The sequence below is a fragment of the Cervus elaphus genome, chromosome 3 (genome assembly GCF_910594005.1).
Source record: "Cervus elaphus chromosome 3, mCerEla1.1, whole genome shotgun sequence".
Taxonomy (NCBI): Eukaryota; Metazoa; Chordata; class Mammalia; order Artiodactyla; family Cervidae; genus Cervus; species Cervus elaphus.
Genome location: NC_057817.1, coordinates 53,560,905 through 54,092,656, shown reverse-complemented (window position 1 = coordinate 54,092,656; position 531,752 = coordinate 53,560,905). Strand labels below are relative to the sequence as shown.

The window sequence follows — 531,752 nt, the reverse complement described above, 5'->3', positions numbered from 1 at the left end:
ACACAGTACTAATATAAGATAGTAACAGTGGAAACTCGATGGGGAGTACAGGACAACTCTCTGTACTATCTTCTCAACTTTTCTGTAAGTCTAAAACTTTTAAAAAATAATTTATACACCCACACCCCTGAACACACAAACACACTTCATTTGCTGCTGCTGCTGCTAAGTCGCTTCAGTTGTATCCGACTCTGTGCGACCCCTTAGTCGGCAGCCCACCAGGCTCTGTCATCCCTGGGATTCTACAGGCAAGAGTACTGGAGTGGGCTGCCATTTCCTTCTCCAATGCATGAAAGTGAAAAGTGAAAGTGAAGTCGCTGAGTCGTGTCTGACTCTTTACGACCCCATGAACTGCAGCCCACCAGGCTCCTCCGTCCATGGGATTTTCCAGGCAAGAGGACTGGAGTGGGTTGCCATTGCCTTCTCTGCTTCATTGTCTACCAGGTCCCAAATTCTCAGCATTCTGAGCTTTCTCTTCGGTTTTGAACAAGGCCAGAGAACAGGGGAACGAATTCCAGAGGATCATTTACTTTTTTTTTTCAATCCCCCACCAGGGATTGAACCCAGATCTGGCAGTGAAAGCAATAAGTGCTAACCACTGGACCTCCAGAGAATTCCCACCACTGACTGTTAAAATGTGTAAATGCAGTGTACAGTAGTAAGACTGGTTGTCCATAAACACATCACACCTTATCATCCAAATGAGTTCTGTCCCTTCCAGGTACTCAATTCGAGAAGATTTTAGCCTTGTTTTAATAATATGAACACTGCTCAAAACACTTTGAGAATCATCTTCAGAGTCTATAACACACACTTCAATGAATATTCATTACCTGCAGGTGGATCTGATTTATGCAAATAACAAAAAAAAACTCAGGCTAATGCTGATGAGTAAATGGGGCAGGAAATCTGGATCGTAAATGTGTTTCAGAATTTTTTTGGATTTTAGAAATGTAATATGGTGCATATGTAATAAATAAGACAGCAATCTCAGTGGGGTCTGGGACAGTACCTCATAAACAAATTAATGTTTCTGCAATGAGAGATGAATATTCACACTGGTATAAATGAAAGTGGCATAAATGAAACTATAAATAACCTTATGTATTAATAAACTATTTCACTCTCCTCTTTCACTTTCATTAAGAGGCTCTTTAGTTCCTCTTCGATTTCTGCCCTAAGAGTGGTGTCATCTGCTTATCTGAGGTTATTGATATTTCTCCCTGTAATCTTGACTCCAGTTTGTGCTTCATTCAGTCCGGCATTTCACATGATGTACTCCGCATGTAAATTAAATAAGCAAGATGACAATATACAGCCTTGATAAGCTAGGAGGTCTGCCACAAAGTAAGTTCAAGTCAGATTAGGTTTTGTAGTCAAAAGAGATATGAAAATTTTTGGTTTTCATAACTTTCTTAATTTAGGAAAAAGACTGCAGATGGTGACTATCTGATGACGATGCTCCATGCTATCCACTCAGTCACCCAAGCTAGAAGCCTGAGAGTTACTCTAAACTCCTCTCTTACCCCAACCCTTTAGCCAATCATCAGGTTCTATTCATATTACCTGATGATGATCTTTTAAGGTTTTTTTGAAAAATAATTATTTATTTTTGACGTTTCACCATGCTGGGTCTTCACTGCAGCGTGGACTTTCCTCTCGTTGCATCAAGCAGGGGATGTGCTCTAGCTGCTGTGTGTAGGCTTCCTGCAGTGGCCTCGCTGGTAGAGCAGGGGCTCTGGGGCCCTGGGGCCTCAGCAGTTGTGGCTCCCGGGCTCTTCAACACAGGCTCCACAGCTGCAGTGCAAGGCCAGTTGCCCTGCAGCACGTGGGTCAGTGACAGAACCCATGGCTCCTGCATTGGCAGGTGGATTCTTTACCTCTGAGCCCCCAGGGAAGCCCTGATGACTATCTTTTAAATCTGTCCTTTCCTCTCCATCTCCAGCGCCAGTGGTTTAGTCTAGCACCTTGCCATCTCTCTCAGCGCACTTGTGTTTCCTTCAGGTTGGCCTCTCTGCAGTTTTGACATCCGTAAAACCTTTTCTCCACACCACTCCTAAATACAGATCTGACCATGTCACTCCCATGTTAAGGCTTTATGGCTCCATGGTATCTCCTGTGATACTTTATGGCCCACAGTCCTAATATCACCTAAATACAGATGTAGAGAAACAAATTTGGGCACTTCCCTGGTGGTCTAGTGGTTAAGATTCCACCTTGCAATACAGGGCACGCAGGTTTGATGCCTGGTTGAGGAACTAAGATCCTACATGCTATAGAGCAGCTTAGCCCGTAAGCCACAACTAGAGAGTCCGTGCCCCAGAATGAAAGATCCCCCACAATGCAATGAAGATCCCGAGTGCTGCAACCAAGACCCAACACAGCCAAATAAATAAAAACAAACAAGGCCATCCTCTGTGCTCGCAGAGCGCTTCACATGCTTGTCACATAAATAAAAGAGATGAATTTTAGCTATGGCAGTGCCACTCAAACTTTGCTGTTGTCTTTGCTGTTCAGTTGCTCAGTCGTGTCCAACTCTTTGTGACCCCCATGAACTGCATGCAGCACGCCAGGCTGCCCTGTCCTTCACCACGTCCCGGAGCTTGCTCAAATTCATGTCCATTGAGTCGGTGATGCCATCCAACCATCTCGTCCCAAGCTTGTTACCAATCTGCAGTGAAACAATTTCAGAAATTAAGTGCAGGCATTCAGAAACTTCTACAGCAATTTGACAGCAAAGTTTTATATTTATTGACTCTAATAAAATGGGGATTTTTAAAAAATAATTCATTGTTAGTGTTTTTTAGAGAGTAGTGCACTCTACAGTGATTGTAAATTGCTTTAAAAGTTGGTCCTGGGCTCACCTGGTGGCTTAGTAGTCCTGAATCCCGCCAGTGCAGGAGCCACGGGTTTGACGCCTGGTCTGGGAAGATCCCACGTGCCGTGGAGCAGCAGGCTGGTGCACCACTACTGAGCCTGCGCTCCAGAGCCTGTGCTCGGAAACAAGAGGAGCCACTGCAGGGAGGAGCCCCAGCACCGCAACTAGAGAGCAGTCTCCGGCCTTCACAGCTGGAGAAAAGCGAGTGCGGCAATGAAGACCCAGCACAAAATACATAGATGAATAGATAAATGATTTTTTAGAAAAACTCGTCCTTTACTATAGGTTGAGAAGCACTGGTCTAGAATATCCTAAATGAAATGGCCTTGTACACCTCCCAGGGCTCCTTTTTAATCACCAGCAACCCCCATCCAGCAATAATGAACAATTTCTAATTTCTCCGATGTATCATTCTGCTTCATACTTCCATGTAAATTTAAACTCTGTTTTCTGTGACTTGATTCTCCCTTCTTCCTGGAAATCTATTTATACTTCAAAATTCTAGGCTGCATCATCACCTCCTTTGGATGCCTGTCTCAACCAGCCCCTCACAACTCCAAGCAGAAGATATCACTTGCCGCCATGCCTCTATCACTGTCTGTAGCCCTATTATTGCACTTGATTGTCATTATGTGTCTACCTCCCCTACTACCTATGCGGCTCCGTAAACACAGAAATGAGGTTTGTCTTTGCGGGTGAAGCATCTCTGGTGAGATGGCTAAACTGAAGGACAATACTGCAACCGCAATTCTAACATGTTAATGAAAGAGCTTTAAAAAAAAAAAAAGCAGCTCATTACTTTATAGTCATGTTTTTCTGTTACCAGCAAGGATTTCAGACTTTTACCTTTAGCACCTGGGTATGAATTAATTTACCAAAATAGCAAACATTAGAAGGCCAATAAGCCAGACTTGTGAGACTCACTGGCAACTTCAGAAAGGAAGGAGACATGGAAAACAATTGTCACCACTTGAACAGTTCTGCCCAGGTTCAGCCCCCTCTGTGTCAATTGCCCTTTTCAGAGCTGCTCAGGCCTGGAAATAGCATCAAGTCACTCACTTCAGAGGACCCACCAGATACTAGATCAGAAGTCCTAGGCTAGAGGTGGAAACAATCAACTATAATTGAAACATGAACGAAGAGCCTTGGGGGGGGGGGGTGGTCACTGAGGGATGGGAGGAATTAATTCTGCCTAGTGGCCTTGCAGGAAGGACAGGGACCAGGACCGGTGATATTTGCGCTGCATTTGTCCTGGTGAAAACTTGGGGGAGGGTCGTTGGTGAGCAGGGCAATCTGCTGGATGCAAATCTACTCGTGCCTAGTAATGACAATCCTTCTGGTTAACAATTTCCTCACCCCTCTTCCACCCACTTCCTTCACAATCTTTTCCTCTGTTCTTGGAAAATTGCGACTGAGGATAGTTTCCCTTCCTGGAAGAGATCGGTGTAGCATTAAACTAATCCTTGATTAAATGGGACCCGCTGCTCAGCTCTGCGTCCCTCTGAGAACACCGCCCTGGGAGGAGGAGGGAAGCAGGTTAGCCCGGTAGAGAAGCGGGCTTGAGCCACACTGGGGAAAACGGGGCTCAAGGAGAGAAAGAGAAGAAATTAATTTTGTTTTAATCTGATGCACCTCTTTGTCAATCCCCCCCCCCGCCACCTGTATCTTGTCTTTGTTGTTGTTCCCTAGTTTCTCTTAATCTCGGTCTCTTTGTTTCTGTCTCTCCGTTTGCTAAGGGCTGGAAATTCCTTGTTCAACGGAAGGGAGGAGGAGGGGAGCTGGAGGTGGTTGGTGTGGGAGGGAAGCGAAGAACAGACATCTCAGCAGCTCCGGCTGCGGGGGAGTCTGGGCCTCTGGCGGGGCTTGACAAGTCAATGGTTTTTAAAATATACATATTTTTAAATCCACGCAGAGGGGCTCACAAACCTAGAGACACAGACACACAAGTAGATGTAAAGAAACCAATAGATACACAACCTCGGGGTAAAGAAGTACAAACTGGGAATAACGTCTTAAATTTGCTTTTGAGCATTTCACAATTTACAGAGTTTTCAGATACACTCTCACTGGAACCTCACGACAACCCCGAGAAACAAAGATGCAAACACTCGGGAGTTTCACTCTCAAACACACGTTCGCACCCAAACAGATTTCTTCTGACCCCGCGGGGCGTAGGCTAGCCCAGTGCCCGGGGTTTTTCTCCCCTCTTCCCTCTCTGGCCCGGTACCGGCCCCCAGGACCAGGTCCCTTCCTCGTTCTCTTTCCTGGGCCGGGACCCAAGGCCGAGCGCCCAGTCGGTTACCGCCCCCTTGCTTCACGCCCTATTCCGCCCTCTTCCGCGGCCGGCCGGCGACTCCCCCCAGATCCCCGGGCTCGGCCCCGCCCCAAGGGGGGGCGCCTTGAGCAGAGGCTGCGTGGGCGGAGGATGTGCGTCACGGGGCGCGTGGGCAGAGGGAGGGAGGAGGCACGTGGAAACCCGGGGCCAGCCGCTGGCAACCCAGGCTCTAAAATAACCGGAGAGGGGGGTGGGGGAGGGGCGCCCACACACCTAAGAGGGGGTCGGGGATGACCCCGGAGGGACCCCGTGTCGCCGCGCCCTCCAGTTGTGGGACGGAGGACTCAGTTCGTTCCTATCACTCCCCACCCCCATGTTTGTGGCATCATGGAATGGAGAAGAGAATCTTGGCTACCGAAATTCCCCCCGGTGATGCGATGCACCACCCCCCTCCCCTCCGGCCCTCCACTAAAGGCCGAAAAGGTCCCCTCGCCAGGCCGGAATGTAGAACCAGCCCTGACCCAAGTCACCCACTCCAGGCCGCCCCGGGCCACTCCGAAGTGCAGAAGGGTGGGCGGGGCGGAGGTTTTGGACTAGGGCGAACCTTGCTTCTGGCCAGCCGGCTCGCTTCCCGCCGCCTCCCCCCACCCTCCTTCATTTCCTCGGGGCCTAGAGCCGCAGGGCCGGGCGCTCAGAGCCCCCGCCTGTCCGCCCTCCCAGCCGTGGGCGGGAGTGTAATGGGAACCAGATGGAGCTGGGAGAAACAAAGGGGGTAGGGAGTGGGTTTCGGAGAGGGGCAGGCTCCTCGAAGGAGCTCCTCCCTCCTACTCCTCTGTAGGGAGCCACGTTGGACACACTCGGCCTGCTGCCCATCTAACTCTGGACTCTTGCGGGCCAAGTGCCCTAACAGACGTCCCTAGAAAGGGTATCCTCCCTCTCCAGGGTTGCCACAACAGTCTCCCAGGAACAGGTCCCCATCCTCAGCAAATAGGGTGCGACAAGCAGAGGAAGGCGGGGTACCCCTCCCATGCCTGACTTAAGCGCTAACTAAACCCGTCGCGACTGTAATCGGCGCGCGCCTAAGTGGTAGCTTCTAACAAGCACCGCCCATTCCTGTTTCCCAAACTTGGACGTGGACTCCAGGCCGGGATGGAAGGGCGCCTGGGTTTCCGAGAACTGGCTCTTCAAACAGCTCCTTTAGGGGCTGGGAAAGAGCTTTTGGGGATGGAAGAGATTGCTGCGGAGCCCCACGCTCACAGACCTGCCTTAAGCGCACTCTCTATGGGAGTCAGACGCACGAAAGGAGACGCGCACCCCGAGTCTCCAACAACTTTTCCCGGCTCACTCCTAACGTTCACAAGCACAGCACCGCGAGGTTGGAGCGTGGGCAGCAGGCGTCCGCGGAGCTGTTCAGACGCGTGTGCCGTCCTTTGCGGTGCTCGCTGCCTTTGTGTACCTGTGCGTGGTTGTGAAACTCCGCTCTCCTCTCGGAGGGGAAGGGGGAGTGGGAGTAAGAATGTCGCCGGCTGGGCGCTCACGTGGGTACGTGGGCGCGGAGAAGGCCGGCTGCGCATCCGGCGTGGGCGGCACGGAGCGACCTCGCCCCGCCCGCTGGACCCCCAAGCCCGCCTTCCACAGCCCGGCCTCGGTCACCTCAGTCTCCGACTCGGCGCCCCGGGCTGAGTCCCCGCCCCCGCCTCCGTCTCCACGCTCCTCCCCTCCCCCCATCTCCGCCTCTCTCCGTCTCTCCGCCGCGGCGTCTCCCCGGCCCGGCGGAGAGGCCCGGGCGCCCGCCCCCCGCCCCCGGCCTCCGCCCCCGGCTCGGCCCACGCCCTCCGCCCGCCCGGCAGCCAGCGCTGCGCCGGGCCTCGCTCCCCGTGCGTCCTGCGGGGGCGGAGGCGCGGAGAGGCGGCGAGCGCAGCCGGGGAGGGGGGGCAGAGGCACAGACAGAGGCGCGGAGGCTCGGAGAGAGGAGACGTGGAGGGAGGGACGGAGCCCGGACAGCGGCGGACACGGCCTCGCGCGCGGGGAAGAGCGCAGCGCGCAGCAGGCGCTGAGCGCCGGGCTCTGAGAAGGGCACCCCCGGTGGTCTCCAGCCGTCCATGCACAGAGCTGCCTCCCCCACAGCCGAGCAGCCGCCGGGCGGAGGGGACAGCGCCCGCCGGACCCCGCAGCCCAGACTCAAGTTAGTGGGCAAAGGGAAGCGGTGGGGAGTGGAGATGGGTGGAGCTGGACTCGGGAGAGGGGTCCGGAGGGCGGAGGTCGAGGAGAGGACGGGGGGAAGCGGGACGGGGGTGGGGGGTGGAGACTGACGGAAAGGGGGTGCGTCTTCGAATTCGGGGGCCCAGGGGAGCAGACAGGGATCTGATGCAACTGGAAAGACTAGAGAAAGACTAGTACCTAATTCTCCATCGCCCGTTTATTTGGGGGGCATGCCCTGGCACGTGAGCCCCCTGCAAAGAATGTGGGGGCTCCCAGGCGGCAGGGGAAGCCCTGGGGCTCTAGCTGACAATAGTGCCGGCGGAGGGCCGCTCAGCTGGCTCAGCGCGTCATTGGTATCGAGCGCGCGGCTCCGGGATCCGGGATAAGCCGGCGCCTTTGAACCAGGAGAGCATCGGAGGAGCTTTGCAGAAGCGGGGCGAGCCTTAGGCGTCTGTTCATTTCTGTAGCTTTATTTACAGAGTGGGGAGGGGAGTTTCGATGTGCAACCCCTCCCTCGAGAGGCCTCCTTGAATCGCTCCCCCACAACACTTGAAGATGTGGGTGGAAAAATGAAGGAGAGAAGGGTAGGCGGGAGGCCCCCCCGGCGGTTTTCGCCCACAGACGCTACCACTGTGGGAGTGTGTGGGGGCGGACCGGGCCCCAGAGCAGAACAATTGAGGCACCCCTCCCCTCCCCCGTGCCTGAGCTGAAGGGATGGCCCTACCAATGGAGCAGGTGGGAAGGTCGCTGCTGGAAGAGGGACCAGCTGAGGGGCCCTGGCCAGTCTGGAAGGCAGAGGAGGTCCTGGGGAGGGAGAGCAAGAAGGTGCAGAGAATGCCTCAGCCGTGGGAAAAGCTGAGCATGGGTTGGAAGGGGAGCAGAGGGTGGTCTGCCTGGCTCACAGTGAGAACGGGCAGGGGAAGGGGCCACACCTCTCCGGCTCAGCCACGTGAGCAGGATGCCACCAGGGAACACAGCTGGCCAGCAGTGGCCCTAGTTCCCGCTGTAGGGAGGACAAGGGTCCTGTGTTCACCTGAGCGTGGACATTAACTTTGTATTGTTAAGACTGCTTAGGTGTGTAGGGTGGAAGGTGAGGATGGTGTTCTGGAAGAGAGGTTGGTCCAGCTAATCCAGGGGTGTACTGACTGGCCTCAGACTCATGGTCTCCTTGCCCCAGACCACAAAAGTAAACGCTGAGGATGGGGGAGCCTGGAGCCTTTGACTCCCACAAAGACCAGTCTGGCTTCTGGTCCTTCTAGCCAGTCTGGGATAGCACTGCCTCTGACCAGCGGCTGGTTCACCTAGTCTGTGCTCAAGTCTCTGCAGAGAGAGCATTCAACAGCGGGGAGGAGAAGCAGGCAGGAGAGAGAAGGCAGTTGTGAGGGTGGGTTGGTATCCAGCAGGGAACTTGCGCTGACTGCCCCCCCCCCACCCTGTGCGCCTCCTTCCCAGGCCCAGTTCCCGAGCCATGGCCCTGCCTCGGACCCTGGGGGAGCTGCAACTGTACCGGGTCTTGCAGCGCGCCAACCTCCTTTCCTACTACGAGACCTTCATCCAGCAGGGAGGGGACGACGTGCAGCAGCTGTGCGAGGCGGGGGAGGAGGAGTTCCTGGAGATCATGGCGCTCGTGGGCATGGCCACGAAGCCCCTCCACGTCCGACGCCTGCAGAAGGCTCTGAGAGAGTGGGCCACCAACCCAGGGCTTTTCAGCCAGCCCGTGCCTGCCGTGCCTGTCTCCAGCATCCCACTCTTCAAGATCTCTGAGACGGCCGGGACTCGGAAAGGGAGCATGAGCAATGGGCATGGTAGCCCAGGGGAAAAGGCGGGCAGTGCCCGCAGTTTTAGCCCCAAGAGCCCCCTTGAACTTGGAGAGAAGCTGTCACCATTGCCTGGGGGACCTGGGGCGGGGGACCCCCGGATCTGGCCAGGCCGGAGTACTCCAGAGTCTGATGTCGGAGCAGGAGGAGACGAGGAGGCTGGCTCACCCCCATTTTCCCCACCGGCAGGGGGAGGTGGCCCTGAGGGGACTGGGGCTGGGGGGCTGGCAGCAGCTGGGACTGGGGGTGGTCCGGATCGACTGGAGCCAGAGATGGTGCGCATGGTGGTGGAGAGCGTGGAGAGGATCTTCCGAAGCTTCCCAAGGGGGGATGCTGGGGAGGTGACTTCCCTGCTGAAGCTGAACAAGAAGCTGGCACGGAGCGTGGGCCACATCTTTGAGATGGACGATAATGACAGCCAGAAGGAGGAGGAGATCCGCAAATACAGCATCATCTATGGCCGCTTTGACTCCAAGCGGCGGGAGGGCAAGCAGCTCAGCCTGCACGAGGTGAGGACCCCAGCCTGCCAGGACTGCCCGGGACATCTAGAGCTTGACCCGCTTACCTCTGAGAGTCCTCACATTTGCCGAGTCTGTTTCATTGCCCCGTGACCAGGACCCAAAGTCCTGATCCCCTCCTCCACCAAGCCCAGCTGCTGCTGTGCCTCCCTGCTCCACTGAGGGGGGTGCAGAGACACAGGCAAAAGAGCCCAGCTGTCCAGTTCCATGCCAGCCAGGACCCCACAGCATTGGAGGAGGCCCCTGGCATTCATAGGAAGCTCTGGGTGCTGCCCTCTGTCTTCCTCCCCCAGGAAATTCCTGGTAGTGTCAGACACCCAACCAAGCACCTGATGGGTGGTCTCATTTGTCTGATGGAGAATGGAAGGGAGGAGGTCTGGGCAAGGTAGTGAGTGAATCAGGATTCTGACTGCTCTGGTGGTCCTCTTCACAGCTGACCATCAATGAGGCTGCTGCCCAGTTCTGCATGAGGGACAACACCCTCTTACTGAGGAGGGTGGAACTCTTCTCCCTGTCCCGCCAAGTGGCCCGAGAGAGCACCTACCTATCGTCCTTGAAGGGTTCCAGGTGAGACCCCCTTCTCTAGGTTCTTCCTCGATCAGATTCCTGTGCCTAGGAGCTGGGTCACATCCTGTCTTCCCATTCAGGGTGCCTCTCGTCCTGCCTCCCACCCGCCTTGCTTTGACCAAGCCCACTTGTCTGAGGTCTGGCCCCTCCTCCCATCCATCTCAGGCCCCCCTCCGCCCCAGCAGCAATGGCGCCTGAGCTGGGCACACCTGCTTCGCTAGCCTCTTTCCAGATTCTGGAAACGATGCATTTTAGGTTCTGCGTCTGCCACGTGTCCCTCCCCTGCCTCACTGTCCTTGTTCCTCTCCATCTTCGCAGGCTCCACCCTGAAGAACTGGGAGGTCCCCCCGTGAAGAAACTGAAACAAGAGGTGGGTTTTCCAGGGCAGACGTCGGGGGTTAGGGCAGCCGTCCCCCACCCACACCCTTGCCAAACCTCATTTCCTTATTTGGGGCATCCACAGGTTGGAGAACAAAGTCACTCTGAAATCCAGCAGCCTCCTCCCGGCCCTGAATCCTATGCTCCCCCATTCCGCCCCAGCCTGGAGGAGGACAGCGCCAGCCTGTCTGGGGAGAGCCTGGATGGGCACTTGCAGGGTGAGTGTGCATCACAACCCTTCTTACCGTGGGGACAGAGGGCCCGGGAGGAGGGCACCAGGAGGCAACTGCCTGGAGCGGGGTTGGGAGGCCTGGCCGGATGGGGGCCAGTGGACCTGGGCCTGTGGGTCTGGCTGTGTGGCTGAGGGTGGGGGCTCCGTCGCTGTGGCCCCTTACCTGACCCGTGCCCATGCCCGCAGCTGTGGGGTCATGTCCAAGGCTGACGCCGCCCCCTGCTGACCTGCCGCTGGCATTGCCAGCCCACGGGCTGTGGAGCCGCCACATCCTGCAGCAGACCCTGATGGATGAGGGGCTGCGGCTAGCCCGCCTCGTCTCCCACGACCGCGTGGGCCGCCTCAGCCCCTGTGTGCCTGCGAAGCCAGCTCTGGCAGGTGAGGCAGCCAGCAGTGCTGTCCCCAAGCACCCGACTCCCCAGGCCCCGCTCGGCGATCCTGGTGTCCTGGGGCCAGCCGGCAGGAGAAGGGCAGGACGGTGGGGCTCCAGCCAGCCAGGCCTCGGGTTGAGGAGGGGGGACTTTGCGGGGCTGTTCCCGGTAGGGAGAGTCCACCCCCTAATCTGTGGGGGGAGCTAGGGGAGCAGGGAGACAGAAGGGGGGACAAAGGGGCGCAGGAAGAGGAGAGCCACGAGGAACGGAAGCCTGGCTGGAAGTTGTGCCAGTGCAAGCGGGTGGAGCAGGCGAGGCGCTGGAGTGGGGTTGCCAGCTTGGAACTGGAGGAGCCCAAAGGGGAAGGGGGATGCTCCGTGTGTGGACGGAGAGGGGGGCAGGCAAGTAGGCCGGCGGAGAGGGCCGGGCATCGCTGGGCTGAGAGTGACGCAGCAGGCAAAGCCACCAACCCTAGCTTGGTATTTTTAAACTGTGCGTGGGTGGGAAGTGGGTGTGGGGACTGAAAGGGGGGCTCTTGGAGGAGGAGCTGGGAGGCTGACTTCCTGTGTTCCCCCTGTTTTGGCTTCTAAGAAACTTGGGGGGCCTGGCGAGGTGGGGGGGGGGTCCTGGGAGGAGGCCAGGGAAGAGTGGGGGTGGCAGAGCCTGGGAAGGGGGGGAGGGGGAGAGGTCAGAGCCAAGCCGCCCCCACAGCTCCCGACAGAACCAGAAATTCCAGCAGAACGGAGGCGGGAGAGACACAGAAAGAGACACACACACAGAGAGACAGCGAGCTACACACAGCCAGAAAGAGGAGGGGGCGCACACGCTGGGGGATGCAGCCCGGCCCCCCGGACAGGAAGTGGGCCGGAGTCAGTACTCCAAGCTCGTCCCCGCAGCCTTCTCTGCCCCCGCCTCTCTGCTCGGGCCCCTCTGTGTGCAGCGTCCACCCCACAGCCGCCTGACCTGGTCCTTCTCCCTGCAGAGTTCGAAGAGGGGCTTCTGGACCGATGCCCGGCCCCAGGCCCGCATCCTGCGCTGGTGGAAGGCCGGAGGAACAGCGTGAAAGTGGAGGCGGAGGCCAGCCGGCAGTGAGGGGCGGACTGGCGTCCTCAGACCGCAGGCTTCTGGCTCATGCAGACCCTCCACTCTCACCCTGCCTTCCCATCACGACCCTGGATCCTCCCCCTGCCCTTCTCCTGCCTCCCCCCGCCCCCCCGCCCCATGGGCATAGGACTATGGGGCTTCAAGCAATAACGAGCAGGGGCCTGGCCAGAGGACAGAGGGAGGGAGCACGGTGCCCCCTCCCCCTTGCCTAGAGCAAGGAGGCGAGAACTCTGCCCCCAGGGCACTTGGGGTCCCCCTTCCCCTACACAGCACACTCCCATTCTCTCTAGTTTGAACCAGTGACACGAGCAGTTGGACTCAGTTTGGACATGGGGGACAGGGGGACTTCTCTGGGAGGGTCCAGCAGCTAAAAATAGAAACATTTCCCCCCAGATCTGGGGGCCTTGGAACACCGGACGTGCTCCTCCCCCTCTGCCCCCCCATTTTTGTGCTTCTAGTCTGTTTCTTTAATTTAACAAGTGCTGCAGTTTGCCCCCCGGCCCCCATCTCCCCCCCCAAGCCCTCGGCGTTCTCTCCTTCTTGCCCTGTCTAGGGGGTGTGGGGTCCCCTTCCCCGGCCCCCTCGGGAGGCCTGGGTGGACTCAGGGTCCTCCCTCAGCTGGGGGCTGGGCGGCAGCACCTGTCTGAGCAGTTAGAGCGTCTTTCTTTTCAGATCGTGTACAGTAGATTATTTATTTTGTTATTTTGAAATAAAATTTATTTTATGGCTTAGGATCTCTGACCCCCAAGATGGAGAAAGGGTGCATGGGGTGGGAAAGTGGAGGGAAGCTGGTGGTGGGTGGGGGAAATAGGAAAGAAGCAGCAGGTGGGGCCCCCAGTACATCAAGGGGACCACACACCTGAGTCTGGGCCCCAATTTCACACTCTGCCTCCGGGCAGGACTGGGGGTGGTAACCCACCAAAGCCACAGCCTAATAGGCAGATGTCGCAGCCACATAGACCCGCGTGGGCACAGTCACGCCCAGAAGTGAGTACATTTGGGTTAGCATACGTCCGAGAGGCCAGCATGCTCGCCGGGGCCTCGTGTGCGGTATCTCATACTTGCTGACTTCTGTTGTCACACAGGCACAGTCAGAGAGGTCAGTGTTCTACGTAGCCGTACAACTAACGTGTGACATCCACATGTTAACATGTCCCAAGTGCACACGCTTTCACCTGGCCGTACACGGACTCGGCCCTTGCACTTCTGCACAATCTCACACACGTATCCTGAAGCCTCAGGCTGACTCACAAGAATCTGGAGCTGGTTGGGACTTTTTTTTTTTTTTTTTTTTAATCTGGGCAAAAGCCACATCTGTAACCAAATGTACAGACCCCACCCCACCTCCCTCCCAGGGTCTCCTGAACTGCTTCCCATCTCTCCAGGGCCGGGACCCAAGCCCATAGCGCCATCCTCGGTCTGTGGAGCAGATGTGTGCATGTGTGCATTTCCACCTGTGAGTGCTGAGCCCCGGCTTGGGGCAGGTGGAGAAATCCCCCCCTTGCCCGCACCTGTGCTCTTGTCCAGCCCTCTTCCTGCCGAGCGCCATCTTCCAAGGAGAGCGTGTGTGTGCATGTGTGTGTGTGCGTGTGCGCGCGCTCATGCGCTGCCTGTGCAGGCATGTTGGGGTGTGTCTCACTTGGAACCTGAATTTCCCTTCCACTCTCTGGAAGGGAGAGGGCAGGGGTGTGTGGGAAGGGAAGGAGTAGGTATGTTCCACCCAGTGTACCTTCTCCTGGCAAAGTCTTCTCCTGAGTAGGGAGTGGGTGGGGAGAGGAGGCCACAGCTCCCTCTCTGCTGCTGGGCAGCAGCGGGGGCAGGTGCCCAGAGCAGGCCCGTGGGGGCAGGGGAGTGGGCTCTCTGGGCTCCGCCTCCAGCTGGGGTCACCAGCTGGGGTTAGCCCTTAGGTCCAGGTGGGACATGGAGATCCCAGACTGCCCGTAGGGGGAGGGCTGCAGGAGGGGCTGGGCTCCCAAGGACCCTCCCCCGGACTCCCCTTGTCCCTCCAAGAGAAGCTTGGTTAGGTCCTGTTCCGTGGGAGGCAACAAGGGCGGGAACATGTCTTCACGGACCCTGCAGGGAGGAAGTGGAGCAGCAGTGGGATGGGCATGGTACCCACACCTCACCCCCCCAGCCTCCCCCCGCAGGCTGACACTCACCAGGTGCCTTGAGGGAACCCCCCCACCGGCTGGCTCAGGCAGCTGTCCTCTGCCATGGTCACGTCTGAGCAGAGCAAGGGCTCGGGGCTGGACACAGCGTGATCCTGCGGCGGGCACGGCAGCAAGCCCCTGCCAGCCCCGGAGAAGTAAATGAGGTGGTGCTGGGGGTCAGGCTGGGGTTGAGGCTGGGAATGAATGAGGAGCTTGAGCTCAGAATGGGGGCGGGGGTGGTCACTCACTGCGGATGAGGTTGGTCAAAGGGCAGGCTCATCTGGCTCAGGTTGGGAGGCATCGGCAGGTGAGGTCTGGAAGCAGGAAGGGGAGGGCACAATCAAAGGAGAGCTGGACCAGGGCACTGTTGCAAAGTCAAGCCCATCAAGTACGGAAACTATTTCCAGTTCCTCATCCTGATGGCATTGCCTTGGGCAAGTCATTTCTACCTGTGAGTTTGGTCCTCTTCTCTGTATAAATGTTATTCTATGCACTGGGGACTGGAGCGGGGGACAGAGGAAGGATAGATTAGCTAATTTCTGCTGTTTCTTTGGACTCTGAACTCTGCTGGTTCTAAGATCCCACCTCTACCTCAGCTCCTATGGGGGGAAGATGTCCTGCCTTGACTGAGAGTGAACACCTGAGTGCTACCTGGAGAACAGAAATGTCTGCCACTTCCAGGCCAGAAAGATAAACCTATACAAATCAAGGTAACAGAAAAATGACAGTAGATTTCAGAGGCAGGAGAGAGAATACTAACACTTGCATAGCTCTTACTAGGAGCTGGGTTCTATGTTTAGCTTTATACATACTACTAACTCAAATTAACCTTCACAATAATCCTGTGAAGTAGGTATTATCATCATTATTCCATTTTACAGACGAGGCATCAGAGTTAAGTTACTTGCCCGAAGTCAGCAAGTGGTGGAGCTGGAATTTGAACCTGGATCTTAACTATTAACACCTCCATGGAGTGGACGGAAGAGACACGGGGGCTGGATTTTTGCCACACCTTCCTCACTGAAGAGCCTCTCTTCACAAATACAAGTGCCCATCCCCACTGCAGGGGGTGACCCAACCCCATTCCCCAGAGGTGGCCCCACTTACTCCTGGAAGGCTGGCAACATATTGACTGATTCTTCCCGGGGGAGGGCTGGATATGAGGGGATGGAGTGAGAGCGTGGTGGGTACACTTGGGGCCTAGGGAAAGAAAGCAGACTCTTGAGGCCAGCCCTTCTCCTGGATACTCCCAACCCCCTACCCAGGAATCTCGGGGCTTCCCTGGGGGCTCAACGGTAAAGAATCCGCCTGCCAATGCAGGAGACATGGGTTTGATCCCTGTTGCAGGAAGGTCCCACATGCCGTGGAGCAGCTAAACCTGAGCCCCACAACTACTGAGCCTGAGCTCTAAAGCCCAGGAGCCGCAACTGCTGAAGCCTATCAGCCCCAGAGCCCACGCTCTGCAACAAGAGAAGTCACTGCAATGAGAAGCCTGTGCACCACAACTAGAGAGTAGCCCCCACTCGCCTCAACTAGAGAAAAAGCCTGCACAGCAAGGAAGACCCAGCAGAGCCAAAAATAAAATAGGTTTTTAAAATTCTATTTTTAAAAGAAAGTTGGGGGATCCCTTTCAAGCAAAGGAAATTCCCCACTTCAACCCCCAGTGCCAACTCTCCCCATGCCCATGCTGAATGCCTGCTGGCACAGACCACTCCCAGTTCTCTCTCTCAAGCTTCTTACACCATATCTGGGCAGAGCTGCAGGTTCATGGAGGAGTCAGGGGCCATTCCAAGATCGTAAGAAGGCACCATGGTAGGCATTTGGGGCTCTGGGGTGGGAAGTGGTTGGTCCCTGGAGGAGGGGAGGAGGCATGTGTGACTGACCAGGGGATGATGCCACACCTCCTGCTTACAAGTAAGTGTCAGCCCCGCCCTCCGTCCACACCAGCACACTCACCTTTCCACAGTCATCTTGATTGTAGCTGGGACATAACCCCTGCCATCCTTACCCATCTGCTCAGCTGTTGTGGGGAGGAAAGGACAGCCATGGAATGCTTCCGGGTTAGGGAGGGAGGGAGCTGGAGAAGGTGAGCATGGATGATGGGCAGGGTCCAGAAGCAGGGAAATGATAATGGGGGAAGAAGTCAGGGATGATGGGGTGATGATGACACCCCACAGCAGGTGGGGTGGGAGCAGCCAGGAGCAGGGAGGAGGTGGACCGCAGGAGTCAGAGCTGCCAGCCCCGGCTCACAGCTCACGTTTGTAGTGGCTCCGAAAAGCCTCATCCTTGGGTTTCTTGGGGTAGAGGTTTTTGAGCTGAGCGAGGTCCCGGATTCGGTCCCCAAGTGAGCGAATGGACAGGTCTTTGGCAGAGAACGGCTGGATGTTCTCTATCTGTGGGGAGCCTGCATAAGGAATGACGCCATGAGTCCCCTCCATCCAGACTTGCTTCCCCTTCCCCAACCTACCCCCATGGTTGGACTCATTCTTAATCTACCAAGGAAAGGAGAGGAGGAGCTGGTGTGAGGCTCCCACCAGTCCCCATTCCCACCAAACTCCAAGTGAGAGGGAAGAAGTTTAGGCCACAGAAGAAAGAAGAGAAGTTGAACCTAAGGAATAACTTCCTGAAGATCAGGGTTGGCATCAAAGAAGGCCAGGACCTTTCTCAGAAGAAGCCCCTGAGGGTACAGTCATAGAGGCAGAGGAGTGGCTGGGGTGACCTCACCATCCTGGCCGCGGATGACGTGGGCAATGGTGATGCCCCCAATCTCTGAGTCACTGAACCGAAGGAGGAAGGTTCCATCAGGCTCGTTGAGGAGAAGGCTCGTGACGTACTGTTTGCTGATGAAGCCAATGATCAGCCTGCCAGGATGAACGAGAGGATGTGGGTGGGGGTGTGGAGGGTGTGGAGCAGGATCTGGAGGCCCAGATCCTCAGGTCACCTGGGAGCAGGGACTCACCGGTCTGACCAGTAGCTCCGGAGACAGCGTTTGGTGAGATCCAGGACACCATCAAACCACTGCCAAAAGGTGAAGCCACGACCCAGCAGGATCTCCTGTGGGGAGAGGGGAGCCGGTGTGAGCACAGGCGGGCAGAGCGGGAGCCTGGCTGGGCCAGGCACTGGGCTGTGAGCACCGAGGCGGCAGAGTCACAGGCCTGGGGGACCACGCTGCGCCGGAGACCCCGTCAGCGACAATGGCCGGCACTTAAGCTGCCCGTGTGCCAGGCGTGAGTCCAGTCTCTTGCCATAAATTACTGCATCCGATCTTTACACGTCTATGGATGAAGATCCCATGAGTATCCCATCTTACAGATGAAGAAATGAAAGCCTAGAAAGATCAAATAACTTGCTTCTTACACAACCAGTGAGAAGCAGGGCTGGGATTTAGTCCAGGAAGTCTGGGCTGGGCCCCCTCATAACCACTGTGCTCCACCCCCTCCCGAATGAGGCCTGACGGAAGTGGTGTCCAGAGAAGGCAGCTTGCAGGATGTAAGTGTCCTGTTCCCTTTGCTAACACATCCTCTTGTCGTGTGGGCTTTTCTTTCTTCCTTTTTTAAAAAAGAGATCAGTACATAATAGCATTGACTCAGCTGGTCTTCAACCAAGACACCCAGACCTCCATTCTCCCCCGTTTTTGTAACAGATCCCGTCCTGAGCCACCTTATTTTGGGGGCAGTAAAATGTAGTAGCTAAGAGCAAGAGTCAGAAACATGGCCTCACTTGCTGGGAGGCCTTGGAGAAACTACTTAACGCCTCTGAGCCGGTTCATCCTCTATAAAATGGGTGTAATAGTGCCTACCTTAAAGAGCTTCTTGTGATGATTAAGTGAGATAGCATACATACAGTGCTCAAGTACAATCTGGCATATACTAAGCAGTCGACGCACGGTCGATGGTGTTACTGCGTTTGTCCCTGTGGGATTTTGTCCTGGTTTTTGCAATAAGAACTATTTTCCCAATGGGTCAAAGTCATTTCGAATCAAAGCTGTGTTTACACACAATCTGGGTGAGTCATGCAAATCACTAGCAAAAGGGAGGACAGAGGGCCCCCAGACAAAAACTAAGGGGATGCCAGAGAGCCAAGGGGTTTTCCTGCCTGGGCCAGAGCAGAGGTCCTCCTGATGAACGTGGCGGGGCACTGTGAAAATCCTAGAGGTCGGTCCCTGGGCAGAGGCTGGGGAGGCCCTGAGTGCCCCAGGGATGAAGAGCTTGGGGGCGGAAGATCCAAAGGGCAGGGGAATGACCTTGTTGAACTGTGACCAGGACACAGAGCGGTGCTGGAAGGCCTCCATACTGAGGCTGTTGTCATTGAAGATCTTCTGGGCCAGGAAGAGGAAGTGCTCTGGGAGCAACCCCCGGTTGGTCCCCACTTCAGCCATGAACTTGAGGTTCAGCGTTTCACACATCTTCTCCCAGGGCACCCGCTCAGCCACCACAAAGGGCACGCGGTCCTGGGAGGGGAGGGGAGAAGGGGCGGGAGCCTCAGGCTGACGTAGCCACTCCTCCTCAGGAGGGCCTGCATCCTCCCCCGGCCCCAGACTGTCCCTTCCCAGCTTGTCCCCCTGAGTCTGCTTTTCCAACAGCAGTCTAAGGTGCCACCACAGAATCGGTGTTAACACTGGCGCGAAAGGAGGTCATGACAGAAACAAGTCTATGAGGAGGACTTATGGCCACTCTCGTGTTCACACCAGCCACCCCACCAGCCTGCACCCAGCCCCCAGGTTACAGACCCTCCTCCCCCCAACTCCGGGCCTCGCCTCACCATCTCAGAGAAGGCATTGTCCCACAGGATGGTGGCTTTGGCGTTATTGTCTTGGTTGCCGTGGACGATGACCACCAGGGGCAGAGACAGGGCCTGAAGCAGGGGAGGAAAGGGAGCTCTTGGTACTGCGGGACAAGGGGGCCTCTGCAGAGGGCTGGCTCTGAGGGTGCCCGGAAGCTCCTGAACTCCCACCACACAGTTAAAAATTCGTGGTGTGTGATCGAGTGCTTTCTGAAGCTGAATTATGGCCTCCCTGCTGAGATGTGGTGAGGAGCCAGTGCTATGCAGCCAGACCTCCAGGTTTCAGATGCCAGCTCCAGCATTCAGGAGCTGTGTGACCCAGGCTGAGTGCTCAACCTCTGTGTCTGTGTTCTCATCTGCAAAACGAGGCTAGTAAGAGTACCTCCCTCGTAACGTTCACGGCGCAAACCCTGCGTGTGTGCGCATGCGTATGACTTAAAACAGTGCCGTTTTAAGCGCCCTGGTCTAAGAAAAGTGCTTCAATATCTTAGCCATTGGCATGGCTAAGGAAAATAGTTCTTCTTGCAAAAACTGGGACAGAATCCCACAGGGACATATGCGATAGCACGCACCATCGTTCCCCGGAGTGTGCACTTGAGTTCTCGTCCTCCCCACTCCCCTTGGAGCCCCAACATGCATGAACCCCAGACCCGCAGGGCGCAGGGCATCCATGAGGAGTGAGGATCCAGGCCTCGGGGTGTTGGCCGGGGCACCTGGGGCCCCTCCTTGGGCGGGGCTGGGGCCCAGGCTCACCTGGAGCTGGATGGGGAGTTTGTTGGGGCCGAGCGTGAGGCTGGTGGAGAAGAGCACAGCACACTTCTCCTCGGTGACAGATTCGGTGCCCTTCCGCTCACACCGCTTGATTTTCTTCAGAAGCTGGGGATGGGGCGAGGGCGAGGGGGGTGAGGGCAGAGACTGCTTCTCCTGGGCTCCGCACACCCTCTCGAGGACACTTGCCTGGCCTGAGGACCCCGCCCACTGCTCCCCAAAGGCCCCTCACCAGGTTCTTGAACAGCGCAGAGCAGCAGTTCCCAGGGATGCTGTTCTCCAGGGGCACGGTGTTGTTGATGATCTCCCCGGTGCTCTCTCTGCCAGGGCAAAAGTCAGAGAGGGGCTCGTCCCGACCGGCCCAGGAGCGGCAGGAGCTTGAGTCCACAGGTGAACGGCCTGGGCTATTGGTCCCTAATCTCCATCTCCCTACTTGGGTTCTTGAGGGAGAAGCCCCCATCTTAGCCAAATCAGGATGCTGCCACCCCTCTCCAGCGCTGGTGGGTCCCTGCCCTTCCTCTGGCTTGACTGTTACCCAGGGTCCCCATATCCCACAGCCCTCCCTCCCTGTCATCACCAGCCCCCTTCGCTGTGCCGGTCCCCCAGGCTCCTCTGGCCTCCATCACCCCCCCAGGCTCTCTCCAGCCCCGGCTTACGCTCCAGCTCCGGGCCCCTGGGGCATGCTCAGCTCCCTCGCCTGCTTCTCCGTGACCATGTCGGCCCTGACCAGCGGAGGCTTGGCTGGGGCCCCCAGGAACCGCAGGCCCAGCAGGAATCGAACCCCGGCCTGGAACTTGGTCTGAGTCTTCAGAACCTGGGGGGGCTGCTTTTCCACCAGGAAAGAGCTGGGAGGAGTGAGGAAGACACAAGGGAAGTGAACAGCCGGTCCCTCTGGGCGCCGCCCCCCCACAACTCTGACCCTCCTGCTTCCTTGGGGTCTGCTCTCCACCAGCAGGGAGGCTCATACCTGGTGACGAGTGTACGCAGGACTTCATCCAGTCGGCTAATCAGCGCTGCCCGGGTCTTGGGATCAAGCTCCCCACCAGCTGCCCCCACCTCCTGCTGCAGCTGGGAATAAATGTCCACCAGGCTCTCACACCTGGGGCCAGGACCATGGTCAGGGGCACAGTCTCCCAGCCTGCTCCCGGCCCAGAACGCCCCTCACCCCTCAGCCCAGGAAGAAAGCAGGGCAGTGTGTGTGGAGGGCTGGGGATGAGCAGTGGGCCCGACTGCAGGGCGCCGGGGCTGAAGGGGCTGTGGGACGCGGCTTGGCTCTGCGCAAGGGCCTGGAAGCTCCGTGGAAAGGAGCTGCCCCGTCCCCAGGGCGTCTGATACCCAGGTCCGAGGCCAGCACGCATGATGCTTTTGTGCATATTGAAAGATGCCCTGCCCAGTAAACCAGAAGGACTTCCCAGTCCTCTGGGTATGGAGCTCGAAGAGGAAAGTACAGGCTGGAGGAATGCCCCTGCCGGGTCAGCCTGGCGCACATGTGCAAGACATGGGGGGCTCTGCCGGAACTGGCTTCTCCGAGTCTTGGTCCACCCCGAGACCCTCTGGCCTGGTTACTCTCTCACACCTCCAGCAGGGAGAGCAGGTGTCCACCCCCAGCGCATCCCGCTTCCCTGTCAGCCCTGCCCCCACCTCTCTTGTAGTGGAGCCAGGCTCTCCTCAAAGGGCGCCCCATTCCCTGCCAGCTGCTGTTGCCGCTTCCATATCTGGATCCTCTTCAGCACCAGAGCCTGAGCGGCTTCCAGCTCACCAACAGTCTCCTGCAGCAGCGTGACCAGGGCCTGTGGGCAGGTGGGGCCTGAGCCGGAGCCACACGCTTCCTCTTTGCCCAGCTCTGGAGGGTAGGCCTCCCTTTCTCACCCCTCAGAGGTCTACTCACCATCCCTCCACAGATCTGAGACCCTCAAAGCCTGCACTTTGGGCTCAGTCTCCGCGTCTCAGCCCATTACTCACCTCACTTGGCCCAGCCCCGTTGGCAGGCGTTTCTATCAAGCTGTGCAGAGACACTGGGGGTAGGGCAAAAGTTGGGGTGAGGGCAGATTTGAGAGGTTCAATCAGGGCTGAGATCCAAGAGGGGGCGGCCCCCGCACACCCCCCGGAACCCCACCTTGGCCGCCCCCGCACACCCCCCGGAACCCCACCTTGGCCAGCCTCAGCACCAGGCTGCAGGGCCTCCCGGAGAAGGCGAGTCTCCCCGACCCGGTGCTGCACCCTCCGTAGGACTGTGTTAAACTTGAGTTCCTCCTGCTTCCAGTGGAAGGACATTGGCAGGTGGTGGAACTGCAAGGAGAGACAGGCGACAGGTGAGACACTCTGCCCATCCCTTTTCACTCAGCCTCCACTCCCTACAGGGGTGCCCACTCCCTTGCTCTGCAGACGATGGACCACTTCCCTTGTCTCGCTCCCTTCTCTTCCTTGACAGTTCTTCCTGACATTTTGGAATCTTCTGGAGATAACAGCTCTGTATCACTTGCCCTTTCCTCCCCAGGCCCCTCATTACCCTCAGACCCTTGCTGGAAGCTTCTCTGAGCTTAACTTGGGGCTCACTCTGACCCCAGGAACCTCCTCTGATCATCTTGGACCTAGAACACTGAGCTTTTCCTGAAGTTCAAATCCCTTCTAGTTTCTCATGGCTCAAGCTAAAGTTCCCGGGGGTTGAGTTGGGGTGGGAGGTGGGGTATCACAATACCTGCTCCATGACAGCTTTTTTTTCACCTTGAAGTATGTGTCGGCAAGTGGCCACCAGCTTCAGGGGGTCCCTCTGATATATGCTCTAGAAGTGAAGGGTGGTAGCTGGGGTTAGCCTCGCTCTCACCCATGTCATTCTCCGGCACCAACCCCCCCATTCACACAGGAACTCAGAGGCAGCACAATCATAGACTCCAGAAGTTTGCATGCATTTGCACGCTTTTAAAATCTAATTTGCCTGCTAGCTAACAGCTAACCAGAGGAATACCAACTTCCTTCCAGCACCCAGGGCTCACCTCGCCCTAGGCCCCACCCTGGCCCTGTGCCCCCCCGCTGCCCCCACCTCCCGAGTGCTGATATGTTGCAAGACGGGGCTCCCCTCCCCCTGCTCTCCGGCTGATGTCTGGAGGCTCTGGACAGTGGCAGAAAGTAGGGCGCTGGCCATGTTGCAGCAGAAGGTGTCTGAGCCGACAAGGAATTCCCTGCAGGAAGATCAGGATGAGGCCGCCTCAGGCCAGGGATTCCTGGACTCTAGTGCCTCCACCCCACAGCAAACAGCTCAGCAGATCCTTCCTCCTCTTTTCCTCCATCCAGGCCCGCCGCAGTCCTCGGCTGTGCACGCTGTTCCCCAATTTCCCAGCTGTGGTGGGTGGTGCCCTTGCCCCAGCTCTGACCTCCCTCCTCTTTGGCTGAGGTTCCTAAGGGGGTGGGGAACTCCAAGTGTCAACACGCCGTAGTCTGGTTGATACGGTACAGACTCCCGGCTAAATCTGGACCACTGCACGTGGAACAACGAGTCCCAAGTCTCAAAACGGGATGAAGAAAACCTAATGAGACGGAAGGTAGGTGGGTGGCGGGGGGGGGGGGGGGCCCGGGGGGGCTGATAAGGGGGCAGCCAGGACTCACCAGGGCTGGTTCTCCAGCCAGTCACCCAGGAGATGCCGCAGGTGTTGAGGAAAGTCGACATAGAGCCGCTGCAGTTTTTCTGGGGGCATTTTGGAGACCAGCCCCCACAGAGACATGATATGGGGTTTGGAGGGTGCCTGAAGAAAAAGAGGGCTTCCCTGGTAGTTCAGAAAGTAAAGAATCTGCCTGCAATGCAGGAGACCTGGGTTTGATCCCTGGGTCAGGAAGATCTCCTAGAGAAAGGAATGGCAAAGCCACCCTAGCATCCTTGCCTGAAGAATTCCATAGACAAAGGAGCTTGGCGGACTACAGTGCGCGGGGTTGTGAGATTCGGACATGACTGAGCGGCTGACACTAAGGCTGAAGAGAAAGGACAGGGTTACTTGAGGGCTGGCCTTTGGGGGCAGCCAAGGGTCTCCCATAGACAGCCCTTTTGGAGACCGTCAGCCCCATAGCTCTCAGCCGGACGATGTCCAGCCAAGACCCTCCCTGGCCAAGCCTGAGACAAGGTATTTTCTTCAGCAGCAAGCATGCGGGTGGGAAGAGCTGAGCTGCAGCCAGCTGGGGGAGGGGAGGGCAAGAGACAGGGCAGTGGGGAGGAAGGGAAAGCTCTCTGGGAGAAGGCAGAGAATGTGGGTTGAAGCTCTAGACCCGGCTCTGATTCTGCTGGCAGGAAACCTCCCCTCGGAACTTCCCTGGTGGCTAAGACTCCATGCTGCCAACGAAGGGAGCAAATCCCTGATCAGGGAACCAAGATCCCACATGACCTGTGGCATGGTCACAAGATTTTAAAAACAAACAAACAAAAAGAAACCTCCCCTCCGTAGACCTCAATCTTCTCATCTACAAAATATGAGGCTTGGGTAAAGTATGAACTTTCCAAATTTTTTAAAGAAGTAGACCGTTTTAGCCAGTTACGTAAAATTGGAATTTCTCTGTTGAAATCAAGTGTGGTAGACCTGGAATTCTACCACTTCTTGCTTCCCTCTCTCCACCTCTGGACCCCAAAGGTGTCCCTGGAGAAATCCCTCAAAATTCCAGGGTTCCATGAAACAATCTGAAAACTGCCTGGCTAGATGAGGAAGAAGAAGATGGTAGAGTAATAATAGCGATCATTCATTAAGCACTTACTATGTACGAGGGATTACACTGAGAACCTTACCTCACTAGAATCTTGCAACAATTTTTAAAATATAAAATTATCCCACCACAGGCAGAGAAACTGAGCTCAAGGAGGTTCTGCAACTTGCCAAGGCCGTTCTGCAAGCGATTTGAACCCAAGTGGGGATAAACCACCACTCTGTGCCCTTAGGATCCCTTCCGGATCCAGACCTCATAATCCCAAGAGAAGGGGGTCAGGGGAGGAGACCTGAACAAGGGGAGATGGAGCAAGAGGAAAAGTAGAGAGAACTCAGGAAGGAGAAAAAGTGAGGTTAATAAGCCTGCAGCCAAAAGCCTAGAAGAGGGGCGGGGAGCCTAGCGGATTACAAGGAAGAGAGGGAAAGAGGCAAGAGGCAAGGAGATGGGAGGATAGGGAGGAGGTGGTCGCCTCCCCATTTCTAGGTGGACTGCAGGGCAGAGTGGGTAAACCAGTGGTTCCCCAGGGGTCTCTCAGTTCATGTTTCTCAAAATGTCCCTCTTCCCAGAGATGACAGAAAGAATGGGGGTGGAAACTCCCTAGGTCTCCCTCAACCCAGTTAGCCCCAAGTTCTCCGGCAGCACCGTAGCTTCTCCCCTCTCCCAGGACTCCCAAAGGAACGGAGAACAGACAGGCCCCTTTTCTGGAGATCCGTGCTCCTCCCCCAGTTCCTATATCCCCCTGACCCCTTTTCTCCCAAAGGCAGAATCCTCCCCCTCCTGCTCAGGGCCCTCTCATAGACCTTTCTCTACACCCGCCTTGGGGTGGGGCATCTTTTGGTCTGTGTTTCAAACTCAAGGGAGGACTCCATTCCTCCTTCCCGCTTCCTCTCCTGTTTCTCAGGGTGCTCAGACCTTTGACCTCTGTCTCTACCCTACCGGGACGGAAGTGATCCCTAAGTCAGAGGCAGCCCCCCTTTCTCCATACCCCCTAGATTAGGAAGAGTGACCAGCTTCCTGGCATGGCCCTGCCTTCAGATCTCCCCCACTCCATCCTCAGACAGCGAGGGCCCAGACTTTCCCCCACTCCCACCCAATAACCAGGCTGGCTCAATCGGCCTGCCAGGCCAGGGGCATCTTCTGCTGTAAGCCCCCCTGAGCACCGCAGGGAGGGAGGAGCCACGGCCCGAGGGGGCGGGGCCCGCGTTCCCTTCCCCCTGGGGAAGGGAAGTCCAGGATCTTCACCAGCCCCGCTTCGGGGCCTGAACTGCACCTCAGCCCCCGACATTCCTGGGCCCTCTGACCGTGGGGCCGCAGGATCAGAAGTCAAAAGCGCCTCTCTGGGTAGCCCAGTGTGCGCGGCGGTGGGGGCGGGGAGGGGCGCGGGGAGGCGGAGCCAGTTAGGCACCGGGAGGGTTAACTCCGTGACGCCGCCGGGCCAAGCGTGGAGCAGTTTTGAGGGGGAAATTCCCCCTCCTCTGGGGCACCATGAGGTTCTACTTCTGGGACACGCTCACCCCCTGGCCACACCCTTGAAGAGGAACCTTTGTGGGGGGCCCGGAGAGGGGTCTGCGGAGGACCCACTGCCCGCTGCCATCAGCGCCCTAGACGGAGGGGCGGCCACTGCCCCCCAACCCGGAGCGCAGAGGGGCGCCTGCTCGCCCTCCTTCCCCTGCGTTAGCGCGTCCTGGCGGTGCGGGGGATGGGGCGTGTGGAAAAAGTGACCCACGCTGGGGAGGAGCAGGGCGACTGCTGGGCCCGTACCCACCCCAGATTCCTCTGATATTTCGAAACTGCCAAAACTCAGTAACACCAGCCACCAGCCCCAGCTGAAACAGTTTCCTGGGGACCATCCGTTCTGCCCAGGCAGGATCCTGAAGGGCACTCCCCTCCGCCCCCCGCGTTGAGAGTCAGAGGCCCCCCACCCTCCCTCCTTGGAGGCATCCCCTCACCTTGGCAACCCCTCTGTGGTCGGCTCCCTCTCTCAGCGGGCTCTGCCAGGCCCCATGAGTCTGTAGCTCTGTCCAGCGGGTTCAGGACTGGCCCTGCTAGCGCCCCTCCTCCACCACCACCACCAAAAAGAAGAGAAAAAAAAAAAAAAAAATACACACGCACACACACACACACACACACAATCCTCTCCCGTCCTCCCTCTTCAGAGTAAGCAGTGGCTGCCCCAGCCCGCTGTTTCCGGCTTCTCCGACTACCCAGGTCCCTCCCTGGAGCTCTGACGACAGAGAGAAGAGAAAGTGGGCTGGAGGAGGAAGAGGAAGAAAGTGGGGTGAGCATGTGTGCCTCTGGTATGGAGTAGGGGAGCCAGGACTGGTGCCAGGCTGGAGGAAGGGCTGATCCCCAGTTACCCTGTCCCCCATCGAAAACAATCCACTTTTCCCCAGAAAGTCACCGAATATCAAGCAGAGACGTGCCACCCCAAACTGCAGCCCCTATGCTCAAACTCTTGCAAGGGCCTGGGGTTTGGGCTCACTAGGGACTTGGGCTCCCCCCTCGCCCCCCGGGGGCGCCTCTGGAAAAAGAAATCCCTCTGGGCTCTGCGCTCCCTCCAGTGGAGGACCCTGAAAGCGGCTGGGGAGCTGGGACTCCTCGGCCCCCCTCCCTGCTGGGTGGGGAACGCCTTAGAGGTCTCGTGACCCGCTGATGGGAGGGAGTGGGGGAGGGGACCGCCAAGCTCACAATCCTGTAGGCCTCCAGGGGTGCCTGGGACTGAAAATCCTTTCTGCCACCTCCTCATGGGGTACTTCTCCGGACACCCAGGTAGGAGCTGGCGGCAAGCTGGAGTTGCTGCCTGTAGGTTCCCAAGGGACAAGTTTGAATACGAATCTGCTGTGCAACCTTGGCAAAGTTCCTATCTGTTTCTGGGGTAAACACTGAGACACACCCAGAAATAAACGTGCATGTACACAACTTCCCCAGCCAGAAGGACACTCCCTCTCACGCACACACAGGCTGACACACACGCGCGGGCAGGCTCACAGACGCGTCAGGACTCAGAGCCACATGCAGTCACACGGACACACACTCACACACACACGGCTTGCTCAGCTTCTGAGTCATCGCTGTCACCAGTGGACGGTTTTGAAGCTTTGGCTGGAGGAGGAGCTGGAGGAGGCCAAGGGGGCTTCAAGCCCCCAAGCCTGAGCGACGGGTGTGGGGAAAGGGTGGTCTCAGGAGTGGTGGAAGGTGGGAGGCGGTTTCTACTCCCCTTCTCTCTCCCCCAACAGGGCTGGGCTCAGGGGCCAAAGCCAGGCTTATGCTGCCCCCTGGCGTCGGAACTGATCCCCAGAACCTGGCTCCTCCCCCTCCCATCCACGTGGATGGGCAAGTGTGTGCAGGTCCCAGTGCCCAGCCAGGCAGAGGGTAGGAATTAAGAACTTGGGCCCTGGAGACAGGCTGCACGGGTTCAGATCCTGCCAGCAGTCTAGCTGCACAGCTCTGGGCTGTTTACTATTAGTGCTTCAGCTTTGTCGTCTGTAAAATGGAGCAAATAATAGCCTTAACTTACAAAGTTGTGAGTGAAATGCAATAATAGATGTGAATGATGCCTGCTACACAGTAAACGTCAGACACTCTTTTATTGTCCCAGAACTAGCCAGGCAGGAGCGAGACAGAAGAGCCTCTATCTGACATAGGGTCCCCAGATTTGAGGGTAATATTAATGCCACAAAGGCAGAGGCTGTTGGAGGTGTGTGTTTATATATTTATTGTGTCTGTAAGGCAGCCAGTTGGAGAGGAGGGAGAGCTGGGGCGGAGACGGCAGGCGGGGACCCTGTCCCTGGGTGTATACAGCCGGCAGTGCTGCGATCAATCGCAGTGCGTGCACAAAGGCGCTCATGACACATGCATTCTGTGTGCGCTCAGGGCACCCACTCTGCCTGCTGACATCCAGAGACAGTGACTAAACTCAGGCCTTGCCACCTAAGGGTCTCCGGAGGGCCATGTCCCCCAGAACTTTGGCAAGAGAAGCGGAGGCATGAACTTGGGTCTTTACCTTTGACTCCTTTGGGGGATAGGAAGGTGAGAGGCACATACAAGTAGTAAAACAGTATTTATTATCATCTTCTCTAACTGACTGCACGGACGGGGAGGCTGTGATGTCATCAGAGGAATTATAGGCGTATCTGACGTGGGTCAAGCTCCACTCAAAAGCCTTGTGACTGTGTCAGCCTCTCAAATGGAGACTAGGGTTGTACCCACTTGACACAAGCCAGGGTGAGGTGTTGAGGGTGCTGAGTCGGAGGAGCCGCTCACCTTCAGGTCGTATAAGTGTGGAGTAGGTTAGACTGCTGGTAATGACATCCCCCACTTGCATGTCCCTGAGAGTCGGTTCCTTGCTTGCCTCACCCTCCTCTGGGCCCTGCCATCCCATCAGCAGCTGTGAAGAACGCAGGAGGAAAGGCAGAGAAAAAAGAACGTTGCAGTCTGGGAACTGCAGGTTGCAACCCAATAGTGAGTCACGAAATCAATCAGGTGAGTCTGTTTTTTTGCTGAGGCAGGGAGTTAACCAACCAAAGGAATTCACTCTGTCAGAGTGCCGGAGGCTAGAAGCCCAAGATCAACGTGTTGGCAGGGTTGGTCCCCTCTGAGAACTGAGAGGACTCATTCCAGGCCTCTCTCCTCAGCCTGTGGATGGCCATTTTCTGTTCATGTGGTATTCTCCCTGCATGCAAGTCTGTCCCCAAATTTCCCCCCTCTATTGCCAAGCCACATAGGATCCTGTTCCAAGACCAGAGGTCGAACCCAACGCCCCGGCAATGAAAGCACCAAGCCCTAACTACTGGACTGCCAGTGAATTCACAAATTTCCCCTTTTTCTAAAGACACCAGTCATAATGGATTAGGGCCCACCCTAAGGATTACCTCTGTAAAGACCCTGTCTCTGAGTGAGGTCACATTCTGAGGGACTAAGGGTACCTCCTATGAATATGAATTTTTGAGAGATATATGATTTCAACATACTAATATATGAATTTTTGAGAGGCACAGTTCAACCCATCACAGTGAGCCTTCACCACCACTGTTTAAAAACAACGTAGAAAATAAAAAAATAAATAAAAAATAAAAACAAAGTAGAATACAAGAGAAAATACCAGAATGCATGACACAAAGTGAAGATAAGTAGTGTCTAATGAAATTTGTTTCACTTTTACGTATTTACTTGAGTTCTAGGTCTTGATGGAAAAGAGACTTTTCAGTGCTGGTTGTGATCAAAAACAAAGCGCCGTCTGGATGTTGGTAACCACCACACGGGGCTTCCCTTGTGGCTCAGTGGTAAAGAATCCACCTTCAATGCAGGAGACACAGGCTCGATCCCTGGGTCAGGAAGATGCCCTGGAGAAGGGAGTGGCAACCCACTCCAGTATTCTCGCCTGGGAAACCCCACGGACAGAGGAGACTTGTGGGCTACAGTCCATGGGGTCGCAAAAGAGTTGGACATGAAAAAGAAAAAGAGAGAGAGACATGATTTAGCAACCAGACAATAACTATCACATATCACTTTGTATTGCTTTTTAATTATTACACAGGTACATCCTTCTCTGACAAGGACATAAGTTAGGGCAGGGGCACATATCATCCTGTAGATGCTGCTATGCAGCTAGAAAAAAACAAATTTATCCTTCCTAGTCAATACAAAGACTACCATTTACCTCGTGTTTACTGTACCTGGGGTGAGCTGTTTTACACATATTCTTATGTGAGGACTAAACTTAGTGATGGATTAATGGCAGGAGCTTAGTACATTTCACAGCCAAGATGAATGCAGGCCGCATTTAGGAGCACTGGACAGCGGCCTGACATTTGTGGGTGGAGGACTGAAGGATGGGGGAAAAGTTCACAGAAGTATGGGAAGCTGCTTTGGGTCCCTAGGCAGCTGTGTCTCCCAGGCCTTTGCTCTTCCCACCAAATTTCCATTCCCCTTGATCCCAACTCACCATTTAGATTAGAGGAAGCAGACTTATCAGTTGGAAACTCCTCCAGTGTCCTGCTCCCTGCCAGCAGACATTTCATCCGCACCTGCACCCTCCCTGCAGGCTCGGAGGAGAGACTGTCTCTGCCCCTGCCGGAAGGATGTTCCTCCGTCCGTGCTCAGGACCTCATCTGCCTCCCCAGGCACTGTTCCAGTCATTATCCCCTCCATCCTCCAAATCTCCAGCCTCTCATTCATTAATTACTGCAGGTCATTTTCTTTTGGTCACACCTCACAGCTTGCAGGATCTTAGTTCCCTAACCAGGGATTGAACCTGGGCCCTCAGCTGTGAAAGTGCCAAGTCCTAAGCACTCGACCACCAGGCAGTTCCTTATTATAGCTCTTAACCCTCAACATACAAACACATTCAAATCCCTCCACCTTTAGAAAAGTGAATTGAACTGGTAGCCAGCAATCCTCCCAAAATCTATGTCCAGTGAAGTCAGTAGCAGAGTGTTGGGTGTCTGTTCTCAGACTCTCATAGCCAAGACAGGGAGTCGGGTTTGTCAACAGTGATGTCTCACATCACAGCCCAGCGTCTTTAGGACTGTGACTCCATGGGAGCATGTGGGAGGGGCACCTGAACTACGTGGGGGAGGGGAGAGATCCGGGAGGTGATGCCCAGACTGAATCTAAAAGGGAAAAAAGAAGTTATTCAGACCAAGGACAAGAGGAGAGGTAAACCGGGAAGGGAGTCTCGCATGTGCAAAAGCATGGATGCTGTGGGAGCGTGGCACCTTCTGGAAATGGGTAGTAGGTGGCAATGGGGAACAGCAGAGGATTTAGGGCAGGTGAGCAATGTGATGAGATTCAGTAGAGAAACTACCCTGGTTGCAGTGTGGAGAGTGGATTTATTTATTTATTTATTTTAGTGAAATGCTCCTTGCATTTTATTTTGCTTTTAAAAAGGAGTGAGCAAAAGAATACTAAATAAATAAGAATATTAAATGGAAACAGATCTGAAGGGCACACAGTAGCCTATCTAACACTACAGTTGGTTTTTTTTTTTTCAGTTATCTATTTTTTTTTTAATTTATTTTTATTAGTTGGAGGCTAATTACTTTACAGTATTGGAGTGGTTTTTGCCATACACTGACATGAATCAGCCATGGATTTACATGGATTCCCCACTGGAGAGTGGATTTAAACAGTAAGTCTGAAACTGGGAGGACTGTTCAGAAGGTTAATAATAATGAAGAAGGGGACCATACAGAGGAGGAGGAGAAGTGAAGCACTGTGGAATCAGCCTGGTGAGGAAGAGAAGTAAAGACAAGAGCCAGTGGGAAAGGAAAGAATAGAGTCAAGGAACTGGAAGTCTCAACCAGCCTAAAGATCAGACTTCCTGGGGGCAAGGGAAGGAAGGAATTGAAAGCTTGGCATGTTGTGGTCAGAGACAAAGGGGTGCGATTCCATTGAGCTCTCCTGGGAGGGTGTGGTAGAGGTTGTGGCTATGGGAGTGAGTGGCTACGGCAGAATGGAGGTGAGTCGTTGGAGTTGAAGAGACCAGGGACTACCTGCATGAACACTGAAGCCACCTGGGTTTGCTAAAGACCTGAGGTGGCAAGGAAGACGGTGAATCAGATGCCATAGTCCTTCTTCAAGGAGAGTGGGCAAGTGACCAAATGCCATGCCATCAGTGGATGGCAGCAGAAGTAATAACTAACATTTAATGAGAGCTTATGTGTTACTTCAATGCCTACTTTTTAAATCATCCAAGTACTGTACATTTTATTCTACAACAGTACTATGAATTAGAACTATGTGCCCAGTGTGGTGAAGTGAAAGTCGCTCAGTCATGTCCCACTCTTTGTGACCCCAAGGACAATACAGTCCATGGAATTCTCCAGGCCAGAATACTAGAGTGGGTAGCTGTTCCCTTCTCCAGGGGATCTTCCCAACCCAGGAATTGAACCAGGGTCTCCTGCACCTCAGGCAGAGTCTTTACCAACTGAGCTATCAAGGAAGCTAAGTCACTAGTCAAATGTGACTATTTAATTTTCATTAAAAAAAAACCAGTTCTTGGGACTTCCCTTGTAGTCCAGCAGCTAAGACTCCACGCTCCCAGTGCTCGTAGTTTCCTGGTCAGGAAACTAGATCCTACATGCCACAACTAAACTTTCCATGTTTCACAACTAAGACCCAGTGCAGCCACATACATACATAAATAAACAAACATTAAAAAATAAAAAACCATCCCTCACATGTACTGGCCACGTTTCAAACACTCAGCAGCCACCTATGACTAGTGGCTACTGTGTGAGCCCAGACATGGGACGTTTCCTCCCATCATCACAGGAAGTTCTGCTGGATAGTGCTAACAGCCCTTGTTTCACAGATCAGGGAGCTGCAGGGAGGAAAGTTTAAGTCATCTGCCCACAGCCAAAGAGCTGGCAAGGGAGCTGGGGTTTGTATCCTGCTAGTCTGGCACAAGCGCTGTTGTCCTTAAGCAGTATGCTACACGTCTTCTCAATGGAGGGTGAAATAGCTGACCCTTAAAAGGAAGAGGAATTTGTATGACTATCAAGGCAAGAACTGAGGATGCCTGCTCAGTGGCGAGTCTTTCTCCCTTGTTGGCAAAGTCTGGATTATATACAGGTGTTCCCCTCCCATGCATTTAGGGGATGAATCTCATTGGTCTTACCAATCATGGTGTTTCCATTGTCCTGGCTAATGGGAGTTTGTGGGGAGCTTGGGAAAGATTTTGTTTTTCTTCATTATCAAGAGTACACGTGATGTCTCAAGAAAGAGGCCGTCAGCCACTGAGGACAGCGTAGCAGCGTGAAGAGGCAGAAACATAGTGAACCAAGCAGTCCTGGGTCTGTTGTAGATCTCTTTGTTCAGTCTGCCTTACTTGGGTCTTCTGTTACTTGCGCTCAACGCATCCCTGAGACTTTGGTGGGGTGACACTGACTCTAAGAGATGGTGAGCACAGCGTGGGCTGACTGTCCACGCTCCCACAGTCGCCTGACTTGGTCACTTGGGAGAATAAATGATATCTCTTAAAAAAAACAAAAAAGCGTCCTCAGGGAAGAGCCACATTTCAGACAAGCAAAGAGGGGCAAGGATAATCTGAGCCAAGAGTGGCCCAGGGCCCTGTGCAAGGAAGGGACTGGGGAGCAGCACAAGGGTGGTCAGGAAGAGGAAGGACTAGGCTGAGTGGAGAAGGGTAGACGCCCACTGAGGCCTGCCAAGGATGACAGGATGTGAGCAACGGTGGTGTCAGCTGATCTCGGGTTCTCAAATGAAGCCCTGTGGCTGTCAGGGGCTAACTGTGGCCAAGAGGCCTTCACCCCACAGAAGGATAAGTAGCAGCCCTGGTGGGTGGGCAAAGGCAGGCGTCTCTGGATGGAGTCAGCTGTGGTCAGGACTGAGCCTCTGCAAGGACAGTCTGGCCCTCTCACTAGCACTGTAATTACTGTCTTGCCTTTCTCTCTTCCCTGGAGCCGCCGAACTTCCTGGGAAAGTTATTCCCATTCTCTGTCTTCCCTTCCTCACCTCCTCAGAACACTGCAAGCTGCCTACTGCCTCCGCCAGCCCGATGAGACTGTTCTGGCCATGTCGCACATGCCCTCCTCGCATAGCGCCCTGCCCCGTCCTCCTCTCACTGGCCCATTCAGCAGTGCTCAGCACTGTTGGCCACTCTTGAATAAGCGCTTCCCCCACTGGTTTTCACAGCCCCTCTCCCCTCTTCCTCCTGCCTGTCTCGGTGCTCCTTCTCAGCCTCCTGTCTTCACAGGCTATCCTTCCTCTGTAATCTCATCCACACCCGAGGCTGCAGCATGCATGGAGAAAAGCAATGTAGCATGGTAGTTAAAACCATGGCCTCTGGGGCCAGGCTCCCTGGGTTCAAATCCTCGCCCTACCCTTCATTTCTGTATGACATCTATCCTCCTACCAAGATGTCCATCATTATCCTCAACCCACCCCCTGGGAGAGCCACTGTTCTGATTTTTTCCACCATAGGTTTGTTTGGTCTATTTTAGAATTCATATCAATGGAATAAAGCAGGATGTGCTTTCATGTCTGGCTTCTTTTACTCATGTGTCTTGAGATTTATTGTGGTGTTGTATGTATCCATAGTGTGTCCATTTTATTACTAATATCTCATGGTAGAGATACACCACAGATGCTTTGTCCTTTAAAAAAAAAAATGATAGGCACCTGAGCCACAGCCAGTTTTTGGCTGTCATGAAGAAAACTACTATGAACATACTTCGAATCTTTGTGTAACCGTGTATTTTCACTTCTCTTGAATAAATAACTAAGAGTATAATTGTGGGGTCATGGGGTAGGTATATGCTTAATATAAGAAACTGCTATGTATTACTCCAAATTTATAGTACATTCCCAACACTGTAAGAGAATTCCTGTTGCTCTACGTTCTCAATAGCGTTTGGTATTGTCAATTTTTAAAAGTTAAACCGTTTTGGTGAATGTGGAGAATTATCTCACTGTGGTTTAATTTGCATTTTCTTGATGACTAGACATATTGAGCACTTTTTATGTGCTTATTGGGCATTCATACATGTTCTTTTATGATGTATCTGTTCAAATGTTTTGTCTATTTTAAAAAATGGGGTGTTTTCATTATTACTGTGTTATAGGAATTTTTATGTATCCTGAATACCATTTCTTTGTGAGATCAATATTTTGCTTATTTTCTGCTTACTTATTCATTTTCTTAATGGTGTCTTTTGATTAACAGACGTTTTCAATTTTGATGTTTCCTACATCAATTTGTTTTCTTTTATGGTTATTGCTTTCTATGACATAAATTTTTACCTACTTCCAAGTCAGGAAGATATTCTGTGTTTTCACTTAAAAACTTTATGGTTTTAGCTGTTATGGCTTAGGTCTATGATTAACCTGAATTAATTTCTGCATACGATGTGAGGTAGGGATTGTGATTCACTAATTGTTCCAACACAATTTGTTGAAAAGATATTCCTTTCCCCAGTGGATTGCTTTGACACCTTCATCAGGATTAAATGACCTTTGGGACTTCCCTGGTCCAGTGGTCCAGTGGCTAATCCTCCAAGCTCCCAACGCAGGGGAACTGGGTTTGATCTCTGATTGAGAAACTAGATCCCATTGGCCAACTAAGAGTTTGCACACTGCAACACATGCTGAAACAAAGATCGAAGACCTCACGTGCCACAACCAAGACCCAGCACAAGCCAAATGTGAGAAAGGCTTAATTGACCTGTAAGTGTGTTCGTCTATTTCTGGCTCTCTAGTCTATCCCATGGAGCTGTTTGTCAGACCTCATGCCAGAACTATAGTGTCTTGATTATCATAGCCTACAAGTCTCAAAGTCAAGTAGTAAAGTCCTCTGGCATTGGGGAATTGTTTTTATTTTTATTTTTCTGTTAGCATTGGGATTTTAAAAGGTCCCCAGTTGATTTAAATGTGCTGCCAAAATCTGAAAACTTGAGAACATTCTAATGTGAGCCACAGTTTCTAGACCCAGCTTTCCCTGTTACTATCCTCTGGGCCAACATGATAAACCAATTAACATACTTGATCCTGCCTCTTTAGCCTGGAATCCTCCTCCTCTTCAGCTCTGCGGCTGGTGCATTAAGGGCTTCATCAATTTCTCACCTGGTTCCCCTCTACTTTCATTTATTTTTATGTTTTATTTATTTGGCTGCATGGAGCCTTAGTTGTGGCACGTGGGATTTAGTTCCCTGACCAGGGATTGAACCCAGGCCCCCTGTATTGGGAGTGCAGAGTCTTAACCACTGGACCACCAGGGAATCCCCCCTCTACTTTCAGATTAAAAATTCTAAGTCCTTAGTGTGGCTAAAATCACCTTTTGTGATTAGGCTCTCTGATACTTCACCCATTATCTTCCCCAACAAGTACCTTAAGCTTCCGCCATACCACATTTGCCTTAAGTGTTTCAAATTTCTTCATGCCTACACGTCTTTGCCTGTCCTGCAGCCTAAAACACCCTCTCCTTCTGTCACTGCTTGCCATCTCCTTCCTCTCTTTCAACACATAGCCGAGCATCACCCACTCTGCCCTGCCTTGACCCTCTTGTCTGGGATAGGCATCCTGCCCTGGTTCCCATGGCCCTTTGTGCCATGTGCCTTTATCCTGAGCATTAAGGCCCTTTGTTGTAATTGTCAGTGATCTAGTTGCTCAACCCCATTAACCTGCACACACCTTGAAGGCTGAGACTGCGTGTTTCCATCTCATCTCGAGTGCCTACCAGTGTAATTGGCACATATGAGGTACCTAATAAATGTTTTTTAAAGGACAGGAAACCGGGCTCCAATCCACACTGTGATTTGAGGCCGATTCCTCAACTTTTCTGAGACTATTTCCATATCTACAAGCTGAAAATAACACCTCTGCCACAAGGGAGTTGTCAAACTTAGATGAAGTAATCCGTGTGAAATCTACCGCGTGGTCTTCCTATATGGAAAGGACTCAATAAATCTTGGTTCTCTTCCCATCTTCCAGCAGACCCTTCCCATCTTTCCTGTTTACACTTCTTTATCTGACCGCTAGGTGGTGCCAGTCTCTGGCCTGACATTCAATTCCAGGGTTCCCTCTTAATGCTCCCTTCTCAGTGCCTGTTACACTCAGGAAAAGGAAAGTGGAAAGGAAAGTGGAGTCGTTCAGTCATGTCCGACTCTTTGCAACCCCATGGACTGTAGCCTACCAGGCTCCTCCATCCATGGGATCCTCCAGGTAAGAATACTTGAGTAGGCTTCCATTTCCTTCTCCAGGGGATCGAACCCTGGTCTCCCGCATTGCAGGCAGATGCTTTAACCTCTGAGCCACCAGGGAACGAAAGAGAGATGTTTAATAATCTGCTGGGAGATCCCCAAAAAACGAGGTATTCTCTCTACCAATTTCTTTGCCTGCTGTCACCATTCTTGATAACCTGATCATAGATTGCACAGAATTAATTCCTCCTTGGTTTCCCCTATTTGGTTATAATTCCAACCCAAGGATTTGAAGATGGAAAAGGCTTCTTTAGAGTAGAAGTGGGGAGAAAGAGAAGAAGTCGAGGCAGAAAGGGACTGCATAATGGGTGCTATAGGAGAAATACTGAGACAATTCTTAGTCACATCCCATTTGATGGTAACTAATTATGATGGTCTCCTTTACCAGTGCAGACACCCCTAGCCCTAACACTCCTGTAAGCTCACCCACCTAACAATCAAGAGGTCCTAACACTGTGGATACAAATAAGTAAAGGGACACGATACCTGCCCATAGGGAGTTTATGGTCTGACGGTAGACACAGAATCACAAGATTAAGTGCCAAATTCTAGGTACTGAGGCTGTCTTGAGAGCAAGCTTGGTACAGGAGAGATGGGCAGAGTGAGAACAACAGGAGAGCCTTGCTGAGGAGGGTAGGAAGGAGCTGGGAGAAGAGCGTAAAGGCTCAGGTAGAAACATACATCCTCTCATCTTACAGTGACAGCCTCAGCACTTCACACGTCGGAAATAACCCGACTGCCCAACAATCCCAGTAGACCACGGGGTATCCAAGCAAGGACATCCCAAGTAGTCCACGTAAAGAGCGACTTCGGTGTGTGTGTACAACGGGAAAGGGGTCAAGATGAGGTAATTGAGAAAAAGCAAGTTCCAGAACAGTATATACTTAACGAGCTGATGTGCAGTTTTAAAAGATGTTTATTTATATTTGTTTATTATTTATTTATTTTGGCTGCGCCAAGTAGCTTGTAGCATCTTGGTTCCCCGACCAGGATCTGAACCCAGGCCTCCGGCAGTGAAAGCATAGAATCCTAACCGCGGGACCACCAGGGAATTCTGTTTATTGTCTTTAAAACATCTCTTGGCAGGAGACCCAGGGAGCTCTTGGTAGTGGTTATTCTGAGGGTGGGACTGAAGAATGGGGGCGTGAAGTGTGGCGAGTTTACTTTTCACCTTCTACCTTCCTATACTCTGAGTTTTGCGACCACTAAGTATTATTATTATTTTACAATATAAAGTTAATAAAAATAAACACACAATCATATCCAGGAGACAGCAGGATTGGGAGGTAGCAAGTGAGAAGTGTCCATGTGCTGGCTGAGGCCAGATACTGGAAGGCCAAGACTGGAAGAAGAGTTGACATGTGATCATTTTGTTGTCTGTGGACACCCAGTAGAGGTTCCCCAGCCAGGAAGAAACAGAGGAAGCAGTTTCAGGAAGATTCACCTGCATAAGAGAGGTATCAAGGAGAGCCAAGAAACAGGGCTGCCCCCCTCACAACCTGCTCAGGCTATGTATGGTCACTCCAGCTAGCTTTTCCCTGTCAAAGCTGCCTGAAGTCTGTTTTTTTCTGTGGGCGGTGCTGGGCCTTCGTTGCAATGCTTGGGCTTCTCTAGCTGCGGCGTGTGTGGGTTCTCTAGTTGTGGTGTGCAGGCTCAGTAGTTGGCAGTGTACGGGATCTTAGATCCCTGACCAGGGACTGGGAGCTCAGAGTCTTATCCGCTAGACCATCAGGAAAGGCCCCCGAACTCTGTTTCAATCTGACTTGACTTGGATGACAATATGGGGAAGGGGTTCTGGGAGAAGGAACCTAGTAGGTGTTCCTTAAAAGCCTTTAGTAAGTTCCTGCCATGTGACCCATGTTACATGTGTTAGCCCATGAGGTCTGGATGGAAGGATGAATAAGACCCCACCCCAGACCAGGGAAACTCCGGCAGTGGAAACAGAGGAAAAATCTGAGCTCTATTTCAAAGGAAAAAATGATAAGTCCTGAGCCCAGGTTTTCAAGATCAGTAGAGAAAGGCTCAGAAGAAGTCTAAGGTTTCCGGCCCAGGAGACTAAAGGCAGGCGGCCTTGGCCCTGAGCAAAGCTCGCCTGGAGGAAGCTCTGGTTTGGAGGAAAGGTCTAGCTGCTTCTGGATTCTTCTTTGGCTGTCGCTTCTCTCAACAGACAAGGCCTCCATGCTGCTCTGCTTTCTGCCAGGGCCCGACTGGAGTGAGGATGTGGGGCCTTTCCTTGACTGGAATTTTAAAAGGGAGAAGGGTGGCGCAAGCCTCCCTCAACTCACGTCAGCTTCTGGCAGCCAGCGTCGCTGGCTGTCTCCCTGAACTCCGACTTCCAGACACCAGAAAGTCAGACACCCGAAGGACAGCGGTAAAACACCGCCCAGAAGGGGGCAGTGGCCAGAAGCACAGTGCTGGGCTCCGGGAGCCGCCCGGCGCCCCGTGGACTCCGAGCTAGGAGTCCCCTGTGGACCCTGGCTAGGACAAAGGTCCGGGACCCAGCAGACACCTCCTGAGAAGAACTCGAGGCCTGGAAACAGAGGTCCAAGAGTCCCTCATCTTATTCCAAATCCCCGCTGCTCGGAATCTAAAACCCCGGCTTGGTGGGAAGCCAGTCAGAAGGTATAAAAAAACAAAACACCAAACAAAAAAAATAAATGAGCCCCGACCTCTTGGGACGAAGGGGGGAGGACCTTCCACAACCCCACCCGCTGGTGACTCACCTCCCTCCTAACCAGGGCCTGCCCCTCCCGCGCCCAGTGCCAGGCGAGCAGGACAGGGCGGGAGCCGAGGTGGGCTCCATCCCCAAGCCCTAGGCAGGCGGACAAGCTCCGGCGTGTCCCCGCGGGTGTCCCTGTTTACGCCGAGCCCCGGAGCGAGGTGGGGGCGGGCCTTCCCGGCCCCTCCCCACCCCGCCCCGCTCCGCCGCAGGCCCCAGTCCCGGTCCGGGTCTGACAGTCTGCAAACCAACGCTCGGCCTCTCCCCGCATCTTCCCCACGGTCTGGCGGCCCCCAGCCCGCCCCCAGCCCGGGCAGGGGAGTCACAGTCAGGGTTCCCCCAGGAGACCAGGCCTCGGCCCACACCTCCCGATCCTAGATCCCCAGACGGGGCCTGGAATCCTAGGGCGAGACGCCGAGTTTCAACGCCAAGCGGCTCAGCTCTCGTCGCCCCCTGCCCAATCCCTCTCGCCCCTTCAGTTCTCGAGCGCCAGGCAGACGGGCCCAGTCAGGGGAATGGGCACTCCAGGCCCAAAACCAGCCAGCGGGGCCCCGGGAAGCCCCGCGCTCGGACCGCTCGCCCGAGCTCCAAATCTCGTCGCTGCTCTGACTCCCCCTCCCCAGGGCAGCGCGCCAAATCGGCGCATGCGCACTCGCAGGATTGCCGCGTAGCTCTCCCCCCCCCCCCCCGCTTTTTCTTTCCCCGCCCCTTTTCTCCCTCCCTCCGCTCCCGGTCCCCTCCCTCTCTCCCCCCCACCCCGACTCAGCCCGCCCCACGGCACCTCAGTCCCGGGAACAGTGGTGCGAGCTCCAGGCCCGTGCGCTGAGGAGGCGGAAACGAGGGGAGCCCCCAGAGCTCCATCAGGCCCCTTCCAAAGGCTCCCCACCCGGTCCACGCCCCCCACCCCCCCACCCCGCCTCCTCCCAATTGTGCATTTTTGCAGCCGGAGGCGGCTCGGAGATGGGGCTGTGAGCTTCGCCCCGGGAGGGGGAAAAAGAGGAACGGAGAGAAAAGCAGGGGGTGAAGGGTTTGGATTTGGGGGCAGAGGGTGCAGCCCCGTCTGCAGGCCCTCCCCAAGGGGCTCCGGACTCTACATCCTCACCCACGCCCCTGGTGCGCTTTGCTGAAGGATAGGATAAGAATAGAGGAGAAGGGAGGAAGGAGGAAAAAGGGGGGCCCCCCAATCGGGGGGGGCGACGGCGAGGAGTAACAGGACCAGAGGAGAGGGGGCTGCTGCTTGCATCAGCCCGCACCATGCTGACCCCGCCGCCGCTGCTGTTGCTGCCCCTGCTCTCAGCTCTGGTCGCGGCCGCTGTCGACGGTGAGTGAGATTCCGCGGCCCCTTTGGACCCCTGGGGACACCCACTCCCCAGCCCCCACTCCTGCGTTCGGATGGGAAAGGGAGTCGCGGGAGGGGTGCCTTTTGTTATCCCAGTCCAGCTGACACTGCAGCGGCCCAGCTGGGGGCGGGGATGGGGGTCCATTTTGGAGGATGGGGGCCTTGGGCAAATGATGCTTCTGGGACCCCCCCTCAGCCCAAACAAAGACCAGAGGCCTGGGAAGGGAGAAGAGGGACCCCCCCCCCCCTTTTTCTGATCCTGGAATCCAGAGGCCTTCTCCTATCTCTGTTCAGGGAGGGCCTTCGCCTCCCCTACATCCTCTACCCCCCCACCCCCATCTAAATTGTAAAGGAATCTGGATTTGCAATGTACTGGCTGCAAAAGGGGGCGGGGGTCCTTTTGCTGTGGCCTCTGAATCTGGAAGGGGGAGCCGGGTCGGGGTGCCCTGCTGGGCAGAGGGCAGGCTAGACGGGGGACTGGCTTTGGGTCGGGAGAGGGAGGGCCAGGGAAAGGCCCCCTGCTTGGGTGTGGAATCTGGGCCCTTGGAGACCGGGCTTGGAGGCCTGCGTCCAGGATTTAGCGGGCTGCCAGCCTGGGTTCCGAAATGAGCACTTCCCCCTCTCGGGGCCTCTGTCAGTAGCCTGGAAAGAGCTGTATTGGGGGGTGTAGCGGGTGGGGGCAGGCGAAGCTATATGACTTTGAATTTTCCTTCTTAATTCCTGGGAGCTTTGAGATGAAAAAACGTCAGATGTCATCATTGGGGAAGGGGGCTGGAGAATGGCCTGGAATGCTGAGGTGGGAGGGTAGAGGAGGGCTGCTCTCTCCCTGACTTCTGGCTTGATCAGTTTGGACTGGAAGGACAGCTGGAGGTTGGATGGGGGTTATGTCATGCCCCCACCCCTAATTCCCTGCTCCTTAGGTAGATGTGTTTATTTCTCTCCACCGTTTCCCCTCCTCCCCTCACACACACACACTTTGTATATTGCAGTTAGCTTTGGGCTAGAACTGTGTCCTTTTGGAGAAACGGGGTGCCCTCTTGGTTTTTCTTAGTGTCAGCTATTTTCCCTCTTACTTGTGAGTCACTGGTTCAAGTCTTGCTCAAGCTTTGGGCTGGGGTCACGGGGTTGGGCTGGGCTGGGCCCCTGATTTGAGTAGGGATGGGATCTGATCCATTCCCGTCACTTTAATCTTCTCATCCAGGGGAAAAAAATCTGCACCCAATACCATCCTGCGCCCCTCCTCCATCTTCTCAATTCTGCCAGATTGGGATTGGGAAAGTTTTTCTCTGAAACTGGATTAACTCTTCCCCTCCCCCCAACTTGCTTCAGTTGGGAGGGGGGGTTAGGGGAACAGGAAATATATAGGACAGTATATTCAGTGGCTCTCAATTATGCCATCTTGGGGATTCTGTCCACCTACCACTCACCCCACATGGAGAAGAGGAAAGAAGCTGTGCCCGGAATACCCTTCAGACCAGCCCTTGCCTGTGATTTCCTCAGTTATGGGTGTTGTTTCCTCTTGTTATTAACCCTGTGAAGTGAGAGGGGAAACTGAGGCAGAGAGATCTGGAAGGGATAGAAAAGCATTTTAAGAGAGAAAGAGGGACACATCAAGAGCCCCACGATGGAAGGAGGATGGAGTTGGGCAGAAAGAGAGGGGGTCTCTGTGGAAAGCAGAAAAGGACCCCAGCCCAGTCAGGGGCGGCCCCAGGGAGCTTCACCTCTCGGGTAATTACCCCACCAAGTTGGTGGGTGGTGAGTGGAGTGGGGAGGCTGGGCGTGTTTTCCTTAACGGTCTCCCACCCTTTTGTAAGTTTCCACCCAGCCCGCAGCTGTAACCCCAGCTCAAACCAAACTCTATCCAAAGTCCTGGGCAACTCTGAGACCCCAGAGACTGTAGCCCGCCAGGCTCCTGTGTCCATGGGATTTTCCCACAAGGATACTGGAGTGGGTTGCCATCTCCTCCTCCAGGGGCTCTTCCCGACCTAGGGATGGAAGCTGTATCTCCTGCATTGCAGGCGAATTATTCACCGATGAACCAGCAGAGAAGCCCCTAGGGAGAGGACCCCTCCCCAAACTCATATTACTGTTCTTACCTTTGGAATGGGAATATGACTCACCCAGAGTGCCCACTCTGGGGAGTGGGAAAGGGAGACTGCACGGACCTGTAGGGTCAGCGTCGTCCAGGACCGCCCAGGGGTTCCTGAATCCTACCCTCGCCCTCATGCCTCGGGCCCACAGACAGAACTTTCTCCTTTGTTTCCCAGGGGAGGGCATGTCCTGGCTCCAGCTCACCTCCCTCAGTGTCTCACCTTCCTTCCTGCTGCTTTGCCTTCGGGGAGCAGCCCTAGGTCCTTCTGCAGCACTTCCGCCTTCTCTGCTGTGCCTGAACCCAATCCCCAGGGTCCCCTTCTCTTCAGGAACGATGTCACTCCTTGCTAGTAGACAGAACTGGGTCTACTTGCTTCCTGGGAGGCTGGAGAAACAGATGGACTGGGGAGTGAAAAGAGAGGTCATTGAGGTCTCTGCTGAGATTAGGAAGATTTTGTAGTGGGGAGGGCTGGCTGCCTACCTGTCTCCTGCCCATCTCCACATACCTCCTTGAGCCAGTATATTACCTGTTATCAGACAAGCTGGACAGTGAACTGAGTTATGAGGCTGAGCCTCCTGGCTCTGTGAGAGATGGTTCCAAACTCCTTTCTCCCCTGGTCAGACCCAGATGCCTATCTCCCCTCACCCTTGTCTTTCAAACCAGGGACTTGAGGACATTGATTTGGGGATGGAGGTATATTTTGATGTTTGAGACTGCTTCTCAAGACTTCCTTTTCTCCCAATCTTAGCCACCCCCTTCCTCCATTTTCTCTATTATCTTCCCCCCAGCCACTCCCCATCACTGGGCCTCTTAAGGATGTCAGCCGGCAGGGGGGCCGGGGCGGGGGGCACTGGCCAGAGCCAGATCCTGTCCAAATCCCCCTCGCACCCCCGACTTTTCAAAACTCCTTTGGGAAGCCCTTCCTTACCAAGTCTAACTTTCTTTCGTCCTGCTGTAGCCTCAGCCTTTGCATATCAAAACCCCAAGCTTAAGGCTTATTACCCGCGTCGGTAGCCTCTTCTCAGCCCCTGCCCCCAGCCCTCTGTGAGCCCTCCAGCGTTCAAGTCCTCCAGCTCTGGATGCGGGCTCCTCGCCCTTGGGCAATCTGAATGCAGTGGGACCACGCAAGGGTCCCTGACTTGGTGGAGCTGGGTGCTGGGTGTGTTTGGAGCATCTCAACCCACCCCACTGTGTTCAGTCCCAGATTTCAGCCCAGTTTTTAACAGGATCCCACATTGTTTGGAGAAGGAAGTAGTTGGCTCTGGGATTGCTTCCGGTGCAGTGGCCCCAGGCCCCAATGTAAAGCCTCCCTGGGGAAGAGGCAAGGGACAGTGGAGGGTGGCATTTACTCCTCTTGCACCCCAGGGAAGATGAGGGTCTCTCTGAGGCCTTGGCCTTCCTGTCGAAGAGCTTCCTTCTTCCTTCCTTCCACCCTCCCAATTCTGTGGGAGGCAGTGGCCCCTATCCTGCGTTTGCCTGGGGTCAGACAGCGCTAGGGCAGGGACCCCACTTGCCTGAGTAAAGGTACATGCTTCCCCACCCTGAATCTCAGGGATGTTCTTCTCCGGGTTCATCCCAAGACAACTGTGTCATTATCTTGGCAACCTCTGGGCTGAGCCCCTCTTCCGAGGTTTTTTTCCTCTGTCATTGGTATGTGCTATCTTGGCCTCCAGGAACCTCGGTCTCTCGTCGTCCTAGCTCATTGCTCCTCTCATCCTTCTCTCCCCCCATTGTGGCGTTCTCTGTCCAGTCTCCCTCAGACCCTGTGTCATGCGTTGTCTCTGCCTGTCTCCATCCGCCTCCATCCAGACCTCTTGGTACCCCGAAAGCTATCTGGGAGCAGAAGTCTCTCCTGGGCTCTCCCACGTGCTCCCCATTTTGGAGTTGTTATTCCCCTCTCAGGCCAAACTGGGAATCTCCATTTTGGCAGTGAAAGCTCTCCCCCCACTTTCTTCCAAGTTCCTCTCTCTTTTTCCCCCTCCACTAACTTGGGAGAGAATGTTTCTGGAAGAAGGGAACTTGATACCCTTTGTGGGTTGAGTAAGAGGGAGAATGCAGATAATTCAGAAAGGAGGAGGGAGGTTAGACTTCTGGCAGAACTTCCTCATGACTTGAGAACCGGAGAGAGGTGTGGGGAATGGGTCAGGAGCTTAGAGCTTTTATTTCTACGGCTGTATGTACAGGGGGTTGGGGGTAGGTGAAGAGGGCTTCTGAAGGCCTGGTGAGAGATATGCTGACCTCCGGAGGCATTTGAGGGGTCTGGATTTTACTTGCGGGGGTGGGTGGGGGGGGAGCATGGAGGAAAAGATGGTGGGGAGGTCAGGCTAATGTCCTGCTGAGTCAATATTGACTCAGGATGGAGGGGGAGACCCTCCCCCTCCCGCCGGCAGCCCAAGCCATCCTGTCTGTCTGTCCAGGCCGCAAAGCAGAGGCCCAGACTCAGGAATGACAAAAATGTGTCTGAGCCTCACTGACTGCAGGGAAGGAGCCACCGGGTAACACCCAAAATACATAAAATTCAGTGAAAAGCTCTTGCTTTGGGCCTGGGAGGCCCCTGCCGCCCCACGCCCCACCCCCGTGTGTTTGAAAGTTTAGATTCCTGCAGGCTCTGGCCCCCCACTCCCTGGCCACCCCCTGGCTCCTCCGTGCTCTTAGCTTTATCATGTGGTTCCTTTTAGAAAACATCCCCCGATACACAGCCTGTCTCTCCCTCTGCTGTGTCTGCTCTTGAAAAGCGCCTCAGGGTTCTCCTTCACCCTTACCCTGCCTCGGGTCTCCTGAGTCTTTAGGAAATCTCACCCCCCCTCTCTTCCTCGCCCTCTCTGCTCCCAAGGGATCAAACGAGGGGTCCCCTCCTCTGGAGAAGCCTCCCTCGGGGCTCTGCTTTCCTGTCGCCCTCTGTCCTCCGCTCAGCACCCTTGCCAGCCTTCCCCACCCGCCCCCGGGGTCTCAGGATGGGACAGGCCGCCGGCAAGGCTCAGGCAGGGCTGTGGGGTCCGTGTTGTGTCTGGACGCACACCCAACCCCACACCTCCTGCTCTGGCTCCAGCTTGGTGGCCCTGGGGGCCGTGGCTGGGCTGGGTGCCTGGGTTTGGTCGGCGGGGAGGCAGGGGTGTTGGCCAGAGTTAGCATGGCGGTCACATTCATCTCCGGGCAAAGCTGAGAACAGACGGCCCCAGTGTCCTGGCGTTCTCTGCAACCTCACTCCATCTCCCTCCGTAGTTCTCTCCTCCTCCTTCTCCCTCCTCTCTTTCCCTCTCCTGTTCTGTTCTTATCCCTTCTCCACCGGCTCCCCTCCTCTCTGAGGAGCCTTGAAGGCCAGGGCCGCCTCCTGTAATTCCCATCCCCACTCCCGGTGCCAGAGGACCCTGCCCCTTCCCTTTCTCATCCTTCTGCTCCGCCGTCATGGCCAGGAAGGAACCACCTGTTCAGTTACTAATCGCTCTATGCCTCAGTTTCCTCATTGCAACAGTAGCCACGTCACAGGGTTTGAGGGTCCGAATGAGTCAATTTGTACAAAGTGTCTCAGCCCAGATGCTGACCCAGAGTGACCATGTTGAAAAGTATTAGCTCATATCCTTAGGACCCCCCAGATCTCCCGAGGGGCGGGAACCAGGGGAGGCCACTAGTTGCTCCCTAAAGTAGGGCCGTGTTGTTCCTCACCTGGGGCCACCTAGCTGGGTTTTCTGGGTGCTGGCATCAGATGCAGAAGGTTCAGCTGAGGGGAGTGGGGCTGGCTGCGGGCTCTAAGCAGATTACAGGTTTCCGACCCCACCCGCACTGCAGCGCCCTCCACCTCCGAAGGAGGCTTCCCTTGGCCCGGGAAGACTGCCCCAAAGTAGGTTATTTGTTCCTTTTCTCCCCTTTCCCCATGAAGGAAATCAAAGACAGCCCTTAGCCTTCAAACTCAGGGCTTTTCTCCACCATCCCCGACAGAAAGGAAGTTCTTCCCGCATCTCTCAGGTCCTCGGGCTACCCTGGCCCCTAGAAGACGTGCGCCCAGTCCCCCGGCCCGGGCCAAGGGGTCTGCTGCGGGCCAGGGCCCCGGGGGCTTCTCTTCCTTTCACTCCCCATCCCCCACTCCCCTCCCTCGCAAGAGCACATCTGGTTTGTGAATCTCTCTCATTCCAGCTTTCGGAGTTTGCCAGCTGCTGTTTCCTCTGTCGAGTTCAGGCCAAAAATGGGGGTGGGGACAGCGAGGGGACACAGTGAGGGCCAAAGCAGCGGGGACCGTGGCTGGGCGGAATCGAGGGGAGACTGGAGTGACCAGCCGGTGACCTCAGGCCGGGCTGTGAGCTCTGCCCCGGGGCAAAGTGGGGGCATGGACTCCCAAATCCAGGTGGGGGCAGGGATGGGCATGGGGACCTTTCTGGGCTCCAAACAGCCCATCTGCCTCTGAATCCCATTCCAGCCCCCTCTCCCACTGCCCCCCCGCCCCAGCCCGTCTCGGCCAGCCAGGGGAAGAGGACCGTTCTCCCGCATGCTAACTAGGCTGCCTCGCAGTTCCCCGGGAAGACCTCACAGCTGGCCCAGTGGGGCAATGAACTCAGCATTATCCGCCTCCTCAAGGGGCCTTTATTCCCTGCTCAGGGTGGGGGGCAGGGGAGGGGGCTCCAGGGTGGGGGGCCTAGCCAGGCCATCCTTGATGTGTTTCCTGAACTTGGCTCTCACCCTGGCCAGGGGCCTGAGTGCAGTCCCCTCTGCCGGAGGCGGGGGTCACGGAGGGAGGGCCGCTTCCCAGCGTGGCTCCCCTCAGAGCCCACCCCGCCCTGCTCAGAGCCCCAACACACTCTCCTTCTGCTCCGTCCCAGCCCTGAGCCCACTCTGCCCGGCGGCCTTCCCGGGGTGCCGTGGCTCCCCTCAGAGCCCACCCCGCCCTGCTCAGAGCCCCAACACACTCTCCTTCTGCTCCGTCCCAGCCCTGAGCCCACTCTGCCCGGCGGCCTTCCCGGGGTGCCATGGCTCCTGAGGGGCCACCCCGCCCCTCTGGGGCACCCCAGTGCCCAGCACACTGCCTGGCACAGAGCTAGGCTCGGTGCGTGACCGCCGAAGAGAAATGGGCTTGACACAGATCGCGGAAGAGGCAGCGAAGGGTGGGAGGCTGGGGGGCGGCGCTGAAGGAGGAGGGCCTCGCCTTCCCGAGGAGGGCATGCTGGCAGGGTTGGGAGGAACAGCGCCTGAGAAGCTCTCAGTGGGAATGGGGAGACTGGTGGGAACTGGCTGCCTAACAGCTTAGAGTCGGCTGAACTGGTCCGAGTCCTGATTGTGACATTTGCCTGCTGGGTGACCCCGCATGCTCTGAGGCTCAGTTTCCTCATCTGGGAAATGGTATCAGTCGTACCTACTTTGTCATGTTGTGGAGAGAATTGAAGGCGATGATACGTGGAAGGAAGGGGCTGACCACGCTTCCCGGCACTTACTGAGGTAACAATGAGCCTTACTGAGGTAACAATGAGCCTTACTGAGGTAACAATGAGCCTTAGTGTGATCATGCTTAATTCATCCCTGGAGAGTGAGGTAAGAGAATGGGGTGGGCGTAGAGAGCAGATGGTGCGGTGAGGGATTAGGGCAGAGAAGCGGTCCTGGATATAGGAACGTCCTGGCTTGGCTGGGCTGAAACCAGCTCCTGCAGGTCACCCCAGGCATCCCCCTGCCTCGGCTCTCCAGCCCCGTCGGCCTGAGCAGTCTCAGGTGCCTCTTCACTCTGAGGTTATCCACAAGGGAGGCTGTGTGTTTAGAGGACGGATGTGGAGGTAGAACTCCTCTGTTGATACCATCTCTGAAACACCCATGTGCCAAGGGCGCCCCACACACACATCCCGTCTGGGGAGGGCCTGGCGGTTAGGAGTTGGAGATGTGTGGGGTGATGTGTTCCGAGGACCAGGAGCGTCCCAGAGGGTGCTGAAGCAGAGAGGTTAGCAAAGACCAGCTCTGGACCTCTCGTGGGATGGAGAAGATAAAGAGAAAACCTGTCAAATCCTAAATGCCCCATCACCCTCAGCCAGCAGAGCGGGGCCTGCTGCCGTCTGACCAGAGTATCAGAGAACACACGGGCTTCGGCCCCGGGAGCGGGGAGAGCGTACGGGCAGCCTGCAGGACCGAGTCAGGCGGCAGCAGCATGCTCCCCGCATCCTTCCCCTGCCCTGTCTCAGGTACACAGTGTTCCTGAGTGACCCCCAGCCCCTGCCCCCGGCCCTGCTCCACACCGGAGCCTTGGGTTGGAGCCTGGGCCGGATGGAGACTGCTGCTGCCTGAGGAAGGAGGAGGAACCCTTGAGGGCTTCCAGACTGGCCTCCACGCCTGTTCACACCCCTGCTTTCTTCCCTTGCCCCTAGTCCCTAAGACTTGCAGCCCCAAGCAGTTTGCCTGCAGAGACCAGATCACCTGTATCTCAAAAGGCTGGCGGTGTGATGGTGAGAGGGACTGCCCGGATGGATCCGATGAGGCTCCCGAGATTTGTAAGTACCTTTTCCGGATCCCTACCCCCCATCACCGATTTGCCCCTCTTCCTTTTGGCCCAGGCGGCAGTCTGGGATGAAGACAGGGGAGCTCGAGCCTGGTGTGGACCTTGCTCTGTGATTGTTTGTACGTGACACAGCTAAAACTGTCCAACCATCCTCCCCCTGCTCTTCAAAGAGCCCGGCACGGTGTTTGGTATGCTCAAAAATGAGCTTGATCCTCAGCCGCTGTGCCCACCCCAGCCTGCCAGAGACCGTGTTCTCTGGGCTGACAGCTTTGCTGGAAGGTTCCGCTCCCTTCTGGTTCCTCCCGCTTCTTCCCACCTCTGAGCCTCCCGATCCTTGATGGGTGCCCCTGGGTCTTGCTGGGTCCCCTTCCTGTCCTCAGGTTCCCAGGCCAAAGGCCACTGGCTCTGGCTCAATCTCTGTACCAGAAGCCCCACCCCTGAGCATTTCCCGCCCTCCTCCCCCTGTCCTCAGTAAGTGGTGTAATCAGAGGCAGCTGTTTAAACTGGGAGAAAGGTCCCCACCCAGCCCTCACCCTGCCAGTGGGGGGTGGAGAACTTGCTGGCGGGACCCTGGAGTCCTGGGCAGCTGGCAGAGTCTCCGCCTTCAGAGCCCGTCCCCTCCTGGGCTGGTCTGGGCAGGGGTCTGGGGACCCTGCATTCTTAGGTCTTTCTGTGTTCTCTCCTGGGGTTTACCCTGTCCCAGCCCCATCTCCACACCCTCACTCATAGTTATTAGCAGTAATTTTAGGGCCAGAAAAGGAAACCACTGGTTCTCTCTGCCTCACCTTGATACCCTGCTCTGGAGGTGTCGGATCCAGGGGTACTCTACAAGTGTTTCTGTGGGGGCTCAGCCTGGAGTGTCTGCTTGTCTCAGGCCACCTTTATGTCCCACTTTTCGGACCCCAGTGTTTGGTGTTGAAGATAAAGAAAGCCATGCAGAGGGGCCAGATCTGGCTCTTTTTATCCATCCTTGCTTTAGTCTGATGCAGATATACATATCCGCTCACTGTCCCCACTCATGCACACTCCTGGACCCATCACACTCACACGGAGCCGCTCCCAGGGCCTGACTCACTCCCCCTACCCTGGCGACATTCACACACAGAGGCAGACGCTGGCACAAACAGATTCTCGCAGCCACGCCGAGTCACCACTCTGAAATGGGGATGCAGAGACATAACCTGCACTCAGACAGATGCCCCAGACACACACACACAAGCCCGGACTCACTCCCAAGAGGACCTGGAAATGTCCATACTGAGGCCGGCAGCGCCGGCGCACGTGGAGATTCACAGATTCACGCTCTCTCCACTCCACTCTGCCCCTGGTACACACCTCCGCTGCCTGTGCCTGTGACTCCTCCCCGGCACAGGCGGACAGGTACGCTCAGGTGCAGGCACCTTCTCACGTCCTGTCTGGGCTTGGGAACCACTGGGCAGTGATCTGTTAGCCAGCCCACAGGCTCAACCAGTGTCCTAGATCCTGGCCTCCTTAGGATCCCCTGGGGAGCTCTGTCCCGCCCTCCCCGCAGCCCATCTTCTTGGGCAACAAGGGAAGCAGAGACATCACCAGCAGGCCACAACCTTTGACGGTTCCCAAAGTCCTCCTTCAGGCAGGCTGCCCTGGGGTGGGGGTCTAGCATAGTGTGTTGCATAGAAATATAATGCAAGGCATGCATTTCAATTTTGAAATTTTCTAGTAGCTACATTCAGAAAAGGTCAAAATAGGGACTTTGCCAGTGGTCAGGTGGTCAAGACTCCTCCTTCCCATGGAGGGGATATGGGTTCAATCCCTGGTTGGGGAAATAAGACCCCACATGCCACGGGATGTGGCTAAAAAAATAAGTATCTATTAAAAAAAAAAAAACCAAAGTGGTCAAAATAATCAGATGAAATTAATTTTACCTTTATTTTACTCAGTGTATACAAAATATTATCATTTCAGCATATTTTTTCACATAAAAGTATCGAGACCTTTTGCATTCCTTTTTGTGGCTATGGTATTAAGTCTTCAAAAACCAGTGTACATTTTATTTATTTATGGCCCCTCCACACACCTTGGGGGATGATATTTCCCCAACCAGGGCCTGAACCTGGAGCTGCTGCAGTGAAAGAGTCCTAACCGCTGGACCACCGGGGAACTCCCGTTGTTTTTTATTTATCTTTGCCAGGGCGCTTTTTATACATACAGTTGGAACTGGTCACATGTCAAGTGCTGAATAGCCATGTATGATGCTTCATATTGTAAAGTGTGTTTCTAGAAGACGTGGTCCAGCTCTCCGCCCGGGCTCTGTGACCCAGGATGTGATGGGAAGGAGGGGCGCTTTGTCTCCTGCTGTAGAATGTGGAAGCCTTGGGGTCCACAGCATGGGGCATCTGTGGACTCTTTGCTGAAAGCTAGTTATCCCCTCCACCTGGCGGATCCCAGGTGTGGCTACTATTGGGAGTAGCGTAGATGAGCCCGAGGTTGAAGAGTCTAACAGGCCCTAGGCCTCCTGAGATCTGAACATTGCAGGTGCCTGAAACCCCAGTCTCAGTTCCCCAGCCTCCCCCCGAGTGAGTCGCTGGCCAGCCAGCCTCTGTAGCCAGCATGCCCACACCGAGCTTTCCGTCTGCCCCCAGGTCCGCAGAGTAAGGCCCAGCGATGTCAGCCGAACGAGCACAACTGCCTTGGCACCGAGCTGTGTATCCTCATGTCCCGCCTCTGCAACGGGGTCCAGGACTGCGCGGACGGCTCGGACGAGGGGCCCCACTGCCGAGGTAAGGGCTGCTCGCCTCTGCTCTCCCAGGGGGATGCCGTGCGTTCTCCGCCAGGCACCCGATGGGTCTGGAGGCCTGCCGTCTGAGCGCCGTCTGCACACTGCCCTTGTGCTGCAGAGGGGACGAGGCCCTGTGCCCCGGGCACTTCTCCGGCTGTGTGTGCTCACACATGTCGCTACCCCTCTCCAGCTCCCAGCGTCCCACCTGTGAAACGGGAGCTTTCTACTAGATCCGCATTTTCCTACTTTTTTATTTTTGTAAACAGTGGGGTGGTTTCTTCACACGATTTCTTATGTGGAACCTGGGTATGAGCAGAGACAAGCAGATGCTGTCACTGAAACGCGGGGCGACGGGGGAGGTCTGGAGCTTTGCTGCCTGCCTCCCCTGCTAGGGCCCCCGAAGTCATCCCCCGGGAAGGACAGGTCTTTGAGGCTCTTAGAAGCTGCTTCCCCCTCCCGCCCCCCCAACTAAGGAGGGAAGTTTAGGACAGTAGGTCAGACTTCCTTCTCACCTGCATCTCAGGCCCACCAGCTCTGCAGTTTTTCTGCTAGAGACCCTCCTGTCCTAGGGGGAGTCTGGATCTCTCGTGAGGATGGGAGAGATTCCCGGGGATGGGGTTGGAGCGGGGGGAAGCTCAGGCCTGCACCTCAGGGAATAGGAACCTCTACTGCCCTCAAGATCTGGGCCTGGAACAGGAAGCTGGCTTTGTGAGGCCCTGGGCAAGCCCCCGGGGGTGGAGACCCTTTCCTGTGTCTGTAACGCGTGTCAGAAAACATCTGCCTGTGCGAAGAGACACATCTGGATCCTGTTCACTGAGGGCAGGGAGTTTGTGGAAGATTTTTATCCTTTTCCTTTGGTTGAGTCTGCATGTTTTTGTCAGGAGCTCCTGGAATGGGATGTAGAATGTGGGCCTAGGGGGCTGACTTCAATTACCACGCACGTCCCATCTTATCGGACAGTATGTGTTCAAGTTTGCCTGCTTTTGCATACCCGGTCAGCATCACAAACAACCAGGAATGTAAGAAACCTAGGGCTTGAGCTTCCTTCTCTGATACTTCAGAAGCTGGACCTGATCATCCTCCCACCCCCTATCCAGAAGAGAACCTCTTTTCAAGATTTTCCAGAAACAAACACTACTTCCCCTCTTTGGGGGCAAGGCTGGACTGCGGAAGCACCTTCGGGCTCTGGGACAGAGGTGGGGAGGAGACGGGCTCACCAGGGCCTGGCTCCCCATCTCTGCTCCTCCTGGCAGGCTTAGCGCCTCTTAACGTCTTAGCATCTCGGGCAGCGCTCTCTCCTAGGTGGGAGGGGGGGAGCAGGGGTGTGAGGCAGCTGGACAAAGGGGTCTTTGTGGCCAGGCCGCCTGGCCCCACGCAAGGCCATTAATTGGGTCGCTGATCTGGGGGGGGGTAGCTGCTCCCCCACCTCTTCCCCCTCCTGCTTCATTCCCTTCTGTCTCCCCTGTGGAAGTGGGTCAGAGGCAGGAGGAAGATTAGAGAAAGATCCCGGGGGAGCAGGCTTGCGTCTCTTCCTCCTCTCCTCTACCTGGACCTTGGGCCTTCTCTCTGGGCCCTCTCGGACACCAGGGCTGGGTTGCAGGCATGCTTCCAGACCAGGCCTGGGGTCCTGCGTGGCAAGACTCGATTCCCTGCCAGCGCTTCCCCGTCAGCCCCAAAGCCAAAATTGCAGTCCTCGGGCATGGCAGGCAGGAAGCATGTGAAGGGGCTGAGAATCAGTCCTCACGTGCTGTTGACCAGCAAACTAGGAACAGAGAGGGTCGGGGCCGCCAGAACAGGAAGATGCAGGTTCTGAGCCAGTTGGTGATGCGACCTTGGACCTGTCTTATACCCTCATCGGTCTCAATTTCCTCACTTACAAAATATACTTGATGCTTCCTAAGCCACTTCGTCTCTGACCCTGCAGGCCTGGGACGTGGTTACTGAAGGGTTGAGGGAAGGGTGCTGTCTGGGTGTGATCGCCAGATCTGGGGGCCTGAGCATGTGTCTCCTGCCCCCATCCCCCGCAGAGCAACGGGGACCGTGTTCCCATCTGGGCTGCCAGCACCACTGTGTCCCCACCCTCGACGGGCCCACCTGCTACTGCAACAGCAGCTTCCAGCTACAGGCGGACGGCAAGACCTGCAAGGGCAAGTGGGACGCACGCCCCCCTGGGGTTCAGTCGTGCTGGGGGCGGTGGGTGGGCGGTGCGCCAGGCTGGGGGGAGAGAGCTTGAAAAGTGCAAGACAGGGAGCGGGTCTGCAACACGCCCTACAGCCTCAGATCGGGACTGTGGGCCCTAACTGCTTGCTTCCGCCAGACTATTCAAAACTCATCTTAAAAATTATATAGGCCAAGGACTTCCCTGGTGGTCCAGTGGTCAAGATGCACTTCCAATGCAGGGGGCACGGGTTTGACCCCTGGTAGGGGACCTGAGATTCCCCCATGTCATACATATATATATATATATATATATATATATAGGTCATATGTGAGTTTTCTTGTTAAAAAAGTTTTAAAGCATTACAGACAAAACCAAACTCCCCTTTAACATATCCTCTTTAGTTACGGTCCCTTCCCCATCTCTCTGGAAATCAGCTCTTGCTGGCAGTTTGCCCCTTCTCTGTCCAGGCCTTTCTCTATCCAGGTATACATGTGTTCATGGAGAATCTAATTGAAAGTACTGTTTAGGCGCATGTGACCTTGTTTGCATATACATCATACTGTATATGGCTTCTCAGGTGGCCTGGTAGTAAAGAACCCGCCTGCCAGTGCTGGAGACATTAAGAGACGTGGGTTTGATCTCTGGGTCAGGAAGATCCCCTAGAGAAGGGCATGGCGACCCACTCGTTTTCTTGCCTGGAGAATCCCGTGGACAGAGGAGCCTGGCAGGCTACAGTCCACGGGGGGGCAAAGAGTCAGACGTGACTGAAGCGACTTAGCATGCATGCACATACTGTACATATTTTTTTTTTCAGTTTCTTCACCCAGTATGTTCTAGAGATTTTTCCATGTTAATGTGTAGAGATCTACCCCATTGTTTTAGAAACCGCAGTGATGTATGACTATTACCACAGTTCACTTGGCCATCTCCCTTTGGATGAGTAAGATGTTCCCAGTTTCTCTCTGTTACAAACAATGCAAACTTTTCTGTTTTAAATGTACCTCCTTTCCATCTTGGCACAAATGTAACCTTCTCAGTGAGGCCCTCCTTATAGCCCTAAATCCCATCCCCACTGCCTGCATTCTCTGTCCCCTATCTCTGCTTAGTATTTTTCATAGCACCAGCTACTTCCCATTGCACTAACTTCCCCTAACATGTCATTTACCTTTTTATTTTATTTATTATTATAATAGCAACATTTCATTTATCATCAGAATTTATGTTCTTTAAAGAATATTTATTTATTCATTTATTTGGCTGCATTAGGTCTCAGTTGTGGGGCACAAACTTAGTTGCCCCCATGGCTTGGGGGATCTTAGTTCCCCGACCAGGGATTGAACCCACGTCCCCTGCATTGCAAAGCAGATTCTTAACCACTGGACCAGCAGGGAAGTCCCAGAATTTAAGGTTTAAAAGGGCAGCAGTTTGAATCTTTTTTTTTTTTTTCCTGATGTGTCCCCCAAGCCTAGGCACATTGCAGGTACTCGGGAAATCTTTTCTGAGTGAATGGATGATAAGCACGTGTGTAGATATGTTTCTAGAGTGGATCCCAAGCCTGGGCTTGCTAGGTGGTGACATTCCACGTTTCCTGTTGCGGTAGATTCTGTCAGACTGTTCTCCGAAGTAGCCGTAGGGATGGGCACACCCCTGGTGTTGTCTGAGGTCTCTCCCTTCCCCGCCCCTCGGCATGCTGGGAATGACCACGCTCCCGCCTCTTCCCGGCAGACTTCGACGAGTGCTCGGTGTATGGCACCTGTAGCCAGCTGTGCACCAACACGGACGGCTCCTTCACGTGCGGCTGCGTGGAAGGGTACCTGCTGCAGCCGGACAACCGCTCCTGCAAGGCCAAGAACGGTGGGTGGGCTGAGCTGCGACCGTACGGCCAGGCGCCCTCGGTGTGGTTCCCTGGTGGGGAGAGGCCGGAGCGGCGCCCTGACCCTTCTCTCCTGTGTCTCCAGAGCCGGTTGACCGGCCCCCGGTGCTGCTGATTGCCAACTCGCAGAACATCCTGGCTACGTACCTGAGTGGGGCCCAGGTCTCCACCATCACGCCCACTAGCACACGGCAGACCACAGCCATGGACTTCAGCTACGCCAACGAGACGGTGTGCTGGGTGCATGTCGGCGACAGCGCTGCCCAGACGCAGCTCAAGTGCGCCCGCATGCCCGGCCTTAAGGGCTTCGTGGATGAGTACACCATCAACATCTCCCTCAGCCTGCACCGTGAGTCACCTGCTCCCGCGCGGGGAGCCGGCGAGGGTGGGGGAGATGGGCGAGGCCAAGCCTGTCTGGGACAAGCTGGGCCGGGGGAGTGGATGGACGGGATGACCCTTGACTGGTCCAGGAGCCTAGACGAAAGCCCCTGACTGAGGCCGAGGCAGCGAGTTGAACGTGGTGACCCTTGTTTGGGGCCAGGGCAGAGCTGTGTCCGTGCTTCCTGTCCTCTCTCTGAGCTGATGGCTCCTGCGTTTCTGGCCCAGGGCAGAGAAGGGCCTCCTAGGAGAAGTGCCCGAGAGGACAATGTCTGGTCAACTTCCAGAGACCAGGGACTGTCCCTTTTCAGAGAGAAGAGTGTCGGTTAGTCCACAGAGGGATTTTCCCACATGGCGGGAGCCACAGCAAGGGAAAGAAGGGGCCTGGAGGCAGAGGAGCCTTGCTAAGTTGTGGCTGAGGGCAGAGGAGCCGGGGCCAGGCCGGGTCCATCTCCGCGTCTGTCGTTTCCCTTGAGGGCGTCGCCAGAACTGACTCCCTGCCGCAGCGTGGCTGTGGGGGTCCTGAGACTGTTTCTGGGGGGCAGGCTCTGGGGCAGGAATGACCCCACCGGGAATGCTCTCAGATATCCTGGATGTTCCCCTTCGAGCTCCCACCCCAGGCTGTACGCTGATGCCTCAGAGGTGGAAGATGGGGTGTGGCCAGGGCCAGGGCCAGGGCAGAGGTCCGCCGCCTGGAGCACTTCTGCTCATCTCAGATGCTGCTGCTACACGAATGAACAAAACCTCTGTGTCATCACATCTTCAGGAAATGCGCCACGGGGCTGAGGGGAGGTCTGGCCTGTGGTTGATCTGACGCCCGGGAGAGAGGGTAACTTGATCTGTGACCTTGAGTAAACCAGAACTCCCTGTCTCAAGCTTTGGTTTCCTCACCTGCATAATGGGCTTGAGCTTGTCTGGCAAAATCAGATAAATTGAAATGAAAGCCAGAAGTCACTAGAGGCCATGCAGGAGATTTAGGATGGTGAACTGGGGCCTGTCCAGAAGATTTTGAAGTTTCTTCCCTGGGTCCCCACGTGGAGATCTGCACAGAAATCCAGGAGGACCCAAGGGCTGAGTTCTGGTGGGAACAGGAGTTCCTCCGAGAGCCTCCCTCCCCCGCGACCTCATCATATGGTCCACAGCTCAGCCGCTGCCCCTCCACAGCATCCCAGGGCGGGGTCCTTGGGCTGTTGGCGACCAAAGCCCGCCTGTGATAGACCTGTCATCCTTGGAGTGCTGGACTGGAGGCTCAGCCAACACCTGGCTGGCAGAGCTCCTGAGGGGCAGGCAGCTCAGGAACCCCATGGTAGGTGGGGTAGGCTTAGGGCAAGACCCCACGAGACGGCTGCCCTCTCCCTGGCCCCTGGCAGCGGCCCCACCCATCAGGCCTGTCCGGGCAAACAGCTCCAGCCCTTCCCTCCCTGGCCCTGCCTCAGGGCAGGAGATGGGCTGATGGGTAGGTGACCTGGTGGGGGTGCCCTGATGGGAAGCTTCTCTGTTTTGGCTCCGACCTGGCCCCTCTCCTGCCTTCCTGCCCAGGAGAAGCAGGAAATAACCTCAGGCGGGTACCCCTCCCTTGGCAAACAGAGCGCTGCCTTCAGAGTCTGCTAGATTCGTTGGGCCCCTCTGGGGCAGAGTCCGGGAGGCCAGGAGAGACCAGAAGGCTCTGGGAAGAAATGCTGCCGGCGTGAATGAATGGGCTCCTCTTGCCCCGGCCTCTGTCCCTTCCTTCAGCCCTGCCCCCGCCCATGCCGCCTGACTGTCTGGCTGTCACCCTGAGGATGGTTGTTTTGCTCTCATCCCACAAACTAATTATGGGCCCAGAGCTGAGGATGTCGGAAGTGTCTCTCCCCAGCACCCTCCCCCACCCCCGGCGCATCCCCCTTCCCAGGAGAGGCTGAGGGCCTGCCCAAGTGCCAGCGAGAGCAAGCGTCCGGCCCCAGGCTCTCACCTGTGCAGGGGGCTCCTGGCCTGTAATTAGCCCCCCAGGGGCCGGAGGGAGAAGGCTGCTGCTTTCTCCTGCTTTCTTTCGGCCCTCGGGGGGGCCCTCTTTGCACTCATGCCATTCTTGGGGCCCCTGGGCTGAGCCCCATGTGGGAGGGAGGAGCCTGACTGGGGAGAGGTGCTGCAGCCCAGAGTCCAGGGCCTGAGAGGAGCCTCCCGCTGGGGTGGGAAGAAGGGGGAGCCTGCCCTGGAGAAAGCTCTGGAAACAGAAATAGAATAGAAAGAAGGAAGGAGGCCCGGAAGTGAGCTTGTTTCACATGGGTCCTGGGGCGTGTGTGAGAGCCGGACCTGCCCGGCGTCCTGAGCCCTTGCAAGGCCCCACCCGGGCCCGCGGTGGTCAGCATGGCTTCATGCGAGGCTCTGGAACAGGCTGAGGATCGAGGTCCCGCTGTTTCCTGTCTGAGCCCAGTCCCTTCCATCCGCTTCCACTCGAGTGGGAAGAGACCACTGCCCATGTCCTCACTCGTCCTGACAGGTGTGTGTGCGCGTGTGAGTGCTTTCCTGCCCCGACAGTCTGGGCTGCCAGCTCGTCCTCCCCCAGCCTGTCTTTCGTTAGCCTCGGTGGGAGGTGCATCTTAGGGACTCAATGTTCCTCTCTTTAAGGTAACCCCAGGGCCCATCCTCCCCTTGGCCTTGCGTGGCAGGATGGTCAAGTTTCTGAGGGCTCTGATCCCAAGACTGGACAATGTGATGGGCAGAGCCAGGAGACCCTCAGGGAAGACACTGGGCCCCCCGTCCCGACTCAGGGTTTACGACTGCCTTTCCCTCAGTGGGCCTGGAGAAGGAAATGGCAACCCACTCCAGTATCCTTGCCTGGAGAATTCCATGGACAGAGGAGCCTGGCGGGCTACAGTCCAGAGGGTCTCAAGGAGTTGGACACGACTGAGTGGCTAACACTTCCCCTAAGTGGGAATGCCTTCGTGGTTAGGGTGTATGTGGACACGTGTTTTTTTATTGTTATGTTAATAGTTATGTTTTTATTTAATACCTGTTAGGAAACTCCTACAACTGGCAAGTCAGACCTCTGGTTGCATAGATTGTTTAGGATGCAGCAAGATGAGAAAAGTGAGTGGCTGTAAAGAAACGGTAGATTCATGGTAGAGCAAGCTGTGCGTAAACACGCCGAGCATTTTGGGAATGACAGGAACCGAGGCCCCGAGAGGCCAGCAGTCCTGGCCTGCCCGCCCTCCCACCTCCCCTCTGACCACCCTCTGAAGGAACCTCGGGTCCCGTCCAGCCCCCTGCAGGGCCGCCCCTGGGCAGGGCTAAAGGTCAAGGGTACCCACTGCCCCACCCACCGCAGCCCGGCCCGAGCTCGGCTTTGCTCCTCTGACCTGAGCTATCAGGATATTTCCACCGTAGGAAGAACGGGCACAAGGCCTCAGGATGGGGGCCCTGGGAGGATGTGTGTGCATGTTGGGGGAGGTTCTGGGGTTGCCAACAGAGGCCTTGAGGGAAATAAGACTTGCTGCAGTCACTTCGTCTGGAGCCGGGTATGGGGGGATGCCCCAGAGGTGCCCTCGGGGGTCCTCAGGCTTCTCCCTGGTCCCCTGCTGCACAGGGAAAGAGGAGGTTGGCCGGGAGGCCTGGAAAAGGCCTGCTAGGCTGCAGGCTGTGAGGTTGCGAAATGGGTCCCTAAGTCCAGCTGGCCAACTTCACTTTTCCCTCCCTCGCATGTGCGTGTGTGTGTGCGTGTGTGTGTGTGTGTTTAAAATCACAACAGGAAATAGGGCAGTGATTTGTCTAGAGGAGGGGCAGAGAGAGAGAATTGATCCTCTGAGTCTGATGAGCTGACCTCCTGGCTGGCAGGGGACCCTTCCTCCCATGGGGCAGGTTACCCCGACCCTCTCAGCCCCCACCCCAGCCTGCAGAACACTTCAGTGACAGAGGAAAACCAGCCACCCGCTTCTTTGGTCTTTCTCACCTGCTGGGTGTCAGAATGTCGAGGGGCTCTCGCCAGCCCACTCACTGGCCTCAAGCTCCCCACCTCCTGGTGCCTCTGCTTCCCGTCCCCCTTCCCAGTTTCCTCACATTTAATGGCCCTTTGCTCCTCTTCCTGGCCAGGACGGGCCGGCCCTGCGTCTCCCGGCACGGCTCCAGCCCAGTGCTCTCCTCCCCCGCTGTCTCCTTGAAGCTGCCTCTCCACCCAGCCTGCTCCCAACAACCCCCTCCCTGTTTTCAAGCCAAAGGAAGTAACTTAAGCAAGAGAGATGCGTTTTAGAGCCCAGCAAGCATTTCTCAATAGTGGGAAGACCCTGGTTCTGACTTTGAATCGGAGCCGCAGGGGCCAAGCGTCTCATCCCGGGACCCAGGACTGAGCCTGTGTGGGCCTGGGCCAGGCAGAGGAGGGCAGTGGGGCAGGAAGTACATGCGTGGCAGGGAGGGGACCCGGGGGGTAGAGCTGACCCCACACGGCTGATCCCCGGACCTGCTGGTGGAATGAGAAGAGCTGAAGTCAGGACCCAGCAGGAAACAGGAGCATGCAAGCATGCCATTTAGCAAAGCTTCTGCCAGGCCCGCCCAGTGGTCTCCTCCCTACCTGCGAGGGCCCTGGACCCCCGAGCATCTCCCCCAGCCCCTGGGTGAGACACCAGAGTAGGTCTGACAAGCAGGAAGGTTGTCTCTCTTGGGCATCCTCAGGCCAGAGAAGGAGGATTCTGGAAGAAGCAGGGAAGGGAAAAACTGATGTCCCAGCACTGGGACAAGAGCATGAGCACTCAGACTCACCAAATATTTGTTGAGTGAATCAGTACATGTGTGTCGGGCGCTGGGCACAGAAGGAAAGACAGCACCCTGCCCGCGTGATATTTGTCATCAGGTAAACAGGCTGTGATAAGAGGAGCTCCTGGGCTTGTGGAGGCCTGCAGCACGATCTTCCTCCTGGTGGCCTGAACTGCCTTAATAAATAGTGGGTGTCAGCCCCAAACTGCCCACCTGTAGTCAGGAGGCCACATGGCTCTGGCTGAAGGTGCAGATGGAAAAGGCAGGAAGGATGGGGTTGAGGGGAGGGAGGATCAGGGGATGGTGTGAACAACAGCTCCCATTAGTAGAGCGCTTATCATGTGCCAAGCCCCGTGCTGAGGGCTATTCATGGCATCATCCCGTTTTCCAGATCAGCAGACTGAGACTCAGAGACATCAAATAACTTGCCCATAGTTCCACAGCTGGAAGGTGACAGAACCAGGATTCAAACCTGGGCTGGGCTGTCAGTGTCTGGAGCAGAGTGATGGGAGAGTTTCCCGGAACAAGGCCAAGAAGTCCGTGTGTTCCTCGGGATGTGGTTAAGGTGGAAATGTGGTTTTCCTTCCTTGTCCAGGGACCTTGTACTCTAGTTGGAATCTCCGGGTGTGTGGATGTGTTGGGGGATATTTCCCCCAAGGCATAGAGGCTCTCTTTCTTCCCCAGGATTACTTTAGGAAGAGTATCTTAAATCCTGTGGCTGAAGCTAGGGTCTTTGTGGGAATGAGGTGGGTGCTGTTGTTTCTGGAAAAGCAGTCACTGTTTAGGGAGATGCTTCTTGAGTGATGTGAGGGGTGGAGACGCTGAGAAAAGCTGGAGTTGTGGGGAGAGCCGAGTGCTGAGCATTCGCACAGACACCCCAGGTCTATTCTGGGGCCTGGAACTGAAAGTCCTTTGTGACATCACCAGCAGGCTGTGGTCTATCCTCTGTCTCATTGCCCTCCCAGCTTACTGGCCTCCTTCTCTACTCTGGCATCCCTGGCCCCTCAGCTCTCAGACCAGCCCCAGACTCCTCCCACCATCACACAGCATCCCTCCCCTAGGGTTTACCTGAGGTTCTCCTGTTTTCGGGATTTGGGGTCTTTGGCCAGAGGCCTTCTGGAAGGTCTCTGAGGTAGATCAGTCCTGAGAAGGATGGCCCTCGAGGGGACAGCTGCTCTCTGGGTGTGTGGTACCAGAATGTGAGGTCCTCTAGGCCAAAGCGCAGGACTGCATTTGTCCCCTCCATGCCCCAGGATCGGGGGCAACGATCCAGCACCGCCTTTGGAGGGAAGGTGCCCATTTGAGCCCATCTTCTTAGGCTTGGAGTGGGAAGAGTGGCCAAGCGTGTGTGTACGTGTGTGCCTGTTTGTGAGTGTATGTAGTGTGCTGGGCAGAGGAGTCTGGACTTGAGAAGAAAGGAAAATAATGTGATGGAGGGGGGTTGGATAACAAAGGATTTTTGCTTGCAACTAATAGTCTCCAGCTGCAAAAATACCAAAGGGGAGCCCAGGCCGGACCGGGGACCCCTGTTCTTGCCAAGTCCTCACCGGCCTGCTGAGCGGGGCCTTGCCTGGCCTTCGGGAGGTGGAAGGGGGGACCAGCCAAGGGTGAATATCAGAGGGCGAGGACAATCCCTTCTGCCTTCCTTCCCGGAACTGGCAAGGAACCCAGGCCAGGAGGGAGGCTCGAAAGTCAGCACATCCTGGGTCTGGAGGAGAGGATGTGGAGCTCCGTCCGAAACGGGGGCATCAGATCCCTTCAGGTCTCTTCCTCCTCCCCTCTTAACGAGGGAAGGGCGTTTGGGGAAGCAGCAGCAGTGTGTTGCCAGCTTTGAAGCTGGGCAGTGACTCAGGGAAGCCTCAGCAAGTTGGAGAGAAGAACACAGCTGCGCCAGCTGCTGCTGGGGAAACAGCTTCGAATGAGGAGGTCCGTCTACGTGCCAGCAGCCCCGAGGCCCCCACTGTGCCCACCAAGTAAAGGGCACACAGCCCTGTTTGCCTTTTAGTCTGTTTGCCTTTCAGCCACACGGCTGGCTGCCTGGGACTGTGGCCGTTCCCCCCGCACCCCGACTTGGGACCTTGGTTTCCTCTGGACGCAGTCCAGCAGCCTTCATTTTCCTCTGCTTTCTCCAGGAAAACAGTGCGGGGTCATTTGCTCGCCTGACCCCTGCCCTGGCCTGGTACCCCCGAGCCCCTTCTCTCCGCCCTTGTCAGGATGGGACAGTACTGGGGCGCAGAGGAGACAGTGGCTGGGTTTAGGGGCACCTGAGCACTCACGGGGTGACAGCTCATGCCTCTGACTTCTTCTTCCAGTTGTCTTGGGGTGGGGTGCAACAGGGGGGACCTGAAGAGGAAACGAGTTTGATGAGAGTCTCAAATTGGCTCTTTCCCTTCCTCCCTCAGCTCAAGTCCTGTGACCGTGAGTCAGTGTGAGGGCCTGGCCAAGTGCCTTGGGAGCCACGTTCCTGCTCCCTCGGCCCCCCAGCCCCCACCCTCTGTTAAGAAACAGCCCCTGCATCCCTGTGGGGGAGGAGGAGGATTAGCAGAAAGCCTCGTCGTTATACCTGTAGCTGTGCAAGGATTGGAGGCCCTACTGGGTTGATTGTGGCTAGCGGGGTTCCAGTAAAAAAAAAGTTTCAGCCAGAGGCAGATGATCTAAAGATTCCTTTGCCTGTTGGGGAAACTGGTGGAAGTAGAATGCAAGGCAGGGGTCCAGGGAGTCACTGTCTTGGAGATGTCCTAGCTTGCTAGAGGCATCCCCTCTGATCGCAGTAGTTGGAGGGGCCGTGGATGGATGGGAGCCAGTGGGTCCTGAAGAGAAGGAATCCCGCCACCCAGGAGGACAGCAGGGGTCCCATCCCCAGACTTCCTGCCTCCTAGACTCCCTGCTGTCCTGGCCCACCCCTGAGTCTGAGGTCCTTTTGACATAGCCTGAGTGTGGGCATCTAGCCTGCACCCTCCTCCCACACTCCCACCCTTCTGAAGCTCCCCCTCCTTATGAGTCATGCCTCAGTTTACCTTCGGAGTCCTTTGGTGGTTTCCTCCTCTGTGCTCTGTTCTCCAGCCCTGTATCTTATTTCCCACTCCTTCCACCCTCCCTAGGACAGAGGACATTGAGCAATAGGGAAGTAGAAGCGTTGGCCATGGGAGTGAGAACAGGAAGTCTGACCCATGTCACTGGTCCCAACCTTTTGCCACCGTGGACCTTCCCTTTTCCATCTTGTGGGCCCTATATTTGAACATTCTGTTCTCTCAGATTGGATTTACTGATGGCTTTCCCATTTAGAAGTCAGGAAACACGTATAGCTTCCAGTTGGTGCTCCTGGCCAGCGTGAGATAAGTCGACTTACCATACAGAGTTTATAAAAAGCAGAGATGTGGGATGTTTTCCTAGCCTGAGTGCTCTTATTCCAAGAAAAAGCAAATTTTAAAAATTTTGGAGTGAGCTCGTGGACCTGTCCTCATTGCCTTTCGGAAGTACGGGAAGATGGGCCTGTTCAACCAGGGGCTAGAGTTGGGAAACCCGTCAGTCAGCCAGCCAGCCAGTGACTTCCTGCTGCCCATGTGTACCACCCTGAGCTCTGCCTGGGGAGCAGGGCTCTAAAGGAGTATGCTCAGAGACTCGTCTTTGGAGAGACGCGGTTGGTGAAGGGTGGCCCACAACACCAGGCAAAACACGTCGCTGCCGGTAGCTCCTGTAGGACCGCGGCGGGGAGAGACAGCCGTGGCCTGGGTGGTGACGGAGGGCGCCCCAGAGGGGGCGGGCATGTCGGGGGAGGACATCCCCCATAGCCCTTTCACTCCCGCTCTCCAGATGTGGAGCAGATGGCCATCGACTGGCTGACCGGCAACTTCTACTTTGTGGATGACATTGACGACAGGATCTTTGTCTGCAACCGGAACGGGGACACGTGTGTCACGCTCCTGGACCTGGAGCTGTACAACCCCAAGGGCATTGCGCTGGACCCTGCCATGGGGTGAGCGGGCCGGGCAGGGGCCCCGGGAGGAGGGAGGGCGACCGGGGTCAGGCCCGCTGTAACCGGCCGTCTGCCCGCAGGAAGGTATTCTTCACTGACTACGGGCAGATCCCCAAAGTGGAGCGCTGCGACATGGACGGGCAGAACCGCACCAAGCTGGTCGACAGCAAGATCGTGTTTCCTCACGGCATCACGCTGGACCTCGTCAGCCGCCTGGTCTACTGGGCTGATGCCTACCTGGATTACATTGAGGTCGTGGACTATGAGGGCAAGGGCCGGCAGACCATCATCCAGGGCATCCTGGTGAGGAGGAGGTCTCAGCCTTGGGAACCCTTCTCTAGGCCTCCCGGGACGGGGGACAGGATGGGAGGGCTTGGCACAAGCGCTGGGGGGAGAGGACAGGTCGTGACTTCCGCTGGGATGGCCACAGTCGTTTCAGAGAGCACCTTTTACTTCCCTTTTCCCATTTGACCCCTACAGCAATTCCTGGAGAATGATCTGGCAAGGTGTCTCAGTTCCCCTTTAGCAGCTGAAGAATGTCAGGATTCACAGGGGTTAAGCGATTTGCTTGAGGTTACACCACTGGGAAATACCATTTGAGCCTGGTCTAGAAGCCCTTCCAGCCCAAAGATGGCATCTCTCTTCTGGGGTAATTAGGGTGACCATCCATTCCAATTTGCCCAAAACTGTCCCAGTGTTGACTCTTGAAGTCCCCCAGAGTCAGTCTTGGACAAACAGGACAGAAGGTCACCTTAGACATATAAGGCAAGTAGTGGGGGCCGTTATCAGGCTTGCTTGGGGCCAGTCTGTCCTCTCAACCCTCCCAAAAACTGGGAGCTAGAGGCGGGCTGAGAATGTTCTCTGTGGACAGAGGGTAGGACCCAACTCCAGGTCAGTGCAAAGTCACTCCATCAGCGGATATGTGCCTGCTTCTGAGAGGGAGGGGTCTGGTTCTTCTCTCAAGGGGTTTGAGTCGAGGGGATAGAGTAAATCTACAGATCACCAGACAGTAGATTACAGCCAGAAATGGAGTGTGGAAGCAGAGACCGTCATCTCTGGTTAGAAGATTCCAGAAGCCCTTCAAAGAGATGCCCTGTGAAGGATGAGTGAGATTTGACAAGCAAATCTCAAGAAAGGATAGTCCAGAGAAGATAGTCCAGGAGTAAAGCACAGAGTTGGATAATGGGGGGATGAGTTAGGAATGCGAGTCACGGAGTCTGGCTGCAAAGCTGACGGGCTCTCCAGCGGCGGAGGTAGGAGTCTCTTTTCCGCTCGCGTTGACGGTTCCTGCCTGCCTGCCTGTTGCAGATCGAACACCTCTACGGCCTGACCGTGTTTGAGAATTATCTCTACGCCACCAACTCAGACAACGCCAACGCCCAGCAGAAGACGAGCGTGATCCGCGTGAACCGCTTCAACAGCACCGACTATCAGGTGGTCACACGTGTGGACAAGGGCGGTGCCCTCCACATCTACCACCAGCGCCGTCAGCCCCGAGGTGAGCGGGGCTCCGCAGCCGCTTCAGGCACCCTCCGGCGGGACCCCTGATTCTCTCGTGTCATCCGCCCCTCAGCCTCTGAATCCCACCTCGGGGGCCCCTTGCGCTCATTCTGCTTGGGATGGCCATCGCCCCTCCCAGTTCACGGGCCAGTCGCAAGTAGAGGCACCTGTCTGTGGGCGGCAGCGTGGCTCTGTCCGCTGACCACCCAAGTCCCCACCCGAGTCTGAAGGCGGGGTGGTGTCGGGGTAGAGGAATCCCAGTCCTGCGGCCGCCGAGTCCCTGCAGGGGACAGCAGGCCCAAAGACGGCAGCAGGAGGGAGTGTGGTCAGACTTGGGGAGAAGCCTTCCCAGGGCCTGGCTCGGGGCCTTTGAGGGGTCCTGACCGGCTCTCCCCCTGCCCCAGTGAGGAGCCACGCCTGCGAGAACGATCAGTACGGGAAGCCGGGCGGCTGCTCCGACATCTGCCTGCTGGCCAACAGCCACAAGGCGCGGACCTGCCGCTGCCGCTCCGGCTTCAGCCTGGGCAGCGACGGGAAGTCGTGCAAGAGTAAGTGCTGCGGAAGGGCCTGGGTGCCTGCGGGGATGAGACACGAGGGGTCTGCCTCCCATAGCCCAGCTCCTCCCCTCTAAGATGCAGAGAGATGGAGGGACTTAACCAAAGGTTAGTGCTAGTGAGGGGCAGGCCGGGACTTGGACTCCCGTCTGAGAGCAGGGCTTCTCGCACTGTCCCACTCAGGCTCCAACTCAGAACACTGTCAGCTGGCGCATTTCAGCCCTTCATTTGTTCATCAGGTATCTAGTGAGCACGCCCTGGCGTTGTCCTGGCAGCAAGGGTTCAGCAGTGAACAAGACCGATGCTGCCTCTGGCCTCGCGGAGCTTATAGTCTGGCAGGGGAGGCGGGCAAACACAAAAGTGACTTCGGGTGGTAGTCGGTGTCAGGAAGAAAATAGAGCAGAGCGTAGCGTTCATGATCACAGCCAAGGCTCCCGTTGAGTCGGCCGTCAGGGAAGGCGTCTCTGTGGAATTGAAATTAGAGTCAAGCTCTCTGTGAAGTGAGCAAGTGGCTCAAGTGAGTCACGTACCTGGAGGAAGAGCATTTGTGGCCGAGGGAATCTGCAGTGCCAGGGTTCAGAGGCCAGCGTAAAAGCTCGGAGTGCCGGGGAGCAACGTGGAGGCGATGGGCGATGGGCTGGGGGAGCCACGTGAATGAGGGAGATGAGGACCGAGGCGGGATTGTTCTAACTGGGATGGGGAGCTCTGGGTGGCTTTATAAATTTGACTCACTTTTGTGAAAACGATTGTGCTGGCCGCCGGGTGCAGGATGGTCAGCAGGGAAGTGGCGGGAGGCTATTTCTGCGGCGTAGGCAAGAAGTGATGCGGCTTAGGCTGGGATGGCAGCAAGGGAAGTGGTCAAAAGGGATCAGATTCCAACCTCTTTGGGCCACTGATTTCACTACTGAACAGTGGACACTTACTGAAAACAGGCTGCTTGCTACTTTTGCTCCGTTTCCCACCCTGGAGTCCACAGGAAACCACCCCCCAGGGCGCTGTTCGCTGGGCCTTTCAGGCCCTGTGTCCGTCCGTGGGATTCAGATCCCCGTGCTGCCCCCACCCGCTCACTGCAGGCGGAGCGTCGGCTGGGTGGTGGTTGTGGGCATGTGTGCACGTGTGCGTGTCTGACTGTGCACCTCTCCTTGTGCCCGCCCCAGAGCCAGAACACGAGCTGTTCCTTGTGTATGGCAAGGGCCGGCCTGGCATCATCCGGGGCATGGACATGGGGGCCAAGGTCCCCGACGAGCACATGATCCCCATCGAGAACCTCATGAACCCCCGGGCCCTGGACTTCCACGCTGAGACTGGCTTCATCTACTTTGCCGATACCACCAGCTACCTCATTGGCCGCCAGAAGATCGATGGCACGGAGCGGGAGACCATCCTGAAGGACGGTAAGGGCCCCAGGGCGGGAGGTGGACAGTCGGGACTCCCGGGAGGTGGCACCCACCTGGGGAAGCAGGAAGCCACGTGGGGCCTGGGCATCTGTCTCCCCATGCCCTCCCTCCCAGCGTGGAGAGTCCCCTGATGAATGGCTGGCTGGGCTGGTTGGCATGGAGATGAGGGGATAGACAGATTGACCCCTGGGTGACCCCCTTCTTGGCTGAGCCGAAAAGAGGCAGGAGGATGGATGGGTAAGGCAGCGTCCTTGCCAGCCTTTGGGAAAACTCAGGGTCTTTCTGCCGTTGGCTCCGAGCCCTGGAGCTCCTCGCAGCGCACAGCCAGGGAGGCTGCCTGAGGCACCGAATCGGAGCAAGCACACGCGTACACACACACACGGTCCGTGCAGCCGGACTTCACGGCCGCCGAGAGCTGCAGGCTTACGTGCCCTGAGAAAATCGTGTTTGTGAATGGAATCCAGTTTTCCCTCTGAGCTGCCCCAGCGAGTCAACAGTGCATTGTCTTCTAATACCCGTCTGCGTGGAGGCTCTGAGCCCCCGAGCACTGACCATCCCTCCCGGTGTTCTGAACTCCCAAACCTGCCCTCCTGACCAATCCGTCTGACTGACGCTGGTTACCACCGCTCAGGGTTACAGCCCTGAGGCTCCCCAGAACCTCAGCGGTCAGCAATCATAAGACTCTGGGGAAACCACAAGTAATTCCTCATCAGGGAGCACCCCATCAGGGAAAGATTGGGGTTCCCTCTCCCAGGGAACTGCTCTTCAAGCTGGAGATGAAGCACGGGGCTAAGTGAGACATCACTCCCTAACTTGCTTATTTTCTGAGCTCAGGTTTTTCGGCCTGGCATGTAGTGTTGCTCTCGGACCCAGAGTCACGTGTCTGTCGTCCCAGTTCTGCACCCACCTCAGGCCCTGACGCGCTTTCCCGAGTGAGCCCGTGTGCGCCGAGGAGGTTTCCTTGCTGCCTGTGCAGTCTTGAGAGACTGCCTCAACACAGATGTCGCAGCACAAGTGACCTCCCACCCTCTCCCTCCACCCTCCCGTCTCCTTCCTCCGCCTTCCTAGCCCAGCCCAGCCTCACCACCGTCTAGGGCCAGGAGGCTCCCTGCGCTCCGCAGTAGCCAAGGGCTCCACAGTGCAGGTATCAGAAGGACCAGAGGCAGTTTTGAGCCTCCTCTGAGACTCCCCCTCTGCCCCGCCCCCCGCCCCATCGCAGGCATCCACAATGTGGAAGGCGTGGCTGTGGACTGGATGGGGGATAATTTGTATTGGACGGATGATGGACCCAAGAAGACCATCAGCGTGGCCAGGCTGGAGAAGGCTGCTCAGACCCGCAAGACCTTAATCGAGGGCAAAATGACACACCCCAGGGCCATTGTGGTGGATCCGCTCAATGGGTGAGTCCTCTCCGGGCCTTGGGGAGAGGACGGGGAGAGCCAGGGACTCAGAGCCGGAGTCCCGTGGGTCTCAGGACCGGGGGGCTGAGACAGAGAGTGGACGGGGAGGGCAGCGCAAGTTTGACTGAAAGAGGAAGAGGTGTCCTTATCTCCAGGGCGGTGGGAGTGATGCGTGGAAATGATCTGGTCCTGTCGCTCCCGGCAGAGCCCTCCCCTGGCTCCCTGACCTCGTCAGCCCTGAGGTCCCACAAGCTCTGCCTGCAGCTCGTTTGACCTCCGCACCGCACTTCCTGCGTCTGGAAGTTCTGTTCCCACTGCCTGCTGTCTGTTCCTCAAACCAGCATCCAGCCCTTCCTCCCTCGGGGCATATTGCCCTTGGAGTTCCTCAGCCTGGGGCTCCCAAGTATTTACACATGGGGCTGCTCCTCAGCATTCCCATCAGCTCACAGGCTACTTCCTGGGAGAGGCCTTCCTCACTGGCTGCACTCCGTCCCCAGGCCGTCCCCCTTCCTGGGGTCCCTCTTGACCTCTGTCACCCTCCAGTGTGTGTGACCCTCCCGGCTGACTTCTTTCTTGTCCGTGTCCTGGGTGGGACGTGGGCTCCAGGAGAGAGGGGCCTTGGCAGCCTTGGTCTCACCTCCAGAGCCAGAGCTGTGCCCAACTCAGTAGGCACTCAGCGCCTACCTGCTGAATGGGGGAATGAGTGAGTGATGGATGAAATGTGTGGGCCGGGGATGAGCAGGGCAGGAGGGCCCTGTGAGGGGCTCTGGGAGGGCCTGCCTGGCTTAGGGTCACAGAGGCGGATGCTGATGGCAGGGGTGGCCCATGTGATGCTGACCAGTAACTGCCCACAGGTGGATGTACTGGACTGACTGGGAGGAGGACCCCAAGGACAGTCGGCGAGGGCGGCTAGAGAGGGCCTGGATGGACGGCTCACACCGAGACATCTTCGTCACCTCCAAGACAGTACTTTGGCCCAACGGGCTGAGCCTGGACATCCCAGCTGGGCGCCTGTACTGGGTGGATGCCTTCTACGACCGCATCGAGACCATCCTGCTCAATGGCACAGACCGGAAGGTGGGCGGGCCTGCAGCTGCGGGTAGCCGTTCGTGTGTGCGTTTCTGGACCACGTGTGTGCGTGTGTGACCGAGGCTGGGCGTCTGAATGTGCGGGCATCCGTGTGTGTCCAGGCCCGAGCCCTGCACGTGTGTCCGCCTGTAAGCTTGTGTGTCCCGCGGTATGCCTGTGATCCTGCGTCTTGGGTTGTTTAAGGATTGCTTCTTCTGAGTCTCTCTGTGACTTGCACGTGGCCTGCGGGCCTGACCGCCTGAGCGTACACATCGTGTGCGCCTCAGCCTGCTTGTGCATGTACACGCAGCACACGCTGGTGTGTGCCTACACTGCCTGCCTGGGAACGGGTGCCAGACACCTAGAGATGGTGTGTTCGTGTGTGCGTTCATTGGGGTGGTACGTGCCTCATTCGTGAGTTCCGTGCATGCCTAGGCGTATGGGGTGGTGCGTGCCTCATTCGTGAGTTCCGTGCACGCCTAGGCATGTGGCCCAAGCTCTCATGGTATTTAAGGCCGTCTGCAGTGTGGTCCTGACCATCGCCATGGTCGTCTTTCTCCCTGCTTCCCACGTCCCAGCAGTGGGACAGCGTCATTAGACAGCTCGTGAGCCCGGCACACGTCAAGGCGCTGCCCTCTGCGCTGTCCCTCATGCAGACCTTCCAGCCTCTGCCCAGCCCCCCCTCACCTGGCGCGCCTCTCGGGGGCCCCGTCCACTGGGATGCTGTCTGCAGGCCCTCTGCCACCCTGGTGACCCTGAGTGCCTTCCCTGAGACTCCAGCGCAGGGACCGCGTCTTCTCCGTTTCTGAATGCTGCCTTAGATTCTGGCAAACGTGCGGCGGGTGAAGAAGCGAATGGATGGATTCTGGCTGTCAGCTCACTGCTGTGTGTTTGCGTGTGTGTGCGCGCATGCGTGTATGTTGGAGGGGTATCAATGAATGCGAATCAGCAAAGGAGAGGCGTGTGCGCCAGCCCTCACTGCGGCCGCTGGGTTCAGGGCTGGGCACTTCGCTGTGTGCCCAGCTCCCATCCTCGGGGGCTTCTGGGCTGATGCGGGAGATACACTGACGTCCAGGCTGTGGACATGAGTGTACAAAGCCGTGAACCCCCAAGCCTCCCTGAGGCACCCCCCACTTGTCTCTCAGCTGCTGGGTAACCCCCTCTCCACTCCTAGATTGTGTACGAGGGTCCTGAGCTGAACCACGCCTTTGGCCTCTGTCACCACGGCAACTACCTCTTCTGGACTGAGTACCGGAGCGGCAGCGTCTACCGCCTGGAGCGGGGCACGGGAGGCGCGGCCCCCATCGTGACCCTTCTGCGCAGCGAGCGGCCCCCTATCTTTGAGATCCGCATGTATGATGCCCAGCAGCAGCAAGGTACGCCTGGACCAGGACTGGGACCGGGGTGGGACCTGGGTGGTGGGCGAGGCTCCTGTGGGTGAGGTGAAGGCACTCCCAGGGAGCCTAGGCTCTGACTTTTGAGGCTCTTGAGAAGAGAGGCCCCCACCCCAATTTGACCTTCCATGTTCCCCTTCGCCCCCCCGCCCCATGCCTGCATCTCCGCATCTTCCACCCCTCCGCATTCCCTCTTTCTGTCTCCTGTTAACGCGCCTCCTCCCCGGCCTTTCCTCTGCCCGCTCTGGCCTTCCTGGCTCTGCCACCACCCACCCTGCCCTCCGGCTCCTCCTCCGCTTCACAGTGGGCACCAACAAATGCCGGGTGAACAACGGCGGCTGCAGCAGCCTGTGCCTGGCCACCCCCGGGAGCCGTCAATGTGCCTGCGCTGAGGACCAGGTGTTGGACGCAGACGGTGTCACGTGTCTGGGTACGCGGGGCCCAGCTGGGGTGGGAGGTGGGGGAGCAGACCCCAGCAGGAGGCCACAGTGTCGGGATGGGGATCGGAGATGAAGGAGGCAAAGAGGGCCCTGGGGGACGCAACAGAAGTTGAGGGATGGACTTTGCTGGTGGTCCAGTGGTTAAGACTCTGTGATTCCCGTACAAGGGGCCTGGGTTCCATCCCTGCTTGGGGAACTAAGAGCCCGTACGCTGCGTGGTGCAGCCAAAAAAAAAAGGTTGAAGGATGGAATGAGTGAAGGCTCTGGATGCTAGAGGGTTTTACGGTGACCAGGGTCTGGGGGTTTAGGGAGGGCATGAAGATTAAGGGAAACTGAGTGGCGAGCAGGACAGCTCTGGAAAGGGAAAGGCATTCTTAACTTCTTTTACATTTATTTCTCCATTATTAAAGTAATACAATAGTTCAAAATATTGGAAATTAGAGGAGAGGGAGAAAAAAGCCCAGTCTCACCAACAGATCACCACTGTGCTGTTAGTTAGCATTGTGGTAAGTGAACACCATCCTTTTCCCCTTAGGTGGGTTTTCACATGGCTGGAAATTGTGGTGTATATAAATGTTTTCTGCCCCTGTTAGCTCATATATGCCACAGATTTTCTGTGTTACTATTGCATGCTTTTAAATAGCCCCATTTTTAGATAAAAGTGGGTCATGTTCATTGTAAAAACAAGCAAACGCTATAGAAAAATACAAAGAAGTGCAGATCACCCCGAATTCCAGCACCCACAGTTTACACTGTATCGTTCAGGGAGCACGCTCCGGACTTCTCTCTGTGTTTGCTTTTTTACTTGAACGGAATCGTGCTGCATCCGCTGTTCTGGTTCCTCCTCTTGTCACTTGACAGGGTGTCATGAGCACATCAGCAGAACTTCTAATGGCCAAAATGCATTTCACCCCGTAAACGTCCCATAATTTACTCAGCCATTTCTCTACTGTGGGATGTTTAGGTTGTTTCCAGCTTTTTGTTATAATCACGGCTAGCATTTACTGAACACGAACTATGTCCTAGGTATGGTTCTAAGCACTCCCCATGCAATAACTGACTTACTCTTTAAAATATTTTTGTTAAAAAATTTAAAAAAATATATTCTTGTAAGGAAGATTTTTTTCTTTAGTGTTTATTTATTTGGCTGCGTTGGGCTTTAGTTGCGGACGTGGAATCTTAGTTGCATCTTGCGAGAGGTTTTGTTGCAGTGCGGAGACTCTAGTAGCAGCACGCGGGCTCAGCAGTGGCAGTGAGCGGACTCCAGAGCATGCGGGCTTCGGTAGTTGTGGCATCAGGCTTTCTCTAGCTGTGGCGATGGGCTTCATGGTGCGGGGGCTGGGTTACTCAATAGCATGTGAAATCCTAATTCCCTGACCAGGGGTCGAACCCGCATCCCCTGCGTTGCAATGCAGATTCTTAGCCAGTGGACCACCAGGGAAGCTCCAGGAAGGTATTTTTATTATCCCAATTTATGGATGAAGAAATTGAGGCCCCAAGTGAGAGCAGGGGTTGGTTTGAACCCAGGAAGTCTGGCCCAGAGTCTGGTTATTAATCACTTGCTCTGCTATTTCTTATACCTTCATGCCTTCCCAGATTCAGGACGGTTTTCTTAGGACACAATCCTAAGAAAGGAAAATGGGTCAGTGGGCCATAATGTACAGCTAAGAGTGAGTGACTGAGGCCAGGTGCAGGGCAAGAGCATTGGTGGAAAGGAGCTTCAGAGCTGAGAGGCCTCTGCAATCATAGAGTGTCCATATGGACATTGAAAGCACCAAGAATTAAAGGGAGCGATTTCAGAGAAAGTGACTATGAACCAGGAGACTATGAACTCTAAGGATGCTGGGGCCCGTGGTGGTAGGAGCTTATATAGTTTTATAACATGAAAGTCAACACTGATTTTTGAGAGAGGAGAGAGGGAGAATGGTCTGGAAGCAGAGGTGAGGAACAAGGGGGTCACATACAGTCTCCAGACCCAGTGGTCCATGGAACCCACAGGATTAGAGAGGGTAAGAGATGGGTCAGAAAGGCGTGAGCAGAGCTGTGGGATCCAGGGCCAGAGACTGACATGGGCGTTCCTGGGCTTCCAGAGCCCAGCCTGTGAAAACACAGACAGCGGACACAGTGACTTCACTGCTGACAGCTGAAGGCAGGGGGCGGTGCGAGGCGTGAGTGCTGGGGACGGGAGCTGGCGGTTCTGTTTTCACTCCTGCCTGTAGAATTGACACATTTATGAAGGAAAAAGTCCAGGGACCAGGTCAGGGCCTGGTGGGGGTCCCTGAGATGACTTCCGAGTTCATGGAGATGGCAGGGAAGGGGCAAAGGTGGTCTGCTCAGTGGGAACAGAGGGCCAGGGGTTCTAGATTCTCTTGGAAGCTGACTTACTCTGCGACCACGTGGCAGAGCTGGAAGCAGCCAAGCAGGCGTCACCCTGTGGCCTGACAAAGAGTTGCAGCTTCCATCCGGATCACATGTTCATGAAAAACCATGCCCTGGGGGAAATTACCGTGTATATTATTTTAAAATCACGAAACAAGCGGAGGACGGGGGCTCAGCGCCTGTCCGGACCTGCGTCTGACGTTCCCCCTCACGTCCGGTGCTGCCCGCAGCGAACCCGTCCTACGTGCCCCCACCGCAGTGCCAGCCTGGCGAGTTCGCCTGCTCCAACAGCCGCTGCATCCAGGAGCGCTGGAAGTGCGACGGGGACAACGACTGCCTGGACGGCAGCGACGAGGCCCCCGCCCTCTGCCGTGAGTGCCCGCCGCGCCCGGGACCGCGAGCCTCGGGCTGCAGCCGGAGAGCCGGGTCCCCTCCCGCTGACCCCTCACCCGTCCCTCCCCAGACCAGCACACCTGCCCCTCGGACCGGTTCAAGTGTGAGAACAACCGCTGCATCCCCAACCGCTGGCTCTGTGACGGGGACAACGACTGCGGGAACAGTGAAGACGAGTCCAATGCTACTTGCTCAGGTGTGGGAGGGGGTGACCAGAGTGGCCGCCCTCTGTCACCAGGGCAGGGCAGACGGGGGAGCCAGGCTGGGGGAGACAGAGCGGCCTCAGGAAGGGAAGGGAGCAGGGGGCACCCAGGGCAGAGGGGCGGGAGGACAGGGTTGGCTGGGAGGCCCCCCTTGCAAGGAGACAGCACAGCTCCCCGTTGGGGATGACAGGCAAGGCGGGTGGATCTTCTCCTTGGAGGACACCAGCGACCCCTCAAGAGATGGGATCAAGTGTCCACTGTGAGACCACACGGGTGATTTTGAATGACGTCTCTAAGAGAAATGGCTTTGAGACCTTCAGGAAGACTTCCAGAGAGGCAGAGAGTAATAGGAAAGAGAATGAAATAGAAAGTGAGGCCTGGACTCTGAGCACTCACACGCACGCCTGTCCCCAGCTCGCACCTGCCCACCCAACCAGTTCTCCTGTGCCAGCGGCCGCTGCATCCCCATCTCCTGGACATGCGACCTGGACGATGACTGTGGGGACCGCTCCGATGAGTCCGCCTCGTGTGGTGAGCGGGACGGCAGGACAGCCGGGCTGGCACGGGGAGGGAGGGTCCGCCAGAACAGGCCCTGGGGCGGAGGTGCTGGAGAGACCCCGCAGCGTAGTGCCAGGGTGGCGTTGAGCAGGTCACTTAATCTCCATAGACCCCTGTGAGTTTCATCTGCAAGTGAAAGTCATTCAGTCGTGTCCGACTCTTGCGACCACATGGACCGTAGCCCACCGGGCTCCTCTGTCCATGGGATTTTCCAGGCAAGAATACTGGAGTGGGTTGCCATTCCCTTCTCCAAGGGATCTTCTTGACCCAGGGATCCAGCCGGGGTCTCCTGTATTGCAGGTGGATTATTTGCCATCTGAGCTACCAGGGAAGCCTTTGCAAAATGGGGCTCATAATGGTTACCCGCACCCCAGCATTGATGTGGGGGATCAGTGAGATCATGCATGGGAAGCAGTCAGCGCACAGCTTGTGTCCGGAAACTAGTTGCTTGAAGGAGGGATGCTTAGAAGTGGATACGTGTGCACATCTGGCTCAGTCCCTTTGCCGTCCACCTGAAACTATCACATTTTTAACTGGCTATGTTCCAATATAAAATAAAAAGTTAAAAAAACAAACAAGAAAAAAAGGATGCTTAGTGGGGGTAGGCATGAATGGGCAGTTTCAGGCCGAGGCCCCTCTGCTTGGCCTTCCCTCCCGCACCTGGCTGGACAGGGGACTGTGGGTTATGGTGGGGGACCCTGCACCCACCTGCTCGTGCTGTGATGCTGAAAATCTTAAGGACCCTACTCAGCTAGTCTTTCCCTCTGACAGCCTATCCCACCTGCTTCCCCCTGACTCAGTTTACCTGCAACAATGGCAGATGCATCAACATCAACTGGAGATGCGACAATGGTAAGAGCTTGTTCCCTTCACCTGCCCTGGTTCCTGGGAAAGCCAGAAGCCGTAGCCAGGTCCCGGGTGGGAGGTGGAGGGGTTTTAGAATCAAGCCAGGGCCTCCCTCCGGGTCACTGATGCCCCCCCGGGTTGTCTGGAAGAAATAAGGATGAGCTAGAAGCACTGTGGGGGCGGCCAGGATGGCCAGGGGGAGACCCCGCCCACTGCCCGTCCGCGCTGTTCCTCGCCGGGCAGAGCGGCCCATCCCCGGGCAGAGGCGCAGGGGCCAGGGAGAGATGAGCGAGGAGGGCCCACGCCCGGCTCCCGTCTCCCTGCAAACCCCACCTCCCGGGGTCCTCGGCGCCCCCTCCAGGCTCCGGCTCCAGACTCGGGAGCTCCCCTGGCGGTCAGCCCGGGACCAGGTGATGTCAGCCCTGGGGGCCGCCGGCCTGCTGTGTGTGTGCTGTCTCCGGGGTCTGGTCCCGTCTGTGTGGTGTCGTGACGTGTCGCGGCGGGGGCTCGAGCCCTAGCTCACGTGTGTGAGGACGGACTGGGTCGGCGCCACGCTGCCCCTCATCTTTGCCGTGTCTCGTGTGCCAATAGCTGCCCTGGCGGTTTCTGTGTTTCAGAGAAGGATTGTGGGGACGGCTCTGATGAAAAGACCTGTCCTGAGCCTGCCGGTCAGTGCATAGAAGCACATGCACCATCACCCTAGCGCCCCAGCTGGCCTTGGGCCGCCTCCCAGGACCCCCACGCAGCTCCCTTCCCCAGAGCAGTGAGAGAGGAGACCACAGAGGGAGAAAGAAAACAGTGCAGGGGAAAGCGGAGAGGGCAGAAGGAGCCTGTCCCAGGAGAGGAGATGACAGAGAGGCGGGGACAGGAAGACCAGGACATGGCGGGGGGAGAGCGTCCGAGACGCAGAGGCAGCTGGGAGGGAGGCAGGAGCGCAGTCCAAGGGGACAGCCAGACCCACCTCCTCCAGCGTCCTGAAGATGTGGAGAGAAGGCTGGTGGCCCTGCCCACCAGGCCCAGAGGGCAGGACACTGGCTCAGTCCCCCTCACACGCCTTCCCAGCTGCAGGCAGCGCCCCTCACCCAGACGTCCGGCCAGTGATGCTCACACTCAGGGGCTCGGGGCGAGGCCCGCGGACCCTGTCCCCCCAGCAGAGCCCTCACCTGTACTCCGCCCACCTCTGTCCGTCCCTAACCTGAGAAATCCCTTTCCTTTCCCCCAGGCAAGCAGACCCCTGTTCCCACCCACTGCCTAAAGGGGAAAGGAGTGCGTCCTGCCCCCACCCCCAGTCTCGCAGACTGCGGGAAGGGCCCTCCGGGCGCTCGCCCCACCTCCCCCTGCCCCCCGCCGCGTGGGCCATGGTGCATGCTGCAGTCTATGCAGTTTCTGTGTCTTTTCTGTTTTTTATTTTCTTGGTGGGGAGGCTGGGGTGGGTTGAGGTTGGGAATGGGGAGGAGGGAGTGGGGACCCCACGCTGGGGTCGCAGAGACAGTCACGTGCTGACCCCCTGCTCGCCTCTTCCCTTCTTGCCGCCCCCCCCCCCCAGACAATGACTGTGGGGACAACAGCGACGAGGCGGGCTGCAGCCACTCCTGCTCCAGCACCCAGTTCAAGTGCAACAGCGGGCGCTGCATCCCTGAGCACTGGACCTGCGACGGCGACAACGACTGTGGGGACTACAGCGACGAGACGCACGCCAACTGCACCAACCAGGGTGGGCGCCCGGGGCCAGCGGGGCGGGCCACCCCCCTCCACCCCCCACCGCGTGCCCCCGCCCTCGGGCACCAGAGATAACCCTGAAGCAGCTCTTATCCTTCCGGAGTTTGCAGTCGTGTGGGAGAGGAGAGCGGTGGACAAATCAGCGTCACACACTGTTAAGATCTCAGGCTTTGCAGCCAGGTGGCCTTGGGTTTGAGCTCCAGCTCTGCCACTTACTATCTGGGTGGCCTTGAGCAAGTTACTTCATGTCTGGGGGCCCCTGTGAGTCTCATCTGCAAAGTGGGGATAATAATGGCACAGGGCACGATCGCGTTGACGTGGGGGTGCCGTGAGATCGTGCACGGAACGCACACAGCCTGTGTTAGGTCGCTGGTAGCGTGAGAAAGGGATGCCCACGGGGGTAGGGGAGGATGAGCACAGCGGGCACCGAAGGACGGAGGAGTCAGCTCTGTGGGGTCCCCGGTGCCCAGGCCTCCAGGACCTGAGGGGACTGGGGTTAATGGAAGGCACAGACCTTCTCAAGGGATGTTGGTTTTCAGCCCTGGCCCATTGTTGCCATGGAACAGCGCAGCCCCCAGATTGCCCTGGCTTCAGGAGGGCAGGTTTTGTGTGAAATCTACCCATTTAAAAATGCATATATATATGTTTATGGCTGCACTGGGTCTTCGTCGCTGTGCTCAGGCTTTCTCTAGTTGCGGAGAGCAGGGCTCCTCTCCAGCTGCCGTGCGTGGGCTTCTCGTCGCAGTGGCTGCTTCGTGGAGGCAGGCTCCGTAGTTGTGGCACACAGGTTTAGTTGCCCTGCGGCATGTGAGATCTTCCTAGACCAGGGTTCAACCGATGTCCTCTGAATTGGCAGGAGGATTTTTATCCATTGTGCCAGCAGGGAAACCTGAAATTACCCATTTTAGCACACTGGTATATTAGTTTCCTAAGGCTGCTATAACCACGCGCCACAAACTAAGTGACTTAAACAACAGAAATCGAATGTCTCACAGTCTGGAGGCTGGAAGTCCAAGACCAGAATGTCAGCAGAGCTGGTTCCTTCCGAGGGTCAGGAGGGAATCTATCCCAGGCCTCTCTCCTAGCTTCAGTCTCTGCCTTCATCTTGACCTGGCAAACCCGATGAGTGCATGTCGGTCTCTGTGTCAGATTTCCTCTTTATATAAGTACACAGTCACAGTGGATCAGGGCCTGTCCTAATGGCCTCATCTTAAGTTGATCATCTGCAAAGAAAGACCTATTTCCAAATAAGGTCCTATTCACAGGGGCTATGAGTTAAGATTCCAGCATCTTCTTAGGGAACACAAGTCAACCCATAACAACTGGCAGTTTGTTTGAAAAGTTTTAAAAATATGGCAGACCAAAGTCTCTCCAGGCTTCACCTGGCCCCTGCCCTAGCACCCTGTGACCTCCCCAGGTCGAGTTAAGGCGCACACAGTGGGGACAGCACTGGGCCCTGAGTGAGCGCTCTGGGTCCTGCACTCAGAGGGAGGATGGGGAGGGTCGCCCGAGGCCCGGGACATACTGACTGTGTCTCAGGATGTCTGAGAAGGGCCGCTGAGTGGGACTCTGAGCCCCTGGAGGCCTGCGGTGTGGCAAGGTGGGGAAGCCCTTTGCCCCTCACAAGCTGGGCAGACTTGGGCGGGTCGCTTCCCCCGAGACTCGGCGTCTTCCTTTGTGTCCTCCTCTGTGAAGTGAGAGGAGATGTGTAGGGGCCTGGCCCCTGGGAGCCGGGCTGTCCTGTCACAATTGTTACCTGTGGCCATGAGCCGGAATGGTCGGGGACCGTTTCAGAGGAGGTGGGGTTTGAACTGGGCCACAGTGAGGGTTTAGGCTATGGACAAGAGGGGGGGGTCTTCAAATGGGGATGGTGGGAATAGCCTGGAGAACCAAGCAGTACAACTTAGAAGGTGAAACAGCGCTCCTGAAGGGGTCCTCGGGGCTGTGGGGCGGGGGGCTCAGACTGGAGGGGCCAGCAGGCGATGAGGCAGCACTCGGAGCGGGCAGATCACAACCGCAGGCCAGGCACTGGGGGCCTTGGAAGGGTCTCAGAGCTGGAAGGTGTTGAGATGTAGAAAATACTTTCAGAAGGCAATGCTGGAAGGACATTAGGTTGGGAAGAGGCTCGGGGGCCCTGAGGGAGGAAGATCAGCTGGGAGGCTGGTGCCGAAGTCCAGGGAGGAGACGAGCACGTGGACCGTGTTCGTGGCGGAGCGTGAGTGCGAGGCGAGGCTTTGCACGGTCACCCGTGCCTCCCATTGCTCCTTCTGCTCCTTCCCCAGCCTCCCGAGTCACAGCACAGCTGGCAGGTCACATCCTCCACATCAGATCACTCCCCAGCCCTGCCCTCGAGCCTGCCCTGGCTTCCCGTACGCTTCAGATCCATGCTGAGCCCTGCTTCATGGCCTGCAGGGGTCCCGCAGCCCCTCTGACCTGCATTCCTGCCACTCATCTCCTCCATCACCTGCTCCGGCTGCGCAGCTTTAAATACACCCCGGGCCTTTCCCAAGTATGCCCCGCGTGGTCCTGTCTCAGGGGCTTCTGCTGGCTGTTCCCCCTCCTGGGACGCACAGTTCATCTCACGGCTCCCGTCATTCAGGCCTCTGCTCAAACATCTCCTGCTCAGGGCCCTTCCTGACTCTATCTCAAGTAGCATCCCATGCTCCCTAGCCTTGACCCGGCTTAGTCTGCACAGCCTTCCTTGATCACCACCTGTAGCTCCATTCCGGATTTCCATGTCGTGTCTTCACCGTTTCTCTTCCCTGCTAGAACTTCAGCTCCACAGGGGTGAGGACGCTGTCTTATTCATGCTGGCACCTGGGACAGTGGCTGGCACACACTAGGTGCTCAGTAAGTGTTTGTGAAGTGAGCGAGTGCTAGGCTAACGTGGGGAGCATTTGAGCTTTGACCTAGCAGATTGCTTATCCAGCCGAGCTCACATGTGTGAAACAGGGAAGTGAGGCAAGAGGATTCCTAAGCCCTGGAAGGTGTCACGGCCCTGACTCGGAGTCAGCACTTGCAGGGAGAGTCAGTGGGACTCAGAGATCTCTCCAGCCTGCCTGAGCTCACAGCCCCGGGCCGGGTATGGCAGGAGGGGTTTGGAAAAGCAGCGATGGGAATGGCTGATCCGGAGCCCTCCACCTGTGCCCCCGCAGCCACGAGGCCTCCTGGCGGCTGCCACAATGACGAGTTCCAGTGCCGGCTGGACGGCCTGTGCATCCCCCTGCGGTGGCGCTGCGACGGGGACACTGACTGCATGGACTCCAGCGACGAGAAGAGCTGTGAGGGGGTGACCCACGTCTGTGATCCCAACGTCAAGTTTGGCTGCAAAGACTCTGGTAAGAAGAAGGGCTGAAGAGAAACCGCACAGACAGGAGACGATGCTGAGAGCAGGGCAGGGGGGGCTCCGTGAGGCAAAACGCACAGAAAAAAGCTTCTGCCAGACGCATGGGGGAGGTGTGACGGGGCCAGAGCCTGCAGTAAGGGCCCTGGGGAGCCAGAACCCTCACCAGTGTTGAGTGTCAGCACTTCCTGCAGATCCCTGCCTTCTCTGTTGCCCATGTGAACTTGATAGAAAAAGCCTCAAGGTTCCTAGTGGACCCCAAAGCATTGCAGTTAGGATCAAGGTTCCTAGGGGACCCCAAAGCATTACAGTTATGATCAAGGTTCCTAGGGGACCCCAAAGCATTACAGTTAGGATCAAGGTTCCTAGGGGACCCCAAAGCATTGCAGTTAGGATCAAGGTTCCTAGGGGACCCCAAAGCATTACAGTTATGATCAAGGTTCCTAGGGGACCCCAAAGCATTACAGTTGTGACCTGATTAAAGAAGTCCCCTGGGCCGGGGACCAAGGGCACGCGGAGCCCTGCTGTCCAGGCCTGCCCCCTGATGCTACACCCCTTCCCCAGCCCGATGCATCAGCAAAGCCTGGGTGTGTGACGGGGACAGCGACTGTGAGGATAACTCAGACGAAGAGAACTGCGAGTCCCTGGCCTGCAGGCCGCCCTCGCACCCCTGCGCCAACAACACCGCGGTCTGCCTGCCGCCCGACAAGCTGTGTGACGGCAGCGACGACTGTGGGGATGGCTCGGACGAGGGGGAGCTCTGTGGTGCGTCCGGGGCCCGGGAAACACGCATGGGCAGGCGAGCTAGATAAGGAGGCTGGGCTGGGCCAGGAGCTCTGCCGGCGGCGGGTGGGTCTCAGACTAGAAAGGGCAGATCTGGCTGCTGGGCGAGCAGTCCTCAGAGCTGCTACTAAAACACCCACGTGCAAGAGGCTGTGCTCAGCGTCCCCACTGTTACAGCATTTAGCCCACAAGCAGCCCTGTGAGACACATGCGGTTCTCACCCCCATCTCACCCATGAGAAAACTGAGGCTCAGAGAGGTTGAGTAGCTGGCCCAAAGTCACACAGCCCGAGAAGTGCGGTGGAGACAGGGCAATGCAGCTCCCCCTGCAGGCCCAGCCCCCCTCTCCGTCACCCGGCTTTCAGGATGAAGGCACCAGGGTTGACGCTTGATGTGGTCAGGAGGGCAGGCGCCCCGTCCTGCCGAGTGAGTGAGAAGGTTGGGGGAGGAGGCTGTGCATTCAAGATCAAAAGGACGAGGGGTTAGGCAGAGCCGCCTGGTGTGACTCCGGGATGAGGAGCAGAGCTCCTTATCTCCTCTGAGCCCGGCTGGCCCAGCGTCGGGTTCCTTGGAGGAGAGGAGTGGGAGATAAGGACCGGCCCTGAGAACCGCTGACGGGTCATCAGTCAGGGCAGACAGGTCCTGGGGTGTGTCTGAGGACCCGGAGCAGGACATTCCTTACTGCACCCCACCCCCAAATCACACCCACATCAGGAGAGAGAGAGGAAAGCCCCCCCACACTCCCCACCCCAGAGAGAGGCAAAAGGCTGGGGCCCCCACCGTGGCTCAAGAAGAAGCTGGGAAGTAGAGATCAGAGAGAAAGACGCGACCATGATGGAGGGAGGAGATGACTACCCACAGAGTGGGTGCGGGGATCCGAGCCCTGGTCCCAAGGGTGCCTGGGAAGCAGGGGGACAGAGGAATGGAAAGGACCTGCCTCCTTCTGGATCCTGACCCTGATCTGTCCCCTGCCCCCCACCCCCCAGACCAGTGCTCTCTGAACAACGGGGGCTGCAGCCACAACTGCTCCGTGGCACCTGGCGAAGGCATCGTGTGCTCATGCCCTCTGGGCATGGAGCTGGGGCCTGACAACCACACCTGCCAGATCCAGAGCTACTGCGCCAAGCATCTCAAGTGCAGCCAGAAATGCGACCAGAACAAGTTCAGCGTGAAGTGCTCCTGCTACGAAGGCTGGGTGCTGGAGCCGGACGGCGAGAGCTGCCGCAGCCTGGGTGAGAGGCGGTCGGGGCCGAGGCGGGGATCCGGGCCCAGGCGGGGATCCGGGCCGGGGGCGGGGGATCCGGGCCGAGGCGGGGGATCCGGGCCGAGGCGGGGATACGGGCCGGGGGCGGGAGATCCGGGCCGGGGGCGGGGCGGCGACTGAACTGCAGGGGGAGGCTGAGGTTTCCCTCCCGGCCCAGTGCAGGGGCCCACGGAGACCCTGTCTGCGCCTGGACAGGGTGGCTCGGGGGCAAGAAGTGACCCCATCACACCCGTCCCCAGACCCCTTCAAGCCGTTCATCATCTTCTCCAACCGCCACGAGATCCGGCGCATCGACCTCCACAAAGGGGACTACAGCGTGCTGGTGCCCGGCCTGCGCAACACCATCGCCCTGGACTTCCACCTCAGCCAGAGCGCCCTCTACTGGACCGACGTGGTGGAGGACAAGATCTACCGCGGGAAGCTGCTGGACAACGGAGGTGACCCCCGCCTGCCCGAGACCCACGCCGCAGTGCACCCCAGACCTGGCCCTTGGGCTCTCAGATCCGCGGGCCCGATGCAGGCTGCCTGGAGCAGAGGCCCTGAGTTTCCCCTATCCCCCACACTCTTGTTAATTGGGTTAGATTTTGCTGTGGGTCTCAGTGCCTGACGCCCGGTAATTATCGTCAGCAGAGCTGCCAGCCTGATAATTAACAAAATGATCAGCCTTTCTTTGGAACGGCCAGAATTGCAGCCTTGCAAGAAAAAAAGCCATTGAGGGGTGGGGTACCTGAACCCTGCCTTCTGTCCCAAGGCAGCCTGACCCATCACAGGCTTGCTTCTTTAGTAACACTCGTTCCCGAGCCCCTGCCACATACTCCAGCCCAGGGGAAACAGCAGGGAGCCAAACAAGATAGACTGTCTGCCCTCATGGAGCCTACACGCCAGTGGGAACGTCAAAGATAAACACGGGCGATGAGCATCACAGAGGGTGACCCAGGGGCAGGCAGTACTGTGGATAAGGTGAAAGGGGGCAGGGTGGGGAGAGAACGGGGGTGGCCCCTGAGAAGCTGCCATCTGAGCAGAGACTTGAAAGAAGTGCATTTACTAGAGGAGCTGGTGTTGTCGTAGAGAAAAATGTGACGTGTTAGTTCTCAGTCATGTCCGACTCTGTGTGACCCTATAGACTGTAGCCCGCCAGGCTCCTCTCTCCATGGGATTCTCCAGGCAAGAATACTGGAGTGGGTTTCCATGCCCTTCTCCAGGGGATCTTCCCAGATCTCTTGCATTGCAGGCAAATTCTTTACTGTCTGAGCCACCAGACAGGTCCATAGAGAAAACCTGGAACCATCTCAAATGTCCATCAACTAGGAGATGGTTAAATAGACTGTCAAATGTTCACATTATGTAACAGTTTCTAAATTATTGTGTGTATATATATTGGGCTTCCCTGGTGCAGAATCTGGCTGCAGTGCAGGAGACCAAGGTTCAATCCCTGGGTTGGGGAGATCCCTGGAGGAGGGCATGGAAACCCACTCCAGAGTTCTTGCCTGGAGAATCCCATGGACAGACGAGCCTGGTGGGCTACAGTCCATAGGATCGAAAAGAGTTGGACACGACTGAAGTGACTTAGCATTCAGCACAGTATATGTGTGTGTGTATATATATATACATATATATATAACCATAGAAAGACCTCCAGGACCATCTGTGGAGTGACTTCTACAAAGTTCTGTCTGCTTCATATTGAGTCTAGGTCTGTTCCCCCAAAGCCCCCACCCTCTGCTCTGACCTCCTCCCAGGAGTTGGCCCTTCAGAGAGTCACAGGCAGAAGATAGTTGCCACTTCCCCTTCTCCAGGGTTCTAGAAGCCAGGCTTCTGCTTGACCTCCCGGGGCAGAGGGCCTGGGTGAGGAGAGGGGGGTTCTGGGAAGCTCTGTTGAATCCAGGGCTCACCAGAGGTGTTCACAGGTGTTCACAGAGGTGTCAAGGTTGGGGTGGGCCATCCAGAATTCCTAGCATGTATCATCAGCTCACCCCCCCACCCCAGGTGAGTCTGACCTCCTGTGGCCTCTCTTCTCAGCCCTCACCAGTTTCGAGGTGGTGATTCAGTACGGCCTGGCCACACCCGAGGGCCTGGCTGTAGACTGGATTGCGGGCAACATCTACTGGGTGGAGAGTAACCTGGACCAGATTGAGGTGGCCAAGCTGGACGGGACCCTCCGAACCACACTGCTGGCCGGCGACATCGAGCACCCCAGGGCGATTGCCCTGGATCCCCGAGATGGGTGAGGGCCCTGCCCAGACCTGTTCTGGCCCCTTGACTCCCCTGCAGGGGCCAGGCACACCCATCTCCCCAGGGCTCCTCGCCTCCTCCGCCCTTCACCAAGGATCCTCCCGCAGCCCCTCGCCCTGGCCTCGACCTTGGCCCTCCTGACCCCCTCCCCACGCCCCCAGGATCTTGTTTTGGACGGACTGGGATGCCAGCCTGCCCCGCATCGAGGCAGCCTCCATGAGTGGGGCCGGGCGCCGCACCATCCACCGGGAGACAGGCTCGGGGGGCTGGCCCAACGGGCTTACCGTGGACTACCTGGAGAAGCGCATCCTGTGGATTGACGCCAGGTCAGCCCCGGGCCCTCCCGGGAGCCCCGCCCCCGGGGACTGGGCGGGGCCGAGGAGGCCGCCCCGGGCCCTCCCAGGAGCCCCGCCCCCTGCCCCCCGCCCCCCCGGGGACAGGGCGGGGCGAGAAGGCCGGGACGCAGCCCAGGGCCCAGGGAGAGGACTGAGCGGGGGAGAGGCTGGGCTGGGAAGGAGGCGCGGATGGAGGAGGGCAGAGCCAGGGCCGCCGCCCGCGCGGGGCTGGGACCAACACCGGGCTTGCTCACGCGTCTGTGAGCGCTGCTCGAGGGGGCGGGACTTTTTTTAGCTGATGTCCCTGAAGGGGGGTATCTTTTTCTGGACTTCACCCCGGCCCTGTGTGCTGGGGAGAGTGAAGGGGCAAGGGGACTGGGGTCGGAGCCGGGGTCCCAGCCCTTGAGCCGTGTGTTCTTGCTCCACGGGGCACCCCGAGGGCCAGGGATGGGGATGGGGGGCCCCGGGGCCGCGTGCCCCGACGTCTCGGGTCCCCACCGGCTCCTCACTCTGCCCCGCACCACGCTCTCAGGTCAGACGCCATTTACTCTGCCCGTTACGACGGCTCCGGTCACATGGAGGTGCTTCGGGGCCACGAGTTCCTGTCGCACCCGTTTGCAGTGACGCTGTACGGAGGCGAGGTGTACTGGACGGACTGGCGGACCAACACGCTGGCCAAGGCCAACAAGTGGACGGGCCACAACGTCACCGTGGTCCAGAGGACCAACACGCAGCCCTTTGACCTGCAAGTGTACCACCCCTCTCGGCAGCCCATGGGTAAGGGCCGGGCAGGCCGCGCAGAGCCGGGGGCGGTCTGCCCCAGGGCGGCGGCAGCGACCCTGGGCCCGGAAGCGGGCGTGGGCCAGGGGAGCAAGGCCGGAAGGGTCACTCGATTGTCTTGATTTCCCCTCCCCGCCAGCTCCCAACCCCTGTGAGGCCAACGGGGGCCGGGGCCCCTGCTCCCACCTGTGTCTCATCGATTACAACCGGACCGTTTCCTGCGCCTGCCCGCACCTCATGAAGCTCCACAAGGACAATACCACCTGCTATGGTAAGGCACCCCCCCAGAGCCAGGGGGACACCATGGCTGACGGGAGGAGGGCCGGGCTACCCCAGCTCCAGGTTCTGAGCAAACGTAGGCGGTCTCAGCTGGAAGGGGCCTGATGGGAGAGGCTCCAGAGACAGCCGCTGTCAGAAAAGATTGGCGCCCCGACCGGAGGGTGATGCCCAGCAGGGCCTCCCTGATCGCCAAGGGCCAGCAGCAGATAGAAGGACCCGGGAGAGTCTGGGTGGGTGGAAGGCGTGGAGGCAGGGGGCTGCCCTCAGTGACCTGCCCTGTGCCCGCAGAGTTTAAGAAGTTCCTGCTGTACGCACGTCAGATGGAGATCCGGGGTGTGGATCTGGACGCCCCCTACTACAACTACATCATCTCCTTCACGGTGCCCGACATCGACAACGTCACGGTGCTGGACTATGACGCCCGCGAGCAGCGCGTTTACTGGTCAGATGTGCGGACCCAGGCCATCAAGCGGGCCTTCATCAACGGCACCGGCGTGGAGACAGTCGTCTCTGCAGGTTCTGTCCAGGCCTCACCCCCTGGCTCCCTGGGTCCTGTTGTCCTTTCCCCGAATCCTTTCCCCCAGAGTGTTCCCATCCCCATGTCGTGATCCCTGTTCCCCCAGAAACCGGGCTGGCCCCCTCCCCCTCGAGCCCCCGACCTGTGTCCCGCAAACACCCGACCACAGCTCCCCACTGTGTCCCCAGACTTGCCAAACGCCCACGGGCTGGCTGTCGACTGGGTGTCCCGAAACCTGTTCTGGACGAGCTACGACACCAACAAGAAGCAGATCAACGTGGCCCGGCTGGACGGCTCCTTCAAGAACGCGGTGGTGCAGGGCCTGGAGCAGCCCCACGGCCTGGTCGTCCACCCTCTGCGTGGGTATGTCCTGCAGGGCCCCAGGTCGAGGGGCACGGGGTGTGGGGCGGGGGAAGAGGAGGACTCTGACTGGCCCCCTGTCCTGGCGCCCCTAGGAAGCTCTACTGGACGGACGGCGACAACATCAGCATGGCCAACATGGACGGCAGCAACCGCACCCTGCTCTTCAGTGGCCAGAGGGGCCCTGTGGGTACGAGCCCGTCCTGCGGCCCTGCAGCCCTCCCCGCTAACTCCTCCAGCCGGAGATGCTCTCAGGCTTCCTCCCTATCGCTCCTCCATCTGCCCGAGCTCCCAGCTGAGTGCTTGTTCTCACCACCCTCCCCCTCAACCACACACATACTCTGAGCCCATCCCCAGAGGTGAGATGGACCCCAGCCACTCTCTCAGGCTCCTGGCCCCCAGCCCTGGCGGGTGCTGGGCTCTCTGGCCGTGACACCCCTCTTCTTCCAGGCCTGGCGATCGACTTCCCTGAGAGCAAACTCTACTGGATCAGCTCCAAGAACCACACCATCAACCGCTGCAACCTGGACGGGAGCGGGCTGGAGGTCATCGATGCCATGCGGAACCAGTTGGGCAAGGCCACCGCCCTGGCCATCATGGGTGAGGGCCGCTGGCCTGGGAGCCAGGGGCTGGAGCAGAGCAGGCGGGGCCAGGGGGACAGGGCGGGCCTGGGGTGGGGCCTCCCCCGGGGGTCTCATCCCCTCCTGCCTCCCCAGGGGACAAGCTGTGGTGGGCAGATCAGGTGTCAGAGAAGATGGGCACGTGCAACAAGGCTGACGGCTCGGGGTCCGTGGTCCTGCGGAACAGCACCACCCTGGTGATGCACATGAAGGTCTACGATGAGAGCATCCAGCTGGGTGAGGCAGGGCCAGGGCCGGGCCAGTGGGCTGGGGTCAGAGGCCAGGGCTGTGCCAGGAGGAGCCCTGGGCAAGCGAGGGGAATGAAAACGGGTTCGGCTCTGCTCACCACCCACGGGGCCCCTTTTTCACAAGGGCCAGGGGCCCTGCAGGACTGGAGCCCTGAGCTCTGGGTACGGGTGGTGACCCCCACAAGGTCTGGGGTCAAGGGGTGACCATCCTGTCCCAAGGCATGCTCCAGCCTGACGCCGAGGTCCCGAGGAGAACCAGTAACCCTTTCTTTGTGCCTCCCACTCGCCCCCAGACCACGAGGGCACCAATCCCTGCAGCGTCAACAACGGCGACTGCTCGCAGCTCTGCCTGCCCACGTCCGAGACGACCCGGGCCTGCATGTGCACGGCCGGCTACAGCCTCCGGAGCGGCCAGCAGGCCTGCGAGGGTCAGTGCCCCCTCTGCTCCCCGCCCCTCGACCCCGGTCCTCAGCCCCTCTCAGCCACCTTCCTCTTCTCAGCGCGGGGACAGGATGAGTTCATCGCGTAGTCATCTGGGTTAGGTGCCGAGTCAGCGTCCACTGTGCTGGTCGCCGTGGGGGAGGCGGGGACAGAAGTCCCTGTCTCTGTGCTCAGCAGGCTTGACCAGAGGCGGGGGAGGGGGGGCATGAAGCGGCTCTGACTTCAGTAGGATTTTGGAGAAACAGACGTCGGAGGGGACGCCAGGGTCACTTCGTGCAGGACGTGTGCTGGGCACAGAGGATTTGAGTGTGTGGTTTGAAGGAGAAGGGACAGCATGCCAGGCGAGGGGTCCAGAGCAGTAGGACGGTGGGTGCAAGGCCCTGAGGGGCCAGCCCGAGTGGCGGGCAGGGCGTGGGGTGCATGGGTGAGGCTGTGGGGCAGGCGGGGTTCTGCAGGTTCTCAGCCAGGAGCACCTGGAAGGTGGTGTTTGGGGCAGATTAACCTGGCGGCAGAGAGCCGGCTGAGCGGTGGAGGGAGAGACCAAGGCAGTTAGACCAGTCAGGAAGCTGTTAGCCTGGGCTGGGGCTCAGCAGCGGGGTTGAAGAGAAGGGATGAAACTTGGAGCTGTTTCACAAGAACTTGCTGACTGATTTACGAGCCCGCCCCAGGACAGCATTTCCCGAAGTGCACTCCCAGGAACCTCCCTCTTTGATGTGGTCGATGTTACAGAAAGAAACACTGGGTTGAACTAAGTTTAAGTGGATTTTTTTTTTTTTTTTTTTTGCTGCAGAACTTCTCAGAGCCTTGCATATGCTCATCTGCTCTGAGAATTTTCCGTGGGGAGACTCTTTAAGTGTTTGGGGTCTCCACACACTCGACCATGAATCCTTTTTTCCAGGGAGCCTTGAGCAACCAGGGCCCATTAGGGGGATTCAACTGAGGATGTGCTTTGCAAGGGGATAAAGGCAGGGGGAAACTCTAGGGGCGTGGATAGTGGCGCCTTGTAAGAAATGGGGAACTGAGGAGGCTGGCTCAGGAGCCGGGTGCCAGAGACCCAAGGGTGTGACACAGGCCAGACGGACGAGGACAAGAGGCAACTAGGGTGGAAATCTAGATTTGGGAGTCACTTGGTCCTATTGCCTCATCTAAACCTCTCCAGGTTCTCCCTAACACCTTTAGGATTGGTAAAGGGTTTGTGTGAAGCGAAAGCCTGGTCTCTGCTGCCCTCTAGCGGGCACCAGGGGGAATCACAGGTGGTTCCCTGGAGCCGGCCAGGTGACTTGACTGTCCCGTCCCCACCCAGGCCCCGAGCGAGGGTGTGTGGTCCAGGGGAGGTGTGATGGCTGGGAGGAGGTATCAGAAGGGTTTGCGGGTGATGGAGCCAAGCTTACGGGAGGCCAGCGAGGCCCGTGCGTGGTGTCCGTGTGTTTCAGGTGTGGGCTCCTTTCTCCTGTATTCTGTGCACGAGGGGATCCGGGGAATCCCACTGGACCCCAACGACAAGTCGGACGCCCTGGTCCCAGTGTCGGGGACCTCGCTGGCCGTCGGCATTGACTTCCATGCTGGTGAGCCTTGGTGGCAGGAGGAGCTGGGACATGCCTTCCCTTCGTGGTGAAGTGTTCTGGGGGTCCCGGGAGAGGTTGCCTGACCGCAGCTGCCCTGCCCTGCTACACCGTCCCAAGCCACTGGTCTCCCCAGCTCTCGGTCACCCCCGTCTTCATCCCCTTGTGATTTTGACCCCTCCGCCTTGTCCCCTGCCTCGGTGAGCATCCCCGTGTTGGCTCCTCTGCCCCCAGAGAATGACACCATTTACTGGGTGGACATGGGCCTGAGCACCATCAGCCGGGCTAAGCGGGACCAGACGTGGCGCGAGGATGTGGTGACCAACGGCATTGGCCGCGTGGAGGGCATCGCGGTGGACTGGATCGCAGGTGAGCTCTGGGAGGGCTGAGGGGCTGCAGGAGAGGCAGAGGACGGGGGGAGTGGGGCCTCGGAAGGCTGGAGGGGACGAAGTACACAAGTCCCCACACGCCCCCTGAGCACCGCGCCTTCCTCCCTCCACAGGCAACATCTACTGGACGGACCAGGGTTTCGACGTCATCGAAGTTGCCCGGCTCAATGGCTCTTTCCGCTACGTGGTCATCTCCCAGGGTCTGGACAAGCCCCGGGCGATCACTGTCCACCCGGAGAAGGGGTGAGGAGCGGGCTGGGCTGACCAGTCCCCACTCCTGGCTCTGGTCTGGTCCAGGCCTCTGGCCACAGGCCCGTTCTCGTCTGTGCTCTGGGGACTGACCCCTGCTTCCGCCTTCACCCCAGGTACCTGTTCTGGACCGAGTGGGGCCAGTACCCACGGATCGAGCGGTCTCGGCTGGACGGCAGTGAGCGGGTGGTGCTGGTGAATGTCAGCATCAGCTGGCCCAACGGCATCTCCGTGGACTATCAGGTCTGGGTGCAGGCTCGGCCCTGAGGCCAAGGAGCTGGACTCCGCTCTGGGGGGAGGGGCAGCTCCCCATACCCTGAGCCCTGCTCCCCACGGAATCTCATGTGACAGGCCCGTGGGTGGGAAGATATGGACCAAGGGGTCAGGGGGTCCTCTGGCCCAGGCCCCATGCAGAGTAGGGTTCCACCGCCCTGAAGATGGTCAGGGAGGTCACTCAGAAGTGGGCACTTGGAGGGAGGCCTAGAGGGAGGCCAGCAGGGCCGCGGGTCAGAGAGCGGGAGGATGTAGAGCAAGGAGGGAAGAGATGGTGAGGCAGGAGTGAGTGGATGCCCCGCGCTGCCGGGGACAAGGGGCTGGCAGTGAGGTGGGCGCCTCTGGCCTGCAGGACGGGAAGCTATACTGGTGCGACGCCCGGACGGACAAAATCGAGCGGATCGACCTGGAGACGGGCGAGGACCGCGAGGTGGTCCTGTCCAGCAACAACATGGACATGTTCTCAGTGTCCGTGTTTGAGGAGTTCATCTACTGGAGTGACAGGTGGGCCTCTGTCCCCGCCTTCCCCGGGCCCCAGCTGACGGCCGGCTCATGGCCCCTTGCCTCCCCACAGGACTCATGCCAACGGCTCCATCAAGCGCGGGAGCAAGGACAACGCCACCGACTCCGTGCCCCTGCGGACGGGCATCGGCGTCCAGCTCAAGGACATCAAAGTCTTCAACCGGGACCGGCAGAAAGGCGAGGCTGGGGCTCTGGGCTGGGCAAGAGAGGAGCTGGGGGAGAAGTCAGACCGCAGGGCAACTTCCAGGAGAGCGTGATGAGGGAGACCCAGGGGTGGTGAGGGGAGGCTGAGGGGGTTGAGTGCCAGGGCCTGGAGAGTTGTCTGAAGCGGGGGCATGGAGGCAGAGCAGGGCGCCAACTAGAGCTTCCGCCTCAGCCGAGAGGACAGGGGCAGCCGGCCGGCCCTGCCTGCCGTGACCCCTGGCTTCCACGTGGCCGCCCCCCCCCCCCCCAGGAACCAACGTGTGTGCGGTGGACAACGGCGGCTGCCAGCAGCTGTGCCTGTACCGGGGCAACGGGCAGCGGGCGTGCGCCTGCGCCCACGGGATGCTGGCCGAGGACGGGGCGTCGTGCCGCGAGTATGCAGGCTACCTGCTCTACTCCGAGCGCACCATCCTCAAGAGCGTCCACCTGTCCGACGAGCGCAACCTCAACGCGCCGGTGCAGCCCTTCGAGGACCCCGAGCACATGAAGAACGTCATCGCCCTGGCCTTCGACTACCGAGCGGGCACCTCCCCGGGCACCCCCAACCGCATCTTCTTCAGCGACATCCACTTTGGGAACATCCAGCAGATCAACGACGATGGCTCGGGCCGGACCACCATTGTGGAGAGTGAGCCCAGACCTCCTTTACTTCCCAGGAATTGGGGGCGGGGGTGAGGGGGAGCGCGGGGAAGGCCGGCCCAGGCTCAGGGCAGGGACGCCGCGGACACCAGCCAACCCTGCCCCTGGCCCGGATCTGAGTCCCTCCTGCCTTGGCGTCCCTGACAAACAGCCAGTGAATCACACTGCGTGTTACTGAAAGTCGCTCCTGCTGGAGTCAGAGTTGGTCCCCTCTGGTCCTCGTTCTGCCCTCGAGGTGGACAGCATGAGCCGAAGCTCGCCTCTGTAGATCTGGCTGCTCACAGAACAGGCTGCAGACACTGGGTGGGTTCAACCCCAGACCCAGGATTTTAGTCACTTGAGCCAGTTTTCTGCGCTCTCGCGGCCTCAGATTTCTCGTCTGTGCAAAGAGACAGGATGACCTGAGACGTCAGGTGGGAGAGCTCGGCTGGGCGTAGGCCACGTCGTGTGCTCCCAGAAGTGGGAGGGCCCAGAGCTTCATTCCCGGACAGCCTTTATACTCCTTGGAAAGTTCTGTTCTGTTCCACTAGTTTTCTCTGCTCTGGGCTGGGTGCCCCCGGTCCTTTGCCTCATTCACTTGTTCATACGTTCGTCACTCCTGTCCGTAAAGACCTGCCAAGTGCGTTACTGGGTGCTAGGTATGCAGGGGTGATAAAAACAGACCTGTCCTTTCAACCTCCTTGGCCGTTCTCTGCCTCACAGAGTCATGTCCCCACGTCTGTCTGAAAATGTAGTGTCCAAAGCTGAACTCGATACTCTATAATCATAGCTTGATCTGGAGAGCCTGGCAGAGCTGTCATCTTCCTCTGGGCCATTGTTCCGGCTACAATAGTTCTATTAATGCAGCCTTCTGGCAACCACATCACCAGACAGCTTGAAGCCGCTGAAAGCCCTGAGTCTGTCTCTCTTAAACTAAGTTCTGCCACGTCTCTCTCGTCACGCTCTCGGTTCTTTAACCTGAGCTTCAGGTGTCTACCAGTCCTTCCAGTTCAGGGTCTAGAAGTTGGAGGCTCCCCAGGACAGCCCACGTGGGAGCTGATTTACTGAAATCCAGTTTGCACCCAACTTGGCAGAACTCTGGCTCCAGGGAGGCGTAACCGCAGCATAAAGCCAAATCTCGCCAGCGGTGGGGAGGCACCGGAAGAAGGCTTAGGGGGGTGGACCATGGACCGTTTGTGTGGGAAATAGAGGAGGGCCTGGGGGCACTGAGGGCCACCCCCACACACTCCCCAGCTCCCGCACTCCCCCCGAGTACAGGCGGGTGGGTGCCCCTCTGCTCTGCCCTCTGGCCCTGTCCTGACCCATCGCTGCTCCTGTCCCCCGCAGACGTGGGCTCTGTGGAAGGCCTGGCCTATCACCGGGGCTGGGACACTCTCTACTGGACGAGCTACACCACGTCCACCATCACCCGCCACACCGTGGACCAGACCCGCCCAGGGGCCTTCGAGCGTGAGACTGTCATCACCATGTCTGGGGACGACCACCCCAGGGCCTTTGTGCTGGATGAGTGCCAGAAGTGAGTGGGGGCCCAGGGTGTGGGGAGGGGTGGACGCAGGAGGGCGGAAACTGCCCCCAGACAGACGGGGGCCGGGGATGCAGGAACGGGAAGGTCTGGCTCTAACCTGAGCTCAGCCACTTTCTCGCTGTGAGGCCTGGGACTGGCTGCGGGACCGCTCTGAGCTTCGGTTTCCTCATCTGTAACATAAGGACAGTACCGTCTCAGACGCCTTATCAAGGAGAGGGTGAGAAGGCTGTGGCGGCCTCTCTGGCTTGGTGATTAACTGAATCTCTTGATTCAATCATCAGAGGGCCGTGCTCAAGGCACACAGCAGGTCTCTGTATTTCTTGGTCTCCAAGTTTCAAGCAAAGTTTGTTCACCCAACATCTGTTGTGTGGAACCTTGAGCTGGGCCCGTTCCAGCCACCTAACTGGGGCGGGAGCTCACTGGTGGGAAACGGATGATGGCACAGGGCCGGGTGTGATGACCAAGGCATCACAGGGGCGGTGGGTTGGCCCAGGGCCTGCAAGTGGAAAAGCCTCGCAAGGGCGGCCTGGGGAGGGCAGAGCTTTGAGCAAGAGTGGGGGGAGGGAGGGCTCCGGGCAGGGGGGAGCCTCACGCCCAGCCCAGCTGAGGCTCCGTGGCCCGGGAGTTGGGGGGCATGCAGGCAGGCAGCGGGGACAGGCCTGAGGAAGCACAGGAGGCTGGGCTACGGTTGCAGATGGAGAATTTGGGGGGAAGCCGCCGGGGGGTGCACACCCCCAGCCTCCACCGGCTCCACCCTCCTGCAGGGGCAGCCCCGCCCCCGCCGTCACCTGGCACTCTTGGCCCACATGTGAGCAAACCTTTTTGCCCCTGAATTCTGCAGCTCTTGGAATGTTTTCCCAAAACTTTACTAGGAAACTAAGGGATGAACAAAACCCAAAAGCAGCTACTTAGAAACAGTGAGTGCACTGAACCTAGATCCCTCACCCTGATGTAACTCACGCCCGGCCCTTGCCTGGCCCCTGCCGGGCCTGCCGGCCAGCTCGAGAGCCCTTCACGCCTCAGTCCTGTCCCGCATGTACACGGCTTATGACAGAGACCCCGTCTTCCCTGCCGTGACCCTTGGCAACTTCACCTGCCTGAGGCTGGTCCCAGGGCTCATCTGTCCTGGGCCTGGAGCCTCCACGGAAGGGCCATGCTCGGACCCCCGCCTCCTCCCATCTTCAATGCACAGTGCCCTTGCTGTGAGCCCAGGGGGTGAAGCCCTCCACTCAGCAAATGGCTTTTTTGTCTATTTTAATTTTTATTTGGCTCCGCCAGGTCTAAGTTGCTGCACTCAGGATCTTTTTTCTTTTTTTAGTTGCAGCATATGGGATCTAGTTCCCTGACCAGGGATTGAACCCAGGCCCCCTGCCTGGGAAACGCAGTCTTAGCCACTGGACCGTCAGGGAAGTCCCAGGAAATGGCTTTTGAGAACCAGTGATGTGCTGAGGATCCGGCGGGGAGCAGGGTGGGTCAGCCGTGCGCCGCTGGCGTATTTGAAGTCTGTCCTAATGAGGCTGCAGGGAGCTCCATAAGTGGGTGATGAGGACCTGAGCCAGGCTGGAAATCAGGGAACGTGTCCTCAGGAAGGCCGTGTGTGAGCCAGGTCTGCAGGATAGCAGGGTGAGCTGAAGCCAGGCTGAGCACGGGGCAAAGGGCTGGACTGTGCGGGACAGGCCCTCCCTTGGCCAGAAAGAGCCAGCTCGCTGGAGGAGGTGAGGGAGCCCGCAGGGACCCAGATGGAGGGGGCCCGCAGGGACCCAGGTGGAGGGGGCGGGGCCTCTCCCGGCCAGGTGACCGCCGTCCTGGGGGCAGGATCCGTCCTCCGCGTGCAGCAGTTTGTCGTGACAAGAGGGAAGCGCTTCCCAGCATGAAGTGAACCAGACTGTACTTGAGGATGTAGGCGTCCCTGGTGGGAAGGAAGATGACTCTAGCAACTGCCCTGGGACGCCCGTTTTCTCTGGGGGAGGCCAGTGGGAGACGCCTCCATCCACTCCCATCCTGATTCCAAGAGCCAGCGCCCCTTCCGCTGAGAGGGGGCCTTTCAAACCAGAGCCTTATCCTCGTGGGCTCGGAAGCAGTCAGCATCCCTAACGGAAAGCCTTTTACCTGAGCGTAGTGGCAGGGCGGGGAGACTGGGTGGGTGGGTGTGGAGGGTGGGGGGGGGGTTGTTAAAAAGAGAGAGACCTGGAGAGGTTTGAGGGGATAAGTCTGGCTGCCGGGGACAGCTCTGCGGCCAGAACAGACAAGGGACGAGGGATGCAGGCCTGGGGTGGAGGGACGCCGAGAGCAGGTCCTGTGAGGGGCCTGGAGGGTCCAGCTTTGGTGCTGTCCAGTCGCTCCATCGCGCCCGCTCTTTGTGACCGCCCCCCCACCATGGACTGCAGCAGGCCAGGCTTCCCTGTCCTTCACCATCTCCTGGAGTTGGTTCAAGCTTATGTCCATCGAGTCAGTGATGCCATTCCACCATCTCATCCTCTGTCGTCCCCTTCTCCCCCTGCTCTCAATCTTTCCCAGCATCAGGGTCTTCCAATGAGTTAGCTCTTTGCATCAGGTGACCAGAGTATTGGAGCTTCAGCTTCAGTATCAGTCCTGCCAATGAACAGTCAGGACTGATTTCCTTTAGGATGGACTGGTTTGATTTCCTTGCAATTCAAGTGGCTTTGATGTAGCTCATGCTAAGTCGCTTCAGTCATGTCCGGCTCTTGGTGACCCCGTGGACTGTAGCTTGGGGAGACATAGGCTCCTCTGCCCGTAGGATTCTCCAGGCAAGAATACTGGAGCGGGTTGCCGTGCCCTCCTCCGGGGAATCTTCCTGACCCGGGGATCGAACCTGGATCTCTTCTGTCTGCTGCACTGGCAGGCAGGTTCTTTACCACTGGGGCCTCCTGGGAAGCCCTGGTGTAGCTCCGTGCTTCTCAAACTCCAGGGTGGGTGAGGGCGGCCCGGGGAGCCCTGGAAGCTCTGGTTCCTCAGCCTCCCTCCTTCCTAACTGCGTGTGCATCTGGGACAAAGACCAAGGAATCAGCATCCACTGCAGGTGGCCTGAGGACCACGGTGTCACACCCAGCGCAGTGCCTGACTGGCCCTGAGGTCTTCCACACCCACCTCCAGGGCCTTACCACCACCCCGCCCCCTAGAGAAGCACAGCATGGCTGGCCATTCCCATCACCTCCTATACCGAGAGGAAACCGAGGCTCGGGGGGCCAAGAGGCATGTTCAAGGTCAGAGCTAGTAAGGGGCAGAGCTGGGACTCAGATCCCAAATGTACACAGGCCTTAAGTTACGGAGGAGGTGATTCTCGGGAACTTGGTGGTAAAACCCACGTTTTACCAGGTCCCAGGACCTGGGATACACTGGACAACCAGAGGTCTTCAGGATGCCAGGAAAAGAGAAAAACAAAGAAAAAAATAATAGAAAATCCTCACATAGCACACATGACTGTCGTTTAATCCTCAAATCACTCCACGGAGCAGATAGTGTTAATAGTACTATTCATTCCTATTTCATAGAGCAGAAAAATTAGTTACAGAGGGGGTAAGTAGCTTGCGAAGGTTCCTGGCAGCCAGGATCAGAATCCCAGAGCCCACTGTCTCAGTAAAGGCAGGTGCAGACACAGGAGCGCTTGTATGTGTGTGTGCACGCACACCGAGGCTGGCTGTGTAGCCGTCCTTCCCGGGCACCGCGGCCATGGCTTTGGTGGCCTGAGGCCGCCTGTGGTGCTGGGGCCCCGTTCACATGCTGGCGGACCTCCGGGTCTGGCTTGTCTGCACGCCCTCGCCTGGGCTCACTGCGGCCGGCTCCCTGGCTTCGAGTCCTGATCTCTGCGGCCTCTCTCCCCACAGCCTGATGTTCTGGACCAACTGGAATGAGCAGCACCCCAGCATCATGCGGGCAGCCCTGTCAGGGGCCAACGTCCTGACCCTCATCGAGAAGGACATCCGCACCCCCAACGGCCTGGCCATCGACCACCGGGCCGAGAAGCTCTACTTCTCCGACGCCACCCTGGACAAGATCGAGCGGTGCGAGTATGACGGCTCCCATCGCTACGTGAGTCTCCAGGGCGGCCGGGACGGGCGGCAGGAGGGGGCCGACACCGGGAGACTGCCGGGCAGCTGGGGAGGACACTGCCCAGGCCCAGAGCAGGAGGAAGGGAGGCCGCCCGGCGCAGCGGGAAGGGCCGGGAGGGTGTGGGGCGTCCTGACCTCGCCGCTTAGCATCCTCGACCTTCCTGGTTTGGCGTCCTCGGCAGCTGAATGAGGGAGGTGATGGCCGTCCTCTGCAGACCCTCCCGTTGTGTGACTGTGTCTGGGGAGCCGGGCCGCTGGTCCCCGGAGCAGGGGCGAGAGCCGTACCTCTGACGATGCTGAGGGTGTCTCCGCAGGTGATCCTGAAGTCGGAGCCGGTCCATCCCTTTGGGTTGGCTGTGTACGGGGAGCACATCTTCTGGACCGACTGGGTGCGGCGGGCTGTGCAGCGGGCCAACAAGTACGTGGGCAGCGACATGAAGCTGCTGCGCGTGGACATCCCCCAGCAGCCCATGGGCATCATCGCCGTGGCCAATGACACCAACAGCTGTGAGTGGGGCCGCTGCCACCTGCCTTGCCCCCGTGCCCACTGTGCCAGCGTGCACACACACACACACACGCATACACAGCTGGTCCGATCCACGTCTCTGGACGCACCCAGCACACGGTGTAGTCATTGTTCCCACGCAGAACCACACAGACCTGCTGGAACCTGACCCCGCGCCTGTCCCAGGCGCTGCCTGCCCCACCCACCGTCTGCGTGCACGGGCACAGACGTGGTCTCACACTGGCTTGACAGCGAGGGTCCCCTGCACAGATCTGCAGCTTTCTCAGCCTCTCACACACTCTTCACACACGCCCTGGGGACCCCACCACACACGTGACCTCGGGGCTCCTTAGATTTCCCCAGGGCACGGCCCACCTAGGAGCACACACGCCCTCAAGCTCAGGCCCCCCCGAATGCTCCTACCCGGCCGTCCCATCGCAGCCCCCGGGACAGCTGTGAGCCACCGTGTCACAGGCGGTGCCGGGAAGCTCAGCAGAGCTGGGCAGTTGGGGGCGGGGGTGCTCCGTGTGTGCCCCCGGGAGGACACCCCGGCCCACTCTCCTGCACCCCCGCCTCAGGCGAGCTCTCCCCCTGCCGCATCAACAACGGGGGCTGCCAGGACCTGTGTCTGCTCACGCACCAAGGCCACGTCAACTGCTCCTGCCGCGGCGGCCGCATCCTCCAGGACGACTTCACCTGCCAGGGTGAGAGGGGGGCCCTGGGCGCAGACGGGAACCGTCTCACCCCAGACGCTGCAACAGCCCCAGCCCCACCAACAACCCGGCCCCCCGAAGCCTCAGTTCCTGGGGGGGGCGGAGGGGGTACAGGCGCCCAGGCCCCGGCTCAGGAGACCCCTCGCCTCCCTCCCCAGCGGTGAACTCCTCCTGCCGCGCACAAGACGAGTTCGCGTGTGCGAACGGCGAGTGCATCAACTTCAGCCTGACGTGCGACGGCGTCTCCCACTGCAAGGACAAGTCTGACGAGAAGCCGTCCTACTGCAGTAAGGGCCCCCGCCCGCACCCCCAGGGCCCCGCCTCCCGAGTCAGCAGCCTCAGTCCCCACCGGGTGGGGTGTGGGGGTGAGAGGAGCAAAGCCCCCGCCGTCCCCGCATCCCCGAGAAAAAGTGTGGGGAGCTCGTGAAGGGGAGAACCACCGTGAGACCCGTGCCAGGCCCGCAGCAGGGTCTCGTCGGAGGCAGCCCCCAGCCGCTGCTCACCGCGGCCTGCTCCCGCCTGCAGACACCCGCCGCTGCAAGAAGACCTTCCGCCAGTGCAACAACGGGCGCTGTGTGTCCAACATGCTATGGTGCAATGGAGCGGACGACTGCGGGGACGGCTCCGACGAGGTTCCCTGCAACAGTGAGTGCGACCCGGGCCAGGCGCAGACCCTCCCCACCCCGCCCCGGCTGAGCTGTGCTCCCCGGGATTCTGGTTCAGGGCACGGTCTGGTGGCCCCGGGCAGGCGCTCTGGGCCGGGCGGTCTGGCCCGCACGGGGAGGCCCCTGGCTGATGGCTCGGGCGGGCGCTGTTGCAGAGACGGCCTGCGGCGCGGGCGAGTTCCGCTGCCGGGACGGCACCTGCGTCGGGAACTCCAGCCGCTGCAACCAGTTCGTGGACTGTGAGGACGCCTCGGACGAGATGAACTGCAGTGAGTGACGCCCCGTCCCGGCCCTCTGGACCCGGCTCCTCTCCGCCTTCCCTCGGGGCCCCCGGGGCGGACTCGGTCCCCACCCGGCCCGCCCCAGCCCTGGGCTCCCCTGGGACTCAGGTAGGGGCAGGGCGTGGGAAGCGTGGACTGGGCGCATCCAGCGAAAGACACAGGGCCCCACTTTCTAAAACACGTGAAGGCACCGCGCGGGCCGGCAGCTCTGCGGGGAGGGTGTTGGGCGGGGATCCCGGTGCCACCCCTCCTCCCCGGCCCTGCCAGGCGCCACCGACTGCAGCAGCTACTTCCGCCTGGGGGTGAAGGGCGTGCGCTTCCAGCCCTGCGAGCGGACCTCCCTCTGCTACGCGCCCAGCTGGGTGTGCGACGGCGCCAACGACTGCGGGGACTACAGCGACGAGCGGGACTGCCCAGGTCCGCCCGGCGGGCAGGTGTGCGGCGGGCGGCGGACCCCCGCGGAGGCCGTGCCCTCACGCCTGCCTCGCCCCCAGGTGTGAAGCGCCCCAGGTGCCCCCTGAACTACTTCGCCTGCCCCAGCGGCCGCTGCATCCCCATGAGCTGGACGTGTGACAAGGAGGACGACTGTGAACACGGCGAGGATGAGACCCACTGCAGTGAGTGACCACGGGCCCCTCCCGGGCCCGGCACCCAAGGGCCCGCGGGGGCTGGGGCCTCACCGTCCCGCTGGGGCTCTGTCCAGGCCCCGTCCTCTTGACGCGCACGCGGGAAATGCCCTCCTTGGAGAGGGGCACCCAGGGCCTCACCCCGTGCGTCCCAGCCAGACCCTCAGGCTCTGAGACGGGGCCCTCTCTCCACTCCTGCTGAGTGCCCCTAGCGGTGCCATGAGCATCCCCCATCCGTCCTGTGGCATCCGTCTGCCTGACTGTGAGCCCCCCACCCCTTCCCCGTCTAACTGTGACCTCCGTCCGACTGCCCCAGACAAGTTCTGCTCCGAGGCCCAGTTTGAGTGCCAGAACCATCGCTGCATCTCCAAGCAGTGGCTCTGTGACGGCAGCGACGACTGTGGGGATGGCTCGGACGAGGCAGCTCACTGCGGTGAGGCGGGGGCGGGGGTCAGGGTGGGGAGGTGGCCCCGGGAGGGACAGACGCCCCCAACACACACACAGACCCCACCGGGCCACGGCACAGCAGCGGGGGCGTCTCCCCAGCCGCTGCGTCTCAGCCTCTCCCTGTTCCCCCCGCAGAAGGCAAAACGTGCGGCCCCAGCTCCTTCTCCTGCCCTGGCACCCACGTCTGTGTCCCCGAGCGCTGGCTCTGTGACGGGGACAAGGACTGCGCTGACGGCGCCGACGAGAGCGTCGCGGCAGGCTGCTGTGAGTGGCGGGGCCCCGAGGAGCGGGGCGGGCGGTGCGTGGCCACGGGCCCGCTTTGCAGAAGGGGAGACCGAGGCCCAGGAGAGGAAGGGGTCACTCGGGCAGCGGTGGCAGAGCTCTGTCCTCGGTCCGGGCGCCCAGACGCCCCGTCCAGAGCTCTGCCTGCCCTGCCGCCCCCACCACAGGAGGGTCGGGGGGTGACAGGCCGCAGCAGGCAGGCGGGCGGGCGCTGAGGGGCTGCGCCCGCCTCCACCCGCAGTGTACAACAGCACCTGTGATGACCGTGAGTTCATGTGTCAGAACCGCCAGTGCATCCCCAAGCACTTCATGTGCGACCACGACCGCGACTGCGCCGACGGCTCCGATGAGTCCCCCGAGTGTGGTGAGCCTGGGGCCACGGCGGGAGGGCGCCCTGCTCCCTGCGCACGGCCACCAGCCTCACCCGCCCCCTCCGACCGCAGAGTACCCGACCTGCGGCCCCAACGAGTTCCGCTGCGCCAATGGGCGCTGCCTGAGCTCCCGCCAGTGGGAGTGCGACGGCGAAAACGACTGCCACGACCAGAGCGATGAGGCCCCCAAGAACCCGCACTGCACCAGCCCAGGTGGGCCCCCCACGTGGCTCCCTCCCTGCCCGCGGGCCCCCAGGCGGCCCGGACCCGGCTGACTCGCCCCCTCCCCGTCCCCCCCCCAGAGCACAAGTGCAACGCCTCCTCGCAGTTCCTCTGCAGCAGCGGGCGCTGCGTGGCCGAGGCGCTGCTCTGCAACGGCCAGGACGACTGCGGCGACGGCTCGGACGAGCGGGGCTGCCACGTCAACGAGTGTCTCAGCCACAAGCTCAGTGGCTGCAGCCAGGACTGCGAGGACCTCAAGATCGGCTTCAAGGTATGCTGGGCGGGAGCCTCTGCGCCCCAGGCCTGGCTGGGACTCTGTTTCTCTGCCCCTCGTTCATGCGTTCATCCCGCAAAGGCAGTTTCAGCCCCTGTCCTGCCAGGCAGCGTTCTAGGCGCTGGGGACACAGCGATGAGCTCAGCAGAAACCTCTTCTAGTCGGGCTCTGGTCGGTGTGGAAGGTAGCATGGGCAGGCTTTGCTGGCAGATGAGGTCGGGGCGCAAGAGGAGGAGGGGCGTGTGGCTGTCAAGCAGGCCCCAGATGCACAGGTCCATGGTTCAAGGGAGAGGCCAGACGGGAGAGGGAGTCTGGGAGCTGTCACCATAGAGACGGCATTTAAGTCAGGCGTCTGGAGAAGACCCTCAAGGGGGCAAGCAGAGGTGGAAAGAGGGCGGTCTGAGGCCTGAGCACAGCCACACTGCGGGCAGTTAGGTGAGTGGGGAGCAGAGCCTGAGCAGGGCCAGCTCATCCCCTCCAGCCCCTCTGCCCCTCCAGCTGGGGCAGGAGGAGGAAAGTGCTGGAGGAAGAGGTACCCAGCTGTCAAATGATGCGCGCTGGTCAGATAAGACGAGGCCTGAGCGTTGAGCTGGGGGTGCAGAGACGTGGCGGTCACTGGGGACTCACACCAGTGGCCAGGCAAGGGTGAGAGCCGGATGGCTGGAGTGGGCCGGCTCAGCGCCTCCTCTTACAGGCAGGCCTCCATGCTGCCTGCCTCCTTGACGTCCCTGTGCCAGCCAGCCACCCGGGGTGAAGGGAGCCGAAGGGGCCCCTCAGTCTCGGGGTGGCCCGGCCCCCTGCCCATGCCCACCCCAGGCCCCCCGTGCCCGCAGTGCCGCTGCCGCCCCGGCTTCCGCCTGAAGGACGACGGCCGGACGTGCGCCGACGTGGACGAGTGCAGCACCACATTCCCCTGCAGCCAGCGCTGCATCAACACCCACGGCAGCTACAAGTGTCTGTGCGTGGAGGGCTACGCGCCCCGCGGCGGCGACCCCCACAGCTGCAAGGCCGTGACCGGTGAGACGGGGGCTTGGGGTGTGCAGCTGGCCCAGGCCGCCGGGGGCAGTGGCGGGAGGACTGGGATGGCAGAGCTGAAGGCAGGCTGAGGACTGGGCGGGTGGGGGGGCAGGGGTTGCCAGAACGCACCCTGGCCAGCAGCTGAGCCGGCATCCTCTGTCTCCAGACGAGGAGCCGTTTCTGATCTTTGCCAACCGGTACTACCTGCGCAAGCTCAACCTGGACGGCTCCAACTACACGCTGCTGAAGCAGGTGCCAGACCCGCCGTCCTCACCCCGCCATCCAGCCCCGCGCCCTCCACACTCACACACCCAGACCCGTGGCCGTCCTCACCCCGCCGTCCAGCCCGCGCCCTCCACACTCACACACCCAGACCCGTGGCCGTCCTCACCCCGCCGTCCAGCCCGCGGCCTCCACACTTACACACCCAGACCCGCCGTCCTCACCCCGCCGTCCAGCCCGCGGCCTCCGCACTCACACACCCAGACCCGTGGCCGTCCTCACCCCGCCGTCCAGGCCCGCGGCCTCTGCACTCACACACCCAGACCCGTGGCCGTCCTCCCTGCCCGCCTCTCCAGCCTTCCGCATCCTGACTCTTCGGTCGCCCCTCTGCTCACCCCCCGAATGCAGGGCCTCAACAACGCCGTGGCCTTGGACTTCGATTACCGAGAGCAGATGATCTACTGGACGGATGTGACGACCCAGGGCAGCATGATCCGCAGAATGCACCTGAACGGCAGCAATGTGCAGGTGAGGCCGGGGCCGGGGGCCCACCGCTGTCCCTGCCCAGAGGCCCTCTCTGCTTCAAGGCCATCTCCGCTCCTCCCCGCTGAGTCACTGCACGGCTCCGCTTGTCCTCGCTCCTCTCCGCCCTGAGCCCAGCGAGCGGGCAGGGCCGAGGGGACTCCTCTCTCCCCCTTCCCCTAATGGCAGTGAGTTCTCCTTAGTCTGATGCCTGACACCTGTGCTCCCGGGCCTGTGGGGTTGGGGGGTGGTCTCTGTCATCTAGAGACCCCTCTCCTGGAGCCCAGGCTGACACCGTGCCCAGGGCTGGGCCTGTTCCATCCACTGTCCTCCCAGAGAGGCTGAGAGTCCTGGCCCAGGTCACCCAGGGCCCTTCCTCCCCGCCCCCGCCCGCAGGTGCTTCACCGGACGGGCCTCAGCAACCCCGACGGGCTGGCCGTGGACTGGGTGGGCGGCAACCTGTACTGGTGCGACAAAGGCCGGGACACCATCGAAGTGTCCAAGCTCAACGGGGCCTATCGCACGGTGCTGGTCAGCTCCGGCCTGCGTGAGCCCCGGGCGCTGGTGGTGGACGTGCAGAACGGGTATGTGGCCGAGGAGGGTCGGGGAGGTCTGAGGGCCGCTGGTGTCGTCGGGCACCCAGGTCCAGCCTCCCTGCAGGCTCCTGGTGGGACCAGTCACGGGATCTCTCCCTCCTCACCGCCCGCCGGCCCGCCAGGTACCTCTACTGGACAGACTGGGGGGACCACTCACTGATCGGACGCATCGGCATGGACGGGTCCAGCCGCAGCGTCATCGTGGACACCAAGATCACGTGGCCCAACGGCCTGACGCTGGACTATGTCACCGAGCGCATCTACTGGGCTGACGCCCGCGAGGACTACATCGAGTTTGCCAGCCTGGACGGCTCCAACCGTCACGTCGGTCAGTATGCCAGGGAGGCCGCCCGGGCACAGCCAGCCTGCTGGGGCCGAGGCTCCTGCAGCTTCAGGGGATCAGGCCTCTGGGGCCAGAGTGGGCTTAAAGGCCAGAGGGCATGGCCTGAGGACACCACCCACCAAGGGTCTGGGGGTTCTGAGCAGCACAGGGAACGTCCCCAGACCCCACCTAGGCACGAGGCCACCACCAGCTCCCTGAGGAAGGAGAGAGACAGGCACCTTCCCAGGCACAGGTCCAGATGATAGGCCCCGAGGAAGGTGGGGGGTGCTGGGGCTGGGGCACACAGCGTGCCCCCACTTCCCGACAGGGAACGATGGAGAGTGTTGGGGCAGGACCCCGCCCTCAGACGGGCCTGGAGTTGAGTTTCAGCTCTGCCAGCCACTAGCTGGGCGACCTATGCCCCCCTCCCAGGGTTGCTGTGGGGTGAAGAGGGCCCTGTAGGGAAGGCGCCTCACGCTGCCCAGTGCTGACCGGCGGCCCGGGCCTGACCGCCACGCCCTGCGGCCCCCCGCAGTGCTGAGCCAGGACATCCCGCACATCTTCGCGCTGACCCTGTTTGAGGACTATGTCTACTGGACCGACTGGGAGACAAAATCCATCAACCGAGCCCACAAGACCACGGGCGCCAACAAGACGCTCCTCATCAGCACGCTGCACCGGCCCATGGACCTGCACGTCCTCCACGCCCTGCGCCAGCCCGACGGTAAGCGCTGCAGCCTGAGAGCCGGCCGCTGGCGAGCCGGGCGCAAGCCGCCCTGGTGTGAGGTGGGGCCCCCCGTCTCAGCAGGGGCTGCTGCCCCGATCCTTCCCCAGCAGACTGAGCAGTGCCTGTAGACACCCGGCGATCCGGGGGTCGGTCGACAGGCTGTGGTCTGGCTCTCAGGGGCTGCAGCCCAGCTGGGTCCAGCCCTGGATCTTGCAGCAGCGAGGCCCCAAGGCTATCCAGCAGAGCAAGTCTGGGGGGAGACCCCCAAGGCCAGGCCCCGCAGGCAGACAGGCCGGAGCTGAGGGAGGCCCAGCCTGACCCTGAAACCTCAGGGGAGGCCGCTCCTATCTCTGGCTTCAGCTCCCTTCTGAAAGGGCAGGGTTTGGACCTACCCCGCCTCTGCCCAGGACAGATGGGCTGGGCAGCCTTTGAAAGAGCAGAACACGCGTTCCCGGCGAGCACTGCCCTCACCCCGCGAGCGGCCAGCAGCCGGGGGAGCTGCGGCCGTAAGCTGGGTCCACCTGCCCCCCTTTCACCCCGTTTCCTCTGGCAGTGCCCAACCACCCCTGCAAGGTCAACAACGGCGGCTGCAGCAACCTCTGCCTGCTGTCCCCCGGAGGCGGCCACAAGTGCGCCTGTCCCACCAACTTCTACCTGGGTGGCGATGGGCGCAACTGCGTGTCCAACTGCACGGCCAGCCAGGTGAGGCTCGTCCCGGACCCCACGCACCAGCACCCCGGCTCCTCGGACCCCACCGCCCGCTCGAGTGTCCTCACGCATCTGGTTTTCCCACGCTAACATCCCCACATTTCTTGCCTACCTCTTGTCTCCCCACAGCAATACTTTTACACCCGTCACCTCACACAGACACCCCCACACCCTAGCCCTGACCCCCTCCTCGCCAGTCCCCCAGCCCCAAGCTCCACACAGATACCCCTCCGCCTGGCCTCCCTGCAGTGCCCGAATCCCAGCCTCCCGTCCAGCTCACCCTCCCCCCGAGATACCCGACCCTGCTGCTTCTAGGAAACACACCAGCCCCTCAAAAGCAAACCTCCTGAGTTCCCCAGACCCCCACCAACCCCTCTCGCCCCCGCCTACCCTCCAGTTTGTCTGCAAGAACGACAAGTGCATCCCCTTCTGGTGGAAGTGTGACACGGAGGACGACTGCGGGGACCACTCGGACGAGCCCCCGGACTGTCGTGAGTGCCCGGGCGGGGTGGCGAGAGGGTCTTACGTCAGGGCCCCCTGACGCCCGAGGCCCCAGGGGCCTGCGCCCACCCCACCCCCACCATCCTGATGCCGAGCGTCCCTTCCCGGCAGCCGAGTTCAAGTGCCGCCCAGGACAGTTCCAGTGCTCAACGGGCATCTGCACCAACCCCGCCTTCATCTGTGACGGGGACAACGACTGCCAGGACAACAGCGATGAGGCCAACTGCGGTAAAGTGCCGTCCTCCCCAGGGTCTGGGGCTGGGTGTCCGAGCTGCCGGCCCCACTGCTTCTCCAGGCTGGGCTCCTGCTGCTCCCCCTGCGGGAGAGCGGTCCCCGCCCTGCCCGCGTGCCCCACCCACCGACAGTCACCCTCCCCTCCTCCCACCCCCACAGACATCCACGTCTGCCTACCCAGTCAGTTCAAGTGCACCAACACCAACCGCTGTATCCCCGGCATCTTCCGCTGCAACGGGCAGGACAACTGCGGAGACGGCGAGGACGAGAGGGACTGCCGTGAGTGCCCCGGGCGCTGGCAGGGACGGGGTGTCGGAGAATGGGCACGGAAACACGATTCACCTCGAAGTCCAGCCCCCGCTTCTTCTAGGGACCGTGCCGCTCTCAACTAATGTTATTAGATGAGCAACATGAATTATATGGGGTGTGACTTGCTTTGCTCATAAAATCACCATGCACATCATAGAGATGTGCAGATCCCGAAGACAAAAATCACCAAAGTTAGAAATAAACTGCCTCTTCCTACAAGAAATTGCTGGCAGGACGAGGACAAGGCCAGGGCTTAGGAGAGAGAGAGGATGTGGAGGAGAACTGTGGGGAGAGGCGGAGTGGGCAGGTCCTCACTCTCTCCCCAACCCCGCAGCCGAGGTGACCTGTGCCCCCAACCAGTTCCAATGCTCCATCACCAAGCGCTGCATCCCCCGGGTCTGGGTGTGCGACCGGGACAACGACTGTGTGGACGGCAGTGATGAGCCCGCCAACTGCAGTGAGTCTCCTGGAGCCGACGCTCCCTGCACAGGGTCTGCGGCTCCCGCCACCCCCGCGTGTGACCCCCCTCGCGGCCACTCCCACCCAGACCCCACCCTCACCGCGTGTTCCTGAAAGGAGCCCTCCTCCTCACCCCGGCCACCCGCTTGCAGCCCAGATGACCTGCGGGGTGGACGAGTTCCGCTGCAAGGACTCGGGCCGCTGTATCCCGGCGCGCTGGAAGTGTGACGGAGAGGATGACTGCGGGGACGGCTCGGACGAGCCCAAAGAGGAGTGCGGTGAGCTTCCCCGCGCCTGCCGGGAAGGGCAGAGGCTGCCCGCTGCCTGAGTGCCCTCACAGCCCGTGCCCACCATCTCCTAACTCCCCACCCCCACTGGCAATGAACATGAACTTGGGCAAACCCGGGGGACGGTGAAGGATAGGGAAGCCTGGCGTGCTGCAGTCCATGGGGTCGCAGAGTCAGGCACAACCTCATCGGCAGACATCTGCCCACCATCTGGGATCTGTGGGTCCCTTCTCGTGTCCCCTCTGCCCCAGAAGCTCCCACTGGCCCCACGTCTCAGAACACGGCCTAGGCTGCCACCACTGACCTGTGTCAGGCTGGAACGCCCACTCTCCCGCCCCTGGCCATCCTGACCGCACCTCCCGAGACCCTGAGGCCCGCCCCCGACTCTGTGCTGACTGCCCCCACTAATCTTGCCTCTTCCAGACGAGCGCACCTGTGAGCCCTACCAGTTCCGCTGCAAGAACAACCGCTGCGTGCCAGGCCGCTGGCAGTGCGACTACGACAACGACTGCGGGGACAACTCGGACGAGGAGAGCTGCAGTATGTCCCCGCCCGGCCCGCCCGGCCCACAGGCGCCCCTCCCTGCTCAGCTCCTCCCCCGCCCCCGCCGGGGCTGCACCGGGGCAGGCCCGCCCCCGCCTCACCCCCGCCCCCCTCACGTTGTGTATTTGAGTTTGTGCCATTTCACCTCATCTCATGTTTCTCTCCATTTTCACACTGTCCTCTCGGGGTTGCAGAGGTAGGTGTTTCTGACGTGCCCGTGCCCTGCCGCACCCCTGCCAGTGCCCCAGAGCCCACCTGCCCCCGTGCTGTGCCAGCCCGCCCTCCTTTACTGGCCTCTCCCTGAGCCCTGGTACTGTCTGAGTGGTCTTGTCCTTCCCCGTCCCTCCCCACACGCAGTCTGTCCTGAGGGCCGGGCCAGGGACCCCATGCCCTCTCTCGTGTATCTGTCCCCGAGGGCTAAGGGTGAGTGTGCTCTGGGCCCGGCTGGTCCCAGGAAGGCAGCCAGTCGGCTTGCCCGGGATGTGTTGAGCCTCTTGGTCATCATCCCAGTCCACTGTGACCTTCAGGGATGCAGGGACAGGTGACAGTGCTCTGCAAGGGCTGGAGACGCTCCGGAGGCTGAGTCCCTGTGCCCACCCTCCTGGGGCCTGTCTCTCCCTGTCCCTCCCCAGCCCCCCGGCCCTGCTCTGAGAGTGAGTTCTCCTGTGCCAACGGCCGCTGCATCGCTGGGCGCTGGAAATGCGATGGGGATCATGACTGTGCAGATGGCTCTGACGAGGTGGGCAGGCAGACCGGACGGAGGGAGGGTCGACTGAGAAGAGTCAGGGCGGGCCCGCAGGGGTACCCAGGTCTGATCAGGACGCTTGCTCCCGTGCCCACAGAAAGACTGCACTCCCCGCTGTGACATGGACCAGTTCCAGTGCAAGAGTGGTCACTGCATCCCGCTGCGCTGGCGCTGTGACGCAGACGCGGACTGCATGGACGGCAGCGATGAGGAGGCCTGTGGCACTGGGGGTGAGCCCTCCCAGCCCATAGGAACACTGAGTCAAGGAGCCCGTCAAAATCCAGCAGAAACCCGAGGGCCGTGTCCATCCGGGCTCCACCCTGCAAGTTCCAACAGGGCTTAGTGGGCTGTCCTGAGAAGCCAAGTCCCTGCTCACTTTTCCTTTCCTGGAGCCGTGAGGCAGCACCTGCTGCTGGCCTGGGCTCAGCAGTCCAGAGCGGGACGCGGGGAGCCTGGGTGGCGGAAGGTTGGAGCTCGGAGCAGCGAGGGCAGACATCCCGGCTCTGGGCTGGGGGGCTGAGGTCAGGGACTGGAACCGGGTCCCCTGACTCCCAGGCGAGGGACCCTCCTCTGTACCTGCCACTGCATGACAGTGGGCCCCGGGCCCACCACCACCAGAAAGAAACAGGGCTCTCCGGACACTTCCTCAAAATGACCTCTTCTCTGCGAAACACCAGAGGAGGCAGTTCTGCCCAGCTACCTGGCTGGTGGTAGAAAATGAGGAAACCCAGGTTCTATCTTTTTTTTCCCCCCAAGTATTTTTATTAGTTGGAGGCTAATTACTTTACAATATTGTAGTGGTTTTTGCCATACATTGACATGAATCAGCCACCGGATTCTATCCCGTGGCGGTTCCACTGCTTGCCTGGAGTGCCCTCTAGGCCTCGGCCCTGGAGGGAGGGGTCTGGCCACAAGACCCCGCCCCCAGTAGCTGGGGGTTCAGAGCTCTGTCTTGACTCTTTGCTCCCTCCGGCGCCCAGTGCGGACCTGCCCCCTTGACGAATTCCAGTGCAACAATACCCTGTGCAAGCCGCTGGCCTGGAAATGCGACGGCGAGGACGACTGCGGGGACAACTCAGACGAGAACCCAGAGGAGTGCGGTGAGGCTCCCGGTGGGGCCGGGCGGGGCGGGGCGGGGCGGGGCGGGGCTTCAGACGGGGTGGGAGTGGCGGGGCGGGGCTTCAGGCGGGGTAAGGCGGGGTGGGGCGGGGCTCCAGACGGGGTGGGAGGGGCGGGGCAGGGCTCCAGACGGGGCGGGGAGGGGCGGGGAGGGGTGGGGCGGGGCTCCAGGCAGGACGGGGCGGGGCTCCAGACGGCGGGGAGGGGCGGGCGGGGCGGGGCTCTCCGGCTCCCTGGAGGCCCCCAGCCGGGGTGGGGGACACCCAAGGCTGATTCCGACTCTGTCCTCTCGCCGCTGCAGCCCGGTTCGTGTGCCCTCCAAACCGGCCCTTCCGCTGCAAGAACGACCGCGTCTGCCTGTGGATCGGGCGCCAGTGCGACGGCTCGGACAACTGCGGGGATGGGACGGATGAGGAGGACTGTGGTGAGCAGGGGGCCAGTGCGGGGTTTCTGGGGGGCGCCTGGAGTGGGGAGGCTGCACAAGCGGTGGGCGTGGCCCTGTGTCTGGTGAGTCGATTCAGGGAAAGGGGAGGATCCACTGCCGGGAGCCTGGGGGCCCTGTCTTGGCCGGAGAGAAACCCCCGGGGACGGCATTGAAGCGGAGACTGCGAATCTGAACAGTTTAACCAGCTTCCCCTTGAGGCTTGAGAGCCAGGCTTGGGGCCCCTCTACCTGTGGCTGAGCGGGGGTTCCTGTGGGAAGAGGGGGCAGGGTGGTAAATGCCAGCACCTGAAGCCGCGCCCTCCCCCAGAGCCGCCCACGGCCCAGACCGCGCGCTGCAAAGACAAGAAGGAGTTTCTGTGCCGGAACCAGCGCTGCCTCTCCTCTTCCCTGCGCTGCAACATGTTCGATGACTGCGGGGACGGCTCTGACGAGGAGGACTGCAGCATGGGTGAGGGTGAGACCCGCGTGCCGGCGCGGGCGGGGTCGGGAGCGACGCAGAGCCTAAGCCCAGGCCTAGACTCGCTGTCTCCGCAGACCCCAAGCTGACCAGCTGCGCCACCAACGCCAGCATCTGCGGGGATGAGGCCCGCTGCGTGCGCACTGAGAAAGCCGCCTACTGTGCCTGCCGGACTGGCTTCCACACGGTGCCAGGCCAACCCGGATGCCAGGGTAGGAAGGGGGAGTCCACGAGGCGGGCAGAAGCCCCCACCGCGAGACTCTCCCTGACCCGGGTGTGTAACCCCCAGACATCAACGAGTGCCTGCGCTTCGGCACCTGCTCGCAGCTCTGCAACAACACCAAGGGCGGCCACCTCTGCAGCTGCGCGCGCAACTTCATGAAGACGCACAACACCTGCAAGGCGGAAGGTAGGCGCAGAGAGAGGGGCGGGGCTTCCGGCGCCGGGATAGGACATGAACCTGGGATGCGGTGTCTTCCTCCGGGGCACCCTTGCCCAAGCCTGCAATTCCAGACCCACCAGACAGCTTCCTGAACGTGGCTGGCAGCCGTGCAGAGGCTAGAGGTCCTGGGGCGAGAGCATCACCACTCACACAGTCAAGAGTACCCCACCTGCATATGCCCATTATGGTTTTCTCAGCTTTACTGAGGTATCAGTGACAAAACTGTCAGATATTTAATGTGAGCAAGGTGATGATCTGATGTACATACACCTTGAAAGAATTCCCCCCATTGAGTTAATGAACACATCCTTCATTTCACATATTTACCTTTTTTTTCCTTTGGTGAGAACATGTGCTCTGATGCACAGCTGCCCCTTTCTGACGTCTCTATGCAAAGACACCCATATCCACGTACACAGACCCAGGCACACACAGCCCCAGATGTGTCCGAGTGCACTCATCGGCCCGTGCACCCCTACACGCCTCCACGGCGGTGCTCAGGCACCCCCGCATGTGTGTGCACCAGTGAGCAGATATCAGACATTATGGGGCAGAGACCGTGGTGATGCCTGCAGAGGCCGTGAGGAGGCAGAGGCCCCTGAGGCTGGAGGAGGAGGGACAGTTTTCTGGAGTAGCAAGTCACCCTAGATCACCTCAGGAGAGGAGAAGTTCAAGGACTCAGGCTGGAGCCCTCAAACCTGGCACTGGGGTGGGATGAGCAGAGGCTTCAGGCCATGTCAGATGGCTTGACTAGGAGAGAAGACATTGTTAATGTGAAAGGGGTGGGACTGGGTAGGGAGCACAGCTTGCCCGGCTCTTTCCAGCACCAGGTCCGACAGCCCCCAGCCCCCGCGCTTTCACCGCCGCCAACATCTGGGCTCTTGTCCCTCCAGGCTCTGAGTATCAGGTCCTGTACATCGCTGACGACAACGAGATCCGCAGCCTGTTCCCCAGCCACCCGCATTCGGCTTACGAGCAGGCCTTCCAGGGTGACGAGAGCGTCCGCATCGACGCCATGGATGTCCACGTCAAGGCTGGCCACGTCTACTGGACCAACTGGCACACAGGCACCATCTCCTACCGCAGCCTGCCCCCTGCAGCGCCTCCCACCACCTCCAACCGCCACCGGCGACAGATTGACCGGGGCGTCACCCACCTCAATGTGAGCACCCAGCCTGGGGTGGGGCCTGTGTGGAGGCACAGACTGGGTGGGAGGTCTCCAAACAGCAGATGGTTCAGAGCAGAGTTTGCAGAGGACAGAGGAAGGGGGCAAAGGATGAGGCCGGCATGCAGGGTGACCTTCAGATGACGCCCGAGGCATGGACAGCAGGTAGGCAGAGCCGCACCGTGGTCAGTAGGTGGCGCCACCACGTGGTGGCCCGAGGCTGCAGGGCTCCCCAGCACTTGGCCTTCGCGTCAGAGCCGGCCCACCCCGTCCGTGTTGCCAAGCTCTTGAGCCTCTTTGGGCCTCACTTTGTTCCTCAGTAACACAGGGTAATGGTAGCAGCAGGGACAGGGAGTGGGGGGCTGGATAATAGGCAGGAAGGCCAAAGGCAGTAACCTCTGAACCTGTGACCCACCCCCCCACATCCAGATTTCAGGGCTCAAGATGCCGAGGGGCATCGCCATCGACTGGGTGGCTGGCAACGTGTACTGGACCGACTCTGGCCGGGATGTGATCGAGGTTGCGCAGATAAAGGGCGAGAACCGCAAGACGCTTATCTCCGGCATGATCGACGAGCCCCACGCCATCGTGGTGGACCCACTGAGAGGGTGGGCAGGGGTGCTGTGGGGAGGCATCTAGGCTGGGGCTCAGAAGCCCCTGGGATGGAGGTGGGTGCCCAGCCCCCAGCGTGGGTGTTTCCTCCCAGACCAGCCTGAGGTCAGGGTCCTCTGCAGGCCCCTGGGTCTTCCAGGCTGCATCCAGCGCTGGCCCTTCCTGATGTCACCCGGGGTCACACTAGCTTGCCTACCTGGGGCCTGGCCTCTGCTGGGCTGGCTGTCATGGGCAGCCAGGCTCTGGGCTTCTCTGCTCCAGGGGCAGCTCTGCCTATTGAACTGGGACCTGAGCAGTACATAGCAGTGTTAGAGATCTTTAACCTGGTCAGGAGGTTGACTCTCCCTGACTCTCTATGGAGGAGATGGACAGAACTCCCTCCTCTCTGTGTCCCCCTTGAGTGACCTCCTCTGGGAACCCACATCCTGCCCACACTCACTTCTTGTCCCTCCCCAGCACCATGTACTGGTCAGACTGGGGGAACCACCCCAAGATTGAAACAGCAGCAATGGATGGAACCCTTCGGGAGACGCTGGTTCAGGACAACATCCAGTGGCCCACAGGTCCATGCTGCAGGGGTGGGGATGGGGGAGAGGTGGGCCTGCTGAGCTCAGGGCCACACAAAAGCTGGGGGCGGGAGGGGGATTGGACTGGGATGGGACAGAGGGGCTGTGGAGGCTTTTCCCAGAAAAGGTGACTGCGAGTGACCATGGGGACAGGGTGGAGCCGTCCCAAACATGGACACCGTCCTGCTTGCTCCCCGAACCTGAGGCGGGAAGGCAGGGCCCTCACAGCGCTCTCTGCTCCCCCAGGCCTGGCTGTGGATTATCACAATGAACGGCTTTACTGGGCGGATGCCAAGCTGTCAGTCATCGGTAGCATCCGGCTCAATGGCACAGACCCCATCGTGGCTGCTGACAGCAAACGAGGTCAGCCTTGCAGCCCTGACCTCAGGCCCCTGTCCTCCCCTCTGGGCTCAAGGCCTCACCCAGTGCCTGCCATCCTCCCAACCAGACACACCCTGCACCAGCCCTGCAGGCCTGAGTCTACCCTGACCCTCTGGGCCACCTTCACAGTCATTCATTCTACCAATGGGTGTTGAGCTGCATGGAGGTGCCATGGGTGATAATGGGAACTTAGCACACGTGGGGAGAGGGAGCAGAAGTCGCTCCTGACCCCACAAGTCAGGGGCTGACGGGACCTGTTGCCAGTGGGAGGAACAGGTTGAGGGGAGGTCTGAACAGGACGTGTTGAGCTTGAGGTCCCTGAGAGCCTTGGGACCCAGTGACCCGAGAGTGTGACTAAGGCCTGCGTCCCCTATGACTTCTCCCCAGGCCTGAGTCACCCCTTCAGCATTGATGTCTTCGAGGATTACATCTATGGCGTCACCTACATCAATAATCGTGTCTTCAAGATCCATAAGTTCGGACACAGCCCCTTGATCAACCTGACCGGGGGCCTGAGCCACGCCTCCGACGTGGTCTTGTACCACCAGCACAAGCAGCCCGAAGGTGGCGGAGAGGGAGAGCCCGGGCCGGGGCGGGAAAGGCCCCGGGCTGCTGCCTGCAAGCTGCAGCCTCAGGTCTTGGTGGGCAGGGGAGGTTCTGGGTCATAGGACTCAGCGTTCTCCCACGCTGCCCACCCCTGCAGTGACCAACCCCTGTGACCGCAAGAAGTGCGAGTGGCTCTGCCTGCTGAGTCCCAGCGGGCCCGTCTGCACCTGTCCCAACGGGAAGCGGCTGGACAACGGCACCTGTGTGGCTGTACCCTCGCCGACGCCCCCGCCGGACGGTATGCCCACGCCCCTCCCTGGTCCCTCATTGCTGCTCCAGAACCCTCCGCCCTACAGCCCCTGAATCCCCCCCTGCCCCGGCTCTGCCCCTGACGACCCTTCCTGCAGCTCCTCGGCCTGGAACCTGTAACCTACAATGCTTCAACGGCGGCAGCTGCTTCCTCAACGCGCGGAGGCAGCCTAAGTGTCGATGCCAGCCGCGTTACACAGGCGACAGGTGTGAGCTGGACCAGTGCTGGGAGCACTGCCGGAACGGGGGCACCTGCGCGGCCTCCCCCTCGGGTACGGCCTCTGGTTCTCCTGCCAGGGCTCCTCCTGGCCCCTGGGCCCCGCCGCCCCCAAGCCACCTCTGCCCTGCCTCGCCTCACCTCTGCTGCCCTCCCGCCTGCTGCCCCCAGCCCCGGAGTTGCTGTCCTGCGCCGCCTGCCTCCCGCCGGGCCCTCCCAGCCCTGTTCCCCCGCTGCAGGGCCGGGCGGCTCAGTGGGCCACAGTCCGGCTCACACCTCATCTCCCGCCAGGCATGCCCACGTGCCGGTGCCCCACAGGCTTCACGGGCCCCAAATGCACCCAGCAGGTGTGTGCGGGCTACTGTGCCAACAACAGCACCTGCACCGTCAACCAGGGCAACCAGCCGCAGTGCCGATGCCTGCCCGGCTTCCTGGGGGACCGCTGCCAGTTCCGTGAGTGAGCCATCCCCGATGGAGGCGGGGGCGGGGGGCGGGTCACAGGGGCTAGTTGTAGGGAAGGAGGCCATTCGCAGCGCAGCCAGGCTCGAGGTGCCAGGGCTTCTCCCCAGGGAGAGGTCAGCACACCCCCGCTGCCCGGAGGCGGTGAACCCTCTGGCATCAGGATTATTCAAGCAAAAGCAGTGTGCTCTTGGGATGCTCCGGGACATCTCTGTAACCCTGGAGCCTGTGATTTGGGGACGGTGGAGGGCTCAGGAGGAAGGGGAAGTCACCCCAAAGGCCAGCTGCCCCCCACCACCTCTGGAGGACCCTCATGACAGTGAGGCTTGAGGCACCTCCTCTCCCATCCCCCGAACCACAGGCCAGTGCTCTGGCTACTGTGAGAACTTCGGCACGTGCCAGATGGCCGCCGACGGCTCCCGCCAATGCCGCTGCACCGTCCACTTCGAGGGGCCCAGGTGTGAGGTCAACAAGTGTAGCCGCTGTCTCGACGGGTCCTGTGTGGTCAACAAGCAGAGCGGGGATGTCACCTGCAAGTGAGTGGGGCCCACTGCCGTCTGTCCCACCCGCCGCCCGGCCCGGCCCGGCCCCGCCCCCTGGCCCCGCCCCTTCCCGGCCCCGCCCCGCCCTCCTGGCCCCGCCCCTTCCCGGCCCCGCCCCGCCCTCCACCAGTCCCGCCCAGCCTTTGCGCTCCTCCCCGCAGCTGCTCCGACGGCAGGGTGGCCCCCAGCTGTCTGACCTGCGATGGCCACTGCAGCAATGGCGGTTCCTGCACCATGAACAGCAAAATGATGCCTGAGTGCCAGTGAGTTGGGCCTGTGCCTCACCGAGGCCTAAATCAGCCTTCCCTCCCCCAAGTCTGAGCCAGACCGGCCGGAGCCTGCGGCCCCTCCCAGTTTCCGCAGTGGAAGGCCTGCCCACTCAGCTCTGCCCCTCCCGTCTGCAGGTGCCCACCCCACATGGCGGGACCCCGGTGTGAGGAGCAAGTGGTCGGCCAGCAGCAGCCTGGACGTAGGTGGCGGGGACCTGGGATGGGGGAGGTTGTGCCTCCGAGGCCTTTTGGACTCAGCTGCCCTCCTCTTCCCCTCTAGATATGGCCTCCATCCTGATTCCCCTGCTGTTGCTGCTGCTGATGCTTCTGGTAGCCGGAGTGGTGTTCTGGTACAAGCGGCGAGTCCGAGGGTGAGTTGTGGAGAGTCTGGAAAATTACGGCCACGTTACTGCCCTAGTCACACCCCCTCCTAGGATCCCTGCCCTCATGCTCCCACCTTCCCCGCCAGGGCTAAGGGCTTCCAGCACCAGCGGATGACCAACGGGGCCATGAACGTGGAGATCGGGAATCCCACCTATAAGATGTATGAAGGCGGGGAGCCTGATGATGTAGGGGGCCTACTGGATGCGGACTTCGCCCTAGACCCTGACAAGGTGGGCCAGGAGGGCAGGGGAGGGGGCTTCCAGGACAGAGATGGGGGCTGTGGGTGGGGCGACCAAGCGTGTTGGGCTGGGTGATGGAATGGAGGTGGGCAGAAGGTACCTAAGCCACAGAGCCCTGTGCCTGAGCCCCAGCTGCGCCCTCTGTTGCCTGCAGCCCACCAACTTCACGAACCCTGTGTACGCCACACTGTACATGGGAGGCCACGGCAGCCGCCACTCTCTGGCCAGCACAGACGAGAAGCGAGAACTCCTGGGCCGGGGCCCCGAGGACGAGATAGGGGACCCCTTGGCATAGGGTCCTCCACCATCGGACCTCCCCAGAGAGCCTCCTGCCCCCGGCCAGAGAAGTCCTTCGAGGAGCCCCCCTCTTGCCCAGCCAACCCCTCCCCAGCCCTGCTGGGATGTATAAATGTAAAAAAATGAAGGAATTACTTTTTATATGTGAGTGAGCAAGCGAGCAAGCGAGCACAGTATTATCTCTTTCCGTTCTCCTTCCTGCCTGCTCCTCAGCAACGCCCCCCCCCCATGCTGCCTTCCGGGAGGGGGGGAACAGGAAGGGGGCTCCTGCAAATTACAGGTATAAGGGAGCCCTGCCTCCCACCTTCCCACCAAAAACGCACCCCCACTGGGAGAGCTGGTGGTGCTGCGTCCCCCTCCCCGTACAAGACACTTTGTCGAGGCTCTCCCCTCTCGCCCCCGCCCCCAACCCCGCCGGTCCCCTGAGGGCTGATTCTGGGATCCTGAGGAGGGTGAGTCCTTTGCTGCCCTTGTCTTGGAAGATTTGGCCCTGGCTGAGGTAGGAAGGGAAGGATGGAGTTTTTTAGTTCTTCTTGGGGGAGGCCATCCCAAGCCCCAGCCCCCACTCCAGGGGCACCTCTGAGATGGCCGTGCTCAGCATCCCTCCCAGACAGGCCCTCCCTTCTCCCGTGCCCCCGCTGTGGCTCCCAGGGCTGGAGACTTCTTTGGTAAACAGCCCCCCCCAGGCTCCCCTCCCCTGGGGACGAGGAGAAAGTGGGGCACACCGAGGAAGGGCAAGCGGGCAGCCCCGTTTTGGGGACACGAACGTTTTAATAATTTTTGCTGAATTCCTTTACAACTAAATAACACAGATATTGTTATAAATAAAATTGTAAAAAAAAAAAAGCGTTTGTGTCTGTCTACCTGAATGTGAGGCTCTGAGAGCTGGCCTGTGCTTGCATGCTCCGGCCACCAGAGGGAGCCATGCCCTGTGCTGCAGGGAGGCTGGAGCATCTGGTCTTCAGGGCCCTTCTGGCCTCCATCCCCGTTGGCTGGGCGGCGGCAAGGATTGGGGGTGGCACGGAACTTGACCAGAAAGACCTGCTTCTCCTGGCTGTGTCAACCTTTGAGCCAGTGACTTCACCTCTCGGAAACATGTGATCTCTCTGGCCGATGGACCCTTAACTCCAGGATCTGCATTTTCTCTGCATTGTCACTTTTAAGGGACAACACTGCCACCCATCCTTAAGCTGCTCTTCCGCAGCGAGAAATCCTACAGGAAGAGATGAACACACTGTTCATCGTGTGTTCGATTGTGAACGACTTTGTAGTCCTTCAGGATGGTCCCATTCCCAGTCAGCAAAGTTTGCTCTTGAAGCATTAACATCCTCACAGAGACTGATGAATCAGATGTCAAGAGTAAGAACCCTGGGTTCAGGAAAAGGAAGGCATTTGTGGTTACAGCTGGGAAGGTCAGTTTTCCAGGCCTCACGGGCCACCAACAAACCCAGTTCCCACCGCAGGTGCTGACGACCGCTCCAGTCAAAGGGGGTCCCACGAGTGCTAAGCTGTTTTGGTCATGTCCAACTCTTTGCAACGCTATGGACAGGTTCCTCTGTCCATGGGATTCTCCAGACAAGAATACTTGAGTGGATTGCCATGCCCTCCTCCAGGGGATCTTTCTGACCCAGGGATCAAACCGTCGTCTCACGTCTCCTGCATTGGCAGGCAGGTTCTTTACCACTAGCGCCACCTGGGAAGCCCAGGTCTACAATTCCCGTGCAGAAGGCCACACTGCTTTACACGGTCCTAGACTGAGAGAAGGTTACAGCCCCCCTTTTCCTGCCATAGCAAAGATGCTCAAAGAAGGCAGCTTTAAACATCTAAAGAAACCTAGTGTGTGTGTGTGAGTCGCTCAGTCATGTCCAACTCTTTGCAACCCCATGGACTGTAGCCAGCCAGACTCCTCTGTCCATGGAATTCTCCAGGCAAGAATACTGGAGCGGGAGGCCATTCCCTTCTCCTGGGGATCTTCCCAACAAAGAGATCGAACCCGGGTCTTCCTCACTGCAGGCAGAGTCTTTACCCTCTGAGCCACCAGGGAAGCCCAGAGAACCCTTAGCCAACTCCCCAAAGAGGAGCATTGCTTTTCATTCCCCCTCCCTCCCTGGCTCAACTTTGTCAGTCTATTCCTCCTTTCTTGAGGAAGCTATGGATCCAGACGCGTCCAGAAACAAGAGCCCTCCCCTTCCCTCTAAGCCGTGAGGTCCCAGCTCCAGCCTCAGCTTCCAAGCCAGTTCTGCCATCCTCCACAGGCTCCCCGGCTCCGCACCGTAGGGCCCCCGAGAAGAGCCATCCTCCTGGGGAAAAGGGGCGTCCTTGTTGATTGCTTAGAGGGAGGCTTGTGTCATCATCTGTCCACCAGGTGGCGTACACACTCCTGCAGCGCAGCTCATTCGGAGGCCCAGCACAGCCCCCTCCCCAGCACACTAATTATGCACCTGCCCTCGGACCCCAGTCCAGCCTCTCACTTCCTTCCCTGGGGCTATTCTGCCACACACACCCCTACTCCCCTCCAGCCGGCTCCTCCCCTCCCCCAGCGCCTGTCTGCTCCCCACCAGCAGCCCCACCCCCTCACTGCCTCCCTCTGCCAGCGTGCATCTGGCGCCCCCGGGGAGCCACTGATTCTCTGCCTGTCGCCTCAAGATCCTGGGCAGAGCGAGAGGGGCCCCCAGCTGCGGCTTGGAACACAAACCCCCTCCAGTCAGCATCCTCCCTCTGCCCACCAGGACGGCCAGGAGAGGGTCTGCCTGAAGGCAGTGTTCAAAAACTCCCGGCCTGGTAAGGATGGCAGAGAGACCTAAGACAGAGATGGAGAAGAGATGGGGCAGAGCCAGAGGCTGATACAGACAGAATGAGAGAGACACCGAGATGGAGACAGGGAGTGTGTGTGTGTGTGTGTGTGTGTGTGTGTGTGAGGAAGCTGGGGACAGGAAGCTGTGACCTGAGACTAGCAAAAGGAGGAGAGGTGGGGTGGGTCAGGACTCCAGAAAAACAGGCTGGGCTTCTGTCCTGGGTACCATGGGCCTGAGTGTGCCCACTGCCCTCACTACCCACTACCACCTCAGCAGCTCCTGAGTTTGGCACTCGGGCTCAGAATTCTGGATGGAGCCTTGTGGCCCGCGGCCTGGCTGTTCCTGCCTCTCCCTGCCTCCCTCTCTGCCCCGCCTACACCCAGGCTCCTGGTCCAGGGTGCTGTCTGTCTCTCCTGGAGTATCTGTGTCCACTTCATCTTCTCAGCACTCCTGATCCTTGTTTTGTGTCTTGTCACATCCATGTGTCTGTCTGTCTATGTGTGCCCGGGCTTGTCTTTTGGACTGCCAGTGCCAGCATACACCTGTGTGTGTCCATCACTGTCTGTGAATGCCCACCTCTCTGCCAAGGCAAGGAAGGTGGGGTCGGCTCTGAGTACCTGGCTGGGTATGCGTGTCTCTTGATGAAAGTTGCATTTATCTCTCGGGGCTCTGTATGCGCACCCTGTGTAAACCGACTGTCCATCTGCGTGGATCGGAGCCACTGGGCATGCACCTTGCATGCGTGCGCTGTTCTCTGCGTGAATGTCTCACTCTGCCTCTACTGTGTGGCCTGCCCCTGAGAGGCACCTGCGTGCATGCTGGGGACAAGGTTGGGGCCTCCCGGTATGCATCTGTCTCTCCGTCTCTTTGCTCGTCCCTATCTCTCTCGCTGTCCAGGTGTCGGTCATGCCACAGCCTCAGTGCATAGCAACAGCTGACAGCTGAAGACTCCCTGGGCAGGAGAGAGAGACTAGGGGGAGGAGGGAGCTGATGAAGAAACAGCCAAGAGGATTGGGACAGAGACAGGACCAGACTGGGACAGAGACAAGGACAGGGCCAGAGGAGAAAGGGGAGAAGGATCTAGAGCGACTGATGGTGAAAGATGGGACCCTGGGCGGAAAGGGATGGATGGAGATCGCACCAAGAAGCCGGGCCGTTGGTGCGGCTCCTGCCCAACCCCCACGCAGGGACGCTCTGGGACGCGTGGGGGGTCAGCAGAGGGGGCGGGGGGCAAAGGTGAACGGCGCTTCTAGCGGAGGGGTCCTGAGACCGCAGAGGTGCCTTGAAGGCGGGGGTGGGGGCGGCGGGCGCCGTTTGTCAGCCCTATTGACAGACGTGATGGGGTTTCCGTCCGTGATCAATGATACTCATCTCCGGGCCGAATGAGCCGCGGGGCGCCCATCCATCCCCGTCAGCGCCGCGCGGCGGCAGTCGCCCGGGGCCCCGCCCGCCCTCACCTCGGCCCCTGCCCTGCTCCTGCCCGGGGACCCTCCCGGGCCCGGAGCACCGAAGAGGCCGAGAGCTCCGAGGGACCCCGGTCTTGCTGGGCTGTTGAGCCTCGCCAGGCCCCCCACTCTCCGTTCCCCGCTTGGGGAACAAGGTCCCGGAGCCAGGAGCCCCACCCCCGGCCCTGCTCCTCAGCGGTGCACCCACCCCGCCTCTCGGGTCCGCGGCCCCCGAGCCCCGCAGCCCGCTCCGCTCCGCACCTGGGCCGGGGGCGTGTCTGGGGCGTGTCGGGGTGAAAGTCACCTTCGGCGCCCCCGGCCGGGCGGGAGGGGGCGCGCGGGGCGCGGCCGGGATTGGCGCGCCGCGGAGCCCCGCCCCCCCGCCCGCCCGCCCGAGTCCGACCCAACTTTCTCCCCCGCCCGCGCCCCGCCCCCGGCGCCGCGCTCCGCGCCTCTCGCCGCTCAGTCCGCGGGCCGCGCCGCCCGCTCCCGCCGCTCCGGCAGCCTCCCCCGCGGCACGCCCGCCGGGGCCCCTCGTCCCCAGGCCCGGCGCCCGCCCCGCCCGGCCGCCCGGGAAGATGCGGTTGCTCCCGGAATGGCTGCTCTTGCTCTTTGGCCCGTGGCTCCTGAGGAAGGTAAGGGGAGCCGGGAGGTGGCGCGAGCGCGGGGGTCCCGGACGCCAAGGGCCCAGAGCGCCAGGGGCTCCGTGCGCCCGCCTCGGCTACAGCGCAGAGCGTCCCAACTTTGCCCGGCTCGGGGTGGGAGGAGGGGGGGACGCGGACAGACAGACACCCGGTGCAGGATAGGCGCTCTCCCAGCGCAAGTTGGCTGAGGGTCCCGGGTGGGGTGGGCTGGGCTGGGGGGGTGCCAGGGTGGAGGCCCCACTCGGATCCCGCTCCAGGCGAGGCGGGGGAGGGGACGAAGCCCGACCCACGAGTGTGCCAGACGGAGCGGGAGTGCGAGACAGACAGACAAGCCAGCAGGGTGTCAGCCTTGCCGTCTCTCCGCGCCAGCCTCACTCGCCTTCCTCGCTGTCTGTCCTTCCACCCCTCCACCCCCGCCTTCTCAAGCCTCTCCTCTGCTCTTGTCACAACGCCAGGCGGGCACTGTGCTCCGAGCAGACTCCCCGAACACACGCGCGCACACGGACCCACACAGATACCGCCGAACTTGGCTACCATCTCCCATCGCATTTCCCGCGGAGACACCGTCTCCCCTGCACAACCTCACAGACACACCCCTCTCGCGCGCCCGGCGGGTAGGGGGTGTGGGCTGTCTGGACAGAGCCTCTCCTCCCGTCCTCTCCTCGCTCCATCTCCCCGAGGCTGGCCTGTTTCCCTGAAGCTCCAGGGCAAAGACAGGCTCAAGGGGCCCAGACTTCATCTGCGTCCCTCCAGACTTGGCGGCTTCAATTCTCATCCGCCGGGCGCTCATGTGTGCTGGTGTGGAGTGTGCGGGTCAGTGTGTGCACCTGCGTGTGTGCCTGCCTTGCGTGGCAGCCAGGCTGGCGTCCAGGGTGCGTGTGTGCTGGCATGGAGTGTGGTGTTGGCTCTGAAGGGGCGAGCGTGAGTCCCTGCTTCACACGCAGCCATCTGTGCCCTGCTGTGCATCCCACAATGGGGGCCTAGCCCTGGACCCCTGTCTTCTGACACCAGCCCCCTGCCCCTGACTCTCCCGTTTCCTACCCTAAGTGTGACCTACCTCATCTGGGGGCAGACAGGTAGCTTCCCAAAGCCCGACTCCCTGCATCCCAGCCCCCAGGCCCTACAGAGTCCGGAAGGGGGTAGACCCCCCCCCCAACACACACTTAGCCTCCCACCTGCTCATTCAGATGCCTTCAGCAGCTCCAGCAGGGCGGGGACCCTTAGTGAAGCTGGTGACGGAGCTCCCGGATTCTCTCAAACCAGCCTGGTGACCTTGAGGGGCTGGGAGGTGGGTGGAGGAGCCCCCTCCACAAATGCTGCTTCCACTGGCAGGAGCTTCTTGGGGACCTGCTGCCTAGCTCTGCCCTCGTAGAGAACTCTGGGAGAGGGTCTCTGCCCCACAACCCACTGGGGTGTGAAGGCCCGGGGCAGAGGCGGTGGGGCTGGGTGGTCCTCCCCGGCCCCTCCTTCCTGGTTCCTCCCCACTCTCCTCTCCAATCTCCCCATCAAATAAACTCCCCTGTGAACAGATCTGGTTTAATTTCCTTTGCCCCCTGAAGGGGAATGAAACATCTGGTGAAGACCTGAGGGAGAGTGAGCGAGGCTGTGAGCAGTGGGGGTCTGAGTGTCTGAGAGCTGCTGCTCCGGGCCTGCGTGTTGGAGTCCACGGAGGACAGGGTGTCTGCCATTTAGCGCGGCTTGTATGCATGTGGAATCCGTGTCTGCATGTACATACAGTGTGTGCACGTGTGTAACTGTGAGGGGGGCTGTGTGTGGGACAGTGTGTGTCTGACTCCCTCTCCGTGTGTGCACATGTGTATGCACGCCCCGGAGTATCGGGTGTGTCTCTGGTGCATATCTGTGTGTTGGGGCGCCTGTGTTGTCTGTATGTGAGTCTCCCAGGCTTGCGTGTGTCTGCGTTCTTGTCATCTTGAGTGCATTTGAGTGTGGGGATGAGAAGGAAATGGCAACCCACTCCAGTACTCTTGCCTGGGAAATCGCATGGACAGAGGAGCCTGGCAGGCTATAGTCCTTGGGGTCACAAAGAGTCTGACTCGACTTAGGTTCAAAAACAACAATAATGGGATTGTGAGCCTCAAGATGTGTTCATGTATCCGAATGTGGCTCGTGTGTGTGTGTGTGCGTGCGCTCAGCTGTCTCGGTGCCAGGGCTGGCGCTGGGCTGACACTGAGTAAGAGGCTGGTGGGGGGCAGTTTGCAGGGAAACCCTAATTGTCCCATGTTAAGCACCCTGCCGTCTCCCACCCTGCTCACCCGCCCCGCCTGCAGGCGCCCTCTGCCTCCTCCCTCCTTGCTTCAGGCTCCTGGTCTTCTGTGGAGCCTGCGACTCCTGGCTTCCACCGCCCCCGGGGCTCTGGCCCAGGCCTCCTACAGGATCTTTCCCACACGGCCTCTGACTTCTCGCCCTCTCTGTCTTGTCTTCCCCACCCCGGTGCCAAAGCAGCCACCTACTGGGAGAAGCAGCAGGCGATCAATAGTCACTAATCACTAATCACTAATTACTAATTAGCTGGGGGAGGGCAGGGGCGGGGCCCTGTGGGACCTTCCAGCTCTAGCCTGCCTCAGGAAAGGATTAGGCTGAATGGAGTCTCTCAGCACTGGCTGGCCCAGCCCTGCATCTAGCCACCCCCTCCTGACTCCATATCCTCCTCTAACCCCCCAGCTAATCTCTGGCTGGGCCACTTAGGCACGTGCAGCCTGGGCCAGGGCCCAGAGCTGTCGCGGGATTTGGGGGTAATCAGGGGCCGCAGCTGAGCCAGAAGCATAGGCCAGGGCGGGTGTTGATAGCTCCCTTGGGTCAGAGCCCCCGAGTATGGGAGGGGCACCCAGCGGAAACAAGAAGATAGACTGTCTTAGGTTTGGGGTGCGGGAGGAGCTGGGGGTCCAGGACTGGGTGGCTGGGGAAGAGGGAGGTAATCTGAGGACAGAAACAAGGCAAAGGGTCACTGGGTTCAGGGACAGTGTCCTTGGGGGGGCAGGGTAAAGGTTGAGAGAGACCCGGTGAGCGGAGGGGGCATCATCGGGGTCAGAGATGAAGTCATTGTGGAGGAGGTGCGGAACTTTGGACCCAGCCCTAGAACTCCACGTGGGCGGGGAAGGGGGACAGGGTCTCGGAAAAAGGGCAGGGTCTGTCGTGGGGGAAGGGTCCCCGGGCTCCCGGCTGGCTGGGTGCCGTGGCGAGTCCCAGGGCTTGGGGTGGGAATGAGCTGCGGGCCAGGGATGGGGAGCGGGGAGCGCTTGCCTTGAGCGCTGGAAATGGGCGAGTCTCCCCCTCTCCCTAGCCTACCCCTCCTCCACCTCCACCCCGCCCACTCCCCCTCCGGCTCCGGCTTCGGGAAATTACATCCCAGCTCCGCGGCTCCCACCCACCACCCCCCCCCACCGCGCCCCGGAGCCCGCGCCTTTATAGGCACATTTATTGCAATAATAAAGTGAGGCGCGGGGTGGGGGGCGGGGGGGCGGTCGTTCCCGGGGGGACTGCGCCGACTCTAGGAAGCAGGGAAATAAAATAAAATAAAATAAAATCAAAATTCAGATAACGGTGAGCCTTGCGCTGCAGGCCAGGAGCAGGCGGGCAGGCGGGGCTGAGGGGGAGGGGGCGCCCGGCCCAAGGGCAGAGCCCGCCCCAGCAGCCATCCCCGCCCCCTCACACTATAGCTACAGTAGGGTCTGGAAGAAGGTATCTCCACCTGCCCGAGACCCCTCTGTGGCCTGACCCTAGCGGTCTTCTGCCTTTTTCTCTGGCTTGACTCCCATACCTGCCCTCAGCCCGTCTCCCCATCCCTGTCTCTTATCGCCTTCCTTGTCTCCCATTTCCCATTCCAGCCCCCATCCCCACCTCCTGGGTCTCTGCCTCCTTCAGCATCCCTGTTTCTGCCCAGTAACCATTGCCCACCCCCCATTGCTACTCCCACCCCCTCTGGTCCCATCCCCATCTCCCAATCCCCGTCCCACTCGCATTCCTCCCAGCGCCCATCCCTCATCCACTGTCCCTGTCTCCCCCATTCCCACTTTAGTTCCCACCTTGTTCCGTTCCCCCGTCTTCACTGTGTTGGCCCCTATCCCATCTGCATCCCAGTCTCTGCCCAGTGCCTGTCCACCATTGCTGACCTCCTCTTCATTGCTGTTCCCATGCCTACCCGTGTTCCATCCTTGTCTCTGCACCAGGCACCTGTGCCTGCCCAGGCCTCAGTCCCAGTCGCCCTCCATCTCTGGCCCAGGCCTCATCGCAGCTTGTCCTATCCACCCCACCTCTGCCCTCACCCCCATCTCCATCTCTGGCTCCCAGCCAGACCCTGCCTATTTCACCCACCCTGGCTGCGGGCTGCCCCCACCTCTTTCCAGGTGCAGGGCCTCCGTACGCACTTCCCTCTCCTTCCCCGACCCAGGCCTGGAGCATCATCCTGCCCCAGCTCCTGGGTGCTGTCCCCTCCCCCAGTCAGAGTCCTGAGCGGCCCCGCCTGACCCACACAGCGGGAGAAAAGCCACCGACCGGCCTGGGGGAGGTGCACCCTGCAATGCGGATGGGGGGCTGACAGCCTGATCCTCCCCCCATTCCCAGCAGTCCATCCCCAAAGAGCACCCCCCAACCAAGTGGAGTTTGTCCAGCAGAAAAAGGCATCCTCAACTCCCCTCCAATGCGTGGGCTCGCTGCCTGGGGGGCAAAGCGCTTCTGGCCCGGCTCCCACCCGGCTAGGGCCCAGAGGCGCCTGGTGAAGCGCACCCCCACCCTCACCCCGCCAGTCCCTGCTGCCACCACACCTCCGCCCCCCAGGCCGACAGCCAGGCCAGCCTCTCCCCTTCGCAAATGTCACTGCGCCCAATTAGCTTAATTAAACCAGCTCCGGAGCGACCGGGACCCCTCCTCGGACAACACCCTGCTCCCACTCTGTCGTAGAGAGGGAGGGACAGCCCCGCGGATCCCAGGCAGACAGGGGCTCCCCTATCACCTTGCTTTCCCCTCCCTCCCACCCCCACCCACAGCTGGAGACAGGCCACCTGGAGGGTAGAGGGAGAGAACCACAGTTAGACAGACAGACAGAAAAGCAGAGTCGCAGGAGAAAATTAGAGACAGAGACAAAAAGAGAGAGCGAGGGAGAGGGAGAAGCAGCGAGAGCGAGTGAGGGAGCGGGAGCGTGAGGGCTGGGGGCCAGAGGAGGGTTTGGTTTGATTTTATTCCGTGTTCCCATTTCTCGGCTCGTTTCCTCACAGACTCTCACCCCGCCCTGACTGAGTTCTCCCCCCAAGGTCGCTTCGGCCGCTCCCCCCGACTCTTCCCTTTTATCTTGGCTGTCTCCAGCGGCGGGTGGGGGTGCTGGTACCCAAAGCCCAGGGATTTGCCAAGATCAGAGCAGCGTAGACAGCAGTTTGTCTGGGATCAGGGTGGGGGCACACCTGGCGCCCCTCGCCACCCAGCCAAACCTCCTTCCCTCCCAGCCCCGCCTGGGAAGAGCGGCTGCCCTGGAGGAGTGGACAGGTCCCGGACTGGGTGCAGGACGTCCAGTGCTGCTGGGGTGTGCTGGGGGCGGGGCGGGCTCAGCGGTATTTGGGGTCATATCAGCAGGTGTAGGGGCTCATGGATGCCCCTGGAAAGAGCTAGTGGTTGGGCCCAGAGGGGTGAGGAGTTTAGGTGTCAGAGTTCAAATGACTCCTCCCAACCATCCTTGGACTTGCCCTGGAAGCTTTGATACACTCCCACCTCCAGAGCCCTCTCCAGGGCTCAGGCCCTGCCCTCTCTAAGCCCACCTCCTGGAGCCTCGGTCCTTCCTGCTGGAAGGCCCTTGTCCCCTCCTCTGCGGCCCAGGACCCCTTCCCCCCATCCCCTCTCAGGCCCACCCTCTGGGTGTTAGCTGCCAGCTCAAGCTTGTCAGTCTGAGTCAGTCTCTCTCACCGCCCCCGCCCCCCACACCTGAGCTGGGAGGAGAGATGGACGGGAGGAGGAATGAGGGGGGCGATAAATATGTATGACGAGCGGGTGGCGGCGGCATTAATAACCCAGGATCGCAGAGCTGCGGGGATGGGACCAGGCGGTGGAGATTCTCGCCGAGCAGCTTGACTCTGCTCTTCCTGTCCCCTGTGGACACACGGAATATGGACACATGGTGTATGCAAACGGCGGGGGGGGGACACCCATGCTGCCCGGCCTCTTTCCCTACTCACAGCTCATCCTGGAGGCCAGTGTGGGGATCCCCCACCCCCCAGGAACACTCATATACCACTGACATGTACGCACCACCCCCCAGGGGAACACAATGAGACCACGCGTGTTATATCATCGTGAATGCACCAACCGAGCCTTGAGAAAGAGATGGGCACATGGACAGAGGATGAGAGGAGATCACAGAGGGAAAGTGAAACCCTCAGTGAATCACACACAGCCACCCTCAGATAGAAGCCAACCCAGGCACAGACTACACCAGTCACAGAGGGGCAACTACCACCACCTGAAACAGCCTCACTCAGACCCACACCCACAGACACAACCAGCCCAGGCACACAGACAACCCAGACACCTGTACAGAGCCCCCCGGGGGCCGATACAACTCAGCCCCCATGAGCAGCCTCTTCAGACTGCACGCAGGGCACGCAGACACGCACAGACACACAAACACAGTCACCGAGAGCAGCCACCCCAGGCAGACACATGCACACCCATCATCACCAGGGGTTGAGACTTGAGCATGCGCATGCACGCACGCGCGCACACACACACACACACAGTCATCACTCCAGGCAGATAGACAGATACACACAATATAACAGAAATACAATCACCCCAGACTCACACGGCACTCCCCCCCCACATCCAAGCCCACACGCAGAGAGGGCCACACCGAGCGGCCACAGCCTGCACGGTCTGACTGACACACCCTGACACACACAGCCCCTCTCCTTTCCGCTCCCCGCGCTGGAGCAGCGTCTCCATATTTCTTCCTCTGCGCTCTCTCGCCTCTCCCTCACTCGCGGCCACCCCCCCACCCCGCCCCGGATAATTGATGGCCCGGGCCTGGCCCGGCCGCTCCCGCCTCTCGATCCATCTTGTACTCGCCCCGCGCTGTCTCCCAGATCAGCTGCCACCTGAGACACGGAGCTGGTGGGGGGCAAGCCGGGCAGTGCTCCTCCGTGCCCCTCCTAGCCCAGGGGAGGCCCACCAGGAGGTCTCCCCTACAGCAGGAGTGCTGGAGGTGGAGACGGGTGCCCACTAGGAGCCCCCAAGCCTCAGCCCACAGCAAGCATGCAGGTTCTCCTCAGCTCCGTGGGTCTCCCGCGCTCCACCCCTCAAGCGAGGAGAGGCTGAGGCTCGGGTGGGGGCCCCAGTCCTGGCAAAGGCGTGCTGGGAGGTCTCACTCTGGGTGGGGGCCCCAGTCCTGGCAAAGGCGTGCTGGGAGGTCTCACTCCGTCCTGACACTGGGCCTGACAGTGGTCGTGGCCTCCCTCGCCTGATCCCGCTTCTCCATGGGCCGTTACTCCTAATCAACCACAGTTCAGAGCTCCAGCCCCTTTCAAACCCGCAGTGCTTTGGCTCTTTTGGTTTTCTCAGCCCTCGTCAGAGTGCTGTGAGAAGACAAGGCTTCTAGTGTCATTTCACAGATGCAGAAACTGAGGCCGAGACCACACACCTTGAAAGAGCCGCAGCCCATTTCCACGGGCACTCCCCTGAGCCACTGCTGTGGCAGCCCGCATCCATTTGTCCTCCCAGCGGCTGGGGACGGGACCGACGTGGCCCCAGACCACCCCAGCGTCTCTCTTTCCCTCCTCCTTCGTCCCCAGGCCGTCAGTGCCCAGATACCGGAGTCCAGGAGGCCGCAGTACCTGGAGCTGCGCCCCGCCACGGCCGGAGGTGGCGCCCCAGGCCATCAGCTCCCGGCAGCGCCGAAGTCCTCCGACGGCCTGGGCACCGCGCGTGCCTGGAGCTGGGCCTGGCCGGCTAACCACACAGGGGCACTGGCCCGGGCCGGGGCGGCGGGAGCGCCGGCGCAGCGCACGAAGAGAAAGCCGTCCATCAAAGCGGCCCGCGCCAAAAAGATCTTTGGCTGGGGGGACTTTTACTTCCGGGTGCACACTCTCAAGTTCTCGCTGCTGGTGACGGGGAAGATCGTGGACCATGTGAACGGCACCTTCAGCGTCTACTTCCGCCACAACTCGTCCAGCCTGGGCAACCTCAGCGTCAGCATCGTGCCGCCTTCCAAGCGTGTGGAGTTTGGGGGCGTCTGGCTGCCGGGGCCCGCCCCCCACCCGCTGCAGTCTACGCTGGCCCTGGAGGGGGTGCTCCCCGGGCTGGGGCCCCCGCTGGGGATAGCGGCGGCGGGGCCGGGGCTCGGGGGCACCCTCGGCGGTGCGCTGGCGGGCCCGCTCGGGGGCGCGCTGGGGGTACCTGGGGCCAAAGAGTCGCGCGCTTTCAACTGCCACGTGGAGTACGAGAAGACGGACCGCGCGCGCAAGCACCGCCCGTGCCTGTACGACCCGTCGCAGGCGTGTTTCACCGAGCACACGCAGAGCCAGGCCGCCTGGCTGTGCGCCAAGCCCTTCAAAGTCATCTGCATCTTCGTCTCCTTCCTCAGCTTTGACTACAAACTGGTGCAGAAGGTGTGCCCAGACTATAATTTCCAGAGCGAGCACCCCTACTTTGGATAGCCCGCCCCGCCCTCGCCCGGGGCCCTGAGCTTCCCGCGAAATCCCGGACTCCCTTAAGCGGAACCCCTGCCCCTACCCCGCAGCTCCTGAGGCCGCGTCCACCCCTTCCACTCTGGGGGTGGAGAGGAGCAGCCCTTCCGAGACTGTCAGCCGGTGTGGATCCCCTTTTCCTTATGGGGAGTGCCCACGAGGCTGGGGGTAGCCCCCCATTGGCTACAGCCTCAAGTGGAGGGCCCAGAAGGCAGCCCCAGAATCGGCGGGGCTTGGAGGCGGTCCCCGCGTCCCCTGCGTCCCCACTGAGTCCTCTTCACGCCTGCCCCTGGCGCTGGGCTGGATACGCCCTTTGCCCGCAGCTTTAGTAACGCCTTGCCTGGCACACTCACCCCACCCCTTTCTTACTCCCAGCCCTATACCCACGTAAAGACCATAAAGGCCTATACACCGCGGCCTATTCCCAATCCCTCTGCTTGTCGTATGCCTGTCCCCATTTACCCCGAACCCCAGTAATTAGGGTAGGGGAAGCAAAACTCGTGTGCATAGGCGATCCACTCGCCTGCCCTCTGCCCGCCTCCCTCCAGTCCCTGCCAGCCTTGCTCCACCTTCCGGCTGCTGCCTCTTGGTGATTTTCTTTTTTTTTTTTTCCTACGCCAAAACAGACGGGAAAGGGAACAAAATAAAGTGAAATCCAATACGCCTCTGTGTGAGACCTTTAGGCAAGGGGGTGGTGGTGGTGGCGTGCGTTTCTGTCTGGCAGAGACCTGGCCAGGGCCTCCTCCCTCGGCGGCTCATGGGGAAACTGAGACGCATGTTGACGGAGCTGGCACCTTGGAGGTCATCCAAGACGAGGTCAGATTCAGACGCGGAGGACGACCCTTGAGGGTGAGCCCAGCAGGAGGTGGGAATTTTCCTCCCAGAGGTGGGCGGGATGAAGCTGCCGAAAATAGGACGGGGATTAGACCTGAGAGGGGACCACCAGCGGGTCTCTGGGGGAGGAGGTATAAGGCCCTGAATGGGGTGGAGATGGAGGGACCGCGTAGGCGGAGCGCTGACAACCTGCTAAGCTCCGCGGGCTGGCGGGAGGCGGCAGGTGGGGGGGGAGGGGAAACAGAGTTTGCGGCATCTGGAGTCATCGATCTTCCTTTTCCTTCCTAATTTCGTGGGCGCTGAGTTTGCAGGCGGTTGGGGGAGGGAGGGAGGGAGGCCTGAGACGAGGGGGTGGGGGAAGGGACCGCTGCGAGTTTGGAGCACCGGGCAACGCCGCGCCCGCCCGCCGTCCGCAAACGCGAACCGGGGCCCCTCCAGCCAGCTGTCCGCCCTCCCGCCCCTGCAGACGCAGCTGCTAATTTCATCCGCCCCCAACCCTGGCCCGGGCGTTAATTGGCTGCGGCTTCATTAGCAGTTCTCAAGCTCCGCCGCCCCCCTCCCCTCGGGGGACCCCTGACGACGAGGCTAGGGAGGAGGTACAGACAAGCTGAGGCACAGAACGACACCTCCTCTGTAGCCTTCCTTCGCTTTGAGTCCTGGGTCAAGGTAAACCCGGAGGCAGCCGTGTTCTCCGGAGGATTGCCCGCTGGCTGCACCGGGAAACTGAGTCAGAGGTGAGTCTCACCCAGACACCCTGAGTCTCACTCAAGGAGTGGAAAGTCAGTAAGAGGAAAATAAATACGTGATGGATGGATGGTGGGTGGGTGGGTGAACGGATGAACGAACTGAAAGGAAGAGGGAGGTGGGAAGTGGTTCTGGGTCAGAGATCGTAAGAAGGACGGGATCCGGGCTGACTCCTGACACCAAGCCTATTATTGGAAAAAGCTGAAAGCACCTGAGGCTACAGTGGGAGGGAAGGAGATCAGAGCTAAGTAAGGGGGGACTTCTAAGGACTGAAATGAGAACCAAGTGGGAATAACTGGAATTAGCAAGTTAGCTCATCCAGGCCTCAGTTTCCTCACTTGTGATGCAATAATAAAATAGTTCCGGACACTAAAAGAGACTTTGCAAGTGAACATGCTTTGTGATGGATTGTCCTCCCCCTCTGACTCACAAACTTGTCTCCACCAGCCTCCTCTCCTCCTCCTCCTTTCCTTGTCCTTAGGATGTCTGGACACCTGGGAGCAGAGTGAGATGCCCCTGCCCGTAATTGCACTTGTTCACCTCTTGACGTTCTGGTAGTCAGTGATCTATTCTGATATTTCCAGGGCTAAGGCATGCCTAGCATGGTGAAGGAGTTCAATGTGTTTGCCGAATGAATGAATGACTGAGTGAATGTGTAATATTGCTATGTAAGGCAGTGGTTCTCAAAATCACTGCTTATAGAATCACTAAGGAGAAGTTTTGTTGCGTGTCAGTGTGAGTGGGCAAATGCCCACTCTTTAAGATCCACTCTTTAAGACTTAGAACCTCTGAGGAAACGCTCAACACTCATATATTTATATCACACAGCCAATTCTGATACCCAGGTTTGAGAACCTACTCCTGGAGGGATCAGTGAGTCCCTCGCCTAAAGGACAAGTCCAGATGAGGTCAGGCTATAAGGAAATCCCTTCCAGCTCCAAGAATCTATAGCCCCAGGGTACAAAGAGAGATCACTGATTGCTGGAGCATCCAGACTGAATTGGTAACAATTCAACAGGCGCAGTGAGGAGGGGGCATCTCAGCCAGCTCCCACACGTCCCAGAGAAGGAGGAGATGGCCACGAGGAGGCAGGTTTGTGAGGATGAGTTGAGGGGGTGATCCATCCAACAGCATGTTTACATACAGTCTCATTAAATCCCCACCACATGTTATTTTATTATTGATTTGCAAGTGGGGAAACTGAGGCTCAAATCCACTCATTCGTTTCAGTCCCAGAGTGGGAACTTGAACTCGGGTCTCCCCCTTCCCATCCAGGGTGCTTTCCAGGGGGCTTTCCCGCTTGTACAGGAGTCTTTGTATTTCCCGGTGAGCCTGGTTTCCCTGGTAGCTCAGCTGGTAAAGAATCTGCCAGCAGTGCAGGAGACCCCAGTTCGAATCCTGAGTCGGGAAGATCCCCTGGAGAAGGAATAGGCTATCCTGTTCTTGGGGTTCCCTGGTGGCTCAGACCGTAAAGAATCCACCTGCAGTGCGGGAGACCTGGCTTCGATCCCTGGGTTGGGAAGATCCCCTGGAGGAGGGCATGGCAACCCATTCCAGTATGCTTGCCTGAAGAATCCCCATGGACAGAGGAGCCTGGTGGGCTGCAGTTCAAGGGGTCGCAAAGAGTCGGACACGACTGGGCGACTAAGCGCAACACATTCACTCGGTAGATACCCAATAAATTGCTGTTGTGTGAACAGACGGAAAAAAAAAAAAAAAACAAACAAACGCTGAAGAGTTTCAGGACAATGAGGTGACAGGGCGGCAGTGGATCTCTCATCTTTCAGGCAAGAGCTTCTCCGGTTGGAAAACGAAACTGAAGAGAGAAAAAACTACAATTCCCAAAAGACCCCAAAGGACCCTCTTTACGCATGCGTAGATCCCGCCCTCATTCCGTGGCTTCCCGGTAGCTCGTTTTGCGCCTGCGCCCTCCGATCAGTCGCCTTTCGACCCCTTGTTTCCCCCGCCGGAGTTGATATCTGGACCTCGCGCGACTTTCAATCTCTTGTTGCGATGTTGTCCTTCTCTTTTATTTGGGCGACTCGGGTAAGGATGGGGCTCCAGAGAGTGGGTGACCCGTAGAAAGTCAGTTCCCAGCCTATCCCAGTTAGGGGATTCTAACGATTCACAAACTTGGGCTTCTCTGGGCTTTTAAACGCACGTGGTCGGGGTCCTGGGGAGGGGAGAACGGAGGGGAGTGCGGATGTGTGCAACTAGGGGATCCCTGAGACCCTCGGTGCACGCAGGGTGATCGGGGCCCCTTCTCATTCCGGGAACCAGATGCCCCAAGGCCTTGTGACTGCCCGTTTGACGTGGCATTAGAGAAGAGAACCATACTGAATGCCCCGTGGACCCTGTGCTGGCCAGCCAGCACGGTTCTTGGCCTGGACCGTGAGCTGAGTCTTTCTTGCCAGATCTGAGCCATGCAAATGATGCAACTGGTCACCGCTGCTTGCATCAGGGTTCCAGCAGCTCTGGGCTGGAAGGAGGTGGAAAGAGTGGGGAGCACAAAGGACAAGATACAGGTTTTGGCCCTCTTCCCCAGAGGCTGCTAAAGGTCTATGTTCCCACCTCCATCGCTCTGGAAACCACCTGTACTGCTTATTGCCCTAATCCTTGCCAGCTTGGTTGCCACCATGCCCCCCGACTCGGGTATCACTTTGTGAAGGCTCTGCAGGAAAACCATGTGTTTCTGTGGGTGAGGACTGCCTGGAGTTCCAGAGACACAGGCTTCTAGAGGACAAACTTTGCCCTGAGGCTTTGCAGAGTGTTCTAAGGGCAGAGGTGGAGGGAGATTCTGAGGTTAGCTGAATAGATCAAATCAGAACCACCCCCTGGATGTTGATCTCAATCTTGGCTCTAGACCTGGTTTTTGAAGGTGGAGGTGGGGTTAATGAGATCTGAACGGACTGACTTTACAACTGACTGCTGAGTGTGGACCTGATAAGCATAACTGAGGACGGTTGACTGTTTCGTCTGGACACTTTTTCTCTGACCCGAGCTTTTCTTTCCCTAGCCTCTGCGGAGATGTGGTCAGCTGGTTGGGATGGCCGTGCGGTGCCAACACAGTGAGGCGGCCCAGACTCAGACTGGAGAAGCAAGCAAGGGCTGGTCAGGCCAGGAGAGTCTATCAGACAGTGACCCTGAGATGTGGGAGCTGCTGCGGAGAGAGAAGGACAGGCAGTGTCGTGGCCTGGAGCTCATTGCTTCAGAGGTGGGGCCTGGGGAGAGGGGCCAGGGCGTAGGCCACAGCTGGAAGTAACAGATCATCTTCCTGCTGTTTCTCCAGATCTCCCTTTCAAACTCAGGGCCTTCCTGATGGGCCTCATCTCCGTCTCTTCTGCTGATCTCTGAAGCAAAGGCGGGGCCAGTCTGGGTTATGGGCAGGGGCTTTAGGAAGCCCGCCAGAGCCTCCTGGAGCTCCTGTAGTTTAGTCTGGTCCCTCTTCCATCCGAGGAGGAAACAGAAGCTTGGAAGCACAGGCTCACATGGACAGGCGGCCTATCGCAGCACCTGGGTTTCTTTTTTTTTTTTTAATATTTATTTATTTGGCTGCGCCGAGTCTTAGTAGCAGCATGCAGCATCATCCCTGTGGCACGTGGGATCCAGTTCCCCAACCAGGGATTGAACTGGCCCCTGCATTGAGAGCCCAGAGTCCCAGCCACTGAACCACCAGGGAAGTCCTAGCAGCTGGGTTTCTGAGGAGGATGCTCTGGCCCTTTCCCTGACCTGGCAAGGAACCCTAAATGAACATAGCTTTCTATAGAACCCGGCTCCTCCCTGCAGCCTGGGGCTCTGGCCGGAGGGGGCTGTGGGGTCCAGGGAAGGGGGCTCAGTACCTCTGACTCTGCCCCCTCCCCCACCCCAGAACTTCTGCAGCCGAGCTGCGCTGGAGGCCCTGGGGTCCTGTCTGAACAACAAGTACTCGGAGGGTTATCCTGGCAAGAGGTGAGGGCTAGGCACCGCCAGGCTGCAGGACAGCCTCAGGGACGGTGCTCCCAGTGGGGGACGCCCACCTGTACCCGGCCAGTGTGTCTAGAGGATGGTCTTCCCAGTCCTTCGCTGCTGGGCCAGGGGATGGTGGAGCCCTCTCTCTGTGCCCTGATCTGCTCCCCTCCCTCTGCAGGTACTATGGAGGAGCCGAGGTGGTGGATGAGATCGAGCTGCTGTGTCAGCGCCGGGCCCTGGAGGCCTTTGACCTGGATCCGGCTCAGTGGGGAGTCAATGTCCAGCCCTACTCCGGGTCCCCAGCCAACCTGGCTGCCTACACAGCCCTTCTGCAGCCTCACGACCGACTCATGGGGCTGGACTTGCCCGATGGGGGCCAGTGAGTGTGGGCGGGGTGGCAGGTGGGCTTGTGGGCAGGATGGGCATGGGAGAAGAGTAATTTATTGAACATTTACCGTGTTCCACGCGGATGGAACAGGGCTCTCCCAGTCCAGGAGTGGTTGAGGAAGATAAGACCCCATAAGTATTGCTCAGAGCCACAGGGCTAGTACTTGCTAGGAGCAGTGTTCCAGAGACCCCGGCCTTTGGAGCAGGGCAGGGAGCCAGCAGCTAAGTTGGATAGTTCCCGTACTCTGAACCTGCCTCCTTCCCTTCCTCTCCTCCCAGTCTCACCCACGGCTACATGTCTGATGTCAAGCGAGTCTCGGCCACATCCATCTTCTTCGAGTCTATGCCTTATAAGCTGAACGTGAGTGCTCTGGGGTGTGAGGAGGGAGCTGTGAGGAGCTGCTCTGCTTCCTTCTTGGACCTTTAGCTTTTTGTCTGTCTGTCTAGCCCCAGACCGGCCTCATTGACTATGAGCAGCTGGCCCTCACTGCTCGGCTCTTCAGGCCACGACTCATCATAGCTGGTACCAGTGCCTATGCGCGCCTCATTGACTACGCCCGCATGAGAGAAGTTAGTGGTGGGCTGGAGTCTCTGCCCGTCCCCAAGGGGTGGTGAGGGGCCTTGGGAGGAGGGGCAGGCCTTGGGCAGGCCTGTCTGGACGCTCCCAGGCTGAGGCCTATCCTGTCCTCCTCTGTACTCGCCTAGGTGTGTGACGAGGTCAAGGCACACCTCTTGGCAGACATGGCCCACATCAGTGGCCTGGTGGCTGCCAAGGTGATCCCCTCACCCTTCAAGCACGCGGATGTTGTCACCACGACCACTCACAAGACCCTTCGAGGGGCCAGGTCAGGCTTCCCTGAGGTCAGGCCTTGCCCCTCCCTGTCTTCATACCCCACCCCGAGGCGTGTTTGCGGTTGGATATGAGTTTGTTCCCACCAGAAGCCCTGTCTAGGGGCCTTCTCCCTTTCTTGCCGCTGGTGGCAGTTCCCCGGCAGGGGGTTTGGGGGTGGAAGTGAGGTCTGCTCCCCTCAAGCCCTGGGGTCCAGCGCGCTGAACACCGCCGGGCTGGACTCCGAGAGCCGGTGGGGGCCAGGCCAGCCGGTCTCCTCTGCTCCCCCCACCCCCATGCTCCTTCTTGTCAGCGTAGATTCTGACCGCCTGCCTCCCACACAGGGCAGGACTCATCTTCTACCGGAAGGGGGTGCGGGCTGTGGACCCCAAAAGTGGCCGAGAGATCCCTTACACATTCGAGGACCGAATCAACTTTGCTGTGTTCCCATCCCTGCAGGGGGGCCCCCACAACCACGCCATCGCTGCAGTGGCTGTGGCCCTACAGCAGGTGGCGCCTCCTCCTGTGGGCCGGGCGGGGGCGGGGCCCGGAGGCTCAGTGGGCCGGGCTGGGCGGGGGCGGGGCCCGGAGGCTCAGACCCTGCACCTTGCTAGCTGAAACTGGAGATGATGGAAGGGAAGTGTCAGGCTGGGAGGGCGTGGGGACGGGGTCCCAGGTATGCTGGGGGTGGTGGGGCAGGAGGGGCCGGGCTTAAGGCGACACTGCTGCTGCCTCTTCCCCAGGCCTGCACCCCCATGTTCCGGGAGTACTCCCTGCAGATTCTGAAGAACGCTCGGGCCATGGCTGATGCCCTGCTGGAGCGGGGCTACTCCCTAGTGTCTGGTGAGCCAGGGGGTGGGGAGGGGGAGGTGCAAGCCCCTGTAGCCCCAGACAGAGGCCTAGGATTCACCAGTCGCTGCTCACTCTCTCCGCCTCAGGCGGCACTGACAACCATCTAGTGCTGGTAGACCTGCGGCCAAAGGGCCTGGACGGAGCTCGAGCCGAACGGGTGTTGGAACTTGTATCCATCACGGCCAACAAGAACACCTGTCCTGGAGATCGAAGTGCCATCACCCCTGGGGGCCTGCGGCTGGGTGAGACCTGGGTTCTGGGGGGCAGGGGGTGACCGCTAGGTGGACTGGGGCAGTGCTAATCCTCTCCTGCCTCTCTCGCAGGGGCCCCAGCCCTGACTTCTCGAGGGTTCCGTGAAGATGACTTCCGGAAAGTTGTAGGCTTTATAGATGAAGGTGTCAACATTGGCTTGGAAGTGAAGAGCAAGACCAGTGAGTGGACAAGACCTCCCCTGCCCCCCAGCCAGTTCACACTGTCTCCCCCTCCTCCAGCTGATCTCACTGCCTTCCTCTAAGCTCTGACCACTTTTTTTCCTCACCCGTGTCTAGCCAAACTCCAGGATTTCAAATCTTTCCTGCTCAAAGACCCAGAGACAAGTCATCAGCTGGCCGACCTTAGGCAACGCGTGGAGCAGTTCGCCAGGGCCTTCCCCATGCCTGGCTTTGATGATCACTGAAGGCGCCTAAGAAATGAAGCCCGCGGACTGACATTTCTCCCTCTTCCCCTTCCTGGACAAGCTGGGGAGGGGGTGGTAACTGCTCCTCTTCCAGTTTTCTGCTGGAGGGAAGGGCCGCCCACTTAGGGCAAGAGCCACATGTAGTTCCCCTTCTCAGAATGTGGAGCTGAGAAGGCTTCTTCTTGCAATAACAGTTGGAAGGAGGAGGCTTGGAGCTTTCTGCCCTAACCTCTCCCATTATCTCAGTATTATAGACCCTCTGCCCTTTCTTGGGGAGGGGGGAGTTCCTCTCCTGAGCCAGAGGAAGGGGTGGGTAGGCACCCTCCTTTCTGTTTTTGTCTAATAAAATACCAACCTGCCCTGAGCTTCTATGACTGGGGGACGGGTCCCCTGGGGGTCCCCTGGGCCAGGTGGTGATTCCTCTCCCTCAACGTGTTCCTCATTTCCTTCCCACCACCACAAGGACCCCCAAGGCTGCCTCCCCCTCTCGTTCTGATCAGAGGCGACACCAGACGTGATTAGCAGGCGCAGCAAATTCAATTTGTTAAATGAAATTGTATTTTGCCCACGGCTGCTTCTGTTTGATCCCTGGGGACCGAGGGAAGTCGGGGAGGGGTTGGGGAGGCCCAGGTGTGAGGCGGGAGGGGGTGCCCGTTGGTGCGGGAAGCGGGAAGCAGTGCAGGCCCTGGAGGAGCAAGCCGCGCCTGTCCTGAGCGCAGGTGCCTCACTCCACGCTGGCTGGACTGTCAGCGCCGAGCCCGGGCGAGCCCAGCGAGCCAGAGTAGCACCGCCCCCAGGCTGGCGCCAGGGAGCCTGTAGCCCGGGCTAACGTGGGGCCCGCCACGTCATTTGGCACTCAGGCCCCTGCTGGTCTTGTCTCTCACGTAGGCCACGCTCGACACGTAGCGTGCACCCCGCCCTCCGAAGCCAGGGTAACAGGGCAGAGGGGCTGGCTGGGCCTTTGGGGTTAGGCTACTCCCTGCCCTGTGACTGCACCTCCCCCTCGTGGGACTGAGGCTGAGGGTCAGAGGCGCTTCCGCTGCTGGGAGCGAGGGAGGGGTGGGGCTGCCTCCCCTCCTCGTGGGAACCCGGCCGAGTAAGCAGAAGCTGGACGGGGTGGCTAGCGGGGCGCCTCGGGGTGGAGGGTGGAGAGTGGAAGGAGTGAGGAGGCTGGTTGCTGGTGGTTCCCGTCGGCTGGCGCTGCAGCCTGGCTTAGAAGTCTGGCCTGTCTTTCTTCAGCTTCTTGTAGTCAGTGGAAACTGCAAGGAACTGTGGGGAGAAAGGGGGTCGCACTGAGCCCCGGGCTTCCCTCTGCTGGGGTGGGAGGTGCCCAGCTGGGATCAAGAGGCCGCGGTCGGAGGTGCAACCCGAAGGCCGCTGGGAGGTACCTTGTATTGGTCGTTGGGGCTCAGGCGGTTCCAGGGCTCCGGGTTGTTCTTTCGGTCCCAGCTGTGGAGACGGGGGTGGGGGGTGGGGTGGTTAGGGTTTCCTCTCTGGGAGCTAGGACTCCGGAGCCTAAGGGGACCCACAAGGTCTGTGCCCCTATTCCAGCACCCTCCATCCTCCCGGGGGATGGGGGAGTGTGCATTTCCCAGAAACTGAGAGCGGAGGGGGCACTTTCGTGGTCCCTGACAAGTGAGGCAAGAAGGCTGTCACCGTTGTCAGCGTGGGGCCAGGTGGCAGACTTGACAGCCTGGCCCGAGGACTCCCACCTGTTCGGCACCACCCTAGGCTAGCCCCGCAGAGCTGGGCGGTGGGAATCAGGGAGAAATGCCAAGGTCCTGGGGTTGCAGTGATGTGCCTCGAATTCAGACAATGCCATGGGTGCTCCTGCCTCTGGCGGACCCTCCATTCCCGCCGCCTCTGGCGCAGCTTGGAGTCTCCGCGCTCCCCTGGTTCCAAAGGCGACCCCAGCAGCTCACCCGGCCACACCCCCAGCGCTTGGGCAGCGAGATAGAGGTACCCAAAGGCCGCCAGCGGCCGGCAGAGCGGCGTCGTCATGGTAACGCGGCCGGGAGCGGTGCTAGTTCCGCAGCCCAAAGCCGGCAGAATCTCCAGCTACTGAGGGTGGGCCGGAGAGGAGGCGCGGGGGGGGCCTCCCAGGTCAGGAGCAGGCTCCAGTCCCGAGATGTCACCTGCCCGGGAGTCCCCGCGAAGACCATCATTCCCATCATTCCTGAGAGACCTGTGCATTCCTGTCCCATCTTGCCGCACCCAGGACCCCTTCCCCCAAGCCCGGCCTTTACCAGACGTCGGGGCTGCGCAGGGCGAGTCGCAGCAAGTAGAGCGCAGCGCTGCCCATGCCCAAGCCGATGAAGCCGATCATCGGGATGAGCTGCGGGAAGACAGAAAGAACTTTCTTTCAGGGACAGCCCCCTCCCGATCGCCTTTTACAGGCTTTTCTGTTCGGCCAACCCTCACCCCACCCCATCCCAGGTCTGGCGCTGCCTCCCTTTGGGGAGAGAGGACCTTCAGCCTCCCACCACATGTCCTGCCATGGTGTCCCTCAACCTATAGCTAATCTGTTGGAGGTGGATTCAAGGGACACGAGGACATATTGTAGGGATGGATTGAGGGCACTGCAGAGAAATACTAGGAGCTTTGGGGAAACTTGGCAATAGGCAGGGTACAGGGAGATTTCGGGGCTGCCAGGGCATCTAGAGAGTTAGAAGGTAGAATCATGGCTCCTGGGACCAAACTTACCGCGGGATGTCTCTTGATCTGCCGGTAGAAGCGGGCTCCGAGGCTGGTTCCCGCCATAGCGCCTCTCCAGTGTCTGCTCCTCTCCAGCGGCCCAGAGCCCTTGCTCCTCCTGGGGTCCCGCCCCTCTCTGGGGAGGGGTCAGCCCAGCCCAGCCTGGCCCAGCCCCGGCAACTTCATCAGACTCACCCCAACCCCCATCTCTCTCCTTATTGCAGTTCCAGGATGGGCCAGGAAGAGAATTGTTGGGGAGCAGGGGGATTTCTGCTCATCCACTCCCCACTCCAAGGGGTCCGACCCTGGCCCTGGAGACATTATCATGCTTTGGGCTGGTCCAAGGGAGAGGCCTCCCAGACTCTAACTGAGAGACCGACTGAGGGGGATCCTGAAGTGGGAGGAGGGACTGAGCACAGGACAGGCAGACGGACCTGAGTAAAGTGCAGCTGCGGGGTGTTCGCGGGGGTGGGGTGGGATGGGGGTCAGGGACACGAGAGGGCCTCTGTAATGCTTCCCTGACATCCCTGGAGCCACGCAGGAGCCAGCAGGGCCGCCTCCCTCCAAGAACAGGGGGCCCAGCCGCTCGAGTCCTGGGGGGGCTTCTCCAACTTGTGTCACGGTTAGCCTGGAAGGATGTGGAGGCCAGGGGAGCTGGGCATTATCTCAAGCCTGGCTCAGCATAGAGCAAATCAGGTGGGTAAATCTGGGGGTTAAGAGACTTCCTTCCTCTACCTACCTCGGGTATCCACCCCAGGAGACCACTTCTGCCTCTGACTGTGATGGAGAGAAAGAGAATGGAGTGCAGGAAACCGGAAGAAAGAGAGAAAAGATGTTGGAAGAGGAAAGAGAACACAGACAGAAGCTGGAGTGACTGCGTCCCGCCGCATGATCAACTCGGCGCGTCTGTGCCATCAGGTGAGACGCTCTGCTATCTCTGCCGCTGCCTTTGGGGAACTGGGGTTCTCGGGAGCGCCGCAAGAGCTGAGCCCTAACCACCTCTCCCCATTCCAGGCTAACCCCCTCCCTCCCCTACTGCTGTCCTGGCAGCCGATTCCTATAAGAGCGCTCCCAATTCTTCCCTCCCAAGCCTCGCGGTGCCCAGGCAGGGGCGAGGCGTGCCCCCGCGGCGGTGCCTCTCAGAGTACCGAGAGGGAGGGGACCCTGAGGGCCCCCTGCTTTCCCCTCCCACGCCTGATACCTCCCCCACCTCCTGCGCTGACAAGCGCGGCTGTAATTAGGCTGCGGGGTCCCGAGCTCCCCGCCTCCCTCCGGCGGATAATGAGATAAAGTGTCAGAGACAGGGCGAGAACAAAGAGACAGAGACTCGGCGCTTACGCGTGTGGGGGGCGGGGCGGGGGCGGGGGCCTGACGGGCTGTCGGAGCCTGGCGCAGCTCAGAGCCTGGCCCCCAGTACCTGCACTTCCAGGGCCGCGTCAGGGGCTGGGCTGTCCTGTCACCCCTGCCCCGTAGCCCTCCAGTCTCTGGGGCTAAAAGTCAGTCCTGGAGCTCGAGGGGACGCACAGCTGGGCTGCGCATCTGACTCTTGCGGCACAGCTGGAGCGATAGGGACGTCTGGCTCTGGGGCCGCGCCCCTTTGCTTCTTGGGCGCTCACCTTCCTTGCAGGGCCCTTTCTCTGAGACCCGGTGATCCGCGCCTCGCGCATTCCGGGCCCTCCGCCCGGCTGTTTTCCTGGCAGCCCCGGTGATCCTCCTGCCTTGGGCCTCCGCCCTTGCTTTTCAAGTTTCTTACTACGTTATAGCCTCTGCCTCTCCGGGACTCCTTGACCCTTCGTCTGCTTCTGGCACTTGTCTCCGATCCCTTGTCGGTGACCCTATTTCCTAAGGCTCCTCCCGTCTCTGGATCTTCGTCCCTGGGGCCGAACTGAGACCCAGAACTCCTTGAGTTCCAGATCTCATTTCTTCCCACCAGAAGGACTCAGGCTACGCTGACCGAGCAGACAGAAGTCATTAGCCGGGGATTAGGCGTGGCCAGGGGCGGTCGGGGGTCCCTCTGGGACCTGTCTCAAACCTAACCCACACAGGACACTAATCCGCGTTCTGGTGCAGCTGAACTTCAAAAGCAGCTGGACTCGCGGGAGCGAGCAGGCCGTGGGGCCAAGGGCGCGGGCGCCCCCTGGAGGCGGAGGTGCTCTCAAACTCTTAGGGGCGGTGCCTCGGGCGCCCCCTATCGGGCCTTAGCGGCCCTGCGCCTCGCGGCTTTCGAGCAGGGAAGTCACTGCCAGGAGTGTGGGTGCCGCCCGCCGGCCGCTCTCGCCACTCCCGCCGCCAGGGCAGTGAGTCCAGCAACTTCCACTCATCTGTTGTGAGGAGGGGCCGAGGGGAGGGGAAAAGAGGGGACTCAGAAGCTCCCATTTCGCCAGCTGCGGGCATCCCAGGTTCAGGCTGGCTCCTCTTGCGGGGCTGGGCGGCCCCAGGTGCCCAGGGCTCTGTCTCAGCGCCGAGACTCTTCTCTGCCCTCTGATCCTACCTTCCCCAGTGGGATCTCTGCCTCCTCTCCAGGCCTTATCACTGTCTCTGTCTGCCCTCCCATTCTGTCTCTACCTCCGCAGCTCTCTACCTGCCTTTGTCCCCCTGCATCTGTTTCTCTGCATCCCCCTGCGTTTGCTTCTCCTTTCCTCTGCATCTACCTCGCCGTGTCTCTCTCTATAAATGCCTCCCTCTCTGTCACTCTTTCTCCCCCCTCCCATTCCCTGGTTCTATTCCTATTCTCTGGCTTGCTGCCCCTGGGGGTCTGCAGCGGTCCAACGGGACAGCCCCCGGGCACCTCGGGGCTCTGCCCAGGGTCCCCTTCCCGGTCACCTCCACGCGCCCGTCACCTTGGCGCAGACTCAGCTTTCCCTCTGCAGCAGTGGGGCGTGGAGGGGGCGCTAGCGAGGGAAGACACAGTGCCCGGCATCTGCTCGGGAGCCCCGGGGCCCCTAACCCCCCTCTGCCCGCTATTAAGGGCGCCGGGTCCCGAGGCTCTGAGATGATCATGGTTGCATTGGCCAGACAGCCGCGGAGCCCGGAGCCTCACAGCGAGCGAACCATCTAGACAAAGGCGCCCGCGCCATCTGTTTATGCAAAGCGCTCTCCGCTGGGGACCCCGGCGTCCCGGTGCCTGGCCCGGCTCTGGGCACAGGGTCATGAGCTCGCAGGAGCTGCGGCTGCAGCCCCGCCGCGCTGCGGCTCCCCCACTCCCCAGCACCCAGAGGGGCCGCGGGGCGAGCGGAACGGAGGGGGGCGGAGGGTGTTGATGTGATTGGAGCGGACGCGGCTGTTTCTTCAATAATGGATGGAGATGATGCGGACGGCGGAGCCAAGCCCGCCCGGAGAGGAGAGAGGAATAGAAATGGGGAGAGGTAGGGGCGGGGGTGGGGGGTGGGAAACTCACCCTGGCGAGCGCACACGCGTGCGCTTACACACACACACACACACACGAGCGTGCGTGCGTCACACTGTCATTCGAATACACGCCGCCGCGCGGCTCACACCCAGGCACACGCCCACGCACTGTCACCGACACACACCTGCAGGCAGAGACGCCAGAGCAACACACTCACCAGAGGCTTTTCCTGGCTCTCACATCACACGGTCCTGCAGGCAGAGGCGCACGGAGATGCCCACACGCGGGGCACACGCAGGCGTGAAGAATGCACAGACACGTAGACACATCAAAGCACATCTGCCCATCTGACACCCAGGGACTAGGACAGCCAAAACCCTCAAAGGGTGGGGCGGCGGAGCAGAACAGGGACAAGACACACGGTGGCCCAGACACGCACCAGGGGCACGAGTTCCCGGGGCACACACACCAACACACACACACACCCGGGACTCCGATGGACACGCCTCACACCTCCAGGGTGGACATAGACCCTGCACAGCAGGGGCACAGAGGCACCCCTCACACACCCAGAGTCTCACACCCACCCATGCTGATGCTGCTGCCTCTGCCCTGCGGTGGTGAAGTGTGGCAGAGAGGTCACTGGGATCCCCAAAGAAGGCCTTGTTAGTCTAGCCATGTAATGAGGTTCTGATGACAGGAGATGCCTGGGGCTGCGGACACTGAGCCACTGCTTAACTGCCTACAAACTTCCTTTCCCGGCCCCCAGAGCCAGTGGTGTGGGCCTTAGCCCTCTCTGGCTACAGCCAACCCTGCTGGCTTCAACCCCCAAAGCTGAGGGAGAGGCAGGAGAGCCATAGAGGGGGATCGGAGGCTGCAGAGGGAGACTGCCAGGATCCCCAACAGGGCCAGGAGGCAGGCTCACACCTGGTGCTGCCCAATCGTCTCACTTCAAGGGGCACTTTTCTTGCTCAGAGCCAGGGGGCCCTGGGGAGGGGTAGGATGTTGGTTATCCTGGACCCTCCTTACCCGACCCCTCCTTCCGTCTGCTTTCAATTCAGTCAGCTCCTTGGCCCAGACTTATGACCTTTGCAGCCTGAGGCAGCATCATCCATCACCCAGGCGGCTGCTAGTGGGACTGAGGGGCTCTGGGGGCTCACGCAGTGTCGCTGGCCCTCCCGCCTCCATCTCTAGAGACCTGCTCTCTGCCCGCGGGCCAGGGCTCAATGGGCGGGGCAAGTACTGCGGGGAGGGTGTGACCAAGGGGCTCAATTGCTATAAATGGGCCTTGTGTCCCCACCCCTGATAGCCCAACACCCTGTCCTTCCAGCGCGGCACAGCCTTCCCGCTCCTCCCGCCCTCCCTCTCTCGGGCCCTTTGCTTAATTTCCTATTAACTGCTGATAAATCCAATTAAACCGCCGCTCTAATTAGGGACAGCTGCCGGCTCTGGGTGGAGGGGGAGGAGGGTGCCCCCCCCCCGAGTGTAGGGGGAGAGAACAGCAGCTCTCTCTGCTTCTCGGAACCCCCACACCAGCATTGCCGCCCAATGAGCCAGTAAATTGGTTTTGCTTCAGCATTGGGGGGGGGGCTCTCGAGGATCTTGGGGAGCTCTGGTTTTGAGTCCCTTAGACCGCTTGATGAAGAGTTGCGACCCAAGTCCGAGCCGTCCCTGCTCCCTCCGCCGTTTGGTGATAGGTGGATCCTGAGGAGGGATGGGGGCAAAAGGTTTGATTTGTTTGCGGCCGTGGAGAGGGGTCTGTGATCTGCTCCCGTTCCAGCCCAAGTGCGGTTCAAAGGGGCTGCCTGACTCTTCATTATGACCCCGCCGCCTCCCTGAGGCGTCCCGGACAATCAAGGGCAAAGGGAACAGGAAGCCGAACCAGGTTCTGAGACGAGTCTTCTCGTGTGCTTCCCTACCCCCAACGCACCTCAGCCTTCTGGATTGAGGGGGGGCGCTCCCGTCCTGGGCCCTCCTCTTCCCCAGCCCAGCTGAGCCTCTGCCCTCCCCCGCTGCCAGCAGCAGATGGTGCCCGGGCTCCCGCTGCCAACCTTGCTAGGCGGTGCCAACCTCAGGCCTGGCAGACAACAAGCAGACTAGAAGAGGATCTCTTGGCTGGCCAGGGTGACCCTCCCCCACTCGCCATCAAGCTCAAGACCCTCGGCCGGCCTCATTCCCCGGACCGCCCGCCCCAGCTTGCCTCGCTCTCTGTTCCGCTCCCAGGCCCCTAAACTCCTGGGTCTCCTTCAGCTTCCTTTCCCACACCTTCCGGCTCCCGGCCACCTGCCACCGTGACCGGGGCCGGCACATTTGCATATTTACATATGCAAATAATAACATTTGCATACGGCACACCACCGGGGCGGCTCAAAGCTGTCTGCCCCGCGCCCTCTCTCTCGCTACCTGTCGCTAAGGGCTGGGGCGGGGGCCGCGCGGGAGGGGTTAGGCCCCCCGGTCTCGCTAGCTCAGTTCCCGGAGGATTTGAGTAAGTGTTGCCATGGAGACGGCACGCGCCCCACCCCCTCCCAGGCCGAGGGTCTCGAGCTTGGAGTCTCCAGTTCTCTCCTCTCCCCCCCACCCCCGCCCATCCCATCCCTCGCACTTCAACCGAGATCTTGCATCGCCCCCTGGCGGCCTAGCTCGGAACTGAGCCAGGGTCGAAAATGGCCAGGGGCTGCCCACGGCGAAATCGCTCAGAGCTCTGGGGAGCTGCCCTGCTACTGGATCCTGCTCCCAGCGGCAGGGGCGCGGGGGCCGTGACCTCAGTCCGACTCTCTTTCTTCACTGACGACAGAGGCCTTGCCGAGCGGACGCGTCTATCTCCCCGCCTCGCGCCAGCCTCAGCCCAGGTGGGTCTCGGGTTACTCGATGGTAGTGAGGGGAGACTGCTGGGGAAGATTCTCCACCCCTTCGGAGGCCTTCTCCTCCCTCTCCCCTCGGCCCCCAGTTAAACAGCAAACTTTTCTTAACTTTTGTCAAAACTTTAATAAATTCGCAATATTCGATGGTGCGTCTCAACCCCCCACCCGTCTCCCTAGTAGAGACGCATTCTTTCTGCCCCCACCCCCTCCCGATTTGGAAAAAAAAGGCTGGGCCTGAGGGTTGCGAGTGAGGCTGCTCCAGGCACCAAGAATCCGACGCCCTCGGCAGGGGAGGGGGACGGGAACCAGTCCCTTCCTGGAAGCCCCGTCACGTTTCGGTGGCCTTCCCAGCCCTCCCCAACCCAGCCTTGTAGTTGCTTTCGCCCCTTTTCTCCCCAACCTCCACTGGGCCTGCCCAGAATGGGGTTTGGGTATCTCCCACTGGCAGGCGTCAGCACGCCTAAATCTCCTCCAGAAAGTCGGTGGGGAACAGCCCCACCTTGCGGCCGGTGTAGACCTTGACGTAGCCGCCGGCTTCATCGCCTTTCTGCACCACAATCTAAAGGATTAAAGGACGGGGGAGAAGAGAAGTCGAGAGAAAATGCAAAAGAGCTGAGCAAGGGAGCCCAGAGCCACGGGGGCCCAATCTAGTCCCATGAATGACTTATGATCTGCAAGGAGTGTAGTTGGCAGAGGAGCCTCTGGGCCTGGTTTTGAGTTGGGGCGCCAGAGCTACCTGGTCCTTCTTGAGTGTGATCTGCCCTATCTCGCGGTTCCCCACGAAGGATCTCGTTACGCGGTGCACACGCTCTCCAGCCCGGACCCGAATGATGAAGTTTGGAGGGAAAAATCCAACCTTCTCCCCTATCTTCCCCTAGAGGGAAGGAAGGTAGGAAGAATTAATCTCACAGTCTCGGTTCTGAACTCAACCCGCGTCCCAGCTGAGCCTCTTACCCGCCACCACTCCTCATTGGAGTCATCAATGACTGTGATCTTCTCTCCAGGCCTTGAACAGGAAGGAAGGGGCCTCTGAGATTTAGGGACCTTACGCATTTGGTCTCTTGGCTGTGCCCAGGTCCAGCCCCAATAGGCTCCACGCCCTGATTCCCCCCTTTCCTCTCCCATTGGGCACTGGGCTCCCCCCTCTCCACTCCCAGGACACCCCCACCCCAATCCTAAGGCCTCTCACGGGAAATCCAGATCGTCCTTCTCCAGGGCTTTGAATCGATAGAGGGCCACAAAGTAATGAGACTGCTGGAAGCCAGGCTGCTTGTGCTGAGGGCGAAAGGGGGTGAAGAGTCTCAGGGCTCCTCTGTCCCACACCGAGGCGCAGGCGGCCAAGGCAGGGACGTCTGCCAGACACACTACATTCCACCTCTCTTCTGAGGCCCTGAACTGAGAGGAATGTGTTGGCCATGTGTGTGGGTAAGGTGGTGAAGAAGGCAGGGTGAAGGAGGGCTGGAACCCATGGGATACGCGTGAGTGCTGTCAGACCTGGGCTGGGGAGAGGACCGGGGTCCCCTTAGGGAGAGAAGGTTCTCACTTTGTCATCAGGCGTCTTCTTTTCCGCTTTCTTATCCCCCTCAGGGTTTCCTAGAATGGGAAACGCCGACAAGTTGTCTCTGCTTTTGGACGGTAGCCCTCAGCCCCTTACCTTTCTGTTCCAGGGCCTCTTATCGCCAAACCTGGCATGCCCTGTGGCTCTCCACCCCTGGGGCCACGACTGAGCCCCAACCCTCCTCCATCCCAATGGACGGAGGTGGGTGTTACTCACCATCCTGGGGTTTGCCTTCCTCTGGTCTGGCAGACTCTGGCTCCTCTTCCATCATGGCCGCTAGGGGCTGGAGAGGGTACCAGCATTAGGGAGCTGCTGTCCCGAAAACCCACGCTGCCCTGGCTGTCAAGTCAGTCCAGAGAACTACAGAAGAGGAGCTCAGGTTTGGAAGGAGCCTTGGAAGAAGTATCTAGCCAACCACCTGCCTACTGCACAGACTTGCTCTGAAACATCCTGCTAGGTTACCACCTAAATTGTGCTTGAATGTAGGTGACAGGAAGCTCACTACCTTGCAAAAATCCACGTCTTTTATGTAATGTCTGCTTTTCATAATATTACAGTGTTTAAGAGAAAAACAGGCAGCACAATTTTTGCAATTCCTTTAAGACAATAGAACCTGAGTGGGCTAGCCTCTCTGGAAGCAGTCAGATCACACTGATAGTGCCTTAGAAGTCACGGCTCACTCCACAGAAATCCCTAATTTGCACCCAACCTCCATATCAACTACTTTGAGTCCAGATCTCTAGTTGTGTTTTTGTGCAGTTTTTTTTTTTTTGATTCAAGAACAGTCAGGTATTTTTTCCTTACAAAAATTTTGGATTATTAGTTCTTGGTCTTTCTTTATAGTCTGTAACATTTTTGAATATATTATTCAGTGTATAAGTTTTCCCTCATAGGTTTTCCTACAAACTTCATGGGACATATCATTTATATCTTCATTTGCAGCAGTGAGAAAAATGTCCATAGGTGAGAACCAAGGACTAAAACATGTCAAAAAGCATCAGAAACCTCCCTATAGCTACAAACTCCCTAAAGGACCAGGATGCTTTGGGTGCTCTCATTCAACTAATTTTACAATCCATCTAACTGTGATCATTATCTACATTAGTCCATCCTTGTTGTCCAGAAAAATATAAGGATATGCTAACAAATCCCTTGCCGAGCTGAATACAAGTCTATTGTATTACCAATCTAGGAAATGAAGGTGCTCTTGGCCACAAGCTTTGTGTCTCAGTTTCCTCATCTTTAGGATAGATGAGTCAGAACAGATTGTCTTCATGGGCCCTTGTGGGGTTCTAGAACGGCATGACAAGTTCGCCTTCCCAAATCCAAAAGCATCGATCGCTTCTGTTGCCTGGCAATGCCAGAGGCCTAGGCCCTAGCCTTTAGTTGAGTTATGGTAGTTAATCTGACAAGTTCAGAAGGGAGTTCCTAGAGCTATAAGGAGATGCTAAACTGAGGCCCTTTAAAGTTTCACACAGAAATTTGTCTGCTGGGTTATGTGCGGTTTTATGGGAAAGGGATCCCTACTTTTGTCAGCTTTCCAGAGAGGAGACAGGACCTGCTCACTGGGGTATCTGGAACGGATCTCAGTAGGAAGATTGGGTGCTCACATTTTTCTTATCTGCCTGTCCCTTTTTCCGTTCTTTGTTTGCCATGATCACCCCAGTGCGAAGAGTTTCAAACACAGGGTCATTGCGATTGGCAGAAGCTAGTTGGAATGGGAGAAGAAAAGAGATATTAGTGGGGAGGCAGAAAAAGACTTGGAGGAAAGTCTCCTAAGTAAGGGAGAGATGGGGCTGAGTGACAGATACCCGAGTGTGTGTGTTTAGCATCAGAAAAGTGTCAGCTGGGTATACCTAGGTCACCAATTTATAAAGAACTCTAAAGACATCACTGGAAATATGATGGAGAAAAATATTTACCAGCACTCCTTCTAGGCTGAGCATTATATGTTGTTAGAAAGACAACTCTACTAGTAAGTTGCTTGGGAGCTGGGGAATGCTCAGAATCACTCTTTTCAAGGAGAGTGGGTCCTTTGTGTAACTGTTGGCTTTTATTCCTCTGAGTGGCCTGTGCAAGCTGGGATAGTACCAGCAGTGGGTTCTTCTTTTTTTCCATCCATGCTCCTTCGCAGAGAGTTCAGCCTCTTCTCCAGATAAAGGTTGAGCAAATTATCAACGAATACATTTTAAAGGGGTGCCAAATTATGAATCTTCCCAGGATGCCCCCAGCTCTTGATCTGGCCGTGAGTCTGGCGTTATTTTTTAATACGGAGATGGGGAGAGTGTAGTTCATGGTTACAAATGGTTTTGCATAGAAAGAGCAGAGTTTGAAGTCAGGCAGATGAAAGTTTCGGTCTTGGTTCTATCTCTTCCTTACCATATAGAGCTAAATCTGACCTCCCCCAGCCATCAAACACGGGGATACTGACTTTGTATCCAAGATGGCTGAAACACTAGATTGAGTGAAAATGATGGGAAATAGACTCTGTTTCAGAATTTGGCTTCCAAATCTGGAGACGGTGCTGAAACCACCTCTAGGCTCTCCCACTCCCTCAGGTTCACTTACAGAGGTCTTTGACACAAGCGTACTGCTGGTTGCTGTAGAGTGGAGAGCTATAGGCCCGATGGAAACCGGGGGGCTGTGGGATTGGACAGGAGACGGCATTAGAGACATAGGGCAGGCCCGGGGCCCCGTCTCTCCCCCGAGTGTCTGCCCCTCCTTGGAGTGGGAGATGGGCTGAGGAAGAAGCAGCAGGGCGATGGGCGGGATGACTTGAGGAGGGGCTGGCAGAGGAGGAAGCTGGCCATGGGTCCGCTCCCTTCTGCTCTCTGGCTGCCCAGAGCCTACTCACGATCTTGCCGAAGCATCTCTGCATCTCCACGTAGGGCTGACAGTGCTCGTGGATGTTGGTTTTGCAGTTCTTACAGCGAAGCCCAAATTTGTTGTTGACTTGGGAGACGGGGAGAAGATCGGGAGAGGTTCCTGACCTGCCCCCCGCCCCCGCCTTTGAACAGCTGCTGCCGCCCCGGCTCTCAGGCCCCTGTCCTGTCTGGGAGCCAGCACTGTCTTGCAAGTACCTTCTTAGAGCCAGGTCTTGCCACAGCCTGTCTGGTAAGACAAACGCTTTTCTCCTAAACCCTCTCCCCCACCCCTGCCTTCAACAGCACACTCCCCACTTCCCTTCGTGACTCACGCACAATCATCCGGGCACAGACATCACAGAACTTGGGCTTCTTGAAGAAATGATCTCTGAATTTGTGAGGTCTGTCATTAACAAGCTTAGGAGGCTCTGGGGGCGGCTCCTCCTCCTCCTCCTCCTCCTCCTCCTCTTCCTCATAGATGTAGTAGATGGGCCCACCTCCAGCTCCCACCGCCTCCCCGTTGGCCTGGGGCTCTGGGGGAAGCTCCATCTCCTTTGTCCCTGTAGACTGCTTCCTGAACAACTGTTTCAGCCGCTGTAGCTGAGGGAGGGAGATCCAGTGTTGAAAGAACTGTCTGGCTTTCTAGAGTAGGTAAGGCTGAGGCTAGCTATACCTTTTTCTACCTGGGACAAGGGCCACACTCCAGGATTAGGAGGTATGGGGGCTGTGGGCGTTGTCGAGCATTTTAACAGTAAGTGAGATTTTAACATATACAAGTGAGATCAATTCAAGCACTTTTCTTCAAGAGCTGCAGGGGCTCCCCAGCTCCCCACACCCGCTGGTCAGAGGCCCAGACTCACCCCACCCTTCCGAGTCTCTGATGGAAAAGAGGAGGACTCCAGCACCTCCTTTTCTGTCATCCTGCAAGAAGTTGGGCCCACCGTGAAATCTCATCCCCAGCTGCCAGTCTTCCCTCCCTTATTCCTGTCCCTTGTAGTAGGGTGGTCCTTGAAGGGGAGGCTTTGTGAGAAATTTGGTTAAAAAGAGATCCTTTCACAGGGTTTATGAGCAGGGTTAAAGCCCGGCAGACTAAAGAACTTCCCAACTAGCTCCTCAAACCAGTCAGCGTCCTTCTGCCCTGAGGGACAACCCAAGTTCACAGCCCCAAGACTTGCACAAGGCTGCATGGTTTAGGGATTTTCCCCTCTGTTTCTCCCGGAAACCTGGGGCAACAGCAATGTGACACACACCTTCCTAGATGCTCTTCCAAGAGGTTAACGTGTGTCCACAGCCTGCGCAGAGGATGGGCCGAGGACCGTGCTCCTCTAGCTCCTGTGAGCCCAGTGCCTAGTTCCCAGCCTGCCTCAGGCCTCAGCTATTTTAAGTTTTCGAGTAATATGAGCCTTTCCTTCCCTTACTGCTCTGTTCTCCTGATCCCACCCCCACCCCACCCTCCAATCCTAGCTCTTGTCCTGGAGTGGCATAATAAATTCACTCCTAAAACCCAAACTACTCACAAACAAGGAGAGAAATGAAGAGGCTGAACAGACTATGGATTGGGGAGGCTGGGGTGAGCAGTCCTCGAAGTGGAAAGAGGATGAAGAGGCAACTTACGTTCGGGATTCCCTAAGTCAGCTCACAGCCTGCGGAGGAGAGAGGGAGCCCCTGTGGTCTTGATGGTGGTGCTGGGGGAGGACTGGTCGTCTTCCTTGGGGGCTAAGCCCCCCAGTACCCTCTGTACTCACACCGGCTACCCAGACGGGGTTTGTAGACTTCCTAGCCTCTTGCCTTGGTGTCAGAGCTGAAATGACAGGTCTAGAGGAAAGTGGACAGCTGAGCGACAGAGCTGACACGGAGAAACCGGACACGGGGCGGGGGCTGGACCCTAACTCCTCCCCGCCCCCGAGCGCTGCTGCCTAGTTTTTCTTCTATGGTGTGCAGGTCAGAACTGGCTAAATTCAGGAAGGCACGGTGTCCGTACTGCATACTCATGTGCGTGAGTTTCTTTTTTTTTTTTTTGGTTGCTCCATAATAGCTTCTGGGATCTTAGTTCCCTGACTAGGAATCGAACCTGGGCCCAGTGAAAGCTCGGAGTCCTAACCACTGGACTGCCAAGGGATTCCCTCATGAGAGTGACTTTAAATAACTAGAGGTAAAGATGAATTATAAACAGCCTTCTTCATCCCCTTATCCCAAGGTCCAAACACCTCCCCAGTTCTACTCTCTCTGGAATCTAGCTTTCAACCTCTCAGCCACTGTCTTCTTGTGGCCACGTGTTTTTATACCCTCAAGCACTGATCTAGCCTCCAATCTTTAGGAAGCAAAGGGCTTGGAAACTGGTGAGGAAAGGAAAATTTGAATTTTCAGAACTCTTCAAAATCAGCTGATTGCTTTTCCGTCCACGGGAGGCTGGAGGAGCGGCTTGTGGCTCTTCTGTGAGGGAGTGGAGAGCATGTGGTACTGCTCTGTTCCCTCCAGCTGGCCTCAGAGATACCTGTCCCCTGTTCCCCTATAATCTTGTCCTCGGGGTGAACGGAATTCTAAAAGCTATTTTAAAGAGCCAGGCTGGGACTTCCATTTGAGAGGTTCTGGGGGAGTGAGGTCTAATGACCACATAGAGATGGTTCTGTCAGTGTTGGACAGAAAGCAACAGCTGTCACGCAGGGAGTCTTTGTTACCTGTAAGTGATGTGCCCCTTTCCCATCTGCAGGCTCCTGGAGGTAGGATGCCCAAGCCTCACGCTTCCTTCATCATTCTGATTCCCCCCTGGCATATGAACCAAGGGGTCAAGTAGATATCTGGCAGTCTTATCTTACAGGGACGCAGCCTCTTCCTACTCTGAGCTATGACATGGCTGAAAAAGGAGATACTCCCGTCTCAGAGGAGAGTAATTTGGAGACGGTAATGTCGTGTTGCTTTATCCTGTGTATCTGCGAGAAGTAAAGGATTGTGTCAGAGGTTGGGTCAGACTAACTTCAGAGGAGGCTGGCTAGAGAGACGCTGCTCTCCAGACCCCAGGGATTTCCACGGCAATGCGCCATGTCATTTCTACCTACTGCTCTTTTTTCTTTCTTTAAGGGGAGGGTGACATTGAGAAGGGGCTGCTGGGTGGCTCTGGGTCAACAGGCTCCTTCACGGCCCTGGTCTGACTGGCTGAACAACCGGGCCAGCTCTGTGAAGGCAGGGGAGGGCTCCACCTCACGGGCACGTGACTCCTGCTCACCCTCCTTCAGTCGCACAGGCCAGGGGCGGCTGAGCACACTGGGCAGTGTGACATCTTGGCACCACACGTTCAGCTGAGACAGCTTTCATTTTAAGAACATGCGATCCTGTTCCTATCAGGGAGAACCCAGCCCTCTGGCTCTGGAGTTAAAGCAAGGCCCAAGTCCTCCATCCCTGAAGAGTTTTCAGAAGATGAGATGGGCAGGTATGAGGCCAGCATCTTGACCCAGTTTTGACCTCACTCACACCCCTCTGGCTTAGCTACCAGAACCCTAAATGAATATCACAGAATTAACAGGGTGGAAGGAACCTGGAGGTCACCTAGTTAGTCCAGGTCTCTTACTTTACTGGTAAGAACTCAGAGGTCCAGTGCCTAGAGTGATGTGCTTCGTAAACCACCGTTCGTGGCAGAGTCCTGTCAGAGACCCAGCCATCTATCAACCACTTGTGAGGAGGATGGGACGCAGGGAACGGTCAGGCAGATACGTGTGCGTATGCCAGAGAAAGCCACCCAGCCCACACCAAGCCCGCGCGGCCCCCACCCACACCAGGGTGGCAAGAGAAAACAGGGACTGAGGTCCAGTGACAGATTTTTTTTTTATATTTAAAAACAAAATCAACCTCCCCCCAAAGAACCCCCCAACAAACAAAAAATCAGATTAAATAAAATTTACAGTGAATATACCCAGCAAACATCTGTATGTGCAATTAAATACTGTGTCTGTTACTGCGGCACAAACCTCAAACAAACAATATACAAGTGTTCTGGGGGGGTGGAAGGAGGCCCAAGTTTAAACTCTGTGGAGTTTGGAGGGACAAGATGGGGTGAGAGAAAGGGGAAATCAATTTTGTTTTTCTTAATTCTGTCCATATAAATATATTCATAAAGACCAAAAAAGAAAAGGGCGCTTGGGATGGTAAGGAAATAGGAGAACGGGGGAGTGTGGGACCCTCCCAATTCTACCTGACCAAAAAATATGAATTAATTTCATGGTGAGAGAAGAGATAAAAAATGATAGAAGAGGATGGGAAAGAGAGGGAAGTGGACATGGGCCAACCAGGGAAATGGAGGGACCCTTGGCAGGGGAGTGAGAAAGTCCAGTGCCAGCGTGAGTGTCTGTCTGTCTCCATCTGCATCCCCATGGTCTCAGGCTCCAGTTTAGTGTCTGTCTGTGGACCTTATCTTACTTTCTGCCTCTGTCTGTGGTCTGACAGGACCTCTTGACCCCCCCACCCTGCCCCCACCCCTGCCATGCTGGTCCCTTCTCTTGTCCATTTATTGGGAGCTGGCTCGCTCCAGGATCCTCAGGTCATAGTTCTTTTTGGCCACTCGAAGTTTGAAGCGACTCACGGAGTTGTTGAGGCGAAGGGAGGCATTCTGAGCAGCCAAGGGGCTGGGGAACACAGCCACAATGGTGTACAAGGCAGCGAGGTCCGAGTGGCGGCCGTTCTCAGCAGTCCCACCGTTGTCCCCCCCGCCCCCACCAGGCAGCCCCTGAGCATCCTTGAGCCACTGGATCTTGGCGCCGGACATGGCAAGCTGAGTGAAGAGTTTGTCTGCCTCGGTACGGGTGATGCCCTCCGGGAGATCTGTCACCTCCAGCACCCGTCCCAGAACTGGAAGGGGAGGAGAGAGGACGCGGCTGTGAGAGGCGCAGAGCAGGCGGGTCTGGACAGCGGCCTGGCCCAGGGGGGTCCGGGTGACGAAGTCTGTATACCACACCCTCAGAAGCCCAGCCTTTCTCACTCAATCCTGTCCTTCCTTCTCACATCAGCCCAACTCCCCACCATGCAGACTCTGATCAGGGCAACAGGGAGACACAAAGAGCCTTTCTCTTCTCTTAGCCTAGAGATGAAGGCAACAAGAGACTGGGGATCAGAGTGCCGGCGTTAAGGTCTGGAAACCTATACCTCAGCTCTCGCCTGGGGCGCCATCACCATGAAGAAGTATGGCTTTTGGTGATGTTCGTTCACAAAGTTAACAGCTCAATCTGAAATATGTCCCATCTCCTTCCCAGAGGCTGGCCCAGGTAGATTCGTCTTCCTTATCATCTAGGGAAGTCAGTTTCCCTTCCTTTTCTTGTTTAGCAAATTGCTTCAAACAGGAGATCCTGTATGCCTAGAATGGAAGGCCTCAGGAGGAGAGCTACTCCCTCACGTTCTAGTATCAAGCCTCTCCCAAACTGGGTCTAGGACTACCAGAGGTAGATATTCTAGATCAGGGTCAGGACCACTTCCACAAGATTCTCTGTTAATAGCAGGCTCAACAAACTTCATCATGTGTTACTCAGTTTTTACCCTCATCTCCCCGAGGCCCGGAGCAGCTTGGTAAGCAGGTCTGAGACACCTTCTCCAGCGTCTCCTTACTCTTGAACACAAAAGGGTCCTCCTTTGACTCCCCACTGACCCTAAGCTGGCCTTTCTCGCCATCCTGGACTGGGAACGCAGAGCCGGAGGCTTAAGCTCTTCCCGCGGGGACTCACCGACGTCTGTCGTCCCCAGGTCAGTGGAGGCAGATTTGAGCGCTTGTCTCTTGCTCCGGTTTCCATGCTTCAATCCGCTCTGCCCCTGCAACGTTTGAAAGATAACTCTCATTCCAGGCAAACAATATTGACTGCCTTACATCCCAGTCTGTCTGAGAGATTCAGGAACAGTATGCAACCCTGAGGATCCCACCCTACCAGGCAGTCAGACTGGCCAGAGAGTGGCCAGTGAGAAATACAGGGCCCCCGCTCCTGGCACTGGGAGGGTGAGAAGAATGACCACAGGAGCGGGGCGGAGGCTCCTCCCACTTGGTCCACTCTCTCTGTGTTGTCTCCCTCGGCTGCCCAGCTGGCTGAGGTGATGGCTCAGAGGCAGGGGCCTGGACGAGGAGGAGACCCCAGCGGCCCTGAGGCTGACGGGAGACGCCCTTACCTGGTGCACCGTGTAAGCTGACTGGCCATGGAGCAAGGGCGGGCAGATGGACAGATTGTACTGGAACGGCTGGCCCAAGAGGGAGTAGCGACCGTCACCTGGGGGGAAGCACGGATGGTTTTCCGGGAGTTTGCGCTGCTTGGTGTGACTTCTGAGAGACTTCATGGGGCTTTGGAGATGGACTGCAACAATGCATACTGCTCCTACCGTTTCTGAGGCAGGAGCGCCCATGTCACTGACTAAGCGCGTCTTTCTTCCTAACCACCTTGGTTCTCAGCTGTGTCTTGGACAGAAGGGGTTATTAGGTTCCCTCATCTCTGAAGAAGGGCTCTGCTCATTGAAGACAAAAGGCCCTGGGGGAAACCTACAGATGCTTATAACTGTCTTTTATTTCTCATATGGTTGCTTCTCACCCTAAACCCAGGGCTCAAGTTTCTGACTTACATGAGAGGCAACACAGTGTAGTAGACAAGAGAGACCTGCAGCCAGACTATATTCAAACTCTGTCTCTGTTACTGAAGATGGGATGTTGGGTATGTTCTTCTCTCATCAGCACTGGTGCGGCTAAATGATTGTAAGATATAGCACCTATGTGTTACCTATTATTGGTGACAAATACTGTATTTCAGAGCACTCTGAAGTTTTAAACCATATTCTCATCTTAGGTCTGGTTCTAAGTTAGGTAGCATGGTAGCATACTCAGCCCTACAACACTAGTCAGTGGCAGGACTAGAATTTGACGTCAAGTCTTTGTTTTTTTTACTTTTTAAGAAATTGAGTTATTTCTGAAATAAAATATCGGCTATATGTGTTAAAGCTATAAAACTCTTAATTCTTGTAAATTCTTGGTTTAAAGTTTGACTGTGTTTACTAAAATGGTCATCTATGTTCTGCACTTGAGATTTGTGAAAAATAAAGTTTCTGTGGGAAGGTGACCTCTGGTTTCCTGATCATGGGAGGGAGGTGGTCGTCTGGAGCTCGGTGGCGTGGGACTAGGTTCCGTGGCCCACCCACCCCGGCTGGAGGGAGGGGCCAGGCCCCCCACCTGCCCAGGTGCAGGGGGCAGGACTGCCACAAGCCGGGTGGCGTCGCAGCAGACTCAAGTAACCTGTGATTCTGACGGAGAGCACGGCAGCAGCGCCAGGGTGCCCCCCTCGTCTGCGACAGCCACAGCGGAGCCCTCCTCTGGCGTCCCCCAGGGAACAGACAGCAAGAGCGGCTGTTCTAAGCTCCTGTCTGTCACAGTGAGCTGGGGGTGAACCCAAGTCTTTTCATTCAAACCCAGCATCCCCTTTTCTAAAACCACACTCTCTCTGACACACCCCATATTCCCAGCCCTCAGACTCAGTACTGATGAGTTAAACTCTTTGCTGTTCATTAGAAAGTTCAGGGAACTTTTCCCTGGCTCACAGTCTCTGGGGACTTGGAAGGAAATCTACATTCGTGAAGGAGATCTAGAGTTAAGGTAACTGGGCAGCACTCAAGAGGGGTGTGTCTCTGGCCTAAACAGGGACACTAAAGGCCGACTGGCTCCCACGGACTGGTTGGGCGGCCACAGTGATTCTCCGTCTGCTGCTGCCCACCGACCCCCCACTTGGGAATGGGGTGCGCAGGGTGAACCTGGCGGCTGACCGCAGCCCAGCTTACCCTGGGCGGGACCCCCGGGCCGGGGGAACTGTGCGAGGACAGGAAGGGGGCTGAGTCCTGTGCAGACGCTGCTGAGGCTGGTGACAGGAGAGGGTGCTGGAGACTGCGTAGGCGACACGACCGGGCTGCTGCTCATCTGCGTGCTGGCCTGGGCGAGAGAGCGGGGCACGCGTCACACACACACCAGAGCCTGCCCTCTGCATCACTCCGACAGCTCGGCTGAGGGCTACCTCTCTCAGCAAACTGCTCTTGCTGAGCTCTGTCAAAGTCAGAGTGCCCCTTCACACTGGCCCCTGAGCGCCTAATTAGTCGGTATTATTTTAATATTCACTTCCTGACAACCTGTTTTAAGTATTCCCTTGGCGTTTTTAAGCATGCGTCCTATCTGCCACCTCAGGTCTTAGGTTCCTTGAAGGAGATGCTCCGTCCTCTTTCCTGGGTTTCTTCTGAAAAGTGCCCAGGGTAACAGAGGCTGCGTGGTCAACGGCGAAGACGGCTTCCTGAAAAGTCTCTGGCCGCCTCCCTGCCAAGATAAGGCTGGGTGCAGGACTCACCTGGGGGCTACTCTCGGGACTGTACAGGTCTCCAGGTTTCTGACCCCGCTGGTCCATGCTGTAATATTTACAGTGACTCCACTGGACCATGGACGGGTTCTGGGGAGGCTGGGGTCCATTAGGGACATTCAGCTGCATGACCACCACACCCGGTCCAGAAGCTGACACTCCTGAGTGGCAGGAAAAAAGCAGCTGGTTGTGAATTCAAACCACATTTTAGCCTGTCAGCTAACCCTGGGTGGGAAAGCCAGTAAGCAAATCCACCCACTGGCTTCAGGGTCACTTAAACTGTGTCCTGCCAGGAATCTGAGACAGTTGCTGATTTGGTCTCTCTCTCTCTCCTCAAACCAGTGGAAGTGTGAGGGGAAGATGCCAATGCTCTCCTGGCCTTCACCTGGTTGAGGGGGTACTTTGGTAGGCTTGGCTGGAAACTACTCCGTCCTGTCATAGTTAGCTATTACCAAATGCCCAGGTCAGATTGCTCAAACGTCTGGGCATGGTACAGGTCCCAGGCTGGAGCTTGGGCCAGGGCTGCAGGCACGTGCAGGCTTTTCTGGTAATGGCTGCAGATAAGTCAGTGATCTCTGGTTGTTCTGGAGAAGATAAATGTGCAGAGCTTCACTAAGCCAGATCCAGAACATTAATTCTTGGGCAAGGATAGGGTGAGTTGGAACACTTCAAGTAGAGGGGATGGCATGGAGATATATGTCACATTCGGGAAATGACAAATAATTCAAGGTGCTAAGGAAGGCCCAGCAGCCACGCAGGGGAAGTACTAGGGGATGAGACACATCTCTTCATTTATTCAACAAACATTTATGGAACGCTTACCAGTACCAGTTCCTATGCCAGGCACTGGGTATACAACAACAAAAAAACCGGTCTCTACCCCAATGGAATGAACAGTCTATTAGAGAGTTGGACATTAAACAAATAGCTGGTGTCAAGAATCTGAAGCACATTCAGGTAAGGGTTGTATCCCAGAGGTGTTGGAAACAGGAGTTGTGCTTCAGACAGCTAACCCAAGTGGCCAAAGGTAAGACGGCTGAAGGGAGGGGCAGACTAGTGACTGGAAGACTGGTTAGAAGCCTACTGGAACAGAACAAAGTGGTTCTGAATTAGGGCAGTGAGAGCAGGAACGGAGCGGCAGGCGGAGACCCTCTGAAGACCTGACTGACAGGATGCAGCCCTGGGCTTTTAGTCCAGGCAACGACGGATGCAGTCCTACCCTCTCACAGGCCGGGGGGAGGAAAGGCTCACTGAGGAGGAATACTAAGTCCTGAATCTTCCTCACGGTGAAGAGCAACGTGAGGGGTCAGGGGGAAGCGATCTGACGGACAGTTCCTGCTGGGAGGGACGGGCGGGAGCCCCGCTTCCCCACAGGGGACTGTCCAGTGTGAGGGCTGCTCATGACCCGCAGCCTGCATCCCTGAGGGGGACAGGCTGAGTCCACGTGTGCGTGCGGCGGCAGGGGGATGGGGCCGGGGGTCGCTAGACGGAAAGCCTGCCGTGGTGCCGCTGTCTCAGGGCTCAGCGCTCTGGGGCTGCCACCATCCACGGCTTCCCGTGACAGGAAGTGGTGCAGCCTCTGCCCTGGGCACCAGTCACGCTGGGAAGTGAGCGTGATTGCTTTTCTCAGGTAGCACCGGTCAAAGAAAGGGAAAGAAATGGGGGGAGGTCTGAGAGCAGCTCAGGAGACACAGCATCTGCTGGGTCCTATTCCCCAGTTTGTGCCCCTCCCCCATCCTCCAGGGTTCAGCTAATCAGAGCGCACGCACTCAGAACGACAGGCTCACAGCTTCCCGTCCCCTGCCGGAGGGGACGGGGATTCATCAGCACAGCTTGTGGACCGGCCACAGGAAAACTGCGCAGTGGTGAAGCATCATGCATTTAACAACTCCCCCTTTACTTCAGTTGCTCTGGGCGCTGTATCTCCCATCCTAGCAGCTCCACCTGCACCAAAGTCCTTTAGCCACAAAACTGCAACTGACCTTCAAATAACTCACTGCTGAGGGGGCCAAGGCAAAAATGATCAAATCTACAGCTTTTCTGGAAGGCAACATATAACCTAAGCCTAATGCCCTGGGCCAGGAAAGGGTAGAGGATGTGTGAATGTGTGGGGTATGGGCAGAAGCAAGGCAGTAGATGCTCTCAATAATGCCAACATGTAGCCATAAGGAGCTATTAGGGGTCTAAAGTGGAGGGGGGAAGAGGACAAAGTCCTCATATTATTTTCTCTGATCCTAACAAAAACAAAGGCAGGGTTCTCAGTCGCAGCCTCATTCCTGAGCTCCTCCCCACACTGAGTCCTCCCCCGCTGGCCAGGAGCGTTGTTCCTTCACTCAGCCGAGGACAGAGAGCACTACTCTGCTGATGAGCTGATTTTTATGCTTCTCATCCTCAGGCCAGAAGCAGGTGGCATCCGTTAGCAGCTGAACTGTGGCCACTTCTTAATGCACATGGCAAAAAACTGCCCACATCTCCCAAAACAAAACCCCCCACGGCAGCGCCCAGTGACAGCACTTCCATATTATCAGGCTGGAGGAAGAAGCCTGGGTTAGAGTAGGAAGTGGGAGAAGGGAATTGAATAAGGAAATCAATTTCATCTTGAAAGCTCTGAAAAGAGAGGGGACGTGTGAATGGCTTTTTAAGTGGCATCATTAAACCTGGGCAGAAAGGTCGATTGGGCAGAGCAAACCCCATAAATATAAACAGATGACATTTATGTCTGGCAGAATTGGTTTTTGTTTAGTTGTTTTTTTGTTTTTCTTTTTTTTAAAATCACTGAGGTAGAAAACTGATAAGGCTTTTTCTTTACCATCTGGAATGAAATCTATGGGAAGGAATGTCCAGAGAAATAAAATCCCTCAGGCATCTTTCCCAAATTACAGGATATAATCCTACAGTATCTTCGTCTTTTTCCCTTTTTTGGTGGGGGAGAGGGTTATCTTCAGGAAGTGGGGAGAGAAAAGAGTTATCTCCGCTTTGGAAAGCCCTCAGCTACAAAATGAGCCAGGAAGTATGTGGGAAGCTATTTCTGTATGTACCTCACTCTGGCCACGCTGCTGTGTCACTGTGAGTTGAGAGTCTGTGCATGGGTTTCACTGCAATTTCATGTCCGTGTGCATCTTCCCAAGACAAGCCTGCAGAAACCTCAAAGGACCTGCAAGTCATTATTTTAGTGGGGAGAAAACTATTTCCTAGGGTTATGGTTATATCTAAAATCATAGTGGAGGAATTAAGGTCCAGGCCTGGGGGTAAACTGGGCAACTACAAAAATGTATTAATAAACCAGAACAGTTGCTCCAGGAACAGTCAATCCTAATCCCTGCCTTTATTTTTGGAAAAGTGACCATGCTGCTACACGGGAGAAGGGCGGGTGACTGTCCTCTGAAGGTGACACAGTGGCCCTTGTGGGCAGTGCTGGGCTTCTAGGTTTCCAGCAAAGGGCGAGCTGGAAAGGAAGGCAAAAGAAGCACTCTTCCTTTTCTTCCACTTCCTCTTAAGATTCCTGTGACCTGGGATTGAAGATTTTTAAGATCAGTGATATGGTGAATAGGTCTCTTAGATGATGTGGGTGGAATAGAGGGCATCATCTAGGAAAAGTACAAGGGGTCAGTCAGAAGCCTATGTCAATCAGGGTGGCTAGAAAGAAAGGAAATATACTAGAAAATTCTAAAGCAGCAAGGAAAATTAAGATGATGAAGAGGGTTTTGTCTGTTTCTATTAATTTGGGGAAGAGCCTAGATTATCTCCTTCCAATTCCAGTCCAGATCTCTAGTGCCAATTTTCAGAACGAATAGCTGTTTCAGTTTACTTATCATTAGGTCCACAGTAGGTACTGCAAAATTATTTTCACTTGATTTGTTTCTAATTCAAAGACCTTGTATTTGTATATGAAGAGATATAAACGCAGAGACCCAGTAGATACACTGATATACCACTAAGGATTTACACAGAAATTCACATACAACTATACCCATATGCACACGCACACACTTACTTAACAAATAGGAGAGAAAATGCCCTGCGGTATCAAGAACCACCACAGGCTACAGCAGTTCTTGGAGCTAGTTTCTATCATTTCCATACCCCGCTGGGAATTTCAAGGTCAACTGCCCCTGGCGGACACTAGGAGGTACAGCTGGAGAGACCAATAATGGAGTAAAGGGTAGTAAGGGTTGTTGAATTTTAAAACCTCAGCCTGTAAGAGATCCATGGTTGGTTTGGATAAAGGCAGAAATCATTACTCCTTGAAGCTAAGAATTGATCAGGTCTTGTGAGCAAGATTAATTCTGGAATTCTATTCCACAACACCCAACACAGAGTACAGAAAATCTTGTGTGAAAAATATCCCATTTCAAAAATATGAAAAACTGGCAAAATACCTTATCTCACCAGAAGAGGGCACTCTGACATTCCTACTGTAGAGTGGAATGAGGAAGGCTGGAGGCTGCCTTAAGACCCCCTCCCCTCCAGAACCCCTGAAGTCAATTTAAATGCAGTGCAGTGATATGTCAGGGCAGGGTGAGAGGGGAAGAGCAGTTGTTCTTGGTATATGGGGGGGGGGGGGGGCAGTTCTAGGCAAAGACAGACAAGCTGTGTGGCATTACGTGTACTGACATGGGGTCACCAGCCCCTCCAAAGAAGGCCTGTTTGCTTCCACTGGAGGGAAAGGGATAGAGAACAGAAACCTGCTGAAAATGCGTCAGAGGATGCAGCAGGGGCTAAGGAAAGTCAAAGGACCCAAGTTCAAGCTTTAGGATTGTGACCTTACACAAAATTTATCCCTCTTTTGAGTCTTAAATTTTCTCTTCACAAAGTTGTGGAGAGAATTAGAAGGACACAATGTATGTGAGTACAAATGAAAAATCGCTAAACAAATCTAAGATACAATTTTAGAAGCACTTTATCAGCCTCCCTCACACTCCCAAGAGGAAAGAAAAGCTATTTACAGGAAGAATGAGTGCAAGAGAGAGACAGAAGCACTTTATGTCGTAAAGGCACGTGAGTCGTAGCCAGTCTCAATGCTGGATTCAGCAGAGAGAGAGAAACGAAGGAGAGCGGAAGGAAACAAGGAACCAGCCTCCATGCGGTCCCCGGGGGCAGGGATCAGGATCAGGCACACCACCTCACCTCTCGAGGGGGTCAGTTCCAACACCTCTGGAAAACGCCAGCCAGCCAGGACTTGGGCCGTTCCTCCTGATGAAGTCACAGCTGGGGACAGGGCCCAGCCCTGAACCTTCTCTGCCCGACCCAGCCCTGCGGCCCGGGTCCTTCCCCTGCGGCCCGGGTCCTCCCGCAGCGCCCAGGACCCCTGCGGCCCGGGTCCTCCCGCAGCGCCCAGGACCCCTGCGGCCCGGGTCCTCCCGCAGCGCCCAGGACCCCTGCGGCCCGGGTCCTTCCCCTGCGGCCCGGGTCCTTCCGCAGCGCCCCGGGCCCCTCCCGCCTTCACGCTCTTACCTGAGTACTGCTGCGGCATCTGCGGCGGGCTGCAGGGAGAGGGGGACTGAGGCATCTGGTACTGCTCAGAGCCAGGAGGCTGCAGAAACCCCACGGAAGGGCTGCGGACACGGAGAAGAGGGGACTGGTAAAGCGGGAGAGGAGGAACACCGCTCCTGGCAGACAGCTGTGGCCTCCTGGGCCTCCGCTGTGGGACGCCAAGGCAGCTCCAAGCCATTCCCAGACCAATTTGCCATGCAATTTCTAAAATCACTCATCAGTTCAAAGTTAATTATATATATTTGTACTTGATCATCTTTCAATTAGGAAGCTGCTAATCAGTGCTACAGATGGAATGCTAGTGACACATACCCCTCCCAACAGTGTAGAAACACCAAATACATAACTCACGCAAGTGCACCCACACATGCACATGCACACACACACACACACACACACACACACACACACACACACTCACACTCTCTCTCAGAAACACAACAGAAACGCAAAGAGAGGGCCAGAAACAGACACACAGGGCTAGAGTGCTAGAGAGATGGGCAAAAACACAACTAAGGAGACTCAGGGTATTTTCTTAATGGCAAACACAGATCATCCTTTAAAGAAAAATAGGGGAAAATCTCACAAAATTCAAGACGCATTAAAAAAAAAAAAGAAATAAACACATGTACACTGAGAGAGACAGAGATACATCGAGCTAGGCCCAGACTGAGCTCCAGTCCCAGCTCTGCTTCTACTAACTAGTTGTATGACTTTGAGTAAGTTTCTTAATATCCCTAGCTGGAATTTCCTCATTTATAGAAGAAGGGCAGAAAATGAAACAAGGGGAGTGGACTAGATATTTCTAAGATAAACTTCTATCTCTAAAATTACACTCATTATACTAAGACATACGAGCTTCCCTGGTGGCCCAGTGCTAAAGAGCCCACCCACCAACGCAGGAGATGCAGGTTTGATCCCTGGGTCGAGAAGATCCCCTGGAATGGGAAATGACAAGCCACTCCAGTATTCTTGCCAGGGAAATCCCACAGAGAGACGAGCCTGGCAGGCTGCAGTCCACGGGGTCGCAAAGAGCTGGACACGACTTAGCAACTAAACAGCAACAACATACTACGGTATATAAACAGACGCACAGAGACGACACCTCAGATTCACCCACGGCTGCAGAGGCACATGGGAAATTCACATGTGTGTACACCAAACTGCTGCTTTGAAAACAATCAGCAGTCTCTATCTCATAGTTCTAAAACCCACTGATTAGAAAAACAAAAACTGGGGGAAATGATTAAGTCTCTGTTTCTGAAGCAGGAATTTTTTCCTGCTAATGAATTCTTATGCAAATATCAAATTAACAAGGAGCATGAACTCCCTCATGTTCTACCTGCTTTGGGGTACCCCTGATCTTTTTTTTTTTTTATTTTTTTTATTTTTTTATTTTATTTTTTTATTTTTTTATTTTATTATTTTTTTTATTTTTTTATATTTTTTATGATCTTTTTAAAAAATAAACATTTATTTATTTGACTGCACCAAGTCCTAGTTAAGGCATATGAGTCTAGTTCCCTGAGCAGGGATCGAGCCCAGGCCCCCTGCGTTGGGAGCACTGCATCTGAGCCGCCGGAGCACCAGGAAGCCCCTACCCCTGGGATCGTTACCCCTGCCTTTCTTTCCCATTGGAACAAAAGCCACGGTGCAACAGCTGCTGAAGGGCTGCGGGAGCCGCGCCCCGTCTCCCTGGGAGCCCTCACCTGGTGCCGTTCTGCTGAGCGGGCGGGATCATGCTGTAATACACGGGAACACCCCCTGCTGGGAGGCCCCCCTGCACAGATTGGCTTGCAGGGACCAGCACGGGCTGCTGGAAAGGCGGCTGGACCACGTTTTGTGAGTCATTACCCACTGGGACCTGGGTGAAGACAAGAGGAGAATGACCGCTTTTACTCGCAATGAAGTCACCCAAAGAACAGCTCAGTCATCACTGGACCGGGACACTCTAACCTCCTCCCCGACCTCGAGAGACCCTCTTACTCTCCTCACCTAAAGGAGACACTTGGTGCTACGCCCACTTCCCCCTCCTCCAAACATGCCTTTAGGCATCTGATGTACAGGAAGAAGCCTAATTTCCTCTAGATCCTACTTTTCTGGGCATATGCTCATTTGCATGGTATAAAGACCAAACAATTTAAATAAAGACTCTTCTCAGACTCTCTGGACCTTCTTTCAGAGGAAGAAACCCTACAAGTGCTAGAGGTAAAGCAAGCAGTGTTTCAGTGTTCGAGCTGTCAGCCTCGAGGACAGCTGTGTGAACTGTCCTTTCCTCATCCCGAGGACTGGGTCGTTCCCCACTCAGAATGCACCCACTTGGTAAGAAGGCAGTGGAGTGTACTGAACCACCAGGCCTTGCATCTGGCCCCCCACGCCGCTCCTCTGGTTGCTGAGCAGGCCCTGGTTCTGTGGCTGCTGGACCCCAATCATGCCTTGGTAAGCCGCCTGCTGCTGGTTAGGCATCATGGGCTGTAAACCTAGGGAGAGGCAGAGTAGAGAAGACATCAGCATAGCCTCAACAATGTTTAAGGAGGTCACACTCTCTTAGTCATTTTCCTTCTTTTTTGGAGATCACAGGTTCCTCTTTAGGACCCTAACCATTCCGGCCACTACTCCCCTCCCCCACCGCTTTTTAAACAGGGAGCGTAATTCTTTCCCAGTCGCTGTCCTTCCCTTACTCGCTGCCTCCTTACATCAGCAGTTCCTCTTACCAGGCTGCTGGGATGGCTGAGGCAGCTGCTGACCACGCTGGGGGCTGTAGGCCACCGGGTGAGACAGAGGTCGGTATTGCTGGTTGGAATTGGGATACTGTCCAGGGGAATAGTAAGACACCTGGATCTATGGTGAGAGGAAACAGATGTATGAGAAGGTCCCTCAAATTCAGCCCCCAACACCCCCTAACTATTAAATACATCACAGTTGATTTCAGGAGTCTATAAACAGAAATATTTTGGGTCTGCAACTACAGCATTAGTGTACAAGTTTGAAACAGAAGAGGAAGGACTTGTGTTATTTGACAGATGTCCTTCTGACTAGAAAGACAATTCTCAAGAGAAAGGTGGGGAAATGGAGGTGGGTAGCGGATAGGTATCTCCTCTGGTCTGTCTAAACTAGAGGAAAAAAGAAGGTTTATAATACTGGATAAACTGAATTCATGATTTAGACTGGAAACCCAAGCCACTCACCTGTTGAGGGGGCTGCATGTAGCCCTGGGGTGGCAGGACTTGCTGAGAAGGTGGTGCATGGCTAGAGGTGGGATAGTTGGAAGGAGGGAGGGGCTGCCCTGTAGAGGCCATGATGAAGCTAGTCTGCTGAGGGTGCTGGGAGATAAGTGGGGGCTGGAACAGAGCTGAGGACGGGTCAGCTGCTTCAGTAGAACCTTGGCGGCTAAGGCTCATTTGTCCAAAGGGGTTGCTGAGATCATCTGCCTGTTGAGAGAGTGGGGGAGACCCAAGGACTGAGGTCATATCAAGTCCCAGGTCTTTGACTTCAACACAGACAGACTGACAGAAACAGCAACCCTCTCTACCGCCCTCCTCACAGCAGTCTGGGACGTCCCCACCTCTGTGCCCTGGGGGGGTCCTTTCTGGCCCAAGCCTCTGTCATGTGGTGTTTCAAATTGCTATGACTCGAAAGCTGTCTGAAGCCCAACTCCAGAGCCCGTCTCCCTATCACATATGAGGTAACAACGGCCACTATGATTATGACCTTTATTAGAATTAGTCCTGGGGAGATGGGAGCAATGACACAACTTCTATACATAGAAAAAACAGGACAAACTAGGGGGTGGAAAAAAAGACTATTTAAGTCTTTCCATTTCCTGTCTTCCTCATGCCTCCAACCATGCCAAGGGCCTATATGTTGTCATAAATCTCATTTTTATAATAAAGGACCCAGATAACACCTTGTGTGGATGATCGGTAGGTTCATGTGGCTCCCCAGCTCTGCCTAAGCATTGGAAAGACTGGTGGGATCCCAGCTCCTGCTGCTTATCTCCTTACTCCCTCTTGAAGTCATTTCCACCTCTATTCTCTGACACTTGCCTAGTGTTCTCCTGCCCTTCAGAAACCACTTCCAATTCTCACCTCTGAAAGGAGGCCAGGGTGAGCCGCTGAGCTGGGGAGAGAGACTGACTGACTAATCTGTAATTGCCTTCTCTCTCAGCCCTCTTCTCCAAGCAGCTAGGGTGAAGGTGTTCCATCTCTCACTCGTATAGCGGTAGGTTAGTCTGTTAACTTTCTCATCTCTTTTGCTCCACGGATAGTAATCAACATACACATACACATACACATGCAGAGCAGAAGTTCTTCTGCAAACGAAACTAGTAGAAACAAAAGCTAGTACTTTCCTGTGGTTTCACTCAATTTTCAGGGATCTGATCTTAGCTATTTTGCTAACGTAGTGGGAAGGAAGAGATGACAAGAGCACTGGATTGCAGTTACCATTTTGAGGTTCATATTCTAGAACTTTTCAGTATGGAGCTAAGAGGTGGAAGAAAAGAAGGGATTCTACTGAAAAAGCAGACAGGTATGATTAACACAAAATTGGAAAAAAGTCAGGGCTAGAAGTCACCAACTGTGAGACAGACCAGATCTTTAAAAGGATTTGTTGTCAGGGCACAAACAATCTAAACAGCACATGCTGTACAACAGAAGAGGGTTTTTATGTGAAACAGGGAAACATCTGAAGCTTTTACCAGTGGTACCAGAGAAATCTGCAACTGTGCTTTTATTTTTAAAGGAAATTATAGAGAATCATTCTCTACAGTACAGAATACACTGGGTTCCTCCAACATGGCCGGGGAGCAGATGGGATGGAGAATGCACATGGAGGAGAGGAAGAGGAGCCCAGGTTAGATCAACGTCTCATCTTGTTCCCCCTCCTGAAACTCAGGGGAACTCTGTGCTCTGTCTTACACTCAGGCATCTTTGATGCCTGAAGTACTGTGAGGAGGTCACTAGAAATGAAGTATAGTTCAGCCTGTGCCGGCCCCTAAAGAAGAAACATGTTCCTAACAATGGTCCTCTAAAAGGCATAACTGCTTTGCAAGGTTGTCACAGACTGCCCAGACATGCCCACAGACCAGGCCACACACGAACAAGACAAAAAGGGGGAATGGCGTTTATACCATGTTGTACTGCTGGGGCGGAGAGACTGGCAGAAGAACTTGGGGACAGGAGCCTGGAGAGAACTGAACAGGCTGCGGAGACGGCTGCAGAGCCGGGACTGGCTGTGGACCAGCAGTGAGACGTGGGAAGGCGAGAGCAAACGGAGGTTAGGGAGGGGCGGGGAGGGGGCGGGGGTGAGGCAGAGAAGGGGAGGAAGGGAGGAACAACAAGGTTAACCGTAAGAGAAATTTCACATGAAGAGTAAGGCAGCTGAGCAGGCTGGAGACCAAGTCTGGGACGTGGTCTCTAGCTTTCGTATCTTTGACAAACAGGCCATCTCCCCTATCAGTACAGACCCACTGCAGACACTCCACCCCATCAGCCGCTCAGAACTCTGTAGCTGCTGTATACAGTCTTAGGACTCTCAGAGCTAGGGTTTGCCGCCTGATTCTAAACACAGTTTTTTCCCTAGGCATTTCTCCCAGGCACAGGACTCCTGGGGAGCATAACCCTCCTTGAGAAGGGACTCCTGCTTCTGTAGGAAGGGTCATCCAAGGTTTAGCTCGGCTCTCCCAGGCAGGCTCCTGACTTCACACCACAGCTCTTTTGAAAGAGTGCTCATTCACAAGGATCGTCTCCCTCCCGAAGGCAAAGAAGGGAAAACAAGCCAGTTCCTCCTGCTCCATGATTCTCCCGTGCTCCTCCCGGCTGAGAGGGCAGTACTAAAAATGCTCCCATAAGCACACACGGAAGGATTTAGGAATAAAATATAAATAGCCGACTTTTAGCTTTTGTTCCTTGGGTTCCTTCACTTGCCTCAAGCAGGAGGATTGTTTATTAGGGACATGGCGTTTTCTAAACCAACTAATAAGGAGTTATTTTTTCTCTCCTCTTCCCCTCCGGTCATTTCAATCACCTCATCAGCTCTCCAGTCACGGGAGGCAACACTGAGATACACTGCTCATTTACATACACTTATCCCATTACCACCTCACAGTTAGCTGATGTGGAGATGACGTGTATTTGCAATTAAGGTAATAGGGCTCAGAGAAATTAAATCACATACCCAGGATCACACAGCTAATGTGGCAGAGGAGGGACAGGAACCTAGTGGTGCCTGACATATGTTCTTTCCACTCCACTCCAGCAGTAGGGAAAAGGTAAAGGAAGAAGTCAAACAATTACATAAATACCTTTTTGTTTGTATAATTCTCCTTCTTCCTTTCAAATTTAGAGTATTAAGAGTTAGTTGTGGGGGAACCAAGGCATCAATATATATATATCTGCCTGCCATATATCTCCTGGGAGACCCTTTCAGAGGGGATTAACAGCTCCAGAGGCAGACAGTCCAAAAATCATTAGACTCCCAATATGGAGAATACTCCTGATGTCTGCATTGAATACAATGTAAATCATCTCGGAAACAGTTACCGAGTATCAACTGTGTGACCCGAGTGAGACGCTGCCACGGCCTTGAGAACAAACTCTCGGCAACGCTGGCACGCCTATTCTCTGTAAGCCGGTGACATCCCAAATGTAACTGCTGGCCAAGCTGCTCGGCATGTGCTGGTGACTTTCAGACCCGTTTTCTATGACCCTAATCTATTTCTCCCTCTTGAGGGATGGCCTGCCATATGTCAGGCCTTACGTTCTCTGGGGGACAGTGGGAGACCTTAGGGACCGTGAAGTCGTAAAATAACTGCCTGTTTCTCCTCATGTTTGTGAGTTTTGAATAAAAAGTGAAGAGAGGGAGGGAGGTTCAAAAGGGAGGGGATAGATGTATACCTATGGCTGATTCATGTTGAGGTTTGACAGAAAACAAAATTCTGTAAAGCAATTATCCTTCAATAAAAAAAATAATTTAAAAAAAGTGAAGAGAAAAGAAACAGTGCTCTTCTGTTCGGCCTCTCCTTACTGAGGAAGGGAGTGGTAAAGGCACGTGTTCTCAGCGCTGTTTTTAAGTTAATCTACCACTACCCTCAGCCATAGTTCTCTTCTTGGAGAGTCTCAAAGCTAGAGACTGGCCCTGGGGATGTGACTGCCACCTACTGGTGACTTCTGGGCTAGATCACTGCTCTTGAATCCTGACTGGACTCCAGGGAGAGGATCAGAGGACTCCTTTTCAAAAGGTCTACTCTAAGTTAATTGGGCAAAAGGTAGCCACTGGCCCTTTAATCCTCACGATCACTCCCTGGTCTCAAACGTTCTATTGGTATGTGATGTGGAAGCCTGCTGTAACAGCAGGGGCTGCCAAGATGGGAAGAGCAGCGCTTACCCAGAACCGTCCCCCAGGCCTGGGCCAAGTGCTTGTTGCTACAAAGCTCAAGGTTCTTCTTCAAAAGGAAAACCTTTAGGGTAAGCACAGTGGTGTGTGCGTGTGGTCACTTCCTTCATCCCCTGTTACATACCACCGAGAAATGAAATGGTAAGTATTCTGGGGTTTAACAACTTGAGTTTGGAGAGCCACCAGTGTTGAGAGACAGGGGTAAAGAGAAAGGAAGAAAGAAAAAGGCAGTAGGAAGAGGAAGAAAGGGATAAAGAGAAAAGGAGATATATATAGTGGGGCAGCTATCATGAGTGCTTTAGAGACACCAAAATTAACCAGCGTAAGGTTTTTTAGTTTGGAATTTGTGATAACAATTAAGTGCAACAATAGATTTCTGAGATCTCTGTACCAAATAATGTTCCTCTGTCCCCAATTTACACGACCTAATCTAGCACTGTACTGCCAGGAGATGATCAGTTGGTATCACCAACCCATCCACTGACCCTCATGACTCAAGAAGCACAGAAAGAATCTGAGTAAGAGTTTGGGATTTAGGGCCAGTCACCTGAACATTCTATCTAAAAGTTTTTCAGTCCCAAATGGTTATTCTCTTTACTTAGGTCTTTATCCCCCTCCCACTCTTGCTATCTGTCTCTCAATATGGATGGACGGAGGAGACAGACGGAAGACTAAAAGGAAGACAAGGAAACAGAACTGTATTAAAACACACACATTGTAGAGAAAACAAAAACTATACTGGGACCTTAAAAAAGTAAAGCACATACACAGAAGCAGCAGGGGATGGCCAGAGGGAGAAGCTCAGAGTTTACTCACTCACAGGTCTAAATTAAGACACAGAGGGGAGAGCACACACACATGCTATGCTCCAGTATGGAGGGAGGTAAGCTGATGCAAATGAGACCTAATGAGGTGGTGGAAAGACGGTGGGTGGCAGAATAAGAAAGTCAGGACTATAGAGAAACTGATTAGGGACTGAGATGAAGGACTTGGAATGCCCGGCATGTGTGTGAAGCTACAAAGCAGAGTTTCCTAGATCTTCACGGTTCTTTATTTTAGTTTCATTTTCCAATATAGTGAATGGGGTAGTGATGAGCCATTCTGTAGTGTTTCCTCTCTAGTTTCCAATCCTTGGGGTATCAGTGCTTAGGACTTCTTCTTGTATCTATGGAAGAGATCTATCTGAGGCCAAGCTAGACTAACTGAGTATGGAGCTAACAGAGTCTGGGAGGTGAAAAGAGGACTTCAACTGCAGCAGAAAGAAGTACAGACATATTGGCTTCCTGACTACCAGAGAATACTTCAGGAGAAAGCGCAGGCTCTATTCATGGAGAAAAGAGAAAGGGAAGATCTCAGCACAGCTCTCCTCAGAGCATTAGAGACGTTAAACCTAAAACACACAGGAGGTTCCAGTTTAGAACAGGATCTGATTCTTATGCTGATCACTTGCATGGTCTCCACAGAAGCAAAACTTTCTCAAACCCTAGTTGGTACCAATGTCTAATAGCCCAACAACAGAAGGGGAAAGAGAGCTCTTTTATGGCATGGGAGACAAAGACAACACTGGGGGATTTTGTGGTTGGGCTTCCTAGATGGCTCAGTGGGTGAAGAATCCACATGCAATGCAGGAAACGCAGGTTTGATCCCTGGGTGGGGAGGATCCCCTGGAGAAGGAAATGGCTACCCACTCCAGTATTCTTGCCTGGAGAATCCCATGGACAGTGGAGTCTGACGAGTTATAGTCCATGGGGTCACAAAGAGTCAGATACAACTGAAGTGACTGAGCATGTGCTTATGGCACATGAGTCTTGATAAGGGTTATTTACTTTTCCCCAAACCCCAATATATAAATATTTGTTTATGGCTCAACAGTCATATAAATACATTCAGCTAGACTATGGTGGGAGCTGTGATCTTTTCAAGTTCCATGTATGGATGTAGGAAGCAAAATCACCTTGAAATTACACAGGATGTAGAGGGAGACAGTACAGCAGAAATATGGGAGAGGGTAAAAGATCCCACTGACAATTCCCAGAATGAAGAGAAGGAAATATAAAGCAGAAAAAAAAAAACAAAAAACCTCCCAGGCTGACTCTACTAAGAGCCCTTTGGCCAAACCTCTGCCCTCACTCCTCTCTCCCCACAACTAACAAACAAGAAGTGGGGGAGGGAGAGGCATGTCTCCAAAAACAGATCTTTCCTGCCACCCACAGTACAAGAGGCATGATTGTACTTCCAGAGCTTGCTTGAGTCAGAGCGGGGGGCTCCAACACTGCGTGCTGACTCACCTGTGAGATCACGTGACTACTCAAGGGCGGCTGCTGCTGAGGCGCGGGCGGGAGGGCAGGAAGCTGCTGCTGCTGGGCAGTGCACGGGAGAAGGCCCCGGACAGACTGGGACGAGGTGACCTGGCTGCACACTTCTGGGGCACCTAGCGCCATTCCTAAGGCAGAGAGGAGACCCAGCAAGAGCTGTAAGCACCAGCCATGAACATACCACCCCTGAGGGCCCAGTCGTAGGGCTTGACTCTTTCCTTGCTGACGTCCTTGTCATTCTCCTTCGATTTCCCACTGTCTTAGGAGATCCATGCATGAGCAGAGATGCATTTCAGATGTCCTATTGATGGGAATCCTCATCTTAGCAGGTTTCCACTCCCCAGTGTCCATAACCAGCTTGACTGTCAAGGTTTGGTTTTGAAAATGAACCCCTGGAATGCCTAGAATCTGTCCATCATGATTAGACAGCTGGAAAAATGAATGTTTGCTTCCTGGGAAGGTATATATTCCTAGTTCTTTAAGAGACCTGTCTTCTCTTTTCATTTCTTCTCAACTTGCAGCATCTCATAAAAGTTGCCGAAGACAACCTCCAAGTACATGGCTGTGCACACACCCCACACATAGCCATCATCCAGCTATTTTCCTCATTTCCAGGCTGTCCAAGTCACGAATGCATTTACACAAAATACTTTTACTGAATATGTACCACGTGAGGCACTGTACAGTGAACTGAGGATACAAAGGTAAAGGAAACACAGTCCTTGTCCTTGAACAGGACAGGATCTTCCAATGGAGATGGACATCCACGTGATTACAATCTGATAAGGATAAAGGGCTCGGCTGATAAAGAATCCACCTGCAATGCGGGAGACCTGGGTTCGATCCCTGGGTTGGGAAGATCCCCTGGAGACAGGAAAGGCTACCCACTCTAGTTTTCTGGCCTGAGAATTCCATAGATTGTATAGTCCATGGGGTTGCAAAGGGTTGGACACAACAGAGTGACTTTCACTTTCACTTTCAAGGACAAAGGATGCATCAGTGATATAAATAAAGTTGTATGAAAGCAAAGATTAGGAAGCATAACTCTTGGGAGGGCTAGAGGGAAGGATTTAAAGAGGAAGTGGCAGAAGAGACAGGTTTGAGGGATGAACAGAAGACTTTTCAGGCTGAGAGGAGACAAAGCTAATGCCATACTCAGAAAATGGTTGGAGGGTCAGGAGAGGATGAACGTTTGAAAGTAAGACTGAGATGGCAAACTGGAGTCAGGAAGTTATGCTATATTAAGTAATTTGGATTTTATTATGCAAGAAATGCAGAACCATGAATGTTTTTACGGGAGGACTGATGTGATTAGATCTATGTTTTAGATTAGTAAACTGGCTCAAAACAGGGTTGAGAATAAGAAATTCCCTGGCAGTCCAGTGGGTAGGACAATGCACTTTCACTGCTGAGGGTCCGGGTTCAATCCGGGGTTGGGGAACTAAGATCCGTGCAAGCCGCACAGTGCAGTCAGCTGAGGATAAGGCAGGGAAACCAGCTTGGATAAAGGCAGAGGCAGTGGGATTAGAAAAGAGGTAACAGAGAAGCGTAACAGAAAAGCAAACTCTTTGCCACTATTGATGTCTTTTGAGGACAAGACCAACAGAACTTTGGGGATGAAAAGTCAAGAAATTCTTCAGAGGCAGGAGGATGGTGAAATAGCGACTTACTGGGTAAAAAGCGCTGAATGGCCTTCTGCTAAGAGTGCAGCAGAAATCAATGGAGAAAGTTACACAGCCGCTCAGGAGAGCCGATGGGTGCTCCCAGGCTGGCAGGTGGGACACACGCTCCTCTTCCGTGACTGGGCTCCAGAGAAGCAGTTGCAGCAGTGATGCTTAAAATTTCAAGCCTATTGGCTGCTACCAATTAACTACAAATTACAAACTCTAAGGTTCCCTCGACTTTACAAACCCTCTTTATAGTCTCAGCGGCCTCAGAATCATCCTTATTTTAGTACACAACCCGAAGCAGGGTTGACAGGGCTGTGCCGCCTTGGACAGAAATCACGTAAAATAATCTAATCCCAATCAGTTTATTTTCAATTAGGAAAAAAGGTTAGAAAGGAAATCAGAGAAGGAACTCAAAGGACAATGGATCCAGGAAATCACACTCCCCTCATCTGGCTGTGTTAGGGTTCTGGGACACAACACGGGACGAGCGTTTTGCTGAAAGTGACTACCAGTGACGTTCCGCAGCAGACACACGAGCAGGGTGGAGGGGGAGCTGGCGCACCTGGCCTGGAGCTCCTTCCTGCACTGCCACCTTTGCTGCTCCCGATGCTGTCACCCCGGGTGAGGATGGAGATTCCACTGAAGCTGCTGGCCTTGGTGACAGGGGGCCGCACGCTCCGGACAGAGCCATCGGAGTCCGTGCTGCTCCACGGCCGTGGCTCCAGGGACTTGAGTTCGCTGTCTGTGCTGCTCTGGCGGCTGCTTGAGGCGCGGCTCAGCCCCTCACGGTTCCCCCTGCAGAGACCACAGCGGTCAGAGCGCCTCCCACCTGCCACTTCAGCAGAAGGGCTAGGAGAGAGCTCATTTCTGTTCTTTCAGTAACAGAGAAGGGGTGAGGGGCGGGGAGAATGGACACTGACTTCGTGTTAGTTGGCTAGCCAACCAAGACTTGATGGGAGCAGACAGAACAAGATCCAGTACAGTACAAAGAGCACAGAGGCAAATCTGGAAGACAGTGCGCTGGCAACCAGTTCAGTACAGCAGACCAGAGGTGGATGGGAAACCACGTACATGATGCTGAGATTGGCTGCGGTCTCTTCCCCTGGCCCTGCAGGGACCCCACACATGCAGGAAACAGTGGGGAGCACGGGGTACCAGTTCCTTCTGGGAGTTCTTGAAACAAAAGGACTCCAAGAAGTTCCTACTGCTAGAAGGCAGAAGCAGCCAACAGGGATAAATCTCACATCAGGTCTTCCACGTAACACACGTCTGAGCCAGCAGAGACGCTGCTTACGGCCACTTTTTCAGGGTTGGGAAGAAGAGCATAGTGACTAAAGGGGCACCGAGTGTGATAAAGAGAAAACTCAGTCTGATGTCTGGAATCAGCGTAACCTGTTCTGTGGAAGTCTTGTGTTAGTATCTGAGAACAATTTATTCCAAGGTCTCTAAAGGCTGACATCCGCAGCACAATCAAGCAGACACATCCTCAGGACGGCAAAGAGGACGGGGCTGACTGTGCCTCGGCGCCTCCGTGTTAGTAACACTGTTGCCCCAGGTAAGGCACAAGGCCACCTAGAAAGGGATTCGTCCTCCTATTTTACTCTGGAAACATCAGGGTTAGCCTGATACTATAGTCACTGTAATTACAAACAGCTGTGCTCCTCAAGCTATCTGAGGTCAGCCTGAAAACCCTTAGTGTTGACTCTTACTACCACTTAACTGATGAGCAATCAACAGTCAGGAATTCTCCTTTCAGATCCCCCACCACTCCAATAACTAATGACCTAGGAAAACCAAATGATAACAGTTCTGAAGATTTTGATATGTATGCCAGAGAGCAACTGAGCAACAGTCATGGTCGCTTGGGTTCCCTCCTTTTCCCACCCAAAGCTAACACAATGCTCTATCCCAGAGCCCACAGCTCTTCAAAGACATCAGGCTCAGAGTTATTCTAATAAAGAAAGTTATTTTTCTTAAGGGGGTAATATTAAAGAAAATACTTTTTTAATTAGAATATCTATTCCAAAGATACTATAGGGAAAATAGAAAAAAATATCTGCTAGGGTCACTATTTTAGTTTTCAGTCAATCATGGGGGGCTAAGACACATTGGCCTAGATGGTTAGGGGCATGCTAATTCTCTGAATCTTAAGCAGATGTATTGATACATAGAACCTCAATGCTTCTCTCTATATAGTTAGAATAGAAGACTGGAAAATATTCATGTTTCCCCAATACTTTACCCCCTTTCTCTTGGGGATGTCAAAAGTAGAGTGGGAAACAAGACATAAGAAAGGCTCAGGGACTCTCCAGGAACAGAACCAACCTGAAATAAGAGCCAACAGCTCAAACCTACTGACTGGACTCAATAAAGATGCGTTTGTCTGCGGGACGTGGCAATACAGCAGCAGCAATGAATGAGGCTGCTCATTAGACACTAGAACTTGAATTCTGCAAGGCAAGCCCTAATGACCTCTTGTATCTAAATCAAACACTATACTCTCTATTAGAGCAATTCTGCCGTTCACGTTCTTTTTCTACCAGCAATAGTGAGATGAGTCAACTTTAAACCTAACACCTGGGAAACTTGAGCCAACCTGGCAGCGCTTCTGGACTGACCCAGTTCCCCCAGGACAGTAACGGCCTAGTGCTCAAACGTGGACTGTCTGATGATCCTCTAACCTGGGTTAGTACACTACACCCCTGAGAGGTGGAGGATCTAAGCTGAGTCTGTACTAGGAAGAGAGATTAATTCTATTTCTCTACAACTAAAGCTAATCTCAAGTCACGTCTTGTACTTCACAAAAAATAAGGCAATTAGCGAAAGTTACTAGATCTAATTCTAAGCACTGGATTGGGCTGTGTATGTGATGGTGAGATGGAGGTGAAGGACAGAGACATTCACACTTGACAGCACAATCAGGAAATGACTTAGTTTTTACAAGTAAATTTAGTGCTGGTGAAAAGCCCTGTTTATTGGCCTTGGGTGGACAGGCCCATGAGAGAGGTGGCAATAAGCACCAGTAAACCTCGGGTAGCTTATTAATCAGCGGAGCAGCGGAGTGGGAGCTTCCAAGACAGAGAAGTTGCCACAGTATTATTATCTGCATTAGCAATAATGTAGCTAACGTAGATAATGGAATCTGATATATCAGTATTTGTTTCACACGCCTGGGAAGAAAGGTTTAAAAGTTAGAGAAAATCAGCTTCAAATCATTTGAGCTCTGGACTAGTCCCCAAATAGAGGAAGAAGCTACCCCCTGAAGAGTCCATGAAGCTGCATTTTAGATGACCTAGATCTTTAATCAAAACTCAGCATGGAACGCAGTAGCTTAGAAGGAGGTCTGCACAGGCGGGGGCTCCACCTGCGCAGTGCGAGGCGGCCTGATGGTCCCCAGCGTAACAAGGCATCCTTCTCATCAGCGCATCAACAGGCGTGGTGTTCACGGACAGCCTGTGCAGCGTGGTGAAAAGAGCCCTGGACAGAGTCAGTCCCAGTTTTGCCACTAACAGCCACGTAAACTTGGCTAGGTACTTAATCTCTCTTGCTTTTGTTCTCCTACATGTAAACCAACTCACCAAATCAGGACACTCAGAATTCAATCAGATACAGTATACTGTGGGAGCTATAAAGTGCTGCGCATTGTCACACACACTTTTAATTTAAAAGTTCCGTTTATTAAAGGTACTCTGGAGTGGTTACGGAGTAAGATTTTTTTAAGGGGGACTCTGTCTTGACGACCACCGACAATGCAGAGCCCTTTTGCCTGGGCTTTTGGGTGGACCTCAGGGCAGGCTGGTCTAGGAGAAAGTAAGGGATGTGCAGTGGGAGATAACTCTCCTTCCCAAGCAGAGGGAATCTTGCTATCCCAGTTTCTACATGGTTTGATTAGCTCTAGAAAGGGTGATAGAGCAGGGACTACTAAAGTACCGGGGGTGATAGCTGTAACTAATGTGTTAGTGAGCACACATCAAGCTTAGGGGGCTTCCCTGGTGGCTCAGCGGTAAAGAGTCCGCCTGCAGTGCAGGAGACCTGGGTTCCATCCCTGGGCTGGGAAGACCCCCTGGAGGAGGGCATGGCAGCCCACTCCAGTACTCCCGCCTACAGAATCCCAGGGACAGAGGAGGCTGGCAGTCTGCAGTCCACAGGGCCACACAGAGTTAGACATGACTGAAGTGCCTATGCAAAAGCAGCATGAAGCTCAGGACTGAGGAAAGAGACGAGCCCTTTGGAAAGAGTGAGCCCTGAATCCTAGCATTAAGCTGTCGGGTTTTCTGTACTCCACAGTTTTTCTGTTGGCAAAATGGAAAGTATACACTTAAAATGAGTCGGTGTCAGGATACAGTCCTAAAGTGCTTCTCTCACATTGCCTCCGTGATTGTCTGGGACGGGCCTGAGAGACAGATGAAGGGAGACGCTCACAACTGCTTTGTGGAAAACGGAGAATATGAGGCACAGGAGAAGTTAGTACAGTGGCTTTCAGCAACATTAAGAATAAGTCATGGGCATGCCCTAAGTCCATTCTAAGGCATTTCTGAGCTCATCTTACACGTTACATTGTCCTAAGGAGAAAACCACACAGACAGAGGTGTTCCTGTGTTTTCTTTAAATATGTGTGTGTACTATTCCTTCTTAAGGATACAAAACATTCCCCTGTGCTGGGTGAGGGATAACTTCTTCACATCTTTCCATAGATTTGGAAAAGGCAGCCAAAAGACATCTGTTCTTTTACCTTCATATGCTTCCCTTGTGGCTCAGCTGGTAAAGAATTCACCTGCAATGCAGGAGACCTGGGTTTGATCCCTGGGTTGGGAAGATCCCCTAGAAAAGGGAAAGGCCACCCACTCCAGTATTCTGGCGTGGAGAATTCCATGGACTGTATAGTCCATGGGGTTGCAAAGAGTCAGACATGACTGAGTGACTTTCACTTTCAAATATATGCTGAAATCCTCCAAAAATGCTCAGTTTCAGCAAACTTCTGAAATAGAGCAGTACCTATCCTAAACATACTTATTTGGTCCCCTTCGCCACCTATCCAGGACTTACAATGAAATCAGCAACAATAAAAGTAAAGTCATTGAGCACTAGCCATTTTTTTAAATGGGGAAAATATCCAATGTTGCAAAAACCACAAACTGACTTATTCCACAAGCAGCCATGCATGGAGCAAACTTACTCCGCTGAAAAGATACAGCAAAACAAAATTAAAAAAACAAACAAACAAAAACAAAGAGAGAGAGAGACCACACAGAGGTACCTAAAAATCTGCCTTCTCTTGTGAGAGCTAGAAGAAAAGGCTTCTTTGGAGAGTCTGTTGGTTAACATCAAAGAAAAGCATCATTACAGGATTATATTAACCTTACTGACAAAGCTCAATGAGAAGCAGGGAACATGCTAAGTGGTACTAACCTGATGTCATTTAGATATCCGTTCTGGCCAGTCTAGGTGAAGGGGAGAAAACGGAAAATAACTTATAAGAAAACAGCATGGCATAACCAAAAAGGGTGTCCATGATGCTATGAATACCCAAGGTCCTCAAACCGAGCTCACCCCCCAGCAGGGAGAGCGGGAGCAGGGACAGGATGACCCACACCCACACACCCCATCTGACTTCTCACCTTTAATGGGGAAGCGCATTCAGAGTTTTTAGCCTTCCCACAGAGTGTTAAAAAGAGAGGTCAGTGAAGGTAGGAGTATGGAAAGGAGGAAGAGGAAAGTATTAACCTAACTATTAATTCCTTTTTAGTTCTAAATTTATTCTCTCTATAGGTAAGCTGAGCATAATAACTGGTGTGCTTGGTCCTAAAGAGTATTCAAAGAAAGGGAAAAGGGAGAGAAGAGAAAAAAATTTAGTTTTTTTTAGAAATCACCCTCAGTGACTATCCCATTTCTGTCCTCTACACTGTGGCCAAAATGAAAGACTTTCTGACCTGACACCCAAGGAGAGTAAGAGATGGGGAAGCAGAGCCTAGAAAAAGTGAGGAAATTAACAGCCTGAAACACTCCTTTTGGGGATCATTTCCTGACAAAGCCACTGAGCTGAGTCAAGTGAGCGTTAAGGTGGACTCCCAAGCCTTGGAAAAACGCACGGAGAGTGTCCAGCTGCTGAGCACGGGGGCCTTCGTGCGGAGCAGAGCCTGAGCGGGGCAGCTTTCCCAAACACAGCCCAGCTCCAGAGAAGGCTGTAGCAGCAGCATTTCCATCCAAACACCCTTCTTGCCACTTCCCTTTCTTTTTGGACTGCCTCTTCCTCCCCTCTGCGGCAACCCACAACTCCACCCTTAATCAGTTCCCTTTGACTGGTCAGGTTCTTTCCTCTCCACATGGGAATCTTTGGCACATAGTAGGCTTTGGCCATTTCCCCCTGCCTAGACCTTTCGAGATTCCTGATGCCTCTACCACAGCAAGAGTTAGGATGTGTTAAAAAGAAAATGATAAATCCATAAGGATTTAACAAAGAGTACACATATTAGTAGAGGCTTCCGAGACTAGATATCAGAGAGAAAGGAGAGAAGAGCTTCCTCTGTTATGGCATATAGACACATCCCACGGTTGTACACAATGAGCCCTAGCAGCCCATGAGAAGTTACTTCTGCTTTCAGAATGGCTGCGCTAACGGCTTGGCGCGGTGGAACAGTCATTTTCCACGTGTCAGTGAAGCAGAGGGGTACATCACAGGGGGCTATGCTATGACGTCACGGGAACTTCTTAATGTAAAAAGCCCAGAGCAGAGCAAGCTATTGAGAGGTGGTTTACTTAAGGGGCTAAGAGCGTGGACTCTGGAGCCAAGGACTGCCTGAATTCAAACATCGGGTCTTTCACTAAATAGTGGTGTGATTAGAGGTTACTTAACCTCTTCATGCCTCAGTCCCTCATTTCTAAAATGAGGAAGATAACGTAACCTATCACATAGGCCTAGTGTAAAGATTAAATAAATTTATGTGTGAAAAGTGTTAATAAGGACAGGGTCTGAAAGATAATAAGCACTATATGAACGTTTGCTATTAACTTCCACCACTGTGCCCTGTCCACAACTCAGGGTCATCGCCAGCTGCAGCCATGTACAAATGACCACTCTCCTAGCATTCCACTCAACTGATTTTCAGATAAGTTAGAAAAACTCTCTCTGGGTCACAGTTGGATAATTGGGAGGATGGGTTTTCCTGACTCAGAATGGAAGGCCACATAACATAAGAAGAGTCCTTCTCCTCAGACTGTAGGCCAGAAGGTTTGCTGTGTATCTGACCACAGTGAGGCTCCTTGGAACAACTGTGTCTTCCAAGACAATGGAACAAGTTCACAGAGGAGTTCAGTTTTTTATAAGTTAGAGACAATGTTTTTCTGAGCTAGGTGATGATGAGAAGATACGTTGTTTTTTGTTTTTTGTTTTTTTTTGTCTTGATGAGGGAGAGTGAGGAAGTGGGAGGGGAGCAGTGTGCATCTAAGTATTGATTAGAACTGACCATCTTTTGATGACAAAGGGAGGCTGGCTCTTCTTCGTTTGTTAATTTGACTGTAAGATGGTGCTGCTATCTGGATCGTATATTTTCTGGAGATTTGTTTCTCTCTTGCCTTTCCTGAATTCCTCCTATACGTCTGTTCAGTCTGGTAGGAAAGGCCACCAGACACAGGGACACCAAGCATATCTGATACGGTCCACAGTTTTTAAGAATAAAGTTGCCCATAACAACTCATGTTGCCTTTTGGTCCATGGAGCAGGCCTATTCTAAGAAACAAGGTAAGGAATACAGGAAGAAAGAGACTTCCTACTCAGGTCAAGACTGTGCGGAACAGTGAGTGCACCCTCTGTGCGTGTGGAATGTGGAGCTCAGAGAATGGATGCCACATCTGTGCTCTGATAATCACCAACAGTGCCTAAAAATGAGCCAGAACAAACAAGATGAATGTATATAGGCTGTGTGAACACTAAGTCTTCCACTTAGAAGCAAAGACGCCTAAAATAGATAGTGGAAGTGAAAGAGGGTAAGCGGGAGGAGGGTTTGACAGGCAAGATCCAGGGCCCTTCCGTAAGCCCTGCCAAAACCATTTCTATTTTCAGTCTAATCAAATCTACCAAATTCAGCCACTCCATTTGTTCTCTTTATAGGCCATATGCATTAACGATAATATGAATAAAAATCTGCAGCTTCCTAATAAGCTACATTTAATTTTAGAGATCAAATATGGGGCTGGCTGATGTTGGTTAAAAACAAAATCAGAAAAAAACAACAAAACATTTATGGAGGGTTCATTCCATTCACAGTTCCAAAGATTAAGAGCTAAAAGCTAGGGGCTGACAACTCTCAGAAGCTACACTTACCTCTCGGGCAAATATTCTCTCTCGGACCCTTTGATATTCCTCCTCTCTCTCTTCTATTGACTTGCTCCTCCTTCCATCCTGCAATGGAACTCTGATCTAGATCGATGAGCAGAATTAAGCTAGTTAAGTTCTCCTCGTACTGCAAGCTCACTGCACACCAGCAAGGAAGAGAAACCGGGAGAGTTTATAGTTGCCATCAAAAAAATGGAAAAAAAAAGAAATAAAATTTCCAGTGTTGGACAGGTTTCACTGGGTACATCTGACCATGCAGTTTGGGAGATCAGGTTTTCTGGATGGTTGGGGCCTCACCAGCTCCCCACCCCCCCAACCAGAGTATCAAGAACAATAACTTTGGATAAGGATTAGGTTGCTTCCTTATGTAGTAGGGTACTCTCCAGTCAGTAAGGATGAAGAGAATAGCCCACGGAATAAACAGCATTGCTTTGGAGGGAAAGCAAGGGATAGGAGGAAGCTAGAAAGGGAGAAGAGACAGGCATTTACCAGAGCTAAATTTGGAAGAGTTTTTACAGAACCAGCACTTGACCTTATTCCTTCTTTAGTCACTGATGCCATGGCCTGTAGATCCAAGTCACACAGAGCTCAGCAAAGAGGGCCTTGCAAGTGAAAGCCCAAGGGCGAAGCTAAACTCAGAGCTTAAGCATTTTTTCTCATCTTAACTACAGCTACTGGAGGGAGGGAAAGAGTGAGAGCTTACAGAAATATACAGTAGAAAGAGAACACAGTAACACAAAGAAGAAAAGAGAAAGAAAAGGAGAACAGAAAGAAGGATGGACAGAGAAGGAACAGACAAACGAGGTATGGTAGAGAAAAGGGAGAAGTACAGTGATAGAAAGATAAGAAGGAAATAGAGGACAGAGAACCTTACATTCTTTGAAAAATGTAGTGAGGTGACCAGAGGGGATGGCTGGGCAGACCACCACCTCTGCGAGCCTGCCACCCCACTTTCCACCACCATCCTTTCCCCTCTTAGCCTGGGAGTTGTGAGCACTGTCCTGGGTAGGATGTTACAGAATGTCTTTTTTCCATACTGCTCTTGAAGGCAAAGTGTTCTGAGGGAGGTAAGTCATCAAATGCATGTCATCAGGTTATAAAAGATTCTGACCTTCAATCCAGAGGCTTTTAAAGTTTCAGATGAAGCAACCAAGGAGACCACTGGTCTAGGCTGATCTTCCTGATCTTCACCAATTGCCAGAAGTATGCATAATTTCAGGAGAATCGACTTTTGACTAGACGTAGTTCTCACTAGCCTAAAGAACCTAAACTCTACTAAACGTCCTTTTTACCAACCCCAGCCAAGGAGATACAGGACTTTAAGTGCTGCACTGTCCTTAGCCCCTAGCGCTGGTTAACCAGTGGCAGAACAGATAGAGCATAATGGGCTTTGAGGTCAGGCAGAATCTCAGCTCTGCTACCTCCAAGTAATGTCACTGGCAACTAACTCAACATTTCCTAGCTCAGTTTAAAACGGGGCTAATAATCCCCATTTAGACTGGGTTTGTGGAGAGGATTAAATGAGATAATGAATATAATGTATTTAGAACAGAGGCTAGCAGAGGGAAAACACTCAATGAAATAGCAATTACTGTGTTTATTATTAATATCACAGACAGAAAGTGCATAGAGCCTACCCTATTATGGATCAAGCCTGAAGCCGAGAGATGAAAAGTTCACGGTAGGGAGAGATTCCATCCCACCCCAATGTGCCTCTAGGCCTGAATAATTCCTGATCCACAGAAAAGGGGTTTTGGGAAAATGGAGAGAAGGGCATCAGGATGGAAAGGCTCTTTCTCGTTTTTAAATTTTATTTGTCTTTTGTATGTTTCATTATTTTCAATCAGACCCAGCATGTTTGTCCACAATAGATAATGGCACTTTTCTCAAAAGGACTCCCTCAAATACTCAAGTAGCAAGCAGGAAAAGTCCTTGTCTCAGGGCCAGACAATATTGAGAGGAAACTAAGTTTGACTCTAGAGGTAAGATATTATCAGAGTTATCATGGATTAGCAAGGCTAGTTATTGGCTTTACCCCACCAAATTATTTAAACTGTAATCCAGGTTCTCTACCTAACCTCCTTTGGAGGCCAAGCAGAAGCAGACCGGATCTCAACCCCATATAAGGCTAGGAAGCTAACTCCAAATAATCACTATCTGAAGGATGTGCTAGAAGTCAGGGCAAAAGCCAGGCCCATAAATGAAGGGATGGGGCAGACTTTTCACTTCTCATTCCCACAGGAGTGGATCAAAATGGGGATACTGCCTGAGGTTTCAAGCATCAAAAGCCAAACTGACTCACTCACCTTGCTGGAAGGAGTTGGGAAAAGAATAAAGGGTTTGCAGAAAGGGATCAGAAACACCTTTACAAGTGGGTAAATCAGATAACAATTTTCTCAGTTCAAGGTTAGCTCTGAGACAGGAAGAGTGCAAGTGGGATAAAAGTAGCTTTGGGTGGTTCCCAAAGAAATTCCTAACTATTAAAGAAAAAAAGAATGGAGCCATCAGTTGAATCAAGGCTGAAGCAGGGAGGGACCTTGCTTTGTCCCAAAATGAAGTGGAGTTAGAAGTCAGTGGCAGAACCAGGGAGTTCCAGGCCAAATGAGAAAACCCAGCAAACCTCAGCACCATGTCACTCTGGGGCTAAGAGGGTGGCATTTAGCTCAACACGTGTACTTAATCCTCAACATTAAGCTAAAGCCCACTCAGTGTAGCTCAAGAGTCTCCTTCCACACTAAGATATTTTGAGTTTTCTCCATCCCACAAAAACTCTTCTCCCTTCCCAGTTTCTCTTACTGCAATCTCTCTGTATAGACCCAACCCTTTCCAGTCTTCACCTGGTTATCATCTCGGTCCATACTGGCATCATCTCTCTTAAGAATGAATCTCTGTTGAAATTCTGTATTCTTCTCATCCTTTATATGTTCTGAGAATCTCTGTTCAGGGCTGGGATTGGGAGAGAAATGTGGAAGGAAGGGAAGAAAGACTCTTCTGTTAGGAAGCAGACCTATACAGTTCCCTTAAATTCCACAACTCCCACCCAGGAGATTTCTGAAGTCAGGCATTCCAAAAGTCATGTGCAAGTTTTAAAGAAATCCTCAAGGACTGTTCTTTATACATCTATACAACTTACCTTCTTCCACAGTTATTCCTATTCTATCACTAAAGGTGAAGAGAGCCAGGGGCCAGTCTTCAAAAAATGCCAATGCCTCTAGAATCCATCTCTTCAAAAAGAGTAGAAATTGATAATATAACCTACCCACTCCCTTCACTGTTCCCTCTCCAGAAAGAGAAATCCTGCATCTTCCTCTCCCACCCCAGAGCTATCCTAGGAAAGCTTTCCCAATCTGTGGTTTCCTCCCTTACATTCTTGTGTTACTGGTTTTGTTGATGATGACAGCTTTTCCAGTTTGATCTACATTGTGGTCCATCCCAAAATAGGCAGCTACCCGGTGTAATAGCATCCGGTGATATGAGGTCATCTGAGGGAACTTCTTGAACTGGTTGCTGCAGGGAAACCCAGGGGGGAAAAGTGAAATAAGAACAAATAACAGCCAACTGTAATTTTTCTTACAAGTGTTGAAAGTGGAGAAATTCCTAGGAGACATTATTATAAGGAAGATAGATATTTACTCAGTGGTAACCAAACAAGTTCTCTCAGCCTTATCTATAGTATTGTGTAGATCCCTCTGACCCACTATCTTCATTAAGACTGCTCCTTAGACAAAAAGCCCTAGGTCTCACCCATCTGGATGATATTCTACAAAGAAAAAAGGGAGAAACTTAGGAAGAGTGAAATATGGGACAAAGGCTAGCTGCTGAAAAGATATAAATATTTTTCAACTCAAGTCTAAGTGATAATTTAAAAACTTGATTTAGTTTCCACACATTTACATTTTGATCCATTGTGATTACTTCTTCCCAACTCCTCCTGGTTCCTAGGGAGTTATTACTTCAAAATTCAGACTTTAAGGGAACGATAAAAGAAGGATATCCTTAAATTTTACCTAAATTTCTTTCCAGTACCCCCTCCCACCTCTAAGGTGTATTTCATTCAAGTAACTTACTTGTTGTCATTAATAAAGTCCAGAATCTCCTGTTCTAATTTTAGCAGCATCATTCTGTCCCTGTTTAAAAAAGATTAAAACAAAGCAAAACAAAAGGCAGCCCTCCCACAGACATTGAAACAGGACTGAAAACACAACCTGCTCACTATAGATGCTTAGGGAGGGACAAACCCAAACTCCAGGAGTGGATCAAAAATGCACAGGCTGCCAACCTCACTACCCTGTCTTATGTTACTTTAAAAAAAAAAATCAAACCTCCTAATCATGTCCTCTGTTTCCCTTATCAGAAACCTAATTCTGTTGGCAGTCACAGTCATACAAACACATACTTTATACTTATACTAATCGTAATTCTACACTCCATCCAGTTATTTATAGAATTTTTAAACAAGTATGATTTAGCTTTGTTACAATCAATTCTTTTTTCTTCTGTACTTTTTAATTGTATTCTTAAGCCTTTATATTTCTTTGTCTGCATTCTTCTTCCACAGAATTTTTCTCAACTCTTCTGAAAGCAGAAATCTCAATATAAGGGTATTCTGAATCCCTCCACAGAATATAAAACTACTTTGGAGAGAGAGAAATGGTGGTGGGGGGTGTAGGGGAAATGGGCATCCCAGACTCTAATAACAGAGACATTCTGAGGAGCTACTTGGCTTCTTGGGTATTCTGCTGATCCCGGCCCCTTTCCCCCTTCCATCAAATCATGTTATTACCTTGGGTTCTTTTTCAGTGTATTTACAAGAAATTCATGTAGGTCTATTCCAGTGGAGTCCGTATATTCTTGGCTGGAATCTAGAACACCACAATGAAATAAATTTGAAATAAATGAAACTGCTTTGTATGATATTTAACCCCAAGCAGAAGCCTACAATCTGATCAGAAGACATAAGAGGAAAAGTAGAATCAAACTTCAGGAGTTTTAGCTTAAAATGAGAGTAACCTTGAATTACCAGCCTCTCAAAATTTCCCATGATAATGACAGAAGGTGGAATCTGGGTCACAGTGTTATATTCATATTACCTTGCCATCAGTAAGTATTTACCAAATGGTCAAACCAAAACAAAGGCTTTATTCTAGTTAAAGAAAATAAATTCTAGGTAAGGTCAGACAGGGCTGAATTTTCCAGAACATCAGCAAATATATTCAAATGGTGATTATTTATATGTTTATATTTGCTTATAAAATTTTAATACTACGATTGCCTTTTCCCTCTTAATTATCGTTTAAAAAATTTGTTTTTGGCTATACCACATGGCTTGTGGGATCTTAGTTCCTTGACCAGGGATCAAATCTGGGCCCATGGCAGTGAAAGAGTTGAGTCTTAGTGACTGGACTGCCAGGGAATTCCCTCCATTTCTATGGACCATGTCTTTTTGCTACCAGCCTAAGAAGTTAAAACCAAAGAGAGCTTAATAATTACATGCAAGTTTAATTATTAAAAAAATCACTGAGCATCTCCAAACCAAACTATAAATGGTATTGAATCTGCTACCAGTGATAATCCATCACTATTTATTCCAAAAGCAAGAATAAAATCAGAGTTGACTACAATGTCCTCCCACTATGGGTAGCCCAATGTTAACAAAGTAGCTCTCTGTCAGCCCTTAAGGCAGAGCTGGATAAAGCAGCAAAGAAAGTAACCTACTTAGGCACCTCCCCAACAAGGATGAAGTCAGCAGGGCACCGTACACTGTTGGGCCAATACGGCCAGTGGGGAGAGGGGAGGACAGGGCGCTGCAGGGCCAGGCCTGGGACAGGTGAGGAAGGGGGAAAGTCCTCACCTCTAGACAGCATCCTCCTCGGGACCTTTTCTTTGTTTTTGTCCTTGTCTTCCTTTTCAGAGACATCCTTTGTAGACTTTTCTTCCTCCTTGTCAGAGGGGCAGCTGATGTGCAATTGAATTATATCCTTGGACAAGGGGAAAGAGAAATATAATCAAAAGGGAAAACAATTAACTCTCCTGTAGCTCCTTTAAAATCTAAAAGAAAGCAAATCTTAGGGTGACAGCATTGTATTACAAACAAGAATATTTTAATTAAATTGTTTTAGCTTTTGTTCTACCAATAAGGCAAAGGCCAGTCCTTTCTGCCAATAATCACAGCCTACTCTTTGGAGAGCTCAAGTTATGCTGGCTGTTTCTGGCATAAGAATTAGAATGGAAATGGTTCTAACCACCAGAGGGAAAGGTGTGGTTGGGAAAACGTGATCCAGCCCTGGAATCTCCTCGCCTGCATCATCCTGGGTGGTCCAGGTGTGAAGACCTACACTTCACGCTCTCACTCATGGCACTTTACTGCGACAGCTTGTTGTGAAGCTTTTTCTACCCCGATTTCCAAGTCTAATGTTGATGCCATGGCTGTGACCCCACCGTTCAGCAAACAACCGCCAAACTCAAGAGCGACACCGACTCTTAGAAAGGACCCACCTGGGTTTCCAGCGGCCCGTCAGCAAACGGAGCGGACGACTCCTCACACACCGCCAGGCTGCGCACCAATTTCAGCTTGGAATTAGACTGAAAAAAAAAAAAAATATATATATATATATACACACACACACCACACACACACACACACTCCCTCGGGGGACATTTGGAATTCTTTCCGCTGAATAAAGGGCATCCTCTTTGGTTCTCTTAGTTGCTGCTTCCATGAAAGAGGGTTTTTTTTCCTTCTTCAAACAGGTCCTTCTCATCCATTCCTGATCCACTTGAAAGAGAATTCTCTTGCTTACAGCAGTAGATATACAACAACAAAACGACTACTTGTGGCTAGACGACAGGAAGCCACCTTGCTCAGCCCCCGTCTCGCGAGCGTGGCGCCCCAACGCTAGACTTGGACGTTGGCTGAGAGCGCACAGCAGCAAAGCTTGGGAGAAAGACCAGATTTAAGAGCCGGAAGTCCCAGCTTCAACTTCTGGTTCAAACCATGAGATACGTGGCCCTCAGCCAACTACCTGACCTCTCTGGATCCTCTTTTTTTTCTCACAATGAAAAGGGGATAGAAATGCCTAAATTCTTGTGAGAATTATATAAAATATGCAAACATATGTACCATAAATAGTGTTTAGCATACAGTAGACAACAAATGCGAAATGACTCTAAACCTGAGGTGGCAACGTAATGGGGAAAAGTGTCTAAGAAAAAAGTAAAGAGAAAGAAAACTTTCTAACACTTGGGGTTCAGTGTAATAAAGAACTAATCCACTTGGTTTATTTATGCTACCTGGAGAATCCCCAAAAGATCTGAAATTCACTCAATAAATCACTGCTCCTTCAGGGACCTCCAAAGTAAAAAATTATAGTGACTCATTAAAAATCTACCTATAAACATTTATTGAGAGCTCTTATAATAAAACAAAAGTTTACAGTAAACACAAAAGCACAAATCACGGTGTGTGTGTTTCAGGCTGTACAGTACAGTGACGAGGATTTCCAGTCCTGAAGAACTGACTTTAAGCCTAGTTTTGCCACTTACTAATAAATGTCCTTTGTCAATCTCACTCAAACTCTATTAAACCCAAGTTTTCTCCTCTGTAAAATGGAGACAATAACTGTACTAACTTTTTAAACTTATCTGTCTTATTTCAAAAAGTTTGGAGGAAGTGAAATAGCAGAAAATACCCTCTGGTTTGCTTTTTTTTTTTCCCCTTTATGAAGAGTGCCATGCGGCATACAGAATCCTAGTTCCCTGACCAAGTATCGAAGCTTCACCTCCTGCATTGGAAGTGTAGAGAATTAACCACTGGATCGCCAGGGAAATCTTGAACACCCTTTTTACTGTCAAGTCCATTACTTGTAGATTAGGCCATGGAAGGCAGTCCACAGAACCAATTTATCATACATCATAGTCTTCTTCAAACCCAAGCTACATACTGGCTGGGACAGTCCCAAATTCTACCATTATTTTTCTAGGGGAAAAGGGTGGACACCCTTAATTACTACTTCTGTTGACAATTCTTCCCAATGCAGGACAAGTTTAATATTTTACTGTTCCCTAATTAAAATTAAGAAGCTATCACACACTAACACCTATAGTCCTCCCTGATAACACTGCTTAAAGTAACCTGTGATGCGCTAATTTTACCATATATGGTTAAAGCGAACTGCCCCTCCCTGAACCAGCCCAAAAGGTGAACCAAATCAAAACAGAGCAAAGCCTCTATGTGTAGGACGTCCAAAAATGCTGAACCATTGTACTAACGAGGGAGGATTTATCTTACAGAAAATTCTCATGGCAAAAATCCCCAAAACTGTTGGGGGCAAAGTAAGAGAGCCAGAGATGAGCGGAGAAACTGACATTACAACAGAACCAGTATCAATCTGCTCAGGCTTTGTTTGTGGGAGGCTTTGGCTGGGTGTCCTTTCAGGTAACTGAAATAGACTAAAGATAACAGAGAAAAATAAAGCCAGACATTCCAACAGGATATATGTATACGAGCAATGCATATTTGTGATTATGTGTGTGTGTATGCATGTTCACAATTAGGGTACAAAGTATAGGCAAAAACCTCCACGTATGTATAACCTAAATGAACTAGGCATTCGTGGTGAGTCCACCTGCACGACGCACCAGTAGTAACACCACAAGTCACAGAGGAAGGGCTCTCACCTTGGCTCTTTTCCGGGCATGACCGTGGTTGGATGTCCGCCTCTGTTAGAAGGGGATTAGAAAATATTAAAGGTAGGGGAAATAAACACTTAAGTTAAAAGCAATACAAGTTTACAGAGAAAAAGCACTAACTTTAAAACCACTGTAACAGCCGAACTATGATGAGACCTGTTGCCATGGTTGTCCCCCAAGCCACACCTCTAGCGACTGTGACGGGGAGGGGACCTCAGGCCCCACAGACAAATCACTCACCACGAAGGCAGAAACAGAAAGACTGGCTGGCTGGCCTAGTACAGACTGTTAAAATTACTCTTGAATAAACCAGGGAATCCTCTGCTGATTAGCATCACTACCAGAGCATGACAAGCATTTCTTCCCCAAACTTTGCCAGCAGAAGCCTATGTAGCCCATGATGGATGTGAACGATGGCCCCTGAGTGGCAGTCACTGAGACCTCTAACTTCAGATGCTCCAAAGACCTGTTCCTGCGGCTGCAGAAATGGATGAAGGCTCTTCTCGGCAACTGCCTACTTCCTAGGATACGAGAGTTCTCCCCGTGCTAAGCTCCTCATGGTTGGCTCTTCCAGCCCGTTTGGGTCAGGGATATAAGATGGGACAGGATAAAAAAAAGGAGCATGGAAGATGTGGACAAGACCTCCAGAGCAATGGGAGGTAAAGAGAGTGAGTAAGGAGCAGGATAGAAGCTGAGGAAGATGAATGAGGGCCTGAGGTGGGATGAAGGGAAAAATGACTAATTAATTTATGAGGGTTCTGAATAGCTGAGAAGTCAGAATGGGGGCTCTGGAGAAGAGGCTGGGTAGGATTATGCATGATGCTTAGGGCTTCTAAGATGTTTGGAATGGAACTGTCACTGGGGTGTGGAGAGAACTGAGGCTGGTGGGTGGAGCAGGGGAAACAAGATGGAGGCAGAGTACCGGCACGGCTCTGGGTAGGTGAGGATTTCTCTTGGCTTTGTCCTCTTCACAGTTACCAAGTAACACTGCTACAGTGCAAAATGGAGCACTGGGAAGGTGGATGGAAAGAGTAAGAAATGACAGGGAATCTGGTCAGTGGCAAGACCTGTTACAGTAAGAGAACAGTCCAGGGATATGAAGCAGCATTTGTCACTATTTTTCAAATAAGCAGGAACATGCACAAGGCACAAACCAGAACAGTGCGTCTCCTTTCACACGCGTCCCCGGCGACCTGGGCCCCCCCCCCAGGACCCACTAGCACTGAATTTCTTGTGATCTTTTCAGAGGCCTTTTATGTACCTATAAGTTTATTGTACATGTGTACACACACTTAAAAAAGAAAGGATATTGTACACACTGTCCTAAAGCTTACTTTTAAACTTTTCTTCAAGGATATACCTCCACAGAAGAGGTGCTGTTTTCCTGAGTGGCTCCATGGTATTCCTTTGTGTGGCCACACACCAAACCGTACCATTTAGGATGCTTCTCATGTTTGTTAGCATAAACAGCGCTTCAGTGACTATATCATTGAGTATACCTACAAATACTGTACAATCCATTTAAAATTTTTATACAGTATTGCTAAATTGCCCTTCAAAGAAGTTATACCAGTTTCAGTCAGTTCAGTCGCTCAGTCATATCCAATTCTTTGTGACCTCATGGACTGCAGCTGCCAGGCTTCCCTGTCCATCACCAACTCTTGGAGCTTGCTCAAACTCATGTCCATCACATTGGTGATGCCGTCCAACCATCTCATCCTCTGTCGTCCCCTTCTCCTCCTGCCTTCAATCTTTCCCAGCATCAGGGTCTTTTCAAATGAGTCAGTTCTTTGCATCAGGTGGCCAAAGTATTAGAGTTTCAGCTTCAGCATCAGTCCTTTCAATGAATATTCAGGACTGATTTCCTTTAGGATTGACTGGTTTGATCTCCTTGCTGTCAAGGGACTCTCAAGAGTCTTCTCCAACACCACAGTTCAAATGCATCAATTCTTCAACGCTCAGCCTTCTTTATAGTCCAACTCTCACATCCATACATGACTACTGGAAAAACCATAGCTTTTTTTTTTTTTATTTTTTTTTTTTTTATTTATTTTTTTTTTAAAACCATAGCTTTGACTAGACCGACCTTTGTTGGCAAAGTAATGTCTCTGCTTTTTAATATGCTATCTAGGTTGGTCATAGCTTTTCTTCCAAGGAGCAAGCGTCTTTTAATTTCATGGCTGCAGTCACCATCTGCAGTCATTTTGGAGCCCAATAAGATAAAGTCTGTCACTGTTTCCATTGTCTCTCCATCTATTTGCCATGGAGTGATGGGACCAGATGCCATGATCTTAGTTTTCTGAATGCTGATTTTTAAGCCAGCTTTTTCACTCTCCTCTTTCACTTTCATCAAGAGTCTCTTTAGTTCCTCTTCACTTTCTGCCATAAGGGTGGTGTCATCTGCATATCTGAGGTTATTGATATTTCTCCTGGCAGTCTTGATTCCAGCTTGTGCTTCATCCAGCCTGTCATTTCTCATGATGTACTCTGCATATAAGTTAAATAAGCAGGGTGACAATATACAGCCTTGACATACTCCTTTTCCTATTTGGAACCAGTCTGTTGTTCCATTTCTGGTTCTAACTGTTGCTTCTTGACCTGCATACAGATTTCTCAGGACGCAGGTCAGGTGGTCTGGTATTCCCACCTCTTCAAGAATTTTCCAGTTTATTGTGATCCACACAGTCAAAGGCTTTAGCATAATTAGTAAAGCAGTAGTAGATGTTTTTCTGGAACTCTCTTGCTTTTTTTATGATCCATTGGATGTTGGCAATTTGATCTCTGGTTCCTCTGCCTTTTCTAAATCCAGCTTGAACATCTGGAAGTTCATGGTTCACGTACTGTTGAAGCCTGGCTTGGAGAATTTTGAGCATTACTTTGCTGGCATGTGAGATGAGTGCAATTGTGTGGCAGTTTGAGCATTCTTTGGCATTGCCCTTCTTCGTGACTGGAATGAAAACTGACCTTTTCCAGTCCTGTGGCCACTGCTGAGTTTTCCAGATTTGCTGGCATATTGAGTGCAGCACTTTAACAGCATCATCTTTTAGGATTTGAAGTAGTTCAACTGGAATTCCATCACCTCCACTAGCTTTGTTTGTAGTGATGCTTCCCAAGGCCCACTTGACTTCACATTCCAGGATGTCTGGGTCTAGGTGAGTGATCACACCATCATGGTTATCTGGGTCATGAAGATCTTTTTTGTATAGTTCTGTGTATTTTTCTACCTCTTCTTAAGATCTTCTGTTTCTGTAAGGTCCATACCATTTCTATCCTTTATTGAGCCCATCTTTGCATGAAATGTTCCCTTGGTATCTCTAACTTTATAAATACCAATTTATAACTCTACAAAAATGTATAATCTGCCAATTTCTCAGAATGCATAATTTTCATTTAATAGTCAAATACATACCAAGGCCTAGTATGTATCAGACACCGTGCTACCTACTGGAGGATACAGAGATAAAAGACAGAAACCTTGTCAAAAAGGAACTCATGATTCTGCTGAAGAAGACAGACAAATGGACAATCACAACATAGGAGATTAAGTGCATTACAGAGGTACTTATGAAGTGCTACAGGAGTGCACATATCTAACTAAGACCTAGGAATTCACAAATTCACACGTTCATAAACAATGAGTGCCTGCAAGGAACTGTGTTGGGCCTTAGAGACCCAATGATGAGACTGAACCGACCCGGCAAAGGCCAGGGAAAGAACACCAAAGAGGGCGTTCTAGTTAGAGAAAGCATGTGTAAAAGCATGCTTTCTCCAAACTTTTCAGCTCCAATTTATAACAGGGACCAGGGAATCCATTAGGCTGAAGCACAGAATGCCGAGGTGGATGGATAGCAGGCTAAGGGCTAGGTGACAATATGCCATGCTGACAAATTTGGGACTTAGCCTAGGGCATGAAGAGACACAGAAAGTCTGAAGAGAATTAACACAATCAGATCGTTATCTCATAGCCATCTTTCTAAAGCAGTATGGTAGATGAGTCAGAGGGCATGACAAGTATAAAGGCAGAAAGCCTAGCTCAGTTCTTTAAAGGACCCACCTAAGAGTTCAGTATTTGTTACGTCAGGGCTTGCCCATTCTAAACTCAATTTCAGAACCTGTCTTACATAGCACTGTTTTCCTGCCAAAGATGTTCTGAATTCTAATTGCTGATTCCAAGAAAATGTCTCATACAGCACAAGTAATGAAAGTACCCTTTCCTCAAACTTTCCAGCTCCAATTCATAATATTCCAGAACAATATTGGAACGATACAGCTCTAATTCATAATAGGTACTCTCAGCATCAGTAAGATTCTTGGGGAGACTTAAGACTTGAGGGGAAGGTAAGAGAAAGAGCAAAATTTTTAGTGTTACTGAAGAGGAACACTGGTAGAGGGGAGAAGGCTTCTGAAGGGTGGCCAAGGGTGGCCAAGAGTGAAGCCTCTGCAGAAGGAGCAGGGGCTCCAGGAAACGGCAGCAGCAACTGAACCTGCGCTAGCAGCCACAAACGGAGTCTGAGGGCGGGCAGGTTCCCTCCCCAGCCTCCCACGCAACCTATCCGGACAGACACACAGGTGGCGACATTCTTAAACCAAGTGAGTATCCATAAGGCACATAAAACCTAGTCATCCTTTCTTTCCTGCCTATCTTCAAGAAGAACACACAACAGGAGTTCAGAGCACCACTTAAATCGTCTCCTGAGAACAGAGCAACTTGGACCCAAAGTTCACTTTATTATCGTCCATGTGACATGACAGCACATAATTAAATATTCAACACTCATCTGTCCTGAGGATTTAAAATTCATTATTGGTATCAGTGGAAACTAAAAGTAGAGCTGCAACAGTGGCAGACTGTCTCCACAAACTCTGGAAGGATGGGTGGGGAATGACAACTCACATGCAAAAAGATAATGGAAAGAAAAGCAGCCATGACAGAGGTCTGGCGAACTGTAAGAGGAAAAACAGTAGAAAGGGCAGGCAGCATCTAGAGAACAAAATATTTCAGAGAGTTGTCTGATTTTAATTTAATTTATCTCTTCGTGTTGTTGCTGTCTTAATCTTAAAGACAAGGCCTAGGTGAACTGGTTGTCAAGAAAAATTATGCTTCAAGTTTCCAGACCCTCAAAATGCTATTGCTACTGTTGTTTGAACTACCTACCTACAGTTAACAGTCTACCTCCCAGGCATATAATAAGGACCAGTCTCACCCCTGGGCAAGAAGGAAAGGATTTATGCCATTTCGGCTTGGGTAACAGAGGAAACTAGTTGTAACCACGAGGAAGAGAACTGGAACAGGTAAGCTGGAGAAGGCTCAGAGTCCGGGCTGGCGGGGCACCAAAAAGGAGCCCTGGAAGCAGCCCGGCTGGCCACCTCCTGCCCTCGTGTCTGCACTGCAGGGCGAATCTGGATGGAAAACAACACGGCAATCAAAGAATAAAATTCTTCTCATGCACGCTTACCAAGCGGCAAGTTCAGAGACTATTTCTGACCCAGAAAATACTGACTGCTTTAACACAACCAGAATACGAATTTAACACTGTATAAAGCCAGGCAGTTCTCATTTCAAGAGTTTTATTATAAACCATTTTATGACATCAAATATCACTATATAGTTTATTTATTTATTTTTTTTTATTTTTTTTTTATTTTTTGATCATTAAAAAATATCAAAATGTAGCAAGAACCAATGTTACTAAGGTCCTAACAGATTAGGGATTTCATTCTGTTTTCCTTCAACTTCATTGTGGACTCTATGACAAAAAGTGGAAGAGATATTTCTTGAGAGCTGAAGTTCGGCTTTTAGGGAGATTCAAATGTCTGTATAAGTGACTGGCTTCCTATAGATCCCCAATACTACTCATAAGGACACTTCTGTTTTGCTGAAAAGAATGCACATAGGATGCACTTCTAATCCTTACCTGTGTCTCCTGACGAAAACTGGTATCTTCACTCTCTTTCTCAATTTCTTCCTTGCTTGGAGTCTTAGATATAAACTTGTTTTTGTTTACAGATTCTTCCACCAGCTTTTTTTCCGATTCTTTCATTATTTCCAGGGTCTCTTGAGTAGTGTTGCTGTTAGACATCTTCTTCAATAGAATACAGTAGCCTCTATGGACTCCTAAAAAAACATGAAATGCATTACACAGGAGTTGTGCATCTGTACTTAATACACGTAAAAGACTAGCATTCCACACAGAAGCCTACAACAGCCTTCCTATAACCCAGTGTAGGTTCTTTGACAAATGCTGCCCCTAGATTATCTAATTTCTTTTTTTTTTTTTTTTTTAAACTTTGGGGTGTGGTGTGTGAGTAGCTCAGTCATGTCCAACTCTTTGCGACCGCATGGACTGACTATAGCACCTGCCAGGCTCCTCTGTCCATGGGATTCTTCAGGCAGGAATAAAGGAGTGGGTAGCCATTCCCTTCTCCAGGGGATCTTCCAGACCCAGGGATCAAATGCAGGTCTCTTGAGGTAAAACTGACATAAATTTCATATATTTAAAATGTACTAGGAGAAGGAAATGGCAACCCACCCCAGCATTCTTGCCTGGAGAATCCCATGGACAGAGGAGCCTGGCAGGCTATAGCCAGCCCATGGGGTCATAGGAGTCAGACATGATTTAGCGACTAAACCATCACCATAGGAATTCTCTGGCAGTCCAATGATTAGGACTCCACATTTTCACTGCTGAGGGCCCAGGTTCAATCCCTGGTAGGGAATTAAGATCCTGCAAGCCGCGTGGTACAGCCAAAAAAAATGTACAATTTGATGAATCATGAAACTTGCATACATTTGTGAAACATCATCACAGTCAAAATAGTGGGCATATTACAAAAGCTTCCTCCTGCTCCTTTATAAGCCCGTCCTCCCCTCTCCATATTCCCAGCCAACCACTGTCACTACAGTTCTGTCTCCATTTTCTAGAATTTTACATCATACATTATATGGATTCTTTTACTCAGCATAATTATTGTGAGAGTCACCAGGATTCAGTTCTAAAGCAAGGCAGTATAAAGTCCCCTGGGCATTTTATTTGCCCTCCCCTGTTCCCTCCAGAAATTTGCTCACATTTTCAGCTTGAGCACTTCACAGGGTTAACTCAACAGACTCTTCGGAAAGGAGGAAAATATGAAGCTCTATTCAGTACCAGAGAAGATCACTCTTCTTTCCCAAGGGAGAACTCCTACAGCTACCATACACCACAACACTGTTAACAACTTCAAGTGTCTCCTCCTTCAAAGAGCAGCAAAACCAGACAATGTTCACAGAATCTTAAATGCTTTCTTTTATCTTAAGCAAACTGAAAAGGTAAGAAGAGTTTGTAGTCATCTGCTCTTCAGAAAGACTGGGCCTCTCCCTGGAGGAAGGGAGAATCTTTGCTTTGCTATTCACTATTTGAGTTCAGTCACTTTACTGCGTCCCAAAGACACAGAGATTTATACTGCAGGGGTTGTAGCTCTTGTCACTTGCTACAGCTACCTGGGAAATCCTGTAATAAGGTCAACATAGTAATCTCAGCACATATTCAGAAACAAGCTGATGCTCTATACAGAGATTCATGTTCTCAGCAACTGTTGAAGTCAAACATGCTTAGCTCCAACAATGGTTTATAACAGAAGCTGCTCCTTACGTGGACTACTGACTGTACTTGAATCCCAAATAATTCTTTCCCCTCTTTAAAAAGATAAGACTGGAAACCCTCTCAGATGTCATATCTCTTGGCATGTGACCCTAGAAACTAAGCTAAACAAACAGAAGTGCTTCAAGAAAATTGCCATGCCAGACATTTTTTCCTCCTTCAAATCAGTTTCAAGGATAAGACCCAGAAGGTTCTTAAGAAGCATGTGTAACCTCAACTTGGCATAAATTTGTCCCCAAGATGATTGCTCTGTTCACCTTTTGGCAGCTCCTGAGCAGCTGCCTGGAGACTTAGTTTAAAAGGCCAGAGTCACTCATACAATCAGTCATACAGCTGAATTTAAAGATGAAAAACACTGGAAGATACTGACTACACAAGGAAAATGGCTGATATTTTATTTTTTAATTGATTCAGTGTCTGAAGATTTCTATAAAAAGACTTCCCTGGTGATGCAGTGGTTAAGAATCCACCTTCCAATGCAGGGGATGTGAGTTTGATCCCTGGTCAGAGAGCAAAAATCCCATATGCCATGGGGCAACTGAGCCCATGTGCCAAAACTACTGAGCCCACGTACTCTGAAGCCCACGCGCCACAACTCAGAGAAGCCTGAGCACTGCAACAAGCTGCCGCGTGCCACAATGAAGACCTAATGCAGCCACATAATTTTTCTAAAAAGTTACAACCTACAGAGCTTATGGTCATTGGCTGCACATGGGAACTGCATACACACATATACTTGTCTTTTCTCTCCATAGATAAATCAAGCCTCAATTCTCTTCAGTCTGAAGGACAGTAAAACTTAGTACATCCCTTCTCGGTACCTCTTAACTAGGAAACATCAATAAAGATGCGAATTGGAAGAGTTCTTAGATACAACCTCATGCCATCCTCCCCATCCTCCCCAAAGAAGAGTCCCTTTGTGTGAGTTCCTGAGAGGAACTTTCTTTCTTCTAGAAAACTCCCAGAACAGGATCAACTCACCATTTTATAGTCTTAACTTGTGACTCAGCTGGTAAAGAATCCGCCTACAATGTGGGAGACCTGGGTTCCATCCATGGGTTGGGAAGACTCCCTGGAGAAGGGAAAGGCTATCCACTCCAGTATTCTGGCCTTGAGAATTCCATGGACTGTATAGTCCATGGGGTCACAAAGAGTTGGACACAACTGAGTGATTTTCACTTTCACTTTCACTGTTGTATAGTTTCTCCCTACAGAGAGCTATAAACAGTTTCAATCCTGACCCTAAACCTGCCTTAAGAGTCAAACAAAATTAAGATTACTACTTTTACCACATGATAGATCTTTAATATTTTTCTTTTTCAGGCTTAAATAACCTTAAACAGATTACTCTGTCAGAAAGAAAAGGTTAGAGGTGGGGAGTGGGGAAAACTGGATGAAGGTGGTCAAAAGGTACACACTTCTAGTTTAAAACTACGTAAGTACTGGAGATGTACTTATGATAACTATAAGATGTACTTAAGATGACTATAGAGATGATGATAGTTAACTGTATGGTGTATTTTGAAAGTTACTAAAAGAGTAGATCTTAAAAGTTCCCATCAAAAGAAAAAAATTTTTTTGGCCTGGAATTGTATTGAATTGAATTTTAAAAATTCACTCAACATAAATTAAGCACTTTGAAGTGAATTCAGTGGGTTTAGCATATTCACAATGTTGTGGAACCATCACCTCTGTCTAGTTACAAAACATTTTCATCAGCCTAGAAAGAAACCATCTATGAGGACATGGATGTTAACTAAACTTACTGTGCTAATCATTTCATAGTATATGTATGTGAAATTATTAAGCAGTACACTTTAAAATTATACAGAACTACCTATCAATTAAATCTCAATAAAACTGAAAAAATGGGAGAAAGTGGTATGGAAAAATGTAAAGTAGCAGTTGTTTCTTTTTCCAGGATGGGCTTCAATTCCCAAACAGGTATATTGTCAAATCAGAATAATAACTTTGCAGCTCCTCTTTACACCTAAGACAGAAAAGGCTCAACTGTCTGGACACCTGGACTAATAACTTCATGGTGTCCAAGCACTGTTATTCAGTGAAAACACTGATGAAAAAATTCAACTAAAACCAAAAAACAGTCTTTCATAACAGCCACCTGTGGAATATGGTCACACGTTCCAATGTTAAGTTGTAGGGAGTCACATGGTTTCCTTCACTCGCTGGGAAACAGGAAAACTTGAACTCTAGGTCAAGACATCCATAAAACAGTGAGTGATGAACACACCCACTTCTAAGAATTCTGACAGTCATCTCCACTGAGACTACTGGCCTCTTAAAGACCTGTGTGAAACAGACTAATTCTCACTCTAAGGAAAGAGGAAGCAGCAGAGGAAAAGGTACAGCAGAACTTACACCGGCTGCCTATCCCAGTCTCCTCTTTCTCCCACGCGTCTCTAGCCCAGACTTCATCTTGGTGTTTGCCTTCCTCTGAGGACATGATCAGCGAAGGCGATCCTATCCCTGAGTCCTACGAGGTGGATCCTAGTGAGCTAGACTAATCGTGGTAATTCTGTTTTCTTTTGTTACTGGGTTGGGAAGGGACAAGTGACTCAACTGTTACCAGCTAGACATGAGAGGACTTTGCTGGGTGGGTGGCTTTAAAGAAAGGCCATTGTATTAAAAAAAAAAAAAAAAAAGCCACTAGAGAAATGGTTTTCTTCTGCTGAAGGGTGTCTTCTGTGTAGATGATGCCTGGACTGCAACAACCTATCAACACATGGAGAAGGGTGCATCAGAGAGAATAAGCTAGTAATGAGAGGTCAGAGTGCTACTTACTATTCTAGAGTTAAGACCCATCACAAGACACACGGAGCTCAGATCTGTATTACTTCACTGGGGTTCTGTTTTGTTCTATAATTTTAACTACAGTCACTCCTAACCCTGTAATCCTATGCAGAAGGCTCTCTTTATCTGTTGGGGCATAAGGATCCCTGGAAACAATTTTTTCTGGGCCAAAACAAAGCAAAAGTTGCAGCCAAGGGACAAGATAATTTATTAGCAGGAAGAAAGGAAGAAAAGAAAGAAAGGTCTTTAAAGAGCAAAAATAAAGTCAGCAGATAAGGGTTAAAAGGCAAAGAAGCAATTTCCGCTGTGGATGGCTTATTCAATGAAGAAAGGAACTATTTCATATATAACTTGACTAAAACAAAGCAAGACAGGAAGCCCCCAGGAGAGCCCAGATGTGTGCTTCCCTCCAGCCCATCTGTGTGCATTGCACGTTTCACCCTGGCAAAGAGCACAGTTTTACGGCAGAGTGTCTCCTGAGGACACTCAGGGGCTCGAAGCTGCAGAGAGGGACTGTCAGAAGCGAGGGGCAGGAGAGGCAGTGAGGAAATGGGATGATACGGGAGAAGATGATTGGAAGCCAAAATTCGGCAATTTTTTTCAGGGAGAATATGGCATATTCCCCATAAATTTTTTAACTGCGAAGGTAAGTACCTTCCAGAGCACAGTGAGATTATATATCCTTCCATCAACTCTATAAAAACCTTCTAGGCATTGCGCCAAAAAGAATATATAGAGGATATTCAGAGATAGAAGGGCAATTTAATTTTCTTCTTTTTAATCTATGACCAGGTAGAGAGAATGCAAGAAAGAAGAAAATAACTAGAGGCTAAAAATTCTGACTTACTCTGTGGCAAAATCCCTATAAACTTTCTAATCCTTTTCTAATTTATACATCAACAGTTAGTTACTCCCAACTGATACTCATATTGAAAAAATATTTAAAATCTAGGGGCTCAGGAGAATGGGTAAACAAATTGTGGTATATTCATATAACAGAATACTATTCAACAATTTGAAACGTGAACTTTTGGTATCTGCTTTCCTCTGAGGACACATGATTAGGGAAGGTGGCCCTATCCCTGGGCCCCTAGAAGGTGTATCAGTCTTGGTAATTCTGTTTCTTTTTTGAGACTTGAGAAGGAACAACTGATTCAATCACCACCGACCCCACTGGCTGTATAATGACATACACAAAAACATGCATGGCTTTCAAAACTGTATGGTAGGTAGAAGAAAGCAAATCTCTTTCCCTAAAAATACAGACTATGTAAATTCACTTACATGAATTTCAAGAGCAGGCAAAACTATCTGAGAGTTGTTTAAATCAGAAAGGTTTGGGGGTAAACCCAAAGATTTGATTCAAAAGAGACATAAGCGATCCTTTCTTTAGGAGTGATGGAAATATTCTGCTTTGTTTGGGGTAGTGGTCACATGGGTGTATACAGATGTCAAAACTTAGTTATTAACTGAGTGCTTAATATTTGTGTATTTTACTCCATGTTATTTAAACACACATACATACACAAAGAGGAAAAAGTGCCCTGAGGAGTCAGGACAGTGGGGACAAAATATTCATAGGTTTAAAATGACAGGTTAAGGACAAAACAAACTGTCCAGGCACCCCTGACGGCTCGGCCGGCTCCCACGCTCTAACGCTGGAGTCAGGGCAGGAGGGAAACCGCTAGTGCTCATCGAGCACGACTAGGAACCTGGTGACTTTACACGCGTGAAATCACACCCACCAAGGGCAGGTAGGGAGTCCGCCCAAGGCCACACTGTTAAATGACAGAGGCACACTCCGGTGCTGATGCCAGAGTCTACACTCCTTCTATGACTCTGATTACTGTTCCTATACATTACTTTAACCCTAACAAAATGTTATAGGGTATTGTTCAGATGAAGAAACCAAAGCTCTGAGGAATTAAATAACTTTCCCAAGTTAATACAATGAGGGGGCAAAGGCAAGATTCTAGCCTAGCTGTGTCTGATCCCAAAACCAAAGTTCTAGGTGTCCCAAGGTAGACATTCAGGAGTGTTCTGGGACATGAAGTATGGGATGGAAGGAGTGCCCAGATACAAGGTCTCCCTTCAGAGAATGTGGGTGGGGGGCATATTTTGGGGCTTGCAAACTCTCCCATTTTTTGCCTTAATCTGAGTCACCTCCCAGGACTTTAAATTTTTTATAGTTTATAGAGAATATCTTGTTTGATCTTCTCAAGGTATAAAATACCATCATTTAATAAATAAAATACATTGTTGAGGGCCACACAGTCTATAAAAGAAGCTAGAATTCAAACCAGGTCTTCTTGATTCCCAAATCCCATGTTCTTTCCACTATAATGTCCAAAGGACAAAAAGCAAAAAAGTATGGTAACTGTATGTCTGAAAAGGAAAATTGGTTCAACTGCCCTTGGGACAAGGACAAGAAAGAAGGCTGTACTGAGTTATGAGAGATACAGGTCCAACGCTCCCTTCTTGTCAACGAGTGAACACAAAATATGGGGGAAAAGAGTATAAGGTACTTATGGAACATGTAAAGCTATAGCTATGTGACAGTCACCAAGTCTTTTAAAGATTTCAGAAGTCAAATGTCATAGGTTTCACGAATACTAGGCCAATAAAAGCAACAACAACTGTACCAATTCTCCAAATCAAGGAGGCATGAGAAAGCCATTCTATTCTATAAAAGGAGTCACCGGTGTGTGAGGGAGGCCATGGGACACCGGTGTCGCCGGCGTGCGAGGGAGGCCACGGGAGTCGCTGGTGTGTGAGGGAGGCCACGGGACTCACTGGTGTGTGAGGGAGGGCACGGGAGTTGGCTGATGCTCACAGCAATTGCTTAGGCAAAGTAAAGAGAGAAACAAGATTAGAATGTTCTGAACATGTACCCTCTTTCTTTGCTCAGTACCTGTTATGGTTGTACTTGCCCCAAAATGAGAGCTGCAGGTGCTCTGATTAATGGACTGAAGTGTCAGTTGGGCTTCACTATATTTTTATCCGCTTCTCTACATTCTTGGCCAAAAATGCCCATTTGTTTCCTTGAGCAAAACAGAACAAATCATATTTCCTCCCCCTTCAAACAAAAAGCAGCAGTGCTCCAACAGTGGAGCACCTCTACTACTTGCATTTTCTTTAGCTTCATCACAGTAATGCCACTATGTAGAAAATAACACACAATTTTAGAAATGGAAGACTTTGAAAGTTCACACTGTCTTTTCCCACATCCTGGCAAAACTGCTCCCAACTAAACCCAGACAAGACATGCTAGGAAAGAAAACAAAACAAAACAAAAGATCACAATTTACCTATTGCTTACGGCATTTCAAGACGCCTTCTCTTGCAAACGTAAACACCACGCAGCTAAGTGTGCACTGTCCACTGTGATGAACTCGGAGGTCAACGTTACCACCTGTGAGGTGGAGAGGGCACCTCAGCCAACAATTTAGTTTTAAAATAATCTTTCAAAATCTAAAACTGAATGTGAGTGTGGACAGAGAAATAAGGTAAGAATAATCTAATTTCACATGAAGGAACTGGAAAACTTTAAGAATCATCACTCCTTAAGTCTCCACTACAAAGGAGAGCCTGCTGCTCATTCCCCAATATCCAATCACCTCTTCCTTAATACAACTACTGATTTTCAGTTGGGCACAGTGCTGACTGTAAAAATGTTACACATATTCTAACTTTCATTATAGCTAAAAACAAGTGTGTGACTAGGTTCTGGTCCATGGGATATAAGTAGAAACAAGTATTATTGTGGCTGGATTGTGTCCTCTCAAAATTCACAAGCTGAAGCCCTACCCACCTCCCTACCCCCAGTACTTCAGAATGTGACTGTATTTGGAGACAGGGCCTACAAAGAGGTGATTAAATTAAAATAAAGCCTAATCTGGCTGGTATCCTTATAAGAAGAGAAACTGAAACATAGAGAGAGATATCAGAGGTGTGTGGGCACAGAAGAAGAACCATGGGGGGCACAGTGAGCAGAGACCGTCTGGAAACCCAGGAGAGGCTTCAGGAGAACTCCAAGCTGCTGACACCTTCATCTTGAGACTTCCAGCCTCCAGGACTGTGAGAAAATAAATCTCTGTTGTTTACACACTCCTGTTTGTAGTATTTTGTTGCAGCACCCCCAGGAAACTAATAAAAATAGTAAATACAACTTGTATGAAGTATCCTTAATGGGAACGGATGGCCCTTCTTCACCCATCCATGATTCTTGCGGTCTTGAATGCAGAAGTAAAGGTTGGCACTTCGTTCATCATCCGAGGCTATGAGATGATAGGACTGAAAACCAACAGAAGAACCCTAACTCCTTGATGAGACCAACCCTCGACTGGACTGGCTACCTCTGGATTTCCTGAATGTAAGAGAAAGACTTTTTAAAATCTTGTTTAAGATACTATTTAAGTTTTGCTGTAATTTATATTAAAAGCACACACACTCTCTAAAAAATGATAAAAAATAATACCAGGTCATCTTACCTGCCTCCTGAGAAATCTGTATGCAGGTCAAGAAGCAACAGTTAGAACTGGACATGGAACAACAGATTGGTGTCAAAGTGGGAAACGAGTACATCAAGGCTGAATATTGTCACCCTGCTTATTTAACTTATATGCAGAGTACATCATGAGAGATGCCAGGCTGGAGGAAGCACAAGCTGGAATCAAGATTGCCGGGAGAAATATCAATAACCTCAGATATGCAAATGACACTACACTTATGGCAGAAAGTGAAGAAGAACTAAAGAGCCTCTTGATGAAAGTGAAAGAAGAGAGTGAAAAAGTTGGCTTAAAGCTCAACATTCAGAAAACTAAGATCATGCCATCTGGTCCCGTCACTTCATGGCAAATAGATGGGGATACAGTGGTTGACTTTATTTTTTGGGGCTTCAAAGTGACTGCAGATGGTGACTGCAGCCATGAAATTAAAAGACACTTGCTCCTTGGAAGAAAAGCTAAGACCAACCTGGACAGCATATTAAAAAGCAGAGACATTACCAACAAAGGTCCATCTAGTCAAAGCTATGGTTTTTCCAGTAGTCATGTACGGATATGAGAGTTGGACTATAAAGAAAGCTGAGCCCCGAAGAATTAATGCTTTTGAACTGTGGTGTTGGAGAAGACTCTTGAGAGTCCCTTTGACTGCAAGGAGATCAAACCAGTCAATCCTAAAGGAAATCAGTCCTGAATATTCACTGGAAACACTGATGCTAAAGTTGAAACTCCAATACTTTGGCCACTTGATGCAAAGAACTGACTCATTGGAAAAGACCCTGATGCTGGGAAAGAGTGAAGGCAGGAGAAGAAGGGGACGACAGAGGATGAGATGATTGACAGCATCATCGATTCAATGAACAGGAGTTTGAGCAAGCTCCAGGAGTTGGTGATGGACAAGAAAGCCTGACATGCTGCAGTCCATGGGGTCGCAGAGAGTCAGATATGACTGAGTGACTGAACTGAACTGACTGTAAGGAAAAGGCTGAGCATCATTAAAGGGTGAGTTAGGGATGGCTTCCCCTTCAAGGATCACTGCCTTGTTGTGGCGAAGGGGTGCGCATAAGTCTGTAAAGCTATGAGCCACGCCGTGCAGGGTCAACCAAGATGGACAGGTCATAGCAGAGAGTTCTGACAAACGTGATCCACTGGAGGAGGGAATGCAAACGCTCTCAGTATAACCATGAGAACCATGAGAATCTTGCATACTGGGCTTCAGCATCATGTGAACCAAGAACTTCCAGATGTCCAAACTGGGTTTAGAAAAGGAAAACAACTAGAGATCAAGTTGCCAACATTCACTGGATTATAGAGAAAGCAAGAGAATTTCAGAAAAACACCTATCTCTGTTTCATCGACTACACTAAAACCTTTGACTGTGTCAATCACGAAAAACTGTGGAAAGCTGTTAGAAAGATGGGAATATCAGACCATCTTACCTGTCTCCTGAGAAACCTATATGCAGGTCAAGAAGCAGCAGTCAGAACCCTGTATGGAACAAGTGGTTGGTTCGAGACTGAGAAAGGAGTAGGACAGGACTGTCTGCTGTCACTGTTTAACCTATACACTGAACACATCATGAGAAATCAAGATAGGCGGGAGAAACATCAACAACCTCAGATATGCGGATGATACCATTGTAATGGCAGAAAGTGAAGAGGAACTAAAGAACCTCTTGATGAGGGTGAAGGAGGAGAGTGAAAGAGCCGGCTTAAGACTAAAGGCTACAAAAACTAAGATCATGGCATCTGGCCCCATTACTGCATGTCAAATAGAAGGGGAAAACGTGGAACTAGTGACAGATTTCCTCTTCTTGGGCTCCAAAATCACTGCAGACAGTGACTGCAGTCATGAAATCAGAAATCAGAAGACTACTGCTTCCTGGCAGAAAAGCGATGACAAACGCACCTAGACAGTGTGTTGGAAAGCAGAGACATTACTCTGCCAATAAAGATCCGTGCCAGTGGTCACGTACGGTTGTGACAGCGGGACTGTACAGAAGGCAGAACAGCAAAGAATCGATGCTTTTGAACTGTGGTGCTGGAAAAGACTTCTGAAAGTTCCTTGAGCAGCAAGGAGATCAAAGCAGTCACTCTTAAGGGAGATCAACCCTGAATATTCACTGGAAGGACTGAAGCTGAAGTCCCAGTACTCTGGTCATCTGATGTGCACAGGCGACTCAATGGAAAAGCCCCTGATTCCGGGAAAGATCTAGGGCAGAAGGAGAAGAGGGCGTCAGAGGGTGAGATGGCTGGAAGGCATCACCAGTGCAATGAACATGAACTTGGGCAAACTCCAGGAGATGGTGAGGGACAGGGAGGCCTGGCGTGCTGCAGTCCATGGGGTCACAAAGAGTCGGACACGACTGGGTGACTGAATAACAGTAACAACGGATGGCTTTCACAGTTCCTTCTTCTACCTGGTTACTCAGTCTTTTCAGGTCTTTACTCAGATGCCAGACCAGGGAGCTTTCTTCTGGTCCCAGTAACTAAAATTACAAAATCCCAAATACTTCCCATTCTATTTTTCTAAGGCCTCCCCCACAAAAAGTTAGCCAGATACCAAACAGATTTTTTGCTCTTCTCTGCTTAACAGATGAATCTGAAGTTTGGTTTTATTCCTCTGAGACAGAAAGTAGCAGTGTGAGAAGTCCACAACTCACTTAGACTCAAATGGTTCAAAGGAGGGGAAAAGACTCATAGACCTTTTGAGGTCTCTCTCAATCCTTCAAATCTGTAAATAAACAAGCACGGGGACACTGGAGGAGAGAACGAGGCCCATCACAATTTCTCACGTATTCCTGACACAAATTCAAGAAGGAAAACACAATACTCTTTTTTCATTTGCAAGATCTAGAAGGGGTATTTTCTTTATATGAATGAATCATTTTCAGTCATAAGGTACAGAGGAAGATCCATGCCATGATCTGCCGTGACAAGGACTAATAACACTGAATTAAGTGAAATCTCGCTCTCTTTTATGTTGATAAACATGAAAAAGCTAGAGAAGTGAAGATGGAGAACTCAGAAGCTGGTCCCAGATCATTCTCCAACACCAGACCAAATAATGTGCAATATAACATTTACATGGACTACCGTATCAGAGTGGGAGAGAAAGAAGAAAAAAACAAGAAAAAAAAGCTGCCAATTTCTGACTCAGCTCTAAAGCTACCAAAAAGCAAGGCAGCTTCATCTATCAAGACAAATCTCCACCAGTCTAGAGTTTGACTTAGACTTGGCATAAGCCCAATTGACTGCAGCAGCAGCTCAATTCACAGACAGGTGAAAGGTGTTTCCCACCATAGTTTCTCCCAGTCAAATCAAAGCAAGAAGATAATGTATTATGACAACTGTTTACATTAAGCAGCAAATTTTGAAAGGGAAGAGAAAACCACCTTATACCATTCTTGAAACAATTTAGTTCACAACTCTATGTACAGTATTGATGTCATGTATCACTGAATAAATGAATTCTGCAAGGTTAAACGATGATGTATTTATGTTCTAACTGCTCATTGGCCCAGGGTCAGCCAATCTGATCCAGGACTCCATGGCAACAGGCTCTATCACTAAGAGCTACAAGATGATATTCCCCTTGCAGCCACTTTTTTTTAAAAAATAAAACATTTTCCACAGAAACTGCTGCAAATATTGTCAAAGAACAGTCTTCATAGGCAAATAAGAAATGCTGATACACTAAAAATTAATAGTAGGGGGAAAAAAGTGAATAGCAGTGACAATGAATCTATGCAAATAACAAGGGATCTCCCAAACTCCCGAAATTGTCTCTTGTTTAGCTTCAAAGAAGAAATTCAGGAATCTTTGCACTGTGAAAAATCATCAGTAGGAAAAATTGTGGGATTAGTATAAGTAAAGTGCCTAGCTGAAATTCCAATATTGAAGTGTCCTGTGCCACAATGTATGGAGAAAGTTAAACATTTTAGGACTGCTAATCACTGTAATGAAACTGTGTCATCTGCTGACATGGATAGACTTAAGTGACTATCACAGAGAGTGAAGTAAGTCAGAAAGAGAAAAATAAATATCACACATTAATGGAATCTTTAAAAAATGATACAGATGGTCTTATCTGCAAAGTTGAAACAGAGACCCAGACACAGAGAACAAACTGTATGGATGCCAAGGTGGAAAGGGGTGGGCGGGATGAAGTGGGCGGCAGAGACTGACATGTCACACAGCTATGGATAACACAGGCAGCTAAGGAGCACCTACTGCGTAGCACAGGAGCTCGACTCGGTGCTCCGCGGTGACCTAGGCGGGAAGGGGATCCCAAAAGCGGGGCGCATGTACAGGTGTAACTGATTCACTTCGCCGTTCAGCATAAGCTGACGCAGCAGAATAAAGCAGCTATATTCAAAAAAAGTCCTCCCCACCTCTGTAAGAGGGCTTCCCAGGTGGCTGGGTGGGTTTGATCCCTGGGTCCGGAAGGTCCCCTGCAGGAGGGCATGGTAACCCACACAAGTATTCTTGCCTGGAGAGTCCCACGGACAGAGGGGCCTGGCTGGGGGCCTGGGGTCGCACAGGGGAGGACGCGACTGGGGGCGGAGCACAACCTCTGCACCCCACTCTCTCTGAGATGTCAGAGTGAGCGCCGCAGTCGACGGAGTTCAGGCTCTTGTCTTCCACACTCTCAAACCACAGTTTATGCGGCTTCGCTGATTCTGTATCTGTACTCTTTGCAACACTCCCCTCCCCCATCGCCCTCCACTATCCATAGAAAAAAAACTGCTGTCCAAATGAGGAAGTGCAGTAGTGTCCGTCCCCCACTCCCAATTCTGTAGCTTTGCTTTCCATGGTTTCAGTTACCCAGTCAACTGTAGTCCAAAAATACTGAATGGAAAACTCCAGAAATAATCCCTAGGTGCTGTTCTGATAGCATGATGAAATCTCAAGCCACCCTACTAAGTCCTGCCCAAGATAGGCATCACCCCTTTGTCCATCATATCCCATCAGTTATCCCCTATCAGTTACTTAGCAGTCTTCTCAGTTATCAGATTGACTGTCACGGTATCGCAAATGCTAGTGTTCATATAAACCTTATTTTACTTAATAATGGTCTCAAAACACAAGTAGTAATGCTGGCAATTTGGATATGCCAAAAAGAAGCCATAAAGTGCTTCCTTTAGGTGAAAAGGCAAAAGTTCTCAACTTAATAAGGAAAAACAAACAAACACGCTGAGGTCGCTAAGAATTAATCTTCTGTGAAATTGTGAAAAAGGAAAAATAAATCTGTGCTACTTTTGCTGTCACACCTCAAACTGTAAAAGTTATGGCCAGTGTATTGTAAGTGCTTAGTAGTTAAGGTGGAAAAGGTATTACATTTGTATGATAAGATATTCTAAGAGAGAAAGAAAACTTTTCCTAATATAATTGCCCTTGTTAATTTCCTACTATGTCTAATTTATAAATTAAACTTTCTCATACGTATGGATGCCTAAGAAAAAGTACATAGTCTATACAGGGCCTGGTACTATCCAGGTTTCAGGAATCCACTAGGGGATCTTGGAACATATCCCCCGTGGATAGGGAAGATCCGCTGTAATACATTTCCTCCTCACATTCCATATGTCCCAATTCCTTCACCCTCAGTTGCAGATCTCCTTGAAGTAAAGAGGATTCAAGACAATTATAAACTAGATACGGAGACTAGACCAAAAAGCACAGCCTTCTCCTTGGTGGTACTCATTAATATTCTAAAACCCACCTGATGTATTACAAGGTATCCCCCTTTCCTCACATGCTTTTTGCTAGTAACTGATACAAAATCTCTGTAATAAGCAACTCTGGGCCATATCTTTTGGCATATGGAGGTAAATGAATGCTAACAAGTAGACAGAATCTGAGGTGTCAGGGTAGAAATTTAGCTGGGAAACTACATTTTCATTTGGTTCACACTGTTGGGTTTTTGGTTTTAACAGTGGTAAAATACACATAACATAAAAATTACCATTTCAATAATTTTTAAGTGTAAATTTCAGTAGTATTAAGTACATTCACATTATTATGCCTTCTGGAAAGAACATGGCCTAGGCATACAAGCCATGATGTTAAGACTACAGTCATTTTTTCTGTGACTATTTACTAAACATGTATTTACTGCATAAGTTACATATTAAGAACTACAGATATTATGAAGAATAAATAGTCAAATTTTAAGAATATCTGACACTGCTGCCCAGTAAAAATAGCCACGGGTATTTCCAGGATGGTTTTCATGTGCTGAAAGTAGCTTCTTAGATGCACATCTCAGGTCCCAAGCAAGTCCAAAGCAGACGGAAGTTCTACATTTCTTTTTTTATCATCAGCTGAGTTCCAAGAGGTCCATAAGAGTGGACTAACATGAAAAGCAACGGAAATTCTTAACTGTTTCAAGCTTCCTAAGACTTTTTAAGGAGACAACCCAGAAACAGGCGATAAAAGCAACCTGTAGTGGGACTCATATAAATTATATCAAAGCTAAAAAAATTTTAAATCACTGCAGAAAAATCAATACCAGGCCCCCGCTACATCAGTTTCCTTTACACCTTCATATGAGAACACCGAAACATTTCACTCTGGTCCTAAAGGTTGTTTTGTTTTGTTTTGTTTTAATACCCTAGGCCAGACAAAACGCTACATGTCTCACTGATGCTCCTGTCCGATATGAAAGGGTTCTGATCCAGGAGGTGATCTTCCTCAGTACATAGGAGCTATTGTTTATCAAGCATTTACTGCATTCCAAACACTATGCTTAGGAATTTACACGTCATCATTTATTTTCACTTTAACAAATTCTGAAATTTTACTTTCAGATGCTAACAGAAAGACTTTTATGACTGGAGAAGTACTACAGGCTTTATGGGCTTCCCTGGTAGCTCAGCTGGTAAAAGAATCTGCCTGCAATGCAGGAGACCCTGGTTCAATTCTTGGATTGGAAAGTTACCCCTGGAGGACAGCATGGCAACCCACTCCAGTATTCCTGCCTGGAGAATCCCCATGGACAGAGGAGCGTGGTGGGCTATAGTCCATGCGGTCGCAAAGAGTCGGACACGACTGAGCGACTAAGCGCACACATAGGCTTTACACTTACAGAAAAGACACACGAGTAGAAATAGAAAAGAAAAATCACCCATATTCTGCAGCTCAGAGATAACTGCTACTAATAACAGTGTTTTGAGGTATGCTTTTTAAAACTTGGTCTCCATATTCAAATGGAATTTGGATGTTCAGATACATCTGGATGTTTCTACGCCTAACAATTTTTATGTAATTTACATTGTACAGAACATTTTAAAAATACCATGCTTTTTTCTACTACTAGAACTGTTACCATTTCTACCATTATTAATTACTTTTACCAACTATCCAGTATTCTACTACATACTGGTACCATGATTTATTTACCATTTCCTTCTTACTGGATATTCAGGAAGCTGTTTATTTTTACAATAAAATAAGACTGTGACGGGTATCTGTGCACCTACGTCTTTATTCACATTTCTCATCAACACCCTAGGATAAATATGTCCAAGAGTCTCAGAGATAAAAAAATTTCCCCCTTAGTTCATTCCAGAAGCAAAGCCAGTCACATTATCTAATTATAGTGTTTCTCAACGTTCCCCCAGCAACACATAATGTCCACTTAGCACATCCCTTGGCAATGGCTGAACTTTGAGGACATTCACCTGGGCAGTGCTTCTTACTTTTTATTTTTCTTCAACTTATACCTTCGTTTTTAATAATATTAACTCTCCTTCCCCATATAGTCCACTAGAAAAGATATGTACCCAGTACTCCTTAAAACTCACTGGCCTAAGAAAATTAATAGGGAAGAAAGAAAACTTTACATATAAAGCTGTTTTCTTCACAGTAAATGTCACACACATTACTAGCTATCGTCAGTGCACACTGGTAGTTTAGAAAGCAATCCAAACGGGGGAAGCCTCAAAAACCACAAGAGAGTAATACTCTAAGTTTTTAAAAGAAGGTAAACAGACATGGACATACTGGCTATTTTAATATTTGTGATTTGATATTTGGTCCATTTATGATCCTAGAATTTTTTTAACATGGCAAAGGAAAGAGTCACTTACCATCTTAAGGAAGCTATCTTAAAGGTTTTACATGAATTAACTCTTAATCTTCAAAACAATCCTAGGAGATGGATACTATTATTATCTTCATTTCATGTATTTTACATATATAGAAATGGAGCAGTTAAGTAATCTGTCCAAGGTCACAAAACCAGCAATTGGCATACCTAGAATCTGAACTCAGGCAGCCTAAATTCAGAGTCCAAGCATTTAGCTACTGTCTATGCTTTTCCAAAAAAAGAAGTTCCTAAACAGGCTACAAATCAGTGAGTGTAGATGGGCTAGGGGTACTTCCCCAATGGCTCAGCAGAGTAAAGCCTGCAATGCAGCAGACAGGGGAGGCACCAGTTCGATCCCTAGGTCAGGAAGATCCCTTGAAGGAGGAAAATGGCAACCCACTCCAGTATTTCATGGACGGAAGAGCTTGGAAAGATACAGTCCAAAGGTTAGCAGAGTCAGACATGACTAAGCGACTAACCACACATACCACAGGTGGGGTAGGAGAGGAGAACTTCTGAGAGAAGTATTTACAAGGTAACTTCTAGACACAGAAACAGTCCCTCTCAATTTTGCGGCAAAGTTCTTCCAACATATATTTTAATTATCACAAACAAGGTAATGCTAAACATCTTTTCCAAAAGCAGTTTTTGATCTTTTCCTTTTCTTGGGGGGATGGGAGAAGTGAGTGAAAAAAGGATAAAAAGAAATAAGCCTTATTTCAACATTTTTTCACAGCTTTTCTTTCCTAGACCTTTTCTAAAATCTTGATGGTTAGAAAACAAAGATTAAATAAGAAGGTACTTTTAGTTGAAACAAAAAGATCTCTCAGTAAATTTTCCAATGCTAATGCCGGAAACATTTAAGAAAAACTTTCGGCCTATCCCACCCACTCCCAAATGGAAGGAAAACCAAGTTAACAAAACCGTCATCTTTTAACTTCACAGCAGCTTTCTTCCCCCTCAAAGGCTATTCCTGTCCTCGGTGCAGACGGGGAACTGCTCCCAGTGACGTCAGAGCAGTCTCCTGGCAACCATTAATGAGGGTTGTCCACCACAGGGGTTTCCTGAAAAGCTAGAAAGAAATTATCCACATATTTGCTGCAACATTTAGATGCAAGGATGTGGTGGAATTTCTATTAACCCTTATAGCCCTGGTCTCTTGCAAGCTTCTAAATAGGTTATTCTTTCAGAATGTTCTTGGCTTAGCCAAGGACAGTATTTCTTTACTTACCCCTACTTATCTCCAAATAAAATTAGAATTTTGTTAGTTTGAAATATTCATGGCTGTAATAAATATTAATACAATTGAACTACCATAAAAATAGGACTGTATAATATAAGCTAAAAGCAGCTATTACTCTTTTCACTTCACACGGAGAACTTAGAATAAATGAAAGCACAGAAGAGAAAAGAAGATCAGGGTATAAAATAAGCCAGCAAGTTCTTAAAGGCACTTTTCAACACACTGTACCACACACATATTGGATCCAAATACAGGCAAACCTAAAATATTCCTAGGCTCTAATCTACTGTAAATTTTTCACATTGGTCTCTGCAGGCAGCTCTCCAGAGATTAGATTATTAAAATAGAGTTGCATAAAGAGAAAGTAGAAGTCCAAAAACTTAACCCAAAAAAAGGTAAGTTTTTAGATGCACACCTAAGAATATAAAAATTTCTTCCTAAATCTTTGCTTTAGCTTCATACATTCAAACTGAGAGTTTCACTCTAACTACTGTGGCAAGCAATTTTATATAACTATCTATTTCTGAGGTCTGAGAACCAGTGTACAAACCGCCTGCTCAGGACCAGCGCAAATAAGGTAGAAAAATTTCAAATTCCAGAACCCAATCTAGAATTACTCAAGTTTGGTAGGTTCAAGAAATCTCTTTATGAGCCCCCTTTCCATTCCATACTTAGAAAAGGCTATTAAGTAAAATTCATTAGCAGCAGGACCTAAAGGGTTAATTCAGGCACTCTGCTTCAGCAGTCCTGACTTTGGGCTCAGCCTATTCTAAAAGGAAAGAAACAAAATAGCATCCCTGTCATTACAGCATCCCACTCTGGCTTCAGTTCTGTTCAACGGTACCCAGTTATCATCAAGGCATAGATGGGAGAACGCACCGCTTCAGATGGATTTTTCTTCTTCCTCCTCTGTCCCCTCCCTTTCAGAAGAAAAAGACTGCAAACAAAACCACTACGTCACTGGAGATAGAGGGAATCCCATCTCTTCACCCTTTAGGAACCAAGGGCAGCAAACAAACAAACCAATTGTGAGAAACAAACAGGGAATCCAAAGCAAGAGGCAGCCAACCCTCAGGAAATCCTGTGACGGCCTCAATGTCACCAGGCGTGTTCCACCAAAAGGCTGAACACATTCTCCTTAGACATTCATGGTCAGAAAAGCTTCCTAGACACAGCAAAGGCGACATGTTTCTTTTTAACACATTTAACGACTATGGGACAGTTATGTAAAGACATAGGACAGAGAGACATATTTACCACCCGGGTGTGGGTAGCTGTGGAACGACACAGTGAAAGGTGTTTACAGGGGATTCCCTGCTTCTGCAAAAATGTGCGTCAACAGCATCACCGAAAAGAACAGAAACCACCACTACTCTCATCAGCTAAATCTGAATGAAGCATCACTTGAGACAGCCATAGAAAAGGTAGAATCTGACTACGGAAAAGTTCTAGCACACCTAATTTTTAAAATATTTTAAAGATAAAAAACAAAAATCCTCACAAACTTAACACTTGAAAATTATCTTATTTCCCTAAATGTATTATACAGTTAAATTGGCCAAGATACAAAAGATATCTTTCTAGCTTTTCCACTACCCAGTCTGTGGAGTTCAAGGACTTTTATATAAAAGAGAGAAAATTATCCAAAACTCACCCCAGACGGATCTGCACTTAAACCAACAGCGAGCTCACATTATTAATGGAGACCTCATTGTAAGAATCTGTTCTGCCGGAATTTTGCCGGAAGAAATTCCTTCTGGGAAACCTGTGCCTCTTCCCCCGCCCACAGTCCCCTCCCACCCCCTTCCCCCTTGAATGAAACGCTACTGATCCTGCTGCGGCGTCTCTAGCAAGCTAATTGCTCTGACAAGCAGCTCTGAAGCAGACCACGGCCCAGCTGTTCAAAGGGATGTCACCCAGAGCTCTGCCGACAGTCACACTCACATGTGCGTGCGCAGGGACACACACACAGGCTACACGAGCGCCCCTTCCACCTCCCCGGCTCGCTCATTCAGGCACTCCAGTGACACGCCAGCTTCCACGCTGCTCGGGGGGGGGCAGGTTTTAAAGACACAGCACCAGCTCTTCTCTGCCATATATGCTGAGATGCCAAAACAGTCTTATTAAAGAAGAATAATGAGTTGCGGATGTATATTGAATTATAAGTTCACATTTAAACTTATTTTGCCTTTTTCACACCTGCAAAATAACTGAAGTCAGAGAAATGGTCTTTGCCTAAAAGCTACTGGGCTGGACTTTAGAAACTAAGGGCAAATCTATATAAAAAGAATTTTCTTTTCAGCAAGCTATATTTAGTAGTCATTTTTCAGTCTGAACACAGGACACTAGCAGCTATCTCTTCCTTCTCCCATATCTGCCCCCAGAATGATGGGGGAAAGCCTGGCTATTAGTGGGTGTAATGAGGAAACCACGCAGGCGTCTTACTAACAGACTGGTGAGGAAGAAGGAGAGCACAGCGCCCGGTGGAGACGAGGATAAAAAGACGAGAACGAAGTGGCACAAGAGGCCCCGGGAGGGAAGGGCAACAGCTCCTGAGAGCACGCATGACGCTGGGACATAATTTTTAAGAATTATAAATTTTAAAAAATTAGGTCTTAATTTTTAAGAGCCTAACAAAAGGGAATAGGCAAGTAATAGACATTATAGGTGGTGCAAGGTCTGCAAAATCACAAAGTAACATATAAGCGGGTTTCAGACATCCTGAGAAAAACAATAAAATCTGTCACAGAGACACAACTAGTCAGTCATTCATACAAACATCTGTTCTGTGTTTGGGTTCTCACTACAGGCCAAACACTACGATGCGCTCTAGGAATATAAGATAAATAAATTAAAGGTCATATGGAAGAAGGAAAGAAAGGGAGGATTCTGGTTTTCACTCTGAATGACATGAGAAGCCACCATGGATTTTGGAAAAGCTGATCCTGAAGGGCCAAGTGGACCACAAAAAGGAGTCCGGCTTTCATACTCAGTGAGATGAGAGGCCACTGCAAGTTTTTAAGAGGAGAAATGGCAGGTTTCTGACCTATATATATATATATTTTTTTTTTTCTGCCTCCAAATTTTTGTTTGAGAAGTTTCTAACATACAGAGAATTTGCAAAAATAGTACAAGTCACCCAGATTCACATACAGGTTTAGTACATATGTGCTATAGTATGTATACACTATTTTCAGAACTGAGATGTTCTCATAATGACCTTCATACCTAAAATAATTCACCATGTATCTCCTAACAGTTTTATCTGGGAGACCCAGGCTCACTCCCTGGGTTGGGAGGATCCCCTGGAGAAGGAATGGCAACCCACTCCCGCACTCTTGCCTGGAGAATCCCATGCACAGAGGAGCCTGGTGAGCTACAGTCCATGGGGTCACAAAGTGTCGGACACGACTGAACAACTAACACAGACGCAAACCCCCTGTGAGTTAATGGGCAGTGCACATGCAAAGCAGATCTAAATGGCACTGCAAATGCTAAGAAAACTGAAACAACTTTCGAATCACCATCCACTGGAGGCTGGACAGAATTTGCAAGCTGAACCCAACCAGGTCAAGTGTCTGCTAAAATAAAAGTCAACATTCGCCACAGCATTTAACAAGATCCAGATCCTTATAATATTCAAAAATTTCAGGATATGATCCAAAATTACTTAGAATACAAAGAAGCAAAATAATCTCAATCTGCATAGGAAGAGAGATGAACAGATGTAACATGGAGTTGACATATATGAAGAAATTATGACAGCTATCAAATCATCTATTAAAAAAATGTTGCCAAAATGTAGAGAAATCACTCCTGAAACTAACAGAATCTTTCAGGAAAGAAATAGAGGCTATAAAAAGGAACCAAATGGAAATTTTAGAACTAAAAAATAGAGCAACAAAAACATAAACACTCACTTGACGAGTTCAATAGCAGAACAGAAATGAGAGGAGTCAGTGAATCTGAAGACAGATCAAATTCCAATTGAAGACAAATCAAATTTCAATAGAAATACCAAATATGAATCAATACCAAATATGAACAATACAGAGAAAAAAGACTGAGGCAGGAAGAACAGATTATTAGAGGCCTGTAAAATAATACAAAAAAGCCTAATATGTGGGCTATCAGTATCCCAGAAGCAGGGGAGAAAGTGAGGTGAAACAATTTAAGAAACAATGGCTGCAAGCTTCACAAACGTGACAGGAGACATAAACCTACAGAGTTAAGAAGCTCAGAAATCCCCAAAGAGGACAAACACAATAAAACCCACTCCTGGATTTATCACAATCTAACAGGTTAAAAACTACAGACAAAGAACAAATCTTGGAAAGCAATAAGTCAGAAATGATGCAGGACTTCCTAAGGGAACAATGACCTGAATGACTGCATATTTCTCATCAGAAACTATTAAGACCAGAAGGAAGTAGAATAACATGCTTAAAGTGCTTAGAGGAAAGAACCATAAACGCAGAATCCTATGTCCAAAGAAAAGACCCTTAAATAATAAAAATGACAAAAGACATTCTCAGATGAAGAAAAACTAAGAGAACTGTCAGCAAACCTACTCTAGAATGACCAAAGAAGGTCGTTCAAAAAAGTGGGAATCAATACAATAAGACTTGGAATACCAGCAATGAGGGAAGAAAAACAAAAATGCTAAATGTCTAGTTACATATAATATTCTTCTCCTATTTAGTTCTTCAAAACATATTTTGATGTTTGAAAACAAGAACTGTAAGATTATCTCATTAAGTTTTCAATGTATGGAGATAAATATAATGGACAGGACAGCTGTAACATTAGAGGGGACAGGAAAGGAACCTGGAAAGATTGTGACATTCTAACGGAAATGATGAAATAGTAAATCTAAGTAGATTGTTAGAAGTTAGGTGTGCACAGAAAGGCTACCCACTCCAGTATTCTGGCCTGGAGAATTCCATGGACTGTATAGGCCATGGGTCCCAAAGTCGGACACGACTGAGAGACTTGCACTGCACACACACACACGTATACGTGTGTTTGTGTTTGCATGCGTGTTCTGAGAGAAAAGAGCAAGAGACAGATCCCTAGGGCGACCAATAAAAACTATACAAAGATAGCCAAAGCCTTAAAGACAAACATGAATGATTAAAACGGAATACTACAAAATGTCTAAATGACTCAAAAGGCAGGAAGAGGGGATCCTCAGTTTAAAAATAGAAGCAACAACAAAAACCAAATTAGTTGGTACACCTAAATCTAAAATATCTGTAATCACATTAAATGTAAATGGTCTAAAAATACCAATTAAAGAGAGACTGTTCAAATAAATTACAAAGCCACTTCAAACATAGTGATATAGGTGAGTTAAAAGGAAATGGAATAAACTATTCTGTATGATACTTTAATAGTGGATACATGACATGTATTTGTCAAAACTCAGAGAACTGTACAATACAAAGAGTGAAACCTAAACTACAGACTTTAGTTAACAATAACACATCACTATTGGCTCATCAACTGTAACTCATGTACCACAGTAAAGCAAAATGGTTATTAACACATTATTGACTAGAGATGTATGAATATGTCTTTTATTACCCAAATGTTACTGACTGGAGATTTTTCAATATTCCCTTATGTAACAAATTGCCAGCCACAGGCATTAGTTTCTGAAAAATCCCCCAGTAAATAATGTGTTAACAGGGAAACCATGCGTCTATTGGAGAAGAATGACATATGGGAACTCTGTGTACTTTCTGCTCAATTTTTCTGTAAACCAAAACTTGTTCCAAAAAATAAACTCTATCAATTTAAATGTTAAAAGGTTGAAAAAGATACACTATACAAATACTAGCCAAAAAAAGCTGGAAGGGCTAAATCAATATCAGACAAAGTAGACTCCAGAGCAAAGAAATCACATTGATAAAGAATATTACATAATTATAAAAAGGGACAATTCACCAAGATGACAACAATTCTAAACGTCTACCAACACAGCTGCATAATAACAAAACAAAAACTAATAACTGAAATGAAATATTGTTGTTGTTGTTTAGTTGCTAAGTCACGTCTGACTCTTTTGTGACCCCATGGCCTGCAGCCCGCCAGGCTCCTCTGTCCGTGGGATTTCCCAGGCAACCTCTGGACTAGGTTGCCATTCCCTTTTCCAGGGGATCTTCCCAACCCAGGGACTGAACCCATGTCTCTTGCACTTGCAGGCAAATTCTTTACAGCTGAGACCCAGGGAAGTCCTGAAATGAAAAACAGGCATGCATAATTACAACTAAATATTTCAACACCCCTCTTTTAGGAACAGAACCATCAGATCAAAAATCAGCAAGGATACAGGGTTTCCCTGGTGGCTCAAGGGTGAAGAATCCGCTGGCCAATGCAGGAGACACCAGTCTGATCCCCGGTGGGGAAAATCCCACACGCTGCAGAGCAGCTAAGTCCACACGCCGCAGCCACTGTGCCTGTGCGCGAGAGCCCGGGAGCGGGAACGACTGCGCCCGGGCGCCACAGCCACTGAGTTCAGCTGCCTAGAGCCTGTGCCCGCAACAAGAGCAGCTAATGCAACGTGAAGCCCCATCACTGCAACTAGAGAGTGGTCCCCACTTGGAACAACTAGAGGAAAGTCCTCACAGCAATGAAGACCCAGCACAGCCAAAAATAAATTTTTTAAATTACTTAAAAAAATTAGCAAGGATACAGAAAGAACTGAATAAAATCATCAAACAACAGGATCGAGTTGACATTTACAGAACACTCCAACTATAAACAAAATGCATATTCTTTTCAAGTGCTCATGAAACATCACCAAGATAGACCATATATGCCAAAGCATAAAACAAATTTAAAAAAAACAAAACCTGAAATCATACAAAGTATCTTCTCTGAAAGTCGTTCGGTCGTGTCCAACTCTTTGCGACCCCATGGACTGTACAGTCCATGGAATTCTCCAGGCCAGAATACTGGAGTGGGTAGCCTTTCCCTTCTCCAGGGGATCTTCCCAACCCAGGGATGGAACCCAGGTCTCCCACTTTGCAGGCGAATTCTTTACCAGCTGAGTCACAAGGGAAGCCATCGTCTCTCACCAAAATGGAATTAAGTTAGAAATCAATAATAAATATATAACAGGTCCATCTCCACACTTTAGGCTTCCAGTTTACGATGGTGGAGTCAAAGGACGTCTGCTCATCTCTTCCCGTGAGAGCACCAAAGTCCACAACTAGCTGTTGACCGTCTATCAGGAGGATACTGGAACTGTATGTAACGGGAGGGAAAGCGCAGGGCACAACTTTTGAAAGAATGACATGGCCCAAGGACGCAACATAGCCTGATTAGAATCAAATGGGACCAAGACAGCAGACAAGACAGACCTGATCCTGAGTCAGCAAATGAACTGACCCACCCAGAGGTGACAGTTCCAAGGCACCAAGGAGGGGGCGGGGCCCACACCCAGGAAACCTCCCCTCCCCAAAATAGCTGGAATAGCCCTCCCACTCATTAGCACGAGAAACCACCCAGCCTATAAAAACTAACCAGGCCACGTCTCACCCCGCATCCACTCCCTGCGACGGCCCACACTCTGTGCAGCTGCTTCTCTCTGTATCTGAGTAAATCCACTTGCCTGTCACTTTGTCTCTCACTGAATTCTTTCTGTGATGAGACATCAAGAACCTGAGCTTCATTAGGTCCTGGAACCAGGTACCGTGGGTTTTGGCTGGGTTCGAGTCCCAATCTGTGGTAAATGGTTTCAGAATCCACCAAAAAAAGATACCCACGTCCAAAGGCAAAGAAAAAGCGGCCACAAGATGGCAGGAGGGACGCAATCATGATAAAATCAAACCCCATAACTGCCGGTTGGGTGATCCACAAACTGGAGAACAATAATAACAAAGAAGTTGTCCCACTGTTGTGAAGGTTCCGAACCCCACGTCAGGCTTCCCAGCCTGGGTATTTTGACAAAGAGAGTAGGAATCCCCAGGGAATCCTGTCCTTGAAGGGGGACAGCGGGATTTGATTACAGGACTTCCACAGGACTGGGGTAAACAGAGACCCCTATCATGGGGGGCACAAACAAAATCTTGCACACACCAACACCCAGAGGAAAGGAACAGTGACCCCACAGGAGACTGAACCAAAACCACCTGCTAGTGTTTGGAGGGTCTCCTGTAGCAGTGAGGGTCCGCAGGGGCTCACCGCAGGGGCATTGGCAGCAGTAGTTTGAGAAGGTCCCTCCCTGGCTTAAGTCCTCTTGGAGGTCACCATTAACCCTATCACAAAACCTGTAGACCCCAGGGCTGGGTCACCTCAGGCCAAACAACTCCCAGGGAGGGAGTGCAATCCCACCCATCAGCAGATAATTGGATTTAATCATATTTATTGAAGAAGGCCTTGCCCACCAAAGCAAGACCCAGTCCCTCCCATCAGGAAGCTTACACAAGTCTCTTGGCCTCCTCCATCAGAGGGCAGACAGAAGAAGCAAGAAGAACCAGTCTTCTGTTTTTCTAAGACCACTCATAATAAAAACTGTCAACAAACTAGGAATAGAAAGAAATTTCCTCTTGTCTTTATATGTAAAAAGCATCTGTAACAAACCTACAGACTGATGCCTACTCCCTTAGATTAGAAAAAAGGCAAGGTTGTCCACCACCACCACTGTTATTCAAAATCCTACTGAAAGTCCCAGCTAGTACAAAAAGCCAAGAAAAAGAAATGAAAGGCAAATAGATTGGCAAGGAAGAAATAAAATCTGTTTCCCATCACAAACAATGTAATTGTGCACCTATAAAATATCAAGGAATTCACACACACACACAAAACCACTCCAAACCTAGAACTTGTAAACATTTTTAGATGCTTAGATCACAGGACATAAACTCAACACTGCCAAGTCAATAAAATTTACATACACTAGCAAAGAGTAACTGAAAACCAAAGCTTAAACAACAGTATCATTTATGATTGTTACCCACCAAAATTAAATAATTAGGCATGTACTTTGGAAAACACGTAAGGGTCTGAATCCTGAAAACTACAAGACACTGAAGGGAAAAATGAGACCTGCCTAAGTGGGGAGACATACCGTTTTCTCGTCTGTCGCAGACTAGGACAGTCAACACGGCAAAGACGTCAATTCCCCCCAAACTGATCTGTGGGTTTAGTTTAAGTGAGTAAGCAAGTGTTAGCCAGTCAGCCGTGCCCGACTCTTTGCGACCCCATGGACTGCAGCCCACCAGGTTCCTCTGTCCGTGAGATTTTCCAGGCAAGGATACTAGAGTGGGTTGCCATTCCCTTCTCCAGGGGATCTTCCCAACCCGGGTCTCCTGTACTGCAGGCAGATTCTTTACCAACTGAGCTACAAGGGAAGCCCCATGGATTTAGTATAAGTCTACTCAAAATTCCAGCAGGATTTTTTGTAGACACAGACAAACTAATTCTAGTATTTATATGGACAGGCAAAGGAGCAAACTAGGGAAAACAACTTTGACGAACAAAGTTGTAGGAACTACATTTACCAATTTTAAGATTTACTATAAAGTTACAGTAATCAAGATGGTATAGAATTGGTGAAGGAAAGAACATACAGATGAACAGAACAAGAGAGTACTGAAACAGATCCATACAAACATAGTTTTTTTCACAAAGATGCAAAGGCAATTTAATGGAGGAAGTACAGCCTTTTCAACAAATGGTATAGAAGTCACTGTACATTCATATGCAAAATAAAAGAATACTGACTTTAACCTTATACTTACACAAAAATGAACTCAAAATGGATTGATCTAAATGAAAAATGTAAAATTTAAACGTTTATTAGAAAACACAGGAGCAGTAAATCTTTGTGACCTGAGCTTAGGTAAAGGGTTCTCTAAAGATACCAAAATCACAACACAAAAAAGAAAAAAATCAACAAGTTGGACTTTATCAAAATTAAAATCTTTTGTTTTGCAAAAGACACTGCTAAAATAAAAAGATAAGCTACCAGATGGAAGAAAATATATGCAAATTATGTATCCAACAAATGATTTGTATTCAGAATAAAGAACTCTCAAAACTCAATGATAATAAAATAACCCAATTTTTAAATGGGCTAAGGTTTTAAATATAAAATACTGATACTTCTAGCAAAGATATGGGGCAACTGGAACTCTCATTGGTAACGCCACTCTGGATAGTAGTTTGGCAGTTTCTTATAGAGTTAAAATACACTTACCATATGACCCAGCAATCCCACTCCTAGCTATTTAACTTAGAGAAAAGAAAATCTACATTCATACAAAACCTGTGTAAGAATGTTTACAGCTGATCTGTTCATAAATGACAAAGAAAGAAAGGAAACAACCTAAATATCCTTCAATGAGTCAACGGATAAACTGTGGTATATTCATACAACTGAATTCTACAGTGCAATAAAAAGGAATGAACTAACGATACACACAACAACTTGGATGAACCAGGATATTAAGCTGAATGAGACCAGCCAGTATCAAAATGTTGTATATTTTGTGATTCCACTTACATGACGTTTTAGAAAAGTCAAAAATTATACGGACAGTGAACAGATCAGAAGCTGCCAGGGTTTGGGGATGAGGAAAAGAGACCAGCGACACGGGGCAAAGGGACCTGTCTGAGGTGGTGGAATGCGCTGTGTCTGGACTGTGGTGACAGTTGTAAGATGCTGTGTGTCTGTCAACATTTATAGAAATGTTCACTTAAAAAGGGTAAATGTTACTCGATGTAAAATTACCTTATAAACATGACTTTTATAAATAAGAAAAATAATCAAATAGGGGTAATCAATGACTGGAGGTATATAGATTGAACAAGAACAGTAGAATGTTGATGATCATTGAGGGGTACATGCGAGGATTTGTTATAATATTCTATATACTTTGTATTTTTGAAAGTTTTCATTAAAAAAAAAAAAAGGTCAGGAGAACCAGCGAAGGAAACTGAGAAGCAGTGGCCAGTGAGAAAGAAAACTGTGATGTTTTGGAAGCCAAACAAAAAAGCATTTCAAGGAGAAGGTTAGGTCAAAATAAGATGAGAATTTACAAGTGATTATCAGGTTTAGGAGTAGAGGGTAGTGGTAGTGAAAGCTTAAATGGAGTGGGGTTAAGAGAGAAAAAAGGAGAGAGATTAGTATTAGCAAGAATAGACAACTCTTTCAAATAATTTTGCTGTAAATAGAAATGAGGTGGTAGCCAGAGCAGGGAGATCAAAACGAGGTTTTTTTAAGATGTGACAGACTGAAATATATCTGAATGTTAATATTCTTTGACAAAGTTTTTTTTTTAAAGAATCATCAGCTAAATCTGGATGGAGTATGTTAAGACCTCCAGGTCATATTAAGTGATAAAAGCAAGTTACATTTCCCAAAATATTTTTGAGTGTTTTCTATGGTTTAGGCACTATTTTAAGCATTTCGAATGTTTTTCACTGAAATCTCATTCTTCAATAGTGAACATTATATAAAATATCTGCATATAAAAATGTTCAAAAGCATTATTTATAATAGAGAAAAATCTAGAAATAACTAACCAATAAAAGGAATTATAATAAATGATGACAAATTCAAATGAATGGACTTTATAGTTACTCTCATGCTGTGTTTATAAATTTTTTAATGACAAAGGAAATACTTATGATAGCCTAGAAAAATCTTATGTAAAAGTAATTTATTATATATTATGATATTAACTATAAAAAATTTATGAAAAAATAATAAATTTTAAATAATATAACAAGTATCTTTCTCTAAGGAGATTATAGGTGATATTTGCTTTCTTTATATAGTTTTACTTGCATTTTCTAAAGTGTCTTTAATAAGCATGGCTTGACTCTGTAATCAGATATTAAAAAAATAGTCATTCTTGTACTGAACTACATGAGGTAACAGATGACAATGACAAGGAAATTAGGAAACTGGCAATTTTTAGGTCCCTCCAAGCTCAGTACCGGAGAAGGCAATGGCACCCCACTCCAGTCCTCTTGCCTGGAAAATCCCATGGACAGAGGAGCCTGGCGGGCTGCCATCTGTGGGGTCCATGGGGTTGCTGAGTCGGACAGGACTGAGCGACTTCACTTTCACTTTTCACTTTCATGCACTGGAGAAGGAAATGGCAGCCCACTCCAGCGTTCTTGCCTGGAGGATCCCAGGGACAGGAGCCTGGTGGGCTGCCGTCTGTGGGGTCGCACAGAGTCGGACACGGCTGAGGTGACCTAGCAGAGCAGAGCTGCTCAGTGCAAGAAGGCTTAAGTGTGACCTTTACAAAACACATCTTCAAAACTGAATTTAGAATTAACTGAATTTAGAATCTTAGCTGGGCTATAGAACGAGGATGAGCTCAGATCCTCGTAACTGTGAACAAAGCAAGTCAATAAGTTTTAACATGGACAGTATCATAACCACAGCAAAAGTCCTCTAGTTCTACACTGCATCACAAAAAAATTCAACAACAACAACAAAAAAAAAATTCAACAACAGCACCTTCAAATAAAAATTAAGGAACTCACTGGTTCCCACAATCTGTTCAACTAAGAAGTTTAAACATATGGACCTTGTTTGGATCCATATTCACACAATTATAAAAAAAGATACCTTACAGACAACTGGGGAAAACCGAACATGAAATAAGTATTGGATGACATCATCATTATTGCTAATTTTATAAAATATGCAAATGGTATGGTAGTTATTAAAGTCATCATTAGTTGTAGACACATCCTGAATTATTTACAGGCAAAATGATGTGTTGATTTGTCTTAAGATAGTCCAACTTCAATAACAACAATAACAAAAACCTGTGTCGACTAGATATTGAATTCATGGTGGTTCATTAGACCATTCTCTGGTGTATTTATGTTTACATCTTTCATTAAAAAAAAAAAAAACACCGAAAAGAAAGTTTACATGAGTGGGGAGAGTGAGGATTTAGATAAATCTCCAAGAATTTTTCCCATATCTGGATGGCAAATAAGACATCAAATGTCTAAAGAATCCAAAACAATATGTAGAACAGGAAACTGGTGGTGATTCTGACAATAAAAATATGCTTATGTAATGAATAAGACATATTCTGAATTAAGTCATAAATAAGACTAAAAATCAATAGTGTTTTTCATATCAACAGGACATAAAAGGAAGCAATAACTAAGGTCTACAGATGGTGAGTACTGAGGGAGCACACACGTGCTGTTTCTATAGCACAGAACAGGCAAAGAATTCATAGATATGGAAAACGTCGGTACATATTTCATTTTAGTACATATTTCCTTCTACTTCTCACGGAGAGATTTTCCTCAGTGTAAGCAAAAGGACTAACAGTGACTGATCTGCAGGCTTTCTACTCAGTAATCATGTAACTGGCAGGCTACTTTTTTGCACCTCATCTATAAAAATGAGGGTAACTACACCTGCTTCCCAAGAGATAGCAAGTCACTGGCGCAGGACCTGGCTCAAAGCATGCAGCCTTAGTAAGACGCAGGAAACGGCGGCCCGCTCCAGTCCTGCCTGGGAGCCCGTGAACAGAGGGGCCTGGTGGGCTATGTATAGTCCACGGGGTCCCAGAGTCGGACACAACTTGGCAGCTAAACAACAGAGTATTACTACTGCTGAGCTTAACAGGAAAGAGAATATCCATGACAGTGAGGTATGACGCAAGGAAGCTCACCATCACTGCTTCCATCAATAATGAGTGGTGAGGCTTAAACAGGAGCAGTAAGACACAAGAAAGAAGCAAGAGACAGAAGAGTTAGAAAAACAAAATTTCCCTGAAGTTAGTAATGTGACTCTGTGGAATCCAGAATCCAAGGACTAATCATTAAGAATTTAGAAGAACTCAGGTGAAATGAAGCTCAATGTAGCAAAATTAACAATGTATCTATATTCTAACAGCAATAGAAAAAAAGAACACATACACAATAACAACCAATACTACCTAGGGATACACTTAATAAAGGAAAAAGATCTTTAATGAAAAATAAAACATTATCAAAGGATATAAAAAACCCAAACAAATGTAGTTATAGAGACCATACCCCTGACTGGAAAGACTCAATATTGCAAAGAAGCCAGTTCTTTTCATGTTAATCTATAAATTCAATGCAATTCCATCAAAAATGTCAATGGAATTTGAATAAGATCAAAGGAGATCTGCCTGACTAGGCATAGGCTTCATATACAGTAATTAAAATATGTGTAAATAGAGTAAAGAATGGAAGCAAAAGCAATGCAAAAGAACAGATCCTAGAAGAGATCTACACATATCCAACAACTTGGATTCTATTACAGGAGGCAACATTAATATTCAATAACAAATGGCTTGGGGCCACTAATTATCCACATAGGAAAAAAAAATATCAGAGCCTTTTTCATTGCCACGCACAAATGTGAATTCCAGGTGGATTAAAAAACTTACATATGAAAAGCAAATCCTTAAAACTTTTAGAAATACGTATACAAGAATCTTTGACTTCAGCAAAAGGATTTCTTAAATAAGAATCTGAAGCACAAAGTAGGAAAAAAGATTGCAATATTTAATGAATTTTTTTTAATTTAAACTTTACACTTAAAAAATCATAAAGTTAAAAGATACACCATAGATTTGAAAAAAATTTTAACATACATCTATGACAAATATTCAGTGTATACAAAAAGAAAAAGACAACTCAACAGAAAATTTGGCAAAGACTCAAGAGTAGAAACCTAAAACACCGATAATAAGAGAAGCTCACCTTCTACTAGTAATTAGGAAAATGAAAATTAATATAAGGAAATACCATGTTATGCACAACAGACTGTCCAAAACAATATTTTTAATGAATAGTTTTATAATACCACGTACTGGTACGTCAATAGACTTAATTTTTATTGCTAAGCTGTATTCCATTATATAAACCTCATAATTTGTTCATTTACTTACCTGCTGAGTACTGATCTGTTTCCAATATTTAACTATTACAAACAGAGCTGGTATAAACATTCATGTATAAGTACTGAGGCAGACATAAAAGGACTCATTCCAGAGGTGGAATGGCTGTGTTGTTACAATAAATGTAATTTTTTTAAGTCAAACTATTTCAAAGTTACACCATCCTACATTCCTAATGGTAACAAGTAAGAATTCCAGTTGCTCCCCATCCTCACCAACACTTAATACAGTCATATTTTTTAAGATTAGTCATGCTAATAATAGTTGTGTACTGGTATCTTGTGATTTTAACTTGCATTTCCCTAATGACTAATGCTGAACATCTTTTCACGGGTTTATTTGCCAACCACATATTTTCGAGGGCAAAGTGTTCACGTATCTTGCTAATTTTTTAATTGAGTTTTCCTATTGGGGCTTCTCTGGTGGCTCAGAAAGTAAAGAATCCATCTGCAATGTGGGAAACCTGGATTTGATCCCTGGGTTGGGACGATCCCTTGGAGGAGGGCACGGCAACCCACTCCAGTATTCTTGCCTGGAGAATCCCCATGGGCAGAGGAGTTTGGCAGGCTACAATCCACAAGGTCACAAAAGGTCAGACACGACTGAATAACTAAGCACAGCATCGTTGAATTATGAGAGTTCTACATGTATTTTACATACAAGTATTTTCTTGTAGATGAAATCAAATGCATTCAGAGTGGTCTGGCTGAAGATCAGACTTGTGTGTGTGTGTGTGGCTGTGCTGGCTATTTGCTGCTGCTCCTCAGCTTTCTCCAGCTGCAGCGAGTGGGGGCTGCTCTCTAGTTACAACGTCTGGGCTTCTCATCAGGTCGGCTCCTCTTCTTGTGGAGCACAGGCTTTAGGCACACAGGCTCAGTAGTTGCAACGCACAGGCTTAGCTACCCCATGGCAAGCGGAATCTTCCCAGATCAGGGATCGAACCTGTGCCCCCTGCGTTAGCAGGCTGATTCTTAACCACTGGACTCCCAGGGAAGTCCGACAAGTACATTCTCAGACATATTTCTTCCAATCTGTTACCTGCCTTTCATTTTCTTTACCACTGTTTTTAAAAAAGAAATTTTATTTTAATGAAATAAAACATCAAACTTTTTAATACTTTGTGTTTTTTGTGTTCATCTTATGAAATTTTTGCCTAATCTATGATAATGATGATATTCTCAGAAGTTTTCTTCTAGAATTTCAGTTTCAGCCATGCATATAAGTCTATGATCCATTTTGAGTTAATTTTTTGATGATGTCAAATAAGGTTATGAGATTTTTTTTTTTGTAATTATTTTTAATGTGATGAAGGGTAGCAGAAGCAAAAATGTCACTTCTAAGGATTATTTAAGAGAAAGCAATTGAAAAACAGATGCAAGAAAAGCTCTCTGTATTTGCCTAAAAGTAGGAATTAAATTTACAAAGGTATCCTCCTCCCCTCTCTATGGAAGACAACCCTTACCAGCCTGGAGATGGCACCAGAGGACTCTATGTAACAATCTTCACTAGCATTTATTTGCTTTTCCACAATTTGCCACCCTTAGAGACTCAAGGTCCTTCTACTTTGTCCTGTCATATCTCAAAAAATTTATTGTTCCTTTGTTAAGCTATATAAACCCAAGTTCTAACTGAACCTTTGAGTTACTTATAAAGAGCTTTTCCCATGTACACATGAGATACACTTTAATAAACATATTTTTCTCTTGTTAATACGTCTTTTGTTAAAGAGAACCAGCTGAGAACCTAGAAGAACAGAAGGAAAAAAGATTTTAATGGTTATCCAATTATTAAAGGGCTACTTACTAAAAAGATACCCTTTCCCCACTGAAATGCTTTGGAAACTATCAAAATTCAATTGACCATAAACCTGTGGATCTACTTCTAGACTTCTATATTCCATTAACCTACATGTTTACTTTCACACCAGTACCATATTATCTTAATTACAAACCTTTATAATAAGTTGTAATCAGGTAGTAAAAGTCCTCCAATGTGGGTCTTTATTTTCAAATTTGTTTTGTTTACTCTAGATCTTTTGTGTTTCCAGATAAATTTTATTCAGCCTATCAACTGATTGGGACTGTGTTGAACCTATAGATCTGGGAAGAACTGAAATCTTAACAATACTGAGTCTTCTCATAGGCAATATTTTGCATTTTTTAGTATACAGTTATCACATGTGTCTTGTCAAGTTCAGCCATAAGGATTTCATATTTTTATGTTTTTTGTAAATGCTATGTTTCATCCACTTTAATTTCAGATTGCTCTTCCAAGTATATTAACATAATTTTTATATACTGATTTTGTATCCTACAACCATCTTAAATTTAATTCTTTATGATTTCCTATACACATTCATGCTGTCCTCTGCAGTGGGAAAATAGTTTTATTGCACTGGTGAGAATCATTGGTTCTGTATTAAAAGAAGTGGTGAAAGCAAACATTCACATCTTGTTTTTAGGAGCAAAGAATTCAGTATTTCACCATTAAGTATAGTATTAACAGAAGGTTCTTCAAAGATGCCTTCTATCATATTGAGGAAGTTTCCCTTTTAAATTGTTGAAATTTTAACACAAATGAAAGTTGAATTTTCTCAAATGCTTTTTCTGTTTCTCTTCAGAGAAGCATATGTTATTTCCTTTTTTAGTCTATTAATACAGCTAATGACATCGTCTGAATTTTGAATGTTAAACCAACCATTCATTGCTGGGATAAACCCTACTCGGTCATACTGTATGTTATTTTTATAAATTGTTAGCTTCAATTTACTAAAATTTTGCTAAGGATTTTTGCATCTACGTTCATAAATGATACTGGTCTGTGGTTTCTTACATCTTTGTTTTGGTAACAAAATAAGGTTGGGCTGATACAATGATTCGGAAGTATTCCGTCCTCTGAGTGTGTCAAAAGTTTATGTAGAAATGGTACATAAATTTTCCCTTAAAATTGCTGGTAGACATCACTGGCGAAGCCCTCTGTGCATGGAGTTTCTTTTGTGAAAAAATTTTAAACCACAATTCAATTTCTTTAACATAGATCAGGTTATCTGCTTCCTTTTGATTAAGCTTTAGCAACCTGTGTCTTCTAAGGAATCTGTCCATTTAACCTAAATTGTCAAATTTACCAGCATAGAATAATTTGTGGTATTCATTATTATCTTCATAACACCTTAAGAAGTATCCGTAATGTCCCATCTCTCATTTGTGATACTGGAAATGTACTCTCTTTTCCTTTTCTAAATCTGGCTAAAAGTTTATTAATTTTGTTAACTGTTTTCAAGAACTAGCTTTTGAATTCATTGATATTCTCTGTTTTCTGATTTTTTTGCTCTAATATTGCCATTTCCTTTCCTCTGCTTCCTTGGAGTTAAGTTTGTTCTTCTAATTTCTTAAAGTGAAAGCTTAGGTCAGTGATTTTAGATCTTTTTATTTTCTAATATAAACATTTAATGCTATAAATTTCCTTTTAAATACTACATCCTACAAATTTTGCTATATTTTCATCCTTTAAAAAATATTTTCTAAAATTTTTTTTCTAATTTCTCTTGTTCTTCTTTGAACTATATCTAATTCACTGTGTCTAATTTTCAAATGTTTGGGAATTTACCAGGTATTTTTCTATTACTAATATACAATTTACTAGCTTTATGATAAAATAACCTATTCTGTGTAATTTAAATCATATATTTACTGAAACTACTTTTATGGCTCAGAATATAGTTTACTTTGTAAATATCACGTGAACACCAGAAAAGAATATGTACCATGATGTTGTTGGGTGAAGTGTTCTATAAATGTCAACTAGGTCAAGCAAGTTACTTACTGATTTTTTGCCTAATTGTTCTATCAATTATTAATAGAGTGGTGTTGAAATACCTAACTATACCGGTGGCTTCTCTATTTTTCCTTTCAGTTTTCTTTTGCTTTATGCATTTTGAAATTGTTATTGAACACATAAATATTTGCAATTGTGAATCTGCCTACAATGCAGGAGAGACCCAGGTTTGATCCCTTAGGAAGATCCCCTGGAGAAGGAAATGGCAACCCACTCCAGTCTTCTTGCCTGGAAAATCCCGTGGTCAGAGGAGCCTGGCGGGCTACAGTCCGTGGGGTCGGGTCGCAAGAGTTGGACACGACCTTGTGACTAACCACCACCACCACCACAGTCGTCTCTCTTCATCATGAAGTAACCTCTATATCCACAGTAACATCCCTGTCCTGAAACCTAGTTTGTTTAATACTAATTAAACAAATTGTACTTTGTCCTGCTTCCTTCTGATCAGTGTACGCAGAGTGTATCTTCTCCCATCCCTGTACTTTCAGCCTGTGTCTTTAAATATATTTAAAGTGGGTTTCTCATAGGCAGCGCCCAATCAGGTCTTGCTTTTAAATGAAATCTGATAATTTCCACCTATTAATTGCAGTTTCAGGTCATTTGCATTTAAAATGATTACTGATATTGTTGGATGAAAATCAACCATCTTGGTGTTTGTTTTCTGTTTGTCCAATCTGTTCATCTTTCCCTTTTGGACATCTTTTATATTAATTAAGCATTTTTATGATTCAGTTTGATCTTCTTTATTAGCTTATCAACTATACCTCTTTGCTTTCTTTTTTAAAGTAGTTCCTTTAGCATTTAGGGTATACATCTTCAACTTACCACTTTGTATGGTATAAGAACTTCAGAACAGTGCACTTATATGTCCCTTTTCCCAACCTTTTGGGCAACTGCTATCATATGTCTTATCTCTACACGTGTCATAAATCCCATAATACAGTTTTATCATTTGTTTTAAATAGTCAATTATCTTTTAAGTGTTTTTTATTTTCAAACAAGATAACTCTAATATTTTCTATATAGATTTCTGCTCCTCTTCATACTTTCACATAGATCGAAATTTCCAATTGGCATATTTTCTTCTGCCTTTAACATTTCTTATAACGGTAGTTTGATGGTGATTAATTCTATCAACTCATGTATTTTTAAAAGGCTCTATTTAACCTTCATTATTTTTATTGTGTATAATTCAGTTACCATACAATTCACCCTTTTAACATGCACAGTTCAATAGCTTTTTTACAGGTGTGCTTCTATTGCCAAAACAGATTTTACAATATTTTTACCACGCTAAAAAGAAATGCCTATGCCCATCATTAATAACTTCCCATTTTTTCCCAATCCTTGGCCCTAAGGAACCATGAATGTACTTTCTGACATGAGTGATTTGCCCATTTTGCACAAATTCCTCCTCAGTTTTGAAAGGTATTTTCACTGCCTATACCATTTAAGGTTGACAGGCATTTTTAAATTTAGAACTTTAATGCAGGGTGGCTCAAACAACGGAAATTTGTTTCGCGTAGTTCTGAAGGCTGGAGCTCCAAGTCCAGGTGTCAGCTGCGTGTTTTCTCCTAAGGCCTCGCTCTGGCTTACAGACGGCCACCTTCTGCCCCAGACGGTCTTTCCTCTGCGCATCCACGTCCCTGGTGTCCCTGGCTGCCCAGATTTCTTCCTCTTACAAGAAGACCAGTCAGACTGAATCAGAGGCCCTTCTTTAAAGGTTCTTTCCTCAAACACAGTCGCGTTCTAAGCTGCTGGGCGTTAGCGCTTCAGCGTATAAATTGGGGGGATAACTCAGCCCGTAATGCTTCTGCGCACAGGGTTTTGGGGGTTTTGGGCTGTTTCGTTCCTGCCTCCTTTGAGGACTTTCTCTCTTCACCAGTTTTGTGCCATTTGATTAAGATGTGCCTTGGTACAGCTCTCTTCATGATTTTTCTATTTTGGGTTCTCACAGGACCAAGCAGCTCAAAGAACACAAAACAGAAAAATCATGAAGAGAGCTATACCAAAGAATATCATCATCAAATTGCTTAAAATCAGTGATGAAAACAAAATCTTAAATGAGCCTTTTGGATCTGTGAGTTTAGTTTTCAATAAATTTAGAAAACACACAGCCATCATTTTTCAAATATTTTTTCTGTCCCCATGCCCACATTCCTAAGACTACAATTATATGCATTCTTAAACTTTCTGATGTCACTTATTCATTATTGACTTATCACTGTATATTTATACTTTCCATCTTTCTCTTATGTTTCATTCTGGATGCTTCTAATGCTGCATCTTGAAGTTCACTATTTTTTTCTTCTGCAATACCTATCTGCTGTTAATCCTGTTAATATTTTCTCATTTTAGCCATTGCAATTTTCATCTTCAAGAATTTTGAGTTATTTTTGTATGTTCCATGTCTCTACTTAACATGCTTAATCTTTCCTGTAGCTTTTTGAACCTATGGTATAGTTATTACAGCTACAATATCATTGTCTGCTAAGTCAGTCATCTGTTATTTCTACTGACTGTTCTTTTTCTTCCAAATGAACCATGTACTCTCTACGTCTTTGTATGGCCTGATAATTCGTGACTGGATGTCAAGCACTGTAAATTCTGCATTGTTAGCTGCTAGGGTTTTTCTTTAAATTTCTTTAAATTTGAGCTTTGTTTTATGAATCAGTGACTTGAAATAACCTGATCCTTCTTGAGGTTTGCTTTCTACTTTGTTAGTCAAATCCTTTAAACTGCAGCAAATCTGGCACCATTACTGAGGCAATATCCTTTTAAGCACTCTATTCAATGTCCCAGATGTCAGAGCAGCTTCTGCACTGGTTAGTGGAATCAAAATATTTGTGGCCCTAGATTCCAGTTCTGACTAACGCTTTCTAATAATCTTTTCCTGGTCTTGGGTTAGTTTCCTCACGAATCAAGAACTGACACTCAGCTAAAGAGATTAAGGCAATAAAAGAACTTACTGTGGAGATGAAATTGTTGCTACTGAGCATCTGAAATGTGGTTAATGAACACAAGGAACTGAATTTTTATTTAAACATCTGCATGTAGTTAGCAGCTACGGTACTGGACCATGAAGGTTTAGGGGAAACCTCTGCAAATCTCTGGAGTCGTCCTTCCTATGAAACCCTCTGCCCACAAATGAGCTGCCTCGGCTCCCCTGAACTTCCACCTCTGTGTCAGCTCAGGGGGGCCGCCAGCTTTGCTCAGGATCCCTTTCCACATCAGGTGCTGTAGTCTGGAGACTCTAGGTGCGAAAGTGGGAACAGGAGAGGGCTCAGCTTGTTGTTTTCCCTTCTTTCAAGTATACCCTTTGTCCAATATCTGAAAGCAGTTTCTGAAATACATTCTGTACAGTTATTTATCTGTTTAAGGCAAGAGCATACATAAAACAACTTCTTCTTACTCCATCATGACCAGAAGCATACATTCTCTTGCACCGAGTTAACTTTGAATTATATATATATTTCTACTTTTAAAATATTTAATGGCTTGTTTTATAATTCAACCAGTGTTGCTTTTTTCTCTTGTTTTTTTTTTTGTTTCTCTTCTTTGTTATTCATGGTTTTTATTCACACTCTTATTTCATTGAATATACTTATTTTATGTTCTATATCAAATAACCCCAATATCTGAAGCGCCTGCAGATCTGAGTCAACTGCTTCTGCTGACACTCGCTCACAGTCACCTGTCTGCCGGCTATGCTGTTACGAGCTCGTGCCTGCTAACAGGCCGCCTCTGAGCCCCCGAAGGAGAGCCGGTGTACATCCCACCACAGATGACCCGAGTTTGCTGCTCCCAGGTGCCCAGGAGCTCTAACAACTTGGATCTACTTTTTTAAAAAATTCAGTTTATATATGTCTAGCTTTTTGACCAGAAAATAAATATATGTGGTTCAAAAAATTTAAACTAGGGACTTCTCTGGCTGTCCAGTGGTTTAAGACACCACGCTTGCACTGTAGGGGGCACAGGTTCAATGCCTGGTCAGGGAGCCAAGATCCCACATCCATGTGGCAAAAAAAACAAACAAACTAGTTCCCTTCCCCTTTTACTTGGTTGGGCCTAAGGTCTGAACTAGCATAGTGTGTTGTAAAAAATTTAACTTTGCCCCTCAAAAAGCTCTGGTTTTTGCCTTTAGAACCCTAGAACTAATCCTAAATTGCTGGAATGTCTTGTTTGATAAGAGTCTTTGTTTACTAGGGGACCATAAGCTGTGCCAAACAGCCTAACAATGTGATTTATGGCAGGAACTTTGAGTCACACAGCATCAGCTCCATCTGAGGGGGGCTGCAGACTAAGGCTGTCTGCCCAGGCAATCAACCACATCCAGGGGATGGTGGGGTCCCCCCAGAAACTCTGGACACCACGGCGGGTGAGCTTCGTGGGCTGGCAGTTGCCCTGTGCACTGTTGGACGTCGCCGCCAGGAAGAGCTGATGCTCCCCACGTGCCCACGTCCCCACGGGAGAGAACAGCTAGGCGCTCCTCCTGGACTCTGTGCGTGTCTCTCATTGGCTGACTGTAATCTGTGTCCTTCTGCTGAAATGGACCAGAACTTTCAGTGGAACAGCTTTTAGTGAGTTCTGTGAGTCCTTCTAGCAAATTACTGAACCCCAAGGGTGGTCTTGGAGATCCTCAAACTCTGACACTGGTGCTAGAAGTGAGGGCAGGTTTGGAGACCATTCCCTAACTCCGCACAGTCAGCGGCACTGGGACTGAGAATCCAGCTGGAGGGGCTGGGGAGGGGCTGAGAAGGCGGCAGGAGCAGTCGGGAGACTGACCGCACATAGAAGGGTCAGGCAAGTCAGTCCTCAAGGAGCTTTCCTTCTAGTCCTCACTCAGGGACTGTCATGCTGCCGAATCTCACTTTTCCTACCCCCTCCTACTACCCAAGCACCTTAACATCATCAAGTGATCGAAGAAGTGCTAGGAAAATGAAACACAGCTCCAGCTCTTAAAAGCGCAGGGACGTGAGCTCTGAATTAAGATTTCTAAGGTAAACTCATGCAAGTAAACGGTCATGGGGGGCTGGAAATAAGGTTAACAGCTCTGCAGATGATATGAGTTTCTAGTTTTGAATGTCACCTAAAAGACTTTCACAGTAAACTAAGATGAACTCAAATCTATTAAGAATGTACAGTTATACCATCAGACTGTCAGGGATAGACCTTTTGCTCAGGTAAGCCATCCTTCTAGCACGCCAGTAATAAATGTGCTCTAACTTCATTGTGCAGACAAAACCTGGGTAGCTACTTCAGAAACCAAGCATATCTTCTGGACTTTCAATCTGTAACCTGTATCATTTTAGTTTCCAAAATATAATTCCAAGTAAGACTGTAAAGTCTTAGTCTTCTTATCATTTTAAAAGATACAAAATAGAAAACACCCAGAACTTAGGACCCCTCTTTCCCTACACTGGTAACTGTAACTCTTCAATGAGACTGCCCTGTGTTAAGGCAAGTGGCCGTCTACCACAGCTAAGAGCAGCAGCAACAGGCGTCAAAATCTTCTGTAGAAAACAAGATACTTGCTCCTGCTCTTACGAATGAAAACTAGAATTTAAAAATATATATGTGAAATTTAAAACCAAAAGAAGTAAAAAATAATTAGGAAAATTATCCATTCATCTCTGATTCCCTCCTAAGATAAAGACTTCCTAGAGTGCAAGGACTATGCTTTACATGATCAGCAACTTGAAAATAGAATAAATACAAAAACTAGGAGTACACACAAATTAATAAGAGCTGGGCAGTTTGAACCATGGAAAGTTCCCTAAAGAACATAACTTTGCACTGGATTTTTCAAGAAGTCATGGAAATGTATTGAGAGAGAGTCAACATAACTCAGAGGAGAGCAAAAGCACAGGGGAAAAACAGTACATTTGGTTTTGTCTAACTTGGCGGACACAGTCCACAGAGAGGGATTTAATGAAATGTCAGAGTCTGCGAGTGGGGCTGTCCTTAGGTCCTGCTGGGATATGTTGGATTTATGCACCTGAGAACTACTATCATAGGCTAGCGAGATGATAATAATGATAAAACCTATGATCACTGACCAGTGAGAAGCAACAGAAGGCTATAAAACTTGTTCTAGTTCAAAGTATAAAAGCATTTCATTACTCCAAGAATGGGGACCAAATCTATACTATGACTTTTGTTAAAAAGGTCCGAAGAAAACTCGGAGATGGACAACAGGGCAGTGGGGACAGACAAGCTTTCTCTCTTGCCCAAGCGAGTGACAGCTACCTCTACTTTCCGTTTACAATGATACAAAGGGGGGAAATATTTTCAAAAATAAAGAATATGCTTATAGTAGTGTGCTCCTACATCAAAGAGGAAAGAAAAGATGAAGGAAGTCCAGAGGACAGAGACAAGACAGAGACAGCGGCTCTGTGCGCTGGAAACAGAGAAGGGGGGACATCCAGAACGACGCCTCACTCTCAGAGTCTGCCGCCTTCCTCCGAGTCTACAATCTCCAAGAAGCTGAAAGAACAGGCAATGAGAAGAAATACTCTCAGACAAAACAAAGTAATTCCCCATAACCCATATGCCAAGACCAAATAATTTCAAAATGCCCCCAAGTATCTGGGTCATATTTATAACTTAAATATGAATCTTGGTTCAACGTCATGCTTTTTGTAGGGATTCCTTCCTCATCTCGCCTGAAAGTATAACTATAAAAACAAAATTAGCTTCATAACAAAAATCAGCATAATAATTGCCCTGTGAACACAGACTAAGGGAAGAACATGGCGTAGCTTCTATCTTTCCCATTGCTGCCAAAACAAAACAACAATAATCTAAAAGCCTGAAGGACCTTACAATGCCATCACAGATTGCGGCCTGTAGCCACTGCTTTGCAGCCTTCCGAGGATGAGCCAGTGGGATTTAACATGAACCAAATCTGTCAACCAAGTCGAAGACAGACACGTGGGTTCTAATGAGCAGTGGCGAAGAAAACATACTGCTCCATTCAGCTCCAAACAATGATAAATAATTCAGGAAAAGAACTGCCGCAATATAGAGCAAGGCAGCAAGGCTTAAAAATAGAGCTTAGGTGGAAGAATCAGGAGTCAGAGAAAATGATTTATGTCAACAATTCCCAAGCCATTTGCAATACAGGATGCTGCTGAAATTGTCACTCAAAACAGATGCCAGAAATCTAATGTGTTTTTTCAAACCACAAGTACTTTTTCCAAGAACTTGGCAAAGCTGGTAACAAGATAGGTAATAAACAATAGTACTACTCGGCAACAGTAGGTATCGTTAAAAAAAAAAGCAAATCCAAATGACATAGGGAAGACATGTTCTTAAGAAAAAAATTACAATGGGGATTAAAATTCTATTTTTCATACCACTACGTTCTAGGTATAACGTCAATTTAGACTCACTAATAATTACACCTCTAAGATTAAGAGTACAGAGCACCGAGTTTTCTGTTCAGTTTCCACCACTAACAGATCTGATCACACAACACATGCAAACACAGGATTCTCACCTGTTTAAAAAAAAAAAAGAGTACCTTGAAAACTGAACAGATGTCATGACTATTATTATTTCCACATTTAAATTAAACTATAAGTCTGATAAAACTGATGAATTTGGGACTTCCTGGCAGTCCAGTGGTTAGGGTGCAACATTTTCACTGTCAAGGGCCCATGTTCCATCCTGGTCAGGAAACTAAGATCCTGTCAGCCTTGCAACTCAGTCAAAAAAAAAAGAAAAAAAAAAGGGACAAATTTATAATTAGATGAGGATAATCCAAGATCACGGGTTCATGTAGATTTTCCAGGTTTCAATCTACTCAAGAATGCTTCAAGAATGGGGTCTGATGAATAGTGTGGCTGGACAGTCTTTCTGAAGACTGGTATCCTGTGGACTAAATACAAGCATGACTAGAACCCAGATGTATTCTACAAACTCAACAATCTGTATAATGAAAATCTAATATTCCACATCCAAATGGCAAATCTTCACAGCCACCAAAACACACACCACTCTCTCTTCCTAATTCTAAGATCAATTTCAGACAACTGAAAATGTTAAGACTATATAATGATGCCTAATCTACCTTTAAAGTATAATATAAATAAAATACAACAGAAACTATAATCTTGTCCTTTTATAAATGTTTCATTCTAACTAAGCAAAGCAAGCAGTACTGAAGAAATTCTTGTTCAGCATAAACTCCAGACCAATACATAAACAGACCAATATGCTTCTACCTCACCTATCTTCAGAAGAAAAATTGGTTATGTCTCCTCATAACTATGTCATTCAATTTAAACTGCAGAAAGATCGGAACACACTTGGAACAAGTTTCATTTGTTTTTTTTTTCTCCCACTCTTACATTCTCTAGAATTTAAGATTAAATACTAAATAGTATGCTAAAAGGTAAAACAGGCTGGCTTACTGAAGACATGATCCACCCAAAGCACTTCCCAGGACTTCCCTGGCAGTTCAGTGGTTAAGGCTTCACCCTCCAATGCAGGGGGTACAGGTTCTATGTGCATCTTGGCCAAAACACCCAAACATAAATAACAGAATCAATACTGTAGCAAATTCAATAAACACTTACAAAAAAAAAAAAAAAAAAAAAGGTTCATATCAAAAGAAAAAAAAAAAAAGACCCAACTTCAAAGCACTTCTCCAAGCATGACATAACATGGTCAAATTAGCTGTTTTCCATACCTGCTGCACTCACCAAACAATAAACAATCATGTCCTTTCTATGTAAATCCACACTTTCTCACTGTTGACAAAGGACGGTATAGTCAAATATACCCGAGTCTGAGTCCTGGTGCTAGTACCACCCTTGGCTGTTGTAAAGAAAGCCTATTCTGAGTCTTGTACTTTAGACAGATCCACTCTGATGCTCTTCTAACCTGTCTATCCCCTCAGGGCAAGATGCTTATAGGACCAGGGGTCAGCCCGACCAGAAGCCCCCGACTCTACCACCACCAACTATAGTCTCTGGATTCTACGATGCCCTGCCCAAGGCTCAAACTTACTTCCAGGGCCTTCAGAGGGTCTCTCCTCAGACTCTGTCCTCAACAGACAATACCTGTTCACATCCCATGGTCTGAATGGTGGGCAAGGGACAGATGATGAGACGGATGTAGACAGAGACTAGATTTAACAGGACATCCTTGTACTATCACCTTCCTGTCTCAGAACTCTGAGAAGTCCAAGAATTCTGGCCTTCCAGGACATTATGAAAATATATCTAAGGAGGAGGACAATTTTTTTCCCCCAAAGTTTTGTTTAAAATCCTGATTTAAAAAAAAAAAAAAATTCTGATTTTAGGCATCCCTGGTGGTCCAGGGTTAAGAATCTGCCTTGCAATGTAGGGGATGCAGGTTTGATCCCTGGTCGGGGAACTAAGATCCCACATGCCGCAGAGCAGTTAGGCCCATAGGCCCCAACTACTGAGCCTGAGCACAGCTAAGAGCCCATGCACTGCAATGAGAGATCCCACAACTAAGACCAGAAGCAGTCAAATAAACAAACAGAATTCTGATTCATAACTTAAATATCTAAACACATGGAATATATGCGTCCATTCACACTTTCATCCTGGGACTTAAAATCGTTAGGAACAGATCTACCTAACCACATCACACACCAGCTGTGTGAACTGCGTAGTAGCCACCTCTATAACCCTCACTTAGCTGATCCGTAAAATAAGCAAGTTAAAAATGCCACTGTAGGATTTTAATACAATTAAATAATTTTCAAAATTATTTTACAGGGCACCTGACACTCAGCAAATCTGGGACAAACTGAAATATCATTTATTACATGTTCTGCCATCACACTTCTCCCTGGAAGGGCAAAACAGGTACCAAAGACAAAAGAGTAGAGCCAATTTTCAGAGAAACTACAACCAAAACACCACCATCTATAAGTTTCAATTTAAGGAATTCCGCATTAATTCCACGGAAGTTTGATGGCGTTGATCATTTCTCCCAGTAAAATGTTAAGCTCCAATTTTTAAAACTACACAAAGAGATGAATGTTAATAAAACTTTCTGCAGTAATCCTTTCTTATTCCAAGTCATCATGCAGTACATCTTAAACTTATACAGAGCTGCATGTCAATTGTATCTGGATAAAACTGGAGGGAAAAATGTAAGCTGTACAAGGGCAAGGATTTTTCCTTTTCTTTTCACTGTTATATTCCTTACTCTCCGACAGTTCCTGGCATAACAAATAAACCACTGTTAATAAACCACTGACTACAAAAAGTGAGTATGGAATGGTTGCCCAATACCTCAACATCAATATCACGTGTAAGCAAGTCTGGCATAACCAGAGAATGAATTATTTATATATGGCTATTTCACTTAGCTGCTTCCTCTAATTTCAGAACAGTTTCCTTAAAAATGAAACTAACTAAAACTGTAGAGTATGTCTTTAATATAAGGACAATTTTTTTCTCCTTAACTTGATGCCTCACCTTCCTGCACAGGGATACTAAAAATACTCAGTAATTTCACACATAGTTCTACCAGAGAGGATAATGCAATTAACTAAATTATACTGAAGTTCTTATTTTAAGCTCCAAATATGATGGGATGTAGTAGAAGGATATCCAAAAGCGCAGTTTAGGGAAAAGCGCCTTTCTGCAAGTCGCTCATGCTTTTCTCCCTAAGCCCGCTGTATCTTGCATAGGCCAATCCTATCAGCTCTTAAAGAGCTCAAAGTAAGTCTACAAACCATATCCTGCACCCCATCACATTCTCAAAACATTATTATGGGGATTTCCCTGGTGGTCTACTGGTTGAGAATCCGCCTGTCAACGCAAGGGACACAGGTCTAGTCTGGGAAGATCCCACATGCCATGGAGCAACCAAGTCCATTTGTCACAACTACTGAGCCAGTGCTCTGAGTCCGAGTTGTAACTACTTAGGCCCACAACCCTAGAGTTTGTGCTCTGCAACAAGAGAAGCCACTGCAGTAAGAAGCCCATGCAACCGCTGCGAAGTGTAGCCCCCGTTCACAACTAGAGAAAGCCTGCCTGGCAACGAAGACCCAGCGCAGCCACAAATAAATAAACAAATCTTTTCTAAGAAACATTATGACTTTCAAATTTTCTTAAAACAATCCACTTATCTCTCTGGTGAATGCTCATTTTCAAACTAAAGGTTAAAATACTGTGGCGGAAGTAGGTAATTTGGAAACAAATCTATTCTGAAAGAGACTAAAACATTGACAACATTGTACCTGACACTTTCAGAAAGACAGAGGAAGGCTGGTAAAGAGACAGTGTGGCAGCAAACCCTAAATAACTGAGAATTAAAAACCTGTCAACAGAGGGGACCTGTTGAGGATGTGCTTTCGGATTCACACCAACCCTAAAACTAGGCTGGGTGTTTAATAAAATTACATTCTCCATATTGGTCTGATTCCAAAACCCATCTACAACATAAGGCATCATCTTAAAGAAGAACTACATTTGGTGACTTCAAAATACTATTAGCAAAAAATAAGTATCATATTCCTGGATACTGGCTAAATAAATCTGCAATAGCCCTAAATTCCATGACTGAATTTAGATTAACAAGCTCCTCCATGAACTAAATTCAAAGCTTTCTTGAAAAAAGAAAAAAAGACACAAAAGGCAAAAAGTTCCAACACATCCTATTCCAAACCAAAAATACAAAGCTATAAATGTCTAGACATGCCTCAAGGTGTGTAATTACTGAAGCTAATTAGCATTCTCAAAATTAAACATCCACAGCAATGCTTAAGGGATGGGGAGGGGGGGGCGTTGGGGAGATGTATCTCTCAAATAAATTAAGAAAATAGGATTCTGGAATTACCTAATGTAAGTTGCTAGGAGAAGAAAAATGATTATCAGCTTCCTAAGTCTCAACTAAAATGTGAGACTTCTTATTGCTATTATTCACTGGGAAAGTAAGAATTAAATTGGGTAGGAAGCTCAGAACTGATATTAATTTTGTAATAAAGATAACATGAAAGATCCTTTCATTCATACTAAAAAGATGGTGTTTTAAAAAGAAAACTCATTTTCCAAAATCTATAGTAAAGCATCACTTTCTATAAGATCATGACAGGAGAGTTGCACCATATAATTTTACCTCTATTCCTCACTTATCTTTATCCTAACAAAGACTATACTATGAGATCCTGGGTAAGAAGGATTCAGTATTCTGTACAGTATAGTTTTTAGAGATTTCGAATTCCACACCTGCCACTTAAAAAATGTGTGATGTTGGATAAGTTACTTATTTTCTTGGTGCCTCAAGTTTCCCTTCGGAGAAGGCAATGGCAGCCCACTCCAGTACTCTTGCCTGGAAAATTCCATGGACGGAGAAGCCTGGTAGGTTGCAGTCCATGGGGTCGCTAGAGTCAGACACGACTTCACTTTCACTTTCATGCACTGGAGAAGGAAATGGCAACCCGCTCCAGCGTTCTTGCCTGGAGAATCCCAGGGACGGGGAGCCTGGTGGGCTGCCGTCTGTGGGGTCGCACAGAGTCGAGTCGGACACGACTGAAGCGTCCTAGCAGCAGCAGCAGCAGTTTCCCTTAGGGCTTTGCTGAGTGGCTCAGTGGTAAAGAACCCGCCTGCCAAAGCAGAAGATGTGTATCTGATCCCTGGTCAGGAAGATCTCCTGGAGAAGGAAATGGCAACCCATTCCAGTATTCCTGCCTGGGAAACCCCATGGACAAAGGAGACTGGTGGGCTACAGTCCACTGGGGCGCAAAAGCGTTGGAAAAGACTTATCGACTAAACAACAAAAGCCAAAACAAGATCAGGGACACTGTTTTTTAAACTTGGAAGAATTAATATAGAAATATTCTTAACTGCTTTATGGTTTCTCTGAAATGAAGGGCCTCGCTGGTGTAGAATGAACAGAGTAGGCCCAGAGTGGCATCAGGCTTAAGGCCCTCGCCATGCTTTCTCCTTTCAGAGGTAAATATTCTGGGACGCAGGCTAACTTTCCTGTGCCAGAAGAATGAAGTTCCCTTCCTGTACCTGCTAGGAAAATTAACGGTACAGGAGACAAATAAGTAAATTCTAATGTGCTAAGTGCTAGCTAGAGCTGCTCATAAGGTTAAATGGGAATAGAGGAAACGGTCATCTAAATCACACTGGAGGGAAGGCTTCCAGAAGGAGGTGATGCTTAAGCCTAATCCTCATGGAAAAACAGCCAAACAGAGGAAATGGAGAAACAGATCTAGACCGTATTTAACAACTGGATGATGTGAAGCCAGATACTTAACCTCTCTAAACTCCAGTTTCTTCATCTATAAAATGAAATGGTAAGAGTGCTTCATTTGGAAGACTGTGTGAAGATTAAATGAGATAATACATGTAAAGAATAATGCCATGCCAACAAACACATGAAAAGATGCTCAACATCACTCATTATCAGAGAAATGCAAATCAAAACCACAATGAGGTACCATTATACGCCAGTCAGGATGGCTGCTATCCAAAAGTCTACAAGCAATAAATGCTGGAAAGGGTGTGGAGAAAAGGGAACCCTCTTACACTGTTGGTGGGAATGCAAACTAGTACAGCTGCTATGGAGAACAGTGTGGAGATTTCTTAAAAAACTGGAGATAGAACTGCCATATGACCCAGCAATCCCACTCCTGGGCATACACACCGAGGAAACCAGATCTGAAAGAGACACATGCACCCCAATGTTCATCGCAGCACTGTTTATAATAGCCAGGACATGGAAGCAACCTAGATGCCCATCAGCAGACGAATGGATAAGGAAGCTGTGGTACATATACACCATGGAATATTACTCAGCCATTAAAAAGAATTCATTTGAATCAGTTCTAATGAGATGGATGAAACTGGAGCCCATTATACAGAGTGAAGTAAGCCAGAAAGATAAAGACCATTACAGTATACTAACACATATATATGGAATTTAGAAAGATGGTAACGATAACCCTATAGGCAAAAGAGAAAAAGAGACACAGATGTACAGAACAGACTTTTGGACTCTGTGGGAGAAGGCGAGGGTGAGATGTTTCAAGAGAACAGCATCGAAACATGTATATTATCTAGGGTGAAACAGATCACCAGCCCAGGTTGGATGCATGAGACAAGTGCTCGGGCCTGGTGCACTGGGAAGACCCAGAGGGATTGGGTAGAGAGGGAGGTGGGAGAGGGGATCGGGATGGGGAACACATGTAAATCCATGGCTAATTCAAGTCAATGTATGACAAAAACAATATTGTAAAGTAATTAGCATCCAACTAATAAAAATAAATGAAAAAAAAAAAAGATTAAAAATAAAACTATATATGGTCTATTGGCCAAAAAAAAAAAAAAAGAATAATGCCATGAACATAATGTGAACCCAACAAACAATAATATCATTAACAGAGATGTATGGGTTGCCATGATGCTTTCTCAGAACTGCAAGTATTGCATAAAAAAAGCTATACCATAAGACACTCACAGAAAAGTGGCTACAAAAGAAGTTAGAGGTTAGTGGAAACAGGCTCATGAACCATCTTGTGTAGTGGGACTTCCTGGTGGTCCTGTGGCTAAGACGCCACACTCCCAATGCAGGGGCCCTAGGTTTAACCCCTGGGCAGGGAACTAGATCCTACATGGACCCAGCACAACCAAATATATATATATGTACATAAATCTGGTATACTAACTAAAGCAATGGGAAGCTTATAAAGGACATCCAGAAAGGAGATACATGATTATATTTCTATTTTTTAAAGATTACTTTTGCTATAAAAGTAATGGGTTAAGAAAGCAGATAAACTAGAGGCAGAGACAATAACTAGGGAAAAGATGAGATAAGCATTCTGGCTGGAGAATGAAGGGACTCTGATCCAAGAAGCATTAAGGAGGTAGAATCACTAAGACACGGTGACACAGGAGATATGTGTGACGATAGGGAGAAGTCAAAGAGGACATCCAGGCACCCAGGGACAAAAGCAGCTCTCAAAGCGTGGCCTGGGAATTTCTAAGACTTTTTCAAAGAATATGCAAGATCAAAACCATTTTTATAAGCATGTTAAACCTAATTCACTCTTTCATGTATCTCAAAGACACACAAGAGCATTTTCCAAAAGCTACATGACATGTAATATCACAACTAATTGAATGAAAAGCAGATATGAGATTCATCTGTATTCTATTAACCCCAACACTAAATTATTTGGAAAAATTAAAAACAATGACACATTTCTTATAAATTTTGTTGGTGTTGTAGGAAAAAAATATTTAATTCACTTTTATGCTAACATGTAATAGATTTATTACCATACTCAAATGAACTAATGTGTTTTAAATTTCTCAGTTTTAATTTCTAATACAATAATATTGATAGACATAACCTACATACACAAAAGCTCTTTTGGAGGCTTTGGTAATTTCTAAGAGTGTAAAGAGATTATGATACCGAAAAGGTTGAGAACAACTGGGGTGGACAGACACTTCTCAGCATTCTGAGATGTGCATACTGAAGGAGAACAGTCTGTAAAGAAAGAAAGAAAGAACAGAGCTCTCCTTAAAACAGGGCATATGTGATGTGCTGACATAAAGGGCCCAACAGGCAGTCACACTGATGGAGCTGGATAACCAGACCCCCAGATGTGACAGGAGCTGAAAGCCTGGATTCTGAAGGGAGAGGGCACGGTGAGAACACTGGCAGATTCACAGTGGAAACGGCTAGGAAGGTGAGCAGAGGTTTCAGGATACACCAATATTTAAGGAGTAAAGAAGCAGAAGAGAACTCCACACAGAAGAAAAGAAAAGGTTACAAAAATTAGAAATAAAAATGAAAACTAAAGCAGTGAAGTCGCTCAGCCGTGTCTCACTCTTCACGACCCCGTGAACTATACAGTCCATGGAGTTCTCTTATCACCGGCTATAAACTGAAGAGAAAACAGCTGCTCAGCATGCTGAAGAAGAGCAGAACGCCCATTCAGCATTAGTGCCGGCAAGAAAAACAGAGAAGGCAAGTGAAGTCCAGTAACCTCATCTTAGGCAGGAGTTTCAGCTTCTTATACAGCACTCTTTCCTCATCTGAGTTATTTACAAACAAGAGAATGATTTCTGGCTCATCTTTTTTGCCTTCTCTGTCCACCCTCTGGAGGAAATGCAGACCAAAAAATGACCAAAAGGATAGAGACAGAAAGAAAAGGAAAGAGCCTGGACAAAACATACGAAGGAACTGACCAAAGCAGTGACGCCATGAAGAGGCAACAAGTGCTCACGCACTGAGGGGCCAGCCTGGGCCGGCCACCCACCACACACCCTGCGGATAACACACCCAGCGACGCCCTGTGTGTCAGCAGGAGGAGAGCCTGGGGCAGGAGTCAAACGCTCCTGATGGGACTGGCAGACGCAGAGCCAGCTCCGTTCCAAAGGTGGCTCCAGCAGATTCCCAGAGCTCAGTTACCTAATTGCTCAAATGTGTCCTCGTTCCACAAAATAACTCCAAAGAAGTATCTCCTTCAAGTGTTTGATAGCTACGTGATTCTGTGGTAATGCTTATCTCTTTGAATTTTACATAGGCAAGTGCAGTTTTGAAATGCAGAGCAAACTCTTTAAGAAACACTTGTATACATATTAAAACATCAAAAGCTCTGAGGAAAGCTCCAAAACTAATAATAAAGGTCAAAGGAGAATTACTCAGCTAGATGCACCTAAGCTTAAAAAGCAGCTTTTTTAACTGGTTAACTCTACCCTTTAGATAAAAGAAAATGTGATTTTAAAAATATGGTCATTCTTTCAAGAAAAGGACTGTAAGGATAAGAATAAAGATATTTGAAAATACCCAGAATCTAGCATTACATCCAAACAGAACCCTGAACAAGAAAGGATATATTATCACACGCAAGCTGTCACAAAAATCTTTTCACATCATCATTGTGTTCTATGGTAGCTGACCTATTTCTAGCTCTAAACCTGTATCCGATTGATTTGCAAGCTTCTGAAAGTACCTGGGCTTCAAGAGACACTGAACAACATCAGAAGTATCTTTTGTCTGAGTTATATTTAGCTTCCATTCCCACCTCATGCCCACCCTTTTTAAAAAACAACCTGAGAAAGGAAGGAATTTTTGGACAGCAGTTAGTAACAATGGACGTTCCTAGTGTTATCGAAAATTCTGAGGGTGGGATGGGGATTTCACTTCTGACTAACTTGGAATAACAGGAATGATATTTATATTCCTGGCAGAAATAATAAAAAATCAGACAAATGTGCAAAACACTGGTGTTTAAGACACTGAACATCAGGCAATGAAGGACAGTGATCCCAGAGAGACGAGGACAAAATAAGGTAAGCTCTGTATTACACCGCGTGCTCCGTCTATGCCTGACTGCAACCCTGCAGACCGTGGCCCGCCAGGCTCTCTGTCCACGGGACTTTTCAGGGAAGAATACTGGAGTGGCTTGCCATCTCCCACTGAAGTGAGATCTTCCCAAACCAGGGATCGATTCTGTGCCTTTTGCGACTCCTGTGTTGGCAGGCAGATTCTTTATCACTGAGCGACCTGGGAAGCCCCAACCAAGCTCTATATTGCTTAAGTTTAATGCCTAGAGAGTTTCCAAGAAATATCAAAAGGAAGAAAGAGTCTAAGGGAAGCCTAGGCATGTTCCTACAGGCTCCCTAAGTGGAGAACACGGGAGCGAGAGCCTGAGAGAGCAGAGGAGTCCAGAGTTAGAGTCAGCCACAGACTGGAGAAAAAGTCTGCAAACCATGTAACCAACAAGAGACTTGTGTACAGAAGATATGAAGAATTCTCAAACTCAACAGTGAAGAAAAGAACAAACAAACAAAAAATGGGCAGTACACATGAACAGACATACTGAAAATCAACCATTAGGGAAATACAAATTAAAACCATAATGAGATATCACTACACACCTATCATAATGGCTAAAATAAAAAATACTGTCAATACCAAATGCTGGCAAGGATGAAGAAAAACTGGATCACTGGTAGGAATATAATATGGCACAGACACTCTGGAAGAAAGTAGAGCAGTTTCTTATGAAATGAAATACGCAGTTACCATGCTATCAAGCAACTGTAATTTGGACCTTTATTTCAGAAAAATAAAAACTTATACAAAAACATGTATATGAATGTATAGCCTTATTCACAATAACCTGAAACTGGAGCCAACACAAAAATCCTTCAACACATGAATGTTTAAACAGACTTGGGATAGCCATACCATGGAACACTACGTAGCAACAGGAACTACTGACTGGACAGGAACACACGACAACTTATATGGGTCTCAAGGGAATTACGCTGAGTAAGGGGGAGAAAAGGCCAATCTTAAAGGGTTACATGGCATATGATTCCTTTTAAATAACATTTTGAGGACTTCCCTAGTGATGCAGTGGATAAGAATCTGCCTGCAAACCAGGGGACACAGGTTTGATCCCTGCTTGGGGAAGATGCCACGTGCCTCAAGGGTAACTAAGCCCAGACACCGCAACTACTGAGCCTGCCGTCTAGAGGCTGAGAGCCTCAACAGCGAAGCCCACGGCCTCGAGCCTGCAAGGAGAGAAGCCACTGCAGGGAGAAGCCACCACCACAATGAAGAGGAGCCCCTGCTCACCACAACCAGAGAAAGCCCATGAGCAGCAACGAAGACCCAGCAAAGCCGAAAATAAATAAATAAAAAGTGGCAAATGCAAAAAAAAAATTTTGAAATGACAATGTTATAGAGTATGGAGAACAGGTTATTGGTTGTCAGGGTTACAGGTTTATGAGTGGGGTGGAGGGAGGTAGGAGTGGTTTTAAAAGGGCAACAGGGACTTCCCAGGTGGTCCAGTGGTTAAAACTACATTCCCAATGCAGAAGGCATGGGGAACTGGCTGGGGAATTAAGATCCCACATGCTGCACAGTGCAGCCAAAAAAAAAAGAGTAGGGGCAACAGGAAAAATTCCTGTGGGAATAAAACTGTTCTGTACCTCGATGGTGGTTGCAGATATACAAATTCACATGTGATGAAATTCCATAAGGACTACATGCACACAAACATACACATGAGAATAGATCTAAAATGCTGATCAGGTATGAATAAACTCTGCAGACTATACCAATATCAATTTGCTAGTTTGATATGGTCCTATAATTATACAAACTGATACCACTGGGAGAAAATGCATGAAAAAACACATGGAACATGTGCAACTTCTTGTAAATTACACTTATTTCCTAATGAAAAGATAAATGACTAAGAAACAATGTAGACTATAGAATTAGTAAAGAAAGACATTTAGAAATTATTGTAACTATATATGCAAATATATTCTCCAAGCCAGGCTTCAACAGTACCTGAATCATGAACCTCCACATGTTCAAGCTGGATTTAGAAAAGGCAAAGGAACCAGAGATCAAATTCCCAACATCTGTTGGATCACTGAAAAAGCAAGAGAATTCCAGAAAAACATCTACTTCTGCTTTATTGACTACACAAAAGCCTTTGATTGTGTGGATCACAACAAATTATGGAAAATTCTTGAAGAGATGGGAATACCAGACCACCTGACCTGCCTCCTGAGAAATCTGTATGCAGGTCAGGAAGCAACAGTTAGAACTGGACATGGAACAACAGACTGGTTCCAAATAGGAAAAGGAGTACGTCAAGGCTGTGTATTGTCACCCTGCTTATTTAACTTATAGGCAGAGTGCATCATGAGAAATACTGGACTGGATGAAGCACAAGCTGGAATTAAGATTGCTGGGAGAAATATCAATAACCTCAGATATGCAGATGGCACCACCTTTATGGCAGAAAGTGAAGAAGAACTAAAAGCCTCTTGATGAAAGTTAAAGAGGAGAATGAAAAAGTTGGCTTAAAACTCAACATTCAGAAAACTAAGATCATAGCATCCAGTCCCATCACTTCATGGCAAATCGATGGCAAAAAAGTGGAAACAGTGACAGAGTTTATTTTGGGGGGCTCCAAAATCACTGCAGATGGTGACTGCAGCCATGAAATTAAAAGATGCCTGCTTCTTGGAAGAAAAGCTATGACCAACCTAGACAGCATATTAAAAAGTAGAGACATTACTTTACCAACAAAGGTCTGTCTACTCAAAGCTATGGTTTTTCCAGTAGTGGTGTATGGATGTGAGAGCTGGACTATAAAGAGAACTGAGCGCCAAAGAATTGATGCTTTTGAACTGTGGTGTTCGAGAAGACTCTTGAGAGTCCCTTGGGACTGCAAGGAGATCCAACCAGTCAACCCTAAAGGAAATCAGTCCTGAATACTCATTGGAAGAACTGATGCTGAAGCTGAAACTCCAATACTTTGGCCACCTGATGGGAAGAACTGCCTCACTGGAAAAGATCCTGATGCTGGGAAAGACTGAAGGCAGGAGGAGAAGGGGACAACAAAGAATGAGATGGTTGGATGGTATCACCAACGTGATGGACGTGAGTTTGAGTAGGCTCCAGGAGCTGGTGATGGATAGGGAAGCCTGGTGAGCTGCAGTCCATGGGGTCGCAAAGATTTGGACACAACTGAGCGACTGAACTGATATATGCAAAAATCTAAAGAAAAAAACAAAGCACATTAGAAGTAAAAAAAAAAAAAAAACTCTGACATATTAGAGATAAAACTACACTATGTAAGACTAACAGCTGATTAAAAATTTTAACAGAAGAAATTAGGAGAAAAAACTTGAGAACAAAGGAATAGAAACTAACCAAAAACAGAAGAAAAAATTAAAATGAACAAACCAGTGAACTGTGGAATAATTTCAAATTAACTAATATATGTGTCAGTGGTATTTCCAAAGAAAATGAAAAAATATGTAAAGAAATAACTTACAAGTTTCTAAATTGGATTAAACTATAAATACACAAATCCAAGAAGCTCAAAGAACAAAACAGACACATTATTAACAAACTACCTAAAACAAGTAATACAGTGTAAATCTTAAAAGTAGTCAAAGAAAAAGAACTTTTTATCTATTGAGGAATAAAGATGAAGATACCAACTGAACTCTCACTGGAAACTATTCAAGTCAGAAGACAATGGAGTGGTATCTTAAAAGACTGAAATTTAAAAAGCAAAACAAAAAAACCCTGCCAACTAAGAATACTAAATACACAGAAAATACTGTTCAAAAATGAAGGCAAAATAAGAACTTTTTCAGACATGCAAACACTAGAAGAGTTCATCACCAGCAGACCTGTACTAGTCCTTCAGGATGAATGAGTACAACAGATGAAAATCTGGATCCACACAAAGGAGTGAAGAGCACCAGAAGTGGTAACAGTGTGGGTAAATATAAAAAATTATTCCTTCATTACTTAAATACCTTTTTAAAATAACCAATTATTCAAAGAAAGAATAATTAAAATATATTATACAATTTATATATGCAAGTAAATGTATGACCAGGAGGGAAGAAACAGAGGTTCAGTATTGTAAAGTTCTTAACAATTTAACAACATTACCTTGAAGCAGAAAATATGGCCCGCAAGAAAAATGACAGTCAAGAGAAACTTACTTAGTAAGCCCAAACACTGGACTTAGATATATTTTTTTAATTTTCAAAAAAATTGTTTAAATTATATTTTGGTATTAGACTTTAAATCAGCCATTTTAAATAAGATCGAAAAGGAAAGAGGAAGGGAAAAAATTTTTTAAATCAAGAAAACTATGACTAAAAAACTAAAGAAAAACTATGAGAACAACGTCTCACCAAAAACAGAATACTGAATGGAAGACAGAAATTACAAAAAGGAACTGCAAATGAAAATTTTGGAGTTGGAAATTACAATAATGGAAATGAAAAACATTAGTAGAGAGTTCAACACAAGATCTGAGCAAGAAGAAATAATCAACAAACTTTAAGTCGGGTCAATTAGGCTAGATTTGAGGAACAGAAAGAAAAAAAAATAAAGAAAAAGTAAAGTCTCAGCACAAAACATAACAATTCATTTTAAGAGTCCCATGACAGGAAAGAAAGGGAAAGAAAGGATATTTAATGACATAGTATCCAAACTTTTCTCAAATGTGATTAAAAACACTAAATCTGCACATCTAAGAAGTTTATCAGAAACCATGGAGTTCAGAAGGCAATGGGTTTATTCATTCAGTTCAGAAGGCAATGAAGATTTATTCAAAGTGCTAAAAGAAAAAGACTATCAAGCAAGAATTCTATATCCAGCAAAACCACCCTTCAAAATCAGAGAAATTAAGACATTCCTAGAAAAAAATGAAAGAACTCATCACCAGCAAATCTAGTCTATAAGAATACCAGAGTCATCCAGCCTGAAATAAAAGGACACCAGGCAGTGACTCAAATCCAGACAAAAAACTTAAAAGTGTTGGTAAAAGTAACTATGTAGGTAAATATAAAACACAGTGTAAATGCTTCATATGTAACTCTTTGTCTATCTGATTTCAAAGAAAACCAAGTAAAGCTATAAGACTGTGTTGATGAGCATGCAATATAAAAGGATACAATTTGCACGTAATACCACAAAAGAGAGGGGAGGGAACAGAGCTAAACAGGCACAAAGTTTTGCACACAACTGTAATTGAGTTGGTATTAATTAAGATGTCACTGTTATAAATTAAGATGTCAACTGTAGTCCTCAGAGCAATCCTAAGGAAATAGCTCAATTTCATTAAAAAAAAAAAAATCTGCAAAACCTCATATATAACAACCTACTTACAGATGGAATGCATTTATCCTAAGCTCAGTAACAAGACAAAGACATCCACTTTTGCACTAGAGGTTCCAGCTAGGACAATGAGACATTAAGAAGAAAGAAATGGCACCCAGATTGGAAAGGAGTAAAAACTATCTCTATTTGCAGATAACATGATCTTGTATCTGGACAATCCTAAGGAATCCACTAAAAACTAGTAAACAAGTTTAGCGAGGTTCCAAGATACAAGGTCAATATACAAAAACTGATTGCACTTTATACACAAGCAATGAACAACCCAAAAGTGAAGTTAAGGGAAAAAATTATTTACAGTAGTAAGAAAAATAAGACAAGCCAGGATAAGCCCAGCAGCCCCCTCCTTCCCCAAGCCAGGGTCCTTATTGCTCTGTGATGTCCAGGGTGGCCTGACGGCTGCGCCAGGCAGAATCGGGACCTTTCGTTTCCAGGCTGGGAGAGAGCCAAGGATGCTTGAGCTGAATCACATGTTGACAATTCTTCAGGTATTTCAACCACAATATTGGAATTGGACACACTGGCCAGATAAAGTTGAAATTAAAAAAAAAAATAAAGGTGGCTCAGCAGTAAAGGATCCACCTGCCAGTGCAGGAGACACAGTTTGACCCCTGTTCCAGGAAGACCCCACATGCCATGGAGCAACTAAGGCCATGCATCACGACTATTGAGGCTGTGCTCTAGAGCCCGGGAACTGAAACTACTGAAGCCCACTTGCCCTAGAGAGCCCACGCTCTGCAACAAGAGAAGCCACGGCAATGAGAAACCCAAGCACAGCAGCTAGAGAAAAGCCCGTGCAGCAACAAAGGCCCAGCAGAGCCAAAAATAAATAAATTTTAAAAACAATACTTAGATATAAACTTAATCAACTCTGAATATTCACTGGAAGGACTGATGCTAAAGCTGAAGCTCCAATACTTTGGCCACTTGATGCAAAGAGCCAGCTCATTGGAAGAGACCCTAATGATGGAGAAGATAGAAGGGGACAGCAGAAGACAAAAAAGGGGACAGCAGAAGATGAAATGGTCAGATAGCATCACTGACTCACTGGACATGAATCTGGGCAAATTCTGGAGCTAGTGAAGGACAGGGGGATCCTGGTGTGCTGCAGTCCATGGGGCTGAAAAAAGTCGGACATGACAGAAGCGACTTAGCCTGATGATATGTATGTTTTGGAGAAGGAAATGGCAACCCACTCCAGTGTTCTTGCCTGCAGAATCCTGTGGACAGAGGAGCCTGGTGGGCTGCTGTCCATGGGGTCGCACAGAGTCGGACACAACTGAAGCAACTTAGCATGCATGTATGTTTTACATACCAGGGAATGTATGTTACTGTCAAGATGGAAACACTCCCAAAACTGATCTACAGATTCAGAGCATCCCTATCAAAATCCTAGCTGGCTTTTTTATTTATAAACTGACAAACTGATCCTAAAATTCATATGGAAATGCAAGGAACCTAGAACAACATAATCTTAAAAAAAAGAACAAAACTGGAGGACTCACATTTTCCAAGTTCAACTAACTACACAAAGCATAGTAATCAAAACAGTACTGTAGTGGAATAGCACTGAAAGTCCAGAAACAAATCCTTACACGCACAGTCAGCTGGTTTTTGACAAGGGCACCAAGACAATCAATCCAACAGGCCAAAGGACGGCACGGCAACCCACTCCAGTGTTCTTGCCTGGAGAATCCCCACAGACAGAGGAGCCTGGTGCGCTACAGTCCATGGGGTCGCAAAGAGTTGAACACAACTGAGCGAATCTTTGCAATAAGCAGTCATGAGACAAGTGCATATCCACACATGAAAGTTAGAACCACACTTCACACCACACACAGAAGTTAACTCAAAGTGGATCGCAGACCTAAATGTAACAGCTAAAAATAGACCAAGATCCACTTAATCAAAAAAGCAGATTAAGTGGATTTAATCAAATTTAAAACTTGTCTGTGAACAATACCATCAAGGGCCTTCCCTGGTGGTGGTGGTGAAGAATGCAGGAGAAGTGGATTCGAGCCCTGATTGGGGAACTGAGATCCCACATGACACAGAGCAACTAAGCCCACAGGCCACAACTACTGAGCCCGCACACCCCAGGGCCCTCATGTCACAACTACTGAGCCCACACACCCCAGAGCCCACAGGCCACAACTACTGAGCCCACACACCCCAGAGCCCACATGTCACAACTAGAGAGTCTGTGTGCTGCAATGAAAGCTCCCACATGACGCAATGAACATCCCATGTGCTGCAACTAAGACCCAACGCAGCCAAATAAATAAATATTTTAAACAACACAATACCATCAAGAAAATGAAACAAAACCCATGGAAAAACTATTTGCAAATCATGCATCCGATAAGGAATCTGTACCCAGAACTCTTACAACTCAATAACAAAAAGACAAGTTATCCAATTTTTTAAAAGACAAAGAATTTAAATACACATTTTTCCAAAACAGATATACAAATGGCCAACTTGTAAGTGAAAAGATGCTCAACATCACTAGTAATCAGGAAAATGCAAATCAAAACCATAATGAGATTCTATTCCACGCCCACTAGGATGGCCAGACTCAAAAAGACAGACAAGAAGAAGTTTGATAAGGATAGACAAATTGGCACTCATGAACTGCTGGTGGGAATGAACATAGCGCAAGCACTCTGAACGCATCTGACAGCCCATTAACAAGTCAGACACAGGGCGGCTCGGGTGCACCTGTGCTCAGCTGTCTCTGACTCTTTGCAGCCCCACGGACTGTAGCTCGCCAGGCTCCTCAGTCCATGGGATTTTCCAGGCAAGAATACTGGAGTGAGTTGCCATTATGATCTAGCAAACAGACTTTGAGGTATATAGCCAAGATAAATGAAAAGGTATTTCCACACAAAAGCTTGCATATAATTGTTCATAGCCTGGTAGGCTACAGTCCATGGGGTCGCTAAGAGTCAAACACGACTGAGCGACTTCACTTTCACTTTTCACTTTCATGCATTGGAGAAGGAAATGGCAACCCACTCCAGTGTTCTTGCCTGGAGAATCCCAGGGACGGCGGAGCCTGGCGGGCTGCCGTCTATGGGGTCGCACAGAGTCGGACGTGACTGAAGCGACTTAGCAGCAGCAGCAGCATTATTCATATTTCTACCCGAAAAGTGGGATACAAAAGTCCCCTGACTGATGAATGGATAAACAAAATATGATATATTCACCACACAACAGAATATTACTCAGTCATAAAAAAGAACAAAGTATTGGGAGTTCCCTTGTGGCCGAGTGGTTAGAATTTCAGGTTTTCACTGCTGTGGCTCAGGTTCAACCCCTGGTCAGGGAACTGAAATTCCAAAAGCCATGTGGCATAGGCAAAACAGGAAACAGTACTGATACATGTGCTACAGACTGGATGACTCCAACCCAGGGATCAAGCCCAGCCTCCCACACTGCAGGTGGATTCTTTACCAACTGAGCTCTCAGGGAAGCCTGAACCATGAAAACATTACGCTAAATGAAAGAAGCCAGCCACAAAAGTTCACATACTGTCTGATTCCTTTTATATTACAATGTCCAGATTAGGCAAATCCATAACAACAGAAAGCAGATTAGAAGTTACCAAAGGATGGGGGGAAGAGAGAATGGGAAAAGATGAGTTAATGAGCATGGGGTGGTTCATGGAATAATCAAAGTTCTGAATCTAGAAAGTGCTAGTGATTGCAGAACACTGTAAATATACTAAATACCAATTAATTGTACACTTTAAAATTGTTAAATTGTAACAATTTAAAATTGTTTAAATCATAAATTGTAAAATTTAAAATTGTATGCTATGTGAATTCACCTAAAAAAAAGAAATAAATTAACTTGGAGGAAAAATAAAATCTAAGTCCATACAAAGATTTGTATACAAATATTCACAGCATAGCGTTATTCGTAACTGCTGAAAACTGGAATAAATCCAAATGTCTGTCAGTAAGTAAATGAATGAACAAATTGTGCTACAGCTATACAAAAGATCACTACTCAGCAATAAAAAATAATGAACTATTGATACATACAACAACATATATGAATCTCAAAATAATTAACTTTAAAAAAAAGCCAAACCAAAAATAATTAAATATGAAAGTGTACACTTATGATTCCATTTATATAAAATTCTAGGCACTGAAAACTATTCTATAGTGACAGAAAATTGATCAGTGGTTATCCAAAGACCACAGAGGTTGAGAAAGAATTACAAATGGGGATAAGAAAACTTGAGGGGTGATAAATATATTCATTATGCCTTGATTGTGGTGACAGTTTCATGATAAGCACATGTCAAAACTTAACAAATTGTGTATTTTCATATGTAGTTTACTGTATGCCAATTTTTAAACACCTCAATTAAGCTCTTTTTTGAAAACTACGAGAGGACAATGTACCCCTGCTGGCCACTCCGTAACTGACAAGGCGTTAATAAAGCAGTTTACTGTCCCTTGCTGAGTGTACAGGCAGCTCTTGGCAAAATTAAACAGAGAGCCACTCAAAGTGGCATATACGTTTGAATTTTCGTAAACGTAAAAACACTTCCATTAACCTGTATTATAATTTCAGACATGTTCCATCTTCAATTTTGACAGATCTTCAGTCAGTACTGCTAGAAACTGTCAGTTCTGGCAAGTACACAATTAATGTAATCTGTAAATCAGCATTTAGATACACCAAAAAAAGCTCCTACAAGAAACTCATTAGTAAGGTTCCTTAAACTTGAAAACATCTGTGAATAGTACCCCACGTGTGATAAAATCAATAAAAAAGGCTATTATCTGTATTATCACTCTTAAGAATTCCCCAGTTATAGATTTTTACCTTTTGTAGACATTTACTCAAAAAACATAAACTTCAAAAAATATATATATATATAAACTTCTTACCTACTTTTAAAAAAAAGCTTAAAAGCTTTAAGGTTAAAAATCCTAAACTGAATTTTTCTTTACCAAAAGATATTTTCATTGTTTTAAGACAAACAAAAAGTATGATATACTGAGCAATGGGGACAGTTATGGAGACGAGGGTGAACTACAGTCAGTCAAAACCATTTAATATTCATATTATGTCAGATAATGAATAACATCATCTCATCAAAGCTACTACATCTCTCACTTTGACTACTGCAGTAGCCTTTCTGCATTTCTTAATGAAAAATTAAAAATTAAAATTCAGATGAATTCAATCTTGATATACTGTGAGTCTTACTTAACTTCTTCACCCGTTATATGGGTACAATAACACTCCCAGGTTGTGTGAGGATTAAATGAGACCATGGGTAAGCACTTACTTTGTTGCCTGGCACATAAAAAAATGTTTCATAAATGTTAACTATTATTACCTGAATAAATGTTCAGCCTCCATGAGTTCAGTGCTGGAATGGTGTCACATATAAGTAACAAGTCTAACCTCAAAAAAAAAAAAAAAAAAAAGATAAGTTAAAAGCAATATTTCAATCTTTATATACTGAGACTCTCAAAGAAAATAAAGAGACCTATTTAAAAATCCATAGCAGCTTCTTAATATTTTCCTCCTCAATTCTCTTTGCTCACAATATTTCTTATAACCCTGCACCTTGCCCTGAACCCTCTGTATCTACCCCTATTTTAATTCACAATAAAACACTGGTCATTTGGCTCCTCCCCCTCTGCTGATCCCTTCTACTTATAAGCAGTTCTCAGTCCACTTTCTAATAAAGTCCACTTTCATCCAGTCTTACTCCTTGAACTTCTTCAGCTGTTTTTTTACCCATTATCCTTCTACACAAGACAAATCTAGAAACTGAGCTAGCAGACATAGCATCTGTCCTGGTAGATGCAAAGCAAAAGTAGAGTGGCCAGAGAAAAAATTTTCTTCTCTGAGTAGAAATAATATCACAAACACAGAATTTAGTATCTCCTCACTCCAACTGCAATATTTATTATTATTATTACAGGACTTTGAGGGCTGGTTGCTGCTGAATCCACTTTAGGAACCCAGGGTGCTGAGTGCCACCACCAGAACCCTTAATATGCTCAAGCCAGCCTGTCTCCAAAACCTAAGCCCTAACAAAAAAAATAAACAAAAAAACACCTAAGCGCTACTAAGTTCTATACAGTGGAGTATCTCCAATTCATCTTTTTTTTTTTTTTCCTTTTTTTTCTTTTTTTTTTCTTTTTTTCTTTTTTTTTTTCTTTTTTTTTTCTGAAGGCATCATTTTGTTTTACAACTCTATTTCATGAATATCACGTCACTAAGTCCACCTTCCCAGTATCTTCCCAGATTTATATGAAAAAGCTCCTCCAGCTTCTGTCCAGTCCCTCCCCCTCAGACTCTGGCATTAGATGAGGGGTGGTTTGGTTAGGATCGGGAGGCCTGGCCGAGGATGCTGCCCTCCCCCTTCCATCACCAATCTTGGTCCTAAGACACTACCGGCACAGTGAGTCTTTCCCCCACGAAATGTCTTGTTCCTCCTCACGCAAAGAAATTAGTGGCTGCCTTTCCCTACAGGCCCTCAAGCCATGACTTGATGTCTCTTATTTTTAAGTGAGCAAAGGAGATTCAAGTTGAAGCCTTGCCACATCAAAAAGTCACTTTCCAACTCTGAGTCAGAGAATCAAGAACAACATAATTCAAAGGCCACACTAGTACTTATTGCTATGATGGTTTTCTTGCCCAAACTGTAATCTATCAAAATTAAAAATGAAATGCTTTCTGAAAGAAGTTGAATTCCTTCTTGCTATCCATCCTCTTCAACCTCCACGTAACTGCAATTTTTTAATAAAATGCATAGAATCTGCCTGGAATGCAGGAGACCAGGGTTTGATCCCTGGGTCTGGAAGATCCCTTCGAGAAGGGAATGATTACCCACTCCGGTATTCTTACCTGGAGAATTCTATGGACAGAGAAGCCTGGTGGGCTATGGTCCATGGGCTCACCAAGAGTGGGACAGAACTGAGAAACTAACACTATACCACACCGCTGCACTAACAGCCTCTCAACTGATCTCTCCACTTCCGCTATCTGTTCTTCCCAGAGAATCAAGACTGATTTTTTTTTTTTAATTGAAGTATAGTTGATCTACAACGTGTTATAAGTGATCTTTTTAACATGTATATCAGATCACTTAGCTTCCTTGTTCAACCAGTTTCCTCCCATTAACAGCTTTTCATCACCCCAAGCAAGGTCTACAGAGCCTTGTAAAATCTGGCCCTGCCTATTCTTGAACATACCAAACCACATACTCCCCATAAGTCCTTTGTATTTGTTGTTTCTCCTGCCCAGAACAGTAACCTTCCATCAGGAAATGCTGGTTCTAACCCCCCTTCAAATAATAGTTCATGTCACTATGAAGAGACCTGACCACACAATTTAAAGTATCCTCTTACTCTCAAATCACATCACCATATCAATTTTCTTCATAGCACTATACTCTCTAATTATCTTATTTCTTTACTTTCTTCTTTATCAAAGGTCTCAAACAAGAAAATGGAAGCTCTCTGAGGGCAGAAATCTTGTGTCTTTTTCATATCTGTACCTCCAATGCCAAATAGTGTCTGACACACAATAAACACTGTAACAGTTTTCTAATTGTTTGATCCACTTACAAAGCCAGGTACTATCTCTGAGGTGTCAGGTTTTTAAAAATTTATTTCTACAGCCAAAAAACCAGCCAGGCTTCAAAAGCCTATGTTCTCTTCATTCTAACAATTTGTCCTGTATTCTCAAAAAGCTCTCTTCCTTTCTGGAAGAGAGAAGGTACCTCTGAAAGTAAAATATGCACTCAAAAAATAGATGCAATCTTATCTGGCAACACTGTTCTCTAGGTCTGCGGGGTTCAGATCCAAAGTTCTCAGGCAGCAGCAATTACCAAAAATCTGGCCACTAGTACTGCACGGAGGAAGAGCAGAATCACCAGGCTAATCTGAACCAAGCTGCAAATCCTCGTAAGAGCATCATAGTTGATAAGAGTTCTGTGAAGCACTCCTCACAGGAGTAGGAAGATTTATTTAGTTCAGTCATCTGACTAGTGGCACATTCTATAAAGCCTAAATAATGACCCTGTCACCAGAAAGACAGATACTTTGTCCTAGCCTTCCAATCAGCTGCATTTAGCAACCAACATCCCATCTTTCACAATAAAATGCCACCTCTGAGTTCCTATTCCTATCAAATTATCACTGGTTTGGGCAACAGATAAATCAGAAACTACACTTAACAAATCTACTTGTCTGGGACCCAAGACAATTAATTAAACTTACTGAGAGAAACAGAGTAGCCTCTAGTCACCTGGAGACAAGTTTAAGAGATGCAAACAACTGTAACACTTGGGCACATGAAAATGGCTATAATCTGAAGAACAGCCACACGTCACTTCCAATGGTGCATCTATACTGAAAGTGATCTTCCCCCTCCAAAATAAATAATGTTTAAAGTCAGCTGAATCTTGAACAAATACTCTGACTTTTCTTTAAAATAAGGGCTATGACAGCTACCTTAACGAGAGGGCCAATAAACTCAGGGCAAGGGGCTCATTGTGCTGACACTGTCACCTCATTTAGGACTTGAGCTGATTTATCCTGATGGGCTGACAGGTCACTGACATCTGCAGCTTACCGAGATTCTTACTGATTTCACAAGTAAAAAACACTGTCCACTCAAGACAACCGCAGTCCAGACGCCTTCTCCTGATAGGGAACGTCTCCTTTCCTGACTTCACTGGGCACCATGGGAAAAGGTGTCATTTCAGGCCCACTGCAGTAACTCTGGATGACGGAACGGCTGGGAGCAGAGACCATAAGGGGCTAGAATGTTACACCTTAGCAATTACAAATAAAAAGATTTTTTAAAAAGATCAAAATCACCTGAAGAAAAAACTAATCTCTCCTGCATTAAGAGATATTTGGTATTAATAAGGTAATTTGAAAAGAAGCTAAAGTCAAGACCTAAAAATATCAGGTCCTTGGCCACACCAAGAAATCACAGAAGAAATCCTTTAACCAAGTAAGCTTTGTTCTAACATGAATTTCAAGACAAAAGACAAGGCAAGGCAAGGTAATTTTTAAAAATCCACCAACTATCCACTTAGCTTGAAGGAAGGAAGGGAGGTGAGAAAAGGGGGGAGAAAGAGCAAGAAGACAGAAAAGAAGAGGAGCGAGGAAAAGGGGTGCCCAGTGTCACCCGTTAAACACGGCCACAGACTGTTTCCAGCAAGTCCCATCAGGAAGTGGGACTCAGGGGCTTCTCCAGTGGCCCAGTGGCTAAGACTCTACACTCGCAATGCAGGGAATCTGGGTTCGATCCTGGTCAGGGAACTAGACTCCACATGCCACAACTAAAGATCCAGCATGCTGCAGCTGAGTGAAGACCCTGCGTGCGATAACTCTGACCCCACACCTAAACATATATATGTAAATATATACACAAATAACAAATGCTGAATAGGGTGTAGAGAAAAGGGAACCCTCCTACACTGTTGGTAGGAATGTAAACTGGTACAGTCACTACAGAAAAGAGTATGGAAGTTCCTCAGAAAACTAAAAGTAGAATTACCAGATGATCCAGCAATCCTGCTCCTGGCTATACACCTGGAAAAAACGGTAATCCAAAGAGACACATGCACCCTCTTGTTCAAAGCAGCACTATTTACAACAGCCAAGACACAGATACACCCTGAATGTTCATCGACACATGAATGGATAATGAAGACGTGGTGTGTCTCACACACACACACACACACAAAATGAAACACTACTCAGCCATAAAAGAGAATGAAATAATACCACTTGAAGCAACATGGACCTAGAAATTATCATACTATGTGAAGGAAGTTGGAAAGACAAACACCATATGATATCACTTGTATGAGGAATCTAAAATATGGCACAATGGGGACTTCCCTCGCAGTTCATCGTTAAGATTCTGCACCTCCAATGCAAGGGGTATTGGGTTTGACCCCTGATCAGGGAAGATCCCACAGGCAGCATAGCGTAGCCAAAAAAAGAAAAAAAAAAGACACAATGAACTTATCCACGAAACAGAAATAGACTCACAGAGAACAGACTTATGGTTGTCAAGGTCAGGGGGGTGGAGGAGGGACAGACTGGGAGTTCGGGATTAGCAGATACAAACTATTATACACAGGATAATAGGAATTATATTCAGCATCTAGTAATAAATCATGATGGAAAAGAATATGAGTAAGTACATATATGTGTGTGTTTCTGTATAATGGATCACTTTGCTGCACAGCAGAAATGAATGTAACATTGTAAACCAACTACACCCCAATAAAGTTTTTATAAATTAGTGCTTTCATCATGGGCCAAGAATTGCATAGGCAATTTTCCAAAGGGGAAATGCAAATGGTCAACAGGCACGGGAGAAGATGCTCAACAAAGAAATGGAAATCAAAACCACAATGAGATACCACCTCATAGGAAGGCTATTTGAAAAAAGAACATTAATGACAAATATCGGCAAGGATGAGGAGGAAAGGGAATCCTTGTACATTGTTGGCAGGAATATAAATTGGAGCAGCCACTGTGGAATATAGTATGGAGGCTCCTCAAAAAGCTAAAAATAGAACTAATATATGACCCAGCAATTCTACTGTGTGTGTATATACACACATCCATGCGGGCACGTGTGCACACACACAGGAAGACTACTCCGCCATAAAAAAGAACAAATTTTTTGGCATTTGCAGCAACATGGGTGGGCCTGAAGGGCATTACGCCGAGTGAAATAAGACAGAGAGAGCAGGGCAAATACTACGTGATGTTACTTATGTGTGGAATCTAAAAAATACAACAAACTAATGAACATAAAAAAGCAGACTTACAGATACAGAGAACAACTCAGGGGTTGCTATGGGGAGGGGTCGGGGTGGGCAGGCAACACGGGGTGGGAGAGTGGGCGGCGGAAACCGTCGGTTATAAAACAGGCCACAAGGGTGCGCTGTACAATGCAGGGGTACAGCCAATACTTTTAGTGATCTTTAACTAAAATTATATATAAAAAATTAAAGTGTGTCAAACATTAATATGTAAGGAATGTACTATTTTTAATGAATTAATAAATATTTAAATATTTTCTTAGTTTTAATTTCTAAATAGTAAATATTGGCAAATATAACCCACTTAAATAAAAGTTCTTTGGAGTTCGTAATAATTTTTTAAAAAGTCAGATTAATAAAAAAGGGCTTCTGTCGTGAGTGGCACACGTAGGGCAGCTCGTTTGCTCTACGTGCGGAATCGACATCAAGAGATTTCGGAAGCATAATTTTTGCTAATGGGGCAGCTGGTGATCGTTGGTCCTGGCGACCCCAGAAAAAAAAAAAAAAAAAAAAGTCAGATTAAGATTTGGGATCTGCTCATCTAGAATTCCCTGCCCCACTTGCCCTTCAAGGCTCTGCCCCTGCAGAAAGCCTCCCCTGAGAGCTTAGAGTTAATCCGCTAGAGTTGCTCATGAGAATAAAGACTACGTTGGTTCAGAGGCACTCAGTTAACTGTGCTGAATGAACTATGCACACCAAACATACATGTGTGGAAACATTTCAAAGTGGTTATTTTATATGTATCCACCATGACTAAATCCTCTCTTTCAAATCTTGAATCAACTACTGGTGGAAATGTAAACTTCATATATATTTGGAAGTCAATTGTACAATGTTTATAAAAACTGCAAAGTATATACCTTTAGAAAATTATCTTATTATTACAAATATGCAAAATAACATATGTACAAAGTTATTCATGCAGCACTGTTTATAACTGAGAAAAAAGTCAAAATGCCTTTTTTTTTTTTTTTTGAGGAGTTACAAGTCACTATGAAAAGAGCAGGGAAAATGCTTGCAAAAATGTATGTAACTTACTTAAACAAGAAACACACATAACTACTCCTGATTCTCCCCTGTGCTCAACTCTTCCCCTAAAAGTATTTTAAATTGTAGAGATTTGCCTTAAAAATCTTACTGATAACATAGCACAATAATAACCATACATATTATAAATGATAGAAACTTCATACACAGCCCATAATACTGTACAGATGCAAATAAGAATAACGAAATTTTTGATGTTATGTTGTAAGTCTGAATCACAACAACACATACAACTTGATGTATGTGTAAGAAAAGTGCAAGGCAATCATTTTTTTAAAAATGAAGAAAAGAAAAAAAAAAAATGAAGAAAAGAACACAGAAACATTTTCATGTATGTGTATATTTCATGCTTATAAGTGCACAGTATACACAAAAACTGGTAATCCTAGTTGACCCTGGAAAGAGGAACTGAGTGGTTTATATCGTAGGAACAAGAAGAAAATTTCACTCTGCTTTTTTCTAGAAGTAGAACTTTACACCATATAAAAGTGACACCAATTCAAAGAGCAAAACTAAAAATATGTAATTTTTCACATTAGGAATAACTTCTCATCTTTCTTTTTCCAGCCTCAGAAAATGTTAATCCCTAATGTCATTTTAAAATTTTTTATTTTTTTCAGGTATAGTTGATTTACAATGTCATGTTCATTTCTACTGTATAGCAAAGTGGTTCAGTTATACACATGCTATTTATTTTTTCATATTTTTTCCTTATGGTTTATCACAGGATACTGAATATAGTTACCTGTGCTATACAGTAGGACCTTGTTGTTTATCCATCATACACACACACGCACACACACACATTAGGCTGGTGCAAAAGTAATTGCAGCTTTGCACTGTTGAAATTTGTCATGATATTGGAATACATTCTTAAATAAATATGGTTATGTTACACATTTTTTAATGTGTATTTCTTGTTCTATGTTTTTTTGCTAATGACATTACTTGTTGTTTGTTTTATACGCACTTTAGACTATGGAAATGATGTGAGACAAAAAGAAAATTCGAGTGATTTTCTTATTCAAGTTCAAAAATGTGTTGTAAAAAGCAGAGGAGACAACCACAACATCAAAAACGCACTTGGCTCAGGAACTGCTAAAGACAGTGCAGTGGTGATTCAACAAGTTTTGCAAAGGAGACGAGAGCTTGAAGATGAGGAGCATAGAGGTCAGCCATCAGAAGGTAACAACAACAGCTGAGCACCATCATCAAAGCTGATCCTCTTAAAATCACACGAGAAGTTGCCAAAGAACTCAACCTAGACCATTTGGAATTTGAAGCAAACTGGAAAGGTAAAAAGCTTAATAAGTGGGTACCTCACAAGCTTATCAAAAATCAAAAAAACTGTCCTTTTGAATTGTTGTCTTCTCTTATCCTAGGCAACAAGGATGAACCATTTCTTGATTGGATCATGACATGCAATGAAAAGTGGATTTTATACAACAATCATCAACAACCAGCTCAGTGAATGGACCAAGAAGCTCCAAAGCATTCCCAAAGCCAAACTTGCACCGAAAAAAAAAAGGTCATGGTTACTGTTTGGTGGTCTGCTGCCAGTCTAATTCACTACAGCTTTCTGAATCCCAGCAAAATGATTACATCTGATAAGTATGCTCAGCAAATCAGTGAGATGCACTAAGAACTACAATGCCTGCAGCCGTATCAGTCAACAGAAAGGACCCAATTCTTCTCCAGGACAACCAACGCTTCAGAAGTTGAATAAACTGGCTACGAAGTTTTGCCTCATCTGCCACGTTCACCTGACCAACCACCACTTCTTTAAGCATCTTAACAGCTTTTTGCAGGGAAAATGCTTCCACAACCAGCAGGAGGCAGAAAATGCTTTCCAAGAGTTCGCTGAATCCTGAAGCACAGGTATTTACACTACAGGAATAAACAAACATTTTTCACTGACAAAAAAATGTGTTGATTGAAAAATAAAATTAAAAAGTGTGTTGACTGTAACAGTTCCTATCTTGATTAACAAAGATGTACTTGCATGCGTGCTAAGTTGCTTCAGTTGTATTTGACTCCTCGAGCCTAGTTATGTGGGTTTAAAATTCATGGTCCAAAACCGCAATTACATTTGCACCAATCTAATAATAGTTTTGGAGAAGGAAATGGCAACCCACTCCAGTACTCTTGCCTGGAAAATCCCATGGACGGAGGAGCGTGGTAGGCTACGGTCCATGGGGCCGCAAAGAGTCGGACACGACTGACGGACGTCACTCTCACTTTCACTAATAGTTTGCATCTGCTAATTTCAAACTCCCATGTATCCTTCTCCCTGGCTCTTGGCAACCAGTCTGTTCTCTATGTCAACAAGTCTGTTTCTGTTTTGTAGACAGGTTTGTTTGTGCCTATTTTAGATTCTACATATAAGTGATATAATAAGGTGTGTGTCTTCTTCTGACTTACTTCAATTAGTGTGATAATCTCTAGTTGCATCCATGTTGCTGTAAATGGCATTACTTTGTTCTTTTTATGGCTGAGTAGTATCCCACTGTATACATGTACCACATCTTCCTTATCCATTCATCTGTTGATGGACATTTAGGTTGTATTCATTGCTTTGGCTATTGTGAATAGTGCTGCTATGAACATGTAAGTGGTATCATATGGTATTTGTCTTTCTCTTTCTGACTTACTTCACACTGGATAGGATGCAGAGAAAAGGGAACCCTTGGTACACTATTAGTGGGAATACAATTTGGAAGAGTCACTATGGAAAACAGTATGACGTTTCCTCAAAAAAACCAACTAAAAATAGAAATACCAGAGGATCCAGCAATTATATTCCAGGGCATATATCGGAAGAAAATGAAAACACTAATTCAAAAAGATACATGCAACCCAATATCCATGAAGCACTATTTACAATGGCCAAGATAAGGAAGCAACCAACTTGCTCATGGCTTCTCTCAAAGCTCAGATGGTAAAAAAAAATCTGCCTGCTAATGCTGGAGACCCAGGTTCGACCCCTGGGTTGGGAAGACCCCTGGAGAAGGAAATGGCAACCCACTCCAGTATTCTTACCTGGAGAATCCCCATGGACAGAGAACCCTGGTGGGTTACAGTCCATGGGGCTGCAAAGACTCGGACACGGCTGAGCGGCTAAACCACCACGGCAAGAGGTTCATCAACCAGTAAACGGATGAAGAAGATGTGAGACTCAGACACTCACAAACACACCTAATACACAAAAGATACTCCTCAGCCATGAAAAGGAATGAAACCCTGCCATCTCAGCAATACGGATGGACCCAGAAAATATTACGCTTAGTGAAATAGGTCAAACAGAGAAATATAAACACTGTGTATCCCTTATACGCAGAATCTAAAAAATAATACAGTAGGGCGCAGGCGAGGGTTGGATTGGGAATTTGGGACTAGCAAATGCAAATTATTATATATAGAATGGATAAACAATGAGGTCCTACTGTATAGCACAGTTAATTATATTCAGGATCTTATAAAAAACCATAATGAAAAAGAATATGAAAAATAATATATATACATATAACTGAATTAATTTGTTGTACATCAGAAACTAACACAACATAAATCAACCACACTTTGATTAAAAGTAAATAAGTAAAAATTTTCAAGGAAAAATGAAGAAAAATTAGAATAATACAAATGAAAATACAAACAAAAAAGAAACAAGACTCACAGATACAAAACAACAAACTAGTGGTTACCAAAGGCGAGAGGAAAGGAGTGTGGAGCAAATTAGGGGGATGGAATTAAGAGACACAAACTCAGTCAGCTCAGTTCAGTCACTCAGTCGTGCAGTTCAGTCACTCAGTCGTGTCCGACTCTCTGCAATACCATGGATCACGGCACACCAGGCCTCCTTGTCCATCACCAACTCCCGGAGTCTACCAACCCATATCCAACGAGTCAGTGATGCCATCCAGCCATCTCATCCTCTGTCGGCCCCTTCTCCTCCTGCCCCCAATCCCTCCCAGCATCAGGGTCTTTTCCAATGAGTCAATTCTTCGCATGAGGTGGCCAAAGTATTGGAGTTTCAGCTTCAGCATCAGTCCTTCCAGTGAACACTGATCTCCTTTAGGATGGACTGGTTGGATCTCCTTGCAGTCCAAAGGACTCTTAAGAGTTTTCTCCAACACCACAGTTCAAAAGCATCAATTTTTCAGCACTCAGCTTTCTTCACAGTCCAACTCTCACATCCATACATGACCACTGGAAAAACCACAGCCTTGACTAGATGGACCCTTGTTGGCAAAGTAATGTCTCTGCTTTTCAATATGCTCTCTAGGTTGGTCATAACTTTCCTTCCAAGGAGTAAGCATCTTTTAATTTCATGGTTGCAATCACCATCTGCAGTGATTTTGGAACCCCCAAATATAAAGTCTGACACTGTTTCCAATGTTTCTCCATCTATTTCCCATGAAGTGATGGGATCAGATGCCATGATCTTAATTTTCTGAATGTTGAGCTTTAAGCCAACTTTTTCATTCTCCTCCTTCACTTTCATCAAGAGGCTTTTTAGTTCCTCTTCACTTTCTGCCATAAGGGTGGTGTCGTCTGCATATCTGAGATTATTGATATTTCTCCCGGCAGTCTTGATTCCAGCTTGTGCTTCTTCCAGCCCAGCGTTTCTCATGATGTACTCTGCATATAAGTTAAGTAAGCAGGGTGACAATATTCAGCCTTGACGTACTCCTTTTCCTATTTGGAACCAGCCTGTTGTTCCATGTTCAGTTCTAACTGTTGCTTCCTGACCTGCATCCACGTTTCTCAAGAGGCAGGTCAGATGGTCTGGTATTCCCATCTCTTGAAGAATTTTCCACAGTTTTGTGATCCACACAGTCAAATGCTTTGGCATTGTCAATAAAGCAGAAATAGATGTTTTTCTGGAACTCTCTTGTTATTTCTATGATCCAGCTGATGTTGGTGACTTAATCTCTGGTTCCTCTGACTTTTCTAAAACCAGCTTGAACATCTGGAAGTTCATGGTTCACGTATTGCTGAAGCCTGGCTTGGAGAATTTTGAGTATTATTTTACTAGCGTGTGAGATGAGTGCAATTGTGCGGTAGTTCGAGCATTCTTTGGCATTGCCTTTCTTTGGGATTGGAATGAAAATGGACGTTTTCCAGTCCTGTGGCCACTGCTGAGTTTTCCAAATTTCCTGGCATATTGAGTGCAGCACTTTCACAGCATCAGCTTTCAGGATTTGAAATAGCTCAGCTGGAATTCCATCACCTCCACTAGCTTTGTTCGTGGTGATGCTTTCTAAGGCCCACTTGACTTCACATTCCAGGATGTCTGGCTCTAGGTGAGTGATCACACCTTCGTGATTATCTGGGTCATGAAGATCTTTTTTGTACAGTTCTTCTGTGTATTCTTGCTACCTCTTCTTAATATCTTCTGCTTCTGTAAGGTCCATACAATTTCTGTCCTTTATTGAGCCCATCTTTGCATGAAATGTTCCCTTGGTATCTCTAACTTTCTTGAAGAGGTCTCTAGTCTTTCCCATTCTGTTGTTTCCCTCTATTTCTTTGCATTGATTGCTGAGGAAGGCTTTCTTATCTCTCCTGGCTATTCTTTGGAACTCTGCATTCAAATGGGAATATCTTTCCTTATCTCCTTTGCTTTTCACTTCTCTTCTTTTCACAGCTATTTGTAAGGCCTCCTCAGAGAGCCACTTTGCTTTTTTGCATTTCTTTTCCATGGGGATGGTCTTAATCCCTGTCTCCTGTACAATGTCACAAACCTCCGTCCATAGTTCATCAGGCACTCTGTCTATCAGATCTAGTCCCTTAAATCTATTTCTCACTTCCACTGTGTAATCATAAGGGATTTGATTTAGGTCATACCTGAATGGTCTAATGGTTTTCCCTACTTTCTTCAATTTAAGTCTGAATTTGGCAATAAGGAGTTCATGATCTGAGCCACAGTCAGCTCCTGGTCTTGTTTTTGCTGACTGTATGGAGCTTCTCCATCTTTGGCTGCAAAGAATATAATCAATCTGATTTCAGTGTTGACCATCTGGTGATGTCCATGTGTAGAGTCTTCTCTTGTGTTGTTGGAAGAGGGTGTTTGCTATGACCAGTGTGTTCTCTTGGCAGAACTCTATTAGCCTTTGCCCTGCTTCATTCCATACTCCAAGGCCAAATTTGCCTGTTACTCCAGGTGTTTCCTGACTTCCTACTTTTGCATTCCAGTCCCCTATAATGAAAAGGACATCTTTTTGGGGTGTTAGTTCTAAAAGGTCTTGTAGGTCTTCATAGAACCCTTCAACTTCAGCTTCTTCAGTGTTACTGGTTGGGGCATAGACTTGGATTACCGTGATATTGAATGGTTTGCCTTGCAAATGAACAGAGATCGTTCTGTCATTTTTGAGATTACATCCAAGTACTGCATTTCAGACTCTTTTGTTGACCATAATGGCTACTCCATTTCTTCTAAGGGATTCCTGCCCACAGTAGTAGATTTAATGGTCATCTAAGTTAAATTCACCCATTCCAGTCCATCTTAGTTTGCTGATTCCTATAAAGTCAACGTTTACTCTTGCCATCTCCTGTTTGACCACTTCCAATTTGCCTTGATTCATGGACCTAACATTCCAGGTTCCCATGCGATATTGCTCTTTACAGCATCGGACCTTGCTTGTACCACCAGTCACATCCACAACTGGGTATTGTCTTTGCTTTGGCTCCATCCCTTCATTCTTGCTGGAGTTAGTTCTCCACTGATCTCCAGTAGTATACTGGGCACCTACCGACCTGGGGAGTTCCTCTTTCAGTGTCCTATCTTTTTGCCTTTTCATACTGTTCATGGGGTTCTCAAGGCAAGAATACTGAAGTGGTTTGCCATTCCCTTCTCCAGTGGACCACATTCTGTCAGACCTCTCCACCGTGACCCGTCCGTCTTGGGGGTCCCCACACGGCATGGCTTAATTTCACTGAGTTAGACAAGGTTGTGCTCTGAGACGAGCTACCCCACGCCCGAGGTCAGGGGTGGTGGCCGAGAGGAGCAATTCCACATCCAAGGAGAAGTGGCTGTGCGGTTGCAGAAGGGCAGAGAGAAGCTATTCCACGCTCAGGGTCAGGAGGGGCGGCCGTGAGGAGATACCCCTCATCCAACGTAAGGAGCAGCGGCTGTGCTTTGCTGGATTATCTGTGAAGAGATACCCAACGTCCAACGTAAGGGAAACCCAAGTAAGATGGTAGGTGTTGCAAAAGGGCATCAGAGGGCAGATACACTGAAATCATAATCACAGAAAACTAGCCAATCTGATCACACGGACCACAGCCTTGTCTAACTCAAAGAGATACAAACTACTTCATGTAAAATAGATAAGCAACAAGGCTATATTACATAGCACAGGGAATGAGAGCCACTGTCTTGTAGTAAGTTTTAACTGAGTGTAATCTGTAAAGATGCTGGCTCCCTACGCTGCACACCTGAAACTAACACAATCATTACATCAACTACACTCAACTTTAAAAGTAGGAAAAACACCCACTGCTGCTGCTGCTAAGTCGCCTCAGTCGTGTCCGACAGGCTCCGCCATCCCTGGGATTCTCTAGGCAAGAACACTGGAGTGGGTTGACATTTCCTTCTCCAATACATGAAGGTTTTAAATTAATTGTGTTAAGTAGTTAACTAATGGTTCTAGGGTAGGGTCACGGTCTTCACCTTTTACATTTTTTGAATTATTTAAATTTCTTATAATAATTACATTATTACTTTCACAATCTGAAAAATACAAATCTATAAGATTAAAGATACTGAACTTAAAAATCTATAGTCCTGTCTTTGAATTGGAAATACTGATACAAACTTGTAATGCATTTTCTTTCCAAAAAAAAAACCTTATTTCCTAGCCTTCTTCACTAAAAACAGCAAGAAATAATGAACAATCCACTAAGCAATAGTGCCTCTTGCACCCAGACTGTGGCTTCTAAACATTATTTCCCAAAAAAGAGGCAAAGGCTGTTACATGCCCATGAATGGAAATGGAAAAGAGGATCTCTGAATATCAGGTCAGACCAGAAAATGAAGAAACTAGGAGGATCACATGAAAAGAACACTGGAGGGGATTCCCTGGTGGTCCCGTGATTACAACTCCTCTCTCACCACCAAGGTCCCAGGTTCAGTCTACTAAGACCACACAAACCGCGCAGTGCAGCCTAAACAGAAAGTGTTGGTTTTTTTTTTTTTAAAAGGACACTGCAGCCAACTTAAAGAGGTTCCCATTTGCCATTATGAGTTAATCAGTGAGACATCAGTAAGAATAAAAAAGAAATAAGACTGAAACACATCAGTACATTTAAATTGATGAGTTCATAATGACAATTCAAAAAACTTATCAGTCACCTTTGCAGGATGTTAGTGAACAAACTATTTTGAAAATAAAGATTCAAAGCATCTCTCTCACCTGTCCTGTACAAGATACACCTGAAAGTAATCAAGTAAATAATGAGGGAAGTATCCCTTTATAAAAGTATTCCAGGACTTCCCTAGTAGTCCAGTGGTTAAGAATCCACCTGCCAATGCAGGGGACATGGGTTCCATCCCTGGTCCAGGAAGATTTCACATGCCGCAGGGCAATTAAGCCCATGCATCACAACTGCTGAAGCCCGCGCGCCCTAGAGCCCGTGTTCTGCAACAAGAAGCCACCACAATGAGGAGCCTGCACACCACGTCTGAAGAGCAGCTCCCACTCACTTCAAGTGGGGAAAGCCCACGCACAGCAATGAAGACCCAGAGTAGCAGAAAATAAAATAAATGACTATTAAAAAGTAAAACTGCTAAGAAAAATTCCAGCTAAAATAAATTTTAAAATAATACAAATTGAATATCATTTTATAACCACTAATGAAATTCAATAAAGGATGTAGACAAGGTTCATCAACGGCTGCTGACATCATGAAAATTAGACTAATAGACCTCACACACTTCCTCCTAACGGATGTACACTATAAAGTATTCTAGCCAACACTGAATCTGAATCTGATCAAATCCACTTGTGGTAAAATTACTGGGCAAATAACCAAGTTTCTTCAACAAATACACTGGGGGAAAAAAAAAGGAGAGGGGAAATTTTTCAGATTAAGTGATTTTTAAACATATATTGACCAACTACAAGATACAGACTTTATTTGACTAAACATACAAGCTGTTTAGAAAATATGATAGAGTCAGGGAAATATGAACACCAGATATTTAATATTCAGGAATTACTGTTAATTATTTTAGAAGTATAAATGGTATTGACATTATATCTTTAAAGTCATTATCTAGGAGTATATACTTAAATACTCAGGGTGAAATTATACACCAGATCCTCTTCAGGACAGTCAGGAAAGGGGATAAGATTATAGATGAAACAAGAGTAGCCACAAACTAATAACTGCATATGGAAGTTCATTTAACTATTCCAATGCTTTCAAATGTTTGAAATTTTCCATAGTAAAGTTATTTAAATAAGCAACTCTCAAAAAAGAAAAATATACATATTTGAAATATAGCCACTGAAATGAAATAAATTTTATATACTAATCTCTTATTGAAGCCCAGTTCAATTCCTATCTCCATCCCTACTTCCTAGATTGATTTCTATCTTTTTTCTATTTGTTTACACTGCACGGTTAGATACAACTAAATTCTACAACATTCCATCTATACTACAGAATCTAACCCACTCTATCTACTGTTGTTTTGTTCATAAATTATCAAGTTTATCTTCACAGCTAGCCAGTAAGGTCTTTTAATGCACAGAAAAAATTTTTTGATCCCACAGTCTTAAAATGGTCCTAAGACTTCTAATGGTCCCAAATACCTTATCTGATAGTCAAGGTGTCTCTGAAAATCCCTGGGACCTAGGGGAAAATGCAACAGTCTTCCCTGTCACCCCAAAAACTACTAAGATTTTACTCTAGTAAAAGCATATAATATTGTCTTTTTCAAATTTAACTGAGGTCCCCTTTATAACGTCAAAATGATAAGTCTCCAGCAAGCTAGGGCAAGCTAACAAGCACAAGCTTTCCTCCCAGAATTCAAATGGGAACTCTTTCACAAAACAAAATTATACATTACTAGGCTTAAATAGAAAGTTTATTATCTAAGTGGTTGATTATTTAATAAAAATTTCAGCTATAATATAAAGAAAGTTTGCCCAAAGAAATAGTCACAAAGCCCGGGAAAAAAGAACTCACCACCTAACTAGAGTCCAAGAGCGCTGGAAAACAAGTCTATTAGTGCGCTCACGAGTGTCAAGAGTTGATTTATAGCCCCTTATCCTTTTTAAAATGTTTTAAAATAACTGACTTTTCCATCTAATCGTAAGAGAAATCCATGTAATTTATAAAGAGATAAGCAAAAAAAGAAAATAAAAACCATCCTACTACCTCCTCCCTAACATTCTGTCTTACTAAACAGTAAGTCTTTTGAGAGCAGGGGAAAAAAAAAGGCACATGGGCTTACAATGTGAGTAAGACGCAGATTTGTCTTTCAATTTTTTTACATTTCACCATTTGCATAAATCCAGGGCCAGAAAATTAAAAAACCTACATTCCACTCTGGGAATTTTCTTGGTTTACAATAATTTGGGGGCATTTTTCTAACGTCCTGAAAATTTCTTACCATAGTAGCAGCAGAGCCTTACAGTTCCAATTGCCAAGTCGGGCAGTAAACACGTCATATGCACTCTACGTAAAATCTGTCCCATTTTAACTTACATTTAAGTTACTTACTCAAACTACCATTCCTTTTATTTGCTATTTTTTATGTCTATCCAACTCCATCAAGAGATTTTTATTTCATGTACAGTTAAATATACACTGAATAAGTTTCTCCTCAAAATATCCTAGACTAGTCTGAATCTACACATATGCAAAACAATTCTAGTGTCAGAAAACTCACCCACCAGTACCCAAACATAATGCTCACCTGATCTCTAACTCAGACGCACTGCCTCATCCATCCTGGTGAAGTATAAAGAACTGCACTTATCAAGCATAATCTGAAGAGACATTGGAGAAAGGAGAGTGGATAGCCTCCAGCAATTCACCTAGGAGGAGGAAAAAAATTATCCCTTTCACCACCCAGAATCTAAACTCCACCAAATTTTCAGCAACAGTCAAATAAAATTCTCAGAACAGTTTTGACTTTTCACTGGCCTCAGTGCCTTAATTAAGCAGCCTAGGTGACAGTGCAAAAATTAATCTGAAGCTATTTTTTTTCTACCTTATTCCGAAGAGCCAAATATTGTCTGTCTTGACTATTAAAATCCCCTGAGATTTCAATTCTGCAGGAGCTCTACAGGGTTCTAAATTTAGCCAAGTAACAGAAATAGTTGGAAGGCATGCAATTCATTTTAATATCTGCACGTTTATGTTGCCAGGCAGCTAATTTTTAAAGTACTTTTAGAGTAGTCATCCACATATAAAAGAACAAATACATAAGCCATGTAATTAAAATATTTATTACCTATAACTTCTGGAAGTGACCAGCATCACTGCTCCAAAAATAAATTCCATGTTTCTTTCATAGGGATAGAGTTTTAAATATTTCAACAAAACATGGGACTTCCCTGGCAGTCCAGTGGTTATAACTCCACGCTGCCAACTCAGGGGACACCAATTCAATCCCTGGTCAGGGAACTAAGATCCCACATGCCGTGGCCAAAACAAAAAAAAAAATTTTTAATGTTAATAGCAATTTCCTTACAGCCTATTTATTTTTTTTCACTTCAAAGAAATATACAGATAGGTTTAGGGAGTTTCACCTTCAAGGCAAAACCCTTTCGTAGACTTTGCTGTGCGGCACAAATCAGTGCAACACTTAATCAACTACACTTCAACTTTTAAAAATCAAGGAAGAAAAGCTTTGCAGAAAGGACTGACACGTCCCATTTCATGTAGAGTCTCACAGCAGGACATGCTCAAGTTATTGGCCCATTAGCAACTAGGGTGTACAAGATCTCAGTTCTAAGGCCAAATCTATTTTGGATTTTCTGAAACATCAGACCTCATAAGGAGCCATAAAAAAAGGCTCCAGCATAAATGTTCAATACAATAAACACCCTAACTTCATGTCAGTTTCATAGATTGTGTACACAAACCAATGTGTAAAGTGTATGTGCAGATGAATACAACATGCAGGTTCAAAATACAAAGTATTAAAGAGCTGGATTACAAGTTTCCCTATCTAAGGAGATTTGAATTCAGAGAGCAGAAGATAACAAAGAGGGAAACAACTCTTAAGTCACTATACCACAGGAAAAAAAGCCTGGATTATATAAAAGTAAAAAGGATACAAATACCTGTTTTCACCTTCACACGTCACCACCAAGTTAGAGGGGAAAAAAATACAATGCCAATTTTCTAAACAACATCCCATTATTTCCCATGGCAAGTCATCGACACTGCCTGTACCTCACTTCATTCTGAGAAATAATTCAATTCAGACACTTTATTATCGAGTACTTCTAGGAAGACACAGAAGGGTCTTAGGTCTGGAATCCACTCATTTTTTTGTACTGGAAATAACTGACCCCATAAAGACAGCAAAGGATAGATAATTAAATACGGGCAGTTCCCCTTTAAAGGAAACATTCTCCACTAAAGGAATCAGGGTTCCTTGCAGAAAGGACTGATTCCAGGTTTGAAGCAAGTAAAGTACAAAGTGAACCCAAAATACCTTGTTGTGCCAGGATGTAAAGAATTTCTCAGAACCTGACCAGGACAAGTCAAAAAAGCATAGGAATTAGTTTGAAGGTGCTCCGACTGACCAAACTGACAACAATTGTTGTATGTACAATACTAAATACTGTCAGTATTTTATGCACTGATAAAGGACTGCAACATTTTGAATTTTTTTACTAACCCTAACCCTAATCTATAGTGATTCTCAAAAACAAAAAAAACAGGAGAAATAAAGTTCTCCTTTATAGAATAACACCAACTAGTAAATGGAGAAGGAATGACAAATTCAACATTTTGTAACCACCAATGTAATAATTAATTCAGGCAAGTATCACCAACAAAGCTAACACCACTGGGTAAAACGTAGAGAAAGAGAGGCATACAATCTTAACAGCACCATCCTACAGGTATTTTCTTAATAACAAAGGGAAAAAGGCACTTTTACAAAGAAGAAATGCAGCCTGTATCGATTCATCTAAGTAATCAAACTTATCACCAGTAATGCGGCAAAATGACAGTGTGTGCACAGAGAAGCACACAGCATTACCTAAACAGTATTCTTGTCAAAACTGTTTAATAAAATCATGACACAATCGTGACAAATCCAAACTGTGAAACATTCTTCAACACAACTGGCCTAAACTCTTCAAAAGTATCAATGACCCAAGGCACAAAAATGGAAAGAACTTCTCTGAACTAAAAAGCTATGAAAATTAAATGTAATTCATGATCCTTGAATAAATCCAAGATTGGAAGGACAGCTATAAAACAGTATCTCAATTATTAATATGACTGAGGAAATTTGAGCATACACCATAACTAATATATCACTGTATTTTAAATAAGATAATGAATTTGATAACAACATTGTAGTAATATAGGAAAATAACTTGTTCCTAGGTGACATATGCTTAAGAAATTCTGGGTGAAGTTTCCTGATGTCTGAAATTTCCTAATACACACTAAAAAAGTTTAATAATAATAATGTGTATATGTATAGGGAGGGAAGGGGAAGCGAGAAGTGGAATGTGACAGAGAGGGAAAGTGAGGGAGGGAGGGAAGTGGGTAAGAAGGTGTGAGAGCACAAATGTGACAAAATATTCAATAAATATTAGGGAAAATCATACGGGTGCTCATTTTATCACTGCTTCAACTTTTCTGCAGGTTTGGAATTACACATAAAAACATGGAGGTGAAAAAGAACAAGCAGCAACATTAACCCAAGCTCCTGGCTATCCAGTATAAATTTTGCTGTGTTCTATTAATAAAAAGCAATTCCAGGTGATGCTTACAAGTGCAGACTTCAGCATGTAAGTGGGTTGTCCTGGCTGCACAATGAACAAATAACCTAACTTAACCTCTCTGCAATGGTCTGAATGTATCCTCCCAAAATTCATGTTAAATCCTAACCTCCCAACATATTAAAAGGTGAGGCCTCTGTGGTGGTTAGGTCATGAACTTACTCTTACACAGAAAGATTCTAGAGAGATCGATAGCTCCTTTCATCATGAAAGGACACAGTAAGATGCTGGCTATTAACCAGGACAAGGGTCCTCAGCAGAATCAGACCATGTTTGATCTTCAACTTCTCAGCCTTAAGAACAGTGAGAAATAAATTTCTGTTGATAAGCCACCCAGTATTTTGTTATAGCAGCCTGAACAGATAAAGACACTCCCTAAACCTCACCAGTAAATAGGGATAATATAGTACTGATCCACAGGGACTATCTTCTAAGGATTAAATCATCTAATGTGTGCTACTATTATACTTCTGTGATATCACATTCTCTGTTCACTTATATTCCTTCTAAGTATATGGGGAGACAGATCAATTTTTAGCCTTTTTCTGTCCTGGCAACTAACTTATGAGCTATTAATATAATAACTTTACTAAAATTTACTATAATAACTTTACTAAAACTTTACTAAAATTTTGTGAATTGCCAAATATATCCAAATTCAAATAAAAAATTAAAATGCATTCCATCTAAGGACCAATAAAAATAAATCCACCATTAACACAAATAACAGAGCTAGCATACTCTACCATGTTAGAGCAGCAGCATTTCACCGCTTACATCTGCTCCTTCCTCACTAGAAGGTTATATGTCAGAAACAGATATAGCCTGCCTTGGTCCCCAAAACATCAATCTTTACATTAAAATCCAATGCCCTCAGGCCAGAAATGCCTCTTAAATTCTGCTATTTCCTGCAGTTTCCTCTCAGTTCTCTTAGCACTCTGTAAGTTTGTCTGCATGACCCTGTTTCTTCTCATGGATTGAACAACATTCATGCACAGAGTACTTCAAAATCTAAATACCTCTGTCCCTCTGAAGAGCTCCAGATTCATTTAGACAACTGTATTTCCAAAAGCGAACTTCCTACCAACACTCCTCTGCCCATTTTAAAATCAGATCGGTCTTCTTTCTGTTGAGGTGCACGAGTACGCTTCGGATGCTAACCTTTTCCAAACACATGGGTTTTTTGGAAGTACAGTGTATGTACAATATTACCTAAGCTACAGGTGTACAATATAGCGATTCATAATTTTTCAAGGTTGTATTCCATTACTATAAAATACTGGCTATACGCCCTGTGCTGTACCAATAAACCCTTGTAACTTTTATGTATAATCATCTACGCCTCTTCCAAGTGTATGATAAGTGAGCATTTTCTCCCACACGGCAGGCTTCTTCACCTTGTTGATGGTTTCCCTTTCTGCGCAAAGCTTTTTAGTTTGATGCAGTCCCACTTAATTCATCTTTACTTTCGCTGCCTTTGCTTTTGGTGTTAAATCCAAAGGATCCTAACACTGAGGTCAAGGAGCTTATTCCCTGTGTTTCTTTCTGCAAGTTTTATAGTCTCAGGTTGTATGTTCAAGTTTCTAAACCACTGTGAACCATTTTTTGTGCTTGGGATAATAGTCTAGTTTTCCCAACACGATTCATTGAAGAGACCATCATTTGCCCACTGTACATTTGTGGCTCTGCTGTCATAAGTGAACGGACCATGCGTGCATGGGTTTATTTCTGGGCTCTTCATTCTGCTCTATTAACCCACTTATCTGTCTCTATGCCAATACCATACTGCTCCGATTATCGTGGCTTTGTAATATAGTTTGGTATCAGGAAATATGATACGCTCAGTTTTGCTCTTCTTTCTCAAGATTTCTTTGACTATTTGCTGCCTTTTGTGATTCCATACAAATTTTAGGATTGTTTGTTCCCTGTAAAAAATGTAATGAGAAATACAATAGGGGTGGAATCTGTAAATTGGTTTCAGTGGTATGGACCTTTTTCAGTATGGACTTTTTAACAATATTAATTCTCCCAATCCATCAGCAGAGAATATCTTTCCACTAATCTGTGTCTTCTTCAATTCCTTTCACTGATTTCTTACAGACCTTATAATAAACTGCAAATGTTTTTTACCTCCTTGGTCAAACTTATTTCTAGGTATTCTATTCTTTATGCTACAATTTGAAAGTGAGATTATTTTGAAAATTTCTGAGTTATTAACATATAGAAACAACTGATTTTTGTTCCTTTTTTTCCTGCAAATAGTGACAGTTTTACTTCTTTCTTTCCAATCTGAATGCCTCATTCCTTTTTAATAATTTTATTTATATTTGCCTGGGTTTTTTTTGCTAAACTGCACTAAGATCACCAAAACTATGTCAAATAAAAGTGGGAAGGAAAGGCTTTCCGCTTCAGTTGAGTGTGTTAGCTGAGGGCTTGTAATATATGGTTTTTATCCATAGGAGTTTACAAAGAATTTTGATTTAAAGAGTTGCTTCAATAGAAGAAAAATCTTCTTTAAAAAATATGGATTTTATGATGTTGATGTACATTCCCTCTGTACCCACTTTGTTGAAAGTGTGTATTATAACGGATGTTAAATTTGTCAGATCCTTCTTCTGCACCAGTGAGATGACCGTGCGATTTTTACCCTTCATTTTGTCAGTGCGATGCATCACACTGATGGCTTGCAGATGCTGAACCATCTCTGCAGCTCCAGAATGAATCCCACTTGATTACGGTGAATGATCCTTCTAATGTATTGTTGAATTTAGTTTGCTAATGTTTTGTTGAGAATTTCTGCATCATATTCCTCAGGGATACTGGCCTGTAATTTTCTTTACTTCCAGTGTACTTGTCTGTTTTTTCTATCAGGGTTATGCTAGCCTCATAAAATGAGTTTGAAGTATACCCTCCTATTCTATTTTTTGGAAGAGTCTGAGGATTGGTAATAGTTCTTCTTTAAATGTCTGGTAGAATTCACCAGTGAAGCCATCTGGTACTGGACTTCTGCTTGTTGGAAGTTTTTTGATTACTCAATAATCAAGATTATTTGATCCAGATTCAATCTCTTTACTGATATAGGCATACCTTAGAGATATTACAGGTTTGGCTCCAGAACACTGTAATACAGCAAATATCAAAATAAAGCAAGTCACAAATTTTTTTGGCCTTTCAGTGCATATGAAGGCACATTTACACTATATTGTAGTCTATTAATTGTGCAGTATCATTTCATCTAAAAAAACAATGTACATACCTTAATTTTAGAATAATATTTTATTGCTAAAAAATGACAAGATAACATAATAGCAACACAGAAGACTACTGAACACAGATCACCTTAACAAATAATAATGAAAAAGTTTGAAACATTGTAAGAATTACCATTTGTGACACAAAGGCGCAAAGTGAATAAACGCCATTGGAAAAACAGGCCAGGGACTGGCTCATTGCAAGGTTGCCACAAACCTTCAATTTGTTTTAAAAAAACAAAAAACACAGTATCTGTGAAGCACAATAAAGCCAATCTCAAAAAAATGAGGTTCACCTCTAGTGGGTCTGGTTCAGATTTTCTATTTCTTCACGATGAAGTTCTGGGAGGTACTATGCTTCTAAGAATTTATCTATTTCCTCTTGGTTGTCCAATTTGTTGGCATGTAATTGTTCACAGTAGTCTCTTGAGATATAAGGTGTTAACATCTCTTTCATTTCTTATTTGAGTCCTCTTTTTTCCTTAGTAAGTCTAGCTATAGGTTTGTCTATTTTGTTTCTTTTTTTAAAAAAAACTAGCTCCTAGTTCCATTGATCTTTTCTATTGTTACTCTAGTTATAATCTAATATTTCTTTCCTTTCTTCTACTCACATTAGATTTAGCCTGTTCTTCTAGTTCCTACAGGTACAAAGTTAGGTTATTTAAGATCTGCCTTGTTTCCTAACTTTGGCATTTTCTCAATGAACTTCTCTTTTGCTTCATTCTATAGGTTTTGTATTTAGTACACTGACTTTCCATTTTCATTAGTCTCTGAGTATTTATTAACTTTTCTTTTTATTTCTTCTTTGACCCATTGATTATTCAGTAGCATGTTGCTTACGCTCTACATGTTAATGAATTTTGCAGTTCTCCTCTTGTCACTAAGTTCTAGTTTTACACCGTGTGGTCAAAAAGATCGCTGCTACGACTCGTCTTCTTACACGTATTAAGATTTGTTTTGTGCCTGACATATGACCTGTGAGAATGTTCCAAATGCACTTGAGAAGAATGTGTATTTGGATACACATTTGCTTTTGGATAGAATGTTCCATAGGTGTCTGTTAAGTCTATCTTGTCTAATTTGTAATTTAAGGCCAATGCTTCCTTATTGATTTTCTGTCTTGATGACTTACTCACTGATAAAAGTGGGGAATTAAGGTCTCCTATTACTGTATTGCTGTCTCTTCCTCCCTTTAGGTCTGTTAATATTTACTTTATATAGATACTCCTAAAACCTGCCCTCTTTCTTATCTCTGTTAACACCGCCCAGTCACCTAAGACACAAACTGAGAGTCATCTGTTCACAATTACTTCTTTCCTTTCCATATTTAACCAATTTCCAAACTCTGGTACCATCTCCTGGATCCATCTGATCGTCTTAGCTCCCGTCCCTTCTTCTCCACTTCCATCATTGATAGGCAGAGAAATTAGTTAATGGGACAAGCCCTCCAGAGTTCTTTTTTTCCTTCAGCAAAGCAGCTGCCAATGTTCCCACGGTGGCTCCTCCACTGGCCTTTTAGCCTTTACCCTGAATAACTAAAATTCCAACCTATCCTGATGAACATGTAGTGTGAGAAAGAAACTGCTGTTTCAAGCTGTTAAGATTTGAGGGTTGTTTCTTACCCACCATACCCATCTCTATCTTGATTTCAACACCTGCACGACTACAATGGCCCCCTAACAAATGTCTCTCCCTCTACTCTTAATCCATTGTATTTTTCAAAACTGGTACCAGAGTTACCCTTGTGAAATAATCATTCCATTTCTCCGATGATAACCTTCAGAGGGTCCTCTTTGCCTCAGAATATTTCAAAGTCCTTAATATAACTCTTAAAGCCTACCATGAAATTAGGCTCTACAGATATTCTCTCCAGTCAATCAAAATAATGCTACCTCTCCGTACACACCATAGTCTTTAACATTCCTGGGATTTTTTGCCCAGGCTATTCTACTTGCTTGAAATGCATTCCCACCCTTATACCACCTCACCCTACCTTTGCTATCCTAGCCAAACAAACCCCTTGGCAACTATCCTTCCCACTCTCTCAACAGTTATTCAAATTTCTGTCTTTTCTCAAGGACTCTATTTTACCAACTCTCTTATTAGAACACACCAGCCCCCTAACCCAAGAGGATAAGTCTCCTCCATCACAAAGAATATCAAGGCCTTAAAAGTCAGAAGCTCCCTCAAACTCCTTTGTTCACTGACCAAGCATTTGTCCCCATCCCTTTCTTGACCTTTTCCTCTATTTTAATGAAAGACATAAAAATAATTCTACTTCCCTTATGGCAGAAAGCGAAGAAGAACTAAAGAGCCTCCTGATGAAACTGAAGAGGCTCTCTTAAAACTCAACATTCAAAAAACAAATCATGGCATCCAGTCCCATCACTTCATGGCAAATAGATGGGGAAACAATGGGAACAGTGGCAGACTTTATTTTCTGAGCTCCAGAATCCCTGCACATGGTGACTGCAGCCATGAAAGTAAAAGCCGCTCACTCCTTGGAAGGAAAGCTGTGACCGACCGGGACAGCACGTTAAAAAACAGAGACATTACTTTGCCAACAAAGGTCTGTCCAGTAAAAGGTATGATTTTTCCAGTGGTCATGTACAGATGTGAGAGTTGGACCATAAAGAAAGATGGGCACCGAAAAACTGATGCTTTTTAACTATGATGTTGGAGAAGACTCTTGAGAGTTCCTTGGACTGCAAGGAGACCCAACCAGTCCATCCTGAAAGAGATCAGTCCTGAATATTCATTAGAAGGACTGATGCTGAAGCTCCAATACTTTGGCCACCTGATGTGAAGAACTGACTCACTGGAAAAGACCCTGAAGCTGGGAAAGACTGAAGGCAAGAGGAGAAAGGGATAATAGAGGATCAGATGACTGATTGGCATCACCAACTCAATGGACCTAAGTCTGAACAAGCCCTGGGAGCTGGTGATGGACAGAGAAGCCTGGTGTGCTGTAGTCCATGGTATTGCAGAGTCGGACACAAAGGAGCAACTGACTTGAACTGCTCTGGAGTTAGTCTTCTCTTCACACTGGAGGACCTCACTCCAACATCACCACTCTCTAGCATCGTGCTCGTCCCCTGAGCAGATAAACACGCTCAAGTCTCTTGCCTGAAAAACTCTTCCTTGCAGCTTCCCTGGCAATGCAGGGGGTACAGGCTCAATCCCTCACCCCAATCCTCACCCTAATTCCTGGTGAGGAAACTAAGATCCCACATGCCATGCAGCATGGCCAAAAATAAATACATTGATTAATTTTTTAAAAAACTCTTCTCTGAACTCCACCTACTCTCACTACTGTCCTCTCTCTCCACCTCTCTGTAATCTTCCTGGAGACGGTTTACCTTCTCCCAGCTCCCATTCACTCCTCAATGCAATGCCACTTTGCCTCTGCTCTCTTCACTCCAGTGATCCTGCTCTCACTGACGCCAACAGTGACCTAAATCCCACTGTAAGGGCTTCCCTGGTGCCTCAGACAGTACAGAATCTGCCTGCAATGCAGGAGACGCAGGTTCAATCCCTGGGTTGGGAAGATCCCCCAGTGAAGGAAATGACTACCCAATCTAGTGTTCTTGCCTAGGCGATCCCATGGACAGGTGAGCCTGGCGGGCTGCAAACCGTGGGGTCACAAAGAGTCAGACACGACTGAACTGACACTGACACTTTCACGCCCTTTCTGCCTTTACACTTGACATTTCCACCGCACACACACAATGACCTTCCTCCTCTTTCAAAGTTCCTCCTCTAAAATCCTATCACGTGCACTTTACTGGATTCCCATCTACCTTCCTGGCTTCCTCAATTTTCTTCCAGGGCTCCTGCCACCGATCACATCTTTAACTGTCAGTGTTCTCCAGGGCCCTCTCAGCCTTTAGCTCTTCAGTCTTAGCATGATCCTTGGAGGAACCAAACCTATCCCTTCAACTATAATGTACATGCTGCTGCTGCTGCTGAGTCGCTTCAGTCGTGTCCGACTCTGTGCGACCCCACAGACGGCAGCCCACCAGGCTCCCCCGTCCCTGGGATTCTCCAGGCAAGAACACTGGAGTGGGTTGCCATTTCCTTCTCCAATGCATGAGTGTGAAAAGTGAAAGTGAAGTCGCTCAGTCGTGTCCGACTCTTAGCAACCCCATAGACTGCAGCCCACCAGGCTCCTCTGCCCACGGGATTTTCCAGGCAAGAGTACTGGAGTGGGGTGCCATTGCCTTCTCCTACAATGTATATGATGTTGACTCCTAAATCTCTCTCCAGCCCTGATTTCTCTCTTCAACTCCAGGCTGAAGTATCTAATTTCCTATTACGCATTTCCACAGGGTTCTACAGATACCTCAAATTCAACCAGTCCAAAACCAAAGACCTCACCTTTATTTCCAAACATCCATCCCTAACTCATACATGGTCGTTGTCATCCATCATGGCACGGAACCCAGGAAACGAGGAGTCACTCACGAGCTCATCCCCGCCACGTACGACCACACTCACACACACACACACAACACACACACACTCCAAGCCTAACAGATTCCACCTTTTAAACATCTCTTGACTCTGTACATCTCTATGCATTTGCAGGACCACTTTAGAGCCTCACAATCTGTTATCTGGATTATTTAATATATATTTGCCCCTAAATTGGACTCCCTGGTTCTAGTCTACTTTTCAATCCAGTTCCCACACTGCTACAAGCAATCTTTTAAAAATACAATGCTTCAATAGTTTTCACACTGTAACACAAAATTCATTTTAGCCTATGAAATAAGGCCTTCAAGATCAGGCCCCTACCTACCTCTCTAGCCTTTTCTCTAAACAATCCCCACAAACATCCCATGTGAAGGCACATCCCTGTCCTTGAAGTCTGACAAAGGCAGCATGCTTGTCAGCTCTACACGCCCGCCCTTTATGTCGGGAGTCCTTCCCCTTGAACTCTCTTCCTCATAAGGACCCGTCCACCTTGTTACCTCCTTCAGGTTAGCTGCCAGTCACCCCGTCAGGACCCCTAACTCCCGGACCTGCCCACCTTGTTACCTCCTAGGTTGACTGCCCATCACCCCGTCAGGATCCTAACTCCGGGACCGGAAGTCTTCCCGATCTTCACTGTGCTTGCAACACGCTTTGTGCCTTCCTCCAGCTCAGAGTCCACCATGCTGCAGGATCCTGACTTCTCAGTCTATGCTCTTTGAAGGTAAGGAACTTGTCTTGTTTTTTAACACCTCCAGCACCTAATCCTGTAGCTATTTATATGCTGGTTGAATTAATGAGTCCACAGAGACTAATTCAAATTTTACCTTCTCTGAAAAGTTTATTCTGAACCTGTCATTTAGAATAAAGCATTCTTTCTCCTTGCTCTCATATTACATTTTATTACCACCTTGTAACACCTGTCTGAGGAGGCCTTACAAACAGCTGTGAAAAGAAGAGAAGCCAAAAGCAAAAGAGAAAAGGAAAGATATATCCATTTGAATGCAGAGTTTCAAAGAAGAGCAAGGAGAGATAAGAAAGCCTTCCTCAGTAATCAGTGCAAAGAAATAGCAGAAATAATAGAATGGGAAAGACTAGAGATCTCTTCAAGAAAATCAGAGACACCAAGGGAACATTTCATGCCAAGGTGCGCACAATGAAGGACAGAAATGGTATCGACCTAACAGAAGCAGAAGATATTAAGAAGTGGCAAGAATACACAAAAGAACTGTACAAAAAAGATCGTCATGACCCAGATTATCATGATGGTGTGATCACCTAGAGTCAGACATCCTGGAATGTGAAGTCAAGTGGGCCTGAGGAAGCATCACTACGAACAAAGCTAGTGGAGGTGCTGGAACTCCAGCTAAGCTACTTCAAATCCTGAAAGATGATGCTGTTAAAGTGCTGTACTCAACATGCCAGGAAATTTGGAAAACTCAGCAGCAGCCACCGGACTGGAAAAGGTCAGCTTTCATTCCAATCTCAAAGAAAGGCAATGCCAAAGAATGCTCAAACTACCACACAATTGCACTCATCTCACACGCTAGTAAAGTAATGCTCAAAATTCTCTAAGCTAGGCTTCAACAATACGTGAACCGTAAACTTCCAGATGTTCAAGCTGGTTTTAGAAAAGGCAGAGGAACCAGAGATTAAGTCACCAACATCAGCTGGATCATCGAAAAAGCAAGAGAATTCCAGAAAAACAATTATTTCTGCTTTATTGACTATATCAAAGCCTTTGACTGTGTGGATCACAACAAACTCTGGAAAATTCTTCAAGAGATGGGAATACCAGACCATCTGACCCACCTCTTGAGAAACCTGTATGCAGGTAAGGAAGCAACAGTTAGAACTGGACATGGAACAACAGACTGGTTCCAAATCAGGAAAGGAGTACGTCAAAGCTGTATATTGTCACCCTGCTTATTTAACTTATACGCAGAGTACATCATGAGAAACGCTGGGCTGGAAGAAGCACAAGCTAGAATCAAGACTGCCGGGAGAAATATCAATAACCTCAGATATGTAAATGACACCACCCTAATAGCAGAAAGTGAAGAAGAACTAAACAGCCTCTTGATGAAAGTGAAAAAGGAGAGTGAAAAAGTTGGCTTAAAGCTCAACATTCAGAAAACTCAGATCATGGCATCTGGTCCCATCACTTCATGGGAAATAGATGGGAAACAGTGGAAACAGTGTCAGACTTTATTTGTGGGGGGTCCAAAATGACTGCAGATGGTGACTGCAGCCATGAAATTAAAAGATGCTTGCTCCTTGGAAGAAAAGTTTGACCAACCTAGACAGCATATTAAAAAGCAAAGACATTACTTTGTCAACAAAGGTCCATCTAGTCAAAGCTATGGTTTTTCCAGTAGTCATGTATGCATGTGAGAGTTGGACTACAAAGAAAGCCGAGCACCAAAGAATTGATGCATTTGAACTGTGGTGTTGGAGAAGACTCTTCAGAGTCCCTTGGACTGCAAGAAGATCCAACCAGTCCATCCTAAAGATCAGTCCTGAGTGTTCATTGGAAGGAACATTGGATGTTGCTCTGTGGCATATGGATATTCAACACTGGATGTTGAAGCTAAAACTCCAACACTCTGGCCACCTGATGCAAAGAGCTGACTCATTTGAAAAGACCCTGATGTTGGGAAAGACTGAGGGCAGGAGGAGAAGGGGGCGACAGAGGATGAGATGGTTGGATGGCATCAGCGACTCAGTGGACATGAGTTTGGGTAATCTCTTGAGAGTTGGTGATGGACAGGGAAGCCTGGCGTGCTGCAGTCCATGGGCTTACGAAGAGTCAGACATGACTGAGCAACTGAACTGAACTGAACTGTAACACTCATGACCTTGTAGTTTATTTAGTTTTTTGTAATCTATAAAAATAAAACATGAAATAATGACAATAGGGAATGATGACAATCCTTGACAATAAGGATGATGTCATATCTATCTTATTATCATTAGCATATAATCTATCACAGGTACCTATTAAACAGTTGAGTAAATGAATGAGTTGTTCTTTTCATAAATTTTCTTGACGTATTACTTTGGTAGCAGTTCTGTAAACCTGACTGGAAGATCACTCTTTCTATTGTAAAAATAGAGAAGAACCAGAAACTAAGAGAATACCTTCTAGGAAAGAACCTACCTGGACAGAAAACATATGGGTGATGTTTATTCTAACAAAGACCAATAATAAACTGAGTTCCTCTGATTGCTAAGCTAATACTGTAGCTTAGAAATGTACTAGGCTCACGGTACAGCAAAGGAAAAGCTGGGTTTGTACAATGAAACAGTAGCAAGTGATTGCCAGTAATTCTTAATTGAAAATCTATAACCAGGCTTCCCTGGTGGTTCAGTGGTTAAGAATCTGCCTTGCAATGCAAGGGACATCGGTTCAATCCCTGGTCTGTTAAGATTCCACGTGCCACAGAGCAACTAACACCATGAGCCACAATGACTGAGCCTAAGCTCTAGAGCCCATCAGCCATACCTACTGAACCCACATGCTGCAACTACTGAAGTCCAAGTGACTAGAGCCCGTGCTCCGCAATAAGAGAAGCCACTGCAGTGAGAAGCCCACACACCACAACTAGAGAAAGCCCATGTGCAGAATCAAAGACCCAGCACAGCCGAAAATAATTTTTTAAAAAGAAATAGACTTAGAAAAAGAAAACCTATCATCTTCTCAGAGGGCCTCAGGCGGCACTGTGTGTACACATGTGTGTGTGCGGCTGAATCTGTGTGCCCGACTTTGGGAAACGAACAAAGCACAAGTCTACAATAAAGGACAGGACAGAACAGAAAGAACAGAAGAGACTCATGGCCTAAAACACATTATGGAACCGAAAAGATTCTACAGCTGAATCCAGTCAGTCTACTAAACTGAAAAGACAATTGCTACTTCCCAACCTATAAGAAACTAATAGGCAGAAAAACATTTATGAAAGCAATGTTAATTTCAAAGAGAAAAAGGAAAAAGAAAAAAAAACAAAACATGGAAATAAAGCACCAGTTTATCTATGCAAACATTAACTTCAATGCCGTTCTGTTATTTAATAGCACTACAGAACATCATTTAGAGACTAGTAATTTGATCATATTTAATATAGACTAGACTATCCTTCTATGAAGGCTTCCCTGATAGCTCAATTGGTAAAGAACCTGCCTGCAATGCAGAAGATCCTGGTTCGATTCCTGGGTCAGGAAGATCTCCTGGAGAAGGGATAGGCTACCCATTCCAGTATTCTTAGGTTTCCCTTGTGGCTCAGCTGGTAAAGAATCTGCCTGCAATGTGGGAGACCTGGGTTCGATCCCTGGGTTGGGAGGATCACCTGGAGAAGGGAAAGGCTACCCACTCCAGCATTCTGGACTGGAAAATCCCATGGACTGCACAGTCCATGGGGTCGCAGAGTCGGACAGAAGTGAGAGACTTTCACCCTTCTGCAAGGTAGGCTATGCTTGAGGATTGTGGCCACCAAAGAGATGTAAATACATCCCAGATCCATGGAAAGTATGCTCATTAATACCTGTAGATACCTCTTTGTCTCTCTTCTGTATCACCTACAAACTATTGGCGAAGTAAAGTATTGAAGCTAGCCTAAGAATTTATTAAGGGCAGCTTCAATCTCAAGTGTTTACATTTTAAATCAGTAGATGTATCAAGAAGTATTATCATACTTAACCTTAAGATACCTGCAAAAGTCAATTTTCCTGTATCCTAAAAGGCAACAGACCATCAACTCCATTTTATATATAAAGACACTGATTCAGCAGAGTTCATGAGGGTAAACACAGTAAAGCCTCGAAGAACCTCAAATAAGGTTAAAAATTCAAGTCTCAAGCACTGGCTCTGATTTTACTCCCTCACAAAGCCTACACAGAAACTAAACAGGTTTGATTCCTTTCAGTCATGCTATCTTAACAGTCAATTACACAATTTTTCAGCCATCACATTCATTTAGTTAAGAAGAAAGAAAAAATATTTTTGCATTACCATATAGGGAAAATACTCTAAGGGCAAACTCTCTTTGTCTTCCTGGTTTCTTTACAGTTAAAAATACTGCTAGGATATGTGCTATAGCAAATGCAGCACAATACTAATTATTGGCTCTTAAGAGGTGAGTTAGGGACATTAACTGTAAAATTCTTTCAACTCTTCAGTATGCTTAAAAATTTTACAATCAATGTTGGGACAGAAAGCTAATTATAATGTAAAAAGACATTATAAAGAGATGTTTTCTTATTTTACTCTCTGGTCAATATATGAGTCAGAGAAGGCAATGGCACCCCACTCCAGTTCTCTTGCCTGGAAAATCCCATGGACAGAGGAGCCTGGTGGGCTGCAGTCCATGGGGTCGCTAGGAGTCAGACACGACTGAGCGACTTCACTTTCACTTTTCACTTTTATGCACTGGAGAAGGAAACAGCAGCCCACTCCATTGTTCTTGCCGGGAGAATCCCAGAGATGGGGGAGCCTGGTGGGCTGCCGTCTATGGGGTTGCACAGAGTCGGACGTGACTGAAGCGACTTAGCAGCAGCAGCAGCAATATATGAGCAGACGAGTTTATCTGTGAATAAAGCACGTGTGTGTGTGTCGTGAAACAAAAGAAGGTTCATTTGTTAGTAAAAATCCACTAATGCTGACTAGGTTTCACAGGACACACTGATACATCAGACTAATACGTGTTTATTCTGCCTGTAGCCAGCGTTGTCTACATGCAGTGAAGGAAACTCTTGTCTGCCAGGGAGTAGGGGAGTGTTTTGACAACAGTAACTCATCTAATGCTTAAATATTAGGTTGGTACTGTAATAATTGTGGTTTTGCACCATTGAACTTTGCCGTTTGATATTGGAATACATTCTTAAGTAAATGTGGTTATGTTATGCATTTCTTGCTTTATGCTTTTTTGTTAATGACTTATTACTTGCCATTTATTTTATACTTATTTTAGACTAAGGATATGTTAGACAAAAAGCAAATTCAAGTGATATTCTTATTCGAGTTCAAAATGGGTCGGAGACAACTTGCAACATCAACAACGCATTTGGCTCGGGAACTACTAACGAACATATAGTGCGGTGGTGGTTCAAGAGGCTTTGCAAAGGAGAAGAGAGCTTTGAAGATGAGGAGCACTGTGCCAGCCCCTGGAAGCTGACAACGACCAACTCAGAGCAACCGTCAAAGCTACTCCTCTTACAACTACACGAGAGGTCGCCAAAGAACTCAATGGCGACCATTCGTTCCACATTTGAAGCAAACTGGACAGGTAAAAAAGCTTGATAAATGAGTGCCTCAAACGCTGACTAAAAATCAAAAAAGCATCCTTTTGAAGTGTCATCTTCTCATATTCTATGTAACAACTATGAACCATTTCTCGATCAAATTGTGACGGGCAACAGAAAGTGGACTGTATACAACCATCAGTGACGACCAGCTCAAGGGCAGGACCAACAAGCTGCAAAGCACTTCCCAAAGCCAAACTTGCACCAAAAAAAGGTCTTGGTCACTGTTTGGGGGGTCTGCTGCCAGTCTGATTCACGACTGCTTTCTGAATCCAGCGAAAACCACTACATCTGAAAAATACGCTCAGCAAATCAACGAGAGGCACTGAAAAGTGCTAACGCCACCACCACACGACGTGCTTCCACTGCAAGGACACAGGTTCAATCCAGCCTCCGGTCGGAGAGCTAAGGTCCCACGTGGCACAGACAAAAATCCAAAACACCGGCCAAGTCACAGTCTAGACAACAGACCTCTAGAACATATACCTCAAGTTATCTGATTATTTTTCTTTTCTTCTCTTTTCCCTTACACCTAGTAAAGGAATAAGACAAAAATCACATGCTCTAGAGCCTTTTTGGCACTGGAGAGATGACGATTCTAGAAAATTTAACTTCAGTGTGAGCAGGAAACTCAGAATGGAATGTACAGAGGGAAACATGGTAAACTAAAGACAAAGAGGAATCCAGATTTGTGAAAACTGGTTCCAAAAAGGCAGACAAAATGAGAAGTCTGGGATGCCCTGAAGGGTTCCAGAATATTACACCTAAGCCAAGGAGGGCACCTGTTGTTTTGGGGTGCAGAGGTGTCCTGTTGAAACAACGGTGTACCCAAGGGCAGCAAGGTGTGGGAACAGGGAAAGCAGAAGAACAAGTAATTCATCTGTAGCTGAAGCATAACCCTGAAAGCAAAGGGAAAAGGAGCAAAATATAAGGTAGGTGAGATAAAACAAGCTAGATTTTAATATATGTGTATGTGTGTGTGTGTGTGTGTGTGTGTGTCCTAGCGTTTGTACTGGGAGCAAGATGACATTTAAAATTAAGCTGGAGAAAGTAACAGACTTCAGTTTTCTTTGGCAGAAGGGTAAAAACTAAATGAAATATTAGAAGGAATAAGACTAGGGCAAAGAGGCCAGTTAAAGGCCATTACAGTTACCCAGATAAGAGATGATGGTGGCAATGCTGATGGAGAGAAATTAAAAAGGTTCATCAGAAATTGAGCAGATAAGAGACTACCTAACTGCATGATTACTTAACATTAAAGAGTAAGAATGACTAAAGTATGACATCCAGGTTTCCAGCTTACACAACTACATAGTATAATTCAAAGAAAAAAGAACTCATTTATGCTTTGGCCATACTGAGTCTGAGATGCTGTGTGGTAGTCATATGGAGATGTTCAAGAGACCACTGAATAAATGAGCCTACTGCTCAGGTAAATGATCAAAATTGGACACAGAGAATTACAAATTGCCAGCTTATCAGTTCAGTTCAGTTCAGTCGCTCAGTCGTGTCCGACTCTTTGTAACCCGATGAATCGCAGCATGCCAGGTCTCCCTGTCCATCAAAAACTCCCGGAGTTTACTCAAACCCATGTCCATCGAGTCTGTGATGCCATCCAGCCATCTCATCCTCTGTCATTCCCTTCTCCTGCCCTCAATCCTCCCAGCATCAGAGTCTTTTCCAACGAGTCAACTCTTTACATGAGGTGGCCAAAGTATTGGAGTTTCAGCTTCAGCATCAGTCCTTCCAATTAACACCCTGGACTGATCTCCTTCAGGATGGACTGGTTGGATCTCCCTGCAGTCCAAGGGACTCTCAAGAGTCTTCTCCAACACCACAGTTCAAAAGCATCAATTTTTCAGCACTCAGCTTTCTTCACAGTCCAACTCTCACATCCATACAGGACCACTGGAAAAACCACAGCCTTGACCAGACGGATCTTTGTTGGCAAAGTAATGTCTCTGTTTTTTTTTTTTTTTTTTTTTTTTCAGTGGGTTTTGTCATACATTGACATGAATCAGCAATAGATTTACACGTATTCCCCATCCCAATCCCCCCTCCCCCCTCCCTCTCCACCCGATTCCTCTGGGTCTTCCCAGTGCACCAGGCCCGAGCACTTGTCTCATGCATCCCACCTGGGCTGGTGACCTGTTTCACCATAGATAATATACATGCTGTTCTTTCGCAACATCCCACCCTCACCTTCTCCCACAGAGTTCAAAAGTCTGTTCTGTATTTCTGTGTCTCTTTTTCTGTTTTGCATATAGGGTTGTCGTTACCATCTTTCTAAATTCCATATATATGTGTTAGTATGCTGTAATGTTCTTTATCTTTCTGGCTTACTTCACTCTGTATAATGGGCTCCAGTTTCATCCATCTCATTAGAACTGGTTCAAATGAATTCTTTTTAACGGCTGAGTAATATTCCATGGTATATATGTACCACAGCTTCTTTATCCATTCGTCTGCTGATGGGCATCTAGGTTGCTTCCATGTCCTGGCTATTATAAACAGTGCTGCGATGAACATTGGGGTGCACATGTCTCTTTCAGATCTGGTTTCCTCAGTGTGTATGCCCAGAAGTGGTATTGCTGGGTCATATGGCAGTTCTATTTCCACTTTTTTAAGAAATCTCCACACTGTTCTCCATAGCGGCTGTACTAGTTTGCATTCCCACCAACAGTGTAAGAGGGTTCCCTTTTCTCCACACCCTTTCCAGCATTTATTGCTTGTAGACTTTTGGATAGCAGCCATCCTGACTGGCGTGTAATGGTACCTCATTGTGGTTTTGATTTGCATTTCTCTGATAATGAGTGATGTTGAGCATCTTTTCATGTGTTTGTTAGCCATCTGTATGTCTTCTTTGGAGAAATGTCTGTTTAGTTCTTTGGCCCATTTTTTGATTGGTTCATTTATTTTTCTGGAATTGAGCTTCAAGAGTTGCTTGTATATTTTTGAGATTAATCCTTTGTCTGTTTCTTCATTTGCTATTATTTTCTCCCAATCTGAGGGCTGTCTTTTCACCTTACTTATAGTTTCCTTTGTAGTGCAAAAGCTTTTAAGTTTCATTAGGTCCCATTTGTTTAGTTTTGCTTTTATTTCCAATATTCTGGGAGGTGGGTCATAGAGGATCTTGCTGTGATTTATGTCGGAGAGTGTTTTGCCTATGTTCTCCTCTAGGAGTTTTATAGTTTCTGGTCTTACATTTAGATCTTTAATCCATTTTGAGTTTATTTTTGTGTATGGTGTTAGAAAGTGTTCTGGTTTCATTCTTTTACAAGTGGTTGACCAGCTTTCCCAGCACCACTTGTTAAAGAGGTTGTCTTTTTTCCATTGTGTATCCTTGCCTCCTTTGTCAAAGATAAGGTGTCCATAAGTTCGTGGATTTATCTCTGGGCTTTCTATTCTGTTCCATTGATCTATATTTCTGTCTTTGTGCCAGTACCATACTGTCTTGATGACTGTGGCTTTGTAGTATAGTCTGAAGTCTGTCTCTGCTTTTTAATATGCTGTCTAGGTTGGTCATAACTTTCCTTCCAAGGAGTAAGCATCTTTTAATTTCATGGCTGCAGTGCCAGCTTATAACAGATGCTAAATGAAGCTATCAGGGTGGATATGTGACAAACTACGTAGAACAATATTCTTCTAAATGTTATCCAAGACAACTGACCAGAGACATCACAAATGCCTGGAATGTTGGTTAATACACAAATTCCAGGGCTCCATCCCAAGCCTACTAAGCCAAAATCCCTGGGCATAAGCCCAGGAACCCATGTTTCACCCATTCACTCATTCCATAAACATGTACTGAAAGATCACTCTAGGCACGAGGAATACAGCAGTTATAAAATAAACAAGACTCCTGTACTTATAGATTTGAGGTTTTGGCTATGGCCAGACTATAGACAAGAAAACAAACAAGATAACTAAGATAGTGGTAAGTGCTATGGAGCAAATTAAACAGAACTGCAATGAAGGAATGTAAGAACAGGGAAATGAGGTACAAGGTAAGTCACAGCAGCCGGCAGTGGTAAGATCATGAAGGCTTTTGTAAGTCACATTCTTAAATTCTCCAAGAGATGCTTATGCCATTAAGGTTTAAGAATCAGAGGTAAAGAGAGAGAATACATTAGTAACCTTAAGGAAAATACATATTTAAGAGATGAGCAGGGGACAAAGGGCCAGGAATGCAAGTGGAAAAGAAAGTAGTATCACTGAAACATTTTAAGAGAGAGAAGGGTCAAAAGTGACAAATGCTCCAGAAAAGCTGAATTAAGGATGAAAAGAAACCCACTAAATTAACAAGGTCCACCATATTCCTCCCACTGATTCTGGTGGCTGCTGGGAGCTGCTCCACCAACAGCATTAGAAATACTGAGTGACCATTCACCTTCTACACAGTCACAGCACACTGTTTCCTGCAAGTTATCAGCTGGATACTGTCCTAGATCTTTTCCCTTTTCCCACAGAATCACAAAGGAGACAACATAACTTGTGAGCATAGGAAGAAAAATGTATTTCAAACATATCACTTATTAAGTATGAGTTGTCACTGCCTTGATTCCTTTCCTCCTCGTCCTGTTACAAAGCTTACAGAAGTCTGAACCACTCTTCTCCAAGGCGCAAAGAATGCCCACAGTGCTGCTCACGTGTCAAAACCAGGCACAAATTCTTAAAATCTGACAAAAGTTCTTGCAACTGGCACATGCAACAAAAACAATGCCCCCACAAAAATATGAACTGCATCCTTGGAAAATCTGTCTTTTAATATGAATGTTGACCACTTTAAGGTTTGATGAGCTTTTAGGAAAAAGAAAATGCTTTGCAGATATGAAATATGGTTTTGATCATTATTAATAAGAAACACTGCAGCACAAATGTTGTTATCAACATGAAACACACAAAAAACATCACATACGGTAGATAATGAATCAAGTGGCAAAGGAAACTAGTTAATAATTAAAAGTTTACCTCTAGACGAGAATTATATAGAAGACTAGCAGTGGGAGCAAATTTACCTCCAAAATGGCCATCATCAAAAAATCTAAAAATTGTAACACACACACACACAAAGGAAATTTTTTTTAAAAAAAGAAAGAAAGAAAAAAACCTACAAACAATAAATGCTGGAGATGGTGTGGAGAAAAGAAAACCCTCCTAAACTGTTGGTGGAAATGTAAATTGGTACAGCCACAACGGAGAACAGTATGGAGGTTCCTCAAAAAGCTAAAAAGAGGAACTTTCCTGATGGTCCAGGTTAAGAACTTGCCTGCCAATGCAGGGGACACAGGTCTGATCCCTGGTCCAAGAAGATCCTACATGCCTCGGAGAGCGGTGCGCCGTTAACGACTGAGCCTGTGCAGGGCGAGTGTTGAAGCCCACACGCCTAGAGCCTGTGCTCCGCAACTGGAGAAGCCACTGCAATGAGAGGCCCGTGCATCGCAACTAGAGAGTAGCTCCCACTCTCCCCAACTAGAGAAAGTCTGCACACAGCAACAAAGGCCTAGCACAACAATAAATAAATATTAAAAAAAAAAAACCAAAGACAGAAATAACATAGGAACCAGCAATCCCACTACTATGCATATACCCTGAGAAAAATATAATAACCATAATTCAAAAAGACACATGTACCCCAACGTTCACTGCAGCACTATTTACAATAGCCAGAACATGGAAGCAAACTAAATGCCCACTGACAGATGAATGGACAAAGATGTGGCACATATACACACTGAACTATTAGCCATAAAAAAATACTGAAACTGGGTCATTTGCAGTGATGTGGGTAGACCAAGAGTCTGTCATGCAGAGTGAAGTGAGGCAGAAAGAGAAAAACAAGTATCATGTACTAATTCATATGTGTGGAATCTAGAAAGATGGTACAGATGAGCTTGTTTGCAAGGCAGGATTAAAGACACAGACATAGAGAACAGACTTGGGGACACACGGGGAAGAAGCTGAGGGTTAAGACAAATTGGGAGCATAGGACTGACATATACACATTGTACATACTGTATATAATGTACACATGTATGTATAGTAATGTACCTAATGTATAATGTGTACACACGGATTAACGTGTGTAAAGTTGCTAGTGAGAAGTCGCAGTGTAACACGGGGAGCTCAGCTTGGTCCTCTGTGATGACCGACGGGTGGAATGAAGGGGAGGGACAGGAGAGAAAGAGGTTCAGGAGGGAGGGGATGTGTGTATACAGCAGCTAAGGCGCTCTATTGTACAGCAGAAACTGACAGAATACTGTAAAGCAATTATACTCCCCCCACAGAGAAAGATACACACATCCCAACATTCACTGCAGCACTGCTTATAACAGCCAGGACATGGAAGCAGCCTAAATGCCCATCAACAGAGGAACGGATAAAGAAGATGTGAAACATATATACAGTGGAATATCATTCAGTCATGAAAAGGAATGAAACAGTACATTTGCAGCAACATGGATAGACTTAAGAGATCATCATGCAGAGTGGAGTAAGTCAAAGAGAAAAACAAATACCATATATTAATGCTTTTATGTGGAATCTAGAAACATGGTACAGATGAACTCATCTGCAAAGCAGAAACAGAGATACAGATGCAGAGAAAAAACTTATGGATACCAAAGGGGAAGGGGGTGGATGGGATGAACTGGGAAATGGGGACTGACATATATACACTACTACATATAAAACAGAAAACTAATGAGAACCTCCCGTACAGCACAGGGAGCTCTATTCAGAGCTCTGTGGTGACCTGAGCAGCAAGGAAATCTAACAAGGATGGGAAATACATGCAAATATGTGTGTGTGTGTTTGCATAACTGATTAACTTCGCTGTAGAGCAGAAACACAACACTGCTAAGCAAATATACTCCAATAAAAACTAACTTAGAAAATCGCCTGCGGGGCTTCCCCGGCGGCTCAGCGTCCCAGTCCCCCTGCCAAGGGGAGGCGTGGTCTGATCCCCGGCACAGAAGACCCCACGTGCTGCGGAGCGGCTGAGCCCAGGAACCACAACTGCCGAAGTCCACAGGCCCTACAGGCCGGGAAGCCACCGAATGAGAAGCCTGCGACGCCACAGCAAAGATCAGACCCCACTGGCTGCACCTAGAGAAAAGCCCACACAGCGACGAAGACCCAGCACAGCCAGAAACAGATAAACAAACACTATCAAAACACTTCACCTCCAGAAGATCAAGTGAGATTTCACTGGTCTGCAAGTCCGTTTCTTCTCTTTCTTTTCCCACTGCCTCACAGATGCACAATCAACAAATACCAATTAGAAATAAACTAAGTTATTTTATGAAAGTTTTTGCACAGCAAAGGAAATCATAAACAAAATGGCAACCCTCAGAATGGAAGAAAGTATTTGCAAATGAAGCAACAGACAAGAGATTAAGCTCCAAATATATATAAGCAGCTCGTGAAACCCAATTAAAAAAAAAAAAACCAATCAAAAACTGGGTGGAAGATCTAAATAGATATTTCTCCAAATAAGACAACACAGAGGGCCAGTAGGCACATGAAAAGATCCTCAGCATTTGCCTTTTTACTATAGAACAGCAAATCAAAACTACAATGAAGGATCACCTCACACTGGTCAAAACACATCATCAAAAAATCTACGAACAATAAACGCTCGAGAGGGTATGGAGAAAAGAAGGCCCTCCCACACTGCTGGCGGAACGTGACCTGGCACAGCCGCTATGGAGAACAGTACTGTTTGTTTGCTGTTCAGTCACCAAGTCACGTCCAGTCTGCAACTCCACGGACTGTAGCCCGCCAGGTTCCTCTGTCCATGGGATTTCCCAGGCAAGAATACTGGAGTCAGTTGCCATTTCCTTCTCCAGGGGATCTTCCCGACCCAGGATCAAACCAGCATCTCCTGCATTGGCAGGCCAGTTCTTTACCGCTGAGCCCCGGAGGCGGATTCTTCTCCAGGGAAGCCCCAGGGAGCAGCACGGAGGTCCCTTAAAGAGTAAAAACAGAACCCCCACTCGACCCCGCAGCCCCGCTCCTAGGCGGAAGCCCGGAGAGCACCATGACTCAAAAAGACACCTGCACCCCAGCGTTCAGTGCGGCACTACTGACAACAGCCAGGACACGGAAGCAACCTAAATGTCCACAAACAGAGGAATAAAGAAGATGTGATAAACAGACATAGTGGAGTATTGTTCAGCTTTAAAAAGGAACGAAATAGTAGCATTTGCACCAACAAGGATGGACCTAGAGATCACCCCACTGAATGAACTAAGTCAGACAGAGAAAGACAAATACTATATGATATTGCTTATATGTAGAATATTTTTTAAATGGTACAAATGAGCTTATTTACAAAACAGAAATAAAGTCATGAACATAGAAAACAAACTTATAGTTACTGAAGGGGTAGGGGGTGAGGAATAATTGGGAAACTGGGATTGACATATTCACATTACTATATGTAAAACAGATAACTAATAAGAATCTGGGCCTCCCAGATTACGGTGGCTCATTAGTAAAACAATCCGCCTGCTAATGCAGGAAACAGGTTAGATCCCTAGGTGGTAAAGATGCCCTTAAGAAGGAAATATCAACCTACCCCAGTATTCTTGCCTGGGAAATTCCAAGGACAAAACAGCCTGGCAGGCTACAGTCCATGGGCCACCAAAGAGTTGGGCATGACTTAGCAACTACACAGCAACCCAACGGTAAGGACCCCCTGTGCAGCGCAGGGAATGAGTGCTCTGAAACTTGGGGCGGGATGGACCAGGAGACCGGGATCGGCATGCATACAGCACTGACACCATATGTAAAACAGACAGCTAACGAGAACCTCCTCTACGGCACAGGGAACCCTACTCAATGCTCTGCGGTGGTCTCAATGGGAAGGAAACCCAGAGAAGAGGAGATGTGTGTAAGCACAGCTGATTCAGGCTTCCCAGGTGGCACTAGTGGTCAACAGTGGTAACGAGTCTCCTGTTAATGCAGGAGACGCAGAAACATAGTTTCGACCCCTGGGTTGGGAAGAGCCCCAGAGGAGGACATGGCAACCCACTGCCGTATTCCTACCTGGAGAATCCCATGGACAGAGGGACCCAATGGGCTATAGTAGTCACAGAGTCACAAAGAGCCTGACGCGACTGAAGTGACTTGGCGCACACGCGTACACAGCTGATTCGCTTTGGTACACGGCAGAAACTCACGCAACCCTGTAAGGCAACTACACTCTAGTAAACACTACAGGGCGTCCCTGCTGGCTCAGGGGTGAAACAGCTACCTGCCAACGCAGGAGACGCGGGCTCCATCCCTCAGCAGGGAAGACCCACATGCCTGCCACAGAGGAACGAGGCCCATGTGCCACAATTACTGAGCCCATCCTCCAGAGCACAGGCTCAGAAACAAAACTCCACTGAGCCACGTGCGGCAGCCACTGCCGCCCACGCACCCTAAAGCCCCTGCTCCGCAACAAGGAAGCCACCGCAACGAGAAGTGTGAGCACAACTAGGGAGCAGCCCCTGTTTGCTGCAACCAGAGAGAAGCCTGCACAGCAACGAAGAGGCACAGCCAAAAATAAATCATTTGAAAAAAAAAAATTAAATAAAAAAAATTAAAAAAAAAACAAAAATAAATCATTTGTAATTAATTCATAACTCTATCATGAGCTGTATGGGGAAAGCCCCCAAAAAGTGGATGTATGTGTAACTTGATTCTCTCTGCTGGACAGCAGAAATAACTGTAAATCAACTATACTCCAATAAAAATTAACAAAAAGAAAGAAAAAAGAAATTGAACTGTTTCTTTCTTAACTTATAGACCTTTATCTTTTTATGTTTTTGGCCACACGTGAGGCTCGTGGGATCTTAGTTCCTCCACCAGGGACTGAGTGCAGGCCCTCAGCAGTGAAAGCAGAGTCCTAACCACTGGACTGATTATTTTAAACCCTGCTGATCACCTCATTTATCTTTACATTTCTAGCTCTACAGGATAAGGACTCAAGCTGAGATACTTTGGGACCTCAAAGTAATTGTATGGGTATAAAACTACAGTTTTTACTCACCTGCAAAAGATTCTCAGTCTTCAATGAAAAGCAAACAAAACACCACGACCACCTTCAGTGCACTGGTCTAAGTCAGGGAAGAGGCCTTACCAGAGCACCTGACAACTGGCTTCATTCTGTTTTCCCAAGAAAATACCCAGAACGCTCTAAAAATTATCTCCTAGCAGTTAGAGAGACTGAAAAGATTTATTTTTTTCCTTGTGGTATACAAATTAAGGAGGGATAGAATAAAATGAGCCTTTTTAAAATTACCAGAAGTTTTCTGACTACTGGAGACATGACTGCCTGAACTTTGGGATGTTTTTTTGGTTGTTTTGTTTTTTTTTTTTACCGTTTCTCCTTATCCTCTCTCATCTCCAGGCTGGGGTTCCCAATTTGATTAGTTCTTTTTTAAAACATTTCAGGAAACTTACTGTCAAAACCAGAAAGCTGACAGCACTTCTGTGATGGTCCAATGGTTAAGAATCTGCCTAGCAATGCAGGGGATATAGGTTTCGATCCCTGATCAGGGCACTAAGATCCCAGATGCTGGAGCAACTAAGCCTGCTCACCGCAACTGGAGTCTGGGCACAACTGGAGTCTGGGCAGCACAATGAAAAATCCCGCAAGATGCATCTAAGGCCCGATGCAGCCAAATTAACTAATTAATTAATTTAAACAAACAAAAACTAGAAAGCAGAAACGGTTTTCCCAGTATAGATTCAAACAAATGGATTGAACAACTCATAAGAGATCTTGCAGAAAAGCAAAAAGTGCTTCGATTTACAAAACATCCCAGAATCTTTCCTTTCATACAGCCCAAGTAAAAATGATGGAAGCACTGCAGATTACCATAGTTAGGGCTTTCAACACCCATTTTTTTTTAAGAGTTGGAGAAAACAGACACAATCTAAGGGAACTCAAAAAGGAATTAGATCAAGGTTAAGAAATCTTTCCTATCTATACCTGTTTTCAGAAATAAACCCAAATTTAAGAAGGCACAAACAGAATAACTTTATCAGAGAGATGGAACAAGTGCTACTTTACCAAAGTGGCAACCATAGTAAGAACAAAAGGTAACCAGAAAAGACCATTAAGTGAAATGTTTTCTACAGAGGGTGAAAGGATACAGCAGGAGGAAAATACTAAAGCCACTGTGTATGAAGACCGTCTCTAAAATTAGACCCACCAACTGTATTCATGCACACATATTCAAGCCATGAGTCCAGTTATTTTTCCTACTTGTAAGTTGGCAGCACATTTCACAGAGGGACATTTAGAGTCCTTTATCCCATCTCACTAGTAGACACAAGGGAAAAAATAAAATAAAAACAACACCCATGTGCACACACACAGAATTTCACAAAATTCTCTCCTCTGTACTTCCTGGGGCCATGTAATGAAAACGCAGCACTTTTATCCCTTCCTCAAAACTTGCTTTCTCCTAAAAGCTTTCCTCGAGTTCATGAAGAGACCGGGCACAGGAACAAGCAATGCCTCCTTCAGAAACCATTACCTACACTGGAACATCAGTGCTCAGCACAGCATTCATCTCTTCAGAGGTGAGAACGTACGATGTCCCAGTATCTCTAGGTACTGAGACAGACTTCCTAGAAACTTTGTGAAAGGATTTTAAAAGGAACAAATGTGGTAGAAGCCTTTATCAATGTGCCAAAATTATACCAGAAAGTATTCACAAAATGAGAACATACCTCTCTACGTTAATAATAACAGTATCAGACCCAGTCCAATATACACATGATCCCCAATTCTCCCACACTCCCACCCCCAACTCAAACCTTTCTCTCATAGGCTTGGAAGCTTTCAATGTCCTGATAAAAATTTAAACAAAAATTTTGCAACCAGCATTCTTATAAAGTGTTAAAAGCACTATCTCACTCCTTTCACCTTCCTAAGCTGAAAAACAGTAGCCAGGGCTGCCCCCAGAGAGAAATCTCATCCAGGCCACTTTTGCCAGAAGGTCAATGAAGATAACAAACACACCAATCAAGAAATAAGAAAGGAAAAAATATATGATGGAAAATCCACAGAACTCAGGGGGCCTGCTCCCTTATCCTCAGACTGAACTTAGTTGCTAAAACCCAAAAATGGGTTTGTGGAAAGAAGGATCAGACGTTCCCCACAATCAAACACTCCAACATTGTTAAGAGAAGGGTTTTCTTACAAGTTTTCAAGCTCAACTGTCTCCACATTAATAGGAGGGGGGAAAGAATCTAACCCATACAACCCAGACTATAATAGTAACATCTTCAGTCTACTGAAAAATTCCAAGTGGAACCAGCCTACTTAATTCTGAGGCCAAAGAGGTAAGAATGGTGGTATCTGTCTCTTCGAGGATGTGAACCAATCTCCAAGAAGAGCCTGAAACAGTAAAAATTCTGACCACGTGAGATCTGAGATAATCTCCCTCTAAGACACCACGCTCCATCCTCTCTGCTTTCAAAGTGCTTTCACGCAAAGACCTGAAAGCACAAGACTTCTGTCAAAACAGAAACGTGGCAGGAACTGACAGGAAAAAAAATCTCAAGTTCTTCCAATAAATATCTTATAAAAGCCTAGTGGGGAAAAAAAAAAAAGCCTAGTGGACATCCATGTCGCTCATTTATCACAATGAGAGAGTTCAAGAATAAAACTTCTTTACCTGGTCAATCAATAAATTTGTTGAGCACCTGCTGCATGTCAAGGGCTATGCTAAGAGCTGAGGATACAGCAACTGATAAAGATTATCTAAACCTCATGAAGCTTATTTTCTAAAGGGTGAGACTAAACATATATAGTATGTTATCTGTTGATGAGTAAGGAGGAAATTAAAGCAAAGTGGGATAGAGTGTTATGTAACTATGTGGAGGAAGGGCTTTGCAATTTAGCTAGTCTAGGAAACGTCACTGTCACAGCGACTTTCGAGTAAAAACCTAAAGAAGGTGAGGATACAGGGTTATGCAGCTTTATAAGAAAAAGGTGATCCAGAAAGACTCACCAGCACAGCTGCTGAGGCAGATGTGCCTGAAGTGCTCAAGGAACAGTGAGGAGACCAGTGCGTTTGTTGCTGGGCGGGAGAAGGGGGCAGCAGGTAAGGCTGCTACAGATCTTAAAGAGGACTGTAAAGTCTCTGGGTTTTATTCTGATACAGGAAGCAAGTCATCTCTTCAGACTCTTTTCAATTGAAAAAATCAGGCATCCTATTCTTACATGCGCAAGTTTTTAAATTATTGTTTTAAAACTGAAGATCTACAGTGTAAATCATATAGTGGACACTAAACTGGAATTTAAACACTGTAAAATATTATTAACTGTCAGTGAAAATTAGTAACACAACTTTTGCTGAGTTCATCAGACCCTCAAGAAAGGTTCCCCGTTCTCTCAGCCCTGTGGAGAAATGTGAAGGGGAGAAAAAATACAACTAAAAGTGAACTGAATTGACTACCACTTTCTACTATTTAAGCCATTTTAGTCTTGATGCCCAAGACTCCTCGGGGCGGGGAGATAAGAGAAATAAAAGGAGAGGGGGGGAAAAAGGCATTAAGAAGAAAAAGGAGCACAAGCAACTGATTCAAATGTCAATCTGACTATCCAAAAATACAAAAAAAAAAAAAAAAGGCTAGGTATTTGTTCAAGTTCTTAAGTGGAACCTGTCACCTCCCTCCACCAGTCACCATACTGACTACCAACAACACAGGGCTCAAACTTCTCAACGTTATTTAAGTCGATTTGGAAAAAATACACAAAAGTACATTCTTCCAACTGAGAGGTGAATTTAAATTTTTCCACACCGGTCTCTGGTTTAATGAACCTCTGTGACTGTTATTCGGTCATTTTTCATCATTATCCAAGAACAATTCATTTTGAATGAATAAATACTCTGTGGAGTTACTAGGCTAATGGTCACAAATGTTGCAATTTGGGGCGCCAGAGGTAATCAAAACCGAGAAGAGTTTTTCAAAGCCTCAAGAGTTAGCAGCAACTGCAAACGAAGCGTAGGCCCAACTTTTAAGCTCCAGAAACATCTCCTTGTACGTTCCAACTCAAATCTCTGTCCCTCTAATAAACTCGGGCACCACCAAGATCTGAAACACTCCAACACCTTTCCCTCCCATTTTTCCAAGGCTCGAAGAAAAACGGAGATCCAAGAAACACATGGGACTAGTCCCCCGAAGCACAAGGGCGCAAGTTTCTGGGTCCCACCGCACAGGCCACAGGTGGCGCCAGCCCCCCACCCCCCGCCCCGCGCCCCTCGCTTGTCGCCTGCGCTCCCGGTACACACCCGGGGCGTCTCTGGCCTCCGGGCCGTCCTTCACCGGAGGCTCGGGTCGACCCACCGCCCGCGGCTCCGGGCAGCGCCAGCGCGGGGAACCCAGGCCAGGGGGCCTCCGCCCGGCCGCCCGCGCGGCCGCCACGCCCCCTCCCCACGGGCCGCCCGCGTCGCCCGCCCCCTCGGCCCGGAGGTGGCCTCACCTCACGCGGGCCGTAGCGGGGAGGGCGCCAGCGTCTCCGCCCGCCGCCCGGGCCCACGGCCGCTCGGCTGCGGCTCGGCCCCGACGGCCGGCGGCGGCGCGCTTCTGGGGGCGGGCTCTTCTCAGCGGGGGTTCCCCCAGGGCCCAGGGCGGGGGAGCAGGGGGACTGGGGCGGGGGAGGGGAAAGGGGCTTGGGAAGGAAGGGGGAGAGGGGGAGACAAGGGGGAAACCAACCCCGGACAGGGAGAAAAGGGGGGAGGGGGAAAACCAGAAGGGGAAGAAAGGCCCGGAGTCCGCCCCCCGCTGCGGCCTGCGCCCGACGTCAGCACGTCCGGCGTAGTCGTCACCGCGTCCTGCGCCCGGCGCCTCGGTGCTTCCTGTGTGCCTTCTCCACGCCTGCGGACGCCCCCTGCGTGTTCACCCACCGACCCGGCGCGCTCACTCACGCTCACTCTGTCGCCGCCGCTGCCTTACCTATGTCTGCATACGCCAATCCAGATCCACGGCGCCCCTTAGTTCACCTGAAACAGATCAAGCCTGTCAGGGTCACCCTTGATTTAAACATGATACTGATAACTGAAAATTTTAAGTTTACAGAGTACTTTAAAAATAGCCTTTCACCTAGGACTGTAACTCCTGCTCCCAAAACCGCGTATATGAAGTAGATACTTGGAGTATAAATGGATAAAGATCATGTAGTAGGTAAGTGTCCATTTTTTCCCTGATGTAAAAATTTAACTCTACATAAAGTAGGTTTCAAATGGGTATATCTTTCCTCTTCTTTGCCTTTCACTTCTTTTCATAGCTGTGTGTAAGGCCTCCTCAGACAGCTATTCCAAAGGAGAGAGAACAAAGCCTTCCTCAGCAATCAGCGCAAAAAGAGGAAAACAATGGAATGGGAAAGTCTAGAGATCTCTTCAAGAAAAGTAGAGATACGAAGGGAACATTTCATGCAAAGATGGGCACCATAAAGGACAGAAATGGTATGGACATAACAGAAACAGAAGATATTAAAAAGAGGCGGCAAGAATACACAGAAGAACTGTACAAAAAAGATCATCATGACACAGATCATCACGATGGTCTGATCACCATCCTAGACCCAGACATCCTGGAATGTGAAGTCCAAGTGGGCCTTAGGAAGCATCACTAGTGAACAAAGCTAGTGGAGGTGATGGAATTCCAGTTGAGCTATTTCAAATCCTAAAAGATGATGCTGTGAAAGTGCTGCACTCAATATGCCAGCAAATTTGAAAAACTCAGCGGTGGCCACAGGACTGGGAAAGGTCAGTTTTCATTCCAATCCCAAAGAAAGACAATGCCAGAGAATGCTCGAACTACTGCACAGTTGCACTCATCTGACATGCTAGTAATGTTCAAAATTCTCCAAGCCAGTCTTCAACAGTTCGTGAACCATGAACTTCCAGATGTTCAAGCTGGTTTTACAAAAGGCAGAGGAACCAGAGATCATATTGCCAACATCTGTTGGATCACTGAAAAAGCAAGAGGGTTCCAGAAAAACATCTACTTCTGCTTTATTGATTATGCCAAAGCCTTTGACTGTGTGGATCACAACAAACTGTGGAAAATTCTGAAAGAGATGGGAATACCAGACCACCTGACCTGCCTCTTGAAAAATCTGTATGCAGGTCACGAAGAAACAGTTAGAACTGGACGTGGAACAACAGACTGGTTCCAAATCAGGAAAGGAGTACATCAAGGCTCTATATTGTCACCCTGCTTATTTAGCTTATATGCAGAGTACATCATGTGAAACGCCGGGCTGGATGAAGCAGAAACTGGAATCAAGATTGCTGGGAGAAATATCAATCACCTCAGATATGCAGATGACACCACCTTTATGGCAGAAAGTAAAGAACTAAAGAGCCGCTTGATGAAAATGAAAGAGGAGAGTGAAAAACCTGGCTTAAAACTCAACATTCAGAAAACTAAGATCATGGCATCTAGTCCCATCACTTCCTGGCAAATGGATGGGGAAACAGTGGAAACATTGAGAGACTTTTATTTTGGGGGGCTTCAAAATCACTGCAGATGGTGACTGCAGCCATGAAATTAAAAGATGCTTGCTCCTTGGAAGAAAGGTTTGACCAACCTAGACAGCATATTAAAAAGCAGAGACATTACTTTGTCAACAAAGGTCCGTCTAGTCAAAGCTATGGTTTTTCCAGTAATCATGTATGGATGTGAGAGTTGGACGGTGAAGAAAGCTGAGCACCGAAAAATTGATGCTTTTGAACTGTGATGTTGGAGAAGACTCTTGAGAGTCCCTTGGACTGCAAGGAGATCCAACCAGTCTGTCCTAAAGGAGATCAGTCCTGGGTGTTCATTGGAAGGACTGATGCTGAAGCTGAAACTCCAATACTTTGGCCACCTGATGTGAAGAGGTGACTCATTTGAAAAGACCCTGATGCTGGGAAAGACTGAGGGCAGAAGGGGACGAAAGAGAATGAGATGGCTGGATGGCATCACCTACTCAATGGACATGAGTTTGAGTAAACTGCGGGAGTTGGCGATGGACAGGGAGGCCTGGCATGCTGCAGTCCATGGGGTTGCAGAGTCAGACATAACTGAACGACTGAACTGAACTAACAGTTGGTTTAAGTCCATCCTGTTTAAAATCACTGCTTCACACCACCACCCTTTAACACACAATTCTTTTTTAAAAGATCATCTTAAATTTGCAACTTCCCCCACACTGTCCATCCTAAGCAGAATCAATTTAGTTACTGATTACATGTATTTGCATCATTTCTTTACTAACTCCCTCAAAACATTGTAGTCGTACATGGATAGAATTCAGTCATTACATATTTATTATGTAGTGGTGCTAGTGGTAAAGAACCACCTGTCAATGCAGGAGATCTAAGAGACAAACAGCTAATATTTGTATCAATATTATATATATATATATATATGTATACACAACACACACACACACACACACGGGGCTTCTCTGATGGCTCAGTGGTAAAGAATCCATCTGCCAATGCAGGAGATGTAGGCTAGATCCCTGGGTCAGGAAGATCCCTGGGTCAGGGTTGCAAATGGCAACCCATTTGCGTGTTCTTGCCTGGGAAATCCCATGGACAGAGGAGCCTGGTGGGCTACAGTCCATAGGGTTGCAGAGGGTCAGACATGATTTAGTGACTAAAGAACAGCAACAAACATGTGCTATAATAGAGAGGTATTCAATGTGCTGTGGAAACCCATGAAGGAGCGTTTAGTTCTTAGACATAAGTGAGATCAAATGAGCTACAGAGATGCTAAAGGTGAAATTTCAGCTAACCTTGAAGAATATAATTTGGAGTTCATCAGTGAGGCAATGGATAACCAACAAGGTTGTAAAGATAAGAAATTCTCCTTTCCTTCAAAAATCAGCAATGTCCAGTTTTTCAACTTGGAGGCAGGAGGCAGTGATGGCCAGGAGGAAATAATCACTAATATTTGTATAAATGTTATGTATGTATGTATGTATATAGGACTTCCCTGGTGGTTCAGTGATAAAGAATCTGTCTGCCAATGCAGGAGACATACTCAGGAGATGCAGGTTCTATCCCTGGTTTGGGAAGATCCCCTGGAGAAGGAAATGGCATACCAGTCCAGTATTCTTGCCTGGGAAATCCCACGGTTAGAGGAGCCTGGCAGGCTACAATCCTTGGGGTTGCAAAAGAATCAGACACAAGTTAGGGACTAAGGCAACTAAACAACAACAACAATATATGTACATGGAGTATAGGATATGTAGCATGCTACATCTGTTCTTTCAATTTAATCCTCAAAACAGTAGGTATTGCCCTTGTACTCATTTTATAAGAGAAGGAACCCTGGGCTTCCCTGCTGGTGTAATGGATAAGAATCTGCCTGCCAGTGCAGGAGACACCAGTTCGATCCCTGGTCCAGGAAAATTCCACATGCCACGGAGCAACTAAGCCCACGTATCCCAGCTGCTGAGCCCGTGGTCCACAGCAAAGGAAGCCACTGCCGTGAGAAGCCCGTGCACTGCACCGAAGAGCAGCTCCCGCTCCCCACAGCTGGAGAAACCCTGCCCAGAAGCAATGAAAACCTAGCACAGTCAAAAATAAAAAGAGAAAACTCTAGTTTAAAAAAAAAAATAAGGAACCCTGGGGCAACAAAGTCCCAGATTTTGAACTGAGACATTTTATCTTCATTAACTGCTCTTAATCACTACACTGTTAGAAATGCAACTGGACACGGTGGGGGCGAGGGGAAGGTAGGGTGAACTGGAAAAATAGCGTTGACATATATACACTACCATGTATAAAACAGTGGGAAGCTGCTGTTAGCCCAGGGAGTCAGGTCAGGCTCTGTAACGCCCTGGAGTGGTGGGGTGGGTTGGGAGAGACTCGAGGAGGGGATGTATGCGTCCATACAGCTGGTCCACTTTATTGTACAGCGGAAACTAACACAATATTGTAAAGCAATTATACTTTAATAAAATAAAATTTAAAAAAAAAGAAACGTGAGTGAAAAGGGCAGGTTTCAAAGGATCTGTGTGTCATAATGCAGAGTGCATCAGTAGGGCCTTTCAGGGACACCTGCAGTAACTGAGGAACAGCTAAGGCAGAAATGTGAAGTGAACCCTGCTCTCTCCCCTGCGTTTGCCGACCTCTTATTTCCCGACTGTCAGAGAGAAGAGGAGCAGCTGAAATCATCTTAGAGTCTGAGGGGGTCTGGGAAGTGCATAATGTCGTTAAGACATGAAACAAATAGCAATGTAACTATTTCTCCCAACCTCCAGGTAAAGTTATATCCAAGAATGAAATTAGGAATATTAAAATGTTAGATATAAGATCAATTCCTGTCAGTTGGAAGATTACTAGAAAATGACTACTAATAGGTACAGGTTTTCTTTGGGGAATGATGAAATGGTTCTCACATTAGATAACAGTGATTTTTGCAGAACTCTGTGAATGTACTAAAAACTGCTGAATTATATACTTTAAAGGGTGAATTTTATGTTATGTGAATTTTTTGTTAAAATTCAGTAAAACCCTTATTTTATAAATAAATAAACCTATACTAGAAACTAAATAATAAATCTGCTTCTATCACAGGTATGAAAACAGAAAAGGGACTTCCCCGGCAGTCCAGTGGTTCAGACTGTGTGCTTCAATGCAGGGGGTGAAGGTTCCATTCCTGATCGGGAAACTAAATTCCAGTACACTTTATGGCAAAAAAAAGAAGAAGAAAAGATGAGCCCCTGTTGAAGAGCTAGTAAACTGTGACACAGAAAAATTCAATCACGTGTGATTTCTGATAACCAGCCTGTACACTAGCATTTATTCATCCAATAAGTGTCTTGACCACCTGTGTTATAGGTCCTGTGTGCAGTGCTAAGAATATAATGGCAGCGGATGACTTGTTAAGTGACTGCACCACAGATGGTGACTAGGGGCACAGCATCTAAGAAAGCAGAGCCCAGGAGGGCAAATATTGGCAGAATTTCTTTAGCACATCTAGGGGTGAGGGTACTCTGGCCCACAAACAAATCGACGTAGCAGACTTCCCTGGTGGTCTAGTGGTTAAGAACCTGCCTGCCGATGCAGAGGACACGGTTTTGATCTCTGGTCCAGGGAGATTACACGTGCTAGGGAGCAACTAAGATCATGCGCCACAACTTCTAAGCCTCTGCTCTGGACCCTGTGTGTTGCAACAAGAGAAGCCATGCTCCACAACTAGAGAAAGCCCCCACGCAGCAATGCAGCACAGCCAAAAATAAATAAATTTTAAAAAAACTTGACCCTATGCAAAGTTAAAATGTATTTTTTAAAAAAGTATGTAGCAAGAATAATAATAAACTTTAATCAAGAGACTTCCCTGGTGGTCCAGTGGCTAAGACTTCGTGCTTCCAATGCAGGGGGCATGGGTTCGATCCCTGGTAGGGAATCTATGATCCCACATGACGCAAAAAGTGACCAAAAAAATGAAACAAAGACACCCTGGTGCAGTCAAATAAATAAAATAAATATTAACAACAACCACCAAGAACTTTGTGAAGATGGAAATGGGAACCCACTCCAGTATTTTTGCCTGGGAAATCCCATGGACAGAGGACCCTGGCAGACTACATTACATGAAATCATAAAGAGTCAAAAACGGCTTAGTGACTAAACAACAACTATACAGATTTTGGATTTCTGTCTTTCAGACCTGTGCAAGAATAAATTTCTGTTGTTTTAAGCAAAAAAGAAAAAAAAAAAAAAAAACCTTTAATTAAGCACTTATTCTGTGCCAGCCAGTGTAAGTACCTTATAAAATTATTTAAATTTCAAAACTCTCAGAAAATCATTAAAGATCTGTAATTCCATATTCAAAATCCATAGGGCCAGACATGTTTCAGAGTTCTGGAAATTTCAGGTTCCAGAAAGGTAAAGTGGGGGATTCCCTGGCAGTCCGGTGATTGGGACCCTGCACTTGCACTACCAAGGGCACATGTTCAATCCCTAGTCCGGGACCTAAGATCCCACAAGCCATGGGGTACGTGGCCAAAACATAAAAGTAGAAAAGTAAAATGGTACATATATTAATCACCCATAATCAATATTTCTGGAGTGAAAATGTACACATAGTCTCCAGGATGAGTTTTTATTTTTTTTTTAAACATTTTATTTTTATTTATTTGGCTGCATAGAATCTTAGTTGTGGCATGTGGGATCTACTTCCCTGACCAGGGATCGAACCCAGCCCCCCTATATCAGGAGTGCAGAGTCTTAGCCACTGGACCACCAGGGAACTCCCCTCCAGGATGAGTTTTTAAAAGACCACAAATAACCACACTTCTCTTCAGGTCAGGTTTAGCTGCCATATGAACTACCTCCAAAGTAGTATGGATTACAAGGTTTTTTGGATTTTGGAATCATGAATGACCATTTTTCCCATTTCTCTGATGAAGAAATTGAAGTAAGAGAGATCAGGTTGTTTGCCCACAGTCATACGGCTTATGAAAGGAAGAGACAGAATTTTAACCCGGGCCATCTGGCTTGAAAACCTTTATTCCTAACTCCACCTGCCCACCCCTGCCAGGTAAATCCCGGCTGTGGGCGCAGAGGCTTGTCCTTGGAGACCTGCTACTCAGGACCTTTGGGGTAGAACACCAGGAATTCTGAGAAATCTCAGAATGTATTTTCCTGAAAAGGAGAAACCTCCAAGTCTGAGGCAGTCTAGATCTCACGCTCCTTCTCCACTTCAGACCTCCCTCTGAGGACCCAGAAGACCTGGCTACAACAGTGCTCTTCCCCTCCTTTAACTGTCAGACTGGAGGTGACTGTGAGCCCCACAGGGCAAAACCCAACCCGGGGCTACAGAGGAGTGTGGACTGTGAGCCTCTGGGAGGGGCGAGAGGGCGGCAGGGCTTTGAGAAGGCCCAGGCAGTGGAAAATGAACTCTCCACAACCTACATGACAATGACCTACAGTGTCCTGCCCATGACCCCCTCGCGTTTGAAAGCCATGTTCTAATGTTCTATCTTTAAACCTCTGATCTCCACACCCCACTCCCACCCCCTACTGCCAGGCTTCCGAGCAAGGCTATCAATCCGAAGAGGAATTTCATCTCTGACCTTTGTCCCCAGGCCTGGCGGCCCACACGGGTAACCCACTCTCTCCCAAAGTTGGCCGAGGGACAGCGGAACCAACCTCGCCTCACATCCCCCACGCTGCACTTTCGTTGGCGATGAGGCTTCTGCCAGCTTCTACCTGTAACTGACTTCATCTCTCAAGCTGGAGGTTTGACTGCGCTACCCCCCCCAGCCAGGGTTCATGCCAGCTGGACACACTCTGCTTCCGGGGCCCCCGGCGGCCGGCAGGGAAGGAGCCGAGACCCTGAAGCCCGGGGTTGCAGCTCTGTCTCAGGCGCGGAGCTCAAGCAGGCCCCTTGGCGATGATCTGCTCCTTGTTCCTGGCCGTCCTGGTCCTGGCTGCAGCCATGGGGGCCGCTCCCAGAGCTGACAGACAGTGTCCAGCCTGCGGGGAGCCGGCCTTGGACGTGGAGAGCCACCGGGAGCTGCTGCTTAACCTGGCCAAGAGGCGCATCTTGGACCAGCTGCACCTCAGCCAGCGCCCCACCCCGGGCCGGCCGGTGTCCCGAGCTGCTCTGCGGGCGGCCCTGCAGCGCCTCCACGGGCCCCCGCAGGGGGCGCTTCCGGAAGTCGACGGGGGCCAGGAGTATGACATCATCAGCTTTGCCGAGACAGGTGGGTTCTTGGCCTGTAGATCTTCCCCCAAACTCCATCTCCTCAGGAAACGAAAAGCTTCCTCCCTGATATCTAGCCTCTGACTTTCTCCCCAAAGCCATCCCAACTCTGGCCTCCCACAGCCTATAGTCTCCTAATCCCAGGCTCCCAACCCCCACCCACCCAAGCGCTCCCTTATAGTTTAGACTTGACCCATGGGCACCTGAGAAGTGGGTACCTTTCACTTCTCTTTGAGACTGCCTACCCCATCTCCCCTGGTTCCTCTCTCTGCAGGCCCCACACACTTCCAGAGGCTGTGATGTGAGCCCACCCACTTCCTGAGCCTGGACGCAGGGTCTGGGAACTGCAGAGTCTGTCCCTCCTCTGGCCCCAGGATCCAGCCTGTCTGTACCCCGTCCCCCCTCCCCCAGATACCTCATTTGGGTAAAAGGTAGAAAAGTGAAAAACTCCGATTACAATTTCGCTCCACCGACTCCTGTCCTCTTGCTTGGTGACCTTGGGTCCCTACATCAGAACAGGGTAAAAATGGGGCTTAGAAAGATATTTAAAGGATAGATCAAAACGGGGCTGGGGGTAGAGAATTTAGTGGGCAGCTGGAGAGAATATCAAGAATTCAGAGACAGGGGAATTCTTTGGTGGTCCAGAGGTTTCGGAGTAGGAAATGGCAACCAATTTCATTTTTCTTGCCTGGAAAATTTCATGGATGGAGGAGCCTGGTGGGCGGGCTGCAGTCCAGGGGTCACAGAAAGTGGGACGTGACTGAGCATGCATGCCAGTGGCTTAGGACTCTGCACCCTCATGGCTGAGGGCCCAGGTTCAATCCCTGGCTGAGGAACTAAGATCTCAGAAGCCTCAAGGTGGGGCCAAAAAAAAAAAAAAAGAATTCAGAGACAGGATCTGAGAAACAGAACTTAAACAAATGATCTCTCTTGCCTCTGAGCTTCTTGCAAGTTTTGTCTTAGGTTTAGAAGGCCCTTCCCAATCCTGGTCCCTTTCCCTTGGTCGGCATTTACTTCCTTCAAGACCCAGCACTCCTATCCTGAAAACGCCCACCCTGACTTGAGGCTGAGGGGCCCCCTCTCCTGTGGCTCCCATACCCTCACCCGGAACCTGGACCTTCCTTGTGGAATTGCCTGTTTCCAGGTTTTCTATGAAGTCTGTCTTCCCATAGAGTTCAACCCCTTGAGTTCAGGAACTGTCATTTATTCTTCACGTTATCACCAGAGACTAGCATATAGTAGAAATAACTAACACTTATACAGTATTTGGGCTTCCCCAATGGCTCAGCGGTAAAGAACCTGCCTGCAATGCAGGAGACACACAAGACTCGGGTTCGATCCCTGGGTCGTGAAGATCCCCTGGAGGAGGACATGGCAACCCACTGCAGTATTCTTGCCTGGAGAATCCTATGGACAGAGGAGCCTGGCAGGCTACAATCCATAGGGTTGTAAAGAGTCGGACGTGACTGAAGCGACTAAACACACACACGTACAGTGTTTATAGTGTTCTAAGCCTTTTACAGATACTAACTCCTTAAAAGCCTCGCAAGTCAGGTAGGCAAATACTATTGTTGTCTGTATTTTAGAAGTTATGAAACTGAGGCTCAAAGAGGTGGAGTAGCTAGCTCAAGGTCATATGACCAGTAGGAGGTGGAACCAGACAGCCTAGGTCTCAAATCCTTGACCTTGACCATCATACCACTCTGCCTCTTGCAAACAGAGTGGATGCTTGACAAACAACCAAACCATTCTGTAGGTCAGCTTGGCCATGTCTAGAGTCCCCAGTGATGAATGAGACCCTATTCCAGCTCAGAAAAGGGTTTCTGCTCATAATATAGAACACAAACTCTGGAGCCAGATAAACTGGGCTCAAATTACCGCTCAGCCACTTGTTAATATATGTCCTGGGTTGTTGATAGTTTTCTCATTTGCAGAACAGAGATAATGAGAGGGTAGTTGAGAGAATTAAGTGAACTAATTAATGTGCTTAGAAAGGATGGGCTTCCCTGGTGGCCCAAACAGTAAAGAATCTGCCTGCAATGCAGAAGACCCAGGTTCAATCCCTGGGTCAGGAAGATCCCTTGAAGAAGGGAATGGCAACCCACCCCAGTATTCTTGCCTGGAGAAACCCACGGACAGAGGAGCCTGGCAGACTGCAGTCCGTGGGGTTGCAAAGAGTCGGACACGACTGAGCGACTGACACTTTCACTTTCTTTCACTTAGAAAGGAGAAGGTTCAAGGGAACTTAGAAGACTCAGCTCCTGCCCATGAAGAGTTTAATTGATACTGCTAGGAATAAATTACTTAGCATACAAGGCAGAATGAAATGAATGCTGGCTATGGACACAGGTACTTGACGGCCAGAAGTCAGTCACTGGGCAGTTTACAAACAGGCTCGATTGCACAGGAAGCCTAACGCCAGTGGGTGAAAAATGGTCCGCAACATCCTAAATGGAAACACACGAGTGAAAATCTGAAGAAACGGACTGCATTTGGAGCTGAAGGCAGTTTGGAGTGGATGAACACAAAGTGGACAGTGGCCGTGAAACCTTGAGTCCCTTGAAAACCACAATCCTGGTTGTTTTTATTATTATTTATTGCTGTTACCATCCTATCTGCTACTAAGCCTTATGAATTCATTTTTTTCAGTATTTGTTTTATTTTTTGTTGCCCTGGGTCTTCACTGCTGTGGCTTCTCTTGTTGCAGAGCGCACGCTCCAGGCGTGAGGGCTTCGGGGATTGCAGCGCGTGAGCTCAGTCGTTGTGGCTCATGGGGTTAGTTGCTCCTCGCATGTGGGATCTTCCCAGCTCACAGGTCGAATCCCTGTCCCTTGCATTGGCAGGTGGCTTCCTCACCTCTGTGCCTCCTGGTCGGCTTTTCTCACCTTTGTGTCCCTGACGCTTAGCCCAGGTCCTGCACACCGTGGCAGGAATGACCATTACCAGGTGTTTATTGTACCTGCCTCCTCTCAGTTAATCCTGGCATAAAGTAGACTTTATCATTCCCTGGTCACTCAGACGGTAAAGAATCTGCCTGCAATGCCAGAGACCCAAACTCGATCCCTGGATCAGGAAGATCCCCTGGAGAAGGAAACAGCAACCCACTCCAGTATTCTAGCCTGGAGAATTCCACGGACAGAGGAGCCTGGCAGGCTACAGTCCACGGGGTCACAAAGAGCGACTAACATTTCATTATTCCCATCTTAAGAATGCAGAAACTGAAACTCGAAGATAATTTACATGGCCAAGGTCATACAGCTTACAAAGGGCAGAATTCAAACACAGTTCTCTCTGACTTTAAAGTCTATATACTTTCCATATTTGCTAATCAATGAATGAATACAACATTCAGGCTAAGGGGGTGTGACCCAAAATGAACTTTGGAGGTGAGAATGACTGATCCCTGGATCCTATCTTTTATATTTAAATATTTTATTAGTTTTAAGTTTTCATTCCAACTTAAGCTATCATCTCCACCATTGTGTGAAAGAGAAGATCTGAAAATTGTTCTTGCTGGAGATACAAAGAGAAGGAGCTTGGGGCCCCGGAGAAACCAGGGGAAGAACCTCTGGTGGTGTCCTGACACTGGCTCAGACTGGTTCTTGAAGCCTGATGGTGAACATCTGCCAACGGTGCATCCAGAGGTATCACACTGGCAGTCTGAATTTGGTCAGTGTAGGAGAATGTATTCCTCAGAAATTGGCTAACGCTGTTAGTCAGCACCTTTTCCCCCCACTTTGGAATCCAGTTGTTAAATATTTACCAGCACAACACTGCCTTTGACCTAAAAATTCAAGTTATCTGCTTCCCACATACCTAACGTACAATGCTGAGACAGGAATGGAATAACCATAGTAGATAACATCTGTTCAAAATGGGAGACGGGAGGAAGACACAGAGCAGTCACTGGTCCATGAAAATTCTACCCTCAGTCTGGAGTTTCTTTGGTTGAGGCCTTTTTCTGCAATTTTCCTCTCCTCTTAAGAAAAGCCCACCATTGCTCTCCTAGGCTTCTAGATCCGCTCTCTCAACCCATAGTGCCAGCCCCAGATGTCTTTCCTTTTAAATAAAAAGTGGCCTGTGTTTGCAGCTGAGCAGTTTTCTCAGCCTGTATCTGCCCAAAAGAGTTGGGGGCCTGGAGACCTGGAGACTTCTTTTCATTCTGAATCATCTCTATCTCTTTTAGTCCAAATTGGTGCTGCTTTCACTATTAAAGTTCTCTTTAACACTCTGTGAGCCTTCTAAATGATAAATTATAGTCTACTCAGTCAGACAAAAGGCACTCCATTCTATCAAGACAGATGCTCGTCTTTAGGTTACAAGTCAGGGTGTTGGGGGATAAGATTCTTAGAAGCCCTTCTGTCTAGCTGAGAGAATCTATAGAGAAACATCTTACGTTTTAGATCTTTGAACTTCCCTGGTGGCCCAGTGATTAAGACTCTGTGCTTCCACTGCAGCAGCGCTGGTTCCATCCCTGGCTGGGGAACTAGTGTGACCAAGAAAAAAAAAAAAATCTTAGCAAAGATGTTAGATCCTAACAAAAGGTCTTAGAGCTTACGCTTTACTGTTTTGATCATAACTCTGAAGCCATGTTTTACCTGCAGTGTCCTGGGATTGATTTTTGCCCTAAGACCATTTCTTAGTTTGAGAACCTTTTGCCAGAGTTGAGGAATGAAGAAATATTTTATTGTTCAATCTAACAAGTCCTGTTGGAAAGTTTTTCTCTAAATTCTGCTTGAACATTGAACAGTTCCTTTTTTAGTTCATCTCACTCTTGAGATGCCTTATCATAGGCAGCTAAAATAAGCCAATTGGCACTTTCAACGTTCTGCCCAGAAATATCTTTAGCTAAATTCACAACTTTGTTAGATACCATTTCTAGCTTCCAAGTTACCAGAGACGATAGCCAATACATAACACAGGTTCCCCTTTCTCTAGCTTCCAACAGCGACTCCTCACTGTCCTTCCTGCCTTCACTAACAGACTCCCTGCTGTCCTTCCATCCCTTGTCTGACACCCAGTCCCTAAGCCTGTACTGCACATTTTAAGCCTTCGCTATGGTGTACCCCATTTCAGATACTTATTTCTGTTTTAGTTATCCATTATTAGAGCAGATCAGCTCAAACATTGAGGCTTAAAGGAAAAAAAAAAAATCAGTATTTTCTGTGATTTTGTAGTTTGACTGGACTTATTCTGGACAGTTCTTTCACTTGATGTGGGATCGCTGAGGTCATTCAAGTAATTGCGTTCTCAGATGGAGCTGAAATCTCTAGGAGGGCCTCTGATCTTCCGAAGTCTCTCTCCACATGGATCCTCACCATTCCGTAGTCTAGCCCAAGTGTCTTTAAAGCATTTAGAGGTTTCCTGGACTCCTCTGGTAGTCCAGGAGTTAAGACCCCACACCTCCAATACAGGGGGCGCAGGTTCAATAACCAGTCAGGGAACTAAGGTCCCACATGCAGCCAAATGAAAAAAAGCAATTTAAAATAAAGGTTTCAAAAAAATAAAAAATAAATAAAATAAAGGTTTCCTTCCAAGAGGAGGAAGCCTCAAAGTACTTATTAAGCATCTACTTGCACTGTGCTTGCCTACCTCTCGTTGGCCAAATCAAGTCAGGGGCCAAGCCCAGAATTAATATGGGAAGGGTTCGCACAAAACCGTGAATATTGGGAGGCGTTGTTCACCGATGGTCAGCGATGTAGAAGTCCACCACGGCCCCTGCTGGTTCTGTGTCTGCGTGCCATGACTGGGGTGACTTACAAGGTTCTAAAAGGTAAGGGCGCTTAGTGACCTAACAAGAAAAGATTACCTGAGCCAGTCAGACTCTTCTTTTAAGATTTTGGAATTGGAACACTAAAGAATCAGATCACTTAGCTAGGAAGAGCTAAGTTAAAAGTTCTGTAGACTCAGGAGCGGGGGCCACCGTTTAGAGACCTGAGGAAGCTCACAGCGAGGCAAAAGAGGTAGATCCACGGAAAGAGGAGAAGGGAGTAGACTTCCATAGGGAAACTGAGATGACTGAGATCTTGCAGACTTTCAGAGCTGTCTAGAACAACCATATTCCAGGCTCTACAATTCACACCAAGTCTAGTTGAATTTTAGTTTCTGTTCTTTTATGCCCATGAGCGTATCAGTGACATTCCCACGATAAAGCATTCTTTACTTAAATTTAAAAAAGGGGTCACTAAGGCCAAAACATAATGGCATTTAATTGCCTCCTAAAACAGGTGTATTCATCAATAAGTCTTTTTAAACTATGAATTTTATGATCTAGCCTTTTGGAAAATAATTCTGATGTCAGCATAAAATAAGAATGAAAGACCTGACTTCCCTGGCAGTCCGGTGGTTAAGACTTTACCTTTCAACACAGGAGATGGGGATTCAATCCCTACTCAGGGAATTAAGATCCCACATGCCTCGCAGCTGAAAACCAAAGCATAAACCAGAAGCTATGCTGTAACAAGTTCAAAACAGACTTTAAAAATGGTTCATTCAAAAAAAAAATGAATTAAAAAAAAGAATGAAAAGCCATCCACTCAAAAAGTGTTTATTGAATGCCTATTATGTACCAGGTGCTAGGGATACAGTGGTGAGCCACACAGACACGGTCTGTACCTTTGTGGAGTTTACATTCTGGCTGGGAGTGGGGATGGGGGAAGAAGCGGGAAGGAGAAGCATATAGTCAACAAATGAACAAAAAAGCCAAGATGATTACAGAGAGTGACAGTGGCTATAAAGACCAGTTAAACAGGATGGTGTATTAAAGAGATGAGGGTAAAGTTGAAGGCCGTTTTAGCTAGGTCAGTCAGGGAAGCCCCTCTAAAGAAGCAAATTTGAGCTGAATGGCAAGAAGGAGCCAGTCATTCAACATTCTTGGAAAGACATTCCAGACAAGGGAAAAACAGCAAGTGCAAAGACCATGAGGTGGGTCCATGCTTCGTAAGAGTTCAAGGAACAGAAAAAAACCAGTACAGGTAGAATATAGTCATTAAGTGGCAGAATGCCTAATCATACAAGTTTTCTAGGCTGTGTGTGTGTGCTAAGTTGCTTGAGTTGTGTCTGACTCTGAGTGTCCATGGACCGTAGCCCGCCAGGCTCCTCTGTCCATGGATTTCTCTAGGCAAGAATGTTAGGGGGTTTATTTATTCTAACTTTGGCTGTTATGAGTCTTCGTTCCAGTGTGCAGGCTCTTCCTTGTGGTGACTGGGTCTCTCCAGTTGTGGCACTCGGGATTAGCTGCACCACAGCATGTGGGATCTTAGCTCCCCGAGGATCAGAGATTGAACTCACGTCCTTTGCATTGGAAGGTGGATTCTTAACCACAGGACCACCAGGGAAGTCCCTGTTAAGGGGTTTAGATTTTATTCAAATAGCAATGGGAAGCCTTTGAAGGGTTTTAGGCTGAGAGGATTAAGCTGATCAGATTTATGCTATAAAAAAATTACTCTGGGACTTCCCTGGTGGTCCAGTGGTTAAGACTCCGTGCTTCAACTGCAGTAGGTGTGAGTTCGATCCCTGGTTAGGAAACGGAGATCCCACATGCCACATAACACAGCCAGAAAAAAAAAAATTACTCTGACTAATGTGGTTTTGTGGGCAAGAGTGAACCAACCACTTGGCAAGCTATTGCCATAGTTCAGGAAAAAGATGATTGTGGGTTGAACTAATGTATGGTAGAGGAGGTGGGGTTAAGTGAAATTATATTATGAACTGGAGATATAGTTGACAGGTCTGCAGATTATTTCACAGAAGGGAATGAGGGCAAGCAAGACTTTGGATTAAGCAATACTTTTATAGGGAAAGGGAAGATTGAAGAAGGAACAGGTTTGAGTTGGGGGTCGGGGAGGATAAGCCTAGAGTTCTTCTCTGAACTTGAAAAGTTTGAGATAGCATTTGGATATCCTAGTGGAATATCAGATCTGCGGCTAGATATACAAGCCTGAGGCTCAGGGAGAGGTCAGGGCCACAGATATAGGTATCTGGGGAGTTATCAGCATATAGATGAAATTGAAAGCCAAGGGAATTGATGGGATCTTTCTGGGAGAGAGTACAGATAGAGAAGAGAAGGGAGTTGAGGACCTCCAAACAGTTAGAGGTCAGGCAGAAGAAGACAAGCTGTCAGTCAAAGAGACCAAGATGGAGTAGCCAGAGTCACGAAAGCCAAGAGAAGAAAATATTTCCAGAAGGAGGGAATGGTCAACTGTGTCAAACAGCTGCTTGAAGTCCAGGTAAGGCGAATATAGAGATGAAACCATCTGGATACGGCAACGTGGAAGGTGTTAGTGATCCTGACAAGAGCAGGAGTGGAGGGAACAGAAATCCAATTAATGTGTTTCAGTAGGTCAGGTGAGAGATGAAGAGGGGAAATCAGGCAACAGTAATAGGTACAGGCAGAAATGCAGAGCCATTTTTTTTTTTTTTGGTTGAGCTACACAGCATGTGGGATCCTAGTTCCTTGACCAGGAATTGAACCCACACCCCTCGCACTAGAAGCATGGAGTCTTAACCACCGGACAGCCAGGTAAGTCCTTATGCCAGTCATCAGAACCACTCTGGTGAGGAACTGGCTGTGGAGAATAAGGGAGGTGATCTTAGGGTTTCTAAAGATGATAAGCAAAGCAATGGTGCCACCAATTCTAAGAACAGAAAGAGAGGTGTGTAGGGAGGAAAACAATGATTTCTGCAATGCTACAGAATGTGGCAAAATTAAGCAGTTGGAAGTTTAGGCATGAAGCTTGGTGATTCCTAAGGTGCAAAATGGTCTGAACTGGACTGACAGATTCGGGAATCACCAGCATAAGATTTGTGCTGGCTGCCCACAACTGTGCGTCAGGTCTCCCCTCGGTGTAGGGTAAGAGGAAACAGGACTTCCCTGGGGGTCCAGTGGTTAAGACTCCGAGCTTCCACTGTAGGGGGGGTGGGCACGCTCGATCCCTGGTTGGGGAAATAAGGGTAAAAAAAAAAACAAAAGAGGAAATGAAGGTCATAGACAGACCAAAGAACTCTTGCACTGGAGAGATGGTCAGAGAAAGAAAAGCCAGAAAAGAAAATTGAGCAAAAAAAAAAAAAAGAAAGAAAATTGAGCATCCTAAGAGAGTTGTGAGAAGAGATCTTTAAGAAGGAAAGGGTCCTTAACAAGCCAGGACTGTGGCTGAGAAGGAACGCGCGGGGAGGCAGCAGGAAGGACGGACACTCAGAAGGGCGGAATGACGGGGGCTTCTTGTGTCCACAGGCCTCTGCAACTCCACCCAGACTCGTCTGGATTTCCACTTCTCCTCCGACAGCTCAGCTGGCGGCCTGGAAGTCCAGCAGGCCCGCCTCATGTTCTTTGTGCAGCTCCCCCCCAATACCAGCTGCACTCTGAAGGTGAGGGTCCTGGAGCTCAGCCCACGTGACACCAACCTCGCCTCGGCCACTCAGCATCTGCTGGAGGTAGACGACAGTGGTTGGCACCAGCTTCTCCTGGGGCCTGAAGCTCAGACTGCCTGCAGCCTGGGGCACCTGGCCCTGGAGCTGGCCCCCGAAGGGCAGGCGGCCTGGAGCCCCGTCATCCTGGCGGGGGCTGCGCACAGGCCTTTCGTGGCAGCTCGGGTGAGAGTCGGGGGCAAGCACCGGGTTCGCCGTCGAGGCGTCGACTGCCAGGGCAGGCCCCGGATGTGCTGTCGACAGGAGTTCTTCGTGGACTTCCGGGAGATCGGCTGGCACGACTGGATCATCCAGCCTGAGGGCTACGCGATGAACTTCTGCGCGGGGCACTGCCCCCTGCACGTGGCGGGCATGCCTGGCATCGCCGCCTCCTTTCACACCTCGGTGCTCAACTTTCTCAAGGCCAGCACGGCCGCCGGCTCCACCGGAGGCGGGTCCTGCTGTGTGCCCACCGTCCGGCGCCCCCTCTCTCTACTCTACTACGACAGGGACAGCAACATCGTCAAGACTGACATCCCTGACATGGTGGTAGAGGCCTGTGGGTGCAGTTAGCCTGTGCGTGCAGGCAGCTGGGGTAGGGGGACCGGCAAACACGCCCTGACGAAGCTGCTCTTCCTCCATAGTACGGCATGGCCCTCTTCCTGCCTCTGTCCCGAAGCAACTCGGGGAAATGATCCCAACTTTGATGTGACGAGACCTTCATCTAGGGAGGGCCACTGTGATCTAAGGGGAGCCACGGTGCTGTCTTCATAATGACCAGCCCCTTTCCTAGAGCGGAGTCCATTCAGCAAGCCCCATGTGCCCAACTGCCACCCCAGGGACCCTGATGCATCTCCCACCATGAGCAGGGCCATCTGAGTCCCAGACAGACACCCACAGCCCAACTGCAATCCCGTCCACAATCCCCTGCACCTCCTGCCCTTTCTACTGCGCGTCCCCCGCTTCAGGATGAGTTGGCCAGCCCCGTTCCCTGCTTTTCTGGATCTCCAGAGAGTCCCTCCCTTAGATTCACTAAACATTACATCCTCTCTATGTCTTGAGCCCTTTTCCCTCTGACTTGCCCAGTGGGTTGCTAAAGCCTCTCTTGGCATGCCTTCATTCACTCTTTGTCCTTCTCCATTTGGCTCTATACCCTTGGGGGCTGACTCACCTGAGTTCCTTTGGCCTCTGGCTTCCTGCTGAGTTTGACTGGCCTAGCAAACTAGCAAGAATGGAAAGCTCTTACAAGCCAAGAGCGTGGAAGCAGGGATACCAGAACTCAGGCAGAGCTGGAGCTGTGGAGGGAGTGGGGAGCTGGACAGGAGGTGTAGGGATATGGACACGGCCACAGTCACACAGAACCATGGAACCTAGGCAGAGGGAGAGGAATAAGAACCACACGGGCCTCTGTCTCCTCTTAGCTTTTGATCTGCCATTTGCGAGCTCCTAGATGCTTCAACATCCCTCCTCCGTCCCCTTAACCCTGCCCATACCTCTGAAAAGAGGCCCTTCATTGAGTCTTCTTAGTGATGCAAACATCGACAGCTGAGTGGGTCTTTTATTTCCTGCCAGGACCCTGACGGGCACCATAGAGCCTGACTCTGCCCTGCCCACTTTTCTCTCTTCACAGTCTCCTTAGGGCTGAACTTTCTGTCTGTCCCACACATCATGACTCCTCCTTCCCCAGGCTGCCTCCTTTCTTAGGTCCCGTCCTACTTCCTAGAACCATCCTCACTGGTCTTCCAGCTAATAAAGACCTGGGCTTTACCTGCTCCTTGCCTCCCTCTGTCCTCGCTCCGAGAGATGAGACAGATCCCTGTTCAACCAGCAAGTAGGTGACAACCTGTGGGCATGCACATGGTGGGAGGCAGAGACAAGGCAGCCTTCGTTCACCGATCCTCAGGGCTCTCACCAGGAGTCCTGTCTGGGAGATGGAGCTGGCCAAGGGCCACTTGATTGGGATGGGGAGAAGAAAAGGAAAGTCTGGGGAGAGGAGAGGGAGGCATTGCTCTGAGACTGGGTCTTCTCCAGACCTTTGCCCTCTCCCCCCACTATCCCCCCCGCTTCAGCTGGACAGCCCTGAACCATGGGGTCGATATTGTCTGCAACCCAAGGCCGAGATTGTGCAAGACCCGTGTGTCCTTTGGGAAACGTGATGTCTGTGTTTGTTCAGCATATAACCCCCTCCTATCCAGGTCTGAGGTCCCTGGAAAAGGCACCGTAAAGAAGAAAGTCTGAAAGAGGCCTCCTGGAGAAAGGCAAATCTGAGCTGCGGGCTTCGTGAGCAAACGCCTACTCGCCCAGAAGTTCTCTGTCCTTTGACTTTATGAGATCTTCACCTAAGGAGAGAATCTAAGGAAGCCTTCTGGTGCTTGGCCGCCCTCTTCCACCACTGTCTTCCACCCCAAATCCAGCCCCTCCCAGATCTCACCGCCCTCCTTCCAACTATAGCTTCAGTCCCCAGGGTGAAGACTAAGGTGAGGTGAAGTGAGGTACTTGCCTTGGAGACAGAATTTTAAGGGGATGTCAAAAATTCCGTCAGTCAAGATAATATTTTAATGCAATATTTTAAAAAAATCAATGCAAAAATATCCAAGATGAACAGAATAGCAAATTTTAAAATAAACTAAATGTAACAGGAATCTGTATTATTCCTTCTCTTTTTTGGTTCTGCTTTTCACAAAAAAGAAAGAGTGGAATTGTCCTCTTCCCAACCTTTTGCTCCAGTGTTCCCTGGGCCCTGACACTAGGCTCCTCAGGCTTTTCTCTGTAGGGCAAGATACTCACTCGGGCTCCTACTTCCTCACCCACTCTCAAGCCTGTCGCTACCCCCCAGCCCCCAGCCAGGTTGGTGGTAGGGCGGGCCTGTGAGGCAGATGGCTGGGGTATTTATAACCTGGGAGCACTTCTTGGGAAAAGTGACTAAGATGCTAAGAGCATATTTATAGCTGGGTTCTGACGTAAGTGTCACTGGGGAGGTAGGGGCAGGCCACGCACAGCAGCAAGAGGGTAAGAAGAGCTGGGAATCGGGGGCACCTGATGGAGAGGGCAGCGCAGGACCGGGGTTGGCGACTCCCGCAGTCACTTCCGGATGCTCCCTTGACTCGGGCTCACCCACCGGTGAGCCCTCGGAGTCAGCGCCACAGGCAGAAACCTCGGCTCTGCAGTTCTAGGGTCCAGACCCCACGGGGTAGAGAGGGCTGCCACTCAACAGACTTGACCGACAGGGAGGGCGCTGGCCGCTGGGGAGAGCCCTGGACAGAGGGACTTGAATATGACTCCAGAGAAAGGCAGGGCGGAGAGAGGGTCTAGAAGTCCCATTGGCCCCCTCCCACCACAGGTGCTGCAGCGTGGCACCCGTCGCTGCCCTCCATGGCCACGTGGCAGTGATGAGGTCCAAAACCGAACTGACGGTAGCAGTGATGTGGTCCCGATGACAGCCTCGGCTTTCCGGCAGCGGCGAGCGGAGAGAGCTGAGGCACCAGCTTCTCCTTCCCCTGGCGGGGAGGCAGGGTCCCCAGAGGGAGAGGCGGGGAAGCAAGCCCTCTGAATCCCGCACAACGCAGAGCAGCCCCTTCCCTGGGGAGCTGGTCAGCGCTGAGTCCTCCGCCGTCCAGCGGCTCAGCACTGCCCCATGGCGGACACTGGCGGTACCGCGCCCCGGCCCCCAAAGCGCCGTCTCTCTTCGCCGGTGCCAGAATCTAGCAGTCTCTCTTGAGGGCCCCCAATGGCTGAAGAGCCAGGAGATTCACAAACTGGAATAGGGGCCCATTTCCCAAAACACACTCACTTCCTCCCAGCTTCGTGAAGAAACTGGGGGCATAAGGAGAAAGGCTGATGACATGAGGCCTTGGTCATCACATTTAAAGGCAGTGAGGAGTGTGATAAGGAAGGCTGGGGTTGGGACTCAGGTTGCTATACTGGCCATGTTTTGTTCTTAAAAAGCCCATAAATCTCCCATGTCCCACCACCATTAACTGAGGTTGGCACCACTCCTAGGACACCCCAAATCTAGGCAGCTCTTGGAGTCCCCCGAAAGAGAACCAGTGTCTGGGACAGGCCCTTCCAAGTCTCATGCCCTTCTGCCATCCTTGATGGACTCTGCCCTGATGTAACATTGCATCACCACCACCCCCACCTCTCCAGGTTTCCCCAGACATCACAGCGACATGCCATCCGCCGCCCAGGCTCCAGCCCTCGTCCACGTTGTGCTCCAGTCCAACTGGACTCTGGGCAGCCAGCACAGGCAAGGTCAGGAGGTAACTTCTGTGCCCCATGACACGCCACCTTGGCCTGGGCAAGAGGACTCCATTCCTACCGCCAGCCCCCCAAACCCTCACCCCTGCCCCAGCCACATTGCTAGAAATAAAAAAGAACTGAGCTCTCCTTCTAGCCCAGAAAAATAACCACTGGGATTCCCAGCTGCCTCATGGAAACTGCTGCAACAGTGGAGGCAAGGAGCTAGACTGGAGGTATGGGGGGAAGTGACCTTCCCACCTTGCTCACATGGAGCTCCCTCCCCCGAGCCCCAGACCTTGGGGATTGAGCCTGTGAAATCCTCCTCCTTCTTGCATCATACGTGTCCACATCGCCCCCCACTCCCCCCCCACCCCTACCTCAAGCTCCGTGACCAGGGCCAGATGGTGAAACCTGAGCTCCAGGGGGGAACCTCCACCCACGGCAGGGGCCTGATGGGCAGCACAGCTGGCCAATCCTGGGGCTCAGAGGGTAGGTCTGCCTGCTGACCACTAGGTGAGGGAGCCCTAGGCTGCTGGCTCCAGAGAGGCCCCGGTCAGTAGCCAGACGTGAGCTGCGAGGGTCGAACTGGCAGACTGCACTGAACATCGCTACCCATTGGACCATCCACTGTCTGCCTTCCTGAGTTCCAGGCGACAGAAGACAGGTGGCCCTACCCTTGGCCAAGGGTAGGTGTGGCTCTGCTGGCTGCAGCCGCCGTGCCCTCCTCACTGGCCTCCACGCAGCCAGACCCAACAGGAGGAGCACCGGCCCTCCGAGGCCCCCGACCTGACCCCGGGCCGTTCACCAGGACCATGGGGCTCCCCCGTGTCCAGCTCCAGCTGGTGCTGCTGTGGGCACTGGTGTGGGCACGGGTGGCAGGGTCTGCGTGTCCCTCCTGTGGGGGCCCCCCGCTGGCACCCCACGCAGAGCGAGCTCTGGTCCTCAAGCTGGCCAAGCAGCAAATCCTCGAGGGGCTCCAGCTGGCCAGCCGTCCCCGGACGACCCGTCCTCCACCGCAGGCGGTGCTCACCAGAGCCCTCCGGAGACTGCAGCGGGGAAGAGTGGTTCCCGCGAGTGGGGAGCAGGTCATCAGCTTTGCTGTCCTCACAGGTGGGTGAGGGAGAGACGGGCAGAGAGCTGATGGGGCAAAGGGGCAGAAGGGGAACGAGACAATGATAGCAGGCGCAGAGGGAGCCGGGTCTGGAAGGGAGAGGAGGAGCTGCAGCCGGACTGGCCTCGGAGTCCCTGCTTCTTCCGCAGGCGGGAGCTGGGGAGCGCGGCGGGCAGGGCTCTCGGGAGCCTCAGGGGACAGCATCACCTCCGCCCACATTCTCCAATCCCGTCTCCATCTTTCTGGCAGACTCCTCCACCGCCACCTGCAGCTCCACGCTCGCCTTCCACCTGTCCGCCCCTCGGTCCCACCACCTGTACCATGCTCGCCTCTGGCTGTCCGTGCCCGCCGCCCTTCCCGGCCCTCTTTCCTTGAGGATTTTCCGATGTGGGGGCAGGAGGAGAGGCCGCGGGTCCCGCGTCCTTCTGGCTGAGCACCGGTTGACAACCCCGGGCTGGCACGCCCTGACTCTGCCCTCTAGCGGCTTGAAGCGCGAGGAGTCTGGTGTCTTGAAACTCCGACTGGACTGCAGTCCCCTGGAAGGCAACTGCACTGTCGCCCCACAGCTCCTGGACACAGCAGGAGAGCAACGGCCCTTCCTAGAACTTAAGACCCGGCCCAAATGGCCTGGAGCAGGCCGGGCCAGGAGGAGGACCCCCAGCTGTGAGCCTGCGACCCCCTTATGCTGTCGGCGAGACCATTACGTAGACTTCCAGGAGCTGGGATGGCGGGACTGGATCCTGCAACCCGAGGGGTACCGGCTGAATTACTGCAGCGGCCAGTGTCCCCCCCACCTGGCTGGCAGCCCCGGCATTGCCGCCTCCTTCCATTCTGCTGTCTTCAGCCTCCTCAAGGCCAACAACCCTTGGCCCTTGGGTACTTCCTGCTGTGTCCCTACTGCCCGAAGGCCTCTCTCTCTCCTCTACCTTGACCGTGATGGCAACGTGGTCAAGACAGATGTGCCGGATATGGTGGTAGAGGCCTGTGGCTGCAGCTAGCAAGAGGATCTGGGGGTCTGGAGTGAAGAGATCAACCTAGGGGGTCCCCAGGCAGAGGGCCTCTGTGGCTGGAGGCATCAGGTTCCTGACCCTCACCTCCACCCCATGGGTCATCTGGCAGTATGACTGGATTGACCCCTCTGAGACCCAAATGGGCACCTCTGCGTCCGGTCTCTGGCCCATTTCAGGCTGGTTGATATGTGGGGGAGATGGGGAAAGTGTGTCCTATAAAGGAGTCTATCCAGAAAGCGTGAGTTCCTGCCCTAAGCTGTCCGAGAAGACGGGAGGGAGTGTGGGAAGGAGAGGCAGGGAAAAATCCCTCAGCCTCTCCAGAGAAGAAAAGGTCCTCAAGCAAGGGGCAGAAGAAGTAACCAAGAGCCCAGCAGCCTTGGGATGGGGGAGGCGGCCTGGCCAAGGGCAGTGGCTGTGGAAGTGCTAGAAGGGAGGCCCAACAGGGACCTGGGCAAGGGGCGAAGGGGAGGTGTTTAGGAAAGCCCCAGAAATGGGAGTCCAGAGAGAGTGGTGCTAAGCCTGAAAAGTTTCCTGGTTTTTCTCTGGGGCAGGACCCATCGGGGAGGCAAATGTTTATACTTTCCTAATAAAAATGAAGAAAAAAACATCAGCAAGTGTGAATCATGAAGGGCTGGGATGATGGTCCAAAACAATGGTTCTCAGAGTGTGGAACTCCCAGGAGGTCCCTAAGACCCTTTCACATGGTCAAGACTATTTCCACAATGAAATTAAGATGGTACTTGCCTTTTCATTTTCAACATCTCAGTAGTCTAGTGTGGAGTTTTCCAGAAGCTATAGGACATGTGATTACATCATCTTCCTGACATCTTTGTTAATGGGATGTGTGCTTGTGTATTCTTGGGTTACAGCTTTTTTTTTCTTTCCAGTTTTAATGTCTAGCATGGTAAGTTGATATAAACACATAAACAAAATCTCAATAGTTTTTAAGAGTGTAAAGGGATACTGAAAGCAAATTGCTTGAGAATCACTGGTCTAGAGTGTTGGCTGGGGAGGAGAAAGCAGTGTACTCTGAATACTCCACTGGAAGGAACATCGCGTGGTCCCTCCTCCAGTCATCATTGATCTTGCCTGACCCTCTGGGTTTAACTGGTGTCTGGGTCAAAGTCATGTGGGGGAGGGAGGTTAAAAGAGGGCTCCTTATCTGTCCTCCCACAGTTACTACACATATTTGTCAGGCCTCAGACCCCTGCCTAGTTTCAGCTTTCCCCTTGACCCTCAGACTGAACAGTTAACTAATTGACCCTCCAAACCCAAGGAGGGGTGGTTCTTGGAAGCAGAAGGGAGGACCTCTGTGGGAGGTCTATCTGAGGGGTGATGGAGAAGAAAGAGGCTCCTTCCCCCCACCCATGTCTTCTCCCCTTTCTCCTAAAGAAAACTCAGAGAGACTAAAATAGCTGCCCCTTCCCCTGCATCCGGTAACCATGGCAACCAAGTCCTAAAGAAAGGGCACTCCCCTATCAGACCCCGCCACTCCGCAGCAGGAGGCTCTGCCAGTGTCGCCCTCTGGGCTTATGTAACCCCTCCACGGGCTCCCCGCTGGGCTTGGGTGGGGGGATCTAAGCCTCCCCCAGTCTCCTCTGCCTCCAACCAGACTCGGAGAAGGTGTCATGTGCCAGAAGGACCAGCAGAGGGAGCAGGCCGCTTTGCGGAGCAGCAAGAGCGCGGGCCGCGCAGAGGTGCAGAGGTGGCCCCAGCCTCCAGAACTTCGAGGTGAAGAAAAGCAGGAGTTCTCGGGGAACAGAGCTTCGGCCTCAGAGTTCCTTAGTAACGTTGTGAACACAACCCTGCCCTACACCCAGTGCCGCAGCCGCTGCTCCTCCCCTGTGTACTGCCTGGACCCCTTACCTTCCGCCCGGGGCTCCCAACCCAACTCTGCGCCAGCCCCCTCATGTTCAATCCAAAGGGTGAGGCCGGCAGAAAAACTACAGGACTGTGGAATGCCCAGTTAGCACCAACTAAAGTCGACGATCCTACTTCCAATATTCTTTTTCCCGGGTGAGTTTTTTGGTCATTCCCTCCGCCCCCCAATCTATTTCTCAATTTGTTTTTTCTGGCTCTGGTTCAGGACCTCTTGGTGGGCAGCCGATCCAGGGATCCAGGCCGGGATTTACCACCCACTACCAGCAGCGTGTTCAGCGGGGGGGGGGGGGGGGGGGGTAGGCAGTGTAGGGTCCCTCAAGGGAGGGGGAGGATCCTGGGGGTCCTGGGGGTGCAATAAGCCCGGCACCCCCTCTCTTGCTTCCAGCTACCCCGCCTCATCCTCCAGAACTGCAAGAGGGAGGGACATAGGAGGGAGGTGAGGGGCGAACGGGAAGAGCGGCGGCGCGCCAGCGGCTAGAGCGAGAAAAAGTTTTTGCAAGAGGGAAAAAAAAAGTTTGCGCTTCTCACGGGTGGTCCCGGCTCGCGGCCCGGCGGGCTGGGCCGGCGGGAGGGCTGGGGGCCAGGTTGGGGGGGTGGGGGTGGCCCTGAGGCTGCGTTGCTGTAGCCCTGTCCGCCCCCCCTCCCCACCGCACACCCCCCAGCCCAGACTCCAGCTCTGGACCGTGCATCCCGAGCCCTGCGCCCAGACGGAGGTGAGAAGGGGGGCAGGCGGGGGACCACCTGGGAGCGGTGGGGGAAGGGACCTGAGGGGATGCTCTACTTGCGAGGGACTCTGCCCAGCCGAGGGGGAGACCAGGGGCGCAGAGGCAAAATAGAGGTGGGAGAGTCTGGGATAAAATACTGGAAAGTTTGGAGAATTTTTTCAAATGTATCTGCCTTTCTCTATCTTTTTTCCTTCTGACAGTCTGTGTGTCTCTGTCTCAGACAACCGTGGATCTCTTTGTCTGTCTCCGCCTCTCCCATATATTAGAAACATCTCATTTTAATGAGGTTGGGATGAAGAAGTTGAGAGGACGGTTAGCTGGAGGTCTGCGTGGTAGAGAGCGAACCCCAGGTGTGACTATGAGCACTGGCAGGAAGACATCAGTGTTTCTGAAAGGAGGGGACAGCTCTGGACAGGTCCTAGATGGGCTGTGTGAGCGACAGGACCACTGGGGGGCGGCTGGGCTTGAACCTCTGACCGGTCTTGTGACAGATGTGCTTGCTGGTGCATGTGTTTTGAGGGAAAGGAATTGTCTTCTGGGGTCGGAAGGGGACGGGGGCCGTCAGTCTCTAGTTTAGGCCCGAGAAAGATTCTCCAAGGAATGTGGACTCCTGGGTCCCAAGGGCTGCAGGCAGGGTGCTAAGGAGGAGCTGAGGAGACCTGGTCCTGACCCTCTGACCTCAGGACCACCAGGGCAGCCGAGGGCAGCCACCAGGAGACCCCTACTGGGACCGGGCGGGACCACCGGCCGCTGCCTGACTGTGCATCCCCGTAGGCCCCCCTCCCAAACGGGAGCTGGGGACTGAGGCCCCTCCTCTGGCTCAGACCACCCTGCCTGCCCTTGCTCCCCGCTCTGAAGCCTCTTTCAGGCCCCGTGACCCCGAAACAATCCGCCCTGGGCACCTAGCTTTGGGGACAGGATTAGGGAAAGGGAAGCCCATAGACTGCGGACTGAAGGTTTTCGGGCGCTGGAGAACTGGGGTCTTCATAGGCTAGGTCCTTACGGTCCAGTAGCGGGAGAAGGCCGGACAGTTTCCCAGGGGGAACGTGGAAGGGCCAGCACTAGGTTGGTTTTCCTTGGAGGCGGGGTCGAGATACCCTCCCCCCCTATTATCTCCCAGGCATCCCCTACCAGGGAGTATAGACCCCGCCCTTGACGTCACTAGGGGGTTCCCGGGGGTCTGGAGGGGTTAACCCTTAGGAAGCCAGCGGGGATACCCGGGAACCTAAGGTGTCCTGGCCCCTCCCCCTCCCCAGACACACCTTATTTTATTTACCCTAGTCACTTTCTCTCCGTTTAGTTTCTGGATTCTTCTTTTCCACCCACCAAGGGGACTCCCATTCTCCAACAGTGCCCCCCCACCTCCGCCACGGGCGCCAAAGCCAGCTCTCTGGATACACCGTGGAGAGGAGGGAAGAATGTGTCCCGCCTCTCAATCCACCCCCCCCCCCCCCCAACTCCGCCGCGGCTCGTCAGACTAGGCTCCCGGGGCGGGCGGGGGAAGCGGAGCCGTCTGCAGCCAGAGCCTGCGGCGGCGACTTGGGTGGGCCGAGGAGGCACGGGGGCGGGGAAGGCGGGACCGGGAGAAGGGGGCGGGGCCGGCTCCTGGGAGTTGGGGAGCGGGGGTGCTAGGGGGGACTCTGGAAAACTGGGAGACACAGAAGATGGTTCAGGGCTCCAGCAAGGGAACCCTAGAGCTTTCTGCTCCATCCTGCGCTCTCATCCACACCCCAGAAAACCTTCATTTTCTGTAGCTGGAAAAGTTAGCGAAATATTCCTTTCACCAGTGTGAAGGGGAGACGTGGGTGGGCTGTGGCACGCGTGGGTGAGGAGGGATATCGCCCCATTTCCATCTCGGTTCCCTTGTGGCTGGACATGGGGGCTGAAAGATGACTGGGTAGGCATGTTTGGGGGAGTCTCTTTAGATTTGGGGGGGTCGTTTGCTAGCCCCCGCCTCCTTGGATGAGTCATAGAGGAAGGAGGCGGGAGAAGTGTCCCCTCATCCAGCTGCCAGCCAGCTGTGCCCCCCCCCCCCCCCACGTAATGCCAAGGTCGTGTTGGGAGGTCTTGCTTGCAGGACCCGGATCTCCGCTAGTAAAGGAGGAGTTAGGAAGGGTACAGCCCAGGCTGCGGGGATCGGCTGGGTCCTGGGGTCCGGGTTCCGCTCCCCATCTTACCCCGCCCTCACCCTAAATCCCAGCATCCCGGGATCACCCACCGCGCCGGCCGGCCCGCTCCCGGTCGTTCTCCACCCTACCCCGCCCCACCCCACCCTCATTCCCGGGAGACCGGAAAACCCGGGGTGGAGCAGAATCTGGAGCCCGAGGAGAAAAGTGGACAGCGGCACCCTCCTCTCCCTCACTCCCTCTCTGCCCTCTAACGGATGATGACTTGTGTGTGAGTGCGCCCACGAATGTGTGTGTTTATCCTCCCAAAGCTTTTCCTCAAAGTTCCTTTCCTGTTGCTCCAAAACACACCTAAAGAGTTAGGTCAGCGCCCAGCTTGAAACCACCCCTGAGTAACACCAGCTTCCATCCTTTGCACCAGCAGACCTGGGAGGCTCTCCTCAGAAACTCGCTCCCCTTCCGCTCGCAGTTTTCTGCCTTAGAGAGCAAAGGGCAGATCTTCTAGGCTCCCGCCTGGCCCCGTGAGCCTGTCTGGGCTGTGGCGAGGGCTCCCTCTGCTGGACACGGGCGAGGTTGTAGACCGGCTGTCCACGAGCAGCAGATGGAGAGGCAGAGGGGCTCAGGCTGATCAGCCAGCCCAGAGGTCAGTCACTCCTCCTGAGTTCCCCCATCCCATCCCTGAGGGCTGGCCCCGTGGTCAGAGGAAACAGGACCCAGGGTATAAAAAGCACTCGAAGCTCCTAGTAACCATTTTAGTCCACAACACTCCCCCAACACACACACAGACTCACACACGCTCTCCATCCAGGCATAGCTCCTCCCTAGTTCCTAAAAAGATCTCCAAGACTGCCTCTGTCTCAATGGGACTTCTCTCCTTAACCTCCCCTAGCTGAGCGATGCTCATTTCCACTTGATTTCCCGTGGCAGATGTCTTGGAGGTCATCTGCCCAGGCTTCCGGGCCTGCGTGCCTTGTCTGACCTTCCGTATTTCCCTCCTGCCTTTGTGACTTGCAGGTCTCCCTTCCCCTCCTGCAGTGACCCCCACACTCTCCTCTGAGAACCATGTTCAACTCGATGACGCCTCCATCAGTCAGTAGCTATGGCGAGCCCTGTTGTCTGCGGCCCCTCCCCAGTCAGGGGGCCCCCGGCATGGGGACAGAAGGTCAGTACATGCACCAGTCCCTGGACCTTGACCACTGGCAGATCTCTCACCCAGCCCCAGGACTCCCTCTTCTATCCCATTCCAGTTTCCCATATACAAGAAGACTTGAGGTCCCATGCCACATGGGATTGGGCCTTACTTGGGGTTTCACGATGGACTGTATGCGTCCTTCATTCCCGTGCCCCAGTCCAGCTGTATCTCTTTCCTACGACTGCCAGGTCTGCCCTTCTGTCATCAGACCACCCGCATGCCCGGCCCCCACAGTTATGGGCCAGCCAGAGATGCCAACAGCTGCGCGGAGGGTGAGGCCTCAGGCAACCTGTCTTCCCTTTCTGCCCCTTTGGGATCTGTCCTGAGGAAGAAAGTTGGAGGGCAGGGGATCTACCTTGGAAGAGGAAGTGCCTGGAGATGGGGCCAAGGAGTCAGAGCATGATCAGGAGGTCACAGATGAGGTCAACAGGGCAGAGTCTAGTGTTGCTTCTTTTTGCTGAGAGTCAGTCCTCATGGGTTGGATGCACGAGGGGCCTCCTCCCTGACCGTGTCTGCCTCCCCTATTTCCTGCCCCAGCGCCACTGCTTCCCCCTCCCCGGAGTGCCGTCAGACTGACCAAGAAGCGGGCACTCTCCATCTCACCGCTGTCGGACGCCAGCCTGGACCTGCAGACAGTTATCCGCACCTCGCCCAGCTCCCTTGTGGCCTTCATCAACTCACGCTGCGCTTCTCCGGGGGGCTCCTATGGTCACCTCTCCATCGGCACCATGAGGTGCAGACAGCCTCGAGCTGAGGCCCCTAAGACCCTGCCAAACCCCATTAGAAGCCTCAAAGCCCTCCAAACCACCTGATCCTCTTTGAATCCTTATCGTTTCAAAGGTGTGGAAGTCCTCCTCAGTACTTCCCCTGGGCTGCCTCCACCACTTCCCACACTGTCTTCCAGAAACCTTCCAAAGAGCCCAGGAACTCCTAAGGCTTTCTGAGATGACAGTCCTAAGTAATTGCCTCTCCTCCTCCTCCTCCTCCACAGCCCATCTCTGGGATTCTCACCCCAGATGAACCACCAGAAAGGGACCTCGCCTTCTTTTGGGGTCCAGCCCTGTGGTCCCCATGACCCCACGCAGGGTGGGATGATGCCGCATCCTCAGTCCCGGGGACCCCTCCCAACTTGCCAGGTGAGAATCACCTGATTTCCCTCAGTTCAGGGTGGACGGGTGGTGGGCTTTTCTTTTTGGAGGAAAGGCGAAGGAAGAAGAGAGGATGTAAAGGTTTTCAGTGCCAGAAAAATAAAGGAGTATGGGTGCCGGGGGTTGACTCCTTGAGGTTCAGTCAGTCTCTTCCAAGTGAGATCCCACCTTTTGCTCACCCCATTCACCAGCGCAGTCTAAGGAGGAAGTCAAACTCAGGGGTTGCAGCTGCTAGGGTGGGACACTCAGGGCTGGAAGACTTGGCTGGGGTCCCTCTTCCTCCCTCCCACTTCTGCCTTCGTCATCCTCACCTTCCTTTGGGAAAGCTGAAGTCTGAGCTGGGTGTGCTGGTTAACAAGTGCCCGGAGGAGCCCTTGGAAGGTGATATGTCCAGTCCCAACTCCATGAGCACACAGGTAATGGGGAGCGGGGAGCTTTACCTCTGGAACCTGAGCCAAACAAAAGCTGTCACCAGGTGACCCTGGGGTTTTCTCTCCTACCCTAGGATCCACTGCTGGGGATGCTGGATGGGCGGGAGGACCTGGAGAGAGAAGAGAAGCCTGAACCTGACTCTGTGTATGAGACTGACTGTCGCTGGGACGGCTGCAGTCAGGAATTTGACTCCCAGGAGCAGCTGGTGCATGTGAGTGCCGGGGGTAACGGGAATGCTGCTGGAGCCTGTAGGACATTCTGGGTGGGACATGGTGGAGTCAGGCTAAGGGCAGGGGGTCAGAGACGGACTATCCAGTGGGTAGGCAGAAACTCAGAGGAACTGCAGCTTTGTTTAGAAACTCAGAGGAACGGAGATGTGGGCTCTGATTAAGAGTCTTCCTGCTTTTTCTTTCCCCGTGACAGAAAGTCATGGCGGGATATGGTGGGGTGGGGAGGTGGAGAGAAGGTCTGTTCTGGATCTCAGGGACATGGGGAACCCCGGAGAGCCTCTGCGTCTTCTCCCTCAGCACATCAACAGTGAGCACATCCATGGAGAGCGGAAGGAGTTCGTGTGCCATTGGGGTGGCTGCTCCAGGGAGCTGAGGCCCTTCAAAGCCCAGTACATGCTGGTGGTGCACATGCGCAGACACACGGGCGAGAAGCCACATAAGTGCACGGTGAGGCACCCCTCCCCAGGCTCAGGCTCGCTTCCCAGATCAGGGCTCCCCACCAAGGCCGGGGCCGGTCTCACTTCTGCCATCACAGGTCCCTTCCTCCACAAACAAACATTTACAAATTGTGTTTTATTGACTGCATTGGTATAAAGATGAACATATTGACGTTACATGTTTAGAACACTTTCTTGGACCTAAAAAGCTAATTGTCCCTCCCTTGTTTTTAAAAGAAAGTAAAACATTTTTGTGGGCACCAGACCGTACGGTGAACCTAGGCACTGTGCTCGCAACCTGGCTTAATGCAGAAGCCGTGGACGGAGGGCACACTCTCGCAGGATGACCCCGTCGTAACACAGGCTGGGCTCCCGGGGCAGGGAGGCGTGCTCTGACTTGACCCAGCGTGCTCGCTGCCTCATCTCCACATCCCTGCAGGCAGAGTGCCTCCAGCTACTCCTGTCCCCTCAGCTCTTGTCTACCCTTGTCCCTGAATTTCGGGAATTCTACAGGCCCAGCACTCTCCCATCTCCCCCTCCTCCCCTGCACTGCATAGCGTGTGGGATCTTAGTTCCCCAACCAGGACTGAACTCAAGTCCCCTGCATTAGAAGCACAGAGTCTTGGTCACTGGACCACCAGGGGAGCCCCACGCTTGAGTTGTATTCCCTGCCGTACGTCCCTTTTGAGATTCAGGGCTCCGCTAACCTCCACGTCCTTCTGTCTGAGGGACACCTCTGGCCCCGTGTCCCCTAGTTTGAGGGGTGCCGGAAGTCATACTCGCGCCTGGAGAACCTGAAGACGCACCTGCGGTCACACACTGGCGAGAAGCCGTACATGTGTGAGCACGAGGGCTGCAGCAAAGCCTTCAGCAACGCCAGCGACCGAGCCAAGCACCAGAATCGGACCCACTCCAACGAGGTGAATGCCCCACGCCAGAGGCCCTCCTCCCCACTCAGACGCCACCTACTGGGGAGCGTCCCCCGTAAGAAACCCCCTAGCCCAGCACCCACTTCACAGAGGTGAGTTCCCCTCCACCCGTATAATTCCCCCGGAGAACGTCTTTCTGAGACCAAGAATTTCCACTTACCATCCCTCCCCCACCTCTAACCTGTCAAAGGGCTAAGCTAAAACAGACCCGTTCTAACTAGGGTACCTTCAACCCCCTGAATTTATGAGGCCTCACAGCCCTGGGTTCATCCCCTCCCCTTTCCCAGGCCTATCCGTTTTCCTCATCTTCCCCTTGATCCTTTCCTCCAAGGGCCCTACTCTCCTTCCTTCCTTCCTTGGGTGCGATGCGTTCCTCCCTGAGTCCCCTTGTCTTCACTTAACGCCACCACTTTTTCCCATTTCTTCTGCATTGTCCCGATTTGATCCTTTTTGCCTGCGGTCTTCACTCTCCACTCAACAGAAGCCCTACGTGTGTAAGCTCCCTGGCTGCACCAAACGCTACACAGATCCCAGCTCGCTCAGGAAACATGTCAAGACAGTGCACGGCCCTGATGCCCACGTGACGAAGCGGCACCGCGGGGACGGCCCCCTGCCCCGGGCACCGGCTCCGGCCTCGGTGGAGCCCAAGAGGGAGCGGGACGGCGGCCCCGTCAGAGAGGACAGCAGGCTGGCCGTGCCGGAGGGCGCCATGGTGAGGCCAAGCCCTGCCTCCATGCCCCGCCTGCCCTGTCCACATCTTCCCAGCCCCTTCCCACTGACCCGTCTCCGTCTACGTCACCTCTCTTCTGCGGCTGGTCCCCGGTCCCTTACCCGAGTGTTGCTCCTTAGGCTACCTCAGATCTCGGGATTTTACTGTAGTTCATTAGTGCCTGGGTCCAACAAGCTCACATAGGAATTAGTGTATTATTTTAAGCCTTGTACCAGTATAATTCCAGGTACGCCTCCAAACAACTTCATGACAAAGGAACTTAATCTTGTCATTTTCAGATGAAGAAACCCAGAAAAATTGTCCAAGGTCAGCACAGATTGGAGTTTAGGTAGTCTAGGTTCATCAGCAGCTTTCCCCTAGTCCAGCCCTGTCTTTCACATGATCCAGCCTCTCTACACCTGTAAGCAGTCCCCGGGACACAGGCTCCGGTCACTCACCAAGTGCAGGAGCCGTGGGTAAGGAGCAGGGGCGCCACCTTCAGCCTTCCTCCTCCCCGCAGAAGCCGCAGCCGAGCCCTGGGGCCCAGTCGTCCTGCAGCAGTGACCACTCCCCAGCAGGCAGCGCGGCCAATACAGACAGCGGCGTGGAAATGACTGGGAACGCAGGGGGCAGCACGGAGGACCTGTCCAGCTTGGACGAGGGGTCTTGCCTTGCGGGAACTGGGCTGTCTACCCTTCGCCGCCTTGAGAACCTCAGGCTGGACCAGCTACATCAGTTCCGGCCGATGGGGCCCCGGGGCCTGAAACTGCCCAGCTTGCCGCACACCGGTGAGTGATGGGTGTGGGGCGTGGTTGCAGGGCTGAGATCTGGTGCTTCTCTGAGAATGGAAGGAAGACTTCACCTTTCAGGGCTGCTGTACCATTAGAAAAAGGTCCCCTTTCCTCAAGATACTCTTCCATCTATCAGAAAATTTTTGTCTTTTGAATGCTGTCCCCTATGATTGTGCAGTGCACAACCTGTAGGACTGTTCACAGCGACCCTGAATCCCTGGTGACCCAGAAGCAGAAAGGGAACGGGAGAAGGAGGGGAGAGAACTGAGTGGTTAGAGTTAAGGAGCCTTCCCTGGAATTCCAGGACAAGGCTTCCCCTTGGGGGAGGCAGGGTGAAATTCAGAGGGCTCCCTGGCCAGCCTGTCTGTTCTTGTAGGCACTCCTGGCTCTCGCCGTCTGGGCCCCCCAGTATCTCTTGACCGCCGCAGCAGCAGCTCCAGCAGTGTCAGCTCAGCCTATACTGTCAGCCGCCGCTCCTCCCTTGCCTCCCCTTTCCCCCCTGGCTCCCCACCAGAGAACGGGGCATCCTCTCTGCCTGGCCTCACGCCTGCCCAGCACTACCTGCTCCGGGCCAGATATGCTTCAGCCAGGGGAGGTGGTACCCCACCCACTGCAGCACCCAGCCTGGATCGGACGGGGGGTCTTCCTGCACCTCCCTGGAGAAGCCGAGCTGAGTATCCAGGATACAACCCCAACGCAGGGGTCGCCCGGAGGGCCAGTGACCCAGCCCGGTCAGTTGACCGCCCTGCCCCAGCCAGAGTCCAGCGGTTCAAGAGTTTGGGCTGTGTCCACAACCCCCCGACAGTGGTAGGAGGAGGACAGAACTTCGATCCCCAACTCCCAACCTCTGTCTACTCACCACAGCCCCCCAGCATCACTGAGAATGTCTCCATGGATACCAGAGGGCTACGGGAGGAGCCAGAGGTTGGGACCTCCATGATGGGCAGTGGTCTGAACCCCTATATGGACTTCCCACCTGCTGATACTCTGGGGTATGGAGGGCCTGAGGCGGCAGCAGCTGAGCCTTATGGAGCTAGAGGGCCAGGCTCCCTGCCTCTTGGGCCTGGTCCACCCACCAACTATGGCCCCAACCCCTGTCCCCAGCAGGGTTCCTATTCTGAACCGACCCCAGAAACATGGAGTGAGTTCCCTTCCCATTCTGGGCTCTACTCAGGCCCCAGGGCTCCAGCTGGAGCCTACAGCCAGTGTCCTCGTCTTGAACATTATGGACAAGTGCATGTGAAGCCAGAACAGGGGTGCCCAGTAGGTTCTGACGCCACAGGACTGCCACCCTGCCTCAATGCCCACCCCGAGGGGCCTCCACGCTCACAGCCTCTGTTCTCCCACTACCCACAGCCTCCCCCTCCCCAGTATCCCCAGTCAGGTGCCTATGCCCAGCCACCTCCTGATTATCTGCCTTCAGAAGCCAGGCCCGGCCTGGACTTCGAGTCCCCCACTCATTCTACAGGACACCTCAAGGCGCAGCTCGTGTGTAATTATGTTCAGTCTCAACAGGAGCTGCTGTGGGAGGGCGGGGGCAGGGGAGACCCCCAGGTCCAAGAACCTCTCTATCACAGTCCCAAGTTTCTGGGGGGTTCCCAGGTCAGCCCGAGCCCTGCCAAGGCCCCAGTGGCCACATATGGACCTGGCTTTGCACCTAATATGCCCAGTCACAAGCCGGGCTCCTATCCGACCCCTTCATGCCATGAAAATCTTGCAGCAGGGGCCAACAAGGCCCCCCATAGGGCGGCAGCGCCACCCCGACTTCTGCCCCCACTGCCAGCCTGCTATGGGCCCCTCAAGGCAGGGGGCACCAACCCCAGCTGTGGCCATCCCGAGGCGGGCAGGCTGGGGGGGGGCCCCGCCTTGTACCCTCCTCCTGAAGGGCAGGTTTGTAACCCTCTGGACTCTCTTGATCTCGACAACACGCAGCTGGACTTTGTGGCTATTCTGGATGAGGCCCAGGGGCTGAGTCCTCCCCCTTCTCACGATCAGAGGGACACCTCTGAACACACCCCACCTCCCTCTGGGCCCCCCAACATGGCCGTGGGCAACATGAGTGTGTTACTGGGATCCCTGCCTGGGGAGACACAGTTCCTCAACTCCAGTGCTTAAGGAGTGGGGGACCACAGATCCACATTTCCTGAGGGGTTTCCATCCCCACCAGGAAGTCTGGAGGAGGAGCCATAGCCCCAGGGATGGGAGGGGTGGGCTGGGGCTGTACACAGTCTAAATATATTTGGGGAGGAATTTGATAATGACACTGTTTCCTGATAATAAAGGAACTGCATCAGAAAAAGCCCTGCTTTATAATGTGACTATCTTGGGGGAGGGGTGGTGACCAGGAACTAGAGAAGCAGGGGCTAATCCAGCCACCTTCCTCTTTAGAGAAGTTTCCTCATCCTATCCCAGCCCCCCAGGTCAGACTCACAAAGGTGGAGACGGTCATCTGGGAAACAGGATTTAAAGGGATGTCCTCAAAACAGAACACCCCCCACCCTTGCCCCCACCAAAGGCTACCCAACAGAGATCACTGGAAATACATTTTCTCTTCTTCGCCCCAGTCAGGGGAAGAGTCTGGTGAAGTTGGTGAGCATCAGCTGGACGACCTGCCCAGGGTAGAGGACATGGGCCACTGGATCCGATGCGTCCTGCTCCGGCCGAAACAGGGTTGGTCCAAACACAATTCCCAGGTTGTGGGGGGTCATGCGGTTCTTGTCTGAGTGTGCTATCACCCTGTGGGCAAAGGCCAAGGACAGGGCCAGAGTATAGCAGCTTTGCTGCTTCAAATAAATCTAGCCCATCAAAGGTTTGAGGACGAGTCCACTTTGGGGGCCCTTCCATGCAGTGGCTGAAGAAAACCAAGGAGAAAGCCTCCAGGGGGACAGAGCTGAGACCAGTGGAGAAACCTTCAGGATTCAACCTTCAGGTCGCCATCTAGGGTATACCCGCCTCTTCCGGACTTCAGAGACTGCCCCTGGAGTCCTCTCTGCTCATCATCTGAAAGGCTTTCATTCAAATGGCTATCCTCTCTCAGAGGTCACTGCCCAGCTCTGCCAAATAAGTCATCCCCACTGTCCCAGTGAAAGACAAAGAGGCAGAAGGAAGGTGAGGTTTTTCCTTAATTCTCTCACAGCATCCCTGGACTTGTCTTGTTCCCTAGTCCTCATTTGATGCTGACTGAGCAAAAAAGGATTTGACCCTGGCAACATGTCCTCTGCACAGAGGGTGCCTAATCCCTCAGTCACCCACTAACCTTAGGTGTTTCCCTACCTTCACCCCATCTGAACACAGAGTCCCGGCTGCAGGCCCCACCCCACCCTCCCCTGACATGAACAAAGATATTCAGTCTTCCTCACCTGCATAAATGCTCCAGGAGGTACCGCAGAGTGTCACGGTTGGGCTTTGGCATTGAGCTTATTAATTCTTGTATTTGAGAGAGGCACTGTTCTGATTCAGTGAGGGCTAGAAAGAGTGACAGGAAGGGCATGGGAGTGAGGTTAGGAAAGGTGTTAGGGCAGAGTGGGTAACCTCAGTATCCTTTCTGGTGCTTGGGGAAGACATCATTAATCGATCATGACTTTCTTTTTCACTGAGTCCAACTACAATCTTAGAATTCTTTTTAACTCAGCCCTCTAAACACTCGCTCACTCACACACACACACACACACACACACAACTGGGGTGGGCACATTAATTGAAAGTTAGTTTCCATCTCTGCACTCAGGCTGGGACAGAGGAGTGGAAGGGAACCTCTGCTCTATCTTTTATCACTCATGCTTCCCCCCACCCTCCACCCCATATCAAGGCTATTGCCCAAAGCTCCCAGCCTTTACCAATGGCAGCACGAAAATCGGGCAGCAGTAGTGAGGGCACCAGAGGCTGGGGTAGCTCCCTAAGGAAAAGTTTCAGGGCTCCCGTGATCACATGAATGTCATCCCATTCGGCACTGTCCAAATCTAATCGGCCTTCTGGAAGGAGAAGGAGGTACAGAGGGGCTCAGGGCTCCTGGAGGGTTAGAGGGACTCAGAGACTAAGAGATCAGGAGTTTAGGGAAAGATCCCGGGAAGGCAGACCACAGAACACCTAGGGGGGTCCACAGTGGGGCAGAGACTGGGATGAGAAAACAGGAGCAGGACACAGGGGAGTCGACGGGGAGCAGGGATGGTATGGAGGACTGTTAAAGGTTGGAGGGGCCTTCCATGGAAGTACCTTGTCCTGGCTGTTCCGGAAACATGTACCTCCCATCAGAAGTGATGGCCCGCTCTGCAACAAGTAAAAGAGATCAAGAGCTAAGACATGTAGCTCCAGCCAGAAGACCTCCCCGGTTCTGCCAGCTCCCTCACTCAGACCTTTGGGTTCTGAGACATGACGCTCTTAGTACGACCACCTGCCCACAGCCTTCTCACCTCTGTCCACCAAGAAGCGAAGCTTCTGGACCACTGCCAAGTTCCCGCTCACCCGGTAAATGCCATCCACATCCAGACCTGGGAGATGAGGCGGGGAGCAGGTAAAGATTCTTGATCTACAACGTGTGCTGGTGAGGGTGGAGAGGCAAGGGCACAGTAGGGCGGGGGAGGCGGGGTGTGGCCGGTGGGAAGGGGTAGACGCGGGGGGGAAAGTGACCTCGCTTGTCCACGGCAGCAACGCAGAGCCGCACAAAGCCGGGCACGGTGTCCCCCTCGCGCTGGCACAGAGACTCCAACTGGCAGCCGAACACCTGGTCTGGGGAGGGGGGCACAGAGTGAGGTGGGAAGCCAGTGAGGGTATCACCCACGGAGGCTCTTTCCAGCACAGGTCTTCACCCCAAAGCTGGGCTGGCTCTCCTGCCTGCCTGGGCAAGGAGGTACACCCCCTCCCCGTAACAATCAGCTGTAGGGAGCAAGCCGAGGGGAAGTATTGGTCTCAGAAGACCGCTTATCTAGTTCTGGGAAACTCTACGCTGAGCCTGCTGAAGTTTTCTCATCCAGGAAACAAGCTGGTGCCCAGATCCGGAATGCAAACAAAAGTGCTTGCAGAAACACTAAAGCGGGCACCAGCGAAGGAGAAGGGTACCAGGCGGCCCAGCCCCTCACCTCGGAGCAGACCCCGCTCCTGCAGGGTTTGCAAGGGCGGCCTCTTGGCGATCAGCCGCTTTAGTTTGTTCCGCACGCGGTTCTGCTCTGCTGCGTCGGGACACCGACCTGCCGCGGCAAGCGCAGCGTGAGAGCGGCGGTGGCGGCCCCGAGCGAGGGAAAAGCCCCCAGGCCCGCCCCTTACTGGAGCTCCGGCGGCTGCTGATCCGCAGCAGAGACTTGGACGCTGGCTCCAACTCCTCTTCCTCATCCTCCCCGGGGCTCAGCTCCTCCAGTTCCGCAGGTCCCGAGCCGGACAGACGCCCCTCCAGGGGGTTCTCCCGATCCTAGATCCGCACCAGTGTTAGTCGCTCAGTCGTGTCCGACTCTTTGCGACCCCGTGGACTGTAACCCGCCAGGCTCCTCCATCTGTGGGGATTCTCCAGGCAAAAATACTGGAGTGGGTTGCCAAGCCCTCCTCCAGGGGATCTTCCCGACCAAGGGATCGAACCCGGGTCTCCTGCATTGCAGGCAGATTCTTTACCGTCTGTGCCACCAGGGAAGCCGCACCGCAAGATGGGCCGAATCAGAGGTGGGAAGAGAACCAGGAGCGACATCTGCACCGCCGACCCGGCTGCTGGGGTCCCATACCTCCCAGGCCTACCCTCTACCAGGAGGCTACTGCGTCCCTCATCCATGACCGCCGCATCCTACAGTTCCTCCTCCACTCCTCCTGCCCGCCCACTCCCACCGCTCACCAGGCGCTCGATGACCGCCCGCAGCGCGCTGTGCCAGGCCCGCAGCTCAGCCTCCTGGTCAGACTGCAGCAGGAACTCGTGGCCCGGGACCGTGCGGATCTGAGGGGCCCGCGGGGAAAAGCGGGAGGGGGTCAGCGGGAAGGGGCAAGACAGGCAGGGAGGCCGAGCGGGCTGGGTTTCCCGAGTGGGAAATTGGGGGCGCGCCCTCGGGGCCGGCGCGCACCGGGGCGGGGAACGAGAGGGCGGCTCACGTGCAGCACGTGGCGTCGGCTGGACAGGTGGCGGCCGTGGGCCAGGGCCGCCCCCCGCAGGTCCACGCTGCTCTCGGGCCGGCTACCCGCTGGTCCCTGGCAACGAGGCGGGAAACTGAGGCCAGGGCGCGGCTCCCCTCACTGCCTCCCTCCCACCCGGAGGCCTGCGGACTGGCGACCTCGCCCGCCGCACCTCCGCCCCGCAGCTGGCCTGAGGCGAGTAGGAGGGGTGCCGGGAACCTCCCCCCCCCGCTCCCCGCTGCGCCCCTCCCTCACACTCACCCAGGCCGTGGAGGGGGCGGTCGGCGGCTGTTCTCGGTAGAACACCAGGCTGTTACCCGCTAATACCACCCAAGAGGGGCCCCAGTTCTTCCTGCAGGGGCGGTGGTAACAGAGCAAAGGTCATTGAGAGTCACGTAGGGGAGGGCCTCTCCCAACCCTCCGCGCTACCCGCGAAGCCTCCAGCCCCAGCCTGGGCTGTGTTCCTAGTTCTCACCGGAGCTTGCGCCCGCCCTGGGCGATCTTGGTCATATTGAGCAGGCCCGACTTTTCCACCTCCTGGGAAGCGGCAGGAAGGGCCTCAATAAGTCACCCAGCCCCCCACAGTCACCATGGCTTTCCCCCAGGGGATCTCCCAGGAGTGAGGTCCTTTAAGGTTTGACCAGATCGGTGCTCGGTGAGAGAGGGTACCCAGAGATCACTCAGAAAGAGGAAGGCGTTTCTGAAGGAGCAAGAACTGGGGGCTGGGGCAGGGAGGATCTTGGTGTTCACAAGGAAAACAGACTTACGTGGGGGTCATCTAGGACTGTCGGCAGAGGCCGAGGGCACTGCAAAGATGAAGGCTTGTCGGGGTCCAGCTGGGAGGTGCGTCTGCAGAGGTAGGGTGAACCCTGAGGGAGGGGATTGGAGAAACAGGTGGGGACCTTGAACTTAGGAGTCCCTGGCTGTAAGGGGAAGAGGGATGCGGATGTGGGTGTGAGGCAGGGGGTTGCTGGGGTAATGTCTCCAGTAAAGAGAATGTCTCGAGTAAAAGAGAAAGTCTAAAAAGATGGCTTTTCTGAATGTGATCAGGAGGAGGAAGGGATCTCACCTGGGAGTCGAAAAGTTCTGATGTCTTGGGACCAGATTCTACGTCCTTTGGCTGACGTTGCAGGATACCATTGTCCGTATTCAAGGTCTGTGTCCCCTCCATGGAGCCGGGGTTCTGGGGGGAGGGAAAGGTAAAACTGCACCCGTCGAGATGCCACCTCCGTCGGTTCTCAAAGCCCTTCTCACAATTTTTTGATTCTTCTGATCTTCCGAGAGTCCCAGTGAGGAAACATACTACTCTGGGGATCAGGAGGGGAAAGGAGGAGACTCAAGGGACAAGGGACAAGCAGGAGGGAAGGTCTCACCGTCTCTCGGGTTCGAGTGTGGCGTGGGGGCTTCCAGGATTTACAGCCAGTCAGCGAATTTACGTAGAAGCAGCGTCCAGAGTTGGGGTCCAAGTGCTGTTCCCAGGCGTCCAGCCTCTGCAGTGGGGGGCATACAGGGCTTGAGGGTGGGGATCGGGGACAGCGGCGAAGGTCCACCAGGTTGCAGTACACAGGGGCCTTTGACATGAGGGTCTGGGGTCTTGCCTACAAGGAAAGGGGGAAGAAAGAGGCCGTTATTCTGCTGGGCCCCCCCAGTCTCCTCTCTAACCGCCCCTCCTCTCTCCACCTCCATTTTCTCACCACCAGCTCCTGTCTGGGTTGACCCAGGTACTGAGGAGGAAACCCTAGTCCCCAGCAGTTGTTTTTTTTTCTTGCGTTTTTTTTTTTTCTTCGACTCCCTCCCTCACAGTCTTTGCTTTTCTCCTCACTTCCTGTTGCCAACTTCCCTCCTCCCCCACCCCACCCCCACCGGAGGACCTCAGGAAAGGGGAACAGGCTTTTCTGTAGAGTGGAGGGCGGGGCAGCGTCCCACCCTCAATCCTCCAGAGTGAGAGGAGCTAGAGAGGGGTCAGAGCCCTGCTAGCTAGCAGAGTATGAGAGAGGGGCCATTTTTCACCCACTAGTAAGTAAGAGGGAGGTGAGGAGCCAAATCTTCAGGAAGATCAAAGGAGTTAACATCTCTAGAGAACGGAGTTACATCTCTAGAGGAAACTTGCTGGTAACCTGAGCTAGCAAGACAGAACACAGCAAAAAACAACCCTGCACTGGGCCAGGAGTCAGGAGGCTGAGACAAGAAGAGCAGAGCTGAGCAGGCCTTTCAGTCCCTATCATTTTCTAGTTTCCACATACCCTCAGGATCTTTGCTGCTTGCTGTCCCAGAGCTAGAATTCCATCTCTTGTATATTTCAGGGCTGTCTCTTCTTATTCAGATTCAACTCCATCACTTCCTCAGAGATGCCTCCCTAGACCAGTCATCCTTCACCACATTTAGCTTCTTGGTAGCACTTGTTAGTTTCAAAGGCTATCTTATTTATGTGTTCATCATCCCCATGGGAATCCCTGGAGGGCAGAGATTCTGTCTGTCTTGTTTCCCAGTGTGCCTAGAACCGAGCCCAGTAGTGACAGTTGCTCCAGTGAGGTGCCGTGACTCACCATGTCGGCATCGGTCTCTGTCAGCAAGTCTTCCTGGGAGAGGGATCTTCCGCTTGGTCCTTCCTGGGGGGGCTTCAGGAGGCCGGGCCTCAAGTTGGTCACACTGACACTTCTACACATTTTAGGGGGAAGGGGAGGAGGCTGCTCCCATGTAGCCTGGGCTCTGCCTGGGGGTTCCTGACACAGGTTCATCTCCTCCAGGGAGCCAGGAAATAACTTTGGCCCTGGACACAGAGAAATGGAAAGAGTTGGCGGCAGGGTCCCCCCAGGGTTCTTGGCTAGGTCCCCCATCCTGGGGGCTCACAGGTAAAGAGCAGGTGGAAAATTACATGAAATCTAGAAGGCTTAAGACTAGGAAGGAGAGGCAATGGGGACACCACGGAGGGGAGGAGTAGGAGTGGAGGGTCAGCAGAAGCTTGGGGGAAGGAGATCTTTCCAATAATTCCCAGAAGCCAGGGAGGTAGGAAGGCGATGGGGGAGGACCTACTTACCAGGAGTCCAGAGAGATCGGCTGGGGGTGATGGTCGTTGGGCTGTGGGAGAGGCTAGATTCCTCTATCATGTAGGCAGCTGGGACAAAGACAGGGCGAGAGGTGGATGGTGCTCCCAGGCGCCTTGCCAACCACCAGTCTGAGTTGGTCTTTCGAAGCAGTAGGAACCTGTCTCCTTCAGTCAAAGACACCTGCCGGCCATCTGCCCCCGTGTAAGTGAAGGCATAGAGGGCACAGAGCTGGGACCCCCGAGAAGGGCTTCGGGACCCTAGCCCCAGGTGTCCCCAGGTGCTCGGCCACCACCGGCCAGATAGCATTGCTGTCAACACATCACCTGTGGGAAAACGGGGTGATGGAGATCCAGAAGAAGACAGGACTGACCGCTTGCAGGCAGAGAGACATGGTTCTAAGAGCAGTTTGGGGCAGAAGACAAGAACAGAAACCCTGTCATGAGAAGAGACGGTAAGGCAGAAGACCCAAATGGGGGTCAGTACGAGGTTTTGGGGTCTGAGAAGTCCTGGGTGATGTGTCTGAGGAGGAAGTACACAGCTAAGGTGAGAGAGGATGTGGTCAGCAGCGCTGTGAGACCAGCACGGCAGGAAATCAGAGGAGGGGGTCTAGTCGGGTGATTGTCCTCCAAGTACCTTCCGGGGCCCAACAGAAGATCTAGGGACAGGAGGAGCCGGCCCTGAATGGTGGGAGGACTATTGAGCTGGACACAGGAAGATGAAGAGAAAGAATCAGGTTTGAGACAGGACACAGGCAAAGAGTTAATGGGTGACCAAGACACAAAAATTTGTGACCCTTTATTAAATTTACACAAGGGCCAATATTTCCATTTCTGATGGCCACAGACCTGAAGCTGTGTGCTGCCTGTGCAGATTCAGAAAAACATTAAGACAGAGAAACAGAGAGCCAGAGAAATAGTAAGATCAAATTGGAGAGAAAGAGAAAGTGGTTAGGAGAAACAAAGAGGGGTTCAGTTTGAGGAAAAGGTAAAATCAATTTAGGATGTATTTTGGGGAGCTGAGAAACACGGATATGATCCTTGGTACGTAAGCCTCTTGGGTGGGACCCTACTTTAGTGTGTGGGTTCATTCACTCATGCTCTTAACAAGGGTTGGCTGACTACCTCCTGTGTGAAAAGAACAGCGTCAGCTACTGGAGGTAAGAGAAGGGAAGGAGACAGACACAGACCTTGCCCTCTCAAAGCTTAAAGACAGATATCAACTAATGACATAATAAATGTATTAATTACAATTGAATCAGGGACTATGGACAGATAGCCCAGGATTCTTTGACCGCTTATGGGGGTGGATGGAGGATTAATGTCAGTTTCTCCCTGGTGGAAAGTGGGAACTGACCCCCACTGTCTATTGCCAGAATTTTAAGCCCCAGAACGTCATGCTTCCTCCTTACCTGATCACTCCTCTTCTCCCCTTTGCCCAGTTTCTCTACTGCAAGACACAGGCTTGCTCTCTGGCTTTGGAGACTTGGAGTAGGGAGAGCCCCACCCTCTTGGTGACATCAGAGAGCTAGCTCTCCTCCCCTGACACATGATCTGAGGCCCCGGCTGCCAGTACTGGGATTCTGCCTCGGTGATCTTCTCCTGTTTGCTCCACCCCTCCACTCTCCCTTCCCACTTCCAAAATAGTGACCAAGGAAATGGCTACCCACTCCAGCATTCTTGCCTGGGGAATCCCATGGACAGAGGAGCCGGGAGGGCTACAGTCCATGGGGCCGCAAAGACTTGGACACGACTGAGCGACTAACACGTTTTTCCTTATTCATTTATTCACTCGTCTGGTGGTTGTTAGGTGCTCAAATCTCATCCTCTTCTGCCTTCTCTCCTGCACTTTTTCCTCTTTATTGACTCCTTACCATTAATTTTTATTTTTTTTAATGCATTTCTTTTTTTAATTTTATTATTTATTTAACTGACTTTGGGTTGTACTGAGTCTTCATGGCTGCACTTGAGGTTTTTCAGAGTTACAGTGGGCAGGGGCGCCTCACTGCAGGGGCTTCTCTTGGTTGCAGTGCATGGGCTCCTCACTGCATGGGCTCCTCCCTGCAGGGGCTTCTCTTGGTGCACGGGCTTCTCTTGGTGCACAGTCTCCAGGTGTGTGAGTGTCAGTAGATGCAGCACGCAGCAGCTGTGGCTCCTGGCTCTGGGGCACAGGCTCAGCAGTGGTGGCACATGGGCTTAGCTGCTCTGAGGGATTTAGAATATCCTCCCAGACACGGATCAAACCTGTGTCCCTTGCATTGGCTAACAGATTCTTATCCACTGTACTACCAGGGAAACCCTACCATTAGCTTTTAAACATATCAAAGTCTCTCCCACCTTTAGACAAACTTCCCTTCATTTACTGTACTCCCTAGTTGCTACCCTCTCTCTCTCTTCCTTTTCAGAGTCAAATTTCTTGAAACAGCTGCTTACATGTGGAGGTCTCTATTTCCTCTCCCTCATTCCCTCACCTTTGCAAGTTCACTCCTCATAGGGTGTGGCCTGCCTCTGCAGAGACACTCTGCAGTCCTTGTGTTGCTCGACATCTCAGCAACAGCCAGCACAGTTGACTTTTCTCTCCTACAAACATTGCTGGCGTCCCTCTTACCTCTTTTTTTTTTTTTTTAGCAATTCCTTCTCTGTTGCATACGGAGAAGGCAATGGCACCCCACTCCAGTACTCTTGCCTGGAAAATCCCATGGACGGAGGAGCCTGGTGGGTTGCAGTCCATGGGGTCACAGAGAGTCGGACACGACTGAGCGACTTCTCTTTCTCTCTTCTCTGTTGCATAAGGAACAACTTTGCTTGTTTCTCAAACCCCAGAAGTCTGAGATCCTGTGCCCTTTTCCTTCTATGTACCATTGGTGGTCTCAGTCTCTCCCCAGCTCAAATGACCTCCATATGTCACTGGCACTGTATCTCCAGTCCAGATTTTTCTCTGGAGCTCCAGTCTAACCCATTGTCCACTGAAAAACTCCATTTGGGTTTTTCATAGGTACCACAAACATAGTATGTTCTGAATTGAACTTGTCAGCTTCCCCCACAAACTTGTTTCTCTCGCAGTACCACTATTAAGTTAATTAGTTAATTTTTTGGGGGGGCCACACCATGTGGCTTGTTGGATCTTCACCGACCAGGGACTGAACTGGGGCCATGGCAGTAAAAGCCCAGAATCCCAAAACCTAGGCCACCAGGGAACTCCCAAGTTAAGTTTAAATTTATAAATATTTATTGAATGCTTACTATCATACATACCAGGGCAAGAACGGTATGCTAGGCATTATCAATTAAGATGCCCTCTCTTAGGGAATTCCCTGGTGGTCCAGTGGTTAGGACCCGGCCCTTCCACTGTAGGAGGGAGGGCTTCCATCTCTGTTTGGGGAATTAAAATTCTGCATGCTGTGATGCATAGTCAAAAATAAAATTGCTGCCCTCTCATTAATGATTAAAATACAGTGTGATGATCACGATGCCAGGGGCAGCGCTACCATCTGCTGGAGCACACAGAGGGTGTACCCAATTGCCCGCGTCAGAAAGCTAGCAGCCAGCCCTAACTGTCTTGTTTCTTCAGCACTCGTATTTAGCTGATTACTAAATCTTTGCAATCTACTTCCTTTCATCCCTATAACTAATGCCTTTTTAAGCCCAGATAATATAATTTCTGAGCTAGTCTCCTTGCATATAATTCTGCTCTTCTCCAGTCCATTCCTGGCATAGTGATGCTTCCAAAACATAAAAATGCCTTAACCTGACTTAACCATTCAAAGGTGTCCCATTTTCCTCAGAGTAAAGTCCAGATTTTACAGTATTGTTTACAGAGACTTTCTCCTGTTAGCCTAGCATTTTCACATTTCCCACTACAAACTCCATATTCCAGCCACATGCTAATTCCTCACATTCCTAAAATGCATTGAGGTCTCTGGTCCTTTGCATAAGTTGTACCTTCTGCCTGAAACACTTCCTCTCTCCACTTTCACCAATCTTTATCAGACTAATTCTTACTCATTAGTTAGATCTCAGTTGAAAGGTCATTTACACAAGAAAGTCTTAACTTCTTAAGAGTAAAGTAGGGGCCCTAACCAGGAGATCCTACAGCAAGCTTTACATTCCCTCATTATAACTTTAATGACACATTAAAGGTTATTTGACTTTTCTGACTTCCCAGAAAGTGTGTGAACTCTGCTAAGGTAGAAGCCTATTTTGTGAACAATTGTATCTTCAATGCTTTATATAGCTCAAAGTAACCTCTCTGTAGGGTAGAAAGGTCTCCTCATTTGAAAAATGAGAATACAGCAGCTACCTCACAGTTTGTAACTTAAAAAATAACAACTATTTTCTTAGAACCCACGATTTTATGGGGCAGAGACTTGGGCAGGGCTCAGCTGGGTGATTCTTCTGTCCCATGTAGTGTTGACTAGGATCACGTGGTGGTATTCAGCAATCAGACAGATGGTTTGGTCTGGAGAGCTTCACTCACATACCTGACACCTTGATGAGGATGGATGGAATGCCGGGATCAGGTGGCACTGTCAACCAGCATGTCAACATGACACCACTCCTACATGGCAATCTCAGAGTGGTAAGACTTCTTACATGGCAGTTCAATGCTATCAGAGTGTTCCAAGAGGCCTGGGCAGAAGCTGCAAGGCTTCTTATGGCTTAGCTTCAAAAGGCTCAGAACCACCACAGTTTTTTGTACTTCTATTAGGTATTAATTAATTTTAAAGGGATTCAAAGATGATTAAGAAGGTCTCTTTCTCAATTACTGATATGTGCTTCCTAGAATAGAATATACTTATTGCCGCTGGTGGCTCAGTCGTAAAGAGTCCACCTGACAATGTAGGAGATGTGAATTCTAACCCTGGGTTGGAAAGATCTTCTGGAGAAGGAACTGGCAACCCATTCCAGTATTTTTACTGAGAAATCCCATGGACAGAGGAGCCTGGCAGCCTACAGTCTATGGGGTCACAAAAAGAGTTGGACATTGCTTACCAACTAAACAACTGCCCAACTCTTAGCCTTCATAGTCCCCTCAACCTACTTTCTATATGCATGCTCCCTTCCCTTTAATGAGTTTGCCAGTCTGCATATGCGCTTCAGACAGGTATTAAATCAATATTTAATAGTCACTTTCTCTTTTGTTAATAAGACATCTACATTAATTTTTAATTGTCACTAACGTTAAGTTAGACTTCCCTGGTAGCTCAGACGGTAAAGCGTCTGCCTACAATGCGGGAGACCCGGGTTCGATCCCTGGGATGGGATAGATCCTCTGGAGAAGGAAATGGCAACCCACTCCAGTACTCTTGCCTGGAGAATCCCATGGACGGAGGAGCGTGGGAGGCTACAGTCCATGGGGTCGCAAAGAGTTGGACACGACTGAGCGACTTCACTCAACGTTAAGTTAGTGTCCCTAACGTAAGTAGCTCGGACACGACTGAGTGACTAAGCGCACAGCACAACGTAAGTTTACCGTAACTCTCAACTCTAGGCCTCTGATTGTTTTGAACTCGAATCTACAGTCAGCCATTGCGAGTTGCTTCTGTCATGACAGCGCCACTTCAGCAAGAAGGTGGGCCCTCGGTTTCCGTCACCGGCCTTTGGCTGCTTTAGAGGATTAAAGTGCGCTGGGCCCTACACGTTAAGGTCTCCTCCGGTCCTCCCAGCAATAAAGTGTCGCTCTGGCACCGTGTTACGGCCTCTCCATCTCTATGACACTCCTTTCCTGTTTTCTAGTGTTGCATGATGGGAGAAACAGTCAGCTTTCCGGGAGCCCGGCCAGGGGAGCGGCTTCATTCGGGACTCCATTTCCCGGCGTGCCTCGCGGCGGTCGGTCCGCCCTCTGGCGGGAGACCGGTTCCGGTTGCATCAGCGTGGGGTCCACGGCGAAATGAGGTTGTTCGTGAGTGAGGGCGCTCCGGGGAGTCTGCCTGTGCTGGCGGCGGCCGGGCGGGCCCAGGGCAGAGCGGAGCTGCTCATCAGCACTGTAGGCCCGGAAGGTAGTCGGGCTGGTGCTGGTGGGCGGTGGATGAGACGGGCGGGACTGGAACACGGAGACGACGACCCCCAGTTGTCTTCGCCAGCACTCCAGGCCCCAACACCACGCACTCCCGTCAACCTCCTCCCACGTTATCCTTCAGCACCCCTTACCTTCTTCCTTCCCAGTGACATCTTTCATCAGTCACTTCCCTTAATTAGCCTCAGTGTACCCTTCTCTCATCTCTGGTCTCCCCTCCTTCGTCTCCCAGGACCTCGTCTCACTCCAGTGAACCTCTTTCCCCTCTCCAGCCTTCTCCCACACCTGCTAGGTACCCTCCCCACCCGTCCTTCATGTGATAACCCCCAGATTTTCTTAGGAAAGCCTCCTTTTCTCTCCTGAGCGCACAGTCACACGTACTCCCTTCGCTTTACCTCTCCCGATTCCCAGCCCTCTGTCTGTGTGACTCCTAAGCGGTTCTCTTGTCAGACCTCCCAGTTCTCTTAATTTTGTTCTCCCGGGGTAGCTCAGATCATTTTCAGATATGCTTGTGCTCAGGCTCTCAGGCGTGTCCAACTCTTTATGACCCTATGGATTATAGCCCGCCAGGCTCCTCTGTCCATGGGATTTTCTAGTCAAGGATACTGGGGTGGGGGCCATTTCCTTCTCCAGGGACTCTTCCTGTCACAGGGATCGAACTCATGTCTCCTGCATCGGCATGTGGATTCTTTAGCACTGAGCCACCTGGGAAAACATCAGATACCCTAGTTATTTTCAGTTGTTGCAGTTCTTGGCTGCAGCACTACCCCAGGACCACCACGTCCTCTCTGCAACCCCCATCTATTTCTAGCTGGCAGTCTCAGCTGGACACCTGCTTGTCTCTCCAGCTCATTCTGGACCCACCCCCTTTCAGAGGTCCTATCCTGGACCCTCTGCTTGTGACTGCCCATCTCCCCCGCACCCCCTCTGCCCCTTCAGTCCCCCCGCGACCGTGAAGATGTCCTTTTAAGTTGACATAGTATTTCTTTTCTCTGTTTTTCACCCATCTTCGTCCCCTGTGTCAGAGTGTGTGGTCCCATTCCTGACCCGGCCTAAGGTCCCTGTCTTGCAGCTGGACAGTGGCAACTACCTCTTCTCCACCAGTGCGATCTGTCGGTCAGTATCGGTCCTTGATGCAGGGAGGTGGCTGAATAAAATCAGTTACTGTCCTCTGTGTGGCCTTATTTACAACCGGGGTGAGAAATGGACTCGACCAGCGAGCCCCTTTAATTCTCCCTCTGTTGCTCTCTCCCTGGATAGGTACTTCTTTCTGTTATCTGGCTGGGAGCAAGATGACCTCACCAACCAGTGGCTGGAATGGGAAGCCACAGAGCTGCAGGTAGGGCTGAGGTGTGGGGGGTGGCAGGGGGGTTGCTCTGCCTGGCGGTCCTGACCCGTGTCTCCTGTGTTCCAGCCAGCCTTGTCCACCGCCCTGTACTATTTAGTGGTCCAAGGGAAGAAGGGAGAAGATGTTCTTGGCCCAGTTCGGAGAGCCCTGGTGCATGTTGACCGCAGCTTGAGTCGTCGGAGCTCTCTGTTCCTGGCTGGGGTGAGCTGGGCCTTGAGATCGGGGTTGGGAAAAGCTGTATGGTGTAAGAATTAAGGAGGAAGACTGTATTCAAAGTTCAACCCCCCCCAACTGCCCCTTAATAGCAGTGTAACCTTTAAAACTCATAAACTCTTTAATGTTCATTGTTTCTTGTCTTTGAAGTGGGAGTAATATTAGTACCCTTCTCAGTGGGTTATTGTGAGAATTGAGATAATTTAAAATGCTTAACACAGTGCTTGATACTTAATAAGTGTTTAGAAAATGTACAGTATTACATCCATGGGAAGAAATGGAATGTCTCACCTGTGTACTTTTTCTTTTTGTTTCTCAACAAAGGAGACAGAATCTCTAGCTGATATTGTTTTGTGGGGAGCGCTCTACCCGTTACTCCAAGACCCATCCTATCTCCCTGGTGAGAACTGTGCATATCACTTCCCCACCAGCCTGAGGAACTGGGTGTAGGGGTTACAGAGTGGGCAGTAGACTATTGAGGACCTATTTTGAGCTGTAACTTGACAGGGCAACTATAGCAGAAAGACGGCTGAGGGACCCGGGGAGGCAGCTGTAGAAACTTCGTGAAGAAGGGGAGGAGGTGCCCTTCCAGCCACCCATTCTGAGTCTTGTTGATTGCTGCCCTTCCCCCACGCCCGCAGAGGAGCTGGGTGCCCTGCACAGCTGGTTCCAGACTCTGAGTTCTCAGGAGCCGTGTCAGCGAGCTGCAGAGACTGTGCTGAAGCAGCAGGGTGTCCTGGCCCTCCGGCCCTACCTCCAGAAGCAGCCCCAGCCCAGCTCCCTCGAGGGCAGGGTTGTCAGCAATGAGCCTGAGGTTTGGACAAAGAAGAGGGGTACCCACACAGCCTCAGTGCCTGAGGTGGCGAGGGGTGGCTTGGGGAGAAAGTTTGAGCACAGCTATTAACTCTGTCGGTTCTTGGAGAGAATTTCCTCACTCTCTGTGCCCTCCTTACCTGCTGAGGGATACTGTCCACTCTTACAGGAGGAGGAACTGGCTACTCTGTCTGAGGAGGAGATTGCCGTGGCTGTAGCTGCTTGGGAGAAGGGCCTGGAAGGCTTGCCCCCGCTTCGGCCGCAGCAGAATCCAGTGTGAGTAGGCACAGGCTGAGTGGGACTTGGTTTCTTATGTGGAAATTGTTGACAGAGCCAGTACCTGCCTGTCTAATCCCCATTGCTGACCTTTCTGTAATTTTCTATCCTCTTAACCTCTTGGCTAATACTTTGGACATACCGTCCATCAGTTCCCCCCCACACCTGTGTTTTCAGCTACTTTCTACCTACTGATTGTACCTTAGTCTGTTTTTCCTGTTCAGATCGTTGTTCTCGTCTCTAGACATCTGTCAGACTACCTCCTTGATTCCTCCACCTCCACTGGCATTGCAGACTCCTCACGTCCAAAACCAAACCTCTTACCTTCCCTGCCAGCTGCTCTTTCTCCTTTAGTCACTTGTCTTAGTGACTTCCACCTTCCACCTAAAGATCCAGGCCAGAAATCTTGGTGTCATCTATCTATACCATTTTCTCACCTCTTCCTGTGTTATTTACCCATTACCAGGTCATTGATTCTAATTCCTAAGGAGTCCTTGTATCCATCCCTCCTCCCTGTCCTCACTGCTGCTACCTGAAGTGGGGCCTTGCCATCTCTCACCTTCTCCTTCTCTGCCGTCCTGTGCTCCATATTGTCACCAGATGGCTGCTTACCTGCCCATATTATCATGTCATCCTCCTTTTCAGAATTCTACAGATGGTTTCTTTGTGTACTTCGGTCTTTCATAATCTGGCTCCCGCCTGCATGCTTAGCATCATGTTTTATCACTCTTCTGATAGCTAAGATAATACTCATATACATACTGGGAATTTCCTGGCTGGGTCCAGTGGTTAAGACTGGTGCTTTGACTGGTGAGGGCCTGGGTTCGATCCATGGTCAGGGAGCTGTGTGGTGTGGCAAAAAAAAAAAAAAAATCACACCCGTATGTAGATTTTTCCATTGAAGTGAAGTATCTGTAGTTCTGAACGTGTTGTTCAATAAAGATTTAAGTGTCCACTCCTTGTGAGGCCCTGTGTGCTGGGAACTGGGTCTACGAGGGGAGCAAACAGACAAGACTGCTGTCAGGCCACTTTGAGTCTAGTGTTAGAGACAGGCATTTTAAAAACTGTAAGCAGTATGAAGGAAAAGAGCAAGATGCTGTGGGAAAATGTCACAGGAGTTTAACTCAGAAAAACGCAACATTTGAACTAAGACTTGTGGGAATTCCCTGGCAGTCCAGTGGTGAGGACTCCATGCTTTCACTGCTGAGGGCCTGGGTTCAGTCCCGGGTGGGGGAACTGAGATGCCACAATCTGCGCAGTACGGCCAAAAGCAAAAAAAGGAGACCTAGGACTTGCAAGATGAGTAGGAGTTAGTCAGGCAAGGGTAAGTCTGGGGAAAGGCTGTCTCAGATAGAGGAAGCACCTTTATGAGGAGTTTCTAAAAGGCCAGTGGCTGGAGGCTGGGCAGTCAGGGGACAGCTGGCCCAGAAGGAGTTGTGAGAGAAGGCAGGCCGCGACCGTGTGCTCACACCTTGGTGTGTTTGCTCATCCTCTTTTTCCTGGAAGGCCTGTGTCTCCCCTCCCTGCTGGCACTTGTTCAAGAGGCTGGGTCTGCCGTTTCCTCCTCTGTACAGCTTGAGAGTCTGCAGTGCTTCACCTTCTGGCAGCTCCCATTGTCACATTTTACAGTCGTCGTCTCTGCGTGTCTGCCTCCTCACTAACCTGTAAGCTTATTGAAGGTTGGGGCGCTCTTTTCTTTTACATGGCCTATCTTCTAGCACAGGGCCAAGTATTTGGTAGAGAGTGGTAAAATTTGAATGAGTTAATGAAAGTTCATTCACTTTTGTTCATTCACTCATTTTGAATATTTCCGTGAGTACCTACTGAAGATTGATTTGGGGGTAATAAAGAATAGGAGGTAGACTTTCTCAGGTGTCTGTACAGGCTAACGTTTAAATGCGTACTTAGAGTAGGAGACAGCTGGTGGTAGGCACTGGAGCACATGCTTTTGCTTCTGTCTGAAGTGCGCCCCAAGAGTCTTGAGTCAGGCAAATCCCCGCCCATTCCTGAGAACCCAGGCCGATAGGCCTGCTCCGTGGAGTCTGTCTGTGCTTCTGGCTGGGTTGGCTTCATTGCTGTGTGTGGCTCTTCTCCATTTGTGGTTCGTGGGTTTCTCTTGTTGCTGAGCGTGGGCTCTGGACACGTGGGCTTCAGTCGTTGCGGCTTCCAGGCTCTAGAGCGCAGCTTCAGTCGCTGTGGTGCATGGGCTTCGTCGCGCCTCGGCAGGTAGAATATTCCTGGACCAAGGCTGGAGCCCATGTCCCCTGCGTTGGCAGGTGGATTCTAAACCCCTGGATCACCAGGGAAGTCCCTCTGTGGAGTCTTGGGCTGGAGATGCTCAGCTTCCTTTGACCTCTGTGAGCACTTTGTACCTCTGATCGCACTGACCCCAGTCAGAAGTTCTGTGATAGAATGTACCCTCCTCGAGGGCAGCACCCTGGGCATACCCACCTGTATGTCTCCCCTGTGGTAAGCACACAGGACGAGAGAGACATTACAGGGCGACACAGAAGGAGCCCCGCGGCGTGGGTGCTGCAGGCTGCTCAGGGGCTCAGGGCGCAAGGGTGGCGGGGGACGGCCGATTGTCCGTCAAGGAGGGCTTTCCTGAAGGAGCTGATTTCTAAGCTGGATTTCAGAGAAAATTATGGTATTCAGTCATGGGGGGAAGAGTCAATGAATGCAGGAGAGATTGGTGAGCACTTTCTGAAGGAAATAAGCTGTAAAATGTTCCAGGAAGTAGATGGACCGTCTAACCGGATATACAGCATGCAGCTGGGAAGAAGGGTGAGGTTAACAGGAGGAAATCATTGGAGTCTCTGTTAGTAATAGATTCCGAGACTTAGTGAGCCTGCAGGGTGCCTAGGGTTGAAGAACTTGGTAATTGATGGGAGTTGGCGATTGTAAGTTAAGAATGGTTTGAAATAGCATTGTAAATCAATGATACGTCAAGAAAAAAATATTAAAACTGAAAAAAAAAGAAAGATTGGAAAGATGAACCCTAGTGAGGTGTCGGTGCTGGGGAGGGCGGTGGATACAGGCTGTGTGCAGGCAAGCTGTCGTGGGTGACAGAGCCTGGGGAAAGAGGAGCAGACTGAGTGGCTTCTGGCGGCAGATGGCGTGGTATGACTAGGGTGACCCTGGGAAGGTGGGGAGGAGGCCATGGCTGTGGAGGCAGTGGCTAGCGCCTGCTGGTCTGACAGGCCGTGAGGACGTAACCCACACGGCTTAGGGCGTGAGAGTCATGGATGTGAGAGGATTTGGGAGCGCTTGTGTGTGGGCTCGTGAACTGTAAGCATTTCAGGTCCTGACTAGAGGTGATGCTAACACAGCCCTTGGAAAGAAGGGGAGAGGTCAGTGCTGGGACGGTGTTCTTGGGTGGTGTTAGAGTCCAGGAAGTTAGTGAATGATGGTTGAAGAGAGCGTGGGGAGAGTGGTCAGTACTCGGGAGGCTGGAGCCTGAGAACCGGCTGATGGGAAAGGAGCATTTAGGATTATAAAGAGGGACAGAGTTCCGTGTGGGAACGAGGCTGCTTAGGAGCGGTACACGAGGCTTGCTTGCTGTGGGCAGGGCCCTGTGTTCGCAGCTGGAGGGATCTCATGGCTTCCGGGGAAGTTTAAGCTCCAACAGCTTTGTGTATGGAAAGACTTCAGATGGACGTGACCCTGGGCGGCAGAAGAGATACATCTGGCTGCTCTGTGCACTTTGGGTCCCTCTTGACCCTCTCATCTCCCCCTGGATTGTTCTCTTCCTTCTTCCCTACCAGGTTGCCCGTGGCTGGGGAGAGAAACGTGCTCATCACCAGCGCCCTCCCGTATGTCAACAACGTCCCCCACCTCGGGAACATCATCGGCTGCGTGCTGAGTGCGGACGTCTTTGCAAGGTGCAGCCAGCTTCTGGGGGACGGCCCCGAGGGAGCAGTGAGCCCCAGGGAAATAGGCCTCAAGTGGGGAGACTGGAAGGATCCTGGGCCCGTGGAGGGGGCCGAGCTGGGCCTCGTGATCGCTGCCTTCCCTTCCAGGTACTCCCGGCTCCGTCAGTGGAACACTCTCTACCTGTGCGGGACGGATGAGTATGGCACAGCGACAGAGACCAAGGCCCTGGAGGAGGGACTCACCCCCCAGGAGATCTGTGACAAGTACCACGCCATCCACGCTGACATCTACCGCTGGTTTAACATTTCGTTTGACTTTTTCGGTCGGACTACCACTCCACAGCAGACCAAGTAGGTGTCCTTTGATCAATCAGAAGTGGAAGGGGTGGGGGGCAGTGGGAACATGGAGGAGACAGAAAGACCGAAGGGACTGAAGTTGTTGCTCCCCCCGCCCCCAAACATCTGGGTATCGTCCTGAAATGTGATGTGTCTCAGGCATTATTAGGGGGATTCACTGTGTGCAGAAGCCTGACCAGGGCTGAAGGAGCCACGGAGGCGGGGAAGAGACAGGACCTAGGCTCACAGGAAGGATCTGCCTCGCTTCTCCCGCCTCCCTCCTCTTACGGTCTTAGGACAGCCCCGCCCACTCCTGTGTGTTCATAGCAAACATTCATTCTCCTCTGCCTGATCGTCACGCCTGTAAAAACTACCCTGGTAGGCTGCCAGAGAGTGCTGTGCACTTTAGTAGCAGTTGGACTGATTTAATTTTTAGGACATATCAAAGAACTAACCAGTCCTGTCCTTTTGGAGATTTTTGTTAACAAAGAATACAAAACAGATAAATCTGTGTTTGACCATAGTAAATTCTAGAGTGCTGAAGAAAGAGATCACGTGGGGAGTTGAAGAATTTATGTGAGGGGTTAGACTCATCAGTAAACTCCCTGCAGATGACTAGAGGGCCTCTGCCTGATGTCTTTGGCACTTGGACTGGGTGAGTTTGGGTCCTGGCAGGAAGGAAGGGCGCACCGCTTCCTCTGACTTCCCTGGTCCCTGGCACGTCTCGTCAGAATTACCCAGGACATCTTCCAGCGGCTGTTGGCCCGAGGTTTTGTGCTGCAAGCAACTGTGGAGCAACTGCGGTGTGAGCACTGTGCCCGCTTCCTGGCCGACCGCTTTGTGGAGGGGGTGTGTCCCTTCTGCGGCTACGAGGAGGCCCGGGGAGATCAGTGTGACAAGTGTGGCAAGCTCATCAATGCCATCGAGCTCAAGGTAAGAGGAGGGTCTCCCGGGAGCCTGGGTAGTTTTAAGGGACTGTCACTTCGGATTTTCTTTAATTGAAGTATAGTTGGTTTACAATGTTGTATTAATTTCTGCTGTACGGCAGAGTGATTCAGTTATATATGCATTCTTCTTTATATTCCTGTCCATTATGGTTTATCCCAGGACACTAACATGGTTCCCTGTGCCATACAGTAGGACCGTGTTGTCCATAGGATTTTTGACTTCTCATTCAAGACCTTTCTCCTCTAGTCTTAGCAGCTGATCACTCATACTGAGCATTTACTCTGTGCTTGGCATTGTGCTGGGAAATAGACAAGTCGAAGTCACACTTTCCTACCTTTTCTCCTGCTTCACACCAGCTGTTCTGCACTTGTTTGGTTCTTCCTTTCTCCCATAAATACCACCTTTCTTCGACTCCATATTTATTCCTTTGGTAATTGTTCATTTATTCAGCAGACTTTCCGAGTCTTTACAGCAGCGTTGTCACAGTTCTGGGTACTGAGGTTGTAGCAGTGAACAGGAGATTTTTATCTAGTACAAGCGAAGACCAGCACTAGAGAGAGAATGCAGTTGCTGTAAGCTGCCCGGAAGACGTCATGGAGAGTGACTTCCGGGGGGAAGAGTTGAGCTGGGTGATTAGGGAAGTCCTCTTAGAAGGGGACATTTGAGCTGAGAGTTTAACTGAAGGATGAGAAGCAGCCAGGAGGTGATGGGTGGGATGAAGAGTATTCTAAGCAGAAGGACCAGGAAATGCAAAGGCCCAAGGCCGCAGAGCAATGAAAAGGGGAATTGAAAAGACCAGCGTGGCTCACGGTGGGTGGGTGGGGGTGGAGAGGTGGTGGTGGGTTGAGATGAGGTCAGAGACGTGGGCAGTAACCAGATTTCCGGGCCCAGTCAGCCTTCTTGGAGTGGAATGGCAGGCTGCTCTGTGGATAATGGGTGGGAGGGAAGCAAGAGACGAAGCAGGGAGACCAGTTTGGAGGCCGAGTGGCAGTAGCTCGGAAATGGGGTGATGGTAGCTTGGACTAGGTCAATAGCAGGGGATGAGGGGGCAGGGAAGTGTTTGAGATACGTCTTGGAGGCAGACTCTGTGGAGCGGGACAGACTGGTATTCGAAGTGATAGGTAAGTCAAGAGAACAGAGACTTCACGTTTTTGGCTTGAGCAGCTTGGGTGGCTGGTAGCACCGTCTACAAACATGGGCAAGACTGCGTGAGTTGCTTTCTGGTGGAGTATGGTGACACTGTTTGGGTTTGTCAAGTTTGAGATGCCTCCTTAGACATCCAAGGAGAGACGTTAGGTAGGCAGTTGATACAGGCTTGTGGAGATCGGGAGAGAGGTCCTGAGAGACTTATAGATTCTCACCTTCAAAAACCCAGATCAGAACTCACTCACAGGCTCTCACTGACTTGCCCCACCCGACTTACTCCTTTAGCTGTCATGCCTCATTGTTTGTGGTCATGTTGTGTCATGAAGAGAAGCCTTTCTCGACGTCTTGCCCTGGGAAGGCCCGCGCCTGTTCTCACGCAAGCCCGCCCTCCTTGCTTGCGCGTGGCTCCCTCGAGAAGAGGAGCCGTGCGCCTTCTCTTGGGTCGCTCTTTTCGTTGCTCACACAGCTGCAGGGCCCTCTAGCCTGGGTCTGTCTAGCCTGTGCTCAGAGAATGCTTCTTTCCTGTTCTTGGGAATGAACGGACACAGACGTGAAACTTTGTAGCAAAACTTGGGCCCTGCAGACCTGAGTCTCCAAGTTCAGAGCCGGGAGTCAGCAGCTCTTCCTTGGTGGGGTGCGAGAGTGAGGTGAGGCGTGCTGGCCGACAGGGGGCCTCCGCTCTGTGTGCCTCTGCCCTCGCCTGGACAGCTCCTGGCCTGCAGCCTGACCCCGACGGCCCTGCCCTGGGTGACCTTCTCCTGCGTCTCCCTCCACAGAAGCCGCAGTGTAAGGTCTGCCGCTCGTGCCCCGTGGTGAGATCGTCTCAGCACCTGTTTCTGGACCTGCCTCAGGTGAGTGGGCCTTTCCCTCAAGCCAGTCTGCACGGCCGCCCCTGCACCCTCTGCCTCAGCGGCAGGCAGAGGCGACTGTGTGCCACATCACTCTCCCATGTGTTTAATTACCATTTTAAAGTCATGCCCGCTTCCTGTGAAACGATGTAACAGGGGAGCAGCAGAGTGAAAGGCCCAGGCCCGTCTGCCAGGAGGTAGTTCTTGCTGCTGATTTTCCTCTGTAGCACTTGCATGTGAACGTTTTATTTATATTTTTGTGATTATTATTATTTTTAATCGGTTTATCTATTTTTGGCTGCACTGGGTCGCTGTAATCTGGCTTCCTCTGGTTGTGGATGGGAGACACTCTCTGGTTGTGGTGTGCTGAATGAAAGTGTCTGTGTCTTTTGTTTTTTCCTTAATGTAGTTTAGATCATGGCATTCATATTATTCTGCAGTCTACTTTCTTTTTTTTTTTTTTTTCTTTTTTGGTCTTGCTTAATCTCACAAGACCTCCAAAAATTGTTGGGTGGTGTAAGGTTCCCTTTCCTGCGTCTACAGGAGTCAGTCTGCACGGCAATGCCGGAGGCTAAGCTCAAGCAGGCGCAAGAAAGGAGGCACAGATGCAGTCTACTTTCTTTTACTTCACAATTTGTCTTGACCAATTTTTCACTTTAGTGGATCTTTTTTTTCCTTTTATTTGTTTTTAAAATTTTTGGCCATACCCTGTGGCATGTGGGACCTTAGTTCCCTGACCAGGGATCAAACCTGCACCCCTTGCATTGGAAACTGGAGTCTTAACCACTGGACCACCACGGAGGTTCCTGTTTATTTTGTAAAAATATTTGGCTGCGCTGGGTCATAGGTTTTAGTTGCACCCCACACAGGAACTTCTGTTTTAGTTGCAGCTTGCGGGATCTAGTTCCCTGACCAGGGCCACCTGTATCGGAAGCTCAGAGTGTTAGCCACTGGACCACGAGGGAAGTCCCTTTTTTTTCCTTTTAAACTTTTATTTGGAGATAATTTCAAACTTGCAGAAAGAGTTGTGGGAATAAGCAGTTCCTAGAACAAAAAACCTTGTGTTCTTTGCCCACAAGAACCTCGTGTACCTATTACCCAGATTCCCTGGCACTTGCGAGTCTGCTCCACTTGCCTCAGCATAGTCTCTCTCCCGTACATGTGTGTCTATGTACCTACAGATCCGCTGTGCTCTCCAATGCTTCATTGTGTATCTTCTAAGAAAAAAGACGTGTTCCTGCATAACCACAGTATGGTTAACAGCTTAAAGAAATTTAACATTAATGTAGTTGTGTGATCTACCATCGATATTCCAGTTTTGTCAATTATTCCAATGATATGCTTTCTAGCATGTTTTTTCCTGTAGTACCGAATCTGGCTCTGAATAATGTATTTAGATTTTCTGTCCTTTAGTTTCCCTTAATCTGAAACAGTTCCTCAGCCTTTATCTTTTATGATATTAACATTGTTTTTAAGAATATAGACCTTGATCCCCCTTTCAAAACAGAATATTCTTCATTTTGCATTTGTTGACTGTTTTCCTCATGATTAGATTCAGATTACGCATCCTTAGTTGGAATATTGCGTAGATGATACCGTATTCTTTCTGGAGGCTCGTGGTGGCCATTTCCCCCTTATCAGTGATGTAAATTTTGTTCAGTCAAGATGTTACTAGGCTTCTCCACTGTATAATTAATATTTTCCCCCTTGCAACGTAAAACAGTCTGTGGAAATGCACATTTAAGACCATGCAAGTATCTTGATCTTCATTGAAAGGGTCCCTCTGAATTTAGCATCCATTTATCTAATCATTCTTACCTGACCGGATGTTTATTAAGATTTGCCAACTCTACCACTCTCTCTACACTTACCTTCTCCTTCCTTCATTCATTTATCTGTTTACCTATTTATTATCAGTGTTGACTCATGGATTCCAATTTTTTTCAATGGTTTATAACTGATTCTTGTCCTAAATAATTTTGATGTTCTAATTGTTCCTTATTTGGCCAACGGGAGCCTCAAGGTGGTTTCTCTGGGCATTTCTGAGGTCTCCTATCATTTTTTTTTTCTCTCCTATCATTTTTAAGCATGTATTTTCTAGCATAGCAGGATATTCTAGATTCATCTTGTTCCATCCTGGGATCCAACCATTTTTCCACCAAGCTGTGTTTTTTTTTTAAGTAGGGAACAGTATTAGAGGCCAGATTTTGTGCTCATTGCTCCTGGGGTGTCTTTGCTTCTTAGCCCTGTCAGCAGAAAGTTAGGCATTTATTTTAGGTTCCACCGACATTGCCATTCCAGTCCAGCCCCATGGCGTTCTTCTTCACTTTCCCTCATCCCATATTTTTTATCTCTTGTCCTCTACACAGTAAGTACTCTGGTTTCCAGCAACATTATTTATTCATTTATTTGATCCTACAGTACACCTAAAAATAATTTCAGAATTGCTTCACCCACACCGCTACCAGAAAACCTACTAAGGTGAGTTTGGGTTAGTTTGCAGTCCTGCTCCTTCCCGTCCAACTGAGGGTGTGTAATCAAATGTGCTCAACATTGCCTTGGCTCAGTTTTTCCCCTTTCAGTATGGTTATGTTACTGAAATAAGCCAATAATTTAGGCTCATTTGCTTCTAGTTTTTTTTTCTCTCCTCATACTTGTTTTTTGAAAATGTAGAACATTAATATGCTTCTAAATCAAAACCCTGGGAAGCCTGCCTTGCTGCAGTCTGTGAGGTCACAAAGTCGGATATGACTTGGCGACTGAACAGCAAAATACTCAGAGAAGTGTCATTCCCTTTCCTGTCCGTGCTCCCCGTTCTCCTGTCTCCTGTAGGTGATGGGCTTTGTTTTCTGATTTAGCCTTAGTGTGTTTATTTTTGTAAAGATGAGCTTTTATATACATATATATAGGAGAAGGAAATGGCAACCCGCTCCAGTGTTTTTGCCTGGAGAATCCCAGGGATGGGGGAGCCTGGTGGGCTGCCGTCTATGGGGTTGCACAGAGTCGGACATGACTGAAGTGACTTAGCAGCAGCAGCATATATATATGTGTGTATATATATATATATATATAAAACATATATATATATAAAGATGAGCAGATAAATGTATGTGTACATATGTATCTGTTATTTCCTTCTTACACAAAATATAGCATACTGTACATACTGTTTTCCATTTTTATATTTTTCACCCAACAGTATGTTCTAGAAATCATTCCGTATCAGGACTACTCCATACATGTCAGTTCATAAAGATCATTCTCACTCAAGCTTGTTTATTTTTGTTTTGGCAGCATGCGGGGGCCTTAGTTCCCTGACCAGGGGTGAGACCTGTGTCCCCTGTGGTGGAAGAGTGGAACCCTAATCACTTGGTCACCACGGGGTTCTCTGTTTTTGCCTTTAAATTGTGTTTGTTTGTTTCATGTCTTGGCTGTGGTGGGTCTCCATCGCCGAGTGAGGGCGCTGTCTGATCTCGGCAGGTGGGGGCCACGGTTTCTGTGGTGCTCGTCTTGCCGCGGAGCGCAGGCTTAGCTGCTCCACGGCACGTGGCATCTTCCCGGACCGGGGATGGAACCTGTGTCCCTTGCATTGCAAGGTGTATCCTTAACCATTGGACCACCAAGGGAGCCCTGTTATTTAAACAGTTGCGTGGTTCTGCATTCTGTGTGGGTACCATAGTTTATTTAACCAATTTCTTGTGTTCATCATTTAGGTAGTTTCCAGTATTTTGCAGTTAAAAATACTGTCGCAGTAAATAACCTTGTGCATATGTATTCTTGTGTTGTGGGGAGTCTGTCTTCAGGATAAATTCCTTAAGGCATCACTGGCTGTGTCCAGAGTGAATGTGGTTGTAGTTTATGGCCTGGTTTTTCTCAGTAGGTGTCTTCAGTTTTACTTCCCTCCCAGCGTGGTGTGCACCTGTTTGCCACAGCCTCACCAGGACAGTGTGTTGTTAGGCTTCCAGTGCTGTGGTGTTTCTGTGGATGAATCATGTGAACCATCCCTTATGAAAGGTTTATCTTTGTTTTTCTGCTTACAAAAGCGATAAACACTTGTTTTTAAAATTTCAAAATGAAATAGATGGTGTAAAAGTGGATGTTCCCCCTAATCTCATGTGAGAATAAAGTACTAAGATATATTTTTGGGGATTATGTTAATCTGTGTATTACTATTACTTATTTTTATAATGATAGGATTATATCTTATATTACTATTTAGAAGTTTGCTTTAGTTAATGTATTTCTGAGATCTTTACATATCAAGACATACAGGTCTTCCTTGCTCTTTTTAAAAGCCTTAATAAGTATTTCACTGGTTGATACTGAACCAAATGAATTAGTTTTAATTTTTGGTGTGATGAGCAGTGCAGTTCTCTTATAAATACATCTATACACACTTATGTGCAAATTTCTTTTGAAAAAAATCCCAAGAAGTAGAATTGCTATGGCAAAGTCATATATAATTTTAATTATATATCAATAAACTACTCCAGAAAGCTTGTATATATTTATGCTTGTTCTGACCACACATGCAGCTGTCATAAACCAGCTCTCTGTGCTTCTCTATCAGCTGGGCACGCGGGTGGAGGAGTGGTTGGAGAGGACGTTGCCGGGCAGTGACTGGACACCCAATGCCCGGTTCATCACTCGTTCTTGGCTCCGAGATGGCCTCAAGCCCCGCTGCATAACCCGAGACCTCAAGTGGGGAACCCCTGTGCCCTTAGAAGGTTTTGAGGACAAGGTAAAAACACTGTGCTTTATTCAGACCTCACATTATTCCGCTTTGGGGTTGAAATCCTGGGCAAGCAGAACAGACCACTGATGGTGTCCTGTTTCTGTCTGAGACTCGGTGGCAGGGTTTTCCCACTGTGCTTGCATCCATCGTGTCTCCTGCCTCCTGGCCCTCCAGGTGTTCTACGTCTGGTTTGACGCCACCATTGGCTACTTGTCCATCACAGCCAACTACACAGACCAGTGGGAGAAGTGGTGGAAGAACCCAGAACAAGTGAGTAGTTCTTGGTTACCCTGTCCATGGGGTTTCCCAGGTGGCACAGTGGTGAATTCTCCTGCCAATGAAGATGTAGGAGATGCGGGTTTGATCCCTAGGCTGGGAAGATCCCCTGGAGGAGAACATAGCAACCTATTCCAGCACTCTTGCCTGGAAAACGCCATGGACAGGGGAGCCTGGTGGGCTGTCGTCCCTGGGGTCACAGAGAGTTGGGACACCACCAAGCATGCACACCCGCACCCACTGCCGGTCGGAAGGGTGACTGTGTGGCGGGGTGGTTAGGGTTGGGTACCTGGTCTTTCTTAGGCCTTTGAAGAGGCTCTCAGGAGCTCTGTCTCCCAATTACATTTGATAGGTGAGCCTGTATCAGTTCATGGCCAAGGACAATGTTCCCTTCCATGGCATAGTCTTTCCTTCTTCAGCCCTCGGAGCTGAGGACAACTACACCTTGGTCAGCCACCTCATTGCTACAGGTACCCTGGGAGACCGAAGACAGGGTGTTCAGGGGGGGAGGGCCAAGGCACTTGGAAGACGTCCTGGAGAGGTGCAGGGTCTTGAGTTAGGGGTTGAGGTGAAATAGGAAACGGTTAGAACAGGTATGCTCAACCCAGAAAAAGGAAGCAAGGACCTGAAGAGAGCAGTTCAGAGCTGAGTTTTGTAGTGGGCAGAAGCAAACGGGAAAGATCAGATTGGAGAGGAAGGATCCCCAAGTTCTATGCAGGCCAGCTACTCTAGAGCTGAGGGTGAGGAAAGAAGAGTCAGTGGGTCAGGGCGGAAGGACGTGATTTGAACGGATGGTTGGCATTCTCCTTCTCTGTCCAGAATATCTGAATTACGAGGATGGGAAATTCTCTAAGAGCCGGGGTGTGGGAGTGTTTGGGGACATGGCCCAGGACACAGGGATCCCTGCTGACATCTGGCGCTTCTATCTGCTGTACATTCGGCCTGAGGGGCAGGACAGTGCCTTCTCCTGGACAGACATGTTGCTCAAGAATAATTCCGAGCTGCTTAACAACCTGGGCAACTTCATCAACAGGTGGGATCTGGTGAGGGGTGAGAGGCAGCAGATAGCTGGAGCGGGGGGGGCAGCGGGGGGCAGGGGGTGCGGCGGAGGCTTGTAAGGGGGGGAGTTAGTTGTAGAAATGTGATTTAGCAGAGTTTGTCACCAAGTGAATTTTTGCTAATTATTTTATTAATGCTATTGGAAGTGTGTCCTTTCCTAGTGCAAGTTCACTTGCAGGCCACTGAAAAGTTTGACTGAAAAAGGGGGTTTTTTTTAGCACAGGGGTAGGAGACTGGAGTTTTATTACTTCAGTCTCACTTTCCGTTATTGCTCCCTATCTCAGCTATTCTGCAATCTAAAGAAGTAACCTCTGTGGCTACCCACCCTTTCAGATTTGGTCATTAACCACAATGATCAGGTAGTCTCTGCTACAGAATATATTTATTTGATATCAGTTAATGTATATTTCAGCTTGATCATTTCAAGTTACTGACTTCTGAAAAACAAATGGTTACTGAAAACCTTATATGAGGGATGCCTGTATGTAAAATATGTCTGTCATGTGCAGACATTTTCTTAGGGGAAGGAGAAAATAAGGAATTAAGTTTTGCTTTCCAGCTTGAGGGAGCCAGGTGGTTTCAGTTCTGAGAACATGTAAAATTATGAAAACCGTGTCCAATTTTCTGTAAGGAGACTGGGCAGTAACTCTTTTCTCTCCCCTCTCCTTCCCTGCTCCCATCCAGAGCTGGGATGTTTGTGTCCAAGTTTTTTGGGGGTTTTGTGCCTGAGATGGTGCTCACCTCTGATGATCAGCGCCTGCTGACCCATGTCACCCTGGAGCTCCAGCACTACCACCAGCTGCTAGAGAAGGTTCGGTAAGTATCTACACCTCTGTCTCAACTGCGGGATCTGCTGGCACATTGACAAGCCCATACTGGTACCCCAGGTCCTTACACCTTGGCCTGCGTCCTTACTTCCCAGGATCCGGGATGCCTTACGTAGCATCCTCACCATCTCTCGCCATGGCAACCAGTACATTCAGGTGAATGAGCCCTGGAAGCGGATTAAAGGCGGCGAAGCCGACAGGTGGGTAAGAAGGTAGGGTTGGCTGCAGAAATAAAGTGACTGGTTGGATTTGTCCTCTTGGAGGTCTGGACTAGTATTTTTCCTTCCCCAGGCAGCGGGCGGGGACAGTGACAGGCTTGGCTGTGAACATAGCTGCCTTGCTCTCCATCATGCTCCAGCCGTACATGCCTGCCGTTAGCGCCACCATCCGAGCCCAGCTGCAGCTCCCACCTCCAGCCTGCAGTGTCCTGCCCACAAGCTTTCTATGCACCTTACCAGCAGGACACCAGATTGGCACGGTAGGTCTGAGAGTTGGAAGAGCCAACCTCTCTCAGAATTTCTTTTTAAAAAATTATTCATTTATTGGCTACATTGAATCTGTCGCCACACGTGGGCTTTCTCTGGTTGAGGCAGGCGGAGCTGCCGTCTAGCTGTGGTGCACAGGCTCCTCGTCGCGGTGGTTTCTCTGGTTGGCTGTAGGCACATGGCCTCAGTAGTTGTGTATGGGCTTCGTTGTCCCAGGGCATGTGGGATCTTCCCAGGCCAGGGATTGAACCTGCACCCTGTGTTGGAAGCATGGCGTCGTAACCCCTGGACTACTAGGGAAGTCCTCAGGATTTCTACCTTGCCATGCAGCCTCTGGAGGAGGGCTCAGGGAAGAACTCACTTTGGGTGTGACACTCTCATAGCTGTTCTCACAACCCATTCCACCCTCACCTCCACTCTGCACCTTAGGCTTGTTTCTGATATAAAGCCCTCGGTATTGGTTTACAAGCCCAATATTTTCTTTAGCCCCTATGTCCTCACCGTCCTTTGTGCCAGAATCCAGGGGGCAGGGAAAATACAGGGTAGCCGCTTTCTCAAGACAAGATGATAAAAATAAGCATGCACTCCTGTAAGCTTTTGCATCAACTTAGCATTGTTAAATAGCCTAAGTAATCTCTGATCCTAATGAATGCCAGTGCTGTTTCTGGATTCTTTACTGAAATCAGCATGTATTTTGCTCAGCAGTACACTCAACCTTTCTTTTGGAACGTTGAGTTCCTAAATGTCAGAAGCTGGGGTGGAGAGGCCCTCTTTATAGTCAAATAAGAATTTATACCCCATCAGTGGATGATTCTGGAATTTTTTTCACAGGTCAGTCCCTTGTTCCAAAAATTGGAAAATGACCAGATTGAAAGTCTGAAGCAGCGCTTCAGTGGGGGCCAGGTGAGAAAGCTAAAGGCTGCTTCACCCACCAACAGTCCTCCATGTCCCTCAGCAGCCCTCACTCATTCCTCTCTTGGCCCTGCTGCTTCCTCACTTACTTTTTCTTTCCTGTCTTAGCTAGAAGAGTCCTTGGCATTAAAGGTAATCACTTGCTCCTGCGATCTTACATCAGACCTGAAGTCAGGGGATGTTTATGGTAGCAGGTGCTAACTCTGTCCTGTTGTTGTTCTCAAGGCAAAAGCATCCCCCAAGACAGCAGCGGGACCGCAGCAGGTCCAAGCACTGACGGAGGAAGTGGCCAAGCAGGTGCGGGGCTGAAGCCCTGTGGGAAGCTGGAAGAGCTGGATCCTAAACAGGTCCCTCTGGTCTCACTGTCTCTCCCCCGCCCCCTCTCCTCTCAGGGCGACATTGTCCGAGAACTGAAGGCACAGAAGGCAGACAAGAACCAAATTGCTGCAGAGGTGGCTAAACTCTTGGATCTGAAGAAACAGTTGGCTCTAGCTGAGGGGAAACCCCTGGAAACCCCTAAAGGCAAGAAGAAAAAGTGAAAGTGAGAGCTTATCATAGAAAGTCACTTTAATGGATGTGGACAATAATAAATAAATGTACAATCTCTATATACACACAGAGGCCCTTTTCTGTCGTCCACCCGAAGCTTCTCCCCTACTGAATTGATGGTGGTGGGGTATGTCGTTGGCACTGGTGATGTGGTTAGTAGCTACTTCCAGGAAGGGTCAGAAGTGGCCTGAAATGGCAGTGCTGGCCCCAGCTGTTCATGCTTGGTGCAGATTAACCATCCGGTCAATCAGAGCTCGGCGGGTTGCCTCCACTTCCCTGGTCAGGCGCTCGATTTCCTGTTTGAGCCGTTCATTCTCTTCAGCTAGCTGTGCCACTTTCCTTTCATTTTCTTGTTCTTTCTCCCTCATGCGTTGCTTGCCAGCCCGGGCCGGGGACTGGCCACTCTGTTTGCGTTTTCTGGGTCTTCCTTGGTCTTCCTCTTCTTCCTCCTGAGCCAGGGAGCTCTGACTGGACTCTGGAGAGCAGGGGCTCTGGGCGGTGCGTGTGACCTCTGGTGGTCCTGGGTCCTCGGTAAGCCAGGCCAGAGAGGCGGGGTCAAGAGTGGTGAAGGCTTCTGATTCTTCCTTCAAGAGGATAAGGAGGGCAGGTATGCGTTAGCTGAGAAGGGAAGGGCAGTGCCGCCTCCCCCGGCATCAGGCCTAGCATTCTTACCTCCTTGTTTCCAGGGGGTGAGACACAGGCGCCCCGGTTTTCATCCGAGGACAGCACCTCCTGCAGGTCCTCATACCAGGCTTCCAGCTCCCAGCTGGACAGTGCCCCGAAGGAGAAAGGCAGCGACTCAGCTGCCATCTCTGTGGCTGGGTCAGGCTCTGGAAAAGGACACACTCAGGATAGTGGGGGTGAGGCAAGAAGGTCCACCAGGCAGTCTACAAGGTCAGCACACTGCCCTGCTGCCTGTCTTGGGAGATACAGGTTTATTGGGAAGCAGCCACAGCTGTTTCTTCACATGTTGTTCTACAGCTGCTTTCATGCTACAACAGCAGAGACGAACAGCTGTGAGAGAGACTGTTCTGTGAGGCCCTCGACATCCTAAACATCTACTGTCTGGCCCTTTAAAACGTCTCAACCCCTGATCTAGAATGAGAGTCCCTTTTCGCTTTTGCCCAGCACTTGAAGGAGCCAAGTACCTGGACATGCATTCTTGTGGGTTCCTAGGAAAAGTCTTCAGCTTCCCTTGGGGAACTCCACTGGTTGCTTCCAGGGGCAGCTACCAGACACCTGTACTCCTTTCTCCTCCTGTGGGGGGAGCTCGGGCAAACAGTTGTTGGGTTCAGCTACCCTCGGGTGGGGAATGACATGCTCTTTCAATTAGCACATGCTCTAAGAATAGGGATTTGGTCACCCCTGTAAGGGCGGGCCAGGAGGACGGATGTGGCCTAACAGCAAAAGCCTGCTCAGCTTCGAACCCTCCCCTCCTGTCTTCTCCAGGTGCTGTCATAACCTCATAAGCAGCAACTCTTAGGAGCTGGTTTGGGGAAACGGTCAGTTAAACTTACCTGCTTTCAGGTGTGGTGATGTATGAAGATACACTTCCTTCTGGAACACTGTGGGGATCAAAGATAAATGTTAGTCGTTTTTGGAAGGGTGGAGAAAGGTTCTTTTTACCTCCAGCTTCCTACTGGTCCTTCCTTCCTTCCTATTGATAGTTATCAGTCTCTGTAGCCATTTCCAAGGACAGAGAAGAGCCTGACTTCTTTTATTTTTAGTTGCTGACATTTGTAGTCCTGATTACATAATAGCAAAATCCTGGCCAACTCAGCTTTTTCTAAATTCAAGGCAGTCTTCAAATCTGCCAGGGTAAGGACTGGACTACAGGGACAGGAACAATTCAAGTGGCCTTTTCCTAATTCTATTCCCACACTGACCACCTTCAAATGTGTATTTTCAGTCTAGACCTCTCCTGGGACCTCCTCCTGGATATCTAATATGCATCTCAGACTTAATATGTCCCAAGACAAACTCTGGCTAATCTTCCCCTACCAAGGTCTTTCCCATCTCAGGATACAGCAACTCTCCTTGCTTGAGCCAAAAACCTTGGTATCATCCTTGATTCCTCTCCTCTCATACCCCACAATCCAGTCCAAACCAATAGCAAAACTTAAACTCATTCTTCCAAACCCCAGAAATCTAAACACATCTCACCAATTCCATTTTTTCTAATCTAGATTAGTTACTCTCCTCTCCCCTAGGTGACCGCAGGAGGTGTTTCTGCTCCTGCAACCAACCCCTCCTGGAGTCTATTCACAACAGCAGCCAAAGTGAACCTTTTAAAACTAAAGGCAGGGTGTGTCATTCCTGTTTAAAACCTAATCTCACACATATTAAAGGCTGAAGTCCTTTAAATGGCTTAAAGGGCCCTCCCCAATCTGCTCCTTCCTTGCCTTGTTTTTCTCATTGACCTCCCCAGCTCTGGCTCACTCTAGTCCAGCCAACTGGCCTCTTGATCCCTAAAGATACTATACATGCTCCCACCTTAGGACTTCTGCTCTTGCTACTCCTGGAAAGCTCTCTCCTCCCACATAAGTCTTTCATTTAAATATCACCTCAGTGAAGGAATCCCTAACCTCCCAGTGTAAACTGTAACCTCCATTCAGCATTCTCTACCCTTCCATCTTTAATGTTTTCTGTGGCACTTTACATATTTGCTTACTGTATGCCTCTTCCCACTGAAATGTAAGCGCTGAGACAGCAGACATTTTTTTCTCTTGTTTGTGGATAAATGCTGGGCACCAAGCTGCACGGCACATAGTAGGTCTGGTTAAGTATTAGCAATGAATGGATAAATTCTCCCCAATCTCTCACAGGGGTAGGAGGATGGAGCTCAGAGCAGCAGCTGCCTGCCCCTGGGGACTGCAGATGCAATATCGTCCTGAGTCTTTCTCTGCAGGGCTGTCCTCCCTGGGGAACCCTTCTTGCCTTCCCGTGTGTGGGACAAGGCTTTCATCAGCAGTGGAGCCCCAGGCCAGAGGGCTGCAGAACCAAACAGGGGGCTAGCCTGATGCAATGGTTACACAGAGATTAGCTGGGAGATAGGACAAGGGGAAAGAGGCATGCACCAATCCCAGGGGAACGGCAACCCGCTTGGGAGACCCCAAGTGGCTTCCCACACTTAAAAGATCCAAGATGCTCTCCTGAGTAGGAGGCTAGAGGCCTTTGGGGAAAGGAAAACTCATCTCCGTTCCCTGTCCATCGACACCCCTCTTCCCGAAGACTTGTGCCGGCCTAAGATTTTCTGTTCTCTGCAAGGGTGCGGAAAGAATGTCCTGCGGAGGTCCAGAAGCCCCAGCTACTGACGTGGCTATGCTGGCCCTGAGACGCTGAGGCCGACACAGGATTGAGGGTAGGGTAGGGGGAGGGCCGCCGGTGGCAAAGCGGCTGCAGCGGCCCAAACCACTGGGTCCCCAGGCTTTTCGGGGGTGTGTCCTGTTGCCCCGCCTCCCACCGGACAGGCCTAACAAGAAGGCTTAGGGTCAGCAACGGGAGAATAAATCTTCCTAGCTGGGGCCCGGTCGCCTAACAGCACAGATCCGGGCCTGTGCTCCGGGCAGGGGTAGGACGGTGCGGTCGCGTGAAGGACGGGGTGTCTGTCTCGTAAGCACTACTTTCGAATAAAGGATTCCCCTCATCCCTCCCCGGGACAGTCACTTCTCTTCTTTGCGGAGGGGGTGGGGCTACACCCTTAAGAGCGGATGCCCTAACTTTAAGGGGACAACTCGTGTTCGCGAGGATGGCAGGGTAAAAGGTAGATACAGAATCAGTACTCGCCTCTCTCCTCAGGTTCCGGCTTTGATTTTGGCTCTGTCGCTGCCACCCGCTCATCTTCAACATGATACACTCTATGCCTTAGACTCAAGCCTCTGACCTCGATCCTCGGAGCTGAGATCTTTTAACAGGGCCTTGCCCTCCTCTCTGGGCGGGTCCAGAGGCCTACCAATCAGAAAGCGGCACGCCGGCGTTGGCCCCGCCTCATCCCTCACATCCGCCACTCAGGAGCCCCGCGGCACCGCCCCCGTCGCTCCCTCCCGCTTGGGGGTCGACTTAGTGTTGGACCCGGAAGTGGCTTTGGGTCACGAGGCTTCGCGGAGGAGGTGAGTGAGTCATGCGCGCGCGCGGAGGGGAGAGCTGGAGGGGGAGGGGAGGAAAGGGGGGCGGGGATGATGCAATGTTTGGCAACCGGTATCTGCGCGCGCACGCGCAGGGGACTACAAGGGTGGTGGGAGGTGCAGGGGGGGTGGGGGAGAGGAGAGAGGGCGGGGCGCTAGCTCCCGGTACCCAACGGCCCCAACGGCTTCAACTGTGGTCGCCCCTAGGCTGCGGATTGAAGGCTCACTGCAGCTTGTCTCCCTCCAGAGCTCTTGTTCCGCCCATCTGACTTTAGCCTCCGTTTTATCTCCACCAAAAGAAACTCCCATTTTCCTTGCCCCTGATCCCCTCCCTGCTAACGGACACCAGGTCTTTTAAACCTCCCACCTTTGAAAATTTGCATTCATCCACCAGGATTGTTTGCATCTTCTCGAGTCTTCTTAAAGGGGTCTTCTCTCAAAAGAAGCCAAGGAGCTTGACGCCCCTTGGTAGTCATTTTCAGCTCCTCTCTGAAGAGCACCCTTAAACTTTTATCTTTGTAAAGTTTTTGATGAGCCCTCGGCATGCCAGAATTCCTGTTCTTTGCCGGGTGGCCCCGATCCCACTGTTTCGTCTAATCGTCTCCCCCCAGTGGTGCTCTGGTGCCCTTCACCGAAGACCAGGCCCGCCCTTTTCAGTGTATCAGACCTGCAGGTCCTGTGACTCCCTGCTGTGAGGAGCTGGGCTTCAGGCGTCCTGCCTTAGGTTTTGGGCTCCAGTAGAGCCTTGTTGCCTGGAACATTGCGTGCACGTGAGCGCAAGAATGCCTGGGACTGGGTTGTCAGGAGCCCAGATTCCAGCCTCAGCGGCCCTCACTGGCCCAGGGATCCTAGGCCAGTTCCCTAGTCTCGCCGCGCTTCACCGTCCTTGTTCGTAAATAAAAGATCGCGTGCTGGAAGTAAAATGAAATTATTACGCACTTGGAGGCAGCTTGAACAAAAGTGAAAAGCACGGTGGAAAATGCAAACTATATTTCAAGTGCCATTAGGTAGAAAACGGAGGCCATGTGGTGGCCTGTTACATATCCTGTCATATCCTCATGGGGGCAGCCAGAGTTTGTCCTAAGAAACTGTCACAAGGCCAGTTGTGGCTGGATGGCAAGTACAGGCGGTGGCGTGACCGGTGACAGGTCCTCGGCCAGGCCTGCGCCCCTGCTGCAGAGCTCCCATTTCTCCTTCTGTAAACGGGGGTGGGGGCGGCTTGGACCAGATGGTCTCTCCTGGCCCAAAGACCTGACCAGGTTGTCAGTGACAGGCAGAGGTCATGTGACTTGACAGGCCGGGGTCGTGTTTTGACATGCTGACCTGGGGAGGCGGGTCAAGTCCCAGCACACTACCCGGGAAGCCTTTGGGGCGGGGCAGGGCAAGTCGCGACTTTCATCTTTTGGGGCCGGCTCCTCCTGGACCTGGCATTCCTGGCTCCCCCAACAGACTGTGGCTTTGGCAGGGGCCCCTCCCCGGGGACGGCTGGGATTGGCCGCCAGTGGCCTGGGCAGAGGCTCGGATCCTTCCGCGGAGGGCGGGGGGTGGCCCCCGCGTGGGGTGTTTGTTCTCTTGGGGATTAATGGGGGGTTGTGGGGGAGGGGTAGGCGCGCTCCCGCATGCGCACTGCGGCCCCTCCTGTTGGCTCGTCGTTGTCCGCTGGGCGGGGGCCCGGCCCCGCCCCTCTCCCGTCCGGGCAGCGGCGGCGGCGGCGGCGGTGGCGGCGGCGGCGGCGGCAGCGACGGCGGCGGCGGCGGCAGCAGCCTGCGCGGTGCCTTCTGGGAACGGAATCCCCAGGGCTGCCCCTGGCCCCCATGGCGCATGCGCGGGAGGCCGCTCGGTGATCCGCGGCAGCGGCGGCGGCGCTTCCTGCTAGGACCGGCCGGGGCTGTACCGGAGGCTCGGGCTCCACCGACCCTCCTCCCACTCCCTCCCACTCACCCTCTGGGCCGCGACTGCGCAGGGCGGGGCCGGCCGAACCATGGGCCGCGGTGAGTGCAGGGCCCGGCCCCCCCACCTCGCCCCTCCCCCTCCCCTCCTGTCCCTAGCCTCTGCCCCCTCCGCGTCCTCTTGGCCCCTCTCCCTGGCCCCATCCCCGCTCCCCCGCCCTCACCTGCTCCCACCGTCTCTCTCTCTCACTGCTTGACTTTTGCCTTCTTCACCTCCCTCCCCTAGTGCTTCGCCCACCCTCCGCCCGCCCTCTCCCCAAGTTCCTTCCTACTTCGTGCGCCTTCCCCTCCTCCCCAGGCTGAGGGAAGCAGGCTGGGTGACAGGGCGCCTTGTTATGAGAGGGAAAGTTTAGAAGCCGCCAGTGTGGGGTGGGAGCGATGGTGGGGTTGGAGAGAATACTTGCAGGTTTGTGGGGCGTCCCCATATATATCAGAGGAGAATATCTCTTGGAGCTAAACTGAAGCCAGTGGGACAGGAGGTGCTGATTCTTCTTGCCTTAGGCTTGGGGGAAAATCCGGAGCTTCTGAGAATAGTGGGAGAAGACAGAACTGTGATTCCAACGTTTCTTAAGAAGACCCAGGTGAACTAGATCAGTGATTGTCTAGTGCAGCCAGGCCATGGGGGAGTCACGCTGGTACCACCCCAGCGAGCAGTTGGGCAGTTGCCTGGTGATCTGCGGGGCAATCCATACTTTTTATATGATCTTCCTGAGGGCGAGGGAACAGCAGCGGCCAGCCTCTCTGGGAAACTTCCTAGAGATTATGGGAATTAACCCGCACTCCTGGCTGAAGGTTTCTGTCCTTGGTGGGATGAGGGGGCCTTGCCCTTTACATGTCTAGGGATTGGGCTGTGGTTCCCCAGTCTCTCAAAGTTGTGGCTTTGACCCTCTGGTCCCTAGGGACTGAACGTGGACAGGATGGTTGTGGACTCAGCCACCAGATCCCTGGGATCTTTCTGGGTACTTACCTCCTGTTATTAAGGATCTTTCCCTTGAGAGTATCCTGGTCTGTGGTCTTTAGTAGGTTGGGCAGATTGCTGACTGTCCTTTCTCTCTCCTGTGTTGCAGGTGTGGGCTAAGCCGGCGGCCCCGGCTTTAGACTGGACCCCACAATGTTTGCAGACATGTTCAGGTAGCCGTGGTGGGCTGGCAGAGGGTTCCCCCTCCCCCTCTCTCCCAGCTCTCTGAGGGTTTCCCTTTGCTCCCGCGTTCTCTGGAGCCTCCCCACAGCCTTTGCCTCGCGGGAGTCCCCCCTCAGGTACCCAGCCCAGAGTTGTCCTGCTAACGCCATGTGAATGTGTCACCAGGCGCATGGGAGCTGATCACACACAATGAATGGGGGCAATGAGAGCAGCGGAGCAGACAGTGCTGGGGGCCCAGTGGCCACGTCTGTCCCCGTCGGCTGGCAGCGCTGTGTTCGAGAGGGCGCTGTGCTCTATATCAGGTGCGGCTCCCCGGAGCTCCCCGGCTTGTCCCCAGGCCCTTCAGCTGCCTGAGTTTCCTCTCTCCCATCCCTTCCTCTCAGAGCCCAGACCGCTGGTGCCCTGCTGCTGTCTGCTCCCCTTCCTTCCTCAGCCTTTCTGCCCCCGTGCCTCCGGCCCTGTGCGCTTGTTCTGCCGTCCGTCTCCTCCTCACTCTCTGCCTTTCCTGGGAGGTCTCAGAGTGCCTTCCAGTTCAGTGCTGCCTAACCTCACACCTGACCCTGTCCTCTCCCAGTCCAAGTGGCACAGAGCTGTCTTCCTTGGAGCAAACCCGGAGCTACCTCCTCAGCGATGGGACCTGCAAGTGCGGTCTGGAGTGTCCACTCAACGTCCCCAAGGTCAGAGCGGTGAGGGCGCGGCTGTCAGACTCAGTGCCGGCACCGACCAGGTCGCTCTGCACAGATTCTGCTCCCTCAGGGTCCTTGTCTGTGCCTTCCACCTTACAGGTTTTCAACTTTGACCCTTTGGCCCCGGTGACCCCGGGTGGGGCTGGGGTGGGGCCAGCATCAGAGGAGGACATGACCAAGCTGTGCAACCACCGTCGGAAAGCTGTTGCCATGGCGACTCTATACCGCAGCATGGAGACCACCTGCTCACACTCTTCTCCGGGTGCGTGTTCTGCACTTTCCATACTGGGGGAGACTGAGGGGCTCTGCAGAGGGTGGGGCGGGGAACTGCTTGGTGAGGGGGCGCCCAGGAAAGCTGGGCGTTCCTGGGGGGAGGCATGGAAGAGACGCAGTTCTTGGAAGGGGAGCCACAGGTTGACCCTTCGTTTCTCATTTGTTGCAGGAGAGGGAGCGAGCCCCCAGATGTCCCACACTGTGTCCCCAGGGCCTCCCTCTGCCCGCCCTCCCTGCCGAGTCCCTCCTACAACTCCACTCAATGGGGGTCCTGGCTCCCTTCCCCCAGAACCAGCCTCAGTTCCACAGGCTTTCCCCCCTCTAGCAGGCCCTGGGGGGCTCTTCCCACAGCCAAGGCTTCCTGACCCCGTCCCCTCTGGAGGCAGCAGCAGCCCTTGTTTCCTCCCGCGGGGCAATGCCCCCTCCCCAGCTGCACCTCCTCCACCTGCTATCAGCCTCAACGCCCCCTCATACAGCTGGGGAGCTGCTCTCCGACCCAGCCTGGTGCCCCCTGACCTGGGCTGTCCTCCAGCCCCCCATGCCTCCTCCTCACCACCTTCGGACCCTCCTCTCTTCCATTGTAGTGATGCCTTAACACCCCCTCCCCTGCCCCCAAGCAATAATCTCCCTGGTCCCCCTGGCCCCTCCGGTCCTGCCACTCAGCCACCAGTGTCTTCAGCCACTATGCACCTGCCCCTGGTCCTGGGGCCCCTGGGAGGGGCCCCCACGGTGGAGGGGCCTGGGGCACCCCCCTTTCTTGCTAGCAGCCTACTCTCTGCAGCGGCCAAGGCACAGCACCCCCAGCTCCCCCCTCCCAGCACTTTACAGGGCCGAAGGCCCCGTGCCCAGGCACCCTCAGCTTCCCACTCCTCACTGCCCCGTCCCTCTCAGCGTCGTCCCCGCCGACCCCCGACTGTGTTGCGATTGCTAGAAGGGGGGGGCCCTCAAGCCCCTAGGCGGAGCCGTCCTCGGGCCCCTGCTCCCACCCCCCAGTCTTTTCCTCTCCCGGAGCCATCCCAACCGATTCTCCCTTCTGTGCTGTCCCTGCTGGGACTCCCCACCCCTGGCCCTTCCCACTCTGATGGAAGCTTTAACCTTTTGGGGTCAGATGCACACCTTCCTCCTCCCCCCACCCTCTCCTCAGGGAGCTCTCCCCAGCCCACGCACCCCATCCCGCCCGCCCTCCCTGGGACCACCAGTGGCAGCCTCAGCAGTGTGCCAGGTACGTGAGTGCAGCAGAGCCCTTCCAACCTTCGGGTCCAGAGAGACCGCTGAGACACGGCAGGGAGAACTTGAGAGCTCTGTAGCGGTTTTCTGGGTTGGGGGGGCAGGGAGTTTGGATTCTTTAGACACTGGGAGAAAGGGTCTCTCTAGAGCTGAACCTCTCTTTTTCTTTGCAGGTGCCCCTGCCCCACCAGCTGCCTCCAAAGCCCCCCTAGTCCCCAGCCCTGTGCTTCAAAGCCCATCTGAAGCGCTTGGGATGGGGGCCGGCCCAGCCGGCCCTCTGCCTCCCCTGGCTGGTGGGGAGGCTTTCCCTTTCCCCAGCCCCGAGCAGGGCCTGGCGCTGAGTGGAGCCGGCTTCCCCGGGATGCTAGGGACCTTGCCCCTTCCTCTGAGTCTGGGACAGCCTCCACCTTCTCCATTGCTTAGCCACAGTTTATTTGGCGTGCTGGCTGGGGGAGGGGGACAACCTCCCCCTGAGCCCCTGCTCCCCCCACCAGGGGGACCTGGCCCTCCCCTAGCCCCAGGTGAGCCCGAAGGGCCTTCACTTTTGGTGGCTTCCCTGCTTCCACCACCCCCCTCAGACCTTCTTCCACCCCCTTCTGCACCTCCTAGCAACCTCCTTGCCTCTTTCCTGCCCTTGTTGGCCCTGGGCCCCACAGCTGGGGATGGGGAGGGATCTGCAGAGGGAGCCGGGGGTCCAAGTGGGGAGACATTTTCAGGTTTGGGAGACCTGCACCCCCTGCTGTTCCCCCCACTTTCAGCTCCCCCCACCCTCATAGCTTTAAATTCTGCGCTGCTGGCTGCCAGCCTGGATCCCCCCTCGGGGACGCCCCCCCAGGTGAGGATAGGGGGTGAGTGGGTGGGACAGAACAAGAGATAGAATCAGAGATGGGAGCTGGGACTCAGAGGCTTTCAGTTTGATGTCTGAGCTCTTCCTTAGGGCCTTTGAGGAGGGCTTAGTTCTTAGCTGGGGGTAGGATGGACGGTAAGAACTGGGTCTGTATTTAATAAGCGTGGCCTGCTTCAGTGGGGCTCCAGTGAGACCGTATACGTGAAAGTACTGTAAACTTATTGAAGACTTTACACATGGAGATGTTACAGCCGTTTGTTCTTCTCAGCCCTGTGTCCTGAGCGCCCCCCAACCTGGACCACCTACCTCCAGTGTCACCACGGCAACTACTGACCCGGGGGCCTCCTCTCTGGGCAAGGCCCCCTCCAACTCAGGGAGACCCCCTCAACTCCTTAGCCCTCTGCTGAGTGCCAGCCTGCTGGGTGAGTCTGAGGGAAGACTCTGTGGTGTGGGAGAGAAGAAAGCAAGCAGAAAAATTGGGAGAAGAGACTAGATGAATTAGGGAAGAAAGTCTGTGACCACTTGAGTCAAGCCTAAAAGAATAGGGTCTGCTCAGCCTAATTGGGTTGCCCAGGGAGACCCTTGATTTTACATTTCCTTAACAGGTGACCTGTCCTCGCTGACCAGCAGCCCTGGAACCCTCCCCAGCCTGTTGCAGCCTCCTGGCCCTCTTCTCTCTGGCCAGTTGGGGCTGCAGCTCCTCCCTGGGGGGGGAGCTCCTCCACCCCTCTCAGAGGCTTCTAGTCCCCTAGCCTGCCTGCTACAGAGTCTCCAGGTGAGGGGATGGGTGTGTGTGTTAGGGAGAGAATTTTTTTCCCAAACTGGAAATACAGACATTTCAAGTTAAAGTAGCTGGAACTGCATTTGAAACTGACAGAGATGTGTTTTGTCTGCAGATCCCTCCAGAGCAGCCAGAAGCCCCCTGTCTGCCCCCCGAGAGCCCCACCTCAGCCCTTGAACCGGAGCCTGCCCGGCCTCCCCTCAGTGCCTTAGCCCCACCCCACAGTTCTCCCGATCCCCCAGTCCCTGAGCTGCTCACTGGGAGGGGGTCAGGGAAACGGGGCCGGAGGGGAGGAGGGGGACTTAGGGGCATTAATGGTGAGGCCAGGCCAGGCCGGGGTCGAAAGCCTGGCAGCCGGCGGGAGCCTGGCCGACTGGCCCTCAAGTGGGGGGCACGTGGTGGCTTCAATGGACAAATGGAACGGTCCCCAAGAAGGACCCACCACTGGCAGCATAATGGGGAGCTGGCTGAAGGGGGTGCTGAGCCCAAGGATCCATCCCCTCCTGGGCCCCATTCTGAGGACCTTAAGGTGAGTGTGGATTAAGTACTGGTTGTCCGGGCACAAAGGCCCTGAGGAAAGGTTGAGGCCAAGGTGCCTTTTCCTACACACAGTCCATCTTTTCTCAGGTATCCCCAGGGGTGGTCAGAAAGTCTCGTCGTGGCCGCAGGAGAAAATACAAGTGAGTATACTGGCTGCTTCCGGCTTCTTGTTGGGTTTATAGCAATTGTTACAAGTGATTTGGCTTTCCAAAAGTACTTACTTGATTATGAATAAGGATGTCATGCCTGTACTATCCACGTGTAGAAAGTTTCCCACCCAAACTCTCAAATTCCCTGGCGCTCGGGGGGGGTTGTTCCTGACCCGCCTGTGCCTTATTGCAGCCCAACCCGGAACAGCAACAGCTCCCGCCAGGACATCACCTTGGACCCCAGCCCCACCCCCCGCGTAAGTGTGCGTCACTGCGTCGTGGGTGGGAGTGCACATGAAGGATGAGGCAGGAGGAGGAGGAGGTTAGCGGGAGTGGGGAGAAAATAAAGGACTTCCTGATGCCCAGCTGTCTGATCACTTCTTTCGACTTCCCCTCTTGTGTAGGCGGCTGTCCCTCTGCCTCCCCGGGCCCGCCCTGGCCGTCCTGCCAAAAACAAGAGGAGGAAACTGGCCCCGTAGCAGCCATACCTGGAGCTGGAGCTGACCCTGGCTGGGGAGAGCGGAGCGCTGAGCCCCGGGAGCCCCACCAGCCGCCTGCACCTGTGGACAGTGGGTGGGGGCAGTCCTCCCCACTCAGAGCACAATGCGACCCCTTCCCCCACAGTCCCATCCTGAGCCATTGCAGGGGGTAGGGAAGCTCACCCCCCCCAAAGCCATGTCACTGAAAAGGCCTGGGGGGGTGGTAGATGGCCCTCTCCCCACCAGGCTAAGGGGAAAACCCCCTCCCCCAGGTCTTTTATTTGTTTAAGTTATTTTTGCACAAATGACTCTTTTATATTTAATTCGACTTCATTGCCTCCCTTCTTGAAGCCAGCAGGCTCAGTTTACAAACCTGTGAGCTACTGTTGGCTGCTGCCCTCCTTCCCAATGAAAGGTACAAAGCAATAAGCATCATGCGTCCTCCCCTCACCCCTGCCAACACCCCTCTGCCTCTGGCTCAGGTTGCTCAAAGCACAGATCCCCCTCTTACCCCTGTCCCCAGGTTTGAAACACATAGCCTCATTTCAAGGTGTAGCCAGCTTCCCTCCACTTTCCTCTGGGATATGAAGAGGGGGTAAGGGGGCAAAGAGAGCCTTCTGGGTCTCTCCTCCCATACACACTACACTGCCCCTTCTCCCCCATCAAAACGCTCAGAGACGTTGTGACGATGCGACTGAGGATTATGCAACATGGTCCAACCGGAGCGGCCAGCATGACCAGCTGTCCAGGGGCTGCCTCCTGCCTTTTCTTTTGTAAAGACAAGACCCTTGGGAGTTTTAATTCTGTTTTGTACTTGCCCTGTGGGGCCTCCACTGCTTTTCTATGGGAGACACTCTTAATTTAACAGATGAGAATATTTTGAATCTCTGGCTCTGACTCTGTCCTCATTTTTTCCTTAGTTCTATTGTAAGAACAGATTATAATTGAAATCCTTCTGTGGTAGAGAGTGCTCAGACTGTCTGTTTGGCTGTGTATGTTTCTCTCAGTGCTGCCTCTTCCCCAGGAAACAGCAGAGGCCACACCGAGTACAACAGCATTTAATGGTCAGAAACAGTTGTACAGTGTTAGAGTCAGCCACAGAAGCTGTGCTGGAGGACCAGACCCAGTCCCCCCCACACCAGGCAAAGCAGTTTTGGGCAGGAGCTGGCCTGTGGCCGGGCCACGTCCTCATCCCTGTGGCCTAAGGGGAGACCACCATTTAACATCCCCAGCTTCCACTACTCTTCAGAGGAGGGGGTTTAAGCCCCACATGCAAGAAGCCCTTGCCCCAGTGTCAAACGGGACGCAAGAGTTAGGATTAATGGGAAACCCTGTGTAAGGTATCATGGAGCGCGAAGGGGCAGGGGTTACCCCGTCCTCCGTCAACCAGAGCGGCTCACTTTCCCAGTTTCTTCATCCGTTCATCAATGCTGGCAAAGTTCCCCTCAATTGTGGACAGGTTCTCACGCATCGTCGTCTGCACCTGGAAGGCGAGAGAGCTGCTTTACTGTCAGGTTCAGGCGCTCACCTGGGTGAGGACTGGAGGCAGTTCTCTTGGAGAAGACAGAAGACATGGAGGAGAATTCCCTGGTGGTCCAGCGGTTACAACTCTGCAGGTTCACTGCTGGGGCCCAGGTTCAGTCCCTGGTTGGGGAACTAAGATCCCACAAGCCACATAACAAAGCCAAATTAGAAAAAAGAAATGGAAACAGCTTGTGGGCCCCAGAATGGGAAGGGGACTTGGAGCACCATGGACCTAGCATGGGATCTGCCAAACAGGCAGGCCTCTTAAGAATTCCCATCCTGACTTTAACCAGAACAGTTCTTTCATCTGTTTTATGTACTGAGGGGAAAATAGGATTTTGTTGAAGTAAGGGTTTCACTTGTCCAAAATTTTAGAAAACTGCTCTGGAGGAAGAACATATGCCAAGCACTTAATCTTGACAGAGCTGGGATACGAGACTCCCAAGTGCAGTGCTTCCCTCAGCACTGAGAACAATGCCTCCACCAGAAACAGGACTCGCTATGTGCTGGGCACTGCTTAGAAAATGAAGAGGCGACGCTCACAGCTCAGCGTTAGGAAGGAAACGGCAAAACCAGGTGGGAGCCTGGCTCCAGGCTTCAATGCCCACGTTGTCTAGTGTGCTGTGCTCAGGAACATCTGGTTGAGGACCCAGGGAGGATAAACCCAGCTGAGACTACAGAGAGGAACGGTAGGTCTTACAGGAAGAATGGAGGCTTACTGAGCTCTTAGCGTTCACTCATATTACTTCCGCTAAGCCATATAACTGAAGCAGGTACAATTTGCCAGATGGTGAGATGGAGGGTCACACGTTAAGTAAGTTGTCAGGCGTCTCACGGCAACTGGGAAACCGTATGGAGACTCACACCAAACTCCTGCCGCACCACTGTGCCACCACGTGGGCCGAGGCAGGCCCCTCCGGAGCTGAAGCTGGAGGACCTTGCCTGTGTGCGCTGGGGAGGGGAGGCAGCCGACCAGCAGAGGAGCGCTCACCTGAGTCAGGAGGGCGGCGTTGTCCTTGAGGGAACACGCAATCATCTGCTGCGTGGTGTCCAAATGTGTCAGAAGCTGGCCAAACTGCATGGCTGTGAAAGGCCAGAAGGGCAGGCATGGCATTAGAATCCAAGACCAGAGGGGAGGGAACAGGGTTGCTCCCTTTCCAGTTCCCCTTGACACCCCTGGGGCTGGCCTCCCACCTTGCTCATGCAGCTGCTTGATGCTGACGAGTCTCTGCACCAGCTCAGGAAGGGAGGTGGCGACGGGGCTCCAGCGCTGCGTGGTCTCGTAAAGCTGGTGCACCTGGAGGGACGGCAGGCGCCAGCCTTCAGCCACACCCCCCGTCAGGGCCGGACAAGGGCCCCGCCAAGCGCGCGCGGACGGGGAAGCACTGCCCGCGCTCAGCTGTGAGCGCGCGAGGAGGTGAGCTGAGGGTTCCAGCAGGGACAGCACGTGAGGGAGCAGGACAGGCTGTCGGATGGGAGGGAAGGTCTCTTCCTGACCTTGCTTTGTGTGTCGGCATCCTCTACAGAAGCTTTATGCTTGGCAATTTCATTCACTTTTCCCAGCACACTCTGAAAGCACAGATTTTAAGGTCCATAGTAAGGGCATCAGGCCTTCCAAAGTCACTAGCTGCCTGTAATCCAGTTTGCCTCCACTTAATACCTGTAACCGAGCCTCCACTTGGTCCAAAACTGCAAGGTCCAGGGCGCCCACCTTCGCCTGCAACAGCTCTACAGTATCCTGGGGGCGGGGTCAGGACAAGTGTCATGAAGCAGACAGAATCAGACTAGACGAGGCCACCTCATATTCCACTGAAGGTAATGAATAAACAGCTACAGATCCAAAAACAATTTTCTAAGCAAACCCAATCATGATATCCCCTCTGTCATCCAAACACTCCAGTTCCTTTTACACTCACCATGAGGCAGGCTCCCTGCAGACCTGCTGAAAGGGGATTCTGATGGGAAAAAGAAGCAAAGAAGTCAGTGGTTCTCATCTCTCCAGGTGATTACCACCTTCTCCCATCCTTTCTGGTTCCAGGAGGCAACTACTGGCTGCTCCTGTAACTGGAACCTGTTCCTAACTCCTCCCCGGATTCTGTGGAAGGCAGTGCACCCTAGGGCTCAGGATGTGGGGTCGGAACAAGTGTAACAGAGCACCTGAGCATCCTGATCACAGCGTACAGTGGCTTCCAGCTCCGTCAGGCGCTTCTCGAGTTCTGCCACCTAGGGGAGGGAGGAGGGGACACTGGCCATCCACCTCCCTCCCTCCTGCTGCAGTGGGAGGTCAATCCTGCTCTTGGCTGGTCTGCGTGCCCTCCCCTCCCCTCTCCCCACCACTCTGCCAAGGGATTTCTTTCTCTGGAACACAGCACTAATCACAGTCTTAAATGAGACATCAAGAGGAATCAAGCATTCCCAGCACCCTCTCCCCAGATGTGATTCCTTGGAGGGCAGCAAGAAAGTCTCCAGAGCCATGTCTTCTCTGGCCCCTTAACCAACATTACACACACACAGACACACACACACAGACACACACACACACACACACGTACTTTGGCGGCTTGAGAGAACTTGTCCTGCTCAGGCCCCTTAACCAACATCACACACACACACACACACACACACGCACGCACACAGACACACAGACACACACACGTACTTTGGCGGCTTGAGAGAACTTGTCCTGCTCGGGCCGAGAATGCAGCTCGTAGGTGACCAGGCTGCTATCTGGGGGGCCCCCGCCGGCGCTCCTGCCCCCTGCACCAGCCCCTCTGCTGTTCTTTGTCGCTTCCAGCTGCAGCAGTAGGCGCCTGGATCAAAGCAGCAGCACTGTTGTCACGACTTGAGGATGTGGGTCCGCCCGGTCACCTGCTTCTGCCTCAGGGTCAGCATTAAGGAGCAGCCGGGCCACCTCCCCCTTTGCAGCCCTGTCAGTACCTGGCTGGAGTCCCTCCACACCCCAGTGAGCAATGATTTCCCAGCAAAGTCTGGCACCCACTTAGCCAGAGCTCCATCGGGGTCAGTAAGGTTGATTGCGGCATCTGGTCCCAGCAGCTTCTCCAGATGGGAAGCAACCAGCTGCTGCTTCAGGGCGGCCAGCTGTTTGGCCAGCACCACGGGGGTCAGCTTCTCCTCAGTGGTTGATTCCTTCACTGTTGTCTGGTATGAAAACAAATAGACAGTGAGGGGTGGTAAGAGAGAGTCAAGGGAAAAAATAGATCAAGACCCTTAAAAGATAGCTGTGGCTGAAAGTCATTGGGCTGCTCCTTACCCACTTACAGCACTAACTATAAATTCATGTGCATTCCCAAACTCTGAAAACCTCAGCCCCCTTAGGGAGGAGCTTAGGGAATCTTTCTCCTCCTGCTGGGAGGTCTTCCTCTGCTATGTAAGTCATAGCAGAAAGGCGAGAGGGGAGTCTATAGTCACCTTGATTTTTTCAACTTCAGCTGTCAGCTCTTGGACCTCATGCAGCAGTCTCTGGTACTTTTGCTGGGGTGTCTCCTTCACTCCCAGACCCTCTCCAAGCTAGAGAGCAAGCACAGACGGTGACATCACACCTCCTAGAACAGGGAACCTCAAGAATGTATTAAAAAAAAAAAAAAAACAAGAATGTATCCAAACCCAGTTTGTAAGGGTATCATACCCAACTAAGAATCCACCATCATCCTCACTCAGAAGACCTGCAGAGAGCTGGAGGCCTGGAGACGCTCCAGAGCCAACAGCAGGGGGACAAAGCATGCTCCCCTGCATCCAGCTGGGCTCCTCAAGCCCCCAACCAGAGAGGAACCCGGAATCCCACCTATATCCCTGCTCTCTTAAATGCCCACATGATAGGGTCACTGCACTATTCCCATCAACACACAAACAACAAACCATCTCATATTCTCCAGATTCATATCCCGTTCTTTTGGTTTTTCCAATTCGATCTGAGAAATCTGCCAAGAAAAGAAGATGGAATTGAGGGCCTGATCAAGACCCACGGCAGTCATGGTCTCAGTGACTGTGAGGGCTTCCATAAGACGGCTCTTTCCCCAAAGCAAATGTCAGTGAGGCCTGAGGGCAGGCTTCCCCATCCAATTTCCAACCAGTCTCACCAAGTCCCTTTGTGCCCACTCTCTTGTCTTTGAACTTGTCATAGGCAGCGTTGGGATTGACAATGATGTGCTCCACGCTGGTACTCGTCAGCTCCTCCTGCAGAAACAGGGAGTTCAGGCCAGGGGCAGACTCATCCCACCTAGAACTTCCCCGAGACTCACCCCACCCTAGAACTTCCCCGAGACTCATCCCCACCCTAGAACTTCCCCGAGCCCCCAAATCCCCAAGCCATTAGGAGACCGGGCTCTACTCTCCCAGGGGGAAAGGAGGACAGCGCCAATCCACGCTACCGACCCAGGTTCACCCTAGGAAATGAAAGCTTCCTGCTAAGTTTGGAGTCTCAGTTGTATGAATATTAACACCCTGATTCCACTGGGAACAGAGGCGGCACAACCTCCCCACCCGTTCTGTACATAAGCCTCCTCATCCCCTCCCCTTCCCCAGTCCAACTGGGCCCTCCCAGTTATCTGGCAACACGATGCACTCAGGGCAAGAAACCAACCTGACCTCTTTTAACCTTCCCCTCCCAAAAGTAAATTTCCTTGCTGCTGAGGAAGTCCATTTTCAAGCTGACCTCCCATCCTTGCTGGAGGGAAAGAAGAGCGATCAGGCTACTAGCTCCTGAGTATCAGAACCTGCATGTGCTGCTAAAGGGAAGGTAACAGCTTTTAGACACAAAAGGCGGCTGGCAGAGGACCTGGCCAGATGCCGTTTCCAGACTGCCGTGAAGTCAGGGAATGCAGGGGATACAGAGAAGAGGCAGATATTGTGTTATTTTTTAAGGGACATCTTGGAAGCAACAGCATAAGCTGTATCTGTTTGCCAAAAGCGCCCATGGGCAAAGGCCATACGGACATTCTGAAACAGAGACAGCTGCAGCACTTGCCTCTTCTCCCTGACCCTCTGCTGTTTCTCAAGCATGAAGCTCTTCCATAAGGAGGGGACATGGTAAACGAAGTGAAAGAAACTTCACCCTAGAAACTGAGGCAGAAATGTTCCCTCCTTACTACGTTTCTGTTAGCGGTTCAGATTCTAGTAACGACACCAAAACCAAGTCCTCCAGACCGCATGTCTCTCCTTCTATGTCAGCAGCCCGACAGGTCTCATCATGCTACTGAAGGCAGTGGAAGGAGACCTGGAAAGCCTTTTCTCGAGGGGTGGACATCACCTTCTACTGGAGGAAGGCAAAGAAAGTCTTCTTCCTTTTAACCACAACAATGGTTCTCAACCCTGGCTGCACAATAGAATCACTTAGAAAAGGGGTGGGGGAGAAAAAAGGGATGGGCTCACCTCTGTAGATTCTGATTGAATTGTTCTGAGGTAGGGCCAGGGCAGTAAGCCAGTTTAAAAGCTACCCAGGTCATTCTAATATGTATCCAGGACTGAGACTCTCTGCCTGTCAGTGGGTACTAGGGGTTGACGGGGGTGGAGACAGGTTATGATGGACAGACATGGAGAAAGAGCAGAAGACACAGGCTCCACCCTTCATCTCTGCTCTTACAGAAGGAATCAGTGTGCGTGGCAGTTTTATAAACGAGGGAGGGGGCGGGTAAGGAGGAAACATCAACTCTGCTTTTCACCTCTTCAGGGAAGTGCTGGGCAGATGGGCAAGAGCTAAAAAAGATTAAGGGGAAAACAAAGGTTTCCCATATCAAAGTGCCTAGGGGAAAAAACAACTGAGCCACAAATTCTTCTCTCAACCTTCTCTGAAGCGTTATGGCCAGAGCACCCACTGGTCAAATAAATGTGGTCTCAGGCCTCTAAAAAGTGTCTGTCTGAGATGGACTCATGTTCAGGAGAGAACATCACCCTCTCTCAAGTTCACCCTCAAGAGTAAGAACATGCCACTCCTCCCTCTGACGATGGGGCAGGGAAAAAAAAACACCTCTTTGGAAGGCAGAGTCTACAGACTAAGGACAGAAATCATAGCTGCCATTTTGTTAAGCCCTTACTACGGGCCAGGCACTACACAGATGAGAACATACTCTCTTATTTAGTTTTCTAAAGAGGGAATGTGTGGAGTGAAAAAGGGTCCCCACACAGAGTCCGCGTGTCGGAGCTTCTGGCCCCGCAGGCACGGTCAGCGCTTTCATCTGACTGGTCCTGCGGCAGGGGCGCGTCCTGGGGCAGAAGGGCTGCCCCGCGCTGGCACCTTCCCAGAGCCTCTCCAAGGGTGCGGCCCCGAAGGCTCCGGTGGGCAGCACGCCTGAGCCCTTCAGAGGCACCGCCTCTGCCAGTGTCCTGGAGGTCTGGGGGCGTGGGCTGGAGGTAGTGCCATTACACTGATTCACGAGATGGGAAAAGGTCAGCTGGGGTTGGGGCTGAATAGAGGGACAGAAGATTCAGTAGAGACCAAAGGACAGAGAACAACTGCCCATCATAGCACACCCCGTTAAAAAGCAGATGAAAGGTCAGGCTTCTTACCAGCTCCTTGTGGTTTCCCCAGAGGTGAGAAAATCAAAAGAGTTAAAAGGAAAGGGAGTGGGGAAATGGGGGTGAGGGAGGGAAAAAAAAAAGACAAAATTGTTATTAGCAAATTGTCACATGCACTACATGACAGTCTTCAAATATACTGCATCACAGGGCCCAGGGGAACCTAGCAAAATTTGGGGGCCAAGAAATTTCAGCTGGGGTCACTGCATACCCCAAGAGAAAGAAGAGCTTGGGACCCTTTCCTCTCCGGTGGTCAGGTTGTCGTGAAGCTTTGCCGTGAACAGCAGCAATTCAGGATCACCTGGGAACTAAGGGTTAGGTGTTGCGAGCCAGTGGCGTGGAAGAAAGTGGGGGCAGAGAAGGCTGGGGGAGGCAGGGAGAAGCTGTAGAGACGGCAGAATGTGAAGCAGAGGCTGTGGAGATAAGAGTCTGAGGGCTTGTAGCTGATTAAGGGTCCATGATTATTAAGGTGGGTAGTTCATGGTTCAAGTCTTCCTGTCTCTCAGTTTCTCTAGTTTTGAAGAATTACACATTTGAATGGCAGAATCAATCATAATGCGGGTGCTTATGTAGGTGGCGTCATGTGACTTTGTGTTAAGCAGAACAAAATGAACTTTCTAGATTACAGATGGTAAGTTCAATGAAATGCGAAGTACCTAACTGCAGCCCCATCCTCATTCAGTTGCCAGAGGAGAGGCAGGGCAAATCCTGGTCCCTTGTGAAGTCTGGTGTGTTTGTATCCATCTTGAGTGCTTGGAAACTCACCCTACACTCTGAGGGATCCAGAGCAACTCTGCCATGACGCGCCAGCACAGAGTCCAAAAGACACCCAGATTCACAGCTACCAGACATGCGCAGAACATATTTCTTCAACCCTCTGTTCACAGGGGTTGGAGGGTATACAATGTGGAAAAGTGAGAGCCTTTCAAAAAGAGGCCTTATTTTAGCCCAAGCCACACAGATAAGGCTCCACTTCCAGGCAAGACTGGTTAAAGAATTGCCAGGAAAGGATGGATATATGTGTATGAAGAGACAAGATGGGATAGAAACAACTACATTCTGCCCCAGAGGTTTCAGCTAGATGCATCAGAACTCTTCATTCCCTTCTCACGCCAGGGTCCAGCCCAGCCAAGGCTCCTCGCTCAGCTCAGGGCAGAGGGGGGTCCAGGTCCTGTGACCTAAGGCTGGGATGTCTCTGCAGAGAGCATGTAAGCACTTGTGGGCGCACACACGCAAACACACGCGCGGAGGCGCACACACTTTACTCTTCTCTTGCCTCACCAAGCTAGAGGCAGCTTGATTAAAAGCTCAAGGGAAAAGAGAGGACAATGGGCCCTAAGTTCAAGTCCAAGTCATGAGGAATAAGCAGAATTGGGGAGGAGAGAAAAATTTAAACAAGGAAAAGTGGTATATGTATATTAATTTGTAAATCATACGTACCACCCCCAAGTCTGACCTGCGGGTGGGTTGGGAAAAGAGATTTTTGCAATAATGTCTGTAACCTGGAGTAGGAACAGTCACCACGGGAGCCTACTAAACCCAGCCAACTTGATTAGAATTCTAAGTGCCTTGACCCCAGATACATGACTCCCCAGTCCCTCTCAATAATAACCGCCCAGACTCCCCAGGGCTGTTTGGCTAAGTGGCTGTGCCTCAGAGGGCAAGACCTGAGGTTCTAGATCAGAAACGGGAAGAGGTCACTGCCGCTCCCTTAGGCTGTTCAGGCTCTTTGCCAACACCACAGCCAGGGGGACTTCAGAACCATGACGACAAGGAAGATGGATAGTGCTGTAGAATAAAACTGTCCAGGATGGACCAACACAGTGCTGACCATCCAACCATTTCTAAAGGAGGGGTACAGAAACAGGAAGACTTGTGGAAGCACAAAGGATCCAAGTCAGTCCCTTAAAATGCATGTAACATCCCTTTCCTAGCCCATTTACCTTCCTCTAAAGGCTTAGCATAAGGGATTATTAAGATGAAGTTTTCATCTTAATCAGGTATAATCCACACTGCTAAGAAGTGAGGACTGCTGCTGTCCCCCTGTTCTTAACCCTTGTCCAGAATGGCTAAAAGCCACTCCTTTTCTCTTAACTCCAATTCAGTTTGTGAAGGAGAAAGGCAACCCCCTTCCAACTCCTGCTTTTAAATCCCCATGTCCAGAAGTGTTCCCTGTCTCCATGTTTCTATCCCATCCTCCACTGGACAGTTTTATTCTGCAGACCTCACAGGGGAAGAGACAATGATTCATGAATCATAGTTGTGTTTCTAAACATTGATTAGGAATCTTTAACCATGAGGCCAGCAGGCCCCTTAGTGACCCGGCGAGAGATGCATCAGAATTTAAAACAATCAGCTGCGACAACAGCACAGTGACAGCATGGCATGCGAGATGGCAAATGAAAAAAACATGCAGAGAAGAAGCACTGAATGGTCTTACTTGTGCAAACTAGTGTCCAGGCAGGGTGGTGAGGAGGGAGGATGAGGGAAGCATTAGGAAAAACTCAGGTAAGTTCAAGTGCGCCAACAGTCAATGAACACAATCAAGCATACTCTGTGATATCCCAAACTGTAAGGAAGAGAACTTACTATTTCCCATCTCAGGCTGGTGGAGGGTCTGGCATTATTTACCCTTTGGAGAACAGAAGGCCCTGCCAGGGCCCCACCAAACTAAGGCTAGGTCATTTCTTCCCCTTTCACATGGCATCAGGATAGGTATGGCATAAAGGGAGGAACTAATCCTGTCTCTAGTGAGTTTTCTAAACTTACTCCCCCTTGCTCCAGCACTTAAAAAGCCGGGAGCAGAATGCCTACACAGACCCAAACGTAGGCTGTGGACTCAGTGCGGAGGGAATTCCAACTGGGAATTAGCTTTCCTGACAAGACATTTTAAGAAAAGTTTCCAAAAAGCGCATGGCCCAAATCAACCCAGGAGTGTCTGATATGCAGAGGGGATCCTCCTACACTGAGGAGGAAAGGGCTGGCCTGTGTGGTTTTCTGGTCCATTCACTTTAGAATATTTTAGCTCCTGCTAAAATTGTTTTAAAGGGATAGCAGGAAAATCAGGACCATTTTTACCTAAAATAAAACCTTCTACTATTTCCTCTTCCATCCTTCCCAATATGGGAATGGCAAACTTTCCTGTTTAAGTTAAACTAGCAATTACAACTTTTGGGGTGTATTACAGGGTATTATTTCCTTCGGCAGCCCGATTTCTTCCATAGTGGAGCGATCAAAGGAAGGTGGAGAGACAGCGAAGGTCGTCAATATCCTTGGACTACTTCTTTAAATAAAAATCTGGAGACTGCCCTGAAAGGTTCCATTAAGAAGCTGATCAAATTGGTTGTCTCCAGGGAGGAACTGAGCATTGGCAGGCAGCAATGGGAACAGACACTTTTTGTTCTATGTGCATATATTACCTATTTTAAAAACTAATAAAATTAAAGTTCCAAATAATCTGGAGACTAAGGCAGAGCATGCTCTCGCTGGAGTTAAGAAGGTGACTGAAACTTCATGGTTCAGCCACAACAGTCTTGGGAAGGTAAGTGAGAGCGGACCAGCTGCTAGTGAGAACCCAGGCCTCAAGGAAATGAGGATGCTGGATTGTCCCGAGTACAACCAACTGCTCCTCAAGTTGCACACTTGCGTCAGTATTAAGAGCAGGGGCAGAACCATTAGTCAGCTGACTTCCCGAAAGCTGCCCTCGTAAGGCCCACAGGGACAGGCAGAGGCCAGAGACATTAGCTGACATCAGGAAACATCTCAGGCCTCCCCCACTCCCGCCGGGGCTCCTGAAGTTGCTGAGCATTTCCCGACCCTGCCCACTCCTCCCTAGTGATAGTGTCATTCTGCTGGGCCTTAGGTGATGGAGGCAACTTAGTTCCTCTTCTGTTTACCATCCAGTTATTATCGACTTCTATACTGGCATTCTGGCTACATGCTGCAGGAAATGAACATCAGCCCATCAGCCACCCCACTAGATGCTATTAAAATAGGCTGCTCAGGATCAGCAGGGAGAGACAGCCAATCGGGACAGAAGAGTCAGGTTCTTCCATGCCTGGGATGAAGGTCATGTCTTTTCATTAAGAGATAGCCCATGATTTTGAAAGGAAAATTACAATTTATTTTTTGGTTTGGAAAGGGGACTGCTATGATATTACCTGCTTGATCATGGTCAGTGACAAAGGGACAAACTTCCATTCATTATTTCACCATGAAGGCTTGATATTTTATAGGCAGAGCCCTAGGCCAGAGCTGAACAGTCTCTGGACTATGGCAGCAGAATGGAGTCCTCAGTATGTATACTCCTGCCCTTTGAGTCAGAGACAGCTCCCTAATAAGATATCTCTCGGAGTGAAGGTGTACACCTGGGTCCTGAGCAATGACACCATCGGCATTATCTTCAGATACTCAAGTGTGGGGGACAGACTGACATGCCAGCAAGTACAGAAGCAACAAGAACACACCACTCAGAGGGGACGAGGAAGGTGTTCCCCACAAAGAAGGAACCACTTCCACATGGGGGAAATCAAATAAGGAGTAAGTGAGTAGGCCAAGCCATACATTATAAGCCAGCAACCGGCATTCTCCAGAACTAACCAGCCCCACAGATGTAGCCACAGGACTCACAGACACACATACAGAGCCTGTTCCCACTGACTCTTGGTCACCACTTTTCTGAGATCTCACACCATCAATGTGACCCTAGCCCAGCTCTCCTTGCAAATTATAGAACCTAAAATACATCCTATAAGACATGTGAACAGATCCTTGCTCCCCTTGGCACTTACACTCAGAGTTTCCACTATGTTCACTTCATTCACTCAATTATTTTCTTTCATGTTTCCTACATGTATCCTAACTCCCCCATTAGCCTGGGGGATTTTTGAGGGCAGGGACATTTCTTTCCTCTGTACTGCACAAAAATCAACACAAAATGAACACAATCAATAAACAATGCGAAGTGGTTTCCCTTATGGTTAAAATGTGTCCACAGCTAATTCCTTCCTCTTGAGTTCTTGCTAAATCTGAAAGTGCTATCAAGTCCTCTCCTCTGCTAATATGAAACATCTATGTTCTTCATCAAATTCGTTCTGCTCTGACCAGCTCTCTTATCTTTCTGAAGTCTCCAATTCATTTTCCTTGCCTAGTGGATTCTGGATACTCATGTAAAAGAGTATTCCTCTATACTTCAAAGTCTAGCTTGTTAGGATGTTAATGAACATTGAGTAAGCGATATATTTTATGAAACAGAAGGTCTAGGTCTTAAACTCATGCACTTTTTAAGTGCTCAGGCTTCATGATTCATTACCATGGACTAGCATTACTGAGGCTAAGTCACTAGCACCCAGCCTGTTTTGAGATATTTCAATTTTATTTAAAAGGCCTAAGTATCCAGCCTCTTAGTTTTAATTCCACTGACCTGACTCTCCTTCCTGGCATTGCTCATTTGCAAGTCCTGCAACCTACGTACCACCCAGGCTGGGTTGGCATACCCGCTTATTGCTGTGGCTCGCCAGAAGAGGGAAAGGGCCTGCCTGGTAGAGAGAGATCAGAATCCACAGGAGTCCTGAGGCAGCACATAGTCTTACCGCATCAAACTCTGCTTGATCATCCTCAGGCAGGTCGCTGGTTTCATAAACATCTGGCTCGTTCCTGGCCTGCAGGTAAAAGCAGCGACCATCCAACCTCACTGCCCAGCACTACCCACCCACACCCCTGACCCCACTCCCTCTGAACAAGTGAACAGAGAAGTCAGGCTGTGATGCCAGGATTCTGCCCCTTCTTTCACCTGCTGGGTGAACAGCATGTCACTTCCCATGTCTTAACAGGGGTGGGGATAAGAGTGGGGATGACTGATGGTAAATGGTGAGTGTTAAGTGATTGACAAAGATGTTACCCTGCATCTGAAGGGTGACGCGTCCTCGGCAATCAGAAGTAGGAGAGGAGCCGTCATTAGGCCCTGCACACGCTACCCTGGCACAAGGGCTGAGAGTGACTCAGGGCCTTAGTACACAAGGTCCTATTCCAACCCCCCACCCCGTGAATGCAAGTAAGGCAACAACACAAAGGGAGGTACAGGCCGGCATGTGCGGGGCTTGGGGAGGAGGTTCCCTAGAGGACAGTTCTCTATCTGGGGTTCTGTCACGGTAACCTCCTCACTCTTTGCAGAGTGAAGGCCATCACCAAAGGACCTGGTTTGTCTGTCTGAGGTGGGGGTGGGGGGCTTATGGGAATATCTGGGCAGACACGGGAGGTGTAGACACGGATGGATAAGCACAAGAGAACAGTGATAAGTGCCTGGAGACCATTTCTGGGCTGAGAAACCGGCGACTGCCGGAAAGGGGCCTTGTAGGCCGTCGCAGAGTCCAGCCCAGTCGGGCCGGAGTCCGAAGGGCACTGGGGCCGGTCAGGGAGCTGGCGGCAGGAGCCCTGGGGGCTGAGGGGGGGGGGGGTGCAAGCGGAAAAGGCCACGGGTTGGTGTCTGTTGGGGGTCTTTAGGAGGTTGGGGGCGCGGTCTTGGGGAGCCAGGGCCGGCCGTGTACTCACAATGCCGGGAAGGTCGGCGTACTTAGGGTCCGCCATGGCGGCGGCGAGGCGGGGTTGGGGGACCGGGGCCTCGGCAGAGCCGGGACCGGTGCTCGGGTTGGGGAGAGGATGTGTCCTGGTCCGGGTTAAGGCGGCCGCGAAGGGAGCGGCGGAGGAGGCGGAGGAGCAGGAAGTCTCGCGACAGGAGCAGTACAGGGGAAGGGTGAAGCCAAACGTCGCGAGAACAGCCCGCCACCACACCCCTGGAAAGGCAGGGATTGGCGAGAACGAGGCCGGGAATGAGGTAATGGCAGGAAGCCGCCGCCTAGGATTGTGGGATATGCAGTCTTGGCCCACCCGGCTTGGGCGGGGACCGACGTTAACGCGCTTTGGGAGCTGTGTCGCCTGACTTATTTTCTTTCGTCTTTATAGCGAGTCTGTGAACGAGCTTTTACAATTCCTGGTTTTCGGTGGATAAATTTGTTGTTCAGTCGCTAACTCCTGTCTGCTGCTAAGTCGCTTCAGTCGTGTCCGACCCTGTGCGACCCCATGGACGGCAGCCCGCCAGGCTTCCCCGTCCCCGGGATTCTCCAGGCAAGAACACTGGAGTGGGTTGCCATTTCCTTCTCCAATGCATGAAAGTGAAAAGTGAAGGTGAAGTCGCTCAGTCGTGTCCGACTCTTAGCGACCCCATGGACTGTAGCCCGCCAGGCTCCTCTGGCCTCCACTATCTCCCACAGTTTGCTCACATTCATATCGATTGAGTCGGTGATGCTATCTAACCATGTCAAGCTCCCAGAAATTAAATGACTGGGTGAAAACAACACAACTCGGTATGCTGAGGCACAGCCAGGGCTTTGAAACAACAATGTGTAAATTTAATAGAGATTTAATTATGTCGGGAATGAGAATGTTAACTAACCTCAGGTTAGGGCAGTCAGATAAAATACAGAGCACTTAGTTAAATTTGAATTTCATATAAACAACTAATAGTCTTTACACTATAAGTATGTCCCATAGGATATGTAGGACATACACATATCCATACACATGTCCCATAGGATATGTAGGACACACACATAAAATAGACACATTTTACTGTTTTATCTGAAATGCAAATTTAACTGGGCATCCTGCTTTTGAATCTGGCAATTCTACCACAAGTTCATAAATAAACACTTGGTAGCACCCTCTGTGCTCTTAATCCCTTCACTAATGGTTTTCAGACTTTTGAAATTTCACAGTTTAGTACAATTAAAACAATATCAAACCTTTTTGAGGATAGGCATAGTATTGCTACTTTTTTATTTTGCCAAGTAAGTATTTGCCAAATCTATTCCCTACTAGTACCATCGTTACTTAGTAGAAAAGTACAGAAGGATATACAGTACTCTCAGAATAAAAGATATTCCTTTGAAACAAACCCAGCTTTATGAAAACCGGCCGCATTCACCAACTGTGTGGTGGGTTTTTTTTGCTGGGAGGGATCCATGCACAGTAAACTTTTGTCTGACCCTGCATTGACTAGCATTTTGAAACCCCTTCACTAAGGATGTCATCCTGGAGCCCCTGGGGGCCTAAGGTTGGGATGTTTCCTGAGCTTGCAGGATGCTGCAACAATTAGAAATAGTGCCAGACCAAGTGACTGGAGAGATGCCTGTTTTCCTGAGTTTAGAACTCATTGTCATTCTGTGTGTACTCTCCTGGCTCCTCGCCAGGCCTTTCTCTCCACAGTGCTACTGCCTTCCCATCCAGCTTCTTATGCTGAACCTCCTTCCTTCAGTTTCCTTAAGATTCAAGGTGGGGGAAAAAAAGATTCAAGGTGGGTTAGGGGTATATGTCCAACTCAGAACCCTTTAGTTGTGTTCTGAGTGGTTAGGTCTTGTTTGGCCAGGCCATCATTCTCTCCTTCTTGCTTCAAGTGACCTTAGACACTTACCAGACGATTGCTAGGCAGAACCTCTCTCCCTCCTTCCTTTTTCTCCCATCACCCTGCTCCTCCCCCTGGCCTAGAGTCTCAACTCCTGCAGTCTAACTCTGTTGGCCAGCAGAGGCCCTGTGACGTGGAGAAAAATCAATCCTGCCAGCTTCTAGGTGGTTCTGCCCAGGGGCTGCAGCAGGAGTCTGACCGGAGGGGAGGAAGGACATGGAATTTCTAGACTTGGCTCTGTCTCTGTCTCTCTTTTTTTTTTTTGCCAGAGAAGGGGGAGAAACAGAAGAAAGGCCTAAGAAAGGGGCTGGAGTCTTGGGACTGTTCAACAGTACTGCCTAAACCTGCCTGAAGCCCAAATGCAGATGTCAGCTCTAGAGGGCCTTTCTTTAAGCCCCTCTGGCCTTACCCACCACCATCATCTCTCCTCCATCACTGCTTTATGACTTCCTCCCTCTTGCAAAAGTTCCTCTGGGCCACCACCATCCCAGCCCCAAACTATGAGGCAAAAATGAGAATTCCCTGCTTTTGAATTCTGAGAGACCAAAATAGGAGCCCTGGTATCTCAGCTGGTAAAGAATCCACCTGGCAATGCAGCTTCGATCCCTGGGTGGGGAAAATGCTGGGGAGAAGGAAATGGCAACACACTGCAGTGTTCTTGCCTGGAGAATCCCATGGACAGAGGAGCCTGGCAGGCTACAGTCCATGGGGCCGCCAAGAGTTGGACAGGCCAAAATAGGAGACCACAGGCCAAAATAGGAGACCTAGTGGGGACCTAGTGTCTATGTGGGGGAAGAGAGTAAAGTCCTTTTGGATGTAGGAGGGGAAGGGAAGAACCAGACATCCCTTGACACTCCTCTTTGAAAACTGGACCCTGGACACCCACCTCCATAGGGGTACACGTAGCTGCCCCTGAAGGTTTGAGTGAGCTGAGGATCTTTGAGAGGGTTGTGGGGAAAGAGAGGAGGAGACGTGTGCCGCCAGTCTGGAGAGAGGACTGTGATGGAGGTGAAGGATGCCCCGGAATAAAGGAGGTGTCAGCGCTGTTGACTGCCTCCGACGGGCAGACGGGCCCACCTCCGATCCCTTAGCCCTTCCAGGGGGGTGGAGTCCGAGGGAGGGACAGACGGGTCAGGGTTGTGAGGGTGGGACCCAGTGGGTGACTTGGGTGGGGAAGGGGTGAGGACACGTTAGTCTCCGAGCGTCAGGAGTGGGGAGAGGAGGCGAGGAGAGAGCAGAGGTGCCGCCGTCCGTCGGTGGGCGCCCCGGGGCGGCAGCCCCCAGCCAGGGAAGCCCCGCCCCGCTCCTCCGTCGCCGCCCCGCCCAGGCCCGCAGCGCGGCGCTGCAGCGCGAGGGGCGGAGAGGCAGAGCGCCGAGAGAGGACCAGACGCCCAGGTCGCCCGCATCCCGGTGCCGCAGGAGAGAGGAAGCGCACCTCGGCCCTGCTCCCCAGCCTTCGCCCGCCTCAGCTTTCTGAACCCCCGGAGACAGAGCACCTGTCCTCCGCCTGGGCCTCAGCTGAGCCCCTCTCCTCCCGGAGCACACGCGACCTCTGCAGCCGAAGTGCCCCAGCCCCACGCCGGCGACCACCATGACCGAGACCAACAACGAATGTAGCATCAAGGTGCTCTGCCGATTTCGGCCCCTAAATCAGGCCGAGATTCTGCGGGGGGACAAGTTCATTCCCATTTTCCAAGGGGACGACAGCGTCGTTATTGGGGTGAGTGCCGCCCCTGGAGGGAATTTCGGAGAGGGGGCAGGATCTTTTACCCCCGCCGAGCTTCAGCCCCCAGCCTGTCTCAGCTCCCTCTCCCCGCCGCTCATCCTCCTCCATCCTTTTAGCCGCAGCCCCTCCTCTCCCTGCATCAGGATGGCTGGGTGTGGCCTGTCCAGGCCGGCGGCCGAGTCCCGGCAGAGTGGGAGGGGGCTGCTATCCCGCGATCTGGGGACCGGATTCCCCTTTGCTGCTCCCTGCAGCGTCCCCACCCCTAGGGCCAGTCCCTTGTTTTTCTGACGTTTTCCCTGTTCCCTAGGGAAGGCGCATCTTCCCTTTGTTATTGGCTCAGAATCTCTACCCCCCACCTCCCAGGAAGGGAGGGGGAAGATAGTGGACTGGCTAGATGGGAGGCGGGTTGTCCAGGGTCTCTGCCGAGGTACACGTGAGGGTGGACCCTGGGGTCAAGGCCTCCATCACCCCCTGAAGTAGTTACAGCCTGGACTTGGGAGGAGGGCACAGGTTTGGTGAAGGGTTTTCGGAGAAGGAAATACATTGGTGCCACACCCAGTTTGGGGAGGGGGATCCTCTAGGTCCTAAAGAAATGTCTGCCTTTCCCTCCCAGGTATGGTAGGAAGAGGATTTCAGACTCCTCAACTCACCCTAACAAAAATAACCAAACCCTGAGATCCTATCAAGCAGTTGCTTATTCATCCTTTCTCTTGATGATCCAATACAAAGTAGCAAGCCACCTACCTTGTCTTGACAGCCCCTACCCTGGAAGAGACTATGAAGAAGGAGAATTAGTATTTACTGTGTTTTTTAACTCTACATACATCATTTGATCTTCAAAACAACACTCTGAAGAAGGTATTAATATTTCCACTTTACAGATGAGGAAATTGAGGCCCAAAGAAGTCGAATGACTTTCTCAAGGTCACACTGTTAATTCATGGATCTGAACCTAAATCTGTCACTCCAAAGCTCACATCTTTCCTTCTGTATGACATTACCTCCACAGATTTCGGTTCTGGACTTTTAGCTGTGGTAGCCCCCAAGGGATTTCTAGGGAATTCCTCCCCTCCCCTCCTTTCCTGGGCCGGTTGGGACTGTCAGGCTATGAGGTGAAAGGATTTGGGGTTGAGTCCAGTCGGGAGTAGGACTTGAGGGGTGCTGGGCCAGGACACTGTAGCTGGTTCAAGAAGGGAGGAGCCCATATAAGGGCCATCCTCAAGGTCAGGGGCACTTCTTATGTATCTTTGATCCATAGTGCTTGGCACAGGACTTGATTGTTGAAGGAATGAAGGAAAGAAGAGGAGGGAGCCTGGGTCTTCGGAGTCGGTGAGAACGGGACTTTGAGTAAACACGCCTAGGAAGAGACTTGCCAACATGGCCTGTCCCCAGGGCCTCTAGTCTGTCACCAGTCTCTCTCACCTCCACTGTGGACTCAAATGGGTGCTTTTGCCTTGTGTATGTGCTTATGTATGTATGTTTGCCACATAGAGAGGGCCCCTGTCTCTCTTTGTCTCAGGAACCTTAGACCTTGCAGGCTGATCCGTCTGGCCAGGCTGAAATAATGCCTGGATCAACCCCTGGGGCCTCCTTTCTGAACAGTCTGGACAGTGGGTGTTAGCCATGAGAGTCAGAGCCTGAGGGCCCCCTGAGACAGAAAGGCTGAGAAAGAGGGCCAAGGTGGTGATGGAGGAACACACCCACAAAAGGCTTCCACTTTTAAGCCTGACTTCCTTGCTCTAGGGTGGTTAGGTTTATCTGAACCAACTCCCTTAGGCTCTCTGGGGCATCCATCCTGGCATGGTGGGCCCGGGGCATGGGGCGATGTTGGGAGAAGGAGTTGTGTTGATCCATCTCATTCCCAGCTAAATAGGAGAGACCCGGCGGAGGTGGGAGCGGGGAGAGATAAAGAGAGGCCCAGGGCCCCCTGCCAGTGCAGATTTTATCTTACTCCACAGCTGTTCCTTCTTTATCGGTTTCGCCTGATATTTGCAGGGCTGGACCTCTGTCTCGCTCCACATCTTGCCTTGCCCTAGCCCTTCCTGTCAGTGTCTCTTGCCAAGATAAGTGCTTATGGGGGGCCATTTTGTCTCAGGCAGCATCCTTGGTGCTTGCCTTCCCAGGCTTTCTGTTCATTCCTCGTTCAGGAGGATGAGGGCTGTAAGTGAAGTGATTGTGAGGAGTGCCTTGAGGGTCCCAACAAAGGGAAGGAGGTCCCCCACCCTCCTTCCTCTGTCTTCCTCCAGCTCCCTTTGGGGCCCGTGTGTGGGAACGGTCTGAGGAGTTAATGGAGGAAGCTGCTTCAGGATGTCTGGGAAGGCTGAAGGTGGCAGAGGCTCTTCTCTCTCTCCAAGCCCAGCCCCCTGCTCCTCCTGTGATGGCTCTCTGCTCTGCACTGCGGCTAGCTCTGGGCTACAGAGTCCCTAATGTTCGTGGGCTTTTTCTGCTGGGCAGAATGTAGGAGAATAAGCTGGGAAGACAGCTCCGTGAGCCTCATCCCCCTCCCACCCCACGACTTCTCCCTGGAATCTGGGGGATGGGGCTTAGCCCACGTTAATGGCCTGAGTCATAGTGGAAGGGTGTCTGGGTCACTGTCTGTGTGCTGTGTACCTCGTCTTGCTCTTTTGGTCGCTGGGAATCCACCGTGACTTTTTTTTTTTTTTTTCACCGTGACTTTTTAAGTGTGCCCATCTATGTGTCTCTCTGCCTGTGTCTTAGCTGTGCATCCACACCAGACATGGGAGTAAGGAAACCCATAGCCTCTCTGCCTTCTACCCCTGCTCTGCTTCCCTCCTCTCTCCCCTCCCCGCCCTCCCTCATTCAAGCACCCACCGTATTCTGTCTCCCTTCAATTTCCTGATGGCTGGGTGGATTCTTAACGAGGCAGCAAACCGGGGCCACCAAGTACCTCATTTGGCAGAGCCAGGTTGGGGCCTGCAGCATTACTGGAGCAGAGTCAGCGTCGTCTGAGCTGGCCCAGGATTCTTCTGATGTCTGGCCGAGAGGAGCAGCAGTTCTCTCCATAGCCTTGGGGGAGTCTTGTCAAGGAAAACGGAGAGCGGAGGTGATGTTGCCTGTGGTCAGTGTCTCTGCAGCGTTGCCATGGCAACAATCCCCAGGAGTGTCACTATGGAAATCCTTCCTGGTGCTCTCAAGCTCAGTCTCTGCCAAGCGCTTTAGTGAAGGCTGAGAAGGTTGGGTAACTGTGGACCCCTGATCTTAGGCCCTTGCATTAGCACCCTTGGTGGAAAACACCAGAAAGTGCTGGGAGACACAGTTGGACAGGCGACAGGGACGCTTGGAGCGGGTCAGAGGAGAACACGGAGTCCTGGGCTGTGGGACTCTGAAGAGAAGCCCTCTGGAGGGGCGGTTTACATTGTGGATCTCAGAGGCATTCCTCAAAGGTGGAAGGTCTCCCTGAGTGTTTCTAACTTACGAGTCTTCTAGTCCCTGACTAATCGAAGTCATGGATTAGTACCTCCTTGGAGAGGATGGATGGGAGAACTGCCTTCTTCTGAGAAAGGGGTTGAGGTTGCAAAAAGAGGGTGATGAAGGGCTTTAGTTCTGCCCAGAAGTATTTGGAGGAACGCCCACATGGAGGGAGGAGGGGAAGGGAAGCCGTGATAAAGCTCTGACGCAGTGTTGGCACGTCGGTTCTGGGATCACTTTGACAGTGTGGGTCTGGAATCAGATTGCTTGGGTTTGAAACCTTCTTCTACCTACCTTTGAAACCTACCTCTCTGAACCTCAGTTTTCACATCTATGAAATATAATAATAATTATAGTACCTACCTCCTAGGATTGCTGTGAGCATTAAGTGAGATAATGTATATAAACTGTTTAGCATAGTGACAGGCACATCATAAACTCCCAATCAGAGTTAGATGTTATTTTTATTTTAGATGGGCTGTCTCCCCACCAGCTCGCCTTTGACACAACTGGGAAGTGGTTAACATTTCCCCTCTTACAGGTTGTTTCATCCAGAGATTCAGGTCCCTAGGACATTCTTGCTCTCTTCTTCCATCATTATCTGTGTTTCTTCAACAGATACATTAATGAAGAGCCTCCGGTGGGCCAGGGACTGTGCTTGATGTTGGGGGTTGAGAGGGGAACCTCTGTCTTCAGGAAGCTCTTGGTTTACGTGGTAGTCCAGGCTGTGGAGTGGCCTGGCCAAAGTCCTGGGAGGGGGCGTCGGAAATGGCTTTTGCTAACTGTGCATACACTTCCCCAGATTCTGATAAGAAATCCTCCACAACATACTACAGTCTGACTCAGAATAATTATGTGTCATGAGAGAGGTAAATAATGGTGACGTTTCCCAAGTGAGTAGTCTAGAGGCAAAAAAATGTGGAAAACTACTGGTCTAGTTATTCTTTTAAAAAGATCTGACAGAACAAATTCATCCTGTAATAAATAGAAAGTTAAAGGATGTTCATACTTTAACAGATATAAAAATCTTAGGAAAAAGAAATGAACTAGGTTTGAAACTTTAGGACCCAACCAAGCGTAGGAAGATGGTAGCAGGCCTTCCCAGAAACCCCAGAATTGTAAACATGGCTTTCTCTGCTCATGAGATTACTAAGTGCATCCACTTTTAGCTCTTGGATATTTTTTATCCTCGTGGTTCCAAGAATGCCACGCGTCCTCTCTCTCTGATCTCTCTCTGCCTAGGCTCAGGAAAATGAGTTCCTGGGCAGAAATTGCCTTCAGCACTTGGAGAGCGCCCTCCCTTTTTAAAGCGCCCACAGCACCCTCTGGAATCCTGTAGAGAAAGTGTTAGTCGCTTAGTCGTGTCTGACTCTGTGATCCCATGGAATGTAGACCACCAGGCTCATCTGTCCATGGAGTTCTCCAGGCAAGAATACTGGAGTGGGTAGCCATTTACCTTCTTCAGGGGATCTTCCCAACCCAGGGATTGAACCCAGGTCTCCTGCATTGTGGGCAGATTCTTTACCATCTGAGCCACCAGGGAAGCCCCTGGAATCCTATAACTGGGAGTGTTAGAGCATCAATCCCCAGGTTCCCAGAAGGGAAGAAGGGAAGGGTGGGGTTGGCTTGGGAGTTATATTTAATCCCCTTTGGCTGCATGCCTGGCTTCAGTAAGCGCGGATAGACATCACTGATGGAGAAGAGGTGAAAGTCAGTGGCTGAGATGGACATGTTTTGTTTGTTTCTGTTTCTTGGTGGCTGGATGGGAGAAATACTGAGTTAGATTACAATTCAGGAATCAAGGTTCAGTTAAAGAATAAAACAAAACAAAATTTTAAAAAATATATTACCACTGGGAAGGAAAAGCATTAAGGCCACTTTAAATCTATTTATTGAAACACTGTATGATTTTATTCTATGTAATAAGAATTTTATTCTTTGTAATAAAGTGTAATGATGAACTGTATAGATAAAAATGGTTTAAAAATGGTGAAAAATTTACAAAAGTCCTATGAATAATTCATAAACTCAGTCAACCTTAAAAAAAGAATCAAGGTAGATTTTTCTTTAATAGTAGTAAACATAATCTGGTCACAGCACTGCGCTGTCCTTATTCGCTCAGTCATGTCTGACTCTGCGACCCCGTGGACTGTAGCCTGCCAGGCTCCTCTGTCCATGGGGATTCTCCAGGCAAGAATACTGGGGTGGGTTACCATGCCCTCCTTCAGGAGATTGTCCCAACCCAGGGATTGAACCCAGGCCTCCCACACTGGGTTCTTTACCAACTGAGCCACCGGGGAAGCCCAGGAATACTGGAGAGGGTAGCGTATCCCTTCTCCAGGGATCTTCCCAACCCAGGGTTGCTGACAAGGTTGAAAACAAAGAAAAGCACCAAGAAGAGATTAAAACTCACTGAAAATCTGCCCCCCGCAAAATAGTGTTAACAATTTGATGTATTTGTTTCCAGTAGTTTTTTTCCTACATATATACATATAATGATTTTAGTAAAAGTGTATCATAAACTCTACATTGTTTTATAACCTATTTTTCACCAACAAAATACCATGACTATTTCACCAGCATTTAATATTTTACATAATTTTATTTATTTAAAAAAATTTAATTTTTGAATGTCTTGCATGCACATGTAACAAAATTCAAATGATATAAAAAAGACACAGTGAAAATTAAGTCTCCTTCCTACTCCTCTTTCCTAGCCACCCAGTTCCCCTTTCAGAAGGCAGCCTTATAGCCAGTTTTTTATAGATTCTTCTAAAAGAATACCATGCATTTACAAGCAGATGCATATGTATTTAATACATGCATGTACTTGTTTTTACACAAATGGTAGCACACTATACAGACTGTTCCGTACCTTTTTGCTTTTTTATTTTTACTTAACGAGGAGTCTTGGAGATCCTTCTATATCGCACATAAGTATCCATCTCATTCTTTTTAACTACTGTATGATTTGTTGTAGAGATATGCCCTAATTTAATTAGCCAGGTCTCTGTTGACAGATATGGATATTTTGGTTTGTTCTAGTCGTTTGCTATTACAAGCAATTGAATGACCGTATGTACTCATATATTTAAGGGCCCAGCCAGTGCAGAGCATCATCAGACTATTTTTGGCCAGGCCACTGCGTCATGTGGGATCTTAGTTCCCTTACCTGGGATTGAGCCCATTCCCCTTGCAGTAGAGGCGTTGAGTCCTAACCTTTGGACCACCAGGGAATTCCCCTAGAGAAGGCATCTTAATTGACTGGCCTAGCAGTTAAGTCCCATCATCAAACTGTTTTATTTTGGCCACTTTGATAGATTAAAATGCTAATACAGTCTAATATTCATTTTTTCTTATTAACAATGAGTTTGTGCATAATTCATATTTTAAGGGCCATTATCACATCATCTTGTGATGTTATATTTTATGATAGCACTTAGGTATAATTTACTACAGTGAATGCACAAATCTTATGCAAACAGCCGTATGAATTTTATAATGTATTTGGACACCTATGTGACCACTACCCAGGTTGAGATCTAGAGCATTTTGATTGCCCCTTGAAAGCTCCGTTTTGCCCCCTTCCTGTGAGTTATCACTCCAAGGCAACTGCTACTTTGAGTTCCATCACTACAGATAAGTGTTGTTTACTCTTGAACTTTATGTAAAGGGAATAATAGAGTTTGTGCTCTTTGAGTTTTGAGTTCTTTCAACTCATTTTTGAGATTTATTGGTGTTCTATTATGTCATCCTTTTAAATAGTAGCAAAGAATAAAACGTATGTACATGCCATAGTATAATCAATTCCTTGTATTAACCAGTCCCCTAAATGTAACTTCTTTCTGTTGTTTCAGATACTCATTACCATAAGCAGTGTTGATAATAAACATTCTTGTAGCCAAATATTTGCTACAGCTAGTTCCATAGTACAAATTCTTGGGAGTAGGATATCTGGGTCTATGGCTATGTACAACTCGAGGCTTTCGATTATACATTTCTGAATTGCTCCTTAAAAGTGTGGATATACTGTCCTACCAGAAAAGAATGAAGGTACTTCTTCCACAGAAATTATACCTTCCTGATCCCCCCTCCACGCTGGGTATTACAATTAAGTTTTTGTTTTCCAGTTTGATAGGTGGAAAATGATGTTACTGTTTTTTCTTCAAAAATGTTAAACATCTTTATGTTTATTGAACATTTGTGTTTCTTCTGTTGTTAGTACCTAACTCTTGTCCATATTTTTCTGGTTAGTTTTCTTTGTTAGTTTTTTCTGTTAATTTTTTGTTGTTGTTACTAGTTTATGAGAGTCCTTTATATAGTACGAGTATTAATCTCTTAGTTTTTAAAATTAAAAATTTTCCTTTTTAAAAATTATATATTTTCATTTTAGAATACTTTTAAATCTAAAGCAAAAAGAACAGCAACAACAAAAAACTCCTAAAGTCCCACTGTCCAAGGATAACCACTGTTAACATGTTTCTCTATGCAAGGTATACATATATACATGCCTTGTATACATATATAATACAATGCATGTTTACTGAAGTGGAATAATCCTTCATATACTCTTTTGTGTGTTTGTTTTACACTGCACACTATTTTAAAAACCACCTTTTCCTTAAAATTGTTTTGTGTGTACCTTATCATGTTATTATACATTTTTTTGTAACTCACCTGTACTATTTTCTTTCTTTAATTTCAAAGCACTATGTCATTGTAAAATATTTACATGTCACAGAAAAAATGTCATAAGCATAAGTTCCTATCATTCTGCTTTCCAGTGATAGTCACCATTAACAGATCTATATACAGTCTTCATATCTTTTTTTTCTAAGACTATTCTGTCCCTATGCTTTTTTAAAATATATAATCATGTTATACTAATTGTTTTTATTTTTTCATGTATTTGATCTTGGACATGTAAACCAAACTTGCTCATTGTAATAGGAGTAGATTATGGAGGTATCATAACCAGTATCTTCTTGATGGGTGTTTGAATTGTTTCTTCTTTTTCCTTAATACAAATGGCTACAGTGAACATCCATCTATACACCTCATTAAGTGCTTAAAACAAGTTGCAATATGAATTCCTAGCATTGAAATCTGTGGGACAGAGTACGACCAGTATGGACATTTAAATATTTAATAGAATTGCCCTCTAGAGAGGCCCTATCAGTTTACAGTGCTCCCTTCGTTGCAGAGAGCACTTTCACAGCTTTTTTCTCTTTATGGATTCTGTTTTTGGGACTTCAGAATCCCTCACCACAGAGAGACCAGATAAATAATCCTGGTTGACTTTGATCATAAATCAGATTTTGAAAATCTTTTAAATATTAAAGACAATATTAGTATAAATATCCTTTTTGCAAAGAATTAAAAAGAAAAAAAATACACTATTTTCTCACTCTCTTTGGCATTAAAAAATAAAAAATAGAATACTTGTATCTGGTTTAAAAATGTAAACTTTCCAGGATACAAAATGAAAAATGAAAGCCACCTCTCCCTTCCAGTTTCTGTCCCTAAAGTAATCATTGTTAATATTTTTTGTACAATTCCTTTTGGAAAAAAAGTTTACCTATGTCAATGCAATATTGTAGATATGCCCAGACCCACATCTCCAGCCTTCTCCAATGCTTATGATTTGTCTTAATTAGTTAAAATATGTCTCCCAAACTCTGGTGTCTAGAGACTTGGAGGTTAACCTGTCAGTTGGATAAAGATGGATTTTGTAGCAAAATAATTTGACAACTATGTCATAGTTTCTTTATATCAAATAATGGGAAAATATGACTGAAAAGTTGTCACTTATGATGGAAAGCAAGCAGAGTCTCACTGAATTGTACCAGAGATCTTCCCTTTAATATGATCAGATAGCAAATCTATTCTCTTTGGGTCCCTGGGTTGTAAATATTTTGCATCTTTAGCATTCTTATCAGCACACATGATATATAACATTACCTGAATTGAACAAGATACTTGTAGGTCTGAGTGATTTGCTTCACGTTTCTTTTTACTTAAAGCTGTTTCCCTAAAGGGAGAACTGTTTCTCTGATTTCGTATATTTTTTCACAAAGAGAGAACTTGTGTTAATATTTCCATTTGTATATTTCATTTACACAGCAGGCAACACACTATACATCTGTCCCTAACTTTGCATCTTCCGCTTATAATACATCTTTAATATCTTTTCATATCAGAACATATGGATCTATTGAGGAAGATGCTTTTTAACTTAGTGGTAGATTTTTAATGTCGGTATATTGTTCTTCGCTCTCTGCAGCCTGTAGTCCTGTTGTCTTTTCTCATTTGACTTCCCCGGCCGGGGGTCTGGGATGGTGAGCTGGGGTCACACCAAGGCTGGGGTCCTCTCACAGTATTGCCATGTGACACTCCTCACTGGCCTTCTAGCCCGCGGGCACAGCTCCTGGTGTCAGCACTAAGCTCTGCCTCTCGCTGGTTCCCCTCGTCCCCATGACTGTCCATGAATACAGAAGGCTGAGGGGCAGGTGCCTTTTCAGCTGCTTCTTCCCCACACCTCCCTACTGATGTCCGCATCCTTTATTTCCACTCCAGGGCAAGCCGTATGTCTTTGACCGTGTGTTTCCCCCAAACACGACTCAGGAGCAAGTTTATCATGCGTGTGCCATGCAGATTGTCAAAGGTAATGCGTGTATTTTGAGAGTGTACTTTTTCAAGCTCCCCATTCCCTACCCTACTCCCCTCTACCAGTGGTCTTTTTCTCTGCCATCTCTTCCAGATGTCCTAGCTGGCTACAACGGCACCATTTTTGCTTATGGACAGACATCCTCAGGGAAGACACATACCATGGAGGTCAGGGTTCTGACTTTTTATGGGAGAGAGGAGTTGGGAGTGTTAATGGGAGGCCAAGGAGTCTCGTGGGGGAGATCTAGGAATGAGGGCTCCCTGGTACAGAGGGTGGGCGGAGGGCAGTGTTACTGTGGAAGTTTAGTGGACTCCCTTCAGCCTGCTGCACTTCACTCCCTTTCCACTACGCCAGTTTTCTTCTTTTACCTGGAAAAGCAGCAGCAATGACCGTTCAACGGGCTGCTCAGTTCCCTCTTCCTTCCAGTAAAGGTAGTGACCATCCCCTAAGTCAGGGTGGTCTTCTTAGCAGCTATTACCTCTGTGTTCTGCCTCCCTCTGAACTGTGTGACTCCTCTTGAGCCCCAGCCTCATTCGGAATACCCTTCCTCCCCAGGGAAAGCTGCATGACCCCCAGCTGATGGGAATCATTCCTCGAATCGCCCGAGACATCTTCAACCACATCTACTCCATGGACGAGAATCTTGAGTTCCACATCAAGGTGTCAGGGCATGACCGCTGGGCATCCTCTTATGGGGCTGGGAGGGGAGGATCTAGCATGAACCCACCGAGGTCCTGGGCGCCCCAACTTATTCTCCCCCGTGGTTACCTAAGTTCTTCTCTGCCAAAATAGTCTCTTCTGCCCTTTCCCTCCCACCACCACTGTTTGAGTGGGTCACATTAGCCTCTGATACCTGAATCAGATTTAAGATAGGCCCCCATCACTTTACACTTCTCCTTTCTTCTTAACCCAGGTTTCTTACTTTGAGATTTACCTGGACAAAATCCGTGACCTTCTGGATGGTGAGTGGTGTGTGATCCCAGTGGGTGGGTCGGGGGGGAGGGGTGAGGAGGGCAAGGAAGAGAATGATCACAGCGTTCGTGGCCTCTGGGGCTTAGGTGCTGTTCGGTGAGAGAGGCAGCAAGCATACGAGGACACACACACTTGTACTCGTGGCCCTTGCCTTCACTCACCAAGAATCTCCAAAAACCGAAAGGGTCAGAAGATGAGCTTAGATGCCCAGGCCCACATACAAACCACCTCAGCCCCTAGCTGGGGCTGGAATCCTGCAGGAGGACGAACAGCCTTCAGAGTGAGCCGGGAATTTAGGCTTCACAGGGGAGTCCTCTTCCCTTTTGAACACACAAGAGTCATCCATCGGCGCAGACTCCAGGGTCACGGGGTTGGGTAGGTGGGGGGGTGGAAGTGCTGGCCTTGCTCACCCTGAGTTGTCTCGATTCAGTGAGCAAGACAAACCTGTCGGTACACGAGGATAAGAACCGGGTGCCGTTTGTCAAGGTGAGTGCGGGGCCGGGGCAAGCAGGCAGGGCCGGGGTACGGTGAGTGCAGGCGGGCGCAGGAGGAGGGGAGGTCGCGGCCCAGAAGCCGGCGGCAGACAGCCTGGGCTGGGGAAGAGTCTGGGGCCTGGGCAGAGGCACTGTCCTGAAGGGTCATTTGGTCACCGTGCAGGCAATTTAATCTGTAGACCAAAGTGTACGGGGTCACTGTCCGTTTGCCGCCTGCAGGGTTGTACTGAGCGCTTTGTGTCCAGCCCGGAGGAGATTTTAGATGTGATCGATGAAGGGAAGTCAAATCGTCACGTGGCCGTCACCAGTGAGTGGGGGACATCAGGGGCTCCTGAGTCTGGCGTCTGCCTCCCCTCTGTGCCCATGGGGGCTGAGGGACTTGACAGGGAGCAGGGGAAGGCTGTGTCCTCCTCCGGAGGAGAGATGCTTGTCTGTGAGACCCTACGCCCCTGCTGCCAGGGATACGTAGGGGCTGGGCTAGTCCCGGCGGACACCCCTCTCTCAGCGGGTGGGGGCGGTGGTCCGTGGAAGCTGGGGACTGAGGGCTTCGTTCCACAGAGTTTGGTATAAGGACTGTCTCGTCCTGCCTCTTACAGACATGAATGAACACAGCTCTCGAAGCCATAGCATCTTCCTCATCAACATCAAGCAGGAGAACATGGAGACTGAGCAGAAGCTGAGTGGGAAGCTGTATCTAGTGGACCTGGCAGGAAGCGAGAAGGTGAGGGATCCTGCCCGGGTGAAGGGGGCAGGGAAGGAAGCCTTGGGGGGGTGGCCTTTTTAGAACTCAAAATAACTCTCATTGAGCTAGAATTCACATACCGTGAAGTTCACCGTTTTAAAGTATACAATTCAACGTGTTTGTGAGGTTATGCGTCATCACCACTGATTCTAGAACCTTTTCATCACCCGTTAACAGTCAGGCCCTAGTCCCCCATCCCCCACCCTCTGGTAACCACTTATCTACTTTCTGACTCTGGATTTGACTTTCTGGACATTTCACATAAATGGAATGTTGTATAATATTGTGTGTGTAGGGGAGACAGTCTGTAACAAGAACATTTGGGGGACCATCTTCTTTTCCTATCCCCCTCTCTTTGGACTAAGCCAACTTATGTGGAGAGGAGGAGGGGGGAGCCCACTTGCTCTGCACCCACTCATGACACACCCTTTGTGCCCTGGTAGGTCAGCAAGACTGGAGCTGAGGGAGCCGTGCTGGATGAGGCCAAGAATATCAACAAGTCCCTGTCGGCCCTGGGGAACGTGATCTCGGCGCTGGCTGAGGGCACGGTGAGTGCTCGTTGGGGTCCTCACCCCATCTTCTGCCTTCTCCTAATGCCCTCACCTCATCATGCCCAATTCATGGGTTGCTCCACCCCTAGTAAGCACTACCATCCTTTCTTTCTTTTTTAAAATATTAAAAAAAATTATTTCATTTATTTGGCTGCGCCGGGTCTTAATGGTGGCATGTGGGATCTAGTTCCCCAACCAGGGATTGAACCCATGTCCCCTACATTGGGAGCACAGAATCTTTACCACTGGATGACCACTAGGGAAGTCCCATCCTTTCTTTCTTTTTTTTTTTGGCCATGCCATGCAGCTTGTAGGATCTCAGTTCCCCAACCAGAGACTGAACCTGGGCCATGGCAGTGAAAGCCTGGAATCCTAACCACTAGGTGCCAGGAAACTCCCTTACCATCTTTTCTGATTCCCCTGCTGAGTTTTTCTGATTCGAGGCCTCCTTTTTCCTCCAGAAAACCTACGTCCCGTATCGTGACAGTAAAATGACACGGATTCTCCAGGACTCCCTGGGAGGAAACTGCCGGACAACGATGTTCATCTGCTGCTCGCCGTCCAGCTACAACGACGCGGAGACCAAGTCGACGCTGATGTTCGGGCAGCGGTCAGTGGCGGGTCCCCTGCTCCCGGCCCCAGCCCCTGCTGTGCTCTCCGCTCAGGGCCTCATGAGCCTTAATGGAGGTCTCATCTCTTCATTCCCCTTTCCAGGGCAAAGACCATTAAGAACACTGCCTCCGTGAATCTGGAGTTGACTGCTGAGCAGTGGAAAAAGAAATATGAGAAGGAGAAGGAGAAGACAAAGGCGCAGAAGGAGACGATTGCGAAGCTGGAGGCAGAGCTGAGCCGGTGGCGCAGCGGTTAGCGAGGGGTCCTGCGGGTGCAGGGGCAGAGGGGGCTCCTCCGCCCTCCAGGGAGGTCTGTGCTTCTGGGGGGACGCGGCAGAGCCGTCACGAGGGAAAGCGAGAGGGGGCTGAGTGCCTTTATTCCCCACCCCCAGAGAGGTGGACGGTCCACTTGGCAAGAGACATGGAAGCCGGGAGGGCTCTGCGGTGGGCAGGGCGGGAGGAAGGGCCCGCGGGCGCAGCTGCTGCTTCTGCCCCCGTCCTTCACCTTGTTCTGCCGCTTCGCCAGGAGAGAACGTGCCCGAGACCGAGCGCCTGGCCGGGGAGGATGCTACCCTGGGCACCGAGCTCTGCGAGGAGACACCTGTCAACGACAACTCCTCCATCGTGGTGCGCATCGCCCCCGAGGAGCGGCAGAAGTACGAGGAGGAGATCCGCCGCCTCTACAAGCAGCTTGATGACAAGGTGAGGATGCCGGGCGGGGCCCGGGGGCGAGCCTGGTGCGGTGGTGAGTGAGGGATCAGAAACGGAGCTTATCCTGACTTGTCTTCTGCTTTTAAAAGAGATGAATATTTGTTATTGAAATGTGGAAGGTAAATAAAAACACATTGAAGAAAGTTTCCATCATTCCTCCTCCCACTATTCAGAAATAAAGCCACACAACTGAGATTATACTGTCTAACTTCACATCTGATTTTTTTCCTTCCGCATTATATAATGAGCAGCTTCCTACTTTGTCAACAGTTCTTCACTGAATTATTTTTAAATGGCTGCCTTACAGTCCATTTATCAGAATGCGTTTAACCATTTATTTATTTACAGGCCTTCTACGGTTTTGTATTTTGTTAGTGGGTTATTTTTGCTGTTATAAATAACTTTGAAGTGACTGTCTTTGTCTCTTGTGCATAAGACACTGCTTTGGAATGATTTGGTTAGCATGGCGTGCTGGGGTAGGATTTCTCAGTTAAAGGATGTGAACGTCTGAAGGCTTTCGCTGTGTCCTGTCAAGGTTATACTAACTTCCAGAAAGAAAGGAATTAAAAAGTGAGGGCAGGAGTCAAGGAGAGAAGCTGAGGAAAAGACTGCTTTCTTTTTAGGATATAGAGTTCCTTTCTTTCCTTTTCAGATATTTACTTGTTTATTTGGCTGCGCTGGCTCCTAGTCACAGCACTCAGGCTCTCTGATCTTCATTGTGGTGTGAGGGGTCTTGAGTTGCAGCATGGGAACTCTTAGTTGTGGCCTGTGGGATCTAGTTCCCTGACCAGGGATCGAACCCAGGCCCCCTGCATTGGGAACACAGAGACGTAGCCACTGGATTACCAGGGAAGGCCTAGGATGCTTTGAACTCAAAGCCTAAACTAGCTGTGTTTTTATCAAGATCCATATCTGCCCCAAACTCCCAAGTCTAAACTGGAACGAGCAGCTTCCCTTCATTCCATCTTATCCCCTTGCCTCCGACAGGATGATGAGATCAACCAGCAGAGCCAACTCATAGAGAAGCTCAAGCAGCAGATGCTGGACCAGGAAGAGGTAATGGGAAGGAGGGCAAGACGTGAGAGGAGAGGGCTCTGTCCATTCCTGAGAGGCATGCAAAAGACCTTTTCTGGAAAGATGGAAGAAGGGGCATTCTGCTTAGCAGTTAGTCACCCCAAGAGACAATAGAAATCTGGGGGCTTAATTACGGTTTTGCTTAAAGCACAGAAGCTGGAGTCTGGGTGCTCCTTCATTATGGTTCCCTATTTCTGAAAGCCCCATTCCTCTTGACGCTGGCTTTGACCCTTGCCTCTCTCCTAGAGCTATACCTGGGTTGAGGGGGGCTCAGCTTCCCCAGGCCAAGGAGCCGGCGAGCTGGTCACTGGCAGAGGGCTCCTGCCCATGACCCGCCCCTCCCTTGCAGCTGCTGGTGTCCACTCGAGGAGACAATGAGAAGGTCCAGCGGGAGCTGAGCCACCTGCAGTCAGAGAATGACGCCGCGAAGGATGAGGTGAAGGAGGTGCTGCAGGCTCTGGAGGAGCTGGCCATGAACTACGACCAGAAGTCCCAGGAGGTGGAGGAGAAGAGCCAGCAGAACCAGCTGCTGGTGGATGAGCTGTCTCAGAAGGTGGTGAGTGGCCAGCCAGGAGCACCCTGACCTCAGAGCACCCTCTGCGTCCGAGGGAACCCTGCTTCCTACGAGGGTGGTACCGTGTTGGCACCTCTGTGCTGTCCTTCACTTGGTGGTGGGCCCCTCTCCCACTCCATCACTGCACTTTGCCCTCCTGACCACTCTCTCTTCCAGACCCTCCTGCAGGGCTTGTGTTCTCTTGGTAGCAACCGTCAGGGTCATGCATGAAGGGAGAGGCCTCTGCCTAGGTGGGGGAGGGAAGCAGGAAGATGGTGCTGGCATGACCTGCGGGACTGTCCCCAGGCCACCATGCTGTCCCTGGAGTCCGAGTTGCAGCGGCTGCAGGAGGTCAGTGGACACCAGCGGAAACGGATTGCTGAGGTGCTGAACGGGCTGATGAAGGACCTGAGTGAGTTCAGTGTCATCGTCGGCAACGGGGAGATTAAGCTGGTGAGTGGAGAAGGACGTGGCGGCCTTGTTCAGAGCTTTCTTGTTCTGGGCACCGGTGGGAGGTGCAGGTGAGATAGTCATGTCCTCAGAGATACTGAGGGAGGGGGACAAAGATCCAGGAAGCACACCTCCAAACTAGACACAGGAAAACACGCAGAGGTTTGCATAGACTCAGCTGAAACACACATTTCAGATCTGCATACCCGGTGGGATTCACACTGCTGGATAAGGAAGCGGTGGAGATGTGCTTTCAGCAGGATTTGGAGATGGGGGCACAAAGTTAGGAAGGATACAGACAGATCTGTGCCAGTGACGATGCCCCATCTGGGTGATCAAGTGGATCAGTCTGACTACAGAATATCCTGCTTCTCTACAGAAGGGAAGAGGGTGACTGTCAGAACAGACCGTTGAATGCAGACAGGGGGATTCAGTATGAAAAGCCAGGTGGCACAGAGCTGCTAAAAGTTGTTTGGAACATACCTGTCCCGCTGGAGTCCCTGTGCCTGGGGGCGTGTGGGGGCTGGGGCGAGTGGAAGGAAGTGGATAAGGGGCGTCCCAGGAGCAAAGCGGCACCTCCCCGCTCCCGTGTTCACCCCACAGCCAGTGGAGGTCAGCGGGGCCATTGAGGAGGAGTTCACAGTGGCCCGGCTCTACATCAGCAAGATCAAATCTGAAGTCAAGTCTGTGGTCAAGCGGTGCCGGCAGCTGGAGAGCCTCCAGGTCGAGTGTCACCGCAAGATGGAGGTGACCGGGCGGGAGCTCTCGTCCTGCCAACTGCTCATCTCCCAGGTGAGTGCCCGGGGTCGAGAGCCTCTGGGTGCCGCGGGAGAGCGCGGGCAGCTCTGTGGTTGTGGGATGACTGCTAGCACCCGTGTTTCTGCCAAGGGCCTAGGGCCAACTGAAGTCAAGGACAGAGAGCTAGGGGAAGCAGGAGAGGGTCCAGGCCAGAGAACTGAAGGCACAGGGGATGCTGCCCTCTGAGCCAAGAGAGTCTAAAGCAAGCGTCTCCAGAGGAGTGGCCCTCGACCCTGCGTCTGGTGGCAGGTGTAGCAGGAAGTGGGGAGAGCTGGAGCTGGTGGAGGTCTGTGCTGCCTGGAGTTGGGTCCTTGACTCTATCCATATTCTTCTTCTCACCAACGCCCACCCCACCAGCATGAGGCCAAGATCCGCTCCCTGACAGAATACATGCAGAGCGTGGAACTCAAGAAACGGCACCTGGAAGAGTCCTATGACTCCCTGAGTGATGAGCTGGCCAAGCTCCAGGCCCAAGGTGAGGCCTGCTGAAACTTCCAACCCACCCATCCTGGGATCTGAGATCAGAGAGGGTGTTGGGCGGCGAAGCGACAATCATCCCAGGAGACTGCCTGTCGGCACACTCACCGAAGCGTTAGACTGAAATCCTGGAGTCCCGCTCACATGCTGCCTAGCCTGCTTTGGCATGTAGCTCATCTTACATGAACCGTAAACCCTCCATCACCCTCTATCCCTGCTCTATGAAGGTCGGCCGTCCTCACCCAGAAGACCATCCCTGTGGGCCCGTTCTAAGGGTAAACGTGCCCTGGGCGCCTGGCTGTCTGGTCACGGTGTGAAGCTCTGTCTGGAGGTGGTGGGTGGGATGTAAACCGCTTCCTCCGTCCCCCTCAGAAACCGTGCACGAGGTGGCCCTGAAGGACAAGGAACCAGACACGCAGGACACGGAAGACGTGAAGGCGAGTGGGGAGAGCGCTGGGGAGACCGGGGCCTGGCCGGCCGAGCTGGCCCTCACCGAGCCGGGGTCTGGGAGCCTGGCGCCGAACGTGGGTGGGGCTGTGTTGCAGAAGGCCCTGGAGCTGCAGATGGAGAGCCACCGGGAGGCCCATCACCGGCAGCTGGCCCGGCTCCGGGACGAGATCAACGAGAAGCAGAAGACCGTCGACGAGCTCAAAGAGTGAGCCCCTGGTCCCCTCGCCTCGCCGCGCCCACTCACACACCCCCTCTTGCACCCGGATCCAGTTCTTTAACTTGCACGGGTCATGCCCCAGCAAAGACACGACTTTGCAGCCCAGCTCCAGGAGGTGCAAGGAGTGAGGACTAGTCCCTATGCGCCGGGCTTCTCTGAATTGATAGCTCAGGGCCCCTTATTCTGCCATGGACTCGGTAGCCTGAGTCCGCCTCTGATACCCCAAGGTAGATGCGTCCACCCCAGGAGGACGCGTGTGTACGGGAAGGAAAGTGTTGAAGGAGTCAGTCTTCCCCCTGTCCCTCGCTGACGTCTCCTGTTCTCCCCAATGCCCCCTCGCCCTCCGCAGCCTGAATCAGAAGCTCCAGTTAGAGCTGGAGAAGCTCCAGGCTGACTACGAGAAGCTGAAGAACGAAGAGCAAGAGAAAAGCACCAGACTCCAGGAGCTGACGTGAGTGAAGGGCCCACCTGCAGGCCTGAGGCCACAGGGGCTCAGACGGCGGCTTCCACGTACCGCAGGGGCAGGACACAGTCTAGATGGGGGTGTGGTGACCACAGGAAGCAAGGTCCTCAAAAGGACAACTTGACGGAGAAGCGGAAAACAAAGGAGACTTCTGTTCGGTATTAGCCGACGTGCAAAGATGTGGGTGGTGTTCCGTGAAGTGTAAAAAGCAGGTTATCACCAGTAGGAATGGTGTAATCTCGTAACATTTATGTGAGATCCACATGCATGGAAGAGTCTGGAAAGATGGATACCAGAATGCTCACCGTGGTTTGATCTGTAAGTGGTAGAATCATGGGCTTCTTATGGAACTCATCTTACTTGTCTAATTTATGCACTGTGAACATGGGTAACTAGTATAGTAAGTGATAATAAAATAGATCAAGGAATGGAGGAGAAAGGACGGAGGGGCAGGGTGGCAGGGTGGCCCTGAGTGGTTTTCCTGTCTCTGTCTTCCTCCAGATTTCTGTACGAGCGACATGAGCAGTCCAAGCAGGACCTCAAGGGTCTGGAGGAGACAGTTGTGAGTGACTTCCCTTCTGCGCCAAGTCATCGGCGGTGGGGGGTGGGGAGGGGTAGCTTTAGAGTCCAACCCGCCCCCTGATTTCTTCTGCACCCTATTTCTCCTGGCTTTCTGTGAAGTAAGTCTGTGGTATGATCAGGACACACCTTTTTGTAAAAAGATGAGTGACTCACTTGTCTGGAGAGACTGAAGGATCCAGTAGTTTTGGAGGGGGAACGGTGGTGACCCCTTATTTGGTGGCCCCAGATTTTTCATTATTCTTTGCAGGCCCGGGAACTCCAGACCCTCCACAACCTTCGCAAACTGTTCGTTCAAGACGTCACGACTCGAGTCAAGAAAGTGAGTGCTGCCTCGGGGTCTTCCCGGCCCCCGTGTCCCCCTCCTGTCCTCAGGTTTCTCCAGCCCCTGTGGCCTTCCCTGGGGCTTCTGGGCCCGGCCTGAGTGGGTCCTGCGTGGCCTCAGGATGGCCGTATCTTTCCCCGGCCCTGTCTCTTCTCAGAGTGCAGAAATGGAGCCCGAGGACAGTGGGGGGATTCACTCCCAAAAGCAGAAGATTTCCTTTCTTGAGAACAACTTGGAACAGCTTACAAAGGTTCACAAACAGGTGAGGGTGAGGGCAAGGGGTGAAGAGAACTCTTGAGGCCTGGGATCCCTAAATCCTCAGAGGCCCTTGGATTTAGAAAACTCTTATTGCATGTTTTCCTTCCCTTTCCCCCTTCCCTTTCCTACTGACCCCTTCTCTATGCTGTATTTGGTTCCACGTTTACCCTGTTCTTGGTTCTATGCCTGTTTTCCCTTTCCCAAAGCTCCCAGCCTGCCTCTGCTCAAGTGGAATTCCCAGGCCTGTGTTGTTGGAGGGTGAGGTGGAAACCAATAGAAGTTTCAGAGGCGTGGGCCTGGGACTGCGTGAGGGGCGCTGGGCAGACCTTAGCCGGAGTGGAGAGCACTGAGCTAGAGGCAGCCAGGGGAGCGGGGCTTTCTCTCGCGGCGAGGACGCCCATCTGCCTCGGCCTGGGGCAGGCACGCAGAGAAATGGTGCGATGTTGTCCCCGAGGCCCCGGCAGCCCCTGGTCGGGCCAGTGAAAGCTGCTGTGTATTAAGTCGGTGCCTCTCTGTCCCCCTCCTTGCTGCGGTTCCTTAGGTGGAAGCCTGGGTTTCAAAGGTATGGGCTGGGGAGGTGGCAGGGGCAGTCCAAAGGAGTCAGGACAGGAAATGTTTGGTGCACACAGCAGGTGGCCCTCCCTAGAGCCGGCCAGCTGAGCCTTGAAGACCGTGCAACACACTGTCAGCTGGCTCTTCAAACAATTCTGAAAATAAACCCTGACCTATTCTTCATTCCTGTCCTTTCAAATCCACCTTAAAATGCCTTTTACGCTCATATTCTCATTAAACTGGGGCTTCAGCTTTTCTTCTTCCCAGTGCCATACCCAGCATATACAGCCAATACCCAGGACACCTTCTTATTTTTTTAATGAGAAAAAAAAAAAAATCCTAGCGCTGTGGCCCAATGATGCTTCACAGGGTTTATTTTATTTGGACCTGCAGAACGCCTTCCTACCATCTTTTCCCCTGTGCTTACTATCCAACAGTGTGACAATGTTACAGAAAAGTTAAAGGACAGACAAACATTTGTTATCAGTTTTGCCATTCTTTTTAATTTCTGTGTTCATTTCTTTCTCTCTCCAAGTACATGTTACATTGCCTGCCTCCCTGCCCCCCAGCAACTTTTTATTGTGGTAAAATACACATAACATAAAATTTGCCACCTTTAATCATTCGCAGTGTACCATTCGCAGTATTAAATCCATTCCTAATGTTGTGCAACCATCCCTACCATCCCGCTCCATAAATCTTTTCATCTTGTAGAACTGAAACTCCACCCCTATTAAGTAATAACCTCATTCCTCACTCTCCCCAACCCCTGCCAACCCCCATTCTACTTTCTGCCTCTTTAACTTTGACTAAGAGTCTCAGTAGCATCTAAGTGCAGTAACCTGGAATTTGTCCTTCTGCACCTGGTTCACTGGACTTAGCATAATGTCCTCCAAGTTCATCTGCACTGTGGCACACTTCAGGACATCACAGGCCGTTTTCTCCCTCCCTCTCCACCCCCCACCCCCATGCCTCTGTTCTAAGTCTCAAAGACCAGAAACTACTCACCTATAGGCTAGGACTCCTCCTAATTTCATCCTTCAGGGGACACAAGACTAGAAAGGAAAACACCAGAGATGTAGAAACCTCTCAGTTAAATAGGACCTTAAATAGCCAGGGCTGCAGCCCGTGACAAATTGAACTGAGTTACTGTCACAGCAAAAACATTGTTTATGATCTGGAAGTTGTCCAAAATGAAAGGGACAATTCTCCCAGTGTCCCCTGCTGCATCGATGTACCTGATATCTCCCAAGGCCGGCTCCTTCTGCAATCTGTAGGCCCCCAGTCATCGTGTGAGACCTTGTAAAAAGGTCAGGCAGTCTCTTCTGGCTGCAAACTGGTTGCTACCATTGCTTTAGCTTAATTGTAATGGGGAGAGGGCCAGCCCAGGAAATCCTCGAATGTGAAGGTAATGAGCACAAATGTTTGTGAGACCTCAAACATTTTCTTTCCTTCCTGTGGGGCAGCCGTGTGGATGTGTGTGTGTGTGGGGGGGTGCGCCTGTATTCCAGCTTCTGCTCCTGCTCTGCACTGCACTGAACCTGTGCTCAGCCCCACATCCCCCCTCCAGACTGCTACCGTGCTCTCGCTGACTTGCCCTGTGCATGCCCACATAGCCATCTCTGGGGAAGGGGGTGCCTTGTCCCCATGGTTGCCCTGGGGCTGTTGGTCTGGCACCAGCTGTGAGATCCTGGGGGTTTGGTGGTGGTCAGGCCAGGAAGAGACAAGAACAGGGCATGTCACACGAGTTCTAGGCAAAAAATTGAAGATTAATCTGTAGCATGCATCATTCCTTGGTTCAAATTTTTTTTTTTAAGTGACTTAAAAAAAAAAAAAGAGTTCTGGGCTACAGAGGAGTTGACAGGTTGTGCTGCTCAGAAAACGATGTAACTTTTTAATGCCTGACCCCTGTTTGCTGAAGGAGGAAGGAAAGAACCTTCCAGAGCAGCAGCTAGGTAAAGGGGATGAGGCCCTTGGAGGAAACATGGCGCGCACCCTCCCTGACGGGACTCTTCTGTGTCCTCTCCCCTGCCCGCACCTCCGTCTCCGGCGCCGCTGACCCGGGCCCACCCACAGCTGGTACGTGACAATGCAGACCTGCGTTGTGAGCTTCCTAAACTGGAAAAACGACTTAGGGCTACGGCTGAGAGAGTTAAGGCCCTGGAGGGTGCACTGAAGGAGGCCAAGGAGGGCGCCATGAAGGACAAGCGCCGGTACCAGCAGGAGGTGGACCGCATCAAGGAGGCCGTGCGGTACAAGAGCTCCGGCAAGCGGGGCCACTCCGCCCAGATTGGTGAGCGGGCCGTGGGGTCACACCCCGGGGGTCCTGGCACGTTCCTCCACGTGAAGCAGCCCCGCCACTCCCGCCCCAAAAAGTAGGCGGTGGATTGTTACCTTATAAGCAACTCAGTTCAACTGGAGCTCGGGCCCAGGGTGACCGCAGAGTCACAGGCAGTCTCTTCACGGTCGTTTGCCTTTCTTTGCCGCAGCCAAACCCGTCCGGCCTGGCCACTACCCGGCATCTTCACCCACCAACCCCTATGGCACCCGGAGCCCCGAGTGCATCAGTTACACCAACAGCCTCTTCCAGAACTACCAGAACTTGTACCTGCAGGCCGCGCCTAGCTCCACCTCAGACATGTAGTGAGTGACTGTGGGCGCAGGCGGGGCCCCAACCCGAGGCTCTCTGCACCTCACAAGACATAAGGCTGGGTTAATTATTGGGTGAGATGCAATTCTTTTCCTCAGTAGCTTCATTTCTAACCCTTGCTCAACTTCAGACCTTTGATTAGAAGGTGGGCATCTGCCCTCCTAATCTTCGGCGATGTTTGTTGTCTTCTGGTCTTGGGGGCAGGGTGGACGGCTCCATCCCTGAGGGTGAGTGTGGATCTGTGGTCCTTGGAATAGTGGAAGGTGGGTATTAGATGTTGCATCTCTTTCCTCTTCTCCATCCAGCTTCGCAAACTCCTGTACCAGCAGTGGGGCCACATCTTCTGGCGGCCCCTTGACTTCCTACCAGAAGGCCAACATGGACAATGGTGAGTGGACAAGATGGGAAACCCAGCCTTTGGGAGCCCCGGGGCACACTGGAAAGTATCAGAAGAATAAGTGACCCTGTGCCCGCAGCTCAAACACTCCGCATCCCTTCAGGGTCTCGGACTCTTAGAAGTGGGGTCTCATGCCTGTCCCCACCATTCCCTTCCCTCCCCTTCTCCTCTCCTGTGTGAGGGCTCAGGGTGACTTTTTGTCAAACAAAATAATGATGCAGCTCAGAGTGGGTGAAGACAGAGTGCCACAGACCAAGATGGCAACTATGTTCCCAAGACTCTTACCTTTCTCTTCAAGGAGTTAGGATGAGAGAGGGTTTGAGCAGATGGTTTGTAACACATCTCTTTTTTCCCTTCTTCCAATCCTGTGTTCTCCACGGTGATCTCTGCAGGAAATGCCACAGATATCAATGACAATAGGTACGCCAGTCCCCAAGCTCTTGGGCTCTCTGGGTGAGAACAGGAGAAATTTCCCTTGTGCCCAGTTTAGGGGCTCCCCAGAGCCTTTGGGGAGAGGAGGAGGAAATGAGAGCCATTCTCACCATCACCGTGTTGTTCGGGAGGTCCAGTCCTGCCCCTGCCTCTGTGTAGAACACTGTCCCCTCCTCCAGTCCGCCCGATGGCTCCTCGCCATTGCAGCTGTGAGGGTCAGGGAGGGGGAACTGCCCTGGACGTCTGATGACCTGGATTTCTCTCCTGTGTTGGGGAACTTTGTGACCTTGGGCAGATCAGCTCCATCTCTCTGGCCTTGATTTGCCTGGTGTTGCTGTCCTTGGTTATCTCACAGGCTGGCTGGGAGAGCCAAGTGACAGGAATGCTGTCATTTATATGGGAGCTGACAACCCTGTGATTGTGCTGGGTCTCTTCTTCCAGGAGTGACCTGCCTTGCGGCTACGAGGCTGAGGACCAGGCCAAGCTGTTCCCTCTCCACCAAGAGACGGCGGCCAGCTAATCTCCCACGGGGGCTGCCGTGGACCTGCACTTTCAGGTAGCTTCAGGCCGCTTCCTCTGAGCAGCCTCGGGTTGCTTCTTTCCTAGCCCTCGGCTTCTTTGTTTCTCCCGCTTTTTTAATCATCTCAGAACTTTTACTAAATCGTTGTCCCTCCACTCCTGCTATCCCCCTCCTAGGGGCTCCAGCAGAACTGCCCGGCGTCCCCTGCACACGGGCCCCTCCCTCCTGCCTTGGGCCTGGTGATAGCGGTAGCCACAGTACTGCCTTTCTGCCACTAGGGGTCACTGCAACATGTCAGAAGAAGTGGGCAAGGGCCATGTCCGTCTGCAGCACCAGCAAGGGTCACAGAATCTATTCATGGTAGATACTAGGAGACCTTAGGGACAGGGAGGCCTGGCGGGCTGCAGTCCCTGGGGTCACAGAGAGTCAGACACGACTGGGCGCCTGAACAACAGCAGTGATTAGAAGAGCTCCGCGTCCCACGCTCTTCCTATCTGTATGTATCACCATCAGGCTTTAGGAAATGCACCAGGAAGCCTACCTTCTATTCCTCTAGCTGCTGCGTCAGCAGTCTCCTCCCGTCTTGCCAGTGGAGTGGGAAACTGTACACGCTGACCTTCGGGCCTTCCTCACCTCTGTCCCCTGCGCCCTGCTGGCAGCGCATGCCCCTTCCTGGTTCTCCTGCCGCACCAGGGCTGCCTTCGGGCTCAGAACCGAGCACGGGGACCCTGTCTTATTGTCCACCTTGGATCCTTGGAGAATAAGAAACACGAGATCATGGCCTCCTACTGGGCGGCATCCAAGCTGAGCCCTTTCCAGGGGTTTTCCAGAATAACAGGCCAGGCCCACACACACAGGCAGAAAGGCATGAGAAGCAAGCGGTAGGAATGGGGGAGGAAGAGTGAGGGAAGGCCTGGGGGTGGAGGAGCAGGGGCTTGGGAGGGTGGCATCTGGTCGCTGGTGTCAAACGAACAGCTTGTAAACCCAAGCTGGCCTCGATGCCACCCGGTTCCTGTTCAGGAGCCAGGCTGCAAAGTGGTTCCTCACACTTTCTTTCTCTTTCTTCCCCAGTTTCTAAGAGGGACTGAGGCCTCTTCTCTCAGCATGCTGCAAACCTGTGGTCTCTGATACTCACTCCCTCCCCAGCAACCCCTGTTGTTCGACTGTACTATGTTTGATGTCTTCTCTTCCTCTCTATCTTTGTATCTATATATCAAAAGCTGCTATGTCTCTCTCTCTCTCCTCTCTGTCTTACTCTCTAGTATCTAATGATGTATTTAGCAATTTCTAAGCATAGGATGCCCTCCTCGTTTGGGGCCATAGGGAGGAGGGTCAGTGTTTCTTCTCTCTCTCATATATGCGTCTCTCACACTGAGTGGTGTTAGTCATGGAGATGATTAAAAAAAGGAAAATGGGCGCTAGAGGGCTGTGATCCTTCACAAACACACACACGCGCACACGCATGCACACGAAGCCTTAAGCAGAAGAATGTCTTAGCATCACAAGATACAGAAATAGCCTCTTCTTCCCTCCTCTTCCACGTTTAGCACAGAGGAGGATAACATGGAAGGACTGCTTGAACTATACAGAGAGTTTTCTTCAGACACCCCTCCCCTGAACCGAGGGGTTCTGGGTGTGCACCTCTGCCCCTTGAAGTCTGCCTTTTGCCTCCTTCCTATTCCTCCTAGAAAACCAAGAACATGGACTGCTCAAGGGACCACTTCCCTTTCTCCCTGAAACTCCTATTGACATTCTCTATCCCAGAGCTCCTGACTAGAAGCCAAAGCTGCTTAAAATGATTTTGCAAAGTTAAGGAGGCCAACCTCTTCCCAACAGCCTATCAAATGGTTGCTCACCTGACCACAGGGATAGTTCTAGCCAAGCAGAAGCAGTAGGATTGCTTCTTTGGCTTTGGGGGGGTAAACAGGCTGGAAAATTACTAAGTGTTGTTTGCCACAGTGATGAGCTGGATTCCTTTCTCTGTCCCATATTGGGCTGCATGTTCTTCCATGTCTCCACCTTTGGTGTGGGGGCTTCCAGTTCACTGGCAAAATAGCTATCTCGAAATGCCTTCCTTTCAGACTGGAGCCTGACTTTTCCCTGATGATATACATTAAACATTTTTTTTTCAAAGAATTCCTTCTATAATGTCCTTATCAGGCATTAAGTGCACTTTAAAGAAAGGGGCAGGGCAACTTTTCCGGAGGTGGAGGAGCCCAAGGGCTGGACCCCGGATATGGGGGGGGGGGCCCTGCTCCCATGTAATTGACAGGACTATGGTTTTGTTTTCATATCCTTTCCTACCACATGGTGCTAAGGGGGCTTTCCAGGTAACTGCAGGGGTGCAGAGTGGAGGTCACAAGCCAGTCCAAATCAAGAAAGAGTCCAGATAGCCTGTCTTATCTGGGATGGAAGAACAGGGTAGCAGACCACCCATCACCTAGTTTCTTAACCAGGAAAGAAAGTTCAGGGTGAGTGCCAGCTGGTAAACACAGGCTGTCGTGGCCCATGACTCCGTCAAGGGAAGAAGTCCCTTCTCCCTTCGCCTGTTGGGCCTTTCAGCAACTAAAGAGAAATGCAGGGAGAAACATATACCAGAGGGGCATGGAGTAAAGCCAAGGCGGTGACGCTCAAATGGTTTTCAGAACCAATCTCATAATGGAGCCCTGATATAAAGAGTAACTAGAAGTGACGCAGAGCTGGGCATTGTGCATTTCTACTGTTTGATGGAAAATGGCTCATTAGTTGAGGAGCCCTTGAACGGTCCTAAGAGACCCCGAGGGTTCCTGTAGAGTAGTTTGAAAACCACTGCTCAGAGGAAAGGGATGTAATCTGGCTCCCCTGCCCCAAGCAAAGAGGGAAAGAGTGGGGTCAGCGAGCCACGCCGTCTCCAGACCCCGGCGAAGAGGAAGGAAGATTGCTGTGTACCTGGAGACTTGTGCGCATGTCGGCCCGCAGGGCCCCCGAGGCTCCAGTGGGTTTTACGCGCTCTTGCCACCAAATGATTCTGTGTCGGGCAGATGAGGAGAGAGGTGACAGACGGAGCAGCCTTCTCTTGAGCAAGATGTAAGGGAAATAGAATTCACTTACGTACATAAGGGACACACAAAGCCTTCCCCAGAAGCTTCACTCGGCCGTCCTCCTCCGCCCCTCCCCTCGCCCCCTCGCCCCCTTCCTTTCAGAGAGCCAGGGTCTCCACTTGGGGCACCTGGCCTGCTCACTCACTTCTGCCAACATGTTGCATGCCAGCGTGGACGACAAACCAAACCGCACCAACCCCCGTGTGTATTTACTTGATGTACATAGATATCTTTAAAATAAAATAAATTCAGTGATGACTCTCCGGTGTTGTGAATCTTTATGCCTCCCCAGTCTCCCTCCCTTCCCTGCAGGTGATGGCATTATGACAGTGTGGGACATTATGACAGTCTTCCAGGTGTTTTTCCACAGAGTTACATGCAGGTTTCCCCTCCGCCCCCACTTGACAATATATCCTAGAGATCTTTCCATGTCAATATACATACTTCCCTCACTAAAAAATATACATGTATTTTTTCCACAAACTTACCCTATAATTTATTCAACCATTCAATGTTGGTGGACACCTATCCAGGTTGTCTGTAATTCTTAACAATAATGTGATCCTGTTTTCTTCCTTGTTCTCCCACAGACCACCGTCAGCCCCAGCATCAGTTCCATCCCTCCCTTGCCAAGAGCTCAATTCTCTGGGCCCAGGATTTTTCACCACAGTCCCCCTTCTGACCCCCCACTCCAGGGCACAGCCCTCCTGTGGTCTCTGCTCTCACTTAAAAGCCTCTGCGATGAACAGAGAAAACCCCACAACTAGAACACCGGGGCAGTGAAAAGTAGAGAGCCACAGAGCTAACCGGCCTTGGTGCTGGCTTAACATTCCTTCTGTGTATCTCTGCTGTTTTCTCTCCCGCTTCCCAGAGCAACTGGTCTAAACTCTCCCTTCCTAAATCCCTTCTTACTCGCCTCTCTTAGGCAATAACTTTGTCTGTTTTAAAGCGTTAAGTAAATTAAGGTGATGGAGTGTGAAATTCTTCATTCGCCACCCCCCAACACACACCCCTACACACTTCTATCTACACAGATCCCTTTTGTTTCTACTTTCTGACAAGTGATAAATCTCCCTTCGCTGGACTAAATCAAGGCCCTTCTAGATTTTCTTTCTTGAGGTACGTAACATAGACTTGATAGAGAAACTAAAAGCGATGCAGTCTTGGGCAGTTTGCATCTTCTTTGTTAGCTTCTGTTTGTTTGTTTGCTTTTTCCCAATTATTTTTATTAGTTGGAGGCTAATTACTTTACAATATTGTAGTGGTTTTTGCCATACATTGACATGAATCAGCCATGGATTTACATGTATTCCCCATCCCCCTCCCGCCTCTCTCCCCACCCCATCCCTCTGGGTCGTCCCAGTGCACCAGCCCTGAGCACTGGTCTCGTGCATCCAACCTGGGCTGGCGATCTGTTTCACCCTTGATAGTATACTTGTTTCAATGCTGTTCTCTCAGAACATCCCACCCTCGCCTTCTCCCACAGAATCTAAAAGTCTGTTCTATACATCTGTGTCTCTTTTTCTGTCCTGCATATAGTGTTATTGTTACCATCTTTTTAACTTCCATATATATATATATGTTAGTATACTGTATTGGTCTTTATCTTTCTGGCTTACTTCACTCTATATAATGGGCTCCAGTTTCATCTATCTCATTAGAACTGATTCAAATGCATTCTTTTCAATGGCTGAGTAATATTCCATTGTGTATATGTACCATAGCTTTCTTATCCATTTGTCTGCTGATGGGCATCTAGGCTGCTTCCATGTCCTGGCTATTATAAACAGTGCTGCCATGAACACTGGGGTACACGTGTCTCTTTCAGATCTGGTTTCCTCGGTGTGTATGCCCAGGAGTGGGATTGCTGGGTCATATGGCAGTTCTATTTCCTGTTTTTTATGTTAGCTTCTGTTTTAACAATTTTGTCTCTTCTCCTTGGCAAGGTCTCCCTAAAAAGTGTGTTTTACCATGTGTTTCTCTATAAGACACTCCCTGCCAGGTTTTCTCATAACCAAATTTCCTGAAAAAGTCTTAAGATTTCCCTCCCCTCTTTCTCACTTCCTATTGATCCCTCAGCCCATCCTGATCTGGCTCTTGTTCTGCTGAAAGTGCTTTCCAAAAGTTACTAGTTGTGGGACTCCCCTGATAGTCCAGTGGTTAAAACTCTGCATTTCTACTTTAGAGAGCATGTGTTCAATTCCCCTTCTGGGAACTGAGAGTCCTCATGCTACATAACACAGCCAACTAAGAAGAAAAAAAGAAGCCCCTAGTTGCCAAAGTCAACGGGTGGGGGTAGGGGTACTTCCCACTTCCCCATTGTCTTGCGTTGCCTCTCCAGGACATTTGATACCGCTTTCCACTCCTTCCTTCTGGAAACTCGGCTCCCTTGGCTTTTGTGACCCTGCCCTCCTGACCCTTTTTATTTCTCTGGCCACCCCTTCTCAGGCTTCTCCCACTAGCCTCTCACATGCTGGTCTATGCCAGGGTCCAGTCATTGGACTTTCCTTGGAGTTGTCACTCGCGACTACAGATTCCTCACGAAAATTAAACCCGTATTCCCAGCCCAAATGTACTGCTGCCCTCAGGTGCCCAAACACTGTTAGGCAAAAGCCCGGGATTCATCCTCAGCGTCTCTCTCCCCCTCAAAGCCCACATCCACTAAGACTTTGACGCACCAACATCAAACCGAACCTTTAGATCCACTCCCTTCTTTCTATCCCAACAGTCATTGTTTTAGCTTCTCACCTCGTGCCTAGACTTTTGCAATACTCTGGTCACCCTCCAGAACGATGCCTGAGCGGTCTTTCTAAAAGCACAAAACCCACTTAAGGGATTTGCTACTTCGTAAACGAATGCTTTCAGGTTAGCTTACGCCAGGAGGTTATTCCTAGAAATTGGGCAAAACTGGAAAGCGGTCACTTTACAGCTACGAAGCCCTCGACCACAGGGTTAAATCGCCCCAGCCCAAGGAGCAACCCCAACGCCTGGATGACTGGTCTGGGCCTCGCGGGCCGCTCGCAGCCCTCCAGGGAAAGAGGTTTCCGCGCGCCTCCCGGCCGTCAGGTGAGCCCACCCACTGCGCAGGCGTCGGGGCGCGCGGGCGGCCAGCAGGGGGCGGAGTCAACCTACCCCGCCCGGCTCGCGCGCCAGCCTCCGGTCACGTGACGGAGGCGCAGGTGAGCGCCGCTTCCGGGGTCGGGAACCCGCATCGCAGACGGCTCCAGCTTCGCCTCGGCCGGGTTCCCGGGAGACTATGGCGTCCTCCTCGGTCCCGCCGGCCGCTGTACCGGCGGCGACAGCGGCCCCCGGCGCGGGTTTCGGCTTCGCCTCCAAAACCAAGAAGAAGCATTTCGTGCAGCAGAAGGTGAAGGTGTTCCGGGCGGCCGACCCGCTGGTGGGCGTGTTCCTGTGGGGCGTAGCCCACTCGGTGAGACCCTGCCCCGGCCCCGCTGTGGCCCTGTCCTCACCCCTCAGCTCCTCCGGGCGTGTCCGTCCCCAGGCTGCCGCTTCCGGAGCCCATCGCGCTGCCACTTCTCCACCGGGCTGTCCCGGTCCCTGCCCACCTACCCTCAGGTGTCTCTCCCACCCTACCGTCTTGCTGTAAAGCTTTTTTTTTTTCTTTTTTAACGTAGGCTTTGTCCCTTCCTCCGCCCTTTACTCCTCCACTGTGTTTCCTTCTTCTTCGCGTGAAATCCAGCTCCCTGCCTCCTCCCAGTCAGTTCCAGCTTCAGCCCCAGGCCGCGGAGCCCGGCCGGGACCTGGCTCCATCTGGAAGGACTTTAGGGGGAGTGACTGTAATAGGTTGCTGGCGGTGAGGTCTCCGGTGAGAGAGTGCGTGTAGAAGGGGAGCGGGAAGAGTAACTGTTTGAAGGGAAATAACTGTTTTGTTTACTCTCCTTTGCACCTTGCTTTCCAGCCGCCTTCCTTGACTTTGGAACCTTGGCTCTGAGGGGAAGCTGCAGGCTTCCTGGATCTTCTAATCCTGCATGTCCCTTTCCCTTCCAGAGGTACAGCATTTCAGAGAGGCTACGCTGCCCTGAGCCCAGTGGTTGCTCTCACTCAGCACTTAATGTGTATAAGCCTTTGGTCTTACCTTTGCTGGCTGGAGTAATGGTATTTGGTGTAACTGAGGGTCATCTTTGAATGAAGAGTTGGCTCAGGAGTTCTGGTCATGGGGACATTATGGTGGTGAACTTTAGAATCAGGGAGCTGCTTAGACCGTGGGCGTGGGAATCAGGAGGAGACCGGAGAGGCCAGTGCATCTCTGGTTCCTGAAGATACCTCAAGTGAAGAAAGCACAGCCATTGCCCTCCCTTCTCTCATGGCTGGAGTGGGAGGAGTGCAGTGATCTTGAATGAGACAGGCGAAATTTTAAAAATTCAATTTCCTTGAAACATTATAGTCATATGGAGTGTTGTATTATAGCCATCATATAGTGTTGCAGAGATGGAAGGGAATGGGGAAGAATACAGTTTTTGTCATTGTTAGTTTGGGGCTTAGGAAGTTATATGGAGTCTGTCAGCTCCCTTTTGCATTTGTGGTCCCCAGGTCCCTGGGTGGTAATGTCTTATCGGAGAGTATTCAGTCTATTCCACTTGGTATGGGCAAGGCTCATGGAAGTAGGGCTTCCTGTCTTATGACTCATCCATCCATCCCTTCGGGAAGTTCGAGAAGGAGTGTTTTCCTTTGGTAAAGATTGGGGAAATTACGCAGAAGACCTGCCTCAGCTTCCCTAGGTATGTCTACTTTAGTCTCAACACCCCACCTCCAGCCAGCACACATTTACTTAAAGGGTCTGGAATGGAGAAATTCCTTGAACATATGTCCTAGTGATGAGTCAGCCTCAACAGCAGGTGGCAAGGAGGGGGCCATGAAGAACTATAGCTGAATTTTAGGCTGGAAATCTCTAGTGGCTTCTTTTTCTTTTTTTTTTCTGGAGGAATATGTTCTGTCCTCTTTTTCTACTGAGAATGAGAGGAGCTGGTTTTTCATGGCAGTGTATGGGATTTAGGTTAGACTGAATTTCTGTTGCATGATCAAGTAGGAAAAGGCAAGGCATCCATTTATTCGGTTAATAAACACTTGGGGACCACTGAGTGCCAGACATTGTGCTAGTCATCTGAGAGATGTAGATGACGAGAACTGGTCCTCTGGGGGCTCACAGCCCGGGTGGGGAGCTCACATAAACCAGCGGTTAGAGCCAAGTGGTAAGTGGACTAGTAAGGGTGTGTGAAAGATACTACGGCACCCTTGTTAGTCACTGGGGAGAAAGCACATCTGAGCATTTCTTGGTACAGGAACCCTCTTTCCACCCTGAATTAGCAGACTGCTGATTCTTGGGGCTGAGGAGAGCATGTGGTGCTTGCATGCTTTGGGCTGTGGGTTGGCTTGACTTTGGTGAACAAACGAGCTCATATCCTCTGCCTGCCCGCATTCCCTCAGAAATCAGCTGTTTTTCTCTTACCTTACATGCAGGCAGGTGGGGACCTACTCCAAGAACTGGGGCTGAGTGATCTGGAAGAATAGATCCTGTTTGTAAGAAGATGTCTCCTTCAGGATATGGGCATTTCGTTCTTGCTGCTGTTGACCCCTCAGAGTCCCATTAACTCTCTGTACTTTGAAAACATCTTCTGTTTTGTTTCCAGTGGAGCATGGAACTGTTTGTCTTGAATGTCTTGAGTCGGCTGAGGGTTTTTTTTTTTCTAGAATTTCTCACAGCTTTAAAAATAATCCAGAGTTGCTTACAGAGTTTGCCTAATATAAAATGACTGTTGTGAGCATGAAGTTCCCCGGGGGCGGGAGTGTGAGGGGCCGTGTGTGAGGGTTGCTTGCTGCAGGCCTCTTTGGGCAGCAGAGACAGCATATACTCACCTTTGTCAGGCGTAGGCATTACCAGGGCACCTAAGGGAATGAGGTGGTGGTTTGGTCTCCCAGTTGTGTCTGACTCTGCGACCTCGTGGACTGCAGCACGCCAGGTCTCCCTGTCCACCATCGCCCAGTTTGCCCACGTTCATGTTCATTGCATCGGTGATGCCATCTAGCCATCTAATCCCCAGAGCCCTTTTCTCCCTCTGCCCTCAGTCTTTCCCAGCATCAGGGACTTTTCCAATGAGTGGTCTGTTTACATCAGATGACCAAAATACTGGCTGGAGCTTCAGCAGCAGTCCTTCCAGTGACCCTTTCCTGACTCTTTCCCAGACGCAGTGTATAAGCAGCTCTCCGCATCCCTCCTCACCGCCTTCCCATTCTTATTCTGACTCATCAGATCAATGAGCTCAGCCAGGTGCCTCCCCCGGTGATGCTACTGCCAGATGACTTTAAGGCTAGCTCCAAGATCAAGGTCAACAATCACCTTTTCCACAGGTATGTGGGATCCCTGCTCTGCTCTTGTCAACCTTCCTAGAAGAGAGAAGAGGTCATTTTAAGAGTTAAGGTTGAATGAGTTGAAGGTTTTAGATTTAGAAGGCAACTTACAAGTTGTTACTGTATTGCTTAAACTTCTTTCCAATGCAGAAATTCAGTATTTTTGTAAAGAAACCATTAAAATAATTTTCAGTGTTCCCTACACACTTATCTATGTGTACTAGTTTGCCTCTCCTCTAGCCTGAAAATTCCACAGGGTAAATACATTTAGTTGCCATTACCGTTAGCTTCTGAGAGGTACTCCCTGAAAGAAATACCTGAGTCCCATAAACCCTCCTAATTTCAGAAGATGCCATTCAGAACCTGTTGCTGATTTAAGGATGTCTCTGACTTGCTTGAGATTTGGGAAATGCTGCTGTTTGGATGGGCAGCAGATCCTGGCTCTATTTAAGCCACTTACCAGTCATGTGGTTTAAGCAGGTCACTCAGCCACCCTAAGCCAGTCTCCCTTTCTGTAAAACGGGAATAACACGCTTAATAAAAGACCTCACATGGGTTCTATGAGAATCAAATAAGGTAATATGTGTGAGGGTATCTTATAAACTGTCAAGCCCTTTATAAATGTAAGATAACATTGTTACTTTGTTTTCCTATCTTGAAAACCCCTATTGCAGGGAAAATCTGCCCAGTCATTTCAAGTTCAAGGAGTACTGTCCCCAAGTCTTCAGGAACCTGCGTGATCGGTTTGGTATTGATGACCAGGATTACCTGGTGAGTGTCCATTTTGGGGAAAGGGTAGGCCTTTCTCCCTAACAAGGGGAATCCTTGGGGCAGTCGTGTTTGGAGGAATGAGGACCTTCACAGGTATTCTTTACCTTTCTGTGGTCATTACTATCCTGTGGTCAGGCATCTTAAAAAATCTGAAGAAAGGTATAAAGCCTGTCCTTGGGGAGAAATGTAGATGCCTTAAAAATTTTGCCGCTCATTTCATTCAGTCTATGTATGGACACTGGGTTTAGAACCCTTTTTCATCCTCTTATGCCAAGGTTTTATCTACTTGCAGATGTGTTCAGTTGACCACTGTCCTATGCATCCATAAGTAAAGGGGGAGGAAAAGAGCTCCTGGTCTCTTGTGTGTCCCCAGGTATCCCTTACCCGAAGTCCCCCAACTGAAAGTGAAGGCAGTGATGGTCGCTTCCTTATCTCCTATGATCGGACTCTGGTCATCAAAGAAGTATCCAGTGAGGACATTGCTGACATGCATAGCAACCTGTCCAACTACCACCAGGTCAGACCTCTCTCAGCCCACTCTTCCCTTCCCCTCCCTACTCATAGCTCAGCTTCAGAGCACTTGGGAGACTTCCTATCTCTCTTCCTCCCTATAGCACTCAACATCATGTTTTTGAAAAACAAGGCATTTCAAAAAGAGAGCCTTCGCATACCTATTTGTGTTTGATTAAATGAGAGTTTAGACATGTTCCTTCTCATTTGATGCTTCTAATCTAAATAGATACACATAAAGGGTACGTGAATAGGAAAGTATAAGTTTTAGATTAAGTCAGTATTAGATGAAGTGCCAACATCAAATGTACTATCAGGAATAAATGCAGTCTAGGGAGAAAACCACGATGAGTGTACCATTGGGATAAATTGGAGGGAAGAAGCCATGATCATAACTAGCCGTAAGTGAGATTAGGGAAGCTATTCTGTCTGAGCAGATGAATTTGGAATATGAAGTTTCTGCAATATTTTGGGAATAAAAAATACCTGAATATCTTTTTACTGAAGGAAAATCTCACCAAAATAGTGAGCAAGGAATAAATGAAAGACTCTAAAAGAGTTTTTGGTTATTCAACAGCTAACCCATGTCTGTTGTTATTAGGTCCTATGTCAGACAGTAAAGAGAGAGGTGAATGAAATGGCCCTGGCCATTGAGCATCTCTTGTTCTAATGGCAGAGACTGGTAAGCTAGCATCAGATAACACACAGCAGGCTGGGTGCAGGCAGTGGAGGAATGTAGGGAGTGCTCTGGGTGGGCAGAGGAAGAGCATCCCAGCTCATCTGGGGCAAGAGGTGCTCCAGGAGAGTTTTTAGAGGGAGTATCCTGGGAGCGGATTCACGCGTGCTAGTGGGGACCAGGCGTTGGGCATGGTGGAAGAGAGCACTCTAGGCAAAGGAAAGCAGCACTTGTAAAGGCACAGAGCCATGAACGGGCTTGATGTTGCGGAACTGCAAGAAATTCGGTGTGACCAGGATAAGGTATTGTGGAAGGACCCTTAGGCAGGAGCTAGGCAGCAAGGGCTTTATAAGCCACACAGAGAGTTTGGGCTTTATCCTGAAAGGTGGTTTGCAGGGGAGTGATGTATATGTCATTTAGAAATAGCCCTGTGGCAAAATTTTAGAGAATGGATTATAGAGGGGAAGTACTGAGAGTGGCGATACCAGTGAGGAGGTAAGTGTACGGTCCAGGCGAGAGATGACACGAGCCTCGAGGGGCGACGGTAGTGAAGGTGGAAAGGAAGACCTTTGGGAGAACTGCAGGAATTAAGGCAACGGGGCTCCAGATTCCTGGGGGCCCAGTTGGGAAGCAGGAAAAGAAACATATCTTTGGAGGAAGACAGTTGTGATTTAGGCATGTTGAGTTTCTGGTTTCCACAGTTCATCCGGATACAGATGTCCTGTGAGTGGTTGGGGTATGGAGTTTGGGAGAAAGAATCAGATCTCTTTCTAATTTTAGATTTCTTTCTAGTCTAGATTTCAGAGCTACAGGTGAGTAGATGGTACTTATCACCATGAATATAGATGAGATTATGGAAATGTAGAGTGAAATGAAAAGAAGGTTGAGGACAGAACCTTGGGCAAGGAAAGAGTCCATAAAAGAGACTAAGGGATGCCTTTTTTTTTTTTTTTAATGTGATTGCCAAGTTTAATTCAACAGCTCCACTAACTCCCGCCTTGTAAAAATAACAGAATGCTCCTCTCCGAGGTATACTGTGATGTGAGGCCAGATTTGTTGTTTTTGATATAGCTCTACAAAAAAGTTGGCATGAAATGCACATAAAAAAGTTTTAAGGTTTAAAAAATACAGACTAGTGAAAAAAAAAATACAGACTAGTAATTTATCAATACACCTTGGAGATTGAGAATAGGATACTAAGATTTAATAAATCTTCCAAATACAGGCAGTCCCCAAGAATAGAGCATTTTCCAAATACAAATGGCCTCCCCCATCAGGTTTAAAGGAGCAAAAACCTTTTCTTCTGCTCCTCCCAGTGACTAGACTACCCAGGCTCTCTAAACCCACAACCATGACCCCAAGAAGGGAAAAAAGGAGGCGAGATGGGGACCAAGCAAGGCCACATGGTCACTGCTGCCCAGAGACTCTGTTGTGGTTGTTTTTTCCTCCTTCCGCCAGGCCTCAGTCCCCAGCTGTGCCCCAGAAGTTCCTGCCAGGGGACCGATCTAGAGAGCTCCTACCCTCATGTGACCGGTGAGGCTGAGGCCGAAGCCCCAAGGGCCAGCACCACATTTGGGTCTTCTTGGCTGGAGCCATCAGATGCTCTTAATGATTTATGCCCTACTTCATTCCACACAGGACTTGAGGACAGAGAGGAGTGGTGTGATGGGAGCTCAGGCTGGTCAGTAGCGTCAAGTAGCAGCCAGTTGAGATACGACAATGACAAGATGCCTGTTTGAGTTGGCAACTGAGGGATTTGAGGCAGTGAAGAGTAGAGAAATTTCAGAGGAGAAATGAGAGTATAATCTGATTTCATTGGTTTGAGGTATGAATGAGAGAAAATGGACTGATAGCTGACTAATGTTCTGAGAAGGCTGGCTCTGAAGAGAAAGGCAGCAACCCTGAGAGACGGTAGCACTGAAAAGGGGATTTTCTTAGGAATCCAAATTAGAGGCCCTCATGCAAACGGCTTTACTGTGGGAATCTAGCCCACCAAGAAATATTAGCCTAGGTAAAGTCATTCTGTTGATGTAATTTCCGCTCCTGGTTCAATGAATAAAGAGGGTCAAAACTAGGATAACAGCACCTACCTTCCCCATCTCAAAGGATGATAAAGATCAAAGGAGAGAGGGCGCTTTAAGAGAGATCATACATCTGGGCTAAGTCAGAGGCAATGAGGATTCAGAAACTGCATGGATAACCTGGGGTGTCTTCAGAAAGCCCCTCACCACTTCTGACCTCTAGCCTGTCCGTGTGGAGTTCTCTGGCTCCCTGTGGAACAGGAGCGTTTGATGCCCGCCCCGAGCTGCTCATCTCTCCTTCTTCCCTCCCTCCCACCCCAGTACATCGTGAAGTGTCACGGCAGCACGCTGCTGCCCCAGTTCCTGGGGATGTACCGGGTGAGCGTGGACAGCGAGGACAGCTACATGCTTGTGATGCGCAACATGTTCAGCCACCGTCTGCCCGTGCACAGGAAATACGACCTCAAGGTCAGGAGAGAGGGCCAAGGGGGCCTCCTGGTGGCCCGAGGGGCGGGGCGGCCAGGGAGGGCGCTGCATGCTTCATCTTAAAGGAAAGAAGGCTGGGGTTTGAGGACTTGTCTTAGGAGGTAGGTTACGACTCTGCCTTTAGCCCCTTCTGCTGACTTGGTCTTTGGATCTCTCCACAGGGCTCCCTAGTGTCCCGGGAAGCCAGCGATAAGGAGAAGGTGATATAATTCTAGATGACAGGGTGTGAGGGGTGGGGGAGGGCAGGTGAAAGGGATCTTCTTAGGATAAAGAGGTAGGGATCCTTGGATATTAATTCTTATCTTAAACCACCAAAAAAGAAGAGATATGTAGACTTTTCCTGATCCAGGGACTTTTTGGAAGGGGCAGTGGGAAGGGCCCTCTTGTCACAGTCTTGGGTTTGGGAATGGGTGAAAATGCCAGACTTCAAGAGCAAACTGCTCACCAACCACTCCCATCCTGAGCTTTCATTCAAACCAGCTGTCTTTGCTTAAGAAGAAGAAAGAAAAGTCAGAATGGAGTGTGTGAACTGAAAACCCTAGGCAGAAAGGAGTGGGTGTGATTTGGGATACGGCTGCAGTGACTGAGTCTGGGGGCAGCACTGGAGGTAAGAGCAGACTCTGGGCAGCCTCCCGGTAAAGTCAGGTGAGCGGGCGGTAAACCTCTCCCCTCGGGGCCCCAGAGCGAGAGACAGCCCTACATAGAGCAGGGTCACTGGCTGAGATGGTCGGGGAGGCCTGCATTCCCAAGCTGTCCCTTTACCTGTTCTCAGGTTAAGGAACTGCCCACCCTTAAGGATATGGACTTTCTCAACAAGAACCAGAAAGTTTATATTGGTGAAGAGGAGAAGAAAGTCTTTCTAGAGAAGCTAAAGAGAGATGTGGAGGTGATGATTGGGGTGCTCTGGGAAATGACTTTGCTTCTCTTTTTTGCTCCCCCCTCCCCCCCGGCAGCTGTCCATTTACAGTATGAGGGAACTCATCCCCTTCCCTTGGGGCTCTCTGCCTGTAGGGGATTTTGGCTTCCCTGATAGCTCAGTTGGTAAAGAATCCGCCTGCAAGCAGGAGACCCCGGTTTGATTCCTGGTCAGGAAGATCTGCTGGAGAAGGGATAGGCTACCCACTCCAGTATTCTTGGGCTTCCCTTGTGGCTCAGCTGGTAAAGAATCTGCCTGCAATGTGGGAGACCTGGGTTCAATCTCTGGGTTGGGAAGATCCCCTGGAGAAGGGAACTGGCTACCCACTCCAGTGTTCTGGCCTAGAGAATTCCATGGACTGTATAGTCCATGGGGTCCCAAAAAGTTGGACAAGACTGAGCAACTTTCACTTTCATGAAAATCTTCTAGAGGTGACCTTTGGAGGGGGTGACTGGTATGAACTGAAAGAATGATCATAAAAGAATTCTTTAAAAAACAATGATCTGAGATACCAGGACATTTAGGCAATAAAGAGCAATGGTATGCTCCCAACCCTCCGTTTTTACACTTCCTTTCCCCAGGAGGGCCCTGGATATTCAGACAGGGAGGTGTAAGAGTAGTACATAGGAATGGAGAGAGCCATCTGGGGCTTCTGACCTGCCGGTGGGGTCTTCAGTTCCTAGTGCAGCTGAAGATCATGGACTACAGCCTTCTTCTGGGCATCCACGACATCATTCGGGGCTCTGAGCCAGAGGAGGACGGGCCAGTGCGGGAGGAGGAGTCAGAGGGGGATGGCGACTGTGGCCTTACGGGGCCTCCCGCTCCGGTGGGCTCCTATGGCACCTCCCCTGAGGGTATCGGCGGCTACATCCATTCCCACCGGCCCCTGGGCCCTGGAGAGTTTGAATCCTTCATCGATGTCTACGCCATCCGGAGTGCTGAGGGTGAGAGAGAGCCTGGAAATTTAAAGGGCAGGGAGGGTAGTCCCTGGGGAACAGAGACCAGGGTGGTGGTTGGAGAGGCTGGTTAGCTTTTCAGAAGAAATCTGACTGGTTCCTGGGGGGAGGGAATTGGGACTATACTTGGTCTTCATCGCTGGCCTCTCTCCCCAGGGGCCCCTCAGAAGGAGGTGTATTTCATGGGCCTTATTGACATCCTGACACAGTATGATGCCAAGAAGAAAGCAGCTCATGCAGCCAAAACTGTCAAGCATGGGGTGAGGGCTCCCTGAAGCCTTTCCTTTCCTGTCTTGACTATTCAAGAGCCTCTTGTGCCCGAGCAGTGGGGTGGCAGAAGGATGGAGGGCTGGCTATGGAAATGGTCAGGAGTGGGGAGGAGGGGAGGGCAGGGAGCGGGGCAGGGCTGTGGGCGCTGAGACCCTGTTCAACACCTTCCTCTCACAGGCGGGGGCAGAGATCTCTACCGTCCATCCTGAGCAGTATGCTAAGCGATTCCTGGATTTTATTACCAACATCTTTGCCTAAGAGACTGCCTGACTTCATGGTGACTGCTGCTCTGTGTTTCAGGTGGTGGGGGTCTGAGAGGCATGGGGGAATTGTGGATGTTCTGGCCACTAACTTCTTCTTTTCCTCTTCTGCTAACTTCAGGCTACAGGCTCCTTCCATCCAAATAACTCCATCTTGTTGAGTAGGCCCTTCCTGGCCCTCAGAGATACCGATACATTGTTTTCCCTCCCCTTCCTTCCCTTCTCTCCCTTCCCTCTTTCCCTTCCCCACCAAGTCGGCTTGCTTCATTAGAGTGTTTACTGTTGACTCTCTCCCAAGTGCCTTGATCTTTGTAAAATGTCCTGTTGTTTCCATAACAGAGGAGGAGCTGGGGGAAGGGGGTTGTTGGCCATCTTCAAGACCTGACGACAGATGGACCTGGCTCAAGCAACTTAACTCGATGCACTTTGCTGTGTGGGATGAACTAAGAGTATCTGAATTTTGCTGATAACTTTATAGAACTCGTTGTGGCATGCTTCCTTCCTAGTAGGCCCTGGGATGGAAGATTTTCAAGACACTACAGATGTGGGTGCCAGCATGCACACATACATTGGGATAGGGCCAGTCTTAGCGAGGTGGGGTGGAGAGTGGTTGGTGGGCTGCAGCCTGTGGAGGCGGGACCTGTGAGGACTCCTTGGTTATTTAGGGAACTGGAGGTCTCTGCGGAGGGTGGCTACTCTCGGGTCTTTTCCCTCACTCCACCTGCCCCCACTGGAGACGGCCACAGTGTTGAATCCTGGGTGAAGCTGTTTGACCGCTGCTGCTCTTCCCCAGGACCTCACATCCCTCCTGGGCTGGAGCCCTTCAGTGGGGGGGTGGTCAGTTCTGGAGGCTGGACGGATGAGCCAAGGGTGTAAGGTTCACTCCCTGTGTTAAATTTCCTTTCTTCATGTCTAGCCATCCCGGAGGTTTGACTCCCAGCAGAAGGGAATACCTCTACTTGGGTTAACCCTGGTCATCTCAAGAGAAGGGGAGCCTCACATGGGGGAGCGGCCTCCACTCCTTAGAAGTGTGCCCCTAGCACACTGCCTCCCCTGCCCCTTCTCAAACCCTTTTCCCAGTTGGATTTGTTATTTTGTTCTTTTCTGTCCATCTTAACTGCTACTGTGTCTCCCAGGGGACAGATGGGCCTCTTTGTCATCTTCACTCTCCACCCCCAGAGAGGAGTCAGAGCCATAACTCAGTCACCCAGCCCCCTCCAAAGAGAGTCGAGCTGATGCATGATATTCTCAGAATGCAGTGGACCCTGATGAGCTGGGATAGTTCCCTTCCCCGCAATGCCTTTGGGGCTCAGGCAGCCATTCTTGTGATCCTGCATCTCCCCTGAGGCTTCTGCATTTCTCTGGAACACAAAGATGGGGCACCAGCAAGTGGCCTGTAGGGATACAAAGACTCTGCTCTGTATCTGACTGGACTGATCTGTCTCACAAGAAGTCATGAGGTCATAAAGGAGAATTCCTCCTGCCCCTCCATCTTCTGCTCCAAAGCAAGTAACAAGAGGAGTCCCCAGTTGAGGATTGGAGCCCCTATAAAATTTTCCTGTCAGGAGCCTCATGGATGTTTTTCATTCCACCATCTACCTTTCCCTTGTTGAATGCAATAAAACTCCATGACACCAGCAACTTTGTTCTTGAGAAATGGGTTTTCTGACCCATTTCTGGCTGATGTATCATAAGCATTATGGTTTTCATTTGTTGCTTCTGTTTTTCATCTTTTTTTGTTTTATTAATAAAAAGATCTCGTGTATTTACTCCCATTGCTGTCACTATAAGGAAAATAAATTATTGAATTCAAATTCCTTCACAGAAATTCCTTTTTTTCTCCCCCACTCCTCTTTTTTGGAAGCCTGGGCTTAGGGGTGCAGCAACCAAGTAAAGAACTCTGATCTTTAAGATGTTGGGTCCCTAAAGATGTGGGTTTCAAGATATAGATGGCTGTGAGCTTAAAAGGTGGCTAGGAGTGTGCATGGGAATGGAAGACATTCCCCAGTTTTGCAGGAGTCAGCTCTGGGGGGGCGGGGGGCAGGACCAATTGAGGTGATATGACCCCGCCCCCCCCCACTTTCCCCAGGGTTCTGGGCTAGATCACACTCACGTCTCTAAAGGTGAGCGAGTCTTAACAGCACCGAGCACACAGGAGCTAAAGGAGAAGGAACGCAGTGTTTCCCCAGCTTCCTGGGAAAGATGGCCTTTGTGTGGAGGACAGGAAGAGTACATCAGGGTCCTGGGAAAGTAAAGAAGGAAGTGACCAGCCATCCAGCCTGGAGAGAGAGTGAAGAAAGGGCGTGGATCAGCAGAGGCGGTTGCCAGTCTGAGAGATCCATCCAGGACTGTTTGGCCAAGGAGTTCTGACCGTTTGAAAAACCTGGCTTGATGTGGCCCCAGGGAAGTGAGCTGGACTGGGGGAGGGGACTGCTGGCCCTGGTGTGGGAAGCAGAGGAGGGCCCCCACCCCTTTGTGAGTTCTTAACTCTATTTCAGCCATAGACTTGATACCATCACTCCAAGGCATTTTTTTGGACAAAATGTATTCACTTCTCATTCTGCACCAGCCTCAGTGTAAAGAGAAAAATCAGAGATCAACACCCATCTGAACGCAGGTTTGACAGAAGGTAACAATCTAGGGAAAGGCAAGCAATAAAGAAGGGAAACGTCTTAGTCCTGGATTGATTTTTTAGAACCAATGCTTTTTACTATGACTCTTCTTCCAACTTTCTATTCCTCAAAGGCCTTTCTAGAAAAAGGATCACAGAGAAATTGCCCCCTCTTCCCCACCTACCTAAACCGACACTCCTCACCCACCCATCTGCCACCAGCTTCCAGAAGCTGCTACGCAGCTGGCTGGCGAAGAACAGGGGGAGGGCCCCTCGCCGGAGGGGAAAGCGAGAAGGGTAGCGTCTTTAAGGGATTTAACCTCCCACCCGGTGGGGGGGGGGCGGCTCCACGACACCACCCCCCGCCTCCAAAGATTGGGACGGCGCCTCCATTTCTGTTTTGGGGCTGAAGGCTGGGGCTTGTGGATGGAAGCGGGTCAAAGGAAACGGTGATTATCACCTGGGAGGGGGAAGGGGGTGCCATCCTCCTTCCTTCCCTCTTCCTCAGTCTGCACCCCCTGCAACCTCTCCCCCCCCACACACCTTCTCGGGGTCTCCCCCCCCCCCCCCGCCCTTGTTGCTAAGGCCCAGACCGTCATCCCAGCAACAGCCTCAGTCATGTGACCGGCAATGGCGGCGCTGACGAGAGGTAGGTGAGCCCGGCGCCCCCCACACCCACCGCGCGCCCCCCGGACCCTGCTCGCACCCCCCGCGCGCCCTCCCGCTTCCCCTGCGCCCCCTCCTCGGTCTCCTCCTGCGCGCGGCGCCGGGGGGCCCGGGCCCGACCCCGCCGATCCTCTTGTCTGTTACCCTCCAGCCTGGGCCTCCATTTGGGGGTTCTGGGGCCCGCGATCCGGCCGACATGCATCCCCACCCAGTGGTGGGGCTGCGGGGGCTCTGCCGAGCCGGGGATGCGGGGAGTTGGTTCCGGGTCGCGTCTGGCAGGAGGTCGTTGGGGGGAGGGTGGGAGATGCGTCCGTTGATGCCCCCAGGGACCCTGGCCCTTCCTGGCCGCCCTTGTCGCCAGCCTCTCTCGGGCGGGCGGGACTGGCCCCGTGTCCGGCCGGGGCTGCCCCAGAGGAATCGGACCCAGCAAAAGCTGTGGCCCCGCCTCCCTTCTCTCTGCCAGCAGGACTCGGAGCAAAGGACACCTAGGTCCTGGCTTCTCTCTGATGGGGAGGGGGTGTTCCACCTGGATGGACCGAATGAGCCGAGGCTCTCGGGTTCCGATTTCGCTTTCTGAATCTTGAGGTGCATCTGGCCTTGAGGGGACTGGGAAGGAGGCACAAACGGAGAGCTGCTCCCTTTTGGATCAGTCAAGGAATTGAGGTCACACGAATGGCCCTTCTATTTGGGCCGCATTTGGAGGTGTTGTAGGGATAGCTCTGTAGCTGAACACAGCAAGACCGGGTGCAGGGAGGGGGTGGTGGTGGTGGGCAATATCAGGGTGCTCCAGCGGGTCCCCTGCGTGAGCTCCACCCCTCCTGAAATGCAGCCTAGGTTGCTGGCAGGCCTGGACTTCGTGCACTGGGTTTAAAAGGTGACAGCGAGAACTTTGTTATTGCAGGGGCTTCTGCCACTCGGTCCGCATTCCAAATAGACTCCAGCAGAAGGGACTGGGTTAACACTCAAGGAAGTCTCCCTAGCACTAGGAGCGGAATTATTGGCAAAATGTGGAGCAGGGCGAGAAGCTGGGGAGCAAAGGAGATATTCTTGTCCTTGTGATCTGAGGGAGGTGGCAACACAGACCTTCTGTGTGTGGGCTTTTCCCTTCCAGACTTCTCTAATCTGTGTCCCTAGGCTTTCTTAAGAGCCCCAGAGCTGAGGAAGAGGAAAGTTAGCTTGTTGAAGTTCCTTCTTTAGGAACTTGGCCAGAGGCTGGGGATGAAATCCTGCAAAAGACAGGGAGAGGAAATGGAAGGAGGAGTTTTTGTTTTGCTTCTGGGCTGACTGGGGGAAACGGTAATGTTTGTCATCCTAACCCCTCCTCCCCCACGCCCCCCTCCCCTAGTCCTGGTCAGCTGAGTGTGGAGACAGAGGGAATTCTGCTGTCACCGTCCATGGGCTTCCCAGGTATCTGCCTTTAATGGAAACCCCAACTCTCACCCTTAAATTGGTTTCCTCCATTCCGTGTTCCTAGTAATCCCATTCCCGGGAGATTGACCCCCAGGCTCTGTCTGTCTCGTGGGTTGCTGGGTGGGGGCACGTGGCAATGGGAGAAGGGGTTTTCCACTCCTTTCCCTTTCCACCCACCAGGTCACACAACCTACAAGTAGGGAGTGAGGACAGAGAGCGCGCCTGCATGCCAATTCTAAGCTCTTGAGGATCAAAGTGAGCAAAAAGGGGGGGGGGGTCGAAATCTCCTTTCCTTTTACAGAACCCAGTCCAGAGTTGGGGAGGGCCAGGATGCTTCTGTGATCTAGGGAGGAGTGTAGGAGAACCAAGACTGATGCTTACCTTAGATGACAATAATAAAGTTAGAGCAGCTTTCTTGCTCTTCAGGGGGTGCTGGAGTTTGAAAGATGGGAGGGACTGGAACATGAACTTGGGGGAGGAGTTGGGGGTTGGGCTCTGAGAGAGTGGAGGTAAGATAGGACTGGAAAGGAGTGGGCAGGAGGAGGCACTGGTATCTGTGAAATGGGGACCCCCCCACCCTGAGTCCCTTTCACCCTGGGGGCAGTGTCGTTCGTCCTGTCCAGAATGGCAGCCTGTGGAGGCACCTGCAAGAACAAAGTGACTGTCTCCAAGCCTGTGTGGGACTTCCTGAGCAAGGAGACCCCCGCCCGGCTGGCCCGGCTTCGGGAGGAGCACCACGTGTCCATTCTCATAGACGGCGAGACTTCTGACATCTATGTTCTCCAGCTTTCCCCTCAGGGGCCGCCCCCCGCCCCTCCCAATGGGCTCTACCTGGCCAGGAAGGCCCTCAAGGGGCTGCTCAAGGAGGCAGAGAAAGAGCTCAAGAAAGCTCAGAGGCAGGGGGAGCTTATGGGCTGCCTGGCTTTGGGGGGTGGAGGGGAGCACCCTGAGCTGCACCGCCCAGGCCCGCCCCCTCTCCGGGCAGCCCCACTCCTGCCCCCAGGGGCCCGGGGGCTTCCCCCGCCTCCTCCTGCCCTGCCCCCTCCTCTCCCTCCCCGCCTTCGGGAAGAGGCGGAGGAGCAGGAGAGCACCTGCCCCATCTGTCTGGGGGAGATCCAGAACGCCAAGACCCTGGAGAAGTGCCGGCACTCGTTCTGCGAGGGCTGCATCACCCGGGCTCTGCAGGTGAAGAAGGCCTGTCCCATGTGTGGCCGCTTCTATGGGCAGCTGGTGGGCAACCAGCCCCAGAACGGGCGGATGCTGGTCTCTAAGGACGCCACGCTCCTGCTGCCCAGCTATGAGAAGTACGGTACCATCGTCATCCAGTACGTCTTCCCGCCCGGTGTCCAGGGGGTAAGAAGACAACGGCTGCCCTTGCCCTTCGGTTTCCCCGGGCTCCTTGTGCTCTGATTGTCCTCTGATTTAGGAAAGCTGGGTGCGAGGGGAGTGTGGTTGTTAGATGTGATAGAGTCGTGTGGTCTGTCTCCTGGGATGCCTTCCCGCTCAGCTCAGTGCCCTGGAGCAAGAGGCCCCCTTGAAGCCTAGCTTTTCCATCCCCACGACCCCAAGGCACCCATGAAAATCAGGTATGAAAGAAAGGAATCGAATTCTGTTTCCTTGATGAACTTGGATGTTGACAGCTATTGTCAGCAGAGGTGAGGTCTGTGAGGATTGCGGCTCAGGTGCAGGCCAGCACAGAGGGAAAAGTCTGACCTCCCCTCAACAGTGCTGGGAGTGCTCCATTCCAGATTTATGAGACAGAAAACTTTGTCGACAGTTGAAGGTTAAAACAGGAGCGGCCAAGAGCCTATAGGTGTCTTCTTGCTTGGCGAAGAGTAATGTCCAGTTCTGGTTTGCAGAAAGATGAGGGAGCTCTGAAAGAGAGGAACAGAAAAATGGAACAGGTTAGACAGTGGAGGATGCATGGGGAGTGCTTTCAGGTGGAGAAGGGAAAGCTGACAGATAAATAATTCTGTCTTCACATTTCTGCTGAGTTGTCTGGAGAGTAAGACCCAGCTTACCTTCCATCACTTTCGAGAATACGTTTGTTGCTCGCAGGATTGGGAGAGCAGAAAGAACTTCTGAATGATGAATATTTTGTCTGGAAACAGGTTTCTGGTGCCCAGACCCTAGAGCTGGTCCTTCCGTGGAAGGCTGTCACTGCCCCAGCATCATTAGCTGGGGGTGCACAGCCAGAAGGCTGGCCACCATGACCCTCCATGGGCCTTAAGATGCACAGCTGCTCATTCTGCCTCCCCATTCCCCCAGGCTGAACACCCAAACCCAGGAGTTCGGTATCCTGGCACTACTCGGGTGGCCTACCTCCCGGACTGCCCCGAGGGCAACAAGGTGCTGACCCTGTTCCGCAAGGCGTTTGACCAGCGTCTCACCTTCACCATCGGCACCTCCATGACCACAGGGAGACCGAATGTCATCACTTGGAACGACATCCACCACAAGACCAGCTGCACAGGGGGACCGCAGCTGTGCGACATTCCTTCTTCCCTTCTCCTGGCTCTGCCCCTTCTCCCCATTCCAACAGAGGGAACCCCTTCTCTGTGGGAGCCTCCTAACTGGAGAGGACCACCCCCAAACTATTCAACCATCTTGTCCATCCCAGTGTCTCCTGTAATCATCCTGGTCCTGATGTGCCCAGCTTAACCTACAAAAATCAGCAGAATTGGGCTCAGTGATCTTGGGTTTGGATAACCTTAAGGAAGGTGGGGAGGGGCGAGAATGGGGCACCAGAATGAGGGTGAGCATGGGGGCAGTCTGAGTAAGCCTGACCCTCACTTCTCTTTGCTCCCAGGTTTGGGTACCCGGACCCCACCTACCTGACCCGGGTGCAGGAGGAGCTGAGAGCCAAGGGCATCACGGATGACTGAAGGACAGCCCCTCCAGCAGGACCCAGCGGAAGCCTCTGTTCTCTCTCCCTCTGCCCCCCTCGCCACTCTAGCCTGGGACTGTCTGACGGGGAAGGAGTTTGCAGAGGGAGGGGCGATCCCTTCCCCAGCCCCCCACCGGCCGCGCTTCAGTGCAGTGTGAGCCACTCCCTGCTGGCAGAGGCGCCGTCCCGGGCTCTGCTCCCCTCCTCCGCGTGTACATACTCCCAGCCGCCCTGCCCCCTCCGTTGCCCTTGGCTTTTTCTGGTACGTGCTGTGCTCCAGGGACCGCTGAGAAAGGGCCTGGGTGGGAAGGGAGGGTCTTCGGAACCTCCCACCCGCACACCCTGCTGAACTGTGCAGGGGGAGGGATCCGGCCGCAGGGAGCACCCTGGGGCCGGCTGCGTGCGTTCTTCAGAGTGAGTTCCCCCTTCGCCCTGAGCCTTGCCCTTTCTCTCCTGTCTCTCTGTCTCTGTCAGTCTTTCTCCCGCTCTTCTTTGCCCCCAATAAGGAGCCTCCTTATCCCCTTCTGGAATCGCCGCCAGACTGTAGCTTTTAATTTAATAAAAATAAAGTAAAATATGCAACTCTCTCTGCCGCGCCCCTTCTGTTCTGTGGGCCGGGGTAGGCGTGGGGTGGGGGGGCTGGGCCCGCCGAGAAGGGGCGGGGGCGGTGATGGGGCGCTCCCGGGGAGCCTCGCCAGGCTGCCTGCCTCCGGAGGGCCTGGGACTGCGGCACGCAGTCAGTGGGCTCCAGGACAACACAGCGAACCCCTGGATCGTGCTTCGACGGAGGACTTGGGATTAAGAGAGGTTTGTTTGTTGTCGAACGCCGGTTGTAGAGAGAGACAACCCTACCCCTTCAGAAAAGTTTGGCTGGGGTGGGAGTGGGGGCGGAGCCGGGAAGGGGGGCGGATTCGGCGGCGGCAACTCCCCGGACGCACGCAGGCCTCAGAGCCCCCCAGCTTCCGTGCCCCCTCGGCTCTGAAACTTGGAGGAGGGTAGGGGTCCAGCATGAAGCCCCCGGATCGCCCTGGCCCTGGCCGCACTGACCGGATACTGGGGGTCATGGGGGGCATGCTGCGCGCATGCGCCCTACCCGGGCAGGAGGGGGTAAGAAGGGGGACCAAGGTGGGGTCGGGGTCTTTAGCGGGCTCCAGGACGGCTGCACCCCGCAACTCAGTATACCCGCAGACAAGAATTCTGCGTAGTCGTCGCAGGAATTCAGAGTTCCATTAAGAGGAGCGTAGGCACGTTTTCGGGTGAACTAACTGCTCTCTCCACCGTAGCCTCGGCGACCCTTTTGTAAAGAGTGGGTTTTGACAGAAGGGGAAGCGGGAGGTGGAGGCTGGGCGTGGAGGGCGGGTTCCTTACGACTGCTCTGTACCCGCAGCCCTCGAAGAGAAGCCCCCTAGGGCCGGGGGGTACCGAGCCAGAATCTAACTGGACGGAGGGGGATCAGAGAGGGGAGAGCGATCGTGAGGTCCCCGCCTGGGTTCCGCTGCTCGGTAAGAAGCTGGGGGTGGGGTGGCGCCCAGTTTGCCATCCTGCGCAAAGTGGCGAATTAAAAAATATGCTGCTCGTATTAGCATAAAGGTTCGCATCTAATTTGCATGAGACTCTTAGAAACGTTGAGACCTCCACGCTTCTTCTCGCCCTCTAGTCGGCTGTGAGTCCTCCACCTCAGCGGGTCCCGAGCCCCGCTGGCGGAGTGTCCCCGCGCCCCACCCCTGGCCCCTCGCCAGCCCAGTCTCCAGGACTTCGCCTTAATTGGTGATTAGCCTCAGCTGGAGTACCGGGGCCTGGAGGAAAGAAGGGTCCGGCGAGAGGGCGGCACCTGGGCTGTGTTCCCCACAAAGAGCTCCCCATTCACGCACCCTCCACTGGGGGACCTTGTCCCCCGCCCGCCCTCCTCCCGCAAGGCTTGGGACAGTCCCAACCCCGGGACATCTTCGTGCAGGCCAAGGCCCCATCCGCCGCGCCCTTCTCCGCTGCAGAGGCCGAGGGGCGATCCTGGCAGACCCCGCCGCAGGGCTCAAGCCCCACCCCAGTGCTCCGCAGCCGGAGCCGGAGATGCGGGAGGGAGGGGGAACCCGGGGGCTGGGGAGCCCCGGCTAGAGGGGAGGGGCGGAGGCGCTGGGGACGTGGAGTGGGAACGTGGTGGTGCCTGGGGGAGGAGGGGTTCGGCTGAAGGGGGAACCGGAGGGAGAGGGCGGAGCTGGGCCGCGGAGGCCCCTCCCCGCGGCGGCCCGGCGGCGGGGCCTGTTATTCCGCTCGCCGCTCCGCCGGGACCCGCGCCGCGCCAGTGACTCGGGGAGTCGGCCCCCGCCTCCTCCTCTGCCCGGGCCTAGAACCACCCCCAATCCGAGAGGCCGGAGACGGAGCGGGAGCGGCTGCAGCATCCCGGCCCAGCTTCCTCCACCATCCCTCCCCTCCCCGCTGGACATCTGGACCACCCTGGGCCCCGCACCGGCTCCGGAAACCCTCCCCGCCCAGTTCGGCGGCTGGGCCCCGCGCCGCCCTCTCTGCAGAGCCCCCAGCCCTCTTCCAGACCAGACTTCCGCCTACCCCTGGACCCCCGCTCTCTGTTCCCTCCCTCCCCCCCTCCCCCAGCCTGGAGCGGGGTAGGAGGGAGGGGGGGTGTGCACCCTGCGCCGTCCCCGCCCCCCGTGATTCCCCCTGCATGGCCGACCCGGGTGGGAGGTGCGGGGGGGCCCGGGCGCCATGCGGGGGGGGCAGAAGGAGGGTCGCTGTGCCTGTCCCCATGTGATCCGAAAAGTGCTGGCAAAATGCGGCTGCTGCTTCGCTCGGGGGGGACGTGGTGAGTGTAAGGTCGCCAGGGCTCAGTGTTGAGTCGGGGGCGGGCTGAGGGGTTCAGGACTTGCCTTCGTCCCGGCCCTAGGGATTTAGAGGCTGGAGACGATGCCTGTCTTTTCCAGGAGAGTGACTTAATAGCTGATCTCAAAGATTCTTCTCTGCCTTCATTTCTATCAGTTCAAGTTAAGGAAATTGGGGAAGGGGCAAGGGACTTCTCTCAACTAGGTAGGAGAAGAACCCATTCATAATCCCCTTAGGCCTAGAACCACATCTACCCTCAAATCCTTTTGCTGAAAATCTACTTCAGATCTGTAGAGGGACGGGGTAGGGGGTAGGAATGAGGGATGAGGGGGCTACCAGGGGCTCTTTGACAAATCTCAGCTCCTCTGTCCCTGAGCCAGGCCAAGGATAACTGATGAGCTCTCCTCACTTGCCCCCTCTGTTGGGTTTTTGCTCGTGTTGGGGAGGTGGGCTGCAGAAGTCTTTCCTTTTTATAGTGGTTACAGCAGCTGGTGGAGGAGGGGTCTGGGGGTGGCAGATGGGCTCTTAGCTCTTTTTGTCCCCCCTTCTCAGAGAATGGTCTGTACCCATTGCAAGGGGGAGGGTTACAGGAGAGCAGATGGCCACCCCCAGCCTCTAGTGTGCCCAGATGGCTGCCCCCACTGCCATGCTCAGATATGAAGGAGCCCCCACGTGTAACTGGGGGTGCCGGGCATAGGGAGCCAGGCGTTTACTGTCCTTCCCCCCAAGGGTGCCCTGGTGAAATTTTCTTCCTGGCCAAATCAAGTGAGGATGGCGAGAGAGTGAGCCCTGGGGGAGAGGGGCCGAGCATCACAGAATGGAGCTTCTGGGAGCTCCCTGGGGACCCCGAATCTGGAGCTGAAGCAACATGTCATTCCCTTTCTCCACCCCCACCCCACCCCATCAGAGTCCTACTCTATTGCTGGCAGTGAGGGGAGTATCTCGGCTTCGGCTGCCTCGGGTCTGGCGGCCCCCTCTGGCCCCAGCTCTGGTCTCAGCTCTGGCCCCTGTTCTCCGGGCCCCCCACGGCCAGCCAGTGGCCTGAGAAGATGGTTGGATCATTCCAAACACTGTCTCAGTGTGGAGACTGAGGCAGACAGTGGCCGGGCTGGACCATATGAGGTGAGCAGGGCACCACAGAGGCATGTAAGACATCCATGAAGAACACCGGGAGAGGGCGGTTGGGTGCTACTGGTCACGGGGAGACACAGCTACTGTCCCTGACCTTTGAGACTTGACCTTTGGCCCCTAGAACTGGATGCTGGAACCAGCCCTCGCCGCAGGAGAGGAGCTGCCAGAACTGAACCTGCTGACCACATTGTTGGGGGGCCCCGGGGATAAGACACAGGTATGAAGAAATAAGGGCTTCCCAGATAGCTCAGTGATAAAGAATCTGCCTGTCAATGCAGGAGACACAGAGGAGTTATGGGCTGGATCCCTGGGTCGGGAGGATCTCCTGGAGAAGAAAATGGCAACCCATTCCAGTATTCTTGCCTGGAAAATCCCATGGACAGAGGAGCCTACGGGGCTATGGTCCATGGGGTTGCAAAGAGTTGGACATGACTCAGAGACTAAGCGTACATGAAGAAATAAGTCTGGGGTGGCTTCCCTCACCCAAGGGCCATCCATTTGCTTACTCTGAGATGTTCCTCCTTCCAGCCCCCTGAAGAGGAGACTTTGTCCCAAGCCCCTGAGAGTGAAGAGGAGCAGAAGAAGAAGGCTCTGGAAAGGAGTATGTAAGTGTCTACACTCTCTCTCCCTGACCTCCCCCCTCCAATCACACAACTTGCGGAGGACTATCTCTCACATTTTAGATTTGAGACTTGGGATTTCCTCCGAGGTTGGCCGTGGTAATGAAGGGGCTCCTAGTCCAGGAGAGAGGAAGTGGTTAAACCTGTTCTCTCCCCAGGTATGTCCTCAGTGAACTGGTAGAGACAGAGAAAATGTACGTGGACGACTTGGGGCAGATTGTGGAGGTAGTTCCCTTTTCCCTTCCCAGCTCTGGCCCAGCCCTTCCCCTCTTCCCAGGGCTATGTTAGGAGATGCTTCCTTGCTCCTCTGTCCCACCTCCCCAGTCTCCCAGACTTCCTGGACTTGTTGAGGTTCCCACTGGGATGGGCCCCACACACTCCTGCTCCCTTCCCACCTTCCCACAGGGCTACATGGCCACCATGGCTGCTCAGGGGGTACCCGAGAATCTTCGCGGTCGTGACAGGATTGTGTTTGGGAACATCCAGCAGATTTATGAGTGGCATCGAGAGTAAGTGATGGATCCCCTGAGAGCAAGGGGGAGGGGCACACGTCTGGCGGCCTCTGTGTCCTCGCCATGGGCCCACCGTGGCCTGAGGAATGTTTGGAGAGACTTCCTGGGGAACACCACGGGGCAGACAGCTCTGACTCGCCTGGGATGGGGTGTTTGACCTGCGTGTCCCTGGCTACCCGTCCAGCTATTTCCTGCGGGAGTTGCAGCGCTGTTTGAAGGATCCTGATTGGCTGGCTCAGCTATTTATCAAACACGTGAGGCTGGAGGGCGTGGCGTCCAGAAGGGGAGGGGCTTGGGAGTGGATCAGGCCTCACTGCCTTGACTCTAAAAAATTTACCCGCTAGGAGCGCCGGCTGCATATGTACGTGGTGTACTGTCAGAATAAGCCCAAATCAGAGCATGTGGTATCAGAATTTGGGGACAGCTATTTTGAGGTCAGTGGCTGAGATACTTTGGGGAAAGGGGGACAGAATCGTCAGTACGAGCCGGCTTTCCAGGCTGCAAAACCACCCCGTCTGTCCCTGTCCCCAGGAGCTCCGGCAGCAGCTGGGGCACCGCCTGCAGCTCAACGACCTCCTCATCAAACCAGTGCAGAGGATCATGAAATACCAGCTGCTGCTCAAGGTCAGGGCCACCTGTTTCCTGGGGGGCACAGCAGGTTGGGACAACCTTTTCTTCATTCATCTCCCCAGGGTTCCTAAGGCTCCCCCTCAACTTCCTGGGGGCCCTCACCTGTGTCCTCAGGGCAGGGTGTGAGGGGTCTTGCGGATGTCCTCGTGACCTCCCTGAGAATTTCTTTTCTGTGTTTTAGGATTTTCTCAAGTATTATAGGAGAGCTGGGATGGATACTGAAGAGCTGGAGGTGAGGGCTCCCATGTCTCATAGGACACACCAGTCACACCTATCTTCTTAGTCTCCTGGGTTCCTTTATAGCGCTATCTGGTTTATAGGGGGAGGCTGGTTGAAGAGGTCTGAAGAGGCCTCTTTCCCAACGTTGACAACGCTCCTCTCTTTACCTGCGTCCCAGCAAGCGGTGGAGGTCATGTGCTTCGTCCCCAAGCGCTGCAATGACATGATGACCCTGGGGAGACTTCGGGGGTTTGAGGTACGGGGATGGAGCAGAGTTCTTGTGCCCCAGGCTGAGTTCCTGCAGGGAGTTGTCTGCCTCTCCTGGGGCTGACAGGAGCTGGCTGGTCAGTGTCAGGGGGAGGAGGGAGGAGCAGAGAGTTGTCCCCTCTTCTCTTCTGGTTTCTCCCAAAGGCCGCTCTCCTTTGGTTTCAGGGCAAACTGACTGCTCAGGGGAAGCTCTTGGGCCAGGACACATTCTGGGTCACGGAGCCGGAGGCTGGGGGGCTGCTCTCTTCCCGGGGCCGAGAGAGGCGTGTCTTTCTCTTCGAGCAGATCATCATCTTCAGCGAGGCCCTGGGAGGGGGAGTACGAGGTGGATCGCAGCCTGGTTATGTGTACAAGAGCAGCATCAAGGTGGGGAGGGGTCTGCCTGGGGTCAGGGAGGCCTCTGAGAGGACATCTGGCTCTGGGATATTTGTTGGAGGGGGCAGGATCCAGAGTAGGGGCTGAAGAATTTGGGGGCTGCCTCCTCTTTGCCAATCCAGGTGAGCTGCCTGGGACTGGAGGCGAACCTCCAAGGTGACCCTTGCCGGTTTGCACTGACCTCCAGAGGGCCAGAGGGTGGGATCCAGCGCTACGTCCTGCAGGCTGCGGACCCTGCGGTCAGTCAGGCCTGGATCAAGCAAGTGGCTCAGATCCTGGAAAGCCAGCGGGACTTTCTCAATGGTGAAGCCCAGCCCCTCACTCCTTCCCATCCTCTCTCACCCCTTTGATCTCCCGAATCCCTCCCTGCCCAGTCTCTGATCCCTGCCCTCTCCCCTCATCTCCACTTTTCCACTACTCACTCAAGATTGAGTAACTCAGAATCCCCCTAAAGCCTCAAGCAGCTTACATTGGCTGACAGTCCTTGGGCGGGGAGGGCAGAGTGGGAGAGCATGGCCTGAGCAGAGCCCCTAGAGAGGGTGTGTCTCTGCTGTAACCCTCCTTCTGTGCCCCTCTTTGCCCCAGCGCTGCAGTCGCCCATTGAGTACCAGAGACGGGAGAGTCAGACCAACAGCCTGGGGCGGCCAGGAGGGCCTGGGGTGGGGAGCCCCGGGAGAATTCGGCCTGGAGACCGGGCCCAGCTCCGCACACACACACCCATCAATGGCTCTCTCCCGTCCCTGCTGCTGTCGCCCCAAGGGGAGGTGGCCAGAGCCCCCCTGCGCCCAGACACGCAGGTATGAGGAATGAAGCTCCCTGGGTGTAAGGGCAGAATGCGGGGGGCCTCCCTCTCGGTTCCGGGTCCCCAAACCCCCATATCATCCTTTTCTTCCACCACCTTCCTTTTGTCTGCCCCTTCCTACTTCCCAGCTCTTGCCCTCCCCCACTCCAGTTTAACCCTGGGAGACGCTGATGGTCTCAGATGATCTAAGATGTCTGGCAAGAGGGCGTGACTCGGGGCTTACACTGACAAGACAGGAGTGAGGGTGGATGCCTGAACTTCTTTGATTCTCCGACTTGAGTCTCTTTTCAGGCCCCCAGTGCCGCCCCCCAGGCTCCTCATGACCCTCCTCCAGTTCCACCAGTTCCGGACACCCCTCCCTGCCGAGCCAGACTCGCCAAGCTGGATGAAGATGAGCTGTAACTGGTGAAGGCCACGGGGCTGGTGCTGACTCAGCCACTCTGTTCCCCCAGGAACTTCAGGGCAATCCTTCGGCACCGCTCCAGAATTCCTCCCTCTTGGTGTGTCTGGAGGGTGGGCAAGGCTGGGAGTGGTGTCAACTTGGAGGAGGGCACCTAGATTCAAAAAGACTTCTTTCTGCCCAAGGAACACAGGTTCCTTCAGCTCCCACCCCTATGCATGCATCACAGGTCCCCCCAAAAGGAGGATATGTGGGTGGGTGGGTGGGAGGGCTGGGGCAAGGGCCAGATAGAAATGACTGGTTTTGTTTTTGATTTTTCTGTTTTCTGAGAATAAAGGTTTTGTTATATCACTAAAGCTGCTGTCTCAGCAGAGGGAAGGGGAAGCTGAAGTTGGGGTAAAGGAGTGTGGAAGCGATCAGATGGCCCCCTCAAATCAGTCACTGGAGGCAGGGTCTGGTGAAAGGAGAAGGGTGCAGGATGTAAGATAGAAAAATGTAGTTATCTCTGTCCCTCACTTGCAGCTGCAGCATCTCTCAGTCCGGGTCTTGGGGCTACAGGAAAACCCTAGAAGCTTGCATCCTCCCTTTTACCCAGCCCCTTTCCCTCCTGTCTGGTCTCTGTTCTAGACGCCACTGGGAAAGCCCGCTGTGGGCTGACTTCCCACCGTTCCCCCAACACCCAGATGCCAAAGCACTGAATGCCCACGGTACCTTTCTGAGGCCACCATGTTCAGCTGAGGGAACATGGGGAGGTGGAGAGGATGCTGGGGGGCTCTGGCCCCTTCTGGCTCTGGGTCCCCTTATTTTTGCTGTCTGGGAGGTCGCAAAGCATATCCATATTGAGCAGGAAGGGATTCTTCTTCAAGCCATAGACCTAAGAGTGGAGGTCTTCACCCCTCCCAATTTCAGGGACAGCCCCCGGGACCGAGACCCGAACGTGCAGAGACTCGCGTCCAGGTGCCCTGTCCTGCCTGGGTCCTTGGGCATCGGTGTGTCCACTGTGTCCGTTTGTCCCCTGGGCCCAGTCACGCGTACTTCAGCTTCCTCAGCAGACAATAGACTGCTGGGGTGGGAGGCTGAGGAGGAGCTGGAGCCTCCCTGTGGGCCTGAGGTCTCTCTGGCCACAATGGGGGGAGGGACCTCTAAGGGGGGGACAGGACGTACAGCCCAGATAAGACTTCTGGGGAACAATAGGAGGAATTGAAGAGGGGAGACCCACCCTCACTGTACCCCACACCCAGGGCTTTGGGGTCAGGGACTAGGGACCAGAGGGTGATGGGGAGGGGTGCTAAGAATTCTTGTGAATGGAGGAGGGGATGGGGCAACTAGCAGGATTCTGGAGCTCAGAAGCTTTGTATCTCTTCAGGGACCTCAGGGGTACATGACGTGAGTGGGTGACCCTTTTGTACTTAATTTAACCACATACGTATTGTTGACTGCCTACTTTGTGAATAGCACTGGAATGCAGTAAATAGCGCTTCAGTGTTTTTGCCTTTCTGAACCATAGCATCAAAGCTTGCTATCTGTTCAGTATTCCCCCCTGAGGCCCTGAATTGGGAATTTGGGCCCAGCCACTTCCAGCAGAGATGTGGGGTGGGAGGTCCCTCTAGGGAGGGATTGGATAGGGAGGTCCCTATCCAATGCTTGTAGCTGCTTCCCATCTAGGTGGTCTGTGAGACAGCTGAGGCCAATGGAGCCCCTTACACTTTCTGGTGAGAAGCTCTGCCTGTGAGAATTAGGGTCTGGGGGGAGAAAGGGAGGTTGGAACACCGCTGAACTTTCTTGTGGGCCATTTCGCAGCCCTGAGGATGACCAGCAACCCCAGAGGAGTCAGCATTTGTCTGTGCCCCAGGTGCTAATGCGGAAAGAAACCACCGGAGTGAGAGGCAGGAGTCCAAAGACCTAGGCGCGGCAGTGGGTGTTGGGTGCATTTGTTTTCTGGCCTATCTCTCTGGTTCCTCCACTGCAGGCTCCAGAGCCAGCGATCGGGCCAAGGATGTCTGAGGGAAACGCCTAACACAGAGACGCCCCCTCCCCAAGGCGCAGCTGTCTCCTGGCTGTAGAAGGTCCCCAAGAGAGGGCTCCCGCCGGGACGGGATTGGACTCTGCTCCAAGGAGGCGGGCCACGGGGCCGGCGGGCGAGGGGTATTTAAGGCTGGGCGGAGTTGGAGGTGGCCAAGGGCGAAATGAGTGGGCTACGGGGCGCCAGGACCTGCCCAGGTCCGGGAGAAGCCTCCGACCTTAAGTCCCCCCTGGGCGCCAAGTTCAGGGAACCTCTCACCGAGAGCCGGTTCCAGCAGCTCTTCGGAGACGCAGAGCAGGAGCCCGAGCTGCTCGCGGAGCCGCGCTGGTCCCGGCTGTGGCGGCGGCGGGCCCGCGCCTGCTCCGGCCCGGGGGCGTGGCGCCTGCTGATGGCGCGGCTGCCCCCGCTCCGCTGGCTGCCCCACTACCGCTGGCGGGCCTGGCTGCTCGGGGACACGGTGGCCGGACTAACCGTGGGCATCGTGCACGTGCCCCAGGGTGAGCGGCCCCAACACCAGCCTGGCAGGGGTCCAAGCTCTAGGGGGCTTCGGGTGGGCACAGGGCCTGGCAACCGGGAGCGAAGCGGGTGGGCTCGGCGACAGGGACCCGAGGCCGAGTTCTGGGTAAGGCCGGTGGAGCGCCATCAGATCCCCACCCCCAGCTCCCCTCATCTGTGCAATCCTGCGCGAAGCCTTGGCCACGGTCCGGCTCCGGGAACTGGAGAGACCTCTCAGCTTGAACGCCTGCCCCCCCAGGATGCCGCAGACACGGATCTCTGACCTTGACCGCCCCACGACCTCCCACCCACCGAGGCCTGTTAACCCCTGAGTTCCCTCCTGTGGTGTGATGTAGCTGCCTGCGCCAGCCTCCAAGAGTGTGGGAGGGGAAGAGCAGTCCTGGAGGGTGGGCCCCCAGCCCCTCACCCACACACCAAAGACCTTTCCTTCCACCACGCCCCCAGGCATGGCGTTCGCCCTCCTGACCTCTGTGCCCCCAGTGTTCGGACTCTACACTTCTTTCTTTCCCGTCCTCATCTACACCTTGTTGGGTACTGGGAGACACCTGTCTACTGGTGAGTGACCCACGCATTCCTTTTCCTCTCTGTAGGGTGAAATGGACAGGGGGTTGAGGCTTCCCTTCTTAGAAGCTCCCTTGCTCTTACTCCCCTCTTCAGCCCCTCACCTTCCTTTCCCCCATCCCCTGCTGGACTGCCCTGAGCCTCTGACCTAGGCAGTGCCTGTTGGGGGTTTGGGGGGGGTGCAAAGGGGCAGGAGTTTACTCTGACTTTTCCTCTCCTTGAAATCTGGTTTAAAAGAACATCTCTACGACTTGAAAAAGGGGAAAAGAGATGCACTGTCACCCAGAGGAGGGCGTAGTCCGCGGAGCATCCTCAGAGCATCCGCAGGAGGGGCAGGGATGCAGTTGGGGGGCAATTTCTCGCGGTCGGGTGCTCCCTGGTTTCCTAGCTCCCCGCTGGATCCGGCTGCTGCCCCAGCTCTTGGCCCCGCAGTCTTCACCTGAGCAGCCAGCCTTCTAGGAGAGGTGGTCTGACAGCAGCCTTTTGGCAGAATGCCCAGAGCCTGGGCACTCACCTCACCCCAGGCCAGCACATCTAGTGGTCTGTGCATTTCTCCCCTGACCCTAGGAACTTTCGCTGTCCTCAGCCTCATGACGGGCTCGGCCGTGGAGCGGCTGGTGCCCGAACCCCTCTCGGGGAACCTGAGCGGAATTGAGAGGGAACAGTTGGATGCTCAGCGGGTTGGTGCGGCTGCGGCAGTGGCCTTCGGGAGCGGGGCCCTGATGGTGAGGGAGGACCGGGGTGGGGTGGGGGGGAAGGACTGGGGGGAGTCCACGCTGGGGGCCAGGGGAGAGGGAGGGACAAGTGTCCAGCGGCGGTCTAGGCAGAAGAGGTGCGCGGAGAAGCCGGTGGCCCTATGCCGGGACTGGTCTGCTCTTCTCCCGTGGTGATCCGGGCATCTTCTCTGCAGCTGGGGATGTTCGCCCTGCAGCTGGGCGTCCTGGCCACCTTCTTGTCGGAGCCTGTCGTCAAAGCGCTGACCAGCGGGGCCGCCCTGCACGTGCTGGTGTCCCAGCTGCCTAGTCTTTTGGGGGTGCCCCTCCCACGGCAGATTGGCTGCTTCGCTCTTTTCAAGGTGGGGGTGGGAGAACAGCGAGGATGCTTCCAGTGGTCCCGGGAAGAGGGAAACCCGCCAAGGAAGGAAGGAGGGCCAGTGGAGGGCCAGTGTGTGGTGGTGCTGGGGCGGGGGGGAACGGCAGTGAGGGTCGCCGAGGAGGTCGGAGCTCTACTGGGAGCCAGGAGAGAAGGCCGGGTCTCAGTCTGGGGATCAGGACTGCCGGCAGTCGACCCCGGCCCCAGGCCCCTCTGCTCACTGCCCTGCCCACAGACATTGGCCGCCGTGATGACGGCGCTGCCCCGGAGCAGTCCCGCCGAACTGACCATCTCGGCGCTCAGCCTGGCGCTGCTCGTGCCGGTCAAGGAACTGAACGTGAGATTCAGAGACAGGCTCCCCACCCCCATCCCGGGGGAAATCGCCATGGTGAGGACGGCTCCCGGGCGCCAGCCCCGCGCACCGCGCAGACCCCGCTTGCCCTGTAGGAAGTGGCCGCGGCCGCCCCCTCGCGGAGCGCGGAGAGCGGTCCTGCTCAGACGTGGGCTTTGCCAGGCGTCTGAAGACCGCTGTGACCCTCGGGAATCCCCCACCACGGGTTCGCCTTTCGCAGAGCCTCTAAGGAAGCCTTCTTTCTCCTTACAGCGCCCCCTTGCGGTGTCGCTGGCCCCAGCACCTCCACTCCCGTCTTCTCTCCTCTCACCCGGCCTTTGTAACTCAAGGCTCACCTCCCTCTCTTCCGGCGTCCCCCTACATTTCTCTCTCTCCTCAGTTAAACAGCATTCCACACATACCGCACAGATACCCCATACACCCCTAGATGTAACCCAGCTTCCCTGCTTAGAATGGCTCGGTTGTACCTCTCGATACCCACCATCTCTCATAGCAGTCCCCTCTCACTTCCTCCGGCCCATCTCTCTCCACAGTTCCAGGCACACATCATTTCTCTTTCCTTCATTCTTTTTTTTTTTAAACTGCTGCATGGCTTGCAGGATCTTAGTTCCCTGACACCAGGGACTGAACCGACTCCTTAGAGAACAGAGTCCTAACCATTGGAGGACCAGGGAATTCCCTCTCCACTCTAAATCAGTTGTCAGGCACCCATCCCTAACACACCCGAGCTCCCTCCGCTGCTGGGCTCCTGCAACCCCGAATCCTGAGTTACAGGCCTCTCACGTTGAGTCCCTTCTAGCCTCTGCTGGGGGCCATCTCCAGCCACGCTCCAATTTGCTCTTTTCCAGGTGCTTCTGGCCTCTGTGCTCTGCTTCACCTCTTCCCTGGACACAAGATACAACGTCCAGATAGTTGGGTTGCTGCCCAGAGGGTAAGAGAGAGGGAAAAAGCGCTTGTTTTCTTTTCTCACAACTCTCCCACTCAGCGCCCCCTCCTGCTCCGTCCTGCACTATTCTCTCTCTCTTCCTCATGTCCTTATTATTCCCAGCCTCACCACAGATTCCTCTCTTTCTCCAGATTTCCCCAACCTCTCCTCCCCAGCCTGGCTGAGCTGCCCAGGATTCTGGCCGACTCGTTGCCCATGGCGCTGGTCACCTTTGCCGTGTCTGCCTCCCTGGCCTCCATCTATGCCGACAAGTACAACTACACCATTGACTCCAACCAGGTGTGACTGAGTGAGGACCCCAGCCTCGTTCAGGAGACAGACAGCCCCCGAACGTGATTTCCCCCTCCTGGCCATGCCTTCCTATCTCTCCTCTTCATCTCACTGCATCCTGTTAGGAGCTCCTGGCGCATGGTGTCTCCAACCTCGTGTCCTCCCTCTTCTCTTGCTTTCCCAACTCCGCCACGTTGGCTACGACCAGCCTCCTAGTGGATGCTGGCGGGAACACACAGGTAAGAGCCATGTTCTTGGGTGAGGAGAAGCAGGGAGGGACTTCCGTGTTGGGTGGCGGTGGGACAGGTGGAAGGTTGGGAGATACCCGGGTGGCAGTCCTGTAGAGGACGATGGGAATCTGTGAGGGAAGGTGAGTGCGGAGATGGGATCATCTGGGAAGAACCTAGAGAAGAAAGGTTCGTTAAGACCTCTGTAGATTCTAAGCACTGAGAAAGGGCATGGTGTCTTATATGTAGTTCAAGATAAAGACAATACTAATCTGGAAAATAAATTTAAGAAACAAAATTCTGGACTCTTTCCTTGTGAGGACATATTCTTCTTCAAAGAATTGTCACATACTAAAGTCTCTCCCTAATATTTTTGGTTTCCTGTATTTGTTGGTGTCCTAAGGATGTGGTTAGCCTGCTTTTTAGGGTCATCCAACAGTGGGCTTTTAAAATGGAGGTAGGGCTCTTTCCACCATCTTTCCGTGCCGCCAGAATGGTGCGCGTGAATGTCCTGGCAGGTGTTCTCAAGAGCATCAACAACGCCGAAAAGAGAGGCAAACGCCAGGTCCTTATTGGGCCGTGCTCCAAAGTCATCATCAGGTTCCGAACAGTGATGATGAAGCATGGTTACCCTGGCGAATTTGAAATCATTGATGATCACAGGGCTGGGAAAATTGTTGTGAACCTCACAGGCAGGCTAAGTGTGGAGTGATCAGCCCCAGATTTGATGTACAACTCAAAGATCTAGAAAAATGGCAGAATAACCTGCTCCCGTCCCGTCAGTTTGGTTTCATTGTACTGACAACCTCAGCTGGCATCAGGGACCATGAAGAAGCAAGACAAAAACATACGGGAGGGAAAATCCACAGATTCTTTTTCTAGGGATGTAATACATACAAATAAAATGCCTCAGAGGACTAGAAAAAATAATAATAAAATGGAGGTAGGCTACAAAAATAGGGATGTTGAACTATATCTTGGGGGAAACCAACTAATGACAGGTGTTTAATTGGGCAAGGGGAAAAAGCAGGGGTTAAGGAGAGAGGAACAGCAGCGTGGAAGGGGGTTTGGGGAGGAGGGAGACTTTCAAGAAGGCTGACACAGAGACAGGAGGCCGTCTCACGCGCAGTGGATGAGGTTCCCTCCCGCCTTTGCTCCTGTCCCGCTCCCTCCAGCTGGCGGGCCTCTTCTCCTGCCTGGTCGTGCTGTCCGTGCTGCTGTGGCTGGGGCCCCTCTTCTACTACCTGCCCAAGGTAAGCAGCAGAGCAGGCAGAGGGATGGCTGGGAGGGGCGGCCCCCTCCCCACACATGGGGGTGGTCAGCCTGCCTCCTCTGCCCCAAGGCTGTCTTGGCCTGCATCAACATCTCCAGCATGCGCCAGATGTTCTTCCAGATGCGAGAACTCCCTCAGCTGTGGCGCACCAGCCGCGTGGACTTTGTGAGAAATGGCAGCCTGGCTCTCAGATGCCCCCTCCCACCTTCCTAGCGTCCCCGGCCTCTGCCCTTGATCAGAGTTCACTGTCCCAGTCCTGAGTTCTGCGGCCTACCCACCTTCGACTTCTATATACCTCCTAATGCCTTTACTCAGAGACAAGGTGAAGGGTAAAGCCGGAACTTCTTCAGACCTGAGTATTTGTAACCCCCCAGGTGGTTCCAGGCGTGAGGTCCTTACACTTGCTGTGTATCCCCTATTAGGCCAACCTCACCCCTTCCTCCTGTCATTCTTTCTTTCTCCCCGGCCCTCCCTCCCCATCATTTGCCCTGGCAGTCACTTCCCCTGGGCCCTCCTTCCCTAGCAGTGAGGGCCGGGCATTCCTTCTGGGCATTTCACTCCCACCCGTGTCCTGCAGGCTGTGTGGACGGTCACGTGGGTGGCTGTCGTGACCCTGAGCGTGGACCTGGGCCTGGCTGTAGGCGTGGTCTTCTCCATGATGACTGTGGTCTGCCGCACCCAGAGGTGGGAGCAGAGATCAGGGGAGTCAAGATGAGAGGAGGGGAGAGAAGAGAGTGCTTGGGCTGACTCTCCAGCCAGATCAGGCTGGGAGTCTGACCCCCGCTTCCTGCCCAGGGTACAGTGCCTGGCACTTGGACTGGCTGAGGGGACAGAGCTCTACAGGCCACTCAGAGAGAGCCACAAGGTGGGTGGGCTACAGCCAAAGAAGGAGGGGAAGATTAGACTTGGATGTCTCACTGACCCGCTGACCTCTTAGCTCCTCCAGGTTCCGGGGCTCTGCATCCTGAGCTATCCAGCACCACTCTACTTTGGGACCCGGGGGCAGTTTCGCCGCATTCTGGACTGGCATCTGGGGCTTGGAGAAGGAGGCAAGGTGAGGGGCCTGGTCAAAGGGAAGTGTGGCTTCTTTGGGGCTGGGAGGCAGGGGGGTGTTCCGGGGGATCCTTGGGGTCACTGGGTGCCCGTCTGTGCTCGTGGCTCAGAGGTGGTGACTCCCCTTCTCTACTCGCAGGGGGCTCCAAAGACAGACGGCCCACCTGGTGCAGGTGAGGTGGGAGGGTAAGGAGGGAGATTTGGTGCCACCCACAGAGGCATCTGAGTGCTCCCGCCATCTCCCATCCTAGCTGCCGAGCCTGTCAGGGTGGCGGTCCTAGACTGCAGTGGTGTCACCTTTGCAGACGCTGCAGGGGCCAGAGAGGTGGTTCAGGTGAGCGAGAGGGTAGGCTCAGGAGGCGGCCCCCTTGTGGTTTCATGAACACCCTCTGATGTAGGACTTAAGTCCCTCCCCCGCCCGCACCCCCACCCCCGCAGCTGGCCAGTCGATGCCGAGACGCTGGGATCCACCTCCTCCTGGCTCAGTGTAATGGTGAGACGTGCAGGCTGGAGGGGTCTGGAGACAGGGGAGTGACCGGGCACTTGGCGGGGAGGGAAGAGGACACGGTGTGGACGCGGTACCGGAGGCCTGACCCCCTCTCCACACAGCCTCAGTGCGGGGGACGCTGACCCAGGCAGGACTCCTGGACAGAGTGACCCCAGAGCAGCTGTTCGTGAGTGTCCAGGATGCAGCTGCGCACGCCCTGGAGAGGCTGGTGAGGCCGCAGCAGCAGCGGGAGGGGAAGCTGGGAGGGGCTGGCCTATGGGAGGGGGCGTGTGAGTCAGTGACTAAGACCCTGGCAGAGGGATGTTCGAAGGGGGCTCAGGAGGAAGATGAAGGAAAGGGATGGGGGTGAAATGATCAGTCAGTGTAAGACTAAGCTGGGGAGACTGGGCCCAGCTGTGGGCGAAGGACTGAGGAACTAAAGTTCCAAGGCAGGCAGTGTGGCCCTGAGAGGACTGCCAAATCGTGGGTGAGGGAGGGGAGCACCGATTCTACTTCTGACTTGTCCCTTCCCTGTTCCAGGAGCTCAGTGGTCCAAAGACTTGCACAGTGTGGGTCTGACCCGGTCATCTGGTGTGTGGAGGGCCCCAGCGAGACATGTGTGAGGCGGGCCACGGCCCCTGAGTCCCCTGACGTCATGTAACTAATAAAATGAAGCTGAGAGCCCCTGGGGTTCATGAAATGAGTCTGGGTGTCTGCACATGGACCCTTGGTGCCCCTTCCTCCACTCCCAAAGCATTGCAAAGACACAACTAAAAATGGCTTTCCCCTGTATGTTCACCAGCCCCCATTCCAACTCCATTCTCTCCATGGGGGTGAGGCTGCGGCCACTGAACAGAGTCCTGGATCCAGAGAGAGGGGCACAGCCCTGGGACTATATATGGGGGGCTTCCCCAACCCCTTAGTACCAAGGAGATGAAGGATATTTCTGCTTTAGGTTTTCAGAGTCCCCCTTTGGGCTCTTTGGCACTTGAAAAGCAACCCCCCACTTCCTGCCCTAGGGGAAGGGGTGGGGGGCAGGACTTGGCACTGGCTGTGGGACAAGTTATGGCTCCATCATGCCCCTGGGCACTTGCAGAAAGGAGTGACACCAGGACAAGCCCCTGTTTGGGATCAAGTTCTGAAGGAGACAGGGACAGTCAGCGGAGTGGTCACTGGCCGGTGGGGTTTGCTAGGAATTCCTGGCAGGGACAAGGAGGCAGGCCAGTCTGACAGCCGAAAGGCCCCAAGTGGCCATCACTCTGAGGTCATGCACTGGAGCCGGTGTTTGAAGAACAGCAGGCGATGTTTGGCCACCTGACTCTCGTCCAGCGACCCCGGGTAACGGTAGCGAGCGTAAGTCTCTGCCTTCGCATCCCTTGAGGTCCAAGGCAACTTCAACTTGGATGCATGGTCCACAACGACGTCTGAGCAGGAGCCCACTTGAAGAGAACCAAGTCCATCCAGGAAGAATTCTGGGGGCAGAGGGAAGGGGAGTACACAGTGAAGGGTCTTGAGGATACAGAGGCACCGCTGCCCCTGAAGGAGAACTGAGATTTGGGATATGGTGGGTGCATATGCAAAGACTCCATCTCTAAGGACCTTGGGCATGTAAATCAACCCTTTTGAGTCTTGTATAAAATGGGAGTCGATATCCTTACCTTGTGCCTTGAAAATTGATTCCCTCCCTTCCTCCCTCCCGCAACACCCCCCCCTCCCCCGCTCCCCGGCCAAAATTCAATAAATGCCGACTTGGCTGCTCCGGGGTGGCCTGAACCAGGAGATTCGGTTGGGAGCAGGATAGAGGCCAAGGTGCCAGTGTTGGGGAAGCTCAAGGCAGACCCAGTGGCTGTACTGGCCGCTGAGGTTTAAATGATGTTTGGGGCTGAGATGTTTGGAGCTGTCTCTGTGGCCGGGGCACAGGTCTTGGTAAATCTTCGTATAACTGCTCCAGGGACCCCCGTGGCAGCTGTGGCCTCCGCGGGGTGGTCGGGCAGTAGCACCCAGGGCCCCAGGCACCTTGCTGCCCCACCATCCCGCGGTCCCTGGGCCCGAGCCCCGAAGCGTCCCTGCCCGGCCGGGAGGGGGCGCCACTCACCCAGGTGCGCCACGCGGCTGAGGCGCGGGTCAAAGCCGACCTCGCGCACCTTGTCAGTGCGCGCCAGGAAGAAGTTGACCACGCCGTCGGTGACCACGCACCCCGGGAAGCCGACGAGCTCGTGGTGGAAGCCGCGCTTCTGCCGGAGGCAGTTCCCGCGGCCTGGCGCGCCGGGCTCCACGCTCAGCAGCTGCCGGTAGGTGGTGGCGAAGCCGGAGATTTCGCGCACCGCGCCCCCAACCTGCCGGGGCGGGAGGGTGACTGCAGGCCGGCCGCGCACTGGGAGGGGTTAGGTCTGGGCCCCCTCTCCACTCCAGGGGGCTTCCCTGCTGGGTCCTTCCCGCCCCACCCCCGCCGGGCCCAGACGGTGGCCCAGGCCCGGCTTCCGTCCCAGGGCTGGCTGCTCGCGGTCTCTGGCCTCGGCCTGAGCCTGCCGGAAGCCCTCCTCCCACCCTCCATCCCGCGGCCCCTCCGCTACCAGGTCCAGCGGCGTCCGCTCCAACACATCCACAAGCCTCTCGAGTCGCGTCCGCGCCGTGAAGACGAAGTCATCGTCCACCCACAGCACGTACTTGGTGGTTACTTGGGATATGGCCAGGTTCCGGCCTGCGAACCAGCCCTGGGGAAGTGTAAGTACGGTTGGCGATGCTGTCGAGAGAGGACGCAGCCCTCTGCCACCTCTCCTCCTCACTCCTGACCCCTCTCAACAGCCTCTGTGCGTGTGTGCTGCGACCGACTCTGCGACCCCGTGGACTGTAGCTCGCCAGGCTCTTCTGTCCATGAGATTTCCCAGGCAAGAACACTAGAGTGGGTTGTCATTTCCTCCTCCAGGGGATCTTCCCTACCCAAGGATCCAACCTGCATCTCCTGCGCGCGGATTCTTTACCAGTGAGCCCCCTGGGAAGGCCCTCAACAGCCTGTGCCCCTCTCCAAACCTTGGAAATGCTTAGGAATGGCCGGGAGCTACGTTTAAAAAAATGCAGTTTCCCACTGCCAGAGGCTCTGAGTGGGTCTTCTAGGGGAGAGTCTTGGAATGCATTTGATTCATGCGTTCATTCATTCATTCATCAGCTATTTATTGAGCCCCCACTAGGTGCTAAGCACATTCTAAGAAGGCAGCTCAAATAAGACAGCAGGATTCCTGCTCCCGTGGAGCTTACATCTCAGAAATCCTCTGCTGGATTCACTACCCTGGAGACTGCGGACTGAGGGCATGCCCCCTCCCGGTGCCCTGTGGCTCTGCACCTTGCCAAAAGGCATGAGATAGTGCTCGATGTGGGGACCTCTGATGCTCTCTGGCTTGTCGCTGTCGTCGGCGATCACCACTGTGACCGTTGGGTAGAAGCGGCGGATGCTGGCGATGAGTGCCCGTAACCGATTGTAACGAAGGAAGGTCTTGGTGGCGACGGTGACCAGGGCGCTGATGTTGTACTGGGCTAGGAGTGAGGCGCAGAGGGAGGTGCCGAGCAGAGTGGCGAGTGAGGAGAAGGACACCTCCCAGGGCCACCCGCTCCCAACTTTCTTCCTGTCATGCTGGGTCTATGCCCCTGAGCATACCAGTCTCACCTCCCTGGGGTTGAGACCCAGGTGGGTACAGCCGAGGGTTGGGTGGGTGTCTTATGCGGATGGTGAAGGCAGCTTCGTGTCCCTCGGTGGAGAACCGGACTGGGAAGAAAAGACATGAGATGTGGCTTGAATAACATTCTCTTTTCAGTAAGTCAGTGTTCAGGTGCCTGCCCTGTGTTACACTTTTCTAGGCCCTGTTAGATAAGAATGTAAGGTTCTTATCCCCCTGGAACTTACATTTTAATGGGTGGGAGAAAGATGATAAAAGTTTTCATTAAAAGTTAGCCTTTATTGAGCATTTACTATGTGCCAAGCACTTTTAAAATTACCTTAACTATATGAACTCATTTAATCCTCACAATAGCCCTATTAAGTAGATTCCTACTACAGAAAAAGAAGGCACAGAGGAATTAACTTGTCCATAATTACCCAACTCTTAGGCAAGAAAGCTGGGGTAGGAACCTAGTCCGTCTGGTTCCAGGTTAAGTAAATAAGAAAATTCAGATACAGATAAGTATTGAATAGAAAATAAGACAAGTATTGTGAGAGTGAAGAGGAGCCGTCTGAGCTGAGATCCAAAGGATAAGGCGCCGGCCTTGCAAAAATCTAGGGGAAGAGTATTCTAGGCAGAGGGAACAGTAAGTGCAAAGGCCCTCCAGTGGGAGTAGGATTGATATAGAAGCCTTGGAGAGAAGCAGGAGGGCTGTTATACCCCTTTTGCCAGAGGAGAAAGGGGCTCTGGGAGAGAAAGCTCTTTGCCCTCTAGTAAGTGGTGGGCTGGGAATAGAGCTTGAATCTTCTAGTTCCTGGGTCAGGTCACTTCCTGGGGCCCCCATGGTTGGCCTGAAGGGGGGACACACCCAAGGCTCGGGTTTCCCTCTGGCCTGTTCCAGCCCCAGTTGAACAAAGGCCCCTTCTCTCCCTCCTTGGCCCTGCTGGCCCAGCTGAAATGTCCATTGTGTGTCTGGGCAGCTCTGGCCATTGCCCGAGTGTCTCCCACACCCTCTGCCATTTGCTCACTCCTGCCGTTCTGGCTTCCTGTGTCCGCCCAGCTTGTTACTATGTCCACCCAGGCCTCGCACCTGTGTCTGCTGTGTTTGCCTGGTAGCTTCGGCTGCTGTAAGTGACCAGTTGCAGCTGCCGATTGAGTTGGTCCAGCCCTGGGCTGGCGAGGCTGAGATCTGGCTGCCCTTCTCCGGTGAGAGTCACTCCGGTTACTTCCCCTGCCACGTCCCAGGTGCCCAAGGAGGCAGTCAGGTTCACCTGGGAGAGGGGATTGGCGAGTGCAGGGTGATGCCCCTGACCCACCTCTTGCCTCCCTGCTTCTTCCATCCCTCCTTCGGCAGCCTCGTTGCCCTCCCTGCGTGATGAATGCCCACCTGGCCTCCCCACCGTCCTGTTCCTTCTCACCTGGTATACCTCCTGACCAGAAGTGGCCTGCAGGCCCAGTCCTGGAAGCAAGGGGAGGGAACCAGAGTCACAGACAGCCTGGGAGTCCTCCCTTTCTCCTGCCTCTTTCCCCTCACACAGGGCAGGACTTTTCGCCCAGCCCTCCTGTTGAGGCCACAGCAGGGCCCATTGCAGGGCATAGCCCAGGGTAAGGATTTCTCACTCCTTCCTATCAAAGCAGTAGGTCTTGTGTGGCCTGCCCTGACTGTCCATCTCACTTCAGCCAGTCAGCAAGACACACCCTTCTCCCCAAACCTCTCCAGCTGTCTTCGGCAGTTCCCCACAATCCTAGAGTCCCTTCTGTCCCCACCTCCATCTCCCACCTCATGAGCCCTCCCTGACCTCCAGTTTCCCTTCCTTAGAACCCCCCACCTGGCATCTCCCCTCCTTCTTCCTCTCCCAGCCTGGGCTCTGCCACCCCCACAGTGGGTTAGCTCCTCCCCTTGGACCCTCCTCCCCACCTGGCACCAAGATGCTCCTGAGGGGCTGGACCTCCACACCCTGCAGGGGGTACTGTAGCGGGGAGTTGGCAGGGGCTATGAGCAGCTGGTCTGCCGCAGACTGGCTCCTGGCAGTGGAGGAGGGGGAGGGCAGAGGGGCAGTCAAGGGGAGCCTCCTCCCCCCACCACCCCCTCCCTCCAGCCCCCCACAGCTCCCCACAGGCAGAGTCACACCCTCCTTTCCGCTGGGTACCTTGAAAGGAAGGCCTGGAACTCCTGCTCCCTCAAGGCAGACACACTGCTCAGCTCCTCAGGGTCAAAGGCCTTGGTGAAGTCAAAGGCTTGGACCTGCCGCTGGAAGGGGAGGTGAAGGCTCCCCTCACTGGACTCACAGCTGCAATTGTTGGCAGTCAGCAGCCTGTGGAGCCGGGAGGAAGGGTCCTCAGAGCCCAGCCACACAGCTCACTCATCCTCCGGAAGGTTGACCCGGCACCCGCACCTTGGCCGTTCCACCCTGCTCATCCAAAATCTGTCCCCTTAATCACTGCTCCTCAAATGGTCCCCTGGAGGAGGGACCACCCATGGGGTGACCCGTCCTCTACACCTGGATTTTACAGAGATGTAGAGCAGACCAAATGCTAAGGTTTCAGAGTTGCCTCCACACCATCAGGACCCCAGCTGGACTCCTTTCACACGGAATGACCAGGACTCAGAAAGCAGGGCCCTCCCCCGATTGCAACCCTCGCTTCCCCACCCCCGAAGCACAAGACTCAGCAGCCCCCTCCACCTCCCACTTCACCCCCCTCCCCCCGCACACACCACCAGTCCGGGGAACCCAGGCATCAGAGCAGAGGAAACAGAAGCTTCCCAGACTACCCCCCAGCGAGTGCCTGCTGTCGCCCCGACTCCTCACACTCACCCCACCACTTGCTCCTTGATCCTGACCGGGATGTGTGCGTATCTGGGCTCAGGGGCGAGACCTAGCAGCTCTGGCCTGGGGTTGCCCTGTAGGGGCGTCCACAGCACAAGAGGTACCCGGAGGCCCGGCGCGACCCGGGTGCTCGCGTACAGGAGCCCCAGCGAGGCGCAGGCGAGCAGCAGGACGGCCGCGCAGAGGGCCCGGCGGCCCAGCCGCATCCTGGGTGGGCGAAGGGGTGGGAGGGTGAGCAGGTGGTCAGCGAAAGCGTGGCTTGAGACTCTGGGCCCCCGCGGTTCCGCAGACTCCAGCCGGCCCGGCTGGGGCTTCCCGCATCTCGCGCGCCAGGATCTGTAGAGCGAATCGGCACCCTCCTGCCCCTCCCCTCACTCCCCGGGCCTCGGGTCTCCGGGCCTCCTTTCTTCTCGCCCTCCCACATCTCGCTTTCCTTTCACGCCCGAGGCCTGAGGTCTCGATGAAGCAAGAGACCTTTGGAGGTAGCGGTTTCGACGCGGCGGCTCGTAAGTAGAAAAAGCACCGTTTTATTAGAATAGCCGATGTTCCGGAGCCCGCCGCCTCCCTTGGCCCACGCACCCCCCACCCCCTCAGTCCCAGCATCACCTGGCCCGGGTGGGCTGCAGAGGGCAGCGCCACACCTTGCCTGTCATGAAAAATGCAGAATCACGCCCGCGCTGCTGGGTGGCCCCGGCGGAGGTGACCCCGTGAGTGGCCTGGCGAAGCCGCGCGGGGCGACAAGGTGGACCGGAGCGCGCGCCTCCTCCCGCCGCCGGCTCAGTCCCGCGTCCCGCCCCAGCACTGACCTGTCTTAACGCTCTAGGGCCGCCGCAAGATTTCGGTCAGGGCTGTGCCAGGCTCTCGGCCCCGGCCTGAGGGTCCTCATGGGGCTGGAGGCGGCCTGATGGGGAAGCCGGGCGTGAGTCTGAGAGTGAGGGGGATCCTCCTGCCTCCCGAGCGCGCACGACCCCTCCCGCCTTTGGACTCTCCGGGCTTTGTAAACCGCCGCGCTGGGGTGGTTCTGGGCGTTTCCTGCGGGGTTGGGGGGTCGGAGTCGAGAAACCGCCGCACCCCAATCCCAGAAACAAATCCGGGGTTCCCTGGGACCCTGTCCCACTTGCCGGGCCGGGAGAGCCCGGGCCGCCGCCCGGCTTTTCAGATCGCGGCGGCTCGGCTCGGATGCTGGTTGCGGCGGAGAGTTGGGCTACACGCCGAGAATGAGAGCGCCGGGGCGCCTTCTGGTGGGCGCGGAGGACACTGCGGGGGCGCGAAGCCAGCGACGCACCAAGGTCCTTCTCTCCACGCCCCCTCCCTCCCAGCCAGCCCTTTGCCTCCCAACCCTGGCATCTCCCCCGCCCCGCCGCGATCCTAGTCACTCTATTCCTATTCGTTCGGAGCCGTCTTTCCATCGAGACTGTAGGCCAGGACAGGCGACAAGGGCTTTGGGAAGCGATGGGGTGGGGACGCCCTGTAACCCCATTTCAAGGAAGATGTGGATACTTCGGGTGAGATAAAGGAACCCAGACGAGACTGGAAAATAAAGACTGCCTAGCTAACAAAGAGAAGTTGACAGCCTGCCTCCCAGCCTCGCCTCCCCCGCCCTCCAGCCCCCGCATACCCCAGTTATCTAACGATACTCAATGATGTAACAAACACTCGGTAATTCAAGGGCCTGCTGCTTCTGACTGCTCCTTGTTGCAGACTTGCAGAAGAGAAGAAACCCCGAACCGTGCCTGGATTGGTGGGACTGACGCGCGCAGGCCGCAGACCTGCACTCCCTTAGCTGTGGCTGGATTCTTGATGCTGCCCTAAGTGGTTCCATGGTTCCTGTGGTTCCATGATTCCAATAAAAGAAGTCACAATTTAATAGGGAAAAAATATATAATAAGAAATGTAAAACATAATGAAAATGTGGGGGCAGGGGGAGGGAAGGATGGGTTATTGGATGAACTGTGTACAAAGAAATGACTAATCAGCTGGAGGGAAAGTGAGATTCTCACCCTCTACACCAAAATAAATTCCAGATGTATCTAATATTTTATTATTAAAAATGTAACCACAAACAGTAGTAAAATAATTCATGGAGTTTTTTTTTTTTTTTTATAATCTTGGAGTGGGGAAGAGATCTCTAAGTAAGATATAAAAGGAAATATTAAGCTTGAGTGAAGAAATTTCTATAAGCAAACTTGAGAAATGGCAAACTGTGAAAAAATATGTGCAACATGTAAGACAGATAAAGGTCTATTTTTCTTAAGAGCTATAAAACATCAATAACAAAAAATTATCAATCACCCCCAAATGGGCACAAATTGTGATTAGGCAGTTGAGGGAAAAAGTAAAAATGGCTTTTCAAATGTATGAACGTACACTTGACCCTATTCATAATAAATAAAATCCAAATTAGAATAACAATGAAATAGTTTTTGTTTAGCAAGTTAGTAAAGGTCAAACAGCTTGCTAACACAAGTGGTCAAGTATTTGGAGAAATAGTCACTATCATATACTGTTGTGAATGTAAATGGACCCAGCTTAGAGCCATTGGCCAATCTATTAACAATTAAAATATTAATCATTTAAATCTTAAATATTAGTAAGTTAAAATTTTAAAGATACGATTCAATCAGACAGTGGGACGCTGGATTAATCTAGATCTACTGTTACTGGATGATATCCAAAGCTGTTAAGCAAAATAAACAGAACATATATAGTCGACTCCTGAGTGTGGGTTTTAGCTTCTAGGATTGTTCAAATACTAGAAATGAAGTGCTGCCATAATAAAACCCTAAAAATGTGGGAATGGATTTGAAACTGGGTCTTGGGTAGAAGCAGGAAGGAATCTAGGCGTGTTAGTGAAAGACTGAAGAATATTGAGAGCATATTAGTAGAAGCCTCATGTCCTCTGAGGAGGCTGCTGATAAAGAAAAGTGAGGCAAGTAAGGAAATCGAGGGGCTTCCCAGGTGGCACTAGTGGTAAAGAACCTGCCTGCCAATGCAGGAGATGTTGAAAGATGCAGGTTGGATCCCTGGGTTGGGAAGATCCCCTGGAGGAGGGCATGGTAACCCCCTCCAGTAATCTTGCTGGAGAATCCCATGGACAGAGAACCTGGCGGGCTACAGTCCATGGGGTCGCAAAGAGTCAGACTTGACTGAAGCGACTTACCATGTATGCACACATACCTAATGAGTTGGGGATCTCATTGAGATTTTCAAGCAGAATGTTGAAGGTGACTTCAGGTTTCTTCTTGTCACGTTTGGTAGAAAATGTATGAAAAGAAAGAGATAAGCGAAAGAAAGGAATGCCAATTTAAAAAGTGCTGGGGATTGTTAGGTTTGAAATTTCCTAGCCCCTCCAAGGACCAGTGAGGCTAGAATTTTAAAAAATGGCTTCCAGGACTTCCTTGGTGGTGCAGTGGATAAGTATTCGCCTGCCAATGCAGGAGACATGGGTTTGATCCCTGGTCCGGGAAGAGTCCACATGCTGTGGAGCGACTAAGCCAGTGGACCACAACTACTCAGCCCACGAGCTGCAGCTGCTGAAGCCTGCGCTCCATAGCCGGTGCTCCACAAGAGAAGCCGCCGCAGTGAGAAGCCCGCACGTGGAAACCAGAGCAGCCTCCTGCTCGCTGCAACGGGGCAAAGCCCACATGGCGCAAGGAAGACCCAATGCCGCCAAAAAAAACCCACGGCTTCCAGGGAAGACCATATCTAAGGCATGCTCAAGAAACTATTGTCTGAAAATAAAGCCAAGGATATAAACATAGATCCTCCGTTAAAGAAAGAGCTAAGGCACTGCCTCAGAATGGTTCCATTAAACAATAGGACTCTCAGTGATCAAAGAAGCCCAAGGAAGAGAAGGGTTTATCTCGATAATATTTCTGAATATGGTTTTCATGTGATGTAGTTAACATCAATAAGATTCACAGGAGAACTATAAAGATTTTAAGAGGATTGTATTTGCAGAATTTTATTGGTGATACAATAATTCTCTCTTAGTATTCTGATAGATAAATGTTTGCTGTTTTAAATCCCCCGAGTTTGGAGTAATGTATTACATAGCAATAGATAACTAATTCAGAATATTATATAGTTGGCCTTGAACAATGAGGGGGTTACAGGCACTGCTTTATCTAAAATAAATTACCAAGGAAAAATTCTAATTAACTTTTTTCTTCTTGGTTATTCATTTTAAATAAAGCAGTGTGTACATGTCAATCGCAAACTTCCTAACTATCCCTTCCTTCCCCCTCTACCTTTCCCTCAGGTAACCTTAAGTTCATTCTGTAAGTCTGTGAGTCTGTTTGTAAATAAGTTCATTTGTATCATTTTTTTCATTCTGCGTATAAGCTATATCATACGATATTTCTTTCTCTGTCTGACTTACCTCACTTAGTATGACAATATCTAAGTCCATCGAATTGCTGCAAATGGCTTTATTTCATTTTTTAACAGCTGAGTAATATCCCATTGTGTATATGCTCCACATCTTCTCTATCCATTCCTCTGTTGATGGACATTTAGGTTGCTTCCATGTCTTGGCTATTGTAAACAGTGTTGCAATGAACATTGGGGTGCATATATCTTTTTGCACCATGTTTTTCTCTGGGTATGTACCCAAGAATGGGATTGTAGAATCATATGTAGCTGTATTTTTAGTTTTTTAAGGAACCGCCGTTCTGTTCTCCACAGTGACTATACCAATATACATTCCAACCAACGCTGTAGGAGGTTTCTCTTCTCTCTATACCCTCCCCAGCATTTTTTGTTTGTGGATTTTTTTAATGATAGCCATTTGACTGGTGTGAGGTGATATCTCATTGTAGTTTTGATTTGCATTTCTCTAATAATTAGTGATGTTGAACATCTTTTCATGTGCCTCTTGGCCATCTGTATATCTTCTTTGGAGAAATGTCTATTTAGGTCTTTTGCCCATTTTTTGATTGGGTTGTTTGTTTTGATATTAAGCCACATGAGCTGCTTATAAATTTTGGAGGCTAATCCCTTGTCAGTCACATCATTTCCAAATATTTTCTCCCATTCTGTGAGTTATCTTTTCATTCTGTTTATGGTTTCCTTTGCTGTGCAAAAGCTTTCGAGTTTGATTAGGTCCCATTTAAGTTGCAGCAATATCTTTTTCAATCCATCTCCTAGAGTAATGCCTGTATTCTACTTTAATAAAGAGAATCATACAGAATGTAGTCTTCTGTTTTGACTCTTTTTCTTTCAGCATTAGGAGTTATTGTGTATAGCTGTAGACCATTTCTTCTCAGTCTATACAGTTGACCTTTGAACAGCACAAGGGTATTGTTGAACTGTGCAAGTCCACTTATGCGAGGATTTTTTTCCCACTAAATACATATTATGATACTATATGATCCAACACTGGTTGAATCCATGAATGCAGAACCCAAGATTCATTGAGAACTGACTATAAAGTTTTACATGGATTTTTTTATTTAGAATTTTTTTCTTGGTTAAAAAGTAGAATACAAGCAAAACTAATCTTTGTTTGTAGTCAGAATTGTGATTACCTTTGAGGCATGGAGTAGTAACTAGAAGGGGTCAATCTGGGTGCTAGTAAAGTTGTGTTTCTGCATTCAAGTGTGCTTAATTTGTAAAAATACACAGAGTTGAATACTTGTAATCTGTACTTTCCTATATGTATATTATACATGAATACACAGCTTAAAAATGTGAGAGAACACTTGTAGTCTGCTTTTGAAAATATTCAGAAGCTTTTTTCTTCGAGCAGTGTACCTGCTTTCATTGGGGTGATTCTTCTGATAGTCAGGTTGGGTTGATCAGGAAGCGTGGGCAGCTGGCAGCTCACCGAGGGCTGGATGATGCAAGTCGCCTTTTCTCACATGATGGGAGTTTGGTGCTCTTGGCTAAACCTCTGTCTCCTAGTGGTGTTTCATGGTCATCTCAGGACAGCCAGTGGGTGAGAGTGGACGCTTCAAGCTCCCTGGAAGCCTTGCTTGTAATTCACACAACATTATTCCTTCCCCACCCTCTCTCTCAAGTATATTTAGGTGCTAAGGCAAATTATCAGGTTATCCCAGCTTCAAGGAGTGGTTACACCCCATCTCGATGGATATAAATGCAAAGCATTTGTGACCATTCTATTTGTAAATTTTTATTCACTCACCTGTCTGTTTACTTGTGTCTGGCTCTGCTGGGTCTTCACTGCCGTGAGAGGCCTTTCTCTGGTTGCACCGAGCAGGGGCCACTCTCAGGTTGTGGCTCGCGGGCCTTTCATCGCGGTGGCTTCTTCTGTTGCAGAGCACAGACTCTCGGCACTCAGGCCTCAGCAGCTGTGGGATCACGAGTTGAGGTGTGTGGGCTTAGTTGCTCTGAGACATGTGGGGTCTTCCGGAACCAGGGACTGAACCTGTTTTTGAGGCAGGTTCTTAACCACTGGACCACAAAGGAAGTCCCATGACCATTTAAAATCTTCCATTATCACCAATAACGAAATCTTTAAGTGCAGGAATGTTGCTTAATTAGGTGCTTTTAGAAAGGAAGAATGTCTGAATAACTTAGTGTCAACACTGTAAGGCATATTGCTCTGAAATGACACAGCATTATAGACAAAGGTGCCTGGAAATAAACATGTACCCAATAACAATCAACAAGAGACCCAGATCTTTTAATACCTTTTTACACTAAAAGGAACCAGGGTCCTTGGATTCATTCCAGGTCCTATCCCAGGGTTGGGACAGGAAAAGTTAAAGATGAACTTGGAATGTCAGACTGAATAAATTAATGCAGGAAAAGAGAAATTGCTGATTGACAAATATAAGGGAAATGATGAAGTAGAAAATGATTCTGCAACCATCAGAATAAAAGTTGGTTTGGTTAAGAGTCATCAATGAGTGCTAATTTTAAGGGAGGAAGTTTCATGAGGAATAAGGTGTTTTACATAGTTTAAAGTGTTTTCCCACAGTTTGCTTGTTAGTTACAAGAGGAAAAACTATAACTGCACAGTGGGAAAAACAGACAGCACTTGACTGGGTGGGCAAAATTAATATTACTAATGAGAGGCAGAGGGAGTTGTGAGCCTCCAGATCCGTGTCCCCACCCCAAGGAAGACACAGAATCACTTAGGCAGTGTTCTGGCTGAGGGCACATAATTTGATTCTCAATATGGGAAAGCACACAAGCCCCAGTTGAGGAATATTTTGGATATTTAAAAGAAGCTGGCCAGTATTTTATTTTTAAATATTAATGTCATGAGAGACAAAGACAGACTGAGTAACTGTTCCAGGAAAAAAGGAGGCTAAAGAAGCACCTAAATACAATCTGTGATCCCAGACTGAGTCCTGTCCTCGAGGGGGAGAAAATGCTGTAACAGACATTTTGGGGACAAAATTGGGATATGGATGGTAGCTTAAAGTCACTGTTTTATCTTTGTTAATTAAGAGAGAGATGGTAAATGTTAAATTTCCCATAGTTGGGAACTGTGGTTACCAGCATCCTGTTCTTCGGAAACATAGTCTGCTGTGTTAAAGAGATAAAGTGGCATGATGTATGTTATTACCTACTTTCAAATGACGCAAGAAAAAGAAATAATTGGGGCTTCCCTGGTGATCCAGTGGTGAAGACTCCACACTGCCAATGCAGGGGCCCAAGGTTCAATCCCTGGTCCAAGAACTAGATCCTACATGCTGCAGCTAAAGCGTCCACATGTCACCACAAAGATCAAGGATCCTGTGTGCTGCAGCTAAGACCCAGAGCAGTCAAAATAAGTAAATAGATAAATAAAAATAAATTTAAATAATAGAATGTGTTGTATATACATGTGCATGTGATATATACAATATACAGTTTATATTTTATTAATGTAATTATTGGGAGAAGGAAATGGCAGCCCACTCCAGTATTCTCACCTGGAGGAATCCCAGGGACAGAGGAGCCTAGTAGGCTGTTGTCTACGGGATCACACAGAGTCGGACATGACTGAAGCGACTTAGTAGAGAGAGAATGTAATTATTATTTATTATGAACCATATAAAATTCTATCTATAGAGAATGATAAAAACGAATGACAAAGAAACAAATGATAAAACAAATTTTGGCAAAATGTCCAGAATTGGTGAAGTTGCATAAAAGATACATGGCTTGGATAGGAGAAAAGTGATAAGCAGGAAGTTATCTGAGAGCCACCAGAGGCGGCCCCTTCAGCTAACTGTTGAATACACACCTAATCCCACTAAGCAATTTTCCAGCCCTGCCCAGTAATATGCTCACTAGTACTCCAAAAATAGTCAGGGGGCTGTAAAACCCCCACCCACCAGCCTGGCAGGACTTGCCCTACCTCTAGCACATGCCCGCACCTCACAGTATCCTGCACTAAAGTGATCTTCTGTGGCCGCTGGACTCATTAACTGCTCGTAATATTCCACAAATACATACATCTAATTATAACAGACCAAATTATGGGAAGAACATGTGAGGTAGCGTATCTTGTTATATAACCTGCAGTTGTCAATCACGGCTGTCCATTAATGGCCCCCCTGGATTATGCAAATAATCCTGCCTTAAAAACTGTACCCCAGCTCTCCAGGGCCATTGTCTCCCTTGGCGTGGCCCACCTCTCTCTTCAGGTATTCTCTCTGTTTTTTCTTTGTGTGAGCTCACTGTGAGGCGAGCAGAAGTAATGCCGTGGCAGGCAGTTTAGATTAGGAGTAGGCCTTCCTACTTCTGGGTGGTAAGATTATCAGGCCACCTGGATACAACCAATCTGCTTAACACTGACCGCTGTTTGCCAATTAGGAATGGGGGTGGAAACCCCCAGGAAAGTTTTGAGTGTGTTTGACCAATGAAATTGCTTTGCAAACTTGTAACCAATCCGCTTAAACCAACTACCAACGGCATGTGCTCACCCTATAAATTTGTGTAACAGCTTGGGCTCGGGGCCCTCTGACCCCGCACAACTGCGTTGGATGCAGCAGGAGCCCTGACTCGAGTCAGCAATAAACTTCCCTTTTTGCGAGTTGCATTGTCTTGGAGGCCTTCTCTCTTCCTGCTTGGGGATTCGGACATCGGGCATAACAACACTCACTTGCGTCCAATATTTTGATCACCTGATGCAACCAGCTGATTCATTGGAAAAGTGCCTGATGCTGGGAAAGATTGAGGGCAGAAGAAGAGGGCATCGGGTGATGACATGGCAGGACGGCATCACCGATGCGATGGACACGAACTTGGGCAAACTCCGAGAGACGGTGAGGGCCAGGGAGGCCTGGTGTGCTGCAATCCATGGAGTCACAAAGAGTCAGACACGACTGGGCGACTGAACAACAACAAGTCACATCCAACTCTTTGTAACCTACGCTTTCTTTCCTTATTGTTAATAAACTTTCTTGCAACAGGTAAGATTATTCTTTTCATCCTTGAGGCCCTCCCTTCTGGAGGAAGGGTCTCCAGACTCTCCTTCTGCTAACAAAAGTGGTGAAAGAAGAAAAAAAGATATGTGGGAATACTCTGTATGTATTTTCCAAATTTCTAAGTTTGAAATTGTTTCAAAGTAAAAATTTAAAAATAAAAAAAAATTGCTTCTTCACTGCTTTATTTAAAAGTGAGCATCTATTTAGTAATTTAGTGATGGTGCTAAGGAATAGTTTCAGCATATTACTGTCACACTTATAAAAATGGGCAAGTAAAAACTGTTAATAATGAAATAATATAAGCATTCTAATTCAGTTTCATCTTATTTTTTGTATCTCAACATTTCAGTCTTTGATGGAGATATTTAGTTTCAGCTAAATGCTGATTTTATCACCCTGTACACACACACGCACGCACACACACATACACACACACACACACACATTTTTGCTTAGCCATTTGAGTTAGTTATGACTTTTTACTCCTAAATACCTGAATGCTTCAGTATCTATCTCCTAACAACAAAGGTATTTGCCTAAGTAACCAATACGACTGTCAAACTGTGGAGGTTTATTACCGATAGAAAAAAAAAGTGAAAGTGTTAGTTGCTCAGTCCTGTCCAACTTTTTGCGATCCCATGGACTGTGACCCACCAGGCTCCTCTGTCCGTGGGATTCTCCAGGCAAGGATCCTGGAGTGGGTAGTTATTCCCTGCTCCAGGGGGTCTTCCTGACCCAGGGATCGAACTGGGTCTCCTGCATGGCAGGCGGATTCTTCACCATCTGAACCACCAGAGAATCCCAAATTTTAAAAAAAATCATCTCATACACAGTCTGCATTAAATTTCTCCAGTTGTCATAATGATGCCCTTTAAAGCTTTTAGAAGAATCTCAATCAAGGAGTGCTTATTGCATTTCTTTATCATGTCCCTTTCCTTTCCTCATCTTTGAGGATATTAAACAGACTTATTTAAAACATTTTTCAAGTTTGTCTCTTATTTCCATTGAGGTAGAGTGAATTCTTCTCTTTATTCGGTCTGTTGACTCTCTGTCATGGTGGTGCTCTTCATCACGAGCTTTGAAATTTTAGCTTGCTAGCTTGTCTTTTGTGTTTTTCTCACATGTGTCTTGGTTAGTGTCTTTGTAGATTGGGTGTCTATTCCTCAGCATCAGTTGGCTTACAGTGTCATTCTGGAGCTGGTTTTTGCACTAGGGATGGTGCCTTCTGTAGACTTTTGGAAATTTGTGGGGTGTTTTTGGTGCTGACAGCGACTAGTGAAGCTCGTAGCAATTGGTGGGCAGGTGTCAGCTAAGTTAAATTAATAGAACAAGCCTAAGCAACAAAGACTTGTCCTTCCCTAGATGCTGGTACAAACTTGTTGAAAATACTGCTTTAGGCACAACTTGAAGGAATAGCCCTGAGCCTCTAGCATCAGCAAAATGGAGGTCACAACCTCAACAAAATTCCGAAAACAGGAAGCTGCTTATTGAAGAACCACTTGACCTCTACTATAGTCACATCCCTCCTCCCCCAGTTTAAGGCTATCCCAACTCAGATTTCTTAGGCTTGCATCTAATTGATAAAGGAATGGCTAGCTGCAAGGGATTTGGAGAAAGGCAGTTTTTAGTACTCCAGTTTCTGCCACGGAACCAGATACATTAGAAAAAGGTGCTAAATATGCTGGTCCACTTCAGAGTTGTAGGTGTCTCTCTCTCCCACTGCATCTGTCCCTACTAAGTGGTTTTGTGACTGTCTCCCTAGTCGAGAACCATAGTCAGTGTTGAACACACAGGGACCTGACTGAGGGCGATGTTGCAATCCTGCCCTCTGCCAGCCAAGGGTATGGTTTGGTTTATTCACCACAGTAGCCTGGGGGGGTTGGCTAGCCTAATCCTCTCTGCTCTTTGCAGTCACTCCAGGCGAGCATTTTTTTAAAATATTTTTTTATTTATTTATTGGGTCGCGCTGGGTCTCTGTTGCCGCGTGGGCTTTTTCTCTAGGTCGTGGCCAGCGGAGGCTACTCTCTCGTTGTAGCATGCAGACTTCTCTCACTGCGGAGCAGGGGCTCTCGGGCTCTGGGGCTTCAGTAGTTCTGGCACATGAGCTCAGTAGTTGCGGCCCCCGGGCTCTGGAGTACAGGCTCAGTACTTGTGGAGCGAGGCTTAGTTGCTCCTTGGCACGTGGGATCTTCCTGGACCAGGGGTCGAACCCATGTCTCTTGCACTGGAGGCAGATTCTTCACCACTGAGCCGACAGGGAAGCCACAGACCTGCAGTTTTAATGTATGGAGCCCAGTCACGAATCACAACAGCATGCAGCCGCCTGTCATCTAGGACATCTAGGAAACACTCCAAAGGAGCTGGTTCCAGGTGGCTGATACTGGTCCTGTAGGTTCACTCCCCAGCTATCACGTTTTCATTTCCAGTTCATGGAGATTCTAATTTTGTTTTTGTTTTAAAATGGGTTTCCTTTTAAATGCACATTTGGAATGCATTATCAGTCTTGTTACTTTATAAGTTTTTCTCTAAAACTCACTCACTCTGTTTGATAGGAAGTGACCCTATAAAACTTGTCTACTTAAAAAAAAAAAAACTTGTCTACTTATGCAATTTTTTTAAGCAGAGAAAAGGTTGTATTATACTCACTGAACCGTACACTGCTTATTGAAGAACCACTTGACCTCTACTATAATCCTGTCCAGAGGACAGGATTGCAACATCGCCCTCAATCAGGTCCCTGCATGTTCAACATTGACTATGGTTCTCCTCGACTGGGGAGACAGTCACAAAACCACCTAGTAGGGATGGATGCAGTGGGAGAGAGAGAAACCTACAACTCTGAAATGGACCAGTATATTTAGCACCTTTTTCTAATGTATCTGGTTCTGTGGCAGAAACTGGAGTACTAAAAAACCGTACACTTTTTTTCACATGACACATATATCTTGGATGTCTTTTTATAAGAACATATGGAAATATATCCCCATTTAAAAAATTGACTGCATATTATTTATATTATATGAATATATCATATTTAGACAGTCCTGATTGACATCTTGTTTCCTTTACCAACAGTGATGCAATAAACCTACTAAGTGAACTTTTGTGAATATGTCTGCTTTATATAAACCAAATGCCATACAAAGTAAAATTCCACTTACTCCTAATTTTTACCGTTCAGTCATTTTTCTTGATCTTGCTCTCTGATTCCATACATTCCAGAGTGTTCAATGGATTTGTAATAAACTATAAATAAAAATAGCTGTCATTTATAAAATCATGTAAAAGTATTAAAATTAAACTATACTGAGAAAAAAAATAAACCAAATGCCAGTTATTATATGTAAGAGCACGTTTAATTTAGATTTTTGACTTGAGTTATGACGAAGAACCCGTCCAAAAACGTCAGTCTGAAGAAGCAACCAAGAAAACTGTGAGCCACTTGTTGCTGCCACACACAGATTTATTCTCATATGACAAGTTAATGAACAACCGGCACATTAATCATTTAAACAGCAAGCTGAAAAGCCCTGTGCTACTGAAACCACAGAAACATGTCTCAAGGGTAGGGGTGGACTCCAAGGAGCTCTCGTTGTTTATAGCTCAGCACAGAAAGAATTCACTTTGCCAAATCGTTCTCCTGAAAGACTGTATTAATTTAAACTCCCTCCAAATACTGCATCATTGTTTTTGAGGCTGCCTAGTATTCTGTCGTATGGATGTACCGTAGTTAAAATGCTTCAGTGTGTCTGGTCCAAAGAGTGTTAGTTCTCATGATTGCTGTCACTACAAGACATTTTCACTTTTTTGTGCTAGCATTACGATGTTGTATTGCTGATATTTACTTGGCACTTTTGCCATTTTCTTTTTCTCATCACTTAGCTTCCTTCCTTATTTCTAGTTTTATTGAGATATATTTGACATACAGCACTGTGTAAATTTAAGGTGTGCAGCATAATGACTTGACCTACATACATCATGAAATAATTTTCACAATGGGTTTAGTGAGCATCCATCATCTCATATAGATACTAAATAACAGAGAAAGAAAAAAAATGTATATATAATTCTTGTGATGAGAGGTCTCAGGATTTGCTCCCTTAACTACTTTCATATTTAACCTACAATGGTGTTAATTATATTTACCATGTTGTACATTATATCTTTTGTACTTGTTTATCTTATAACTGGAAGTTTGTCACTTTTGACTACCTTCATTTTTAATTCCCTCTGCCTCCAACCCCTCCTCTGGTAACCACACATCTGATCTCTTTTTCTATGAGTTTATTTGTGTGAAGTACAAATGATTTATTATGTTAGTTCCTGGTACACAACACAGCGATTCAACATTTCTATACATTAAAAAATGATCACCATGATAAGTCTGTCACCATACAAAGATATTACATTATTATCAACTATATTGCACACTGAACATTTTACAACCATGATTCATTTATTTGGTTACTGGAAGTCTGTTCATCTCTCTCATCTATTTTCCTCATCCCCTTAACACCCCTAATCCATCAACCACCTGTTTATTCTCTGTATCTATGACTCTGTTTCTCTTCTGTTATGTTTGTTTCTTCGTTTTCTTTTTAGATTCCACATATAATGAAATCATACAGTGTTTGTCTTTCTCTTTCTGACATTTCACAGAACACAATGTTCTCTAGGTCCATATGTGTTATCACAAATGGCAAGATTTCATTCTTTTTATGACTGAGTAATATTCCATTGTGTATATATATCTTCTTTATCCGTCTATCTATCCATCTATCAATGGTTGCTTCCCATATCTTGTCTATTGTAAATAATGTTGTGATAAACATAGGGGTTCATCTTTCTTTCAGAATTAGTGTTTCTGTTTTCTTTGGATAAATACCCAGGAGTGGAATTGCTGGATCGTATGGTAGTTCTATTTTTAACTTTTTGAACAATCTGCATACTGTTTTCCATAGTGAAAGTGAAAGTGTTAGTCACTCAGTCGTGTCTGACTCTTTGTGACTCCATGGACTGTAGCCCACCAGACTCCTCTGTCCATGGGATTCTCCAGGCAAGAATACTGGATTGGGTTGCCATTTCCTTCTCCAGGGGATCTTCCTGAGCCGAAGATCGAACCCAGGTCTCCTGCATGGCAGGCAGACTCTTTACCAACTGCGCCACTGGGAAGACCATGGTAGCTGCATCAATTTCCATTGCCACCAATAGTAGTGAGACTTCCCTTTTTTTCTACATCCTCACCAGCCCTTATTATTTCTTATCTTTTTGATAATAGTCATTCTGACAGGTGTGAGATGATATCTCACTGTAGGTTTGGCTTGCATTTCTTTGATGATTAGTATATTGATCATCTTTTCATGTGCCAGTTGGCCATCTATATGTCTTCTTTGGAAAAATGTCTATTTAGGTCCTCTGCTTATTTTTAAATAGGATTGTTTGCTTTTTTTTCTATTGAATTATATAAGAGTTCTTTGTATGTTTGGGGTATTAACCCTTTATCAAGTCTGTTGTTTGCAAATACCTTCTCCCATCCAGTAGGCAGTCTTCCACTTGTTGATAATTTGCTGTTCTCAAGCTTTTTAGCTTGATGTAGTCTTATTTATTTATTTTTGCCTTTGCTACCCTTGCTTGAGGAGATACATTAAAAAATATTGCTAAGGTATGTCAAAGATGTACTGCCTATGTTACATGTTAGGAGTTTTATGGTTTCAGGTCTTACGCTTGAGTCTTTAATCCATTCTGAGTTTATTTTTGTGTATAGTGTGAGAAAGTGTCCAGTTCGATTCCTTTCATGTAACTGCTTAGTTTTCCTAACACCGTTTATTGAAAAGGCTGCCTTTTCTCTGTTGTAGATTCCTACCTCTTTGGTCATGGACTACTTGACCAGTACGTATACATCGTGGATCTCTCTCTTCTGTTCCGTTGACCTATGTGTCAGCTTTATTGTCAACACCATACTGTTTTGATCACTGTAGCTTTGTATAAAGTGTGACACCAGAGAGCGTACCTCTGGCTTTGGTCTTCTTTCTCAAGATGGTTTTGGCTAGTCAGGGTCTTCTGTATTTCCATACAAACTTTAGAATTATTTGTTCTAGTTCTGTGAAAATGCCATTGGCATTTTTATAAGGGTTACATTACATCTGTAGATTGCCTTGGGTAATATGGTCATTTTAATAGCAATATTAATTTTTCCAATCCATGAGAACAGTATATCTTCCCATTTGTTTGTGCCATGTTCAATTTCTTTAATCAGTGTCTCACAGTTTTCTGAGTACAGGTCTTTTACCTCCTTAGTTAGATTTATTCCTATGCATTGTTAATGAAATCGTAAATGGGGTTATTTAATTTCTCTTTCTGATAATTCATTGGTAGTGTATAGAAATGCAGCAGATTTCTATGTATTAATTTTCTATCCTGTAACTTTACTGTATCCAGTGATGAGTTCTAATAGGTTTGGGTAGTGTTTTTATGATTGTCTATATATAGTATCGTGTCATCGGGACACTTTAATTTCTTCCTTTTTGATTTGGATGCTTTGAGCTTGTCATAGCAAGCACTTATTATGTTGAAGTACTCTACCCACATTGTTGAACCATGTTCTTTTTTTTTTATTATAAAGTATATATAAAGAAACACACACATATATACAAACTAGAAAGAAGAATTACAAAAGTAAGCCCTGCATACCTACTATTTGGTTTAAGAAATAAAACATTACTTATTCCTTTAAAGCAGCTATTGTCAAAGTATGGTCTATGTATGCCTGAGGGTCCCTGAGACCCTTTCTGGGGAATCCATGAGGTCAGAGCTGCTTTCATAATATACTAAGATGTTGTTTGCCCTTCTCGCTGGGTTGACATTTGCGCTGAGGATACAGAAGCACCGGTGGGTAACTGCTGGCCTCTCAGCTCTAGTCAAGGCACTATACGTCGTGTCCTTCACTGCCACAAGTTTGCAGTCAGTAATGCCAGTCTCACTTGAGAATGTCCCTGGACACCCCTGGTGGCATAGTGGATAAGAGTTCTCCTGCCAATCCGGAGGACGTGGATTGGATCCCTGGTCTGGGAAGAGTCCACAGGCTGAGAAGCAAATAAGCCTGCACGCCGCATCTGCTGAGCCCGTGCTCTGGAGCCAGCGAGTCACAGCTGCGGAGCCACTTGCTGCTCCTGAAGCCAGAGCGCCTCGAGCCTGTGCTGCACAGGAGAAGACGCCGCAATAAGTCTCTGCACCGCAGCTAGAGAGTGGCCCTGCTCTCTGTAAGTAGAGAAAGCCTGCCCAGCAACAAAGACCCAGTGCAGCCGAAAGTAAATAAATGACTTAAAACATTAAAAAAAAAATGCCCTTGATAAAGCAGTAAATACCATTAATTTTGTTAAATCTCAACTCCTGCATGTAAATGTATGTATGTATATATAAGCACATGTATATATATTGAAAGTATTTATTGGACTGTACTGGGTCTTGCTGCAGCACTTGGGATCTTTGATCTTCATTGGCACATACAGGATCTTCAGCTGTGGCATGTGGCACCTAGTTCCCTGGCCAGGGATCAAACCCACACCCCCTGCAATGCAGGGTGAATTCTTAATCCATTGGATCATCAAGGCAGTCTCTTTGCTCTTGTTCAGTCGCGAAGTCTTGTCTGACTCTTTGCGACCCCATGAACCTCAGCACGCCTGGCCTCCCTGTCCATCACCAACTCCCGGAGTTTACCCAAACTCATGTCCATTGAGTCGGTGATGCCATCCAACCATCTCATCATCTGTTGTCCCCGTCTCTCCTGCCCTCAATCTTTCCCAGCATCAGGATCTTTTCCAATGAGTCAGCTCTTTGCATCAGGTGGCCAAAGTGTTGGAGTTTCAAGAGTTTTCTCAGTTTTATGTCCACTGAGTCAGTGATGCTCTCTAATCTTCTCATCCTCTGCCACCCGCTTCTCCTTTTGCCTCTTCAATCTTCCCCTTTTGCCTTTCAATCTTTCAATCATGGTCTTTTTCAGATTGAAAGTTGGCTCTTTGCATCAGGTGGCCAAAGATTTGGAGCTTCAGCTTCAGCATCAGTCTTTCTAATGAATATTCAGTGTTGATTTCCTTTAGGATTGATTGGTTTGATCTCCTCACTCTCCAGTGGACTCTCAAGGGTCTTCTCCAGCACCACAATCCGAAAGCATGAATTCTTCAGTGGCTCAGCCTTCTTTATGGTCCAACTCACATCCATACATAACCACTGGAAAAACCATAGCTTTGACTATACGGACCTTTGTTGGCAAAATAATGTCTCTGTTTTTTAACATGCTGTCTAGGTCATAGTTTTCCTTCCAAGGAGCGAGCGTCTTTTACTTTCACGGCTGCATCACCATCTGCGGTGACTTTGGAGCCCAAGACAAACAGTGTGTCACTGCTTCCACTGTTTCCCCATTGATTTGCCATGAAGTGATGGGACTGCCATCAGCTCAGTTCAGTTGCTCAGTCGTGTCCGACTCTTTGCGACCCCATAGACCGCAGCACTCCAGGCCTCCCTGTCCATCACCAACTCCCAGAGTTGACCCAAACTCATGTCCATTGAGTCGGTGATGCCATCCAACCATCTCATCCTCTGTTGTCCCCTTCTCCTCCTGCCCTCAATCTTCCCCAGCATCAGGGTCTTTTCTAATAAGTCAGCTCTTCGAATGAGGTGGCCAAAGTATTGGAGTTTCAGCTTCAGCATCAGTTCTTCCAATGAACACTCAGGACTGATCTCTTTTAGGATGGACTGCAGTCCATCCCTTGCAGTCCAAGGGACTCTCAAGAGTCTTCTCCAACACCACAGTTCAAAAGCATCAATTTTTCGGCACTCAGCTTTCTTTATGATCCAACTCTCACATCTATACATGGCTCCTGGAAAAATCATACCCTTGACTAGATGGACCTTTGTTGGCAAAGTAATGTCTCTGCTTTTTAATATGCTGTCTATGTTGGTCATGACTTTCCTTACAAGGAGTAAGCATCTTTTAATTTCATGGCTACAATTACCATCTGCAGTGATTTGGGAGCCCCCAAAAATAAAGTCAGCCACTGTTTCCACATCTATTTCACATGAAGTGATAACTGGATGCCTTGATCTTAGTTTTCTGAATGTTGTGCTTTAAGCTAACTTTTTCACTCTCCTCTTTCACTTTCATCAAGAGGCTTTTTAGTTCTTCTTCACTTTCTCCCATAAGGGTGGTGTCATTTGCATATCTGAGGTTATTGATATTTCTCCCAGCAATCTTGATTCCAGCTTGTGCTTCCTCCAGTCCAGCATTCCTCATGATGTACTCTGCATATAAGTTAAATAATCAGGGTGACAATATACAGCCTTGATGTACTCCTTTCCTGATTTGGAACCAGTCTGTTCCATGTGCAGTTCTAACTGTTGCTTCCTGACCTGCATACAGGTTTCTCAAGAGGCAGGTCAGGTGGTCTGGTATTCCCATCTCTTTCAGAATTTTCCACAGTTTATTGTGATCCACATAGTCAAAGGCTTTGGCATAGTCAATAAAGCAGAAATAGATGTTTTTCTGGAACTCTCTTGCTTTTTCTATGATCCATCGGATGTTGGCAATTTGATCTCTGGTTCCTCTGCCTTTTCTAAAACCAGCTTGAACATCTGGAAGTTCACGGTTCATGAATTGCTAAAGCCTGGCTTGGAGAATTTTGAGCATTACCTTACTAGCGTGTGAGATGAGTGCAATTGTGTGGTAGTTTGAGCATTCTTTGGCATTGCCTTTCTTTGGGATTGGAATGAAAACTGACCTTTTTTAGTCCTGTGGCCACTGCTGAGTTTTCCAAATTTGCTGACATATTGAGTGCAGCACTTTCACAGCATCATCTTTCAGGATTTGAAATAGCTCAACTGGAATTCCATTGCCTCCACTAGCTTTGTTTATAGTGATGCTTCCTAAGGACCTCTTGACTTCACATTCCAGGATGTCTGGCTCTAGGTGAGTGATCACACCATCGTGATTATCTGGGTTGTGAAGATCTTTTTTGTATAGTTCTTCTGTGTATTCTTGCTACCTCTTCTTAATATCTTCTGCTTCTGTTAGGTCCATACCATTTCTGTCCTTTATCAAGCCCATCTTTGCATGAAATGTTCCCTTGGTATCTCTAATTTTCTTGAAGAGGTCTCTAGTCTTTCCCATTCTGTTGTTTTCCTCTATTTCTTTGCATTGATTGCTGAGGAAGGCTTTCTTATCTCTCCTTGCTATTCTTTGGAAGTCTGCATTCAAATGGGAATATCTTTCCTTTTCTCCTTTGCTTTTGGCTTCTCTTCTTTTCACAGCTATTTGTAAGGCCTCCTCAGACAACCATTTTGCTTTTTTGCATTTCTTTTCCATGGGGATGGTCTTAATCCCTGTCTCCTGTACAATGTCACGAACCTCCGTCCATAGTTCATCAGGCACTCTGTCTATCAGATCTAGTCCCTTAAATCTATTTCTCACTTCCACTGTGTAATCATAAGGGATTTGATTTAGGTCATACCTGAATGGTCTAGTGGTTTTCCCCACTTTCTTCAATTTAAGTCTGAAATTGGCAATAAGGATTGACAATTGCCAATTGTCAGCTCCTGGTCTTGTTTTTGCTGACTGTATAGAGCTTCTCCATCTTTGGCTGCAAAGAATATAATCAATCTGATTTTGGTGTTGGCCATCTGGCAGGACTGCCATGATCTTAGTTTTTTTCAGTCTCGTTTCAAGGCAGCTATTTTACTCTACTCTTTTACCCTCATCAAGAAGCTTTTTAGTTCCTCTTCACTTTCTGCTATTAGAGTGGCATTATCTGCATATCTGAGGTTGTTGATATTTTTCCTGGCAATCTTGACCCCAGCTTGTGATTTATCCAGCCTGGCATTTTGCATATGATATAATTTGCATATAAATTAAATAAGCAGAGTAATAAAATACAGCCTTGATGTACTCCTTTCCCAATTTTGAACCAGTCAGTTGTTCCATGTCCAGTTCTAACTGTTGCTTCTTGATCCGTATACAGATTTCTCAGGAGACAGGTAAGGTGGTCTGGTATTCCCATTTCTTTAAGAATTTTCCACAGTTTGTTTTGATCTACATGGTCAGGGGCTTTAGTATAGTCATTGAAGAAGAAATAGATGTTTTTCTGGAATTTCTTTACTTTCTCTATAATCCAATGAATGTTGGTAATTCTTATTGAGCTTGACTTTTGAGGATGATGTGAGGTAGGGGATACAATTTATTTTCTTTATGGACTTCTAGTTGTCCCGATATCAATTACTGAAAAGTCTATCTGCAGTGCTCCTCTGCCGTATTATATCATGTCTGTATGTGTGGTCTGTTTCTGGGTTCTTCTTGGTCTTCTGTTCTTCCACTTATGTTTCCTTGCACTGGTATTATACTATTTTAATTACTATAGTTTTAAAACTGTCTTTATACCTAGTAGGGTAAGTTCTCCCATCTTGTCATTCTTCATGGCTACTCAGCCATACAAATTTTAGAATCAGATCATCAGAAGCAACAGAAATAACTTAGGTCTGACTGATATTTCTTTCTTTTCTCTGTTTTTCATTTCACTTAAAATGTGTTGTGCAACTTTTCATGCATATCTTACCTCAATTAACATTGTTCATGGTGTCTTATTCTGTAGATGATCTACATTTTTAGGTAGTCAGATCACTCAACCTTTCCCTTTATGGTTTCTAGGTTCTGGGTCATGCTGATGCAAGCTTTTCCCATCCCAACATTTCAAAATATTTTTTTGTATTTTCTTCAAACTTTAAACAAAACTCTGTGTGTGTGTGTGTCTATACATGTGCGTTTAATCCTCTGGTATGTACTTTTGTATGTGATGCAAAATAGAGATGCGACTGAGATTTCATTTTAATCTATGGATGTGTTTAAGAACTAATATATTTTGAGTATTTACTTTTCCAATCCATGGGCATAGGCAAATTATTAGTATCATAGAAAGCCAACTTCCCTAATCAGCAATTGTTATAAACCAATAACAGAAAGAGCCTCATAAAACACCATACCTTTAGAAATTAAAGAAATAGTTCTTAGCAACTCAAAAGTCAAAGAAGGAATGAGTATCCTTTTCTTTTTAGTAGGTCTTGTTAATGGTTGAAAATGAGGTTTTATAGTTCTCTCCCCAGAGATTTTGTACAATTTTGTTAGATTTCCTAGGCACTTTATATATTTATGCCTTTGTAAATAGCATTGTTTTAGACATTTAATTTTATAACTTTTAGTAGTATATAGAAATTTGATTGATTTCAAATTAAGACAATACCAATTCGTCTTAGTAGCCTCTTTAAAGTCTCCTTTAGGGATTTCCCTGGTGGTCCAGTGGTTAAGACACCAAGATTCAAATGCAAGGGGTGGGGGTTTGATCCCTGGTAGGGGAACTAAGACCCCACATGCTGTGTGGTAGGCGCCCCCCAAAAAAGAAAAGGAAGTTTCCTTTAATTTCTTATGAAATAAAATACAAATGCAAAAATCTCAAAAAAAAAAATTGGTACAATTTCATGATTTACTCTAAGGTGAAAGTCTTTGTAAACACCATCCCAGCAAAGAAACAGAAGTTTATCAGGTATTCCCTGATGACATCCTTGTGCCCTTTTCCAGCCCTTATTCTCCACTAAAGGAAACCATTATCTTGATTTTTATAGTAACCGTTTCCTTACATCTCCCTATGGTTTAAGTTTCCAAATGTGATTCCCTAAACATGATAGACTTGCCTAAGACCCAGTCTTAGCCTTCTTTCATGTCACTTTTAAATAGGCAAGCATTTTAAACAGTTACATTAACATATAATTTACATGCCATTAAATTAATCCATGATATGTGTACAATATTATAATTTTTACTTAGTAATAGTTGTGCAACCATCAGGGCCATCCAGTTTCAGGACATTTCTATCACCCCCAAAAGTTACCACCTGCCATTTTCAGTCAACCCCCACTTTTACCCCCAGCCCAGGTACCCCTAATCTGTTATCTTTCCCCAAGATTTGTTTTCTCTGGCATTTCTTGTAAACGAAATAATAAAATATGTAATCCTTTGCATCTGACTTTTTTCATGTCACATAATATTTTTGAGATTCATTCATGTAGCATGTGTCAGCAGTGCTTTCCTTTTTAGTACTGAATGATATTCCACTGTACGGATATATCACATTTTGTTTATCCATCACTTGATGGACATTTGAATTGGTTCCTGTTTTTATTGTTAGTCGCTCAGTCGCATCCAACTCTGCGACCCCGTGAACTATAGCCCTCCAGGCTCCTCTGTCCATGGAATTCTCTAGGCAAGAATACTGGAGTGGGTTACCATTCCCTTCTCCAGGGAATCTTCCTGACCCAAGGATCAAACGTGGGTCTCCTGCACTGCAGGCAGATTTTTTACCAGCTGAGCCATCAGGGAAGCCCTTCCTGTTTTTAATCACTATGAATAACGCTGCTACAAACATTGGTTCTCAAGTCTTTGTCTGAACATATGCTTTCATTCCCACTGGCTAGATACTGAAAAAAGGAATTGAGAGTTTGCAGGGTAAGTTTATGTTACTTTTCAAAGAAAACATCACTTCCCAAAGTGGTTGTACCATTTTACATTCCCTCCAGACATTTAAGGGAGTTCCAGTTTCTCTGTGTCTTGCCAATATTAGCTATTGTGTCCTTCTCATTAGATAGCTTTATAGCCGTAACTATTCGAGTGGGTATGTAGTGCTGTCTCATTGTGGTTTGAATTTGCATTTCCCTAATGACTCATGATACTGAGCATAATTTCAAGTGCTTATTATTATCCATTCGTTTATTTTCTTTGGTGAAGTATCTTTTCAAATCTTCTGTCCACTTAAATTTTTTTAATTTTTATTTTACAATATTTATTTATTTCCTTGGCTACACTGGGTCTTAGTTGCAGCATGTGGGATTCAGTTCCCTGACCAGGGATCAATCCAGGGCCACCTGCATTGGGAGTTCAGAGTCTTAGTCACTGGAAAACCAGGAAAGGCCCCAGTCCACTTTTACATTGAGTTATTTCTTCTTATTGACAGAACAGTTTTTATATATTTTGTGATATGCATCAATATGCTCTCCAAGGCTTTTTTTTTCATTTTCTTAATGATGACTTTTATATAGTCTAATTTACCATTTTTTCATTTTATGGGTAATGCTTTGGTGTCGTGTCTAAGAATTCTTGCTTATCTCAAGGCCATAAAGAATTTTTCCTGTACTTTTTCTTAGAAGTTTTATAGGTATATATATTACATTTAGCTCTGTGATTCATTTTGAATTGATTTTTGAGTGTGGCAAGTCTAAATGAATCTTTTGCTTATGGATATTGAATTGTCTCAGCACCATTTGTTAAGACTATCTCCCCCTCATTGAATTGCCTTGGAATCTTTGTCAAAAGTCAATGGACCATAAATATAAGGATTTTTTTTCTGAATTCTCAGATCTGTTTGATTGATCTATATGCCTACCTCTATCCCAGTACCATACTCTTTCAATTATTGTAGCTTTATAATAAGTTTTAAAATGAAATGGGCTGAGTCTTCCGAACTTCTTTTTAAAAATTATTTTGACTGCTATGAACGTTTACATTGCCACATACATTTTTAGGGCAGACTTACTAATTTCTACCAAAGATCCTGCTGGGATTTTGCTATGGATTACACTTAGTCTATACATCAATCTGGGAAGAATTGTCAGCATACTGAGTCTTTCAAAAGACTGAGAAGGCAAACCACACGCAGGGAGAAAAATTTGCAAAAGATATATCTGCTAAAGGTCTGTTATCCAAAATTTACAAAGAACTCTCAAAATTTAAGAATAAATAAACAAATAAATCAATTAAAAGTTGAGTCAGTTTTGACAGTTTTTTTAGGAATTTGCATATATACTGATTTATTTATATACAAATTTATATATTCATATATATTTATATATGAATTTATTTCCTAAATTTATTTATACTAAAGAGGAATGATTGACATTTATTATGCATTTTAATGTGTATGACTTGAGTTTCACAGTATCTTTTTAATGTTGGCAGCATCTTTAGCCATGTTCCATTTTCCAGACCTATTGTTTCTATTTCTATTACAATTTGGATTTAATTAACTTTTGACTTGTTGATCCTCTCTATTGAGTGTTTATTTTATACTTCAATCTACTCTTTTTTTTTTTTCTTGGCCATACTACGTGGTGTGTAGGATCTTAGTTTCCAGACTAGAGATCAAACCTATGCCCCTGCACTGGAACTGTGGAGCATCAACCACTGGACCACCAGGGAAATGCCTTCAATCTACTGTGTTTTATCTTTTATCTTTTGGCCCTCTTTTTATTTTTGCTGCCTTTTTTCCTGACTTCTGGAGATGGGTGTTGAATACATTCATTTTCAACATTTTTTCTTTATTAATATATGCATTAATAAATGCATAAGGCTATGAATGTTTTTCTACAGACTATTTTACTTTCATCACACAAGTTTTGTTATGCAGTTCTTTTGTTATTATTCAGTTAAAATATTTTCTAATTTCCATTATGATTTCAACTTTGACCCATTAATTATTAACACATTTGAACATTTCCCACCATATAAGGTTTTATAATTATTGCAACAATGCCAGCATGATGACTTATTTGCTTTATCACATAATATACACAAAAATGTAGGGGAAAAGTAAAATAACTCTAATCCTGTGATTACTGAAAACAGTTAAAGATTTTGTGGGTCAAATGTACATATTGTGTTTGAAAGACACTTAGGGTTGTTTCTTCCATGTAGTTATGCCACCAAATGGATAGCTAGTTAGGCTAATTTGTTTAATTTTGTTTTTTAATTTTAGGGATTAGTTTCTTGTGAGGGGTTGGGAGACCTATTTAGCCTTATTTTTTGCAAAATATTTACACAGTCCAAAATCTTATCTAAAAAATAAAGAACAAGGCTGTGGTAGGCAGAATAATATCCCTCAAAGTTATCCACACCCAGATCCCCAGAATCTTATGATATGTTTTGTTACATAATAAAAGCGACTTCGTAGATATAATTAAGGTTACAGACTTTAAAATAGGGAGATTATTTTGGATTATCTGGGTGGGCCCAGTATAGTCATCAGTTCAGTTCAGTTCAGTCGCTCAGTCGTGTCCGACTCTGCGACCGCATGAATCACAGCACGCCAGGCCTCCCTGTCCATCACAAACTCCCGGGGTTTACTCAAACTCATGTCCATCGAGTCAGCAATGCCATCCAGCCATCTCATCCTCTGTCATCCCCTTCTTCTCCTGCCCCCAATCCCTCCCAGCATCAGGGTCTTTTCCAATGAGTCAGCTCTTCGAATGAGGTGGCCAAAGTATTGGAGTTTCAGCTTCAACATCAGTCCTTCCAATGAACACCCAGGACTGACCTCCTTTAGGATGGACTGGTTGGATTTCCTTGCAGTCCAAGGGACTCCAACACCACAGTTCAAAAGCATCAATTCTTCTGTGCTCAGCTTTCTTCACAGTCCAACTCTCACATCCATACATGACCACTGGAAAACCATAGCCTTGACCAGACAGACCTTTGTTGGCCAAGTAATGTCTCTGCTTTTTAATACCCTGTATTGGTTGGTTATAACTTTTCTTCCAAGGAGTAAGCATCTTTTAATTTCATGGCTGCAACCACCACCTGCAGTCATTTTGGAGCCCCCAAAAATAAAGTCTGACACTGTTTCCACTGTTTCCCCATCTATTTGCCATGAAGTGATGGGACCAGATGCCATGATCTTAGTTTTCTGAATGTTGAGCTTTAAGCCAACTTGTTCACTCTCCTCTTTCACTTTCATCAAGAGGCTTTTTAGTTCCTCTTCACTTTCTGCCATAAGGGTGGTGTCATCTGCATATCTGAGGTTATTGATATTTCTCCCGGCAATCTTGATTCCAGCTTGTGCTTCTTCCAGCCCAGCGTTTCTCATGATGTACTCTGCACATAAGTTAAATAAGCAGGGTGACAATATACAGCCTTGACGTACTCCTTTTCCTATTTGGAACCAGCCTGTTGTTCCATGTGCAGTTCTAACTGTTGCTTCCTGACCTGCATACACATTTCTCAAGAGGCGGGTCACGTGGTCAGGTATTCCCATCTCTTTCAGAATTTTCCACAGTTTATTGTGATCCACACAGTCAAAGACTTTGGCATAGTCAATAAAGCAGAAGTAGATGTTTTTCTGGAACTCTCTTGCTTTTTTGATGATCCAGCAGATGTTGGCAATTTGGTCTCTGGTTCCTCTGCCTTTTCTAAAACCAACTTGAACATCTGGAAGTTCTCGGTTCACATATTGCTGAAGCCTGGCTTGGAGAATTTTGAACATTACTTTACTAGCATGTGAGATGAGTGCAATTGTGCAGTAGTTTGAGCATTCTTTGGCATTGCCTGTCTTTGGGATTGGACTGAAAACTGACCTTTTCCAGTCCTGTGACCACTGCTGAGTTTTCCAAATTTGCTGACATATTGAGTGCAGCACTTTCACAGCATCATCTTTCAGAATTTGAAATAGCTCAACTGGAATTCCATCACCTCCACTAGCTTTGTTTATAGTGATGCTTCCTAAGGACCTCTTGACTTCACATTACAGGATGTCTGGCTCTAGGTGAGTGATCACACCATCGTGATTATCTGGGTTGTGAAGATCTTTTTTGTATAGTTCTTCTGTGTATTCTTGCTACCTCTTCTTAATATCTTCTGCTTCTGTTAGGTCCATACCATTTCTGTCCTTTATCAAGCCCATCTTTGCATGAAATGTTCCCTTGGTATCTCTAATTTTCTTGAAGAGGTCTCTAGTCTTTCCCATTCTGTTGTTTTCCTCTATTTCTTTGCATTGATTGCTGAGGAAGGCTTTCTTATCTCTCCTTGCTATTCTTTGGAAGTCTGCATTCAAATGGGAATATCTTTCCTTTTCTCCTTTGCTTTTGGCTTCTCTTCTTTTCACAGCTATTTGTAAGGCCTCCTCAGACAACCATTTTGCTTTTTTGCATTTCTTTTCCATGGGGATGGTCTTAATCCCTGTCTCCTGTACAATGTCACGAACCTCCGTCCATAGTTCATCAGGCACTCTGTCTATCAGATCTAGTCCCTTAAATCTATTTCTCACTTCCACTGTGTAATCATAAGGGATTTGATTTAGGTCATACCTGAATGGTCTAGTGGTTTTCCCCACTTTCTTCAATTTAAGTCTGAATTTGGCAATAAGGAGTTCATGATCTGAGCCACAGTCAGCTCTCAGCCTTGTTTTTGCTGACTGTGTAGAGCTTCTCCATCTTTGGCTGCAAAGCATATAATCAGTCTGATTTCGGTGTTGACCATCTGGTGATGTCCATGTATAGAGTCTTCTCTTGTGTTGTTGGAAGAGGGTGTTTGCCATGACCAGTGTGTTCTCTTGGCAGAACTCTATTAGCCTTTGCCCTGCTTCATTCTGTACTCCAAGGCCAAATTTGCCTGTCACTCCAGGTGTTTCCTGACTTCCTACTGTTGCATTCCAGTCCCCTATAATGAAAAGGACATCTTTTTTGGGTGTCAGTTCTAGAAGGTCTTGTAGGTCTTCATAGAACCCTTCAACTTTAGCTTTTTCAGCATTACTGGTTGCGGCATAGGCTTGGGTTACCGTGATATTGAATGGTTTGCCTTGGAAACGAACAGAGATCATTCTGTCATTTTTGAGATTGCATCCAAGTACTTCATTTTGGACTCTTTTGTTGACCATGATGGCCACTCCATTTCTTCTAAGGGATTCCTGCCCACAGTAGTAGATATAATGGTCATCTGAGTTAAATTCATCCATTCCAGTCCATTTTAGTTCGCTGATCCCTAGAATATTGACATTCACTCTTGCCATCTCCTGTTTGACCACTTCCAATTTGCCTTGATTCATGGACCTAACATTCCAGGTTCGTATGCAATATTGCTGTTTACAGCATCGGACCTTGCTTGTATCATCAGTCACATCCACAACTGGTTATTGTCTTTGCTTTGGCTCCATCCCTTCATTCTTTCTGGAGTTATTTCTCCACTGATCTCCAGTAGCATATTGGGCGCCTGCCAACCTGGGGAGTTCCTCTTTCAGTATCCTATCATTTTGCATTTTCATACTGTTCATGGGGTTCTCAAGGCAAGAATACTGAAGTGGTTTGCCATTCCCTTCTCCAGTCGACCACATTCTGTCACATAAGCTCTTAAAAGCAGAGAACTTTCTCCAGTTTGGAGCAGAAAAGATGCAGCAGAAGAAGGAGTTGGAGAGATTTTTTTGTATCTACTGAGATGGTCATTAGATTTTTCACTTTTCATTTAAAAATTTAAAAATTAAATTAAAATTAAAAAGTCATCTTAACAGACTTTTGGACTCTATGGGAGAAGGCGAGGGTGGGATGATCTGAGAGAACAGCATCGAAACATGAATATTATCAAGTGTGAAACAGATCGCCAGCCCAGGTTGGATGCATGAGACAAGTGCTCGGGGCTGGTGCACTGGGATGACCCAGAGGGATGGGATGGGGAGGAAGGTGGGAGGGGGGTTCAGGATGGGGAACACATGTAAATCCATGGCTGATTCATGTCAATGTGTGGCAAAAACCACTACAATATTGTAAAGTAATTAACCTCCAACTAATAAAAATAAATGGAAAAAAAAGTCATCTTAACCATTTTAAGTGTATAGTTGAGTAGTGTTAATTGTATTTAAGGTATACTATTGTGCAATGAATCTTCAGAACTTTTTTATCTTGCAAAACTGAAACTCTATAACCATTCCACCCCTTTTTAATTTTTTAAGTATGGCTAGTTAAATTAATTAATCTTCTAAGGGTTTTTATCTTTGAATTTTCTGTGATAATATGGTCATAAAGTATTTTTTTAGTACATTGCTGTATTCAGTATCCTAATGTTTTAATTTATTTTTACAACTACTTTCATACATGAGATAAGGCCATACTTTTTTTTTGGTACTGTCCTTTTTTTGTTTATTTGTTTTGGAGTCAGCTTATTTTGGCATCATAAAATGCCTTCAGGAGCTTCCCTCTTTTCCTGTTTTCTGGAATAGTTTGCTAAGATAGGCATTAATCTATTCTTTAGAGATTTGGTACTAATAGAACTCTTTAAAATGACCCCATGGGGATGGCTTTTGCTATTGATTTAATTTATTTAATGGCTATGCAATATTTTAAGTTTAGTACATCAAGAAGTTTCAATAAATTATAATTCCTTGGACCATTTTTCTGTTGTCTGAGTTTTCAAATGTATTAGCATAAAGTTGTTTATATTTTCTTTTTCTAAATACTATTTTTGTAGATTATCCCCCTTTCCATTCCTAATATTGACTTTTGCCTTTTCTCTTCTTGATGGTCTGTCTTACCAGAGGCTTGTGTATTTTATTAGTTTAAGCACCATCTTTGGTTTTTTTTAATCCTCTATATCATCTACCATTTCATTAGCATTATTATTTCTTTCCTTTTCCTTTCTCTATGTTTTGTTCTGCTTTCTGAATTCTTGGGGTTACTTTTAGCACTAAAAAGAATCTGTATTAAATTTTTTAATAGGCATTACATTCATATAGGTTACATATGTAGAAAAGTTACATGTGGCAATTTCATGTAAAGATGGGCATAGTAAAGGTCAGAAAAAGCAAGGACTTAACAGAAATGGAAGAGATTAAGAAGAGGTGGTAAGAATACACAGAAGAACTATACGAACAAGATCTTAATGACCTGGATAACCATGATGGTATGGTCACTCACCTATAGCCAGATGTCTTGAAATGTGAAGTCAAGTAAGCCTTAGAAAACATTAGTATGAACAAAGCAAGTGGAGGTGATGGAATTCCAGCTGAACTTTTTCAAGTCCTAAAAGATGATGCTGTTAAAGTGCTGCACTCAAAGTGCCAGCAAATTTGGAAAACTCAGCAGTGACTACAGGACTGGAAAAGGTCAGTTTTCATTCCAATCCCAAACAAAAGCAATGCCAAAGAATGTTCAAACTACTGTACAATTGTACTAATTTCACATGCTAGCAAGGTAATGCTCAAAATCCTTCAAGCTCAGCTTCAACAATATGTGAATCAAGAACTTCCAGACGTTCATGCTGGATTTAGAAAAGGCAGAGGAACCAGAGATCAAATTGCCAACATCCATTGGAACACAGAAAAAGGAAGGAAATTTTTAAAAATCTACTTCTGCTTCACTGGCTAGGCTAAAGCCTTTGACTGTGGATCACCACAAACTGAAAATTCTTAAAGAGATGAGAACACCAGACCACCTTGCCTATCTCCTGAGAAGCCTGTATGCAGGACAAGAAGCAACACTTAGAATCAGACATGGAACAATGAACTGGTTCAAAATTGGGAAAGCAGTATGTCAAGGCTGTATATTGTCACCCTGCATGTTTAACTTATAATCAGAGTACATCGTATGAAATGCCAGGCTGGATGACTCACAAGCTGAAATCAAGATTGCTGGGAGAAATATCAATAACCTCAGATATGCGGATGATACCACTCTAATGGCAAAAAGTGAAGAGGAACTGAAGAGCCTCTTGATGAAAGTGAAAGAGGAGAGTTAAAAAGCTGGCTTAAAACTCAACGTTCAAAAAATGAAGATCATGACATGTAGTCCCATCACTTCATGCCAAATAAATGGGGGGAAAGTGGAAACAGTAGCAGATTTTATTTTCTTGGGTTCCTAAATCACTGTGAATGGTGGCTGCAGCCATGAAATTAAAAGACTCTTGCTCCTTGGAAGAAAAGCTATGACAAACTTAGTGTATTAAAGAGGAGGGACATCACTTTGCCAATAAATCTGCATAGTCAAAGCTATGGTTTTTCCAGTAGTCATGTATGGATTTGAGAGTTAGACCATGAAGAAGGCTGAATGCTGAAGAACTGATGCTTTTGAATTGTGGTTCTAGAGACAACTCTTGGGAGTCCCTTGGACAGCAAAGAGATCAAACCAGTCAATCCTAAAGGAAATCAGTCCTGAATATTCACTGGAAGAACTGATGCTGAAGCTGAAGCTCAAATACTTTGGCCACCTGATGCCATGAGCTGACTTGTTGGAAAAGACCCTGATACTGGTGAAAACGTTAACCTCAGATTAGGACTTGATCTAATGTGCCGGGGCTCAAACCCAGCCAAAACTCTGCTTGGGACTTGAACCCACAATCTTTTAATTAGAATCACTCACTGGTATCTGGACATACTGAGGCTCAGGATCTTTGTGTCTCATTGCAGAAAGAATTCAGTGGGAAACGACGTGTAAGTAAGAAGGGGATTTTATTCAGGGAGAAACACACTCCACAGACAGAGTGTTGGCCGTCACAGGGTGAATGCTGCCTTGAAATGTGGTTAGCCATTATGGCTGGGTAATCTCCTAGGCTAATGAGTTGGAGGACTATTCCAGCTATTTTGGGGAAGCGGCAGGGATTCCCAGGGCCTGGGCCCGTGCCCGCTTTGATGGTTGACCTCGGGACTTCCATGGCGCCTCTGGGTGTGTCATTCAGCTTGCTCATGTGTTACAGTGAGCTTGTTCTGAGGATCGAGGTCTGGCCAAGTTGACTTGTCTGCCCTCTTGGACCCATTTGGTTCTGATCAATTTATGTGGTGCCTTGGACTATATCATTCTTTCAAAGGTTGTGCCCTGCCCCCTTCCCTCCTGTTTCACTGGGAGAGGTTGAGGGCAGGAGGAGAAGGGGGTGAGAAAGGTTGAGATGGTTGGACGGCATCACTGACTCAGTGGACGTGAGTTTGAGCAAACTCTGGGGAGACAGTGAAGGACAGGGAAGCCTGGCATGCCGCAGTCCACGGGAATGCAAAGAGTCGGACACGACTTAATGGCTGAACAACAGCAGCCAGTGGTTAGGACTCCACATTGCTTTCACTGCCCAAGGCCTGGTTTTGATCCCTGTTGGAGGAACTGAGATCCCACAGGCTGTGCGGCTCCGTCAAAAAATAAATAAATATAATGAAGCTACCCACTGTACTCCGAGGACCGTGTTGGTTGCATCTCTAAAGTTTTGATATGTAGTGTTCCCTTGTCATTATGATTTATACTTGGCTTTAAAACTTATTTAGAAATTATGCTTATTCTATTTCTAAGCAAATATGTTTTGTTTCTGCTGCTTTTATATGATTGCTATTGATTTCTAATTTTGTGCCATTCTGTCAGTGATTTTTTTTGGTGATTGTTGAGACTTTCTTTGTGATAAACTTTGAAAAAAAGTCTGGGTGTGCTCAAACGCATGTGTTTTCTCTAATAAATCAGTTCAAGATTCTGATTGTGTTGTTCAGATTTTCTACTAATTTTTTGTCCAGGTACCAATACATTACTGAAAGGTTGTGTTAAAATTGTCACTGTAATGGTGCATTTGGCAATTTTGTTAATTTTTTTCTTTACAAATTTGACATTGTGTTCAGTGCATGTGAATTCAGAATTGTGGTGTCATCAAGGTACATTATTCCTCTTATTTTCCTCTTATACCTTACTGTTCTGATCATTTTTTTCCTAATCACATTTTTAAAAATTATGAAATATATCACAATACATAAAATTGTATAAAACATGCACATATCATAATAAGGTATATATATAATAAAGTGAATAATAATAAAAGAAATACCCATCTAATCACTTTATGGAAGAACAAGAACAGAACCTTAAAAACTCTTCTGTGCCCTGCACATCCCATCCTTCTTTCTCCCTTAGCACAGAAGTAACCACTATCCTGACTTTGTGAGAATAATTCTTTTGTTTTTCTCTAGAGTTTTACCATCTATGTATGCATCTCACTGAATTTAGTCTTTTCCTGAACTTTATACAAGTAGCATCATACTATATGAAGACATGCAGAGTATATATACAGAAGCCTCCCGGCACTTGTTTCTTCGCTGTGTTGATGAGATTCCTCCACGTTGATGACTACAGCTGCAGTGCATTCACTAACATGCCCATCATAATATTCTTTTGTATAATTCATTGTCATCTCTCCACCCAAATTACCTTTCATGGAAATTTGGATTGTTTCCATTTTTCTGCTATTACCAAAAAGTGCTTCTATGAACAACATTATTTTAAGTACCCCTAATATTATGCACAAAAATTCCTTCAGGAGAATTTTACTTGGTAGCACCTTGGTGGGTGTGGGATGTGAAGGTGAGCCTGTATCCCTTTTTAGTATTATATCCACTTTATTTGTCTATGCCAATTGGTTTCCACAACTGTACTCCACGTACCATGTATTAGAGTTCCCAGCATTTCATATCCTGGCCGATACTTGGTATTGACACACTATTAATTTTTTAATAATTTACTGGGTGTTTAATGGTATCTCACCGTGAATTTAATTGGCATTTCACTGATTCCTAACAGATGATCATATTTCAAGTTTTTATTGACTAATATTAAACTGATTTAAACTAATGTACTTAATTGATATGCTAAAGTCAAACTTTAGGATGAAATTAAATATTATTTATTTTAATGTTAAACCAATTTTGTATTCCTGAAATGAACCCAATTTGGTCATTATGTATTATCCTTGACCATCCTTTTTATATCTTGCTTGATTCAGTTTACTAATTTGTGTGTGTTTGTGCTATTTTTTAAATTGAGTATGATTCAAATATAACCTTATATGAATTTCAGATGTATAATATAATAATTTGATATTTGTATATATTGTAAAATGATCACCATAATAAGTCTAGTTAATACCTATTACTCTACATAGCTACAAAACTTTTTCTTGTGGTGAGAACTTTTAAGATTTATTCTTCAAATTTGCAATGTAAGAGCCTCTTGATGAAAGTGAACGAGGAGAGTGAAAAAGTTGGCTTAAAACTCAACATTCAGAAAACTAAGATCATGGCATCTAGTCCCATCACTTCATGACAAATAGATGGGGAAACAATGGAAACAGTGAGAGACTTTGTTTTTTTTTGACTCCAAAATCATTGCAAATTGTGATGGCAGCCATGAAATTAAAAGACGCTTTCTCCTTGGAAGAAAACTATGACCAACCTAGACAGCATATTAAAAAACAGACATTACTTTGCCAACAAAGGTCCATCTAGTCAAAGCTATGGTTTTTCCAGTAGTCGTGTATGGATGTGGGAATTGGATCATAAAGAAAGCTGAGCACTGAAGAATTGATGCTTTTGAACTATGGTGTTGGAGAAGACTTTTTTTAAAAAAAAATTAGTTCATTTGTTTTAATTGGAGGCTACTTTACAATGTTGTAGTGGTTTTTGCCAGACACTGACATGAATCAGCCATGGGTGTACATGTGCCTGCCATCCTGAACCCCCTCCCGCCTCCCTCCCCATCCCATCCCTCAGGGTCATCCCAGTGCACCAGCCCTGAGCACCCTGTCTCATGCATCAAATCTGGAACCTGGACTCTTGAGAGTCCCTTAGACAGCAAGGAGATCCAACCAGTCCATCCTAAAGGAAATCAGTCCTGAATATTCATTGGAAGGACTGATGCTAAAGCTAAAACTCCAAAGCTTTGGCTTTGAAAAGACCCTGATGCTGGGAAAGATTGAAGATGGGAGAAGGGGACAACAGAGGATGAGATGGTTGGATGGCATCGCCTACTCAATGGACATGAGTCTGAGTAAACCCTGGGAGTTGGCGATGGACAGGGAGGCCTGGCGTGCTGTAGTCCATGAGTCACAAAGAGTCAGACACAACTGAGTGACTGAACTGAACTGAAACACTCACACAAGGAAAAGAAAAGAATGGAAGGAAGACCAGCTGTGGTCAATGGTGCTTAGTGACATGGGCATCCCGCAGGGCTGGCTGACAATTTCTCTGATTATATTCTGGTTCTGTAATTTGAATAAACATTGTCATCTTTATTCTCCATGAGCTGTGGATCCGCCTTTGGCATGGGTGGGAGCTTACTTTTTTCCCCTATCCTCCTGATTGCATCTCAAGTGCTTTGGAGAATACTCTCTCCTTGGGGCTATGGAAATTTTATAGCCAACTTCCTATATGTAGAAATTTGGACACCTTATAGTGGTTTTACATTTGAACCATCAGAGACAGTTTGTGGTTTCTATGCAGTGCAGTGATGCAAAAACTTAGAGGAGATTTTTATGCCTTCGTAATTCAAGACAGGACACATTATTAATCTGTGTTTTGCCACAAGGCAGGATACTCATGAGACTTTTTGATCAAGGCCCTCTCAATTTTGTTTCCCACTGTTTTAAGTCTTGAAGCAATAGAGTTTCCCAACACTTTAAGACCTAATGTTTCTGGACATGTTTTTCCCTTTAATATTTGCTTGCAAATAAAAAGGCCAGTTCTCCCCGAACTCATCTTTTTTTTTTGTAATGCATCCAAAATCTTCCAATATACACTGGCCATTTGATTCTTTTCAACGCCTTCTTTTGAGCTCAGTAGCATGTAGTGTGTTTTCCTGATTACTTCAGGCATCATTTTACCAAGGACTTTGTCACCATGTAACGTGATATTCCAGATAGTGTCTTTGGTCTCTCAGCTTCATACTTATCCTTTTAGAACATCTTTTCTAATGTCAAGTAAGACTACTTTCCTCATCATGTGGTTTCCTGTTAGGTTCTGACAGCAGTGAAGGGAGCCGGGTTGATGACAGAGGAGGCAATGGGGTCCTGAGTCCCTATTCAGGCAGCTGGATTTCAAGAGCAGCAGCCTCAGTGCTCAGCAGTGGTTGCTTCTAGGGAACACCATTTCCCCTTTTGCTCCTCTGGGAGTTAGTGACTTCCTGGACTTACTAATCATTGAATAGTTTTATCTTCCCCTTTTTTCCTACTCCATCCCTTGTGACAGTTTGTAAACGATTTTCTGTATTAAATTACCTCTATTTGATACCCAGAATTGCTTCTGTTTTCTTAAGTGAACAGTGTTTACCATCTTGCTTGCTAACACAAATAAATCTCCATCCTTTGAGCCTTCAGTATAATTTTCTCGTTGGCAGCCACCTGGTTGCTATGTTAGTGCCTTATATTTTGGTTTTAATTCTAGCAGCACTTCACTTCCACTACCGTAACCCTGATACTTAACCTAGACAAAGAACTAGAATAAAACTACAGACAAGTATCCCGTGTGAATGAACGTAATGCAAAAATCTTCAATAAAGATTTATATTCTTTCTATTTTAGCAAATAGAATTCAGCAACAACAGAAGGGACTTCCCTGGTGGTCCAGTGGTTAAGACTCCATTCTTCCATGGCAGGGGGCATGAGTTCTACCATTGGTCAGGGAACGAAGATCCCACATGCCTTGCAGCGCAGCCAAAAAGGAAAAAATAAAAGCAGTCACACACCCAAAAGCAAAGTTGGATTAAAAAAAGAAAATAATTCAGCAGCTTATGAAAAGGATCATACACTATGACTAAGTGGGATTCATTCCTGGAATGCAAGAATGATTCAATATAAAAAAATTGATCAATGTAATATGCCACATTAACAAAATGAAGGGAAGGGATCACATAATCACCTCTGTTGATATAGAGTAAGCATCTGATTGCTGGAGAGGGTGTAGAGAAAAGGGACCCCTCCTACACTGATGGGAATATAAGTTGGTTAAGTCCTGTAGAATGGAGGTTCTATGGAAGTTCCTCAGAAAACTGAAAATAGAACCATCATGTGACCCAGCGATCCCACTTCTGGGCATATACCCAGGCAAAACTGTAACTCAAAATGATACATGCACCCCTGTGTTTATAGCAGTACTATTTACAATAGCCAAGACATGGAAGGAACCTAAATGTCCATCAACAGATGAATGGATAAGGAAGATGTGGTACAAGTACACAATGGAATACTACTCAGCCCTGAAAAGAACAAAATAATGCATTTACAGCAACATGGATGCAACTAGAGATGATCATAGTAAGTGAACTAAGTCAGAAAGAAAAAGACAAGTAACATATGGTATCACTTATCTGCGGAATCTAAAACATGACAAATGAACCTATGTATCTGTGAAACAGTAGAATCATGGACATAGAGAACAGACTGGTGCTTGCCAAGGAGGAGGGGGTTGGGGAAGGGATGAGGGGGAGTTAGGGATTAGCAGATGTGAACTGTTCTATATATAATGAATAAACAACAGAGTCCTACTCTATAGCACAGGGAACTATATTCAATATTCTATGATAAACCATAATGAAAAAGAATATCTTTTAAAAAAAACCAGAGTCTCAAAGAGATTTTTCTTTTTTTTTTTTTTTTTTGTAATAAAGTTTTATTAAAGTATAAAGGAGATAGAGAAAGCTTCTGACATAGACATCAGAAGGGGGCAGAAAGAGTACCCCTCAAAGAGATTTTTCAATATTTATTTTTATTCATTTATTTGGCTGCACCAGGTCTTAGTTGTAGCACTTGGAATCCTCCATCTTCGTGACCACATGCAGGATCTTTAGTTGCAGCACACAAAGTCTTAGTTGCAGCATGTGGAATGTAGCTTCCTGACAAGGGATTTAATCCAGGCCCCCTGCACTGGGAATGCAGAGTGTTAGCCACTGGACCAACGAAAAAAAGATATTTGTACACTCATGTTCATAGCAGCATTATTCTCAATAGCTAAAATATGTAAGCAACTCAAGTGTTCATCAAGACAAGACTGGGTAAGCAAAATGTGGCATATACACGCAATGAACTATTGCTCTGTAATATGCTTTCACATAGATGAAACTTGAGGCCTTTATACTGAGTGAAATGTCAGTCACCAAAGTACAAATACTATATGATTTTGCTTTTATGAGGTACTTAGTGTAGTCACAATGGTAAAGACAAAAAGCATAATGGTGGTTGCCAGGGGCTGGGGTAGGGGATCAGTTCAACTCAGTTCGGTAACTCAGTGTTGTCCGACTCTCTGCGACCCCGCGGACTGCAGCACGCCAGGCTTCTCTGTCTATCACCAACTCCTAGAGCTTGTTCAGACTCATGTCCATTGAGTTGGTGATGCCATCCAACCGTCTCATCCTCTGTCATCCCCTTCTCCTCCCACCTTCAATCTTTCCCAGCATCAGGGTCTTTTCCAATTAATTAGTTCTTTGCAACAGGTGGCCAAAGTATTAGACCTTCAGCTTCAGCATCAGTCCTTCCAATGAATATTCAGGACTGATTTCCTTTAGGATGGACTGGCTTGATCTCCTTGCAGTCTAAGGGACTCTCAAGAGTCTTCTCCAACACTACAGTTCAAAAGCATCAATTCTTTGGCGCTCAGCTTTCTTTATGATCCAACTCTCACATCTATACTTGACTACTGGGAAAACCATAGCTTTGGCTAGACAGACCTTTGTTGGCAAAGTAATGTCTCTGCTTTTTAATGTGCTGTCTAGGTTGGTCATAGCTTTTCTTCCAAGGAGCAAGCGTCTTTTAATTTCATGGCTGCAGTCACCATCTGCAGTGATTTTGGAGCCCAAGAAAATAAAGTTTCTCACTGTTTCCATTGTTTCTCTATCTATTTGCCATGACGTGATGGGACCAGATGCCATGATCTTAGTTTTCTGAATGTTGAATATGCTGTTCTGTGTTTCATTCTGGGTAACATCTTCCAATATATTTTCTACTTCACTAACCATATCTTCAGCTAAGTTTAAACTGCTCTTTGAGATTTTAAAAAGAAAATTTAAATGAAAAATTTTCAAATACAATACAAAGTATAATGAATCTCTATGTACTATCATGCTGCTTAAACTAAAAATATGATCAATTTTGTTTCATCTATGCTCCCACCACTTCTCCTAGACTCCCACAGAATTATTTTAAGGCAAATGGCAGTCATTACACTCTTTCATTGGTGAATACTTGAGTATGCAATCCCTAAGAGATAAGAACTATCTTTTCAACATAACCATAATGCCCTTTACATCAGCAAAATTAACAATGGTATCTTAATATCATATAATATATCATCAGGGTCTGAATCTCCCTAACTGACTCATGAAAGTCTTTTCATAATAGTTTGATTCAAGATCCAAACAAGAGTTATATGTTGCGTTTGACAGATAGGTTTCTCAAACCTCTTTTAAACTATAACAATTCATTCCCTCCTTTTTGCTTGCAATGTATTTGTTGAAGAAACTGGAGCATTGATCCTGTTTTATTCTTGATTACATTCTGATGGTGTTTAACATATTGTCCTGTTTCTAATATTTCCTGTAAAACCGGTATTATATTTATAGCCTTGTGTTTTTTTGGGCAAGAATCCTTTGTAGAAAATGCTCTGTACTTCCTATTGTATCCCATCAAGAAGCACATACTATCTGGATTCTCCTCTTTTCGTAATGTTAAGTTTTATCAGTATATGCACATGGTGTCAGCTTGATTCATGTTTAAGCCTCTTGCTTAATATTTCTGATAGTCATGGATGACTATTGCCTAGATCGTTTCATTAGGATTGTAAAATGATGATGGTATATAATTCCTTCTGCTCTTATTAGCTAGAATTCTTCCATGAAGAATAATTGCTTCTTAAACTACTTAGTTACTTTATTCAGTTTTTAGTTTAAAACTTTATAATTTTATTTCTAGAATCTCTACTTTAAATGTTAGATTATTTTTGTAGCTTCCTGTTTTCTGCTATGTTTTCAAGTTTCTCTTGTATTTCTGTAAGTATAGTAAGCATAATTATTTTATAATCTGTGTCAGATAATTACAACATTTCAAGTCTTCGAAGGTCAGTTTCTGCTGTTGTTCCTTCTGGTTCTCATTCACAGTGTCTTATCTCCTTTTGGGTTTAGTTATTTTTCATTGCGAGTCACTGACTTCCCTTGGAAAATGATCTGTAGTTCTTTGGGGCCTGGGATGAAAGGAACATTTTTGCAGAATGAATTTGCGTTTACTTCAGCTAAGTGCCTACAGCATCATTTTCTCCTCCTGGGGACCACTTAAATCTAAATTTATAGCTTGAATTAAAAAAAAACATTTAAATGTTGTGAAATTGTTCTGTAAAAAATTTTAAAGTCCTACTTGTAATCACACATTCTCCGTCTCTGTTTGGCACTGAAGCTCCCTTCCTTGCAGGTCTCTGGAGCTGCGGAGCTGGGGGCAGGTCTACCAGCAGAATCTTTCCTCAAACACTCCACCCCCAATGGATCTTCTTTCCCTTTCTCAAGAGAGCAAAGCTCACATTTGCACACCGTTGGTGGGAATATAAATTGGTGCAATCGCTGTGGAAAACAGTATGGTTTCTCAAAAAACTAAAAATAGAGCTACAATATGATCCAGCAGTATGTATATACATACAATGGAATACTACTTGGCCATAAAAAATAATGAAAATCTGCCATTTGCAGCAACATGGATGGACTTGAAAGATGTCATGCTAAGTAAAATGTCAGACAAAGAAAGACAAATACTGTATAATATCACATATATCAGATCTAAAAAATACAACAAGCTAGAGAATATAACAACAACAAAAAAGCAAACTCACAGGTATAGAGAAACAAGCTAGTGATTACCTGTGCAGAGACAGAAGGGAGGAGAGGCGATAGAGAGTAGTGGCTTAAGAAGTACAAACCGTTGGGCATAAAATAAGCTACAGGGGTATATTGTACAGCACAGGAAAGGTGGCCAATATTTTATAATAACTATAAATGGAGTGTAACCTTTAAAAATTATGAGTCAATATACGGCACACCTGTAACTTACGTAATTTTTATATCACCTATGAAGTGACGTGAAATGAAGTGGCTCAGCTGTGTCCGACTCTGAGACCCCGTGGACTCTAGCCCACCAGGCTCCTCCTCTGATACGCTGCTGCTGCTGAGTCACTTCAGTCGTGTCCGACTCTGTGCGACCCCGTCCCTGGGATTCTCCAGGCAAGAACACTGGAGTGGGTTGCCATTTCCTTCTCCAATGCATAAAAGTGAAAGTGAAAGTGAAGTCGCTCAGTCATGTCTGACTCTTCCTGACCCCATGGACTGCAGCCTAACCAGGCTCCCCTGTCCCTGGGATTCTCCAGGCAAGAGTACTGGAGTGGGGTGCCATTGCCTTCTCCTCCTCTGATATAGGTGAAGTATATCACCTATACTTCAATTTAAAAAAGGTTCAAAACATACATTAAAAAAACAAAGCTTAATTCTGCAAATTTGGCAAATGCCCTCTAAGCAAATGTGACTACAGGGTTTTGAATACCTCTCTAGGTTTCTGACTTAATTTAGGTTTTGGCCTGTTAATTCTTTACTGTTTTGTTGGCTTTATCCATGCTTTAAGAAGGAAGATAATTATATTTCCCTCAGCATTTTAAATCATCTTTAGTGCAAGGTTAACCATCTGTGTTGAAGAAAACAGAAGTCTGTTTCACTTTTCCTGCACAACTTTTTATCTTCATCAGAATTAATGCGTTTTTTTCCGCTTAACTTTCTACATGTGTGTGTGTGAGTTCGTTCAGTCATATCTGACTCTGCCATGCCACAAACTATAGCCCCACGAGGCTCCTCTACACACTTTTCAGTAATATATCCCCAAGGTCTCCTCTGGCTAAGCAAATCTCTTTTCAGTAAGTTCCAATGTCTTAGGTATTCTATCAATTTTATTTCTTAAAAAAATCACTCCTGAGAAAATAATAGCAAATGAAGCAACCAACAAAGGATTAATCTCAAAAATATACAAGCAACTCCTGCAGCTCAATTCCAGAAAAATAAATGACCCAATCAAAAAATGGGCCAAAGAACTAAACAGACATCTCTCCAAAGAAGACATACAGATGGCTAACAAACGCATGAAAAGATGCTCCACATCACTCATTATCAGAGAAATGCAAATCAAAACCACAATGAGGTACCATTACACGCCAGTCAGGATGGCTGCTATCCAAAACTCTACAAGCAATAAATGCTGGAGAGGGTGTGGAGAAAAGGGAACCCTCTTACACTGTTGGTGGGAATGCAAACTAGTACAGCCACTATGGAGAACAGTGTGGAGATTTCTTAAAAAACTGGAAATAGAACTGCCATATGACCCAGCAATCCCACTTCTGGGCATACACACTGAGGAAACCAGATCTGAAAGAGACACGTGTACCCCAATGTTCATCACAGCACTGTTTATAATAGCCAGGACATGGAAGCAACCTAGATGCCCATCAGCAGACGAATGGATAAGGAAGCTGTGGTACATATACACCATGGAATATTACTCAGCCATTAAAAAGAATACATTTGAACCAGTTCTGAAGAGATGAATGAAACTGGAGCCCATTATACAGAGTGAAGTAAGCCAGAAAGATAAAGACCATTACAGTATACTAACACATATATATGGAATTTAGAAAGATGGTAACGATAACCCTATATGCAAAACAGAAAAAGAGACACAGATGTATAGAACAGACTTTTGGAGTCTGTGGGAGAAGGCGAGGGTGGGATGTTCTGAGAGAACAGCATCGAAACATGTATATTATCTAGGGTGAAACAGATCACCAGCCCAGGTTGGATGCATGAGACAAGTGCTCGGGCCTGGTGCACTGGGAAGACCCAGAGGGATCGGGTAGAGAGGGAGGTGGGAGGGGGGATCGGGATGGGGAATACATGTAAATCCATGGCTGATTCATGTCAATGTATGGCAAAAACCACTACAATATTGTAAAGTAATTAACCTCCAACTAATAAAAATAAATGAAAAAAAATCACTCCTGAATCCTGAATTTCTCTAATCTTGATGAATTGATCTCTGGTCCTGCCCCACAACTTGAAGTCTCCCTTTAACATCACCTTGTGGATTCCTTTTTCTCTTTTGTGTGGATACTCTCTTTCATGGATTTCATACCTTTCTCTCTTTTGACTAATTTATTTGTCTTGATGTAATAAGTCCCCTCCTAACTTTCTGAAGAACAATGCATGGAATATCTGTATTTTGAATTGCGTGTCTGAAATTGTCTTTATCCTGGACTCATAGTTAGATCACAGTTTGGCTGTGTGTATTAATAGAATTCTAGGTTGGAAACAATTTCATTCAAAATCTTGAAGCCATTCTTTACTGTCTTCTGTCTTACAGAGGTTTGATACGCCAAATGCTATTCTGATTCTTGATCTTGTATGCAACTTGTCCTTTTTCTCTGGAAGCTCTTAGAATTGTTTGTCTGTGTCCAGTGTTCTGAAATTCTATGAGGAAGGATTTGGTGTGGGTTTGCTATCAGTGTGCCCTTCCAATTTAGAGACTTTCTTCATTTCAGGATAACACAATACTTTAGAATAATTTTGGTGATTATTTCTTCCCTTCTCTGTCCTTTTTGTGAAACCCTCACTATT

The 531,752-nt window shown here is 50.3% G+C and overlaps 22 protein-coding genes, 1 long non-coding RNA gene, 2 other non-coding genes and 1 pseudogene across 93 annotated transcripts; 17 read left to right on the top strand and 9 right to left on the bottom strand.

The window, feature by feature from the left end:
• The first annotated feature begins 7,052 nt into the window (after positions 1-7,052).
• On the top strand, positions 7,053-13,076 carry NAB2 (NGFI-A binding protein 2). Of its 3 annotated transcripts, none has more exons than XM_043889568.1 (7): positions 7,059-7,338; positions 8,808-9,681; positions 10,124-10,257; positions 10,576-10,627; positions 10,721-10,853; positions 11,054-11,245; positions 12,221-13,076. In XM_043889568.1, exons 1-7 carry the CDS (start codon positions 7,256-7,258, stop codon positions 12,328-12,330), a joined length of 1,578 nt encoding a protein of 525 aa, XP_043745503.1. In that variant the 5' UTR covers positions 7,059-7,255; the 3' UTR covers positions 12,331-13,076. The 3 variants fall into 3 exon arrangements, with proteins under 3 accessions (XP_043745513.1, XP_043745503.1, XP_043745522.1); XM_043889587.1 differs by having other exon boundaries at positions 7,060-7,338; positions 8,914-9,681; XM_043889578.1 differs by lacking the exon at positions 11,054-11,245 and having other exon boundaries at positions 7,053-7,338.
• On the bottom strand, positions 13,044-27,562 carry STAT6 (signal transducer and activator of transcription 6). Of its 2 annotated transcripts, XM_043889548.1 has the most exons (22): positions 26,675-27,562; positions 23,646-23,782; positions 23,083-23,221; positions 22,741-22,824; positions 22,193-22,331; positions 22,005-22,057; positions 21,684-21,832; positions 21,010-21,141; positions 20,699-20,887; positions 20,275-20,362; positions 20,028-20,150; positions 19,254-19,346; positions 18,736-18,942; positions 17,452-17,546; positions 17,217-17,353; positions 16,750-16,896; positions 16,449-16,512; positions 16,233-16,343; positions 15,600-15,692; positions 14,741-14,806; positions 14,502-14,630; positions 13,044-14,415 (listed from the first exon to the last, which is right to left on the bottom strand). In XM_043889548.1, the coding sequence occupies exons 2-22, from the start codon at positions 23,759-23,761 to the stop codon at positions 14,226-14,228; spliced, it is 2,544 nt and encodes an 847-aa protein (XP_043745483.1). In that variant the 5' UTR covers positions 23,762-23,782; positions 26,675-27,562; the 3' UTR covers positions 13,044-14,225. The 2 variants fall into 2 exon arrangements, with proteins under 2 accessions (XP_043745483.1, XP_043745490.1); XM_043889555.1 differs by lacking the exon at positions 16,233-16,343 and having other exon boundaries at positions 26,675-27,560.
• An 8,825-nt stretch (positions 27,563-36,387) lies between these two features.
• Positions 36,388-36,460, bottom strand: TRNAG-CCC. Its single transcript has one exon. It is a non-coding gene; the product is annotated as a tRNA-Gly (tRNA).
• A 4,502-nt stretch (positions 36,461-40,962) lies between these two features.
• On the top strand, positions 40,963-121,061 carry LRP1 (LDL receptor related protein 1). 2 transcript variants are annotated; one of them, XM_043889532.1, is made up of 89 exons: positions 40,963-41,481; positions 49,927-50,049; positions 52,679-52,816; positions 54,843-54,962; positions 56,702-56,830; positions 56,935-57,198; positions 65,766-65,928; positions 66,009-66,231; positions 67,237-67,426; positions 67,833-67,976; positions 69,140-69,376; positions 70,599-70,779; positions 71,634-71,856; positions 73,022-73,223; positions 73,546-73,671; positions 76,291-76,431; positions 76,524-76,649; positions 77,071-77,187; positions 77,986-78,066; positions 79,607-79,774; positions 82,935-83,117; positions 83,687-83,887; positions 84,891-85,136; positions 85,408-85,605; positions 87,188-87,392; positions 87,562-87,726; positions 88,268-88,512; positions 88,655-88,786; positions 89,083-89,310; positions 89,500-89,674; positions 89,767-89,861; positions 90,122-90,271; positions 90,388-90,528; positions 90,833-90,967; positions 92,414-92,545; positions 92,777-92,911; positions 93,045-93,174; positions 93,297-93,423; positions 93,806-93,957; positions 94,028-94,152; positions 94,430-94,807; positions 96,145-96,334; positions 100,189-100,393; positions 100,728-100,920; positions 101,497-101,622; positions 101,790-101,918; positions 102,157-102,276; positions 102,452-102,565; positions 102,845-102,994; positions 103,072-103,194; positions 103,520-103,636; positions 103,786-103,914; positions 104,174-104,296; positions 104,376-104,516; positions 104,606-104,796; positions 105,633-105,816; positions 105,983-106,068; positions 106,447-106,566; positions 106,957-107,144; positions 107,279-107,484; positions 108,014-108,202; positions 108,759-108,907; positions 109,311-109,404; positions 109,526-109,642; positions 109,808-109,927; positions 110,292-110,414; positions 110,569-110,694; positions 111,127-111,243; positions 111,879-111,985; positions 112,089-112,221; positions 112,972-113,091; positions 113,412-113,534; positions 113,862-114,002; positions 114,089-114,223; positions 114,301-114,420; positions 115,347-115,615; positions 116,048-116,226; positions 116,687-116,793; positions 117,043-117,159; positions 117,565-117,741; positions 117,881-118,021; positions 118,131-118,304; positions 118,541-118,702; positions 119,070-119,244; positions 119,412-119,513; positions 119,655-119,719; positions 119,800-119,890; positions 119,989-120,133; positions 120,297-121,061. In XM_043889532.1, exons 1-89 carry the CDS (start codon positions 41,415-41,417, stop codon positions 120,435-120,437), a joined length of 13,635 nt encoding a protein of 4,544 aa, XP_043745467.1. In that variant the 5' UTR covers positions 40,963-41,414; the 3' UTR covers positions 120,438-121,061. The 2 variants fall into 2 exon arrangements, with proteins under 2 accessions (XP_043745467.1, XP_043745459.1); XM_043889524.1 differs by having other exon boundaries at positions 113,862-114,008.
• Positions 121,062-125,149: 4,088 nt separating this feature from the next.
• NXPH4 (neurexophilin 4) lies at positions 125,150-134,668 on the top strand. Its single transcript, XM_043889489.1, has 2 exons — positions 125,150-125,314; positions 133,114-134,668. The coding sequence occupies exons 1-2, from the start codon at positions 125,258-125,260 to the stop codon at positions 133,975-133,977; spliced, it is 921 nt and encodes a 306-aa protein (XP_043745424.1). The 5' UTR covers positions 125,150-125,257; the 3' UTR covers positions 133,978-134,668.
• Positions 134,669-137,474: 2,806 nt separating this feature from the next.
• On the top strand, positions 137,475-142,636 carry SHMT2 (serine hydroxymethyltransferase 2). Of its 2 annotated transcripts, XM_043889462.1 has the most exons (12): positions 137,475-137,631; positions 138,602-138,799; positions 139,454-139,533; positions 139,712-139,912; positions 140,200-140,281; positions 140,368-140,490; positions 140,626-140,765; positions 141,094-141,259; positions 141,493-141,592; positions 141,688-141,843; positions 141,925-142,032; positions 142,150-142,636. In XM_043889462.1, the coding sequence occupies exons 1-12, from the start codon at positions 137,599-137,601 to the stop codon at positions 142,275-142,277; spliced, it is 1,515 nt and encodes a 504-aa protein (XP_043745397.1). In that variant the 5' UTR covers positions 137,475-137,598; the 3' UTR covers positions 142,278-142,636. The 2 variants fall into 2 exon arrangements, with proteins under 2 accessions (XP_043745397.1, XP_043745403.1); XM_043889468.1 differs by lacking the exons at positions 137,475-137,631; positions 139,454-139,533 and having other exon boundaries at positions 138,608-138,799.
• Positions 142,637-142,812: 176 nt separating this feature from the next.
• On the bottom strand, positions 142,813-145,404 carry NDUFA4L2 (NDUFA4 mitochondrial complex associated like 2). Its single transcript, XM_043889503.1, has 4 exons — positions 144,981-145,404; positions 144,524-144,612; positions 143,666-143,726; positions 142,813-143,546 (listed from the first exon to the last, which is right to left on the bottom strand). The coding sequence occupies exons 1-4, from the start codon at positions 145,035-145,037 to the stop codon at positions 143,490-143,492; spliced, it is 264 nt and encodes an 87-aa protein (XP_043745438.1). The 5' UTR covers positions 145,038-145,404; the 3' UTR covers positions 142,813-143,489.
• A 5,881-nt stretch (positions 145,405-151,285) lies between these two features.
• STAC3 (SH3 and cysteine rich domain 3) lies at positions 151,286-157,413 on the bottom strand. The gene is made up of 12 exons (XM_043889477.1): positions 157,218-157,413; positions 156,464-156,524; positions 155,936-156,203; positions 155,594-155,691; positions 155,308-155,380; positions 154,350-154,447; positions 152,956-153,022; positions 152,725-152,774; positions 152,371-152,456; positions 152,136-152,187; positions 151,918-152,055; positions 151,286-151,740 (listed from the first exon to the last, which is right to left on the bottom strand). The coding sequence occupies exons 2-12, from the start codon at positions 156,521-156,523 to the stop codon at positions 151,642-151,644; spliced, it is 1,089 nt and encodes a 362-aa protein (XP_043745412.1). The 5' UTR covers position 156,524; positions 157,218-157,413; the 3' UTR covers positions 151,286-151,641.
• Positions 157,414-159,403: 1,990 nt separating this feature from the next.
• On the bottom strand, positions 159,404-318,114 carry R3HDM2 (R3H domain containing 2). 32 transcript variants are annotated; one of them, XM_043889301.1, is made up of 30 exons: positions 317,966-318,109; positions 286,396-286,516; positions 268,947-269,009; positions 211,601-211,704; positions 210,935-211,133; positions 203,760-203,959; positions 197,833-197,874; positions 195,652-195,738; positions 195,008-195,134; positions 193,940-194,018; positions 193,224-193,283; positions 192,523-192,663; positions 191,994-192,102; positions 189,145-189,240; positions 186,234-186,265; positions 186,082-186,135; positions 181,387-181,619; positions 179,128-179,282; positions 174,576-174,677; positions 172,633-172,875; positions 172,159-172,285; positions 171,764-171,924; positions 171,154-171,308; positions 169,406-169,506; positions 169,079-169,159; positions 163,943-164,112; positions 163,389-163,536; positions 161,742-161,953; positions 161,309-161,393; positions 159,404-160,442 (listed from the first exon to the last, which is right to left on the bottom strand). In XM_043889301.1, exons 6-30 carry the CDS (start codon positions 203,922-203,924, stop codon positions 160,102-160,104), a joined length of 3,306 nt encoding a protein of 1,101 aa, XP_043745236.1. In that variant the 5' UTR covers positions 203,925-203,959; positions 210,935-211,133; positions 211,601-211,704; positions 268,947-269,009; positions 286,396-286,516; positions 317,966-318,109; the 3' UTR covers positions 159,404-160,101. The 32 variants fall into 32 exon arrangements, with proteins under 32 accessions (XP_043745236.1, XP_043745183.1, XP_043745246.1 ...); XM_043889248.1 differs by lacking the exon at positions 286,396-286,516 and adding an exon at positions 214,703-215,005 and having other exon boundaries at positions 317,966-318,098; XM_043889311.1 differs by lacking the exon at positions 286,396-286,516 and having other exon boundaries at positions 268,947-269,014; positions 317,966-318,110.
• Positions 274,780-274,912, top strand: LOC122686343. The gene has a single exon (XR_006338719.1). It is a non-coding gene; the product is annotated as a U11 spliceosomal RNA (small nuclear RNA).
• Positions 318,115-318,271: 157 nt separating the features above from the next.
• Positions 318,272-323,241, top strand: LOC122684951. The gene is made up of 2 exons (XR_006338198.1): positions 318,272-318,666; positions 323,061-323,241. It is a non-coding gene; the product is annotated as an uncharacterized LOC122684951 (long non-coding RNA).
• A 2,374-nt stretch (positions 323,242-325,615) lies between these two features.
• On the top strand, positions 325,616-338,242 carry INHBC (inhibin subunit beta C). The gene is made up of 2 exons (XM_043889196.1): positions 325,616-326,197; positions 335,429-338,242. The coding sequence occupies exons 1-2, from the start codon at positions 325,885-325,887 to the stop codon at positions 336,172-336,174; spliced, it is 1,059 nt and encodes a 352-aa protein (XP_043745131.1). The 5' UTR covers positions 325,616-325,884; the 3' UTR covers positions 336,175-338,242.
• Positions 338,243-340,380: 2,138 nt separating this feature from the next.
• Positions 340,381-342,553, top strand: INHBE (inhibin subunit beta E). The gene is made up of 2 exons (XM_043878804.1): positions 340,381-340,950; positions 341,201-342,553. The coding sequence occupies exons 1-2, from the start codon at positions 340,653-340,655 to the stop codon at positions 341,947-341,949; spliced, it is 1,047 nt and encodes a 348-aa protein (XP_043734739.1). The 5' UTR covers positions 340,381-340,652; the 3' UTR covers positions 341,950-342,553.
• A 1,601-nt stretch (positions 342,554-344,154) lies between these two features.
• GLI1 (GLI family zinc finger 1) lies at positions 344,155-354,872 on the top strand. Of its 5 annotated transcripts, XM_043889003.1 has the most exons (13): positions 344,155-344,555; positions 347,118-347,336; positions 347,708-347,855; positions 348,074-348,157; positions 348,423-348,618; positions 348,877-349,021; positions 349,360-349,449; positions 349,539-349,676; positions 349,993-350,142; positions 350,888-351,052; positions 351,543-351,773; positions 352,291-352,558; positions 352,938-354,872. In XM_043889003.1, the coding sequence occupies exons 3-13, from the start codon at positions 347,756-347,758 to the stop codon at positions 354,674-354,676; spliced, it is 3,306 nt and encodes a 1,101-aa protein (XP_043744938.1). In that variant the 5' UTR covers positions 344,155-344,555; positions 347,118-347,336; positions 347,708-347,755; the 3' UTR covers positions 354,677-354,872. The 5 variants fall into 5 exon arrangements, with proteins under 5 accessions (XP_043744938.1, XP_043744927.1, XP_043744958.1 ...); XM_043888992.1 differs by lacking the exon at positions 347,118-347,336; XM_043889014.1 differs by lacking the exon at positions 344,155-344,555 and having other exon boundaries at positions 347,115-347,336.
• A 137-nt stretch (positions 354,873-355,009) lies between these two features.
• Positions 355,010-363,194, bottom strand: ARHGAP9 (Rho GTPase activating protein 9). 6 transcript variants are annotated; one of them, XM_043889091.1, is made up of 18 exons: positions 363,101-363,194; positions 361,683-362,015; positions 361,192-361,415; positions 360,019-360,243; positions 359,715-359,828; positions 359,413-359,514; positions 359,121-359,182; positions 358,907-358,997; positions 358,625-358,720; positions 358,374-358,472; positions 357,821-357,962; positions 357,637-357,744; positions 357,188-357,286; positions 356,971-357,048; positions 356,774-356,827; positions 356,398-356,532; positions 355,921-356,026; positions 355,010-355,297 (listed from the first exon to the last, which is right to left on the bottom strand). In XM_043889091.1, the coding sequence occupies exons 2-18, from the start codon at positions 361,996-361,998 to the stop codon at positions 355,126-355,128; spliced, it is 2,223 nt and encodes a 740-aa protein (XP_043745026.1). In that variant the 5' UTR covers positions 361,999-362,015; positions 363,101-363,194; the 3' UTR covers positions 355,010-355,125. The 6 variants fall into 6 exon arrangements, with proteins under 6 accessions (XP_043745026.1, XP_043745041.1, XP_043745032.1 ...); XM_043889106.1 differs by having other exon boundaries at positions 361,683-361,760; positions 363,101-363,118; XM_043889097.1 differs by lacking the exon at positions 363,101-363,194 and having other exon boundaries at positions 360,019-360,135; positions 361,683-362,183.
• On the top strand, positions 359,668-386,412 carry MARS1 (methionyl-tRNA synthetase 1). 2 transcript variants are annotated; one of them, XM_043889068.1, is made up of 24 exons: positions 359,668-359,799; positions 366,097-366,267; positions 367,425-367,687; positions 368,730-368,820; positions 368,965-369,043; positions 369,119-369,253; positions 369,590-369,665; positions 369,907-370,079; positions 370,248-370,354; positions 374,119-374,235; positions 374,374-374,577; positions 375,294-375,495; positions 377,433-377,507; positions 382,075-382,245; positions 382,414-382,509; positions 382,868-382,985; positions 383,335-383,548; positions 384,259-384,390; positions 384,497-384,601; positions 384,693-384,879; positions 385,718-385,789; positions 385,907-385,930; positions 386,024-386,095; positions 386,191-386,412. In XM_043889068.1, exons 3-24 carry the CDS (start codon positions 367,579-367,581, stop codon positions 386,335-386,337), a joined length of 2,706 nt encoding a protein of 901 aa, XP_043745003.1. In that variant the 5' UTR covers positions 359,668-359,799; positions 366,097-366,267; positions 367,425-367,578; the 3' UTR covers positions 386,338-386,412. The 2 variants fall into 2 exon arrangements, with proteins under 2 accessions (XP_043745003.1, XP_043745010.1); XM_043889075.1 differs by lacking the exons at positions 359,668-359,799; positions 366,097-366,267; positions 385,907-385,930.
• On the bottom strand, positions 386,348-390,253 carry DDIT3 (DNA damage inducible transcript 3). The gene is made up of 4 exons (XM_043889183.1): positions 390,134-390,253; positions 387,865-387,912; positions 387,020-387,177; positions 386,348-386,931 (listed from the first exon to the last, which is right to left on the bottom strand). Exons 3-4 carry the CDS (start codon positions 387,155-387,157, stop codon positions 386,563-386,565), a joined length of 507 nt encoding a protein of 168 aa, XP_043745118.1. The 5' UTR covers positions 387,158-387,177; positions 387,865-387,912; positions 390,134-390,253; the 3' UTR covers positions 386,348-386,562.
• A 132-nt stretch (positions 390,254-390,385) lies between these two features.
• Positions 390,386-399,433, top strand: MBD6 (methyl-CpG binding domain protein 6). 4 transcript variants are annotated; one of them, XM_043889056.1, is made up of 14 exons: positions 392,622-393,001; positions 393,320-393,379; positions 393,488-393,551; positions 393,727-393,863; positions 394,136-394,238; positions 394,347-394,509; positions 394,690-395,742; positions 395,921-396,582; positions 396,863-397,016; positions 397,200-397,369; positions 397,491-397,904; positions 398,003-398,055; positions 398,258-398,321; positions 398,469-399,433. In XM_043889056.1, exons 4-14 carry the CDS (start codon positions 393,751-393,753, stop codon positions 398,541-398,543), a joined length of 3,024 nt encoding a protein of 1,007 aa, XP_043744991.1. In that variant the 5' UTR covers positions 392,622-393,001; positions 393,320-393,379; positions 393,488-393,551; positions 393,727-393,750; the 3' UTR covers positions 398,544-399,433. The 4 variants fall into 4 exon arrangements, with proteins under 4 accessions (XP_043744995.1, XP_043744981.1, XP_043744991.1 ...); XM_043889060.1 differs by lacking the exons at positions 392,622-393,001; positions 393,320-393,379 and adding an exon at positions 390,386-390,456; XM_043889046.1 differs by lacking the exons at positions 392,622-393,001; positions 393,320-393,379 and adding an exon at positions 392,176-392,462.
• A 152-nt stretch (positions 399,434-399,585) lies between these two features.
• DCTN2 (dynactin subunit 2) lies at positions 399,586-413,365 on the bottom strand. Of its 3 annotated transcripts, XM_043889149.1 has the most exons (15): positions 413,148-413,324; positions 412,190-412,258; positions 406,590-406,595; positions 404,165-404,261; positions 403,944-404,005; positions 403,497-403,595; positions 403,066-403,226; positions 402,727-402,877; positions 402,225-402,290; positions 401,984-402,022; positions 401,728-401,805; positions 401,565-401,636; positions 401,262-401,364; positions 401,059-401,150; positions 399,586-400,026 (listed from the first exon to the last, which is right to left on the bottom strand). In XM_043889149.1, exons 1-15 carry the CDS (start codon positions 413,181-413,183, stop codon positions 399,940-399,942), a joined length of 1,218 nt encoding a protein of 405 aa, XP_043745084.1. In that variant the 5' UTR covers positions 413,184-413,324; the 3' UTR covers positions 399,586-399,939. The 3 variants fall into 3 exon arrangements, with proteins under 3 accessions (XP_043745084.1, XP_043745095.1, XP_043745106.1); XM_043889160.1 differs by lacking the exon at positions 406,590-406,595 and having other exon boundaries at positions 413,148-413,365; XM_043889171.1 differs by lacking the exons at positions 412,190-412,258; positions 413,148-413,324 and adding an exon at positions 409,039-409,042.
• Positions 413,366-416,259: 2,894 nt separating this feature from the next.
• On the top strand, positions 416,260-444,492 carry KIF5A (kinesin family member 5A). Of its 4 annotated transcripts, XM_043888973.1 has the most exons (30): positions 416,260-416,776; positions 426,788-426,875; positions 426,972-427,045; positions 427,434-427,538; positions 427,792-427,840; positions 428,281-428,336; positions 428,564-428,651; positions 428,941-429,065; positions 429,530-429,634; positions 430,099-430,247; positions 430,352-430,500; positions 430,775-430,950; positions 431,947-432,015; positions 432,383-432,589; positions 432,893-433,039; positions 433,640-433,828; positions 434,192-434,309; positions 434,684-434,748; positions 434,857-434,966; positions 435,328-435,429; positions 435,943-436,003; positions 436,271-436,342; positions 436,503-436,607; positions 437,145-437,165; positions 439,232-439,448; positions 439,645-439,798; positions 440,111-440,193; positions 440,595-440,622; positions 441,076-441,190; positions 442,226-444,492. In XM_043888973.1, exons 1-29 carry the CDS (start codon positions 416,648-416,650, stop codon positions 441,152-441,154), a joined length of 3,120 nt encoding a protein of 1,039 aa, XP_043744908.1. In that variant the 5' UTR covers positions 416,260-416,647; the 3' UTR covers positions 441,155-441,190; positions 442,226-444,492. The 4 variants fall into 4 exon arrangements, with proteins under 4 accessions (XP_043744908.1, XP_043744892.1, XP_043744914.1 ...); XM_043888957.1 differs by having other exon boundaries at positions 434,684-434,966; XM_043888979.1 differs by lacking the exon at positions 437,145-437,165 and having other exon boundaries at positions 416,261-416,776.
• A 2,898-nt stretch (positions 444,493-447,390) lies between these two features.
• On the top strand, positions 447,391-459,280 carry PIP4K2C (phosphatidylinositol-5-phosphate 4-kinase type 2 gamma). 2 transcript variants are annotated; one of them, XM_043888923.1, is made up of 11 exons: positions 447,391-447,664; positions 450,503-450,600; positions 451,275-451,371; positions 451,745-451,888; positions 454,900-455,046; positions 455,226-455,264; positions 455,837-455,950; positions 456,657-456,924; positions 457,093-457,196; positions 457,384-457,483; positions 457,806-459,280. In XM_043888923.1, exons 1-10 carry the CDS (start codon positions 447,491-447,493, stop codon positions 457,462-457,464), a joined length of 1,266 nt encoding a protein of 421 aa, XP_043744858.1. In that variant the 5' UTR covers positions 447,391-447,490; the 3' UTR covers positions 457,465-457,483; positions 457,806-459,280. The 2 variants fall into 2 exon arrangements, with proteins under 2 accessions (XP_043744858.1, XP_043744851.1); XM_043888916.1 differs by having other exon boundaries at positions 457,384-459,280.
• A 1,075-nt stretch (positions 459,281-460,355) lies between these two features.
• On the top strand, positions 460,356-465,627 carry DTX3 (deltex E3 ubiquitin ligase 3). 2 transcript variants are annotated; one of them, XM_043888943.1, is made up of 6 exons: positions 460,356-460,726; positions 462,089-462,150; positions 462,334-462,408; positions 462,777-463,506; positions 464,422-464,639; positions 464,963-465,627. In XM_043888943.1, the coding sequence occupies exons 4-6, from the start codon at positions 462,778-462,780 to the stop codon at positions 465,036-465,038; spliced, it is 1,023 nt and encodes a 340-aa protein (XP_043744878.1). In that variant the 5' UTR covers positions 460,356-460,726; positions 462,089-462,150; positions 462,334-462,408; position 462,777; the 3' UTR covers positions 465,039-465,627. The 2 variants fall into 2 exon arrangements, with proteins under 2 accessions (XP_043744878.1, XP_043744869.1); XM_043888934.1 differs by having other exon boundaries at positions 460,358-460,726; positions 462,758-463,506.
• An 84-nt stretch (positions 465,628-465,711) lies between these two features.
• Positions 465,712-473,184, top strand: ARHGEF25 (Rho guanine nucleotide exchange factor 25). 3 transcript variants are annotated; one of them, XM_043888820.1, is made up of 17 exons: positions 465,712-465,847; positions 466,428-466,542; positions 466,698-467,855; positions 468,780-468,994; positions 469,125-469,220; positions 469,532-469,608; positions 469,782-469,848; positions 470,029-470,132; positions 470,320-470,389; positions 470,480-470,569; positions 470,667-470,759; positions 470,947-470,997; positions 471,163-471,240; positions 471,417-471,617; positions 471,749-471,929; positions 472,212-472,423; positions 472,720-473,184. In XM_043888820.1, the coding sequence occupies exons 3-17, from the start codon at positions 467,759-467,761 to the stop codon at positions 472,828-472,830; spliced, it is 1,743 nt and encodes a 580-aa protein (XP_043744755.1). In that variant the 5' UTR covers positions 465,712-465,847; positions 466,428-466,542; positions 466,698-467,758; the 3' UTR covers positions 472,831-473,184. The 3 variants fall into 3 exon arrangements, with proteins under 3 accessions (XP_043744755.1, XP_043744761.1, XP_043744744.1); XM_043888826.1 differs by lacking the exon at positions 466,698-467,855 and having other exon boundaries at positions 465,715-465,847; XM_043888809.1 differs by lacking the exons at positions 465,712-465,847; positions 466,698-467,855 and adding an exon at positions 465,947-466,147.
• Positions 473,185-473,692: 508 nt separating this feature from the next.
• Positions 473,693-482,333, top strand: LOC122684630 (solute carrier family 26 member 10-like). 6 transcript variants are annotated; one of them, XM_043888761.1, is made up of 19 exons: positions 473,693-474,214; positions 474,798-475,348; positions 475,812-475,922; positions 476,496-476,653; positions 476,839-477,003; positions 477,256-477,408; positions 478,221-478,303; positions 478,450-478,597; positions 478,714-478,827; positions 479,991-480,068; positions 480,158-480,253; positions 480,666-480,772; positions 480,884-480,953; positions 481,026-481,142; positions 481,281-481,314; positions 481,393-481,475; positions 481,580-481,634; positions 481,751-481,853; positions 482,169-482,333. In XM_043888761.1, exons 2-19 carry the CDS (start codon positions 475,015-475,017, stop codon positions 482,287-482,289), a joined length of 2,130 nt encoding a protein of 709 aa, XP_043744696.1. In that variant the 5' UTR covers positions 473,693-474,214; positions 474,798-475,014; the 3' UTR covers positions 482,290-482,333. The 6 variants fall into 6 exon arrangements, with proteins under 6 accessions (XP_043744696.1, XP_043744689.1, XP_043744704.1 ...); XM_043888754.1 differs by having other exon boundaries at positions 473,693-474,540; XM_043888769.1 differs by having other exon boundaries at positions 473,693-475,348; positions 476,496-476,608.
• LOC122684686 lies at positions 478,842-479,979 on the top strand (annotated as a pseudogene).
• Positions 482,315-490,129, bottom strand: B4GALNT1 (beta-1,4-N-acetyl-galactosaminyltransferase 1). 6 transcript variants are annotated; one of them, XM_043888871.1, is made up of 12 exons: positions 489,231-490,129; positions 488,916-489,010; positions 488,098-488,316; positions 487,432-487,596; positions 487,200-487,306; positions 486,700-486,740; positions 486,372-486,552; positions 485,281-485,388; positions 484,969-485,159; positions 484,202-484,342; positions 483,724-483,964; positions 482,315-483,100 (listed from the first exon to the last, which is right to left on the bottom strand). In XM_043888871.1, exons 3-12 carry the CDS (start codon positions 488,313-488,315, stop codon positions 482,883-482,885), a joined length of 1,611 nt encoding a protein of 536 aa, XP_043744806.1. In that variant the 5' UTR covers position 488,316; positions 488,916-489,010; positions 489,231-490,129; the 3' UTR covers positions 482,315-482,882. The 6 variants fall into 6 exon arrangements, with proteins under 6 accessions (XP_043744806.1, XP_043744814.1, XP_043744797.1 ...); XM_043888879.1 differs by having other exon boundaries at positions 489,449-490,129; XM_043888862.1 differs by having other exon boundaries at positions 488,916-490,129.
• Between the last annotated feature and the right edge of the window lie 41,623 nt (positions 490,130-531,752).

What these genes read in the sequence shown, in the direction of transcription:
- ARHGEF25 (XM_043888809.1), top strand. Translation starts at nt 466,049, where the DNA reads ATGAAGCCCCCGGATCGCCCTGGCCCTGGCCGCACTGACCGGATACTG. An exon ending in CTCAGCTATTTATCAAACAC is followed by an intron (nt 470,390 to 470,479) that starts GTGAGGCTGGAG and finishes TTTACCCGCTAG; the next exon opens with GAGCGCCGGCTGCATATGTA. An exon ending in GGAGACTTCGGGGGTTTGAG is followed by an intron (nt 471,241 to 471,416) that starts GTACGGGGATGG and finishes CTTTGGTTTCAG; the next exon opens with GGCAAACTGACTGCTCAGGG.
- DDIT3 (XM_043889183.1), bottom strand. Translation starts at nt 387,157, where the DNA reads ATGGCAGCTGAGTCGCTGCCTTTCTCCTTCGGGGCACTGTCCAGCTGG. An exon ending in CACCCCCTGGAAACAAGGAG is followed by an intron (nt 386,932 to 387,019) that starts GTAAGAATGCTA and finishes ATCCTCTTGAAG; the next exon opens with GAAGAATCAGAAGCCTTCAC.
- B4GALNT1 (XM_043888841.1), bottom strand. Translation starts at nt 488,762, where the DNA reads ATGACAGGCAAGGTGTGGCGCTGCCCTCTGCAGCCCACCCGGGCCAG. An exon ending in TTCCAGGCCTTCCTTTCAAG is followed by an intron (nt 487,307 to 487,431) that starts GTACCCAGCGGA and finishes CTCCACTGCCAG; the next exon opens with GAGCCAGTCTGCGGCAGACC. An exon ending in ACCCCAGGGAGGTGAGACTG is followed by an intron (nt 485,160 to 485,280) that starts GTATGCTCAGGG and finishes CCTCACTCCTAG; the next exon opens with CCCAGTACAACATCAGCGCC.
- LRP1 (XM_043889524.1), top strand. Translation starts at nt 41,415, where the DNA reads ATGCTGACCCCGCCGCCGCTGCTGTTGCTGCCCCTGCTCTCAGCTCTG. An exon ending in CGCCAACTGCACCAACCAGG is followed by an intron (nt 79,775 to 82,934) that starts GTGGGCGCCCGG and finishes GTGCCCCCGCAG; the next exon opens with CCACGAGGCCTCCTGGCGGC. An exon ending in CCCGCACTGCACCAGCCCAG is followed by an intron (nt 104,517 to 104,605) that starts GTGGGCCCCCCA and finishes TCCCCCCCCCAG; the next exon opens with AGCACAAGTGCAACGCCTCC.
- LOC122684630 (XM_043888761.1), top strand. Translation starts at nt 475,015, where the DNA reads ATGAGTGGGCTACGGGGCGCCAGGACCTGCCCAGGTCCGGGAGAAGCC. An exon ending in GTGGTCTGCCGCACCCAGAG is followed by an intron (nt 480,773 to 480,883) that starts GTGGGAGCAGAG and finishes CTTCCTGCCCAG; the next exon opens with GGTACAGTGCCTGGCACTTG. An exon ending in CCTCCTGGCTCAGTGTAATG is followed by an intron (nt 481,635 to 481,750) that starts GTGAGACGTGCA and finishes CTCTCCACACAG; the next exon opens with CCTCAGTGCGGGGGACGCTG.
- NDUFA4L2 (XM_043889503.1), bottom strand. Translation starts at nt 145,037, where the DNA reads ATGGCGGGAACCAGCCTCGGAGCCCGCTTCTACCGGCAGATCAAGAGA. An exon ending in CTGCGCAGCCCCGACGTCTG is followed by an intron (nt 143,727 to 144,523) that starts GTAAAGGCCGGG and finishes CCGTCTCCACAG; the next exon opens with CTGGGACCGAAAGAACAACC. An exon ending in GCCCCAACGACCAATACAAG is followed by an intron (nt 143,547 to 143,665) that starts GTACCTCCCAGC and finishes TTCTCCCCACAG; the next exon opens with TTCCTTGCAGTTTCCACTGA.
- SHMT2 (XM_043889462.1), top strand. Translation starts at nt 137,599, where the DNA reads ATGTTGTCCTTCTCTTTTATTTGGGCGACTCGG. An exon ending in GACTTGCCCGATGGGGGCCA is followed by an intron (nt 139,913 to 140,199) that starts GTGAGTGTGGGC and finishes CTCTCCTCCCAG; the next exon opens with TCTCACCCACGGCTACATGT. An exon ending in GGGCTACTCCCTAGTGTCTG is followed by an intron (nt 141,593 to 141,687) that starts GTGAGCCAGGGG and finishes TCTCCGCCTCAG; the next exon opens with GCGGCACTGACAACCATCTA.
- MARS1 (XM_043889068.1), top strand. Translation starts at nt 367,579, where the DNA reads ATGAGGTTGTTCGTGAGTGAGGGCGCTCCGGGGAGTCTGCCTGTGCTG. An exon ending in GGTGGAAGAACCCAGAACAA is followed by an intron (nt 382,510 to 382,867) that starts GTGAGTAGTTCT and finishes TACATTTGATAG; the next exon opens with GTGAGCCTGTATCAGTTCAT. An exon ending in AAAGGCGGCGAAGCCGACAG is followed by an intron (nt 384,602 to 384,692) that starts GTGGGTAAGAAG and finishes TTCCTTCCCCAG; the next exon opens with GCAGCGGGCGGGGACAGTGA.
- DCTN2 (XM_043889149.1), bottom strand. Translation starts at nt 413,183, where the DNA reads ATGGCGGACCCTAAGTACGCCGACCTTCCCGGCATT. An exon ending in CTGAAGTTGAAAAAATCAAG is followed by an intron (nt 403,227 to 403,496) that starts GTGACTATAGAC and finishes TTTTCATACCAG; the next exon opens with ACAACAGTGAAGGAATCAAC. An exon ending in GCTGTGATCAGGATGCTCAG is followed by an intron (nt 402,023 to 402,224) that starts GTGCTCTGTTAC and finishes TTTTCCCATCAG; the next exon opens with AATCCCCTTTCAGCAGGTCT.
- KIF5A (XM_043888957.1), top strand. Translation starts at nt 416,648, where the DNA reads ATGACCGAGACCAACAACGAATGTAGCATCAAGGTGCTCTGCCGATTT. An exon ending in ACCGGGTGCCGTTTGTCAAG is followed by an intron (nt 428,337 to 428,563) that starts GTGAGTGCGGGG and finishes TGCCGCCTGCAG; the next exon opens with GGTTGTACTGAGCGCTTTGT. An exon ending in CGGCGCTGGCTGAGGGCACG is followed by an intron (nt 429,635 to 430,098) that starts GTGAGTGCTCGT and finishes TTTTTCCTCCAG; the next exon opens with AAAACCTACGTCCCGTATCG.
- STAT6 (XM_043889548.1), bottom strand. Translation starts at nt 23,761, where the DNA reads ATGTCTCTGTGGGGGCTGGTCTCCAAAATGCCCCCAGAAAAACTGCAG. An exon ending in AACATATCAGCACTCGGGAG is followed by an intron (nt 22,825 to 23,082) that starts GTGGGGGCAGCG and finishes CTTCACTTCTAG; the next exon opens with AGCATATATCAGAGGGACCC. An exon ending in AACTCCCCATCCAGCTCCAG is followed by an intron (nt 19,347 to 20,027) that starts GTGAGCCTGGGC and finishes CCCCTGCTTCAG; the next exon opens with GCCCTGTCTCTGCCCCTGGT.
- DTX3 (XM_043888934.1), top strand. An exon ending in TCCCGCCCGGTGTCCAGGGG is followed by an intron (nt 463,507 to 464,421) that starts GTAAGAAGACAA and finishes CCATTCCCCCAG; the next exon opens with GCTGAACACCCAAACCCAGG. An exon ending in TGCACAGGGGGACCGCAGCT is followed by an intron (nt 464,640 to 464,962) that starts GTGCGACATTCC and finishes CTTTGCTCCCAG; the next exon opens with GTTTGGGTACCCGGACCCCA.
- NAB2 (XM_043889568.1), top strand. Translation starts at nt 7,256, where the DNA reads ATGCACAGAGCTGCCTCCCCCACAGCCGAGCAGCCGCCGGGCGGAGGG. An exon ending in TCGTCCTTGAAGGGTTCCAG is followed by an intron (nt 10,258 to 10,575) that starts GTGAGACCCCCT and finishes CCATCTTCGCAG; the next exon opens with GCTCCACCCTGAAGAACTGG. An exon ending in TGCGAAGCCAGCTCTGGCAG is followed by an intron (nt 11,246 to 12,220) that starts GTGAGGCAGCCA and finishes TTCTCCCTGCAG; the next exon opens with AGTTCGAAGAGGGGCTTCTG.
- INHBE (XM_043878804.1), top strand. Translation starts at nt 340,653, where the DNA reads ATGGGGCTCCCCCGTGTCCAGCTCCAGCTGGTGCTGCTGTGGGCACTG. An exon ending in CAGCTTTGCTGTCCTCACAG is followed by an intron (nt 340,951 to 341,200) that starts GTGGGTGAGGGA and finishes TCTTTCTGGCAG; the next exon opens with ACTCCTCCACCGCCACCTGC.
- R3HDM2 (XM_043889319.1), bottom strand. Translation starts at nt 203,924, where the DNA reads ATGTCTAACAGCAACACTACTCAAGAGACCCTGGAAATAATGAAAGAA. An exon ending in CGCCCCAGCAGTACAACATG is followed by an intron (nt 172,876 to 174,575) that starts GTATAAACGCCA and finishes CTCTCTCAACAG; the next exon opens with GCAGATGATCTCAGCAACCC. An exon ending in GCTCAGCAGAACGGCACCAG is followed by an intron (nt 169,507 to 171,153) that starts GTGAGGGCTCCC and finishes CCGTGTCCGCAG; the next exon opens with CCCTTCCGTGGGGTTTCTGC.
- PIP4K2C (XM_043888923.1), top strand. Translation starts at nt 447,491, where the DNA reads ATGGCGTCCTCCTCGGTCCCGCCGGCCGCTGTACCGGCGGCGACAGCG. An exon ending in ACAGGAAATACGACCTCAAG is followed by an intron (nt 455,047 to 455,225) that starts GTCAGGAGAGAG and finishes ATCTCTCCACAG; the next exon opens with GGCTCCCTAGTGTCCCGGGA. An exon ending in AAGCCAGCGATAAGGAGAAG is followed by an intron (nt 455,265 to 455,836) that starts GTGATATAATTC and finishes ACCTGTTCTCAG; the next exon opens with GTTAAGGAACTGCCCACCCT.
- STAC3 (XM_043889477.1), bottom strand. Translation starts at nt 156,523, where the DNA reads ATGACAGAAAAGGAGGTGCTGGAGTCCTCCTCTTTTCCATCAGAGACT. An exon ending in GGAAGGCAAACCCCAGGATG is followed by an intron (nt 152,775 to 152,955) that starts GTGAGTAACACC and finishes TTCCCATTCTAG; the next exon opens with GAAACCCTGAGGGGGATAAG. An exon ending in AAGGACGATCTGGATTTCCC is followed by an intron (nt 152,188 to 152,370) that starts GTGAGAGGCCTT and finishes TTCCTGTTCAAG; the next exon opens with GCCTGGAGAGAAGATCACAG.
- INHBC (XM_043889196.1), top strand. Translation starts at nt 325,885, where the DNA reads ATGATCTGCTCCTTGTTCCTGGCCGTCCTGGTCCTGGCTGCAGCCATG. An exon ending in CATCAGCTTTGCCGAGACAG is followed by an intron (nt 326,198 to 335,428) that starts GTGGGTTCTTGG and finishes TTGTGTCCACAG; the next exon opens with GCCTCTGCAACTCCACCCAG.
- GLI1 (XM_043888992.1), top strand. Translation starts at nt 347,756, where the DNA reads ATGTTCAACTCGATGACGCCTCCATCAGTCAGTAGCTATGGCGAGCCC. An exon ending in CCCCGGCATGGGGACAGAAG is followed by an intron (nt 347,856 to 348,073) that starts GTCAGTACATGC and finishes TACGACTGCCAG; the next exon opens with GTCTGCCCTTCTGTCATCAG. An exon ending in CCGTGCCGGAGGGCGCCATG is followed by an intron (nt 351,774 to 352,290) that starts GTGAGGCCAAGC and finishes TCCTCCCCGCAG; the next exon opens with AAGCCGCAGCCGAGCCCTGG.
- ARHGAP9 (XM_043889091.1), bottom strand. Translation starts at nt 361,998, where the DNA reads ATGCTATCTGGCCGGTGGTGGCCGAGCACCTGGGGACACCTGGGGCTA. An exon ending in GCCGACGCCACGTGCTGCAC is followed by an intron (nt 358,473 to 358,624) that starts GTGAGCCGCCCT and finishes CGGGCCCCTCAG; the next exon opens with ATCCGCACGGTCCCGGGCCA. An exon ending in CAGCAGCCGCCGGAGCTCCA is followed by an intron (nt 357,745 to 357,820) that starts GTAAGGGGCGGG and finishes TTGCCGCGGCAG; the next exon opens with GTCGGTGTCCCGACGCAGCA.
- NXPH4 (XM_043889489.1), top strand. Translation starts at nt 125,258, where the DNA reads ATGCGGTTGCTCCCGGAATGGCTGCTCTTGCTCTTTGGCCCGTGGCTC. An exon ending in GCCCGTGGCTCCTGAGGAAG is followed by an intron (nt 125,315 to 133,113) that starts GTAAGGGGAGCC and finishes CTTCGTCCCCAG; the next exon opens with GCCGTCAGTGCCCAGATACC.
- MBD6 (XM_043889060.1), top strand. Translation starts at nt 393,751, where the DNA reads ATGAATGGGGGCAATGAGAGCAGCGGAGCAGACAGTGCTGGGGGCCCA. An exon ending in GTCCACTCAACGTCCCCAAG is followed by an intron (nt 394,239 to 394,346) that starts GTCAGAGCGGTG and finishes TCCACCTTACAG; the next exon opens with GTTTTCAACTTTGACCCTTT. An exon ending in GCCTGCTACAGAGTCTCCAG is followed by an intron (nt 397,370 to 397,490) that starts GTGAGGGGATGG and finishes TTTTGTCTGCAG; the next exon opens with ATCCCTCCAGAGCAGCCAGA.